At 39.7% G+C, this 484483-nt stretch overlaps 3 protein-coding genes and 1 long non-coding RNA gene across 5 annotated transcripts; 1 reads left to right on the top strand and 3 right to left on the bottom strand.

The window, feature by feature from the left end:
• Positions 1-37753: 37753 nt before the first annotated feature.
• LOC137225828 (uncharacterized) lies at positions 37754-39945 on the bottom strand. The gene is made up of 2 exons (XM_067739873.1): positions 39737-39945; positions 37754-38612 (listed from the first exon to the last, which is right to left on the bottom strand). Exon 2 carries the CDS (start codon positions 38409-38411, stop codon positions 37806-37808), a length of 606 nt encoding a protein of 201 aa, XP_067595974.1. The 5' UTR covers positions 38412-38612; positions 39737-39945; the 3' UTR covers positions 37754-37805.
• Positions 39946-56752: 16807 nt separating this feature from the next.
• Positions 56753-59696, bottom strand: LOC137226474 (intraflagellar transport protein 70A). The gene has a single exon (XM_067741437.1). It carries the CDS (start codon positions 59629-59631, stop codon positions 57397-57399), a length of 2235 nt encoding a protein of 744 aa, XP_067597538.1. The 5' UTR covers positions 59632-59696; the 3' UTR covers positions 56753-57396.
• Positions 59697-63555: 3859 nt separating this feature from the next.
• On the bottom strand, positions 63556-483710 carry PDE11A (phosphodiesterase 11A). Its single transcript, XM_067741438.1, has 20 exons — positions 482676-483710; positions 431404-431562; positions 327652-327741; positions 321567-321707; positions 299705-299769; positions 265108-265240; positions 249827-249902; positions 247392-247459; positions 246362-246454; positions 209153-209203; positions 154489-154635; positions 154120-154227; positions 139440-139549; positions 129099-129189; positions 125395-125495; positions 111847-111924; positions 105991-106054; positions 99822-99896; positions 94434-94517; positions 63556-68894 (listed from the first exon to the last, which is right to left on the bottom strand). The coding sequence occupies exons 1-20, from the start codon at positions 483573-483575 to the stop codon at positions 68736-68738; spliced, it is 2793 nt and encodes a 930-aa protein (XP_067597539.1). The 5' UTR covers positions 483576-483710; the 3' UTR covers positions 63556-68735.
• LOC137226478 (uncharacterized) lies at positions 314825-322695 on the top strand. 2 transcript variants are annotated; one of them, XR_010944370.1, is made up of 3 exons: positions 314825-314972; positions 318711-318936; positions 320822-322695. It is a non-coding gene; the product is annotated as an uncharacterized lncRNA (long non-coding RNA). The 2 variants fall into 2 exon arrangements; XR_010944371.1 differs by lacking the exons at positions 318711-318936; positions 320822-322695 and adding an exon at positions 315217-315672.
• Positions 483711-484483: the final 773 nt, after the last annotated feature.

Below are 484483 nucleotides of genomic sequence, written 5' to 3'. Positions count from 1 at the left end.
GAAACAGGTTCCCCACATTTCACATTAAGCTGTAACTTTATTAAGTACATTTACCTTGTATTTTATTAAGCACATTTGTAATAACCTTTCTTTTAATTGAAAAGTATTTCCTATTGTTTCACATTGCCTCTGTGGATGGCTTAGATCTTTTGTAAAACAAAATTTGGACATTTTAAGAGCGTGATGGTTATTGCCTGATAAAGCCAGGTAGTAAGGGCCTCACTTGATTATATGGTGACTCAGCTGGCCTAGTTTTGTTAGGTAAGAGTCTCCAGGCTACGTTTCATTCTGTTGACCCTATAAGTAGGGAGCTGAGGGACAAGCTATTCACTTGCCTCTCTATTGATTAGTTTCTCTGTAAGTTTAAGGGTCTAAATAACAATTCCCTTTAGAGATAGAATAGCTAGTTTTTTTAGACAATTAGTAAGACAGTGGTGTTAGAACCTCCTTGAAGTTTTTATGGCTAGTGTTGATGTTGAGAAAGAATATTCACATCATGTGTTTCGTAGTCTGAAAAACCATGTAACTGATACAAGTTTGTGAAGGGCTTTGAGCCTGACTCTAAATACAGTGCCTCTGAAAATGTACAATATTATTTAACCCAGACATTCACTGTACCCAAGCCATACTCTTCTGTGACATTTAAAATGTTTTTTACGTAGTCCAGCATTCCCTTACTCTAGGTCTGCCAGCTTTTGCAGATAAAACTACAGGACATGTATAAGGAGAAATATATCTGGGACATAACTTAAAAAGTCATTTGTTTATCTGAAATTCAGATTTAACTGGGCATTCTGTATTTTATCGGGCAACTCTGCCCCACCCCAATATTTTATAGATTTTTCACTTTCCCTGAATTCTTCATTTCTCTTACATATTACTTCTTGCTGCATATCCCTCTTTAGGTCTTATAGCTATACAAATATGGAATACACTCATTTTCCTTACTCTCTTCCAAATACCATTCCCACCAGGTACTGAGTAGGAGTAACAATTAGGAGGGGGGTGTATGTGAGAATAATTGTGTTAAAGAGAAGCTGTGAAACCCTGTCTCGTACCCTAGGTACAATGTATAGCTGTGTGTGAAAAAGAACTTCACTTTATTTGGGTGCCTATATATGTAACATATTTTGATATGTTGAACTAATTTAAATGATCTTTATTAATTAATAATGATCATTATTTTTAAGCCTATAGCTTGTTTCATTGAGTGAATTTAATCGAGCTCCTTTTAATATAAGACTGATGTCCATGGCAGAATAAACAACTTTATATTGAAAACATTAATAATTCCTATTCTAAAAAGTCCATTTGTCATATCCTTCACTGTGAGTTTCTCACTCACTTTCTCTTTTTCTTGAGTCATAGACTCCCCTCTCTTGCTGGGCCATCCCTTCTCATCTCTCCTAGTTTATCCCCTTTCCCAGGCCCCCTCTTCCTCCAGCACTGCTCCTGTAAACTCAAAAATTCTTCTCACTTTATAAACCTTCTTGTCTCCATCCCACCTATGTCCTAAGGACCATTTTGCTTCAACCAAAGTGGCTTATCTTGGTAAACAAAAGACAAGTCTCTACCTGGTGAGTTCTGCTACTAACGTCTAAAACAAGGTTTCCCTCCCCCTTGCTGTTATTAAAGGGGAGAGAGATGGGGATCAAAAATGCCAGTTGGGCCAAGAGGATGATGAATGGAGGGACCCTCCATGGTCCTTTGGATCAATTTAAAGCCACTATGGAAAGAGGGATGAAGGTCAGAAGCTGATGGAGCTTCCCACGAGAAATTTTATTGGGCCTAGATGGAAATTCCCAAGCCAGTTGACAAGACAAGGCTCTGAGGGAACAGGAGGAGGCCGTCCTTCCTGACCTTCCTCAGCTTCCTTCTGGTGCCTGCAGTATGGGAAATCTTGCTGGCACCCAGTGACAGATAATGGTGTTCTTCCGACGAGCAGTGTCCTCTTCAGGCTGGGTTGTACAGCAGGAGGGAGAAGCACTACTGAAGAAAGATGGGGGACTGCTGTTAACAGACTGGTTCTCAGACCCCTATGAGGCTGCCTTTTGGGTCCCTCAGGAATAGCTAGGGGACATTATGACAAGTGACAAAAGAGAGGTCAAGAGAGAAATCACACTTGATTATTGGATCTATGGAGGAGGCATTACTTAACTAGATCTTGAAGGATTTCTCAATAGGCTGTCTGGCTTTGAGAAGTAGCATCTGTTATGTAAAGAGAAGTGCATCCATGTATATGATTTTTTTTTTAGTATTGTTACTAGCTAATGGATGTATGGACAAGGACTTCCTGCTGAGGAAACAACTGCATTGCTTCTAGTAAATCACGATAAATCTCTCTCCCTGTGTTTTTAACAGATAGGTTAGTAATGTTGGCAGCTTATAAATGAGAACACTTGGGGGAGTGTGAGGATTGGTATAGCCCACTGAGATAGTGGCTGTGGGCCATGTTGGTTCATTCTGCCTTCATGGAATCTAGGAATACAAGTGTTTTATGACCTACAGAGAAATGTTTTTAAAAACTCACCTCCCAAAGAAGAAAAGCAAGCAAAGAAAACACCCACCAGTATAGAAGAAAAATGGCAACCAAGATGTGTCTCTGAGGGTCGTAGAAGCAGAGTCTGTCACTTCTCTCCTGGGAGCCACATTCATTACAGCTTATCAGAGTGACTCTACCCACTCTCTTAGAACCTTCTTGAGGTGTGTGGAGGAAAAGCTGCCCACTCCGGGTGGCCACATGAGAAGCAGATCCATTTGGCGGATGGACATTTTTAAAACCTGCCACATATGTTAGCCATTTTTATGGCAAGTAAATTGTCGGGGGATCTGTGAGGTGAATGTGCAATAAAACCTTTCACAATAAACCAGGTGGAAAATCATCTAATCCAACCTCTGGAGGTCAAAAGCCACAGTACCATGTTGCTTTCTTCCATGAAGAAGAATTAAGACTCTTTAGACAGCTTGCTCTTTCTTTTGTTCTTTATAGACTGGTGTTGCCTATTTGGGGTGGAAGGTAAATTGTGTGGAATGGCAGTGGTGGGCTGGAGGCGACGGGGGCGGGGGCTTCTCGCCAGGTGGAACCAGGGAGTGCTTTGCCAGTAATTTTTAAAGTGGTGTTGTTTCTGTGCCACTCTTTTGCCATCCTCAGGCAGTCGACATTCTTCCCAAGGGATACAGAGCAGGGAAAGGGAAATAGGACATGGAAGTAAGACACATAAGTCAGAACAGGATTTCACAGTGAAAGGACTTGAAGTTTGGGAGGTATAAAGAGATACTATGATTATGTTTATTGAGATATATGCATGGGAACACACAGCCTTCAGGACACTCGAGATCCTTTTCATTTTCTCTTGAGGAAATACAATGGTTGAACTGAAAATAGAAACTTATAATAAGAGTTCGAGGACACATTCTTACTGATTTGTACTTTGAGGACTAAAGCCTCAGTCATTTATCTATATGAGAGTCTGAAAAGTTATTACAGTTAAAAGAAAGTCTTGGGGCCAAAAAACATTTGAAGTTTCTCAGTAAATTTTGAAAGATGACTAGTAAGTTTGTCTCCATTTGAAGTTCATTTGAAAACTTCTATCATTGAAGTTTTTTTTAATTTCCTAAAATAGGCTTCTAATGAAGTCAGCATGCTATTGAGTCCTCTTTTATCTTTTCTACCCAGTTGTTTTAAAATTTGAGATTTAGAGCACACCTGAATAACATGAAATGTATGGTTAGAACTGTTTAAAAAGAAAGAACAGGGTTGGTATTAACAATCAGAATACCATCAGTCGTCCTCAAAAAACTAAAAACAGAACTACCATATGACCCAGCAATCCCACTCATGGGCATATACCAGGAGGAAACCATAATTCAAAAAGATACATGCACCCCAGTCTTCACTGCAGCACTGTTTACAATAGCCAGGTCATGGAAGCAGACTAAATGTCCATCAACAGAGGAATGGATAAAGAAGATACGGTACATATATACAATGGAATATTACTCAGCCATATAAAGGAATGAAATAATGCCATTTGCAGAGATGTGGATAGACCTAGAGACTGTCTTACAGAGTGAAGTAAGAAAGAGAAAAACAAATATCCTATAATACCACTTATATGTGGAATCTAGAAAAATGGTACAGATGAACTTATTTGCAAAGCAGAAATAGAGACACAGATGTAGAGAACAAACTTACGGATACCAAGGGGAAGGGGGGGTGGGATGAATTAGGAGATTGGGGTTGACATATATACTATGTATGAAAAAGACAACTAATGCGAACCTGCTGTATAGCATAAGGAACTCTACTCAGTGCTCTGTGGTGACCTAAATGGGAAGGAAATCTAAAAAAACAGGGGATATATGTATATGTATAACTGATTCACCTTGCTGTACAGCAGAAACTAGCACAACATTGTAGAGCAACTATACTCCAATAAAAATTAATTAAAAAAAAAAGAATACCATCAGACGTCAAATTCCTATCTCGAATAACTGAGAAACAGTCTCACTCTCAGTCTCACTTTGTGATGGTCTAAGGTCTGCCTGAGGAATGACACAGGCGTTCAGGCCACGCTCACTGACCTCAGGTGCAAACCCAGACCACATCTGAATGAATAAAGATATGTAAACGGTGTTCCATCTGCCTGATTCTAAACACCTTCACAATGTGGTTCATTTCTTTGAAGGATGATTTCTGATCAACAGAGGATGTGCAGATAAAACAGCTGGTTGATGGATCAAATTTTCACTTCTAAGTTGGTTGTGAAGTGTGATTCCAGGGATCTGAACTGTACCATTTTCAGAACAAGCCTCTAAGATCTTAGTTGTGGCCCCTTTTCTGGGCTGGATCTTAGGGAGCATTTGGTACAAAACTTTCATTTTACAGATGACAAAACAGGTTCAGAGAAGTATGGGGAGGGGTGACTTTTCCATTCAGCAAACTAGGGCAAGAACCAAGGTCACCTGAGTTGAAACCCCAGGTCTTCTACTAAATAGTTGTGTGATCAGGGGTCAGTCAGTTATCTACTTTGGACCTCTTGCTTTTATAAAATCAGAGTGTTTGGAGATTTAACATGGTTTCCCTCTTGCTCCCAACATTCCTGCATTCTTTCCACTGTACTCTATCTTTGATTTCATTCATTCATTCATCCTACAGTAAGGGGCAGTTGTTTGGATCCCATTAGGGATCATATTTCTCAGCCTGCTCCCCCCGCCCTCTCATCCTCTGCACCTAGCTGAGGCCAGTTCATACCAATGGGATATGATTGGAAGAGAAGCATGTCACTTCCAGGCAGAAGTGATTAGGCAGCAGGTGTATCATTTCCATCCTTTCTTTCCCATCTGCTGACTGGAATATACTCTAAAGCTCTAGGGGATGGCAGAGCCACAAGATGGAAGGAATCTGAGTCCCTGAATCACCCTGTTTAAGGCTGCCTGCTGAACAACTGCACTGGACTGTGCACTGAGAAATACACTTCTATGTCTTAAATTTTGTTTTTGTTGAAACAACTAGCATTACCCTGACTAATGCAGTAAGGCCACAGGCATTTAAGTACTTACTATATGCGTTATGTTGGGTAGTAGGGACCCATCTGTGAATAACACAGTTTCTGCTCTCAAAATGTTCAGCCCAGTAGGAGAAGACATATATACCAACAGTTGCCAAACAGTGTGGTAAGTACCATGATAAACATGGGATATTGTGAGAGGACATAGCCTTGGACATTTTAGTAAACACTCCCAGCAGAAGTAGCATTTAAGTCAAGTCCTAAAGCAAAGCCTATTTGATGGTTATGAACCGAATGTTTGTATCCCCCCAAAATTTATAAGTTGAAGTCTTAACCTTAAATGCAATGATATTTGGAGATGGGACCTTTGGGAGGTTGAGTTGGATGAGGTCATGAGGATGGGACCCTCATGATGGGATTAGTGTCCTTATAAGAAGAGGAAGAGAGGTTTCTCTTTTCACCTTGTGAGGACACAGCAAGAAGGCAGCCATCTGCAAGCCAAGAAGAGAGTCCTCAGCAGAATCCAACCACGCTGGCACCCTGATCTTGGACTTCCAGCCTCCAGACAGTGAGAAATGAATTTCTGCTGTTTAAGCCACCCAGTCTATGGTGTTTTGTTATGAGTCTTACTGACTGAGACAGATGGGTTTTTCTTGCCAAGGGCCAGCCTTTATTTCTATCCCAGAAATAAGAGAGAACATGACTTAATTCAAGGAGCTTGGTGTCTCCCTATGAGGATGGAGAGGAAGGCTGAGGATGGAGCTTCAGGAGAGTCGCTCATTGCACTAAAGCCCCTGAATAAGGTTCCTGGGAAGCAGGCTTCTGTCGGGAGTGCCTTGCAGTGGCACCTGAGGATACTGGGATGAGCAGAGAGGGACCTGTGGGCATGGTGTAAAGGTTAGGCAGGTAGGGGATTGGCCTAAAAATGGTACTAGTGGTAGCCATAGCTTCCTTAGCAAAGATATCCAAATACTGTCAGCTTGCAGATCAATTGGATTTGATGCAATTTAGCAGCAAAGAGAAAAGCAGCTCCAAAAAATATAGTTCACTTACTAATAACATTGTTAAGCAGACATGGGCTTCACCTCAAATTCATGAAAACAGAATGCTATGTGGGCCTTAAGATTGGCAGTGAAAGCAAGTGCTTCAGGACCCCAGCAGGACTTTGGGTCTAACACTAATGAATTCCTCACTCTAGAGAGAGAAGTCATTATTTGCATCATGATTTCTGACTTGGCAAGTAACCAAAGGAAGTAAATCAGAAATCTCCCACCCCATTTTCCAATGAGCATCATCTGGTGGACTTTTTAAATTGTCTTTTTTTCTAGGCTTTTCCTCACCTTCAAATTTTTACAGAAGAGGGAAGAAAAACAGCAGAGACTCCCTTCTCTCTCCCTGTCTAATCCTTTCATAATTCAAGATCACAGAGCGGCTGTAAACCCCCCCTCACTGCTGTGCTTATTCCCTGTGTGCTTGGTAGAGCAAGCAATTCCATCTACCAGCACTCCAGTGAGCGTGTGGTGATAAATAAAGCTGCCACCCTCCACTTGCCCACCATGTTTAAAATGACACATTGGACAAGTGGGTCTCTATTGCCTCGACTTTTTTCATAAAAAGGCTAAAAGTGGCCTGCAAAGGCAGTAAATCTTAATTTCTAATATAAACTCCAAACACAGAAAAAAAAATCCTAGGCCAGTTTAGACTGGAGTGATTTTGATGATCAGATGGCGAGGGTTTGAATACTAAAGAGATAAACAATCCAAAAACTAATTCCAGGAGCTGCCTGGATGTGTGAGGCTTTTCCTTCTCTCTCCTTGAAGCAAACTTGCCTTCTCCCCATGCAACGTTATTGGAAACTAAAACCACAAAGCAGGCAGAATAAAGTCAACATGAAAAAAGCTAAGTGTCTAACTTCATAATCTCAGAATTTAAAAATGACCTCTTGTTAATGATTGTTCAGCCTGAGTTAGCTTTTATTAAACACTTAACTGTGTGACAAGTCCATGCCAAGTTCTTTCATGCATCTCTCACTGAACTTTTGGATCTGTGAATTTTCTTTTAAATCTCCCAGTCTAGAATCAAGGGCATTCTTTTTCCATTGCAACCATTAACAGGAGAATTGACTTTGAGTTACCTATTGAGTACTGACGCTTGGATGGATGATCTCTAAGAGGATGAACATGAAACTGTCTTGTTGATCTGTTGTACAATAATAGATCCCTTTGACTGATGATCAAAGCCCTCCTGAGTTCTGTCCAGCCCACTTGGGAATCTGATTTCCAGCCCCTCTGCTTCATTCACTCTGTGCTCTAATCTCATTACACAGTGTTCTCTTTCCCTATGGGCACCTCATGGCTTTTCTGCCTCTGTACCTTTGCTCTCGGTAAGCTGTCTGCTTGGGCTGACTTTTTCCTCATTATCATCTCATAGTCTCTATACCTAAACATCAGGTCCAGCTCACATTTCATGTGTGCCGTGAAGCCTGCCCCAATTCTCCTCCCTAAGCTGAAAGACACCGTTTTTCTTCTGACCAGCCAGTCCTCTTTATTAAGTTCAGAAATGGTCTTTGCAGGGATGTTCACAGCAGCATGGTTATCACAGCCAAAAAAAAAAAAAAAAAAGGGAAGCAATATAAATGACCCTCAATACGGTGTCAGTTAAATAGATTATTATATTCTTGTATATTGTGAAGAACAATACAGCTATTAACCATGGTGATAGTGAAGTGTATGCTGATTTAGAAAGATGCCCACTATAGATTGATAAGTTCAAAACCAGGTATGATCCTATCTTTAAACACAAAAGTAATTTAAATATCACTTGCTTCAATCTTCAGTGGCTCCAGTCCTCCTCCTCCCTTCTCCACCTGCTCAAGCAGGACCCCATGCCCTGACCTTAGAAGTGGCCCAGGGTGGTTTCTGAAAGTCCCCGAAGGGTGAGGAGGGAGGTTAACATGTGCCCACAGGTGCAGTCACTGTGCCGCATTTGCTCCTGTAGGTGCTCTAAGAAGTTTTATTGCTTTACCTCCTGACAGAGCCCATGGTGGGAATGATGCTGATTGGCCAAAACCCATTGGTCTGTGATCTGGCACTGAGTCCCACTGGGTGCCTCAAGTTTTCCTGCCCCTCTTCCTCCTTCATTCACTATTCATGATGAGTCTTCCACACACCAGCCCCTGAGACAAAGGAAAGCAGGACATGATCCCTGTCCTGAAAAGACTCCCAGACTGTCCAGCCTCCCATTGCAAGCCCTGCTTGGGAGTTCCTGCTTGGAAGTAGCTATAGGATCTTAGTACTCTTACAGCTACCCTAAGGCAGGCAGTGTGGACAGAAAGCTGAGCGAGAAGATCTGGGTTCCTATCCCAGCTCTGTCACTTACTAGCTCACCGTCTTGTGGAAGTCAGTTTCCCTGAGGCTTAGTTTCTTCACATAAAATGGAAGTGACACTGTTACTTCCCATACAGCTTTGTTGTGAAGGATAAAGAATATGTGAATATCAATGTTATTCATACATCATAAAAATCTAAAAGGCCATTATTAAACGCATACTTAACCCTAATCCTACTTGTCTAACCCCTGATGAAATATCTTGCCAATTCATATGACTTCTGAGAATTTTTAAGCTCTAGTTATTTTTTAAAATTTTTTTTTTATTTTTTGATATTTTTATTCAAATTATATTAACCTTATACATTAATATGGGGAGAACGATCAACTTTATGATATTTAATTCTTAACCAAGAATGTGGGAGGTCTTTCAATTTGTTCAAGTCTACTTTGTGTTTCTCAGAAGTGTCTTATAGTTTTCTTTTTTATACATTTATTTATTTTTGGTTGTGTTGGGTCTTCACTGCTGCGCACGGGCTTTCTCTAGTTGCATTGAGCGTGGACTACTCTTCATTGCAGTGCGTGGGCTTCTCACTACGGTGGCTTCTCTTGTTGCGGAGCACGGCACTCGGACTTCAGTAGTTGTGGCACATGGGCTCAGTAGTTGTGGCTTACAGGCTCTAGAGTGCAGGCTTAGTAGTTGTGGCACACAAGCTTAGTTGCTCCACGGCATGTGGGATCTTCCCAGACCAGGGCTCGATCCCGTGTCCCCTGCATTGGCAGGCAGATTCTTAACCACTGTACCACCAGGGAAGTCCTCTTATAGTTTTCTTTAGATAGATTTTGTACATCTATTAGGAAACCTAAATCTTAAATATTAGGAGCTACTGACTTGTGAAAATGAATTAGAAATGTAGACTAACTACCTCTGAAATTAAAATACAAATCAAAGGGGAAGAGTGGGATTGATACTGTAAAGCTTGATTTACATGATTTTCCAAAGAAAAATATTTTTAATATAAGGTGAGCATTTATAAAAATAAATGAGGTGATTAACAACTATAATAAAATGGGAGAAGAAATGTAAAACATGCCTTTGTACCCTTGAATGAGCCATTTTCCTTGTAGTTGGTCTATTTTCTACTAAAATTAGCAATTTAGGTACTGTTTTCCTACTTTTTCTACCAATTACTGAGAATGGTGTTGAAGTCTCCAAACATAATTTGGTTTTGTTTCTTTTTCCTTTAAGTTCTATCAGTTTTTGCCTCAAATATTTTCAAGATCTGCTTTTGGTGCACAAACAATGCTGTTAAGTCTTTTTGGTGAACTGTCCCTTTTAACATTACATACTGCTCTTGTGATATCTACTGTCTGATATTAAAATAGTCATTCTGGCTTTATTTTTTTTTATTATTTTTTTAACATCTTTATTGGGGTATAATTGCTTTACAATGGTGTGTTAGTTTCTGCTTTATAACAAAGTGAATCAGTCATACATAAACATATGTTCCCATATGTCTTCCCTCTTGCGTCTCCCTCCCTCCCACCCTCCCTATCCCACCCCTCCAGGCTGTCACAAAGCACCGAGCCAATATCCCTGTGCCATGCGGCTGCTTCCCACTAGCTATCTACCTTACTACGTTTGTTAGTGTGTATATGTCCATGACTCTCTCTCGCCCTGTCACAGCTCACCCTTCCCCCTCCCCATAACCTCAAGTCCGTTCTCTAGGAGGTCTGCGTCTTTATTCCTGCCTTACCCCTAGGTTCTTCATGACCTTTTTTTTTTTCTTAAATTCCATATATATGTGTTAGCATACGGTATTTGTCTTTTTCTTTCTGACTTACTTCACTCTGTATGACAGACTCTAGGTCTATCCACCTCATTACAAATAGCTCAATTTCGTTTCTTTTTATGGCTGAGTAATATTCCATTGTATATATGTGCCACATCTTCTTTATCCATTCAGAAATCTCTGGCATTCCTATACACTAATGATGAAAAATCTGAAAGTGAAATCAAGAAAACACTCCCATTTACCATTGCAACAAAAAAGAATAAAATATCTAGGAATAAACCTACCTAAGGAGACAAAAGACCTGTATGCAGAAAATTATAAGACACTGATGAAAGAAATTAAAGATGATACAAATAGATGGAGAGATATACCATGTTCTTGGATTGGAAGAATCAACATTGTGAAAATGACTCTACTACCCAAAGCAATCTACAGATTCAGTGCAATCCCTATCAAACTACCACTGGCATTTTTCACAGAACTAGAACAAAAAATTTCACAATTTGTATGGAAACACAAAAGACCCCGAATAGCCAAAGCAGTCTTGAGAATGAAAAACGGAGCTGGAGGAATCAGGCTCCCTGACTTCAGACTATACTACAAAGCTACAGTAATCAAGACAGTATGGTACTGGCACAAAAACAGAAAGATAGATCAATGGAACAGGATAGAAAGCCCAGAGATAAACCCACGCACATATGGTCACCTTATCTTTGATAAAGGAGGCAGGAATGTACAGTGGAGAAAGGACAGCCTCTTCAATAAGTGGTTCTGGGAAAACTGGACAGGTACATGTAAAAGTATGAGATTAGATCACTCCCTAACACCATACACAAAAATAAGCTCAAAATGGATTAAAGACCTAAATGTAAGGCCAGAAACTATCAAACTCTTAGAGGTGTTAGGTTTTGATCCCTGGCTATAGTTCAGGATTATTTAATTTCTATCTCCTCCCTCACCTCCCTACTCTCAATCTGTTAAGATTTAAACCCTCAGGCCCATAACTCTGGTTGTCTGATTTGTATCTGTTTTGGGGCTACAGACGTTACCATTCTTGCCTTTTATAGCTTTAGAGTGAGACTTTTCTTTCCATGCATGAAGAGGTTGGGCATTGATGGGGAAACCTGTCACATTCAAATACTTCATGCTCTTTTGATTCTCTTCTCCTGGGTGTGGATAAGAACTGGGCAGATCCTTACTGCTGTGGCCCAAGTAATTGACTGAAAAACAATAAAAACAACACATATGGGTTTATGTTCTCATGTGTACAGTTTTCATTTTAACACGCATACCCTAGTCCTTCTTCAGAATCTTGCTCTGAGTCAGATGTATGAGGGGTTTCCTACTGGTTATTTTTCATCTTGACAAACCCAAACCCTCAATGGACTCTGTTGATGGACAGTCATTCTCTCTCATATTTTCTCTCTCTTGCCCTTGATTAAAAAATAATACATATCTATTGTAAAAAATTTAGAACATAGAGGTGTACAAAGCAGAACACAAAAGTCACACATTAGCCTGTTAGCCTGAGACAACTGCTGTTAACAAGTGGTATGTCTTTCAGCTAAGATCAAACAGAATTGGTACCATCCCATTTAGGCTCTTTTGCAAAGTACTTTTTTTCACTTAATATATCACAGCCATGTTACCATGCCTGGTCAAGCATTCTCACTCTTCAATACAGTTCTTTCTGGCCACAGAGCACTGAGAGCTCCTGTCTGCACTGGCTCCTTTGAATAGACCTTGTCTGGCTCCTGGGTTGGAAGCAATGACCCAATTCCTGGGGCTGGGTACAGGCTCACTGGAATCACTATCCCACTTCTGAACATGGCTATATGCTCTCAGAAGGAATAATTTCAGCATAAAAATGTAAAATATTTCCGTGTCAAAAAGAACCCAAGAAATCCGCTGAGGGCCCTAGATGAGAAACTTACCCATCAGATCCACTCTTCAAGTTTCCACAGCTTGGAACACCTTATTTATTTATTTATTTGTTTATTTTTTGGCTGCGTTGGGTCTTCATTGCTGCACGCGGGCTTTCTCTGTAGTTGCCGTGAGCGGGGGCTACTCTTTGTTGCAGTGCGCAGGCTTCTCATTGCGGTGGCTTCTCTTGTTGCAGAGCACAGGCTCTAGGTGCGCAAGCTTCAGTAGTTGCAGCATGCGGCTCAGTAGTTGTGGCTTGCGGGCTTGGTAGTTGTGACTTGTGGGCTCTAGGGTGCATGGGCTTCAGTAGTTGTGGCACGCAGGCTCAGTAGTTGTGGCTCGCAGGCTCTAGAGCGCAGGCTCAGTAGTTGCGGTGCATGGGCTCAGTTGCTCTGCGGCATGTGGGATCTTCCTGGACCAGGGATCGAACCTGTGCCACCTGCGTCGGCAGGCAGACTCTTAACCACTGCGCCACCAGGGAAGTCCCTTTTCCACGTCTTTTTATGGCTTGATAGCTCATTTCTTTTTAGCGCTGTATAACATTCTGTTGCTTGGATGTACCACAGTTTATTTTTACTTTCAAGTTTTGGCAATTATGCATAAAGCTGCCTTAAATCTGTGCGCAGGTTTTGTGTGTGTGTGTGTGTGGACATCAGTTTTCAACTCCTTTGTGTAAATACCAAGGAGCATGATTGCTGGAACATATGGTAAGAGTATGTTTATTTTTGTGAGAGATGGCCAAACTGTCTTCCAAAGTGGCTGTTCCATTTTGTATTCCTACCAGCAATGTATGAAAGTTCCTGCTGCTCCACATCCTTATCAGCACTTGGTGGTGTCAGTGTTTTGAATTTTAGCCACTCTAGTAGACAGTGATAACCCTTTTTTTCCGTTTTCTTTTTTGGTAAAGATAAAAGCCTTTCCTGGTTGGAATTGCCTGAAGATGAGTGTGTGAATCTGAATCTAAATATGTTATTTCCTCTCTGTTCTTAAGCAGATGAACATTAACTTCGGAGAGTAACATAGTTTGTCCTTTAGCCCCTGTGTTTCAACAGCATGCTTGGCACCCTGGAGGTGTTTAGTAAATATTTGCTAGTTGCATGGCTCTCAATGACCTGTCTGTCTCTGCTTTTGAGAACCATAAGGGGTCTATTTGGAGAGATTCAGACCAGCACATGGGCCTTTTCACACACATGCACGTGTATGTGCACACACAAAGAAACAACAGGTACTCTTCTGCACAGCTGGGAACCATATTGTCCAGGCTTTCGAACCCCAGACTCTAAGTACTTCCAAATGCTGGCCTTGCTCTGTAAGTGATAATAAATGAAAAATATTTTCAGTGATGTTTTATTTTGGTCAATAATCAGGTCTAGTACTATCTCTGGGTCTCAGACAATGAAAAGTCACTCTTCCTATTTCGTCCCACACCTGCACCTATGGACACTCACATCTTGAGGTGATAGGAGCAAAGGCTGATGTAGCTGTGTTCACCATTCTTCTCCTTTGTTTTTGTTTTTCTTCCATCATTGTTCTTCCAAGAGGGTTCTTGGAAGCCATGAGACCTAACATGTATTGAGTCCCCTGGAGGTAAACTTACCCCCCATTTCTTGGTGCTTCCATGGTGCTGATTCTGCACTATGTGCCTGGCATATGATAGGTGGTAATCAATGTTTATTGAATGAATAATGTACCTTTGGTCTGTTATAGAAGTCTAGAGTTTGCTAGTAAAGAACTGCTTAACATTCTAGGGCTCATTGTTTGGAACCACTGTTGCAGTTGCTTTGCAGTAGCAGAAGTCACTACAGGTTTGCCCTCAGTAGCCCAAGTCCATGGGCGAATCTGGAGCCAATACTCCCCAACCCCCCCACCTCCTGATTATTGTCAAAAACACACCACACATTGTAGCAATCATATTGCCAAACTTTACAGCATCTATAAATCGAAAACTACTGCCTTTGACAGTTATGGGCCTGTGTCAACACCAGATCATGTTGACCCTCCTGGAATGTGTTTGCAAATGCACCATGCCAGCCTTGGAAGCTGTTGACGTCAGAGGCTGTAAGTTAATTAGACGTGGCCCCAGAGCATTGTGGGTCTTGCTGTCTGGGAAGATTTTTTTTTTCTTAAATTCTTCTTTGATTTTGTCCCAGGGCAGGAGCTGTCTTGGCTGTCATGTTTGGCAGACAAGAAAGCAGTTTAGAGGAGTCCACGTTGCTGCGCAAGTGATAATATCTGTGAACCGCTTCCCTTTCTTCCCTCTTGGCAGATTGCGGTAGGAATTGCTGGAGACACTAGGAAATGGTAGTGGCTGTGGATTCTGCTGTGAAGGAGAGACTAAGTGCATCCTGTGTGGTTTGAGCAGGTTCTATCCAATCTGCCAGGGCAACCACCTGGACATGGTGCTGCTGAGACCTATGTTGTGATTTTATTCTAGCGGCAGTACCTGCTTGAGTTCCCTGGCCTGTGAGTCTCTGTGCGTGTGTGTGCACACGTGTGTGTAATGGACTCCCTGAGAGCACTGTACATGCCTTTGTGCATGGACATACACATGTGTGTAACTGAGTTCCCGAGAGGATACCCCAGCTCTTGCTGCCTTATTTTTCCTCTCTTCTCTAACATCTTTGTCCCTCACAAAAATAACAAGAGAATCTCCACTAGCTAGAATACATCCCAGAGTATATATAACAGCTTCTATTCTGGAGAAATCAAGAAAGGAAGAAGGAACTGGCCAGTTCTATCACTCTTTAAGGAAAATGTCTGCCTTGGGACACCTTCAAGACTTAGGTCCCTCTCCCATTACCAGTGCCCTGTTGCAGGGCATCACCCTAAACTCACAGATGTCTGCAAGTGCCTCAGCTGACAAGAGCCAGGCAGAGTGACAGAAGTGGGCATCCTGGGAAGTGGGAAATGAAGCCAACGAGGTCAGAGCTATTCGCTGCCAATTCACTTCCCTGCTTCCATCAGTATTTATTGAGTTCCATGTGCAGAGCACTGAGCAAGACCCAGGAGACAGATAGAAACCCATTTCTGCCTTCAGGTATACAGTTTACATTGTAGTGATAGAAAGATGCACACATGTGTATATCCACACAAAGCCATGTACGTATGTGCCCAGAAACAAGGGTAGCATAACATAAATAGTAGCGAGTGGGTGGTGACTGAGTGAGGGCCGCAGGAGTTCAGAGGAAGGCGAAAAAGATGGCTGTCCTCAGAGACAGGAGACACTGAACTGAGATTCAGATAAGTGCGGCTCCGGCAGAGAAGACGTTCTAGGCCAGGGGAGAGTGGGAGCAGAAGCCAGGAAGTGGGGAATAAGGATGTGTTTTCAGGTAGTGGGGAGCAGGTGAGAAAGACGGTGAAGCATGGTGGGGTAGACGAGGCTGCAGGGCTAGAAGGTGAGGTCCCCAAGGGCTGGGAGGTTTTTTTTGTTTTTTGTGGTTGTTTTTGCGGTACATGGACCTCTCACTGTTGTGGCCTCTCCCGTTGCGGAGCACAGGCTCCGGACGCGCAGGCTCAGCGGCCATGGCTCACGGGCCCAGCCGCTCCGCGGCATGTGGGATCTTCCCGGACCGGGGCACGAACCCGTGTCCCCTGCATCGGCAGGCAGACTCTCAACCACTGCGCCACCAGGGAAGCCCAGGCTGGGAGTTTTGTCCATTGAATTCACTGCTGTGAATAACTAGAGCTGGTGTTGCCAGTTCACTTTGTTGACTATTGTTGAGAAGTAAGTTGAGGCTAGAAACTGGAAGACCTGCAATTCCATAGACCAAGTTCTCCAGATATGTGGAGGAGTGGGGTGGGATTTTGTGTGGGGTGAATGCTTCTGGCAGGTGATATGTAGAGTGATTGAAGAGGGAGGTTGCTTTTAGACCAGTGTCCTAATTAAGAAATAAGTGTGACAATGCAAGCATGAGATACTAAGGGGCTCAACTACCTTAGATAGAGCTGGAAAGGTGGGACAGTGTGAGAGGCAGTGAGCATTTAGGGAGCAGGCCCACTAATACATGTTGCAGAAATCTCAGGAGACCCTCTAACTCATCCCCCTACTTCTCTGAGAGCTGAGTGGCTGTGCCTGCTGGGACAGACCTCTCCTTGCCCTGCTGCTGCTCTTCAGCTGTGGAGATTTCACTGTCAGTCTTTGTGGAACATTTTGTGTTTTATCACCATCCCCAAGTATATCCCACTGAAATGACTCCTGTTGTAATTTGAGCTGATTTACTCATTCATTCATTTACTCATTCATTCATTCTTCAGCAATTATGGAGCATGTATTTTGTGCTTGGTCCCCTGCTAGGCCCTCAGAATTTGCAGGTAAATCAGACCTTGTGCCTGCCCTCAAGGAGCTTACAATTCAGTAGGGGTCAGGCATATAAACATACGTGTGAGTAATAAGGGGCTGTATATCTGCCAAGGGCATAGTGAGTGCATGGAGGAGGGTATCAGCTCCACATTGAGGTGTGAGGCCGGGAGCATCTTAAAAGAGGAATTGACAACTGAGTTTTTGCTTTAAAGGGTTCACAAAGTGGACAAAAGACGGTCAGGGAGACGATGTTCCAGCAGAGAACAAAGGGTGCAAAAGCCTTGAGGGGGAGACAGCTGACGTGGCTTTTGAACTGGGTTCTAAACCCTCCTTACTGTGGTGAGGACAGGTGTATTGGGCTGGGAAGACTCGAAGTCAGCAGAAAACTATGGCCTGTTCACTATGTATGTGATTTTAAACAATACATGTATATCCAAGCCAATGAGACTAGTATGAGGCAGAATGCAAGAATATCAAAACTTATTCTACAGCAAAAAACTTCAAAGGAATGTCAAGATTTATGCAGACTATTTCACAGTATGCCCCTGTCTTAGTCAGCCTGGGCTGTTGTAACAAAATACCATCGACTGGGTGGCTTAAATAACAGAAATTTATTTCTCACAATTCTAGAGGCTAGAAGTCCCAGATCAAGGTCATCTGGCAGGGTTGATTTCTGCTTGCAGATGGCTGCCTTCTCATTGTCCTCACATGACACAGAGAGACCTCTGGTCCTTCTTCCTCATCTTTTTTTTTTTTTTTTTTTTGCGGTACGCGGGCCTCTCACTGTTGTGGCCTCTCCCGTTGCGGAGCACAGGCTCCGGACGCGCAGGCTCAGCGGCCATGGCTCACGGGCCCAGCCGCTCCGCGGCATGTGGGATCTTCCCAGACCGGGGCACGAACCCGCGTCCCCTGCATCGGCAGGCAGACTCTCAACCACTGCGCCACCAGGGAAGCCCTTCCTCATCTTATAAGAACACCAATCCCACTGTATTAAGGTCCTACCCTTATGATCTCGCTTAAGCTTTATTACCTCCTTATAGGTCCTTTTTCCAAATACAATCACACAGAGATTAGGGCTTCAACATATGAATTTTGAGGGACACAATTTAGTCCACAGCACCCTGTGTTCAGGCAGTGGGAGAAGACAGTTCTTTTACCCACCTCTTCAATGCAGACGGTTAGCAGGCACTAACTTCATGTGAAATTTCAAGTGGTGAAAATGGTGAAGAAGGGAGAAACTTGCAAGAGATCTGGAGAAGTAAGCCAGAGAGTAAGCATAAGGGTCCTTTTGTGGTGCTAAGACTTTCCTGAGCGCAATGGAAGCCCCTTAGAGGGAGAGACACGATCAGATGTGGGTTTCTAAGCGATCCCTCTGGCTGCAGTGGGAGAGTATTGGAGGGAGAAGCCTGAAGGCAAGGAGACTGGTTAGGAGGCTCTGGCCCTGGGCAGGTGAAAAGCTGGAGACCTGAAGGGTTGTGTAGAGATGAGAAGTGTTCAGGGGACAAAGTGAAAGAAATTGGTACCCGATCTGATTTGGGGGAAAGAGGAAAGAAAATGGAGGCATCTAGGTGTCTCCCAGGTTTCTGATTTGGATGAATGCTATTCCTCTATTCAGGTTTTCAAGGAAGTGGAAACAGCTCCAGGACTCCCCTCTCAAGGTCTATTGTCAGACAGTTGCCAACAGTAACTGGGTTCCCTCCTGTCCTTGATTCCCTTAACTTTTCCACCATTTTCCTCATAGTAAAATCTAGTTATTAGCAAGGTAGAGCAAACACGGGAGTGAAGAGCAAGGGATTCTGTGGTTTCAGGTGGTGAACACCTGTTCCTTTTGGCCACCCAGCTGTTGTCCCACTGTCTCTTGGTAGAACCCTCATTTCCCTTTGGGAACAAGCCCTCCCCTCTGCTCTGTGAAGTCTTGGTTAAGCCAATCTGATTCACCAGGAAGCTTGAACAGCTGGATACTGGGACAAAAAAATGTTTCGAAGGGATTAATGAGTGCTCATGCCTCATAACCTGGATCTCAAGACCTTCCCTTCTTCCTGCCCTTTCTAAGACTTTGTTTTGATTTTGTGATCTACCGTGTATCTTTTCAGCAAACTCTTTTTTCTTAAACTTATCATATTTGGTTTCTGTTGCTTACAACAAAGGAACCCCAGCTAATGCCCAGAGGGTAGCAGGAAAGACCCTATATCCCCAAACCAGCTCAGTTTGGCCTGCCCTGGGTTACAGAAGGAGACCTGAGACCACTCCTACTGCCTCATTGTGGCCACTGCTTGCTCTGCACAGTCCCCTGTGCCCATCTGCGATGGGGAGTTAGGTGTGTATGCTGCATGTCTAAACCATCTCCCCTCTACCCCAGTCTTTGCCGACAACCCATATGGGAATTGCTTCAGCTGTCTTGCCCAGCTGTCAAACTGTAGGGAGGAAAGAGTAATAAACCAGTGGACAGTGGAAGACCATCCACAGGCCTCCCCGCAACGAGGGCATGGAAAGGACAACATAGGCTCTGATCACTAAAGAGAGAGTAAAAATGGTGAGCCACAAAGGGGACGACAGATGGAGGTGGCCCCAGGTGAGCTTTGCCAATGTGACATTAGCTTTCCGCACATTTTTTTAAAGGTACTATTTCCCAGGTTCTGCTGCCAGAACTTTCTGAAATGCCAGGCCTGAGCGCCAGGGCAAGCTGCAAAACCAGCCAGCCTGGGCTGCAGGTGCCAGAAGATCACAAACACAGCCACTAATAGCGCGCCCAATATCCCAGTGCCTTTTCATTTCTGCCAAATTGCTGTGGCCATCAAGGTAATCTTCCCGGCCTCACGGCCCAGGTAGCATGCCTGGAGAGGCAGGCCCAGCCGGGAACCCTGAATCTGGCCTCTGGAAATGGTTTGAGGGCTTTAACGAATGGCCCTCCTTGTCACTTTCAGGCAGGTCTGCGGCCACCTGAGAACTGCAGCTCTCAGTGTCTCTGAAGCCAGGAGTGATCGCAGAACATCTGTCGGTAGTTGGATCAGGACTCACTTCTGTCTCTCTCTCTCTACTCCTTTGCGCTTCCTTTAAACAAAGAGGCCTCCCACTTCCTTCCCCACCCCCATTCCCCCTCCAAAAGTCAGCTGTCAAAGAGCATTTATATGCCACAACTACTGAGCCTGCACTCTAGAGCTCGTGTGCCACAACTACTGAGCCCATGTGCCACAACTACTGAAGCCCGCATGCCTAGAGTCCATGCTCCACAACAAGAGAAGCCACAGCAATGAGAAGCCCACACACTGCGACAAAGCGTAGCTCCCCGCTTGCCACAACTAGAGAAAGCCCACGCGCGGCTACAAAGACCCACCGCAACCAATAAATAAATTAATTAAAATTTTTTTTAAAAGAGCATTTATACACAGATGTTTGTGTCTTATATTTCTACAAAGAAATATCAAAGACAGAAATAACAATAACCTTAGAATTGCCCTGAGCCAGCAGCCACTATCTATCCCATGTGCACATTGGGTCTCAAATATCAGGCAACTGATAGCCTTAAGTGTGAATTTACTTTATCATTTATTGAGCACCTACTATTCCAAACACTGTGCTAGGTGCCATCGGGGAAGCCCTTGAGGAACTTGGTTGTCCTAGTGGGGGACAAAGACAAGGTCATAAATAACTGACCTCAAGGTCTAAAGCTCAGCTCAGGTTCAGCTCAGAACACAGTTGTTCTGAGGACTGATTCTAAATTCCCTATGCTCTATAGCAAGACATTCTGTACTATCAGGGTATTGCCTGTGCCACTCTTTGGCACTTATCACACACCTCCTCGGACGCTCAGCTCTCCTTGTAGATATGTGGGTATCTCTCCATTTACAAGGGAGGGCAGGGAGAGACTCACCTTTGATCTCCTGCCTCAAAAAGCAGGAGAACTTTATTTGAAAAGAAAGCCTGAACTTCATTTGAAAAGAAAAATGTTTTTAGTCTCAGTGAGAATCTATGTACTGAATTATCCTATAACTCAGGCTCATTTCAAATAAATTAGTGAGATTTTAGAGGTGGGTGCTTAGGCTGTCAAAGAAAAACCCAAACTGCTTCTCCTTTTGTTTGGGGTTCCTGGATGAGAAGGTGGGGTAGAGGTCAGTGCTCACAAATGCTCCTACTTGACTGATGAGGGGAGGGCGCCTTTCAAAAACAAGAAGGTGGGGCTGACTGGGAAATAAGAGCAGGGTCCGTGGATAGTTTACAGCGAAATGATCATTTCAGGACCATTTCAAGGCAGATAGTATATCTCATTCCTTTACTCATCACAACTCATTTATGATTTCATTCAAAACTGTTTAATAATAAATGGTTATATTATTTATTGCTTGTTTGTGGATATGCTGAAGTACAAAAGAGCATCTGTAATGTGAACTCCTTATTGTTTTTTTGAAAAAGGATATACATGTTATATATATGTTTATACAGACATGGAAACATTTCTGGAAGGATACATAAGAAACTGTCAACCATGGTTCTCTCTGGGAGGGAGTAAGACGGATGGTGGTTCAAGAAGAAGACACTTACATTTTATACATTTTACATTTTGTACCCTTTTGTACATTTACATTTTATACCTTTCTCTACTCTCTGAGTTTAGTTAAATATCATTAAATCTCTAGCGCCTGGTACCTTGTCTCTTAATAAGGTTGTCATGTGTTTTCATAGTGAAATTCAGTGTAGCAGTTTTTAATGGTGTTCTACAAAGAGCACAGTGAATTCTGTTTTCTCTATTAGAGGAACATGTTTGAGCATCAGTGCATTAGCTGGTCGGATGTGCTCATGATATGTGAAAAAAAACAAAATAACACAACACAGGGACATAGCAAGCATAGAATAGCAGTTTGGTTTGCCTTATCAATGACATGCAACCTTTAAAAACCCATACATTCTGGATTACTAGTGGTGCTAGAAACCTCCTTTCCTACTTGGACAATTGATGCCAGCTGCCTTCCTAGCTAGACAGATGTGGAGTCCCTTTCTCCCCTCTCCATTGCTGTCCTTGTCTTGAAATGATCAAGACCTCATAGGACAAGCTGGTACCTGCCAGGTTTCCTCAAGCTGAGGACAGTGTGCAATTCCTTTAGTTTTGTTTAAAGGTTTGTATCAGACAGTATCCCCGAGGATTGGTCCAGAAGAAGATGGTCATTTTCAGACCTATATACTCAGTCCTCCCTGTGGTCTTCACAGTAGTGCCTTACTCCCAGAAGCCCTTTCACTTCTCCCAAGAGTGAAATGTGTGTCCAACCAAAACAAGCTCCAGATTGCACAGGAGTTTGGCAACTTGGAGACAAATGCAAAATCACAAGGACACAGCCCTCCAGGACTGTTACTAATAGCTGGGCCCTGAGGAAACAGGCAGAGGCAATGTGGACTCTGGAATAGCCCACTTGAATCCAGACTCTACCAGCTATGGGACCTTAAGTAACTTATTAACCTCTCTGAGTCTTAGTTTCTTCATCTTTAAAATGGGAATTAAAATACCTGCCTTGCAAGCCTATTGTGAAGATTTGCAGTAATAAATAAATCCATAGTGATATGATTAATCTTTCATTTGTGGATAGCACATTACTTGTTTATTATGCGTCAAGCAGTGTGCTAGGCACCAAGAGAGATGTCAATATTAATAAAACACAGCCCTTGCCCTGCAGGGATTTGAGTCTAGAAGAGGAGATGAAAATTTAACAAATACATTATATCAAGATGATAAATACAATAATAAAATATATACCAAGTTCACTGGTGTTACAAAAATAGGAGTGAAATTCAGAATTTCAGAAATCACTGTAATAGGTAATGTTTTTTTTTTAAACTGGTAATGTTTTGATAAGATGATTTCTTTATAACAAACTGAGATTACACTTTGTTCATTTATTAAAAAACTTAGGGCTTCCCTGGTGGCGCAGTGGTTGACAGTCCGCCTGCCGATGCAGGGGACACGGGTTCGTGCCCCGGTCCGGGAAGATCCCACATGCCGCGGAGCGGCTGGGCGCGTGAGCCATGGCCGCTGAGCCTGCGCGTCTGGAGTCTGTGCTCCGCAACGGGAGAGACCACAACAGTGAGAGACCTGCGTACTGCAAAAAAAAAACAAAAAAACTTAGATGCCTCATATGGGCCAAAAAATTGAGAGGGTCCCTGTCCCTTTCTTCCATTCCCACTACTTCTGCCTGGGTTCAGGTTAGCATTGCCTGTAGCTGGTGACCAGCAGCAGTGTCCTCACTGACCTTGTTACCTGCGGATTTCCCTACCACCAGTCCTTCTGCTTGTTAACTGTGTGCTCATGCTAGGAAGAATCTCTCACATCTCGGCAGCATTTTACCCATTTACAAACACTTTCCCCGAGTGTTGTCTAAATTGGTCTTTACTATAACCAAATGAGGTGTGGGGAGGACAGATGTAATTATCCTACTTTTAAAGGAAAGTGAGGGCCTTAGGGGCCAAGTGACTTGTTCAAGGTCAAACTCAAACTCAAATTCACCCCTTTTGGGTCCAAGCCCAATACTTTCCCTTCCATGTCTCTCAAGCAAGGGCACTGGACTCAAATAGTATTTTGGCTTCTTGTTCTTTAACATAGTTGACAACTTTGTTACTTGGGAGAGCTCATGAGAAGCATCTGTTGGACTAGAGATTTTTTGACACTCCTGGTCACTCTTGCCAAACCTGAGATTGATTAGGGAGTGCAGATAAAGCCCTCTCTCACGCCAGATGCCTCTTGGGTCAAACTCCTGTTGTTGGCAGGGGGCAGTTTTCAGGGCCAGAGGGAGGTTCTGGGTGAAACATCTGGCAGGCAGGGTTTTTCCTTGCTCACTCTCTGAGAGGGCGGCCTGTGAAGGGCAGGTCTGGGGTTTGGGAACTTAAGAGCGTGCCAGGAACAGCTCTAGTTCAGGAGGGCTGCTGAGCAGTGTCCTGACTCCTTTTTGTCCTGGTGTTAGAGTAATTGTCTTCCAAGTAGCACTTGCTTCTGCTTCATTAATTTCATTTATGAAATATGTTCTTTCATTCATTTATCCATTCATTGAAAGCATATGAAAGCACTATATGGGCATTAGGGATACTAGAAACAATAAAGTGTGGTCCTTGCTTCCTTCTTTCTCTCTTCAGACCTGTACTGGATGTATCAGTTCTGTGCCTGCTTCACTGACTCACCCCACCCCCATGCCCTAAGGAAATACCATGATCACAGCCCTCCTGCCAAGGTAGCCCAATGTGGTACCATGTGACCTTGCCCTGCAGCCCAGGCTGATTGGACCTGGGCTGGGCACCTCACCCAGAGCAGCCATCCAATTGACTGACCCAATGTGGCCTGGTGGTAAAATGTGGGCTGTACCAATCTGATCTATGCTCCTGGAATTTTGAATTGGAAAACATGGAGAGATGCAGGCAGTCCAGAAGCATAAGCTATAAGGCCGACCTAAGGTTGAGCTGGAACCATGGCTGGCTGAAATGATGTGTAAGCTGAAATCATGGGGAAGAAGCGATTAAAGAGCAAGGGATACCGTGGTGAGCAAATAGACAAAATATCTTTCCTCATAATGTGAAAATCTTTTGGATGAGCCATCCTCAAGTGGAGACCTAGTTCACTGATCTAAGAGCCATGTTATTTAAAAATCTCAGAGAAAGATTTTGTTTAGTCTCGGCTGGATTAGAAACAAGTGTATGAAGTACTGTGATTGGGCCAAACTGTGTTACATGCTTCTACTCCTGTGGCCAGTGGAGTGGAACGCCTTCCAGAATACCAGGTGTGTTTTGGAAGAAGGGTACTGAGTGAAAGATATTTAAAAAATAACAATGGTGGACCCCTATAGCTTTCCACCGCATTGGGGTAGCTGGCATAGCTGCATATCTACCACTGACCAGTGAACCTTAGGGACATTTTCACCTTGGAACCATTCTCCTGGTCTGGTATGTGATCCAGTTATTTCAAATCCATCCATATCAGTGAGCTTCATCTTTGCTTAGGGCAGCTCTAGAACTCCTCCTCCAAACCAGTTACCCCAGTTACATAAAGGATCTGGGATACACAGAAGTGGAATTAATGCATGCAGAAGAATAGTCAGGCACTGCATAATGGTGGGTTTCTAACAAGGATGTTTCCAATTAACCATCCTCACATCTCAGATGGGGAGAGGGCAAAGAGCCACTGAGGGCATGTCAGCACAGGCGCGCTACATGGCTTCTAGTTAATGGCAGGTGCCGTTATGTGAGCAGCTGCAACCAGATCCCACCCCCTTGTGAGGGAGCATGCAACTGAGTTAAGTGTTTCTGGGTGTAAGAGTCCAGAGGGTCATAACTGAGAACTACTATGCTCTGTGCCCCTCACTAAGGTTGCCTTCCAGGGGCCAGCGTGTCCATGGGGGAGCCTGCAGTTAGGCCTCAGTAGGGTTGTACCAGAGCACAAAGTCATGTCTAGGCAACGCCAAAACCTTAGGGGAAGAGGCTAACAATTCAGGCTGACTCCTGGATTGCCTACAATAACTATAATCCAGGCAGATGTGGAAGCAGATATGGAAACTCTGCCCTACGATCTGGCAGAGGGGCAGGGGTGGTGGTGGACAGAGGAGATGCAGCCTGCTCAGAGCTGTTAGCTGGCTCTGTGAGGCTCAAGCAAATAGGCAGGAACCTTTCAGTCCTTTCCATTGAATTTTGGAAGGGGATTCCTATGCCAGGCCACCAGCGGAGAAATGAGGTCAACAATGCCTATTATGTAACCAACAGAATGTCAGGATCAAAGACATCCTAGCTCACAGAGCTGCCCACCCCTTGGGACTGGCCCCATTACAACTGTCATGTTTCTTGCTTTTTCAAGGCGGCACTCTCCTTTCTGGGCCACACTGCATTCACCACCAAACCTCTGAGCACCATCCTGTGGCCCTAGACGTCTTTCGTTATAGACATCACCATACTGATGAATTGTGTTTGTCAAGAAATGTCAAGCTTTCCCCCCAGTATTAACAAATGATTGTAACTTTTCTTATTCTGCAACCATATTGCCAGAAGTATTTCAGAGCACCACAGCGCTAAGTTCTAGATGGCTAGTCCTGCCAGATTCTGTCCAGGTCATTTATAAAATATCCCAAGTAAGTCATGAGACCTGGACCCTTGCTCAGTCTTTGTTATGATCAGACATCAAATTTTCTTTAGCTCCTCAAGTTTGACCAATGTCTTGTCTTTTCATTCCCTATAACTTTCCTTTTTCATTGATATCCAGACTTTTAGCTTCATATATTTGTTTAGTTGACCTGTGATAGATTGTAATATTGTTCAAAATATTTACTTATCCTTTCTGGGGCAGAATTATGCTTCTTCACCCTGTTGATGTCAGACTTGGTCATATGACTCTCTTTGGCCAATGAAATGTGACCAGAAGTGACATGTGCCACTTCTGAGCAGAAGCTTTCAGAGGCATCGTGTGGCTTCCCAATGTTCTCTCTCCTTTTTAAGGGGACTGTCAATATCCCATACAAGGGCTGTCCCATCAGTCTGGCTCCTGAAGTGGAGACAAAGTGTAGCATTGCCACAGCTGACATGAAGTGGCATGCAGCCTGAGCAAGAAATAAACCTCAGTTGTCAAAAGCTCTGAAGTTTGGGGAATTTTTTCTTCCTGCAAAAAACTTAGCCTATCCTGATTAATAATGGGCCCATATATACCAGGTAGATTTTGGAAGTATTTCATTTCTTTTTGAGACACAATCCTCAACACTTTTATGTCATGTGTCTTGGGTGAAGGTTCAGTAATTCTAAGACTTGTATATGAAACTATGGTAATTTGTTTCCTTGTTACTGTGGGCCACCATCCTAGTTCAGTTAGAATTTTCTGTGTCTCAGTCAATAATAACAAAAGCTATCATTTACTTGGGGAATAAATGCCACATATTGAGATCTGGGATTTATACAGTCCTCACACGTGAGCCCTGAAAGGTGTGTAAAGTCATCACAATTTTCCAGATGAGATGATTGGAATTCAAAGAGATGAAATAACTTACTCAAGGTCATGGAGGTGATAAGTGACAAACCAGATCCAGACCTAGGTCTGCCTGGATCTTTTCACCATGCCACATTGTAGGAGGAAGAGGAAATGGCTATCCAAATGCCCAAGATTAGGTATCTTGGGATAAACAAGCAATGTAATTCCTTGTTTCAGGGAATCCAAGATTCTCAATTCTCTTTCTGGGCACTGTCAGTTGAAATGGAAACTTTGGAAAGAGAAATTGATAACAGGAGAGAAATGGCTTGAAGGCACCCTGTTGGGCTCTGTGGTTTAATCATAATCATGAAGATCAGTTATGTAAGCACTATCTGTGATGTAGAAAGTCTTGGACCTGTAGTCTTGGTCCTGGGGCAAGGGGAGGAGGTCTCCCTAAAATAATCACAATTCTGAAGCAAAACACCACCGTCAGAATTGGGGATGGAGTATTTATTTTGTGTAAGTAGCTTCTTGGAAGTTATTTTATTCAAAAGTGTTCGGAATTAATTTTAAAAATGTTTAAGTTCAGTGAAAGCAAACATTTACTATATTTCATATACAAAAATTTATTAACTTACTGAAAAATATCAAGTAAAAATATTAATTCATACAAATATAAATGATAAGCATATGCTGCCATTCTGATATAAACACCATCTGCTCCTGGCTTGGCAGTTTCCTTTCAGTCCCCATCCCCACTGCACCCTGCAGTTCCCTTGGAGCTGCCACCTTTGAGGTCACTGGCCCCGCAGGTCTCATCCTTCTGCCATGTTTGGCTTTCTTGAGTGGGGGTCTCAGGAACCCCATCTCTGCACCATGCTTCAGTTGTGGCCAGTAATTTCCAGTTGTGGATGTACGATTTTCCTCCCGCTGACCAGGAAGGATGAACCCACTTAGGATTTACCCCGCCCCTTCCCTTGTGGAGAGATCTGGCTCCTGCCACCAAGTCCAGTCGAGGTGAACAGTAGAGCTTAAAATGCCCTTGTCCGGGAAGATCCCACATGCCGCGGAGCGGCTGGGCCGTGAGCCATGGCCGCTGAGCCGGAGCCTGTGCTCCGCAACGGGAGAGGCCACAACAGTGAGAGGCCCGCGTACCACACACACACACAAAAAAAAAATCCTGCATCGTAAGGAGGGGCTAGGAGGATGTGTGGTGAGGGTATCAGTGATAAGGGTGGGAGATAGGTAGGGGGCAGGTGAGGTTGGAATTGGAGACAGCCCAGTTAACTGATGACCAAAATAACATTATTATACCAATAAAAATGTCAGTATTTCTAAACATAAAATAGCATGTTATACCAAACATCAGAAAACTGAAAACAAGTATTGCAATCGCTGGATAGATCCCTCATGATTATTATTTTAAAACGGCCTATACAGTATTTTATACAGAGGGGTAAGCTCTCAAGCCTAGTCCAGTCATGGTTCCCATTTTCTCCCCTTCCAGTCCCCAAGGCTCCTGATCCAGACTCCAGCTAATTCTGGGAAGGGGAGGGAGAGAGGCGAGGAGGAGGCGCAGAGGGAAGTGTTGGTAAAGATGTGGCTGCAGAGAACCAAGCCAGGAGTGACAGCAGCTGAGCTGGCCATTACAATACGCAGGTTTTCCTAAGTGCTGTGTGTGGCAGCCTTCTTGTGCCAGCACAGAAGTAAAATCTGGTTGAAGGGGGAGCAGGGAACTTTTATGATGCCCAAAGATTTCCTCAAAACAGATGCTTTTGCTTCATGGCAGCCTATTTCTGAAGGAGACAGCAGAGAGATAGACTTGCTGTCATTTAGAATGACACTGTCCCCGTAGTGAAATTGGCCAGCCAGAACTGGTAATGTGTTGAGGTGGTCTCCTAGTTTGGTTAGCTTCCTGGAAATGAAAAGCCTTATTTCTCTGAGCAGGTTTCCCTTTAATTATCGTGCTTTCCAGGGCCCCAGGCTTCAGCTTTACCCAGCCCAAAATAATTTGGGTCCAGGCTCCAAACAGGACTCCAACAGGGAGTGTAAAGACTCCAGTTCCTGAAATGGATATGTTTCTTTTCCCATCACCTCTACTCCCACACATGCCTATGACATGAATTTGAAATGCTCTGTTCACTTGAAGACTGCATGCTGTTTCAAGCCATCGCAACAATGGGTGACACACATTTAAGTCGTCCCTTTTAGTGCAAAAGATGGGGCTACGCTAAGCCATGCTGTAATTAGCTTTGTATGTTTTTTGTCACTACCAGAGTCTGCCATGCGTGGAACCAAGATGAAATGCCATTCCAGCTACTCTGACTGTGAGAATGTGTGTTTAGGCACTTATTTAAAACATAACCACAGGCCAGTGTGCCTTTATTGAAGCACATGGATATCATTACTGCACTTGCATTTGGGTTGGAAGGAAATACAACAGTTAACCACCTGAAATCTCAGTAGACAAAAGGAGAACACCATAAAGTTTTACCACTGCGAGACAAAAGATTGCAAAATGTAAGTTCCATTAAAGAAGTTAGGAAATTATGTTATGTTACATACTTGAATAGTTCTGTCACAGAGTGATTAGTAGAGCTTAGTTATTACCTGTGACTAAAAGATTCCATTTCCACAAAGAAATGGAGTTAAGAATTGGAAAAACGTCAGTTGTTACGTCTTTGATCCCAATCCCATTGTATTCAAACAATGCAAACAGAATTTCTCAAAAGCTTTCAGTATGTAAAAACAATGAACTAGTATTACTATTTTGAATTTGTGTTGCTAGTTTTTTGCCTGCAGCGACAATGACCACCATTAAGGTTTCTGTCGAACAGTTTTCCTCTTGATTAGGTGCTCCACAAGACTCATTTTCATGGAGAAAATCCCATTCAAGCCCTGAAAGATTAAAACATCTTAACCTTTAGTTCTAAATATAGTTTCTCTGGGAAGCGAGTTGAGATCCAGAAGTCTTGAATGAAACCGAATGCTTTGGGAGACAGCTTGGGTTGGCTTAAATTAAAGCTTGTCTCCTGAGGGCTGTAGACACCACAAATAAAGCTTTCTCTACTGTGTTCTGCTACTGTATTCAATGCACTGAGTAACTCTAAATGTTCCTAGGGTTTCCTAAATGGCCTAGAAATAAAGCTAACAGAAGAGAGCAATATATTTCACTTAACTAACTTTAACAGCATACCCAAAGTTATTTCTTTTCAAAAAACTCATGAAAGGCCTTGGTCAGAATTTTGGTGGCAATAGAAATACTTGAACAAGAATCTATCAGCTGCCTTTGAAGTCTCCAGACTTTAAGTACATTAAGAATGAAACACCACTCTGGATGCTATAACCTTTATAGGTCTTTATTTCTTTTCAACAACAACAACAAACCCAAAAAACACAAAGTCTCCAGTCTCACAACAACTGGAGGAAAACTCAGTAGAAAGTCAACATTTTGTCAATGAGAAATACCTGATGTCATATATTTTGTTTAATAAAGACTGAGTTGGCTGTACAGTAAGCCAATTTAAGAATGTGATCTGTAACTCACAGTCTTAATTACATGGAGAAAAAAGTGAATGGGTTCATTAATGCTGTGAAAAGGAACAATGACCTATCTGCCAAGTGGCAAGGTGGAAATAATTAATCTGGTCAATTAAAAAGTAACAGATAATTTAAAATGCAAAGACTTCCAGGTGGTGCACTGGAATTGCAAATTCTTACTGCCAATGCTGGTCTTCTCAATAAATTTTCTTCATCCTTTCCTTTTCTTTTTGTTTTTTCTTTTTGCCATAGCTCAAATCTAATAGAAAAAAAATCTTTCTGAGCTATAAATCACCACTTGTTTCTTTATGTCTTATGTTCTAAAATATTTATTTATTCTAACATGTACTCCAGAAATCCTCCGGGGGTTACCAGGTCCTTACTACCAGCTCCAGAATTCCTTTTCTCTCTTTACTGGGGGTCTGTTATATCTTACTTTCCCTTCAAAATTGTTTGCCTTTTTTTCTGGAGTTTTAATAATATTTTTAAAGTGCTGGAGTCTGAGCCACACTATCTGGGTTATCTAATCCCATTTATGATTCTATAACCTTGAAGCTTGCCACGGCCTAGTTGTCAGCGCCAGGTTCTAAATACATAGGGTAGTGTATTTGCTCCACGGGACCGGAAATTAGTCAAACAGTTACTTTTCTACAAATGTTCATAATTCCTCTTGACATTTACAGGCAAGTAATAGTTCTTAGTCATAGAGTGATCTCAAAACAACCCAGGTTGCGCCACGGATGCAGGATGCTGGGGGCACTCTGCTCCATCCGCGCCCCGCCTCTCCGTGCGCTGCTGAGATGCGGAAAAAGGAACCTGTTGGTAGCTTAATCCTTTCCAGCTGGTCCAGACTTACTCCCAGGACAAATATTACTATCATGTTCATTTTCACCACGGCAAAGCTTTATAAAAGCTGCATACGAGTTTTTAAAAAAAAAAAAAAAAAAAGCACCAGGGAAGGCTGTTTCTATGGTGAGTGGCTGTAAATTTCTGGTTGCTAAGGAGGAAAAAAAAATCTCATCTGAGAAAACCAAATGCTGCCGTGGTGAAGTGCGAGTTGAAAGTCTCTGTTGCCTAGGTGTTAGACTTGGCAAGTTAGAAATAGCTGGGGAGGCGAAAGACGCTTTCACTTATGTGCTCCAACAAAGTAGTACATATTGTCGGCTCCGCGGGAGGCGCGCGGCGGCCATATGTGCGTCGCCCAGCGAAATGGAATAAACAGCTGCTGCCAGGAATCCAGTTCCTGGCAAAGAGGCAAACCCAAGTCCGCCTGTTTCCAAAATAAAAATCACCAGAGGGATTCCCCTTCCTGCAGTTCCAGCGAGTAGCTTTATAAAAGCATAAGGCATCGCTGTATTGTGGTTTATAATAATCCCTTACATTTGTAAAGCATTTTACAGTTTACAAAGCTCTTTACGTACATTATCTCATTTGAACCTCATAACAGCCCTGGAGAGGACAAAGCACAGATACTGTGATTCGCTTTTCAGTTGAAAAAAGGAAGGTTCAGAGAATGATGGTGAGCCTGTGCCTTGCCCAGCGCTGGCTACTCAGAGACCTCCTAGGGCTATGGCAGGGGGTCCCAGTGAAGGGATCAGTTTTTGGGTAGTCGAAGTCCGAGCTGCACTTTTTCCCTTTGTGCAAACATCAGCTCCCTCTGCCAAAGGTCTTCGCCTGCACTTTTGTTAGACCTGCGCGGTCTCCTAGGAGTTTCGACTCGCCCAGGAAACAACAAGAGTCGGAAGTCGATGCAAAACGCAAGAGGTTTATTGAAGGCCGGTGCACCGGGGTTCCTTGGTCCTCACGCAGGAGGTCGAAGAAGGAACCCTTTTGGGCGCGAATATGTCAGTTTTATAGGTTCCCACTTCCCCGTATGTAAATTATAGATTTGGTTGTGTTCTCCTGCTGATTGGTCCCGGCTTAGGCTCGGACCAGAGAGGGAACTTGTCCCCAGCTGCCTGATTGGTCTTTGACAGACACCTTTTTTACATTTTGTTATCTCCCTCCTTCTTGGAAGGGGGCTGGACATCCTGGAAATTCACCCATTGTCTAAGAAGCCCCTATTGTCTGGAGAGTTCTTAATCATTAGCTGGAACAATGTCCCTCGAGTCCCACATTCCCCCCTTTTTCTTGTGACTATTGATTCCAATCATGGAATCTCAACCTTCTGTTCGTAAACTTTGGTACTGTTGTCTTAACATTAGAACTTGTACAGTACTGATACGTTCTCTAATAAATGCTATCAAGCGATTTAGAACACATGGTCCAAAAGTTAAAATCAACAATAAAACAATAAGAGGTCCCAACAGAGTAGAGATTAAGGTGGTAAACCAGGGGGACTTATCAAACCATGATTGAAACCATCCTTTTTCGTTCTCTCTCTCCCTTTGCCTTTTATCTAAGCGTTCCCTTAGTTTATCCATGGTTTTGGTAATGGTTCCTGAATGATCAATATAAAAGCAACATTCTTCTTTTAGAGCGGCGCATAATCCCCCTTCCTTAAGAAACAGCAAATCTAGGCTGCAACACCATTTCTGAAAGTGAGGTGAGTGATTCCTTTAGTTGAGTTATGGAACTTTCTAATGCTCGAAGGTCGATGTCTACAGCCTGTCTTAAACTTGCATAATACTGGGGTTGTTGTATGAGGGCTGTGGTTCCTGTTCCTATCCCGGCAGATATTCCTAGTCCTAGAAGGACAGCCAATGTGAGGGTTACAGGTTCTCTTTTGTTTTTTGCTTTTCCTACATATTCATCTAAAAAGGATGAGTCTGAATGGTAGATAAGTCTAGGGACTAATTGCACTAACACACAAAAGTCAGCTGAAGTATTAAGAACCTCTAAAGAGACACAAGGGGTGAGCCCCGTGTTACATGTCCACCATCCATCTTGAGGAGGTACAAGATATCCTGAGCCTGAAGGGAGGCTAAAATCATGACAAAGGTGTCTATGGGACTGGGGAGGTGTTCCTATACAAGTACCATTTCCAAAAACCGAGGACAGGGTTAATTTACTGTTCCCTTCTTGCTTCCATCGACATTGGTCTGAGGAGGTAGAATTAGTATAGTTGGAGCTATATCCTATAGCGTCATAATAAGGGGGAGGGGCAGCATAGCAAAGCCAACATGATTTTGTAGCCTCTGGGTTTGTAGCATTGAGAACCGTAAAGGCTGCCTGCACCAAAGAAAGCATCCTATCCTGAGGAGTCCCAGGCTTAACTGTGGGTTCTTTGGATCCAGAGGTTTCATTAGTCTCATTCTTTGTTGACGTAGTTGAAGGGGCCGGGGGAAGCAAAGGGGGGCCAAGTATGGGATTTGGGCCTATTGATATAGGAGCAGGAGTCTCAATCTTTAGCTTAAGGGTCATTAATATTCCTAAATCATATCCCCTCATGTAAAATCTAACGCCCCAAGAATGACCATTTATCCATTTTTTATCTCTTTTTCCGGGATTACTAAAGGAAATTTTAAGGGGATGACACCATCCTGAACATTTACTCCGGTGTCCGGTATCCTCATTATGAGAATAATTAGCCGTTACAGTAATAAAATCCCAAGTTGAGGTGGGTTTCCAATTAGTATCCCCGGTAGTTTCACATCCCCAGCTTTTGCAATAAAAGTTTTCAGTTCCACCACATTTATAATTCAGAGATCAAGGGCGGTGGAACCCGGGGCATACGTAGAAAGTGAGGATACCAAGCATCATTCTTTTGCCTGCATTTTTGCAACCCGGCCCAAACCAATCAGTTTCCGAAACTTTGGAAGGGGCAGTGTTCATATCATGAGAATCTTCTGTATCCCAATAAGGTGCTCCTATAGCCAATTTACAAACATCAGGAAAAAGATCTGGCCCCCAGGTCCAGGGGGGTGCAGTATGACTAATGGACCAGGTTACATCTCCAGTCTGAGAAATTACCTGCCAAGTTAAACGTTGGGGGAGGTGAGGGCTAAAATCACTTACAGTCAGTAAAGGCAGTAAAACCAAAATTATAAGTCTTAGGTTCGTAGAAGCTTGAGTTTGAGCGGGTTGTCGGTTCTTTGGGCCTGCCATCCTGATGATGCCGTCGCTGGTGCAGCCTTCACATGTGAAGCATGGATCCAGGCGGCGATGCCGTCCACTTTTATGGCCGTTGGGGTGGTGAGGAGGACGGTGTATGGTCCTTTCCATCGAGGTTCCAACGTCTGGGTTCGATGCCGACGGACGTATACGGAGTCTCCGACTTGGAAAGGATGAGTTTCTCCCGGTGTTCCCGGTTGGTAGGCCTTGGCGAGTTGGGACCATATTTCTTTCTGGACCAACTGGAGTCCCAGTAGCCTAGCATATAAGTCAGTGTTATTTTGACAATCAGGTTTTATTTCTTTTCCTAAAGTGAGGAGGGGAGGCGGGGCACCATATAATATTTCAAAAGGAGTAAGATGGTATCGGGAAGGTGTATTTCTAACCCGGAATAGGGCCAAAGGAAGGAGCACCGTCCAATCGGTACCGCCAGTCTCCAAGGACAATTTAGTTAGGGTCTCTTTTAGAGTCCTATTCATTCTTTCTACCTGACCTAAACTTTGGGGTCTATAGGCACAATGTAATTTCCAATCAGTCCCCAAATATCTGGCCACATCCTGACTTACCTGGGCGACGAAGGCTGGACCATTATCAGACCCTATTACCTTTGATGCTCCAAATCGAGGAAAAATTTCTTCTAAAATCTTCTTGGCTACTACAGCAGCTGTTTCTTTCTTTGTTGGGAAAGCCTCTATCCATCCTGAAAAAGTGTCTACAAAAACTAAAAGGTATTTATTACCGTACCTTCCAGGACGCACTTCGGTAAAGTCCACTTCCCAGTAAGTTCCTGGGCGGTCCCCCCTGAGTCTCTTTCCAGTTTCAAGTTTCCCTTTGTGAGCATTTACCTGTTGACATGGGACGCATTCCTGCACAATTTGTTCAGCTAATTTTGTCATTCCAGGGGTTTCGTACCCGGCTTTTTGTAACAAGGCTACCATCTTTTTAGTCCCCAAATGTGTCCGTCTGTGCATCTGTTGAAACATGGATTCTGCTTGCTGAGGGGACAAAGTTCCTTTTGTTGTGGCCGGGATGATTTCTTCATCGCGGCCTGGGTTTTCAGGAACTTTATCTGACAGTCCTAAAATGACTTCTCCCGATGCTATTTCTCGGGCCACTTGGTCAGCCATATTATTTCCCCTAATTATTGGGGTATTTCCTTTTTGATGTCCAGGGCAGTGGATGATACTGACTTTAGTAGGAAGCATGAGTGCAGTCAACAAAGCCACGATTTCGTCTTTGTTTTTAATTTCTTTGCCACCTGAAGTTAGTAGCCCTCTCTGTTGGTAAATGGCACCGTGGATATGAGCGGTAGCAAACACATATCTACTGTCTGTGTAGATGTTTACTTTTTTATTCTCTGCCATCTCTAACGCCCTCGTCAGGGCAATTAATTCAACTCGTTGGGCTGAGGTCCCTTGTGGTAGCGCCGCTGCCCATGACTTGTTTTCCGTCTACCACGGCTGCCCCAGTTCGACGCTTACCTTCCTCCAGGAAACTGCTCCCATCCGTGAACCAGGTGAAATCAGCATCAGGGAGGGGCAGGTCCATCAGATCTGGCCTACTGCCGTGTGCTGTGGCTAGTACTTCCTGACAATCATGTATGATGGTGGAGCCTTCCAAGTCAGGATCAGGTAGCAAGGTGGCTGGATTGAGTCCTGTGGCTGGAGCAAACTTGATGCGATCTGAGTTTAGCAACAGGGTTTGGTAATGGGTCATCCTGGCATTAGTTAGCCACCTATCCGGTGGTTGACGGACTACATTTTCCAGGGCATGAGGAGCTGTTATCGTTAGATTTTGTCCTAAAGTTAGTTTGTCAGCATCTTTGACTAGAACGGCCACTGCAGCGATTATCTTTAAACAGGTGGGCCATCCTGATGCCACAGGGTCCAATTTTTTTGACAAATAAGCAACTGGGCGATTCCAGGGACCCAATTTCTGAGTCAATACTCCTTTTGCAATGCCCTTATTTTCGGCCACATATAAATGAAAAGGTTTGGTTACATCTGGCAGTCCTAGGGCTGGAGCTGAAAGTAAAGCTCATTTGATTTTGTCAAAAGCCCGTTGTTCCTTATCGCCCCAAACGAAAGGAGTGCTGTTTTTGGTTAGGGGGTACAGTGGGGCTGCCAGCTCAGCAAACCCTGGAATCCATAGTCTACAGAATCCGGCCGTCCCCAAAAATTCTCTAACCTGCCTGGCGTTTTTGGGAGCCGGAATTTGGGCCACCGTATCCTTTCTGCTCTCCGTGAGCCATCTTTGCCCCCCTTTTAATAGATACCCCAGGTAACTGACCTGTTGTTGGCATATTTGTGCTTTCTTGGCTGAGGCTCTATATCCCAGGGTTCCAAGTTCCGTTAACAGTTTTTCAGTACCCTTGATACAATCTTCTTGGGTCTCAGCAGCTAATAAAATATCATCAACGTATTGGAGTAATGTTACCTGGGGATTTGATTCTCTATATAATGCCAAATCCTGATGGAGGGCTTCATCAAAGATGGTCGGGGAGTTCTTAAATCCCTGAGGTAGCCGTGTCCATGTCAGCTGACCAGACATTCCCGATGTTGGATATTTCCATTCGAAGGCAAAGTAGGGTTGGCTCAGGGGAGAGAGTCTTAAACAGAAAAAAGCATCTTTAAGGTCCAAAACAGTATACCACATATGTTGAGGTGGAAGAGTGCTCAGGAGGTTGTAAGGGTTTGGAACTGTGGGGTGGAGGTCTGCCACCCGTTTGTTTACCTCTCGTAGATCCTGCACCGGCCGATAATCATTTGTTCCTGGTTTCTTTACCGGCAGGAGAGGGGTGTTCCATGCTGATTGACATCTTATTAAGATGCCCAAGTCTAGTAGCCTCTGTATATGGGGACGGATACCGTCTTTGGCTTCTCTACTTATGGTGTATTGACGGACCGTTATTGGGGTGGCAGTTGCCTTGAGTTCCACTAGCACCGGGGGCCGATTTTTGGCCATCCCCATTCCGGCAGTTTCTGCCCAGGCTTGCGGGAACCGAGTTACCCAATCAGTAACATTAACTCGTGAGGATGAAGGCTGCTCGTATAATTTATATTCATCTTCTAATTTCATAGTCAATATTTGAAGTAACCTTCCCTTATTATCAGTTATGGTGGGACCTTCTGGCTGAAAGTGGATTTGAACCCCTACTTTGGAGAGTAAATCTCTTCCCAGCAAAGGATAGGGGCATTCCGGAATAATCAAAAATGAATGGGTTACTCGTCCAATCCCAAGATCTACTGTCCTTCGTGTGGTCCATGAATATTGTTTATTCCCAGTGGCTCCTTGTACCCATGACCTTTTAGCTGAGATAGGACCTTTTGAGTGGAGAAGGACGGAGTGCTGGGCTCCGGTATCTACCAAAAATTGAACAGATTCCCCCTCCACTTTAAGAGTTACCCGGGGCTCGGGGAGAGGGTTCGAGCCCTGACTTTCCTAGTCTTCTTCTTTCAATGTTAAGATTTTGTTTTTGGTTGGCCTTCCTCCATTCTTTTTCTTAGGGCATTCTCTCGCCCAATGTCCTTTTTCTTTACAGTAGGCACATTGGTCCTTGTCTAATGGCCGCCTTCTGTCTGCCGTTCGCCCTTCCTGCCTATTTCTATCCCCTATATTTCTTCCTCCAACCACAGTGGCCAGTATCTTACTTAAATTCCTCTCCTGTCTCTTATCCCGTCTTATTTCATGGGCTTCCTGCTCTTTCTGCTTTCTTTCTTCCTTCTCTTCCTCTGTTTCTCTTTTGTTATATACTTTATCTGCCTCTTTTACTAACTCCTGAAGCGAAAATCCCTGCAAGCCATCTAGCCTCTGTAATTTCTTCTTAATATCAGGGGCCGCTTGATCTATGAAAGCCATTGCTATAGTAGCCCTATGTCCCTCCGAAGTTGGATCATAAGGGGTAAAGCGTCTAAAGGCTTCCATTAAACGTTCCAGGAACACAGTTGGCGATTCCTGGGGCCCCTGAGTTACTTCCCTTACCTTAGCCAAATTAGTGGGCCGTCTGGCCGCTCCATGGAGACCCGCCACCAGAGCCTGGCGATACATTTTCAGGCGCTCCCTACCTTCCGGGGCATTGAAATCCCAGTTTGGCCTGACGAGTGGGAAACCAGCATCAATCTCGTCAGGCAGCTGGGTAGGTTGCCCATTGGCGCCTAATACATTTTTTCTGGCTTCTAAAAGAACCCGTTGCCTCTCCTCAGTCGTTAGGAGAGTCTGGAGCAGCTGCTGACAATCATCCCATGTGGGCTGGTGGGAGAAAACAAGAGATTCTATTAAAGCGGTAAGGGCCTGTGGATTTTCGGAAAAAGTTGGGTTATGCATTTTCCAATTATAAAGATCTGCAGAGGAAAAGGGCCAATATTGGAGAGGTCTATTCCCTTGGCCATCGGGGGGGCCATATTCTCTAAGAGGTAGGGCAGTGGAGTCCAGGGAGATAGCCCTCTGGCTCCTAGTGCCCACTGAGGGACCCCTTTCTTCTTCCATCATGGATGGTTCCCTTGGTGCCGAGGGCAGTGGAGCTGGGGGTCCTCTAGGTGGTAGGGGATTCGGGGCCGGAGGATAAGGGGGTGGGGAATCCAAAAGAAGCAAATCGGACTGCGGGTCAGGATAAATCGCCTTCGGTAGATCCGGGGCGTCGGGTAGCTTCTCCGTGTTGGGGTTTTTCTTTAAGGCTAATATCTCCGACGCTGCTGATGTATGCGCGGACGTACCTGTTGAGGAAACAAAGGGCCGGACCCACGGAGGTGGGGAGAGAATTAAATCTTCCCAGACCAAGACATATGGTACTTGGTCTGGATGTCCGTGGGGATCTATATTAAATATCTTAGACTTCAGCAGCTTAATCTTGTCTAATAAAAAGGATCCTTCGGGGGGCCATCCTATCTGAAATGTTGGCCATTCAGAGGCACACAAAGTCTGCCACTTTCCTTTCTTTACCTCTACCGAAAAATTATGGGCTCTGGCCCGAACTTCGGTCCAATAGCTTAGAGTAAGGGAAAGAGAAGTCGTCATAGTTTGTCCCATTGTCGTCCGTCAGAGAAGAAGAATAGACCACAATACAGAAACAGTTAAAACTCCACGAAACACATATACGTATGGGCCACCGCGAGCTCGCTTCAAAACCGAAACTTCTTCAGATGGCAGTTATCACCAAGGGAACTGCCGAAACCGAGTGAAGGGGAGACAGAGTTTGCCTCTCCTTCCAGATGAGCCACCAGGGCGTCCCCTAGGGCTCATGGACGCCGGCTATTAGCACGTCTGCCTAGCCAGAGGTCCGATACAGATTCCATAATAAGCCGATTCTTACGGCTTTCCTCCGATAATGGCCCACAAAGAACAAGGGACAAACAGACAATCAAGCTCGAGCTTACCTGGTACCTCCAACTCCCGATGTTCTTGTGGTCCGGGGCGAGTGGAATCCCGGACGAGCCCCCAAATGTTAGACCTGCGCGGTCTCCTAGGAGTTTCGACTCGCCCAGGAAACAACAAGAGTCGGAAGTCGATGCAAAACGCAAGAGGTTTATTGAAGGCCGGTGCACCGGGGTTCCTTGGTCCTCACGCAGGAGGTCGAAGAAGGAACCCTTTTGGGCGCGAATATGTCAGTTTTATAGGTTCCCACTTCCCCGTATGTAAATTATAGATTTGGTTGTGTTCTCCTGCTGATTGGTCCCGGCTTAGGCTCGGACCAGAGAGGGAACTTGTCCCCAGCTGCCTGATTGGTCTTTGACAGACACCTTTTTTACATTTTGTTATCTCCCTCCTTCTCGGAAGGGGGCCGGACATCCTGGAAATACACCCATTGTCTAAGAAGCCCCTATTGTCTGGAGAGTTCTTAATCATTAGCTGGAACAATGTCCCTCGAGTCCCACACTTTTTGAAGCAGGAAGGGAAGCAAGTAGGTTGGAAGGGAGCAAGGGGCAAGGAGAAAAGGTCCTCTGCACTTCTACTGGATGTGGAATCTGGTTTGCCCTCGATGGCAGTTAGAGCCGCCATTTCATTTTCAGTATATACTGCAGAGATCAGCTAAGGTCACTCTGAGCTTCAAAACTGCAGGGAAGAAAGAACTTGGATATTGTTCAATTCATCTCAGACACCGCTGCCTCTGCACAACCCTTTGCAGAAAAACAGGCCTTTCTCCGGAAACTGCCCTGCTTGTGCTCATTGCAAAAGCAGATTTACAGAAGGGATCTACCAGAGACTTTTATCCAGAAATCCCCTCTGACCTTAGGAGATGGTGAAACACTGGTACAGCAGAGCCCTGCCCCGTGGGATAGAGGACATCATGGGCAGATGCAGTGGTGGCCCATCATAGGCTGCTTTAGTTTTGAAATCGGGACTCACTTTCTGGCAGACACTTGGACACCTCACTAACATGTGCCTGGTTTCCTGGTCATGTCTCGCTGGGCCTGCTACAGTGCCTTGGGATTTCGTGGTCTTTGGTTCTAGCTGCAGAATCTGGCGATAGAATTTAGTGGTTAAAACACAGGTGCTAGGACCAAATGCCAGGGCTCTATGCTTCCCAGCGGTGTGAGCTTGAGCAAGTTTACTTCAGCTTTTTGTGGTGCCAGAGGTGTGCCGTACCCGAACAGATGAGGCTATTAATAAAATCTGCTTCATGGATTATTGTAAGAATTAAGTGATTATTACCTGTAAAGTGCTTAGGGCAGTGCCTGGTGCAAAGTGAGTGCTTCATCAGGCTTTGTCAAATCCAGTAAGGCTGTGCATCAGGCAGCAGCAGCCTAGCTCCAGCCAGCCCTTTCCTGTTCCCTGGTGGTGTCCCAGTTTTGGAGAGTAGTGACATCAACTCCTTCCTGTGTCAGCTTTGACCCAGATGTGCCTTCTCAGGATCCCCCAGGGAGATGCACAAACCAAGAGGCAACTTTGCTTCTCACAATTTGGTCCCTGATCTTTTCACTCTGCAAAGCGATCAGGGTTTACAGGAACACAATACATTTTATTTGACTGTATTTACATGGTTGGAGTCAAAGCAAACATTGCACCAGACAAAGGTAAACATACGAGGAAGACTACTCAAAGATGTTGCAATAGGGGAGCGAGGCCAGAACTCAGTCTGAAATCAACTCTGTTGAAACAAAGCATTGGGGGTGAGAGGGAGATCATGAGCCAAGGGAAAGTCACTTCTCATATCTTTACGAGGAGAGGTAGTCTTGTATCTTGGAGTGAGGTGCCCGCAGACATTAGGCTCTTACTCTCCCACCGACCTGAAAGATGGCGGTGCTATCTGCTTGAATGATTACTTTTAAAGAGATGGCTCTCAGGTCCTTGAGAAATATATTCCTGGGTTGTCAAACTGTCAAGAGACTTTTAAAAAGATCTACATACATATATCTCAAAGGGGCAGAAAGAGAACTTATCATCACAAGTTTTATAAAGAAAATGCACTAGAAAAAGGGAAGTCAGGGCCTAGAGTCAGGAAGGAACCTATCCAAAGTTTAGGCAAGCTGAGGGAAATGTTAAGGCCATCTTGGTCATCTGTGTTTTAGAAATTGGATGGGAATTTGATGCAAAATGTTGCTTCCACAGACGTCCCTTGGAAGGCGAACAGAAACAGTGCAGTTTCCCTCTGAGGCCATGATAAAGGCCCAGTTTCTTTTGGTTACCAGTGTCCAGTCTTAGCCCTTTCCTCTTTCAGAGGATAGCTAACTCTCACTGACTAATAAGGAGAAAGCCTCATTTTACTTTCTGTCTTGAGCCTTCTGAGACCTGGTCCACTCAGTAAGGAAATATCTCTCCCCTGGACCAGAGATGGACATTCTGTCCTTGAGTTCATCAAGGCTCTATGGTTTTGGAAAGAACTACATAGCAGAGGAAAAGTCAAGACTCTAGCCAATTTGGAATTTGCCCTGAATCTCAAAGGGGATGTACTTTAAAGATGTAGGCCTCCTCAGAGGAAGAAGACCCCTTGTGGATTCCCACTCCCAACCTGAGTCCCAACTAGCTCATCAGCCCTCAAGTGCACACCCATTTCCTTTGGGAAAACTCCACTCCCATCCATTCCTAGTCATCTGGTCTACAGAAACCATCTGGGACTGCAGCACAATGGTTAGTGATGCCTCTTGCTGTTTAAACCTCATGAAGCAGCCAGGGATGAGGGCTCCTTGTTACATGGAGATGGGTAGTAGACCTGGAGTCTGCTGGTCAGATTCATTTTTCATGATTTCTACCAGGGTAAGCTACAAGCATGCCCATTCCTTCACCCCTTATGTTCTGTCTGTCAGTCTTTCCCAATGGCCATATTAATTTTCAGGGATGATACAGTCTAAGTTGATATTGAGAAGTATTTCTCAAACTTGCAAGTCCCCTTTCTCTTCTCTTCCACTTTTCCCTCTCCTCCCTCTTCCCCTGAGACAGTGAGCCCCATTTTTGTTCAGAACAGTGTTTAATTTCTTTTCTTCTCTGCCCTGGGGTGAGCTCGGGGTGGGAAGGAGAAGATGACTGGAATATTGAAGGAGCTGCATTACCCAAGGGCCATCCCCACCCTCCTTAGGGCCTTTTGTGAGCGACAATGGGGTGGGAAGGTTGCCAGTTCTTGCTGTGGCCCATGGGCTTTTGGCTGTAGGAATAATCCAGAGTTATAGTTAAATTGCTATATTTTAGCCTCTCAAAGGAACCGCTTTCAGCCTTAAAGCAGACTCTGACCAGCAGAAGACAAGGGTTAAGGGTCAAGAGAGTTTTGAGTGAGACACAGTAGGACACTGGGGCCCCTTTGTTGTTTGCCACATGCAGGTCTGATTCGGGTCAGGATGGAGCCCCCAACAGCAGGAGTGCACACTAACTTTTACCCCAGGCAATGCTTTAAGAAGGACTCACTTGCTTCTCATGTCGGTTCTAAGAGGTTAGAGCATTCTTAGAGCAGCCACAGTATAAAGAGCACGGGACTCTGGACATTTGGGGCAGAGACAAAAAGCATGCTGGATGGTATGTGACCAGACACGGGCTCTGACCTGGAGTTTAGAAGGCGAGAAAGGACTCAGCTTCACAGAAGAGGCCCACAGGCTGCCATCTGAGCTCTAGGAAGACACAGGCTCTTGACTCGCAGTAGGCCACAGCTGACTATGTTCAAAAGGCTAACTAACCAGTGAGTGGCCAGGTAAGAAATGCATGCAGTAATATGAATGGCCTCAAAAATGCCCAGCCCAGGGACTCCCTTGATGGCACAGTGGTTAAGAATCTGCCTGCCAGTGCAGGAGACACGGGTTCGAGCCCTGGTCCGGGAAGATCCCACATGCCGTGGAACAACTAAACCCATGCGCCACAACTACTGAGCCTGCATTCTAGAGCCCATGAGCCACAACTACTGAGCCTGTGAGCCACAACTACTGAAGCCCACGTGCCTAGAGCCCATGCTCTGCAACAAGAGGAGCCACCGCAATGAGAAGACCGCGCACCGCAACGATGAGTAGCCCCTGCTCGCTGCAACTAGAGAAAGCCTGTGTGCAGCAACAAAGACTCAATGCAGCCAAAAAACAAAAACAAAAGTGCCCAGCCCAAAGCAGCTACATCATTTTCGATGCCCAGTGCAACATGAAAATGTGAAGTCCTTTGTTCATAAATTATTAAGAATTTCAAAACAGTGCAGCAGAGGATTAAGCCAAGCACAGGGGCCCTTCTGTGTGTAGAGCCTTCTGTGATTGTACAGCCGTCCATGAACTTGGCCCTGTGTCTCCAGCAGAATTAATCCAGATGTGTAGGATGCACCATCAAAACTCTTTTCTGCATTAATCTTACATAGCAGTCAGAGAAAGCACTTTGTCCTCTCCACAGAGCAGTGATATCGGAGTAGTGGTGGGGTGGGCCTCCCCAGGGTCCAGTCTGAACAAAGGTGTCTTTTCTCTGCAGTGGAGACTGACTCCCTGCCCCTCTTCCTTCCTTTCTTTTGTGTGTGTGTGGGGTCTCTATTTTAATTTATCTGCTGGTATCCGTGCCTGATCTGGAGTTGCCTTTGTTCTGTGAAAAGGCTTTCCTTACATATGATTTCTTTCTCACCTCCCTTCTTCTTAGCAAACACACAGCTCTTTAAAAGACTTTTTTTTGGCAAGTTTTGTGGGCTTTTATTAGATATACACTGTAATTCAAAACGGTGATTACATGATGTCTGGCTTTCCCTGAACTCAAATTTAATATTCTGAAAAATGGGAAGCTTTATTGCAAGGCTGAAGCACACCAGAAGTGGGGGACTTGGGGGTGAGCACTGTGGGCCTGCTGATTGCTTTCATTCCACCTCCTAAAATCTCTACCTGGCCATGGTTTGATACTTATTAACCTCCACTTTGCCTTTTAGATTGACTTTTTCATCCTCTTGAATTATGTTCATTACACAACGGTTATAAACATTTTTTAGAAGATGAATCATTCATAATTCTACAACCTTAATACTCCAACTTTTCACCTTTCCACATTCTCTTACTGTCCTGGATTATATATTTTTTGATTGTCACATTCATAATGGAGTTATAGCTTTTTGTCCTGGTGTAGTTGGATTTTAATCCCTTCTATACTCATAAAGGTAAAACACATGTATAAACTTAAAGGAGATGAATGAACAATAAAGCAAACAAGAAGCCTTAGAATTGCCTGCAAATAGAAGCAAAAGCAGTAATCATTTAGAGGCAGAGAGCCTAATAAAATAGAACTGAAGTGATCTTAGCAATTACTGGCTCTGTGCCTTTATTTTACAGAAAAAGAAACTGAGGCCCAGACGTTAAATAACCTGCCACACAGCTCCTAGGGGGCAGTCAGGACTAAACAGCTGCAAATGACTTTTTAAAAATAAAAGCTGAACAGTACTATTTCCACACTAGTGTCTTTCAGTGGAGCATAAGTTCGAGTGTCTATCCCTCATTTGTGATTCGAGGGAGTTGGAACAGATGCTCTTAAAAATCCTTCTAGCTCTAAAACTTTGAATCCCACTTGAAGTGAACACAACTGGATCCCTGCCTAGTCAGTGCAGAACACACATAATGAAAAGTGTGGTAACAATTAGAACATTCACTATTTTAGCTTTTAGCAAGATGTGTTGAACCCTGGCTCACCAGGTCCTTAGGAAATCTGAAGACTGGATCTCAAACTGGATTGTGACAGCATGTCCACTGCCAGACTGATCCTTAGGCTAGTGGTCTCATTTTAAAATTAGTGACTCAGAGAAAAGTGACAGGGTGTTAAGCAGACAAACGGATGAGCTATCCTCTTTCGACTGGAGTAAACCATCCCTTCAGCCTTTCAGAATACTTTTCAAGCCGAGTGAGGCCCCCTCTACTGGTAGGATCCATCATCCACCAAAAAATCAGAACTTGGTAGGTTTGTGAGAAATGGAAAAAAAGAGAAAAAAAGTCATAGGATCAGAACAGATCAGAATGGCAAGGAAACGTGAATAAATGGCTAGTCTAAAAATATCAGCTTTTCAGACAAGGAAATGTGGATCTAGAAAATTTAAAACTGTTTTCTCATAAATTTGTTAGTAACATTCTTCTGAGGAAATGTTCACAGTAGGTGGCAAAAATCTCTGTATTAAAATGTGAAGTTAGCTTTCTGAAAATAGAAGACCCTTGACAAATACGTACTGAGTCAAAAATGGGTAAAAATCCTACTTCTGCTCAGAGGAGAGTGGGGTTCTCTCACCCTCACACGAAATTCTGTTCTCCATTTGCTAAACCAAAGTTTCCTAAATTGTAGTCATTCAAGTCACATGCTTCTTGCCACAGCCAAGTACTAAGTGTCTTAGTATTTAATACTTTTCAATCAAGTAATTTTTTATTTTAACCTCATCCTATGCAATAGAATGCATGAAATTTCAGGTTTGATGTATCTTGTGTGTGTGTGTGTGTGTGAACATGCATACAGTAAAATGAGTGCATGGCTGTTAAACAGTGTTCTTTTGTGTGCCAACTAAATTCATCTCATTTAATTATCTTGTGCATTTATCGTGCTTTAGAAAATACTGAGGTAAATATATCTCATGTTTAAGTCATGTAAATATAGTAGCCGTAATTTCATCTTTCCATTAAAGGCAAGTTGTTTATTGCCTTTCTTCACCTGGTCTCTCCCTCGTGCCTTACCCTCTGTCTTGAAGTCTTCCTTCATCCCCTTTCCATTCTTTCACAGTCTTTTAGTTCAGTACTCACATTTCCTTTTCCCCAGGGAGGTGAGGAAAACTTTGCCTCTCTACGGCCCTCTGGGGACTGTGCCTCATTTGATATTGAACTCCAGGAAACCATATTGAAACAAACTGGTATTTGACAGAATGAATAAAAAGACCTTTGTATTCTTGTCTTTTTCTAGGAATTGGGGCTTGAGGGATATTGAAAAGTGGTGTTATTTCTATTTCATCCTTATAGTTAGCCTTCTCTGAGGAAATGGCACATAAACACAGAAAGTCCAATTTATAAAAACACATTTAATAAATGATTCCTTGAGGAATATACTGGAGAGTCTGTTTTTGTTCAGGCACTGTGAAAGCTCTAATACCTGTAGGGGAGAATGGAGATGAGATAAAGGTTGATCTTCATGAAATCTTTTCCTTTATTAAACATTCCTGTGGAATTAATTGAAGCTTTGTTTTTTCAGGAATAAAGGGGACCATTATGCATTTATTGCTGGATGAATATACTCCATTCGCAGTTAGTTATACCTTGGTACCAGTGTGAGCTCTCAATTTACAGTGAATTATCTGTATTGAAGCTGATCTGAAAAAGATCAGTTTTGAAATCTCTTGTCATGATAATCTGTTTTCTCTGCTTTAACCTATTGTATCATCTCTGTTGACCCTTAATGAGAAGTGAATAAATAGCCTTTTGACACAAAATATTTATATTTTTAAGCTCAGAAGGAGCTGCTCCAAATTCAAGCTGATTTATAATAAGAAGTGCAGAACAGGAAGTTATGTAGAAAACTCTTCTCCCAAAGGAAAGAATGTCAGTGATCGGATTTTCATTTTGGTAATATTTGCATAGTAGTTTCAGAATCATATGGAAAATTTTTACAGAACAGTCCATGATAAGCCAAACATAAATTAAAACTAAAGTTACAGCAATACTTTCCTATTCTGGGAAAGCTTAAGCATCTTCAATCCTAACAACAGTTGATTTTAAAAACACTAATGCAAGACTCTGGGACCCTTGGGGAGGAGTGGGTGCTCTGCATTTACTGTGGCTCCCCAAAGAGGTTCTTTCTGATGGCAAACAGATGGAAACCCTATAGAGAGGCAGATTTCCACTGCAGCTATCACAGGGATATACCGTGCCTTTGAAATGACATCAGCCAGGCGGAAATCAGTGACTGGAGTTTCAGATTTCATAGGAGGATTTTGCTTTGCTTTTTGTGGGCCAAAGGATGGCAGGCGGAGGCAATAAATTCTGTCTTAGAACCTCTCCTGGTAGATGTTTAAAGAGATTGTATGAATAAATCAACTGTCCCAATCCCCGGATGTGATAGGGACTATCCGGTTTGAATTTGAATTTTTTTCATCTTTCTTGTACAGAACTGGTATAAGCCAACAGCTCAGAATAAGTTGGGCCTGATGGGTGGAATGCAGAGCTGGTGGGGATTATCAAGAACTAAAGTATTTATTTTTCATGAAGTTATTCCTATAACCAGGTTTATGACTGGAAAGGGCCAAAGCTGAAATAGTGCAGTACATAGATTAGCATTTCTCACCGGAGAAAAGATGAGGTTGCCTCACTTTAACACGTAGGTTTACTGTTCATGAATAAATACCGCTGTTGTTTCCATTTTCATCTTTATTCTTCTATTATTATTGCGCTTTTACTGAAACAGTCTTACATGAATGTGGAGGAAATTCTGAAATTGAGGAATATGTTTTCTGGATGAGTCACTATACACATTCGTGTTTATCTTATGATTTTGCCAAAAAGCAGTGAGCAAGCCTTAGACTTAAGGCAGTTCATTTGGGTGGGGCAAAACAATTCTCATATACTTGTACATAAGTGAACGTTCACCCGAGAATACGAAGGCACACCCACTTTCACGAGTAGCCACTGCAATTTCAAAAGGCTGGATGAGCAGTTAATACTAATGAAGTCAAAGTTTCAGGCAATGTCTTTACAAAGGTCAACTAACTTTGTCCTGTTCACTGGTACCTAAGGAGTGGCACTGGATCTCAAGGAAGACTGGGTGACTAACAGGGATTTGCATAAAAATTCATCGCCTCCTGGACAACACTCAAAATGTATGACCTAAATATGATGAGTGTGGTCTGGGTGCTTTTAGACACAAGTAACAGAGAAATTTGGCTCAAATAAGTTTAAACAATAAGATAATTTATTTTTTTCCCATTTTGAAGGAGACCCAGAAGTAGGTCAGGCTCTAGGATAGCTATTACAATGGCTTAAAGATGTCATCAAAGACTCAAGTTCTTTCTTTTTCTTTGATATCTTCAAAGTCACTTTCACCCTTAGACTGGTTTCTGTCATGGTCGTAAGATGGCGGCAGCAGATTCAGATCAACAATACACAGAGAAAGAGTCCTTCTTACATCCTTTTTGTTTTTTTAGGAGATGAAGAAAACTTTCTCAGCAACCCTTCAAGAGACTTCCCATGCCTTGGAAAAGATTGGTTCACATGGTTATTTCTAAATCAATCGCGAAAAGGGGAGTTGCAACAATGGCCTTAGATCAGTGGTTCTCAACCTTGGCTGCATTTTGAAAGTTGAGAAAAATACTGATATCTGGGTCCCATTCTCAGAGATCCTGGGATGCAACCTGGGGCATTGAGAGTTTTAAAAGCTCTCCAGGTGATTTCTAATGTATAGCTAAGCATTTGAGAACCATAAATTTAGACCAAACTTCTGGAGGTGAGGGTAGAATAGGGGTAGGGAATGGATATTGGATTATAAACCACCATAACCATTAAATTTTATTGTATTTGCAATGTAAATTTTAAAATGTTAATATAGAAATCCACACATGGGATTGGAGTCAAGTTTGGAGGAATTCATATTTATAGGGAGACCTGATGAATGTGGTCCATTTTAGGAGAACAAATTAGATGCATCCAAAGCTAATCAAAACCATTTATAAGAATGGTTATGATATTAAATAATCAGCAGCAATGAACGTAGTAAAAGTCGTGGCTCTGGAAAACGAAATGCTTAGCATTTTATAGGGTCAGAATAATTTGGAAAAAAAAAATCTAAGGAGTGAATGAGGTCTAGTGGAAAGAGCACAGGAGCTGAGCCAGAAGCCCTGGATTCTGATTCTGGCTTGGCTACTATTTGCTCTGGGGCAAGTCGTATTAATGTCTGTGAACCTCAGGTTTCTGATTCAAGAGGTGAGCTAGTCCAAGCCCCGGGCTCATTGTTGCAGATGCATTCCAAATGTTTATCATAATAGCCAACTTGTAACTTAAAGAATCTATTTAAGTCATATTTACAAATACTGCAGAAGAATGCATTTATGGTTTTCCATTTTATATTCCACACTATTATTTCCAGAATAATTTTACAGTTTTGCCAGTCATTTCATTATAAATCTCATATACATTGTCAGAAAGTCTCCTTAGTTTCTGAAAGGGGCTAATAACTACTCTCAACATCTTGGTCAGATCATGTGTAGCTCATGACCATTCTTTGGCATTCTGTTGAAACAGTTTATATGTAATGAATCAGTACGAAAACAAAAGACCTGGAAACAAAAATGCTCTACTAACTACTTTTTCTTGTAAACACACAAAATAATGGCATTCATTGGCATATGTAGGTATCAGGTATTTCCTCGTAACAGAATTCTTTTTAGCAATGTGTTTCTTTTTTTTTAAATTGGAGTATAGTTGATTTACAATGTTGCATTAGTGTCAGGTGTACAGCAAAGTGATTCAGTTATACATAAACATATATTCATTCTTTTTTAGATTATTTTCCCGTATAGATTGTCACAGAATATTGAGTAGAGTTCCCTGTGCTATACAACAGGTCCTTGTTGCTTATCTATCTTATATATAGTAGTGTGTGTATGTTCATCCCAAGCTCCTGATTTATAAACCACCCCCCGCCATACACACACCACGTTTCCCCTTTGGTAACCATAAGTTTGTTTTCGATATCTGTAGGTCTGTTTCTGTTTTGTGAATAAGTTCATTGGTATCGTTTTAAAATTAGATTCCACATATGAGTGATATCATATGATACTTGTCTTTCTCTGTCTGACTTACTTCATTTAGTATGATAATCTCTAGGTCCATCCATGTTGCTGCAAGTGGCATTATTTCATTCTTTTTTATGGCTGAGTAATATTCCATTGTATATATGTACCACATCATCTTTATCCAGTCCTCTGTTGATGGACATTTAGGTTGCTTCCATGTCTTGGCTATTGTAAATAATGCTACAGTGAACATTGGGATGTATGTATCTTTTTAGATTATGGTTTTCTCTGGATATATGCCCAGGAGTGGGAGTGCTGGATCATATGGTAGTTCTATTTTTAGTTTTTTAAGGAACCTCCATACTGTTCTCCATAGTGGTTGTACAAATTTACATTCCCACCAACAGTGTAGGAGGGTTCCCTTTTCTCCACACCCTCTCAAGCATTTATTGTTTGTAGACTTTTTGATGATGGCCATTCTGATCGGTGTGAGTTGATACCTCATGGTAGTTTTGATTTGCATTGCTCTGATAATTAGCAAGGTTGAGCATCTTTTCATGTGCTTTTTGGCCAATCTGTATGTCTCTTTTGGAGAAATGTCTGTTTAGATTTTCTGCCCATTTTTGGATTGGGTTTTCTTTTTTGACATAGAACTGCATGAGCTGTTCAGAGATTAATCCGTTGCTGGTCACTTTGTTTGCAAATATTTTCTCCCATTCTGTAGGGTGTCTTTTCATTTTGTTTATGGTTTCCTTTACTGTGCAGAAGCTTTTAAGTTTAATTAGGTCCCATTTGTTTATTTTTGTTTTTATTTTCATTACGGTAAGAGGTGGATCAAAAAAGATATTGCTGCGATTTATGTAAAAGAGCGTTCTGCCTATGTTTCACTCTAAGAGTTTTATAGTGTCCAGCCTTACATTTAGGTCTATGATCCATTCTGAGTTTATTTTTATGTATGGTGTTAGAGAATGTTCTAGTTTCATTTTTTTATATGTAGCTGTCCAGTTTTCCCAGCACCACTTATTGAAGAGACTGTCTTTTCTCCATTTTATAGTCTTGCCTCCTTTGTCATGATTAATTGACCATAGGTGTATGGGTTTATTTCTGGGCTTTTTCCATTTATCTATATTTCTGGTTTTGTGCCAGTACCATACTGTTTGATTACTGTAGCTTTGTATTATAGCCTGAAGTCAGGGAGTCTGATTCCTCCAGCTCTGTTTTTCTTTCTCAGGATTGCTTTGGCTATTCGGGGTCTTTTGTGTTTCCATATAAATTAAAAATTTTTTGTTTTAGTTCTGTGAAAAATAATGTGTTTCTGTTATGATTTGATTCCTGAAGCTTTTGCTTTACATTGTTAGGGTGTGACCATATCTTGAGATATATACACTGTATTTCCTGACTTAAAGAGGAACTAAATGTCTTCTAGTCTCCAAAGTATATATTCTCCTTTCCGTATATGAAGTGCATAAATTATAGGAGATGGCTTTGGAAAATTTGGAATAACTGGGACCAAGAGGTTGAGTCTTCCCAGAATAGCCTCTCACCATATGCAGCAGAGACAGAAGTACTAACCAGCCAGTAATTTCCTGGTGAGTCTTGACAAGCTTTTCTAGAGTTTGTGGACGCTCTGTGGACATACTTTTTAGAGCAGTTGCCGTGAGTGCTGGTGAAACCTTAAGTCATGTGTCTTTTATCTTATGCATTTGCCTCTTGTAATAAAATAACTGGAAACAAAATAATAATAACAATAAATGCTTGCTCACATAGCTTACTTGGGTCCTGTTAGCACAGTGCAATTTTAGCCATTTGCTCTTTTGAACTGAGGTATCCAGTCATTGACAGTGATGTGCTTACTTTCACAAATATGTGCAAATTTCACTTTTGGACAAGGACTTGGACTCAGTGTACATGTTCACCTAATAATATTCACAATCAAGTTATTGTCTGGTCCTACTTTAACAAATGCTTATTTTTCATGATAGAAATATGTATAGAACTCTATTTTCTAATATTTTTTCCCTATGAAGGCAATTCCTTTTCTATTATGTACATATTTTGTTGTAGACAAAATTTCAATATGTGATGGATTAATCTTGGCCCAAATCCAAGGGAGGTGATTTAATTAAACAGCCAAAAGAACCTCAATTAATAGGGGGATTCAGGTATAAAATAATCTCCTCAAACTGCCCACACACAGCCTCCTACCAAGACAATATTAAAACAAGACCACATTATACATGATATAAAAAATATTCAATATAAGTATGATTATGGATGCAGAAAAGCAAGTATACACTAGAGTTCAGAGTATAATTAATTCCCAATGTCATGGAACATTTTAAATAATAAAAATATTGTACATCTTTTTCAGTCACTGTTTTTCTATTGAGGTCAAAGAGAGTTTAAAAGAAAGTATAGGGGGCTTCCCTGGTGGCGCAGTGGTTGAGAGTCTGCCTGCCGATGCAGGGGACACGGGTTCGTGCCCTGGTCCGGGAATATCCCACATGCCGCAGAGCGGCTGGGCGTCCGGAGCCTGTGCTCCGCCACCGGAGAGGCCACGACAGTGAGAGGCCCGTGTACCACACACACAAAAAAAGAAAGTATAGGATTTACTGCAAGGATACAAATAAAGCTCACTGTGTTCTACAAAATATACAGATCCAGTGTTTTTTTTTTTTTTTTTTTTTTTTTTAGCGGTACGCGGGCCTCTCACTGTTGTGGCCTCTCCCGTTGCGGAGCACAGGCTCCGGACGCGCAGGCCCAGCGGCCATGGCTCACGGGCCCAGCCGCTCCGCGGCACGCGGGATCCTCCCGGACCGGAGCACGAACCCGCGCCCGCTGCATCGGCAGGCGGACTCTCAACCACTGCACCACCAGGGAAGCCCCAGATCCAGTGTTTTAGGTGATTCCTTTCAAAATTTTCTTCTGGGTTTACTAATTTGAGAGTCACTTTTTATTGATAAATGTGATTTCAATTTGCAAAGATGCATGGTTAAATGGTTTCTAAAGTCACCTTGATAATCATAGTGCTAGCTTACCTGACACTTATCGCTAAAACGTTGGTATGCATATTTTATACCAGCTTGTGGTTTCAACCGCCAGCTATCAGAAAAGTGTCCCTGTAATTGACAAAAGGGAGAAAATAAAAGATAAAAAGAAAAAGGAAAGGCGGGGTGTGGTAAGGGAGAGAGATTTTTCATTTCTTATCTTGTGATACATTCTGTAGCAGTAAACACTACTACCTCCTAAATAGACCTTTTGAAGGCAAAAAAAGAAACAGCTCCAAAAAAAGCTTTATAAACTGGAAATTGTCCTCCTGCTCATTGTGGCTTTGTCCTTTTGGAAAGTCTGCATGACCTCCTTGTATTAAATAAAACAAGGGTGTGAGGACTGATGACTTGATTGAATGAGTTATTTACAGAAGTAGCTCTGGCATCTGTTATCCATTACTGCTGTTCTGTTAATGGCAGCAGACCTTTGATTAACTACTGAGATTTGGACATGAAGGGGATCCAAGGTGGGTTGTGAAGTAAATCACATAGCTAAAGCTCCATTTCATCTTCACCTCAGTGTTCCTCTCTTTCCAGATTTCTGGCAAACCAGCAGTTGGAGGCCTCCAGGGGTAGGAGAGACTCTAATTATTTCAAGAATAATTGATTTTAAAAATGCATATTATAATAGCCTGTTAATAAACTCCTGGAGTATATATCATTTATGTATCATTTTTGGTATATCATCTTGGGGAAGAATTAAAATCACATCTCCCCATCCCCAACAAATAGACATTAGTAGATAAACTAAAAGAGGGAAGTTAAGAGAATTAATTTCTAAATATTTACAAAATTCTTGATTTATGCACAACCATAGCAGAGAACGAGGACTGCCTTACAGTACATTCATAGCTAGAGCTGTAAGCAAATCTCCAAGTGAACAAAAAGACAAAAATGCAAATTTCTTAGTAGTAGTCAAAATGTTATAGCATCCAACAATAACAACAAACATCTACCTGAGGGGTTAACGTTTACTGTCATAAGTCAAAATACCATAAAACATTCATTTATAATACAAATATATATTGTGTTCCTTAGTGACTTGTTTATATATTCAGGTCGTAAAAGAAGGCAACTTTCTTCTATATGACTTATACAGAATCAGATGTTACAGCCAGAAGTAACTGTGAAGAGCATCTAGTAGTTCGAATGATTGGGATCTCAAGGGGTAAATGAATTTCTTAAGTCCTAAAACTTAATTTTGGAAAGTCTGGAACTCATACCTTAGTCTTTTCATTATCAGTTTGGTGCTCATTTTCACCTATACTGAACACATCACAAAGTGTCCACACTTGATATTTGTTAGTATTCACAAGGAGGCACAACAATTCTGGAAAATAAAAAGTGGAATATGAAGGGAAATTTTGATTATAAAACTTAAGACCAACCAAGCAACCAAATTATAGAAGAAAAATGAAGTCATGGACCAAACTTCATACCTGAAAAAAACCAATTCTCATTCAATACTTCTAAAAGAGCTTAGGCCAGGGTCCGAACTCAACTTTGCTGAGACCCAGAAAGTTGAAGGACTAAAAAATGAAGTGGAGGCAAAAATTAAAGTGAGAATTGGTCTTATTGGACAGCACGGTCTGTCCTGAGATGGCACAATGCACCTATATTTATTTGCTGCTTGAGAAATGGTCCAGCCATGGACCATTACATATTGGTCACCAGATGAATGCAAACATACCCACTTTAGCAGTTCTTTCACTCATGCCACACCCTTTTCTACAGCCTAAAGTAGAATAGAAACTGCTATTTACGGTTACTTGCTTATACAAAGATGTCACTCTAGCAATTGTTGCTTGGGGGCAAGACCTGGTGACTGTTACTGGCAGAGAGAATGCAAAAGTGATTTAGCTCATACTGCATGCTCCCTACTCTTCTTAAAAAAATGGAAAAGTTCATCAAATAATATTTGTTATTATAATTTTAAGTGTACAGAGTTCAAATGTAACAACTGTAAAGTTGTCAAGGATAAATACAGATTTTTTAAATGTGTGAAATGGGAGTAACGAAGCTATTTAGATAAAAGCCATTATCAGACATTACTACATATTCCAACCTATAATCTCATGAATCAAAGCTTTTAACTGTCTGGATTCAACTGTGACTGTATTCTTTCCAATATGCATTGTTTCTTCTCCCAGGGGTTGTTCAGTAACAGCAGGTGTGTTGAGTGTGCATCCCAGTTAACATGCCAACAGGAAAACCAAAACTGTAAAATATTTATTTCTTTACATGCTCCAGAAGTTAATTTGTAATAGAAGGAACCACTAGGTTTGGAAAGGAGTCCTTTACTTGAGTGAGGACACTGTATGTTTTCTATATTTCTTAAGCAAATGGAAAATTTCCTCCAATGTACAGCATATTAATTCATTTAATAATGCCTTCAGAGTTTCCTTCCAAATATGAGACCATCACCATCAACTACATAAATGGTACCAGCTCGGATAACAGGCTAGAGGATGACATAAATTCCAGCCCATGCAATAGAAGTCACTATGAGCCAAATTCTCACACAGATTACAATAGAATTTCAGTACCCAAAGATGTCATGCTACAGAAGAATTATTCTCAGCATGCTTTATCTGGGCACCTATCTAGCTGTTTCCTCTGTGAAAGAAAAAGAAAATTATTATAGCAGGAATTCCTACTGTTCATCAAGAGCTATTAGGTTGATCCATGGGAATTGCTATTTTTATAGGCTGAAAACTTTCAAAATCAGCAATTTCATATGATTCAACCTAATGCTTTTGACTTTTTCTAAACCAGATCAAGTGAGCATGGCAGTTACTTTTATGAAGAGCAAAGGTGTAAGGGGTTGGGGAAACAAACAGTAAATCTCTTGTAGCTTACAGAAAATTAAATGTCTATGCAGAGTGAGTGGGGTTCACAGTGAGAACCCCCAAACACTATTGAGTTTTGACTATGAAACTGACATTATGAGTCTAACAGATAAGTTTTCAGAATCCATTGATACCATTCTATGGTATGAGTAGGAGAGTTTGATAGGGTCATTGGAATAGCATAGAATATTTTTCCTTTTCCAAAAAGCTACAACATAAAAACAAAGTCCAGTATTAATGTGTCTTAAGTAGAAACAAGAACTAAGAACCGAGTTCTAAGGGTACTTGTTATTAATCACTGTTAAAGATCAATTATGCAAAGAGTAAGATTATATATTCAAATTATTCACAAATGGACACAAGAAAACCATAGAAATTTGTCAATTGTTTATTGTCTCCATACCATAGCACCATAGTTTTACTATGGCACAAGATTTCCTACTGAATCTTACAGATTAAAAAAAAAAATTTAGAACATAAGGAATTCTTGTTAGATAAAGCATTACAATTGTATTGGAAAATTCTGCCAAGACATACTAAAATCTATGCAAAATGTATGCATTACTAATTAGTGTTACTTAAGGGTAAATTATTGAAGTATAATGTGAAACCCTATTACTAATGTCCAGATGTTCTATACATTAACTGAGTTCTGGATTTGATAGTGCCTGGTCTCTGGATGATATAATCTTCTCATGCAGGATTTTTTCAGGATATAGCAAAACACAAAAGATACAATGGAGAGAGAACATAGGCATTACAAATACTATTAGACACACTTCCCCATTCATTTTTGAATTTTTCATAAATCCTTCTAGGGTTCAAGTTCTTTTTATTATAATTCTTTTGTGAGGTTTCTCGAAAGATACATCAAAATTATTTTAATTATAATTTTAAAGTGTACAAATTTCAACGTATCACAAATGTGAAGATGCCAAAGGACAAACACAGATAAAAGAGTTGCAAATATGTATAGTTAACAGAGCCATTTTGATAAAAGCCATTATTAGACATTACTACATATTCCAACCTATAATCTCATAAATCAAAGCTTTTAGTTGTCTGGATTCATAAGTGACTGTATTCTTTCCAATATGCATTCTTTCTTCTTCCAGGGGTTGTTCAATAACAGCAGGTATGTTCCTGCCATAAAGTTCACAGTGTTCTAGAAACTGGACACATTCTTGAATAACACTGTCACGAAGCACAATCATGTGTTTTGACATGTTTTCTAGTAATGACAGGAAGCATCTTTTGGCGTAATACCAGGTATCAGTTCCCAGTTTTTTATTATAAGGTTCCAAGCTTTTGATAACCCGAGAAATACCAAAGTCATAATTTCCTTTGGCACAATAGAGCGTCCCTATCACCAAATTCACAATGCAGAGATGGTAGATTTTCTTATCTGGGTCCTCATAGGAGAGCTGCTCTTCCTCCTTTTCAATCTTCCTCATCAACTCCTCGGCTTCTTCGTTTTGACTTGTCATAATATATGAAACACACAGGTTAGCCAGCACAATAGCACTGACATTCAGGATGTTGTCATAATGCTTCTTGACTATGGGCTCATAAAAACCTATGGCTTCTGTGTATTTGTTTTCCTGCATGAACAGAACATGAGCCACATTCAGCTTCCACACATCATGATCATTACAGAATTCCACAGATTTGCGGAAGATCTTTTCCACCATTGGATAATTTTCAAGGTTCCAGTAGATTTTGGCCTGGGCCATCAGCACGGGAATATACTTCTCAAGGGTGTCATCATATTCATTCACTGCCTTTTTGACAGCTTCATCATCTCTGTTGTGTCTTGCTTCCTGTACTTGTTTGGTGAGTCTCCGGAGCTGTTCAGTCAGCATCCCTGCTAGCCCATCAAGCTTAACGAAAGCCTCTTCAGGAGCTGTCTGGCAAGTAATCATGGCATCCAAGAAGTCATAGAGATAGGGTGTGAGGAACTTGTAAGTCAAATGAGCATTCTCTGCCAGGACATCTGCTGCCAGGTCAAAATATTCATATTTACAGTAGAGCAGCAACAGGTTGCCAAAGGTCTCTGGGGGAAAGGGATTCTGTTGGAGCAAAAACTGTAGCTTCTCAAACCCTTCTGTAGGCCTGGCATCCATGTTCATTAGCGCCTGGTTGTGCAGGGTCACAGGGTCTAACTCTTCCTCTGCCCTCGGAGGCATATCTGTGAGGGTTTCCTGGGCCACCTCATAGTTTCTCAGTTGGTATTCTATGGCGGCCTTGAGGTTGAAGGCTTCCACCAGAGCAGTCTGGTGAAGGACTAAGGTGTTGCCAACACTTCGAACATCAATGCCCTCAGTGGTCATGCCCACACCCAGCTCTGGGTGCTGGCGGATGCCGTGCTCAATAATGTCGGCGATATGCTTCAGTGCGGATGCATACTGCCGGCTGCTGTAATAGGCCAAAGCCAGGTTGTAGGAAAGGTCAGGCCGGTAGCCCGAAGCCTGCAAGGCAGCAGAGAACTTGGAACACGCGGCTTCATAATGTCCCTCCTTGTAGAGCAAACAGCCCAGGTTGACCTGGCCATCGAGCTCGTTCTCGCCACCGATGTCTTCTCCTTCCCCACTCAGTAGCTGCTCCACCAGGCTCCTGGCCCCGGGCAGATCGCCCTCGCTATACTTGATCGCAGCTTGGAGACGGAGAACCCGATTGTGGTAGGCGGGGTTGTCCAGGAGGAGGAAGGCGACGCGGGTGGCCTCTGGGTAAAGGCAGGCCTTGTACAGGGCCTGGGCCTGGTACAGGCGGTACTGCTCCAGCTCCGGGTGCAGCTGACCCAGTTGCTCATAGCACTCGGCGGCCAGCGCGAACTCCTGCAGGCGGTAGTAACAGTAGCCCAGCAGCGACAGGCCGGCGCGGCTTCTCGGGCTCCGCTGGAGCTCTCCGCCCAGCAGCTGCACGGCCTCGGCGTAGCGGGCATCCCGGATGAGCCGGTACACGACCGCGGTGAACTCCCCGTCGGGCATGGGCGCACCGCTCAGGCCCGCCATAACCTCCTCGGCTGTGCGTCTGTTACCACGGCAACATGCCAACCGGAAACGGAAGGCTGTTTGTCCGGATATTGCTTTGCAACGGAAAAACTCTGTAAGGAATATAAAGGAATCACTGAGGTGAATCATTAAACTACTGTATTGGCCCTCGAAGACTCTGGGCTGCGAAGGTCGTGAGTCCAGCAAGAGAGATGAAAGGCCTCGTGGCAATTCAAAAACGGAAACTCTACTTCCCGGCATGCACTGGTCCGATGGCGCCGACGTCGGAACGTGGCCGCGCTGCACTCTGGGAGGCGTAGTCTCTGCGGGACGGACCCTCGGTTGCCGGGAGATGAGGTTTCACTTGCCTTTCTTTAGTGTTGAGGTTGATTGAGAGTTGCTGGCTGCGTGCTGTGTCACCTGTCTCCGGCGCGGGGAAGAAAGATTTGCGGTCTGAAATCCCTTGCTTTTTTAGCCTTATACACTTTGCAATACATACTAATGGCGTCGTTTCGCGGTTTGTTTTTGTATTTTAATTGGAAGGAAAAGGTGGAATATCTCTTTGGCATTCTCCTGGAATTAGAGTAGCCTCTCTTTTTAAGCTGCCTTGAGGGCACACTGTCTAAGACATAAATGCAGAGGGTAATAATAGTTCTTATTTTTATCGTTTCCACAAATGGTAAATGGTTTTGTGAATATTATCTGGTATTGGGAGATGTTTAATTTTAGATCCAGGTGTTCCCCCCTCACCCCAAACAGTTATTACTGAACAGATGTTAGCGTTTAATCTTGGCCATATCTATTGGCCTGGCCCTCCAACTTTCACTACAAATAAGAAACCGGTCTTCCTTGATCTCCCTGCATCTCCATTGGTCGTCCATGATCTGCCTTGGACTATCTAGTATCTAAGATAAACGGCGTACGAATAAAATTATGTCTTTGCTATATACTTAAAGGCTTCAATGCAAGTCCTTTTGCTGCGCATAACATCTTTTCTATGTATAAATTCCAGAGCCAACACCAACCATATGTATGGCCCTAAGACAATTTACACATTAAGATTATTTTTAATCTTAATGACCACCGTGTGATCTGTATATTACAGATATGGAATCTGTGCACTAGAAAGTTTTAAATAATTTGCTCAAGACCACACAGCTAGGTAGCAGCAGTGCCATGATATCCAGCAGATAGTTTCAGTAGGAAATAGTGACTGCTTGTAACTTATTCCATTTATTTCCTATAGATGAGTTTGTAAAGGCCCAGTGTTTGCTGCCACATTGTATTCTGGAACATTAGTGTCTTTTTTTCCTCCATTAAAACAACGAACCAACTTGGTGTGGGCAGTAGAAATTTGAACTTCCAGATCTGATTTGCAGCTGTGAGCAGCTGTTAGGAAATAACTAGTGGGGGTGGTATAGTTCCTAGTCACCCAGTATAGCTGGCAGGGGACTTCTGCAGGCATGTGATTGCTTGTATCATAAAGCAACTGACTTTATATACTCATTCAGTCTTCCCTGCTGAGAAATTGACAGAGGTCTGTCCTTCTGGGTGGGACCAGACAAGGAACCTTCCACCTCATGAATACTGAGAAAGGGACAAACTGTACCCATTTCAGACGGGTTGAGTGGCATTCTGGCCCACCTAAGATCCCCAGAGAAAGCAGCTGATGGGGTCCACCATAACTCTATTCCGGGGCTTCTTTCCACCTGATCTCTGGGTGCACTCTTTTAGGGCCTTCAACTCAGGGAGGTATGTGGGTTGAGGGTTGCTTGCTGGTGCCTCTCAGTAATTGGGGAGTGGGTAGGTGGCTGGGGGAGGATCTTTACCTTTATGGCTGCCTGACTACACTTGTCTCTTGGAAACTCAGGCTCAGTATTTATTTTTAAATCCTTATGTATGACCTGATACTTTGGGTGAGGTGCTATTGTAAATCAAGGTAACATGACAGAACATGGAAATGGGAAATTGCCTTTTATATCTTTAGTCTATCAGTCTGATTTTCAGAGTTGTATTCGCACCATGAAAGCATTCACCTTCAAATGACTTCTTGGGAATGTAAGCAAAATAGAAGGAATCTCTGCTGTCCCCCAAATTTCTCCAATCCCTACAGGCATCAGTTGAGGTTCCCTCTTTGTGCTGGTACCTGTCTGTGAGTGTGGCTGCTGAAGCGGGCAGGAGGGAGACGTTCTGTGCCTTCCTCCTTATTTCATGTGCTGCTGCTCCTGAGGCCTGGCTTGGAAAAAGCAGGACATTCGGCTTAGACAGATGGAGGGCAGGGTCATTTGCAAAATAAAATGAGCGCACAAATCACGCTGTGAAATTGGCATGACCATCCCTGCTGCTGTGATAGACTGACTTTTATTTAGTCTATGGCAGGCAGTTGGGGAATAGATTAGGGTTTTTTTTGGGAGGGGGATGGTGAAAGAAGGCCCTTTAATTAATGATAGAAATTCTGGAAAGCAGTAAATGGGGTGGAATATTATAAAATGTCATAAAGGATCATTTTGTTTCCAACAGAATCTTGGAAAGCTGGAGCATGTATCAAAAAAGTTAGTGTATTGTACCATTTCTAGCAATAAGAAAGAATTTTGTGGTTGCAATAAAAAGATTTAGTGCCTTATTGAAAGGAATTAGACTTTAGGAAAGCAGTGTTGGGCTCAGGGTGGATTTTGCTGCATAAAGGGAGGCATGTTTACCATGTAGAAGAATTCCATTCGGGCAAAATGTATAGGAGCTAAAAGTTCTTAACATGCTTATGCTTCTGCCTGTCAAAATGTGAGATGACCAAATTCCATATTCTATTTGTATGTGAAATCTATTTGACATTCTCTTTTAAAACTAGTTGGAAGTTATGTTTTCTTATTTATCCTCTAAATGTAATTGCTTCCTGTTGGTAAACATTGGTAATTTATGAACAGCTCAACAACCACAGCTGTGGTCAATTTCCTTGTTAAAGAAAGACCTTCTGCAAAACCATTTTCCAACTGTTATTTCTCTTCCCTTTCATTCTAGGCCATTTTCTTCAGGATGGCCAGTTTGGTGGTTCAGTCCCCTTGCTTCTTCCTTCCCACCCCCCAATCTTCCACCATAAAGAAGGCAGAAAGAATAAATTAGTGTCAAATTGATAATGTAACTGATTGACTTTTAGGATCATCTGTTTAATCTTTTAAGAGTTTTGGAAAAATTGTATACCAAATCAATATTTGGGAACATTTATGCTCAGATGGTAAGACATTTAACCTCATTATGAATTCTCCTTTCACTGGCAGTTCCAGCTTTATTAATATTTTAATTAGATTTCCTTCTTGGATATACCTTTAAAAAAAAAATCAAGTAGTTTATATTTGGGGGCTTGTGGTGTTATTACCTAAATTAACTTGTTAGGAAGAGCACAATAACATGGTTTATAAATGGAATTACCAGAGAAGGCACAACTGTGGATATTGACATTTAAAGAAATCAATCAACCATCCAAACAAAGAGCTACTCTAAGCCCCTGTGTTTATGCAGGACTTTCTGTACCAGGACCAGATCCTGCTTTGCCTAACTTCCCTCATTAATCCTCATGGCCCTTCTGTGAATTAGGTAATTTTAACTGTTGGCCTCACTTGAAAAGCATGGACTGAAAAGCACAAAGAAGCCTGTGGTCGCCTCAGCACGGGGGGGTTGGTGATTGCTTAAGCTGGCCAGTAGGGGCCACACTGCACCTCTTCCCTCTCCCCCGAGCACCTCCTCTCCAGTCATTTGAATTGGCTTTGGATCATTTGCTGCAGTTCTAATAGAACAGGCACAATGGTGTAAGAATTTTAAAGTTTAAGCACCGAAGCCGTTGTGTAATTGTATGGCATCAGTGGCTGGAGGCCCTGCATCGATGCGATCCCCCTGTGTAATTGCCCACGCAAATTTGAGCAATCTGTAACAGACACAGGAACCCGTCTGCATTGGGCTGCAGACTCTTATCCCTTCAGAAAAACCTCAATAATTCAAAGACCCTTTTGTCATCTTTAAAATGCTCCGTGGACAGGGCTGTCCTACTATCCCTCTCACACAGGCAAACATCACAGATCAGGACAAGGTTAATGGGCTAAATTGACAGTCAAAATTTAAATCGTAGGTATTCGGATGCATGCTTGCCTCGTTCAGTCCTTAAATCGTCCTTCCTAAGAGAAATAAAGATTATTCCAGAGCTTTAGTTAAACTTTAAGCATTTTATTAAAAACAAAGATATTTAGGTCTCTTAAAGCAGTTTCAAAATCATGGATTAGATGCTTGTGAAATGGGCAAACAAACAGTCTATAATGTAGTATTCTTAAAATGACACCTCAGCTTGGGAAATCTACACAAATGGAGTGATGTGAGACAATTCAGTTGAAGACATATTTCCCTTCTTTTGTGTAAAACAATAATACTTAGGAAGCAAATCAGTAGGGGATCCTTTTTAGATGATTGTACATCAAAATAAAATGGCAAAAGCATTTTTCACCAAGGGAGTGAGATTAGCCAAAACCTAAACTCCTGTTCCCATACAATGCTGTTTGTGTTTTTTAAAATTCATCTAAATATGATTTAATCTAAGTCTAAAGAAAAAAATAATCGACATTCTAAACACATACACACACAGCAAATGAACACAAAGGTAAATGGTGGCCTGAAATAACACATTTTTTTATAGCAAATACTTCATTTACTTAATAAAACAAACATATTTCTGTGCCAGTGTATATATTCAGTGACATTGGTAGAGATATGCTACACAGATAAATAACTTATCTTTAGCACTGTTGAGAGATGGACTAAATATGCAAGAACATTCAAAATTAAATTAGAAAAGATGTACAACATCAAATTACTAGTTGAGGAAAAGGTACACAAGCGATGTAAGCAGGACCTCAGGCATTGTTAAATCCAAGTACTCAACATGAACTTCCCCAGACACACCACTTTATTTCTGCCATCTACGTGTTTTATTCTATTATTGCTCACTTAAGAAACTTAAGAAATTTTGGCCTTCTTGTAGTCAGACTCAACCTTTAAATTTCCTGTGACATTTGAGTTTTGGGAGTTCTTTACAGCATGCGGCAGAACAACAGTTTCAGAGACTGTTATTCTGAAGCAGACAATGAAACTTCACTGGCATTGCCAGAGTTTTTAGGGTCCCAAATTAGGTTTTGCTCTTTTGCTTTAATGAATCCTTTATGAGTGTTTACTTCCAGCCAAAACATTTTTCTTTAGATGTAAATCTTCCCTTAATATATTTAGATTTCTGTCCTGCTCGAGAGGAGTTTTTCACACTATTAATGGGGATGAAATTGTATTTTATCTTTGTGCAATTCATTAAGAGTCAGAAGGAAAAATGGATTTTAAAATAATTCTACCACAAAGTAAATTGAGCAGACTCTGTTTAACGACTTCAGGTAAGTGGATCAAATATGATAAATTTTGATACATGAAAAAGCAACTGAATTCTTGTAGCATTAATATTAGATAATGTTATTTCACTAACAAAATTTTAAAGATTATTTCCAACCCAACCCAATGAGTATGCAAATATAAAATACCTGGAAATGTGTAGACAGCTTAGATTTTAGAAACAGAAAGCACACATGCAATTTTAACTTCTTTTGACTCACTTTATAAATTGTAAATTAAACTGACTACCATTTATGGGATATCTATGAAATGAGATAATCTAAAGTTATGAAATAAAAGGGTATATTTTTGTACCTATAACCATGTACTGATGACCATGTCTTTCGTGATCACTAGAGGCAGGCTCAGACATATCTGTGATAAGGTTGTTTTTATATCTACTCCATATATGTAACTTTTTATTTTGTCTTTAGTGAGGAGATGACCTCTTTGCTCCTATCTTTTTTGAGAAGTTTTTAAAGTTAAATACAGCTTGGTCCTTTGGTGCAGAAATGAACTGAATAAAACTCAGTGCTTTTATTTTATAAGTGGAAAACCCGAGACCTGAGAGTCCCAAGATAACAGGTCTGGCTGATGGCCAGGCTTGGGGGAGCCCCATCCACTGTGCACTGGGGTAGTGCCCTTTACAGTTTGCCAAGCCATCCCTCCTGGCTGGGATTGCCAGTTACATTGTAGGTTGTGCATGTATTCTCCACATACTGACTAATAAAATTATAAATAGCCTGCCTGAAAAAAATACACTTCGTGGAGAAAGTAGGATGAAGTCATTTCAACCATTAATGCCAAGAGACCTGAGGAAGCGCACATAATCTGGTCAGTTGTAGGTTTTATAAGAAGGCTCACATTTCAAATGCCTTCCTCCAATAGGAAGTAAACAATAATAAGGATTGGGAAAATTTCTCTATTTTGGAAAAGCAGATTATATGGGTAACCACACATACCCCCAATTCGTGGAAAGTTATACATTAGAAAAGGGATTAAAAATACCTCAAACGCCCAAGAGTTCAACCTCTAACCCTCTGGGTTGTTGGCACCAGGGAGGCTGCTACCCTCTTTTCTACTGTTTCATGGTTGTGGAGGAACAGACTGGAGCATTAGTCAGCAGTTTCTGAATTTTGACCCCAATAGGAAAGATACCTCGAGACAGGAGAAATAATAGATGGAGGCAGTTACAAACAGCTGCTTGATTGATGGTTGACATTGTCAGGGCTCCACTGTATGGCAGATTGCAATGGTGTTGAGCTGCTCTTGCTACCAGTGGGTGTTGCTATTGGCAACCATGCAGTGAAGCCAATAAAACGGCAAGAAAATGAGAGGAAAACTCAACCTTAGTGGAAGCCGTAGAGTTTGTGCTATAAATTACATTCCCCTTAGCAATATGCAGCATCAACGTTCAGGGTAGCCACAGTGCGTGTAGCTACCTGCAGTCTCCATTGGACCCTGGGTCTAGTTTTATCATAAAGCACATGCTTTCAAATTTTACTCTAGATACAATGGCATTCGTCTGTCTGGGCTATTTATTTATTTATCGTTGGGGAGGATGACAGATGTGGGTTCATCTCTGCCTCACATGGACTGATTTTCAATTCCCACTTGTGATATAAACATGATGTGACACAATAGCTAGGAACACCTGCAGTGCTTCTGAGCTGCAGACACACGACCAGAGTCTGTCCCTACCTCCACCCCCCCTTTGTTCCTCACCTGAAGGAGGGAGACAGCCCGGCAGAAGCTGTTTTCCTTTATAGCAGAGTGATTCAGAAAACTGGCTTAATAAAATCCATAAATCTGAACAACCTCCTCTTACCTGCTCCGTGGAGGCAATTTTTCCTGCACTCATTCTCTCCTCTAGTTTCTCCAGTCTTCCCCGCAGAGACAGCTGTAAAAGGTAGCTGGGAACATTAATTTTTAGGGTTCCTACTCCTTCCTTCTCTCTTTTGTCAACCCCCTCCCTGCTCAAGTTTCTCTCTTTTCTAGGCAATTGATGATAGGATTCTGTACCCTCATTTTTTTGGGAAGACATGCCATTTTTCTTTGTTTGGATTGATGTTCACCTTCCCTTTATCAGTTCTCTTACCACCTGCCTCGGTCCCCATCTCTTCCTTGTTAGCTGTTCTCTTTTGCTTCCCCTCCTCCTCTTCTTTTTCCCTCTCCTCCTTCTCTTCCCCCCATTTGCCTGGTTTATAATTTTCTTTTCCTCTAGTTCTGCCCATATAGAATCTTCCTTTTACCCCATGGGTACCTGCTCTTCCCTTACTTCCGTTTTGGTACTTTAATCTACCCATTCTTTAAACATTTCCCAGATGTCTACTATGCGCCAGGAAAAAAATGTCCTTGGTGGAACTTGGCCCCTGTTCCTCTGAGTAGTAAAGTTAATAACTGACACTGACGAGCAACAACAAGAAAAAAACTGGTTTGTAAATTTTAGATTCTTTAGAGCTGGAATGGACTTCAAGGTTCATCTGGTCCAGAGATTTTCAAACTCCTCAGAGCCCAATTATGGGCTACTAGGTATGTAATCAAAGAAATAAGGATTTGTAGGGGCTCTGGCTCTCCCAACCCAGCTTCAAACTGAGGACTTGGGCTTTTAGATGTTTTATGTCTTGGGGATTCTTTGTAAGATTTATTTGAACAAAGAGTTCTAAGGTTAAATCATGTTTGAAAATAATTTCCTAGTGTAATCTCATTTGACAAATGAGGAAAAAGGCTGGGAGAAGTTAAGTGACTTGTCTAAAGCCATCCAGTGAATAGTGCCAAACCTAGGGTACAAGTGTAGCTTCTGGCCCAGCGTTCTTTGGATAAGGCATACCATGTCCTCAGTCTCTCAGCTTTCTAGTCATTGCATCTATTTAATATAGCTTATTCTTATCTACTATAAACCTAGCTTTCTACAGAATATCTGTTCTCTGCCTAGACTGTTGTTTCTTAACCTTTCAAGCATTATATCTTACACTTAAGGAAAAATCCAAAATTGGAGACCTTTCCATTTGGCTTTAGGTTGGCACTGGTAGTAACCTTACATTTTATACTGAAACTCATCACTAGGAGAGCTAAAGGTAGTCAGTGATCATTCTCCGTGGCTCTGCTGCGTCCTATGAAATGTCTCACTGTTGGAAATAGTTCTGAATGTTCATGTGTCATTTGCGTTAAATCCACCTATAGATTTCCTTTCACCCTTACTTTAAGTCTATTAATCCATTCCTTCTGGGAGAAGACTTGGTCTACAATGAAGGTTGAATTAAAAAACTGAAAAGGGGGACCACAATCCCAATACAATGTTATGAATCTTGTCTAAACGCCAATCAGACAAACACATTTGCTGTCTTCCTACTATCGACCTTTTTAGGGGAAAACTGGGAATGGCTGGTTTTTGTAAGGATAATATAGTTTCTCTTTTAGGTAGGCGATTCTAAAGGTTCTGATCCATCATTAAGAAGCTTTAGGATTAAAAATAAGATATCTCTACAGAATACCAATTGGGATGCTTGGGACAGTCTGGCGCAGAAGGGGGAGCTCAGGAGAGGATGCAAAAGCAGGCGTTGTTTGGCTTGTAACAAACAGAACAGCCATACACAACATGAAGCAGCGCTAATGATGCCTTCACTGTTCAACATTCCCTCAGCTCAGAGTGAGCAGGGCCAACCGTCCTCAGGTCCTGGACCCAAGTGGCCCACTGCCCAGAACCTTCATCTCAGCCCATGTGTGTTCATCAGGGAGAGGTGAGCGTCCTGGGGCATGTGCTCCCCGCCCCACCTCCTCCTCTGTCCTTTCTGCTGGCACCACACTGCAAGGTGAAAGCCCAGGCATGCTTCCCAGCACAACCCTGAGACTTTATGTCTGTTTGAGCTTAAAGGAACAAAAGAATACTGTGGTGGGACCGAAGCTGGCTCTTGAGGATGCAGTCATTTCACAGCTGCGGCTGACCTGGAGGGTTAGTCTTTGTCATCTCCTGTCACCATGAGATTGACAGAGGGGGCAGAGGCAGCCGAAGAGATGAGCAGCTTTTTCTGGTGCAGCTCTTCCCACTTACTTCTGTTGGCAGCTACTGAATCCAGCATCGGCTTCAGTTTCACATTGACCTTCACCAATGCCTAAAATATAACAAAAGCAGGTGGGGGAGAGAGGAACCGGAGTTACTGCCATGATTTTCTAGGTTTTTGCTGTGAGGAGAATGACAGCTGGCTGTAAGAAATGCAAGTGATTATTCTGGTAAACGTGAGCTATTTATAAGAAGTAAATATGCACTTAGCACCACTGTGTTGTATTAATAGAGCTTATATAGAAAATGAAAAAAATAAGATAGATGCCTGTGCTCTCCTCCAGGGGGTGCCAGCCAAGTTGATTATGATCCTGTTTTAAATTCACATCAAACAAGAAACGAAATATGCAGCTCACACCATCTACTAGTATGTGTATCTTTGCCTGCTAGGGAGGGCTCCAGATCTCAATAGATAAGGAACTGAAATTTTTACAAAAATAAACCTACCATTTGCTCCACCAGAGATGACTCTGGGTGGACTCACGTGAATGAGAAAGGCCAGGTGAAATCCTGAGATGAGAGGAGCTCATTTTTAAAGCACAGGATCTGGGGACAGATCACCATGAGAATATGCATGGAAATAGACACGAGAGAAAAGAAAAAGGGGTGTGGAAGGGAGGGACAGGTGGAGGGGTGCAGGAGAGAGAAGGGAGAGGAAATGTAGGGTGGGGCTGGAGGCCGACTGACCACAAGGCTAAGGAAGCTCAGGATTCAGGGTCCTCACTTTTAGGAGACCCTTCTAAATATTTCTTTTTTGCACTTAATTTTGTGTTATTTTTAAAAACGGGTCCCCAACTCCCAAATGGTACAAACTTTCAGCCTCACAAAATGTGGATCACTCCTCTGGGGGAACAAAGCAATGAATGAAACAGGGATCACGGGGCTGCGGGGCTTTAGCCCCTGGAAAGGAAATGGTCCCGCTTAATGCCTTGGGTCAGCGTTCTGTGGCCAGAGATTATACTCCCAGTCCCATGGAGACACCCTGCAGGTGTGTCTCATTCATCACAAGGGGAACAAAAGGTGACCGGTGACTAAACCACCGTGGTTGCAGGACACCTCCTGAAAAGCCTTCTCCAAGCCGGACCCATAGTTAGCGGGTACTCCAGAGCGAAGTCCTCCAACAGGAAGAATAATAGTTCTTTCTGTTGAGGATAATCCCCTAAGCATGACTGCAAACCACCTGTTAGGAGGACCTGAAGTATCCCCTCAAATAACCCTCCGCTCTGGGGAGTTTCAGGGATACAAGTGAAGTGTAACTAGATGTAAGGTAAGCGGGGGTTTGAAAGCCCAGAAATATGCAGGGATCCTGTTAAGCGGCGAGCGCTCCACCGTGGCAGTGTCCCCTCACACTCCTGTCCCTTAAACACAGCATGTTCTCGCTTTTATAAGCGATGTTTATCACACCAAGCAACAACGTCTAATTTGAAACCAGATGTATTTGTTATGCCATATGATAATAAATCACAGCAACATAATAACTCAGGCAGTGATCAGAATCCCCTTTACATCCATGAGAAAAATGCAGGTGCCTGTGTTCTGCTTAATGCAGTGGTTTTATTTAGACAATAGTGTAAGAGGTGGGGACGAATGCCATGGTTTTTAGTATAGTTTGGCACTGGCTCCTCTTCGCTCTGATCAAGCCTTTTAATTAAACTGACTACTATAATTCCTATGGAAATTAGTGTTTATGTTATTTTCCTGCCACAAAAGCATTTCTCTAGAACTTATTTTTTTTTAATCCCAGGAGCACAAATTGGAATTTTTTTCTGCATGAAATGTAATTAAAAACTCATTTGATTACTATAGTTCTGGCTCTGTTTTACTTATTAAATTCCTGTAATCAGTTTTCTTTTATGAAGCTGCTGGGAAATGATCTCAAAAGCAACACATTTTTCTCTTCCTTGGCAGGTTCCCGAGCGTTTACTAAATTACGTTCATAGCACCTGCCCATGATTCGAATTACTCCACCAATTTATTCCTTAAACTATTTAAGTTTATTCGGCTTAGCCCCAAACAGATTGCTTTCCTTTATCTAGCTCTTTGTTCTCTGTCTTCCTTTCTTTGTGTTGAATAAAAAAAATTTGGGAGGGTGTACATTATTTCTCAGAATTCCTTCTTCTCTTTATTTCATATTCTCCTTAAACACAGACTTGCCACACTGGAATATCGTTTTCCTCTAGTCAGGTGCTGGTTCTAGGCAAAGGTAGCAAGAATCTCATCTTGAAGAATTATTCTTACACTATAAATTTGTTATATAAATGCAGTTAGCTGGAAGAATATGGAGCTATTAGAATATTAGGAAGGCAAGGGATTATCCACAAACCTAAATTCCAAGGTTTACGGTGATTACGTGCAATGTACCATCAGCAAGAGAATTGCTACCAGTATTTAGAAAGATATGGGTATTCCTACAAACAATCAGCGAGTGACACCCAATGAGTTCTGTGCAAATGCTACTGGTCTCTGTCTCGTTTGACTAACTCTACTCTTAGCAAAAGAGAAAGGGGACACATCACCCATCTGCCCACTCTCCCTGTACACACAGAGGGACTCTAAAGGTTATGTGTGTGGCACCATCCACCACAGGATGCTGAGTCCCTTCCTTGACATCCCCGTGGCGTGACCATTCAGTGTTTAAACACGTCTGGAGGCAGTGAACTCACTACCTCCCTGGCTGGGGGTGTCAGTTTACTCTTTGTTCTGATTTTAGAATGTTGTTCTTTATACTGAGCTGAAAACCATATCCCTGTAATCGACCTGATGGTTCTAATCCTTGGGGCGCTCTCTCTTTTTTTTGGGGGGGTGCTCTCCCTTTAAACTCGAATCTACTGAGCAGTAGGCTGATGACTCATGTGCTGCTCCAAGTGTCGGTTAGGATTGATTTATTGACCTCAAAACCCAACTTGGGCTGTGTATGGATATCACTGAGACTCCCAAGCTCACTGCAGCTCCCCAACCCTGGCCCATCACAGACAGGACCCTGGATACTTGCCTGACTTGGGGACACAGCCCTGGGCACCTAGTCATCCAGGTGGCTGAGGGGCCACTTGCTTCTTCATTCCTTTCACACTCAACTGTTGAGTCCACTTGTGACCAGCATGTACAGTTTATTCCATATTTTATTTATTTTTTAAATAAGTAACACATTCACTAGTCCAATGAATACAAAGGGTACAAAACATAGTGTTAAAATCTCCTTTCATCCCTGCCCCAGAGACTTAGTTTCCTTCCCTAGAGGCAACTGATGTTACCAGTTTCTTGGGTATCCTTCAATAAACATTTTATGCCTATGTAAGCATAAATACATAGAATATATTTTTATATATATATATATATATATAATGTATATATGTATAATTAGGTTGATTCCCTCATCATTTGCAGTGATTCTTTCAGAGAGGGAGTGAAAGCAGAGCCTTGTGGAACAACATTATTATGATAATGCTTGAGTGAGACTAATCACACTGTGTAGAAATTAGTATCTGGAGTATATAGAGAGGAGAGGGATCAAATTCCAATTTTCTATTGCTATGCCACTGAATTTTTCTTCTGCAGAGCTTAATCTGCTGTGAATCCTATCTAGTGTAGTTTTCCTCTTAAAAATTGTAGTTTTCATTTCTAGAAGTTTGATTTGTGTCTTTTTTTTATATCTTCCATGACTCTGTTTTTCATGCCCAATCTTTCCTCTACTCTCTTGAACATATAAAATGTAATAAATGTCTTAGTGTCCTTCTTTATCAATTCTATGATCTGTGTCATTTCTTAGTCTGTACTGTTTGATTTTTCTCATCATTATGGGTCAGATTTCTTGCTGCTTTGCATGCCTGGCAATTCTTGATTGGATATCAGACATTATGAATTTTATGTTGTTGGGTTCCTGATTTTCTTTTCTTTTTTTAAATTTCTTTAAACGTTTCTCAGTTTTATTGGAGACTGCAGTTTTGATGGTTTCTTGGAAATAATAATTCGATCCTTTTGAGGCATGCCTTTAAGCTTTGCTAGGTGGGTCCAGAGCAGCTTTAGTCTAGGGCTAGTCTGGCCCCACTACCAAGACAGTAATCTTCTGAGAACCGTACCCAGAACTTCATCTATTTCAGGGTTTTTCTCTAAAATTCTGGGTGGTGGGACCATGGACTACTCCCCCGCCTGGGTGAGCTCTGAGGATTACTCTGCCTTCTCCTTTTTGCTGGTGCTCTCCAGCATCAGTGGTTTCCTCACATGCCTGGGGTGAACAGCACCGAAGACTCAAGGGGCCTCTGCAGATCTCTGGAGCCCTCTCTTCTCTGCTGCTCTTCCCTGGGGACTCTCACCTCCTTGGCCTCCCCAGGTTCCTGGCTCTGCCTCCTCGTCTCAGTGGGACCATCGAGCTCTGCCTGGGTTCCCCTCCCTGTGCTGTGGCCTGGACACCCTCCCCAGGGAGTAAGCTGGGGCACCTGGAGGGCCCATTTCATTTGTTCCCCTTTCTCAGGAATCACTGTATTGTGTTGCCTGTAGCCCAGTGTCTGAAAACTGTTGTTTTATGTATTTTTCTGTTTGTTTTTGTTTTTTGGTGGTTTTCTTTTCCCCCTGTTACTCTGGTCCAGCAGTGGAAGTCCCTATAATTCGTTGTAAACAACTCTGTCTTGGGTACTAGCCCATGAGCTCCAAGGGAGACTGGAATCAAGGCCTGTATCTTTGGATCTCTAGCTCTGAGCTCAGTCATCTCTGGGAACAGCACCCCTCATCTACTCCACCCACAGAGCAGTGGCAGGAGGATGGGGTAAGGCCAGGACGAGTGGGGTCAGTACGTTCTGACCTGCTACAAGATCCTGCGGTAAAAGCAACCTGAGAATGAGCCCCTTGGGAAATGAATATAGTATTCTGTCTTACTACCATTATTGCTGAGAGCTTGTTTTTATCAGTTCGCTAAGCTGCTAGGAGTGTGACTCTTGCTTTCCCACTGCCATCAGTATCCACATCTGCTGTCATCTGGCCCCATGTGTGCTTATTAGTTGACCACAATCACTTCTTGGAGCTCAACTGCTGGACAGATGGAGGCAGATGTGGGACAGGGGAATAAGCAGAGAAAGCCATGCTCTTAGAAAAAGTCCCTGCACCTACAGTCTTGCAGAGGGGAGAGAGGAACACCACCAAATTACAACCAGATTTTCTTGAACCCTGAAAATGTCCAACTATGTCATTAATACCTTTAAAAAACTTTGAGGAAATTATCTGAGCTGGCTAGTTATTTATTTTTTTAAAAGACAAAGAGGGAAGATGGTTTTTACTTCCTATTGTTGACTCATGTATTTCCAGAGTGTTGGCAATAAGAATTATATTTTCTGCTGTCCTCCATCCCCACCTTACCCAAAAGAAATAATCAGAAACTAAGAGATACAATGCATGGCAGAGAAGAAAGAAATTAAAATATTTTTTAAATATCAATTTTTTGATAAAATATGAAAATAAACTTGGAGCCCCTCTCATATATCTTGTTTGAGGCAATATCCCTGTAATGAAGATGTGATCACTTTTCTAACATGATTATTTAACTTCCTGGGTGAGAATGTCCAGAAGCTGACTTGGGCGTTGGTATTTTGAAAAGGAAAGTAATTGAAGACATGACCAGCTGGTGTCATCTCTGCTCAGACCATCAACAGAAGGGGCAAGAACGCATGCAAGTGGTGGCAGCTCCTGAAAGCCTCTTGAATTCTCGAGACTGGCCAGCCACATGTGTAAAGAGTACCTCTCTCCAAGAAACAAAGGAGGCTTCTACTTAAGCTATGTGACTTCAGAGAGAAGTGGCTAATTGTGCAGCAAACCCAAACTTTTAAATTAGTGAATTGTTGAACTGCTAATCCTTCTTGGTTCCCAAAGGTAAAGATTATTCATCATTGAGTCTGACATATTCCTGAATTTTACATGTCACGTTGCAATGCTGTAGTTGCTAAGAATCCCAATTGGCTTGTCAACCTTCTATTCTTCCATTGTGTCATAAAGGTCAGAGCCAGTGAACTGATTGTCCTGAACTGAACTCATCGCCTTCCTCCGAACCCTCCTCTGCTCTCAGGTTTACTCCCTCAGGGAACTAAGCATTACCTCTCCACCCAACTGCCCAACCCAGCAATCTATGGATCATCCATGACCTCTGCCTCTTCCACCGCATCCAAACTATCGCCAAGTCCTCTCAATCCTACTTCCAGATTGTCTCCGTGTGTCAGTCCAGTGCCATTCCTACCACCCTACTTCAGGCTGCCCTCACTTCTCCACTGCCTTAACCTCCTGCAGCTCCTACCTGGGCTCCCTGCTTCCTCCCCTGGGTCCTGTCCAATCAACTCTCATTGTAGCCATCCTGGTCAATCAAAATCACACAGCCGAGCTGGCTGCTCTCTACCCTGAACCTTTGGGTGGCTCCCATATGATATGAATGTGTTGTAAGACCTACCAGAAAAGGAGAATTGTGGGATTAAAAGGGAATGAAAGCCAGAAATAACACAGAAAAGAAAAGAACCATAAAGCCCAATGGAAAATCTGAGTTATGGTACAAAAGCAGAATTTTGAAATGCTAAAATAATCCCTTTGAGTCTTCTAGAAAACCTGAAATACACATCTTTCTATACATCTTAACATTTTTCTGAGTAAGGAAATAAGCTAAACTCCACATGGTGCGTTTGGCAGGGGAGTAGCTGAAGTGTTAGTTACTACTAGTGAGAGCAGACGGAGCTGGCTGTGGGTCCAGATGGGAGGCAGCAAGCAGATTCCCCCAAACCTCAAACCTCCCCTCCCCAGTTCAGTGGCCTTCGAAACCCAAGGTTGTGCAAAAATTAATTTGCATTAAATTACTTAAGATAATGTATTAACTACCACAGGAGGCTTCCAGCAGTTTTTAAAACTTGCTTTGGAAAACAAATAATCAAACAATAATGGTGAACACAGAAGTGAGCCAAGACTTCTTTGGATAAATGTTTTTAGACATTTACATTAAAAATACCACCTTTAAAATAAAGCTTTAGTATGTAACTTGATCAAGATGGAAAATTAGTAATAACTGTTTATATATGTCACACATGTACCTGTGCCAGGCACCGTGTTCTATTGGGTTCTTCCCTGGCTAGAACAGAATGGAGTTTAAAAGGTTCTAGGCTTATGACTTCTGCCCCATTGGGGATGGAGTCATTTACCCCACAAGGACTGTGGTATCTCTAACAGAGACTGCTAGTTGCCTTCCCACCTCCCTTAAGCTTAGGAATGGCCAGGGAGGTGCAAGCAGAATTCAGAAAGAAGAGCTTCTGAGAAGACTCTTAAATGGGAGTTTATTCAGTTGGGAAGTGCATCCTTTTGCCCTTGCCCCTATCTCCTTCTTGCTGCTGGAATATTAACATGATGGCTGGAGCTACAGTGACCATATTGTGACTATGAGGCAACCTTGAGTATGGCAGCCATGTCCTAAGGAAAGATAAACAGGGACTGGGTCTCTGATGGCTATGGAACTGCCACATCATAGCAACCTAGAACTGACTTCTCTGGATTATTTTTATCAGAGAGATAAGTAAATTTCTATTTTGTTTAAGCTATTGTGATTTCAGATCTCTGTTACTAGTAGCTGTATGCAATTCCTAATTGAGAGAATTGATATCAGGTTGTTGGTCTCTATTTTATGGCTACCTGTGTAGGTGTCAAAGGATTTAGGCATCTTGATACTTGAATAAATTGATCCCCTGCATCGTGTAGTTGTGAGTTAACTTTTTTTGGCAGTGGATTATAAGTGAACTGCAGTAGACAGCAGAGGCTATATAAGGTCCCTTTACCCTTCCTCAGGTAACAATCCACTCCATGTGCTCTGGGTAGGAGCATAATTCAGTCCTGACCAACACCAGTGACTGGTGTAGGGATGTGGATGTGGGTGTGGCTCAAGCTAAGGCAATCAGAGGTCTCGCAAGGTTTTCCCCAGAACTATTGGAAGTGAGGCTTTCTTTTTCTTCTTTCTTTTGGTATGATAATACCTAGAATGAACATGTGACCTTAGAGCTGCCAGGATGTGTGAGGAAAGCTTGGTTGAGAATGAAACCAAAACATAACTAGGAGACAGAGGAAAGGGGGTGTCTGTCTTATGATATCCTTTGAATCCTCTGGATGTGGCCACTTGCTGCCCAGTCAACCGCACCTCTAAGCTCCCCAGTTGCTTGAGCCAACAAATTCCCATTTCTGCTCAAACTCATTTGAGGGAGTTTCTGAGCTCCAAATTATGGGCCTTTTGCTATGGTCCCTTATTGTTCTCTGTCACCCCCAGGAATTACTTGAGATTGAAACCCCCCACCAGACTTTGAACTGGTGGCTGGCATAAGGGAGTCTCAACTTGCCCAGCATAAAAGGTTGCTGCTAATACTCACCGGGCAGCCCTCTCTACCCAAGTTCATGAGAGTCAGGGACCAGCTAGCACTTATCTCTCTTCTCCTTGAACCCCCAGAGTCTGCCAAACAGACTCTTTAAAAGGTTTTAAAGGTTGCTGAGTCTGAACCGCCCATGCTATGGGGACTCAGAAGACCCTAACAGAGGATGCCAACTCCCCCTGGTGGCAAAGTCAGCTGACCTACGGGATTTCAGCTTCCAATAAGGAGGACTCAAAGGACCCGGGTGATGGCATCAATTTAGCCTGCGTTTTTCCTAAGGACCAGGTGAACTCAGACAGAAAGGAAAAACAGCAACTAGCTGTTATTTTCTCCTTAGTGGAAGCTCAGTGTCACTCCACATTTATCACATCAGGTGAGAGTCTCTTTCCAGTTGAGAAAACTATTTTTCTATATGTGATATTAACTCTGCAGATCTGTTACAGCAGTAACAGTTGTAGTATCTATTCAGCAGTAACAGGTTGGCTATGTCTGATTTTTGCAAATGCCAAAAAATATTGTCAGATCTTTCTGTTTTGTTAGTGATATTTGAGAGCTTAAAATCTAAATAGTGTGAGAGAGTTACCCAAATTAGTAGTAAAGATGATAAAGCCACAGAGGTAATACTTAGTATGAGGAGGGCAAGCAAGCTCATTAGAATCCAACGTAAGAATGATTCAGATCTGTAATCGGAATCCTAAGGGCATAGTCTAGCGAAGCTGTAACACTGATGTTTGTAGCATCAGTTCTAATCTCCTGAAAGCTAATTACAGTACTACTAATAACTTAGAAAGAAAGACATCATTTTCTTTCCTAGGTTTGAAGCAGATTAATAGGGACTGTAAAAGTGAAAATGCTTTATTGAAATTTTCTCTCCCTCTTTTCTTTCCCTTTCCATTTCCTTCCTAATCTCTCAAGTTCCTTGTTTCGCTTATTTTATTTACATGCTCAAGGGATTCCTTTGTGGAAAATGATATTTACAAATGAGATTAACATTAGGAATTAATGAGGGAGGAATTTTAATCTCCTTGGATTAACGGCATTGTTATTTCCATAATACAGGGCAAGAGTTTTAAATACAATGTCCACCGGGCCAGGCCAGTAAAGTTGATGAATGAAATAGGCTGCATGATACAGTTGGGAATGGTGGGGCCTTTGGCAAACTGGATATGTTACACGTTATAAACAGTGTTCAACTGAATGAGACATGTCCGGCCGAGTCTACTCTGAAGGCCACCCACTCGCTCTCGGTGAGAGAGAGTAAAACACACCTTGCCAAAATGAACTAATAACTACTGAGTACTGAATGTGTCCAGTGTTCCGCGTGCCATCCTGGGGCCTGTCCAGATGGGAGCTCATTAAACCTCACAACAATGCGGAGAGATTGGTATTGTTGACCCTGTTGTGACAGATACGGAACCTGAGATTGCGGAAATCAACTTAAAAAGGCCAAAGTTTACATGGGTAAGTATACAGCAGAGCTGGAACGTCAGTTCAGGCCTGCCTGAGGACAAAGCCCCTGGTGTCTTCCCATGAGGGATCTCAGTGGGATGTTGGTGATGACACGTGTCTCACACTTGACTACAGTGTCCGGACACTGGAGCAACTTTTCGGTTCTAGTGTCCTCGGCACTGCTTCAGGACAAATTCACAGGAGGGAGGCAGCCTCACGCCAGCTTTTTTCAAGGTAGGTTCTTTTCAAGCCTACCCTGGGAAAATAAAGGTTTTAAGTGGTAAATCACGGCAGGCCTAAAGATGGCTCCTATACACGGGAGCCAGGAGACGGCTTCTTCTGTTATAATGAGCCCCTCTAGGATTCTGTCCTAGGTTATCCTGTTGGTCGGGTTTTCAGAGCACACTGGTAGCTAATCAATCATGTTCACTGTGTAGCCAACATCTGACTTGGAAGGAATAGCTGCTGACCCAGAAGCCACAGCCTTTGATGAATGGGGCTTCATGTAAGAGGTGGTTGGAACATGTAAGTAAAACACAGCCACATGGTAACAATCCACCTCTCCATACACTGTAATGTTTTCTGGTGAAACTATGCCACTTGAGATTTTATATACATATATATACACACATATATATGTATATATATAATCTATTGTTTTTGCAAAGTTCAATGTGTAAAAAGAACCATTTTAAAAATTTATTTTTTGCGGTGCAAGCATGCGTTTACTATATATATTTTTGTATACTTCTCACATGCCTTGAGCCCTAGGGTTCTCCAAGCATAATGGCTAGGATGCCTGTGTGGGAGAGGGTTTTACAAACGTGGAATCCCTTGCCCTTAGTGTGAATGGTGTTCTCAGTAAGCTACCATGGTACCTCCTAGAATGGATTCTAGAATACCCTATTATCATTTGCCCTGCTATTTTTTAGCTGATATTTGTACTAATGAACTGCTTAGGGAGTGCCATGCAAATCTGATGATGCCTGAGCATTTCTTGTGAGAGTTTAAAGGTGGTCCTCATGCCAGCACCAAACAGGGCTCAGATTTGAGACAGAGAGGGAACCATCAAAGTCTGTGCATCCCAGTGCCCCAGATCGACAGCGAACCAGACCCAAAGAATCCATGAGAGATGTTTTGTCTTTAGGTGAACATCCCTGGGGACAAAAATCCTCTATTATTTTACTGGTCTCTCTCCATATGGTAAGATAACCTACTTTTTCTTAATTTTACAACATAATAAAGATTTTGGGGACAAAGAATAGGAAGACAAAGAAAGGGGTATTTTACACATACCACTGGGTGTATCATTTGCTGGCCTTTTGTCCAAAGAAAGGGTCACCTTTAAGAGCTGATGGAAGGTATGTTATTGTGGCTTTATTGCATTGCTAACTCTCCCACAGACTAAGATATGGGAAAAGTTTGTATGTGTGGGGACAACAGGACCAATACTCTGAATGTTTTTTTTAATTAAATTTTTGAAGTATCGTTTAAGGAAGGGAACATTAGAATTTTAGGAACAAAAACTTCCTAATAGGCGACGTTTTTCTTCTTTTCAATGTTGGGAAGTTTTACGTTAATTTAACTTTCAGATACTGATCATTTAAGATTAAATAAGCATCCCAATAAGAAGACAAACTAGATTTGTGTTTGAACTAAATTCTAAAGCTTATATGCAAAAATAAACAAGAATACCTAGAAAATACTGAAAGAGTAATGGGGAAGGTGAAACTAGGCTTATCATTAAAATATAAAGCAATATTAATTAAAAGAGTGTGATTAGGCAGACAGAGTAATACAACAGAATAGAAAGAGTAAAAATAGAATTAAATTTAAGGGAATTTGGTATATGATGAAGGTGACCTTTTAAATCATAAGGAAAAATGATTAGTCAAAAACTTATGGGACAACTGGGTAGCTAACAAAAAACTAAAGTTGGAATCTGACCTCACACTTCACATTCAATCAAATAAAGTAAAACCAGATGAGTCATAGATATAAATATAAAAAAATGAAGCCATAAAATACTAAAAGAAGTTCTGAGAATTTAAAATTTTTTATAATTTTGTAATGGGAAAGTCACGATCTGTATGACATAAAATCCAGAAGCCATAAAAAAAAGATGAATTTGACTGCATAAAATCAATGTATTTCTGTATAGCATAAACAAAGTGAAAAGATATATGACAATCTGGGAAAAATATTTGCCACTTTTGCTACAGATCGAGGTCTATTTCTTTAATATATAGTGAGCTCCTACAAATCAATAAGAAAAGACCACCAGCCCAATAGAAAAATGGGCAAAAATATGGAGAGTTTACAGAAAAAAATACAAATGGCTCCTAAGTAAATAAATCTGTACTAAAAACATGATCAGACTCATTTATTATATGGAAATTACAAACTAAAACTACCATGAGATAGATTCTGCACCATCATATTGGCAAAATTCAAGAAGTCTGATAACACATTGTCTTGGTAAGAGTGTAGAAGGAGAGGCACCTCAGCCATTGCTGGCAGAAATATAAATTGGTTCAGACTCCACAGAGAGAAAGTTGGCAATACCCATCAAAATTTCAAATGCCCATATGCCAAATGCCCACTAATTCCACTTCCAGGTGTTTGTCCTACAAATAAAGTATGAGGATGATGCATTTACAAATATATTTATTCCACTTTGTTTATAATAGCAAATTATTAGAAACATCAGTGTTCATAAATAATTAATTATTGATTAAATAATTTATTCTACATCTTTAAGATCTAATACTCTGCAGCCATCAAAACGACTGTGATAGCTGCTATATGGACACTGAAAAGGAGTGACCTCAAAAATATATTAAGTGTAAGAAAACAAGGTATGGAGCAGGATAGACACTGTTCATATATGTGTATATGTGCATATATACACACACATACATGTATATGTATACATCCATATATGTATTACACACCAACTATATCTCAATAAAAGAAAAAGCCAAAAACACTATTTCTGCTTTTGTATAGACTGTTTTTGGATGAAATTGCTTAATAGTGGTTGCCCTGAGGGAGAGGACCTGGGTGACCTGGGGACAGGAGTGTGAGGGAGGACCACTTTTCTCTAATACTTTTGTGCCTTTTGGACCTTTTGAATTCTGTTCACTGGGCATGTATAAACTATTTAACAATAAAATATTCTACTTAAAAGTGTAACATGAACTGATAAAGGAACTAGCAACTTTTGATCTTGTGTTAGAATTACTCAATAGCAAGTCATTTCATTGTTAATAAAGAAAGCTTACGAATACGAGGATAAAAAAGATAAATATTTCATAAAGATCAAAATAATATAGTGCTTTGCCACCATGATTCAAAAATTATCTCAGTACCTTAATGCACGCTGTTCTAATGTGTGTAAATCCTCTCCCTACATCCACGTTCCAATAAGGGCCGACTACCTCATTGATCCTAAACATTTCCTCTGAAAAGCGATCAATGTCCCCTGCCTGGACATTAAACAGATTTTGAAAAACTCTTCAATCCGTATCAGTCTCATATCCTTATTTAGTTCCTCAAATTTTCCCTCAGCTGGGAATCGTGCAGGCGACTGTGATTCTGTTGTGTTCACCACTCATTTGAAGGGCCCCATTCATCATCATTTCTAGGCCTTTTCTGATGCAATGTAGCTTGTTCTTTGTCTTTCTTAAAAACTGAATGGCTGTTAAATTATCCATTTATCTTCCTTCAGATTTTCTGTTCAGTTTCTCAGGCCCTCTCAGGGCTGTCTTTTCTACCTTGTTTGCTGACTTTTCATTCCATTTCCCCTGTTCTTAGAGGCATCTTGGTTCACCATGCTGTCCTTCAAAGCAAACTCCCTGCTTCCATCTGCTTTCTGTGTGTTTGAAATCTGCATCACTACTCAGATAGATTTCCTTTTTAAACTCTGTCCCCTCGGGATAGCTTTGAACACTTGGAGACAATATGCTTCAATATGTTCGTGGCAGAGTATCTTGGGACAAACCCTACACTGGAGGTCAAAAGTCTTGGTTTCTAAACCTAGCTTTGCCACCGTCAAGCCGGGTCACGGGTGACCTTTCAAGGTTTCACTTCCCTCATCTACAGATGATCTGCAAGCTCACTGTTAGATGAACATTCTAGTATTACAACAGCGTGTTGCTTCTGTTTCAGGGGACCTGATAAGGACCTGAGGTTTGTATAACATTAATGCCTGCTCACACATCATCTCAGGTGGCAGTAAGGTCCTATCGGTTAGAAGCCCAGATTTGAAGGCAGAAAAAAAAAAATCAAAGCTCTGTCACTTAATATCTGTGTATTCTTGGGCAAATTACAGAAACTCTGTAGCTTCAGTTTTCACATCTGAAAAGGGGGATGATAGTAGTATCTAACTTGATATTGCTAAGAGAATTAAATCAGATAATGCTTGGAAAGTCAGTCTGGTGCCTGGCACATAAGAAGTGCTCAGGAAATGTTGTTATAGACGCACTACACCTTAGTGAGACCAGCAGTTTGGCTATTTACTATCCAAACTTCCAACAGAGGCTATTGAAGCTTAGAGATGATATTAATGGTGATAAAAGAATAATGGCTCACATGTATGGAGGGCTTTAGCATGTAATGTTTACTTTTCCCGAAGCATTTCCACATACTCTATCTCCCTTGTTTCAGACTCTTGGAAAGGCTGATATTAACTATCATCAATTCTACTTGCTCCAAGAAGAAAGTCACTTTGTAAGGCCAAAGGTGTTAAAAAAGCAGCAGAGTGGAGTTATTTTCATTCAAGCCTTCAAGCCAGGGGTGATCACCGTGAAAAGAAAGCTGAGCATATGGAGCTAAATCCAAAGGCTGGTCTCCTTATAAAAGAAGGCCATGTGAAGACACAGGGACACAGAGACACAGGGCAGAATGTCATGTGAAGACAGAGTTGGAGATTGGAGGGATTCAGCTACATGCCAAGGAACGCCAAGGGCTGCTGGCAACCACCAGAAACCAGGAGAGAGGCGTGGAATGGATTCTCTCGCAGAACCTCCAGAAAGAACCAGCTCTTCTGACACCCTGATTTCTGACTTCTGGTCTCCAGAACTGTGAGAGAATAGATTTCTGTTGTTTTAAGCCACCCAGTTTCTTGTATTTTGCTAGGCAGCTGTAGGAAATTAATAGACCCCCTCTTGGCTGAACTTGGACCCTTAAAGTCCTGAACCTGTTCCTTCTGAAAGACAGATAAGCTCTCTTCCTGTTGATGTCCCCTTCTGCAGACATCCTGGGACATAACTTCCTTTCCAGCCTCCAATATTTGAGGATATCTTATGCCCTCTCACATTCTGTTGTCCTTGAGAGTTTATATCTTTTTTTAAAGAAATGCAACGTTATTATTTCTAATCACACTTAACAGCATTAAATAATCAATAAAATATTGAACAAAGGTACTCATTTTAGAATTATGTCACTTAGCAAAAACAACAACAAAACAACCAAAAAAAGTAGGCAATGACTGAATAAATTATGACAAGTCACTGTTTGGAATACTAGGCTGCTGTTTCAAAGGACAATATGAAAACTATGTTAAGGATGTGGAAGCATGTTTTGAACTTTATCTTAAGTGGCCAAAGCAGAATACACTGGTGTACCTGGATGAAAATGTGTTTGCATGTAGACAACAGTATGAAGGGGCATCACAGGAAAAAGAGAATGTGAGTCCTTCCTTCTGCCCACAGTCTGCTCTTGACGATTTAGGTGTGCTCTGAGGCCATGTATGTTTTCTCTCCTGTACTCCTCATTTCCTTCCTGGTCCTCAATCGCACGTTGTTAATACCCTTACTTACAAACTGTTCAAGGCATTGTAGGCTTTTTCTATCATGCTCCTTAAAATTCTTCCAGCCTCTTCCCATTTCGTAGGAAAGCTTGTATCTTTAAAAAATTCCTATATTATTTTATGAATGGAATTCTCAGAAGGATGTGGAATAAATTATGGAGGTCAATCCAACATCTTTCATTGGCAACATCAACTCAGTTACAGGTGAAAGTGTTTGGTCAAGGACAATTTGACATAAGGTCTTTCTGAGAAAGTATTTCTCTGGTAACCAGTTGAACAGAACCTACAGTAGCCCATTCGGTGCTCTAGCAATTACTCTCCTTGGAATCTCTACTCAGATCCCTGTATCCTCCCCTCTGAAGAATTCAGAGTTTTACTTTGTAAATGGGAGGTTTAAAGAGGTAGAGCACTGCCGGACTAATGGAATGGCCTTTCACTTCCTCAGGGCAGTGCAGTGGGAAAAAGCAGCAAAGTAAGGCTGAGAAGACTTGGCTTCGAAATTCTGGCTCTGCTGTGTATTAACTGCTTCACTCTGGTTAAGTCCATTAGCTTCTGTAGGTTTCAGTTTCCTCATTTATAAAACTTAAACTATTAGACATTATAGGATTCAGAATGAAGTATTTTCTTCCTTCACAGGGTTAGGGTAAAATTACATTGTGTATGTAAAAGCGCTTTGTAAACTTTAAAATTTAAGCCCTATCCAGTGGCCACTATAGTCAGTATTCACTAAATGTCTGCTTATTGAAAAAGTATGCATAAGGATACCTTTGTATTCTTATGGGCTTTAATACTGAACTTCTTTTCCAAAAACTCAGTCAGATAGAAGTCTTTAACTTCGTTTTAGACTCTGGCTACCAGACTCAACAGCTGGGCTGCCATGTTCATTGTACATGAGGTTGAGAGCCTGGCTCCCTCTGAGCACATCTGCTCGCTAAGATGGGGCAATGTGCCTGGAGTGATTTATTAATATTTTTACGGCTGCGGCTCTGATAACGAAATATAAGAATAGTGAGAGCTGAGGATCCAGATATTGCCTCCTTGAATTCTCTTAGGAGACATTTTGAATAATACAGAGGATTCTGTTGGCAATAGCGTAATAAGAATGCTTTATGTTTATCTCATGCCTCACTTCCCAGCAGCAAAAACAATGCTGACCCTTCAAATGAACTTTAAATTTCAGAGATTTTGGAGAGGCACTTAGAATGCAAAACACAGTCTTTAACAGAGGACTTGATTCATTTCCTAGTGAAAAATGCAAGTTTTCTTCTCTTTCTCCCTCTTTCGCTCCCTCCTTCCCTCCCTTCCTCCCTTTCTCCCTCCCTTCTTCCCTCCCTTCTTCCCTCCCTCCTCTCCTTCCTTCCCTTCCTTCCTTTCTTCCTTCTTTCCTTTTTCTTCTTTAGAGAGTCACAGAAGAGAGGACCATGAAGAAGACGTAAATCCACGTTTAAAATACGCTTTCTTGAGGAACTGGAAAGTAACTTAAGTAAAGACGACATTCCAAGCCTTGTATGGACTTGCAGTTAAGTGATTTTTAGCTTCGTGATTTCAAAGCATAAACACTTTTAAAAAGAGTTATTTATGTTGGTCAGCTGGATAGGGAGAAGTAGATCTTATCTTAAACTCTACCCTCAAAAGCCTTATTAGGGGACTTCCCTGGTGGCGCAGTGGTTAAGAATCTGCCTGCCGATGCAGGGGACACAGGTTCGAGCCCTGGTCCGGGAAGATCCCACATGCCGCAGAGCAACTAAGCCCATGCGCCACAACTACTGAGCCTGTGCACTAGAGCCCGTGAGCCACAACTACTGAAGCCCATGTGCTACAACTACTGAGCCCGCGTGATGCATCTACTGAAGCCTGCGTGCCTAGAGCCTGTGCTCCACAACAAGAGAAGCCACCGCAAAGAGAAGCCAGCACAGCACAACGAAAGAGTAGACCCGGCTCGCCACAACTAGAGAAAGCCTGCGTGCAGCAACGAAGAACCAACGCGCCCCCCACCCCCAAAAAAAAAGCCTTATTAGGGAGTATATTGTAACTTTTTTTTACCTGATTCCAGCGTTTTAATATAGATTCATGATGGCAGTTTTGAGCTCATATAATGCATATGAATAGAAATTAAGTCCTACTGTATAAAGAACAGGTTTTTAAAAGCTGCGTGAAATAAACCAAAGTCCATTTTATTTACAAGAAAATGTATACAGAGCTGGTTGCTTTATCAAGTCAAAGTCATTTTTTGGAGGTGGAAAACTCTCCAAATCAAACAGCCTGGCATGTCAGGTATTCAGGAAGAACTCTGAGATGTAGCCAAGGGTGTGAAATGCCTTCACCAGCCACATACCATGCTTGATGCAGAAAGCGACATGAACTTTAATGTTCTTCTCTTAATGAGCCCTCTGGGCTATTCAGCACTTCACCCTACAGAGCACATTGTTATTTCGTGTTTGTATTGATAACTGTTAGGCACTAAAGGATCTGAAAAGTCTTCTAAGTCGAACAATTATATTTTAATCATGATAATTTAGTGTTTTAGATAATATATAATATTTCTTGAAATCTGTGTATATGTGCTAGCTCTCCCTATCAACTTGAATACTAAAATAATGAGAAGACTATATTTTCTGCCAATGCTGGAAAAAAGAAAATTTCATGTATTTCCTAGCTGAAAAAGTCAAAGCCCTGAAAAATTCATGGCTATAAACTGGTCTTTTTATGCTAGAATTAAGGACCAATTCAACCATGATGAGAACTAAACCACTTTCTAAGAAGACATCATAGGCCATATACTTCAGATTATGGGCAGTAATATAACAGTGCACACTCTGATGAAAGGTTTTATATATTTACAGATGATAATTTAAAATGACATTATAACCCTACTTCGTACATTCCACTGCTTATTAATTCTGCGTCCAGTGTCTCATCGTTCACTCTTCTGTTTCTTCACTCATTTATTCAACAAACAGCAGTTTGAATATACTTAGGCACCATTCTGGGTACCAAGAATATGATGGTCCCAAGAAACTAGTCCAACAGGGAAGAAAGACAGAAAAGACAGACAGAAAGATGACCACAACACAGAGTGTTGCGTGTGGTTATGAAGAGATAGGTAGAGTGGAAATGCTGAGGAGGAGTAAAGGTTTTACAGAGGAGGTGACAGTTTGAGCTGTCCTCTTCCAGGCAGAAAGAAGAAGGAGGGAGGTATAAGCAAAGGCAAAATGGACAAAAGCGTTCGTGAGTCCTGTGCTTTGGGGCAAATGGTGTGTGGGTAACAGGAGATGAGGCCAAGAGGCAGGGAGCCTCAGAATGAGAGGGCTAACCCCAGGAATCTGGAAGGTATCTTATAGATTGTGGTAGTAACCTGAGGTTTTTAAGCAGGAGGATACCATGATCTGATATTTTTTTAAAAAGGAAGATCATTTTGGCAAAAGTTTGGAAGACAGGGTATAAACTACATAAAACTGACACTTCTGACTGTTTATATTTCTCTTCCATTTGTACTTGACTAATAGTACATAGAAAATTTTGAACAGGTTTTCCTATCAGCACTCAGATTTGGATATAGCATATGTAACAAGGACAATAATTTGAAAATATTAAACCAATGTATTTTCGTTCTGCTTGAATCGTGATGCCAGTGGCTTCCCACCCATTAGCTCAGTAGGTTTTCCTCCCCCAGGCAAGCAGTGGTTCCCAGCTAGAAACAGCGAACTATCATCACCTAGCTTTCAGAGAGAATAACTCTCAATGCCAGCTTTGCGTGGTGCGAAAAGGGATTTCTAAATTCCAGAACTCTATCTCTTAGGAACCGAGCCTGGCTAGGTCAAATCATCAAGTCTGAGTACAAAGTTCTGGAGTGGGGAGCACAGAGGAGACTATATAAGGAGAGTTCCCATTAAACTAGGAAAAGGAAATTCAAAAACTTTCCACTCTGGGTGTTAGAGAGGGGAGGAGGAGGGAGAGAGACAGAAAGGGAGTGAGGGGGGGAGAATGGGATCAGAAGTGAGTGTCCTGGCTCTGTGTTCCCTGGGGGTCGAACCCTGGGGGTGAGGGGAAGGCTTGTCTCTTGAATCTCAGAGCCTAATTCAGGAAAATGACAGAACTTTCCTAGAAGGAGTTGGCACTACCCAGGTGGCATATTAGAAAGAACCGAGGAAGCTCTTGTGTGGATGGCAGGGTGAAGAGAAAGTAGCTGGGGGTTCATGCGTGCCACAGGCTGAGCAATGGCAGAGAACCAGCTGAGCAGGAAGCTGGTAGCGGCTTGCCATGGTCTGCATGGACCGGGGTCTGCAGCAGCCAGAGCCAGTGGTCAGGCCCTCCACGAAGTGCTCACTGCGCCCACCCCACAGTCCCAGAGGCCAGCTGGGCATCACGCCCAAAGCCTTGACCCCAGAGGCTGCATGTGCACTCGGTCCCTCTCCCTCCAGTCACAGAACCCTTACAAAGACAGGTGAGCTCTCCTGGCACCTGGATGTCAGCTGGGGAGAAGAAATGGTTCTGACTGGGAACAATTCACATTTTAGTCTTCCCAAGGACTTGTTTTAACCGGAAGGAATTGAGATACTTTAATTGTCAAGTTTAAGTACCAGTCCCTGAACGCCGCGCCCCCTCCCCCCCCCCCCCCCCCCCCGCCCATCACCAGGAAAAGGTGGAGCCAGATAAATATAAATTATAGAGAATACAGGAAGTTATTTTCTTCCCTCCCTCCCTTCCTTCCTCCCTCCCTCCCTTCTTTCCTCCCTTCCTCCCTCCCTTCTTTCCTCCCTTCCTCCCTCCCTCTCTCCTTCCCTCCCTCCCTTTCTTTCTTTCTTCTTGAGTTTTTCAAGTTATATATGATGTCATTCCATATATGTCCCCCCTTTGTAGGGCAAATAAGAAATCAGCCTCAACTATTTCTTTCTCTCATTCACAGGAATACTAGAAGTCGTACAGATAACATTTACAGGAAACTGATTTGGGTGGTGTCCTGCTTTTTTTTTAAGTATGGGATGAAATTGTTTCCCTCTCTAACCACATTCCATTCCTTGTAGGTTTTTAAGAGGAGATGATGTTATATTCTAACTAGTCACTCTGTAGCTCACTACTTTTTCTTTTTTGAAAAAACCTGAACACAAGGCACGAGCCATCTGGGGAACACTGAGTTGTTTTTGAAGTACTTTTATTGGTGTCCAGAAAAATTGTCTTGGAGTAGCACCTTACTTCCTCTTTTCCAGTTTATCAATTCTAACTCCCAGTTTCTACAACTTCAACTATATTTTAAAGATTTTTTTCCTCCCTTCTTTTCAGAGAGCATATTTAAAAAAATTTTTTTTAAGTCTTAATTGAATTTGTTCTTCTGTTTTATGTTTTGGTTTTTTGGCCACAAGGCATGTGGGATCTTAGCTCCCCGACTAGGGATCAAACCCACAACCCCTGCATTGGAAGGCGAAGTCTTAACCACTGGACCGCTGGGGAAGTCCCCAGAGAGCATACTAATAACTGCATCAGATGGAATGCATTTTCCAAAACAACCATTACAGCTGAAGGCAGAAAAAAAGTCAAAAATCACTGTTATCATAACTTCAGAAGCCCTGCCTTTTGCAGAAACCCCATGACATTTTTATAAAGAGACAACACTCTTGCCTAACTCTTCTTTTAATGGAGAGAGAGAATTATTCCAGCTAGATCCTGTCCAAGTCAAGCCGTTTTCATTATCTGTCAAACACTCCAAAATCAAGAGCCAGTTTGAGATAAGCTGAAAATCTGATTATGTTCATAATAAAAATTAAATCCCTCAATCCTTAACAAACAGAAGATTTATAATGATTTACAGTGTATCATTGAAATTCTAGGTACACTGAGGTTTGAGTTGAGAATGAAAATAAAGGGCAAAAACTTTGCCCACTATTGCAAAGAGAGGCTCAGTGTGACGCTGCCACATCAGGTATTCTGTTTATCCCTAAGGCTGGTGCAGCAGTGACTTCAAAGTTTGATAGTGCCTGTTTTTTTTTTTCTTTCTTTCTTTTTGTTTTTTATTCCTCCAAAGATGTTGAGCAGCAAGCTAATGGATCCCCAGCGAGGTGCAAAGACAGCAGAAAGCACAGGAATCAGATGTCAATGTATTCCTCGGAGATACCCTGCTAGGACAGAGCTAACTAACTAGGGTTTTAGTCTTCTCTTGGGGGAACACGCTTTGATGGTTCCCTGCCCACTCTTGGCTTCCTATATGTTTCCTGATTTAAATGCTGTCACAGATAAATCATGACTTCTGCCTGTCAGGACAATTTTCTATTTTTTTTTTTAAGGAAAAGTTTGGAATCATAAGCTTAAAAAGATGAGCAAGTTCTGGAGAATTTTATACTCACATATAAACATATGTATATAAGCATGTCACATCTCCCTACTATAGAATCATCCATGGGTCTGGGACTGTTCTCTGCATGTTCTTTCCCTACCCATTACTTTATTAGATATATCTATGTATTTTCTGCCAGTCACTTTCAGTCAATTGCTAGATTGCTTAGGAAACTTATTGAATAGATTTCGGGGGTTTGGGGGGTTCTCCTTGTTTTTCCTCAGCACAGGCACAGATTGGAAATTGAAGTTGTCCCAGAGGTAAGAGTTTTGATTTTAAGTGTAATGGGCATCCAAAATGTACCGGTGTACTTTTTGTGGGTTTCCACCTATAAACAGCCCTTCAGGTACCAGAGAGTATTGTTAATCTACCCTTTGCTTGGAGCAGAGACAAAACTCAGCAAACTGGAGCGAAAGTGGAAAGAGCTTGATCTACTTTGACCAAGCACAACCCTCTCAAAACCATGAAGTGAAACCGATGTACCCAGTGAAAGTCAAAGAAGTCAAAAAGCTGCACTAAAACCATATCTGCATCTACTGACCGGCTGCCCCTCTGCCCTCGCCTCCACAAGCCCTGTCCTGTCCCAGTCTGCGCCCAGAAGCCTCAGGCACACAGTGCCTTTGTTTGGCCTCTGCCTTTGCTGGACCGCATCTCTCCACACTGCTCCTCCTGCAAGGGGGGGTCCTCATCGTGATGTACGTGTCATTTTGCTTCGGGCTCTACATGAGGCTTCTTGCCACCCAAACCTGCCCCACCTTGGGGTCAGCAGGGCCCTGGCCATTACAATGACATCTCTTGGTCTCATAGCTACTGTTCTGTATCCTTTTGCCCTCTGCCCAGACTGACTCAGCAAAGCCACGTTGGATTCTTCTGTTCCGTAACGCAGACTATGTTGTCTCTCACAGTCTGGGATTCATGCCATCTGCATACCTTCCCATTTGCCTCTATCCTCTCAGACTCCTTATCACTGCACTTTCACATTAAAAACCCCAAACTGACCTCTCAGCAACAACCTGAGTTCCTGCAGACATTGTGACATTTGACCAGTGTCATAGCAGGGACCTTCCTTGCTTCGTGAGTCATTTCCTCAAGATTTTGTGTCTTCGTACTCATGGTGATTCCTGCCCACTGAGGGATTCCATTACCTTTCTGGAGCATCAACAGTTAATGTGAGATTAAATAATCTCACATTAACTCTCACAGTTAAATAATAAAAAACACCCAACTGCTTGAGATGGGACAAAATGAGGACTCTCAAGGGGCATACTTAAAGTCACTCTGCAAGGTTTCAGTCTGAGGGCTTTTTGAAATGTTGGTTTCAAAATTATATATATTATATATATATATATAAATTATAAAGCATTATAAAGAATTTATAAATGAAATCCATGAGATTAAAAAAATAAGTGATGATAAGGAATTTTAAAAAAGAGCATGATTTTCATGCTTTGTTCACTGAGAAGATCCAGCAGCAGGTATGAATATGAACTTTTATAAACAGCTCCTTCCGCATTCCTCTTTAAATGCCATGACTTTCCCCAGTTAAATAAGAAAAGATTGTGGGACGATATCCAGCAGAGGTGAAGTGAGGCAGTAGAAAGGCCATTACATCAAAACCAAGGCCACAGATGAGTAGGACAAAGCGAATTTGGTGGGAGTGTCACTTAAGCTTTCTATATGTCAATTTCCTGTGGATAAAAATAGCAGGTGTATCTAATGTCACAGATAGGGAGTAAAGTAAAACAGATGTGAAAAATCAGGAATGATAATATGATGGGTTAATATTACTCCTTAAATTCTGGAAGCTGCTATTTTCATTTGAAATTCAAGTAACTTCCTTTTTAACCTGAAGATTTCAAAGTATTTAATGGGAAGTATAAAAGTAAGCCCAAATGATTGTGAACCAGTAATGAAACACTTAAATTAACATGGAAAAGCGCACGAGAGTCCTTTCCAGCATTTACTGTAACTAATCACATAGGAAGGGTGTGTGGAGTTGGGTTCATTCCAAAGTAGCTTTTCAGACTAATACCAAAAATTTATCAGCCCCACAAATACATGTCTTCATCCTCCTGAGCTTTACCCACAGTAAAAGGAATTTATTAATTTCAAGAATTCATCTCATTTATGGCCTAAGTGTGCACAGCAAAATGAATAATGTTAAAAAATAATTCAACATGGGTGGTCAAGGTCAATTTAGCAAAGCAAGGTATACCTGACACAACAGCGATGTGCCTTACACATGGGGACCCAGCTTATTCAGAGACACCACAGGAGTGAGGGTGGGAGACGCAGATGGGACAAAAGAGAGTTGAGGATCCTCTTATAATATCGTAGACATCATTCTTGATTTTTCATCCAAACTCTCATTGTTAAATAAAAGAGCATTATGTCCCATGTATAACTAAAAGAATCTATTCTAGATTCTTTTAAAGCTTTACTTGTCTGATTTTATGCTGTCATGTATTTAATGGATAATATAATACAAATAAGAACTTACTTTTGTTGCTTATAGTCATTAAAAATTACATTTCCATCTTCAAGACAGTATTCTAGGTTTTTTTAGTTTTTACTTTTATTTTTTTTAGAGTAATGTGACAGGGCTCAGCAGTCCCTAAAAGTGCTGAAAGTTAAGTGGTAGATAAGCCTCAAACTTAATGGTTGTGAGGTCCTTAAAAAACAATACTGTGTTTTTAATGGAGTTAGACAGAGTGAGAAATGAAGCCGTTTTGCTTTCCCTGCATGTGTTTCTCACTTTGAAGTTAAAACAGCAGCTCAGTCTGATTGAGGTAGGTAGGGGGTAAAGAACTGGCCAGGTTTTACACATGAAAGCAAATACTTAGAAGCAGAATTAAAAGCCAATGCACACTAAACTGTGAGTGTTAACCCATGTCAGCCCTAATTGTACTCAAAAAGTGGAGTGTGAACATTCAAAGCTGATGACACTAGTCTCCTTGCCAGGAGCAGGGTCCCAAACTCACGCAGCAGGGCTGGAAACAGGGAGTTCGCCTTGCTCAGGGTTCAGTGGTTGCCGTTTGTCATGCATCTCAGACAGAGGCGTAAGATGGAAGGGGCTTTTCAAAACCCTGTGGCCCAGACCATGGGGTCAGAGCAGAAAACCATGGAACTCTCATGTCTAACATGATATTAATAAAAGTAAAAGAAAAACGTAAAAAAACTGAATGAGATTTCTATGGTCAAATGTTTGAGAAATTCAGAATTAATCAAGGTTAAACGTGTTTCTTTTCCAAAGGACTTCTCCGAGCCTTCAGTATTTTAATGTGCAGGAGAGGTTCCCTAATTATTGGGCTTGAGAGCTTTTTCTGAAAAGTTATGGGTGGATACTTATGTCCCATGGGGCACAGTTTGGGAAATACTGAGATAAAATATTACTGTCCTTGGTTTATAGATGAGGGAGTTGAGGCCCAGGAAGAACTCGGGTCTCCGGCCTCCGAGTACCAAATCTTCCCGGGGGACCGATCAGAAATCTGAGAAAAGATAAGCTGCAACCTCTTTAGGCAACACACATACCCTGGAAGGGTGTCCTAAAACTAATACTTCTGAAAGTGCGGTATACACACTCTTCTTTCCTGGCTCGGTCAGGACACACAGACCCTCCCAAGTCATGATTACCTGATACAAAGGCATACAGATGCTATCGATCCACTCCAATTGCAACCGAGGCAGCTCATCCTTCCGGTTCCGATCAAAAATAGCCTAGAATGGGGGAGGAGAACCTTGCTTTATTACACTGGAGTCTTTTCAGGCGCTTTGTCAAACACTTTGTCACAATGATCCGATTTTTACCAACTGAACACTTCACAAATGACAATCAATCTTTACACGTATTTTCTTTTCCTTTATCTATAATGAGAAATAAAGTATTTTCACCTCTTTTTATGAGATTTGTAAATGAATTTATTTGAACTTTATAGCATGCAACTCCTTGGGGCCAAAATCTGTCTTCAGTTATAGGTAACTGCCACTAAATCAAGTCATCAGGTCACTGGGAATTGGGTACAAGTCAAAGGAAGGGGAGATGTTTTTTTGCTACAAAAATAGTGCAGCCTTTTATTTTTATAGCGAGAGAGGGTGGGATAGATTGGAAAAGATCCTTAAAAGCAATTTCATTTTAAATAGAAATTATTTGTATTAATTTTTCAGGGTGGGGACAATTTTGTGTTTCTCAGTAAGGTCCTGTCATGAATAAATTCCTAAATTTTTATCTATCACTGGATGGATGATGGGGGCAGGTACCCATTCTCTCCTCATTCCCAGCCTTTAAACGTTATGATATTATAATGTTTAGAAAACTTAGAGAAAAAGAAGTGACATATTCCGTTGGGCAGACATAAAAAGAAAGACAATCAGTTGGAATTGGATGGCTGAGATAGAGTCCTCGGACAAACACTGCCTGTTCTACGCCAGTGAGACTGTCCCTCCCTTTATTCCTAAGGAGTAAGGCCAGGGTCTAAGAAGCAACCCTGCCCTGCCTATGGTCTTACAGTAGGTTTCATCTTTTTTCTAAATAAAATGTGGCATCCACATCATTTTGGCATTCACATAGGTTGTGAGGGCAGATTCACAACATCTCCTTGGTTCAGATATGTTGAGAAATCCTGCATCCTTCAGACTTAGGAACAAGGGTGGGAGTGGGTGGGGCCCAAATCACTAGCTGCTGAGGTCACAGAAGATAGAAGGGCGCCGCTGAGGAAAATACCTCCAAATTAGAGAGGAGGTCACCGTCTCCTACGGGCTCTGTTCATCCTTGATTGTAATGTGAAACGTAAGTATCAGGAAGGAGGACTAGGCATTTGGAGAAGACTCTGAAATATGCTGGAGGAAGGGCTAGTTCTTGTGAACTGCATGAATCTTGGTCCAAAATGTTCCTTTAAAAAACATTACTCTGGGGCTTCCCCGGTGGCGCAGTGGTTGAGAGTCCGCCTGCCGATGCAGGGGACACGGGTTCGTGCTCCGGTCCGGGAAGATCCCACATGCCGCAGAGCGGCTGGGCCCGTGAGCCATGGCCGCTGAGCCTGCACGTCCGGAGCCTGTGCTCCGCAACGGGAGAGGCCAAAATAGTGAGAGGCCCGCGTACCGCAAAAAAAATAAAAAAGTAAATAATAAATAAATAAAAATAAAAAATATTACTCTGTTTTATCCTCTCTAGCTCTAATTGTTATCTGAGATTTTTAAATTTATTTAATGACTGGTGCATAGTATATAGTTATTTTGTTTTTAATTCACTGGTTTTTAGTATATTCACAATTAGCTGTGCAACCATTACCACAATTTTTTTTTAATAAATTTATTTATTTATTTTTATTTTTGGCTGTGTTGAGTCTTTATTGCTGCCCGCGGGCTTTCTCTAGTTGCAGCAAGTGGAGGCTGCTCTTCGTTGCAGTGCACAGGCTTCTCATTGCGGTGGCTTCTCTTGTTGTGGAGCACGGGCTCTAGGCGCGTGGGCTTCAGTAGTTGTGGCACACGGCCTCAGTAGTTGTGGCTCGCAGGCTCTAGAGCGCAGGCTCGGTACTTGTGGCGCATGGGCTTAGCTGCTCTGCGGTATGTGAGATCTTCCAGGACCAGGGCTCAAACCTGTGTCCCCTGCATTGGCAGGTGGATTCTTAACCACTGTGCCACCAGGGAAGTCCAACCACAGTCAATTTTAGAACATTTTTATCGCCCCAAGGAAAAAAAAAATCACATATCAATTAGCAGTCGCTCTTCATTCTTCCTCAAACCCCCCAAGCCATAGGCAGCCACTAATTCACTCTCTACCTCTATGGATTTGCCTGTTCTGCACATTTCATGTAAATAGAATCATATGATACGTGGTATTTTGTGACCAGCTTCTTTCGCCTAGCATAATGTTTTCAAGGTTCACCCTGTAAGCATGCATCAGCACTTCAATCATTTTTATTGCCAAATGATATTCCCTTGTATCATTATTGTATACCATATTTTATTTATCCACTCATCAGTAGATGGACATTTGGGTTGTTTTTACTTTTTGGATATTATATATAATGCTACAACAAACATTCAAGTTTTTGTGTGGATGTATGTTTTCATTTCTCTTGGGGCTATACCTAGAGGTAGAATTGCTGGCCCCATCGTAACTCTAATGTTTAATGTTTTGAGGAACTGCCAAACTGTTTTCCAAAGCAGCTGCATCATTTAAATTCCCACCAGCAATGTACAAAAAGTTCCAATTTCTCCACATCCTTGCCAACTCTTGTTATTGTCTTTTTGATTATAGTCATCTTAGTGGGTGTGAAGTGGTATCTCAGTGTGGTTTTGATTTGTATTTCCCTGATGACTAATAATTTTGAACATTTTTTTTTCATGTGCTTACTGGCCATTTATATATGTTCTTTAGGGGAATGTTTATTCAGATCCTTTATGCATTTAAAAAATTGGGTTGTCTTTCTATTGTTGAGTTGTAATAGTTGTTATATATTCTAGATACTAGGCCCATATCAGATATATGCTTTGTGAATAGTTTTTCCCATTCTGTGAGTTGTCTTTTCACTTTCTTGATAGTGTCCTTCAACACACAAAGTTTTAAGTTTTGATGACATCCAATTTCTCTATTTTATCTTTTGTTTGTTGTGCTTTTGGTATCATATCTAAGACACCATTGCCAAATCCAATCCAGAAGATTTATATCTTGCTTTCTTCTAAGAGTTTTATAGTTTTAGCTCTAACATTTAGGTCATTTAGGCTATGGTGAGAGATAGGGTCCATCTTCATTTGCATGTGATATCCCGTTGTCCCTGTGCCATTTGGTGAAAAGATTATTTTTCCCCCATTGCATTATCTTGGCACCCTTGCCAAAAATCAGTTGACCATAACTGTAAGGGGTCATTTCTGGATGTTTGATGAGTATGTGAGATACCACTTTGTCCTGTGTTTTCCCTTAACAGAATTTTGCATCTTGTAATTGATTATTGGTGATTATTTATTTAATGTCTATATTTCCCAGCAGTTGACAAGCTTCTTGAGGGCAGGGAAGATGGTGCCTTGCTCATGGCTGGATGCACTGTGTCCAGCTTCATGCCTGATACTTGAAGGTGTTCAAGCATGTGCTGTTAACTGACTCACTGCTTCCAGTATTAATCTGGATGTTGCCCACATTAGCCTTTGTCTTCATGAAGTTACTCTGGTGACCTTTAGGACTATGACACCTGAAAGGGCTCTTGGACAATTTTATTCCTAAATATCATGGAATAATGGGCACAGCAGGTGTCCAATCTGGGTGTGTGCATTTCCAGACATTTCTGGAAAAGCACTAATGTGGGATAGCCCTGCCACAGCAGTTAGGCCTGAGGAGATAGTCATCAGCCGTGTTAAGTAGGCTTTTGTGGGGAGAGAGCAGCACTTACAGCTATGTATCCACCTCAAAATTAATTTCATTTATGTCTCCAGAAAAACCCCTACCTGAGCCTACAAAAATTCCTTAGTGCTGCACCACTGCACCCACCAGCTTGCCAATGCTGTCAATTGACTCTTTTTTTTTTTTTTTTTTTGTGGTACATGGGCCTCTCACTGCTGTGGCCTCTCCCATTATGGAGCACAGGCTCCGGACGCGCAGGCCCAGCGGCCATGGCCCACGGGCCCAGCCGCTCCGCGGCATGCGGGATCCTCCCGGACCGGGTCATGAACCCGTGTCCCCTGCATTGGCAGGCGGACTCTCAACCACTGTGCCACCAGGGAAGCCCTGACCCATATTTTTTTCATTTAATTAAATAACCTGTGGTTTTGCTGCATTGTAAACCCTTCAGAGGAGGCCTCTGAAACAGTTTTTTAAAGAGGAGAAAAGCTTTTATTTGAAAATAGATATACATATAGTTGACAGAAATTTGAGTTGTGCTACGTTTTACACGTTAACTATGTATCCCAATCTAGTATCTGTATTTTGTAACCAAATTTGGTGACATCACCAAAGAAGAACAAAGGGATGTGTTGAAAACAGTATAAATAGATATTGCTTTGGAAACTAAAATAATTGATGGGTGTTTTAACTTATGTAGTCTTTCTGACCTTTGTAGGTAAACAACAAATAAAGAATAGTCAAAATTAGTAAGTCTGTGAGTTCTTTAAGCTAGGCGCTAGTTCTGCTGCTTTTCCTTGTCTTTAAATGTCAGCAAAGAAAGGTGTTTTAAAACTTGAAGATCTTATAAATAAAGCCAAATATTCAAAACTGAATTGATTTGAATCCTCATAAACAGACATTCTTGACAATTAACACATTCCTTGAGCTGCAGTGAATCTTCTATGCTGTGGCAGGCTTTAGAATACTCTGGACCATTCTTTGAGTCGTTGGGTGGTTTGAAGCTACCCATTCATTAAGAATAAAGAGGCCGCCCTCTCCTTGAGGGTGGTGACTGAGGCATTTATGTCTTTGTCTCCCGATTAGTAAAAACAGAATCATCCTTAGCCTACAGTAAGCATTCTCAAATAATAATTGAATGGATGAATCCAATCTAAATAGCATTTCAATCAGCAGAACTTAGTTCCCCAGATGCAACTTTTCATTTCGCAAAAAAAAGAAAAGAAACAGAGACTTGATTTGCTTTTGGGATTTTGGAAAGTTCAAAATTGGAAAGTAAAATCCAGAATATCCATTATTTACTGCACCTGCCTGTTCTAGCCCATCAAGGCTGGACAGCTTGCTTGCCTTTAATTTTTTTCTGTATTTCTGTTTCAAAGTAGCCACTGATTACATATGAAATGCCAGCCCTAGGCTTTGTGTTATTCAAATACTACTCTGCGATCCTCCCTTGCGCCTACTTCTCCCACTGTGGGAGTACAGGAAATGCTTGTTAAGTAGATCAGCCCTGTTAATCAGAAACCTGGGAATAAGTGTTTAGCATCTAAGTTCAATTAAAGCTTTAAACTTTAAAGAGTGATTCCTTAAATCCATTCTCTGTCTTTCCCATTTTCAAGGTGCGATTTGAAGTTATTTTTGAAAATGTCATTTGAAAGGGTAAATACGTCATAAGAAAAGGAAGAACTTACTGAAGGAGTGAGTTTGAGTTCTGCTCTCTCCCGATCTCCTTGTTCAAAGAACTCGCTGGTTACAAGTTCAGCCACCTGAAACAGAGAAATATTTAAATTGACAGGTATGTGTAATTCATCACGAGACACAGAAGTTATTTCTGGCTTATGTGTATGGTAGCTATCTTCAAGACAGACAATCATTTAAAAAACTTATGAGTAAGTACATTAATCTTTTGTGTTTGAAGGTATTATAGAATTTAATCAATGAAACTGATTTCCTTTTAATCAGAAGAACTTGTGCAATGCTTTTTTATTTATTTTTGTTGAAATAGAATTGAAGTACAGTTGCAATGTATCCTTAAACACATGCCGATAGACCATCTCTGACAGTAGAGCTTATATATACACATGAGGCACAAGGTTCCCACCTTCAAAGCAGGCAATGTTCTTATCCAGAAAAATGAAGCAAATAATAATCTAATAATAACTGATGTTATTATAATATATTATTATACTATGTTTGTAATAATAATTCAGCCAACTTTCGGTTGTTTCTGTGCAGATTCTTTACTTTGTCACATACCTGTATTTTAGTTTGGTTTCATCTTGCCATCACAAAAACTCCTTAACCACGTCACCCTACCAGTATACATGTGCCCTCTGGAACGGATACACCCAGGGCCCACCCCTTACTTCCTACAGTAGCCATCAGTCAAGGGGCAGAACTAATGCTAGATTCACTGTTCATACCAGACTTTTACAGTATGTTATGATATAGTCTGAAGAATCTGATTTGGTCTTCAGGCTGTCTCAATCCATGTACTAAATAACAGTGTTTATTTATGGTGGGTTCTAGCTGGTACAGCACAATGGAATGGCTGTTCTACCCCAAACCACAGAGATTTTTTCCAAAGTAAGGACACATATTTTTCTACTTTTCATCCATTAGTGTGGATGGTCAGAAGCTACTGATCATGGTCAAGCTTACAGAGATTTTCTTCTTCCCCAAGCCCTGTGCTTCTACTGATAGTTTTATGGGAAGCAAACTGATGTAACAGATAAGTGCTGAACGGGCGTTTTCAACAACACTATGATGTACATCTAGGATATCTCTGAGGTGAACTAGCTGGATTACAAAATATTGGAAGAGCAGAAAAGAAATACCAGACAACTTGATGGCAAGAAGATCTGGATCCCCAGACTAATTTTTCTCTATTCCAGGCTCTTGTAAAGATGAGGTTTTTAGGTCTGGCAAAGGTTAGAGTGGTTTAATTTTGGTCAAGTGCAGAGAATCAAGATAATTTACCTAAAGTATATCTCTCAGGAGATTTGTCAACCATAAATGGTAACCATTGCCAAAACTTAACAACAACCTCTAACACCCACACACACATCTGAGAGTAGCAAGTATGCAGTCATTTATTAAAAAATAGAACGGCCAGTTCAGATTTTAAACATTTTAAAAATTCAACAGCATAAAACCAGTTGGAACTGACTCAGTCTTTCTAGGACCAGGTTCACTTGTCTCTCTCTAGTCTCTGCCACTGCCTTTCACTTTAGCACTCCAGGCCTCTCTCATTGGTCTCTGGCCTTCCTTTTGAGAAGAAATGGTCCCCCAAGGACCTGGCCTCATTATTCAGTTCCCATAACTCTCCCTCAGAATCCTCTGAGGTGGATCTTTTGCACTAAAGAATGCAAGTGTGCATATGAGGTCACCCCGAGGTGGGAGTCCTGCAGAGGTCAGTAGCCCCTGGAAAGCAAAGAAATTAAAACAAAATCCTTTTCCTTGAGCTTTCCAAAGTGATCTTGGGTATTTCCCCTGAGCTGCTTTCACAGCTCAAATTGTACCACTGTTTCATTTGTACTTAAAATCCCAATCAGGACTATTAAGTGGCTCTTGATTGAATTTTTTATTAAAAAAGGAAATTGAGATGCTAATCAGGCCTTGGGGGCTGACTGGGGAAACCCACATGCTTAGAGTCATGTGTGTGAGGAAGGCAAAGTGAAATAGACACCAATGAAAACACATTTTGAAAGGGAATTAAAAAAAAAATCAACATCCAGGAAATTGGAAATATATTTCTATTCTTAAAATAAGTTTCTATTGTTTTTGTCTAACTGTTTCCTAAAATCCTATTAGAAGTGAGTAAGGTTTTGAAAATACCTAACCTATTCAATTCAGATACAAACACAAATGAGATCTACAGTTTAGAGTCGTGACAAGATTTCTGATGGAAACATTTGGAAAAAGATGGTTTTGTGTTTTATTTCCCTGACCTCATGAGTTTCTGCACTGGTCGGCAGAAGTTCAAATCCTAAAAATAAAATAATATTTATATCAGTGACCAAGAAGACCACCTACAAGTGGCCATTGGGCCTCTTCATTCTATAATCTCAATGTGGAAACTTTTTTCCTTTCAAGTACTTTGGTCACTTTCTGGCTCCCACATGGGCTGCTGCTCCTTTCCTTGTGACATGCATTTCACTGGGGTTCTGAAGGCCCTGGCAGATCATCCCTCATCTACCCCCTTTCTAATCTTCTTTATTTTTCCTCCGGTTCCCCTAACTTTCTCCTACTCTCCACTACCTTCCACCCCTATCACAGGGGCCACTCTCAATACTACACTTTTCCCCACTACCTGGAAGAGCCACTTACATATTCTCTTCAGTTTATTCCCAAACTGTACTGTAAGGGAGGCCTTTCCACACTGGGGAAGGGAAGGGTGGGCAGAGATGTAGAAATAAGCAATGTAACCACACAAATCCTTCACCATAACCTGCTTTATGTAACTTCAAGCATGTCATACTAAAACGAAAACCAAGGCACTGGAAGAGAGCTATTCGTTGGAGGAGAGTCTATAGGAAAACTGCACCACCTGCACTGAACTGTGATGTGAGAAACACATAAACTTTCATTTGTGCTAAGCAACTAAAACTTGAGATTATATTTGTTACTGCAGCAAAGCCTAGCTTAGCCTTGACTAACAAAAATTGGTATGGAAGTGAGGTAGTGCTATTAAACAGAAAGGAAGGGAAGGAAGGGAGAGAGAAAGGGAAAGGAAGGAAGAAAAGAAAGAAAGACCCTAAGATATGTGGCATCGGCTTGGGGGCCAGGTATTTGTGAAACAGTGAGGTTGTTAGAAGCTATGAGGATGATGACCCATGTTACACAGTGGCAAAATATTTTGTACAGTTCTCATGGAAATAAAGCAAACAGTGTACCCAATGAATTTATAGCCTTAGGGGAAGAGACTGGAAAGCAAAGTTAATAGCATGTGATGGTTGCTGTTGACTGTTTTGCTAGGTTATTGTAAGAAGTGAGCTCAGAAAAGGGTTGGCAGGTCTATAACTAGGAATGAAAGGGAATAGAGAAAGTTACAAATTCAGGATCTTGTAGGGATAGAATATGAAGCTGCTTCTTAATCCCAAACTATGAAAATAAAAATTGAGATACACTTTGAATGACAAAGGCTGATCAAGACTCAGCCTTGCAACAAGAATCAAATGGAAGATGTGGCCAGTAACACATAGTTAGCAACTATGAATGAATTAGGTGGCACACACAACATCCTTTTAGTTAGACAAAATGGCCCAGAAAAATGATTGAACTACATGGTTTCCTCACTGGTGCCAAATACTAGGCCCCCAATACTAGGAATTAACTGTTGAGAGAGGAAGAAAGATGTATGCATGCTGTATTTCCTTGTTCCTGAATATAAGGAAGCAAAGAAATACAGTAGATCTAAGAAGGTTGTATAGAATCTAACTGTGGATGTGTTATTAGCAAATGGAAGTGACTGGAATCAAAGACCTAAGAAGGTGACTAAATGTGCCAAAAACCCCCACAAGCCTTTGACTATTTAAAACTTAAAACAAGCCTTGGGTCTTCAAACTTCTTTAGGGGGGAAGCAGGCTGAGAAAGCTGCTTGGCCTTTGAATCTAGCCAAGGAGGATAATGGAAAAGGAATAATTTCCTAGGGTGGATCTAAAGGCCATGGAAAATATTGAATTGGGCAGCATCTCCCTGAGAATCAGGGCCTACCACAGAGTAGAAGGCCCTCCCAGAGAATGCCCAGTGGGATTTTGGAATTGCTGTGGACCCCTAACTGCCAAATATTGCCATCTCTTCCCTTTCTAAATGGGATTGTCATAATGAGTATTTTGTGGAGTGGGTGTTATGTGCTACATTTTGGGTGTGTGTGGGCCTTTAGTTCATCTTTAGTTTAATCTTTACAGACCTGCTGTAGAGATTAGCACATATCATCCAGAGATCCTGGACTTCCAGCTTAATATCACGACTGATGGGATATTTGGGTCAACTCCCTTGGAGGGTGGGGGGATGAGTATATTTTGCCTGGAGGAAGGAGAGTGAATCACATTTTTGGTGATTAGAAGGGCAAACAGTGGTATGTTTTCACCAACTATTTCTGGCTTTCTACTTTCTGGGCACATGGAAGGATGGGCACTTCCTGGCTGGTGGGATCATGTGACCAAGTTCTGGCCAATGAATTGTAGGCAGGGGGACAGCATTTAACTTCCAGTGTAAGACCCACCCGGGCCTCTGCTGGAATGATCCAGACAGTAGCTGCTCCCTCAGCCCCAGTCCAGGATGAGGACAGAGGCGCCAGCCATGCCCAGAGGCACATGTCTCCAGGTGATGTGTTAGTTTAAAACACTGAGATTTTGAGCTTAGTGATAACATAGCCCATTCTGCCAACACACTTGCATCATTTAAAAATGCTGATTAGTGCCTCCTGTGTAAGAAAGCATAAAACACTAAGAATGAAGGCTTTGGAATCTCATCTGCTAGGATTTGAATTCCTCCTCCACCACTTACCAGCTATATGCCTGGCTACGTATCCTTTCTAAGCCTCATTTTTCCCATTGGTGAAATAGGAATAATCACTGTATTAGTTTCCTAGTGCTGTCATAAATTACCACAAATTTGGTGGCTTAAAGCAACAGAAATGTATTCTCTCAAAGTTCTGGAGGCCAGGAGTTCAGTATCACTTCACTGGACAGAAATCAAGGTCTTGGTAGGGCCATGTTCCCTCTGGAGGCTCCAGGGGAGAATCTGTACTTTGCCTCTTTCAGTTTCTGGTGGCTGCCAGCATCCTTCTGCCTGTGGCCACATCACTCCAATCTCTGCCTTGTCTTCACACACCTTCTCCTCTTCTGAATGTGCCACCTCCCTGTGCCTCTCTCTTATAAGGACACTTGTGATTGAATTTAAGGCCTACCTGGGTAATCCAGATAATGATGATGATAATGATAAAGGTGGTCCTTAACTTAATCACATCTGCAAAGACCCTTTTTCCTTCTAAGGAAAAACCATTTACAGGTTCCAGGGATTAGGACCTGATATCTTTGGGTTGCCATTATTCAGCCCACTACAGTCACAATACCCACCTCAGGGGATTTTTGAGGATTAAATGATATAATACTTATAAAGCAGTCATTTAACATTGGTTATTTAGTCAATAAATATTAGTTTTTTATTGTTATATGAATGTATCTTATTTTCCCTTAAATGTCAAGTCTCAGGATACCAAGTTATCATTTTAGACCCCGCAGCCCATCCAGTAGGTGCCTCATAAAACCAAAAGAGCTATTAACCAAATACTATCAAGGTAATAAAGGACCTTTAGTTGGGTAGTTAGGGGATTAAAAACTATTCTAGCTCTAGAACTAACACTTTTGGGCAGTGAAACCAGAGAGGTGGTAAAGGCATTAAATTTGGGACACAAATTAAATTAGATACTACACATTTTGGCCAAAGAGCCCTCTGATCTCTAAATAGACTTTAAAGAAAAATAGAAATTCCTTTTTATCCTTGTTTTTTTTTTTTTTTCCTTCAGATGTAAAAAACTGGACCTTGTACTAAAACACGGTTACCTATTCAAGAACACTACGTATGAAACTCCTGCCTTAAGAAATGGTCAAGGTGTTATTTGGATTTAGTGCATTAAAAAAAATCTTACAGAGTCAGAAATATTATTTCTCAGTGGAAGCACGATAAAGAAAGGCTGGGCAATAAACCGTCGCCCTAAACCTCCTGCTATTTTTTACACCACGTTAATACTGATGCAAATTGACTCAGGTTTCAGTGCCTGGTAGACAGGGCTCTGGGAATACTGTCCCCCCCCAGTCCCTCCTCGGCTGAGACCTGTCATTAATCACCACTCGCCTGTCTGGAGATCTCCCACGGTTTGGTCACGGCTCCAAGGTCACAGGCTGTCATTAACATTGATCTGAAAAACAGAACCAAACAAAACAGCCTGAATAATCTTTTGTTGCATTCCTAAACAAACCCGTCCTAGATACATACATAAATAAAATGGGACCCGGCCAGCTTACATCTTCTTTTCCTCAACAAGGGCAGCACTGCTGACAGACCCATGTTTAGCACCTCCATCATGCAGCCGCACTACTTCGGAAGACAAAGCTCGCACACACTCTCGGTGGCCCTTTTGTTTTGCCTGCGGCAGATCAAGGAAAGCCAAGCACTGCTTTCTCTATACCTGAACCAAGCAAGCTCTGCTTAAAATAATTTGTAGTGGACGATGCTTTTTATTTTTAACTCTCAGCAAGGGAATCAGTATATAATACTCTATACATAGCTCATAAACCTGTTTACCAATGTATCACTGATTGATAGGGACAGAAGAAAACCCACACCAAAAAGGCAAACTACATGCCCCATTAGGGGCTCCTGAATTTTCTTTCTTTCTTTTTTTAAAATTTTTATTGGAGTACAGTTGCTTTACAATGTTGTGTTAGCTTCTACTGCACAGCAAAATGAATCAGCCATACATATACGTATATCCCCTCCCACTTAGGACACCACAATGCATTAAGTAGAGTTCCCTGGGCTATACAGTATGGTCCCATCAGTTGTCTATTTTATACGTAGTATCAATAGTGTATATGTGTCTCCTGCATTTAAGATTTGCGGGGGAGAACCACACAGTTTGACTCCAGTTTACTACCTGGCTACAACCATATTTTATAAGCGTTACGAAGAAGAAACATATTCAGCTACAGCTTTCATTAATTTGAGCCCGTAAGAAAGTACAGGAAATATCTGAATCAGATTTTTGAGGGGCAGATTTCTATTGGTTTAGAAATCTAGAATCCAGATTGAAACCTGGATATAAAAAACAGGGGGAACAATTCAAATTGTAGATAACTCTTGTATTTCTAATTGGATGTGGTGAGAAGGGAAAAATCAGGCACACTCTTTGTCCAAAATCTGCTTTCTTTTACTAAAACCAGCAGCGCGTGATGAAAACTAACGAAGGATCTGAGCTGGGAAACCACATCTTGGCTAACTCCTTTTGGAAGAAAGGAGTGTGTTGTCAAAGGTCAGAGGGCTGCCCTGATGTCAGGTGTTAACATTTCATACCCTGCTGGATTCTACTGCCTTGGAAACATGTCTGCTTCCCAGATGGCAGGGCATGCCTGGATGGTGGTAGGGTTTGTGTAACTTCTCCAGGAAACCCTCCAGGGAACAAGGCAGACCGGCAAATAACAATAGGTCATTCAAGGCACAACCAGGCAGCGCCAGCATGAGCAGCCCTCTAGGAATCAGGCACCGTCTAATTCCAAACACTCCTGTGCTAAGCCCTGTGCAAAGAGACACATCAGTCTATTCTTCGTGCTTCATCTTTTGTGACAAGCACTTCTACAGTGCTTACATGTGCCTGCCTCTGTACTAAGTGCTTTACCAACTACCTACTAACTAACTACTAACTAAATGACTCCTCATCACAAGATGCTGTTATTTCTATTTTACAGAGAGGTCAATGGCAGCATGGAGAGATTAAGCAACTTTCCCAAAGTGCGTAAAGGATTCAGGATTCTGTGCTTATCGCAAAGCTGCCAGAGCCCCTCTTGCTAAACTCCAGTGATTCTCATTTTAGGTTCTGCTGGTACCAGAGAGGGACATGACTGTAGGTAATGCATTAGACTTTGTAGTCTCTCTCCCGGACAGGAAATAATCTCTGTGAAGCTGCCTACTTGTACCATAGTTGGATAATTACTTAAGTTCCATCTGCTTGATAATTTGAAACTTACTTCTCAAATTCATATCAACATTAATCAGTCAATCAACAAATTTATTGAGTATCTGCTAGGTGCTCTGATGATGAGAATTCTAATAGCTACCATTTATTGAAGAGGCATTAGAGGGTGATTTACATAGTCTCTATATGAGGTAGGGATACTATTATTATCTCCATTTTACAAAGCAAATAGTGCTTTGCATTCCTGGATCAGAGAGTTCGGGTACCTTGCCTGAGGTTACACTGCTAGGAGCTATCAAAGCTAGGATTAGGATCCATATAGTCTGACAGAAGAGCCTCTACTTTCAATGAATACTCTGCAGTGGAGCAGAAAGTCTGTATAGAGAAGGAAGACTGAAAAAGACTGGGAGGGAGGACGGTGGAGTGTCTGAAACCTTTATCCAATTGGTGTGGGGAGTCAATGAAGGTTGGGGACACAGGAGGAACCTGGCCAGAGCTTCAAGGAGAGAACTTTAGGTAGTAGATGTGGAAATAGTTTAAAGAAGTAGAGAATGGAAGCAGAGAGACAGTAGGAAAGCATAAATTGATAAGGTCATAAAACAAAGGAGGGGAGAGGGGAAAGAAAGTCAAGGATAGGGTTGGGAGCTTGCACAGGAAGGATGAACAGAAGGAGGCGAATGGGCAGTTTTACCTTATTTTTTAGATCAAGCCTCTGTACTTGAAAGGCCTTCTCTAAAATATGAGAGCAGGGAGGGAGTTTATAGCAACTGTTTGAGTCCTGAGGTCTGCACAACTCTAGTGCATTTTAGAGCTAGGTGGTACAATCTGCTTAGTGTGACTGCAGGAATGAACGGTCAGGAATGTCCTCTGTGGGGCGGGAAGGGGACGGTGTGTTCCTAGTGTATCTGAGACTCGCAGCAGCTCCTTGTTATCATGGCTCTCCTCCTCTAGGAGCCAAAATTATTTGGATAACTATCTTGTGATTATTACTATTTTCTTGTTTTTCTCTACTTTTTAAAAGCATTAACAACTCAAAAGGAATACACTGTAATTTAAAAGATATATCCAAATTCAGTAAAAGATTACACGTATGAACTGAATTTTATGCTTACCATACAAAAAGATTACACCTCGCAGTCTGCATTCTGTTTCACTGTTTTAAATTTTGAACACAAATACAGACCCCAAATGGTCAACATAAAATGACAGAATGGAAGTAACTCAAGTTCTGTTTCTTTATCTTTAAAATCACCGAGCTATCATTGTTTATTCTGAATATATGGTTTAAAAGCAGAAAGGTGATGTTCTCAGAGGTTGGAGACACAAACTGCATCTGGAGTGAGTGCAGAAAGTTCCGAACCGTTAGCAACTTACTCTTGAAAATGTGTCCGGAGTCCACCTGTGCCAGGGGCTGACGGAATAACTGGACGTTCTTGGAATTAACTTACATGTATGATAGATGCACAATGAAAGGATAAGTAATACTGTGCTAATTTGAAGCGTTCATAGCAATTATTTTGATACTCAACAGTAATCTCAGCCGTTGTTTAGAATTTATTCCAACAAAAGATTTTTCTCTGGGAGGAGCGTCTCATTGTTGACATTGTTTAGATTGCAGGCACATGGTGATGATAAAAAGCAGACCAACTTTTAGTTGGTTTTATTACTATTTCAAAATTCTCTAAGACAGTGCTCCCCCTGAGCCCCGCCAGCTGCCCGCAACGTGCACATGGTCAGAGTCCAGCTGTAAAATTGCGGGGCGGGGGGGGGGGGAGGGCAGAGCTGGGGGAAGAGGAGAGTTCCTGAAGCATCTCACCTCTGTTTTATGTACTGTGCTTCTAAATAAGATTTTCTTACATATGGGGTTCCCTGCCGAAGAATTTGAAAACGTCTGTGGGAAAACACTCAGGTGGAGACATGGAACGAGTGCTGGCATTTTACGAGTTGTGCTCAGGAGGGAGGCCAGACCCAAGAAACCCGGTGGGACCATTTGTGAGGATGCTGAGGAAAAAGAGAAGAATTCCTTGAGGGACGATTACACTTAGGGGGCAGTGGGGAGGAGGAAGGACTAGGGAAGCACAAATAGGAGAAGAAAAAGTCAGAAGAAAGTGAATATACAGAAGAGCATGGGCTCTGCGGAAGCCAAGGCAGGGAAAAGTTTTAAGAAAGGAAAGGCCAACACAGTTAGGGCTGCGAAGAGATGGAGGAAGCTGAAGAGAACAAAGGCTGTAGGATCTGATCCTTAGGAGGTGACCGGTGACTTTCAAAACGCACAGAAATTACATTTCAGCAACTAAATTCCTCAGTGGAGGAATTCACTCTAAATACTAAATACTCTGTGGTAACTTCATACTTTGGAATACTATGCAACAATCAAAGATGATACTGGTATGGACATGGAAAGAATTCCAAGGCATACAGCTGAGTGAACAAGTGAGTCCAGACTGACATGTAAATATATAATTTATGTTAAAATGAACAAACAAATCTACACTAAATAGTATGTTTCCCATGGGTACACATGTATGGAAATGCTCTGACAACAGTCTGAAAAGAAACAAGGAATTGCTAACAGAGCAAAGCTATGCACAGTATGGGAATTGGGAATGATGCTCAAAGAACTGGGGGGTTATCTGTAATTTTACTTTGTTTCAGAAAAATATATTCCTGTCATTACTTGTGGGATTAAAAATGATTTAAAAAGAAATAAATTGCCTTGTAAGAGGTTAGAAGGAGTGTGAGTGAAGTGTGGAATTGAGAGAGAGAAGAAAATTATGATTGGACTTGAAGAAGGAGGCAGATTTTAGGGATTTTTTTTTTTTTTTTTTTTTTTTTTTTTACTGAGGAGATGGAAGCATATTTTTTAGGCTTAGAGAGGTCATGCTGGGGGGAAAAAGAAGTCAGCTTTTGAAAATGCAAGCCAAAGAAGTATAATTGACACAGCAAGGTCAGGGGTCGGGGTGGGGCAGGGAGGTGGAGGGACTGGAATAGGACACGAGCAGAGATGCTAGTGTTGAAGACAGGAAGGGTCCTTCCCACCCTCACCCATCACCAGCCCCCCGCCCCTGCCACCCCACCGGAAAGGATGCAGAAAAGGTCTGTAAAGATAACAGATCTTGATTTGTAAGACAAGCACAGTTGTCTTTAATTCCTCAAAAAAAAGCTAACACAGAGAAATAGTAATGCAGAGAGGGGAGAAGTAGAGCGCCCTCTGGTGAGAGAGTGAGAAGAGGGAAGCGGCAGGCAGGGCTCTGTGTTCTCAGATGGAGGCGGAGGTCTTGCACGTGCATGCGGGCCAGGGCTGGGGTAGGGATCTCACTGGGGGCGATGCCAGTGGTCGCCTGGCTGTGGAGCAGACACACTGTGCCCAGAAGCCCAGAAAGCTCACAAGCTTTCCCAGAAATGCTTAATAAATCTGGAACAGGACTAATTCACCAGAAAGTCTGGGGATGGGTGAGATGGGGACAGTGGAAGGACAGGGTATGAGAGAAAGAGGAATAGTGCCTAACCAGCTGGAGTGGCTGCAATCAGGTGGTTAAAATGTGCCACATAAAAATGATGGTTTGCTGCTGTCTTTTCTAAACAACTGGGAAGAAGTCCTGTGAAAAGTCTAGAACAGATTCCTTATTTCCAGCACCAAAATCTTTTGATTGGTTTTCTATCTACAATGTCTATTGTCTCTAAAAAAAACCCCAAACTAACTCTCACTTTCCTTTGTTCTGTGTAACTGTTTCCGGAGATTCAAAAATCCCCCCTCTCCTGCAATTTGCATGCCTGCTGAAACGGGACCAATTCAAACATCATTTTCTAATTTTGAAGGCAAATTTATGGAGAGGAGGCAAAATAAAATAAATTAGAAAACGAAAAGACACATTCTCTAATTATTCAACTAACTTCTGAACGTTTTGAATGTAAGCTTTGTTACTTTAAAAACTACTTGTGTGCTTTTAGCACTGTCAGAAAAGCATGGCTAAATCGTCAAATAATGAAGAAACACATAAACAAGAGCTGTTTCTTACCGAAATATATCACGATGGTTTTTGATGTTCCAATCATATTCTCCTTTACTGACAAGTTCGAAGAATTCAGTTCTCCTCCTGCATGAAATCAAATGAAAAAAGAAAAAAAACAAACCCTGGAATGAAATTTCTCAGTCTGTGCGGTGACATAAACACATTTATGGGAAAATATAAGACCACCTCAACCAAGTAACTTAATATTTGAAATCATGAGGCTAAAGTGCTATCAAAATAAATCACTTTAAAAAAAAATGTTGAGGCTTCAAGAAAAAGCCACAATCATTTCTGAATGTATTTACAACGGAGGAGATTATCGAGCCACAAAACAGAAAACAGTGTGGTCCTGCATTTGGGATTACTTGATGTGAAGCCCTGTGACTCTTACTGAAAGTCAGAGAAGGGAGGCAAGGACACATAAAAAGCGGGAAGAGTTCCAGAATGTTCTTTTATCATTCAACTTAGAACTGACCTGTATGATGATCCAAGATACGATAAACTCCCTGGTAGTAAATTCAGGACAAATACTTTTGTAGAGGTTAGAAGATAACTATTTCACCATTTCAGTGCTTAAACACATAGGCTATGGAGTCAGAAATAACTCTGTTTAAATAATGGTTCAGTCACTGCCTTGCTCTGCAACTTTGGAAAGTCACTTAAACCCTCTGAGCCTCAATTTCCTAAGCTCTAACTTGGGGGTCCTATTTGCTGACTCAGTTATTGTGAGGATTAAATGAGACGACATGCAGCGCATTTAGCATGTGTCTACACATTTTAAGTGCTGGATACACACGCATGTGGAGACACATTTGGAGATGTATAGATATGGAAAAGACAAGAAGGGAATCTTCTCAAATTGTGAATATAGGGTGACATTTCTATTTTCAAAATCTTCCTTTAGTCTAGTTATGTGATTTTCATATTTATAGTGAGAAAGGAAAAAAAAAGACATCACCATTTTTATTCTTTAAGAATCAGTTCCCAAGGTTTCACTCTCTTGGCACTTCCTAATGAGAGACCATTTAAAGGATTCTGGCACGCTGTTTCCCGAAGTGCATCCCACAAAATGCCAGTCTTAGGAGGTGCTGCATGAAAAGGAGTGCTCTGGCCGAGTGGGTATGAGAAATGCTGCCTGTGACATACCTCTCTAGAGACTCACCACGACAATAGCCTTTTGAAGGCTCTGCAAAATACTGAGAAAAGCCTACTCACCCTGACTTAACCACAGAATCCCATAGCACTGATGTTTTAAGGAATACACTTTAGAAAATAGTACCATGTCATTTATGGTGGAAATCAGAGTAGGATCTTAAACACTTATGCTGACCCATTGTAATCTGGGGGGACAAAGGACAAGATGCTGAGTGCTATTGGCTTCTCTGTTTCTTGTCTGGAGTCCCCATCACCAGCTGGCCAACAGTATGGACTTCTTGCCACCTGATCAGATGGACAACTCAATTCACCTGAAAGGGGGCAGGTCAGGAAGACAAACAGGTGACTCATTTCCTTATTTGAGACACAAAGGCAGGGCCTGGATTTGCTTCTTCAAGTGGGTACAGGTCAAGGTCACACCACGGATGGAATAATCTCCCCAACAACATCACTGCACCTTTACCACCTTTTTCACTTGCCCACTCCCTTCTTTTTGACCATGGTCATGCCTTTTTCACATCACCACCACTGACTGTGATCTGCAGTAGAAAGAGATGGCGGAATGGAAAGAGCCCACGTCTGGACTCACACAGACCTGGGCTTGATGCTGACTGTCACTCACTAGCTGTATGGTCCTGGGCAAGTGTCCACATTGCTGAGCCTCAGTTTCCAGCTCTGCGGTGAATATTTGCAATGAGGTGCATCAAGTGTTTGGTACTGGTAGATACTCAATACCTGATAGCCATGGTTGATGTGTAAATAATATTAACGGTATTACTGCCAACAGTGATACACACTGGACTAACTGGACTTTATGGAGATTGAAGAGGTCATCTACTTCTTTTTTCTGCCTGAATGGAAATTCTTCTTCTTTTGAATAATTGTGGAGCAGAAAGTTTGGTGCAACAGATATTTATTGAACACCTACTGTGTGCCAACTCTTTACTAGGCTTTATGGACACAAGACAATTTGTAAACATCTCTGAGTTTACCAGGGGTGATCAACAAATACAGGTAATCCCCCTTCAAAGGTGATGCTAATGATAATACTAATGATACTGGGACTAGACTGAGGTTAGAGAGAGACTCGCCTTGGGTACAAAATTCAAGTGGGTGCCCCAAACTCAGTAATCAAGACAAATAATATCTTAATGCAATGTTTTTAAAAATCAGCATAAATACAAAAAACCCCATGATGAACAAAACATCAAAATTTTAAATAAAGACAGGATCTGACGCTGCACTCTTCGTGACCCACCTCAGTTGCCTGCCCCTACTCCTCACCCTGAGGAGGCTAATATTTGTTGGGCCCTTATTATGTTCCAGGCGGACTTCCTGGGTTCTGTCACTTATTAACCACATGACTGACCTTGGGTAGGTTATTGAACTTTGCTGGGCTTCAGTTTTCTTGTCAGAGAAGAGTAACAGCAATAGGATCTATCTTGTTAGGGTTGGTGGGAGGATTCAATGAGATGATTTATGTCACACACTTAGCAGAGTGTCTGGCACACAGTAGGTGCTCAGTAAGGATTAGCTACTGTTATTAAGCTCAGAAGGGTTGAGTGAACTGGCCCCAGGTGGTGAGTGGCAGAGCTGGGATACGAACACAAGCTGTTGGAATAATGGCTGCCCCAAGCAGCTAAGATGTGCTCAGGGTGTCCTGGGAGCACAGAGGAAGGCACTTGGCTTAGATAGGAGAGTCATGGAAGATCATGGAAGGCCTTCTGAAAGAGCTTGTCAGTCATCATCTCTGTCATCATAAGCACCTGGATGTCTTTTCAATCCTATGAGTTATTCTAAGAAATCATTAGAAGGCAAGCTCTATGAGGACAATAGCCTGGCCCATTTTTGTTCACCCCTGAATCCCCAGTGCCTACAACAGTGCCTGACATGTACCAGGAGCTCAATAAATATTTGTTGAGTTGGTGAATGAATGAAGAAGATGATCTCAGAAAACTATTCATTAAAGAAAAAACTCTTTAGACACTGGTTCCACCTAGATTCCAATTGTTCTACACTCTTCACAGCTGTCATTTGGAGAGATTGAGATAAGAAAACAACCTAAAACCTATCCAAGAAAAGCCCTGTCTTGAAGACTAGATTCTAACTTGATCCAGGTGGACAACATAACAAGTTGGGGGAAATGTAAGAACACCGTTCCCAACCAGTGCCTGACCCTTCCTCCATAACTATTGGAATACCTGCTGAGAGTATGTTCAATATATGAGACATAACATTTTTGATGTAAAGTGGAAGCATATTACCTAGGCGTCTAACTCAATATAGAAGTTTGTTTTAATTGCAAATGTATGACATGCCAACCAAATAGCACCAGAAGAATAAATCTCCATGATTATGAAAATTTTAACACCTAGAGCTGCTGGTGTGAAAGTCTTAAATCAACTGAACCCAAAATCAGTCATAGGCATCACATAACATTATAACAAAGCCAGGGTCTACTGCATCAGGACAAAAGGGAATATCCACTATCCCTAGGGGGTGGTAGGTAGAGGAGGGGCAGAAGGAATCTTTTCATAGAGAACAGAAAAATGTGGCATACTAATTTTATTTTTCTCCACTGACAAAAGTGTGGCTATTTCTTTTCTTTTTTTTTTTTTTTTTTTTTGCGGTACGCGGGCCTCTTACTGTTGTGGCCTCTCCCGTTGCGGAGCACAGGCTCCGGATGCGCAGGCTCAGCGGCCATGGCTCACGGGCCCAGCCGCTCCGCGGCATAGGGGATCTTCCCGGACCGGGGCACGAACCCGTGTCCCCTGCATCGGCAGGCGGACTCCCAACCACTGTGCCACCAGGGAAGCCGAATGTGTGGCTATTTCTTGATAGGGTCTATTTATTCTGGCGTCCCAAGGTTTGGATCCCTCTTTGCCTCTCTGTCTGTCTCTATGTGTGTTTGTGTACATAAATCACACACACACACTTATATATATGTAAAATTGCTGGGTCATAGAATGATTTCTATGTTTAATTTGAGTTTTCATTATAAATACAGATTGTTAGGGGTATACGGAACCTTTGAAAAAAAATCTGCTGTAATTCTCTCATTTATAGGTGAGGAAACTCAAGGTTAAGGAAGGTGAAGTGATTTGCCCAGGGTCCCAGGGTAGTTATGGGCAGATCTAAGTAGATTCCGGGTCCCGAGCTTCCCAGTTCTGGCCCTCTGAGATAATCTTTATAAACTGTGTGTTGCATGAACGGGGGCAAAATAGGCTTGCATGCTGTGAAAATCTGGACATAGGTATAATGGCATCACAGGCTGCTGTACTAAGGAAGTACCCAGTACTGAGTACCACGGTGGGCACCAGACAGAGGTCTTTCCGTCAACAATGAGATGCTCCAAAGAGCTGCAGATGGCCCAGACCAGATTGGTAGTCTGCAGCTCTAGGTGGTGTATTTCTGACCTCCTCCTTAGAGATAATCGTGAAATTCACTGTGCTTTTGAGAAATTGGCCCACACAGATGCTCTTTTTAACATCTGTATGTGTATGTGTATATAGATCATAGAGTCAAAATCAGCATATGTGAAACTGTTAGAAATAGGAGTGCTTTTAAAAACATGGGGCTGCTAAAACGAACATTTGAAAATCCACAAAATTATATAACACTCCCGGTATCCAGACTCCTTGTCATGAGGAAATATATCATTAACTTTTCAAGCAGATCATTGGGAACCTTGGTTTTCAAGGACAATGGCAAACACCTCAGCTAGTGGAAAGCAACTTACTGGAAAATCTCATTTATAATCATATATGTTTTTATTAGGCTTTTATTCTGCTCTCCTGACATACGTTTCACTCCGAAAAATAGCAATCTTTAAAAAAGCACCATTTGAACAGCACTGCTAAAATTACTTTCAAAAATAATTTTAAAGATTGGTTACCAGTCACCCATCGCTACATTGAAAATTTTTCTGGTTTGTAATTCATCTACAAGGCACCTTTTATTTGTAAATTGAGAAATCACCAATCCTGTGTATATTTTAATCAGGAATATTTTTTGTAAATTTATATAACTATACATGTATATATGGACACATAATCTTTATCTATTTATCTAACTGTTCTGAATCTACTAAAATTCTATGAATGTTAGGAAGGTTTTACTGCTGAGGTGGAAAATCATCATTGTGACTCTCCTGCAGTTTCAACTCCAGAATTGTCAGACGTGTGGAAGGAGAGTATAGGGGACGGGGTGGAATGGGTATAGGGGAGGGGAATTTTGTTCTTTCAGTGTTCTTGCAGCTCATTCAACAGGCAGACCATACATCTGCGACTGATTGCTAAATGCAGATTCTGGAGACACTTCTGGACTTTGGGCATAAAAGCATCAGAGAGGAATAATAAATTAGTAGGCAGATGTTAATTCCAGTAATTATGACTAAAGGCAAGAAAGTCATATATTTTATTTTGAAAGTGAATTGTCTCCCTGTGTTAGACTAGCACTGATAACACATGACCAGCTAAGAACCTGAATGAAATTACCTGTTAGGTGCTGTGCTGTTGGTGACAGCACGAATAAAACTGGCAAATGCAGGAAATGGAAAGACCAGAACGACTCTCAATATTGAAAATGACAGAAAATTAGACAATACAAGGCCCTGTTAGTTCAGTTGATCCATAATCTCCAGGACAAGAAGTGGTCCAAGGGGTGGCTGGATAGAGCATGCCCTAGTTGCCCCTGCATTTACTTGGCCCATAGCACTCCCCACGATGTGGTATTACTGTTTTTCTCACTTTTACACTGGGTTCTCAGTCCCTGAAGGGAAGAATTATGTCTTCTCTGCCTGTGATCCCCAGCAACTAGCACAGTGCCTGGCATAAAGAGGGCATCAATAAGTGCTAGTGGATAAATTTCTCATGTTTTATTCAGTTGCAATATCACGTGGATGGGGATATGAGGATGAATAGATATAAAATGCTTTGATGTGCATAGAAAAGTACCAAAATATTTCTTCCATTAACCTGTCACTGTGTCTGTTGTTTTACCATTAGAGTAATTTCCGTGGGTTAATTCATCAGCTCTGTTAAAATATAAGAATGTTTGGGAAAGAACAATGGGTTAAGCCCTGTAAGTCATTACACCTTACTATGCATTAATTTATCCTCTTCCTTTCCAATATGGGGCTAGTTGAGTGTAGGCTACTATAGAGGTTGAAAACTCTGAACATAGTGGACTCTTAATAAACATTTGTATGAATATTCCTGTCTGCATAGCAGTAGAAACATTTGTTGAGTTCCTATTGTATTTTATAAAATAAATTATTTTGGATATTAGTTTAATTTTTAGAAGGATAGTCAAACCATAACTCCTAACAATCTAAGACAATTTAGTACATTTTGTTGTCATCATCAGATGCTTTTGAGAAATGCTACTTATTGCATCCCTTTGGAAAGACAAAGACAAAGAAACCATTAGACTGGGCATTTTCCATAATGGCTGATGAATGCTTGCAGAGCACAAAGGGAAGTGAAAAATTTTCAATTTGAAGATTAGTCTGATGAATTTAGAAAGCCAACCAGAAAAGCATTAAGCACCCAAATGGGTTTATAAAATCTGAATTCTTGGATAATTCTCGGTTTAAATAGTGATCTGAGGCAATGTGGCATGGAGACATGTCACAGACAACTTGATGACTTTGGGTAAAGTATGTGCCCTCTCTAAGCCCAGGTATCCTTATCTAGAATATGGGGATAACAATATCTACCTTGCAGGCTGATATGAGAATTCAATATCAAAGAGTTAATATTTTGAGAATTTATTATGTCAGGCAGTGTGTCAGGTTTGGGGGCTCCAAGAGTGAGCTAAAGAGGAAGATGTCTGCGTTCATGGAGCTCCCATTCTAGTGGTGATACAGGGAGATACTGTAATGCCTAGAACAGTGCTGGGCATGGAGCAGGCACCTGGTAAATGACGGATATAGTATTCTGTGGTCACAACCTGTTGGGGATGAATGCTAAACAGTTACTGCTACCTGAGAGCAACAGCTTCCATGACTGTATTAAAGCTAAAGAACTGCCAACTTCTGATGTCCCAGGATAGCTCAACAACAAACAAGGAGCCTCTACTTGCGGTCTCAGCCCCACAGGTGAGGCTCCTGAGCAACTCTCACTTGGAGCCTCCACCCTACCCACAGCCTGCTGGTGGCATCAGCAGTTTGTTCAGTTGCCACCGGCTTGATATCTAGTGGGTCTGGAACTGGCATTACTGCTGCCCAAGTATTTCCAGGAGTGGCCTCAGTTTCCCCTTTGGTTCTCTTAAACTAACTGCAGAGAGAATGACAGAATAGTTACAAGCATTTTGGAGTCTAAATACTTGGTTCCAATCTCAGCTTTACCATTTAACATGGTGAGCAATTTACTGAATCTCTCCAAACCTCAGTTTCCTCATGTGTATGATGGGGTCAATAATAGTACCTGCTCTGACAGAACTGCTTTAAGTATTAAATGGAATAATGTATATATAAAGCTCCCAAGTGAGCACTCAGGAAATTTTAGGTGTTGTTTTTATTACTAATTGTGGAAGATGCAAGGTCATCTTTGTTGACTTCATGCAGACAGTCTAAGGCAACTACGACATCTCTTTGAAGTTTTAACACTTGTAATTTTGGATCTCTCTCTCTGTCTGCCCCAACAAGTGCCATCTTTTATGGTCCAAATTTTATTAATTTTTCTGGCTGAATGATTCTTTTCTTTATAAGGTACTTTAAATGATCGGTGTTATCAAATTTAAATTATTTAATCTAAATTTTAATTATCTTTCATATAGGTAATCTCCTTTGGCCACCACAAGGACTCTAGGAGCTCGGTATGGGTGATGTACCTGTTCCCATGTTGCTGACAAGGAAACCAGGGCAAAGAGAGATTAAGTGAGTGACTCTCTCAAAGTTACATGGCTGTTACCAATAGGGTATATCTAATTCCTGCTTGAGATGCTGAAATTACTATTTAATTATCAAAGCCATATTCACTGCGGGGACTCAGAAATAGGCACAGAAATCAATTTCAGAAAATCACTCAGCAGTAACTGGAAAATGCTTTCAATGAGTTGGAAAATCAGACTAAAGACTTAACCCCCAGACTTAGGTTGTGAAGCCTAGAAATTCACACTGAGGTTTTGTTTGATTTTCTGTTTTTTAAACTTGTGAATTCTGCTTTCACCCATCATTTGTAGTATAGAATCCTGAGCATACCCAAAGCCATTAGAAATTAAATTTACAAGGTTTTGTGGTTGTTTTTAAAGGAATTCCATATTTCCAGGAATTTTACATTTTTCCCTTTTGGCTCATGGCAGGAAATCCTGCCTCCAGGAATGAGTCATAACCTCCCTGCAAAAGGACTGGATCTTCTCCCTGCCTGCTTTGACCCCTTCTAGATTGACTTTCCCCTTCTTAGGGGAGGAAAGCAGTGAGCTTCCTTTTTGGTTGACCTCAACTGTGTCAAGGCTTTTGATTTAAGTAGTCAGGGCAGAAGAACCAAGGATGATCCAAACTTCTAGAAAGGGTACAAGGCTGCCCCATTGTCCACCTTCCTTCAGCCATTGCTGCTCCAACCAGCACCATGGCTCCTGCCTCGGCTGCCCTGTGCCTTGCTTACTTTCTTCCCTGGCACTTCTCTGCGCCCATGCATGGGATGGGGAATGGCTGTAGGAATCCCCAGCCCTTGGGCATGCATGTCCTGGAAGTGCATGGAAGTTTTAACTCCCATGGAACAGCCTCGCTGATAGAGGCTGGAGGCTGGTGGGTAATTCTGAGGTGCAGCTTATACAAGACTTTTCAGACAGTCCCTGTGGTATCAAGCCCGACTGACCACAGTGGTGACCAACAAGGGAATGTGTCTTTACAAGAGCTTCCCTCCTTCCCCATTTCACTGTCCCAGTCCCCGACTCCTACTCCTGATGTTACCTCCAAAACTAGACTATGTGCATGCAAACCCCTGTCTCTGGCTCTGCTTTGGGAGAGAGGATGGGAACTCATCCTGCTTTTCATAATAAACCAATTCATGTACACCTGGGAAGGTCAATGTTTCCATGTAATGCATCCCCAACTTAAATGACAACTACTTCTTAATTCTTCCATTAGAGGAGGAATACAGTATTTGTGGAAAAGCCTCGAAACAGGAGGTGTGGGTTCCAGCTTAGCCACTAATTAGTTATGTGACCGAAACTACACTATTTAACCTTTTCAAGCTTAGTACCTGATCTACAAAATAAAGGAGATGAATTGGATTACATCATTTCTAACATCCCTTCCAATTCCACAACTGTATCTCTGTGAAATAAAAGCAACTGGGAGACAGTCTGTAGTAGCTGCTTTCCCCCTCATTAACCCTAGGAATTGTTTTGCCTAAAAATATGGCAGTACTTTAATGCAACTTTAGACAGGCAAGTGAATCAGCCTCCTGAAGGTCTAGATTAGAGAATGAGCAGCTATTCAGAAACTCAAAGAAACAATAAGGCTGACAAAAAGAGAACAAGCCAGCTTTTCTGGAGTCAGCAAACATTAGCCGGGGCTGCAGCATTAAGATAAGAGCAGAGTAATGAGAAAACAAGTTGCAACCAACTTCCTTGACTGCATCCCAGCGGTCACTCAGTGATTCGTCACATCCCTAACAGGGCTTAATGAATGCACTCCTACTGTTGACATTTTTTTCTCCCTTAGAACTTACTTGGAAACTTGGTTTGGGAAAATGCTTCTACTTTGAGAAAAATAACACAAAACCCTGCAAGTGTCAGACACAGGAAATAAGAATATTAAAGGGATACAGGCTTCCATAAATAACCAATTCAGGAGCATCAATTCAGAAAAAGATGGAACAGCATGACAGTTAAGTCAAAATGAGGGCCACAAAACATGCAAAATAAATAGCCTATAAAGCAAATGAGGTTGTAGATGCCACCATTTATAAGACATACAAGACATTTATAAGATATAAGACATTCATAAGACAGATAACATAGGTACTATTATCTCCATTTTACACATGAAGAAGAGAGGCTCAGAGAGGTAAATAATTTGATGACACACAGCTATGTAGTGGCAGAGCTAGGATTTTTTACTTTTAAAATATATTTTAAAAATTAATTAAATTTATATTTATAAAAGTAATACAACAGTTAACAAGTCAAACAGTACTAAAAAGCATATAATGAAATAAAGCAGTGTTTTTCATATTGCTGCCTTGTTGTCCTTTGACTGTATTTCTCAATGCTTTCATTTGATTTTTATTTTGGCCATCATGTTTTTAATTTGCAAGAGCTCTTTCTTCTTCTACAGTTTGCTCCTATTATTTTTTAAAGCGTTCTGTTCTTATTTCATGGGGGCAATATTTTAGCTCTCTAAGGATATTAACAACAGTTTTTGGTTTTTGTTTTCTTCCTCTCCCTGTTTTCTCTGAATTCCATTTATTTTCTGTTTGCTTTGGTCTCTGCATTTCACATGCGAGACTTTCATAAAATGTTCTGTGATCCTTGCTATCTGCATGTTAAGAGTACGGCATTAAAAGGCTAAGCAGGAGTTGTATGTGTGTGTCCCCCACACACACTGCATACGACACATTTATACTAAAAATTATTCATTGTTTATCTGAAATTCAAATTTAACTGCACTTCCTGTACTTCCATTTGCTGAATCTGAGAAACCTGGATGTGTGGCTTACAGATTCTGGCCTCTGGGTGACTGGGCTATGGGCTTGGGGTTTCAATCCAGAGACCTGTTCCATTTGATTTCATCCCTTCTTCTGAGCTCTGTGTCTCATTCCCACCTTGAACTTTTCTCAGTCCAGAGTGCTTTCTTTCATTTCTCCAGAGAATAAACCTCTGCCCTTCTCCAGGGATAGAGGAAAGGGAGTTATCTGGTTAGGTTGGTGGAGGACTTAGTGGGCTCTGAGTGTTCTGAAAACTGACTTTTTAGTAATTTCCTTGTCTTAAGCTGTGAGCGTCGCATTCACTTTTCACTGGTACTTTTTGTCTCTAAGCCCCAAGCAAGGCTCTGCAAGACAAACTGGCTTGCTTCTCAGAGTTGTCCTCCCACTTTCCACTCCACTCTGCCAGATCAGTTACATTCATCAGCTGGCCTTCCATTTTCCACAAATGGATTATCTCTTATCAGTTGTTTTGGGCCCTCTCTGGTTCTCTGATTTACGCCTTTTTGTTTTTGCTTTTAAATTTATTTGGTGCCATTTTAGTGGCGTTTCAGAAGGGAGAGGACATAGACACTTGGGCTCAATACACCAGGTTTAACTAGAATGCCAGAACGAGACTTAAATCCAGACCAATATAATTCCAAAGCCTTTTACTCCTTGCACTGTACTGTGTCATAACCCATTCACTAGAGACCAGCAATAAACACCTGTGGCACAGATTATCCGTTGTCTACTCAAATATCTCTCTTCCCTTTCTTTCTTAGTAATAGAACTCCTAGACTTTAGCAGGGCACATAATTACCCAAAATGAAGCCTTCCTTTCCTAACCTCCCTTCAACCTAGGGATGGCCAAGTGACTAAATTCTGACCAATGAAATGGAAGTGGAATTGTTATGTGAAGCTTCCAGAAAACTCTCTTAAAAGATAACTTGCATCACCTTTGGTCCCTTTCTTTTTTGTCCCTTCCTTCCTTCTGATAACTGGAATGTGGACATTTTGCCTGGAAAATGAGCAGCTATCTTGGACTCAGGTGGAAACCATGTGTTTGAAGGTGGCAGCACAGAATGATAAAGTAGCCTGGGTCCCTGATGACTTAATGTAGCTACTCTGCCAACTGCAGATTGCTTATCTCCAGATTTCTTTTATGCGACAAAGAAGTAAGCTCCTGTTACTCTGGGTTTCCTGTCCCTTACAATTGAATCTAATTCTAACTGATGCAGTGCCAAGTACAATAAAATTCAAAGGGAGTGACATACGCTTCCTGGAAAAGGTGGTAGAAGATAGTTCAGCCAGATGGGGAAGTGGAGGAAGAGGATTCCATGTAGGAACGGTGAGATGATTGGGGAACTAGGGCCATTGCATAAGGTGTTTTCACAGGGTAACATGCAGTTAACTAACAAAAAGGATTATTTTTTCTGAAAAACAAAAAACAAAGGGTAACATTAGACCTGTCTGGTTGGAGTACAAATCATGCTGGAGAGAAGTGGAAGATAATAATGAAAAATAGTTGGGGGCAGATTATGGAGGGAGAACCTTGAAATGCGAACCAAGTTTAGAGGTTGCTTTGAAAGCAATGAAGCCACTGAAGGCTTTTAAGATGGGCGTTGGAGATGCAGGTCTAGAATGTGAGGTAGTATTAGAGTGAAGAATTTCAGGGTCTTCTCTATGCCTCTATAGACGTAATATAGCACTGAGGCCAGGGGAGTGAATCTGAGTAGAGTAGAGAAAGAAGAACATGGGTTCAGGAACTCATACGTAGAAGCAAGGAGAAAAGAAATCTATAAGGGATCCAGAAAAGGAGAGAGGAAGGCAGATGGATGTTGCGGAAGAAAAGAGAGTAGAAATTGACAATGAGAAATCAGTAAACCTGTAGATGTCTCAAAGAAGCTAGAAAATATCAGAAATGAGTAAATGACATCGAATTTGGGGACAAGGAAGTCTCTGGTGACCTCTGAAAGTACAACGCTGGTAGAATGTGAAGGTGGATGCTGGTCTCCAAAGTGTAAGTGGGTGTTAGGAAAATAAAGGTACTCATGTGCTCCATTTATTTTAAAAGGTGGGCAGTAAAAGAAAGGTGAATTGAAAAGCAATTAAAGACCAAGGGGTCAGGTCAAAGAATTTTTTAAGGAAGGGAAGTTGTTTGGTCTTTAAGATCAGAGCAAACTGTGCATATCAGTGAAGGAAGAGATAACCAGGCTGCCAAAAGAGGTGGTACCCGAGGGAGCAGGTCTCACAGGAAACGAGCGGGATGGAATCGCCAGCTCAGATGGAGGCCTGAGCTTTGGGAAAAGGAGGATGGCTCTTCTGAGAAAGAGAGCTAGAGGAGAGGCAAGGAATGAAGGCTGGGCTTTCTGGTCATCCTTTCAGCAACAAATCTTTTTCATTAGCATCATCATTGCCATTAGAGATCTAACCGGAAATCATAGTCTAAAATAGCAATCTTAGCCAGTCTCTAAAATAAAAATGGCCATCACTTAGTTTCAGCCAAGAGTCCCAAACAAGGCTCATAAAACAGAGGAAAGATATAAATCTCGTGATTGTAGCCCTGATTGTCTTGTTTTATAGACACCACACTAATGAAGTTCTCTTAGATGAGGGGAAAAAAACAACAACAAAAAGTTTAGGTCATTTACACATTGATATCAGTGCTAGAATAACAGGCAATCCCTAATATGGACCTGAAAATTAATTACAGCTTGAAACTTTAGATATCCATTTGTCAAATAGATCAAATGCCAATACCTACTCAAAGTACAGCGTGAGGTCTGTTGCTAGTATTGACTGCTTCAAAAGCTGCATAAGGTCACTGTATTCCTTGGAGGACAAATTAGCAAAGATGTTGTGACCCTGGAACGAGAACGTACAAAGTCACAAAAGACAACGTTAAATCTGAGCTTGGTGACTACGTTTTTCCTTTTTTTTTTTTTTTTTTTAAAAAAAGGTTTAGAAACATGATAAAATCATTTTCTAAAAAGCTTAATGACATTTTGTGCAACTACAAACAGATTCCCTGGCAAACATAGCAAAGCTAGGAGTACAATCATTGTTGAGGAGGACCACCAAGGGACACTTTATTATGCTTAGTCTTGAAGACAAAATTGAAGAGTGTTTGAACTCATCTTCCTCAGGCCACGTTTGTGCCAACAACTCCATTTAACTGCCCACGTCCTGTGGAATTACAGAGCGGAAAAGCTGACAAAACTTTCAGGAATCTTTCTGACCCCGATATATCAATACATACTAGTCTCACTAGTAAAGACTTAAGTTGGCCTTTTGGAAGTATTTGCTCTGGCAACAAATGACTTCAAGGAAGAGAAGAAACATTAGACCAGTGGTACAAATGGGGGTGATCTTGGGAATGGGCACTTCTAGCAATGTCTAGAGACATTTTTCTTGTCACACTGAGGGACGGTGCTACTGGGATCTAGTGGAGAGGCCAGGGATGCTGCTAAACATCCTACAGTACACCCTACAGACCCTACAACAAAGACTTACTTGGCCCAACATGACAATTCTGTTGAAGTTGAGAAACCCTGTGTTAAGCTGTGAAGATACGTCAGGATGGAGTGTGTGAAATTCAGGACAGTGAATAATTACTGAGTAGCTAGAATGTATAAGATACTGCTCTTGGCATAGGAGGGCTCTAAAGATGCCTTTGGCCTTGAACAACCTGCAAGTACACCTGTGTCTCCATACCTTTGAAAAGTACACCTTTTTCCATCCAAATTTGTTTTAGCCACACTAGACAGTTCCACAGTATTTTTAATAAAGTGTGAAAAAATCCTTTTTTTTTTTACATCTTTATTGGAGTATAATTGCTTTACAATGGTGTGTTAGTTTCTGCTTTATAACAAAGTGAATCAGTTATACACATACATATATCCCCATATCTCCTCCCTCTTGCGTCTCCCTCCCTCCCACCCTCCCTATCCCACCCCTCTAGGTGGTCACAAACCACCGAGCTGATCTCCCTGTGCTATGCGGCTGCTTCCCGAAAAAATCCTTCTTTAAATGACTGACAATTCACTTAATTTGCTTTGAAAGTTAAGACTTCATTTGTCAGGTTTTCTTAGCATGAGATATGAACTCATAAACAGGTGGTCTGGGAACTGGATCAGTTTTAAACCTAGCGTTGAGAGCCAAAAGATGGTGCAGAAGGAAGGCAGTGAAATGACTGCCTGAGAATATTTTCCAACGAGAGGTACATTAATTCTTCCAGGGAACCAGAATATCAATTGGTAAATTACTACCTACCAGGTACCAGATGATAGATAATCTGCTTCCTTGAGTTAATTTATCTCATTGGGGGAACCCACCACTCCTTAGAGACTAAAGTATATTGGTTCCACCTGGGACCAGGTCCAGTATTAATAATAATTTTCAAATGAACTGTTCCAGACCCTTAATTCAGCCATTAGGAAGAAGACTAATAACTAAAGGAATGCCACACCACAATTCTGCCCAGCGTTCTTTGCCTCAGCCTTGCCCCATGGATCAATCACAGGCTGGTGTACTGGGGCCTGGGAAAAAGTGGTTGGGACCTCTGGAATAGTGGTCATCTGGTTCCAGCCACACATCTAGCATCTCTCAGGGAAAGAAATATAGCTATTAGGAGCCAGTTACAGTAAAACCTAATGTGGAGTCCAGGAGAAAGTTGGTCTGAATTTGAGGATCTTGATTATTTTGAGAGTGCATTTTACTACTTTTAAAGGACATAAAGTAACTTAACACAATTTATAGTTAAGAGAGTGACAAAGCCAGCCAGGTCAGCTTTAATAATAACAATAATAATAAAAGTTAATTTGCAATCAATGTATTGCTTATATGTAAATTGGCCTTCTACAGTGCCTCAAGGGTTTGGTCTCTAAAATAGATTAGTCTCCCTAAAACACTACTTCTACTCCTTGTTTAGGGAGGAATGGTATTGATGGGGAAAAAAAAATGTAGAGGAAGAAAGGACTGGAGCAACTTTCTTCAGGCTATCTAACCTCTCTGTGCCTCTGCATTATTTGGAAAGTGGGGTGGTGATGACATCTGCATTTTTGCCTTTCTGATGGGCAGGATGGGGCAGGGCGGGGGGAGCGTCAGGGCAGAGCCTGAACACACCACTGCTTGGTTCCATTACTGTTATTCTGCGTTCTTCAAAGAGAACCCCTGGAGTGAAGTGCAGCTGATGTATTTTGTTTATATGAAGAGGAAGTCTGAGTTAGTGGGGTTTGTTTTCCCAGAGAAACAAGCAAATAACCTTCTAAGAAACCCTGACCTCCTGTATATAATCTGTTATTACAAAGGTGAGAATGTCTAGCCTCAGGGGTGTAAACCCATCATACTACCAGTACAGAAAAGATAGTCTGACCCCAGTTTCCTCCTGTTCCTACTTCCCTCTGCCACAGCATGCAGCTAAAACATGGCCTTCATAGGAAAATTCCAGAGCTGCAGATGCTGGGATACTGGTTTCTGTCAGAGTTACTGAAAGCCTAACCCTTGATGTTTCATTCCCAACTGCAAATACATCTCCCCCAGCGGTTTTGCCTTCTGCAGCTGCACTCAGGTTCCGGAGTGCCGACTCTCCTTTATGGGGTCGAAGAAGGCTTTCGTGATATTGCAAAAGACACTCTTTCTCAAGATAAGCTGGAGGAAAAAAACCTCCATATTTAATGATGCTATTCCAGCAAAGCAGGGCCTTAATGATGATAATAATAATAATTAATGGCACAGCTAGAGAACTGACAAATAATGGGGAACAGATGATCCCTTCCTGGCCTCAAAAAAAAGTCTGTATGCCTGCAGAAAATTAAGCAGATCCTTTCTTGGCAATTTCAAACTCAGACGCCTCAGCCAGAGTCAGTTAGCAGTTTTACTTTTCTTCCATGGAGAGCTAAAAGTATAAAAGACCAACTACTTCTAACTCCTGCAATGCACATGAAGCAAAATAAGGCATATGGCTGCAGCCCTGGGTCTCAAGGTTAGTTGCAGTTCTCACTTTCAAATCGGTCCCACCAGCAATTTTAAGTTCTCTGATCTTTTATAGGTTTCTCAATTATGCGAATAAAGTGTAACTTTCTCACCCTGTTTCTGCTTCTACCATCTTTTTAAATGGGTTTCACAAAATGGAGATGTTGGGCCACTCACTACTTGGATCTGTTAGTGGGCTTCTGTATTGTTAAGAAAGGTAAGGCCATGCTCTGGTGACAAGCTGTGGCAGTCTGCTCTGCTAAGTGAATCTGAAAAGCCTCCTAACCAATAATAAAACCCAAATGAATCAGCTCAGGACGAATTTGAACAAGGTCCTTGGTCAGGCATCTGAAAGAATTTTTAAAAAGCCACACAGAAAAGGTCCAATAGTGCCGATTCTCTGTATCTTCCTGTGGCATTGCAAAGAAAGAGAAGTAGGAAACATCATTTCATTGGTTTTCTTTCAAGGGGAGAAGCAGAATGTTAGGTCTGTACCTCGCTTTGAAGGATCATCACTGCGTGGTTGAAATGGTGATGCTCTAAGGTAGCAGAAGTTCCATAGAGTTGGGCCAGGGCAGAGCCACTCCTGAAAGAGGACAGATGTGTGAGTGACCAAGGTCCTTCACCCGTCAACGATCCCCCGACACTGGCTCTTTGGATCAACGTGTTTCTCCTGCTTCCGCAAAGGACCATGAGCAGATACATTCTCAGGTAACCACCTGTGTAGTTCACGAATGTATTAAGTAAACGTTTTGGGAATCTTCTCTGTGTTAGGCTAGATGCTGTGGATGATACGACCGTGAAAAAGACACAGCCCACGCTGCTAAGAAATTTACAGACTAGTAAGGGAGATGAGATGTGGTCCTATGGGAAAATAATGCACAGAGCACATAATATAAATACCATAGAAAATGTTCCAGGTCCAGTCAAAGTGCTTTGGATGATCTGAGGACAAGAGACATAATTCCTGGCTTTGGGGATCAGGATAGGCTTCATGAGCTAAACCTTATAAAGCTTCTGAGTGTCCAGAACGAATGTCATATACCAAATGTATTTGCGGCTCCATGGGAAAAGACCTTGTGAATATTATGTAGAACCCATTTAATCTGCTTTACATGTAAGGTTGACAAGCTTCTACATGTAAGGTTGACAAGCTTTTCCAACCTACAGTCACACTGTGATATCTCAATGTCGAACTCCAGAAAGTTCCCTGGATTTGGAGTCAGAACTCAGCTCTCGGTAATAGTTTCGGGTCATTACTTGGTTGCTTTAAGCATCAGTTTCTTTGTCTCTAAAATTATGATAATACTCTTTACCTCACTTGTTATTTAGGAGCATACAATAAAATACTTGTAAGTGCCTATCATAGTGCCTGCCATGTAGTAGATTGTAGTCTATACTAATTATTAATCAACAATGAAAATACATAGATATTTCCATTTTAAATAAATAAAATGTTAATTGATACTTGAAAGGATAATTTTGAATTATCTGTATATTTTGCTTATGTAGAACAACCCATTCCTCAACAATGTCAGTTTGGCAAGTGCTCATTTAAAATGTTCCAGTGTGTTCATTTCCAATTCTCCTGAAGTAGCATTTAGAGCATCTTAAGAGTTGAGAGACATTCTGAGAATCCTATGGTTTAAAGGACAGTCGTGGGATGGCAGCCGAGGACCCATGAAGGTTCTTGTGTTCCTTCTTGCTAATTGCAGAGAGTGTGGACATTGAAAGGGCAATTTGGCCTTAACCTGGAAATGACAGACATTGCCCGATCACAGTCTGCCCTTTTAGTGAGAGGAGCAAAGACTGCATGTAATGCCACGTGAGGGATTTCACTCATAAGGTGCCCTCTAGCTCCAGCATGAGGAGGCCCAAGATCATGGCCGGTTTGGGGGTGCGGGGGACCTGTGATCTCTGGAAAGACTCAGAGCTGACCACATGTTGGAATAAAACAGCAGGGTTAGGGGTTATTAGGAATAGGGTTAGTAAGCAGGGTACTAGAGTTTAATCAGGTGGTGTTATTTCTTTAAATCTTGCCTTAATCTATATCATTTAATATGTGAAAATTTGTTAGGCTAATCTTAGCATTAAGTGATTAATATTTAACATTAGTCACTATTTTTCTAACAGAGTTCATTTTTATGAAAATACATTTTTCAAAATGCACACTGTATTGTGTCTTAGCTGTATTTGTCTTGGCTTTTGAAATTCTAGGATGTTTTATATGCATGTCCAATCCAAATGCCTGGCATGGAGTAGGTGCATAAAAAATATTAGTTGCTTGGCTAATAAAGTTGTGGTGGTATGTCTAGAGATTATAGTTCAAACTGAAGGTTGACCATAATAAGTGTGTTAACATTTTAAAATAATGTTATTAATGATAATAGCTCTCATGAGAAGTACCTGTCATGAACTAGGCAACATATTAACACTTTAATATATTACTTCATCTAGTCTTGACAACAACCATGAAATAGGTATTATTTTCTCATTTTACAGATAAGGAAACCAAGGCTCAGAGAAGTTATGCTACTTTTCCAAGGTCACAAAGCTAATAAGTACCAGTTCTAGACTGGAAGCCAAATTGTGAAGCTTTTTCTCATTACATAATGAGAAAGATAATTATAACTTATACATTTCTGATATTCAGTTCTCCATTTTTGCCAAGCTGGTTGTCATCAATGAAAGAAGGTTTCAAAATTTAATTCAGAATTCTTCTAGTATAACTGCTAACCACAGGCTCAGATTCCTGTGATTTGTTTCTATTAACTAGCCATGCCAGATGTGCCCCAGTTACTGGTGTGAATCCTGATAAGAGAGTCATTGATGTAAAGTAGGGTCAAGATGCAAAATATCCTCTCTTCCTTTATCAGGTTGGTTTAGCAGACCTCACAAAGTTAAATCAGCTACATGATAACAAGTCACTAAATATTTTCTTTTTTCAGGATGAGTAGGACATTTCCTCCTTTAACCAGGGGACACCTTGTAACAAAAACACTGGTGCCTCCTATGCTGCCCTCTCCTCTCCACCAGATCCACATGGATTTGGAACTGCTGCATTTCATCAGAGGGCTCTCAGTGTGTTTGTGCAAATGCATCTGATGGCCCACGGTTTGAGCATCTTCATCCTCACATTCTCTTTGTTCCTTTTAGTAATTCCATCTTACATTGCCCCCACCCTCACACAATACTGATTTAATCACAAATATGTAGATTTTGCAACAGAACCAGACTAATGCTATGAAGAGACTGTGATTGATTGATTGATTCATTCATTCATTCACCTAATAAGGACTGATGACTACTGCAATGCGGGACTGTGGGCATGTGGGATACAAAGATAAAGAAGACATGGCTTTTACCCTCAGGAAGCTCACAGTCCCCTGTAACTGCGCAGGAGACTTTCTCTGTCCAGACTTGCACTCACGATGTCACCTTTCTGCAAGCAAGATGCCATCTTAGCATTCACAGGATGGAGCATGATACTAACTCTACTTTTTTTGTCTAGAATGAAATCATCTAAGCAAGAATGCTTCCAATTCCATATGGTTCCTTTATTTACATTACTAGGTTTGGTCTCTGTCAGATTTTCTAAGACTGCAAGACATCCTGGTGCTCTCTCTCAGTCCAAGGCTCACCGAGAATGCGCCTACACCTGCCATTACTCATGCACATGCTATGAACCTCCTAAGACCGCAAGAATGAAGTCCATGGTCAGAAAACTTGATAAAAGTGGCAAAAATTAAAATCTATCTGTTAGGATAAACTTTATCAAAATGTATTCTACAGAATACTAGTTCTCTGGAATGTTAAATGGCATTACAGGCAGAAATAAAAATGGTCCCATGGTTAAATATGTTCGGGAAATGCTGGGTTTAAAAAGTTAAACTGTTTCTTTATTATAGGATTTCTCCGTGGCATCAATATGTGAAAATATGCACTGTGATTCTGCAGGAAGGGGACGTAATATGCAGTATTGACCAATCTTACTTGATCATAAAACCATTTTTAAAAAAGAAGACATGTCTTTCATGTAATGTACTTTATGTAAAGGCATACTGTCATTTATCATGTAAAATGTGAAAAAAAAACCCTCAAATCAATCACATGTGGAAAAAAATTGACTTTAGCACCACACCTCACTTTAATTGTCTGTGGTAAGTAAATCCATCATATCAGTAGCTCCGGGGCACAGGCATTGTAATTGTGAAAATATTACAGATACATGTAGGGTATGTGGAGACAGGGCGAGAGAAGGAGAGCAGAAGAGAATCCAGATCCCTTTAAGCACAGGAAGATTTATACCTGTGATCTTTCATGATGCTCATTATTGATTAGGTCATCCCAACATACTGAAGTTTTTAATTTTTGGACAGGCAGCACACCGAGGAGAAACTTATTAAAAAGAAAAGTCAGGGCTTCCCTGGTGGCGCAGTGGTTGAGAGTCCGCCTGCCGATGCAGGGGACACGGGTTCGTGCCCCAGTCTGGGAAGATCCCACATGCCGCGGAGCAGCTGGGCCCGTAAGCCATGGCCGCTGAGCCTGCGCGTCCGGAGCCTGTGCTCCGCAACGGGAGAGGCCACAACAGTGAAAGGCCCGCGTGCCGCAAAAAAAAAAGAAAAGTCAACGTGAAAATTCAGTCCCCATAAGCATCCAGCACTTTGCACAGGCACCAAAAATAAGCGTGTAAAAGGAACTTGTATAGCTATGAACTATGTACCTTCATAACTTCCCTAGATATGCATATTCGTTGAAAAAGAGACAGTGGAAGTGTGCTGCCATGGCTTTCAGAAAAGACAAGAAACTTTCAGAAGGAAAACTATGAAAGGTAATTAGGAAATTGAGAATTGTTGGGAGGTGGTGAGGAATGGGATTACGCTGTCACGGCAGATTAATGCGCCCCCGTATTTCACTTCTGGGACCTGGCTGAAAGCGACAAGATGGGTTTTCATTCCCAAGAAATGAGTACAAGAGATTATGCTAGAAATGAATAGAAGAAGTCTCCTAGGAGAATATACTACAAAGCTGCTCGGTACTGATATTTAATCATCAGGGGCAGCTGTAATAGGGAGGGCGCTGAGTGGGAAACGCTGTCCCCGGAGAAAACAGGAGAGCGGTGTTAACAGTAATTTCAAAGCACTGTGGGATCGCTGCCCTGGCTACCTATCGATCATTCACTGCACGCACTCCAATACTTTAAAATTAAGAATAAAGCATGAAAATGCAAAGGTTCACTTATCAGAAAGGCTAAGAGAATAAATCATACTGTGCTATAACTAAAATCACAACTTTTTATTGTAGAGGCATTTTGCATTTTATATAGTAATTTGTCCCTTGCTAAATGTCTCGTTTCTTTATAGCCTTATATAGGAAAAAAGGTAGCATATGCTTTGCCACATAATAATTGGTGCATTTAAATCCCATTTCCAAATCACTTGAAAGGTTGGAGTTAGACTGAGTACTTTAAGGAAAGGGACTATTATACTCCCCACACAATGCCTAGCACAGTGCTTCGCACTTAGAGAGCACTCAATTAATGGGGAGTAAATAAGGAAATAAGGATATAGATTTCTTTCTAGGGATTTTCCTAAACAATGGCACACTTGCTGAATAAATCTTATTCTAATCAATAAAAAGGTAGTTCCTTCATCATGATGTAAAAAGGTCTCTTTCAGCATTTATTGAAAAAAATTTTAACTGAGGTTGCATGGTGGTGGCCTTTGGTGTTCTAAGTTCAAAAGTGACTCTGTCAGTTAAGAGACAGGGCTGATGGACATCCCATGAGCTGGTAACTTGTGTACAAGATCGATCATTGTGAGGAAACACGTCAGACCATCTTGGAACAGGTAGATTTGATCATGTGGTATGAGGATGCAAAAAAAATTTTGAATTCTGGTATCAGAGACTTAATATCTATCTCATATGTGTGAAAGCTGTTCATTATAATACAAGTCACTTGAAATTTAGGGACCTCAGTTTCCAATTTCTAAAAATTAAGGCACTGAAGAATATGACTACCAAGGTCTAGTTGTGTTCTATGAATTTTTTGGCTCCACATCTTGAGTTTTTGGATGTCAAAATATATCTTAGTTTTCCAGAGTTCACATATATGGCAAGTCAGCCAATAAACTGGAAGCTCAAAGGGCTAAAATACATATCACAAAGTCATGAAAGAGAGTAGAATAAAGTGGTTAAAGAATGGTTTTTGGAGTCAGATAGCCCAGGTCCAAACACCACTCTGCCACAGGCTGGATGTATGAATTTGGGCAAGTTACTTACTTTCCTGAGGCCCAGTTCCCTCTGTAAAATGGAGACAAAAGTATGTACATACAAGGATGTTGATGAGCACTTGAGATAGTAAACAACAAATAAACTGTAGTTCTTCTTATTGTCTCAGGGACCATTCATTGCAAAGAACAGAAATGAATTAGAACCAGCTTCACTAAAAAACAAAAATAAAACAAAACAAAAACCCGTTGACTAAATGATGCCAGGAGCTCTGAGTAAGGCCCATTGTCACAAGTATGGCTGGGTCTCTTGGAAATAGGATTAAAGATATGGAAAACCAGGGATCAGGTCTGCTTTTTCTCTGTCTTTCTCTAGGATAGTATAATCTCTGCTTCTCTCTGAATGTTGGCTTTCTTCTTCTCTCCCTGCAGATTTGCTTTCTTGTTTATCCACTTGGGACGTGGTCAACACAGCTTTCCCCAAATGGCAGCCTCAGCTTCCAAGTCTATGTGCAGCTTAGACCTCAACAGCTAACTGAGTCAATATCATGGTAATCCAAGTCCAAATTCCTGGGAGATAAAATATGATTAGCTGGGTTTGGATTAGATGTGTACTCTTGGTCCAAACAGCTAAGAGGTCAACTAGCAAGGAGGGCTGGCTCTCTCAGTGTGACACAGAGGCTGTCTCCAGGCCAGGGGCTGTTATCTGGGTACATATATTGTGCACTTGACTCTTAAAAGAACCCACAAGGTGCTCACTCTTGTTTTATAGATACAATTCTTTGTGCATAAGTGGCAGAATGGTAGGTGGCTGGAGGGAGGCTGCTCGAGGAAGACACAGTGACAGTGATGCCATTGGCCTCAGAGAGAGGTATCCTAAAATAATAATAGCAATGAAATGCAGGCACAGGGGCTCAAACCTAAAAATTCCTCAGACCCTATAATGAAAGTGTGCACAGTTTACCATTCAGTAGGCCCCAGGGACACTATTGTTTTTAGTACAACATCAAACCGATGTGTGTAAAAACTGTGTTTTAGGGCTTCCCTGGTGGCGCAGTGGTTGAGAGTCCGCCTTCCGATGCAGGGGACACGGGTTCGTGCCCCAGTCCGGGAAGATCCCACATTCCGCAGAGCAGTTGGGCCCGTGAGCCATGGCCGCTGAGCCTGCGCGTCCAGAGCCTGTGCTCCGCAACGGGAGAGGCCACAACAGTGAGAGGCCCGCGTACCACAAAAGCAAACAAACAAACAAAAAAACTGTGTTTTATAATAATCTTATGAAAGGTTGCACTTGTTGAAGAAATCAGGAAACTTTGTTGAAAGGCAATATTAAAATAGTTAAAACGTCATCCATTCATGCATTTGTCATTCATTCATTCACTCAGCAAACATTCCTTGTGGTTTTATCATGCTGCTGGTACTTGTACACATCTCGAGGACTCAAGAAGAGGGGAGGCACACTGGTAAATCAGCAACTAACATGGTGTGAGATGCACACTTTTTTTTTTTTTTTTTTTTTTTGGTGCGCGGGCCTCTCACCGTTGTGGCCTCTCCTGTTGCGGAGCACAGGCTCCGGATGCGCAGGCTCAGCGGCCATGGCTCACGGACCCAGCCACTCCGCAGCATTTGGGACCTTCCCAGACCGGGGCACGAACCCGCGTCTCCTGCATCAGCAGGTGGACTCTCAACCACTGCGCCACCAGGGAAGCCCGATGCACACTTTTGAAAAAGTATAGCCAGGGCATGATGTGGGCACAGAAAATTGACAAGGGGAAGGTACATCAGAGATAGAACCCTGGGCGGGGTGCTTTTAGAGGAGTTTGGGGGAAAGAAGGAGAGGAAGGGCATTCTGTTCAGGGGAACTGCCGACTGGGAGCAGAGAGAAGGGAACTAGCCGGACCCCACAGAGCACTTTAAGTAGCCCCTTGTGTCTGGAACCTGGATGCCTGGGTGGGGGTGGGATGACAAGGAGTGACTGCTGGGCCAGAGGAATGGGCAGGAGCCTGATTGAAAAGGGCCTTAAGGGCTAAACTAAGGAATCTGAACATTATCCTGAAAGTTACAAGAGGCCAGTGAACGTCTTTTAAGCAGGGGAGTGATCTGATCAGCTCTGTGAATTATAAAGAGCATTCTGGAGCGCCAAGGGGAAAAGACTAGAGGAGAAGAGTTAGGCTGTTGGTTGTAGCAATCCAGGAGGGATGCAAAAGAAGCAGTGGTTACTTTAAGAACGCAGAGATGTCGACTTTGGGGGGCGCTAAGGAGGGAATCTGGGTGACTTGTGGATTTCTGGTGGTGCCATTCACTGGGATAGAGAATAAGAGAAAAAGGGAGAGACTGGGATTGGGGTGACTGTGGGACTTCAAATAGGAGGTGCTCCTCAAGCAGCTGGAATAAGTGTGTGGAGATAAGCAGAGAATTATGGTCCAAAGGTATGGGCTTGGGGCTGAGCACCAGGTGGGTGGAGGTCCAGCGAGAAGGATAAAACGTGGAGCAGAAGAACAGGAGAGAACACGTCCAGCGAAGCCTGGGGCAGGAGGAGAGAGGCCTTGAAGCAAACTGAGAAGAAAGCCTAGAAAGGTGGATGGAAGGTGTTCCTCTCCCAGACAAAGGAAGACAGAGAGCTCTAGGAAGGAGGAAGAGCTCTAGTGGCAAAATGTGTCTCATAGCAAGAAGGGTCAAGAAAGAAGGACAGTAAGAGTGTCCAACAGCTTTGGGACAAGGGGTTGTTCATTGGTGGCACTACTGAGGGCCGCTCCCCTGGTGGGCAGAACTGGAAGCCATGTGGGAGGGAAGTGAAGACAAGGAACAGACAACTTTCCAAGAAGATTGGCTGGAAAGGAAAGAAGAGAAATAGAGCAGAAGCTCAAGGGGGAAGCGAGATGGAGGTGGGGTTTTTCAAGATGGGGGACAACTGTTCATATTGTTAGGATGCTGAGAGCCAGTAGACAGGGGAAGGAAGATACGGGGTAGAGAAAGGAAGATTGATGGAGCAAGGTCCCGGAGGAGGGAGGGAGAAGGGATCCAAAGCCGAGGTGGAAGGATTAGCCTCACATATGAGGAAGGACAGCCCTTTCACTGAGATAGGAGGGAAGGAGGAAAGGATGGGGCCAGACAGATAAGTTTGTTCGTGGCAGGGGAGGAAATTGAGGGAGTTCTCGATTGATGGCCTCAATTTTCTCAGTGAAGGAGGAAGCAAGGTGATCTGCTGAGTGGCGCGGGGGAGGGGGGTAGAACGGGAGGTGGTTTAGGAAGAGAGAACATTTGGTACCTATAACCGCTGACAACAGTGGGGGACGGAACTGGCTAGGGACCCAGAAAGATTGGTGGGGAGTACTGAGCACCTAGCCGAGTTGGGAGAATATATATTGGGTATGCCCTAAACTCACAACTGTGACACTTTCTCCCAAAGCCTTTAAAAGTCTAGACAGAAGAGCAAGAAATTAAATTGCTAGATTGAGCCAGGGCTGAGTTTTTGCAGAGTGACTGTCCCAGAAAGGTAAGAGGATCAAGAAATTATAGGACATGGAGAAGAGCAGTTTGAAGTGATGGGCTACTGCATTCAAGGAAGATAGAGGGACACAAAATCAATATTCATCTGCGAGATCAGGAGCAAATAGAAGGGCCCAGGACCCCAAGGCCTCAGTAGGTAGGTGTTTTGGGGAACAAAACAAGTGACGAGCTGAAAGGTACCTGTTGACACACAGTGGGCTGCTGGGGTTTCAGATTATAGAGGCAGACCTGCTCCACAGGCTTGGAAATTGGTCATCTGACACCTGATCTTACCTCTTTCTTGAAGCTTTCCTTAGTCCCTCCATCCCCAAACGTTTTTCTCTAGCCCCTGAAGTCTCATATCAATTTGTTTGCAGACAGGTAGTAAAAAGCACATTAAACTGTAACCTCAATATGAGAGCCAGGAGACCTGGGTTTTGGTCTTTTCTCCAGCACCTATAAGTTCTGTAGCCTTGGCCACATTGTGAGCCACCAAGCAATGGCTATCTGGACCAGTCCTACTTGCTTAAGGACAGATTATTTTGTCCATGAGCATTACGTGCCTCACATCACCTGTATTGGTGGAATTCCTTTGTTTGTTTCCCACCGTTCTGTAGGATGAGGCCTGGCAGGACCAGGGACCCTCTGCCTTCTGTGTCACTCTATTTCACTGCGGTTTCTACATACCCAACATCAAAAGAACCTGGAAGAAATTCTATTGAGGAAGGAAGAGATCTTTTGCTTCATAAAATTTCCACTTTTATTTTAATAGTCTCAAAACCAGCTTGCAAGAGTAGCAAATCCAAGAAACTTATAATGCCATGAAGGCAGACATTCTGGGAGAAAAAAAAAATAGACCTTTTAAAATCTGAGCTTTGTTATCTGACTGAGGTCAGCAGAGACAGACCAAATCAACAAGCATGACATGAAGGGCAAATTTGCAATTAAAAGAAGAATAAGGAATTATAAAGATGGATGAGCCCTGTTGACACACGCACCCAAGCCTGCGTGGCCTTGGCCTCGGATGCCAGAAATTAATGCTTTACTCTTTAGCATTCGTCACCTTTGGCTCAGAACAGAAAGGCAAATGCATTAAAATAACAACAATTAGAACACTTACTTAGCTTGGAAGGCATTGTTGGTTCCCCTGTGGTCGAGGTCATGACACAGGCATCCCACAATCACCGCTAAAATTTCCACCTCGGTCAGAATCTCTTGAAACCCGGCGGTCTGGGAAGATGGGAAAACGGCAAGAGTCACTGCTCGGGGCAGGCAGGATGGATAAGGCTCGTCTGCTGAGCAGCCATCAGCTCTGTTTTCATACCCACGTCATTCAAGGGAATGATTAACTGCCACCCCTTGTGGGTGAGTTGGGTGGTCAGTTGCACAGCCCAGGGTCCCCAAGGTGATGAATTAGCTTCACTGGCTGGCACACCAGGACAGAGTTCAGACTATTTTGTTCCCTCTTTGAAGAAGAGGCTGTGCTGTCCAGATACAGTGACAGTTTGGCAAAGGCCCAGAGCAAAATGTGTTTTGTGATTCGACATTTCAAAATGAGCGTCTAGGGGTAGGGGGGAGAAGGGGCTGTGAATTTAGAACTGAACGCTATATCCACCAGATGCCATTCAAATGAAAGCAGGCAAAAGAAACCCCCCTTTAAAACATATATATATTAAAAGAAGCAACTTAGAAGTACTCAAACTATTACATGATGATATTTTAGCAGTTATCTTGTAAAAATCTTAATGTATATTAGCTTGGAGGACAGATTAAATTTATACGGATAGCAAGGCAGTGAGTGTCTTGAAAACTAGAATTTGGCAGGGGATTAGGCAACCTAGAATGAGGATCAGGTGTGGTATCCATTACATGGAATACTTTTTCTATTACGCTCTGGTAGCTTGCTCATGAAATGCATAGGGGTGGTGTAATATCTTTGGGGAGCAGTGTGATGTAATTATATAATCAGGAGCCAAAATGGTTCTCTGGTTCCTGCTATCCTTTCATTAGTTTAGAAGAGAAAGTGAACGTATGGAAAAGCAGGTCTATGTGTTTTCTTGATCTAAGGCCTTTATGTCTCCCCCTTTTACTTTGTAAGTCTCCCGTTTCATTACTTACTAAAATCTTTACCAGAGGGCAGGAGGAGGGGAAAGGTAGAGTTCAAATTGCTTCCCTTTGCGTGTTTTTTCTCCACATCTAACATCACTAGCTAGTATCCTAAGACACTTCTCTTAGAGCAATGAACACTTTGTTTTTTAGTTAATTATGTTTTTATTGCAGAAATAACTGAATAATAAAGTTTCTGTGTTGACAATTTTATTTTAAAAGATTGAGTTGGGTCCACTGATACACTTAGAAATATATATAATTTCATTTGCATAGCAAATGGGAATGTTAATAAATTATCTGGGGAGGATAAAGTAGCCCATATTAAAGCTGTGTGTGCCCTTCATTTTAAAATTTGGAGCTGGCTGTTGGCTTTAAGTTAATTTTATTCTATTTAAGACATTACCTGTAATAGTTTTTAAAAATTCAAGTTGTAGTAAGAGACTTAGAACCAAAAACAATGGTCCCTCATCCTTCCCCTATCCTGATTCCCAAAGGCAACCACCTTCAGTTTTCTTTTTTATCTAATTTGGTAGGTATTTTCCTCCATATTTCTGTATAATAGACACATATTATAATTATATATATATAATTATAACTTGGTTATTCATCCTTCCTGTGTGCCCAACACTGTCCTAAGAGAATTACAACCGTTTAACTTACTTAATTCTCATAAAAGACCTGTGATGTAGGAATTTTATTATCCACCAGTTCAGATGAGGTAACTGAGGCACAAAGAAACTTATGTGCCCTGGGTCTCAGACAGTGCCTACCTGATTGTCACTCTAAATATTATTCGCTGCGGAGCCAGTTAGGTATCCAATTATTGTTTCCTTTGTTATGTAAATGTTTTCATTTCCTGGAGTTAAGATTTCTTTGAACATCTAAGTCGACTCACATCCTGTACAACTCTCCAGTCACACCTTTTATTAGATCCCTTCCTGTCCCAGGGACTCCCTGCTTTGGCCTGCTGCTGTTCTTTGGTCTGGATTCTCTGTCTGCTGTCAGCTTCTCCCTCCTGGGGTTGGTCTCTTATCTCCTGCATCCCACATCTCTCTCTTTCCTTGTTTTTCTCTCTCAGTTTGCGGGAACACATCTGCCAGTGGCTTCATGAGAAAGGGTGTTAATATTTCTTTTACACCTAGGAAGTTGATTTTTTTGAGGCTTTGCATGACTGAAATGTCTTTAATCTATTCTTCTACTCAATTGTTGGCTTGCCTAACAATTCTGGGTTGCAACATTTTCAGTCAGAATTTCGAAGGACTGCTCTATTGTTTCCTAACTTCCAAAGTTGCTTTTGGGAAGTATAAATCATTCTTATTCCTAATCCTTTGAATGGTACTTGATCTTCTCTCTTTTAGAATCCTCTATGCCTGGGGTTTGCCAGTTTCACAAAAATCTGCTTTGGTTTGGGACTCTTTCCCCATCACTGCTTGATAAACGCTTTCAATCTGAAGGCTCATTGTCTTCAGTATAATGTTCTTGTAATCTTTTTTTTTTTCCTTAATAATTTCTACTTCACTATTTTTTCTGTCCTATTTTGAATGGCGCTCCAATTGGTTGGACATTGGATTTCTTGTACTGATTTCCTTATTTGCTTTTTTTTTTTTAAACATCTTTATTGGAGTATAATTGCTTTACAATGGTGTGTTAGTTTCTGCTTTATAACAAAGTGAATCAGTTATACATATATATATGTTCCCATATCTCTTCCCTCTTGCGTCTCCCTCCCTCCCACCCTCCCTATCCCACCCCTCTAGGTGGTCACAAAGCACCGAGCTGATCTCCCTGTGCTATGTGGCTGCTTCCCACTAGCTATCTGTTTTACATTTGGTAGTGTATATATGTCCATACCACTCTCTCACTTCGTCCCAGCTTACCTTTCCCCCTCCCTGTGTCCTCAAGTCCATTCTGTATATCTGTGTCTTTATTCCTGTCCTGCCCCTAGGTTCTTCAGAACCAATTTTTTTTTTTTTTTTTTAGATTCCATATATATGTGTTAGCATACAGTATTTGTTTTTCTCTTTCAGACTTACTTCACTCTGTATGACAGACTCTAGGTCCATCCACCTCACTACAAATAACTCAATTTCGTTTCTTTTTATGGCTGAGTATTATTCCATTGTATATATGTGCTACATCTTCTTTATCCATTCATCTGTCAGTGGACACTTAGGTTGCTTCCATGTCCTGGCTACTGTAAATACAGCTGCAATGAACATTGTGGTACAATTTCCTTATTTTCTTGTCTCTTCTTTCCCATTGCCCATATTGACTTTTCTCCCCTTACTTTCCAGGAATAATAATATTTTAAATTTATAAGCATTTTCCTGTCTGCTGCTCCTTTTCTAATAGCATGCTATTCTTCTCTCATGGATACACTATGGTCTCTTCTTTTTTTTTGCGGTACGCCTCTCACTGTTGTGGCCTCTCCCGTTGCGGAGCACAGGCTCCGGACACGCAGGCTCAGTGGCCATGGCTCACGGGCCCAGCCGCTCCGCGGCATGTGGGATCTTCCTGGACCAGGGCACGAACCCGTGTCCCCTGCATCGGCAGGTGGACTCTCAACCACTGCGCCACCAGGGAAGCCCTGGTCTCTTCTTTTGAAGATATTAATTATAATTCCTTGAAATTCTCTTCTGTCCCCTGAATTGTCTGTTTCCTCTGAACTCCTTGTCTCTGTATTTGGTGGTTTCCTCAAATGCCTGATATCCTTGGTAGTCTACTTACTCATGGAAGAGTAAAGCACTGCTACGCTCGCCACACACGCATACTTGGGGATGGTGTCTGTAGATGGCTAACCTCATCGCAGGGTGAGCACACGGCCAGCTGGTCCTGCTGCAGGTCCCCATGTGTCAGTATCTAAACTCACTTCCTCTGGACTTTCCAATCTTGTGCTTGGTAATGGCGTGAGCACGGGTGTTAGCATTCTGAGAAAAGAGTATGTAGCTTCTCACCTTTGAGGATATAGACTTTCACTTCATTCTCTTACTTTCAAAGTGCACCTCACGCTAACTTTTCTTTAACTGGTGTCTCCAAGTCTGGGGTTCAGTTTCTTTGGCAAATACACTGGCTTCCTGAATAGATGGGGGAAGAGTAGTTCTCTGACTACATGGAGAGGGGATGGAGACTTGGGGACTCAGTGTTTTCATTACCCCCTCGCTCCTGCTCGCCCCATGTTTATGGTATCTGATGCCTCTGGTTCTTGTGCTTTGACAGCTCCTGGGGGAACATTGTTTCTCAGGTGTACCCCTTCCTCCACTCTCTGCCCCTGAATGCACTTGGGTTGGACCTTCCTTTTCTTTGTTAATCTACGAACCATCCTCCCTCCATGAAAAATGGAATTTGTGTCCATTTCTTGTTCTCCTTTTTGTTTTGGGATAATTTTTGAAAGGATGAGGGGATATAAATGTCTTTCTCTGTCATTTCTGTCACCTTGAAAAGGTAAGTCAGTTTCGTTGGGTTTGGATCTTGCTACTACTAAGTAAATTCTGAAAGTCCCTCAAGTATGAAATAATTATCCGTGATACTCTGGAAATCAGTGTTGTAAACACAATGACAATGCACTGAAATTTAGAGAGATTGTTGCCTGTGAAAATGCTACTGTTTAGAACTAGCTGATGAATTAGAACAGTAAGAATAGAGGTGGGATAATGTCAAAATAAGGTAATTCAGCTAGAAATTTAATTGGAAGATAAAATCGAATGCCATCTAATAGACTCACGTTCAGAATGCCGAATCACTGTTACGCCATTGGTTATCACGCATTGTATGATATGATGGACTATGTTTTGCTGTAAGGTTCTATGTAGCCACTCCTGCCGCCCCCACTACCCCATCCCTTCTTGGAAACCCAGCATCTAGCTCTTAAACTATTTGTATCATCGATACTTTTGAGAGTTTAATAAAAGCCACGGACCTTCTCCTCTGAAATTACTCTATGATTTTATGGTGTTCAAAGAACATGGAGCCCACCCCTGGATCCTTGGAATAAAGGATACCTCAAGTACAGCACACACACCATCATACGAAACATATTTACCTCTCTTGACTGTGGTGCCTGAGTTACTGAAGCAGCACCTATCTCTTGACTGTGACTTAAAGCTGCCTGGTAAGTGGTTTCAGAGAATCGTCAGGCCTGAAAAGTATCCACCTGCCACTAAGTGTCCATTTGCCCCTCCCCACCTTCATCCATCTTCTTTCTAGTCCTATCCATTCTGACCTACACTTTATACACACTGAGGAGAAAAAGTCAACTGCCACTGAAGACAATATACTTTCAACAGAGAACAGAGTGGCAGTAGGAAGTATATTTTAATGTGTTTCTCCTATGCTTAATTCTATTTTATTTTCAAATAAAATGATATATTTGCTGCTCCTGATCCAATAATTATGGGTTTTATTGACCACTACTTTATTCTATCCTCTCACCTGTATTCCCCCACGGTCCATATCAGAAATATATAGGTATGTGGTAAAGCAGTGAATACCATATACCTAAGTAAAGAGATAGCCATGGCATAGAGAGCTAGTTCCCATGTCACCCTCTCCAGAAAAGCCTGTGACTACCCTCTGAGCAGGTCTCCTGTGACAGTCCTTCACTGGGTTAAATGTATACTGGGATAACCTTATTCCCAGCCGTTAGAGCATATAATCACTGGAATGCCAAAGGACCCAAACAATAAGATTGATTTGAAGGGTTTCACTACCCAGTAGTTTCCTATCACTTAGTCAACATAAAATTTAAACCAGTGAGGATGTGCATCAAAATATTACCAGTAGTGGGATCACAGATGACTTAAATTTTTTTCCTTTGTGCCCAAAATTTCCATAAAGAATGTTTATTCATTAGAATACATATACATTATGTGTGTGTAGGTAAATTCTTTTTTGTTTTAGAAGTAAGCCCGTGTTTCATCAAAATGTCCTACCTTGGAATAAAACAGTGACATCCTGAAAAGTGTCCATTCATTCATTTATTCATTGAGCAAATGTTGATTCAGCATTTACTCCACTGCAGGCTGGAACGGAGAGCTAAGGAAGAAAGGTGCATCTGGCCCTTGTTGCGCATATAGTCTGGTCATGCCTTGTGCCAACCAGAACAGTGCCATGGAGCACCCTTTTCTAGTGAGAAACTCTCCCAACATCGGTTGCAATTTGTCGCAGAAAGTGATGGTGAAAGTGGCTAGCTCCTGCTTTGTTTCTGGAGACGGTGCATCATGGTCTGCATGCCCGTTGTCATGTATGCAGCTACGGTGCGGGAATCTGAGAAAGTGATGCCAGAAATTCTGCCTTCACGTTTCTTTTTGAACTTGGCTATCAGAGGTACTGAATGACGAGGAATTTCCTGGATAATCCTGTTGATTCTGAGATCTGGCAGATGGCGGACTAAGAGGGAGAGAATCCGGTGATGTACTGGAAATTCCTAACGGTCCCAGAAATTCCAAACCGAAGAAGATCCTTGGCTCCAAATGCTCCTCCGTGGATGCTGGCAGCCGGCACTGCAGTGGAGTCTTCCACGGATTGGCTGAGGTTAAGAGAGAGCATGATGGGCTTTTGTAGAGCTTTTCTTCTCCCCTTCATCTTTCTCTTTCCTTGGATTAGAAGGGCAAAGAAGACTGCTCAGACCATTCCAAGAGGTTTGGAAGAACATAGTTTCTCAAGGAAGTGCCTTCTCTAGAAGAATCTGCACACCATATCCCTAATCGTGTCATCATGTCTCAACTGATCTAAACATGACTTCATACCTTAGAAGTGATGTGAGCTTGGGGACGAAAGGTAGCATTTAGAGAAGCATCATTTAATTCCTGGTGTTTCTTAATTTCTGGTATGCAGTGTTGCAGGGGCCCTGTCTGGGGCCTTTGTTTGGTACATTATTAAAATCAAATTTACTGTAGCCAAATAATGCTCGTTGAGGGTTTCATTGTAAATGCCACATACAAAGTGTGTTGGTCTTCTAAAGAAAGTCCCAAACTACAATGCTGATGGCTGGTCCAGCTGTGCTAGACCATCCTTCACATGTGGTGTCTATCAGTGAAACTCAGATCTCCTAACAAGGACGGAAGGTTCTGTGAGAAGGGTGCCTCTGTCACCCTCCCAACTCAGCCCATATCCCAGCTGACTGGATCAGAGTGGATCAGAGTAGTAAGAGCATTAAGCCCGCAAGTTTGGGCTTCACGGGCATTTACAGCAAGTCCAGTGTGCTTTATTTTGGGATCTATTTTTTTGCTTCAAGATGGAATGGCCACCTCTTAACATGTAAATCCTGGGGGCAGGCTGATGGATACCAACCTATTCAATTTGCTCCAAAGCAGTGATTTTAGGCAGAGGACTTTCTCAAGCTTTAAGATAGAAGTAGATTTCATTTGCTTACCAAGAGTGCTACGAACAAATTTATGCTTAATGCCATATCCTATCTTCCTTTTAAAAAAGATCCTGTCTTTGCCAACCAGAGATAGTGGGTAATGAAAACACAAGGGGGAGAAGAACAGATATTCACACAAGCGCAACCTTCCATTGCAGGAAAAAACCCTACTGGACAAACCATAGCATCTAGATTTAACGGTCATACTCCCTTGGTGTTTACAGATATGTTTGTCTGCCAATATTTGGGTCTGCTAGGCTGAAAACAAGGCACTTCAGTCCCATTTTCAGGTCCAGACACCAGAACCTTACCAGCTGTTAGGGGACCACCAACCACCAGCACCATGTTTACACGTCTCCTTCACAAAAGCATGCGATAACAACACAAACCAGTTGTAGTCTGTCTGATTTCCACAGGAGTCGGATAGTTTTGATCAAATTTGCTTCTCTTTCTTCTCAAGATATTAGTCAATTATTGATTTGGCATTAATTAAATACTGATTTAAGTCCACAATAATCCTTTCCTCAAGCTCAGAGTTGGAAAGACCTTACAGTCTACACTTACGTACTTTCTTTTACAACCAGAAGCTCCTGAAGGCACTTATTATCAAATTGCAAAACCTAAGTCATGTTTTGGACACAACTTGTCTCTGATTCTCAAATGATATTGCGAATGCTTGTAAGTCTCAGAATGGCAAGGCAGCAAAACTGGTACAAGTATGTATGTTTGAGTAGATGATGCATGAATTATAAAAAATGAATTGATTGTAATCAATTTTATTTAGTTATTTTTAACCACCTCCTTGACTTAATTTTTAACCTACTTGTTACCCTAATTTTATAAAATCATCTATTTTGTAAAGTTAAAAGCATATGAAAAATAGAATTCTGTATTGAGCCCCCATGTACTCATTACCTAACTTCAGGAGGAAGCCATGTTCCTCTGTCTTGTTTCAGCTACCTCTTCACATGCACGGTTTTGTTTGTTTGCTAGAATATTTCAAGGCAAACCTCTAGCATCTGTCAATACTCTTTATTTCATTCTCAAGAGGTCTTGATGTGGTCAAATAAAAATCGGTCAATATATCTCTGCTCTCACATTTAGATAAAATGTGTGAAAACAAATACAACCAGTAAAAGGAAAATTTCAGAGTAACTATCTTAAGACTTTAAAAATTGAGGTTTTTCCTTCAATTTAGATAATACAAAAAACAGAGCTACATGTATGTAGCATGCATACTGTATTTCAAAAAGAGACAAAAGAAAAACCACATTAGATTCTTAAGGACTCAGTTTGTAATACTAAGAATATATGCGCTTTATGATTTTTTGGATAAAGATAGCATGCTTTTTCATGTTTAGAAATATGGTTTATATTTTATGATAAATTGCGAGTGAATTGAATATAACATGTGGTGTGTGAGCACAGAAAATGAAGCACATCACCTGGTGCACATTAATTGTGCAGACAGACTGTCCTCTCCAAGTGCCACAAAAAAGCGAGGTTGATGAATTTCAAGAATATGAGGCCTCTTCAAAACTTACCCAAATTTTTATTACGCATCATTGAGCTAAAATTAAACACGAGACTAGTGAAAAAAAACTTAAAAGTTCCCAGCTTGACACCCTTAGGTGCCAAGTTTCAGCCTCAAGAAGGTGCCGCTACTAAGTCATAAACCATGAAAAATGACTGGGGCTCTACTCCTGGGTCTCCCTGACCTGGAGGATTTGGCTGGCATCATAAAATACAGAGTGACAGATTAAGCAGTTTACCAACACCGTAAAAATCTCAGGAATAAATTCACTGTAATCAAAAATCCTATATTGTAACTAGGCAGCCCCAGCCCTGAAACCACATACATTTCCTGACAAGCCTGTGTCCATGGACAAGAGCTTATATTCTCCCCGAAACAACGGCACAATTATGTTCATACACTTTTACAGTTTATGTGTCCTAAGAAAAATACTCAGCTCTGGCTGATGGTGCGGGAGAATTTATTTTCACTAGAAAGGGAATGACCCATAACTCACGAATGGCAGCGCTTAAAGTGAGTTATGGAGGGTACTCTCCTGTGTGAGGAAATGGATTGCATTATCCTTCTGCCCAATTGTTTGTTTGATTATTAGCACACCAGGTTCTTAAGTATGTGCGGCTTTGCCTTTTTCCTTTTGTAAAATAAGTGTGGAAAAAGGGAATGTCAGCTAGAAGCATGGGGTACCTCACTGGAGCTCTGAGAGGTGGCAAGAGAGAATAAAAATAGAACCCTTCTTAAATGATTAAAAGCCAGAGTCTTAAATGTAATTTAAACACAGTATTCAAATTGATTAGCTCCATAGTGCCCAGTGCTGGTATTCTGCAAAAGCATTAAAAATCACTCCTTTCCTAAATTAAAAATTTGCCTTCTTTGAAGTTACATTGGAATTCAAGATATACCTACATGATGATTAAAGAATTGGTATTTCTTACATACAGATTTTATTGTATTATTCTGATAATGCTGCTATTTATTTTAAAGTAAATATAACTAGTTACTACTTACAAGGAAATGCAATGTAAAGTGATGTTTGATGATAATAAATACGATTATTGTTTGTTACTTTGTTACTGTGAGTTACAGAACAAGACCGCAGATCTCTTTGTACCTTCCAACGTTAGGACCTACAAAGAAACTAGATTTCCGTCAAGATTAGGATCCTGGTTATTGAGCAAAAATATTTTATTTGAAAATTCAACTGGTTCTGTCCTTCTCTGGGTTGGAAGGGGAGGGAGAATTACAACTGTGCTTCTAAGATCTCCTTCCAGAAGGAATTTTCTACCTCAAAAATCAAGGACGTCAATGCAAACGGCAGACAGAGGACAGCACATTATCCTCAAGCTAGTGAACAGGAAGGATTTTTCTTCCTAAACGTCCCTTCTGCTCTGTAGTTTGAACTATCAATAAAACGACTTGGCTTATCTCTGAAAATAACCTTGTTGACAACCCAAATATGGACTTAAACGCGCTACCTCCACATTTAAGATTTAAGAAGCCCCCAGTAAATGTCAGGAGGTGTCAATGTGTTTGCTGCAATACTTGGTTATTATTAGTGTTTAACTGCAATTCCCAACCAGCACCAGGCCGCCAGCACCACCATAAATTTTAATGTGATCATGTGCTCATCTCTTTTCATATCCAGTGAATTCTACAAGATCATAATATTCTATATGAACCCTAGCTGAACCTTAGTGTGATAGGAAGAAAGAACAAGATTTCTAGCAATGATAGCTGTTCATCATTTTATAGTTTTTTGAAAAACTGGACACTGAGCAGCACGGGTCCCTGAATAATATGACCCTAAACTGAATCCACTCATTCAGTGAATCTTTATTGAGCCCTACAGGATACTGGGCATGGCCCAAAGTGCTAATGAGTACATTTATGGGATAGTGAAGAATACTGACTCTTAAGGAAACCTGTTTTTCCCCCTGGAAAATCTGTCAGAGCTCATACATCATTTATAAAACCGAAAAATGCCCCTGCAACCTTGGCATCACCACATGCCTTTTTATTTGACAGAATACAAACAAAAGCGTGGTCGGTTCCTGTATCTGGTCTACATTGTGCATGTAAGAAATGTGCTTATCGTCTTTCACTATGTATGTGCTTGCTGGAATATTTATTCTACAAGCTTCTATAAATAAAGAAAATTTGTATAATTATTCTTGATCTATCTGCAGTTTTTATTCCCTGTTTTAACCACAAATAGTAACTGGCACTGCAGACTGCATTTATCCAAGGAATTAAAAATATTTGGTAAATTTTAACTACCTAAATATCTCTTTAGAAGCAAAGAATAAGACTGAAGCTTTCATTTTAATATTTGGAATTTCAGGCCAGAGGCTTGTAATAATTTAATAAGTCATTAACAGGATTCCCAGTGAACTAAATTTCCACCGTTTATACATCAAATTGCCTATCCTACAATGCAGTTTGTTCTTTTTCTTTTTAATTTCTAAAGGAACAAAACCTCTTTGTTACCTAGACATGAGGTGGAATACTTTTGCAAAACATGATTCTGAATGAATGAATTCACTCATTCATGAATAACTTTATATTCTGTGTCTGAAATTATTTTAGGGTTAAAGGTTGGGAAGCCGGTTCTTATATGTATAATTTGCTCTGTTGTACATCGTGTCATAGTTTGCTCATCAATGACACACAAATGTGCATCTTCCCATTCCCAGAGACAATGGGCTTGGAAAAATACACACCCACAGATGTTAGACACATGGAGAGTGCCATACTATTCACACTAATAGCTCTGCGGGCAAGGAGGCAGCCCTAATACAGGTCCATCTTGATAGGAGGGGCTCTTTTCGGCACACTGGCTTTGTTGGTGTCTCTTTTAAGAAAAGAGTGTGGCGTGTGTGTCTCAGTACTTCTTGTCTTAGAAGAAAAGAAGCATTTTCAGGGAATGTTGGTAAGGTTTCCGCCCCCCCACCCTTCTTTCCAGGCAACTGGCTGGGAAACTTTGCCTTGGAGTGCCATCTAGAGGAAAATTTCGTGCACATGCACCATGCTTTCTTGGCTTTGTGACTCAGGCTGAATGGATGAATCCAGGGGTTAATGTATGATGATTTTTTACTTTCATTTTTTGGTTCTAACTCAACACATGCAAATGGAATATGGGATAACTAGAATGTAAATAAAATCACTGATGAGAACAAAACAGTGAAAGACCCTAACAGTTTTCAGGAGTACCTGAAGCATTAGTGCCCACTCATGGAGAAAAGTAGGTTATCATTTTGCCTACTTTGCCTACTGAGGTCGTATTCCAGAAGTTAGAATTGATGAGGGAATTAAGTTCACTTTTTCTTCCCTGATCAAGTAATATTTGTTATTTCTATAATTATTTTCTTAGTGAAAAAATTCTGATTGACCAGGCTGCCCATGGTCAAGTTGGAGAGGAGACTGCTTGTGTTAGGGACAAACAAAAGTTGACATTTTCAACCTACTGTAACCCTTAGTCAAGTTCAGCAACATTTAATGAGCAGAAAATAATATCTTTTCCAGATGTGGCTATTCTATTCAATGTGAGGGAGAAAAAAATAACATTCACCAATGTATTTTCCCCAAAGTCATGTTTTTATTTTGCAACCTCTGCCCACCCTACTCCCCAGCCCCACCCCCGGCCAGGAGAACTTTAAGAGTGAATTCTTCTCTTTTTGAGCTAGTATTAATACGAAAACAAAACCCAGACTTTCTCAAACAGTGATACTCTTCAAGGTTGCTGAGCGGACTTGCAAAAACAACTATACCCTTGAAATATTTTGGCAGTAAGAGTACCTCCATTGTGGTTCACATAGGTTGAGAGTTCTGCTGTCTTCAATTTCTCAAAAAGGATCAAGATTGTCCATATTGTGGAAACATTTACCGAAGAAAACTGGGTGTGGATTCCATTTTCTCCTAAGTGTCCACCTGACCCCGAAGCTCTTGCCAGCTTCCCCCATCCCAACTATTTTAAGGCTTGTCGTAAAATCTATTTCTGCTTTTGACATCTCCAATCCTTTGTTGAACAAGGTTCCCACTTACTTATTTTGGGAATTCACCAAAAATCCATATGTTTTCCAAAATAACAGGTTAATAATTTCTTTATTAAATGTCCTCTGTGAGCCATGTACATAAACTCTACACACAGAAAGTTATTCCTTGTCTACTGAGATCTGATATGGAAAAGCAAGACGAAAGCGTTTTTGTTTTTGTTTTTTTCATGTAATTTTGGCACTTCAGCAATTAAGGCTCACAGCTCAAAGCATCTTCCTTCCTCATTTGGCTGCTTTCATGGTGTATGTTACAGCGAGATGGGGCCAGTCCAGTTTTTCCAGGTTATTCTCCTTGCTCCTTAAGCAGTTAAGGACCCAAAAAACAAGTCCTTGAGTATAACAATGAAGACATTTTGGTCTCATCTTCTTATGCTACATGTGCATTTGAGTTCAAGTCAATCCAACACAAATTTGTTGAAAACCTACCAAGTACATGATTGAGTATAGGGTGCTGGTGATGCTCTCAACAGATAGATTAATTAAGATTATTGCAAGAACAACAAATTATCTCTTTAGCCTCAAGCTGCTTACTTTATAGGAGAATGAGAGATCTTTAACTTAAAATACACAGCAGAAAGAAAGATGTGTTGTACTAGACACAGTGCAGAGAAGTAAGTAATTACTGATGATTGCTGATGATTACTGAAATTATTGATGATTAATGGAAAGCAAAGACTTCACGGGAAAACTGGCATTAGATCAATGCCTTTTAAAGAATGAGTAAAATTTTAGTAGGTAGAGAAGTGGGCAGAACATTTCATGAGGAAGGAATGGAAGTCTTCCTTCATGTGGACCAAAGGAAAATGTCATTTGGAGTTCCTTCTTTTGGGTTTAAATTTTAATCTGGGTGCAAAGATGTAAGGTATTTGGATTTATGTTATGAGAATCCAAAATAGGTCTCCTCTTTTTTGTGAGTGTGGTAAATATGTTTACACACACACATATGGGCACATATATATGTATATATCACCAGGAGGCCAAAGAAACCAATATATTTAAGCCAGAGACCATTTTACTTGATGATAGCTTAACAGTGTAAGTGCAAATAAAACCAAAACAAGCCTTATTTTTTGCCAGCAAATGGAGGTGAATATAGGATTTTGTTTCAGTCTTTGCCACAAACATTTCCTTTTAGATTGAATTCCAAGGCTTACGTCTGGCCAGCTGCCCCGGCTGTCCCCATTAAAACAGACTGGCCACCTTAACTGAGTTACGGCACCTGGAGCGAAGGTTTGAAGCCTAGTGTACCCTTAAACCCTGAGAGCATTCACTCCTACTCCTTCCTTCCCGGGGCCTCCTTGGACCTTCTCTCAGATAAGCATCTCTCAGGATTCCCGTGTCCCTGGGGGTAATGTTCACACACCCCGTCTTTGGCTTTCTACCAGCCTAGAAAGTCTTATCCAGTGGATCTCTTTGTTTAGTCATTCATCCCCATATCCTCTGCAAAAAGATTGCTTTGAAAATCCAAGCATTTCTTTTGTTAAAAAAAAACAATTTCCCAAGATAAAACATTAAAAAGAGACTAAAGCAATCATTCCAAGACTACACCTGCTTCAAGGTGTCAGAGATCTTACAGCCTTAAAGCTCAGAGATCATTGTGAAATATATACTCCCATCACCAGGGTAGGTAACTTCCAAAATAAAATAAGTCACAGGGCAATTTGTCAGAGAAATGGGAACGTGAAGGGGAAGCCTGTAGGTCCTCACAAATGACAGATGACCTTCCATCGTCACCGAACACACTTACAGTTAACATTGCGAACATCAGCTGGCACACGTTGAAGGCATGTCTCCAGTTGTGGTATAGAACCATCCGATAATTTTTCCTTACTGTCAGAAGCCACCTACACAGTGTCTGAAATGGGAAGGGAAAGATTATGTCAGGAAGTTGTATGTATCTCCGGTGGACCATTACCAAAATGATGTCTTCTGTCTGAGTAATCCTCAACCATTGAAGTCCTGCCACAAGCATCTCACAGGATTCTCACGGTAATCCCACCAGGTGTGCAGGGAAAGTATTAACTTCCCCAATTTTATTCGGGAAACCTGAGGCTCAAAGTGGCTACCATATTGTTCCAGGTGCACTCCTGGGATCGCCCATGACAGAACATCATACCTCATAGTCGATTTTAAATTTCTGTACCATCCCCAGCTCCATGAACATCCGAAGAGCAGCCGTGATCATGGTGTCAACATCGAGAGAAAAGTCATCAAAATGTATGTCGTTGATGGCAAGTTCTGACACCAAAGGGATGTTGGCTGCCTACAAAAGCAGAAGACATAAGTCAAGCCAAGTTCACCAGCTTTCCCAAACCCTTCATCTTGCTCTCCTCTCCTACTTATCAGACGTGCCACATAAATCAGACCTGACCTGCACTTACACTCTGATACAGCTAAAGTCTGAGCTGGAAATGTCTTTTGTTTCTGAACTGCTAATGCCCCAAGCAAATGAAGGGGGTAGGGGAGAGGGAAGCTAATCTGAAGAAAAAATATACACACTGGATCTAGTCTGCAGAATTTAGAATACAAAGCAGTCTAGTTTACTGAAACTGCAGTCATACAGTATATTCTGATGCATATTACAGAGCACTAAACACAAGAAACATCTGGGCAGCCAGCAGCTGTGAATTTTAATTGCCACTATTCAGGAGAAGGACATGGGAATACACCACTTTGCCTTGTTTCTTACATCCTTATATCCTGTAGCTGTGTACTTGCTCTTTGTTACACACATGTTCTGTATATTCAGAAAGATGGAAAGGATCAGACAGCACATTTCTAGTGCAAAATGTGTTTCTTAATAGGATAGAGATGTTTGCAGCATATGTTTCATTGAAGGAATAAATTTGCAATATAGTTTAGTGACATTCTATAAAAACATCACAACACAATTATAATACTGGTCGTACATATTCAGTGTTTTCAAAACACTCACTCATGTTAAGCAGCTGTCAGTCAGTTGCCCTACACAAACTTAAAGGGCATAAAAAGTCTTGGGGAATAATTATTTTTGCTGGTTTCATTGGGCCACTCTTGATAAGGGAATCATTTCTATGTTTTCAGATTATCAGAGACCATTCTGTGTTCATATTCCTAGTCTATTCACTGGGTGTAAACTACCCAAGGAGTAATTTATGCCCTGGGACCGCTTTGGCCGAGCAATGAAATCCAACTCTGCTCGCTCTAAGCATCCCAGAAACCACTGAATCAATCCTTCTTTCTCAGCCCCATGCTCCTCCATAAGAGCAAACACCTCTAGGCTAAAATCCAAACACTGGTTATTCACCACAACATGGAAGAACAATGAACAGATACATACATTATGGGACAATTTGCCTGCTATTCTGCTGATTGTTTATTTTTGTTAAAAATTAATCAGCTTATCTTTCAGTGAATCATTTTACTATATTAACATATTTGTAGAATTCAGCTCCTTGGAATGAAAAAGGTGAGGCTTGTGAAATTCAAACACGGTGGTGGTAGAAATAGTCTTTGTGTGTAGGTGTCCTTATTTGGAGTTCCTGGCCTCATGCTAAGCACTTTAACACCTTGCTTTTTGCTTTAAGAATAATTTAAAACCAGGGACTTCCCTGGTGGTCCAGTGGCTAAGACTCCACTCTCCCAATGCAGGGGGCCCGGGTTCGATCCCTAGTCAGGGAACTAGATCCCGCGTGCCGCAACTAAGACCCGGCGCAACCAAATAAATAAATAAATATTTTTAAATCAAAGTTATACGTGCACATAGTTTTAAGAGTTAGATCTGCAAGGTTAGTTACACACGCGTGCACGTACGTGCACACACACACACACACACACACACACACATACATACACATTAGCAGAACTCTTCCAGTACCAAAATTTTCCCTTACCTAGAGGCAACCACATTCAAATCATCTAGATACACTTTTTTGGGTATTTGGCAAAGTAAGGTGCTTGTGATTTAATTTTTAAATTATTTTCTGATTTAAGCACTATCTACTAACTTCCCCCCATTGAAGATGAAGATGAAGCTGTCTTACACTGTACCTGTCAACCTCTGCTACCTCATACACTATCCCTTCTCACTCCCCAGTATAATAATATAATAACTTTGTTTAGAGAAATATTCAGGGTTTATACTATAATGACTCTGTAAAAGATATTCATAGCTAAGTCATGCAATTTAGTATGATTACTTTTCCTTTCCTCGACAGCATTTTGTATTCTCAGAGTTAATAACTGTCTTCCTTAATGTGCGCTTAGTTTTCTCCATCCTTATCACTAATTCAACCTCGAAACTCTCTACCAATTATCTAAATCTCGTCTGAAAATATTCAGATACTTTGGGTATTCCATCAGTTTTATTAAGAAATATCTGTTGGAACTTTCTGAACTACAATCTGGACTGGCAGTCTTCTCAGCTTGTTATATAGCTTTCATCCTAGATGTTTCCTCACCATAATTTTGGGGGTGTCTTCATCTCTCTTTTATTTCTGTATCCCACATCTTTCTCTTTTCTGGCTCTCTCCTTATTTTGGTGAGACATGTCTTCCAATAGCTTCCCAAGAAAAGGTGTGTGTGCTGGGTAAATTTATGAGAGCTTGCATGTCTGAAATGTCTTCATATTATTGTCACATTTGATTGATAGTTTGTCTAGATATCAATTTCTAGGTTGGAAATCATGCCATTAGAATTTTTAAGGCATTCTCTATTAGCTTTAGATGTTACTTTTGACAAGTCAGAAGCTATTGTGAATCCATTACCTTTGAAAATGACTCCTCCTCCCTCTCTGTTTTTGTAGGATCTTTTTGCTTCCAGAGTTCTGAAATATCATGAAAATGTGCCTAGGTGTGAGTTTATTTTTAATCATAATCCTAGGTACCTGGTGTGCCCTTTAATCTGGAAAATCATGTCCTTTAATTCTAGGAAAAATTGAAAAATGAACTCTTTGATCATTTCTTCCCTTCTTTCCTTTTCTGGAATTCCCATTATTTGACCTTTGGACTGTTTTTTTTTTTCCCTCTGTTTCCTCCTATATTTCATTTCTTTTCTTTTTTCTCTACTTTCTAGGAAATATTCCCTCTCCTTATTCTTGATATTTTAATATCACAGTTTTCATTTCTAAGAGCTCTTCTTTTTTGTCTGGGTTTTTAAAATTTTTTTTAATAGCACCTTAATTTTGTTTCATGGATTCAATGTCTTCTCTTACCATTGTGAGGATGTTAATAATTCTATTTAACGTTTTCTTCTCCCTTCAGAGTTTACTTCACTCCCTTCATTTTGTTTTAGTTCTCTCTTTTTTATTGTGGTTAGAAAACACATAGCATAAATGTATCCTCTTAATGTTTAAGTATTGTTAACTATATTTACATTGTTGTACAACAGATGTCTAGAACATTTTCACCTTGTGTATGAAACCCTGTACCCAATGAACAACAACTTCCCATTTCCCCCTCCCTCCTGGCAACCACCATTCTCATTTCTGTCTCTATGAATTTGACTTCTTCAGATACCTCATATAAGTGGAATCATGCAGTACTTGTCCTTTTGTGATTGGCTTATTTCACTTAGCATAATGTCTTCAGGGTTCATCCATGTTGTACCATATGACAGTATTTCCTTCTGTTTTAAGGCTGAATATTGTTCCTTTATATGTATTCACCACAATGGTAAATACATTCTTAATCCACTCGTTGATGGTTTAGCCTCTTTCTCAATCAGCTTATCCTTCCTTAATCATTTTAATATATTTGACTGCTTCAGAGGTATTAGAAGTTTTCCCTAGCTGTGTGGTGATCTTTGGTTTTCAGCCCCCATTTAAAAATGCGCCTCTGAAAGCTTCTATTAGAGCTTCTGGGGGCTTCTCTGAAGAGGGATCTGACTGACCTGTTTCCTTGGGGAAGCTACCGATATCTGTATCTTCGGGCCTTTGCTCTTTAGCTACTCAGATTCCCCGGAGAAGAACCTTCTGGGTGTTACAGGGATGGAGATTGGAGGAGCTCAGCATTGGTATATAACTTCATTCAATCCCCTTGTTTCCAGCCTGTATTCCTATCCTCAAGCTCTGCACTGCTGTCCCCCTATCCCAAAAAGCTGCTATTATACCCGCTTCAGAGGAGAAGCCTCCAGTCTTTATGGAGTGGACGTGTGGGATGAAGGATCTGGAGATCTAACTGCTTCTTAGATTCTCCATTTTCTTGTTTACGGCCCTACTTTCATCCCTATTTCCAAAGGTACTTAATTAGCCAATTCCTGACCTATTTGGGGGAGAGGGGTCTGTGGCATAAATCTGTTTACCTCTCAGCTTTTCCCACTTAGCTTATTTTGGCTTTCTTGGGTTTGCTGAATTAATATTCATCCGTTTTCTAGCTTTCAAAATTTTGTCATGGTTAAATCCCTTCCCAATTTCTTTATCTTTGAGAATTTCTGCCTTTAAAAAAGTCCCTTTATTGTTGTTTTAGTGGGGCTTAAGGAAGGAGTAAAAGAAAATGAGTGTGTTTACTCTACCATCTTTATCTAGAAATCATTGAAATTAACTTTATTAAATGGTACCTTAAATGATCAGCTTGGAGAACTCAGAGGTAATCCAGCCTTTGATTTAGCCCCTTTGTTTCTGTGTGCATGGCCTGGCTGCAACCATGTAGACCTCTTTCTCTTGTTCTGTGTCCCCATGTGTTTACTTGTGTCATCCTGACCTAGCTTATTAGGCTGTAAAAATCTCAGAGGCAGGGCTTCCCTGGTGGCGCAGTGGTTGAGAATCCGCCTGCCGATGCAGGGGACACGGGTTCGTGCTCCGGTCCGGGAAGATCCCCCATGCCGCGGAGCGGCTGGGCCCGTGAGCCATGGCCGCTGAGCCTGCGCGTCCGGAGCCTGTGCTCCGCAACGGGAGAGGCCACAACAGTGAGAGGCCCGCGTACCGCAAAAAAAAAAAAAAAAAAAAAAATCTCAGAGGCAGATGGCATGCTTCTTTCCCTTAGGGAAGCTCCAGAATGACTCTCTACTTCCATCACATGTTTCAGGGCTTTGCATACAGAGAATGCCAGGTACTTAGAAGGTTCTGTGATTGTTGTAATTTGTTCAAATTCAAAGTCAAATACAACTGGAAAACCACTTCCCAAGAGGGTAGAAGCCTTGTCCCAGAAGACACAAGTCTTTCTGGTTTCAGGAGAGGAGTTTGGTTCTGCTTTGGCAACCCTCTTACAGCTTGTTGCCAAAGAGCAGAAATGGCGATGCAGACTGCATTGCTGCTCTCCAGGTGCCCCTGTCTTGTGGATTATTAACAGCATATTCCCTGATGCCATTATAAATCCTCTACCCTTCAAAGGCACTAAATTCACTTAATTATCTTAAAAATTAAAGAATATAGGCATTTTTTCATTATGAAATGTTAATGGAAAGGAAATAAGAACATTAGGTTGAAAAATGTAAGATGACCTCTGGTTCACCAAGACCCATCCTTATTGACCTTGTCTTTTTTCCCCTACTAGGTTGAGTGATCCACAGTTAAATAATACCAGTCTATAGATCATCCTGAGCCCTGTCGTAAACCCTTGCTGACACTTGTAGATGCAGAGGAAGTTCCAAGCCTTTCAGGAATGACCATTTTCAGCTATTTTGAGAAGTATGGATAGCTTTCATCTACATTCCTGGGTTCAAGAGCAGTTTCTGGAGAAATCTATGAAGAATAAAGAGTAGTGTGTGTCCTCTGGAGGTGCACATGGAGGTCTAGTCTGCAAAAGATTTGAGAAGAGCATCCCCAAATTTCCTTGTTACAGAGCCATATGCACCCCATCTCTTCTGATAGGTAGAGAATGGGGTCACATCTTCCAAAGCTATAACTACTCTAGCCATAGGATATTAACAAAACAAATCAAAGTCAATTTCTCCAAGTGTCAGTCTTCAACTTTTAAATATTTATAAGGTACCATATCCCTAAATCAAAGAGGAGTGCTACAATCCGAAATAACTACTGAATTAATAGCCAGGAAATAACATTTGGTTAAAAAAACCATTTACTTTATTGTAACAACAAATGAAAACACAGAATTATGAGTCCTGGAGCTAATTTGAATAATGTTCAAGAAGTGGGACTCTAGCTGTCTGGGGGTACCTGATACCCTGTGACCATTCCTCTTCTTTGTTTGGGTCTTAATAGTTAAGTGGTTATCAAAGGGAGTCATAAAACTGTCTCCTCTAAAACTGAAAAGGTAGCTTTACAAAGAGGCTATAAAATGTTAAAATACTATCCTGGACCCCTTGACACAAGAGTATTACATTTTGTGATGCTCAGAAAATGGGAAGAAACAACAAAGTGGGTGGTGGTCCAGCCCTAGAAATTCAAAGGAGAACTGTGTTGTCAATCCAACCCACTCACCCACTAAGCCCTCTGGACCAAAGGATTCTGGGATGAATGAAATAATGAAGACAGGACACTGGGCTGAGGTGATGTGGAAGGGACTGCAAAGTTGTCTGTTTTGCCAGCACTGTTATAGCACTTGCTACATACATGCCAGGCACTCTTCTAGCACTTTATGTATATTAACTCATTTGATTTCCTAAGAGGGATCCTAAGAGGTAAGGAATATTCCTAATCCCATGTTATAGATGAGCCAACTGAAACAGATGATAGAAAATTTGTTCTAATTTGCATTGTTGTGATTGGCAGAGGTGGAGTTGAACCTGAGGAGTCTGGTTCTAGACCCTGGCGCCTAACCACTATATTGCCTCTAAAAGCAGACCGCTGCCAAGTCGAAGGGTTTCCCATGCCCGCATTATGCAGCTAACTTGGGTGCACTGTGAGCATTGTTTGTGATTCCCAGATGACTAGCCTGTTGATCCATTTTTTATGATGGGCAGCCTGGATCCGTTTGAAGGGACAATGTTTTGGTCTGTACTTATTTGAATCCATTTGGGGAAGTCTCTAAACTTGCAACTGACTTTGGAATAAGCTCCAGTTGTTAGCTTTGTTTTGATTACTGTGAACACAGAATCAGCTAAATACTCCCAAGACTATCCTGCAAAAAATAACTTGTCCTCTGAGGGAGCAGAGGCAGACTTCAGGCAAACAACCTTAGCTCAGACTCATCAGCAGAGCATTGATGGGACTCTAATATCACCCTTGGCTGGACAGGATAACTTAGTAAAATAACGGAAGCAGCAAGCAGGTGATACAGTGGGGCGAGCAGGGAGATGAGGGATCCTTCTGTCTGGATGGGATTCTGTGAAGGTTTCTCTTGTATATTTGGGACACAGCTGAGATATGCTTAAAACACACACGCACTCAAGCTTTAGAGGGACTAGCAGTACTACAAGTAACTAGTCGTTTAGATAGCACACAGGCCCCTGTCCAGTAGGGAAGGGTGAAATTTTAACTAATTTCTATTCTTCCTCAAGAAGGGAGGACACAGGTCCTGCTGAATCTCAGTACAAGTTTGCTTACCTGCACCAACTTCCGAACGGGGAAAACTAGGATACTTAGGTGGCTCACAGATTTATCCACGACATGTGAAACATGGGAAAGATAGAGAATTCCAAAAAGAGGCAGCAATAAAGCTTCAGTAGTGCACCGTCAGCTGACCAAGAATATGCTGGCCCAGCACATTCCCAGGCTCCACCAGCTCTCTCAATCTACACACAACACAGAAGCTGCAAAAGGCTGGGAAGCCACCTGGTGGCGTGTGTGGCAGTGATGTGAAGATCTGAGTCCTCCTCGTGTTCTTGGGGTCAGGCATACAACAATGCCATAATCAACCTCTGCAGTTCATGGGCTAGATTTATATACAGAAGCAGTAAAACTTGGAAGCTAAGAGTGAATATAAATGTCTAAGAACTGTGAAGAAATATTTTTAAAAAAGAATTATTAGGCCTTATTCTATCTCATATTAAAATAAATAATAAACATGGTATATGTTTTTATGTTAAAACTTAGATTTTATCCCTTTAATTCAGCCGATACCATTTTTACCATGTCACTCCCTCTTTAAATGCCTTTAAGGACTCATTGTGGCTTGCTGAATGAAGTAAAATTCCTTAGCTTGGTATCCAAGGCACTTCATAAACTGGTTCTACATTGCCCATCCTGTGTTACCATCTTCTAGTCTTCCATGGATGCATCAGGATGGGCAATTTATTATCCTTTTTCTCATCTCTCCCTCTATGGTTGCAGATTATTCTACCCCTCCACCCACAGGGTTTGACTTCTTCCTTACTCTGCCAATTGAAATTCAAGTCCCATTTTCTGTACAAGCTCATTCCCATTCATTCATCCATTCCTTCTTATTTTTTTTTAACATCTTTATTGGAGTATAACTACTTTACAATGATGTGTTAGTTTCTGCTGTATAACAAAGTGAACGAACTATACGTATACATATATCCCCATATGCCCTCCCTCTTGCGTCTTCCTCCCACCCTCCCGATCCCACCCCTCTAGGTGGACACAAAGCACCAAGCTGATCTCCCTGTGCTATGTGGCTGCTCCCCACTAGCTATCTATTTTACATTTGGTAGTGTATATATGCCCATGCCAATCTCTCACTTCGTCCCAGCTTACCCTTCCCCAACCGTGTGTTCTCAAGTCCATTCTCTACATCTGTGTCTTTATTCCTGTCCTGCCCCTAGGTTCTTCAGAACCATTTTTTTTTTAGATTCCATATATATGTATTAGTATATGGTATTTGTTTTTCTCTTTCTGACTTACTTCACTCTGTATGACAGTCTCTAGGTCCATCCACCTCACTACAACTAACTCAATTTCATTTCTTTTTATGGCTGAGTAATATTCCACTGTATATATGTGCCACATCTTCTTTATCCATTCATCTGTCGATGGACACTTAGGTTGCTTCCATGTCCCGGCTATTATAAATAGAGATGCAATAACATTGTGGTACATGACTCTTTTTGAATTATGGTTTTCTCAGGGTATATGCCCAGTAGTGGGACTGTTGAGTCATATGGTAGTTCTATTTTTAGTTTTTCAAGGAAATTCAATACTGTTCTCCACAGTGACTGTATCAATTTACATTCCCACCAACACTGCAAGAGGGTTCCCTTTTGTCCACACCCTCTCCAGCATTTATTGTTTGTAGATTTTTTGATGATGGCCATTCTGACTGGTGTGAGGTGATACCTCATTCTCACTGTAGTTTTAATTTGCATTTCTCTAATGATTGGTGATGTTGAGCATCCTTTCAGGTGTTTGTTGGCAAACTGTATATCTTCTTTGGAGAAATGTCTATTTAGATCTTCAGCCCATTTTTGGATTGGGTTGTTTGTTTCTTTGATATTGGGCTGCATGAGTACCTTGTATATTTTGGAGATTAATCCTTTGTCAGTTGCTTCATTTGCAAATATTTTCTCCCACTCTGAGGGTTGTCTTTTCGTTTTGTTTATGGTTTCCTTTGCTGTGCAAAAGCTTTTAAGTTTCATTAGGTCCCATTTGTTTATTTTTCTTTTTATTTCCATTTCTCTAGGAGGTGGGTCAAATAGGATCTTGCTGTGATTTATGGCATAGAGTGTTCTGCCTATGTTTTCCTCTAAGAGTTTGATAGCGTCTGGCCTTACATTTAGGTCATTAATCCATTTTGAGTTTATTTTTGTGTATGGTGTTAGAGAGTGTTCAAATTTCATTCTTTTCCATGTAGCTGTCCAGTTTTCTCAGCACCACTTATTGAAGAGGCTGTCTTTTCTCCACTGTATATTCTTGCCTCCTTTAACAAAGATAAGGTGACCATATGTGTGTGGGTTTACCTCTGGGCTTTCTCTGCTGTTCCATTGATCTCTATTTCTGTTATTGTGTCAGCACCATACTGTCTTGGTTACTGTAGCTTTGTAGTATAGTCTGAAGGCAGGGAGCCTGATTCCGTTTTTCTTTCTCAAGGTTGCTTTGGTTATTCAGGGTCTTTTGTGTTTCCATACAAATTGTGAAATTTTTTGTTCTAGTTCTGTGAAAAAGGCCACTGGTAGTTTGATAGGGATTGCAATGAATCTGTAGATTGCTTGGGGTAGTAGAGTCATTTTCACAATGTTGATTCTTCCCATCCAAGAACATGGTATATCTCTCCATCTGTCTGTATCATCTTTAATTTATTTTATCAGTGTCTTATAGTATTCTACATACAGGTCTTTTGTCTCCTTAGGTAGGTTTATTCCTAGGTATTTTATTCTTTTTGTTGCAGTGGTAAATGGGAGTGTTTCCTTAATTTCTCTTTCAGATTTTTCATCATTACTGTATAGGAATGCAAGAGATTTCTGTGCATTAAATTTGTATCCTGCTACTTTACCAAATTCATTGATTAGCTCTAGTAGTTTTCTGGTAGCATCTTTAGGATTCTCTATGTATAGTATCATGTCATCTGCAAAGAGTGACAGCTTTACTTCTTCTCTTCTGATTTGGATTCCTTTAATTTCTTTTTCTTCTCTAATTGCTGTGGCTGAAACTTCCAAAACTATGTTGAATAATAGTGGTGAGAGTGGGCAACCTTGCCTTGTTCCTGATCTTAGTGGAAATGGTTCCAGTTTTTCACCATTGAGAATGATGTTGGCTGTGGGTTTGTCATATATGGCCTATATTATGTTCAGGTAAGTTCTCTCTATGCCTACTTTCTGGAGGGTTTTTATCATAAATGGGTGCTGAATTTTGTGGGAAGTTTTTTCTGCATCTATTGAGATGATCATATGGTTTTTATTCTTCAATTTGTTAATATGGTGTATCACATTGATTGATTTGCATATATTAAAGAATCTTTGCATTCCTGGGATACTGGTATATGATCCTTTTAATGGGCTGTTGGATTCTGTTTGCTAGTATTTTGTTGAGGATTTTTGCATCTATGTTCATCAATGATATTGGCCTGTAGTTTTCTTTTTTTGTGACATCTTTGTCTGGTTTGGGGATCAGGGTGATGGTGGCCTCATAGAATGAGTTTGGGAGTGTTCCTCCCTCGACTACATTTTGGAGGAGGTTGAGAAGGATAGGTGTTAGCTCTTCTGTAAATGTTTGATAGAATTCACCTGTGAAGCCATCTGGTCCCGGGCTTTTGTTTGTTGGAAGATTTTTTTTTTGCGGTACACAGGCCTCTCACTGTTGTGGCCACTCCCGTTGCGGAGCACAGGCTCTGGACACGCAGGCTCAGCTGCCATGGCTCACGGGCCTAGCCGTTCTGTGGCATGTGGGATCTTCCCGGACCGCGGCACGAACCCGTGTCCCCTGCATCGGCAGGTGGACTCTCAACCACTACGCCACCAGGGAAGCCCATGTTGGAAGATTTTTAATCACAGTTTCAATTTCAGTGCTTGTGATTGGTCTGTTTATATTTCCTATTTCTTCCTGGTTCAGTATCGGAAGTTTGTGTTTTTCTAAGAATTCGTCCATTTCTTCCAGGTTGTCCATTTTATTGGCATATAGCTGCTTGTAGTAATCTCTCATGATCCATTGTATTTCTGCAGTGTCAGTTGTTACTTTTGGGGTGTCTGTGACCTTATTATGATTTTAGGCAGCCTCTCTGTTAATGGGTGGGGTTGTGTTTCTGTCTTGCTAGTTGTTTGGCATGGGGTGTCCAGCACTGTAGCTTGCTGGTCATTGAGTGGAGCTGGTCTTAGCATTGAGATGGAGATCTCTGGGAGAACTCTCGCCGATTGTTATTATCTGGGGCCGGGAGGTCTCTGGTGGTCCAGTGTCCTGAACTCGGTTCTCCCTCCTCAGAGATTCAGGCCTGACACCCGGCCAGAGCACCAAGACCCTGTCAGCCACACAGTGTCAGTCGCCATGGTCCGGCCCCGAGATTGCAGGGCTTATTCATTCTCTCTTATCCTACAGTGACCTTTTCCTTCTCTGCAGTTGTATAGATCACTGTAATATTTATAATCACTTTATAGTGTAGGGTTTTCAAATATACCCCTAGAGTAGGAATTAGGTCCCTGAATCAGCTAGGTGGATTGGCTCGAATGTGTTTATGTGTGATTTGGGGAGAGGGGTCCATAGCTTTTTTCTGACTCCTCTGTAGTTCAACACGGGTTCTTAGCTGGACACAATTCCCAGATGATTCTTATATGCACTCATGTTTGAGAAGAACTTCACTAGAGGCTGTTTGCTCCTAGGGCCTTGGTACCTATTAATACCTAAGCTTCCCATGGAATGGCAAATCCTTCCATTATAGGGCTAACCAAGTCAAAGGGCATTTTATATATTTGTCTTTTTTAAGTGCATAAACGCAAGGAAGATTAGTAGTCAATAATCTCTATATTGAAAAAGAGAGGAATGTGTAAAGAAATGCAAGCTTCTAAGTACAATATTTCCCCTCTCTTACTAAAGTTCAATTATTCTCAATTATTGCTTAATTCACTTTGGTTTTCTAGGCTTGAGTAGACCTATTACTTTGATCCCCTTAATAGGAGAATGAAAATTCTATCATCTCTTCACATGTGATTTTCAGGAATTTCACCAGAAGTTAAAAATCTTATGGCCTTTCCTTTACTTCTGCTTGAGCTATTCTGGTGAAACAATCTTATCTGTAACTGTTTCCTATTAATCTCAGAAACTGCCTTTGTTATCCTTCATGCAGCAACATAACCTTCATGAGAAAACATGATTCTCACATATTTTTCTTGTCATGGTGAGAACCAAAAGAAAAAGAAACATCATAGTGACTACCTCCTTTTGAAATAGAGAAACTTTCTCTTACGTGAACTGTCTTTTCAACCCTGGCTCTTGGATAGTTCTAATATGCTCTCATTATTTATGTTTATCAAAGAAACAGTTCTCATTAGCAGCACTGAAAATTTAAATGCTGCATTTCAACAGAAATAGGTCATTTCAAAAGAGATTTTCCTTTTTCCCGGTATATAACATTTAAAATAAAATTAGAAAACCATTTGGTACAAGTTTTTAAAAGAAAGGTATCCAGTGTTTCTTCTTTAACACATGCAGTTGATGTAATATTTGATTATGTATTTCCATGTTTTCTCTAGTTTCTTTATGAAAGAAGATTATTTAAAAGAAGGATTATAAGATTAATCCACCTTGCATTGTGTACATTACAATGATCTTAAAGGCAGTGTGTAAGGTAAGTAGAACCAGCCCTGAGAGATGATGATGATGTGTTGAATCTTTAATTTAAAATGGCTGTTCATCAAGCCTATGGTTCCTAAGTGAGGTTGGCATTCTGAAGTAATTTTTCTTTGAAAAAATGTTTCTGTTATGAAAGTTTACTGCTTTCTTATTAAAGTTTACTCAACATGGTTTATCAAAGTGTTGTTTTGTTGTTGCTAGCAGTAGTGATATATACATAACCTGTTTTGTCCCAAAAAAGGTTTAATGTGGATTTCAAAGATCCAAGCAATAACAGAGAATAAAAGAAAGTAAAAATAGGCCAGAAAGACAAATCAAAGGGAAACTAAGGAGAGGAATGTAAAACATGATCAGAAGTGAAGTTACTAGACAAAATGCATGCTGCAGCATCAATGCATTTGTAAGGATAGCCAAATTTGTCTGTAAGCTTCCTAGTAACCATTACAAAGAGAATCTGATATATTAGATGATTTACAGTGTTCGTAAGATTAAAGAAAAGCAAGGGCAAAGGAAACCCACAGAGACACAGCTATGCTATCTCTGAGTCTAGAGAGAAATGTCTTTTGTGTTTTTCAGGGAAAAATTTCCCAAATCAGTGATTCCCAAAGTTGTACACCAGACCAACTACATCAACATCATCTGGGAACTTGTTAGAAAGGCAAATTCTGAATCAGAAATTCTATTTGTGTTTAACAAGCTGGTGCCCATTAACAACTGAGAACCATTGTTCTAAACATTATCCCCACCACAAGCACTCAGAGCTGGGGTGGCTTTGGGTGGTGTGCAAATTTGGGGGATGGAAGGCAGAGTATAAGGGGTTCTCCAAGGAAGTTAAAAACCACAGACTGATAAGGGTTTTCTGTGCAATTCTTCTGAATTTTTCTGTTTGAAATTTTTCATAATAAAATATTGGGAAAAAATAATTCACTGCTAACAAGGGATGAAACATCAAACTAACAGTGCTATCCTTCCAGAGAAAGGTTTGACTCTATCAGGGATTTGTGCAGTGATGTTACTAAGACGTATGGTTTAAATTTTTCTAGTAAGTATTTTCTCTTGAAGCTGTTTATTAAATTTACCTTGTACTTGCCTAGAACACTCTTCACAACAGTTATGGTCTCTAATCCTACCTCCGGTTCCTACTTGCTAAGTGGCTGTGGGCAAGAAACTGAAGTAAGCCTTGATTGAGCGTTCTCTGTGTAGACAATAATACTACTACTTTGTATGGTTGTTGTGAGGCATAAATGAAATAACACACATAGAGTCTAGCATGGGGCTTCCCTGGTGGTGCAGTGGTTAAGAATCTGCCTGCCAATGCAGGGGACATGGGTTCAAGCCCTGGTCCGGGAAGATCCCACATGCCGCGGAGCAACTAAGCCTGTGCGTCACAACTACTGAGCCTGTGCTCTAGAGCCCGTGAGCCACAACTACTGAGGCTGCATGCCACAACTATTGAAGCCTGCGCGCCGAGAGCCCATGCTCCGCAACAAGAGAAGCCACTGCAATGAGAAGCCCGCACACCGCAACGAAGAGCAGCCCCCGCTCACTGCAACTAGAGAAAGACCGCGCACAGAAACGAAGACCCAACACAGCCAAAGATAAATAAATAAATATATAAAAATTAAAAAAAAAAAAGAGTCTAGCATGGTGCTCAGAAACAGGAAACACTAAATCATACTGACTGTGACTGTTATAATAATTATGGTTGTTTTTGGCATGTTGTTGTTACACTTATTATTTTTATACTGATATCAGCCTCAGAGAAGGAAAGGGTGGACATAAAAGATTTCCATGACTAGGCCATGAGGAATCAACTCTATCCACTCCCTTTGGAGACCTCTACATTTAATTCAACTTAAGTTAACACACATGTATTGCATGCCTAATTCTACAACAGGCCCTGCCCTGTGTTATAGATACATTTGTGAAATCACTGTGGTCCTTGTGTTCACAGTGGGTCAGGGGACCAAAGAAGTAAACAGTCAATTATAATACAGTGTGGTAAGTGCTGTTAAGCAGGGGAAATATAGGACTCCATTGGAAGCCCTGGGAGAATGTGATGAAATACTTCTAGCTTAGAGTCTCTGCCTTAATTCTAAATCATTGTTAAACTTCAGCTTTATAAAGTATATTTATAATAATTTAAAAGGTTTAAAAATAGTTATCATGATCGAAAGTTTCTCAAGGTCACAGAGCTTGTATTGCAACCTAAAAAAAGATGTGGACTCCAATCCTAAGATGCTCATGGTCTACTCAAGGAGAGACAAGAGTAAACAGAATGGAACTAGTCCAGAAGATGGTGGAGGAGTAAGATGTGGAGATCAGCTTCCTCCCCACAAATACATCAAAAATATATCTACATGTGGAACAACTCCTACAGAACACCTACTGAATGCTGGCAGAAGACCTCAGACCTCCCAAAAGGCAAGAAACTCCCCTACATACCTAGGTAGGGCAAAAGAGAAAAGAAAAAAACAGAGACAAAAGAATAGGGACAGGACTTGCACCTCTGGGAGGGAGCTGTGAAGGAGGAAAAGTTTCCACATACTAGGAAGCCCCTTCACTGGCGGAGACAGGGGGTGGGCAGGGGGGAAGCTTTGGAGCCATGGAGGAGAGCACAGCAACAGGGGTGCAGAGGGCAAAGTGGAGAGATTCCCACACAAAGGATCGGTGCCGACCAGCACTCACCAGCCTGAGAGGCTTGTCTGCTCACGCGCTGTGGCGGGCTGGTGCTGGGAGCTGAGGCTCGGGCTTCGGAGGTCAGATCCCAGGGAGAGGACCGGGGTTGGCTGCGTGAACACAGCCTGAAGGGACTAGTGCACCACAGCTAGCCGGGAGGGAGTCCGAGAAAAGTCTGGACCTGCCTAAGAGGCAAGGGACCAGGGTGCGCGAGGAGAGGGGATTCAGAGCACCGCCTAAACAAGCTTGAGACAGGTGCGAGCCGCGGCTATCAGCATGGACCCCAAAGATGGGCATGAAATGCTAAGGCTGCTGCTGCAGTCACCAAGAATCCTGTGTGCAAGCACAGGTCAATATCCACACCTCCCATTCCGGGAGACTGTGCAGCCCGCCACTGCCAGTGTCCCATGATCCAGGCACAACTTACCCGGGAGAACACACGGCGTGCCTCAGGCTGTTTCAACGTCACGTCGGCCTCTGGAGGGCACAGGCTCACCTTGCATTCCAGTTATAACTACCGTGTTCCTCCCTCCCCTCACATGAGTGAGCCAGAGCCCCCTAATCAGCTGCTGCTTTAACCCCGTCTTGTCTGGGTGGGAACAGAAGCCTGAGGGCGGCCTACATGCAGAGATGGGGCCAAAACCAAAGCTGAACCCCAGGAGCTGTGCAAACAACGAAGAGAAAGGGAAATTTCTCTGTGCAGCCTCAGGAGGAGTGGATTAAATCCCCCAAATCAACTTGAGGTACTCTGCATCTGTGGAATACCTGAAGAGACAATGAATCAACCCAAAATTGAGGTGGTGGACTTTGGGAGCAACTGTAGACTTGGGGTTTGCTGTCTGCAACTGACTTGTTTCTGATTTTTATGTTTATCTTAGTATAGATTTTAGCACTTGTTGTCATTGTTGGATTTCTTTATTGGTTTGGTTGATCTCTACTTTTTCTTAAGCTACTTTTTAATTTTAATAATATTTTTAATTTTTAAATTATAATTATATTATTTTATTATTTTTTTTTAATCTTTTTTTTCTCCCTTTTCCTCTGAGCTGTGCGGCTGACAGGGTCCTGGTGCTCCAGCCTGGTATCAAGCCTGAGCCCCTGAGGTGGGAGAGCCAAGTTCAGGACACTGCACCACCAGAGACCTCCCAGCCGCATGTAATATCAATTGGCGAGAGCTCTCCCAGAGATCTCCGTCTCAACGCTAAGACCAGCTCCACCCAATGGCCAGCAAGCTCCAGTGCTGGATGCCCATGTCAAACAACTAGCAAGACAGGAACACAACCCCACCCATTAGCAGAGAGTCTGCCTAAAATCATAATACGTTCACAGACACCCCAAACCACACCACCGGACACAGTCCTGCCCACCAGAAAGACGAGATCCAGCCTCATCCACCAGAACACAGGCACCAGTCCCCTCCACCAGGAAGCCTACACAACTCACTGAACCAACCTTACCCACTGAGAGCAGACACCAAAAAAAACTGGAACTATGAACCTGCATCCTGTGAAACGGAGACACCAAACACAGTAAGTTGACTAAAATGGGAAGACAGAGAAATATGCAGCAGGTGAAGGAGCAAGGTAAAAACCCACCAGACCAAAAAAATGAAGAGGAAACAGGCAGTCTACCTGAAAAAGAATTCAGAGTAATGATAGTAAAGATGATCCAAAATCTTGGAAATAGAATGGAGAAAATACAAAAAACAATTAACAAGGACCTAGAAGAACTAAAAGGCAAACAAACAGTGATGAACAACACAATAAATGAAACTAAAAATTCTCTAGAAGGAATCAATAGCAGAATAACTGAGGCAGAAGAATGGATAAGTGACCTGGAAGATAAAATAGTAGAAATAACTACCACAGAGCAGAATAAAGAAAAAAGAATGAAAAGAATTGAGAACAGTTATAGAGACTACTGGGACAACATTATATGCACCAACATTCGAATTATAGGGGTCCCAGAAGAAGAAGAGAAAAAGAAAGGGACTGAGAAAATATTTGAAGAGATTATAGTTGAAAACTTCCCTAATATGGGAAAGGAAATAGTCAGTCAAGTCCTGGAAGCACAGAGAGTCCCATATAGGATAAACTGAAGGAGAAACATGCCAACACATATATTAATTAAACTATCAAAAATTAAATACAAACAAAAAATATTAAAAGCAGCATGGGAAAAGCAACAAATAACATACAAGGGAATCCCCATAAGGTTAACAGCTGATCTTTCAGCAGAAACTCTGCAAGCCAGAAGGGTGTGGCAGGACATATTTAAGTGATGAAAGGGAAAAATCTACAACCAAGATTACTCTTCCCAGCAAGGATCTCATTCAGATTTGACAGAGAAATTAAAACCTTTCCAGACAGGCAAAAGCTGAGAGAGTTCAGCACCACCAAACCAGCTTTACAACAAATGCTAAAGGAACTTCTCTAGGCAGGAAACACAAGCAAAGGAAAAGACCTACAAAAAACAAACCCAAAACAATTAAGAAAATGGTAATAGGAACATACATATCGATAATTACCTTCAATGTAAATGGATTAAATACTCCAACCAAAAGACACAGACTGGCTGAATGGATAAAAAAACAAGACCCGTATATATGCTGTCTACAAGAGACCCACTTCAGACCTAGGGACACATACCGACTGAAAGTGGGGGGATGCAAAAAGATATTCCATGCAAATGGAAATCAAAATAAAGCTGAAGTAGCAATTCTCATATCAGACAAAATAGACTTTAAAATGACTATTACAAGAGACAAAGAAGGACACTACATAATGATCAAAGGATCAATCCAAGAAGAAGATATAACAATTGTAAATATGTATGCACCCAACATAGGAGCACCTCGATATGTAAGGCAAATGCTAACAGCCATAAAAGGGGAAACCAACAGTAACACAATCATAGTAGGGGACTTTAACACCCCACTTTCACCAATGGACAGATCATCCAAAATGAAAGTAAATAAGGAAACACAAGCTTTAAATGATACATTAAACAAGATGGACTTAATTGATATTTATAGGACATTCCATCCAAAAACAACAGAATACACGTTCTTCTCAAGTGCTCATGGAACAGTCTCCAGGATAGATCATATCTTGGGTCAAAAATAAAGCCTTGGTAAATTTTAAAAAATTGCAGTCTTATCAAGTATCTTTTCGACCACAACCCTATGAGACTAGATATGAATTACAGGAAAAAGTCTGTAAAAAATACAAGCACATGGAGGCTAAACAATACACTACTAAATAACCAAGAGATCTCTGAAGAAATCCAAAAGGAAATAAAAAAATACCTAGAAACAAATGACAATGAAAACGCGATGACCCAAAACCTATGGGATGCAGCAAAAGCAGTTCTAAGAGGGAAGTTTATAGCAATAGAATCCTACCTCAAGAAACAAGAAATATCTCAAATAAACAACCTAAACTTACACCTAAAGCAATTAGAGAAAGAAGAACCAAAAAAACCAAAGTTAGCAGAAGGAAAGAAATCATAAAGATCAGAGCAGAAGTAAATGAAAAAGAAATGAAGGAAACAATAGCAAAGATCAATAAAACTAAACACTGGTTCTTTAGAAAATAAAAAAAAATTGATAAACCACTAGCCAGACTCAGCAAGAAAAAAAGGGGGAAGACTCAAATCAAAGAATTAGAAATGAAAAAGGAGAAGTAACAACTGACACTCCAGAACATAAAGGATAATGAGGGATTACTACAAGCAGCTATATGCCAATAAAATGGACAACCTGGAAGAAATGGACAAATTCTTAGAAAAGAAAAACCTTCTGAGACCGAACCAGGAAGAAATAGGAAATATAAACAGACCAATCACAAGCACTGAAATTGAAACTGTTATTAAAAATCTTCCAAAAAACAAAAGCCTGGGACCAGATGGCTTCACAGGTGAATTCTATCAAACATTTACAGAAGAGCTAACACCTATCCTTCTCAACCTCCTCCAAAATGTAGCAGACAGAGGAATACTCCCAAACTCATTCTATGAGGCCACCATCACCCTGATCCCCAAACAAGACAAAGATGTCACAAAGAAAGAAAACTACAGGCCAATATCACTGACGAACATAGATGCAAAAATCCTCAACAAAATACTAGCAAACAGAATCCAACAGCACATTAAAAGGACCATACACCGTGATCAAGTGGGGTTTATCCAAGGAATGCAAGGATTCTTCGATATACACAAATCAATCAATGTGATACACCATATTAACAAATTGAAGAATAAAAACCATATGATCATCTCAATCGATGCCTGGAAAGCTTTTGACAAAATTCAACACCGATTTATGATAAAAACCCTGCAGAGTGTTAGGCATAGAGGGAACTTATCTCAACATAATAAAGGCCATATATGACAAACCCACAGCCAACATCATTCTCAAAGGTGAAAAACTGGAACCATTTCCACTAAGATCAGGAACAAGGCAAGGTTGCCCACTCTCACCACTATTATTCAACATAGTTTTGGAAGTTTCAGCCACAGCAATTAGAGAAGAAAAAGAAATTAAAGGAATCCAAATCAGAAGAGAAGAAGTAAAGCTGTCACTCTTTGCAGATGACATGATACTATACATAGAGAATCCTAAAGATGCTACCAGAAAACTACTAGAGCTAATAAATGAATTTGGTAAAGTAGCAGGAAACAAATTTAATGCACAGAAATCTCTTGCATTCCTATACACTAATGATGAAAAATCTGAAAGAGAAATTAAGGAAACACTCCCATTTACGATTGCAACAAAAAGAATAAAATACCTAGGAATAAACCTACCTAAGGAGACAAAAGACCTGTATGCAGAAAACTATAAGACACTGATGAAAGAAATTAAAGATGATACAGACAGATGGAGAGATATACCATGTTCTTGGATGGGAAGAATCAACATTGTGAAAAAGACTCTACTACCCCAAGCAATCTACAGATTCATTCCAATCCCTATCAAACTACTAATGCATTTTTCACAGAACTAGAACAAAAAATCTCACAATTTGTATGGAAACACAAAGGACTCTGAATAACCAAAGCAACCTTGAGAAAGAAAAACGGAGGTGGAGGAATCAGGCTCCCTGACTTTAGACTATACTACAAAGCTACAGTAATCCAGACAGTATGGTGCTGGCACAAAAACAGAAATATAGATCAATGGAACAGGAGAGAAAGCCCAGAGGTAAACCCACACACATATGGTCACCTTATCTTTGATAAAAGAGGCAAGAATATACAGTGGAGAAAAGACAGCCTCTTCAATAAGTGGTGCTGAGAAAACTGGACAGCTACATGGAAAAGAATGAAATTCAAACACTCCCTAACACCATACACAAAAATAAACTCAAAATGGATTAAAGACCTAAATGTAAGGCCAGAGACTATCAAACTCTTAGAGGAAAACATAGGCAAAACACTCTATGCCATAAATCACAGCAAGATCCTATTTGACCCACCTCCTAGAGAAATGGAAATAAAAAGAAAAATAAACAAATGGGAACTAATGAAACTTAAAAGCTTTTGCAGAGCAAAGGAAACCATAAAGAAAATGAAAAGACAACACTGAGAATGGACGAAAATATTTGCAAAGGAAGCAACTGACAAAGGATTAATCTCCTAAACATACAAGCAGCTCATGCAGCTCAATATCACAAAAACAAACAACCCAAACTGAAAATGGGCTGAAAATCTAAATAGACATTTCTTCAAAGAAGATATACAGATTGCCAACAAATACGTGAAAGGATGCTCAACATCAATGAAAACTACAATGAGCTATCATCTCACAGTGGTCAGAATGGCCATCATCAAAAAACCTGCAAATGCTGGAGAGGGTGAGGAGAAAATGGAACCCTCTTGTACTGTTGGTGGGAATGTGAATTGTTACAGCCACTACTGAGAACAGTATGGAGGTTCCATAAAAAACTAAAAATAGAACTACCATAGGACCCATCAATCCCACTACTAGGCATATACCCTGAGAAAACCATAATTCAAAAAGAGTCATGTACCACAATGTTCATTGCCTCACTATTTCCAATATCCAGGACATGGAAGCAACCTAAGTGTCCATCGACATATGAATGGATTAAGAAGATGTGGCACCTATATACAATGGAATATTACTCAGTCATAAAAAGAAACGAAATTGAGTTTTTTGTAGTGAGGTTGATGGACCTAGAGTCTGTCATACAGAATGAAGTAATTCAGAAAGAGAAAAACAAATATCATATGCTAACCTGTTTATATGGAATATTAAAAAAAAGTTGGTGTGATGAACCTAGGGGGCATGACAGGAAAAAAGACACAGACATAGAGAATGGGCTTGAGGACATGGGGAGGGGAAATGGTAAGCAGAGACAAAGTGAGAGAGTAGCACTGACATATATACACTACCAAATGTAAAACAGATAGATAGTGGGAAGCAGCTGCATAGCACAGGGAGGTTAGCTCAGTGGTTTATGTCCACCTAGAGGGGTGGGATAGGGAGGGTGGGAGGGAGATCCAAGAGGGAGGGGATATGGGGATAGATGCCTACATATAGCTGATTTACTTTGTTATACAGCAGAAACTAACACACCATTGTAAAGCAATTATACTCCAATAAAGATGTTAAAAAAAATATTATGAGCAAAAAAAAAAAAAAAAGAGTAAACAGAATGAATAGTGAAAAAATAGAAGCATGAAGGTCAGAGGCCACAAGAGGAGGGAGCATATAGGAGGCCAAGAAACAGAGTGGAGGAGTATCATCTGATGTGGGTGTTGAAGGATGAATAGAAGTTCACCAGGAGAATTAGGAAACATAGACTGTTCCAGTCAGAGAGAACAGCATGGGCAGAGTACAGTTCCAATCTCATCTGAATATAGCACAAAACCATGAGATGCAGACCTATAGGGCCCCAGAATCGATGGAAATGCTGCTTGATTCAGGACTTACCCTAACTAGCCCTGAGAACCCATAAGGTGTCAGCTTTGCCAAGCTCCCTTTGGTGGCCTTGGGCCACAGCACTGGAGTTTGACTTTCCCTCCCAGAACCTCCCCTTCAAAGCTGTGGTCACAGTTTTTGTTGTGGCAGGTGATAGATATACAGACTCTTCCTATGGAAAGGCAATTGTCTTTGTTTCCTTTTCTCTTTCTTTGCTGCATTCAGCAGCAAACTCTTTCCCTCCTCTTCTGGGAGAAATTGAAGATCAAAAAGCCCTCTGTGTCCTCCAGGAAAAAGAACTTGTTTTTGGTTGAGTCAATGGCTCTGAGTCAATGGGCCATCAGGATCTATTTTGAAAGAACCAGAGGAGAAAGGAGTGTGCTCTTGGGGAGGTAAGAAAAGGGGAATGAACACTGTGGCCGTCTCACAGAGGTCAGGGAGTGGGGTAAGAGAGGAAGGAGAGAGCCCCTGGGAGCATGGCAGCTGTACCCAGGAAGGAGATGCACCCAGCAAAGGACCACTGTGGAGGCATTGGTTGAGCTCCCGTGAGCCACATGGTAGTTGAATCAGGACCATGGACGGTCCCACCTTTGCTCAAGTAGATACCTCCCGTTGCTTGCAGTCAGGGACCCACCATCCACTCCTCCCATGGGAGACTGGTGAAGACTTTAGCTCCTCAGGGTCCAGCACCTCACCCACTGAGCAACCAATGGGAGGGGCACTTGTCTGGGCAATGCACTTCTGCCCAGTGCCCAAACACATGCCTAAGAACCTCAAGAAATCTAAGAAGGAAGGGCAGGATCCTGGGTACCTAGAGGAGTGCTGGTGGGGGAGCCCTGCACACATGGACTTGGGTGGGAAGCTGAAATAAACCAGCTCAAGACTCCCTGAGAGCTGGGAGCATGACATTCCTCCTCCATCAGTAATATGTTGTGTAATTATTTGTTAATGGTCTGATAGAGGAGGGTAGGAATTGGGTGTGTCTACTGTTAACTCCTAAGTGCCCAGCACAGTCTTCATGGGCAAACCTGCACATGGAAGAAGCTCGTTAAATATTTATTGGATGAGTGAATGAAAGCCTGATAGTCTCACTGAAAGTTATTTTTCTAGTTCTACCCAAGCCATGCCACAATATCCTCTGGTGGATTTTCTGCCAACCACCCCTGTGAATACTTCACACTTAGACACACACACACACACACACACACACACAGAGGAATCCTAGACACACACACACACACACACACACACACAGAGAGAGAGAGAGGAATCCAAGATTAGGTAATATGAGCCAAGTAGCCTTCTAACTTTGAGTGAACCCAATGCACTATTTGTTCACACACCACTGGGACTATTTGTAATAGGAGACACACAGAGAGGCCCTCACCCCTGCAGCCCTAGTCTTCAGGCTCCAATCTGAGCTTGCCAGCTGTGTGACTCTGAGCAGTGAGACAGCCTGCTTCATCCCTCCAAGAAGATTGGTCCTTGCAGTGCAGATGTGTGAGTGTGACATGGCGGCCCTGTGAGGTTATCATGAACTTCTTGTGGCATTCTTCTTCCTATGTCTTAGTAATGGAAAGATAGTAGATATTTACAGGCAGCTGAAGGTGTGTTGACTGCGTTAGACTTTAAGGTTAGAGATGTGAGATAAGAATACCCTAAAGCAAGTCCTGCCTGTTCAGCATGGTCTTTCTAGCCCAGAGAATCACCACCTGCAGTCTTGGCCCTGACAGAACCACCATCCCCTTTGGCCACTGCTTCTCTGATTCACGTACTTGGTTGGATCTTAATGGCTTCCCGCCCACCTCAACCTCAACTTGCTGTACTGTGGGTTTTGCTTGAGTCCTTGCTGCCCCTCTCAGCTGCAGCCTCACCTGAGAGATGCCTCGTCTATGCTCTATGGTGCCTGGTAGCTTACAGGGCACGTGGCAACTCTATAATTGTGCGATGAGTAAGGGTAAACTCTATGCTCACTGGTAGTTTATCTAAGTCCCTAAGTCCACCTGAAGAGTATTAAAAGAGAGATAGGAAATTAAATAACATTACAAAAGAGATTTTTGAAGATAACCGAGGTCATCATTTAGGAAGTAATACAGATTTTGTAATGAATAATATAGATTTAACCAACATTGCTTCCATTTACAAAAGGACACTTCGAATGTTAGCATCCTACAGCTTGAATACTATCTACTCCAACTAACAGCCCCTCTATATTGGTTTTAGAACAATCTAGGCATCTTAGAAAACAAACAAAAACTTCACCCAGCACCCTTAACTTTTTCTGCTATTAGCCTCGGCATGCTGTAATTTTTCTAATGGTTTGAATTTAGTGAGCAGACTCATGTTAATTTCATAAACAGAAACTTATAAAGATGGTCAGAAATTCCCAACTCTTGGTGGGAATGGTGAAAAGAAAAAATGCAGTTTCATGCACAAATATGATTTCAACATGGGTTGAATGGATAACTGTCTACATGCCAGGTTGGGGGAAAAGATCTACAATTCCAGCTGAGGGCTCTCTTCTGCCTGCCTGAAATATCACCGTTAGAATTTCATCAATATACATCAGAGAATTATTCCCTATTAAAATGAAAATACCTTTGAGGCAATGGGGTGGAAGGAAGGGCTCATAAAGCGGACAGAAAATGAGAATAATTCCCTAAGAAATGCGACAACAATTCAACAACTAGACAGAAAAGGATGAAAGGAGGAAGAACTTCTGCACCAGCAAGAGGTGAGGCTGTTTAGGACATCAGCCCCTGGTGATGGATCTGGGTTTGGAAATAGGGACCAGGTGAGTTGACTAACAAACAGCTGAAGACTAAGGAACATCATGCTGCTTTGTTTCTGTAGTTTAAAATTACAGGTTTATGAAAGGATTTCCACAAATAAGAATTCACAGGAACAAGCAAACTCTTAATACTGAAGCATGATGCCTAAGGCACAGGGGTCAGCAAAGGGATGGAGCCTGGAGGCCTGTGAAGTGGTAGAGAAGGACAACGTTGGGGATCAAAAGGAACTGGAAACTCAACCTCTCCTCTTTATGGTTTTGGTAAAAGTCCACCTGATCCTGCCCTTCATGTGCTGGGACAATGGGTCCCAATGCCCTGTTACAAAGTTCCACACCCCACCAAGGGAGCAGAACCAGCGAGGGGCAAAACCTGAACATTGAGATTAGAACCAGGGCAATGGGGCGCCACCCTGGGTGTGAGGAGGAGAGTGCGGAGCCACTGACCAGGGTAAGGCTTTGCTTGGGTTTTCCATTCATGCCACTGGCCTGATCCCACGCTCTCTCTCCCCTTGTTCCATACCCGGAGCCCCATCTTTTCGGCCTGCTAGTTGGGGTTGGGAGTGCAATCTATCGCTACGGACATATGTGGCTGGCCACCCAGGCATCACTTTCCAATGAATTGGCCAGAAGAAATATTTCAATGTTCATGCATTCAATAGAAACGATGGAAATCCTCTGCATCAAAAGTATAACAGAGCCCCTTTGTCACCTCTGAAACTAAGCATGTATTTGCTTTGCCTCAGCGTGTAGTTGGATGTCTTCTTGGAAAAAAATACTCAACTTTCCACACGTTTTTCATGGTTTCACTGTGCAGCAAGATAAATAAGACTTTATATACTTTTACTTACAGATCCAGTAAATACTTATATTGGTTTGTGCCATAAAAGCACAGGAAGCATTATAAGAAAGTTTCTGCTCTTCGGGCCAAATAAAGCAATCACCTGCAGTGAGGAAACAATCTATCAAGTAAGGCAAGGAGGGTGCAGGGCTGATTCCTCAGCCACGATTCCCTGTCCAGAATCTTATCTGGATTTATGCTCAGATGGGCGGAGGTGTGCCCCAAAACACGCTCACACATACATCCATGCACACAGTGTCACACACACACTATTTTTAATTTGCTCTTTAACTTCTATCAGATATTTTATTAGTCCTTTCTGTCTTGCCTTTCTGTCAGACTCTCCTTCCACACTGATGAACATTTTAACTTTGCCCTGTGTTGTTGGTGGTGTATGTTGGTATTTGATTTAAGCTGAATGTCCCAATAGGCAAACATATTTTGGAAATGAAATTGTATTTAGAAACCCACATATGTGTCACTGAAAATATTCACAAATTTAACAACACTAAACATTTTCATTTAAACGGTTAGGAACTCAACCATGTTTAGATGGGTTGGCTATTTTTGTTAGTACCCAGTAGGATACACATTAGAAGAATTGTTTTTTCCATCATGGTACATTTATTAAGATGTACTATGTACCAAGCATCATGCAAAGTGCTTTACAGTATCTTATTTAATCCTCCAACAACCCAAGGGGTAATGTTCCATCATTAGTCCCAATTTAGCCCCCCTAGCACAGATGAGGAAACTGATGAGGTTAAGGATTTAAGTAAGGATAAAAGCCCAAGGTCACATAACTAGAAAACTGCTGAAATCTGCCCCCTGGCCCCTGTGTTTGTAGCAACTCCCCTATGCTGCTTTCACAATCATTTGAATGCTCTCTTAGCTTAGGTTCACCATGGCGTTGCCATGGCATTATTGATTCCAGGTGGTCTGGTCCAGGCAGCACTTATTTATTTATTTACCTTTGTAAGTCTGTCTCTCATCATTTATAAGTTCCATAAGGAAAGGATTAAGGTTCTCAAATGTCAGCAATTACTATAGCCTCGTACTTCTTTCATGGTCAGTGCTTCATAAATGTGGGTTGGTGGTATGCTAAGCGCACATGTCTGGAGCCAAACAGATGTGCCTTTGAATCTGAGTTTTGCCACTTGCTAGAGCTGTGGCCTTGGGCATCTATTTTCTCTTCTGAAAAAGGAACATAACAATAACTGTCTTTCATGGTCATTAAAAACATTAAGTGAGATCAAATACTTAGCACAGTGCCAGGCCCCTAGTAGGCCTCAGTATATGACAGTGTTATTAGTTTGCTAGAGTTGCCACAACAGAATACCACAGACTGGGAGGCTTAAGCAATGGAAATTTATTTTCTCGAAGTTCTGGAGGCTGGCAGTCCAAGATCAAGGTGTTGGCAAGTTTGGTTACTCCTGTTCTTCTTCCCTTAGCTCACAGATGGCTGCCGACTTACGGTGTCCTCACATGGCCTTTCCTCTGTATGTGTGGACTTCCCTGGTGCATCTTCCTCTTCTTACAAGGACACCAGTCATCTTGGATTAGGGCCCTACCCTTATGATCTCATTTCGCCTTACTTACTTCTTTAAAGGCCCTGTCTTTAAATATAGTCACATTCTAAGGTACTGGGGGTTGGGTTTCAACATATGAATTTGGGTGGGGGGGACACAATTCCATCTATAACAGACAGTTATCATTACAGCAGATGAACTGAATACTAAATTTCCAGGAATTCAAAATAATTCATGTCAGACCCATAGTGGTCCCCTTCAAAAGTATCCTGATTACAATTCTAGTCTTTTCTTTCTCTAGTTCTTTAGAGAAGCCAATCTAGAAAGGCTTCCTCTCCCCAGCAAACTGCACCATATTCACTCCTGGAAAGAAACATATTCTGCGCTGGGATATCTAAGATACACTGGAGGAAAACATGATTCATCAGGTTCAAGTTAAACATCTCAGAAGATAAGGATCAAGGGGGCTGTAAACTTGTCGAATCTGAAATCAGGCTGCCCGTTCTTCCAAGGAAGGTGATCCTCTTGTGGAGAGCTGGTAACCGAGTCCTTCTTCAGTCTAATGCCTTGTTGATCGAGCCCTTACCATCCCTGTGTTCCTATCACTGTACTTCCCTTATTTAGAAAATGACTGCATGGCTATGCTGTTGAGAATAGGCCCAGGAAAGATTTCTTATTCCCAGGGAGTCCTGGTGTGCCAGCCTCATTTGTCTCACCCCGCCAGGCTCAACAGAATGCCTCCGGCTGCAAGGCTCTGCTCTTATCTGTCTCCCCTTATGAGGCCCTCCCCGGCGCCTCTAACAACCAGCAGTCTCTCAAATCAACCCCCCCACAGTACATTTTGTCATTTTTTCCTCTATAGCATTTGCTATAGTCTGTTAAAGTCACTGTGTAGTCATTCCTTCACTCATTCATTCAACAAATACTTAGTGAGGGCTTCCTGTGTGCCAGGTACTTTGAAGCATGCTGTGTGCCCATTTATCCTACTAGACAGGGGCCCCCTGAAGGGCAGGACAGAACAGAAACTGTGTAGGCTTCATTTCTGTACCACCCAGACGGCTTTCCCTAAATGTTAGCTTAATTTGATGGACAGATGTAAAAGGATACTTTCTCTGAGAACAGTTTCCTGGGAAGGAAGAGGTGGTTAGGAAAAAAGGAGGAAGCAGTATCTGGAGGTCTGAAGAAAAGCTCCATTTCCAATGGGCAATACAAGTAACAGAGGCTTCAGTTCTCAACCTCTCTCCCCGAAGAGGGGCCCCGGGTAAGAGCAGATGTGGCACAGGCGTGAGGGGAGTGCCAGGGACCGACCTCCTCATCGATCACATCAGCAATGACCAGGCAGCTCCATATCAGCTGCTCTTTCCTCCTCTGCTGCTTCTGGAATTTGTGGGTAATGTGTTTCTGAATTTGTGTCCTGCTACTACATAAACAGCAAAGTGACTTAATGATGTGAAGAGTCGTTTGACAAAGCCATTCATGCTGGTTTTTCTTCAGTTCTCTTTGGGACAAGGAGAGGGATAGATGAATCAAACTGGATACAGATGCTGATTACAGACACCAGAAGTAGAACTGAAGATTTAAATAACGGCACTTTACTGCCTTCCTTATTTTCTGTTAAACCCTCATAGTCTCTGACCATTAGCATCATGGGTTGTTAGCCCCACACATGAGTCAAATGTGCCAATGCTGCTCTCTTGGTTTCGGCCACGAAGTAGAGGAGGTAAGAACAGGATGTGTGCAGAGGGGGTGGAACTGACAAGGTGAGGGGCAGGGCAGCGAGGGAGGAGGGAGGGAAACTGGGTCATCAAGTGCTCATTGAGCACCTACTGAATGCTTTGAACTGTGCAAACATTGGATAAGAGGGTGCAATGTAGAAATGCCTCCAAAAGCAACCTCACCTGATTTAGGATGGCCAAGAAATAGTAGTTCACTCAGATCCTTTGAAGAGAAATAAAAAGAAAGGGAGCTAGCATTTCCTGAGTGGCTACCACCTGCAGCTAGTTTCTCATTGAATATCACACCCCTATGAGGTTCAGAGAGGTTAACCAACTTGTTGGCAAGAAGCTTGAACAAGTTAAGAAGAAATGAGAAGTCTAAGGGGAAAGGGAGAAGGGTGGTAGAGCAAAGGCTTTGGACAGTTTTGTACTCTGACTGCCGGCACTCAGGAAGAGAGTACTAAACAGACCCAAGCATGAAATTCAAGTTGGAAATGAGAGACCGTGTGAGCAGGGGAGCCTAAAATCCATGTCAGCCTTGGCTGGGTGAGATAGCTCGTGCTTTTTAGGTATCTGGATCATCCACCCGGCATCCAGACCACCTTGGGGCTTTCCTCCCCTCCCCTCCCCCTCTGCCCCTGCCCAGCAGTGATACCAAGCAAGAAGGGAAGAGCTGGGCAGGAGACTTTAAAATTTCTAACACCAAAGGAGGATGCCAGCTTAGAAAACAGAGGGAGGAGAGAATCTTGATGGGGTAGAAATTAAAAAAAAAAAAAAAAAAAGATATTGGGGGAGGGGAAGAAAAGAGTGTGTGGGAGAGCTCCTAGGGGGAGGCAGGAGGAGGAGAAATATGCCGTGGTGACCTAGTAGGATGTCCCTGAGGTCTGCCAGTGATGCTCTGTGCTGGGGGAGAGTGCTGATGAGTTGGGCCACTCTGAATGTTCCATGCTTTTTATGACTATGTAACAACATTAGATAGATCAGCATGAATCCCAAGTATGTTCAAACCTTCTTTGAATTCCTTTTTGAACATTCACACTGTGGAAGGCAGGAGGAGAAAGAACATCTCCCCTCCTCCTGAATCACGGAGTACCTGAGATCCACCAGCCAGGACCTGCAGCTGGCCATTGGTCCAGATCACCTTATTCAGTAACTGTCTATCAGGTGATTTTCCTTATTGGGCCTCCTTATGGGAATAACTTCTAAAGGGGATGCTTTCCTGCTCAGTAAGTATAATGAATGGTATAATTATTCCTGATAATTTGCTCCCCTCCATGTGAGAAGATTCTATGTGCCCTTGTACCACCACACGACCCAGTTCCAGCTGTGGAATGGAGATACTTCCCTGCCCCTTGACTTCAGGCTTGGCATGACTTGCTTTGGTCCAAGGAATGTGAGTGGAGATGACTGTCTACCACCCCACCCCACACATACATGGAGCAAACCTGTAAGGCCCACGGTGTCATTTTGTCTTGTGCTTGAATCCTGGAATGAGGAAGATGGGTGGGGGGAGCCACAGAGCCACAGTCGACCTATAACTGACACAGAATGAGAGCTAGAACAAACCTTTGTTGTGGTTCTTTCCTCAATATAACCTAATGAAAGTAGCTCTAATGACCCTTTCCTTTGTACCCCCTCCTCATTCTATATTGCCCTGGCTTTATAGGTCCAGTGTCCGTAGTAAAGGATAACTGTTTCCATTCAGGAATACTTTTCCTTCTTACCTCAAACAATAGCAGATTTTGTATGTCACAGAAAAATCATGGGCTAAGGAGAGAGAAAAACTGGCTACTGAGAAAGAAAAAGAGACTAAGCGTATCTTAGGTCTTTGGGTGACTTAGCACCCCTGGGTGTAAAAGCACAAGGGCCAGAACTCTCAGCAGGGTATATTCAGCCCCAAGCACCTCTAGAATGGGCTCCTAGCACTCTTAGGTGGAAGCACCAGCTTCCACCTTAAATCAGTGGTTTCGATACTCAGTTCTGTTCTAGATTAACCTGAGTAGATTACAAATCCAGATTCCCAGGCCCTGTCTTGAGATTCTGATTCAATAGGTCTACGATGGGGAACCTGGAATCCTTTATTTTCTAAACATTCCCCAGGTGATGCTGGTGAGATGCTGGGTTGTGAAGTCACCACCAGCCCCCCTCCACTGGCAGGCTTGCAGGGCTTTTAGGGTGCCAGGAAAACCCAGGCTCTGCCAGGATTCTGGTCTGAAGACTAGATTGGATTCTGGCTTCTCTGGGCCAGATGAGAGTCTGGGCCCAGTGCTGAAGAGCCCCCCATATTCAAGGAATACTTAGCCCCCTGTGGTCCTTTGTGGAGGGGAGAGGCAGCAATGGCATGAATATAACTGTACTCCCAGGCCCCTCTTCACCCTCTCCCCAAGCTTATCAGGTGGGCTCAGTCCTCTTCCACTGCTGAGAGGGAGGGATGGTATCAGCCTTTGCAGCCAGTTGATGGGCCCAGGAGCCAAGAGGTCTTCTGCTGAAGTCCCCACAGAGGTTAGCCGCCTGCCTATTAGCCGTCGCTCACCTATGGGGCCTCTGCGCCTTCCCATGCTCTTTGGACTGCTGCTACTGAAGTCTCCCAGGAGTTGGACCTAAGCCCCGGTGAACAAGGCGAAAGAGCAATGCATAGGAAGGAAGTCAGGTCATAGAGAGACAAAGCTGCCAGAGGACAGAAGACAATTTGTACATCACCATCATCACCGACATTTAAGGATTATTGCCATCACATTTAAGGATTACAGCAGAAAAATTGGACTAAAAATGGAACTTTTAAAAACAAAATTCAGTAGATAAATTGGAAAAGATGGTTCCTGTGCCAAGTACTCAGTTGAAAGATCAAGTAGAAGAAATATATTGACACACAAGAAAAATGAAACTATTTGGAAATCTAGAGGAAAAAAACAAAATGCTTGGAGGATAGCTCCAGGAGGAAAATAAGCAAACACCAGGAATTCCATATTACTCAGCCATTAAAAGGAACGAAACTGGGGGCTTCCCTGGTGGCACAGTGGTTGAGAGTCCACCTGCCGATGCAGGGGACATGGGTTCATGCCCCGGTCCAGGAGGATCCCACATGCCGTGGAGCGGCTAGGCCCGTGAGCCATGGCCACTGAGCCTGCGCGTCCGGAGCCTGTGCTCCACATGGGAGAGGCCACAACAGTGAGAGGCCCGCGTACGGCAAAAAAAAAAAAAAAAAAAAAAAAAGTAACGAACTTGGGTCACTTGTAGAGACGTGGATGGACCTAGAGACTGTCATACAGAGTGAAATAAGTCAGAAAGAGAAAAGCAAATATCGTATATTAACGCATATATGTGGAATCTAGAAAAATGGTACAGATGAACTGGTTTGCACGGCAGAAATAGAGACACAGATGTAGAGAACAAACATATGGACACCAAGGGGAGAAGGGGGGGTTGGGATGAATTGGAAGATTGGGATTGACATATATACACTAATATGTATAAAACAGATAACTAATGAGAACTTGCTGTATAGCACAGGGAACTCTACTTCACTTTTCTGTACAGTAGAAACTAACACAACATTGTAAAACAACTATACCCCAATTAAAAAAAAAAACAAACCAGGAACTGCAGAAGGGGAATAAGGAACCTACTGAGGAAAGGAAATAATGAAACAGCCAAAATAGACCATCTTCCTAAATTGAAGAAAGACCAGAGTCTGTAGAAATGATGAAAAATGGCCTACATCCAGGCATGTTCTGATAAAATTCCTGAAAACTAAGGTAGCAGGAAAAACAAATCTACAAGCTGCCAAACAGAAACAATGAGTAACTTAAAAAGGAAGAAGAATCAGACTGGTATTTATTTCTCAATGCAACGTTGAACGCAAAAGGATAGCATCTGAGCACACGTGAGAAGAAAAAAAAAAAAATGCAACCCTAGATTCCTACGCCCAGCAAAGATGAGCTTCACCTGCCAGTGAGAGAGAAATATATTTGTTGCTAGGTAAGGATTCAGAGGCCCTAACCAAAAAGTGGGCCTGAACAGAGATTCCGACAGAGTGAAAGATGAAGAGGAGAGGAAAATTGTGCTGAGCAATGAAACTTGCAATATAGAGAGCTCAATCTACCTGGGAGATAATAAAAGATTGACTGGGATTATCTAATATAAGTGTCTAATAAGGATTACTGAAATAAGATAGATATTGACTGCCTGGGGAAACCTAATAACCACCTTGACGAGAAAGTATTAAAAACTATGACAGCAAAACTTAGGGTTGGAGGGTGGATATGAGGTGGGTGGGCACAGGGGAGGAGACGAGAAGGGAGGAAAACATTTCATGATCTCAGCTGCTTAGAGTGGGGAGCAGAAATGTCCTGAAGGTTCACTGAGGTGGTGGTGGAAGATGCAGTGGGGAAACGGTTGACTTGTGGCCTCCATGTAACACCAAGTACTCTGGAGTACTCTCCACACAGGTGGAAGAGAAGGAATGGCTTGAGAAGCACCAAAGATTTTCTCAGGGACCTGCTTCACTGCTCCTGAAATACTACCTAATGGTCCCTCACCTGGGCCCTGTTTTGACAGGTTAGCTCCCAACTCTGAGTCCACCCCTGCTCTGGGAACTACCCTGATCTGCCCTGTCCTATGCTCCACTTTGCACTCATTTGCTGTGGGCCCTGTGCTCTCAGCAGCTGGTTCCAGCCCTCCTTGCACCTAAGTCACCACACTTCCCAGCTAGATGGGCTGAGGGCAGTACAGGGAGTCTGCTAGGGAGGGTCTGGGCCAAGCCCCAAATGGCTCGGGATCTCTGAACTCAGAAAAGAGTTGTCCAAGGAGAGCATTCAAAACAGCTCTCTTGGACCAGTTTAAATCCTTAGGGATGCTGGAATGATTCCTTCCACACACACACACACACACCCATGGTCCTTCTAATTCTGAACTCCATTTTGAATCTTTGGGTTCTTGGGCGACTTGCAGACTGCCTGTCATTGGATTGCCTGTAGCATTCTGGGATTTCATGAGAGCATTTGAGACCTTTGTCTCATCCTCAGCTCAGCTCATTAGAAACAAAGGAGAATAGGTGTGGGCCTCTGAATATCACTCAGAAAGTTGGAAAATGATAGAAGGCTGGTGTCTTCTAGTTTAATGCCAGAGAAGTTGAATGACTTGCCCAAGGTGAGAGCACCTGTCGGTGTCAGAGTCAGGATCAGGATCTCCTGATTCCTGGTCCAGGGCTTCCAGTTTGAGGCAAAATTTACAAACATTCAGGGCGCTCTGCTCCATCTCTGTCTTGGATCTGACCTACTTAGTAGCATTATGTAGCTTTGCCTTGACTATGAGGCATTTTAGATGATACATTTAACATCATGGTCCTATTTATACTTCTATACCAAGAAAATTCCACCACATGGAAACATATTTAATTCATCAAATAAATTATAAATAATATAGTTTATCCAAGAGAGAATATTCTTAAAAATTGTAATTACCACTAAGAAGAAATAGTTTTCCTTTATAATAATGATTTGATTACATGGAAACTTTAGACTGAGTCCATTTTATGGATCCATATAGAACTGTGCACTAACCCATCTAAGAAAGAGTAGATAGACTGTAAATTTATATTCTAAAAGTGAATCAAGTCATATTTCTCATCATGCCAGTTACTCTTACAAAGACACACCAGGTGAATAAAGCCCTTTTTCTGTCTTATCTATTCGTGTCTTATTAAATACTGAGCTCATTCAGTACCCTCGGCTTCCTAGCAACAGTATATGGGTAATTTTTCTAAGAGTCATGAACCGCAGGGTGAAGGAAAAAAGCTTCTTGCTCTTATCTAATGTGGCTGGATATAAACTACGGGCATGAGACAGCAGTTATTTTTTTATTCTTTTAAAGGTCACAAAGGATAAATGATTACAATAACACTTCACCCACTGACTCTAGATTTTTACTAGTAAATCCTGATACTGATTTTAAAAGCTGAAAATCTTTAATTCAAATATTTCTGATCGGACCATAAATCCTTAAAATTCAAATCTTTTCCTGAATGAAAGATCTATGAAAATAGATGATGGATTTCATGGGCTGTCAAAGAAAAAATGTTACATTTCATAGTTTGTCACTGAATATGACATAAAACACCTGAAGTTAGATTATTTATACTGATAAAATTATTCTTGGGCATCGGAAGCTGTTTTCTGGGGAATAAAAATAAAATATCGAAATAACTAGAAATTTTCTGCTTTCAAATTAGGTGGTGAAAATAATGTGGGAAACTGCCAAAGCTATTTCCTTTGAGTCAAATACGGGGTATGTTATTGCAAGTATAGGCCAGAGTAGACTAGTTTCCCGTGAGACACAATATATTTTAGCAACCATCTACCATTATTTTTGCTGGAGATATAGGAGTTCATCTTTTAACTGCTTTTTGTTGTTGTTATTGTTCTTTTTTACACTTCCTTCCCAGAGGTCACTGAACATTAGATTCATATTTCAGTCAGATTAAGGATGTCAAACATTATTCTCCTCTTTCTGGGTAGTGATTGTGAGATTAAGAAGCAAGTTAGCTTTGTTATTTTCTATGGCTATAGACATGTTCCTCACTCCAGCCAGCTTTCTCATCAATAAATGTGTCATGAAGGGGCTCATTAAAGAAATGTGGCCAGACAAAGCAAATCCAATATCACAGCTCCCCAAAGAACTAGGAGTTAATGTGCCACAGAGATGGGTCTAGAAAGTCATCTTCCCCTAATAAAGACATCAAAGGATGCTTACTAGACGGAATAGAAGCTGGTACATGTATGTGTATCTTTGTCTGTATAAATATATATGTATCCACGAATCTGCTCTTTGCAGCCCCATAAACCATTTTGCAAATAAGGACCACAATTATATGATGCCAAATATTCTTTTAAAAATTAAAAAATGCTAAAAAAAGAAAATTAAAAAATGCTATAAAATTATATTCAGAGATTAAAGTCTCAGTATACTGAAAGAGTTCACATATGAAGTTATAAACATATATCATTATCTCCTTTATATTAATTGTCATTTCCTTTAACTAATGGAACAAGGTATACCATACATTTAAGAGCAGGCCTTACTGCAAAGAGCATTTACAGGCAGTAGTTCCAATCCCAGCTTTGAGGCTGACTTGAGCAAGTCATTTTATCTCTCTAAGATGTAGCTTAGGCCAAGAAGGGCCAAATCACTAATCTCAGAGAATTGTTTTTATGATTAAATTACGATATGACATATAAGGTGCCTGGCACATAGTAGGTGCTCAATAAATGATAGCTATAATAATGATAATAATAATTGTTAATACTATTATTTTCATCACACATAACTTGAGTAATTTCTGAGGTCCTTGGATGCTTGTGACGGAGTATGGTCCCTATTTTACTATGACTTAGAAATTGCTAACTGTTATATACTACTGACACTACGAACAGAAAAATGATGAGGTCATTGGAAAACGGAATAGGTCAGATATTTAGAGAACGTCCTGGGCAGAAGGGAAGATGCAGACTCAGAGAGCTCCCTTCTCAGACCCTGAAAATTGGAGTTGAGGTTTTATTTACAACAGTACATAATCTCAGCGGTACATAAGAAAGCTTGCCACCTCTGCCCAGTAAAATACAAATCACTGACTACCCATTTTTATTTTAGGCAGTTAGATAGTTAGTACGTCGTTAATTCCTGTACATACTCAGGCTCAGTATCATTGTCAATTCCATTTTATTTCCACCTCCTTTCCAAGATCCCCAGTTGGAGGTAAAGCCCTGCTCTCTGAGCATCTCTGGATATTCTAAGGCAAGATGAATCTTTAGGAGCTGCCCTCCTTTGAGGCAATTTATAACTCAAAACAGCAATACATTTTCTTTTCAGGGTAGAAATACTGACAATAAAAATGGAGCAGCTTTGAAACATACATTACTGTAATTAAAGTGACTTGCTCTTTGGAAATTCCTGAGACAAGTCTTTACTGCAACTATTATTTAATGATAAACACAATAATTAAAGGCTTATTCTCAGAACAGTATCAATGCTAGGATCTGGACGTTCCACAACTTTTCAGATTACAGAGCATGGCCACTGCCGGATGCCCCTACTCATTGTTCTCAGGACTCTCTGTGCCTTTCTTTCCTTTGATGATGTGTTGACCCAGGCCAGAGTGTGTTCAGGCTGGTGTTCCCTGACACCCTGATATAGATGCCCTTAGCTGAGAGGCTTTGACAGAGATGTGGTCCAAAAAATGGCTGGGCAAAGTCGATATGTACTCTACCAGATGAGGCACAATGCCCACGAGGGTATAAAGTCTCAAAAATGGTGCAGTAAAGTCACCTATTTAACTTTATTGAATTGAGTATTTACCAGAACACTTATTGTGGATGTGTGACACATATTAATATTCCATGGAATGGTGCTCTGGGAGACACCAGTTTTGGAAATAAGGCAGACCCGTGTTTTTCATTCTTAGCTCCATAATAGAATGAACTGAGAGTTTTAAAACATATAGCAAGCCAGCCCTCTGCCCCACTTCTTTTCAGTCAGTCTGGGGGTGATGCCCAGGTATTGGTATTGTTTTTAAAAGGTCCCATCCCTAGGTGAGTCTAATGTCCAGTCAGGATACTCACTCTGATCCAGGTCTGCCACTTAGGCCACCTCTGCATCCCAGTTATCCCCTTTCGAGTATATAAAACCACAGCGAGTAAGAGAGAAAAAAGCCCTCCGAAGCTCTGATGTGTCAGAGAAGGTTTTCTCTGGGGTGAGATCTGAATGATCAATTGATCTTGAAGTTTTAGCCCATGTGCTGACGTGCTGGTTTCACAGGCCCATGCTTCCTTCTCCTTGGTTGTTGACATTTTCAGTGGGAAGGGACAGGCTTGCCTGCTTCACACAGAATCTTTCCTGAAAACCCATACCTGCTAATATCATGGCTTTACGTGAGGAATTGCTCTTCCACAAAAAATGGTGAGACCCCCTGCTGTAGGTAAACCTTCCAAGATTTTCTCCGTGACTTAGGGTAGCCTGTCTCCCACTTGAGCTAGCAGGTGACAGAGGCCTCTGAAACTCCCATCGTTGGTGCAGTTTACCTGGGAAATGAAAGCCGGGGCAATAGCCTGGTAGCTGGAGCCTTGGAAAGCTTTGTTGAATGTAAATTTCTAGCTCAAATTTGCACCTTGTCTCTGAGTTTTTCTAGAGTTTTGATGGAATAGAGAATGCATTTCTTTTCCTCCTTAAATAGGAGCCAACATTTATCAATTAAATAAGATCAGAGAGAAAAATTGGATAATTCCATGGACTCCTTTCACAATCTGCTAAACAAATAAGATTCTTTATCCTTTTCATTTGAGGGTACAGGAGAAAGAGAGCTGTTCCATATGTATCAAGCTTCTGCAATGTGCCAGGATAAATACAGTTCTCTCCATACTGTCAACTCATTTAATCCTTATACAACCCCTCGGGGAGGTTCCTATTATCCCACTTTTCTGACTGTGGAAAGGGAGGTTCAGAGGGGTTAAGGCATTGCCCACGGTAGAATCAGAAGTGTGAGGCAGAGCTGGGACTTGCAGCAGGTCTAGTGATGGCGGTGGCAAAACTGTATCCAGACAATCCGTTTCCCCGCCTTACAGGGCCCACCACAAGAAACAGGTTGGGACTCCAGTCTGGGCCTGATGACCTGTTTAGAGCTCAGAAAGTTCTAGGTTTTCTATCCATCCTGCATCTTGACTCTCAGTTTATTTTGTATCATCTCCAAAATGGTATCTGAAACATAAGCATTTTCTCCTCAACATTCTACTCTGTGCTTTGAAGCAGAAGGGTTAATGCTGTGGGGAAAGGCAGCATGTCCTGCTCCACGGGTTCACATACCAGTACTTAAAAAATACACAGGTGTGCAGGCAGACTCACACCATGCTAACAGCATGAGCTTTGGCTTAGACCTGCGTTCAGATCTTATGCTTGTGACCTGGGGTGAGTTACTGTATCTCTTAGCCCTCGGTTTCTTTACCCATAAAATGAGGTAATAATAATATTTATCTCATAGACTTGTGACTGAACAAGATTACAACTCAGGTCTCCTGAGTTTAGTTTCCACTAGAAACATACACCCAAACAGTTAAAAGAAGATTGAAACGTTTCATAACTTTCCAAGGTTTGTCATTTGTGAAACTCACGCAGATTCATAAATTTTGTGTCACTGGCTGATACCTCAGTTCAGTCATCAATGTATTGCTTTCGTCACTCAAGAAATATTTATTGAGCACCGACTATAAGCCGGGCACTGGGTTAGGCACTGGAGATACAGCAATTTTCAAGTAGCTTAGAGTCCAGCTAAGGCAAATTTGTATTATATTTATACCCATTAGAGATACACAGAAATGGTATTCACATACTAATTTATTAATGTGCATGTACAGAATTAACATGCATGTAATCGTATTGGATCTACTGTTAATATGCTGCCCGTTGTTAATTATAATTACTATTGACTGTGGTTAATTTCCAACTGGATGAACTCTCAGGAAGAGCAGACAGCACCTTCCCTCCACTTGGCTGTCCTAAGGTGGCCAAGGGCAGTTGCTCAGGGGAGTGGGCAAGGAAGAGTTACACTGAGCGCTGAGTGAGCTCTCACAACCAACTGCCTGCTCTGCATTCCACTAACGTTCCTTAACCAGTGACAGGATATGCACATGTTCCTGGCATTGAAGCCTTTAGAGTTTAGCTGTTTTTAATTATTGAGAGCTTATGTCCTTCCATCATACAACCTGAAGTGAAGAGAGGCCAGGGCCTCAGCAAGGACTGGGTGCTGTCAGTTGAAGAACTTATTTTTCTCCTTGTCTGGTTTACGGCGAGTTCTTTTCAGAGCTTTGTTTTGCTCTTTGGTTCCCTAATGCCTTTGATTTCACATATGCATGCAGTCAATATTAATTTTCTGTCCTATAGTAACAAGAAAAGAGTAAAAACAGAAAGAGAAAACCCTGTTTTCCTGTGTGGCTTGCACGGGACCACCTGAAGGAGAAATTAGAGGAGCCTGGGGGGGCCCAATAGCGTGCTATTCAGAGCCCAGGTCACCTTGACTTGTACCTTGGCCCTCTCTTTGGTTCTTCTCTGGTGGGGCGGGGGGGGGGGGGGGTTGGGGGGTGGAGTCAGCCTGAAGAGGAGGTAGAAATTTTTAAGAGCAAGATAATTCACAAGATCAGATATTGATAAAGTAACTTAAGGGATTTACATCACATTTAGAATATCCACTATAGATGGCATCCCACCTGTGGCAGAGAGGCTAATTGTTTCCACATCAAAAAGCCCTGCCCTTATTTATTTCTCACTGAGGCTCCATATTCAGCAGCCCTTCCTTTGATCGGGCAGATAAGACTGGGGGCCAAGTTTGATCTTTTATGCGTCTTTATGACACTGCAGATGAAAACTGCCTGCCTGGTGACAGTGCTATTCTTTAACATTAGATTTTTACTGGCCAGGGGGGAGGACAAAAACATCATGCTTTAGACTTATAAAATATCACATTTGCCACTGAGAGGCTCGGATGTTCAAACATCCAGCCTCCCCACCTTTCCACTGACTCATCTTGATCTTCACAGATGAAGTCCATCCAATTGTCCTCCTTTCTAGCTGACAGGGAGAGAGCCAATGAAATGCCTTTTCCTGTTGCTGGGTGACTGCGAATATTTTGAAAACACGTCCCATAAATGCAGCAGCTTAAAAGCCTGCCATTGGCTGGTTGGCCATTCTGTGCATGGTGACGTGTGAGGCTGGCACAAGTGACAGGTGGGAACAACTATGCAAATATATCACTGGCCTGATGTTCCACTGGAGAGGAAAACTATTTCAAGGCTGAGTGACAACTATAACATACCCTGTAGAAGAAAAATAAATCTCCCTGAGTCTACATTTAGGCATCTGAAGAACGGTTATGGGAAAAAAGCAAGAAAAAAACCCCTCAAGGTTGTCTTACCCTCAATACCCTGTTTTCATGGTCTGATTAGCAGTTCTACCTGTCCTAGAAATATATGTGTATTTCTCCATATCTTTTGCAGTTCTGTGTTGACACATTTTAAAGTCCAAACTTGTTTATTCAGGGAAATAATTTAAACACTGTCAAGGAGGCCTTTTAAATTTTTCTTTGTCTCCTTGTCTCCAGCGCCCCTTCCTTCACCTTCCTCCCCTGACCTTCAAGTCCAAATATCCCGGGGCCACAGGATGTGGTCAGTGTCAGGACCAGCACTGACTGCATTTTATCTCCCTCTGTCCACTTAAAATATTTGCATCCTGGTGGGAGGATAAGCAAAGTCTTGTCTAAACAGCTTTGGGATTCTCTTTGCAGCCAGAGAGCTGTTTGGATTCAAGTAACTGCTTTTGCTAACACTGGGTTAACTGTTCATACACAAATCTGCCAAAGAGCCTCTAGGAAAGAATGTCCTTCTACTAATTGAATTCTAATGAGGCCAGGAAGTAGATCAGGAATTGAGCTATTTTACTGTGAGTTTCAAACATCAGATATAGGGATGTTTGGCTTTGATCTGCTTAATTCTTTAGTAGGTCCTAATTAGTTCACGAAAAAATGATTATTCCAGAAGGTATCTGTGGTTTATTGGTGGATCCAGTTGAAGGGCGCTTTTCTGGTTATACATCAGAGCCTCCAATGTTCAAGCACAACAGAAAGACACTGTTATGATAGGACCAGATGAAGCAGTTGTTAATGAGGAGTTTCTGGGCCAATCTAATTGGCACATCCCCGGAAGTTATATTTATTTGCTTTATAAGGTTTGGGTGAGTTTGAGAGCCAAATCAGGGTGACCATCAGTGGGATTAGCTTTGGATACAGAAATGCTTTCAGGACATAATAGAACTTTTTTTTCAATAATGTGACCTAGACAAAGTCTCTCGAGAAACCACTTCAGCAGACAGATCACTGGCGGGTATCACCCAGTGTCTACAAATTATGAGTTATGAAGGGGCTATTGTGAGCACCTCACCTGTGCCTCAGGGAATCTGAAAGATACGTGCATATACACCTCACCTGTGAGGGACAGCCGTGATATTATCTGCCTCGTACCTCTCTCCTTTCTGGGGCTCTGGTCCTTCTTCCACTCCAACCATGTTTTGTCCTGGGGGCTGACATATTCTTCAATGACTACGCCCCTGTCACAGTTGATTGGTCCAGGGATGGGCACTGGACCAAAACTGGACCAGCTGGAAAACTTCCCTAAGATTCTCCAAACTGGAACTTGGGAATAGTTCTTTCTAGTTGGGGTTGCTGAAAGATTAGAAACTTAGGCCCTGACAGAGGCCATGGTGACCCCTTTGTAAGGAAAGCCAGGCTGTAGTCAGCATAGCTGGGGGCTCAAGCTGCAGTGACATAGTTCTGTCCATTTGGCTTGAGGGACCACTGGGGTGCTTGCTGCAGCCAGTTCCAGGAGTGGTCAGTTGGCTTCATAAGCACAGTCTGTGGGGCATATCTTCCTTTTGCTATGCAGTGTACTCCCGTTTGTAGCACTTCCTGGGAGAAACTTTGGGCTTACGTATAGAAGATTTATCTGGGACCTTGCACCCTAAGCAATCCTGCCTTCTCATGAGTGAATTACTGTGCAGGGAGAGAAAGAGCTCCAATGGGGAGAGATGCTGAACATAGCTCACTGCACAGAGAGACATCCCTAACAATCCGATACTTGGACCTTTGGTTTTCAAGGGGGTTATCAAAATAACCAGCCTTTGTTCTCACACATAACTTCTCAGAGAACCAGAGGAAAGCTATATTCAAGGAGATCACTGATGGTTTGAAAGATATTTCAGGCAGAAGCATAAATTTCTCCACGGTTTTAAAGGGAGAGAGAGTCCCATGATTTTTCATATTGGAGCAACGAAGTCATAGAAAGCATCTCTCCCTGTTCTCTTTCTTTTCCGAATTCTGGTAGTGGGGGGAAGAGTACAAAGTGTCCTTCCTTAAAATCTAGCTTCAGTGTTTCACGGACTTCTTTGACACATGTAAGCCCAGTGGTGAGGATGGCCACCTGTTCCTGCAGAAACCATCACAAAGCTTGGTTTTCACAGAACTCCTTTCCGCCTCCGGAAAGGCCTGAGATGAATTATAATATATGTTAGGAAAATAAACCTAGTAGAGAGAGGAATGGGGTCATTCAGCATAAGAGTTGTTTGGGATTTACCCTGGGGGGAAAATTGCTTTTAGATCTCATAAACCTACCCCTTGAAGTTAGTTTTCCAGAATGCTAAAGGCGGAGAAAGCACACTTGCTGAAACAGTTGGGCTGGATTACTTTACAAACTATGTAACCTTAAAAACAAAGAGGGGTAGGATAGGGAGGGTCGGAGGGAGGGAGACGCGAGAGGGAAGAGATATGGGGACATATGTATATGTATAGCTGATTCACTTCGTTATAAAGCAGAAACTAACACACCATTGAAAAGCAATTATACTCCAGTAAAGATGTTAAAATAAAAACCAACAACAACAACAAAAACAAAAACCAACCAACCCAAACACCCGCAGCAGAATCTCTTGAAATCTGAACTCGTCTATTAAGGAACTAAGCCATAATTACAGAAGGGCTCATAATCAGACCATAAGGATAGCACCAAGCCAGGACCAGAAAAATCTAAGATAAAAAGGGTTCCACATCATTTTGAAAGGGAATATAACAAATTCAGCATGCCTACCTGTATCTCATTTTTTTCATTTGTACCCTATAAATATTTGGGCATTTCTCTGTACCTCAGTTTCATCACCTATAAAATATGAAAAATAATAGTAGGGGTTTTGTTAGGATTAAATGAGTTAATACAGGTAAAGCACCGGAAACAGACCTGGCACATGATAAAATGTTCATGAAACGTTTGTTGTTTTCCAGGTGACCGTCACACTGAGTGGACTGAACAGGTACTGGGCAGGAGAGTCCAAGGAAAGGACCTCAGCAGCAAAAAGTGAGTCCCCCAAACTGGCAGTGAGCTGTCTCCCTCAGCTGCCTGATTCATAAATAGGATGCAGCCACCAACACCTCTTTAAAAGGCCTCTCTGTTAACATTCAATGAAATAAGAGCTACGAAAGCACTTTGGATCAGCAAGCATGCTACAGCTATAATAGCACTACTCTGAGCAAACAGCAATATTTAGACGTATATAATGATTGGTATCAGGTTATCCTACAGTAAGCCTAGAAAATGTATTTTAAAGTCCATCCACCTGGAGATGCTTAACAGCAGAATAGTATATAAGCCTTTTATCCCAGGATAGGTTGAAAACAGCCTGCCCTTTCGTAAGTTCTCACCAGCTCTTCTCACACTGTCCTTTCATGGGTGTATGGATTTGATTACAGTGAATCTAAGGAAGTACCCATAGGCGCTGCTCTGGGCCACCTTCTAGGGCCAACTAGGAGGCCAGCTGCATGGCCCCCAGCCTGGGGGCATGAGGCAAAATCTATTTTGAGCTTGGATCCCTTCTACAACATGGTCTCACAGAAAGGATTCTAGAGTTTTCTCTGTTATAGTGTGGCTGACAAATTTTCAATTTTTATTAAAATTCTTGCTTGTTCACACACTAATTCGTTTTAATCCCAACCAAATGTTTGAGGCCCTGGATGGAAACATCAGCCTGTATTACATGACAGTCTAAGAATAGTCTCTGTGGTTATTCTTGTTCATAATACTGAGTTTAATTTCTTGGTTTTATGTATATGAGTGTCTAATGCAAAGACAGCAAAATCTTGCACAGATATTGTGTCACTGGCTATGGGGCTTCTGATGCCTGGTTAAGGTGATGTCTGTAAAAACTCCATGAATTGCTCCTAGGGAAACAAAAGCACCAGAAACAGAGTTACTATACCACCAACCAGCAGCATTCCTAGCAAGAAGAGCGTGGAATAGCTCCACCAGCTCTGGTAATGAAAGGGCTGCTTTTGACGGGACAGAGCAGAGCCCCTCAGATGGCTGGGTTCAAGCCCTGTTGCAGGCATGCTGCAGTGCATGTGCAACAATGAGAATAATGGAGCATCTGACCAGCTGACCTCTGGCTACTGACCACACTACCTCACCATCCACATCGCTTCGCCACCAACTCCCAGCCCCTCCAAGGGGCCTCCCCGGCTGCCCACTGGGATACAGCCAGTGGGATGGCTTTGACCAGGGTTTGTCGATAAGGCTGAACCACAGGGAGATTTTCCCAATCCTTCTGCCTCGCGCCTGGGCAAATGAATAAGCTGCCTGTGTCACTAACATATTCCAGGTCATGCACACACACAAACATTATTAGATCTTGGAATTACTTTTAAATTACTGTCTTTTAGGTTTTAACCGTTTTCCTAGAAATGCAGCTCAGCAAATCCTTGCGTGGAGCAAGGATGGCACCCAGTGGCCAAAGTGTTTCATCTCAGATCTTGTTTTCTCACAGATTTTCTGTTGCTTTTCTCTTTGGAAACAATGAATGCCGCAAGATCTTTTTCTAAAGCCAGAGATGAAACTCCAGATCACTTGATCCCTTTGAGCTAAAGTGCACACACACACACACACACACACACACACACACACTCACACACACAAATTGGGGCAGTATACAGAGATTAATTCAGAATAACTTCTAAAAATCCTCAAAGATTTACCTTAAATGTCTTGTGTTAAAGTCATCATATTGCAGATATGCAGATTATTTCTCATGATGTCCCTAATATCATACATCACCCTAGGAAATACTATAGAAACATAAACCCAATCTCACATTCTTCACTTCCTATCTTCCCCCAAATAGTCTCTAGTTCATGAGTTCTCATGCCTTAAGCATAAGACTTTATCTCCTGACAAGTGCTTTATCATTAAACTGATATTTGCAATCTCATATCCTTGTTATCTTTGCTACAAGGTACTTGGCAGGTCTGGAGAGCACAGGATAATAAAGTGAGACTGCTCTTTTTCCTTTGAGCTTTCCAGATGTCGAGAGATTTCTATACAGCTAGATAGCCAATCAGACTGTAAGGAAGACAAGCAAGATGTCAGAATAATGGATCATGTACCCTCTTGCTAAGAATGATGCAATATCTTCATAATGTTTGCTGTTTCCAATTTCCTTAGGTTTCTAAGCAGTCTGAAACCCCAGGGCAAGAAGTCACATGGACGGCACAACCACAACACAAAAAGAAGCTTCTAATAAAATAGCTAATAATAAAATATATTGATTGCCCAAAGAATACCACAAAAAGTCTCTTTTAAAATGTCTATGTTAAGTTCAGCCCAAAATTCTGTTTTTCTCAGACATCATCACCATTCATGCTTATTTGGCCCCCAGGCTGTTGAAATGCCATGAAGGTTCCAAGATAATAGTTAGATCAAAAGAAGCGGCTTCAGGATAAAAATCCATGATATTGCTTACACTTTCCTATTCAGCCACCCGGAAAGAAGCACTGTCTTCAGAGTCAAAATAAAACACTGGAGAGAAAAATCAAAGCCAAGCATGTGCATTGTTCTTGCTGGTGCTTTGGTTCTTGTTGTCTCATATGTAAAATGGAGCTGTGATAACCCTGCCCTCACCAAGAGGTTGTGAGGCTCAAGTGAGATAAAGGTATGAAAAGGTTTTTATATACTGAAAAGTCATTATTTAAGATATTATCAGGGCTTCCCTGGTGGCGCTGTGCTTGAGCGTCCGTCTGCCGATGCGGGGGACACGGGTTCGTGCCCCGGTCCGGGAAGATCCCACATGCCGCGGAGCGGCTGGGCCCGTGAGCCATGGCCGCTGAGCCTGCGCGTCCGCAGCCTGTGCTCCGCAACAGGAGAGGCCACAACAGTGAGAGGCCCGCATACCGAAAAAAAAAAAAAAGATACTATCATTCAAACATTTATAGGTAGCACTAGTGTAAGTTTTTATTCTGAAGAGATTGAGCCTCTTGTCTTACCTAAAATAATCACTTATCTTCCTCACGAGTATTATTGTACTATTTCACCCTTCAAATGTAATAGAGCAACGGTGGGCTTTGGAAATCACTTATAATATATAATTAAATCAAGTTGAGCCAAATCTTCTACCAAACACCCAAGTTTTTAAACAAAGCTTAATTTAAAGCTTAGGGTATTTAGAAATTATAAGGACCCCAAGATGTTTTGTCAACTTTATGTTGCTTTCTGTTTTATTTTCCCCTTCCCTCCTACAGATAAATTTTACAGGCTTGTAAAATTATAGCGTTTTATAGCTGGAGATGGCTTTGTTTTTCAGATGAGGAAACCTGAGGCCTAGAAATTTTAAATGAGTCAGGAGGTTTGGTGGCTGCTTTGTCTGCTTACATGTTTGCTCTTTCTTGCCTTACTGTCTGTGGCCTCACAAAGACTGCCTTAAAAGGGGCAGCTCTGGCTACTGAGACTGTAGAAAACCCTTCAATCAGACACTCTCTCCTAATTTCATATTTCAGATGGTACCTTGGAACCAACAGAATCATGATTTGTACACGCTTTTAAGATTTTGAATAGATCCATTTTCAACTGAGAGAAAACATACAGAATTACCAAAGCAGTACATAATTTCAAAAATAGGTAGAAGGGAAAGAATACAGGGTCATACAAATAAAAAGAATTAGATAGGAATCCTGAGATTCAAGAAAATAATAGTTTTAAAGAATTTAGTCAGCAGAGTACTGGTAGCAGGACACGTGACTGAAGAATCTCACTTAACATTAAAGAAATTGCTGAATCAACTAAGAATTAATTTGCCCTGCTGTAGAGCAAGGAAGGACAGATATTGTCGTTACTGAATACTCCAAAGAGAACATCTTAAACAAAGACAATGAATCCCTTTATTTTCATGTAGTTTATGCTTCATAGGAAATCCAGAAAACTAATCATCAAGAGCTTAAAACAAGGGGTTGAGGCAGGATTTGCAGACACTCTCAATGTCATAGACACTTGCTTCAAAATTCTACTCACATGTTGTAACTTCCTCTGCCATCAAAACTGCAAACAGTTCAATGAATTTGGTCACTTGGTAGAAATTTCTCCAGCACCCAGAAGCAAGGCATGGCTTTAGGTGATTGAAGGGTTACAAAAAGGAACTAGACAAGGGCTCTCACCTAAAAATGCTCCTAGTTTCACCAGATGCTTAGACAGGTGCACGAAGATTTATATCACAGGGTAGACACTGATAAGTACAATGAAAGAATGAGCAGATCACCTTGGCCTGAAGGACAGTTAGAATGACTTCATGTCGGGGGGCAACTGAGCAGGATGAGATGGCCTGTTAGGACTTTAAATATGCAGAGAGAGGAACAGGATGGGAACAAAGATAGGGAAGGGCCAAGTATGGAGAGAAAACATCACATAGAACTCGTGTGAAGGGTGGGTAAATGGGAGCATGAGAAACAGGCTGGAAAAGTGAACTGGAGCTTAAAGCTCAGAGCACTTTTAATGCACACTGAAAGAATTTGTAATGATGGACTCCAAAGGCTTATAGCAGATGCTAAGCGTTGTGAGAAGGAAACTGGCACCAACGGAAGAGTACTGCTGATTTGGCAGCTGTGTACAGGATGAATTTGGGAGTGCAGCAGGGAGCCCAGACAGGAGAGCACTGCATAGCCACCGTCTGCGTGAGAGAGAAGGAGGACCTGAACTGTGATGGCTGTGAGGATGATGAGAGACGTTCCGAGTCCGAATGGAGGGGACACATGAGAGTGGGGGGCGTGAGGACTCAAAGATAACTGCACAATTACATCTACAGTGCACGTCTGGAGAGGAGGGTGAGGGGAGCGTAACAGGAGTTTGTAGCTTCTACCTAAACTGAAGAAAGAGCAGAGAGAAAACCAACCATTGTGATGGCTAAGTCACACCCACATCATTGAAGTGACGGGCTATTGGTTCTTTATTTCCGGTTCCATCTCTATAGTTGCAGATGGCTCTTACTAGAGAGAACCAGAAAGAAGGGAGAGTGATCCAGGCCCAGATGCCCTAGTGTTCTGGAAGGTTCTGAGCCCTTTGGCCTTTACAGTTGCCTTCATCGTTCAGGGGTCAGGGCTCTAACTGGGCCACCCTGTCTCCCTACACTGCTGTCTTCTTCCCTGGACCTTCAGGACTGTCACTGCTCTGAAACCAAAACCGAACTGCCTTTGATTTCATTCCCTCAGGCTCAGACTCCCTGGGCCTTCAAGTGTGACACTAAGGAACGCAGGGAATCCAGCTGTGTTAATGGGTAGAGGCAAGAAAGTGGGAGGATCTCCGCCCAGGAAAAGTAGATGTTCATAGTGCCCTTTGGGAGACAGCTTTCAAATGGAAAGAAGTGACAAACAGTGGCTATTTTGGGTGATCTGAGAGGAGGTCAGTGTCACCACAGGATGTATTTGGCCAGGTGGGTCCTTGAAGAGCCCTCCACTCAGAGACGCTCAGTTCAGCAGGAGGAAAGATCAGCCTGGACTCGCAGCCCTGGCTCCCCTCACATCACCCCCCCCCCCACCCCACCTAGTATTTTCTACACTTGGAATGACAAAGTACAAGCATCTTTTTTCTGATGTGGCATTTGATTAAGACACAATTCATCAAGAGGACTGTGTATGAACACATGGACATTTGAACACAAGGACTCCACATATTTATGGCGTTGTCCTAAGCAGCTCAGGCCATCAGCTCAGTCTGCTGCCTTAGGAGCAGAAGATGCACATTAGGATGCTGACTCAGCTGTTTCCCCTGCAGTCAATTTCTTGCTGAAGGTTCAATAACTTTCCCTGACGATAAAAAAATCTGATATTAAACTTGGCATAAATACTATTTAAAGTCAAAACAACCCCCTCAATTCCAGAGGTGGGGGGGGACAAGAGAGGAGACAGAATAGGTTAGGTGTAAGATGATAGCCAAATTCTGTTCATAATGCTGCGAAGTCATCTTTTAAACAACCTTAGAAATAAGCTCGAGTGAACTGGAAAGTCATTGTTGAGATTCCCAAAGGCAGCCTTTCATGAAGGCTGTGAGGGCTGAGACTAGAGAAACAAGGGAGAGTTCTTCTTCCCTCCCTGGCACCCTGAGGCCTGGGGTTACCCCTGGGCCATGAAGGCACCTCTGTGGGAACACTCAGCCTGCGGGAGAGCAGCTGGAAGATGTTCCCTACTGACAGGGGTGGGGAACACGAGCTACCCAAACCTCTGCCACACAGTGCCCTGTGCCATTTCTCCCCTCTCTATACAGTGCACTTGTCCTCTGCAAGAAGCTGCTGCAAGGATTGGGCTTTTCCACAGCTCCACAAATGGAGCTGGCAGGGCAGTGGTCAGCACACCTGCTGCCTTCCTGCAATGAGAAAAAGATGCACCCTCTGGAGGCTCCATTGCTAAAAAGCATCCCGTGCACTTGGCCGGCCAGGTGGGGATCAGTCCCAACTCCTGCCTCCCTGTGCAAGAACCCTTGTGCAGGGCCCTATGACAGACACATCCACCGGCATAGTGGCAAGGGCGGTTCTGAGGGGAGGAACTTCTTATTATAACATCTGAATATTTCATGGGTCAAACGTGTCTCCTGAAACTTAATTACTTACAAAAATAGTACATCACATCCCATTGCTCAGCCTGTCCCCTGCCATCCATCTCACAGAGGAGGCCATAAGATCCTATTTTTGATGTGGCCATTCGTATTTTGGTACGTAAAGGCCACAGGGAGCACCTATCCTCAGTACTTTATTTGCTTTACCAGGATGTTAATTTGTGGCCTAGGCAATAACACTGAAAACTTGAAATATGCAAGAGGCAGTCCAAACCCAAACACCCAACATGAGTTATTGGCGTTTAATTACTGAGGCAGTTAAATAGTGCTGTAAACGAGTTCATCTCTGATTGCAGCCATAACCCTTGCAGTTTGGAATTGAAAGAAGGGATGATAGAAGATGGCAATATAACATGAGGACGTCCATGAGTTGGTTTTAATTGGTAAACTGGCATATATAGTGATAACAGTTTGGTCTGTCCAATGCATTGGAATCCTAGGAAAGTGCATAAAATTACGGAAGCATATAATTGGTGTACTAAACTCATTTTCTTATGTTATCACAGCTGACATCTTCAGGTTATTAAAAGCCTTTAAACCAGTCATCTTCAAAGAGATCTAACTGACAATATGGTCTTTATATATTATTCCTGTTCGCACCAAGCAGAAGAGATGTAAACAGGCACTAAAATCTGCACAAATTTTCTGGGCACATCTTTCTTATTTCAAGTTCAAGGAAGATCAGTAAATGTTAATGAGGATAAAAACCATTCTTTAGATCTTGGTTTCCTCATTCAATGCACAGGGCATCAATCCATAAAGGATAAACTAATATTATAACCTGAATCAGACTTTCAAAAAGTTAACTCATTAGTTTGAGGAAGTTCTGTGATCTTTTCATGTATAGGGGACCCTACATAAAGGACTGTTTCCCAAGGTATAATGATATATTAGAATGACAAAGATGGGCTTAGGTTCTGACATTCCTGGATGAGCAATTATATGTTGTTTCACCTACTTATTCTGCTTAGACAATCTAGGCGCACTTCTGGGATGGTTTTCACTCTCTAACCACCGTTCACCCACTCACCACCACACACCTCTCAAGGAGATTTTTCCCAACAGGAGAAATAGGGTTAACCGAACAAAACAAAATGAACAGAAACACCCTCCCCCTGTCTTATGGCATTCTAGAATAGGAAAAGAAATCCCCAAATGTGGAAGAGTGTGAAAGAGGAAGAAAAGGTAAGTGGAAAGGTAATGTGGTATCATCCTAGCATGAATGATTATTGAAGATTCACTACAGGTTTATCATATAGGAAATCTGTGTTCCTTTAGGCCATACCACCTAGGAGTACAAATAGTAGTGAATTAAAGTGATTAACGGTATGTATCACACTCTCCAGTATTTTGGGATCTCCATCTCTCCTACTTGTTCCTGGGATTACTCAAGGTTCTTGTCCTTAAGATGTGACCACTCAGCTCGCAGTGAGTCCTTCCACCTCTGTTGGTCATATTGGTAGGCAGATGTCTTGCATCTGGCCATAGTGATGCTTCCTTCCATTGGGCTGCTGCTTCCTGTTGTGTGCTACTGACACTCTGGAATCCCTGTGCTCTTGGGGTAATTTAATGCACTGAAACCATACTAAAGTCCATGCCTTTTGTGTTCATTCATGTTCTTAGCTGAGAACATGAATCCATGGGAAGCTGGAGTAAGAGACAAATCCAAGAGACAAACTCCATGCTGAACCTGGAATCATCCAGACACTGAGGCCCATGGCCTCAACTCCCAAAAGGGAGTTTTTGACTCAGAAGCCCTCTTAGTCTCTCATGTAAACAGACCACATCTCACTGGTCTTCTAGACATGTCTGAATCCCAGATATGGTGAAGCTTAGGCTGCAACTGGAATCTGACCTGTGTACATATGTATTTGACCTCCAGATCCTGTTAGCACTCGATGATGAAATAATTTTCTTCCCAAAATTCTGGCTTAATCTCTGAATCACTGATCACTAGCTTGGTCCTGGCTGGGCATAATCCAACACACTGAAACTCAGCCATTCTTTAACTCATAAAATCTCATGGATAACTCTGATTCTACATTTCAAATCTCTCTTTTCTCTCCCTCTCTCTCTCTCTAAATATATATATTATACATACATACATATAGATATATAGTACTAGCTCTGTTAAAAAAGTATTGCAGTAGCCAAGGTTACAATATTTTTGAATATATGCATAGTTTATTTGTATATATTGGTCAAAACAAAGCACTTATTTACTGTGATTTAGCTACGATGTTAGGAAACTGCCATTGCACACACTCTACTGTGAAACTTCAGTAAATACTTTTCTATGTGCAGGATTATTTTAAGCCCACTGCAATTATAAGGCATCAGCTACCAATTATGATAATGTTTCATTTACTTTATATATCAAGAAAAAAAGCCATTAGGTTAAAATTATCTACTATATCTCAATTATATTGTAACAAGATATTCACTAATATCTTACAGGATAAAATCTGGAATACATCACTTTAGTTAATAATCTTGATCATTTTAAGACGAAATAACCCATTTTTCTCAGATTTAAATACTTCATGTTTTTAGTATGTTTGTGAACTAAAAATAAAAAAAGCATGACAAATTCCAAGACAATGGTGTTTGCCTTACTCTAAGGAAAGAATTAAGCCTGAACATAGGGCAATACTTTTAGAGAGTAGACAGCTATTGATTTTGGCTGCTCTAGCTCTAGACATGTCCCATCACATAGCTTCTGCAGTCATATTTAGTCCATTATGAGCTTTGCTGTATTTCTCCCTGCCTGCCCCTTTCATCTTTTAGCAATTAAGATGATTATAAAATGGTAAAAATATAAAACACAAAACAGTAAAAACAGTAAAATGTTTATGGAAACTTATTTCCATAAGTAGAATTGCTAGGTAACTGAACTTGATTAAAGTAAAAAAGCTTTAAATATTTTTGATGGAAATATTTATCAAATGTATATAATATAAAATATAAAAATTTATATATAACCATGTTTTGAACATTTTCTTAATGACTAATTGTTTTGAGTTACAGAACACTAATGCTTTTTGGATTGATCCAATCATTCATTCATTCAACCATTCAACAAGTATTTATTGAGTGCTACTATGTTCCAAGAACTGTGAAAGGCAGTAGAGATAGAGCAGTGAACAAAACATACAAAAAGCACTGCCCTGCTGGTGCTCATATTCTAGGTGGTATGTAGGATGTTTATCTCTACAGCAAATGGACCCTGACTGCTGTGGTTTTAGCTGTTCTGTCTCCTTCCTCTGTTGTCAGCTGTCACCTCACTGGCACCATGCTTTGTATTGTACCTGATCCATAGTAAGCACTTGGTAAATGGTAGCTACTATTATCCTAATCTCTTCACTTATTTTTACAGATGAAGATATAAGCCCTAAGATTTTTTAGTGAACAGAAAGTTAGAGGTAAGACCGAGGCCAAAAGCAGGCATCCTGATTCTCACCATGTTACACAGATCTTTTTCTGATACCCTGCATACTTAAAAAAAGAAAGAAAGAAATACTGAATCATTTAAATGATCATGAAGGGGCCGTTCAGCTCTATATAAGTCCCTCTTACCCTCTAAAACTGAAATATGCAAACATGCCTTCCCCTAATTCTATTCCCCCAACATTCAGTGGGCAGACCTCGTTCTAGAGACAAGTAACAAAGGGTCCGAAAGCCCTGGGAAGTTTAACTTTATGCACCATTAGGGCACCATTTGCTCCCTTACCTTAAACTTGTCAACTTCAGCTTTTGAACATGTTGCATGATAAGATAGCACCTGGTTCAGAAAAAAAGGAAAAGAAACTTTAATAACGAGACATGATTCAATTTTCTGAAATTCTCCTGGCTTAAAAATAAATTTTGTTCATGTATATCGCCTTGACATAACAGTGAATGCTAATGCACGACGAGATATTTCCAGTAACAGTCTGTGACACAGATTGTCATCTGTGCAACTACAGTGGAATCTATTACAATGTGGAATGGAACAACAGCCCATGTTAAAGGCTAAGTATTTTATATCAGGATGTTTTTATAAGTAGTTATTTTATAAAAGGGACATAATGTGGCTCAAGACCACAGTTCCCAAAGATGTGAATACTTGTCCTGTGAAATGCTTTGGAACACAAATAAATTAAAAGGTGGGGTGTGTGTGTGCGTGCACGTACGTATGTGCGCAAGTGTATGTGTGTTTGTGTGTGCATATGTGTGTGTACTGTGGCAAACACTGTAGCTTGCTGACTCCATTTCCATGTCTAGTCTATGTTCACTTGCCTGCTTTTGTTGTACAGGAAAGATTACATTGTTATGCCCAATCACCTGCAATGCTTTTTGTAAGAGGATTTTATTTCCCCGTCCTACTGACAGCCTGTTATAGGTCTAGAGTGGAAAGGGAAAGAGAAATGAGGCTGGCCAGGGACTGCCCTGCCCCAGACTTCTTGTTTTGTAGAACAAATAAACTCACATTTGCTTGAGTCAGTATTGGATGTTATAAGGTATATGTACACACTTACGCACGCACAAACGTAATGTATATATTATATATACGCTATCAGTCCCAGCCTTAATCTATACATATCTCAAACAAATAAATCTGAGAAAAGCTAATTCCCTCTTCAACTACCAACCTTAGAGAATCTCAGTGCATGTTTGGCCCTGAAAAGCGAAATAACACATTTTATTTTGTTAAACTCAGCATTTCCCAAATCTAGCCACAGAACTTCCTTTTAGGTGATATATTAATCTAGGAACATTCCAACCTGATAACCTACTGACCAAGGACTTTGAGAAACGCTGACCCAAGTTATGTACCATCCGTATGATAGAAGCAGAGCCACAGTGGAGTGCTCTAACCTCTCACAGAGGTTAGAGCACAGCCTCTAGAGCCCGACTGGCAGGGCTCCACCGCTTCCCAGCTGTGGGAGTGTGGACCAGCATCTTCATAACTGAACAGATTTTGCTCTTTTGGTTCATAGTTTACTGTGGTAAACTTTAGTTTGGCTGCCATTAAAACTTCTTACTATTTACAAGTCTCTTTCTGTAGATTCAATCTTCAAAATTTATCTTTATTTACTTTACAGAAAAATTCCCCTGAAACTCAAAATCTCTGCCACTGGGTGTTGCGCGGCCAGGCTTTTAGTATTTAAGGCATATTACCCACTCCCTTTATTTAAATCAACTTTACTTACTTCCTTTATTATTATTTTTTAAATAATAAAAGCTATTAACTTCACTACATTGAAACTATTTGAATGAGTGAAGCAGACAATTATTACAGATTAAGAATTCTGTCCACTTAACATGTTCTTTTGTTTTGTTTGTCATTATTGAAGTGTAGTTCTTTGTATATTTTAGATACAAATCCTCTGTCAGATGTATGTTTTGAAAATGTTACCTCCCAGTCTGTAGCTTGTCTATTATTTTCTTTCTTTCTCTTTTTTTCGTTTAATTGTGAAAGGATTCCCACCATCTAGTTAATTTATACATCTATCACCTCACATACTTATTTTTTTGTGTGTGAGAGCATTTAAGTTCTACTCTCTTAGCAAATTTCAGTTATACAGTAGTGTCATCAACTAGTCACCATGTTGTGTATCAGATCTTCAAACCTTATATGTCTTTTCTTTTAATGAAGAAAAGTTTTCAATTTAGATCAAGTGTGAATTGTCAGTTTTTGTGTATTGTATTGTTTTTATGTGTCCTTTCTAAGAAATTTTGCCTATCCTAAAGTTGTATATCCATACTTTTTGCTATCTTTTACAAATTGTATAGTTTTATAGTTTTGTTTAGGTCTATGATACATCTGAAATTAAATTTGTGTATGATGTGAGATTAAGACTTTAATGAAATAAATGCCTTGGTTACTTTGTTATGATTCTTAAATTTTCCGGAGCCAAAACTTGGAGCCAACATCATTTTGGAGTTCATTCTGAGATCTTAAGCCTCTCTACCTGCCAATCTATTAAGTCTAATGACAAACTGATATCATAATGGAATAATCATAGTTCAGGCATACAAAATAGAGTTGGGCAGCCATTGAGGATCTGGTCTCAGATATTTCTCTGCACCATTGAGAACTTGAACTTTCTGTGAACTATACCAAACCTAAGGACAGCAGCCATTTTAAAAACAACATCTGCTAGCTGGTCTCAAGGTTGTTCCCCTTTGTAACTATGCAACCATTTTGGACCCCAACCAATTCTTGCTTAACAAGCACCCTTACTTCTTGCCAGTTCCAATTATAATTCTTGGTAAACAACTCATGTAACTAACTGTGGCTCCGCAGTTCTTGACTTTATAAGCTTTGTCCATTTTGTAGTCCAGTGGAACACAATTCAAGTGCTTCTTGAATCTGTGTCTCCCGGGCTGCAGTCCTAACAAACCCCCAGTAAATGCCTCTTTATTTCAATCAGGTCTCCGTTTCTGGAAGTTTGGTTAACAGTTCATAGGAATTTACTTATTCTATCTAATTTGACCAAGTTAACAACAAGTTCTACCCTTTGAGTCTTTCTGCGCTGAGAGTTCTCATTTACTTTTGTAAAACTCTGAGAACCAGTAAAGGGAGCGGGAGAATGACCTCACACAAGAATCTCACAGCCACTTTCTTCCGAAAAAGTACAGTCTCTTGTGGATGAGCAGGGAGGAATCATCAGCTAATAAGAGTACCTTGTTCCTGCAGGAGCAGGCCCTTTGGTAAACCGCAGTCTGGGAGGATGCAGCATTGTCCCCTCTAAGATTCCCTAGAAAGGCAACAAGCCAGCAAAGCTTGAGATTCCTCAAGACAAGGGGATTCTTGAGTCCTGCCACAGAATACTCTGATTTTTCTCCTTCCAAGCAGTTTCTGCTGTTTGGTCCTAAAGGGTTTCCTGGGATGCAGCAGGAAGATGGAGATGTTTCATTGCTCCAGTTACCCTCTGGATTTGCTCAACACACAGAGCACAGCAATGGGAACCCAGCAATATCTGTACCCCTTTCATATAAACCATCAATGTAGCTATCACACAATCCTGACTAGATAGAAGTACACAAAAGTGATCTTGCTTAGCTCCTAGCTTCTTACGGTAGTAAAGTCTCTGATCAAATGTGATCACCTCACTGTTTTTAACAAGCATCTACAAAGGTTGTGAGGACACACAGGACTTTTCCTCATCACCTGTGGTCAGTGATCACATCCCATTCACTCCTCAAACTGCATCAGTTTTGGTTGTGCCCCCATAATTTCACTGAAACAGCTTGTATAAAGGTTTTCAGTTTCTTGCTACCAAATCCAAATCTTGCTGGACAAATCTGCAAATGTCTTTTGCAGCAATATTGAGCACAGGTGATCACTCTTGCCTTTTTTGAAGAATCTCCTCTCGGGGCTTTCTTGACACCACACTATTTTGGTTTTCATCCTACTTTTCTGTCTGTTCTTTCTGTGTTCTTTGTTGGCCTGTCTCCTCTACTTTAACTCTAAATGTAGAAGTTTGTTGGGCTCAGTCTCTCCTTCAGTGATGTCATACACACTCACGGCTTTATACATCACCTATAGGTTGACAACTTCCATATTTAGCGCTAATTTCTCCTTGAGCTTCAAACTCACATATTGTGCTGCTTACATCACTAACTTCCTACTTGGTTGACTCACTGGCATCTCAAATTTAACACATCTAAACATGCCTGTTGATTTTCCCATCTGTAGTAGGCAGAATGATGCTCCTTGCCCCTTCATGATATCCACATCCCAATCCCTAGAACATGTGCATATATTTATGTTACATGGCAAGGGGGAATTAAGGTTTCCAATGGAATTAAGGTTGCTAATCAGCTAACCCTTAGATGGGAACATTATCTTGGATTATCTAGAGGAGCGTAATGTAATCACAAGCGTCCTTATAAGTCAAAGAGGAAAGCAGGAGAGTCAGACTCATAGTGATGTGATGTGAGAAATATTGAAACTCCACTGCTAACTCTAAAGATGGAAGGGAGCCACGAGCCCACAAACGCAGGTAGCCTCTAGAAACTGGAAGCACTATGAAGGCAAGGATCAGATATGGTTTTGGTCACCAGTGGGTATCCTGTCCCTAGGAGAATGCCTGATACTTAGTTGGCACTCAGTAAATATTTAATGAATCATGCAATAGAAAATAATCTTAAAAGAAAAGAATCTTTCTATTTCTTGTATGCTTCTCTGCTTCTATTATTAGTGGCCTTAATTTATGCTTTTTCCTCAACAAAAATCATAATATGTCTTAGAGCATAGACTGAACAGTGTAGGAAGGGTTGTAAGATTTAGCAAATAAAAATACAGGACCCCCAGTTAAATCTGAATTTCAGGCAAACCATTAATATTTGCACTATTTGGGACATACTTCTACTAAAAATATTATTCGTTGTTGATCCAAAGTTCAAATTTCACTGGGTGTCTTGTGTTTTTACCTGGCAGCCCTACTTCTCCAAATTAAGAAGGCTAGAAACAAGTATGGAACACTCTGCACCATGTTCCCAAATATTCATGTTCCTCACCCAACCCCAACCCCACAGCAATTCCCAGTGACTTTTTCTTCACAGCATTTTATCTGGCAATCTTACTGAATATCTTCAGTCTAGAATATTTTCAGCAATGCCAAATAACCTCATTAATCTAAAATCTGTGACAAATCTATGGATGCCATTGAAGGAAATATAACAAAAACAAATCCTGATTACTTATAGCATAACCAATATTCCAAAGAGAATCATTACTCTGTGTGTGTGTGTGTGTGTGTGTGTGTGTGTGAGAGAGAATGACCATATGGCACAGCGAATGACTAAAGATCAGGCAAATTTCTATGGTTGAGAATAAAATGACAAATTAAAGAATTTATTTTTTTAAACTACTATTGTTGTTAAGCCCTTTTGGATAAGTTAAAGCTTCCTCCATGATTCCAGACTACATTAATTTTATAAGAATTTCCTCATAGGTTGTTGGGTTATGAGAGTTTAGCCATAACACACACATTCACAAATTTTGTCTGACAGCTAAATAAAATCTGTATAACATTTACATTCAAAAGTAAACAGCTGACCCACAGAGCACTTGACAAACATTAAACTTTCACAAGAAAATGTCTATCCCAGATAGATTTATCTTTTGTGTCTGTATTAATTTAGAAAATATTTTAAAGTAAAATCTAGTGACTCAGTTTCACTAGATTTTACTTTAAAAGATTCTATTAAGAAATCTTTATAATTCCAGTATTTGCAAAACCCTACCAACTGCAATTACCTTTTGGATTGAACTTGCTCCTAGCAAAACAAAGAAACAGAGGCAAGAAAATGTAAAATAAAGCAATAATCAGACTCATGCACAACAGAGTGAAGAAGTCATGTTTTTGTGTCGAGTCTCCACAGCAGGAAAAGACCATTAACTACATTTCAAAAGAAAAACCATGAGCAGAGCTATGAAATAGGACCACTGTAGTAAGTAAGCCTTGCCCTCCACCACGTGCGGTTCAAGACCAGAGCCAAATGCTTGCCTTGCAATCCCAGGAACTGCCCCTAAGTAGCTGAGGGCAAATCTCTCACATCAGTAGTATTGAATGTTAATTTATTGTGAATCTAGGAAGCCATTTGCTCCTGTAATGAGAAATGGACCATTACAAATGCTGGCTGCCAGGAGCATAAACATAAAGAACCACTTAACAAGGAATAGGAACACAGACCTCGCTGAGGACCCAGACTGGCTGTCTCGGGTGGCATGAATATTTACTGATAAGTTTATGGCTCAGGTGGCAAAGTGACACTTGGTGGCACTTGGAAAGTAAACTGATAACAGAGTTAAGTTAAGGTGGTCTGAAGTAAAATTCAAATAATTTATATTGATGAGCTCCAAAGAAGTAAAGAAACTTAGCGATCAGCAGCAGGCCTCCGGCCAAGGATGGTGACGAACCACAGCAATGAAAAGTCAATTTACCTGGGATGACATGATGGAAGTGCTAACTGAGTGAAGAAGCATTCTCCAGGATTTCTTAACAAGAGGATGGTAGGCTTCAAAGACACTGCAACTGAATGAATGCAGAGAAACTGAGAAATCATCAGTTTCTACTGTCAAATATTTAAGAAACTGCCTGCTGCTTAATGGAATGAAATGTTTCAAAAAGATAACTTCAAATAAGTGCATCTGCTGTGTGATCTGTTATCACACCCTTTGGATTATATCTGTCATAAAACATATTTTTAAAATTCTAAAAGTGACAAAACCTTTCTGAATTTAAGGTAGAATAAAAGATAACAGAGGAATCTGGGGTAATAAACAAAACAGTCAATTGTCAGGATGACTTTAAGGTCAGCTGCTTTTTAAATACTACGTGCAGGAAACAAGGGACACACTTGTAGTTCATATCAACATATATTTCTGGTGTACCTACTATGTGTAAACCATTGTGATAGATATTTTGGTCTTCTTTTTCCCATATTGGCAAATACATTTTATTGGAGGCCTCAGTTTTATTTGATTGTTGGTAGTTGTATGAAGCACTGTGCTGAAAATGATTGTTGAGGCTTAAGGGGGAGCTCAGCAGGAAAGTACGCTGTGATTGATTAGTGATGTCTTCCATAGGCTTTGGGGAGGGAAGAGTGGTGGCACGTGTGCTATGTATTTGCAATCACTGAAAACATCAGAATATAAGAAATGACTCTCTGGATCAAACTCATTCAGACTCTATTGATGAAAAGTGATACAAAATATATTTTGAGAAAATCATGGATGTCTAAATTTAAATGATTAGGGATACACCTAAAACATAGATGTACTTTTGACTGTCAATTTCATTTTGTATTAGGTAAAATTTCTACTGGCAATAAACCTATTAGCTCTGTAGCCAGCCACTGGCCCTCTGTGATATAAGAAAGAGTGACCGACCTTCTCAGGTAAGAGGCTAAAAGTTCTCCATTTGACCAGTAGGACAAGCTGGTAGAAGGTATAAGAAAGTACAATTACAAGAAAGTACCAAGTTCTTACTGGGTCCATCTTCTTAGGTATTTAAAATAATTGTCTTGGTTTTGAAAAAACAGGTTTCCTGTTATATGGAAACAGGAAGAAAATAAAAGCATCTATTAAATTGTGTTTAGGGGGATATGAGTAAAAGGAGTTTTCCAAAGAGCTTCTTGTACTGAAATCTAGCTTGACAACAGTGTCCCCATATTAAAAAGACTTCTAGGGTAATATGAGACCTGCCCATCTTGCTTGGATTCTCTTTTAATTAATCTTCTTGACAGAACAGACATGCCATTTTTACATTTCATTCAAAGATACGGAGTCAACTTCTCCAGTGGTTTGAGAGAGGCCTCAACTTAGGACGAGAGACACATTCATTATTTTTTCACCCAAAGCAAAGATTTAATTTAATCATTCTATGTCACTACCAGATTAAAATGTTAATATTTATAATCACACTCCAAATTTCAATCTAATTTTGAAAAGTAAGCCCTAAAAATACTGTCATTATTATAAACGTTACCCATTAGCTAGAATATAATGACAACACTAGAATATAATTCTTTTGGTAGCTACCCAAACTATCTTTCACTCTTTGCTCATAAGTTGTTAAACATTGGTACTTGTGCACTTTCCAGAGGATAATGTTATCTTGTATTACATAAATCCTGAAAATTAACAGGTACTCTGAAACTACATCCAAATTATTATCCATGGCAGATCAAGAAGGCCACACATTCTTTGACACTCTTCCCATAAGAAGTGGAGTCTACGTCCTTTCCCCTTGACTCTAGGTGGGGTTCATGACTGGTTCACTAGTAACATAATATGTAATAGTGATACTGTGCCAGCTGCACTGGGCCCAGGCCTTAAGAGACTGGAGGCTTCTATATCCCAGCCCTTGAAACATTCTCCCTCGTAGCTCTGAGCTGCTGTATATAAGGCCTATTTACCCTGTGAGAAGTTCCAGCCACATGGAGATGCCTGAAGGATGAAATACCAAACACAAGGAGAGAGAGGCCAAGGAACACCACGAAGCCACACGTGTGAGTGACTGGAGAAGCCATCTCAAAATGCACTGTCCAGTTCCAACCACCCCAGCTGACCCATGTGGATCAGAGATGAACCACCTATCCCGGCCATTTTGGAATTCCTGACCCATAAGATCAGGAGCCTTTTGTGTATCTTAAGACACTAAATTGCAGGATAGTTGGTTAAGAAGCAATAAATAAAACAACATCAAACTTCAACAGGGCTTGCCACCCTAGGCCATCCACAGATTTCTGCAATTCAGGTGTCAACTGAAGCTCATCTTTCAAAATCTAGGTAAATTGGTTTGAACCCTTAAAACTATAAAAGGCTGTGGAAATTCAAAGCCTTTTTCAAAATATCTGCAAATTACTGGCAGGTTTATATTCTTACCTTGACCTTCAAATTCTTATGTATTCTTGTACTGTATCTGCAATATAATCACCATACAAAAATGTGAAATTCAACTCCGCTTCCATTTCCACAAAAAGATCCACTCACATCAAGTGTTCATGAGTTCAGCAGATCTTGAAGAAGATTTTTTTTTGTTCTTTCCTCCCTTCCTTCCTTCCTCCTTCCTTCTCTCCCTCCCTCCCTTTCTATCTTTCTCTCTTTCCTCTCTTTCTTTCTTCTCTTTTTTTCTCTCTTTCTCTTTCTTTCTTACTGGAAACAAATGACGATGTTTCATGATTTCCGATAAAATGTCAGCCTTGCCATTCTCAAAACATCTCTTGGTTCTTCCACCAATGGGGCATTTCACTGACCATTGACCTTATAACTTTTAGCCTCTCTTCATTTTTCTGGCTTCTCTCCAATATAACCTTCCTTTTTACTTTTTCTCCCCTATTCCTCCATTTCAAATGTAGAATAACACAATTATCTCCCTTTCTCATATAGAATGGTTTTCCACACCCTCTGGTTTCTGGAGGTGGTCAAAATCTATTCCTTCATATCTTTACTATCCCACGAGGGCTTGTCAAGGTTCTTCCCATAGAATTCCAGTGCCTAAGTTAGATAGTATGTCGCCCACCTTCTTACACTTTGGGAGTTCTCACATGTCTCTTAAGCTGTTCATTAGCTCAGTGGTTCTCAAACTTTAGCATGCATCAGAACACAGATGGCTGGGCCCTGCCTCCAGACTTCCTGGCTTAGTGTATCTGAGGTGGGACCTGAGAATTTACATTTCTAACAAGTTCCCGGGTGAGGCTGATGCTGCTGGTCTGGGGACCACACTGTGAGAAGCACTGTTCTAATTCCCATCCATGGATTCCAGGTTAAAGATGTCTGGGTTAGAGGGGAGGTTATCAGCTGGATGTTGGTATGAGCAGAGAGGAAAGAAACAAAGTTGTTTGGGTCTTCTCCCAAATACCAGTATGATTTGAATAGCTCTTTTTAAGAGGTTTAGAACTGTTTCCTTAGTTTTATTTTGCTAGTTACAGTTTTCATAACTATCTTTTCATTTCTGAATCACGTTGAAAATAGAGATGAAAAATGCTGTGAAATTAGTTTCAGTGCATATGTTTAGAACACTTTGGTTTATGAAAGCAATTTGGTAAAGATCCTGCTTAAAATCATGTCATCATGTAAGTCAACTCTCTGACACTTCTGAGCACAGATATCCGAATTCATCCCCTGAACTGCACTGGTTTGCAGAATGACCTCATTCTCTCCTTGTCTATAGGGGTCAGTCAGTAGGAGTCCTTGATTTTGCTTACATAGATTAACTGCTTTATGGATTATCTATAGCATTCTTAAGGCAGGCCATTTCCTTCCATTTAGTACTTTTGTTTTGTTAATTTTTCACCACTTGGTACACCAACATTAGGAAGCTGTATAGCTTGTTGGTTGAGTACAGGGGCTTTGGAGTTAGACCGCTTGAGGTCATAATCCTGGTCCACTAGCCCTGTAACTTTGGCTTAATTATCTAACCTGATAATTAAGTCTCAGATTCCCCATCAATAAAAGGCAGGAAATATCTGCATTTTCCACTCACATTTCACTGGCTGGAGCAAGTCCCATGGCTCCATTTAACTTCAAGGGAGTGGAAGGTATAACCCTACCATGGACTCAGCAGGGGCAGAATCAGAAATATTTTGTGATGAACTCTAAAGATTACCACAATGGTTTAGGCAGTCAAACAGCAAGTTGTGTTAGAACTGTTTTTGAAATCAGAGCAAATTAGTCCAATATATGAACTCTAGTATATGGATTTTACGGTGTTTGTTCAACTTTTGCTTCTTTCCTGATTCTCTTCTGTATTTCAAAGAGTTGTAATTTGGTAGGCAGGCTCTCCAAATAAGTGGGATTATAGTATATCCTTATTAAATTCTCTATATTTAACAGATACAGTACATGTAGTGTATGGCCATTAAATACTGTTGATTTGACTAAACACACTTTGATACCTATTGAAGAAAATTATTATAAGTGAAGGATCATTATTGGGTTATTTCTGTTCCATAACTTTTAGAGCTGCTTAGTTACTAATTTCAATCACTTCAATGTCCTTAGGGTGAAGGAAACAGCCTATTTCTTTTCAAAAAGTTGCATGTGGCAATAATTCTTCTAATTTTTAAAAAGTTTTTAGTTGTCTCTCATAAAAGGTCTCAGCCATTAACACTTAAATTTAAAAGGTTTTTTTGATTAATTCTTAGTGTTATTCATTATAACTCTATACCTATGCATATTGGACTATAATTTATAACTGTTTCAAAATAAATGTTCCTTTTTCACAGTTGCATTACTCTCTACACTATATGTTAAAGTGAGGCTGTTTTTCTTAATCATGTAGGTTATTAAGTATATTAATGTTTCACAAATGCTTTTCTAATGAACTCCTTGCTTACTTGTTTTTTTTATTTGTTAATAGCAACAGAGGAAAATATAGCATTCTTTTGAACTAACTGAGCAACTTCGATTAGTTATTTCTGTTTCTAAAACAACTATAATATATGCCAATGATTTTTTCAAATCTATAATTTAAATATCTGGAACCATTAGTGATCTGATTTCACTTACTGCCATACTTCCAAGTAGCCCATTATTGAATATTTATATATATTTATTTTTTGTACCTCTCCCCTCGTGGTTTTTGTATAATCAACAAGGCTACCACGGTTGATGACTTGGGAGAGAGATACCTTGCTTATTTGCATTGATTATGCAGGAACACCATGGAGAACTTTATGTTTGAAGCAGCGTGGTTTTGCTGGGAGCTCCCCCTGGAGTAAAAGGAATAAGAAGGGACCGGACCTTGTTTGGGCCACTGTCAAACTGACTGGGGCCACAAGGGCAACTGGTTGCCATGGAGGAAAGGGAAGTCCAAAAGTGAGACTGAAAAAGGGCAACTTTTAACCTGCCTGGGCAAGGTTGGTAGCTACAGAGATCAGATTAGATTTGAGGGAGTAAGTCAGGGCATAGCATCCATGCGGTTGAGGTGTCCAGATTATGAATCATCCATTCAATCAAGAAATATGAATTGAGGACTTGCAAAACATTATCTGACATAAATGGTACCAATGTTTTCTTAGGTAGTCTCCCAAGGCAATATAAATGAAAACAAAAATAAACAAATAGGACCTAATCAAACTTATAAGCTTTTGTACAGCAAAGGAAACCATAAACAAAATGAAAAGACAATCTACAGACTGGGAGAAAATATTTGCAAATGATGCGACTGACAAGGGCTTAATTTTCAAAATATACAAACAGCTCATATAACTCAATAACAGAAAAACAAATAACCCAATCAAAAAATGGGCAGAAGACCTAAACAGACATTTCTCCAAAGAAGACATACAGATGGCCAATAGGCACATGAAAAGATGCTCATCATTGCCAATTATTAGAGAAATGTAAATCAAAACTACAATTAGGTACCACCTCACACCAGTCAGAATGGCCATCATTAAAAAGTCTACAAATAACAAATGCTGGAGAGGGTGTGGAGGAAAGGGAACCCTCCTACACTGTTGGTGGGAATGTAAATTGGTGCAGCCTCTGCGGAAAACAGTGTGGAGGTTCCTCAAAAAAACTAAAAATAGAGTTGCTATATGATACATCAATCTCACTCCTGGGCATATATCTAGAAAAAACTAAAATTCGAAGAGATATTGATTCATGCATCCCTATGTTCATAACAGCACTATTCACAATAGCCAAGACATGGAAACAACCTAAATGTCCATCGACAGATGAGTGGATAAAGAAGATGTGGTGTATACATATACACAATGGAATATTACTCAACCATAAAAAATAATGAAATAGTGCCATTTGTAGCAACATGGATGGACCTAGAGATTTTCATACTAAGTGAAGTAAGTCAGAAAGAGAAAGACAATTATCATATGATATCACTTATATGTGGAATGTAAAATATGACAAAAATGAAACTATCTATGAAAACAGAAAAAGACTCACAGACATAGATATACAGACTTGTGGTTGCCAAGGGGGATGAGGAGGTGGGGGAGGGATGGATTGGGAGTTTGGGATTAGCAGATGCAAACTACTTTATATAGAATGGATAAACAAAAAGGTCCTACTGTACAGTACAGGGAACTATATTCAATATCCTGCAATAAAGCATAATGGAAAAGAATATGAAAAAGAATATATATATATATATAACTGAATCACTTTGCTGTACAGCAGAAATTAACACAACATTGTAAATCAACTATACCTCAATAAAATCAATTTTAAAAAATATCTATTGAGGACTTAATTGTGCCAACCACCGTGCACATGGTCCCTGTCTTAATGGAACTTCTGTTTTAGCAGTAGAGACATACACTAAACAGGCAAACATATGCATTGAAATAATGGCTACAAAGTCAACTAGCAAAATGCTGAAAGAGACAGTGGGGGTGGGCGGAATGTGGGGAGATGGCAGGAAAGTGGGTTAGAGACTCCCTCTCTGAGATGGTATTTAAGCCAAACCCAGAAAATATAAAGGAGCTAGCCAGGACAAGGGCCAGAGGGAAGGTATTTTGGGTGGAAGGCAAAGTTGCTTGGAGGGCAAAGTGAGTGAGGCGGGGAGACCTGAGGAGGCAGGGCTGGGCAGAGGCCAGGCCATCCAGGGCCTTCTAGCCCAATAAAGGATTTTACTGTTGTCAACGGGATGACACTGAGGGATTTGGAGCAAGAGGCTGGCTGTGACCTGGGCAGCCCCTTATGCACTCCTCCTCAGTCACACCCCACTCCAGGCGTGACCACCACTCCCACTTTCGAGGTATTCTTTTCCTTGGTATATTACGTAGTTTTGCCTGTTCCTGAACTGAGAAAAGCAGATCCCCATTACATGTAGAACATGACCCTGTGGAGGATGGACTGGAGGTGGACAAGAGTGAACGGGGAGAGAGAACGGTGGCTGGGCCAGGAGAGTGGAAGTGGAGACTGAGATATGTGGAGACAATGCACCAGGATCTGGAAAAAAGAGCCCCATCCAGGGAGAAAGGACCAGAACCATGGAAGTGCTTAGCCTTTGTCTTTGTCTTTGTGATGCTTAGACAACTGTATTGCTCGAGACCCTGGCCACCCAAGTCCCAGCCTGGGCCCCACGCAGTGAAGGGTTCAGCTCTGGCCATCTTGGGCTGTGGTCCACCTCCTTGGGGAGGGAAGTCCCTGGTTCCCAGGGGGACATGTCCACCCAGACTATGTTCCAGGTACCCCAGAATTTCCCCAGGCACCCCACAGGCCCCAGTCCACTGCCAGGACCTGCATGGGCTTCTACCCGATTTGGCCTCCTCTGGGTACACGTTTATGGGGCTGTGGACAGAGTCTGGAATGTGCAGACTGGGGGGTTCACATGTATGTACAAACCCAGCACAGTGCAGGGAGGGGATGGGTTGTAGAGAGAGGCAGGCAGCAGGTAGTTCCTGGGTGTGATTTACCATCTTTTGAAAGCAGCATCCCCTTTCTGCTCCCTGTGTTATAGCACTATCAAGCTACTCAGCATCCAGATACTGAGTGAGATACTGAGTGAAGGCCAGTTTCTTACTTAGTCGAGTATAAACCTGGTTTCAAAGGCCAGTGTTTCACTACAGAAGCAGGCAGGCTCAGGCAGGGCTGCTCCTCGGAGGAACACTGTTCTCTCTCACTCTGTGGAGTAATCAACCTGCGCCTACTGACCCAGGCTCAGCATTTGCTTCTGTCAGGATGGAATTAAGGACTGTGATGCTGGAGCTCAACACAGACCCAGGCTATCACTCCTAGAATCTGTGCTGTAGAACCAAAGGCATTACAGCAGAAAGGAACAGTCTCCTAACTGATAAATAAGGTAGTAACTTTCAGTGAAGCAAAAGAGAAGGAGGACAATACATTTCCAAGGTGCTTTATTCAACTTGAGCTTTTAAATCAACTGCCTTTTCTTCATTATTTGTCCCTTAACTGCTGTCATCACTGTCTCATGAACCAGAAGAGACCCTTTACTTTGGCTCTCTTCTCACTCGCATCACAGCTGGTCAAAGGCTCCAGTGGTAAATGCAGTCCTGCAATTGATAGGACATTCCCTAAAAGACACCTGGCTGCACAATCTGCAAACGTGGCTCCTTCAAACATACAGACCGAGCTTGAACCCTTTGGCTCTGCTTCTAGCTGTGCAATGCAAGCCACAAAACCTTTCTCAGCAAGTTTCTAAGACTTCCTGAGCCCTAGTTTGCTCATTTGAAAAATGGTAATGATACTGTCTACTCCATACTGTTTTGGTGAAGGTTAAATGAAATATACATATAACGTAATACAGTGCCTGACACTTGATAAATATTTAATATTTGTAGCATTTTAAAAAGTACCAAAGAATAACATGACAAAAGGAGAAGAAAAAATAAGAATGTAAATTAATGAAAGAAAAATGTTTAAACAAATAAGACAGAACAAGTTACCATGGGGACTACTGTAACTTACTCCAAACATCCTGTGTCCGGGAACTCTTGTCCAGGATCCCAAAGCACATTCCTGAGACCACGGTAGTGGTGGCAAATCATTTGAACGTGGATTTGATTTTGGAAAACCACCAAATATCACTTAACAGGAAATAAAATGAAAACATGGCCAACTTTTTGTTAAAAAACAAAGTAGGACTATGAAGTACTGAGATGAATTTTCTCTCTATAGCTGCCAGAATGATCCCTCTAAAATGTCAAACTGATCATGTTCTTCTCCTGCTGAAACTCCTCCAATGATTCTCCACGGCCTTCACAATCAAGTCCAATTCCTTCCAGTAACGCAAGCATCTTGGTGATCTGGTCGTTGCTACCTCTCCAGCCTCAGGCCCTGCCTCTGCCCCTGGTGTGCCCTTCGCTCTGGCTGTACTGAGGCAGCCTAAACAGCAACTACCTCAGCCCTCCATGCTTCTGCTACAACCCTCCTGCCTGGAGTGTGCCCACTAGTTGTCTTTCAAAATTGTAGAGCTCCCTGACACCTGTCACTCAGAAGTTACCTTCTCTACAAAGCAGCAATGACTGAACTTTCTGATTTAGATGCCCCTCCTCCATGCTTCTCAACCTGGTACCCACCTCTCTCCTGGAACTCATCACCCTGTACGGCAACCATACTGTCACTTGTCTCTATCCTCCACTACACTGAAATTACTTGAAGTATTGTACCATGGCTTATGACATTTACATATTATCTGTCATGTTGTTTTGGTGAGACATTAAAAAGTACGAGGTATGAATGTATATACCTCAGGGTTAAGTGAGTTCTTGGCACATAATAGGTAATACATTCATTACAATAACAATTATTTCTTGCAAACCTCACAGTTTCCACTAAAGCGTTTCAGAGTTAATGATGATAGGAGTTAGTTAAATGATGACAGGATTATTAGAAGAAGTGCACAGACTCCTCAGATGACTATTTTTGCAGGGAAGCACCACTTGCTCATATCCATGTGTTCTTTGTTAAAGCTTACTGGATTCTGGTATAAAATGATATAAGATAAATGGGGGGGACCTTCAAGATGGCAGAGGAGTAAGACGTGAAGATCACCTTCCTCCCAACAAACACATCAAAAATACATCTACATGTGGAACAACTCCTACAGAACACCTACTGAATGCTGGCAGAAGACCTCAGACTTCCCAAAAGAACAGAGGTCAGAGGGTGACCTACATGCAGTAGCAGGGCAAAATCCAAAGCTGAACCCCAGGAGCAGTGAGAACAAAGAAGAGAAAGGGAAATTTCTCCCAGCAGCCTCAGGAGCAGTGGATTAAAGGTCCACAATCAACTTGATGTACCCTGCATCTGTGGAATACCTGAAGAGACAACGAATCATCCTCAAATTGAGGCGGTGGACTTTGGGAGCAACTGTAGATATAGGGTTTGCTTTCTGCATCTAATTTGTTTCTGGTTTTATGTCTATCGTAGTTTAGTATTTACAGCTTGTTATCATTGGTAGATTTGTTTATTGATTTGGTTGCTTTCTTCCCTTTATATATATATATATATATATATATATATATATATATATATATATTTATTTATTTATTTATTTATTTATTCTTTCTTTTTCTCTTTTTGTGAGTGTGTATGTGTATGCTTCTTTGTGTGATTTTGTCTGTATAGCTTTGCTGTTACCATTTGTCCTAGGGTTCTGTCTGTCCATTTTTTTTTTTTTCAGTATAGTTTTTAGTGCTTGTTACCATTACTGGATTTGTTTACTGGTTTGGTTGCCCTCTTCTGTTTTTCTTTTTTTTAATTACTTTTTTTATAAATTTTTTTTAAGTTTTTATTTTAATAATTTTATTTATTTATTTTTCTTTCTTTCTTTCTTTACTTTTCTCCCTTTTCTTCTGAGCCATGTGGCTGACAGCGTCTTGGTTCTCCGGCTGGGTGTCAGGCCTGAGACTCTGAGGTGGGAGAGCCAATTTCAGGACATTGGTCCACCAAATACCTCCCAGCTCCATGTAATATTAAATGGCAAGAGCTCTCCCAGAGATCTCCATCTCAACGCTAAGACCCAGCTCCACTCAACAACCAGCAAGCAACAGTGCTGGACATCCTATGCCAAACAACTGGCAACACAGGAACACAACCCCACCTATTAGCAGAGAGGCTGCCTAAAATCATAATAAGTTCACAGACATCCCAAAACACACCACTGGACACAGTCCTGCCCACTAGAAAGAGAGACCCAGCCTCATCCACAAAAACACAGGCACCAGTCCCCTCTACTAGGAAGCCTACACAACTCACTGAACCAACCTTACCCACTGGGAGCAGACACCAAAAACAACAGGAAGTATGAACCGGCAGCTTGCAAAAAGGAGACCCCGAACACAGTAAGTTAAGCAAAATGAGAAGACAGAGAAATATGCAGCACATGAAGGAGCAAGGTAAAAACCCACCAGACCAAAAAAATGAAGGGGAAATAGGCAGTCTACCTGAAAAAGAATTCAGAGTAATAATAGAAAAGATGATCCAAATTCTTGGAAATAGAATGGAGAAAATACAAGAAACATTTCAGAAGGACCTAGAAGAACTAAAGAGCAAACAAACAGTGATGAACAACAAAATAAATGAAATAAAAAATTCTCTAGAAGGAATCAATAGCAGAATAACTGAGGCAGAAGAACAGATAAGTGATCTGGAAGATAAAATAGCGGAAATAACTACCACAGAGCAGAATAAAGAAAAAAGAATGAAAAGAATTGAGGACAGTCTCAGAGACCTCTGTGATAACATTAAATACACGAACATTCAAATTACAGAGGTCCCAGAAGAAGAAGAGAAAAAAAAGGGGACTGAGAAAATATTTGAAGAGATTATAGAAGAAAATTTCCTGATTATGGAAAAGGAAATAGTCAGTCAACCCCAGGAAGCACAGGGAGTCCCATACAGGATAAATCCTAGGAGAAGACACATACTAATCAAACTATCAAAAATTAAATACGAAGAAAAAATAGTAAAAGCAGCAAGGGAAAAACAACAAATAACATACAAGGGAATCCCCATAAGGTTAACAGCTGATCTTTCAGCAGAAACTCTGCAAGCCAGAAGGGTGTGGCCGGACATATTTAAGTGATGAAAGGGAAAAACCTACAACCAAGATTATTCTACCCAGCAAGGATATCATTCAGATTCGACGGAGATATTAAAACCTTTCCAGACAAGCAAAAGCTAAGAGAATTCAGCACCACCAAACCAGCTTTACAACAAATGCTAAAGGAATTTCTCTAGGCAGGAAACACAAGAGAAGGAAAAGACTTACAATAACAAACCCAAAACAATTAAGAAAATGATAGGGCTTCCCTGGTGGCGAAGTGGTTGAGAGTCCGCCTGCCGATGCAGGGGACACAGGTTCGTGCCCTGTTCCGGGAAGATCCCACGTGCCGCGGAGCGGCTGGGCCCATGAGCCATGGCCGCTGAGCCTGTGTGTCTGGAGCCTGTGCTCCACAACGGGAGAAGCCACAGCAGTGAGAGGCCCGTGTACCGCAAAAAAAAAAAAAAAGATAATAGGAACATACATATCAATAATTACCTCAAATGTAAATAGATTAAATGCTACAACCAAAAGACATAGACTGGCTGAATGGATACAAAAACAAGACCTGTATATATGCTGTCCACAAGAGACCCACTTCAGACCTAGGGACACATACAGACTGAAAGTGAGGGGATGGAAAAAGATATTCCATGTAAATGGATATCAAAGGAAAGCTGGAGTAGCAAGTCTCATATCAGACAATATAGACTTTAAAATTAAGTACTATAACAAGAGACAAAGAAAGACACTACATAATGATCAAAGGATCAATCCAAGAGGAAGATATAACAATTATCAATATATATGCACCCAACATAGGAACACCTCAATACATAAGGCAAATGCTAACAGCCATAAAATGGGAAATCGACAGTAACACAACCATAGTAGTGGACTTTAACACCCCACTTTCACCAATGGACAGATCATCCAAAATGAAAATAAATAAGGAAACACAAGCTTTAAATGATATATTAAATAAGATGGACTTAATTGATATTTATAGGACATTCGATCCAAAAACAACAGAATACACTTTCTTCTCAAGTGCTCATGGAACATTCTCAGGATACATCATATCTTGGGTGACAGATACATTATATCTTGGGTGACAAATTAAGCCTTGGTAAATTTAAGAAAACTGAAATCATATCAACTGTCATTTCCAACCTCAACCCTATGAGCCGAGATATCAATTACAGGGAAAAATCTGTAAAAAATACAAATACATGAAGGCTAAACAACTACTAAAGAACCAAGAGATCACTTAAGAAATCCAAGAGGAAATCAAAAAATACCTAGAAACAAATGACAATGAAAACACAATGACCCAAAACCTATGGGATGCAGCAAAAGCAGTTCTAAGAGGGAAGTTTATAGCAATACAATCCTACTTCAAGAAACAAGAAACATCTCAAATAAACAACCTAACCTTACACCTAAAGCAGTTAGAAAAAGAACAAAAAACCCCAAAGCTAGCAGAAGGAAAGAAATCATAAAGACCAGATGAGAAATAAATGAAAAAAAAATGAAGGAAATGATAGCAAAATCAATAAAACTGGGCTTCCCTGGTGGCACAGTGGTTGAGAGTCTGCCTGCTGATGCAGGGGACACGGGTTTGTGCCCCGGTCTGGGAAGATCCCACATGCCGCAGAGCGGCTGGCCCCGTCAGCCATTGCCGCTGAGCCTCTGTGTCCGGAGCCTGTGCTCCGCAACGGGAGAGGCCACAACAGTGAGAGGTCCACATACCGCAAAAAAATAAATAAATAAAAATAAAAAATAAATAAAAATAAAACCTGGTTCTTTGAGAAGATAAACAAAATTGATAAATAAAATTGACCATTAGCTAGACTCATCAAGAAAAAAAGGGAGACGATTAAATCAATAGAATTAGATATGAAAAAGGAGAAGTAACAACTGACACTGCAGAAATCCAAAGGATCATGAGAGATTACTACAAGCAACTCTATGCCAATAAAATGGACAACCTGGAAGAAATGGACAAATTCTCAGAAACGCACAACCTTCCGAGACTGAATCAGGAAGAAATAGAAAATATGAACAGACCAATCACAAGCACTGAAATTGAAACTGTGATTAAAAATCTTCCAGCAAACAGAAGCCCAGGACCAGATGGCTCCACAGGTGAAATCTATCAAACATTTAGAGAAGAGCTAACACCTATCCTTCTCAAACTCTTCCAAACTGTAGCAGAGGGAGGAACACTCCCAACTTATTTTACGAGGCCACCACCACACTGATACCAAAACCAGACAAAGATGTCACAAAGAAAGAAAACTACAGGCCAATATCACTGATGAACATAGATGCAAAAATCCTCAACAAAATACTAGCAAACAGAATCCAACAGCACATTAAAAAGATGATACACCATGATCAAGTGGGGTTTACCCCAGGAATGCAAGGATTCTTCAATATATGCAAATCAATCAATGTGATACATCATATTAACAAACTGAAGGATAAAAACCATATGATAATCTCAATAGATGCAGAAAAAGCTTTCGACAAAATTCAACCCCCATTTATGATAAAAACCCTCCAGAAAGCAGGCATAGAGGGAACTTACCTTAACATAATAACAGCCATATATGACAAACCCACAGCCAGCATCATTATCAATGGTGAAAAACTGAAACCATTTCCACTAAGATCAGGAACATGACAAGGTTGCCTACTCTCACCACTATTATTCAACATAGTTTTGGAAGTTTTAGCCACAGCAATCAGAGAAGAAAAAGAAATTAAAGGAATCCAAATTGGAAAAGAAGAAGTAATAGAACTGTCACTGTTTGCAGATGACATGTTACTATACATAGAGAATCCTAAAGATGCTACCAGAAAACTACTAGAGCCAATCAATGAATTTAGTAAAGTAGCAGGATACAAAATTAATGCACAGAAATCTGTTGCATTCCTACACACTAATGATGAAAAATCTGAAAGAAAAATTAAGGAAACACTCCCATTTACCACTGCAACAAAAAGAATAAAATACCTAGGAATAAACCTACCTAAGGAGACAAAAGACCTATATGCAGAAAACTATAAGACACTGGTAAAAGAAATTAAAGATGATACAAACAGATGGAGAGATATACGATGTTCTTGGATTTGAGGGATCAACATTGTGAAAATGACTATACTACCCAAAGCAATCTACAGATTCAATGCAATCCCTATCAAACCACCAATGGCATTTTTCACAGGACTAGAACAAAAAATTTCACAATATGTATGGAAACACAAAAGACCCTGAATAGCCAAAGCAATCTTGAGAAAGAAAAATGGAGCTGGAGGAATCAGGCTCCCTGACTTCAGACTTTACTACAAAGCTACAGTAACCAAGACAGTATGGTGCTGGCACAAAAACAGAAGTATAGATCAATAGAACAGGAAAGAAAGCCTAGAGATAAACCCACGCACATATGGTCACCTTATCTTTGATAAAGGGGGTAAGACTATACAATGGAGAAAGACAGCCTCTTCAATAAGTGGTGCTTGGGAAACTGGACAGCTACATGTAAAAGAATGAAATTAGAACACTCCCTACACAAAAATGAACTCAAAATGGATTAAAGATCTAAATGTAAAGCCAGACACTAAAAACTCGTAGAGGAAAACACAGGCAGAATACTCTATGACATAAATCACAGCAAGATCCTTTTGACCCACCTCCTAGAGAAATGGAAATAAAAACAAAAATAAACAAATGGGACCTAATGAAGCTTAAAAGCTTTTGCACAGGAAAGGAAACCATAAACAAGACAAAAAGACAACCCTCAGAATAGGAGAACGTATTTGCAAATGAAGCAACTGACAAAGGATTAATCCCCCAAATATAGAAGCAGCTCATGCAGCTCAATATCAAAAATCAAACAACCCAATCCAAAAATGGGCAGAAGATCTAAATAGCCATTTCTCCAAAGAAGATATACAGACTGCCAACAAACACATGAAAGGATGCTCAACATCACCAATCATTAGAGAAATGCAAATCAAAACTACAATGAGGTATCACCTCACACCAGGCAGAATGGCCATCATCAAAAAATCTACAAACAATAAATGCTGGAGAGGGTGTGGACAAAAGGGAACCCTCTTACACTGTTGGTGGGAATGTAAATTGATACAGCCACTATGGAGAACAGTATGGAGGTTCCTTAAAAAACTAAAAACAGAACTACCATACGACCCAGCAATCCCACTACTGGGCATATGCCCTGAGAAAACCATAATTCAAAAAGAGTCATGTACCAAAATATTCATTGCAGCTCTATTTACTATAGCCAGGACATGGAAGCAACCTAAGTGTCCATCAACAGATGAATGGATAAAGAAGATGTGGCACATATATACAATGGAATATTACTCAGCCATAAAAAGAAACGAAATTGAGTTATTTGTAGTGAGGTGGATGGACCTAGAGACTGTCATACAGAGTGAAGTAATTCAGAAAGGGAAAAATACCGTACGCTAACACATATATATGGAATCTAAAAAAAAAAAAAAAGTTTCTGAAGAACCTGGGGCAGGACAGGAATAAAGACAGATGTAGAGAATGGACTTGAGGACATGGGCAGGAGGAAGGGTAAGCTGGGACGAAGTGAGAGAGCAGCATGGACATATATACACTACCAAATGTAAAACAGATAGCTAGTAGGAAGCCGCCGCATAGCACAGAGAGATGAGTTTGGTGCTTTGTGTCCACCTAGAGGGGTGGGATATGGAGGGTGGGAGGGAAATGCAAGAGGGAGGAAATATGGGGTTATATGTATAGCTGATTCACTTTGTTATACAGCAGAAACTAACACACCATTTTGAAGCAATTATACTCCAATAAAGATGTTAAAAAAATGATATATGATAAAGTAGTAGTTTATTTATTATCCAAAGTATAAAATATATATCCTTGAGTCCATACTAAGATAAATAACTAATTGAATAAATATTCAACCAACCAGTAAGTTGGTAGAAGAGAAATACCCTGTATAAAGAATTCTAGATAATGTATGTGGCTATTTCTTTCCTCAAGGAGGTCAAGCATAACTCCCTACTCCTTAGGTGTGCTTAGGGACTTCCTTCCAAGATTTCAGTATGGAAAGGTGGGGAAGAGGAGAGTAACTCCACAGTAGGGAGACCTGAGAAACACTACCCCAGTCAGGTGATCAAGGTCAACATCAACAGTGATACGTCATGTTGAAAGTATGTGCCCTTGACATGATGTAATGAAAATGTCACCTTACCTCTGTGGTTTTCCTCCTCCAGACCCATAACCTCAGTTTAGTCATGAGAAAAACATCAGAGAAATACCAATAGAAATTCTCACAAAATACCTGATCAGTATTCCTCAAAATTATCAAGGTCATCAAAAAAAAGAAAGCCTGAAACGCTGTTAGCCAAGAGGAGCCTGAGGAGACATGGTGACTAAATGTAACTGGGTTTTCTGGATGGGATCCTAGAACAGAAAAAGGATATTAGGTACCTAAGGAAATGTGAGGAAAATAGAGACTTCAGTTAATAATAATGTAGCAATATCAGTTCGCTAATTATAAAATGTACCATACTAATGTAAGATGTTAATAATTGGGGAAACTTGGTATAACATATATGGAAACTCTCTGTATTATCTTTCCAGTTTTTTCTGTAAATCTAAAACTGTTCTAAAAACAGAGTTTATTTTTTAAAATGTTATCTGGCTGATTCTCCATGTAGGGTCTCCCACTTTGCACAAAATACCTAAATGGAAACCCAGAAATCATCACTAAAACTGATAACCCACTGCTAGATTCTGGGAAGAATTTTCCCCATTTATAAGGCAGGTGCAGCTAAACTGAGGAAAATGACAGGCAGCGTAACCATGTTTCACCCCTGAAATAAAGCATTCCCCCGGCCTGAAAGAAGATGGGATGGGAGAGCATTGCTCCTTTCTCTCCTGTCAGGGCTCTTACTCAGAGACCCAGGATCTGCACTAAGCAGAAAATTAATCAGTTGACCTATTGAATGACAGCTGTTTTTGAAGGATTAGCCTTCATCTTGGGGGACAGAGTGACTGCAAATAAAACACTGTATGATGGGGGGATATTATAAGCAACAATTATTATTGACATTTTATGAGCACTGTGCTAAAGGTTTAACTTGCATTATTTCCTTTAATCCTCTTAACAATCCCACAAGGTTGGAAAGTGAGAAAAACGAAGCACAGAGAAGTTAAGTGACTTGCCAAGAAATATACAGAAAGTGGCAGAGCTAGAATTAAAATCCTAACAGTCTAATTTTAAAGCCCACACTTTTCTTTTCTTTTTTTAAAATTAATTAATTAATTAATTTTTGCTGTGTCGGGTCTTCGTTTCTGTGCGAGGGCTTTCTCTAGTTGTGGCAAGCGGGGGCCACTCCTCATCACAGTGCGCGGGTCTCTCACTATCGTGGCCTCTCTTGTTGCGGAGCACAGGCTCCAGACGCGCAGGCTCAGTAGTTGTGGCTCACGGGCCCAATTGCTCTGCGGCATGTGGGATACTCCCAGACCAGGGCTCGAACCCGTGTCCCCTGTATTAGCAGGCAGATTCTCAACCACTGCACCACCAGGGAAGCCCAAAAGCCCACACTTTTAACCCTTCTACTGTACTTCATAAAAAACCCTACCAGTAGTGTATACTGAGGGTTGAGATTCTTATTGTACTTTAATTGTGATCTTTATTTGTACTTTACTGTACTGGATTCATTCAACAAATATTTTTTGCATGTCTACTATGTGCCAGGTCCTGTGCCGGCACTGGACACACAAAGGTGAACCAGACATACAGACACATCCCTATACACAAGAGATCCAGAGTTCACTGGATTAAAGGGAGAATACACCATTTCAGCCTGGCAGAACCACACTAGATCTGTGCCTACATACTGGGTACTGACTCAACATGGAACTAAGTACATCAGCTTGCCCCCTTTTTGTGTATCTAATAAACGGGATTCTATAGTATGGAAGTGGACAGTGAGAGAGGCTCAAGGCCAATCACAAAGCCTTGCCAGTTGGTAAACACTGAAATCAAGAGAAAGCGCATCATCATGAAAACTCAGATAATCACTTCATGCAAGTGTTGTTACCTTTCAGCAATGTTATGCTTAGTGTCTTCAACAAGATACAAGAAGAAAGAGCCTCATTGAAACTACAGCAGAAAAACATATAGGTAAAATATGTTGGGACAAAATTTAAAATACAAACAAAAGAATGAGACAACAAAGCTCAGCTGTTACTTTCTCAGGGAGGGCTCTCTGGGACATACAACAGTAGCCCCCTATTTCTAGTCACTATGAAAACATCCTGCTTTGTTTTCTGTATGACACAACATCATGGATTTATCTTGCTAATCTATTTGTTTACTTATCTACTGCCTGTCTTTTCACACTAGAATAGAAGGTCAATAAGAATATGAAAATTATTTGTTTACTACTGAATCGTCAGTACCTAGAACAGCATCTACCACAAAGCAGAAGCTGAACAAATATTTATTCAGTGATTGAATACACAGGCAACAACGTGCAAATGGAGATGGGTGTAACAAATGGAAAAATTTCAAGGGAACCCAAATTATGACAGCAGAATTTAAACCCACATTGGAGTTAATAAAGATTTTTTTAAAGTGTAAGAGCTCAGGATCAACAAATCAATGGAAAAGAATGGACAGGCTAGAAGTGAACTGACACTTATAGTCATTTGTTTTTCAACAAAGGTGCCAAAGTGATTCAGGGGAGGAAGAAGAACTTTTCAATAAATGGTACAGATTTTTTAAAATGAACCTCAACTGCTACTGTATACAAAAATTATGGAGATAAATCATATATCTAAATGTAAAAGCTAAAACCATAAAGCTTTTAGAGGAAAACAAGGAAAACATCAAAGAATATATTCTTGATTTGAGGGCAGGCAAAGATTCTCAGATCACAGAAAGTAATAACCTTAAAAGAAATTTTTAAATGATATATTAGACTTCATCAAAACTAAAGATATGTGCTCATCAAAAGACACCTTTCAGAAAATGAATAGGCAAGGTGCAGATTTGGAGAAAATATTCACAATACATATATCTGACCAAACACTGGTATCCAGAATATATAAAGAATTCCTACTACCTAAAAATAAAAAGACAAGCAGTCCAATTAAAAGTGGCAAAAAATTTGGACAGTTCACAAGAGAAGATATACAAATGGTAAATAAGTACATGAAAAAGTATATAACTTTATTAGTCATCAGTGAAATGAAAATTAAAACCACAATAAAATGCCATTATAGACTTACCAGAAAGGCTAAAATTAAAAACAATTATGGCACCAAACATTTGTGACATTGTGAAGCAACTAAAACTGTAATAGTTACTTCGTAGGAAACTAAAATGGTACAATCACACAGGAAAAGAAAATCTTATTTCTTGTAAAGCTAAATATACACTGACCTTTTAACCAGTAATTCTAATACTATTAGCTCAAGAGAAGTAAAAGTATATGTTCACAAAAATACTTAAACAAAAATGTTCATAGCATTAATTCATAAAGCCCCAAACTGGAAACACAAGCATGTTGATCAATAGGAGAACGGATAATCCTGTGGTATAATCCCACAATGGAATACTACTCATCAATTGAAAGGAAAAACTTATATACCCAACATGAATGAATCTCAAATGCATTATGCTGGTTGAAAGAAGCCTTACACAGAAGAGTATATATTGTATAATTTAATTTATATGAAATTCTAAACAGGTAAAACTAATTCCTGGTGGAAAAATTAGAACAGTAGTTGTCTCTAGGGTTGGTGGTAGGTGTCTCTGGGAAGAGGCATGGGGGAACTTTTTGGGGTGATGATATATTAAGATATACTTCCAATTGAGAAATAACCAAATTGTCATTTTAAGCTAGTAAGTTTTGGGGTGATTTGATAGGCAAGATTAGATTACCAAACAGAATCTATGTCCAAATAAGTATTAGAAATACAGTTATAGTAATATGGAAAAATGTAAGTAGTGCTGCTTGGAAAAGTAACTGCATTTTGTAAATGTAATAATTTATTACTTATAATGTAATTAAAACCCTTTAATACATGAACAAAAACAAGCAAACTGAGGTAAGCACATACTCAATTCATTTTCTTACATAGTGGAGAGTTAAAAGATACAGTTTCAATTTTGTCTTTATTAATTAGAGATATACTGATTAAAGAATGCTTTTGTAAAAGGAGCATGATAAATAACTTTCACTTCACTGAAGTAAAACAAATCAAGCAAAATATAGTACATATAGTAGAATTCAGAAAAAGCAAAACATAATAAAGTAAAAATTCAGAAAGAATAAGATAATAGACTTAAAACCAAACACCTTATTTTAAAAAAAAAAGATTCTCAGACTGGATTAAAAAATTAAATTCAGATGTATGGATTTATAGGAAATATGCCTAAAACAAAATTAACCAGAAATAATAAAAATAAAAGAATGAGTAAGGAATTATCAGTTTAAACGTATATCCTTTAGAAAAGACTTACCTAAACCCCAGTTTACATCCCCTGCTAGATGCTTTTATGACATCCTGTATTTTTTCTGCACAGAATTTATCACAACTGATTAGATTCTGATTTGTGAGACTTTTTTGTTTGTTTGTTTACTTCACATTCTAAGCTCTGTAAGGAAAGGCACCAGCTCTGTTTGGCTCACTGCTTTATCTCCAGTGCCCAGCACAGTGCTTAGAACATAAGAAATACTCATTGAATAGATGTATTCTTAAAATACAATAAATAAAAAAAATAGAAGCACAGATGACAACATTAAGTTCAAACTAAGTAGATTTCAAAGTAAAAAGCAATCAAGTAAAACAAAAGAGTAATTTTGAATCTGTCAAAGAAACAATTCTCAGTTGTGAATCTGTTTTTGCAAAAAATATGGAATCAAAAATATATAAAGCAAGAAATATTAGCAATTCAAAGAGAAGATTGATGATGACAGACTATAAAAATATTCAACTCCCTTCCTGACAAAATATGACATTACAAAGAAAAGTTAATATCTAATAGATCCATATCAGCAGTGGAAAGTAAAAGGAATTGGCCAGAGGTTTCCACTTCCTGATAGGATAAAGAAGATCTTAGAAGATTGCTACCCCCTTCAAAACAATAAGAAAAAAGACAAAATAAAGCTGTCATTTTAAAGCTGTCAAAGAGTGAGTGGTGGACAGAGAGAAACCCAAATGAACTACATTCCAGTCAAGAGACAGCCTTTATAGATGAATGGAAAGCAGGGGTTACTTTCATACCTGGGACCAGCTGCTTACAGTAGGACGATGAGCCTATCATCAGTAGAGTGACTGCTGAAAGGGGGAAAACGAGCCAAATTTTTAATAACAGGGTGGGCTGGCACAGCATATAGGTATCTGCAGCCACAGATGCAAAAGTAAATTTCTCAGCTTGAAATTACTCCTCCATGGGAAGTTTCCCATGAAAGTGGTGGTGCGTGCAGAGCTGGAAAATCGAAATCTTATATTCGTGTACATTAGTTAGGTTTTAGGCCCTGATGGAGTTGAATCTAGAAGTCAACTGAAATGAACTTTAAGCTACAACTCAAATGGCTTCAACTCAAATCCTGAACAGAGCCTGAGTATTTGGGGTTGGGTTGAAGGGCAAAAGGAGATCTCCATAATCTCTTCTGAGACCAGAAATAAAGGGAAACTAACAAAAGCTCTGCCTGTTTTCAGCTAAGCACCACAGATGGTTGAATTTGAATGATCAACCCTTCATGTTAGCAGCCTGACATAAAAAAAATCACATATCCTATCTGGAAAAATAGAACACAACAAAAAATATTATTTAGCTCAAACGGTACCCACTAAAACCTTTATCTACTCTTGTTTTTCTATACAAGATGTTTTACATGCAATAAATATTTATGAAGACAGGCAAAGAAACAGAAAAATGTGATCCCTCACCAAGAAAAGAAATACTCAATAGAGGCAGAGTCATCAATGCCCCTGATGTTAGAAATAAAGATGAGTGATATAAAATAACTTGTGAAGAATTGTACGTTAAAAATTTAGAGGAAAAGTTAGACATAATAACAGTTGGGACATTTCAGCAGAGAAACCAAAGCTTATAAAAGAACTAAGTCAAAATGTCTAGAACTGAAACATATAATATTAATACAACAGAGTACAATAAAATATCAGAAATGGATGGACTTTATAGAAGACTAGAAAAAAGAAAGAATCAGCAAACTCTAAGAAAGTTCAGTAGAAACCCCCCCCCAAACTGAAGCATAAAGGAAAAAAGAATGAAAACATTACAAGTGTCAGAGATCTGGGGGCCAATATCACACGATTCAACATACATGTAACTGGGCCCAGAAAGACAGAAATAAAGAAAGATAAATATTTGAAGAGATATTAGCCAACTATTTTCCAAAATTAATGAAAGCTATCAACCCTTGGATCCAAGAAAATCAGTGAAACCCAAGAAAAAGAAATACAAAGAAAAACACACCTAGACACATCATAGTCAAATGATTGTAAAACCAAGATTAAAAAGAAAATGTTAAAAGCAGTGAGAAATAAAGACACATTACATTTACAAGAATAATGGCAGATTTTTCATTAGTAACAGTGGAATCCAGAAGACAGCCTTTAAAAAGGCTGAAAGAAAAAAAGAAAGAAAAAATTGTCAACCCAAATGATAAGGTGGTAAGCTCTAAGCAGTAGGTTACCACTGATTTTGATTTCTGATTTTACATCTTCTATAACCATAATACATTGTTTAAACTTAAAAACACTTAAAAATATAAGAAAAAAATTATATCATATAGGGGTCATATTTAGTATAAAAGAATCATAAGAAAACAATCTGATTAATCTTTATCCTTATTACCAAAGACTTAAATGGTAAGCACTATGTTTTTACTAGTGTAAAATATTTGTAAAATATTTCTATCTGAAGATCAACCAACACAACAGAGATTTTATATGACAATAGCCCTTTTGTAAAGAGATTAAAGGAAAGGAACAATCACATCTCTTGGGGACACATCAGGAAACATTAAAGGAAGAGGTGAAATCTGAGGTTTGTTAAAAGGTTTTACAAGCAAATGGAGAAAAGACCCAGAGTGGGAATCTCTGGATATTTCTGAGAAACACATAATAATAGAGATTTTTTTCCTAGATGGAGGCAGTGAAAACTAAGGTAAAAAGAACATTGATGTCAATAGTGGAGGATCTTGAAAGGTCTAATTTGTAGGCAATGGGAAGGCACTGATTTTTTTTAGAGCACATTAGAGATACGGCCAATATTATACTTTAGGAAAACAAATCCGTACATTGTGAGTACCATGGGTGGGGAAAGAAGAAACTAGAGCCAGGATTATCAGCTTGAATAAGCAGCATTAATACAGGAAAGAGAAAATAAAGACCTGAACTACAGAGATGGCAGTGAAAAAGGAGATACTGCAGGAACCAGATTGACTGAACCTGGCAAATGGCTGGATGTGGAAAGCCAAGGAGAAGAGAAGTTAATGATAAACCACTGTGAATGAAAACATCATACCAATATTCTATTAATAACATATATACATATTTTTTAATGGGGATTGTAACTGTTACATATGTTAAGTCTGAACTTTTGGACGTACATAAAAGAACTAAGAGTTAGTTGGAAATGAAAGTCTGAAGCTTCAAAGAGAGAGAAAGAGTGAACTAGGAATACATATTGGAGGTCATCTCAGTTAAAGCCAAATGAGTAGCTGCAGTTGCTCAGGGAAAGTGTGTATAGAGAGAAAATAGGAGCAAATGGGTCAGATGATTCAACCTTGAAGAATATTCAGAAGAGGGCTGAAGAGAGGAGATTTAAGAATGAAAGACCAGAGAAGAACAACCTAGGTATAGGGTCATAGAAGCCAAGGGAGGATGTAGCAGAAAACATGGAAAACAGGAAAATCTCTAGAGTTATGACAGATCTGCCTGCAAACAAAAAGATTTTTAAAAATACTTTGTGACCCTAATTATCTACAGCAGATATTATTGAGACAAAAGAAACAAAAACATATCTACTGGGACTTCCCTGGCAGTCCAGTGATTAAGATTCTGCCCTCCCAATGCAAGAGGTGCATGTTCGATCCCTGGTAGGGGAACTAAGATCCCGCATGGCCAAAATAAAAAAAAAAAAACATATATACTTCCTTATTGCTACCTCAAGGAATGCCCCACAGAGCCAGTTTTGTAGAATTTGTGGAATTCATTTACAAAATTATAAACTGGAAATCACAGTTTTCATAGATATTTCAAGACTATGTCCTAAATTTGCAAAAACAGATGCTTACAGAAGCTGTTAGCAAGTCACAAAATGCTTCAGATACCATTAGGTATCAAGTTAGGTATGAAATTAGGTTCATTTATTCATAAATAAACTAATAAATTAAAAAATAATATAACTAAGCAAATATTTATTGAGTACCTACTATGTGTTGAGAACTATTCTAGGCACTGGAATAGAAACTGTTTCTCCTTTTACTAAAGAAAATGGAATATATTATAGATAGCTATAAAATTCTAGTAAATTACATGATGAGTCTTGTAATACTAAAATTGCTGCCCTGTTCCTTGCTTTTAAGGTTCATCTATCTTTGCTCTGGATCCTGGTCTCTCTTATGGCCATGAAATAAACCAGTCATTTACAGGTTAATTACCACGGTGGACTGGTTATTTTCTTTTCTGTGATCGGAGAAAATAGTCAACAGCATGAACAGATAAGAGAAGTTAAGAACTGAGAATGGGGACTGGGCATAGGTGTTCACTGATAACATTCCAGATGACTCCTCAAAGGAGAGGTGACAATGGAAGCCATCAGAAGGAGTCAAAGAGTAAACGGGTATTTAAAGCAAGGAGGAGATAGCACCCTTTAGCCTCACCTCATTTCATCTACTGTCTTCAACCTAATTCAACAAATATTTATAAAGAAAGTACTGATATCCAATACTGTGGTTGCTTTTTGTGAAAGAAAGACTTGGAGAAATTAACCCACAAATAGATCACTCTGTGCCAATGGTTCTCACCTTGCACTGTGCATCAGAATCACATGGACAACTTTTTGTAAATACATATGCTCAGTCTCTATTTCCAGAGATTTTGATTCAATCAGTTTAGAAAAGGGTGCAGGCATCAATATTTTTTAAAAGCACCCTGTTGATTCTAATGTGTGGGCTATGCTAGAATACCCCAAAAGCCCAATCAGCATGTCAACTGTGAGACTTTTCTTTGGGCAACAGAAAGCAGCAAGTGAAAAGTTGAAGCTCACACTATCGTTTAGTTGGTCTTTACTGGCTATTCAAAGAAGTTCAAGAAATTTGGCATGATTATTTTCTTAGTGCCTTTTTAAAAGCCATAATTTGATCATAAATTTATAAACCAGCTCAATAAGAGCCTGGAATTTGCACAGAGAACAGCTTCCAGAGTTTTCTTTCTTTCTTTCTTTCTTTCTTTTTTTAAGTAACTTACGATGTAGTAGTGGCTACAATGGGGAACTAATTACTACATAATCATTTCAAGACAGCAATTAATTTGTGTTTCCTTTTTTCCTTTTCTCCAAAAGAAGTGTTTACATAATCCAACATATTGTCAGTAAAGAAGAATTTACAAGTGGGAACAATTCCATTTCTGCTGATGTGTTACATTTGGCTTTGTAATTGAGAACCTGGATCCATTGTACCTGCAAATAAACATGGGTCTTCCCAGGCCTGACACTTACCATTCAGACAATCATTGGATCATGGTCTGACAGTAACTTGGTCTGAAAAAAATCATTTTGATAGACAAAATAGGATGTTTAAATGAGACTCTGTCTGAGTTTATAGTTGAGACCAACAGGTATCACATTCTAAAGGGAGTGCTAAGGCCATCTAGGCCTTCTATGTAGGACTTGGAAAGAAGATGCCCTTGCCTCCAAGTTAAGGTGCTGGTTTCCCAACTCTGCACTGTGTAAAAAGGGTAACAGTTCATGAGAGCCCCATATTGAGGATTTCCTAGGGTTTCTTGAGAGTTCCTTCCAGAGAACCACTTGTAGGACCTACAGTGTATTTCCCCAGAGTATAGTGTGGGAACAGAGACTGGTACCTGATTCATGCCTAAAAATTCCAAAAGTTAGTGGGCAGGAGAAGAGAGCTGCTTTGCAGAAGACTTGCATTTCAATCTAATGGTTGAAGACATGTGAGTTTTCCCATGGACCAAATGGACCTATGAAAGATACCCAGGCTTAAAAGGACTTTGGCATGGAAGCAACCCAAGTGTCTATCAGTAGATGAATGAATGAACACAAGGTGGTATATACTTACGATAGAATATTAACCAGACTTAAAAAGAAAATTCTGACACGTGCTACAACATGGATGAGTCTTAAAGACACTATGCTAAGTGAAATAAGCCAGTCACAAAAGGACAAGTACTGTTTGATTCTGCTCATATGACGTATCTTGAGTAGTGAAATTCATAGACATAAAGTAGAATGGTGGTTGCCATGGGCTGCATGGAAGGAAGAATGAGGAGTTGGGGGTCAATGGGCACAGAGTTTCAGTTTGGGAAGATGAAAAAGTTCCGGCGATGTATGGTGGTGATGGTTGCACAACAATGTGAATGTACTTAATGCCACTGAACTGTATGCTTAAAAATAGTAAATTTTATGTTGTGTCTGTTTTACCACAATTAAAAAAAGAAACAAAAACAGACCCTGACCAAGAGAATTTCCTGGAAGAGTGAGATGATCCCCACAGAGGAAGGGTCTGGATGGGCCCCTGGAAGCCAGGGGCTGAGAGGAGATTATAACCCGTCAGTCAGGAGAGGCAAACCCACATCAGGGATGGCTATCAGGAGATTGCTAGCCCCGAGAGTCCTCTAAGAATTTATAAAAGCAACTCATGATAAAAAGAGAATGCTGATGTCTGATATAGAGGGCCCTGAAACCAACTTAGGACAGCATCAGTCTTGTAAGGCTTTGCCCTCTCATCCAACCTCCTTGTACCTGTCTTAGGGGAGGAAGTGAAGTGAGGAAGAGTCACAAAGCCCACTATGACCCTCTCCTGACCATAGGCTTCTAATCCTGGGCAAGGGGAAAAGCTCAGAGACTATTTAACACCTGAGTATGTCAGAAGAGCTGTGGAATCTACCAGACTTCACTCGAGTAGAGAAGATTGATTCAACAGAGTAGGTTTAAAGGAAGAGGGGTGACAAAGAATCAAATGGCATTCTGCTGGCATCCTAGAAGTCTAACTTCTTTAATCACTTCTTTAATCAATCTAAGCTCCCACTCCTTGGAGCTTAGAGGATTGCTCACGGAGAATCATCCGTTTCACTTCTCTCCTTCTTCCCCACCTTCAGGAAGCCAGACTGGTCTCTTAATCATCATCTAAGAAATACCCCAGGGAACACAATATCTGGGAAGAGGTCCCACACCCAAATAAATAAATAAAAATTTTCTACTCATGGCTTATAAAGGGGGAAGGGGATACAGAGGTGCTGCTATGTGGCCAGCAAGACTGTCACTAAAATGACTGCCAGTTCCTCCATCACAGCCCTAGCTTTCCCCTTCTGCAATGTTGATGTGGCAGACCAAAATAATTATTTGTGGCTGCATGCATTCATTTATTCAATACACTTTTATTGAGTACCATTATATATAAAACACCAAAAGGAATAAAAGATAGCTAAGACATGAACATATGCTTTGATGGACATATGTTCTAGTGGAGGAAAACATACAGACTCACCATTAACTGTAATATAGGTCAAAGAGAGGAACAAATAACCATGAGATTAGAAGGTTTATAGAGAGAAGGTTACATTTAAATTAAGCTTTGAATGATGGGACAATTTTGAGGGAAGATGGCATAATTGGAACAGAATAACTAAAGTGGAGAGGATGTTAGAGCGAAGATCAGAGGGCAGAGAAGCAGGTGGCTGATTTGTAGACTATGAAGTAGTTGAGTTTGTAATTTGCATAGAATACTCTGAAAAGAGAAATGAGGGCCGGGGGCAGGAAGATAGTTTGGTATGAGATTTCCAAGGGCCTCAAAGGCCAGAAGTTTGTACTTTAATAGGTAATGGGGGAGTAATTTAAGGTCTATGAGTGGGTGAATGATGCAATCTAAAATGTGTTTAGAAAGAACAAATAGAAGGCTATTACGATTGCTCAGTCAAGAGGTAATGAAGCCCTTGAGTAGGATGGTTGCCGTGGCAACTGGAAAGGAGGAAAGGGGTGGGAGAGGTTTTGGGGAGGTAGAATAAATGGGGCTTGGCTCCTGATTGCATATGCCCTTTCCACACCCTCTGTTTGACCTTCATTCCTTCCCTCTTTTGATCATAAAGGTGTATAATGTGTCCCTTAATACCCTGACTTATATTTCCTGGAAAATTTCTCATCAGTGTTAGGTAAGGCTTCATTTGCAGTATCTATGAAAGACTCCCCAAAGGACAATTCTTGATGTTCAAAATGAAGAAGTAATATTCTACATCTACATTCCTGCTTTAATTTCTCTGTATTCTAGACTTACAGGTAAAGTTTTACCCCTTTTATCCTAGGATCCTTACTGTCAGGAAATGTAAGCACACATTAGTACATTTCTCATGAAGCTCCTGCTGCTCATGCAAAATGGAAATCAGGATCATAAAAGTAAAGTTATTAAAAATGATAGTAAATTCCTTTCTTTGTTCCGTTAGTCAGCTTTAGGAGCATCTCTGTTCTCTAAGAGCCTCAGAGTATTAATTTTATATATTTAGGAACAAAAGAACTTAACGATATTCGTATTCACGTACAATATTTATAAATACATAATTCTAACGTACAGATCTATTCAGAAGTTAATGTATACTATAGTATAGGTAGATCTCATTCCAGAGTTTGAATTCAGTAGCTCTCAACATATCGTTTTTTGTCTTCATAAAATTCTGAGATAAGAAATCCTTCCAGAGGAAATTCCCTGGTGGTCCAGTGTTTAGGACTCTGCGATTTCACTGCCGAGGGCCTGGGTTTGATCCTTGGCTGATCCCTGGTTGGGGAACTAGAATCCCACAAGCCGCGTGGTGTGGCCAAAAAAAGAAATCCTTCCAGATATTCTTGCATATGGATTCCTGGGCTAGGGACTGAGGTGATACCACCTGATTATTAGAGTCGAGAGTTTGGTATCTGGTGGGGCAGGGGTTGAGTGGAGGTGGGAGGGACAAAACCAAGATGGCAACACTTGAATTCTGACTGGGAACGCTACTTTTGACACTGGCACAAATAAAGCACACAGAACATACAAGGCCACACAAATAAGTCAGCTTCTGAAAAGTGAGATTGTCACAAGGCTCACAATTGGGCTGGAAATTTGGGAGTGTCAGTAATAATTTTTGTGTCTAAGGACAGAAGGTATCTGAGTTATACAAACAAGGGGGTGTACACTATGAACCCAAATGAACAATTCATGGGTGAGGAGACTGTGACTACATTAGCACAGGGAGGGGTGCATAATGACAGAATCAGTTTCCCCCATCTGAGTCACAGATCTTCATAGAGAGGTTTTTTTCTTATGGTAATAAAAGTTGTGAATTTCCAGAATATCTATACATATTCAAAATACATTCATAATACATTTTACATCCTGACAAATTCATTTTGGATCATCTCTTTTAATAATCCTAATATTTAAAATTTAACTGTACACCATACATGGCTGGGCTTCAAGGAATCTGTGAACTCCCTGAAATTATATGTAAAACTATGTGTGTATGTATATTTTTCTAGAGAGGGTCTCTAGCTTTCATCAAACTCAAACCTATAACTCTAAAATGATTAAGACCCAATGAATAGATAATTAAAAATTGAGGACCTTTTTCCCCTCATAAAATCAGGGCTTTTTAGCATAAATTCCGACATAAATATTGTACTTACATCAAGAGCCACAGATTGCTTGGCCCACGACTTCTTCACTTGATCATACATAATTGTATTGTTGATGCCAAGGCCACAAAAGATGACAAAAGCCTAGGAAAGAGAAAGCTCACTAACTGAAAATTGCAATAACTCATTGGCATAATCTAATATAAAAGCAGGCAGTCATCAGGAATGGGCCTTAAATATAATTTTATTGTATACAGAGGTAGGCCTTAGGGAAATATGTACATTAAAATTCTTAATTACTATTGTCATGTAACAACTTTATCGCTCACATTGCACATGAGAAAAATTATTAATTTAATGTCATTGTGAAGAAATGACTTTAAATACATTTAAAAACGTACAGTCCGTTTAAATGCATTCTTTATTTAGGTTGTGAACTGATTTTAGTAATTTCATCCCATTTAACCAACAGCCACCTCTTTCAGCAGCTAGGCTATAAAATATTTTGGTAAGGAAACCAAGTGAGTGTAAATGAGGTAAATGTTAAGGGGACAGAGGATTCAGATTTAGAACCAATTAGTAAAGAAGCCCTGATGTAGCCTCAACTCTAGAAAAAAAATCATGGGGTTTTCATGTTGGCTACTGGTACGAAGTCTACTAGGAAGCCTGTTCAAGGCTAACCTCTCTAGCTAGAGGGCAGACTGGAGTAAACGGAAGCTTGTAAACATAAGAAAGGTGATGGCAGTATGCCTGGCAGAGCTGGCTAGAAGTCTCATGACTGAACACACACAAACAAGACAAAGGTAAGACAACACTTTGGAGAGAAGAGCAAGGCAATTCAACTCTGTAAAAACAATCAATTAGGGTAAAAACATCTAATTCATGAAAAAAGAGAATCAAATCTTACCTAAACATTGATATATTCTTTAAATCTTCCTTTAAATTTCATCACACTGTCAAAGTATAATGATTAATAAATGTCAAATAATAATTATTTATCCTTCCTAATGGGGGCAAGCTGTAACCAGGAGACTACTGATGACTCAGCTGTAACCCCTGGTTCACAAATTTATTTTCTTACCTCAAAAAGTCGTTGATCTGCGTCATCAAAAGGTTTCCCATCAAGTCTATTTAACACTTGAGCCACTCCTGTGAGAAGAGGTTGGGATATGTGGTCATTTTCGGTGCTGGACACCGTGTTCCTACAATACAGTAAGATGACTCTATCCTCCTTTAAGTGCACACACTCAGCTTAATCCCTGGTTACTCTCACACCTGCTGCCTCCGTGAGAGCAGATCTGAGGTGTACAGGGATGCAGTCTATTTTCCAGCTGTGATATCCAGACCAGGTCTCAGGGAAGCCTGGAGTTCTACCAGGCATCAATCAGATTCCCTAAAAATGGTTTTCAAGATGACTGTGCACAATAATTGATGTATCTGGCATACACATATATACACAATTACATACTTATACACATATACATACTTGAATATCTATAACTGTATGTATATATAAACACATATATACATGCAATATATTAAAAAATTAATTATAAATTAAAAATATATAAAAATATAATGTACATAATTATATAAATATAAAAATTTTTAAATATACATAACTAAATTTTTTTTTCAATTCTCTGAAGCACAGCGCTTGAGTTCAGGCAGCACGGCATAGTGATTAAGAACATAGGCTCTGGAGTTAGACAGTCTTGGTTTGAATTTTCAACTCCACCATTAGTGGTGTTACCATGAGCATGTTACCTAACATTTTTAACACTGAATTTCCTCATCAGTAAAATGAGGATTAAAATGTTAACTGTCTCAGTGGGTTATGAAGATTAAATGAGATAACATTTGATTAATGTTTGGAAAGCATATTGTTCCACATGGAGAGAACATTCAAGAAATGTTAGGAATTATGATACAGTTAACTTTCAAAACAAGGTTAGTTTTGTTGCCTGCTCGCAATGGGGTTAAACTAGTTTTAACAAATTTAACTTGTGTGTGTCTTCTTTCCAAAGTTCATTTCCAGCATTATACCAGATGTTTGGGGCACGACTATCAAAGCACACAAGTCTAACTGGAAAAATTCAACAATCTTGAAAACCATTCCCTTGTATCCCTATTTAGTATAAACAAAAATGACTGTAATTCTAAAGCATGCTTGTTTTAAAACACCTAACTTCGCATCAGGGAGGTAAGTCGTCATATGCTAGAAGACATGTATAATAAAATACAAAGCTTTTAGTGTGTAACAGGCAAACTACAGTCTTAGTTTTGAAAGAATAACAGATGTTTACTGTTAGAAATGAAATGTAGGACTGCATGTGAGATTGCCATTGGACATCTACAGATAACGTATGGTGTTTTTTATGAAATTTCTCTTCTCTTTAAACTTAAATATTATATATTTTGGGAATTCCCTGGCGGTCCAGTAGTTAGGACTCCACGCTTCCAGTGCAGGGGGCAGGGGTTCTCTGGTCGGGGAACTAAGATCCCGCATGCTGCACAGCGTGGCCAAAAAAAAAAAAACCACCTTAAATATATTTAAAATTCTACCCATGATGTAATTCAATGCTTTATACTAGGGGCTCAAATTCTCAAATCTTAGAATATACTTTATGTTCAATAATGTACTAGTATTTTCTGCAAATTAAGCAAACTGATGAAAAAATTCTCTTAGAATTCAAGTCTTAACAATATTTACAGAATACTGAATCCTTTGGTAAGTCCAATATCTTAGAGTTTAAGAGTCAACCTTAGGGTGAAGCAAAGAGAGGCAAATAGTTACATTAGTTACCAAATGTATTAGTTACCTTATGTCTCTTAGAAAAATAACACATTTTCATTGTGTTTAAATAACTAATGTCTCCATCCTTCTTGACTTTAACAACTGGACCCTTCTCGCCTAGACTTCTTTCTTAGGTTTGAGATTTTCTAACTGAATTTTCAAGGAAAGGAAAGGAGCAGGGAGGGAGAGAAAAATTGGAAACTGCTTTGGTCCACAATTCCCTTATTCAGGAATTGGACCTATTTTGGAATCATCCAGGCAGAAAGACACATGTACAGTATATGCCTAACAATGCACGTCCTTTCTTCCTTTGCATTTACTCCACGTGTAAAAGCATAGATGTACTAGGAGTTAAGAAGCCCGAGTTTTACTTGGGACTCTGCTACTAACTCACTTTGTGACCTTATACAAGTCTTTTCTCTCTCTTTGGGCCTCAGTTTCCACAGAGTAAGATAAAAGAGTTCAGTTAGCTGCTTTCTGAAATCCCCTCCAACTTCAAAACGATTGGTTCTTATTTAAAGGAATAAATATTTGTTCATTGTCCTGATTAACACTGATTCATCAGGAGTCTTCACTTACGAGATTACACAGGAGTATGAGACATAAGTTGATGAGTCCTGGACATAAAAAGGGGAACATTTAAAAAAGAGATGGATGTATTTTAAAGTAAATTGTACTTCTTTATAAAAGAAGTTTGAACTATTTAGGTAATGTCTTACCAATTATTTGGTGGTTGCTATTCCAAATAGGTACACAGAGAACCGATCTTATGTGAAAACCAGATATCTGTTCAGCCTAGGATAAAAGAAATTAACTAAAATTAAATATTATCCACCCATTTCTGACATATAGCTTACCACTCTTCATAACAGATATTTAAAAATAACTTTTAAAAAGACATATTATAATCTAATTGTAATGCATATACTCACCTGTCTCTTTTCATTTAAAACATCACAATGCACATCCCAAGGAAATCATGCCCTAACCAAATATGAATCAACCAATGAACCCTACACCCACACTACCTCTCCCAATCCCTGCACCCACATAAAGCTGAATGTAAAACTATCTTGATCACGATCACACCACCAGACAAGAATTCTGGCAACTGTTTCTGCTCTGAGTATTTAAAGCATTTTAATTAAACCAGTGGTCAATATTTCTCTTTGAGCACATCTTTTAGTAAAAAAATTGAGTCTATAATGCTGTTATATGTGTATTTACTTTTTAAAAATTTATTGAAGTATAGTTGATTTACAATGTTGTGTTAATTTCTGCTGTACAGCAAAGTGATTCAGTTATACATATGTATACCTTCTTTTTTTTAAGATTCTTTTCCATTCTGGTTTATCACAGGATACTGAATATAGTTCCCTGTGCTATACAGTAGGACCTTGTTGTTTATCCATGTATTTACTTTTAATATTCTATATTTCTAACATTACTGATTTATTACATATGTTGCAAAATCATATAAAAATAAAAGTCACGAAAGATAAGATAAGATAAGGGTTCAGCAATCTTTCTGTACCCTAACAGATTGTCAGGAGATGATATATATGAAATACAAAAGTATAATTATCAGCATCAGACAAATGTCATTCAGTAACAAGCTCCACTTAATATTAAAACCAATGATCCATATTTGAATTGCTAGATAAGAGCTACTAAAGACTGAAAGGGTGTTAGTGAATTGATATGACCTTGGTTTCTAGTGAGAAAGGTCAACCTGTCATCCCAATCCAATCAGAGAAAAAATAAAACATTGAGATTCTAGATTATGGTTATTGGGATAAAAGATTTTTTTATTATTTTAAAACATTTACTGTAGGAGTTAAGAGCTACATATTTGTTGAAGTTGGAAGTTAATTTATACACCTAAATTTTATATTTGGATTTTTATATTTGGATTTTTTTTTTGGTTTTCCTCTGAGGAATTAATTTTTCAGATATCTTCTACTCTTGATACCAGTATATTAGTTTGTTTTTTAAAGTAATTTTTTGATCTTTTCCTTGAAATCTTTCCCTATTCCTAGCTCATGAAGATATTCTCCTATTATTTCCCTAGAATCTTTATTGTTTTAACTGTTACTTTTAGATTTACAATCCAACTGAAAATAATTTTTGAGTATAGTGTGAGCTGAAAGTCAGGATTCTTTTTTTTTTTTTTTTCTTGGTGGATATCCAACTGGACCAGAACTAATTCTGTGGGGCAGGGGAAATGCCTCTCCCCACCACTATCTGGTACCACTTTTTTCATTAATCATGTGTCCATATATGTAAGGATCTGTTTCTGGACTCTGTTCTACTTCATTGATTTATGTGTCTACCCTTATACCAATACCATACTGCCATGAATAATAAAGTCTTATAATACATCTTGGTATCTGGTGGTGTAATTTCTCCAACTTTTTCCTTCTTTAAGATTGTCTTGACCATTGTTGGCCCTTAGCATTTCCATATTAATTTTAGAATCAACTTGAAGTACACACACACACACACACACACACACACACACACACACACACTTACACTGCTGAGATTTTTATTAGGATTCTATTGAATTTATCAGTCAATTTGGGAGAAATTTGGCATATTTACATCATTGAGTCTCTCAATCTATAATATCCCTCTATTTAGAGTTCTTAAAAATTTCTCTAAGCCAACTTTTATAGTTTTCTATGCAGAAGTCTTACATATAATTTGTTATATTTGTACCTGGTGTTTTAAAAGTTCGTGTTATTATAAATGGTATTATTATTTTCTAATGCTTTTAATTGACATATAGAGACATAATTGATTTTTGTATATTGAACTTGGATCCATCAATCTTGCTAAATTCAATTATTAACTTTAATATCTGTAGTGCTTTAGATTTTCTAGGCATATTATCATGTCATCTTACTCTTCAATTCTATGCCTCTTAATATGTGATTTTAGATCATGTGATTTTTTTCTTTTTCCATTTGCTAAGAGCATAAATTACATCAATTGATTTTTGAGAATTCCAGAAAAAAAACAAAAAAAGCCAAAAGCCTGGGCATAAATCATTCATCAATGCCCTCTTTCATTATATATTTATTTACCACCTCCTATGCACCAGACACATTGCTGGGTATTAAGGATATAAAAATGAATTCAAACAGTTATTACCCTTGAGGAGCTCACAGTCTAGTCAAGACAGAAGTAGTTAAGATAAAATAAGTGTCCAAGTAAAGAACGTTCAGAATACCACAGAAAAGCCAGCAACTGACTGTGTTTAGAGAAATCTGTAGCAGTTTTAGCTCCTTAAAAAGTGGGTCTTCAAAGATGAGGGTGACAATGATGATGACAAGATAACATTTACTAGATGCTCACTTGATATCAGGCACCTTGTTCTGCACTTTCACATGCATTATTGCATATACTTACTCAAACAACCCTATGAAGTAGGTACTGTTAACATCTTCCCTTATCAGATAAGACCTAGAGAGACTGACTGCTTTGAAAGTGGAAAGACTGGTTCAAAGGAAGCCAATCACAAACACATCCATCAAAGTTATCTTCCAAAAGAACAAAGTGGTTTTCTTCCTCTCCCTAAGGAGAGAGTCTGAATAACAGCAATATCAGTGAGCACAAAGAGAAGGAAGTCAATATTAGAGAGGCCTGGGAGGTGTAATCTATAGACTTGGGCTGGCCTGAGTAGCACTAGGATGCTTGGGTGTGTTTTGTTTTGCTGAGGGTCATACACAATTGTCGGGCGGTCCCGCCCCAGCACTGAGCAGTAGGCACAATTGGCTCTGCCAGCTCTTGGGACAACTGTAGCCCCTGTCTAACCTCTCCTGGGAAATCTGAAGCAGCTGAGGGTAGAGGTCACAGTGCAAGAAGAAAGGGAACATGCACTGAGTGACAGAAACAAGGAGAGAGACAGCCTGAGAGGCTTAGTGGTGACAAAAATAAACCTCAGGCTCTTTGTCAGTGAAGTAAAAGATAATTTTGCTTACCAAAAAATTAGTGTAGTTTCCCAAAAGAATTTTTGTTGTAGGGAGGTAGGAGTATGTGTTCTCCCATCCCTACAAAAGATAATATTGAGGTTCCTGGTTTGAGGAAGGGCGGTGGAGCTCCTTGAGGTGGGAAACACAGGAAGTTTGAGGGAAATGATTCCAAATTCAAGCTGACACACATTACAATTGAGAGGGCAAGGGGAAGGGAGAGTGACGAAGGAGCCCCTCGTATTAACTGCGTGGGTAAAATCACCAAGAAAGAGCTCGTCCAATAAAAAGACAAAAAGGATGAAAAAATTGAATCTGAGGGGACACAATATTTAGGACTGGAAAAAGAAGGCAGGATGGAAAAGAACTCCAAAGCTCATATTCTTCAGCTCAGGCTTTATAGCATTCCTAATGTGTGAACACATTGCTAACAGCCTTTCTGGAAATAGATTTGTTGACGTGTATCCAGAGTCTAAGAAGTACAAACACCCTTTGCCTTATCAATTTTATGTCTAGGAATTTATCCTATGGTAATTATCATAGCTATGCACAAAAGTTTACGTATAAAGGTATGAATCATAGCATTATTTATGATAATGATATATCAGAAATAACCTGAACATTCCACTGGAGGGAGTTGGTTAAGTAAATCATAGCACGGTAGAATATTATCCATCTAATTAAAATCATGCTATAGAAGAATATTTGTAAACAGGGAAAATTGTAATACATTAAGTGATAGTAGTGTGGGCATCTGTGGGTGTACAAACATATATTACATACATTGGAAAATCCTGGAAAAATTATAACCATAATAGTTGCCTTTGAATTGTTTGTCCATGGGGGTTTTTGTTTGTTTCTTTGCTTTTAAAATAAACTTTATTTTTTAAAAACAGTTTTAGGTTCATAACAAATGAGGCAAGTACAGAGAGTTCCCATATACCCTCTGCCCCAACACATGCACATCAACACCCCTCACTATCAACATCCCCCACTAGAGTGGTACATTTGTTGCAACTAATGAACCCACACTGATTCATCATTATCATTCAAAGTCCATGGTTTATATTAGGGTTCACTCTTGATGCTGTATGTTCTATGGTTTTAACAACTTTATAATGACATGTATCCACCATTACAGCATCACACAGAGTAGTTTCACTGCCCTCAAAATCTTCTGTACACCACCTATTCATCCATCCATCCCTCTGGCAACCACTGATCCTTTTTTCATCCAGCTCTATTGAGGTATAATTGACAAAACTGTAACATATTTAAAGTGTACAACATTATGATTTGATACATGTATACACTGTGAAAGAACTCTGCCTATGGGAGTTTTTTAAACTACTATTTCTATTTTCTAAATTTTAGATAATGAATTACTTGTACACAAGAGAAAAAGTTATTTTCTAAATAGAATTAGAGGGGAACAACAGTGTCAAATGTTGCACAATAGTCAAACAGGATAAGCGCTGAAAATGGGCTATTGGATTTAGTAACACAGAAGGATAACTGAAGGCAAAGATAGTCAAGGGAAGAAGGAATGGGATCAGGAACAGAAGTAAAGTGGTTAGTTCTGGAGAAGAGGAAGGCCACACTGAGAGAGCAGAGCTAGAGTCTCGCACGGGCTGAGCCCAGGAGGAGGGGAGCGGCGACTGAGGATGTTGAGGGTATTTCTAAGCCATTCCCACTGTGGCTGAGGAAGGGAAGTGGGGCCAGCACTAACTGGCTATGAGCACAGGGAAGAGGGGGTGGTGACGATTAGCAAGCTTGATGAGCCCAACAAGGTGGGAGAGGGGAAGAAGGAAGGATGGCAGAGTATGATGAGAGTGAATTTTCCAATTTTAAGATAATTGAGGCAATCCTCTAGTTGTCTATTTGTGGCAATGGCTGTTGTTTCTGGAAAGATAAAGATTAAAATTCACATTATTAGAGTCCCAAATATTAGACCATATGAGACTAAGCAGCCTTTCCAGGAGGCTACCATTAAAATAAATACATTATCTAGGGGTGCCTAGTTCTTTCCAATTAAAGATGTATATACTAAAAATTTTCCAAGTCTCTGTCCTCACTGGGTCTTTCCAGTTAATGGATATAATTTAAGATGGTTTACCTCATGGAGCCATCAAAACATACTTGTCATATTTTCCAGAGTCTCTAAGGCAGTCAAAGGGAATGTTAAAAGAATTGGTGATAACGTAATACTACTCATTAATGTGCAATGTGTTTTCTTCCCCTAGAACAATATGTGCAACTTTAATAGTAATCTAAAGTAGTACTTTATCCCCCAAACACCAATCTACCAGTGAGAAATTCTGGTACTAGGACAAGTGAGGGAGGAGATGTTCTGAGTCAGTCCCCTGATTTCCCTGAAACAACAAAGAGGCATTTCTTTATGCCAACCTCATCTGCACATAGGTTTCTAGAACATTGCCTACAAATGATTCCTTAAATTCCTGACGAAAGCACTCCTAAATAATAACTGACCTTTGGACTTAGAGCCGATGCGTTGTCTTCCACTATCAATGCAGCAAAGTCTGTTTGACTCTTAGAACCATGGCCCCCTATTTGTCTTCACTACCCACAGCTTCCCCATTGTACAACTTATTCAAGTCTTAGTAATCCTCCTAACTTTCCTCACCCTCCTGGTCATCTGGAAATTTTATATCCATTGTCCAATCTTCCCTACCAAATCCCATTCTCGGGAAAGGCTCTCAGCCTGGTTTACACTAAGTATCAGCAACTGAGAGATTACCGGGAGCGAGTGCATTTCAGCCCTCCCTCTTAATGGTTCCATTTTCCCACATTTCCCTTTGTAACAGAAGCATAACTGATAGACCAGAAGGCGTTACAAAGAATGGAAAAGGAGCTGTCCTGTCAGGCTAGCACTCAGCATCCCAGATTGCAGAAGTGCTTTGCTGTGAAGATCTGACAGGCGAAAGGGGCTTTAATGCTCTAGGTCAAAGGATCTCAGAGCCTGAAGTCCCATTATCCTTAAGTGCTACAGGACAAGGGTAAGAATTTTTGAGTTGTCTGTAACAGGCTTTAATAAAAAAAAATTTTTTTTTTAAATCAGAGAAAGAACGTCACAGGGAAGAATTGCATGGGATTGAAGAGTGACAGAATTAATATCATGATATCTTAGATTTAACTGTGTAACTCTGGGCATCAGCCCCCCATGGCAGAGGAGACCTGGGTGCTGATGGGTTTTCCGCCACTCCTGAATCTGTAACACACAGACCACCAAACCATCCATGAATAAGGCCTGCCCTACTTTTTAGTTATTTTCTGCCATTCCCCTTGCTGAACCTTTCCTATTTAAATGTTGGGTCCAATTGTTCATTTCTGTTGCAGGCAGAAAAGAAACCCTGCATGTAATGGCTCTGAAAATTCTTTCCATAACTATATAAAGGGAAGGAAATACTAAATTAAGCAACGGAATAGTATACCTTATATTGAGTAAATAATAGCTTGTTGTGCATTCGTATACTTGTTTTAAGGTGTTCTTTGATCTAGTATGAAAAAAAGGGCAGAAAGCTTCACAGATGATGTGCTAGAGTGTAACTAATTATTGGGAGTTGAGTTCATAAGCACAATGCTGACTAAAAGCAAGGCCAGAATAATTGTTTCATGGTGAAGGTATTTGTAAATAGAGTATGCACTCCAAGAAGCCACCTGACCCAATGTCAGGTCATTTGCAAATGCAGTTTATGTACATGCTGTTGGGACAGTCTCAGACAAGGATATTAGTTAGAATAAAATCCAACAAACACTCCTTGCTGACGAGGGCAATAGAAAGTAATCCATCTGAATTCCCCAAAGATACAGCAAGACAAGTTAGTTTACTTAGATCTTGCATTATTTCAATTCTGGTTTTGAGTAACAGTTTATAGTTTTTAGAGGGCTCATAATAGCCTGGTAAAATATAATTTCACATAAGATATAAAAGGTCTAACATTTTAAAACTTCTTTATAATTTTGCCTAATTACAAAAACAATATATGCACTCGTGAAATTTTCAAGTTAAACCAAAATCAAAAGCTGTAATCTTGCCATCTCTAGAGATAGCAACTATTAACAGTTTGGGATAAGTTCTTCCTGATCTTTTCCTACAAATATGTAATATGTTCATACATCAATTTATAATATTCAACAATATATAATTATTCATAAATAACACAGATAATATATTCAGTAATATTGAACAATATTCAATAATAATGCTTATTAGATATTGGGGATACATCAGTGAGCAAAACCAATAAAATTCTCACCTTCTTTGAGCTTACATTCCAGTGAGAAAAGGCAGATGGTAAACAATACAAAAAAATACATAAATAAACTATATGTTAGAAGGTATTAAAAATTATGGGGAAAAAATAGAGCAGGATAAAAGGGATTAGAAATACCACCTTACTAACAGGTAACATTCGAACGATGACTATAAAGAGATGAGGATATGACCCACGCAGACATTGGAGAAAGAGTATTTCAGCAGAGGAGTAGCCAGCGCAAAGGCCCTGAGGTAGGTGTATGAGTGGCATGTTCTAGGAGTAACAAGGAGACTGGTGTGGCTGGAGAAGTATGAATGAGGGCTGAGGATAGAAAATGAGGTGACATCATGTAGGGCACTGTAAACCTCTGAAAGAATGGTGAGTTTGGATTTTACTCTAGTGAAGTAAGGAGACTATGAGAACTTTGTGAGCTGACTTGTGATACAATATAACTTAAAAATTTAAAACCCCTGGTATTGTATTGAGAAAAGAGTGTGGAGGGGAAGAGTGGAAGCAGAGAAGTAGATTAAGAAGCTACGGCCATGAAATGGTCCAGAGATGATGGTGGCTTGGACCTGGGTGGTAGCAGTTGAGTGGTGAGAAATGGTCAGATTTTGGATAAATTTTGCAGGTAGAGCCAATTATACTTCCTGATGAGTTAGATGTGCAACACGAGAGAATCATGCCTATAACATTTTTGGCACAAGCATTAGGAAGAACTGAGTTGCCTTAACAGAGATAGGGAAACAGAGGAGCAAGCTTGGCAGAAAAGAGATTGTAAGTTCTGTTTTGGACATGTTAAGTTTGTTGTCTATTAGAAAAATATGTGCATATATATGTATATATACCCACATATATTATTCTATACATACTTTTAAACATTATTCTAAACATACTTCTCTATGACTTGCTTTTGTTCTTGTGGACATTTTTTCCATATCAGGACATACAGATCATCTCATGGGATATTTTGTATGGACTCAATTTTGGTCTTTATTATAGTGTTATAGGCAGAATTCTAAAGATATGGCCTCTAAGACTCACACCTGCCCACCCTTTACTTTGTACAAATCTGGTATAATCCCCTCCCCTCGGGTGTGGGCAGGACTTGTGAATGTGATAGGACTGTCACTTCTTTGATTAGGTTATGTTATAAGGCTGTGATGGGACAGCCTCTCGTGTGTCACTCCTGACATTATGTAAGCCTCTGTGAGAGCCAACTGGAGTTTCTCCCTTTGGCTTTGAAGAAGTAAGCTGCCAAGTTGTGAGAGGGTCATATGGCTAGTAGTACCTGAGGGCAGTCTCTAGGAGCTAAGAGAGACTTTTGGCCAGCAGTCAGTAAGAAAATGGGAAGCTCAGTCTGTAACTGCAAGGAACTCAGTTCTGCCGACAACCTGAATGGGTTTTGAAAAGAATGCCAGGACCAAATGAGAACGCCACAGGGCCACCTCCTTGGTTTAGGCCTTGTGAGACCCTAGGCATCATGCCAGACTTCTGACCTACAGAAGATAATAAACAGGTGTTTGCCTTAAGCTGCTGAATTTGTAGTGATTTGTTACACAGCAACAGAAAATTAATATACATGATATTCCTGTCCGTGTCTTTAGGAGCCAAGCATGAATACCCCTACCACGGAGCAAATGACTGATTAGACTACAAAACTCACTAGCATGATAACCCATGAATGTGAGTGTTTCTTGAGCCACTATGAATAAATATAATGAGTTACATTTAGTCAGTCTTTTCTGTCTTGGCTCCTTTTTGAGGACTGCAGAATCTTGTAAGAGAATTAGCATACAGTGATCTTCATAAGGCTGCAGAATGTAAACCTCAGAAATTTGGTTCTGGCTTTGTGACTATCTTATATAACCACTCTGTCATAATTTTCCACCCATAAACCAAGGAGTTTGGCCTTAAAACTATGCATGCTATCAAGCCCAGCAGGTACCTCTCTAGGAGTCAAACAGGCAGACAGAAGGCAAGTAATCACTGTGCCTCACTGCTAAGTCGTTCTGTTCACCACAAGGAGGGAACACCATTAAATATTTAAAACAATCACAAAGAGAACACACAGCAGGTAAACAACTATGATTACTTGCCCCGTAGCCCTCACAGCAAGTGCCTGGGATGAGGTTTACATCACATTAAAGACACCCCTTTGTAGCTTCTATCAAAAGGAAGACCAAGGGTTTCACAACTGAGATTTCAAAATAAGGATCGTTCTCTTGCTGCATATCTTTGGGCAGAGTTTCTGAGGACTTACCAGAAGTTACCACAAGGTAGGAAAGACACAGAAATGAGAAATGCAGTTTCCACTTTGTATAGCCAAAGCAAATGTTGATGGAATAAATTCTCTCTTATTAGGCACTGGCTTTTAGCCTTATGATTTAAGGACTGGTGGGCTGCTTGGGCCTGGGCAGTATAGCCAGCCCCTAAAATCTGATCATACCTAAATGTGCTTGGGTAACCTGGCCCCTGGATGACTGGCCAGCCACTCTCGTGAAGAGCCAGGGCAGCATATTGCTGGTCTCCGCAGGGGAGGATATGGTGAACATCTCCCCAGAGCCGCCCAAGGCCATAGGACATGCATCCAGCCTTATTCACCTTTGTAGGTAACACCTGCTATTGTTTCTCCTCTGACCAGACAGGAAAAGACCTGGCTTTCTTGAAGACCTACAAGTTATCAGATTATTGCCACCATCCCTTTTTTGCTGTCAACAGTCACCCTTTATTCCTCTCTTTGGCTAGAGACTTTCCTCTTCTTTCCTCATGTGTCTCTGGAGGAAAAGAACATTGACATTGGCTTGTCCATGATCAAGGTCTGCTGGTCTGCAGTTCTGTGTAAAGACCTCCTCATTTAGAGAAAAGGACCTGCTTCTAGCAATCCTTCAAGAACCGAAAAACTAGTCCTCAACCAGACTAAAATCTTCACCTGACATTTATATATTTATAGGACTGCACGATTTACAAAATAGTTATATAGAATTTTACTCGTTACATTATGTATGCAAGTAGTATGCCCAAGACTACCCAGCTGGTGAGTAGGGCAGCTGGGACAAAAAGATAGGTCTGCCGTACATAAATTCCTACACCAGTGTAGACAGAGGAATGACAGAGTGGTGACTGTTTTCCAGGCAGCCCCTGAGCAGCTGGTCCCCGTGAGAGGCCACTCAGGGAGAGAGAACTGAATTAGGAATCAGAAAGCCCATAGTCTGTTCTGTGCCCTGTCTTGAGGAAGCTGTGTGGCCTTAGGCAAGTCACTTCAGCTCTCTGAGCCTCTGTTTCCTCACCTGTAAATGAAAGAAATCTCTAATATTTCTATTAACTGAAAGTGATATATCTACAGTATGAAACCCCAGAATAAGGCCAATCCACTTTGGGGGGCTCTATCCCAGGTCCCTGCTGTCTAATGAATTGGTGTCCTTCTTCATTGAAGAGGTGTCCTTCTTCATTCTCTTCAGTGAAGAGAATTCAAACTGCCAGAATTAGTCACTGAGCCATTGAGAAATTTAGGATAGATGCCAGTGCTCAGGATATAGAGTTATGTTGAGAAAATCTATATGAAAAAATAGGAAATGCTTTGAAAAGAATTCCCCATGAAACCTCCCTGCAAATTGTCATTTTTGTTAACCAGCCTCAAATTATTCAGGGAACTTAGTGAATGTAGAGAACAAAAAAGCATATAGTTTTCCCAGTGGAGATACCTATTGGAGATAATCCATTAATCCTAGATTTAAAAAAAATGATTTCCTTATATTCTATCACTGATAAACAACTACTTAGTTATGATTACTGGGAGAAATTATGGACCCATATACCAGACTCAAGAAGAGAGGATGTAAACCTTTCCAAGAAGACAGCACAATTCTAAAAGGTACCCTCTGTCTCTAGGATAACTCTAGAATTACCTTTAGTGAAAGGGTGAAGCAATTCCATTTTGTCATTGTATTTTTTTATCTTGAGGGAAATACTTAGTATGTTAATGAAAGATACTATCTGAATTGATTATCTTTATCATATCATCTACACCATCTTATATCAGGCTTGTAAGGAGAAGGTTCAAGCCTCTTAACTTCTTGAGGGAGAGCTCTGTGGCTCAGTCTGGAGTCTGTTTCATTCATTAATTAACATAAGCAGTTGACACCTGTCACTGAGGCAAAATATTCTTGAAAAGGGAGGAAGCCTAAGCAGATAAATAATTTTGTTTTTCCTGGTGTGATACATAACACACACACACTCACACATACACACACACAACATACACACATTTGCAGGACAAATCTATTAACTACCTATATTTAGGCAGAATTCTCTCTCTCTCTCTCACCTCCATCTGTATTGATTAATTCTTTTCCAATTTTTTCCCTCTCAGCATGAGAAGGGGAACATAAAGTAATTTTATATTTCAGTACCACACAAAGAGAACATGTAAAAATCATGGTATATTGCATCTTCAGATTTGCATTTAAAATCTGGTATTAGTTGTGTGGAAGATTGGAAGCATTTTAGGTGGAAGGTCAAGAAATAATGATGGTCTAGGTACTAGGGAAGAAAGTGACTTCACAAAATGGTCACTGCTTAAACTACCACAGTTTACTGTCTTCAGACATCATTGCCTCTAACTACTGGATCAGGGCATGAAATTTTTATGCTCAGTCCCATAGAATTAACTGTTGCATTTTTGCTCAAGAGCCCACAACATTCTTTTTATAGATGAGCGGGCAGGCTGTCTTACTGGAATGGAGCAGTGTGTGGAGGAAGACATAAAATGGCTATATCGCTAATCAGGAAGAGATGTGGTAGGAGTCTGCCTGTAGACATAAGGATATAGGCTATTCAGGCTCACTATATTGTATCAGCAAGAAGTATTCTTGAGACATATACTGTTTTTCATAAGAAAAAAAGTAATGATTGGTCAAGAACTTTTTATTCCCTGTTAAAGGTGAAGATACCTGTAGCCTATGACCCAGCATGTCACTCTCCTAGGTACAGACACTACAAAAACTCTTCCACATGTGCACTTGGAGACATGGACAAGAATGTCTTTGGCAGTTATGCATGTAACAGCAAAACACTGAATCCAAATGTCCATCAACTCTGCAGTGGATAAAGTGACACATTCATACAATGTAATACTTAGAAGCCCTAAAAATAAATGAATGAATTACAAGTGCACATGACTCAGGAATTTATGTTGAATGAACAAGCAAGCCACAGAAGAAGATATACAGTATAATTCAATTTATATAAAGTTCAGAGACATGCAAAATGTAAAATATGTAATAATATGTAAAAAATGTAATAATATATTTGGCAGGGATTCAAACATATGTGATGAAACTATATATAAAAGCAAAGGAATGTTAAATTTAAATTAGGATAGTGTGTGGGAAATAAAGGAGACTGGATTAAGGAAGATCAGTACAAGGATTCAAAGGTAATGATTGTATTCTTTTTCTTAAACTGGGTGGTGGGTGTTTATCATGTTTTGTTACACTTTTGCATATGTCTTATGAACCAACTTTTAAAATGGTGTAAATTTGTTGACTCTTTTTGCTACCCCAGAATTTGACTTTATGGCCCAAAGCTCAGAGCAGAATAATAGCAAGCCATACCAAATTTAGCACTATAATTTGGGGTAGGAATCGACCATCATCTCTTAACCTCTAATCTAATACGTTGACTTTGTAACAATGAATTGGCAATTAATGATTTTTTTCTGCATAGCTAGCCTTTCAGTTTGTTCAGCTGTTACTGATGTTAGTAATAGAATACTGAGAACATTTCTTCATAAAAGTGTGTGTTTAGAGGTCTTTTCTTCAGTATCCTCTCTCTAAAGTCAAGAAGGAAAGAAACATAGCAGAAGGCAAAACTTCATAACATCAATCCTAACCCAATTATAATGTTAATGCATATAAATATTGACACCTATAAATCATTTCTGCTCTGTTAGTCACAGAACCAGGGATGATGGTATTCTTCCTTACAGGAGGAGAACTAAAGAAGTTCTGGACTGTGTACTTTCCCAGGGAGGGTATCTCAAAGCTCAGAAATACTGCATCAGAACTGACAAGAGCTAGAGGCTGGTGAGCATTGGGGCAGCTAAGAGAGCACACTGGAGAGACACCCAACTCAGAAAGGGAGTTCATGAAAGGATGTCCAAGATACAAGCATCTCCACTTGATGTTGAAGAATGAAGAGAAAATACGTAGAGGATGTAGCCTGGGGAAAGAGAATTCCAGGCAGCCACAGAGATGTGGTAAATTTCACGAATTTAAGCTTTCCATGCAGACATCTGCAAAGATCTGAATGAAGTTATACATTTGACTTGGATTCCAGCCTCCCAACCATTGCTGTGTCCCACCCCAGACATTGGAGACAGCACAGGGCAGGATTCAGAGGCAGAGCTGTGGAGTCTGAGAGACTAGGACTGAATCCTTGTCTGTCTCCAGAGTTGTAGACCAGCTCTCATTTCTGATTAAATGTTCAGTTATTATTACTGATCTAACCTTTGTTCTGAAGCCAGTGTGATCTTTCTAAAGTATAACTCCTGCTTCTCCCCCATATGCAACTCAACTAGTGTTTCCCCATTGCCCAAGATAAATACTCAAACTTCTTAACAGGGCTTTCAAAGCCTTTGGGCGATCTGCCCCCTACTTCCCTCCCCCACCTCATCAACCTGGCCCTCCAGCTACATTAACTCATCTCCATTCCCAGACTCCTCATGCTCTCTCAGCCTTGCCTGGAACACACCACTTTCCTCACTGCAACACTCCTGTTACTCTTCAGACCTTAGCTTTGTAATGTAGTAATTTAATCTTGCAATTTATTGAATACACACCACACACACATATGGGTGCACACACACCCCTAGAGACATTTTATAAATTAATGTAAATTTATCTGGATGCTACTCTATACCACCTTAAAAGTTAGGCTTCTGCCAAGTCAGAATCTATATTAATATATTCTGTACATCAGCACAATGCGCCTACATAATTAACATTAAACAGTAACAGAAGCCAACGTACTCTTTCTTGGGAGCAATCTTATAAAATATGGTAGTTGTACTAACATCTATCGGGAAATAACTATGTTATATACACATTTTTATTATTAACCATTTCATAGTTTAATATAAACTATGTTTAATATAAAATGTGCATGAGTATACTTAATGCATGGGTTTACTTATATGTTTAATACAAAATGCCCCCAATCATAAAAGAGCATCAGACTAGAGGACTAAAGAATGTCTTTAGCAGTTATGTGTGTAACAGTGAAACACTGAATCCAAATTTCCATCGATACTACAGTGGATAAAAAAAGTGACACTTATTCATACAATGGAATACTTTGCAGCAGTGAAAATAAATGAATGAATTACAAATTCATGTGACTTAGGAACATATATTGAATGGAAAAGCAAGTCACAGAAGAATACATACAGTATAATTCAGTTTATATAAAGTTCAGAGACATGTACAATATAATTGGCAGGGATTCAAACATATGCAATTAAACTATATAGCCATTTTGCCACAAATCAGTGTAGAGAGAGGAAGCTTTCCTGTCAGTCAGCAGTAGGCGATGCTAAAACTCAGATCACAGGGGAAAGATTTAGAAGAATTGCCAGTAAATTCAGGGGTTGCTCTTGAGTTGTATGATGTCCCTTTTTTGCTTCAGCCAGCAAACCATCAACAGGGTAACAACCGAACCTTAAGACTGCAACCAGAGGCCTCCTCTTACCTCAGCATCAAAGCGGGGATCCTGGTAGGCGTCACTGATGTTTACTGGAAGGCCTGTAGAAGCTACCAGCTCAGCAACGCTGTTATTTATCAGCCAGTCGGAGTATGATGATTTCTCCATGCTTTCTTTGAAACTATCAGAACACCAAGGCAGGCAGTAAGAAAAGAGAAAAACATCAGTTTACCTGCAAGCAAACCCTGCAAAAGTACACTCATAGCAGGATTACCTACCCTCATTAAGAAGGGGTAAGTGACCTTAATCACAGAACAATAGTGAGGTAATTATAAGCAGCTACTTTATCATGTAAAATAATCAACTCCATGGGTAGAAATGATAGACCCTCTATGATCCAGAGGATAACTCTAGGTTGTATTTAGGCCCCAAAGCAGGCAGACATAAAGCAGATAACCAGGTAATGACCAAAATTGATGATAGGCTGCCAACGCCATGGCATAATCAATTCCACTGACCTTCCCAGCTTGCACCCCCTAACTAAGCAGACCAGATGCTTGATACCAGGGAGAATTAAACCTAAGGATGGAGAAAAATCCGGAAATAAATTGAGAATTTACAAAAGTTTAAGTGTAGCAAAAGAGCACATCTAGACTCAGTGTTAGTGTTTTGTAACTATTGTTGTAGTTTCAGAGTACATTTCTTAACAAAAACACACTTCCTACTTACAAAATCTTACTGGAAAATCTGTTTTAACTCTACCCTTAACAATAATAATTTAAAATAATCCATATTTGATTTTAACAAGGAATTTTATGTTAAATGATTTTGTGAATTTTCCTTTGTGTCACTTTCACTACTTCACTACAAATGTCAAATTTACAGAAATGCCATAAGAATTAGTAAGATTCCTCACTTCATCCCTCCCTTCCATCATTTCTCCCCCCCATGCCTATTGAGCACTGCCACGAGCTGTGGAAATGCAAACTTGAGCACTGTTCAAATTAACAATATCAAGGAAAATTTTCCGGGAGGATGTTAGATTTGTGGCTTGACCAGTAATAACTGAAATTATGTAAAAGAATGCAAGTATACAGGGCAATGTTTTCCAAACTACGTTCCGTGGAACCCTGGGTTCCTGAAGATGTTAATGAGTGTACTACAGTCAGAATAATACCTCTGTTGACTTTTTAATCTAAGCTGCATTATATGTAATAAAAACACTAAATGCTGTACACAGTCGTTGTTATTATGCAATAATGTGCCTGTGTGGAATTTGTGCCATACTGAGAATGCCAGAAACTGACATGGAGAGGCCACCAGATGTGTGAATGAGAGGGAAGCACAGACATCATTTACCATCATGAATATATCTCATCTGTAATGACTGCAGGTCTGCGTCTGATAAATTCAACATATATTTGTGAGGTTATTCAGCCCTTATTGCATATTAAACATTACTGGTACATAAACGTATTCCCTATGGATCTCTGGCTGAAGATGGAAGTGTTAATAAAAAGCAGAGTCTTGAATTTCTCAGATGATGGCTAAGTCAAAGAAGGAAAAAGACTGAGGACTTCAAAGAGAAGATGAAGCCTTTATTTTCTCAAACAAACAAAGAAACAACAAAAAAGTCCACGTTTTATTTTCTCTTTGCTGTATTCTACCTGTGAGAAGTGAAATTTTACATTGTGCTGTAATGAAAGCAAAATACAGGAAGAAACATAACAGTGCTCCTGATATGAGGTTCCAACTTAATGAAGTCACTTGTCAGCTTATAAAATCATTCAATGCTGATGATTTCTTGCAGTGATTAATCAAGCTATTGATTCATTCTGCGCTGCCTGTGTACCACAGGTTTTGTCTACATCTCTTCTGTGATGAAACAATGTGGAAAATGCTGACCTGGTGTGTGGTGGGAAGAAGAGCTGTGCAGGACCCTGGGGACGAGCCAGGGAGGGAACCTGCGAAAGAAACGCTGGGGTGGGGGAGGCTGAGGAGGGGTAACCAAGAACTAAGGAAGGAAGCAGCTTTATCAACAAGTGTCAAAAACCTTTAAGTGGGTCTCAGGATGGGCAAGAGTTCAGCAAGGAGAGATTGGAAGGGTGAGGAAGAAGGCACCCATGGAGGAGGAAAGAGCAGGAACAAAGGACATGAAGCTGCAGAGTACAAGGGTGTGTTCTTGGAACATGGATTAATCGCCTTGGAGCACGGGACGCATACTGTGGGGAATAAGACTGAACAGGAGGTCAGAGCCCAAAGGTGGAGGCTTTGACCAAGGAGCTGAGACCTATGTTATAGGCAATGGGGAGTGATGTAAGAGTATTGAGCAGGGAAGTGACAGGACTTGAGCTGTGACCTTAGGAAATTTAATCCAGGGAGAACGAGCAAGAAGAACTGGCTAAGAGAGGCTGAAGGTGGGGAGAGGTCCTGGCAGACCAGTTAAGTTGTGCAGTGGGAGGTGACGATGCTGGCCACTCAGGAGGTACTGCAGACGATTCCACAGGGCTTGGTGGACAGGCAGCAATGGCTTACATTTTGCTGCTGTATGCCTGTGGCACTATTGGCAGAAGGGAGTTGTTTAGAGGATTGGGGAGATGGAAGAAGATAACAGACATTCTGTGAGCCTGGAACACGTTATTCATTGTTGAAAATCCAGGACCAGAGCCCATATCAAGTCTTCAGGACTGAAAATACTGATACAGAGTTGGGGCTATCTTCAGGGAAGATAGGGAATGAAGATAGGGAAGATAGGGAATGGATGAGATCACTCAGGGAGAGAATATATAGGTAAATCTGTAGGGGAAGGAAGAAGAAAGGCAGTAATAAAGAGGAGAAAGAAAAAAGGGAAAACAAATTAATCATCACCCACGGTGAGCGAAGGGAAGCTGGATGCTTACCTAACTACTTTGTTTTGTCCTCACCTAAATCCTATGAGTACAATTCTCTACGTTTTACAGATCAGAAAACTGAGGCTCAGAGATGCTAAATGACTTTCCCAAGTGGAAATAGGATTTTCAGCTAAAGTGTGACTCCAAAGTATGACTCCACTTCTGTTTACCCTGTTGCCTCTCTGGGAAGGAGTCGATGGGTAGGAATAGAGCAAGAAGAGTAGGTTTTCACTAAAAAGAAGGGAGGCCAGTCAACATTACAGAGGGTTTCAGGGAGAGGCTGCAGGTAACAAACACTTCAGCCTCAGGCTGCAGTCAAGGAAGAAGGAGGACAAAACACTGGATTTGACAGTCCAGAGCTTTAGGTCCCTACTTACAGAATCCTCAAAGATGATGATGGAAACACTTACTGAGCAGGGGCTCCTGAAAGACTCCTTCTAGATCTAGAGCTGCTCAGAATCTGGCTTAGTGCAGGCTGCACATGTACTGAAGTCACTCCAAACTGTAGACAATGCAAAAGCATCAGCCCTGGGCTACAGGCACTGCTGAGGTGGTTTCTAGAAAGTACAAGCTATGGTCTCTGCCCTCGGGAGCTTGCCACCTAGTCCGGGAGGTGAGAAATAAACACGCTGACATTAAACAACGCACGACTCAAATACCCAGTTCAAATTTCAAATAAAAAATTTGTCACATGGCTGTGTTGGCTAGTTGCCAAGCCAATTGTGCCAATCATGAATGAGGAAGAAGTATAGGGAGGGAGAAACAACTGCAGGTGGGGCTAAGGCTTCAGGTGAGGCTAAGGCTTCAGAGAGGAGATGAGATTTGAACTGACCTAAAGCTGCAACAGTGCAAACAGATTTTCTGAAAACCACCCCTCCATTTCCCTCAGTTTAATCTTGCCTAGGTACATAAATTAAGGCCCAGGGGGACAGGATGGTTAGAGAGACAGCAAGGTTGATTTGTCAGTCTAAGTATTTATATCACATTCTGGCCTTTGTACCATTCAACCTTCCATGATTCTGGAATGCAGAATCATGACACTGAGTTAGAGCTTTCAAAACCTTGATCCTTTTCTTTAAAAAAAAAAAAAAAGGTAATTTTGTTTTATGATTAAGACTATGGGTTTCAGAGTCAGACATACTGACTTACATGACTCTCTTGCCACTTCCAAGCAAAGTACTCTCAGACAAGTTACTTACATTTCATCTGTAAAATGGGTATAATACTACTACTTAGTTATTGTGCAGATTAAGGTAATAATTTATGAAAGTACTTATCATATTATCTAGCCCATAGCAAACATTTTTTTTAAGTATCAACTTTTTAACAACTTCTAAAGTAAATTCTGCATGTGACAGTACCCCTTTGGACATTTCAGCAATGTGGTGTTGTGGGTTTAATCACAAAGGAAAAGGCCCAAATTATTTCTACTTCTTGAGGGACACATCTAGCTTAAAGGATCAGTTCTTTCATAAAGGTCCTATAGGTCAACTCCTCCTGATTTACGAGGGCCCTTTTATTCTGTGTGGTTTACTCCCTTTGACTGACTGCTGTTGGAATAGAACATGGTAAGATCATGGACAGAGCTATGTATATTATGCAGGTTTTGCCCTGTACAGGGGTGCCCTGTCAAAGGAATGAATGGGGCTGAAATCTAGCCTAGTTGCGCACATTGGTTTAGAGCTGCATCCATCTAGAGGGAGTACCTTTTTCCTATCTCACAGAGACGCTGTAAGGGCTGAAAATGGCTCTGCTTCAATCTCTTCTTCAACACACATGACAAATGGACATCAATATCAAACTGAATGCCTTTAGTGACAGGGAACTCATTACCTACAAAAATATTCCATGCCATTTTGTGGCAGCTCAATCTACTTTCCAATAATCACCATCTTTTGCTCCCAGTCCCATGGTTTGCAGCCACAGAGCATGGCTCTAATTAACTGACAGCCCTTGAAATATTCGACAATAATTAACATGTTCCCTATAATCCTCCACCTGAGATCATTCTTTTTAACTTATCTCCAATTCCTTCAGCTACTCCCTTTGTGGCATAGCTTCCTTATTCTCATCCTCCCAGTCCTAGATGCGTCCGAGATGGTTAATAGCCCTCTTGCGTATGAAAGCCAGTCAGGAACAGTCTTGGCCATGGGGTCTGAGCAGCATAGAGGTGGGATGACCACCTCCTTCATTCTGGATCCTGTTCCCACCAATGAGGCTCAGGATTAATAGTTCCTAATAGCTCTTTTTTAAAAATAGGGTTTTTTGTTTGTTTGTTTTTTGCGGTACGCGGGCCTCTCACTGCTGTGGCCTCTCCCATTGCGGAGCACAGGCTCCGGACGCGCAGGCTCAGTGGCCATGGCTCATGGGCCCAGCCGCTCCGCAGCACATGGGATCCTCCTGGACTAGGGCACGAACCCGCGTCCCCTGCATCGGCAGGCGGACCCCCAACCACTGCGTCACCAGGGAAGCCCTTAAATAGGTTTTTGAAAGCTTAAATTAATATCCCAAATTGAATTAACCAATTTTCTAGAGCCCCCAAAATATGACCAGAGATATCAAAGGTCAATAAATTCAACACTAAGGTTTTCAATTTGAGCCATAATCAACCTAGGGAGAGTCACTGCAGTTTGGAAACACATCAATAATTTGATTACTCCACAGCCTGTGAGTGCAGATGAGATCATGTCAGCTCAGTGGATCTTAGCTGCCATGTGCATGACTGCAAAATGACCAGTTAGGTTATTTTAACTGTTTAAAAAGTAGACCTCCTTAAGATCAAGATTAGTTTAAAATAACAAGCATATTGTAAAGTAATCCTTCAGCTTGTATTTTACTAGAACCAGGTGCATATGAAGATGTGGGTTTTTAAGTGAGTTTCCTGTAAAGAGCTACAGTTTGATTCCTTTTCCTCAGTGGTATCTTGCTTCCAAGTGTGAGACTCATACTGACTTCAAAGAGAATTTCATGAGCTTAAATATATTGACTGTGGAGGGATAAAAGAGAATTGCCCTATTACAGAAAACACATAGTTCCTGAAATGTGGCTGTCCCTGAAATAAGGGCCAGTGAGATAGATATAAACCTCGGGTCGACAAGGTGCAGAGCAGCATAGGAGGGAAATCGATACAAGTAAAACAAAACTAGACAAAATAACTAGACCCCGGGGAGCAGGAACTTTGCCATCTTCAATTGTCTGAAAAACCTACCTTAGCTAAAGGTTCAAACACAGAAAATTGTATGAAAATAAACTTAAGACTATTTTTTAGAATTCTCAAAACAAGTCTCTAAATTAGAAGACAAAATATCTGAAGAAAATAATATTAATCATTAGACTGTGTCTGTATTGACGGTTTTGTTCTCAACACTAGAGTTCACTCTAGTTTTCACTAGGGACTCCCAAGACTTCACTTTTTCAAGAATAACCATTGGTTGGGCCCCTACAAAATCCTGGAAAGTAGTGGGTGAATCTTGCATGAAGCAATTAAAAAGGGTCTTTTCCTTTTTGCTGAAAGGAGTTGGTCAGCTCAGCCCTGACCATCCTTATATATATGTATATACGTACGGAAAGAGGTATAGACAGGAGCAAAAGGGGCCCCACCCTCAGGGAGCTCACAAACAATGACAATGGATTGTGACGTCCTAAGGAAGGATGTACAAGACATTACGGCAATGGAGAGAAGGGCCAGTTCTGTTTGGGCTGGGAATGGTATTTGGGAACTACTTCGCAAAGGAAGTTGGTATAAGCTGATCTTTGTAGGATAAGAATGAACTCATCTGGCAGAGGAAGAAGGTAAAAACAATTCAGACAAAACCACAGCAAGAGTAAAGCTTTAGAAGTGTGAGGTTTTCTGTGTTGATATGATGAATAGTAGAGCTAAAACTTAGGCTAAATGGTAGAAGTGATGAATAAGGCTACAACGGAAGAGGCCAACCTGTATATTGTGTGGCTCCATACACAAACACAACCACATTTATACTACTGATGATTCCTGCACGGGTATCAGGAGCCCACTGAGTCCTGAGTTCCCTACATATGCATCCAAGCACTTTCTGGACACTTCCTCCTGGTTACCCACAGGCACCTCAAACTTAACATTTTCAAGACTGAACTAATACACTCTCCTTGATGTGCTAACAATCATTAATAAAAACTGTGACCATTAACTAAAAATAGATCATTGGGTAAGGAACAGAAGTTTCAACATAGACACAATCTATTTTCTCATTTTCAGGGAATGATTGATTGTCAACTGACCTCGATAGTGTGAATATTATCCAGTGGGGGTAGGATTCAGAGAGGCGAAGAGTCAGGAACTCCAAGAATTCTTTAGGACAGATATTTCTTTTTCATGCTTTGTAAACAAAAAATGATTTTTTTATCTACATGCTATGCCTGGTACTATTTTCCATCTTGCTTCATTGACTAGAGGTCAGTCTGAACTTTGGTTCACAAAGATATATTCCCCTCCTTACTTCTTCTTCTCAAGTAAGCCTGCCTATCCCTGGGTCCTTCCTGAAGCTTCGAGCTGTGCAACATTATTTGAAGTTGTCTTTCAATTAGGAGATTAAGGAACTAAGTCAATATCACTGGGACTTAAAGCTAGGATCCCAGCAGGAGAATCTCAAACATCTAAGTCTAGGACATTAATAATTTCCTACTGGCTTCAGTATATCTTTGAAGGTTACCAAATAAGTCTTTCAGACATAAAAGGTAATGGGAGAGAATGTAGTTAGCAAGTAGAACCAGCCTGTCAGTTCTTATACTGTGGTGGGAGAGGAAGATGCTCTAAGTTGCACACCTTCCTGAATTTTATCATGACCTGGACCTGTTAATGGACTTGCCTTTAAGGTCTTGCCTGAGGACACTTCATCACACGCATATTTCTCTCATTTCAAGCATTGTGTTATCAGAAATGAAGACGTGGAAACCAAATAATACATTTTCTGTACTTCATTTCCTCAAGCTGTACAATTAGAGTGATGAAATTTATCACCCCTAGGAGTTGGTGTCACTTTGGGAAGTGTCTTGTGCCTCTCAGATGGGTGTCAGATGGCATTACTGTGAATGGTTGGTGTCTACAATTTAGCACCATGTGGTGACAACTGCTTGGTTTCATAGCTGAGCAAAGCTGGGTTTTTGGGGTTTTGTTTTTGTTTTTGTTTTCTTTGTATCTTGGCCCAACATTTCCTTGCTGTGAAACTACAGATAAAATTTTAACTCTGCCTGTTAGTTTCCATAATAGAAAATAGGGGAAAGATAGCCCATTTTACAGGGCTGTTTTGAGGATACAATAATATAATGTTGAAGAATGCATGACACATAGAAAGTTCTCAGTAAGTATCAGTTCCTTGTAGGCCACAGATTTTTCTTTTATTAAAAACACTAGGTGAGACGTGCTCTGTTTAACTGCTTATCTACTGGGGCAGGAGAGATGTTACTGTTTTTGGCTGTGGCATTGTTGTCAGATTTGAAGAAAAAATGTGCTATGATAATAAAGGACAGAGGTAAAATTCTATCCTTCTAGATGGGTCAAGTAGCCCTACCCCATCTCTCTTTGGGGCTGCTGTGGGCACCTCCACTCATCTGCTCTGGATTGAGGGCATACCTTCCCACAGGTCCTGGGCATATGTCTACACAGTAAGAAAGAAGTAGACTCAATGTGTTAAAATATTAACTAAGGCATGTTAAATGAGAGACCTACAAAAATGAGAGAGCCAAGCATAAAAACCAATCGTTAAGAATTCTGAGTTGCCATGATTCCGTTTACTGTGTGCCATCAATCTAAGGGACAGCTGACCTACATAGCTACTTCCTTATGTTTGATCTCAGTACTTATTCATGTGCCTTGTTGTTCATGGGATATTTGTATAGCTTTAATTCTCCTCTGTGACAGTTTTACTAGAGTGACAAGCCCACTGGCCTGAAATAAATAGGGGTAATGAGAGGGTTTGTCTTTCATTTGAGTCTTCATGTTCAAAGGTAGAAAAAAGAAATTAAATGTATTTAAGAGGTGAAAGTTAGATGCTTGGGAAATATGTCTACTTGAGTTTCCTAAGATTTTGGAAGATACAAAACTTTGTTACAAATATTTCCTCTCCTTAATTGATGTTTAGTTCTTATAATTAGCATCATGCAAACTGGGTGTAGACACACACATTACTAGTGCCATGGAGGGTATTTATAAAATAGGGTTATTTGGGGGATTGGGGGCCATATAAGCCTAAAAATATCAAAGTGATACTATCCCTGCTCAGGTCAGTGTGTAAACACTCCATTCTAATGACACTCTGTATATTTTTAGGGAAACGGGCTAGGAAATATCTAGGTGACTATGTAACAATGGAGCTTCCTGATAAAGAAGAGGCCTTGGTACCAGAGCTTAGTTTCTGGTACCAATCTGTCTTCCATTAAACTAATTCAGACCTGCTGAAATACCTCCTTGCGAAACAACTGAAAGGGAGTTGGGCCATCTGGATCTTTCATTCTTCAATTAGCAACATTAAATACTGGCATAATAAGCTTCAGCAGCCCTGAATTTGCCACAACAGACAGTCAAGAAGAATGTCCTAAGGTTCCTGTTTAAAGGAAGTTACACAACAAAAGAAATCTTATGTTCCAAGATGACTGGTCATGGTGGTGACAGTGCTGTTTTCATGTTTAATGTTTTAAAGGTTTTCTTCATTTCCTTGAAATCAGAATAAGTATCACGTTTCTATTTCTACAAAAACTCCTGTCATATGCTTCCTAGCAGAGGTACAGTCAAAGAAAGAAGATCCATGAAGAAGAAAGTAAAAGAAAGAAAATGTATTCATGACATACTGTGGGAGTATTCTGTCTTACATCAGTGTGTAAGTTTGTCTAACATTCCCTATTACTCTAGGTAATAGAGAAATTTAAAAGAAGGTAAGAAGACGACAGACCTTCCAAACTGGCACAGTAAAGCCCACTAAAAATTTGTTCCTCCATAAAAGCATGAGAATACTAGCAAAAATTGTCAAAATCAACTTTCTGAAAACCCTGGAAATTAAAGAGAGGCTTACAAAAATCCAAGGAGTGTTTATTCAAGAAAGACAGTTCAATTTCTGTAAGGGCAGTATGTTGTGTGGCATTTTAACTTACCTTATTCTCATCTCCCTCTCCCTAGCTCTGGGGTAGTGGTGAAAACCAACAGATTCATAACCATGCTAGCTGTGAAAACCAGCAGGCAAGCAGCCACTGGCAGAAGAAGAATGGGTTTGGAGCCCTCCAAAATCCTATCGCCACAGAACTGTCATTATTTGACATGTTTGGCAGTTCCACGGAAACCTTCACTCATAGAGCTTTCCTTTATTTAACCTGACTTGGAGCTTGCTCACTAAGAACAGCCTTTATCCCCAGGTATCTGTGGGAAAAAAACACAAAACAGCAGCAACTGTTTAACATCACAACTGCCTTAGGCAGAAAAACAGTTACAGCTAACAAGAAACTGACCAGAAAACTTAAAAAGGAGAAGTGCAGGAATAAGATATTCCTGGGGAGGTTTGAAAAGTTCTGACATATTCCTGGAAATCTAGAGTTGTATTTATGCCCAGGAAAGACCTGAGAAGGCCCTAATCTCCCACCTCTGGTTGACCTTAAAGTTCTATGAAAGCAGAAAGTAAAAGCTAAGTAAACTTCCTGTCAGAGAATTGAAAGTATCCCCCACATGAACACAGATCCCCTCAGCAAGGCTGGAAGACTTATTGGTTCAAGTTTTTTTTTTCTTTGTTTGTTTTTAAGAAAATCTCGGTCCAGTCATTAGCTGGCAAACTACCTAACTATGCAGAGAATTCAGTTGCCACACACAACAAAGATAGTTCATGAAAGTCATGAAACAAACAAACAGCAGAAACAACAACAGAAACAAATAGAAACAACCACAAACTCTGGATGGAGTGGGTGAGGAGCAGATTTTATTTCCAGAGTTTCCACATTATATTATTTAAATTATTCAGGTTTCAACTAAAACAGAGAGAGAGAGACAGAGGGAGAGAGAGAGACAAAGAAATAGGAAACTATACAGGAAAAAGCAGATGACTGTCTCCAAGTAAGCCCAGATGTTGGACTTACTAGACAAAGACTTTAAATGAGCCAATATAAATATGTTCAAAATACTAAAGGGAACCATACCCCATTCCCTCCAAAAAACTAAAGGAGAGTATGATAACAATGTCTCACCAAATATAGAATATCAATAAAGTGATGGAAATTATAAAAAAAGAACCAAATAGAAATTCTGGAATTAAAAAGAATAATAACTAAATGAAAAAATCACTAAGAGGGCTCAACAGCAGTTTTCAGAAGCCAGAAGCCAGAATCACTGACCTTGCAAATAGGTTAATTGAAGATAGAGACTATCTGGTCTTAGGAACAAAAAAATGAAGGAAAATAGAGTCTCAGAGATATGTGAGACATTATTAAGCATATAAACATATCCATAATGGGAGTCTCAGAAAGAGAGGAGACAAAGAAAAGGAGCAGAAAGAATATTTGAAGAAATATGGTAGAAAACTTCACATATTTGATTAAAATAAACATTAATCTATACATTCAAAAAGCTCAACAAAATCCAAGTACCATAAACTCAAAGTGATCCACACCTAGACACATCATTAACAAACTGTTGAAAGCCAGTGACAAGGAGAGAAGCTTGAAAACAGCAAGAGACATGACTCATCACATACAAATGTTCCTCAGTAAGATGAATAGCTCCATGATCAGGAACCATGGAAGCCAGAAGGCAGTTGAATGACATATTCAAAGTGATCAAAGAAAAAGACTGTCAACCAAGAACTATAGATGCAGCAAAATTACACTTAAAAAATAAAGGAGAGGTTAAGACATTCTCAGATAAACAAAAACTGAGAAAATTCATTGCCAGTAGACTTACCCTATGAGAAATACTAAAGATAGTCCTTCAGGCTGAAATAAAAGGACACTAGAGAGTAATCTGAATCCACATGAAGAAATGCAGAGCACTGATAAAGCTTACCCTATAATAAATACAGAAGACAGTATAAATGTATTTTTCGTTTCTAATCCTTTTTTCTCTCCTATCTCACTTAATGGCATAATGAAACAACTTTAAAACTTCATTAAAGGGTTATAATGTAAAAAAAATATAATTTTTAAGACAATAATAACACAAATAGAGGGAGAACTATATAGAAGCAAAGTTTTGTGTACTATAGAAATTAAATTAGTATTAATCCAAATTAGATTGTTATAAGTTAAGACGTTAATTGTAATCCCCAGGGCAATGACTAAGAAAAGCATTGAAAAAAAGATAGTAAAAGAAATGGCAAGATAATTTAAATGGCACATTGAAAAGTATCTGTTTACCAAAAAAGAAGGCAGAAATGGAGAAATAGAGGGACAAAAAGACATGACATAGAGAAAACAAATAACAAAAAAGGTAGATGTAAATCTTACTTTATGAGTAATTACTTTAAATATAAATGAATTAAACTCTGCAAACAAAAGGCAGAGATTAGGGGCTTCCCTGGTGCCGCAGTGGTTGAGAGTCTGCCTGCCAAAGCAGGGCACACGGGTTCAAGCCCTGGTCTGGGAAGATCCCGCATGCCCCGGAGCGGCTGGCCCCGTGAGCCACAATTACTGAGCCTGCGTGTTTGGAGTCTGTGCTTCGCAGCGGGAGAGGCCACGATAGTGAGAGGCCCACACACCGTGATGAGGGATGGCCCCCACTTGCCACAACTATGGAAAGCCCTCCCACAGAAATGAAGAGCCAACACAGCCATTAAAAAAAAAAAAAAAAAGGCAGAGATTAGTAGAACAGATAAAACTAACATGATCCAACTATATGCTGCCTACAAGAGACACACTTTAGGTTCAAAGACACAAACAGGTTAAAAGCATAAAGATAGAGGGCAGACAGCAGAAGCAAGAAGAACTACAATCCTGCAGCCTGTGGAACAAAAACCACATTCACAAAAAGACAGACAAGATGAAAAGGCAGAGGGCTATGTACCAGATGAAGGAACAAGATAAAACCCCAGAAAAACAACTAAAAGAAGTGGAAATAGGCAACCTTCAGGAAAAAGAATTCAGAATGATGATAGTGAAGATGAATCAGGACCTCTGAAAAAGAATGGAGGCAAAGAAGGAGAAGATGCAAGAAATGTTTAACAAAGACCTAGAAGAATTAAAGAACAAACAAGTAGAGATGAACAATACAATAACTGAAATGAAAACTACACTAGAAGGAATCAATAGCGGAATAACTGAAGCAGAAGAACAGATATGTGACCTGGAAGACAGAATGGTGGAATTCACTGCAGTGGAACAGAATAAAGAAAAAAGAATGACAAGAAATGAAGACACCTAAGAGACCTCTGGGACAACATTACACGCAACAACATTCGCATTATAGGGGTCCCAGAAGGAGAAGAGAGAGAGAAAGGATCAGAGAAAATATCTAAAGAGACTGTAGTCGAAAACTTCCCTAACATGGGAAAGGATATAGCCACCCATTTCCAGGAAGCACAGAGAGTCCCATACAGGATAAACCCAAGGAGAAACACACCAAGACACATAGTAATCAAATTGGCAAAATTTAAAGACAAAGAAAAATTATTAAAAGAGCAAGAGAAAAATGATAAATAACATACAAGGGAACTCCCAGAAGGTTAACAGCTGACTTCTCAGCAGAAACTCTACAAGCCAGAAGGCAGTGGCATGATATACTTAAAGTGATGACAGGGAAGAACCTACAACCAGATTACTCTACCCAGCAAGGATCTCATTCAGATTCAATGGAGAAATCAAAAGCTTTACAGACAAACAAAAGCTAAGAGAATTCAGCACCACCAAACCAGCTCTATAACAAATGCTAAAGGAAGTTCTCTAAGTCGGAAACACAAGAGAAGAAAACGACCTACAAAAACCAACCCCAAAAAATTAAGAAAATAGCCATAGGAACATACATATCGATAATTACCTTAAACATGAATGGATTAAATGCTCCAACCAAAAGACACAGGCTTGCTGAATGGATACAAACACAAGACCCATATATATGCTGTCTACAAGAGACCCACTTCAGACCTAGGGACACATTCAGACTGAAAGTGAGGGGATGGAAAAAGATATTCCATGCAAATGGAAATCAAAAGAAAGCTGGAGTAGGAATACTCATATCAGATAAAATAGACTTTAAAATAAAGAATGTTACAAGACACAAGGAAGGAAACTACATAATGATCAAATGATCAATCCAAGAAGAAGATATAACAATTAGAAATATATATGCACCAAACATAGGAGCACCTCAATACATAAGGCAACTGTTAAAAGCTTTAAAAGAGGAATTTGACAGTAACACAATAATAGTGGGGGACTTTAACACCACACTTACAAAAAAGGGCAGATCATCCAAAATGAAAATAAATAAGGAAACAAAAGCTTTAAATGACACAATAGACCATATAGATTAATTCATATTTATAGGACACTCCATCCAATAACAGCAGATTACACCTTCTTCTCAAGTGCACACGGAACATCCTCCAGGATAGATCACATCTTGGGTCACAAATCAAGCCTCAGTAAATTTAATAAAATTGAAATCATATCAAGTATCTTTTCTGACCACAATGCTATGAGATTAGAAATGAATTACAGGGAAAAAAACATAAAAAACACAAACACATGCAGGCTAAAAACACGTCACTAAATAACCAAGAGATCACTAAAGAAATCCAAGAGGAACTCAAATAATACCTAGAGACAAATAACAATAAAAACACGATGATACTAAACCTATGGGATGCAGCAAAAGCAGTTCTAAGAGGGAAGTTTATAGCTATACAAGCCTACCTAAAGAAACAAGAAAAATCTCAAATAAACAATCTAAACTTACACCTAAAGGAACTAGAGAAAGAAGAACAAACAAAACCCAAAGTTAGCAGAAGGAAAGAAAACATAAAGATCAGAGCAGAAATAAATGAAATAGAAACAAAGAAAACAATAGCAAAGATCAATAAAACTAAAAGCTGGTTCTTTGAGAAGATAAACAAAACTGATAAACCATTAGGCAGACTCATCAAGAAAAAGAGGGAGAGGACTCAAATCAATACAATTAGAAATGAAAAAGGAGAAGTTACAACAGACACCACAGAATTACAAAGCATCCTAAGAGACTACTACAAGCAACTCTATGTCAATAAAATGGACAGCCTGGAAGAAATGGACAAATTCTTAGAAAGGTATAACCTTCCAAGATAGAACCAGGAAGAAATAGAAAATATGAACACACCAATCACAAGTAATGAAATTGAAACTGTGATTTAAAATCTTCCAACAAACAAAAGTCCAGGACCAGATGGCTTCACAGGTGAATTCTATTAAACATTTACAGAAGAGCTAACACCCATTCTTCTCAAACTCCTCCATAAAACTGCAGAGGAAGGAACACTCGCAAACTCATTCTATGAGGCCACCATCACCCTGATACCAAAAGCAGACAAAGATACTACAAAAAAAGAAAATTACAGACCAGTGTCACTGATGAATATAGATGCAAAAATCCTCAACAAAATACTAGCAAACAGAATCCAACAGCACATTAAAAGGATCATACACCATTATCAAGTGGGGTTTATCCCAGGAATGCAAGGATTCTTCCATATATGCAAATCAATCAATGTGATACACCATATTAACAAACTGAAGAATAAAAACCATATGATCATCTCAATAGATGCAGAGAAAGCTTTGGACAAAATTCAACACCCATTTATGATAAAACCTTTCCAGAAAGTGGGCATAGAGGGAACCTACCTCAACATAATAAAGCCCATATATGACAAACCCACAGCAAACATCATTCTCAATGGTGAAAAACTGAAAGCATTTCCTCTAAGATCAGGAACAAGACAACGATGTCTGCTCTCACCACTATTACTCAACATAGTTTTGGAAGTCCTAGCCACGGCAATCAGAGAAGAAAAAGAAAAAAAGGAATATAAATCGGAAAAGAAGAAGTAAAACTGTCACTCTTTGCAGATGACATGATACTATACATATAGAATCCTAAAGATGGCACCAGAAAACTACTAGAGCTAATCAATGAATTTGGTAAAGCAGCAGGATACAAAATTAATGCACAGAAATCTCTTGCATTCCTATAGACTAATGATGAAAAATCTGAAAGAGAAATTAAGGAAACATTCCCATTTACCACTGCAACAAAAAGAATAAAATACCTAGGAATAAACCTACCTAGGGAGACAAAAGACCTGTATGCAGAAAACTATAAGACACTGATGAAAGAAATTAAAGAGGATACAAACAGATGGAGAGATATACCATGTTTTTGGATTGGAAGAAACAATATTGTGAAAATGACTATACTACCCAAAGCAATCTATAGATTCAATGCAATCCCTATCAAATTACCAATGGCATTTTTTACCGAACTAGAACAAAAAATCTTAAAATTTGTATGGAGACACAAAAGACCCTGAATAGCCAAAGCAATCTTGAGGGAATAAAACGGAGCTGGAGGAATCAGACTCCCTGACTTCAGAATATACTATAAAGCTACAGTAATCAACACAATATAGTACTGGCACAAAAAGAGAAACATAGATCAATGGAACAAGATAGAAAGCCCAGAGATAAACCCACGCACCTATGGTCAACTAATCTATGACAAAGGAGGCAAGGATATACAATGGAGAAAAGACAGTCTCTTCAATAAGTGGTGCTGGGAAAACTGGACAGCCACATGTAAAAGAATGAAATTAGAACACTCCCTAACACCATACACAAAAATAAACTCAAAATGGATTAAAAACCTAAATGTAAGACTGGACACTATAAAACTCTTAGAGGAAAACATAGGAAGAACACTCTTTGACATAAATCACAGCAAGATAATTTTGATCCACCTCCAAGAGTAATGAAAATAAAAGCAAAAATAAACAAATGGGACCTAATGAAACTTCAAAGCTTTTGCACAGCAAAGGAAACCATAAACAAGACTAAAAGACAACCCTCAGAATGGGAGAAAATAATTGCAAACGAATCAGTGGACAAAGGATTAATCTCCAAAATATATAAACAGCTCATGCAACTCAATATTAAAGAAACAAACAACCCAATCCAAAAATGGGCAGAAGACCTAATTAGACATTTCGCCAAAGAAGACATACAGATGGCTAAGAAGCACATGAAAAGCTGCTCAACATAACTAATTATTAGAGAAATGCAAACCAAAACTACAATGAGGTATCACCTCACACCAGTTACAATGGGCATCATCAGAAAATCTACAAACAACAAATGCTGGAGAGGGTGTGGAGAAAAGGGAACCCTCTTGCACTGTTGGTGCGAATGTAAATTGACACAGCCACTGTGGAGAACAGTATGGAGGTTCCTTAAAAAACTAAAAAGAGAATTACCATATGATCCAGCAATCCCACTACTGGGCATATACCCAGAGAGAACCATAATTCAAAAAGACACATGCACCCCAATGTTCACTGCACCACTATTTACAATAGCCAGGTCACTGAAGCAACCTAAGTGTCCATTGACAGATGAATGGATAAAGAAGATGTGGCACATATATACAATGGAATATTACTCAGACATATAAAGGAACGAAATTGGGTCATTTGTTGAGACATGGATGGATCTAGAGACTGTCATACAGAGTGAAGTAAGTCAGAAAGAGAAAAACAAATATCGTATATTAACTCATATATGTGGAACCTAGAAAAATGGTACAGATGAACCGGTTTGCAGGGCAGAATTTTAGACACAGATGTAGAGAACAAACGTATGGACACCAAGCGGGGAAAGCCGCGGTGGGGTGGGGGAGTGTGTGATGAACTGGGCGATTGGGATTCCCATATATACACCGACGTGTATAAAATTGATAATAAGAACTTGCTGTATAAAAATAAATAAATAAGCAAAAAGATGGAAAAATACATACCGTGCAAACAGAACCAAAAGAGAGTTTCAGTGGCTATATTAATATTAGACAAAATAGAGTTTAAGAAAAAAAAAGTTGATAAAGACAAAGAAGGATATTTTAAATGGTAAAAGGAATGAACCATCAAAAAAAAAATAACAGTTACAAACATATGGCACTTAACCACAGAGCCCCAAAATGTGTGAAGCAAAAACTTAGAACTGAAGGGAGAATAGATAATTCAACAATAGTGGTTGGAATCTTCAACACTGTACTTTCAATAACAGATAGAACAACTAGGCAGAAGAATAACAAGGAAGTAAGAGACTTGAACAACACTATGAACCAACTAGACCTAAGAGACATCTATTGAGCACACTAAGCAACAGTAGCAGAATAGACATTCTTCTCAAGCACAGATGAAGCATTCTTAGGATAGACCTTAAAAGAAGCCTCAATAAATTTTAAAAGATTGATATCATAAAAAGTATTTTCCAATCACAATGAAGTGAAATTAGAAATGAATAACAAAAGAAATTTGGGAAATTCATAAATATTTAGAAATAGAACAACATACTACTAAAGGATCAATGATAAAATATCCTTATATGAAAAAAAAAAGAATCAATGAGTCAAAGAAGAAATCACAGGGAAATAAGAAAATATTTTGAGATGAATGAAAACAAAACGCAGCATACCAAAACACACTGGATGCTGCTAAAGCAGTGCACAGGAGATAATTTACAGCTATAAATGTCTACATTAAAAAAAGAAAAAATATTTCAAATCACTAACTTCACCTTCTATCTGAGACACTAGAAAAAGAAGAACACACTAAACCTACATACACAAGCAGATAGAAGGACATAATAAAGATTAGAGGAGGAATAAACAGACTGAGAACAGAAAAACAATAGAGAAAATCAACAAAAACAAAAGTAGGTTCTTTGAAAAGATAAATAAAATTGATAAACCTTTGGCTAAGCTTACCAAGAAAAAAAAAGAGAGAAGACTGAAGTTACTAAGATCAGGAATGAAAGAGTGTTACTACCAACTTTACAGAAATAAGATGGTAAGGGAATACTATGAATAATTGTACAACAAATTCAATAACCTAGATGAAATGGACAAATTTCTAGAAAGACACAAAGTACTGAAATGTACTCAAGAAGAATTAGAAGATCTAATAAAACTATAACAAGTAAAGAGGTTGAATTAATAAAAAATTAAAATATATAATTTCTACAAAGAAAAGCTCAGGACTAGATGGCTTCACTAGTGAATTCCACCAGTGCTTCAAGAAGAATTTTTCTGTAAGCACCAATCCTTCATTTCAACAGCATAGCAGAGAACACTTCCCAACTCATTCTATGAGGACAGTATTACCCTGATACCAAAACCAGATATCACAAGAAAACAAAATTACAGACCAACCTCCCTTATGAATATATACATAGAAATTCTCAACAAAATACTAATGAACCTAATCCAGCAACATATAAAAACGATTATACACCATGACCAAGTGGGGTTTATCCCAAGAATGCAAGATTGGTTTAACATTCAAAAAATCAACCAATGCAATACACCATATTAATAGAACAAAGCACAAAAAATCATGTAGTCATCTCAATAGACACAGAAAAAGCATTTGACAAAATCCAACACTCTTTCATGACAAAAAAATCTCAACAAACTAGGAATAGAAGGAAACCTACTCCAAAATAATTAAAGCAATATTAAAAAAGAACAAAGCTGGAATAAAAGTAAGTTGTAGCTTATTTCAAAGCTACAATAATAAAGACAGTATGATACTGGCATAAGGATAGACATATGGATCAATGAAATAGAATTGAGAGTCCAGAAATAGACTCATACATCTATAGTCAGTTGATTTCCCACATGGGTGCCAAGACAATTCAATGGGGAAAGAATAGTCTTTTCAATAAATGATGCTGAGGCAACTGGATATACACATGCAAAAGAATGAAACTGAACACCTCTCTCACATCATATACAAAAAGTAAGCTGAACATGGATCAAAGACCTACATGTAAGAGCTAAAACCATCCCACTCTTAGAAGAAAGGCAAAAATCTTTATGACTTTGGATTAAGCACTGGTTTCTTAGATATGACATCAAAAGCACAAGTGACAAGAGAAAAAATATATAAATTTGACTTCATCAAAATTAAAATCTTGTATTTGAAAGGATACTATCAAGAAAGTGAGAAGACAACTTATAGAGTGAGAAAAATATATGTAAATCATAAATGTTATAAGGGACTTATATCCAGAAAGTACAAAGGATTTTTACAACTCAACAATAAAAAGACTACTAACATAACTAAAGGATGGCAAAGGATTTAAATTCATATTTCTCAAACAAGATATACAAACGGCCAATATGGACATGAAAACATATTCAAAATTGTTAGCTATTAGGGAAGTCACAACCACAATGAGATGCCACTTCATATTCAATAGAATGGCTTTAATTTTGTAAATAAATAAAGTTGATGAGGATCTGGAGAAATTGGAACCCTCATACTTTGCTGATGGGCATATAAAATTGTGTAGCCATTGTAGTAAACAGTCTGGCAGTTGCTCTAAAAATTAAACATACAGTTAACATATGATCCAGCAATTCCACTCCTAGGTCTATACCCAAAAGAATTGAAAATGTATGTCCACTCAAAAACTTGTACATGATTGTTCATAGTAGCAGTATTCTTGCTAGCCCAAAAGTGGAAACAGCATCATCAACTGATGATGAATGGATAAACAAAATGTGGTCTATTCATACAAAGGACTATTATTCAGCCATAACAAGGAATGAAGGAATAAAGTCCATGCTACAACATGGATAAATCATGAAAATGTGCTAGGTGAAAGAAGCTAAATGCAAAAGGCCACATACTATAAGATTCTATTTATATGAAACGCCCAAAATAGGCAAACTGATAGAAATAGAAATTAGATTAGAAATTGCCAAAACCTGGAAGGAGGAGGGAGTAGGGAGTGACTACTAATGGGTACAGAGTTTCTTTTTGGGGTGATAAAAATATTCCAGAAACATACAGTGTATGGTTGTGCAATCTTGTGAATATATGAAATATACTAAAACCCACTTAATTGTACATTTTAAAAGGATGATTTTGTTGTACGTAAATTATATCTCAATCAAAAATTTAAAAAATAAGAATAATTAGGACAAAGATGATAATTAACCTGCCAAGTGAGAATTTGAAAAAGATTTTTGGATAGTTAATTAAAGCAAGTAATATGAGTGGCCCACTAGTGCAGTTGCTGTGGGAGATGCCCCATTCATATTCCCCTTTAAAAGAATCTGCAACAGAGGGCACAGTGGATTGAAAGTCTCCATCTCCCGACCTTTGGATCCAGGCTTCCTCTGGGGCTGTTGTCTGCCAATGACTGAGCATGGCAAGGGTAGGAACTGAGCCATTCCTGGCGATGAGATTCTTCCCATGGGCATCTTCTGCTTAGAACTCCCCACTGGCCTGGGAGAGATGTTCTCCAAACTATGCTGCAATCTATCACTCCTCCTGTTCACTCCTTTTTTCCACTCTCCTTTCTCAGAGCAGGGTAGTAAAAGGTTCTCCCTGCCTACTCCTTGTCCCACCCTTTATCCTTCACAGCTGTTTCCCCTGAAAAATCTTTTGCTCATTTAATCTTAGCATATGCTTCTTGGAGGGCAGGAACTGACTCACTAAGGTATATATAAGAATGACTCTAGCACAAGACTTGAAGAATGTGGCTGAAAAGTGCTGGTAGGACTGAATGTGTCTGCTCTCTAGCAAAAAAGAGTGTGGGGACATCATTACTTCTTGCATCCCCAGGATTCCAAAATCAGATCATGTAACACATTTCATTCACTTGTACTAAACAGATGTATAAAGAACTTACACAAACAAATTCTCCCCAAGGTGTCTTATTTGAAGAACAATATGTATTTGAGTGAAGGAGTTCTGAAATGTTTGGGAAAAATCAGTTTCACACAACTACTATATTTTAAAATAACAAATATAGGCATTGATTGAGGCCACACACACTGCAAGTGTAAATCAGATGTGGCTTAAAAGTCTAAAGTTTTGTTGTGGATCACAACAAAATAGTGAATCATGAAATCAATTTTGTGGGTCAAGACAGCAAGTGGGGTTTTTTTTAAGAACAGAATAAATCAGAAGATACATACATAGTAAAGGTAAGTATAGTTTCATGAAACTTGTTTTAGATATATGTGTGTGTGTGTATTTGTGTAAATATTTATATACATTAACTAGGTTTGGATATAAAATGTATTTTTGTTGTAGGTTGCAATCAAAAAATGTTGAAAGTTACAATCTAAGGGATACACAGTGAAGCTGGCAAGGTTAGGATTCATGGTAAAGATATTTAGCAGGCTTCCCTGGTGGTGCAGTGGTTGAGAGTCCGCCTGCCGATGCAGGGGACATGGGTTCGTGCCCCGGTCTGGGAAGATTCCACATGCCGCGGAGCGGCTAGGCCCGTGAGCCATGGCTGCTGAGCCTGCTCGTCCAGAGCCTGTGCTCCGCAATGGGACAGGCCACAAGAGTGAGAGGCCCGCGTACAAAAAGATATATAGCAACATTCTCCAAGGTAGGAACAGAATTTCTAATTCCCCAGAGCCTCATCAAGGGGGTATGCTTTTGAGTGGTAATAAGGTAGGAACAGAATTTCTAATTCCCCAGAGCCTCATCAAGGGGGTATGCTTTTGAGTGGTAATGTCCAAGCAAGGGTGAGTCACATCACACTTTCTGGAAGCATGAGCCCAAAATCATACTCATAACCTGGATAAGAGCTGGAGATTACCTCGCCTGGGCCAGGTACATCTCGGAGTTATAAAATGTACAATATGACTGCAAGGTACAATCACAGTAAACATGATAAACAAAATCTCACTCATCATACTTAGTCTCTCCAGGCTAACACAGTCTATCCCAAATCTATTCCTGAAAATATCATTGCTGCTGGACCAAGACAAAGAACATCTCTAGAAGGCTTGTTTACAGACTCTTGACCCAACGCTAGAGCTCATCCTGTAGTTTTGTCTCATTACAGTCACATCTCATGGAAGTCAGTCCCTGCCTCCACACACACCTAAAAAGGCCTGATGTGGGTCATGGAAGCTGGAAGCCTAAAGGAAAGAGTTACAGAGAAGTGAGGAATGTTGGAAAGAGTAATTTCTTTGCAAAACTAGATTCCACACAGAATTGAAAAGGAAAAGAAAAAAATCAGTAAGGCATTGAAACATGAGTTTCAGCATTCTGACCCCAAAAATGCAACAAAGAAACCTAATGTTGAGAAGAATCATGGGGCTGTTCCATCTTAAAAATGAAAGAAACCCTAAAGGTCTCCAAGATGCTTCTCAAAGTTGAGATATATGTACCCTCAGGGATAGATGTAGATGAGCTAAGGAATAGAAAATCCACAAGAAAAACGACGTGTGGAAGGGTCATATTATTTCATTGAATCTACAGTACCACAGATTGTAAGATGCACTGTTATTTTTGAACCACTGAAAGAAGAGAAAAAATGCTGCAATGAGTCAATGTGTTCTTTCCACTTAAAATATTTTAATCTTATTTTAGAGATCTTTTGGATTAGATATAAATTTTATCATATACCATTCTTGAAGGAAAATTTTAACTATACAAGTTGATTATATATAAAAGGAAAAATTATGGGCAAAATAAATTGACTAAGACATTCTAAAATTTCTTCAAATTCAGTGTCACTCTTCTGAATCACTTTTCAATATACAGTCTTTGATGTTCACAGATATGAGCCTTTGAGTCATCAGGATGCAGCCTTTTTTAGAAGAGTGCTCTGCTATCATCTCCAGGACTCTCTTCCAAGCTGCCAACCCCTCCTGCAAGTCTTGATGCTGTCATTCTACTGAACTTAGTAAGAGGTGTCATTGGCGGGTTTTTAGACAACAACCAGACTCACATTCTTTCCTCAAGTATTCCTTAGTTCGTTTGTTGACAGAAATTTTAAGGGGCTACTGTTGTCCAGTCACACCACCAGCAATTCTTTTACTGTGCAGATACATGTCTGAAAACTGTATCAAGACCTAACATAACTTGGAAGGTTACGTAGGGTTCCTGGTCATCTGTTCCACATGGCTGTACATCGCTCATTCATCAGCTCAGCTGTCATCCATCTGTGGGAGTGTGTGTGTGTGTGTGTGTGTGTGTGTGTGTGTGTGCGCGTGCGCACACACACAGTAACATCACTGAGTTCAATCTCATTCTCAGATGAGACTGGGTTTAAACTCATACACTAATACTGCATTCATTTCCTATTTCTGCATAACAAACTACTACAAAATTATCATCTTAAAACCACACCCTTTTATTATCACACAGTTCCAGAGACCAGAAGTTTACTATGGCATTTGTCAGCTGGATTTACTGCTTAGGACCTCAAAAGACCAAAATCATGGTATTGATAGAACTGCATCCCCTTCTAGAGGTTCTGGGGAAGAATCAAGCTCATTCAGGTTGTTGGAAGAATTCAATTCATTATAGTTGTAGCACGGAAGTCCTGGTTTCCTTGACACATGGCCCTCTGAATATTTAAGCCAGCAATATGTGTTGAATCCTGTTCATGCTTCCAATCTATTTGACTTCCCCCTTCTGTTGTATCTCTCTAACTTCCTATTTGGTCCTCAACTGGGAGAAAGCTCTGTATTCAAGGACTTGTGATTACATTGGGTCCACCAAGTTAATCCCAGAATAATCTCCCTATTTTAACATCAACTGATTAACAACCTTAATTACATCTGCAAAGTCTCTTTGGCCATGTAACGAAATGCATTCACGAGTATGACAACAGAGGGTGAAGGTAATGGGGCCCCAAATTCTGTCTATCACCTTTAGTTTGACTTTGTCATTTAAAATCGAATATGGTGGCAAGTTTTAACCATCTGATGTTATGCAAGGCCTCATGTTGAAACGCTATACTTTGTCATCTGTGCTCTTGAGGATGATCAATTTAGCACACTTGGCATTGACAGGCATGTCAGAAGACACTGGAATTTTCTCAGCATTTCTTATTTGACTAAATTCAGTTTCCTTTTTTACTCAATTGAATCCCTTGTCACTGGAATCTAAGCAGCTTCCAAAACATTGGAAGTTTTTGACAAATTAACATTCTATACTTTAATAACAGTTCTGCATCATGCATGAATTTAGTTACACTGGCCTCTTATTGTTTTGAAATTTCTTTCACTTATTGTGAGTACTTGGTCAATTTTTCCTGCCTTCGGTGGCATCACTTGGCATGTAGTAAATGATCCTTTAGTATGTATTTTAGTAACAAAATATAGCACAGTTTTGTCTCCTTGTGAGTTTCTTCCTTGGTTGTAGCTTTGCAAGAACATATAGACATGTGGCCAGTTTTCTAACAATAAACATTTTCATCACTAGTAACAAATTTATATTTCACTTCTTGCTTCCATATTTTTCTGCAAAATGATACTTTTCATTTCAATGCTAAATCATAGTATAATCTTGTTGAAGACATTAAGTAGCATCTAACTCAACTAAGGCCATGGTCTTAATAGAATGAGCATTAGATGGCTAAGAGAATTGCTTCCAGACATAAGCCTGCAGGAGCATAGGTAGTACTGCCAGAAGTGCTGCAAATGTGTGCAAGTTACTTACCTCTCTGAGCCTCAGGATCCTCATTTGTAAACTAAGGACAATTACATGTAACTCATTGGGCATTTGTGAGACTAAGACAGCATAAGTGTGATGGATACTAGACTTTCAGTGACAGTTATTCTCTTTCCCTAATTAAAGTAGATATCACTATAATGCACAATAGTGGATGCACAGAATCACAGCTTCCTGGAACTTTGTTGCTAGAAGAGACATTTAGTAGACATTATCTATTTCATGTTCCTCATATTTTTTTTTTGAATTTTATTTTATTTATTTATTTTTTATACTGCAGGTTCTTATTAGTTATCTATTTTATACATGTTAGTGTATATATGTCAATCCCAATCTCCCAGTTCATCCCACCCTCCCCCACCCCCCGCTTTCCCCACTTGGGGTCCAAACACTTGTTCTCTATATCTCTGTCTCTATTTCTGCCTTGCAAACAGGTTCATCTGTACCATTTTTCTAGATTCCACATATATCTTCCTCATTTAATAACTGAGTATATTAGTCTCCTAGGGCTGCCATAACAAAGTGCTACAAACTTGGTGGCTCACAACAAAAATGTATTCTCTCATAATTCTAGAAGCCAGAAGACTGAAATCAAGGTATTGGCAGGGCCATGCTCCCTCTGAAGGCTCTGGGGAGAATCTTTCATTGGCTTTTCCAGGTTCTGATGGCTCCTGGTGTTCTTGGGCTTGTACTTATCACTCCAATATCTGCCTCTGTCTTCACATGGTCTTCTCCTTTGTGTCACTGTATGTTCTCTCCTCTTCTTATGAGGACATCAGTCATTGGATTTACTGCCCGTGGGGAAAATCCAACATGTATGTCCAGCATGATTTCATCTCAAGATCCTTAACTAACTGCATCTGCAAAGACCTTATTTCCAAATAAGGTCGCAGTCTAAGGTTTCAGATAGTCACGAATTTTGAGGGGACACTATTCAACCCACTACACTGGGGAAACAAGTTTCACCGAAATAACATTTAAAATCAAACAAATTTGTAACTTTGAATATTCCTATTTGAGAGTTAAAGATCTTATATTTTCTATCTCTATATTCTCAGCAGTAGCCTGTAAAAACATGTGTTTTTGGTTTTACAAGATGTGAGTGGCAACTGAAGACAGTAAGCTGAATGAATAGCAAGCAAAGGACAAGCAGATGTAATATTTTACAATAGTGCACAACATACAGTTAACACAAATCCTTTAACTGCCCCACCCCTGGGAATTTCTCACTGGCCATGTTTTCCCACAAGTTTCAGCCTCTACCCATATTGTTCAGTTCCACGGGTTCTTTGTTTGCCTCTCCTTATTCCTTCATTTTTTCCTGAATTCTCTTCTTCTTGGACTCCTTTTAAATTCAAACCCCTGTATTAGTTTTCTGTCATTGTTGTAACACATTACTACAAACTTAAGTGACTTTAAACAGCACAAACGTATTATCTTACAATTCTCTAGGGGAGAACTCCTTTCCTTGCCTTTTCCAACTTTTAGAGGTTGCCCACATTCCTTGGCTCATGTCTCCATTCCTCCACCTTCAAAGCCAGCAATGACAGGTTGAGTCTTTCTCAAACTGCATCACACTGACTTCTACTGCTTTTCTTTTTCTCTTTTATTATTTTTATACAGCAGGTTCTTATTAGTTATTTATTGTATACATATCAGTCCATATATGTCAATCCCAATCTCCCAATTCATCCCACCCCCACCACCCCACCCCCACTTTCCCCCCTTGGTGTCCATACATTTGTTCTCTACATCCATGTCTCCACCCCTGCCCTGCAAACGGTTCATCTGTACCATTTTTCTAGATTCCACGTATATGCATTAATATATGATATTTGTTTTTCTGTTTCTGACTTACTTCACTCTGAATGCCAGTCTCTAGGTACATCCATGTCTCAGCAAATGACCCAGTTTCGTTCTTTTTTATGGCTGAGTAATATTCCATTGTATATATGTACCACATCTTCTTTATCCATTTGTCTGTTGATGGGCATTTAGGTTGCTTCCATGACCTGGAGATTGTAAACAGTGCTGCAGTAAACATTGGGGTGCATGTGTCTTTTTGAATTATGGTTCTCTCTGGGTATATGCCCAGTAGTGGGATTGCTGGGTCATATGGTAGTTCTATTTTTAGTTTTTTATGGTACCTCCATACTGTTCTCCATAGTAGTTGTATCAATTTACGTTCCCACCAACAGTGAAAGAGGGTTCCCTTTTCTCCACACCCTCTCCAGCACTTGTTGCTTGTAGATTTTCTGATGATGCCCATTGTAACTGGTGTGAGGTGATATCTCATTGTACTTCTGACTTGTATTTCTCTAATAATTAGTGATGTTGAGCAGTTTTTCATGTGCCTCTTGGCCATCTGTATGTCTTCTTTGGAGAAATGTCTATTTAGGTCTTCTGCCCATTTTTGGATTGGGTTGTTTGTTTTTTTAATATTGAGTTGCATGAGCTGTTTATATATTTTGGAGATTAATCCCTTGTCCGTTGATTTGTTTGCAAATATTTTCTCCCATTCTGAGGGTTGCCTTTTCATCTTGTTTATGGTTTCCTTTGCTGTGCAAAAGCTTTTAAGTTTCACTAGGTCCCATTTGTTTATTTTTGCTTTTATTTCCATTACTCTAGGAGGTGGGTCAAAAAAGATCTTGCTGTGGTTTATGTCAAAGAGTGTTCTTCCTATGTTTTCCTCTAAGAGTTTTATAGTGCCTGGTCTTACATTTAGGTCGTGAATCCATTTTCAATTTATTTTTGTGTATGGTGTTGGGGAGCATTTTAATTTCATTCTTTTACATGTGGCTGTCCAGTTTTCCCAGCACCACTTATTGAAGATTGTCTTTCCTCCACTGTATATCCTTGTCCCCTTTGTCATAGATTAGTTGACCATAGGTGCATGGGTTTATCTCTGGGCTTTCTATCCTGTACTATTGATCTATATTTCTGTTTTTGTGCCAGTACCATATTGTCTTGATTACTGTAGCTTTGTAGTATAGTCTGAAGTAAGGGAGTCTGATTCCTCCAGCTCCGTTTTTTTCCCTCAAGATTGCTTTGGCTATTCGGGGTGTTTTGTGTCTCCACACAAATTTTAAGATTTTTTTGTTCTAGTTCTGTAAAAAAAATGCCATTGGTAATTTGATAGGGATTGCATTGAATATGTAGAATGCTTTGGGTAGTATAGTCATTTTCACAATATGGCTTCTTCCAATCCAAGAACATGGTATATCTCTCCATCTGTCTGTGTCATCTTTGATTTCTTTCATCAGTGTCTTAACAGGTCTTTTGTCTCCTTAGGTAGGTTTATTGCTTGGTATTTTATGCTTTTTGTTGCAGTGGTGAATGGGATTGTTTCCTTGGATTTCTCTTTCTGATATTTCATTGTTAGTATATAGGAATGCAAGAGATTTCTGTGCACTAATTTTGTATCCTGCAACTTTACCAAATTCACTGATTAGCTCTAGTAGTTTTCTCATGGCATCTTTAGGATTATCTATGTATAGTATCATGTCATCTGCAAACAGTGACAGTTTTACTTCTTCATTTCCAATTTGTATTCCTTTTATTTCTTTTTCTTCCCTGATTGCCATGGCTAGTGACCTCTGCTTCTGTCACCACATCTCCATTTATAAGGACCCTTCTGATTACATTGGACCCATCCAGATAATCCAGGATGATCTCCCCATCTCAAGATTCTTAATCAGATCTGCAAAGTCCCTTTTGTCATGGTTCCACAGATTAGGACCTGTATATCTTTGAGGGGGCATTACTCTGCTTACCATATACCCTCATCTTATGAAACAGAACATTTTAGCTCTCCACCCTCCAGGCTGACCTGCATGCTGAAAGACTCATTAAACAGAGATTCTTACCCTTTATTTACCTCCTCTGGGATTTCTAGCTTTATTTTTCTCCTCCCCTTCTAGTCATACCAAATGAAAAATATAGTAAGAAGATGGCTTTTTAAAAAAGATTGTTTCCCTCTGAAATAAGTTTTCTCCCCTCAACTCCCTTACTCCCAAAATGCTGAAATGATTACAGTGCTTGTGTTTTAAACAATATATATTTCCATTATATTCCATTAAATGATTATGTGAAAATTCCCTTTTAGTCAGTTGTTACCTTCTAGAAATTACAGACATTTGGCTTTTTAAAAAATTTCTTCTTCTTCTTTTTTTTTTTTAGCCTTAAGTAGCAGTGCTGAGAAAGTGCAATTTCCAAAGCACCCACATTTATACCTAGGAGATACATCAATAGAATGTGGCCAAATATATTTTAAACTAAATAAAAATTTCTAACTCTTAAGATGTCCATAAATGTTCTTTTTCATTTCTAAGTACATATGATCATTCAGACACCCTATTCCCATTGAGAACAGAAAGAGGTTTATTAAAGCTTGAATAAGAGATTCAAGAAAGTTTATTCTGGCCGCTTCACTATATATTATTAAATTAGGCTTCACATGAAAGGTCCTAGAGTGAGATCTGAGGGATAGTCGAATGGATCAGACAAGATCTTAATTTTTTTTTAAAGTCAGTATGGACAACCCAAGAGGACTGTAAATAATAAATGCATCAACAGTATTATATTCTGCAAAAGAGAGACACATGTCTATTTCTAAACTGTTCTGATTCTGGAAAAAACTGGAATATCATGTTCCATTCTAAGCTGGGGCACGTCCAGGGGAGAATAAAAAGGGTGGTGAAGAGTCTGGGGACCATGAAATATGAAAATAGTCTAAAAATAGCAGTTGCTGACTTGGAAAAGTTAAGGATAGTGGATCCGTGCAGTCTACCATAACTGAACCACTGCCATGTGGGTAAGGCAGTAAATTTAATCCTTGGTGGCTTTAGCTTGTCATCCTCTGGTCCTTCTCCCACACCACTGCCCAGAGGATTTTTCAAGACAAATCTTAATATTTCACTATCTGTTGCTACTCCCCCGTGAGCAAGCAGGCATGTAGCCAGTCTCCAGGCCAATTAAGAGGGTCTGAGCATCTGAGGACCAGATAGGACCCAAACCCCTATGAGATGGCATTCAGGGGAGCTGGAGGCCCTCAGAAGGAGTTAAGGGCCATCACCATCAATTATGATGACCCTTGTGACAACAGATCACAGCCCTAATTAAAGATTCTGAAACATGCCATGTTTTCTCTCCCACCTCTATGCTTCTGTTTACGATGTTTCCTCACCCTGGAAGGTAGTCGTGTCATTGACTTCCCATCATTCTACAGTAGTACCTAAATGAATTTTTACCATGTCTGAAAGCTTTCTCTGAGGATCATCTTCCAGTTTTCCCCAGATGAGTTGGGTGCCCCTTCCTCTATATTAAAATACCACCTTGCACAAACCTTTTACAGAAAGTATTGAATTGCTTTGCCGTCACTGATGTACTTGACAGCAGGACATATGAGCCTAATCTGGGACACATCTGTATATGAGGGGGCCTTTATGTGTTATATAAGCTGATGTGCATGGAGGGGAAGGGACTGGGAGGAGGAGGTCTTGAGCATCTGAGTCTGGTGGCTAAGATGGAAAAAAGGTGGGGAAATCAAAAGAACAACTTAGTGGCTAGCTCTCAATCTGGGGACTGGTTCCTAAGCCTGGCCCCATGGACTAAGTCCAAGTCCTATGGAGAAAGAAAAGCTTTAGGAACTAAAAGACTTGTAAAAAAAAAATGAGGTACATGCAGGACTGATTAGGGGTCAGGCAACAAACTATAGCACACTGTAGGGAAAGTGAAACTTCTTACTTTCTGCACTGACTACCAAGCCCTGCTTGGATTTGGAAAGGCCACCAGTGCATCTGAGACAGTGCCCAGGGAGCTGTGGCACAGCGGTGGTGAGGAGTCCAGTTATGCTCATGGGAATTCTGCAGTGGACCAGGAAGCCCATGTCCAGCAGATGCTGTTCTGCCATGTTTAGAGGAAGAGGACTTAGGAATACTTGGAAGAAATGATGGGTGAGCAATAAAAAAAATTTTTTTAATCTTGGGGATTCCCAGAGCTACTTCAAGAGTGACTTTTGCAAAGGGCTTGGGTTCTTACACTACGAGGGAGAAATGACCAAGCAGCCAAGTATAGATGATCACTGTTACCGTGACTCTACTTATAGCCATGGTCTGGAGGCCTGGTGAAATCCAGGTATGGTTATATTATATTCTTAACCCACTCCTACCCCTGTTCATTGGCCTTGAGATCCTTGAGGGCAGAGACTGCTGATTAAAAAAAAAAATCTCTGTAGCCCCATTACCTATCAGAGAGTAGGTACTCATCATATGGCTGTTGAATGAAGTAATAAAATTAATGAAAGGATAACTATCTCCAAAGGACAAATTTAGGACAAAGAGGTGGAAGTTACAGAAATGTGATTCAACCTAAAATGCCTTTCTAACAATTAGAACTCCCTATCAGTAGAAAAAGCCCACCGTGACATTGTGAGAATCTTATCACTAGAAGAGTCATCAAGGCTGTCCCAGAGGAGGTAAACACCGCATGAAGAAAGACAGATCAAATCATTTCCAACTCTCAAATTGCTTGGTATTAATTACATGGAGACCAAGAGGAGACTGGCCATGACAAAAGAGTTAGCCGCATAAGACAGGAGGCAGAAATGATGAGTCAGCAACAAAACTGGTTTTTAAAAAAGTCTTCAAGGACTGTCTATAAAAAGCAGCAAGCTTTAAATCAAAGTTCATCAGAATTAAACTAATGCCCTGAAACATTGTTGCATGAAACCCTAGACATTACCTTCAAGAGCTATCCTATTAAAACTCTGAATGATGTCCAGAGGACTAAGGTATCCAATGGACATTAGCTATAGAGAAGATGTTAAGTGATGAAGGTTAAAGGAAAGATTTACAACGTGTTGAGAGCAGGCTGTCATTTGTAGACTCATAGCCTGTTTCAATGTCTCTTCCATAGCCACTGGCAAAATAAATGCTAGAGCCACTTGTCTTTATTCCTTTAACCTGCAATAAATGACCAAAGGATCCCACATCTACACGAGGAAAATTACTAGACAATGCAGGAAAGATCTTCTGAAATAAATGGACATTCTACATAAAGGCCACAAATAGAATGATGGAGAGTACTATCTCATAATGTCAAAGTTCAAAGGCACTTTTCAAATGTCTCTTTAAAGAAAATCTGACCTTTCTTTCTTTCTTTCTTTCTTTCTTTTTTATTATCAGAAGTTTGCCAAGAGCAGTATGGGCCCTGGGTCATTTCGTTTTGACATGGAAGTTCTCTCAGCATTAAAAATAATGAAATATTTAACTCTGCAGTGACCATGAGGACACATTCAGTAGTTAAAAAAAAAAAAAGAACAATATTAAAACATTAGGATTTCAAAGGAAGGCTTTTCCCCCTCATATATGAGAGAGAGAACCTATATGAGGCCATAACTAGCTAAAGGACTAAGTACAGACAGATATTTTTAAATGTATTTCATGTTATTTTACATGAAAATTTTAGGAAAATGGCTGAATACACCACTAGTAACTCTATGTCTAAATCTTTTTTGGGTATAGATTAGCTGACATTAAACATAGATGTGAACATACATTTTCACGAAAACAAAAACCTCTTACAAAAGACCTCTTGCTTCCCATTTTAAGGTATAATTTACAAACAGTAAAATTTATGTTTTTTAAGCGCATAGTTCTGCAAGTTTTGACAAATGCAGTTGTATAACTGCCACCACAAGCAAGACGGAGAACGGTTCCTTCACCACTCAAAATTCCCCTGTACCCCCTCACAGTAAACTCTTCTCTCTATCTCCACACCTGGCAACTACTGATCTGCTTTCTGTTGCTATAATTTTGCCTTTTCAAGAATGCTCTATAACTGGAATTAGAAATGGACTCTTTTAAATATCATACACTTGATAAAAGGTGAAGCAACTAAAGTGCCCATTTTAATGTGCTGATTTCTATTTTCTGAACTTAAAGGCAATAATAAGTACATAAAATCAAATTACCCTCAACTACTACATCTTGAAACAGGTATTACCCAAGGAGCCTTTTGAATATACAGATCTTTAGGACTTCACTTTCAACATATTGAATCAAAAGCACTCATGTGGGTCCTGAGAATTTAGTTTTTATTCAGTTCTCCTAGCTTGATTTTGATTGATCCAGCCAGATTGGGAAACAATCCAGCAGACATTCACTATATGAGATTAATTACCAGACTGTAAATTATGTGTGCAATGGGATCAAAATTCAGAGATTGGGAGGGTTTTATGCAGGTGATCTTGTCCTGAGATGTGGCTACCATTTACTGGCTGCAGGGCCTTGAACAAGTCACTTAAACTCACTGAACCTTGGCTTTCTCCTCTGTCACGCATGGGTAATGATGCCTACTTCATCAGGTTATCTGGGGGGATTCAATGCATATAAAGCATTTAGAATAGTACCTGGCACACTCAGCAGGTACTCAGATAAATGGAAGCTGCTTATCTAGCTGGTATTACCATCATTGATATTGTCATCATTATCATCATCATGCTTTACTTGTCCTTCTCCATATTTCTGCATTTTGGTCAATTTCACTATTTTTTTAGCCCTTCTTCTAGAGGTGACCAAAGTAAAGAGAATCTATTTTTGTAGTAGCCAAACTATTATTCAGGGTAGTGCAAACTAAAAGAAATTCACTGATTGTCCCCAACCCTAATTTTCACCCTGCTACAGCTTCAAAGATATCAATAGGGACAAAAAGTGAATTACCAGAAACTCTTAGTCTTTTCCCCAAGGGGTATTGGTCAAACACAAGCAAACAAAAGGGAAGAAGACAAACGAGGGACCAGAATAAAGCAAAAAAAAAAAAAAAAAAAGGTTATCTATGCAGTTATGGAATATCTAAAAATCGACTTTATTCATTAGCAGTTTTAGATGTATATACATGTATTTTTATGTATAGTTTTAATTTAAGCCCTGAAATATAGAAGAGTGATGATATTTGGCTGCACTTGCTGATCTAAAGAAAGAAAAACTCTTATCCTCAGAAATTATGCAATGCTGCCAACACCACGGATCGAAGATGAGGATCAGAGACAAAACTGAAAGTCATAAGCCCTACCTGTTCTCAGCATCGGCACTGCACTTTGGGGACAGCAATTCAAAGGATTTGGTAAACTTCACCACCTGCCACACAGAAAGACAACAAATCCAAGTCAGTTAAAGCTTTCTCACAGTTTAAAATATTCCAGTAAACATTTTTCATCTTTATAATGACTATTACAATAATTGGAGATTAAAGAGAGATTTTAAGTGGAGAAATCCCGAGGGATACGAGAAAATTTTATCCTACATTTTGTACTTTATTTCTTACACGGCACATATTGCCCAAGTTTTAATACATTTCTAAATATGTATATATTTTTACAATAAGGTGTAAGAATCCTGTGGTGGTCAGGCAAAGGGACATCTCATTTGAAAACTTTTTTACTGCCCTTTTAACAACCCAGTCACCATCCATGGAGAACCTGGTAGAGACAAAACATCTTTCAAAAGGTTGCCCTCCATCAACCCCAGGTTCCTGAAATTACCTTCCCTGGCTTATCACTGTCCTCAGGTGAATGTTTTTCTGTCACCTGCAAAGGGTAACGAAGAGGAAGACACTTAAGATCATCCCTAGTGTGGACACTTCCTACCTTACCTGTCCAGTGAAACTGGCACAATCAGTTCAAAATCCTGATCAAGACCTATTATGCTGAAAGGTAATTTATAGGCACAGAAAATGCAAAGACAGTTTTTCTTATCATTAGCTACTGTTGAGTTCTTACTATAAACCAGGCCCTACATCAGAAGCTTCTTTGACTATTTAATTTCCCTATTACAACTCTTTGAAGTGGGAATTTTTATCTTCAGTGTATAGATGAGGAAACCAACCCATAACTTTTAAGAAACTTACACTGTTTCGCACAACTAAATGGGGCCTCTGGGATTAAAGCAAGTCTGCATGACTCTAGAGTGTCAGTTTTCTCAACAACGCTAAAAATATTGAGTGGGAAAGGCACCGTTTCTGGTCCTCTTTTGACAAGATATAACACATGATAGAAAAAGGAGGCCCTATACTGAAAGGAGTCATCTGAATGTCACTGGATGCTTCCAAGGTTGACATTTAGATTTCCCTTAGCCAGATGCAGTCATGCTTCAAAGGCCGTTTAAATTAACCACTTATAAGGAATTGATGGGCACTTGAGAAAATGACTTGGGAACTGGGAATAGATTAAATATTAAAACAGCTCTATCAGTGAGGTAATGAACCCATACTAAAAAAAATGCAACATTAAGAAAAAGATAAAAGCCCATCACAAAGAAAACTGTGTGTGACTAGCAGGGCAGTGACAATAGCTCAACTAAAAGGAAATACCCTTGACAACTATAGGACATATTTCATTTCATATTCTAATGTGAAATAAGCCTCTACAAAATCACTCATTGTGGCAAACTTTATTTTCCAGAGATGGCCACAGCAATATCTCCTATCCCACATTCCTCTCTACAATATGACCCTGCCACCTTCCTACCAAGTTGTAGGGTCTATGTTTCCTCCCCTTGAATCTAGGTGGGCTCTAGAGCACTACAACAAATAGAATATATAGAAGAGAGGCTATGTGCCTTCTGAAGTTGTCATAAAAGGCAATGCAGCTTCTGCCTCATCTGACTGGAATACTTGTGCCTGGAGCCCTGAGCCACCATGTCATAAGTCCAACTACCCTGAGGACACTATGCTGAAAGGTAGCCAACCATACAGAGGAGTCACGTGTAGATGCTCTGGTCAGCAGCTCCAGTCTTTAAGCCCTCCCAGCCCAGGTGCCAGACATAAAAGCAAACAGACCTTCAGATGATTCTAGTTCCCAGCCATTAAGTCAACCCTGATCTCCAACAGTGGTTCCAGATATCCTGGAAAGAGGTAAACCATCCTGGCTATTCCCTCTTCAAATTCCTGATCCACAAGATCAGTTTAAACCAACATGGTTGGTTTAAGCCTCTCAATGTTGGGCTTATTTGTTACACAGCAAAATTAACTAGAACACTTATCTTAACTGAGGGCTTAAACAGAAACCAATCACTTAGAACACGGAAATCTTGATCTAGCTGCAATATTCTTGGGGTCTCACAAGGCCAACAAGCCACAAACAGACTATTTGCTATCATCAAATAATAAATTCCTCAAACCATACCCTAAATAACTCTTAAAGTTAAAACAATAACAGGATAATAAAAAGAAGCATTTCATTTATGCTTGCAGAATAGGAAACTGTTACAGATTTTAAAAGAGAAAGTCATATCTCTACTTTGATCTCTCATCATCTGTGATTTCTTTCCATTATTTTGTTAGATGACAGTAAATTCTTCTACTTTTTAATCATGTTTTAGGCTGTTGCTATGAACTGAATGTTTGTGTCCCCCCCAAAATTCATATGTTGAAACCCTAATCCTCAACGTGATGGTATTTGGAGATGGGGCCTTTGAGAGGTTATTAGGTTGTGAGGGTGCAGCCTCATAAGGGGATTAGTACTTTTAAAAGAGACAGAGAGAGCTTGCTTCTTCTTCTCTTCTCTGCTACGTGAGGATACAACGAGAACATGGCCATCTACAAACCAGGAAGGGTGGCCACACCAAACACTGGATCTGCCAGTGTCTTGATCTTGGATTTCCCTTTCCCAGCCTCCAGAACTGGGAGAAATACGTGTTTGTTATTTAAGCCACCCAGTCTATGATAATTTGCAATAGCAGCTCAAACTGACTAAGACAACCATATCCTACCATTTTACTGCAAATCTGTATGAGGCATTTTGCATACATTATGACCAATCCTTTATGTACGTATCGATGCTTACAACGTCCTAGCAAGGTAGGTATTATTATCCCCATTTTCCTGAAAGAAAATGAAAGCTTAGAGGGGTTAAGTGGTTTCCTGGAAACCATATAACCAATATGTTAACAGAATTGGGATTTGAACCATGTCGGTCTGATTCCACAGTTTCTAATTTCCCCACTACTCACTGCTTTCATAAACATGAGCAAGTAGCATTGACAGAGAAAATTATTTGGACATGACTCCTTCAGAGCCAGAATACTTAGATAAATTCTGCCTTTATTTATTAATTCTATGAATATTTATTGAGTACCTGCTATATACCTGAATCTGAATAAACATAGACTAAAAGTAACTTGAAGTAAAACACTTGGCTTGATATATAGTAAATCAAGTTACCAATCAACTAATAATTGTTTTTGCATTTGGAAATCAAGAAGGATATATCTTTTAATTTCCAGACTTGATAGATGAAATTAAACTCTCCAATATTACTAAGAATACTTTATTTGGCTTAATTTTCACTGCTGATTAGAATACTTTACAACTCTGAAAGGACATATGTTAATTTCTGAAAAACTGATATCCATTGGGTGGTAAAAGGGGGAGTAAGCCCCCTTGGCGGGGCTTTTGAGTATCACTCTAACACGGCCGCAGAGATTACACTCAGAAACGCATGAGAGATTACACTCAGAAACGCATGTGAAATTAAAGGGTTTATTATATTCACAGGCCCTGGGGGGGGGGACAGTATGCCCAAAGGACCACAGAAAGTCATCCAAAGCTCAAAGTTTGGTTACTGCAGGCAGGCAGACAGCAGAGCAAGGACCCACGGGTAAGTGCCTTTATAGAGGGTCATAGGTAGGGTAACTTGTGGCACTCAGGAAGCATTCCCCTTGGGTAATTTGAATGTGACTGGGTCTACATGGAAAGGAGACAAGGGGTAAAATGAGGAAGTCATCATGAGGCTTGTGGCTTGCGTACATTATGTTGACGATGGGTACCCAGAAGTGGGCAATAACTAAGTAGAAGTTCAAAACAAGCAGGGCAAGTGCTGTCACTCAGGAAGCCACTGGGGCAACAAAGAACAGTTTGACATTACAAAAATGATTTTTGTCCTATAGCAATGCAAATGAATTTTATCCAAGCAGAAATGCGAATGGCTTCTGTGCAGTAGAAAAGATAAGCCCATAATTACAATTTTATTGTCCTGGATGATGGTAAGCATTTTTTTTTTTTTTTTTTTTTTTTTTGCGGTACACAGGCCTCTCACTGTTGTGGCCTCTCCCGTTGCGGAGCACAGGCTCCGGACGCGCAGGCTCAGCGGCCATGGCTCACGGGCCCAGCCGCTCCGCAGCATGTGGGATCTTCCCGGACCGGGGCACGAACCCGTGTCCCCTGCATCGGCAGGCGGACTTTCAACCACTGCGCCACCAGGGAAGCCCGGTAAGCATTTTTAAACTCTAACCTAGCAATCTTGTGCCTGCATTCTCTGGTGTCTGTTTCAGAACGGACTACTACCTTGCTGGCTTCTCTCATTAATGTGTTAACTACATCTCTGATACTTGCTTGTTTTAGATTTGTGCAAGGGTTAGGTTTTTAACTTTTTGAAAACTGTTGTTTGACACAACAAATATGTACTGAGTGTCTGTATGTGTCAAGTAGTGCAATAGGCACTGGGGCTACACAGTAAAAGAAAAAAAAAAAAACCCTGCATGCATGGAGCTTACTTTATGGTAGGGAGCTTAATTTGTCCTGGCTCATCAAAATTAGTGCTCCCTGGAATAAAAAGTGAACTTCTGCTCTCCATACCTTAAGAAATAAACCTGAAAAATGTCTAGAGATTAAAAAAGAATAAAGATCTTCTAAGAATTAAAAAAAAAAACCCTCTGAGTGATAGAAGAAATGGAACAGAAAATCCTGAAATCTTAAAGCTATATAACTTACAGCTCTAGAATCACAAAGAGAATGGATAAGATCAACAAGTACCTCAGTGAAATGTCAGAATGTTTGAACCCTTGAAATGTAAGAGAGGACTTGTTAAAACTAACAAAAGGAAGAAATTCTTTTTTCTAAAATGTTTTAACTTTTTATTCTAACATAAATCACATGCTGAAAAGAAAAACAGGGTCAAATATTTTGTTTTATTTTATTTTTTGGTTTTAGTTTCTAAATTCCTTTTTAATGAGTAAAGGGAAAGTCAAGGATTATGCATCTTTCAACTTTAGCACTCCATATGGAAAGTACTAGTTGTGTTCCCCAGTAAACCAGCCCATGGTGTCCTGATCAAAGTCAGATACTAGATTCATGAACCACAATGTTGACCGTGTGTGTAGGAAGAAGTAAGCTCACCCAAAGAAAGGTCTGGCCTTTGCCTTTGTCTCCTGGGAGGTAACCTCTAAGCCCTTGGAATGTCCAGCCTGGGTAAAAATGTCTTTGTTTACCTGGGTGCCTTGGGCCAGCCAGATAGTAACAATGTAACTTAAAGTGGTGGCTTTGAGCCACACCAACAATGTGATTTAGGGTGGAGCCTTTGGGTCACATGGTATCAGTTGACCTCTGGAGGGCAGGGAGACTGAGGGCAGCTATGAGGGTGGCCAAATAGGTTTTAGTGATCAAGCCCCAACAAAGACCCTGGATGCCAAGGCTCAGGTGACCTTCCCTGGCTGGCAATACTTCATGCATATTGAATACTTCATGCACACACAGTGATGTGTGCATCACTGCTGGGAGAAGTTAATGCTTTCCATGACTCCATGGAGAGAGGACAATTGGAAGCACCACTTTCGGAACCTTCCTGGACTGATCTCTCCCTTGGCTTACTTTAATTTGTATCTCTTCCCATAATAAACCATGACCGTGTATATAACCGCTTTCAGTGAATTCTGTGAACCCTTCTAGCAAAATATTGAGTTTGAGAGTGGTCTTGGGAACTCTTGAACTTGTACTTGGTATCAGAAGTGAGGACAGTATTATAGACTATGTTTCCTAATTTCATACCTTGTATAATTCTTAGGTTCCCGTGTCTTTAGAAGAAAAATGAGGACAATACTAATGTTGCCTTGTCTTTGGATACATACTGATCATCCAATGTGTATTAAGTACTGGATAGCATAGAGAGATAGAAAAGAAATAGTAAATACAGTCTCCAACTTTTAAAGAATTAATATTTTAGAGAAGAAAAATTTTTTAACTTAATGGTCAGAAAAACTTTCTTAATCTGTTGATGTGTTCCTTTTACTAAACCAAAGGAATTATAAAAGCCTATTCATTTTTTTCTTTTACCTTGGCTGTTGAGAAGCTCAGAGAAAAGCCTTAGGTTCAAAGTTGTATCATTTTTTGCACCACAATTTGGTTTTGAGTTTGTTGTTTGATTTTGTTTCACTTACAACATCTACTTTCTCTTTCTTCCTTTTAATTTGAAAGTTTGCCTTTCATTCTGCTATGTGTCTGGAATACAATAAGCACTCAGAAAATATTTGTTCACTATGAATTTTTGTATTTTTGCTGAAGGGTGCCTTAAATGCTTTCGGCGATTGAGTAAAAGTGTAAACAAAAAGGGGATGAAGTACTTACATACTTGAAAAATGTATGAAGTATATAAAAATACTTTTACACATGAAATCACATAAATTTGCTTATGTACAACTAACTACAGTTGAACAAAGCTATTATGGGCCATTAATTTGTGTAAAAGAGTATTTTTCAGAGGCATGGGAAAGGAATCTGGAATGGTGGGTAAGAGAAATACAACATTTAAGGATCTACAGCTGATAGCAAACAATGTAAGAATAAAAGAGAAGCAAGCTTGAGTCCCATCAAGAGAGTGACAAAATATAAGCAGAGCAATGAAACTGTGAAGACAAACACACTGCTGACTGTAAGCCAGATAAGATCAACGAAGTGGCAAAACACTAGCCTTGGCTCCATAAGGTGCATAAAGTTAGCCTGGTTCCAAGCCATCAGACTATGAAGGGCTTCAGAAACATTCTAGAATAAATCTAAGATTGTCACAGAAATTCTAGCCTAAATCATATATTCAAGAATGCAAGGTTGCTGGTGGAATCCCCCTAAATTCTCTGAACTTAGGGCAATCTGAGATTAGGCTCACAAGCAAATTAACCCTCAAAGTCACCAGAATATTGAGCCCTTAAGGCGACATACACATGGGCCTTGGTCCTTGAGGACAGCAAGGAACAGCAAAGAAGTATTACAGTTCTGGAGATGTAAACTATCTGCTTGCCTCCCATTCCTCCAGAGTGGGGTTGGGCAAAAAAACTCTGTAAGCTCAATTTGTCCCCCCATCTGTTTTTATAAATAAAGTTTTATTTTAACAGAGCCCACTCATTCATTTAAATATTACCTATGGCTGCTATTCGCTATGACAGTAGAGTTGAGTAGTTGTAATAGAGACCCTATGGACCACAAGACCTAAAATATTTACTAGATGGCTCTTTGCAGAAAAAAATTGCTAACTTCTGGTCCAGAGAGATCTCTGAACCAAGTCAACTAGCTATTTTCTGCTAAATCGTTAATGGCTAATGATAGATTAAAGTATTCGTGATCCCATGTAATTTATCTATAGTTCAGAAAGGAGATTCCTGGAGTCAAAATCTTCTCATCTAAAACAACACTGTAATGACAGAAATTTTAGGCACCAGGGCGAGTGATGAGGGGTATATCTGAGGACATGCATATGTCCCACTTGTCACGGGACCATCCCAGTCTAATAAAGCCTGTTGTCATGCAATAATTATTAAAAGTACCTCCTTGCACTCTCAAAAATATCTTTGTTTGAAAAGCAAAACTCTAGGCAGCCATGCCTCAAACAATTTATATTTTTAAAAGGAATTTATTAAAAATATAATGCACCCAGTGGAAAATTATTTATAGTCAGACACCTGGGTTAAAAAATGAAACAGCTAAAATTTTTTGATGCAATTTAATGGGATATATATAGTGTCACTGTGGAGATTATGACCAATAAAAAATAGATGAAAGCATAAGTAAATGAGAATAAAGTTCATGTTTTATTCTTGACTTGGACAAATTGAATGGTTCTTAGTTTCATTAATTTTTTAAAATTTATTCTCTAATTCTGATTTTTATTATAGATGCACTAAATGAACATAGATTAAATAAATAAATACACACACATACACTAAGTAAAAAGAGAATCTTATACGAGAAATATCAGAAGTGGTTTATAGGTCAATGAAACTGAACAAATGATTCCAAGCTCCTCTGGCTGTTGATCAGCCCTGGGCATTACACCCTGGGGAAGGCGGTACACACGCCACAGGGAAGTAAACAAAATATCCCAAGCATCTCTGACTGTTCTTTGGAAAAGCTCCATGGGCAGAAGTCTTTTTGATTTGAATATTTATCAAGCACTAGCTGGTCTGATTGCTCTCTGTTTTTTTAATTTAAATACAACTAAAAAAACAAAAACTATGCTCAAATAGATATTCCTGCTACCAAGAAGAAAATAGGAATGATCTAACAAGTAATCACCATTTTTTGGGTTTGAGTTTAATTAATTCCTATTTTTCCATAAGAGGACTAATATATAGGGCAAAAGAATGAATTAAATGGCCATTCACTGCCATCCTTCTTGATTAATTCCTCTCTTACACCGATGAGTAATTTACTCTAGTCATTTATTCACTCAATCAACATTTTCCAAATACTTAGGGTACAAGGCACCGTGACAGGGTCTGGAAATAACAAGAGGCATAAATCACGTCCTCTCCTTGTACTCACAACACAGTATGGAGGGAGAAACTGTTCACAAAGGTATAATCTCACCACAACATATGGTCAAAATTCTACCAGCACACAGAGGAGAGTGCTGAAGAAGTTTTCATGTGAACTCTGTCCTAAAGGGGGAGCAGGCATGCTCTAGGCTGAAAAGTGGGGAAAGGTTTCCAGGTTGAGGGACTAAATCAGTTAAGGTTTTGCCAGAAAACAGAGAGAACACTCCAAAATGGTTTAACTGAAAGTAATTCAACAAAGGGACTAGGTACAGAAGCATGGGCAAGATTAAAAGAAACCAGTAAGGAATGGTGAGGTACCTAGGGAGTAGACATTTGGAAAGTCATTAACATCCCTAGGTCTGAGGGGACACAGGAGAGAGTGAGGGAGAGAAGGAGAGATGGAGGAAGGGAGGGGATAATGTTATTGGAGCCCCGGGGCCATGGAGAGGGGCCTTGGAAGAATTCAGCCACCTCTACAACTGACAAAGAACGAGGGGAATAACTACTCCCAGTAGCTCTCTCCTTCAGCTCTTAAATCTTCTGCTGCTTCCTCCCATTTGTCAAACGCAACTGAAAGCCAGAGGACAAGAAAGCCCAAGTGGCGCAGTACATAGAAATCAGCCTTCAAAGGCACTTAGCTGAAGAAAGAAAAACCAGCATGAGATGGGGGAATTGGGATTTGTAAAGAATAGTCAGTACAGAGGTGACAATGTTGAACTTTACCTGAGCCCTGCTCCCCAAAAAATGGGATAATGATGAAGAAATACCCCTACTGCTTTGTCTTCCAGATTTGGCTAACCTCAAAGAAACACCCTGCCCTAGAACATTCCAAAATAAGACCTTTGTTCTCATGACTCCTCTGGGATGCACAAATGATGCAGTCAACTCCTTTGTCTACATGCTTCTGTAGGACCCCAGGCACCCTTTCCTTTCTTTGAAATGTTCCTCATAAATGAACGTTCTTCCTATTGCAATAGCCCAGATGAAATCATCTCCTTAATTGCCTGGTGCCTTTTGTCTTTCACAGGAATTATATATGCAAAGATACAGAGGCAACAGATGCATAGGCTGACCATGGGGAGGAGAGGTGGAAGAGGAAGAATGGGATAGAGCGAGCCTGAGGACCAGAGAGGAAAGCTAAAAGTTAAGTTGGGAGCAGAGGTGATGGACCTTGAATGTTGGGCAGTTTGAATTTTACTGTGTAGGCAACAGATAATAAATATTTTGAAGCATGAGACGGGCAGATGCATGTTTTAGAAAGATAACTAGAAGTAGTATTAAGAACTGATGAAAAGGAAGAGTGCCCTGTCTGCAAGTAAAGAAATGAGTGAAGAGGAAAATTTCCAAGCTAGAGACTAGTAAAGTCAGAGTAAAGAAAGTGGTAGAATGGGTGGGAGGGAGGGGCTAGAAATGATGTTTCAGCGTAGAGGCAACAGACCTTACAAACAATTGAATGTAAATGGTAAGAAACACTCAGAGATTACTCTGTGGTTTTTAGCTTGAGTTACCCATTAACTGAAATAGGAAACCTCAGAAGTGACAGGATGCGGTGGAGATGGACAGTGGGGACTAAAGTTCACAAGTTGGAGACATATACACATATACATACACACACACACACACACACACACACATATATTCACATACCTATATACGTATATTTAACATATATAAATGATTAATGATGTGAGTTAATATATTGACATATAATTACTAATAAAGTGAGTCAATATATGCAAATACATAATATGATATATTAATGATGTGAGTACATACATATGTATATACATACATATACATAACAATGTTTGGGTAATTCTTGGAATTCTTTTAGATACCTTCTATTCTGCACTCTGGAAAAAGCACTTGGAATAAAAATCAAATAGAATTTAAGTTGGTTTCCTAACAGGGATAAGGAAAATTAAAGAAAGTAGGATGGGGAAAAGGAAGAGAAAGTGAAGTAGAAAGGAAAGCCTGAAGCAATTTTTACCATCCACTTAGGATAGTGGCTGTTTCAGAACAATCAGATGACAATTACTATCTCCATCTCTTCCTTTCAAGTGCTGGGTTCAGGAAGATCATCTAGTTCAATGGCTAAATTGTATGTGTATTCACATAAGAACCAAGAAGTTAAGGAACACATTAGAAAACAAGTGGAGCTTGTGCTTCATGGTTTAGAAAATAAACTCCAGAAACCAGTCTCATATTGATAAGCTCAGCTATAAAGTACTTCATGGAGCTCTGAACAACAAAATAGCTGCCAGCCATCAGGATAATCCATGAAAGAAGAACACATGTAAACACCAGTGCTGAGACAGCGCCTCAGGACAGAAGATTAAAATGTCTTCATTCTCGCTTTCCTCGACTAAGTGCAAAAAGAAACAGAGATAATAGTAAGTATACGAGCTAGAAAAGAGCTAAGAGAATTGATAGGAATTGCTTAGACAGGTTCATGGAATGGAATAACATTAAGCAGGGAATATTCAGTTCAAAGGACTAAGTAGTTCCTAATGTTGACAGCAGTTAGCTATGGAACAATCTTTTTATTTTTTCAGTCTAGTGGAAAATACCATTGACAAAGTCACTTAAAATTGATTGACTGACAGAATGAGAAAAACAAATACCGTAGGCTAACACACATATATGGAATCTAAAAAAAAAAAAAAAAAAAAGGTTCTGATGAACCTAGGGGCAGGACAGGAATAAAGACGCAGACATAGAGAATGGACTTGAGGACATGGGGAAGGGGAAGGGGAAGCTGAGACAAAGTGAGAGAGTAGCATTGACATATATACACTACCAAATGTAAAATAGATAGCTAGTGGGAAGCAGCTGCATAGCACAGGGAGATCAGCTCGGTGCTTTGTGACCACCTAGAGGGGTGGGATAGGGAGGGTGGGAGGGGGATGCAAGAGGGAGGGGATATGGGGATATATGTATACATATAGTTGATTCACTTTGTTATACAGCAGAAACTAACACAACATTGTAAAGCAATTATACTCCAATAAAGGTGTTAAAAAAACTGATTGACTGAAACACTAAAGAAAAGCAAAAGAGGGTAAAACATTAATTTTGGCAGGAGAGAGGGCTAGGAAGGCATTTCTCATTTCTATTTTTGGCATCCACGGAGTAAACTGATCAGTTTACACCTGATTGCCCAGTTTAAAGACCATGAATGCAGTCTTAACACTGAGTTAAAATCTTGGTGAATCAAAGCTTCTACAACTAGATTTAAATGCTTTTTTCTCCCTCTTTCCCTCAAATGTAGAGAGGCCATGAAATACCATACATCTGCAATAACCAGCTTTTAAAAATATACAAATCACACACACACAAAAACCAGAAGTTTTTGTTTCCAGGAATGATTCTAATAAAATAGAGAAAAGCAAAAGCTATTTTCAGAGGAAACTGAGCAGATTTTTTTCCTGAAATGATACTTTTTTCCTGAGTGTAAAAAGTAGTGTATGGAATGCCAATAAAGATGGTGCTATAAGTTCATGCTTTGATTCTTCTGCTCTCTTCCAAAAACAGAACAAAGATCGATAAACTACAGAAAGAAAAAACCAGAAAGACATATAGAGGTTTAAAGGCAGAGAAAAGATAAGGGGAGGGGAGCAGAGGGGAGAGAAAAAATAAGATCTCTAAAGGCATGAGCCTGAAGACTTAGACCTACTGTGCTCCAAGTCCAGAAACAGGCAAGGAGCAATGGTTGGGATTTCAGCTTCTACTTTCAGTTTGGGGACTAAAAGCATTCCCTTGAGACAGGTGGCCTAGCTTCACCCCCAGAAACTGAACCAAGCTGCTTCTGGTATAGTGTAATATTACCACACAGCAGGAGACCCAAGCCATCAATATAAGACCTGGTTCCTGACTAGGGACAAAGGAGTTGTGCAAACTATTAGACAGGGAGGGAAGAGTACAAGAGAGAATGAAAAAAACAATGGCACAAACAAATAAAACACCCTCCCACTAAAATGAGCTCCAATCCCAAATTCAAAAACACATAAACAATTAGGATTAATACAGACAACTAAGTCAACAACCTACAGAATTGGACAAGAAAATAGTGATAAATCAGTTACATTGAAGATCTGAACACACGTCTATCAGAGAATGATAGATAAAGAACAAAAAAATATTGAGAATATAAATGATTTGAACATCTTGTTCTTGACCATGGGTCTGGAAGGAAAGTCAGCTAGGAAAAAACCCTTTTGAAAAAGGCTTTCCTCCCTGAGAAAAAGAAGGATATGTAAAAAGACATTTCCCTTCTTCTTCGGGGACACAGTTACAGGATGACAAGCTGCCTGGAGTTGTGCCAGCCTGTTGGACCATGAGGGTGAAAGCCAGCTGGTGAAGGCCAACCACTGAGACACGCACAGGAAAAGGACAAAGCCTGGATCATTGATTACATTATCTGCTGCTGCAACATCCCCAGAACTACCTTCTGCAGCCTTCCTGTCATGTTAAGATACAAACGTTCTTATTGTTTAAGCCATTTTCCCCTGTAGATTCTGTTACTTGCAGAAATCCCGCAAATCAATCTATCAGTTAAAGCAATTTCAATCAAAATCTACACAGAGTTTTTCATGGAATTTGATAAGCTGCTCTTAAAATTTATACGGAAGGGCAACAGGTCAAGAATAGGCAAGCCAATTTTAAAGAAGAACAACATTGAGGACTTCTCCTATCAAATATCAAAGAGGATTATAAACTTACAGAAATTGAGAAAGTGTAATACTGGTTTAGAAATAGACAGAGCAATGGGACAAAATAGTGAGCTCAGAAACAGTCCCAGGTATATATGGAGACTTGATATAATTCAGAAAGGGGGAGGGGGGGATAGTTCTGAGACAATTGGTTATACATATACAGCTTTACACTATACACAAAATAAAGTCTAGATGGATATAAAAGCCCATAAAAACCAGATGGATTAAAGAAAAGATAAAAGAATGTCATTATAACACGGAGGTAGATAAAGAATTTTTAAAAACAAAAACTGTAAGTCACAAATCAAAAAGGAAGATTGATAAGTTTGACACATTAAAATTAAAATATTCCATGCAATCAAGATACCTGTTGAAAGAGGCATAGTGCTAAGTGGAAAGTCTTGGCTGTGTATGCCAAGACCGCAAGGCCCTGCTCTCTGTCTGGTTCATTTCTCAGGATTGTGTTCGCAGGGAACATTTGAGCAATGAGGTATCATCTCTCCCCAGACAAACAGCAGGCTAGACACCACTCAATGTAAAAGGGATCTAGTCTCTAGGCACAGTGTTCCTCTATAAGCATATGCCTACTGTTTTTTTGCCTTAGCTCTATATTCAATACTCAATACTACTCTTATTCATCATGTTTTCTCCATTGCTTGCTTGGCTTGATCTCAACCTCTCATATTTTTCAGGAAGGGCTTCTTGGAACTATGTTTCCTGCACTCTCCTTTGCATATTTAAAATGCATAAATGTCCCATATGACATAGATATTTTTGTGTGATGAAATTCTATGTCTATCTGTGGCTTACATAATTGAATATGAATTTTGCTGGATTTTAAATTGTAGAGTCATATTTTCTTTCCCTGAGGACTTGGTAGCTATCACTATGTTGTCTCCTTGAACTGGAGAGTGCTACCAGGAAGACTAACACCAGAATGAATTTTCCTCCAATAGGTGACTCGATTTTGTCTAGACGCCCAAAGAATTTTTAAATTATCTTTGAAGTTCATTAGCACTGAATGTGTTTCAGTACTAAGCAGTGAGCATCAACTTTTCCTGAAATGATATGTTCTTTCAGTCTGTAAATTCAAGTTTGCCTTCATTTCAATAAAATGTCCTATTGTTATAATTTGACTTTGTTTCCTGTTTCATTTGTCATGTTCTCTTCAGAGATACCAATTATCCTTATTTTGGACTTCCTTTATTTTGACTCCATTTTAATCATTCTATCTTGTCTTTTTATTCTGTATTATTTTCCATTTCATTTCCAATTTTATCCTCCATGCCCCTGAAAGTATTTTAGAAGTCCTTCTCTTCTTTTTTGATGTTTTTAATGTAATATTCAGTTCTATATGGTTATATATTTTTCTTCTATTTCTTTCTAAGCTCTGCAACTCAGTTTTCTTATCTATTAATATTTACTGCTTATCATTTATTCCTTGAGTCTTGTATCTCTTCTTTGAACACTTTTTTCCCCCCTGAGAGATCACACTATCTTTAATTTCATTTCATGGAAAACTGTTAGCAATTTTTCTGGGGTGTGTTCTTCATCTGGTTTTTGTTTTCACATTCCTTTCCTTCTTTTTTCTTGTGGTATCTTTGCATTAGCCCCATGCTGGGGACTTTTTGTTCTATGCTTATCTTTAAGTGAATAATGGAGGAGGGGTGACTTCAGGGGAGTGGATTAGGGTGACTGCATTTGAATTTTGGTCTATCGTCTTTGAGTACTTTCTCACCAACACTCTCCTCTGGCAGCAATTTCAGCCCCTGCCTAGCAGAAGCCTCCCTTGCTTACTCTGAAGTCTCATATGACATAGATATTTTTGTGTGATGAAATTTTCTTCAGCTGACCAATATTAGCAGCTGCAGGGTGACTTTTCACTCACACTGTCAATTATCTTGACACACTGACAGCCCTGTTTCCAAGATGGCTTGTCTAAAAGTTTTCTTGCTCCACCCCACCTCTCCTGCCACGCTATGGCAGCAAGGAGGACTCAAGAAACATCTCTGAGCCTGGCCAGGCACTCGCCCTTACTGCTCCAAGCAGGTATGTGCGACTTGTTCTGATGAACACTGTACTCTGCTCAAGATAGCTGGATGCAGACAACCACACTCAGCTTTCTACTTCACCCCGCCCAATTTTCACTGCATTGGGCAGCTCTCCCTGCATTATGTGCGGCATGGGTGGGGTGATGATTGGAAGCATAGGGTTGTGAATGCTTCTTCTTTTGTGGATTATGGAGTTTTACTTCCTGTCCTTTTTGTTTGTTTATTTGTTTGTTTGTTTTCAGGTTGGCCCTTAACTGGTAAAAGGCAATATAAATCCATTTAGCAGATCCTCTCTCCTGACACCCGACTTTCAAGTTCACTCTCTTACCAGAAGATCTTCTTACCAGAAGATCCAGTACCTGCCCTTTTTTCCCATGAGGTGATAAATTCCTGACTCTGCCTAACAGAGAAGATACAAGGAAACATAACTCAAAGGGAGAAAATTTAAATTCCATCAATTTAATAGTTGTGAAAATATGATCTCATTTATGTACCCATATATTGATAAAAATCACTTCCTTTTATATTTGTTTTCTCTCCTTTATTATTTGATTAAAAATATATCAAGGATATTGTTCCTATAGATATACATCATTATTTTAAAGGACATATAAAATTTCATTATATAAAACTTCTGTTGATATTTGAATTATAGTTTCACTACTGTAAATACTGCAATAAACATTCTTATATACTGATTTTACTTTCTTCTCCATCTCTTTCGTTATGCTAAATTTTAAGAGGAAGAATTGCTGCGTGCAAAGGCTAGGCCCTTTTAAAATTGAAATATATTTCACCAACCTTATATCCATAAAGGTTACCCCAATTTGAATTCTCATCATCAGTAATGATAATGTCCATTTTCTCATAACCACACTCAAACTCACTGTTATAATACTTTTAAATCTTTACCAGTCTGATGGCTGCAAAATCATAGAAGTGTTTTAATGTGCTTATATTCTCTAAGGAATTGCATGAATGTTTTAGAAAGCCTTTACCCACAGAATGACTATAAAACAATATTCACCAGTATTTTTACATTCTTTTTTTTAAACATTAAGTCTTTGATCCATCTGAAATTTATACTGACTTACAGAAATAAAGCAAAAAGGGGGGCAGCTCATCTTTCAATGTCATAAGAGAGTAAAGGCCACACAAGAATTATCTAGGGCAGAGAACTGAAAACTACTGCCTGCTGCCAAATATAGCTCACCACCTACTTTTTTTTTTTTTAATATTTATTTATTTGGCTGCACCAGGTCTTAGTTGTCACACGTGGGATCTCTGTTGCCAAGTGCGATCTTTGTTGCAGCATGCGGGATCTTTTAGTTGCAGCATGCAGGTGAGATCTAGTTCCCTGACCAGGGATCAAACCCAGGCCCCCTGCATTGGGAGTACGGAGCCTTAACCACTGGACCACCAGGGAAGTCCCCCCCACACCTATTTTTATAACTAATGTTTTATTGGAACATAGCCATACTAAGACTGCTTTCATGCTACCATGAGTAGCTACGACAGAGATCATGTGACTTGCAAAGCCTAAAAAATATACTATCTGAAAACTTACAAAAAAAAATTTGCCACCCCCAATCTAAGAAATGTACTAAGTCCCATCCTTGGTTACTACTTATTAAAGACTCCAGACTTAATAAAGTTACATGTTAATTTGTAGCTTTTTCTCTGATTAAAAATTTCTATCCTATGGAAAAGATAACCTTAAAGATTACAGTTTATGGACTTGCTTTGTTTCTAAAAAGTTTTGTCTCTGAGAAATTTTATCCTAACATTGCCTATAAATACCTAACTTCTCAAATGCTCTTTGGACTTGTTTTAACATCTTATTTGTTCCCTCATAAATTAATGAATTAAAAATAATCTTTGATATGTATTTATTAAATATTTACATGAAAGTTACGATTTTGCCTTATAGAAAATTATATTTTGATGAGTATGAGGTAAGAATCCAGCTTTTTGAATTTTTTCTTCCTAAGTTACCAGCTATTTGTTTCCAAAACATTTGTAGGACAATCCATCAATCTTCCCACCAATCTAATTTCAAAGGCTTGCTTTGTCATATTTGTGTACTGAATATAAGATGATTGACTAGAGAATACAATTTGTATACTGATTATAAATTTCAAAGGCCACAGACATAGGTGTACAAAAAGTCACTTATGTTATTTTCCTGTGGCAACTGAATCTCTTCTTGAGCCCTAGTTCTGCTTGCTGACAGAAGGCAAAAGAGACAATCCAGTTAATTCAGCCACTTCAGATTTTCTCAATCGTTTCAGAATTCAATTCATTTAATACTGAAATTTTCACCAGGATGACATGCAACTTTTTGGCTTCTTTGGAGCAAAGCATCTGATCTATAGTCACCCTCTCAGCCAGGCTGGCCTCTAAGAGGCAAGAGAGCCTCACTGATCTTCAGCCTAGTCATTCCTAACAGTGGATGTGCTTAAATATCTACACCTATAGCTCCCCAGGCCCAGGTCAGATCCTCTGTGCCTCCCTCGTCCTGACAGTTAGGCTTCTTTCTTCAGGTCTCAGCCCTCCCTCTGTTACCTTTTATCAGGAAATGGGAAAACTGTATTTGTCCCTCATGCTTTCGTGGGGCTCTGGCTGTCCCATGGCTCCTCCCATATTGCCGCCTCCAGTCTTCTTCCCTGTCGCAGGGTCTGGGGGGACTTTCAATCCCCACCACCCCCCTAGCTCCACTATGAGTGGCCTTGAGGCTGGGCAGGGCTAGGAGAGCTGGAAAACCGTATTTCCTCTTCTCTCCAACTCTCCCACTTTAGTCCGGGCAACTCATGAATGGGAGAGTCTAGGGCTTCATCTATTCTCTTTCCAATCTACTGTTTTGGGTACAACGTTAAGCTCTGGTTCCTTCAAGTCTCTAAGAAAGCCTTGTTCTTGCCAATGAAAAAGTCTTGGTTTTTGAGAATAACAACTCTGTCATAACTTTTTAAAGCCCATTTTGGCACTCACAAACCCCGAATGGAGTTCTTTGTCTCTGTATTCAGTGCAATCCCTTGCCTGAAACAACGTACCAGGCTAACTGGAGGGTTGGAGAGAGGGATGGAGAGTGATAGGTTTGCTGATGATAATAAAGAAGGAAAGGTCATAAGTAACAAGGGCAAGGCATGACTGAATTCTGGATTTGCTCAGTGACGTTGAGAACTTATACGTATTCCTTTATAATTACAAAAGCATCTTTATTGTTGAAATGCTTGCAGTAAAAAAACAAACCCAAAACACTGTCATTTCAAGTCTGAAACTTTCTAGTCCTCCAACACACTTTTGTTTCTCAGAAATAATTTTCTAAACTCTACAGGAAAGAGAACAGTCTTTACTAGCTTTTCACATGTATAGGGGTCTTTGGACTCTATTCTGTTCAGTTGTTTCTTATAAGGAACAAATCTCTAGTTTTATAATATATTTTAACAGCTTCACAGGCAAAACCTCATCCATTTTACATCTTTGTTGCCTTTAAAACATTTTTTCTGGCTACTTTTATATGTTATTTTTCCATATGAACTTTTCAAAATTAAAAATCATGTTGTCAAGTTCCATCTTTGTTTTGTAATATTGGGATAGGAATCTAAGTGTGCTCTTAATCAGTAAAATAAGATCATGTAGCATTTACAGGTGTTGCTTGGGTCCCTCTATAATAATCATTCAACCCCCTGATTAAATCTAGATGACAAAGGTTTTTAATATCATTCCATCCATTCAGCATTCTGAGGTGAGGAGGACGAAGTCCCAGCCAGAGAACTCTGACTCGGCATGATTTTCTGTTTGCTGTGCCAGCACCAGATTTTGGCATCTGGTGTCCTGAGTTGGCTTCTCCTCTTACACATGGAGTGACTGTATCTGATCGCCTTCGTATCATTTTTACCTGACAATCAGGGTAGTGCACAGAACAGCTATCCCTTTGAGTCTGAAGTTTCAACAAACCTTTGGTGAGAAGCGTGTTAAAGGAAAGCAGGGCATTGACAGGTTTTCTGCATGGTGATGCCACATTTATACCCCATTCCCACCCCACCTCCCCAGGCAGTAACCTCGGCAAAAAATCTTCACAGCTTCTCAAATGGAACCAAACAGATTAGTCTCCTTTTTTTGCACATAGTTCACTTTTACCTGCAGACCTTGCCCCTCTGGAGTAAAGGAGTTCCTCCTTACTGTGAGGGGGAGGGGTTGGGCAAAGAAGAAATGATAGGCTAGGCCCAGATAGTCTGCCCTGACCCCAATATTACAGTCTTAGAATGTTCAGCTGTGATAGTGAAAACGTCTTCTTAACCTTCAGTACTACACCAACACCTTTATGCATGTACCATCTAGTCATCTAGTCTAGGGAGTGATTTTTGACCCCCTCCCTACTTTATACCCTGAAGCTATTACTGTCGCTGTTATTCTCTCCAGCTTTGCCCGCACTTTCCATATCATTGTCTGTCTTCTGTATTTTTTCATCGGACTTGCCAGAAAGCAAGACTGCAGGGTAAAAACTAGTCCATGTTAGAAGATTTACAAAAGTGACCACCCTAAGCTGGTTTAAATTAGTTCCATGTCTGTTTTAACTGAACTAGCAAACAGTGAGCTTGTCCTTGCTTAGATTCCACATGGTCCCCCAGCCACTTGCCCTCACAGGGACCTGGGAGTGGCTCAGGAACCTTGGAAGCTGAAAAGCCCCAACCACTGCCCCTTCCTGCCTTTGCTCAGGGAGAGCCCACAGCCTGCCAAGAACCACCGAGCACCCCACCTCTTCCCACTCCTTGTGGGGGTTTCAGAGTCAGGTGGTGGGGAAGACTAATAAGTCACTCGACTCTTGGAGCCTTAAGTCCTCACCTGTAAGTGAGGATGATAATAATACCTATCCCGTAAGGATGCAGTGAGTACTGAATAAACCCAGATGCTTCACAAAGCATCTGGAAGCGCTTCACAAATATGGGCTATTGGGGGGTGTGTGTGTGTGTGTGTTCTCCCAAGGTTCTACTGAGTTTTACACAATCGCAGGATAATTGCAAGGCTATTGTTTGCTTAAACCACACCTGCTGAGTAGAAATAACGCTAAACTCTGCTAAGATATAGGGAAACACTCCTAAACATTTTAAACATATATAGATTTTTTTTTAAATTTAATGTTGAATAGATAACCAAAAAGGACCTACTGTATAGCACAGGGAACTATACTCAATATCTTATAATAACCTATAATGGAAAAAAATCTAAAAAGGAATATATATATGTTTTCAGTTACATATATATATATATGTATATATATGAATCACTTTGCTGTACACCTGAAACTAACACAACATTGTAAATCAACTTTATTTCAATAGAAAAAATTTTTTAAACTTAATGTTGTAAGTTTTACAATACTTATGATTAAATCTCCAAAATTTATCCTAAGGTTCTCATTCTTTGAGGAAAGCAAACCTAAAGACAATAACATTTTTTAAGTAAAGTATGGTAAAATATCATTCTCTGAGGTATTAAAACAGCACTTAATTGCTAGACAATTCCTGGTCTTTGGCGAGAGTTCATGGCAAAGATATTAAACTGCTGTTGAGGGTTAGACAGAAGCAGCCGCATAGCACAGGGAGATCAGCTTGGTGCTTTGTGACCGCCTGGAGGGGTGGGATAGGGAGGGTGGGAGGGAGGGAGACACAAGAGCGAAGAGATATGGGAACATATGTATATGTATAAGTGATTCACTTTGTTATAAAGCAGAAACTAACACACCATTGTAAAGCAATTATACTCCAATAAAGATGTAAAAAAAAAAAAAGAAGTTAGACTGAAGATGATCATTATTTTCAATATTGTTATGTATTTAACCAGCAGATTTCCCACAAAGAGCCAGAACGTCTAACAGAACCTGAGAGCCAAGGTGTGGCAGGCCTGAGGCTGAGACCTAGCTGCTCGCCCTTGGAGTAAGAGCAGCCCCTGCATAAGGAGGAAAGGAGCCTCCGCCTCCTGACTGGAGTACACTGTGTAAGCGTCCACAGGTCTGAAGCAGCAGTGGAAGAACCTGGAAACTGCATCTGAGAAGCAGCAGGACAGACCTTTGCTGGAGAGCACAGCCCAGCTCAGGGTTGCTCCACTCAGCTCAAGCACAAAGGGCACTGCTTCCCCAGGGTTCGTTTGCTTCTCCTCACCCCACCCCCAGAAGAGGGCTGTGGAGCACTGTGTGGATGGCAATCCATGCCCACCAGTGCCCACTGAGGGCCTTCCCTTGCTGGGTGGGTACGATGGGAAGCTGGCACCCAAGCTTCTCTTCTATTCAGCTGTGTGAGTTTGGGCAAACCCTTCCAACCCTTAGCTGCCTCATCTGTATACACAGGGCTAGGCTAGACGTCGAAGGTCCCCCATCAGTGGAAGAGTCTATGTTTCTCAGGTGACAGCAGATCAAGACCGAAAATTCATGTAAAGGAAATAAAAAATTTTACTTTTATAAAAAGTCACCTCACCTCATGGTTAGAAGAGTCACAAAAGAGTGGTTCAAGTCACGATTTCACAAACTTAATTACAACTAAACAAAACTAAACTTTACTTCATTAACGCAGATGACAGATAAAAGACGACTTACTGGTGATTCGATGTCCTCTAGGAGTAAAACAGAACAGCGTTCACATTTCAACAGTGTTTGGGCCCGATGCATTATTTTCTTGACAATTTTCTCCAGGTCAGTCTGTTCTTCAAAGAGGTCATTAACCACCTCTAGCAAAGCCTAGGAAAGATAAAGTGGATGTATTTAGGTGGCTAAGGGACTGAATTAAAATTTTTCTCTCAAAATTCCATTTAGTCTTTGCTATAAAAATATAAACATTTTTGTGTGGCTAATTTTTATAGTGTTTATGGTTGTTCTGACAAACTTCCATCATTTCATTTTATAACATAGTCTTTTTTTATATGTAAATTTATTTATTTATTTTTGGCTATGTTGGGTCTTCGTTGCTGCATGCAGGCTTTCTCTAGTTGCAGCGAGCAGGGGCTACTCTTCGTTGCGGAGCACGGGCTCTAGGCACACAGGCTTCAGCAGTTGTGGCACGCAGGCTCAGTAGTTGTGGCTCGAGGGCTCTAGAGCGCAGGCTCAGTAGCTGTGGCACACGGGCTTAGCTGCTCCACGGCTTGTGGGATCTTCCCAGACCAGGGCTCGAACCCGTGTCCCCTGCATTGGCAGGCAAATTCTTAACCACTGCGCCACAAGGGAAGTCCCTATAACACAGTCTTGAATTGTAAAATGTAACTTGAGAATACTGCCAGTCCATAAAATCCCACATAAGTTCCTCATATATCTGTATGACTATATTCCATATAGTTAATGACTACATGATCTCATATAATCATTATTGATAGGCTTTTCCCCTCCTACAGTAGTTTTTCTGCAATGTGACTAGGTATAAAACCAACATTTTATGAATAACAGATACCTGATTCTCTCTAATGCACATTTATTTCAGAAAATTACAAAGCATCTCTTCCTCACCAACCGGAAGAAATAGCTTCATGGTCAAACTCAAGACTTATTTTCACTAATACCCATCTCACACAGAACTCTTTAAGAATCACAGTGGCGGATGCTACTTAAGTTTCAGAGCCTTCAAAAAAAATATATAAAAACTCCATTAATCCCTCTACACAAGAAGTATTGCTTCATCCCAATCTGTCCAGGAGAACATTTAAATACCATTATACTTCTCAAAAAGAAATCACCATTAAAACTTCTATTAAAACAATAGAATGAAAAGCACAAAAATTAAAGAAAAAACTTAAATTCTAACTTGAAAACTGTATACTCATTTAAAAATGAAATTGTAATAACTTGTCATTCTATCCAGCTAAGTTAGCTTACAATTTATGCATTGAGATAATATTTATTTAGAATTTTTAATTACATGGATATTTCTGGAGGTGGAGGAATAGTGGGCCATTTACAGGTGGCAGATATTATGCCTCTATAAGAGTGCAATCAGAAAATTACACAGCCAGTGAATTGACCAGAGCCTGCTTTATTCAATAGAATTTAATAAGATGTGCACTCTCCAGTCTGACCTGTCACAAAAGGATTTCATGAGTTTTCAAATTCACATCTATTCTGGTAGATGGTGTTGACTAATTTTCAACTTTGGTAATGAATTTGATTTGTCCTGAAACCATTTGAAACATGTGAATATTCCTTCTCTGAGTCTATTCAGGTGGAAAAGCATTTGAATGAGTTAAGAGATCCATGAAATGAGTCTAGTTCACTGAGCATCTAAAATAGGACCCAATATCTTGGGTAGCGCTTTCTCTAAAGAGAGCTTGTGACTATGGCTAAGGGCCATGCATTGCTCTATGAACCCAAAGCAAAGAGAAACACCAGGAGGTGAAAAAAGTTTTAAATGTATCCTGTCCATTTGGCATTTGGACAGCAAATCACTGTAAGAGGTCAATGTGCGATAATTTCATGTGCAAATATAACATTAAAAATGAGGCGGGCTTCCCTGGTGGCGCAGTGGTTGAGAGTCCGCCTGCCGACGCAGAGGGCGTGGGTTTGTGCCCCGGTCCCGGAGGATCCCACGTGCCACGGAGCGGCTGGGCCCCGTGGGCCACGGCCGCTGAGCCTGCACGTCCAGAGCCTGTGCTCCGCAACGGGAGAGGCCACAACAGTGAGAGGCCCGCGTACCGTAAAACAAAAACAAAACAAAACAAAAATGAGGCAACTGTCTGCATAATTACCAACAAAATCCCCTGTTATTAAGGGAGAGGACATTATTTCCTTAATCATCCAGACTATTTCTTCAGATGGATCATATTAACTGAACAATTATTTAACTTTTCAATTTGTTGGGACTGCATGGATGGGGTCTCTGGGACCCATATACAAGAACTTTTATCTCAGAGGAAAAACTAATTGTGCCTTGAGTTTTGCACTGACAAATTACATTATAGTAATTTTATTGTTTCTAATTAAAAATTTCTGCTTTACTAACAAGTGATAAAAATTTCACAAATAACAATGCAGACTAGCTCCAAAATAAGAGAAAAAAAGAAGAAAATCTAGGATGACATGCAATTCAACAGACATTGGAAGCCTTGCACACAGCTGAATACTCCTTGCTTCTTGATGTCACTTGCATATCCCCACCTCCTTCTTCTTATCACCTTTTTTGCTCCTGGGCTCATCCTTAGACCTCTTCCCTTTCTTACCCATATATTTTCCCCACCTGTAGCCTAGTTTTAAATACCATCTATATGCTGATGGTTCCCAAATATTAATCTCAAGTCTTCACATCTCCCCAAAACTCTAGATTCCTGTATCCAACTGTTTACTTGCCACCTGTACAAGCCTAAAGTCGTTTTCACTCATTTCCAATATCAGTAAGCCTTATATATTTTACTGCTAATTTTTTTGTATAATCTCTCACTTCTCACTGACCAACCACATTATTTCTCCTCCCCCCCAGTTTTATTGAGATATAATTGACATAAAACTTTGTGTGAGTTTATGGTGTACAATGTGATGATTTGATCCACCTATATATTGCAAAATGATTACTACACTAAGGTTAGCTAACACACCCATCACCTTACATAATTACATTTTTTGTGTGGTACGAACATTAAGAGTTATTCTCTCAGCAATGTTCAAGTACATAATACAGTATCATTAACTATAGTCACTATGCTGAACACTAGATCTCCAGAATTTATTCATCTTACAACTGGAAGTTTGTATACTTTGACCAACATTTCTTTTTCCTCACACCCCAATGCCTGGCAACTACCATACTACACTCTGCTTCTTTGAGTTCTGCTTTCCATAGATCCAACATATACATGAGATAATATAGTATTTGTCTTTCTCTGTCTGACTTATTTCACTTAGCACAGTGCCCTCAAGTTTCATCCATGGTGTCACAAGTGGTAGGATTTTCTTCTGTATATGGCTAAATAACATTCCATTGTGTGTGTGTATGTGTGTATAACAATTTTCTTTATCCACTCATCTATTAGTGGACACTTAGGTTGTTTCCATGTCTTGGCTATTGTAAATAATGTTGCAATGAACATGGGAGTGCAGATATTTTTGAGCTAGTGATTTCATTTCCTTTGGATATATACTCAGGAGTGGAGTTGCTGGATCATATGGTAATTTTATTTTTAATTTTTTGAGGAACCTCCATATTGTTTTCTGTAATGGTTATACCAATTTATATTCCCGTCAATAGTGCACAGAGGGTTCCCTTTTCTCCACATCCTCACCAACACTTGTTATCTCTTATCTTTTTGATAATAGCCATTCTAACAAGTATGAGGTGATATCTCATTGTAGTTTTAATTTGCATTTCCCTAATGATGTTGAGCATCTTTTCATGTGTCTATTGGCCATTTGTATGTCTTCTTTGGAAAAATGCCTATTCAAATCCTCTGCTTATTTTTTAATTGGATTACTTTTTTTTTTTTTTTTTTTTGCTATTGAGTTGTATGAGTTCCTGATAAATTTTGGATATTAACCCCTTACTGATATGTATGATTTGCAAATACCTTCTCCCATTCCGTAGGTTGCTTCTTCATTGTGTTGTTTCTTTTGCTGTGAAGAAACTTTTTAGTTTGATGTAGTCCCACTTTATTTTTGCTTTTGCTGTTTGAGCTTTCATATCAGATCCAAAAAAATCATTGGAGCTTTTCCCCTACATTTTCTTCTAGGAGTTTTACAGTTTCAGGTCTCACATTTAAGTGTTTAATATTTTTCAAGGAAATTTTTGTGAGTGATGTAAGATACAGGTCTAATTTCATTCTTTTGCATGTGAATATCCAGGTTTCTCAACACCATTTATTGAAAAAAAACTACCTTTTCCCCATTGAGTATTCTTGGCTCCCTTGTCAAAGAGATGTTAACTATATATGCATGAGTTTATTTCTGGGCTCTTGATTCTATTCCATTGGTCTATGTGTCTGTTTTTAGTGCCAGTACCATACTATTTTGATTACTATAGCATTGAAGTATAGTTTTAAATCAAGAAGTGTGATGTCTCCAGCTTTGTTCTTCTTTCTCAGGATTGTTTTGGCTATTTGAGGTCTCTCCTCTCTGCTCTCTAGACACATGGACCAAGGTTTCTCCTACCCCAAGGCCTTTGCACTTGATATTTCCACTGCCTGGAATGTTCTTCCCAGATCTTTGTGTGGCTTTACTCCTTCATTTAATTCAGGTCTCTGCTCAAATATCATCTCTCTATAGACACTTCTTGATCACCTTCTGAAATAAACATCCTCTGAAACTATCCTTCAGCAACCAGTCTGTATTCCATTACCTCACTTCATTCTTCTTTATAGCACTTACCACTACCTGATACTATATTAATTTTTATTTGCTCGTTTGTCTCTTATCTACAGTTCCCACTAAAATAGTAAGTTCTATGAAGGCAGGGGCTTTGGACAGACAGTGTCTGAAGAGTACCACAAAATAAATACTTGTTGAGCGTGTAAATGAATACATGAGGATGCAAAGATTCATAATTCATGAAGTGTTCCTTAAGGAATTTAAAATGTAGTTGGAGAGGAAGGCCATCAATACATATTATACAGTGTGGTAAGTGCCCACAATAAAACAGTGGTGGTATATATAAGGCAAAACAACAAGCAAAGGAAAGATTAAATGGAAGACTGAGCTGGGTCCTGAAGGAAATGCAAGGCAAAAGCAGTGGGAGGAAGAAGGTGGACATAAGGCATTGAAGGCAGAGGAAGAAATATTACTAAGGGAATGAGAAAGTGAAACAGACTGTTTTCTGGAAATTGGGGACTGTATTGCTGGGATGTCCAATGAAAGGAGGAGAATGGTAAGACATGGGGCTAAAGATGACAACAGGATCCAAGTCAGAGAAAACAGGTGGTATGCTGTGCTAAAGAAGATAGCTGTAGCTGTCAATTGTCCCCTGTGAAATATTCATAAATCATAATGCTTAGCAAATGAAACTTTTAATCAATTTGATTACCAGTTAACTGAGGGTTTCTAACCTTTCTGAACATCTTCTTGTTAAACATATTTCTAAATTGTGACAGTAACTTCCCTATATTTAAAAGTATAGTGAGCCTAATATAATTTAATCTGTATTTGATCATTTTGCAATTATTTGAGCACCAGTCTTTGTTTTTGTTTTGTTTTGTTTTTTACTATTTAACCCTATAATTGGTGAAGGTATATGAGATCAATCCCTCTATGTGAGTTTCTTTATAATCTATAAGATGGTGTTTGTAGCATTATTGTCCAGTTACCTTGTGATGCTCTTCCAGGTAAACTTTCAATTCAAAATTTGTGAGGTGGGGTGAAATCATTTGTAACATACCTTGCTTCTTAAGGGAACTAAATTGCAAAAAAATCACTAAATTGTGTTATTGTTTCAAAGCTATAAGTAAGCAAGAATATATCTGCTGCCTTGAAGTATAGATGTGAAATTAATTTCCTTTTTAAAAGAAGCTATTTCCTGCAAACAACAACAGAGAATTTATATCCACTTCCATTTGGGTTTATTGCTTAAAGGGGATCTTCAACCATAGACTTGAAGGATTATACAAATAAAAAGGATTCCTGGACTATTCAAAGATCATCCGCTGTTTTTAAAAGACATAATGACTCACAGACACTTGAAAGAGAGCTTTGAGGGTTGTCAGCAATGTTTCTTTCTACTCACCCTGCTTCTTTCATATTCTTTCCTTGAGGCAGCAAATAGCTGAGCATTAGATATGGCAATTCCACAAAATGGAAGATACATCTGCATAACCTGGGGGCAAAGAGAGTGTTATGAACATTAAAACATAAAAATATGGAACTAAATTTCACATTTCCTTCATATGCCTGATTTCAATACTATCTTTTCAACCACAGAGACTGAGTATGGTGTTGTTGATACTAGTATCTTAACTTCAGAAGGAATATTTTTCAGAGTTAACTAGGGACAGTCAAGCTTTAACTAGGGACAGTCACATCTATGAAGATATAAAGTGAAGCAACAGACTGTGATGGCTGTGATACAGGAACTGTGTCTAAATCATCTTTGTATTCCTTCCTTGATCAATGAAAAATGAGTAAATGAAGTCTGATATATTTAGAATTTAAGGCAGTGCCCATACTCACACTTGGAGGTAGGCAGGATATAAGCCAATTTCTTTGCACATATGTATCCACAGCAGGGATCTCAGCTTGACGCTAGAACTCTGTCAGCTACAGACTTAAGCATGCCTGTTAGGATGGGCCCAGTAGGAACATAGGCGCCAGAGGGCCTAAGAGCCTCATGCAGAAGGGTTCAAATTGAACCCACTGCTCTGTTGCTATAACTACCCAGGAAAGGCTGGGTACCCTTTAAGAGAGCACTCCTCCTATGGGAAGAAACAGCCACGTGCGATGGGCATGATCCTAACAAAGATTTTCTTATCAAAGTGGGTCTAGGTCTAGGGATTCTCAGTAATTCCTGGCACTCTCACTCAAATTCATCTCCAGAATCTCTGATTCCAGAGAGAGAGAGAGAGAATGTCTCAAGTAAAAACCGAAAGAATTCTTTCTATAAACTCTTCACAATGTAGGACATTGTGAAAAGAGACAAAGCTTTGGGATTTTCTAAAGTAGAGGGAAACGGGCATGTGGGCATGTTTTATATAACAGTCAGTTTCTCTCTTTCTCTGTCTCTCTCTCTCTCACACGCACCATGATGCCATGTCAAGAGGCAGCAGCAAAACCGAGCAGTTCCTGCCATGCCCAGAAGAGGGCAGTGCAGTGCTCACCGTGGGTGAGGGATGCAAACAGCAGAGGCAGATCCACCCAGGAGCAAGCGTGAGACACCCCTGGGATACCCAGAACAGAATTACCTGGAGTGGGAGGTGCTTTTGTAGAGGGGCTGGAGGTGAACAAAAGATGATTGGCACTTCACAATCCCTATCATTTCTTTCCTATTAAAATCTTGCTTTGGCTACCTGGGCATACTCAACTCTGACAGTGTCCCTAAAAGTAATTCAGAATTTTGTAGAAGTGAATGCTGAGATCCCACTTTTTACTGAGATATAGTTGATGCAGAATATTATATGTATATGTTGTACAACATAGTGATTCACAATTTTTACACAATTTTTAAAGGTTATGTTCCACTCATAGTTATTATAAAATTTTGGCCATATTCCCTGTGTAGTACAATATATCCTTGTAGCTTATTTTATACATAATAGTTTGTTCCTCTTAATCCCCTGCCCCTATCTTGTCTCTCTCCCCACTGGTAACCACTAACTTGTTCTCCATATCTGTGAGTCTGCTTCTTTTTTGGTATATTCACTAGTTTGTTTTATTTTTTAGATTCCACATGTAAGTGATAACACACAGTATTTGTCTGTCTCTGTCTGACTTATTTCACTTAGCATAATGCCCTCCAAGTCCATCCATGTTGCTGCAAATGGCAAAATTTCATTTCTTTTTTTTATGACTGGGTAGTATTCCATTGTGTGTATGTGTGTGTGTGTGTATACACACACACACACACACACACACACACACACCCCACATCTTCTTTATCCATTCCTCTGTTGATGGACACTTAGGTTGTTTCCATATCTTGGCTATTGTAAATAATGCTGCTATGAACATTGGGATGCATGTATCTTTTCGAATTAGTGTTTTTGCTTTTTTCAGATATCAATCCAGGAGTGGGATTGCTGGGTCATATGGTAGTTCTATTTTTAGCTTTTTGAGAAACCTCTATACTGTTTTCCACAGTGGCTGCACCAATTTATGTTCCCACCAACAGTGTACAAAGGTTCCCTTTTCTCTACATCTTTGTCAACATTTGTTATTTGTGGTCTTTTTGATGACAGCCATTCTGATAGGTGTGAGGTGATAGCTGAGACCCCACTTTTAAAGAAGGGAGAATTAAGGTATTGAATAGAGGTTAAAAAAAATCAATGAATTGATTTTTACAGATATTTTCAGGATAAATTCCTTCACTGACTCTGATTCAAAATAAACTAATATTTAATGAGGACCTGCTATGTGTCAGACACTCTCACTTCATTTCTTCATTTGAATCTCACATCACCTCCTCATGGAGGAACATTATGTACATTTTAGAGATCAGGAAACCCAGGAAACTTGCTCAAACCTACAAAGGAACTCAGGTCATCACATTCTACAACTGGTGATCATTCCTTACAACATGTTGCCTTCTAGAACTAGATATTATTTCTGTCACCCGCTCTTCCTGCCAGTCCCCCTCATGCCTTAGGAAGTATGTTGGTAAGTCGTATAAAGCTGTTGACCTAAAGCTGCCAGATATACTGCCAGAATTTCCCTGCCTTTAGCCAGAATGGGACCACTTTCAACATCACTTACACACACACTGAGCACCTTCCTTGCAGTTTTCTGGGGGTTTTTTTCTACCGTGGAGACAGTGACTATGATGGAGGTGGAAGAGAGAAGATGGTTAACTTTCCACTTCTTCCTTCCTTCCTCCCTCTCTCCCTCCCTCCCTCCCTCTTTTCTTTCCTTCCTCCCTCCCTTCCTTCCTCCCTTCCTTCCTTCCTTCCTTCCTTCCTTCCTTCCTTCCTTCCTTCCTTCCTTTAGTTGCCTTCTGGGGCCAAGTATTATATAATGTGGTTTATAGGTCAAGCAAGTAGGAAGAAGAGAATGACTAAAGGAACATGTGAAATATATATATATATATATATATATATATATATACACACACACACACATAAAACTGAAGATTACTATTGATGGAGACGATACATACCTTCATGACACACTGCAAACTGAGAAGGGGTCTTTACTTACCAAGGGAATGATCTATACTGTGTCATTCACTGGCACAACAATTCAACACTCTGGGGCCACACTCAGCTCCATTATGGATAACTATATGACAATCTATATAATTTCTAAATGAATGTGCAGGAGAAGTGGTCAAATACATTTTGAAAGAAGGGAATAAGAAGAAGCTGAAGCATTATGGAAATAGGAGATAATGAAAAATAAAAATATTTTTATATCTTTTGTCCATTCCAGTGCAAAAGATGTCTTTTTTAGAAAAAGATATACTGTTCTATTCTGCTCTTTCTGAAATTCCCCTCCTCCAAGAAAAAATACTAATTTGGCCTTCACCATCTAGTTTCTGAATGCCAAAAGATCTAAAAAGCCTTAAATGACTAAGAAGCTAATGAGTCTGTACACCCTTGTGCAGCACTTTTCAGCTTGAAAGCACTTTATGAACATTGGCTAATTAATCTTTACAACATCCCACTCAAAAAAGTAGTTAAACTGAAAATCATTAAACAGTGTGAAAAAGTCACTTTAGCCCTGGAAACTCATGAAAAGTATCACTAATAAGCATAAAATCTGAGCACTGGGACTGTCCATCAATATCCTAAAGAAAGACAGTAGGTACTGAGCACTTTCAAACTTGCAGACCACAGAGTAAGGCTATTCAAGCCCCATGGTCTGGTCTGGTCCAATTATATATCATTAAAGAACACTGGAGGTCTACACTGGAGGTTCACAGTGAGGGGCCTGGGGCCATCCCCTTTATGGACCCCACTCCTGAAAGCAACACAGCTGGAGGGGCCACATCACTGTCAGCCAAATTAATGGGTGAGGGGATTTCCCACCAACACCTCCTTTCTCTGTGCAGACCCTGAGATTTGTGCTCTCAAGTCACTTCTGCCCTCAGGCATTAACTATAAGGCAAAGCTTCACTGATTCAAGCCACACTGATTTTGGAACTGGGGATTATTTCATAATTGTAATTCAAAAGCTAAATAAACTCCTCAAGTAGAGTAATTTGGAAAATAAGTTATCAAAATAGGAAACAGTCACAGTATTTTCACATAATGAAACATCTTCTACATCTTTCAGAAATAGAATATTTGAAATAGTAAAAAATTAGTTTGAAGTTTTCTAGGAACTCCAGAGGAAATTCCTGCTACCAGAGGTATAGTTTAGTTCACTGTAATTTTGTTTCTATGCAAATTCAGTAAAGACAATATGTCGGGTTTTTATTTTGAGAATCAGAATAACAAATGCATCTTGTCAGATCACACCAAAGTATATACTCTTGGCTAAAGCATGCCTTTTTCTCTCAGAGCTGTGCCCTCTTTGAAGAAAAGTCTCCAAAAAATACACAGAGGCATAAAGTACCAACTTTGTTTCAAAAAACATTGGCATGGAGTAGATGATCCAATTACATATTTTTTTGCAACTGTCCACTTTAGGAATTAACACTCATAAAGAGAATGGGGTGGGAGGAGAATTGTATTCACAAAAGATGCAGGAGAGCAAGATGGCAAATGAGGAAGGAAAGGTTCACTGGTCCTCCACTTTCTCTTCGTAGGAGAGGGGGATGTAAGTGCTTCTGCTCCTGCCCCTAGGTATTAAAGCTGGGCCCCCAGAAGAATTGGAGTGAGCACCCTATCCTCACCTCTCTCCTTGAAGCTAGTATTGGCTAAAATATCCACAAGAGGACAAGCTTCTGCACGGTAGACTGGTCGAGTCCAATTCCTGGCAAGTAGCTGTACAACATCAAATACTCTCTTGGACTTTTTAGAGGCTGTGGTCCGCTGAGCACCTGAATCATGCAGGTACTAATCACATCAACCAATAATCTTATCTCTATGTGACCCCATTCCCCACCCCCGAGACTTTAGAAAAATAACCCTCTTATGTCCACAGGCAGTTCTAAATTCCCACCCACTTATTCACAGATATCGAAGGGAAAACCCATTTCAGAAGCTGTGTTCTTTCTAAGATAATTTGGATTGTCATAAGATTTCAACAGAAAATAAAAGTACTCGTATTTCCACCACTCAGAGGTAACCATCATTAACATTCTGGAGACCATCATTCAAGTTTTCCTCTCTCTCTTTCTCTCTTCACATAAACTCGAATAGGTGTATTATATAATAATAATAATCCTGTATGTAATATTTTGCTATCTGCTTTTTTCACTTTTTATAACCAACTATCACTTATAATGGCCAATTTTTATGGATGCAAAAATATCCCATTGTGTAGTCTGGAAAAAGAAAATGCATGGAGAAACAAAGTAGATTAGTGGTTGCCTTGCAATTAAATCTTTGCACATCCCATTATTATTTTCTTAAAATAAAGCCCTAATATTTGAACTTATTTATTTAACACACGTTTACATGGCACTTCCTCTGAATCAGGCAGTATTCTGCATGATTTACTAATGTTAATTCACTGATGTGTGTACACTTTTAAATAACTCCTAACAATAAACACATTTTTAGTTTTCGTTTTAAAAAATCCAACAGTATAGAAGTACATACATTAAAATAACTACAGATCCCCCTTCGTTTCCTGTCCTGCTACCCACTCCTCTCCCAAGGAACAACCGCTATTAGCATTTACAGTGTATTCTTCTGGGTACTTTTTTATGAACTGCATACATATAATATCTAGTCTTAGGGTGGTGGTAAACACAATAGGGATCACACTGTAAGTTATGTTCTATGCCTTCTTTTTCACCTGGCAATATATCTTGGAAATCATTGTCAGTTACTTAATTCTTTTAATCTCTGCCTAATATTCTAGGGGGTGGATGTACCTATTAGTAGAGGTTCACATTGTTTCCAATTTTTCCTTATTACAAATAACACTGCCATAAACTTTCTTACAAATATATCTTTGTTCACCTGGACAATAGTTCTGTTGGACAGAGTCCTAGAAGTGAAATTTTAAGGTTGCAGAATATGTGCATTAAAAAAAAACTTAAGAGCTACTGCCAAACCAATCTCCAAAAACACTCTACCAATTTATATCTCCACTAAAAGTAATGCCCTTCTCATGTAACATTGGGTATCATTATCCTTTTAAAATTATGTCTATATGATCAATTAAATCAATACTCATTTTTGTATCAACTTACATTTATTAGATTACTAGTGATACTGAACATTTTACATAATTTCTTGGTTATCTCTTTTTTTCTTAATGTGCCCTATTTATTTTTTCTTACTGGACATTCATCTATCTTTATTGCTTAGTAAGGACTCTTTATATTCTAAGGATATTAACCATCTTTCAGTTTTGAAAATCATGACTCTTTCTTGATAATTAGCAATTGCCATCTATGTGATATGGTCCAATGGGTCTACAAGCTATGATTGCTTTGTCTAAGATGAATAGATATTATGGCTCAGTAAACTTGGCCTACTCCTTCTCACTGTGTGAAGAAATTTTACAGCAATATCTACCTATGTAACTCTGTCAAGGTTATTTTTGTAAGTAGGTTGACCTACATATCTCAGCCTGCCCAGTTGCTCCATTCGTTTTTGTAACTCAAAGTTCCTATAAGAAATCAGTTTAAGCTACATTTTGATCCAGGCATTCTTGAGTCTTAACTATTAATATTGTTAAGATCTCTCCACTTACCAAGCATAGGTATAAATGCAGGAAGACACACTATATAGTAATTTAGTCATGGTATCAACACCCTGATGCTAGAAAAATTCTATTATATCACAATCAATGTATGAACAGAAAAAATCCTCTTAGACTATTTTCTGATGATAAATACATATATTTTCCTTTACATTTGAAACATAGTCACATGATTTCTTCCTGTTAGCAGCACAATACTTCCTTTAGCCATCTCATTTATCTAGCGCCTTGTTTTTTATAACTCATGGTTCTTAAAGTAGTGGACATTTTATATAAATGGAATCACATAACATTTGGACTTTTGTGTCTGGCTGACTGCTTTCACGTAGTATACTGTTTACAAGGTTCATCCATGTTATAACATGTATCAGTAGTTCATTCCTTTAAAATTTTCTTTTAATTAATAGACTTTATTTTTTAGAGCAGTTTTAGTTTTACCCAAAAGTTGAGTAGAAAGCACAGAGATTTCCCATATACCTTCTTCCCTCCCGCAACATACAGTTTCCCCAATTATTAACATCTTACGTTAGTGTGGCACATTTGTTAAAATTAGTGAGCCAGTATTGATACATTACTATGAACTAAAGTTCACAGTCTACATTAGGGTTCAATCTTTGAGATGCATATTCTATGTGTTTTGAGACATGTATAATGACATGTACCCACCATTACAATGTCATACAGAATAGTTTCATTGACCTAAAAATTCCTTCTGCTCTGTCAATTCTTTCCTCCCTCCCTCTCCCCAAGCCCCTGGCAACCAGTGATCTTTTTACTGACCCCACAGTTCTGCTGTTTCCAGAATGTCATATGGTTGGAATCATATAGTATGTGGCCTTTTCATATTGGCTTCTTTCACTTAGCAATATTCATTTAAGGTGTCTTCATGTTTTTTCATAGCTCACTTTTTTAAATCACTGAATAATAGTCCATTATATGGATGTACTACAGTTTGTTTATCCTATTAAAGGCATCTTAGTTGCTTCCAAGTTTTGGCAATTTTGAATAAAGCCTGCTGTAAACCATTCAGGTGTGTTGTGGTATCTCCTTGTTGTTTTAATTTGCAGTTCCCTCATGACATGTGATGTTAAGCATCCTTTCATATGTTTATTTGCTATCTGTATATCTTTCTTGGTGAGGTATCTGTTCAGATCTTTTGCCCATTTTTAAATTGAGTTGTTCGCTATTGTTGTGTTTTAATTCTTTATATATTTTGGATACTAGTCCTTTATAGCTATGTGTTTTGCAAAGATTTTCTCCCAGTCTGTAGCTTATCTGTTTATCATATGTTATTTCTGTATAAAGCTTAACCAGACTTTTTGTTTGTTTCTATTCTGATTCCAGAGAACTTTAGGCTTAATACAAAGTTGTAACGTATTTCCTCATCTACTCTCGACCTTATCTCAGTATCAGTCCACACAGGACGATATCTTTTTTCCTAGGCCCAAGGAAAAAGGCATGTTTTGTCTGTGGAGGCAAGTCATTTGCTGGAGTTTTTCATTCTGTCCTTTCTGAGAGACCTTAGGCCCTTCCTCTCTATCATCATAATTTCTGTCTCTTGTGTCCAACTCCTCTCCTCTCCCTTCAAAGGGGAATGTGTTCCCCTTCACCTGGTATTGCTGTTTCCATCTTCACTGTGTGACCTACATCTGCTTGTCTTCAGGTCCTCACATCCTACCTTCTAGCTTACAACCTTCAGTCTACAGGAAGATTGTCTATAACTTTCCAATCACAAGATCATAAGATCCATCAACTATTCTAAGTTCTCTCTGAAGCCTTTAACACTTGATCACCAGCTAGATATTAAAACCTTGGTTGCCATGTACTATACACTCCTATTTCTCTTTCTGTGTTTCTGATTCCCCCATTTAAGTTATAATTCCAGATTCAGTCTTTGGCCTTCTAATCCTCTTTTTTTACAATTTCCCTCTAAGGATTGATTTATTCATACAATATAAGAATCCTACAAAATAAGGTGGGTTGGCCATGCAAGGATTAACCTTTGACCAAGAGTTAGCTAGAAAAGACAACAAACTTGGTACAGCCAGATATTTAAGGTAGCTGAGAAACTTCCTCCTGCTTACTTGCTTCTCCTACCTCACTCTTGCACTTTTGTCCATGGCTAATTCCTTTTGCCTCTGACTTCATTCTCCTATTTTCCGACCCCATTTCCTCTCAGCCCCGCTCTGCTATTTCTCAGGTTTAGGTTTTGCAGTTTCTGACCCTGATCCACCAACCTGAGTTCTGAAAACATTTGCTTCCTCTATCTTATAGTCTAATTTTAGCATTGCTGGTCCTAAATTGAACTCAACTCTGAATTCAACCTTATTAACTAAATAGGTGCCAAAGTCTCTTTCTCTTACCTGTGTCTCAATGGTAACCTGTGGGATGATTCTCAAAGTTGGCGCTTTGGTGCTGACCTTTTCTCTGTGCTGTAGCTCCACATCACCAGTTGCCTACAGGACATTTCAACTTGGAAGTCTGTTTACTGCCTTAAACTCAGCATTCCAAAACCAAGTTTGTCATTTCAAACCCCCTCTCTTTCTGAAGAAAGAGCTTCCTTCTCCAAAATGCCCCATGTGCCAAAAGAACCATTAATGATTTAATCACCCAGTTCCAAACCCTTGAAGTCCTCTTGGATTGTTGTCCATAAATAGGCATAATCACATCATAGCAATTCAGCAGTTTTTGAAGCCTCCATCTCCATACCATTGAGCTTCTCTGGCTCAGCACTACCATCCCTCACCATCTCTGAATTATTTTAACTGTAGTCAAGACGCTCTCATCCTTACAATGTGTCAAGAACTCATTAACCTCAGGTTTCCCATCCAGAAAGTCATGAGTTTAAACACACTGACTGTTCATCCCAATGTTTCCTGTTGTCATAAGTAAAGAAGGTAAGAAACTATATAAAGGCCTTACACATATTAAAAACCAGGTATTTTTAAAACTACTTTTGTATGAGCATTTTTATACCACACACAGTATTTTTAAAAAATCTCATTAGAAGCTCTTCAGAAAGTATCTCCAATATTTAAGACTATGGCTAAGTATTTTATAGATGCTTATGGAAGATATGTAATAATCTCAGGAAAAATAGTGAGGAAATATAAAATTGCTATTCACAGAAATGCATGAGACCCAGAGGGGATTCTTCTGGTTATCTATCTTTTTTCATTTTCCAAAAATAATTTGTCATCAAAATGCAACACCAATGACATGGATAATAAACCACACTATTTTTTAATTTCCGGCAATATTCTCCAGTGGAGAAGAAACAGAGAAGGTTATGAAAAATATGCTTAGAGCATTAATATTTAATTAATGTAATAGGACTCTAAAATGAATATTTTAACTGTAAAAGCCTTGTAAGTTTTGTCTATGCAACTAAAATACAGAACTGGTACCTAGTAAATTCAGGACATTCTTAATGGACAACCTTGAACACAGAGAGGGCTTAAAGCTTGGCCTAACAACAAAGAGAAATTTGGAAGGGCTAATCGTTTATTACCAGAGTGGCATATCAATCCAAAGAGGTGAGGGAGAAGCATTCCATGTGGTTCATCAGTAGTTCAGCCAAGGTCTCTCATTCTGTATCTTAGAACAGTCTAGCTGACAAGCTAGGAAGCAATCTTCAAAACCATAATGCGTTACTGCCCCCATAAGCACTTCCCACTTTCAACCAGGTTCAGCCAGTCGGCAATAGTGTCTCATCGCTTCCTTTAGGTGCTGTTTCTCTTCAAAATTCAACTATTTATTTTCAGGGGTAGATTCCATATGAGTAAGCCAAAGAACAAAAATTCAAACCGAAAGAAATGGATGGAAGGAAGGAATTAATAAAAATAAAATCTGAAAATAATAAATGGGAAAACAACCAGCAAAACTGATAAATTATTCCAGAAAAGGTCCTTGTAGAGAAAATCAATAAAACATACATAAATCACTAGCTAGTTTAATCAGGGGAAAAAGGGACTTCCCTGCTGAGCCAGTGGTTAAGACTCTGCACTCCCAATGCAGGGGCACGGGTTCGATCCCTGGTGGGGGAACTAAGAACCCTCATGCTGCACGACGTGGGCAAAAAAAAAAAAAAAAGAATTGGGGGAAAACCCCACAAATATATTAAAACAGAAATGATAAAGAAAATATAATTACAGCCAAAGAAAAAAATAAAAGAACTATAATAGACTCTCCACACAACCCTAAGCTTATATATTCGAAAAGTTATATATTGGCAAGTTGTGAATTTTAAGGAAAATATAAATTAACAAAATTGAATCAAAAAGAATGAGAAAATTTGAGTAAAGCAGTCACCACAGAAATAAATAATAGAGAGAGTTGTAATATCATTCTCAGAAAAGGTGTCAGGTGTAGATGTCTTCATAGGAAAATTCTTTCAAACCTTCAAGAACAAGGTACTTCATAAGCTATTCAACTATTCCAGAATCCAGAGAAATACAGAAAACCCTCAAATATTTTCTGAAGACACAATAATTCTGACAGCATATACTAATAAAAATAGAACAGATCATTTTAGAGGATTGGTTCAAGATGGCAGAGTAAAAGGACATGCTCTCAACTAACTGCTGAACAATCACTGACAGGAAGACACTGGAACTCACCAAAAAAGATGCCCCACATGCAAAGACAAATGAGAAACCGCAATGAGATGGTAGGAGGGGCGCTATCACAATAAAATCAAATCCTATAACTGCTGAGTGGGTGACATACAAACTGGAGAACACTTATACCACAGAAGTCAACCCCCTGGAGTGAAGGTTCTGAGCCACATGGCAGTCTTCCCAACCTGGGGGTTTGGCAACGGGAGGAGGAATTCCTAGAGAATCAGACTATGAAGGCTAGCGGGATTTGATTGCAGGACTTCGGCAGGACTGGGGGAAACAGAGACTCCACTCTTGGAGGGCACAAACAAGTAGTGTGTGCATCGGGACCCAGGGGAAGGAGCAGTGACCCCATAGGAGACTGAAGCAGACCTACCTGCTAGTGCTGGAGGGCCTTCTGCAGAGGTGGGAGGCAGCTGTGGCTCACCAAGGGACAAGGACACTGGCAGCAGAAGTACTGGGAGGTACTCCTTGGCCCTCCCAGAGTCTGCCATTAGCCCCACCAAAGAGCTGGGTAGGCTTCAGTGTTGGGTTGCCTCAGGCCAAACAACCAACAGGGAGGGAACCCAGCCCTACCCACCAGCCGACAAGTGGTTTAAAGTTTTACTGAGCTCTGCCCACCAGAGCAACAGCCAGCTCTACCCACCACCAGTCCCTCCCATCAGGAAACTTCCACAAGCCTCTTAGATAGCCTCATCCACCAGAGGGCAGACAGCAGAAGCAAGTCAATCCTGCAGCCTGTGGAACAAAACCCACATTCACAGAAAGATAGACAAGATGAAAAGGCACAGGGCTATGTACCAGATGAAGGAACAAGATAAAAGCCCCCAAAAGCAACTAAATAAAGTGGAGATAGGCAACCTTCCAGAAAAAGAATTCAGAATAATGATAGTGAAGATGATCCAGAACCTTGGAAAAAGAATGGAGGCAAAGATCGAGAAGATGCAAGAAATGTTTAACAAAGATCTAGAAGAATTAAAGAACAAACAAACAGAGATGAACAATACAATAACTGAAATGAAAACTAGACTACAAGGAATCAGTAGCAGAATAACTGAGGCAGAAGAATGGATAAGTGACCTGGAAGACAGAATGGTGGAATTCACTGCTGTGGAATAGAATAAAGAAAAAAGAATGAAAAGAAATGAAGACACCTAAGAAACCTCTGGGACAACATTAAACGCAACAACATTCGCATTATAGGGGTCCCAGAAGGAGAAGAGAGAGAGAAAGGACCAGAGAAAATATTTCAAGAGATTATCGTCGAAAACCCTAACATGGGAAAGGAAATAGCCACCGAAGTCCAGGAAGTGCAGGGAGTCCCACACAGGATAAACCCAAGGAGAAACATGCCGAGACACATAGTAATCAAATTGGCAAAACTTAAAGACAAAGAAAAATTACTGAAGGCAGCAAGGGAAAAATGACTAATAACATACAACGGAACTCTCATAACGTTAACAGCTGATTTCTCAGCACAAACTCTACAAGTCAGAAGGGAGTGGCATGATATACCTAAAGGGATGAAAGGGAAGAACCTACAACCAAGATTACTCTACCCGGCAAGGATCTCATTCAGATTCGATGGAGAAATCAAAAGTTTTACAGACAAACAAAAGCTAAGAGAATTCAGCACCACCAAACCAGCTCCACAGCAAATGCTAAAGGAACTTCTCTAAGTGGGAAACACAAGAGAAGAAAAGGACCTACAAAAACGAACCCAAGACACTTATGAAAATGGTAACAGGCACATACATATCGATAATTACCTTAAACATGAATGGATTAAATGCTCCAACCAAAAGACACAGGCTTGCTGAATAGATACAAAAACAAGACCCATATAGATGCTGTCTACAAGAGACCCACTTCAGACTTAGCGACACATACAGACTGAAAGTGAGGGGATGGAAAAAGATATTCCCATACACATGGAAATCAAATGAAAGCTGAGTGGCAATACTCATATCAGATAAAATAGACTTTAGAATAAAGAATGTTACAAGACACAAGGAAGGACATTACGTAATGATCAAGGGATCAATCCAAGAAGAAGATATAACAATTATAAATGTATATGCACCCAACATAGGAGCATCTCAATACATAAGGCAACTGCTACAGGCTCTAAAAGAGGAAATCAACAGTAACACAACAAGAGTGGGGGCCGTTAACACCTCATTTACACCAAAGGAAAGATCATCCAGACAGAAAATTAAAAAGGAAACACACACTTTAAATGACACAATAGACCAGATAGATTTAATTGATATTTATAGGACATTCCATCCAAAACAGCAGATTACAATTTCTTCTCAAGTGCGCATGGAACATTCTCCAGGATAGATCACATCTTGTGTCACAAATCAAGCCTCAGTAAATTTAAGAAAACTGAAATCATATCAGGCATCTTTTCTGACCAAAATGCTTTCAGATTAGAAATCAATTACAGGGAAAAAAACGTAAAAAACAAAAACACGTGGAGCCTAAACAATACGTTTCTAAATAACCAAGAGATCACTGAATAAATCAAAGAGGAAATCAAAAAATACCTAGAGACAAATGACAACGAAACACAACAATCCAAAACCTAGGGGATGCAGCAAAAGCAGTTCTAAAAGGGAAGTATATAGCTATACAAGCCTATCTCAAGAAAAAACAAAAATCTCAATCTAACATTACACCTAAAGGAACTAGAGAAAGAAGAACAAACAAAACCCAAAGATAGCAGAAGGAAAGAAATCATAAAGATCAGAGCAGAAATAAATGAAATAGAAACAAAGAAAACAATAGCAAAGATCAATAAAACTAAAAGCTGGTTCTTTGAGAAGATAAACAAAATTGATAAACCATTAGCCAGACTCATCAAGAAAAAGAGGGAGAGGACTCAAATCAAAACAATTAGAAATGAAAAAGGAGAAGTTACAACACACACCGCAGAAATACAAAGCATCCTAAGAGACTACTACAAGCAACTATATGCCAATAAAATGGACAACTGGAAGACATGGACAAATTCTTAGAAAGGTATAACCTTCCAAGAATGAACCAGGAAGAAACAGAAAATATGAGCAGACCAATCACAAGTAATGAAATTGAAACTGTGATGAAAAACCTTCCAAGAACAAAAGTCCAGGACCAGATGGCTTCACAGGGGAATTCTATCAAACATTTAGAGAAGAGCTAACACCCATTCTTCTCAAACTCTTACAAAAAATTGCAGAGGGAGGAACACTCCCAAACTTGTTCTATGAGGCCACCATCACCCTGATACCAAAAGCAGACAAAGATACTACAAAAAAAGAAAATTACAGACCAATATCACTAATGAATATAGATGCAAAAATCCTCAACAAAATACTAGCAAACAGAATCCAACAACACATTAAAAGGATCATACACCATGATCAAGTGGGATTTATTCCAGGAATGCAAGGATTCTTCAATATAAGCAAATCAATCAATGAGATACACCATATTAACAAATTGAAGGATAAAAACCATATGATCATCTCAATAGATGCAGAAAAAGCTTTTGACAAAATTCAACAGCAATTAATGATAAAACTTCTCCAGAAAGTGGCATAGAGGGAACCTACCTCAACATAATAAAGGCCATATATGACAAACCCACAACAAACATCATTCTCAATGGTGAAAAGCTGAAAGCATTTCCTCTAAGATCAGCAACAAGACAAGGATGTCCACTCTCACCACTATTATTCAACATAGTTTTGGAAGTCCTAGCCACGGCAATCAGAGAAGAAAAAGAAATAAAAGGAATACAAATTGGAAAAGAAAAAGTAAAACTGTCAGTATTTGCAGATGACATGATGGTATACATAGAGAATCCTAAAGATGCCACCAGAAAACTAGTAGAGCTAATCAATGAATTTGGTAAAGTTGTAGGATACAAAATTAATGTACAGAAATCTCTTGCATTTCTATAAACTAATGATGAACAATCTGAAAGAGAAATTAAGGAAACACTCCCATTTACCACTGCAACAAAAAGAATAAAATACATAGGAATAAACCTACCTAGGGAGACAAAAGGCCTGTATGCAGAAAACTATAAGACACTGATGAAAGAAATTAAAGATGATACAAACAGATGGAGAGATATACCATGTTCTTGGATTGGAAGAATCAACATTGTGAAAATGACTATACTACCCCAAGCAATATACAGATTCAGTGCAATCCCCATCAAATTACCAATGGCATTTTTTATAGAACTAGAACAAAAGATCTTAAAATTTGTATGGAGACACAAAGACCTGAATAGCCAAAACAGTCTTGAGGGAAAAAACGGAGCTGGAGGAATCAGACTCCCTGACTTCAGACTATACTACAAGGCTACAGTACTCAAGACAATATGGTACTGGCACAGAAACAGAAATATAGATTAATGGAACAAGATAGAAAGCCCAGAGATAAACCCACGCACCTATGGTCAACTAATCTATGACAAAGGGGACAAGGATATACAGTGGAGGAAAGACAGTTTCTTCAATAAGTGGTGCTGGGAAAACTGGACAGCCACATGTAAAAGAATGAAATTAGAACACTCCCCAACACCATACACAAAAATAAACTGAAAATGGATTCACGACCTAAATGTAAGACTAGGCACTATAAAACTCTTAGAGGAATACATAGGAAGAACACTCTTTAACATAAATCACAGCAAGATCTTTTTTGATCCACCTCCTAGAGTAATGGAAATAAAAACAAAAATAAACAAATGGGACCTAATGAAACTTCAAAGCTTTTGCACAGCAAAGGAAACCATAAACAAGACTAAAAGACAACCCTCAGAATGGGAGAAAATATTTGCAAATGAATCACTGGACAAAGGATTAATCTCCAAAATATATAAACAGCTCATACAGCTCAATATTAAAAAAACAAACAACCCAATCCAAAAATGGGCAGAAGACCTAAATAGAATTTCTCCAAAAAAGACATACAGATGGCCAAGAAGCACATGAAAAGTTGCTCAACATCACTAATTATTAGAGAAATGCAAATCAAAACTACAATGAGGTATCACCTCACACCAGTCAGAATGGGCAACACCAGAAAATCTACAAACAACAAATGCTAGAGAGGGTATGGAGAAAAGGGAACTGTTTTGCACTGTTGGTGGGAATGTAAATTGATACAGCCACTATGGAGAACAGTATGGAGGTCCCTTAAAGCACTAAAAATAGAATTACCATATGACCCAGCGATCCCACTAGTGGGCATCTACCCAGAGAAAACCATAATTCAAAAAGACACATGCACCCCAATGTTCATTGCAGCACTATTTACAATAGCCAGGTCATGAAAGCAACCTAAGTGCCCATCGACAGACAAATGGATAAAGAAGTTGTGGTACATATGTACAATGGAATATTACTCAGCAAGAAAAAGGAACGAAATTGGGTCATTTGTAGAGTCGTGGATGCATCTAGAGACTGTCATACAGAGTGAAGTAAGTCAGAAAGAGAAAAACAAATATCGTATATTAACGCATATATGTGGAACCTAGAAAATGGTACAGATGAACCAGTTTGCAGGGCAGAAATAGACACAGATGTAGAGAACAAACGTATGGATACCAAGCAGGGAAAGTGGCTGTGGGTGCGGGTGGTGGTGCGATGAATTGGACGATTGGGATTGACATGTATACACTAATGTGTATAAAATGGATGACTAATAAGAAAGAAAAAATTTTTTAAAAATAGTACAAAAATTAAACTTATCTAAGTCCCTTATGAAAACAAATAGGAAATATCCTAACATATTAGAAGATTAAATATATATATTCATATATTAAATACGTATATTTACTGTACTACACCATTTTACATAAGGGACTCTAGCATCCATGGATTTTGGTATTCATAGGGGCTCCTGGAACCAATCTACATGCCTTGTCTACATGCCTTTGACCTCTAAATTTGTATTTCTAACCCAGAGTTTTCCTTTGAGACCCGGATCTATCTGCTTCCTCAATATTTTCATTTACATGTCTTATATACCTTAAAAGGACCTCAAATACCTTATCCATGATAGAACTCACAATTAACCACCCTCAACAACTTATTTCTCTTCCAAGAGGAATGTGGTGTCTTGTGAAGATACCACCTTTCAAACAAGGGTTGAATCCAAAAGCCTAGAAGCCATGCCCTATACCCAACACATCACCAAGTCCTTTTGATTTTACCTGTTACTTATCTCTCAACATTGTCTGCTTCTCTTCAATCATTTCTTCCCACTCCCTCACTTCCACTGCAATCCAAGCTACCTTCAGGGTTCTTCCATGGCTTCCTACTGCCTAGAGGACCTGCATTCAAAGCCCTTCACAGTCGAGCCCCAGCATATTTTTTTAGACTTGTCTTCCAGCACTCTTCTCCCTCCATATTCCATCTATGCTAGCTACAGTAGGTTATTCACTCTTATGCATAATAAAGTTTTATGTCTCTGTCTTTCTTCATTATTATTCCCTCATTCCAGAATATTCTTGCTCACTTTGTCCATCTGTTCAACTCTACTTATTTTACAAGGCCCAGCTCAAATATCATCTCGATGAATTTTTCCTGAACCTTTCCTTTTGCCCTACCATTTTCTCTCTGCCACTCTTTCACTCTACCAAACAAGTAACTGGTACTCCATCATACTTTTATAGCTCTTTGTACATACCACTAATACATCACTTTTATATTATGGTACAGTTTTATCAATATCTATAACCCTGGATAGATTGTGAATTGCTTGAGGGCAGAGACAATGGCTTACTCATCTTTGTGTCCTTCAGCCACTTGACACAGGGCCTAGGCACAAGGTAGGACCTCAACAAATGTTTCCACAGCATAGCTTTTAGACTCTTTCTGTTACAAGTGAAAAAGATCCCAACGGGATCTGGTACAAGCAGAAAAAAGAAATTTATCTGTCCACATAATAAAAAGTACAGGAGTAGATACTGGATCAGAGCTCAAATGAGTTCGTAAAATGCTGTCCCTACTTACTTCTTAGCTCCCCTACATGTGGGTTTTATTTTCAAACACCACAGTAGCTCTAGATATCATTCAAGGTAAAATTTCAGCAATGTTGGTAGAGCTTCCTTTCCCTATTTGCACAAGAATGCTGGGCCTGGCCTTCACTGGCCCAAATTGGGTTACATGATCATTGCTGAACCAATCCATGAAGCCAAAGAAAAGCAATCTTCTGTTAGGCCAGAACGGAGCCATATGTCCATCATTGAGCTTGGGGTAGAAACAAGGACTTAGAATGGAGGATGGGTTAGCTCTCTAGAGGAAAATCAAGGCCCAACTACCAAGATGCTGAGTGCCCAAAATAATAAGTGTACACAGGTATTTTACAATTAATGGGGAAAATTATCAGTAACTTTCCTGTCAGACAGTATTCTCAGTGTTACCTCTCTGATTTGATATTTCATAAATGTGAAATCTATCCCTGAGAATATTCTTGGGTTCTTAAGAGCATTAGGTTCATGTTTCTGAACCTCCAGCATAATACCTAGCACACAGTGGCTGCTCAAGGAATATATTTCTAATTAAATAAGAGAATGATTTAATAAATAACACAGTCTGTAAAATAATATCTAAGATAATGTATAGAAAATTTCAAACATAAATACATAAATTAACCACAACAAGAAACACAGAGATCTACTCTACCCTAAAGTGCAATTCATTATTTAACAAGTGACCAAGTAGAACAAAACTTGTGTTGGCTTAAAGGATACAAATACTTGTATCAGTATTGCAAAGCCTGGTGGGATGAACCTGGAACTTCCTCTGTACAAGGACAAGACTCTTGTTTCAGCTCATAATTCCTGTGAGGCAGCTTCTGTGGTTTTCTTTCTCCTTCTTTTCACATTTGTATGCTTGCTATTGTCTTGGGTTTCTTTTACACTTAATCTCAGTTAAACTTCTTCAGGAGGTTGTGTGTGGGTGAATGTGGAGGTGTGGGGAGGGAGAGTGAATTTTATAGTTGAATAAATTCTGTTTAGAATTTTTTAAAGCTCCCCCTCTCCCCAAGCTCACATCAAACTCTCAGTACAGAAATCACAATGCACAGTGTTGTTTTTCTTCCAGACTGCTTCTAAGTGGGGATCTAAAGACGGCAGTAAGATCTGTAAATAAGTAACTGCTGTTTGAACAATTATCCCATTTTTGTAAAAGTTATTTACTTAATAAACCAAAGTTTCAGGATAAATATGATTACAATACACAAAATAAAGTCCCTGAGAAGAAACAGCACTGAAACACCATTTACAACTTTGATAGAATGAGTGGGCTGTTCACTTTGTCAGCATACATGTGTGATTTGACAGTTAATACTTCAGATTTCTCTTTGCTCAATTTGAAGCTTATTCTTTGAGGTTTAAACTGATCAATTAATTATGTACAATTCAACAGCTATCTCACAATATCATTTTATATTTGTGTAGCTTGTCATAAAATGACTAGTGTTTCCGAAGCTGATTTTTCAATTATTAAAGCTGTATTAGAGGCAAATTTACTCTTTAAACAAGTTCCTCAGTGCATGCAGTAGACAACCCATACATGCTTCTAGAGTAAAAGGCATGCATCCAAGCAGGCAGGCAAGCATGCATTAGCAGCTGCACAATGCCTACCTTGCAGGTAATCAAGAGCCATATCCAATATCTGGGTTAGTAGTCAACAAACTAAAACAAGATCAGGAAAGATAAAAAAAAATATTGTCTTGGCATGAGTCCCAGTATTTATCCTGGGGAAGACCAGGTCAAAGGCAGAAGCAGCAATCAGTGCTGAAAGTAGAATACTGAATAACTACCAAGCTCTAGGGCCTGATCCTTACTCTACATGGAAATGTGATGCAGAGCAGAGTAAAAAGGGGAGGAAATCTCATCCCACAAGTATTCATAAGGAAGCTACTACCTAAGCATCGACTAATACAAGGCACAGAATCACTTTGGGAACCCTGAACAAAACCCAAATGCTGGTTCCTCTGATTACAGTGACGTGAATCCTATAGAGGATCCATGAGCCAACTAGCACCTGTAAGGATCCACAGAGGACTGGATCCTTAACTGGTCTCTGAAACTTAACTGGAAAAGCTCTAGAACTTGCACATCAAGAAGAGTCCTGTACTGTGGCTTCTTAGCCAGGCCCACCTCCCCTTGGGACTTATAGTCACAGGCTAATCCACTGATTCCCATGCTTTTCACCATCAAGAACACCTTTTGTTATTTTTCCCCTTATAGGTACTATCTTGTAAAATCTTCATCTTTCTCTAAATTTGCTATTATTAATAATTTGTTTCTCATTGTTTTATTCAGCATAGACATATATAAGTGCCAATCAGGACTTCCAATAAGAATATTGATAAAATTCCCACCAAAAGACATTTAAAACTCTTGTTTTATTTGTGTAGACTTTTCGTAGTTGAGCATATTATCTCTGTTAGTCTTTTTGAACTGTTTAAATTATTCATGGATCCCACCTCTTACCAAGCACTAACAAGCACCCCAACTCTTACAAACACGACTGCCTTCCTGGACTGCTAGGGGTGAGGAGTCCTTATGCTGGGAATCACTGAGCTAAAATAGCTACAAATTTGCTTAGTCCAGAACACCAGAGTAGTTCAGCTGTAGTGAATGTCACAGTGAGACATGATTTTACTGTGTTCATCTAGGTATGAAATTTTCAAGGCAGTGCTTTTGTTTTGACGTGAATATTGATCACCTCAAATTGGCATCTTAGCCCATGCCAGGTGCAAGGTTGCATTTGTCCAGAGGCATGACACACAGCATATTGCAGGCAATACCCAAAAGACGTCACAAACCAAACCAATTCCTTCCATGCTCAAGGCAGGGTGGTGGCGTGGGAGGGGAGGGCACTGCCTTATCCCCACCAGCCTGAGGCAGTGTCCCAGGATCCTTGGGGAAAGATCAGCCAGAGGCAGATCTGTCGGAGAGCTGCTACTCAATGACACGCCGATGGAATAAGCTTGAGCTCTGGAGCCAGAAGATCTGGGTTTGAGTCCTGGCCCTGACCATAACACCTACCAGAAGTGTGAAACTGAGTAAGACAACTAACATCGGCCAAAGGGAGTAATAAGAAGCTCAGCCTGACTTCCCCATCTCAAGCACATGTCAGAAAGACCAGAATAACTAATCAGCTCTCAACCTGCTCCGTTTGGTGTCTTATAAAATAACTTGTCAACATACTTTGTCTCACCTGTGTATAATTTTGCTTTATTTTCTCCTGGCACTCTTTTGGGCAATTCAGTAGATATCCACGTATTTATCTTAACATACTCTCATAGGGAACCATAGAAAAAGTTGGGTAGGATGTCATTTGAGGAGTGTGAGGTATCAACAGAGAGAAAAAAGCCAAGCGCATGTTTTACTAGGCAGACTGAAGTCTGAAAAATATTAGTGAGTCTTGAGCCATAATAAAGAATGCTCTTTTACTATTTTTTCCCTTGCTCTCCCAGAACACAATGTTAATGTTTTCTATGCCTGGTCTACTTTGAGTTTGGTTGTATTTCAGCATTTGTGTGACAATGTCAGAGTCACAGTCACAGCCTGTCATTTCACATTCTGCTAGTGACACTTAGATCTATTTTTCATTCGGTTTCTAGAAAAAACTGTCACTCTACTTCTGTGGTTTGAGGCCATGGACAGAAAGCCATCCCTGTGCCCTTGGTGCAATTTAAACAAAACACCTTGTAAATCACTCCTTAATCACTTCTCCACTGCTCACAGATCTCCCCTAATGTGAAAACATGCTGAGAAGGACAGGGTCCTGAAGTTGCCCCACCAGAGATGCCCTGTGGACAAATGAATGTTTGAAAAGTGCCTTGGGTAAGAAATTTATCTAGTTATTCCCAGGATTGTAAAAATCAAGGAATACTTTTACTCAAAGTTTTGTAATGTATTTTGAAGATCCCTATGATATTCCTGGGAGCTGCAAATTCTGAGAGTTTGGACTTCCAGGGAAATCATTAGGACTAATTACTATGTCCCTAAAACATTTGCGAGGCACCCCTTTACATATTTCTACAAAGGAAAGTTGTGAATGCCTTTACACACTCTAATTGGAGTGACTACACATCACATTTTGCTGGGAGATCTGGCTTATGCCTGTTGACCCTTTGCCTTTCACTTGCAGAAGTGTCCTGACTTGGATGATAAAGTATATAGTGACTTTATCTGGGCATGAAATTTTCAAGGTGCTTTTGTTTTGATGTGAATATTGATCACCTCAAATTGGCATCTTAGCCCTTTATATAGAGGTATAGTATATACCTCTAATACACTTAGTTATACAAGTCAACCCTGAGGGAGACATGAACAACAAACAATTGATTAACCACAGAAATTTAGTAACAGAGTGAAAACTTTATTGGCAAGAAGGTGTGGCTTTTTTCTTGTGAAATCTACCTAGGAAGATGATCTAAAGTTGCTTTCTACCTTTTCTTTGCAAAAAGCTGCAATGGGATAAGCAGGAAGAACACTTTAACTTTGCCTTGAGCTCCAAGGTGAAGAGGAGATCCTATTTACCCAAAGAGGAAGCAGAGTCACCTCTCACCCAGTACAAAGGATGCTTCCAAGAATAGAGAGCAGGATATAGATTTTGTTTTCTTAAGAGCACCTCAACCACCCAAAGACATCAGCATAACCACTAGAGAAGGACAAAGTATATATATGAAGACAGGCAAAATTACTAATTGTCAGTATTCACAATCTTTTTCTTCAGCCTGGAGGAAATAGGAGAGAAGGAGTTTCTAGGAGAGGTTGGAAAATTAGAGGGGAAAGGGAAAAAAAATCACTATCAGGATAAAAAGGAATGGCTCCTGGAAGGGAAGAGGAGGTCTGAAGAAGAGGGGAGGAGTGAAGCATAGCGCAGCTGGGTTTGGAGTTGTTGAATGTGTGGGAAAGTTTATGGATATGCTGCTTAGGATGCCTCTGAAAGCAGCAACAGAAATCCAAGCTAAAAGTGCCTTTAAATAAAAGGGAAGATAGCATCACACATAAAAATCCCAAAGCAGGGAGGCAGGGTTGGTTAATTCAGATTCCACAGTCTCTTCCAGGACTTCGCCCCTGTGCTCTGCCATCCATGTCAATTTGAATGTTTTGTCAACAGTCGGCTCAGCCTGCTCCCTTCGTGTTTCAGCAGAAGAAGCTCCATTTCTACCCATGTGTCATCTTTTTACTCAGTGAGGAAAATCCTTCTAAGATTCCCAGCAGATTCTCACATCTCATAGGCCATATTATACCCATGCTTAAACCATTCCTGGGAAAGGAAAATAGGATCACCATATGGCTTAGATCAATCATAATTCACCCTCCTGGGGCTCAGAATGAGGCTCCCCTCCTCTGGAACCCATGGTAATGAGGCACAGGGTAGATTCTTATTAGAAAGGAGGAGGAGGAATAAGGAGTGTTTGGTTTGTGTTAGGGGATGAATTGTGTCCTCCCAAAATTTATATGTTGAAGTCCCAATACCCAGTACCTCAAAATATAACCATAGTTAATCTTTAAAGAAGTAATTAACATAAAATGAGGTCACATGGGTGGGCTCTGATCCAAAATGACTGGTGTCCTTAGAAGAAAAGATGAGGACACAGACCCATACAGAAAGAAGACCATCTAAAGATGCAGGAAGAAGATGGTCACTTACACACCAAGAAGAGCAACCAAGAAGCAACCCTGTCAACAACTTGATCTCACAATTCTAGCTTCCAGAACTGAAAAAATAAATTTCTGTTGTTTAAGCCATTTGGTCTATGGTATTTCATTATGGCAGCCTGGGCTGACTAGTACATACACAACTGGGAACATTTGCAACAAGGGAAGAACTAAGAGCTGGAAAAGCATTTTTAAGATGTTTTGATATTCTACACATTGTTTATCAACAACTGCTGACATCACAAAAAGAGAGAACCAGACATTATATACCTCCTAATGGAAGTGTACAACATTATAAGTAATAAGGCAATCTTGCCCCCAAAAAAGAAAGAAAAATTGAACCTGAATTTAACCAAGACATTAGACTACCAATTTACAGATATAGAGAGACGAATGTGTTTGCCACAGGGATGTAATCAGTCAAATCCATATTGTGGGGAACTGTAGGACAAATGGCCCTGGATTGGAGGATTTTTCCAAGATATGGGACTTTCACTGCTAATACAGGGAAAGTTATGGGCAAACCAGGACAAGTTGGTCACCCTAGCCATGTCTTCAGCAAACAAACTGCAACCGAAAAGAAGAGATGGAGAGGGACTCTATACATTAAAAATACTTAAAGACATATCATCCAATCATAATATGTGGAACTTATTCTGAACTAGTAAAAAATGTTATGAGGCGAATCAGTATTGTTAATTTTTCAGTGTGATAACAGTATTGTTATGTTTTGTAAAAGAGTGAATCCATCTCTTTTAGAGATATATAATATTTATAGATAAAATTGAATAATGTTTGAAATTTGTTTTAGAATAAGATGGGAGGAGGAGGAAGAGTGGGGGTGGGGATGAAGCAGAATGGGTCAAGAGTACATGGCTGTGAAACTGGGCGATGGGCTTATACTATTCTGTTTAATCTGTATAAGTTTGAATTTTTCCATAGTAACAAGTTTTTGAAAGATTTTTTTCCATATATTAAGAATATACTCTCCTATTTAGTGTCTTCTTCAGAGGCAGAATAATATCTGAAGTAACTGAAATCACCTATTTGTTTCTGGGCTGTTTCTTCAAAGGCATCTGGGCCAAAAGGCAGCCCTGATTATATTGGAACTGTATTTGAAAAAGTACATGAGATGATAATTAGGACAGAATGGGGTCCTGGGAATTTATGCTATTTTATTTATAATTAGGACAGATAATGGGGTCCTGGGAATTTATGTTATTTTATTTATCCCAGGAAAGCTTAATAAAGGATGTGAGATTTCAGCAGCTGCTTGAATGAAGTATGCAAGTCCTATTTATAATCATTTGCCTTCCTATTAGCCTGTTGTGCTCCTAGATAATACCATTATCAATTTCATTTCGAAAACAAACATTCCAATACATTAAAATTATTATTTAAATATGAGCAATTCTCTTTGCAAACAATAATCATTGAGAAATTACTCAAAAATTTGTTCTGCATGATATTAATTAGGGTTCTGTCAAATAAGTCCATGAATCACTGAATTAAACAGAATGCTGGGCAGTACTTTTCATACCTTGCACAGGTGAGTATGTACTGTGAATCTCTAGGAAGAACACACAGCGTAGCCTCTATTCTGCAGATTCTAAAGGGAATGGTGTTTCATGATGCACATGGACTTATTTCCAAGTTAATGCACTTCTTAATTAATCAAAGTCAAAGCTAGCTTAAAGTGACGATATTTTGGACCAGATCAATCTGAAAGATGTATTGGAAGGGTAATGTGTAGTATAAATTAGCACCAGCCAAGAAGTTTAGGGCTCTTAATCTTCTCCACAACTCCCAGGCTCACCTCCAGGTAATGAGAGCTCCTTTCTCACCTTTCCTGCTAGCACTTGTCCAATGCCTGCTCCATGCTAGATCCTGTGGTAAGCATTTTGGATAGATTATCTCATTTAATCCTCACATCGACCCTCTGATTTGAGTATCATTAGCTCATTTTAACAGACTAGGAAACTGTGCCTTGAAGACATCAAGCAGCTTGCCCTAACCTTTCCACCTAGTAAGTGGCAAAGCTGAGATTCTACCAGATCCATCCCACACTTTCTTCTAATTCTCTTATCTGAAAATTCTCCCACCAGTTAAATTCCCAAATCCCTAAAATCCCACATTTTCTTTATGCAAGTGTTTTATAGCAGCAGGGCACTTTTTCCTGGAATATTCCAGGAGTAGAAATTCAGATTTTTTTCCAAAACACTGAGTGCTCTGAATAATATTATGATTGTATATCATGATTACCATTGACCATGGTAATTTAAAAAGCACCCTAAAGCACACACATAACGTAAAATTTACCATCTTAACTGTTTTTAGGTGTACGGTTCAGTACTGTTAAGTATATTCACTTTGTTGTGAAACAGATGTCTAGAATTTTTACATCTTGCAAAACTGAAGTTCTTTTGTTTTTTAAACTGAAGTTCTTTACCCATCAAACAACTCCTCTTTTCCTCCTCCCCTAGCCACTGCAACCCCCATTCTACCTTCTGTTTCTATGAATCTGACTATTCTAGGTACCTCACGTAAGCGGAATCATATGGTGTTTGTGATTGGCTTATTTCACTTAGCATAATGTCTTCAAGGTTCATCCATATTGTAGCTTGTGATAGGATTTTCCTCCTTTTTCAGGCTAAATAATATTCCATTGTATGTATATACCACACTTTATTTTCTGTTCATCTGTTGGTGGACATTTGAACTGTTTCTACTTCTTGGCAATTGTGAATAATGCTACTATAAACACGGGTGTGCAAATATCTCTTCAAAACTCTGCTTTCAATTCTTTTGGATATATACCTAGAAGTGGAAATGCCAGATCATACAGTTAGATCATATTTTTAATTTTTTGAAGAACTGCCATAAGGTTTTCCATAACTGCTGTACCATTTACAATTCTACCAACATTACACAAGAGCTCCAGTTTCTGCATATCCTCCCTAATACTGGTTACTGTCTGTTTTTTTTTTTAAATAATAGCCAAAACTGTAGCCTCCACCAAGAAAAACAAAATTCTAATGCTAAAGCATATCAGAAACAAAAGCAATTTTATCACAAAGCCTCCTGTTGAGGTTCCTAGTGTTAAGCAATCTTATGTAAAGATTAAAAGCATAAATATAATCTACATGCATTCTCCATTCCAAGTGAAAAATCACTTTGCTTATATATATTTACCAGGAGACAACTGAGAAATCCCTTAGCTAGAAGGAGGTTAATAAAAATTAATATCATACAAGTTATGTTATATCCTTCTGAATGTTTATAGAGAACACTGAAGCATTAATACTAGGAAAATAATCAGCTCCAATTTTTTTCATTAATGTTGAGTACAAGCTGCTACTTCAAAAATATCTTCATCAGATTTGAATTATTCTATAATTCCATCCCCCATTTCCAATACCCCCAAATGATGTTGAAGCTAATTTATCATTCTCAGGCATTCATTCTCATGATCTTGAAGGAAATAGTGATTAAATGAACCCTTGGTGAATCCATCCCAGCGGTAAAAATGAGGTGAACATAAATCCCACTAATTCTCATGAAAATTCCCAAAAGAGTAAGAAGGCAAGTACTCAGATTGCCAGAAATCTCCTTTAGAAAAGGATAATACACAAATAAACTCTTAGGTTATTTTTCAGAGGACTGGCTGCAAAATCTAATAATGCTAGAAATGCTTGAGGTACAAAATGGAAAAATGTAAGTATGTAAAATTCCACATCAATTTGTGAATGTGTCTTGGGGGCAACCTTTATAAATGGGAACTTTATCATAGAATTTCACTTCCTTTATTTGATGAAAGGCATTACTAGTGATGGTAAATTACTACCAGTCTATATGCTCTTTCCTGCTGTCTTTGAAATCCTGAATCCTACAGATTCTTATGTGTTCTTAGGCTTATAAAATGTCCGAGACTGTTCATTTTATAACTGCAGTATTAGCCAAGTACTCGTACATGGAGAAAAAAAAACCAGTTACTTACAATTATTTAGTTATAGCACAATTACTCATTTCCAACATTTCTTACAACATAGCAAGTATTCTCCACAAAGGAGCCCAAGAGAGAGGACCCTTTCAGACTTATTGTATTTGAAAAGTCACTCATAACATAAAAATCAGGGTGCTTTTCTGAGATGGACTGGTAATTAGAGCAGCAGATAAAAAATTAGAAAATACAATAGTTCTTAGAATCAGTTCCAGATTTGAACAACTTCTTTGTATATCAGCCTCCATGGACATGCATGCAGGAAGATAGCACAGCAGGGCATGTATTTAACGATATTCCAACAGAAAAAGGAACTTCATTGTCCAGAGGAAACAGAATCAGTATTCCTTAGATATGAAAGACACACAATTCCCCAAGAAAGCCATTTTGGAATTTATTGAACACATTGCTCTGTGCAAATAGTTCTCAACCTGGCTATACTTTAAAATCACCCAAGGAGAATTAAAACAAAACAAAACAAAACCCAGTAAGCCTGGTCTTCACCCCAGAGGTTCTAAGATTTTGATTCAAGTGATCTGGCATGGGATGAATCTGATATTCAGCCAAGGTTAAAGAGCACTGTCTTAGGAAATCAAAATAGTCAAAAAGATAAAGTTAAAGGCACAAAACTCATATTATGGAGAAGTTAATCTTTTTAAATTATCCTAAAGTATGCAGGACCTAAGAGAACTGAATGAGCAATTTTCTCCTAATCTAAACACATCAGGACCAGTGGGGCAAACTTCAGTTTTGGGGAACTAGGGAGCTGCTTCCAAAAATTCCTCATCTCTGTGATCAGCTCTCTGGTCAGCTTGATATTTTTAAATTAAAACAGTAGAAAAGGCTCATTGATATTTTTTCCTAAATTTTTCCCAGACAAGGGAAATAATTCTGTAATTACAAGAGTTATTCTAATCCATCTTTCAAGGCAGAACATGCTTTTGCAGCCTGGAATAGGTAACCTTTTTCTTTTTTTGGCTTCACGAGAATCTAATGAAGGCTGAGTAGGCCCATGGAACATAATTTTATGTAGAATTTCAGTGGTTTCACACATCACCACCTACAACTCCCTAAGAGTCCACAGACCCCAGCTTAGAACTCCTACTTTATGGACTCTGCCATTAGGGGCTGGAGAGAAGGAAAAGGAGAAGGCAGTAAAGGAAGCAATTAGGAACTGGAAATTCCCAAAGTATAGCAGGACAATGCTTCTCAATTCATGTGCATAAGAATTGCCTAAGGATCCAATATAAGTAAAATCAAAAATAAACAAACGGGACCGAATCAAACTTAGAAGCTTTCATAAGGCAAAGGAAACTATAAACAAAACAAAAAGACAACCTATAGATGGAGAAAATATTTGCAAATGATGTGACTGACAAGGGCTTAATTTCCAAAATATACAAACAGCTCATACAACTCAATAACAAAAAACCAAATAACCCAATCAAAAAATGGTCAGAAGACCTAGACAGACATTTTTTCAAAGAAGACATACAGATGGCCAACAGGCACATGAAAAGATGCTCAACATCGTTAATTATTAGAGAAATGTAAATCAAAACTACAGTCAGAATGGGCATTATTAAAAAGTCTACAAATAACAAATGCTGGAAAGGCTGTGGAGAAAAGGGAACCCCCTACACTTTTGGTGGGAATGTAAATTGGTGCAGCCACTACTAAAAACAGTATGGCAGTTCCTCAAAAACTAAAATTAGAGTTGCCATATGATCCAGCAATCCCACTCCTGGGCACACATCAAAAAAAAATTAATTCAAAAAAATACATGCACCCCTATGTTCACAGAAGCACTATTTACAATAGCTAAGACATGGAAACAACCAAAAGGTCCATTGACAGATGAATGGATAAAGAAGATGTGGTACATATATACAATGTAATATTACTCAGCCATAAAAAGAATGAAATAATGCCATTTGCAGCAACATGAATGGACCTAGAGATTATCATACTAAATGAAGTCAGAAAGATAAAGACAAATACCATATTATATCACTTATATGTGGAATCTAAAATATGACACAAATGAACTTATCTACAAAACAGAAATAGACTCACAAACATAGAAAACAAACTTGCGGTTGCCAAGTAAGAGGTGGGGGTGGAGGAGGGATGGATTGGGAGTGTGGGGTTAGCAGATGCAAACTATTATATACTGAGTGGATAAACAACAAGGTCCTACTGTATAGCACAGAGAACTATATTCAATAACCTGTGATAAACCATAATGGAAAAGAATATGAAAAAGAATATATATACACGTGTATATATATATGTGTGTGTGTGTGTGTGTGTGTGTGTGTGTGTATATCTGAATCACTTTTCTGTACAGCAGAAATTAACGCAACATTGTAAATCAACTATACGTCAATAAAATAAATTTTTAAAAATCAAAAAGAATTGCCTAAAGATCTGTTAAACTGCAGATTCTGATTCAGTAGGTGTGCGGTGGGCCTAAGAGTCTACATTTCTAATCAGCTGCTGCTCCATACATCAGATTTGGAGCAGCAAGGTATTGGAAATATGTCATCAACATTACGGGCTTTCCCTAGTACCTAAGAACATAAATGTACAAATATTTCCACCTTTCTTGAAAACCCAATATTGTATGTAACATATGCTATTTCTCTCAACAAAAAGGGATAAAGAAGATGGCAAACTTAATTCTTTATTTTCAATGGTCTCAGAACTCCAATTGTTAGAACTGTTAAATTCAATAGTGTTTCTTTTCATGGAACCAAATGTTATCAATTCAATGGAAGTAATTTTTTTTTAATCCTAAAAACAACAACAAAACAAAACAAAAAACCTCCCCTGGGTGACGCTGTTCAGGAAGAAACGAAATTCCATTATGTAGTACAATGTGATTTTTAAATCAGCTTTTGTCTGGAAAAGAATTATACATCAAACCAGTTGTAAACCTAAAACCAGCTTTTCTGAACCAGAAAATAACACAAGAGCCCACTGAGCTACGTGATCTTCGAGGTTATTAGACCAGCCTTGGGAGTTCAGTGATGGTCACACAGAAAGGTACCAGAGCCCTGGCAGCTCACAGCCTATCTGGGGGTTTAGTTCCAATAATTCTCTCTTTTAAAGAGTATTCTTTTTTCTGATTTTAAGAATAATAAAAATAATGAACAAAATAATACATGTTATTTCTTAAACTTACAAAGTATTAGAAGATATTTTTAAAAATCCATCATTCTAAAACTATATACTGAGGATCTATATACTGTTGTTTTCCCTTCCTCTGTTTTTTTCAATGCATTTTCAATATAATTAGAACCCGGAAGTACATAAAGTATCGCGGCATGCTTCTTCCCCCTCAATACTTGAAAGGGCATAGCAGGGTGTGATTAAATGGCCTGCAGAGAGGAGTGGAGGTGGGCAGCAAGCACATCCCAAGATCAAGACCAAGCCATTTGCTAAACCACTATCATTCTATCTCTACTTTAAATTTTTGTATGCAACTTACCTACTTGTTGAATAATTATATTTTATTTTGGATGTGGAGAGAGAATACCCAGACTAACAAATCTCTATCTACAAAAGAAAATAAGATACGGTTGAGAGGGGTAAATTATTCCCTTGCAATTTTAAAGAGTTAATCATGGAACATCACTCTTGCACACATTGGGAATTATTAATTTCCCTCTTTTGGTTTCTGCCTCATGAAGGAAATGGAAAGAATGGCTATCAAAGGAGAAATACTAAAACCACTGGTGAATTTCAAAAGAATCAAGCCATAAGGAAAAGACAAAATTCCCTAAACTGAGCAATTCTCAGAGTGGGGTTCAGAAGAAGTAGGTGCTATATTTTTCCTGTCTCTCCATATAATTTCATTCAAGAGTTAAATGGAGATTGATATAATAGTAAGGGCAGACAGAATCTGAGAGAAAGAACTAAAGGTTTCTCTCCTTAAGTTCATTAAATAAAAGAAGGGAAAAAATACTGAATCCATAAACTGGATAATGGAGCAAAATTTATTGAGCCTATCTATATTCTGTTCCAGGGACTGTGCTAATTAGTGGGAATAAGTGGTTCTCTTGAAGATAAGGTTCCTATTCTCATATGGCTTACATTCTAGAGTAGGGGAAGTAGAGACAGACAGTAAACAAACAAACAGGAAATGAATGAGACAATTTTCTTGCTTTGTAAAGAGTGACTTGAGGATGGAGGGACTAATTTAGGAAAGGTCTCCCCATGGAGACCCTGAATGGGCATTTGAGTGACAAGAAGAAGCTGATCTGGAGACCAAGAGTTGAGGGGTGAAGAGGTTAACAGCCCTAAGACTGGAATGAGCTTGGCATGTACCAGGAACAGAAAAATCTCTGTGGCTGGAGAGTACTGAACATGGAGGGAAGCAGTAGGAGAAGAGTCTCAAAGGAAGACTAGGCCCAGATTGTGTAGGACCTTGTAACCAGGGCTGAGAATTTGGACAGAGTGAGAAGGCAGGGATAGGTTTTAACCAGAAAAGTGCCATGATCTGATATACATTTTTAAAAGATCTTTCTGGCCACCCTATGGAGAATAGATTGTTATGGAGTGTTAGTAGAATCAGGAGGACCAAGTAGAAGACTATCTCAATATTCTAGGCAAGAAATGGTGGTGGCTTGGATCATGACCAGGATGGTAGCTGTAAAGATGGAAAGGAGAGATTGGGATATATTTTTAGCCAACAGGACTTGCCTATTGGTTGCTTCCATTTGAACACTGAGAAAAAGTTTTGGGCATTGAGTAACTGAGTGGATGGTGGGCTCATTTATTGAAATAGGGAAGACTGGGGGAAAATAGGTTACAAGGAGGATCCATAATTTTGGTTTGGACCATTATTAGATTTGATATATCAATTAGATATCCAAAAGTCAAATCAACTAGATAGTTGGATTGGTAGGTAGGAGTAGATACACAAATTTATCAAGTAGTATTAATGAGGAGGTTAGATATATGGTTTTTTTCCTCTAAATTTCACTCTTGTTGTGATGCCTTTAAATTTTTAGATACTAGGAATAGAGGTTGATGTTTATAATTAGAATAAATCATTATAGCATACTTTTAACAGAGTAACTGAGTAAAAACACTCTCTTCTTTTTCTAAGTAGCCAAGCCTTGATCCCAGCCAAATAGTGATGGTCTTGCTTATCTATATATCTCAAAAGGTTTAGTAATATCCAAGCACCTCCTGGCAGGGGTGATGAGCAATCAGTGTCATTACCGTTTTGATCTCTGGATCACTTGGGGGAGTACCCCATGGATTAGAGTTTTATCTTTTTTCATCTGTATTTTCGAGTTTCATAGTGTCTTTAGACGACAGATATAAAAAATAAATTAAAGCAGATTTGCTGTAGTTGAAGTAGAGATCAAGACCCAAAGTTTTCCTTCTCACTCACTATAGAGGACAGACAGCAATTTGAAAATAGTTCCACTTTGATATCCTTGGGTTTTCAAGAAGGATACCATTTTGGAATTCATTTGGAAAGAAGAAATTTCAACTAAATAGCAAAATTAGTAATGTTTTTCATTATTTACAAATATAAAACATTAGGGTCATCTAATGTTTATTTTTTTCAAGGCAAATTTTTATTTAACCATAAAATAAAAATAAACTTAGGGGAACACCCAGGTTGCTGAAAATGGACTCCCAGGTTGCCCCAAAGTAAAATCCCAAGAGAACTAAGGCAAATTATATTTGTAAGGGAACTTGAGACCTGCCATAGTCATGTATAATTGTCTAAAACAGAAAAGCTGCTGAGTCTAGAAGAAAAAAGGAAACACGTTATGACAAATCCAATAACACATGATTGCAATTCTTTTATGTGTACCACATTGCTCTATAGAGAAGACAGGTCAGCCTCAAGCAAAACTATTGAGAGAAAGTAATCTTGGGCTGCCCAGCATCCCATATTTTGATGCCATTCTAGCCCTGCCCTATACATCCCCTGTTTAAAGGACCCACATTCTAATGCTGCCTTCTGACTAGTTGGCCTTTCAAGCTACTAACTGCTATAGAACCACAGTCGGTGGTAAAGGAGATATTAATACCAGATAACAAATCCTTCAGTATTGACAATGGTCAGAATCTCATGTTGGGAAATGTATGTGATCCAAAAGGCTTTTCAGATTTTCCCAATCATCAATCATCCCTCCTGGAGGCTGGAAGTAGAATAAAACACTTCCTCTTATAAATAGCCCGAACAACCCAGGTTTCTCAGCATAACATTCAATGCCCTGAACAATCTTCCTCCTTCAGCCTACATTTTCAGTCTCCCTTCCCATACTCTCCTACACAGACCCCCCACTGTAAACTCTTCCTCTTCCCCTTAATATAATGTGAATTCTGGCCTCCAGGTTCTTCTACCACTGTGAGAACCACGCCCTTGACATCCTCCCTCCTCTCCATCCAGTCTTAAGTCCTTTCTTCTCCATGGAGCATGCCCGAACCTCCAGCCTGCCAGGACCTTTCCTTCCTCCAGCACATAGCATTGATGGTAATGTGCCTTGTTACCAAATCATTTCTTTCATCAGTGTCCCAAATCTCAGTATTCACATATCCCTCACTATTTTTTTCCATATCCACATATTACCTATTATGTTTTCCTCTTTAACATTTTCTTAAAACCAACTCCCATATTTTAAATTAAGTACATTTAATTTTATAGGAAATTTTAGATTATAACCATAATGGAAAACCAATAACATTTGACACAAATTGAAGGTAATTGTAAATATATATACAGCATTATATAATTATAAATATAACCATTAATGTAAAAAATGTTTCTTCATGCCTACTACCTAAAATTATCTCACATACCACAATTTGAGAGATGCTACTTTATGTTGTTGTCTCATATTGCAATTTTTCTTTTATCATGTAACTTTTTATGTGTTTATATCTGTTTCCCCTAATAAATTGAAAGTCTCTAAAGGAGATCACATATTATACTTTACGTCTCCCAGTGCTTTTAGCCCAGTGCCTGGTATATGGTGGGCATTAAATAAATGTTTGGTTCAGTGAATAAATGACCACAAATATATCAATATTCCTAGTCATAATTTGTAGGTATATAATCAGTAAAATGAAGATACTGAATCCTTCAGTTAAACTTAACAAGGCCATTTAATTATATACTGAATTTATATATATATATAGTATACTATCTTGGATATAAAATACATTGTAAATAAACAAAAACTCTACATTGCTGTTAGTAGTAATGGTGCTAATCACAGGAGATTCTGGATTTTAAATTTCAAAGTGATAGTTTTAGATTTTAGGAGAGTAATAAACAGGAATAGTTCCAATGGTTAATCGATGTGCCTTGATTTAGACAAACCTAATAGATTAAAATCCAAGGATACATCAAAGATAAATTAAGGTCAAATAACTTACACTGCAAATAAATTTACAATAGAAACCATTTAAACAGCAAATCCTCACTACATTTTAAATATGATCTGATTCTTATTTTGGGAACATATTTATTACATAAATTAAGGTGTGTTTTATCATAAAAATGAACACTGATGCAGGGGAGAGAAAAAGCTAAAAAAAAATCAGAAATTTTCAGATTTGAACTGGAGATTTAGTTAATATTATATCTAAATATTTTTTAAGTGTTGAATTGTTACTTCCCAAAGGTCAAAGTTTTCATTTTCAGCAGAAAAACGTTGCCTACAAGAAATATTAAAACAAATTAAATAGGGAAACTCTTTGAAGTGGTGGGACTTATTCCAGCTCCCTATGCTTTGTGTTGGAAAAATAAATAAAATTTAACAGTCAATGAGCTTTCTGTATCTATGTCCTGTAATTATCTCACAGAAAAAATAAGAAAGTAAACTCTTGCTTCAAAATTATCAAGTATCTGCTGCTCTATTTTCAAGCGTCGCTGCTCAATTCTATCAGTCATTCCCTGGCCACACCAGTATTCCTGTATCTCAGGATGAGCTCTACATGGATGCTTAGGGGAATCATTAAACAAGAATCATACATGAGCATGTGCTGGTGTAACCTTGTGTTCCACATACCACAAAGATGTATTCCTCTGCAGTGATCCACCCTCCTACATGGGGAATCAGGAAATGTCGGTACAGGAACAGATCTCGACAACCCTCTAGTACAACTCCTTCAAATATAAAAAATGACCCAAAGAAAGGAAGTTTTTTTCCCCGATTCTGACAGATGAGATCCAGTGAAGTGAAGTGAACAGTCCCACTCAGGCCACAGTCTAGCTACCCAAGTGTCCTTCTCTCCTTGTCCACCTAAAAGGTAAGAGAGCAGGTCCACGGACATATCCAACTCATTCTTGCTCTGTTCCCTGCTCCTCTCTCAAAATCTGTTTTCAGAGATATGGTATCTAAAATAGCTCTTACCTTAAAGCAAAAGCTTACTCCCAGTATCTGCTTCATATGATTGTTGTAAGTTTAAAGCACCTAGTACAGAGTCGGACAAATAGTAAATACTCAATAAACCTTAGCCTCTACAGCCCCAACTTACCCTGACCCCAATCTGCCCTCTCCCCAGGCCACACCCCACCCCCAGCACCTCTTTTGTATACCTGTCAAACTAGACTACTCACTGTCCTAAGCTAACTGAATGTACTAGGTGCTGGGCTTTGTGCTAAGCAGTTTACCTGCATTGTATTAGCTAATTCCCAAACAACCATTGTTGGTAGGTACTATTAATACTGCCTTACTAGAAGTAAATCCATGAGAGCCAAGATTTTTGCCTGTTGTCACATGAAAAGATAGTTAACATTGCTAATCATCAGAGAAATGCAAATCAAAACCACAATGAGATAGCAACTCACACCTGTCAGAATGGCAATCATCAAAAAGAACACAAATAACAAACGTTGACGAGGGTGTGGAGAAAAGGGAATCCTCACGCACTGTTGATGGGAATGTAAATTGGTGCTGCCACTGTGGAAAACAGTATAGCAATTTCTCAAAAAACTAAAAATAGAACTACCATATGACCCAGCAATTCTACTCCTGGGTATATATCTGAAAAAAGCAAAAACACTAATTCAAAAAGATACATGCACCCCAGTGTTCATAACAGCATTATTTACAATAGCCAAGACACAGAAGCATCCTAAGTGTCCATTAACAGATGAATGGATAAAAAAAGATGATGTATATACAATGGAATACTACTCAGCCATAAAAAAGAATGAAATTTTGCCATTGGCAGCAATATGGATGAACTTGGAGGGTACTATGCTAAGTTAAATAAGTCAGACAGAGAAAGACAAATACCATATGTCAGCACTTATATGCAGAATCTAAAAAATACAACAAACTAGTGAATATAACAAAAAAGAAGCAGATCCACAGATATAGAGAACAAACTACTGGTTACCAGTGGGAAGAAGGAAGGGGGGGAGGGGCAATAGGGGTAGGAGAGTAAGGGGTACAAGCTTCTATGTATAAATAAATAAGCTACAAGGATATATTGTACAGCACAAGGAATATAGCCAATATTTTATAATACCTATAACTGGAGTATGACCTTTAAAAATCGTGAACCACTATATTGTACACCTGTAACTTATATAATATTGTACATCAACTATACTTCAATTTAAAAAATAAAAATATTTTTGCTTGTTGTGTTCACTGTTACTCCCCAGATTCCCGTAATAGAACTTGGCACACGGTAGTTGCTCAATAAATATTTGCTGAATAACCGAACAAATGAACGAACAAGTGAATAAATGAATACCTATTTTATGGATCAGGAAATTGAAGCTGAGAGAGACCAAGCCATTTGCCCAATGTCACACTGTTACTAAGTGGTGAAGCCAGAATTCCAGACACAGTCTGACTGATGCCAATGCCCACAGTCTTAAGCACTCTCCCACACCCTCTCAAATGGGAGAGCGGTGATTTAGTCAGACAAAGTGCTCATTTTGACTCATCCCACATAGACTTGATACCAGACTGAAAAGACAGAGGGACCATATTTATTCTAACCCTTAATTTTTTAATATCTTTATTGGAGTATAATTGCTTTACAGTGGTGTGTTAGTTTCTGCTTTATAACAAAGTGAATCAGCTATACATATACGTATATCCCCATTATCTCCTCCCTCTTGCGTCTCCCTCTCACCCTCCTTATCCCACTCCTCTAGGTGGACACAAAGCTCCGAGCTGATCTCCCTGTGCTATGTGGCTGCTTCCCACTAGCTATCTGTTTTACCTTTGGTAGTGTACATATGTCCATGCCACTCTCTCACTTCGCCCCAGCTTACCCTTCCCCCTCCCCGTGTCCTCAAGTCCATTCTCTATGTCTGCGTCATTATTCCTGTCCTGCCCGTAGGTTCTTCAGAACGATTTTTTTTTTTAAGATTCCATATATATGTGTCTGACCCTTAATTGAAGATTATTTTCCTAAAAAACCAAGGCTTATCAATGTACACATTTACTTTTTTTTAAAATAAATTTATTTACTTATTTATTTTTGGCTGCATTGGGTCTTTGTTGTTGGGTCTTCGTTGCTGCGCGCAGGCTTTCTCTAGTTGCAGTGAGCAGGGACTACTCTTCGTTGTGGTGCATGGGCTTCTCATTGCGATGGCTTCTCTTGCTGCAGAGCACGGGCTCTAAGTGCACAGGCTTCAGTAGTTGTGGCTCGCGGGCTCTAGAGCGCAGGCTCAGTAGTTGTGGTGCATAGGCTTAGTTGCTCCTTGGCAAGTGGGACCTTCCCAGACCAGAGCTTGAACCCATGTCCCCTGCATTGGCAGGCGGATTCTCAACCACTGCGCCACCAGTGAAGTCCCCACATTTACTTTTATGACGACAGCAATGAATTCTCCTTGTGGTTCTCAAAATAATAAAATAATTCACTCAGGCAAACCTAGTTAAGAAGACAAATATTTCTCTGATTTGGAAGATTTTCTTTAATTTCTGATTTAATCTGTATCATAGAATTATCCTAAGGGAGAAACTGTTTTTACTATAGCAAACTAAAAATGATTTAGAATACTGGTGCTCTCCCAATCAATACGGACTGGTTCAGAAGGTAAAAAGAATTACTATATACAAGCTAAATAAACTGAAGTTTAGGAATATAGCTGTTTCAAAAAACAAACTTCCAGATGAAAATACTTTATTCATACACAGTCAAGTAAATTCCTATAGGATGAACCAACTTTTCAGCTATTAAAACTCTCCAGTGTTTGCAACAAGGCCATAATTTCATTGTTAATCATGATACATATTTAAACACCCAGTGTTTCACATTGGGAAGCTTTGCTACCAGAAAGCAGGGAACAGATATTTCACCTGTAATACTCTATGATACCAAAATCTGAGGGTCCTATATGTGCAAGATTTCATGTAGAGAAAAGCTGTAAACAAAATCTTTATTACAAATATTCATTATTATCCACTGTATCCATCTGATTATCCAATCAGATCTTAGGGACTAAAAGAGTGGTTTGCAACTATTTATGTCAGTACCAATCTTGTAAATAGCTATTCTCCCCAGTGAATAACAATTCATGCTGCTCGGTAGTAAAGAATGTTTATTTCTTTAACTGGTTATTTTACTATTTTATCCCTCTTAGGGAAAAGATGGATATTAAAAATACATATAACCATGCAGATCAGTAATTCTTTAGCTTTTGTCTCCAAGTAAATATTTCTTGAGTACCTATTGTAATCTCTGTTAATTGCTAGAAATACAAAGATGAAACGATTTGATCTCTGCTTTCATATTATGTACAGGAGAGAGACTAATCATTATATTTCAATCCAACAAAAATTTACTGAGTAGTATTATGGGGAATTTTTAATAGAATTTAGTGATATTAACTGAATTCTGGGCAGAAGGAATTGAATAAGCAAAAATTCAGGAGTTGGGAGATGCATTTTGTGTCCTGTAAATGGCAAGAATCCCAGTGAGACTTAAGTGTGAACAATGTATGGGCAATGTGTCGAGAAATGAGAGTGAAAAAGTATTTGAGACTCAATCCTGAAATGATTCAAATGCCATTCTGAAGAGTTTGGGTTTTATGCTGGAAGCCACAGAGATCCGTGAGACTTACAGTGAGTGGCATGGTCACATCAGGACTACAAAAATAGAACTCTAGCAACAGAACTCCAGAGAAAGGCGAAGAATCAAGAATGGGGGGACACAAACCATCACTTCTAAAGGTTATAGACCAAGAGTATTTTGTAAGTAAAACGGATAGAATTTGACAACCAATTAGATATTGGACATGGACATGAGATTAAAGGAAGGAGTAGAATCAAGGATGATGGCTAGGTCTCTAGCCAGGTGGTTAAAAGAAGGGTGATACTATGGAGTAACACAGAAAACTCCAGAGGAAGACTACAGTCGGGGCACCAGTGCAGGAAGGCAGTGAGTTTGGTCTGGAATTTGTAGCATTTGAGAGGGAGCAGAAGATACAAGTAGGAATGACCTGTGGAATCCTGGAGCTTCAGAAGTGAAATAAGCTTACTGACCTACATTCAGCACCAGAGTGAGAGCTGAACTCACATGCACTTAGGCTACTCCCAAGGGACAGAGTGGAGAACAGAAGAGAAAGCAGAAGATAGCTACCACCACTTCAAGACCAGGTAAAGGAAAGGAGGCAGAGGAGGTACAACAGGGGAGGCTGAGGCAGGCGGTGAACCAGAGCAGTGCAGCAGGGAGTCAAACGGCCAGGGGAGGAATTTCAGGGAGGAGGGATCGTAGACACTGTCAGCTGCTTCAGGGAGATTAAAAGCATGACTAGTAATATTCCATAGTTAGGGGATCAGTATTTATTGAAGCAAATGTTTTTGTTGTTGTTCAGTAAAATGGTCATCTAGGGAATACCTGGTCAGGCATGAGTAATAAAGCTGCCAGAGGAATAAAAGTCACTGGATTCGATAAGATTGTGAAGCTGAACAGCAAGAAAACGCACCTGCAGCCGTGCATGCAGAATATTGGGCCGGCTATCTTATAACAATACAAAAATAGTCAGCAACCCTCTACAGTATATTTCCTTTTACTTTTTCTTTTCAAATTGTTTTGTCTTTCTTTTCTCTAACACATTGTTTATAAAGTAGAAAGGAGAAGTTAGCAGTTTTACATATTTGGAGATTAAAACTCATGAAGGTTAAATGACTTGCTCAGAGCCCCACAGCTAGTTAATGGCTATTCTGGGGAGGCTGGGAAGGCTCAAAAGTCACCTGCAATCATCCTGCCCCCTACCGATCCTTTCCATTTTAGCAGGCTTTTCACAAAGCCCTGGACTTCAATCCTGCCACGTTGCCTGGCTAAACTAAACTAAATTAAAACTGCACTAAACTAAACTAAATGACTAAAACACAGATCTGTCCTGAGTTGAAGAATGTCAGGTAGGGACACCCTCTGTTAACCAGTTATCAGCAACCCAGCACATGTACATATGTATATATTTACATATATAAGTGAAATAGTAACAGTACTTACCCTCACTATGGGCAATGCTCTCTGATGTTTTATTTCATTTACAAAATACACCGCTCAAGACAAGATTTCATAACGCAACTCGTGGGTCGTGACGCATAGTTTGGGAAACGCTGCCTGAGAGCCATCCTTGCCTGATCTGAATCACAGCACACACATCTGATGGGCTGGCAGAACCTGCCTGCTCTGCCTCACAGTTGTTCTCTTAATCTGTCCTCTCCTCTCTAGCCCTGTCCTGTCTCTAGCTTAGTGGCAGACTTTCCCATCTATCTTCCAAACTGTTAATAGGTGCACTTTCTCTCTTTACTCATTGGTGGATCCAAAGCTCTTCTTCTCTCCTTAAGGCCACCACCAAGCTCACCTTAGTCACACTCAGTTGGTAACTGGCTCCTCAGCCACACATAAAGTATTTGGCAGAAGCTCCAACCTCTAAAATCCTAACCTAGCCTCTAACCCAGAGGCGTCCTCCTTCTGTCTAGGGCCAACCCCTTCTCATCTACACCGGACCCTTTGTCCACCCACTCTTTCCAAAGCTTGTTTACTCAGCTCTCCCTTCTCCTTGGACTCAGTCCCCTTGGCTCACTTCTCCCTCTTTATAAAATATCCTTTCAATTCAACTTCCCTTGAGGGATAAACATCTCAAAAGGTGGTTTTACCCTGATGTGACCAGGTCACTCATTTCCATTTATTCTTTGCCCCAGTTTTGTTGGGCTTTCTCCCCACCATTCACCGAAAGCTTGCACTGAGATTATGACCTCCCTACCAAATCCCAAGGCGTATTTTGAATTATCAGTCCTTCTTGATTTCAAAGCCATAATGGGTACAACTTTGAATCTTTCTGGCTTCCTTCTCTCACTATTGTCTTCCGGTCTGGTCTCTCAGACCATCCCTTCTCTGGCTCTCCTTTTTTTCTGCATATTCTTCATTATCAGGATTCTTTACCTAATTCTCTTCTAGTCTTGGTCTACAAGCATTTTTTTTTTAATGAACTTTTCCATTTCCATGACATCGCCTACCACTTTTACCTTAAAATTCCTAAATCTCTCTTCATAGCTCTGTCCAGCTATTATAGAAATCTAGTTTTGATGGATTTAGCTTTTACATCCTACGGATAATATTGTTTTTATCTAAGTTAGAAAGACATGCAAAAAGTGACAAATGTTACTTGCTTTCCTATGAGAATCTCGTTGACATCTAGATGTCTCGCTGACATCTCGCTGGACTAGTTCCAGCAGTCCACAGCGGAAAGCCACCACTCCATAGTCACCTCTTATATACATGGTTTTTTCCCCCTTTCTTAAGAGGTTCCTATCTTTTAGAATTTTCTTTTTGAATTGTCTGAGCGTTACCCACCAGCTCTGAAATAAGCTGCATGACCGGTACTGTCATCCTTTTTCTTCATTTTATTCATAGGTAGGAACAGAAATACCCTGGTGGCCTTAAGTAATGAGACATTGTAAAGTATCAGTGTCTCTCTAGCCCTCTTCCTCTCTTTTCCCTCTTCATGACCAATCAATAAAGCATGTCCCTACCTGACATTCTTCAACTCAGGACAGATCTGTGTTTTAGTCATTTAGTTTAGTTTAGTTTAGTGCAGTTTTAATTTAGTTTAGCCAGGCAACGTGGCAGGATTGAAGTCCAGGGCTTTGTGAAAAGCCTGCTAAAATGGAAAGGATCGGTAGGGGGCAGGATGATTGCAGGTGACTTTTGAGCCTTCCCAGCCTCCCCAGAATAGCCATTAACTAGCTGTGGGGCTCTGAGCAAGTCATTTAACCTTCATGAGTTTTAATCTCCAAATATGTAAAACTGCTAACTTCTCCTTTCTACTTTATAAACAATGTGTTAGAGAAAAGAAAGACAAAACAATTTGAAAAGAAAAAGTAAAAGGAAATATACTGTAGAGGGTTGCTGACTATTTTTGTATTGTTATAAGATAGCCGGCCCAACAGCATGGCTGCTGTTTTGTGAGTTGCCTGAAGCCTTGCTAATGGATGGTTTGTCTCTACAGCGGTGTTTGTTGGAGCATGGTACACCTGCCAAGCAGGTGGGTTTTCTTGCTATTCAGCTTCACAGTCTTAACAAATTCAGTGACTTTTATTCCTCTGGCAGCTTTATTACTCATGCCTGATTCCCTAGATGACTATCTGACTGAACAACAGCAAAAACATCTGCGTCAATAAATACTGATCCCCTAAGTATGAAGTATTGTTAGTCATCCTTTTAATCTCCCTGAAGCAGCTGACAGTGCCCACCATCCCTCCTTCCTGAAACTCCTCCCCTGGCTGCCTTGACTATGGGTTGTAGACAAAAAAGTTTGAAACCTACCACTTCAATGTGGAACACTGAGCAGAAGGTGACATCTTAAATCAAGATCAAGAATACAGACAAGGAGAAGTTTCAGAGCTTAACAATCAAGTATACCCTGAGATTCCTAATTCTCTCTTTGTTTCTCTAATGAGCTAACAGAAATCTAATTTGATGGCTTGAGGTTTTACATTCTATGACTAATGTATAATCAACTGTTTTGTCTAACTACTGGTCTAACTAGAATTCCTTTTTTAATTGTTTCAACCCATGGCACTTCATAAACTAATTTCTTGGGTTTTCTGGATCAGGCAGTGGAGTTAAACTGAAACACAGAGATAATTATTAATAAAAATAAGGCATTCATTCTGTGATTTAGAAAAATAATTCTGCCCTCATAATGATATTAGTTTCACTGATAGAATTTTGAGTTTTACGTGTTAGCCCGGTTTTCAGTATCTCTGATATCTACACAGTTCAATCCCAGTTTATTTGGTCTTTTGACAAAGAGATTTTTTAAACAAATTCTTTTGAAGCAGAAAATTGACTCTGTAGTTTTTTCACTCTGTTAACATATTAAACTTTGATTTGGGTGATGGAAAGAGGTGGAAAGAAATGGAGAGGTGTGAGGGAAAAGGCCAATAAGGTTATAAATTTCAAATTACAAAGAGACAAGGGAATATTACCAATCCTTTATTGTCAGAGAAATGAAGAATCTTATTCATGCCCTTGAAAACGAAGAATGGAGTTGCCAGTGTATGCCAAGAGTGATTCTCCTCCGAAATGGAGACGAGTGGTTCTAGATGAGCCATGAGGGTGGTGTGACAGTGGCTGCAACACACACACGCACACACAAACACACACACACACAGCAGAGTCTAGAGTTAAACCAGCCTGGGTTCCAATCCCAGCTCACTCACTTACTAACTATGATCTTGGGCAAATCATTTAACCTCAGTAATTTAATATCCTCATCTGATAGTATCTTGGGATGATAAAAATAGACTTCTCAAGGTTGTTATTAGGTGGGAATAGGACAATTCCTGTAAAGTGCTCACAGGGAAATGCACTAAGTACTAGTTCAATATTATGATTGCATTTTTTTCCCTAGGGATGCCATAACAAAGTACCATGAATCCGGTGGTTTAGAACAACAGAAATGTATTATCTCACAGTTCTGGAGTCAGCAGCCTTCATCAAGGTTTTTGAAGGGCCATAATCCCTCTGAAACCTGTTGGTGAAGGATCCTTCCTCTTCCAGCTTCTGGCAGCCCTGTCATCCCTTGGCTTGTGGCACCATAACTCTTATTTTCAAATGGTGCTCTCCCTGTGTCTCTCCACATAGTCTTTCCTCTGAGCATGTCGGTCTCTCTATCCAAATTTCCCCTTTTAATAAGGACATCAGTCATATGGGATTAGGGCCCACCCCAAAGACCTCATTTTTAATCAATTACCTCTGTAAAGACTCTATATCCAAATAAGGTCACATCCTGAGGTCCTGGAGGTTAAGACTGCAACCGATCTTTTTGAGAGGAACACAATTCAACTCGAACAGTGATTCACTAAATTATCTTGCTAGAGATATTTTGCAAGAGATAAGTTAGTAAAGGACTTTAAAATTGTAGAATATCCTTCTCTAGTGATTCATTTTCTGTTTCTTTTTCTTTTTAAAAGAAGGAATACTTGATCTTTTTCATGTCACGACTTGTGTAGAAATTGAGTTTCCGGCTCTTAGTTGACTCTGGAATGGCTGGGTGTGATTTCTCTGTCATCCTATAGTTTCCTGGTCTTCAGGAAAAGAAAACAGCCACAGGCCTATGCAGCCAGGCCTGCATAAGAACACGCCACAGAAAAAGAGCATATACCTCCACTCTGAACGGTTTGTTAATCACATAACAACTTCAATTGCACTCGTCACAACTGGAAGAGAATGGCTCTTCAATGGAATTTAAATGAGTATAAATTACATACTTATTAATCAAAATGAATTCTTCTCAGCCAAGTACTTTTTTGTCTTGTTAAATGTTTTTAATGAGTAATATGGACTTCTTGTTGTCCAGTTTTCTCTGCCATGACCCTGATTCTAAACCCACTTTCATCATGCAAAATGATACCCAAACATTAAACATTCATTTCTACTTCATATGCTTTACAAAATGACATATATTTTTGCCCCAAACTGGACCATACTATGAAGGTTTGATCTCCTAACACTGCAGTCATGGGTATACCTATCAAAGGCTTTAAATTAATTAACATAAGAAATAAAAACAGGAATATCTGAGGACTGAATGCAGGTCAGTAGTGAATTCAGCACCTTTATTTTTTATTCAGTGCTGTATTGATCCACATTTACTCAAATGCATTAATGACCTCCTCTGACAGAACTCTCATTTTAATTATAGTTTGTCATTACCTCAGTTTTCTCAAGTATTAATAACCTGAAAACGCATAATTACACTCACTCCGGATACATTTCTTAAAAACTGCTATTTTCATATTTGGCCCCTGGAAAGGGACTGCAGTCATTGCTAATTGGCAGTAGTAATGATCAAAGCCACAAGGTGGCACTATAAGCAATAGGCTACTGGTGCTTATTTTATTTATTTATTTATTTTACATCTTTATTGGAGTATAATTGCTTTACAATGTTGTGTTAGCTTCTGCTTATAACAAAGTGAATCAGCTATATGTGTATATATATCCCCATATCCTCCCACACTCCCTATCCCACCCCTCAAGGTGGTCACAAAGCACCGAGCTAATCTCCCTCTGCTACGTGGCTGCTTCACACTAGCTAGCTATTTTACATTTGGTAGTGTATATATGTCAATGCTATTCTCTCACTTCATCCCAGCTTACCTTTCCCCGTCCCCATGTCCTCAAGTCCATTCTCTGTGTCTGCGTCTTTATTCCTGTCCTGCCACTATGTTCATCAGAATCATTTATTTTTTTAGATTCCATATATATGTGATAGCATACAGTATTTTTTTTCCCGTTCTGACTTACTTCACTCTGTATGACAGACTCTAGGTCAATCCACCTCACTACAAATAACTCAATTTCGTTTCTCTTTGTGGCTGAGTAATACTGCATTGCATATATGTGCCACATCTTCTTTATCCATTCATCTGTCGATGGACACTTAGGTTGCTTCCATGTCCTGGCTATTGTAAATAGTGCCGCAATGAACACTGTGGTACATGATGCTTTTTGAATTATGGTTTTCTCAGGGTATATGCCCAGTAGTGGTATTGCTGGGTCATATGGTAGTTCTATTTTTAGTTTTTTAAGGAACCTCCATACTGTTCTCCATAGTGCCTGTATCACTTTGCGTTCCCACCAACAGCGCAAGAGGGTTCCCTTTTCTCCACACCCTCTCCAGCATTTATTGTTTGTAGATTTTTTGATGATGGCCATTCTGAGCAGTGTGAGGTGATACCTCATTGTAGTTTTGACTTGCATTTCTCTAATGATTAGTGATGTTGAGCATCTTTTAATGTGTCTGTTGGCAATCTGTATATCTTCTTTACAGAAATATCTATTTCTCTAAATATCTTCTGACCATTTTTGGATTGGGTTTTTTTTTTTTCTGATACTGAGCTTCATGATCGACTTGCATATTTTGGAGATTAATCCTTTGTTAGTTGCTTCATTTGCAACTAATTTCTCCCATTCTGAGGGTGGTCTTTTCATATTGTTTATGGTTTCCTTTGCTCTGCAAAAGCTTTTAAGTTTCATTAGGTCCCATTTGTTTATTTTTCTTTTTATTTCCCTTTCTCTAGGAGGTGGGTAAAAAAGGTCTTGCTATAATTTCTGACATAGAGTGTTCTGCCTATGTTTTCCTCTAAGAGTTTTATAGTGTCTCGCCTTACATTTAGATCTTTAATCCATTTTGAGTTTATTCTTGCATGTGGTGTTAGGGAGTGATCTAATTTCATTCTTTTCCATGTAGCTGTCCAGTTTTCCCAACACCACTTACTGAAGAGGCTGTCTTTTTGCCATTATATATCCTTGCCTCCTTTATCAAAGATTAGGTGACCATACGTGCGTGGGTTGATCTCTAGGCTGTCTATTCTGTTCCATTGACCTATATTTCTGTTTTTGTGCCAGTACCATACTGTCTTGATTATTGTAGCTTTGTAGTATAGTCTGAAGTCAGGGAGTCTGATTCCTCCAGCTCTGTTTTTCTTTCTCAGGATTGCTTTGGCTATTCGGGGTCTTTTGTGCCTCCATACAAGTTGTAAATTTTTTTGTTCTACTTCTGTGAAAATTGCCATTGGTAGTTTGATAGTGATTGCACTGAATCTGTAGATTGCTTTGGGTAGTAGAGTCATTTTCACAATGTTGATTCTTCCAATCCAAGAACATAGTATATCTCTCCACCTGTTTGGATCATCTTGAATTGCTTTCATCAGTGTCTTATACTTTTCTGCATATAGGTCTTCTGTCTCTTTAGGTAGGTTTATTTCTAGGTATTTTATTCTTTTTGTTGCAATGGTAAATGGAAGTATTTCCTTAATTTCTCTTTCAGATTTTTCATCACTAGTGTATAGGAATGCAAGAGATTTCTGCGCATTGATTTTGTAACCTGCTACTTTACTAAATTCATTGATTAGCTCTAGTAGTTTTCTGGTAGCATCTTTAGGATTCTCTATGTATAGTATCATGTCATTTGCAAACAGTGACAGTTTTACTTCTTCTCTTCTGATTTGGATTCCTTTAATTTCAAACAGTGACAATTTTACTTCTTTTTCAATTTGGATTCCTTTTATTTCTTTTTCTTCTCTGCTTGCTGTGGCTAAAACTTCCAAAACTATGTTGAATAAGAGTGGTGAGAGTGGGCAACCTTGTCTTGTTCCTGATCTTAGTGGAAATGCTTTCAGTGTTTCACCATTGATAATGATGTTGGCTGTGGGTTTGTCATATATGGCCTTTAATATGTTGAGGTAGGTTCTCACTATGCCTATTTTCTGGAGAGTTTTTATCATAAATGGGTGTTGAATTTTCTTGAAAGCTTTTTCTGCATCTGTTGAGATTATCATATGGTTTTTATCCTTCAATTTGGTGTATCACATTGAATGATTTGTGTATATTGAAGAATCCTTGCATTCCTGGGATAAACCCCAATTGATCATGGTGCATGATCCTTTTAATGTGCTGTTGGATTCTGTTTGCTAGTATTTTGTTGAGCATTTTTGCATGTATGTTCATCAGTGATATTGGCCTGTAGTTTTATTTCTTTGTGACATCTTTGTCTGGTTTTCGGATCAGGGTGATGGTGGCCTCGTTGAATGATTTTGGGCATGTTCCTGCCTCTGCTATATTTTGGATGAGTTTGAGAAGGAAAGGTGTTAGCTCTTCTCTAAATGTTTGATAGAATTCGCCTGAGAAGCCATTTGGACTTGGGCTTTTGGTTGTTGGAAGACTTTTCATCACAGTTTCAATTTCAGTGCTTGTGATTGGTCTGTTTATACTTTCTATTTCTTCGTGGTTCAGTCTCGGAAGGTTGTACTTTTCTAAGAATTTGTCCATGTCTTCCAGGTTGTCCATTTTATTGGCATAGAGTTACTTGTAGTATTCCCTCATGATTCTTTATATTTCTGCAGTGTCAGTTGTTACTTCTCCTTTTTCATTTCTAATTCTGTTGATTTGACTCTTCTCCCTTTTTTTTTCTTGATGAGTCTGGCTAGTGCCTTACCAATTTTGTTTATCTTCTTAAATAACCAGCTTTTAGGGCTTCCCTGGTGGCACAGTGGTTGAGAGTCCGCCTGCTGATGCAGGGGACACGGGTTCATGCACTGGTCCAGGAAGATCCCACATGCCATGGAGCGGCTGGGCCCGTGAGCCATGGCCACTAAGCCTGTGCGTCCAGAGCCTGTGCTCCGCAACGGGAGAGGCCACAACAGTGAGAGGCCCGTGTAAGGAAAAAAAAAAAAGAAAGAAACTGCTTTTAGTTTTATTGATCTTTGCTATCATTTCCCTCATTTCTTTTTCATTTATTTCTAATCTAATCTTTATGATTTCTTTCCTTCTGCTAACTGTGGGGTTTTTTTTTTTCTTCTTTCTCTAACTGCTTTAGGAGTAAGGTTAGGTTGTTTTTCTTCCTTTTTGAAGTAGGATTGTATTGCTATAAACTTCACTCTTAGAACTGCTTTTGCTGCACTCCACAGGTTTTGGGTCGTCGTGGTATCACTGTCATTTGTTTCTAGGTATTTTTTGATTCCTCTTGGATTTCTTCAGTGATCTTTTGGTTATTTGGTAGTGTATTGTTTAGCCTCCATGTGTTTGTATTTTTTACAGACTTTTTCCTCTAATTGATATATAGTCTCATAGGGTTGTGGTCACAAAAGATACCTGATAAGATTTCACTATTCTTAAATTTACCAAGGCTTGATCTGTGACCCAAAATATGATCTATCCTGCAGAATGTTCCATGAGCACCTGAGAAGAAAGTGTATTCTGTGGTTTTTGGATGGAATGTCCTATAAATATTAATTAAGTCCATCTTGTTTAATGTATCATTTAATGCTTGTGTTTCCTTATTTATTTTCATTTTGGATGATTTGTCCATTGGTGAAAGTGGGGTGTTAACGTCTCCTACTATGATTGTGTTACTGTCGATTTCCCCTTTTATGGCTGTTAGCATTTGCCTTATGTATTGAGGTGCTCCTATGTTGGGTGCATAAATATTTATAATTGTTTTATCTTCTTCTTGGATTGATCCTTTGATCATTATGTAGTATCCTTGTCTCTTGTAATAGCCTTTATTTTAAAGTCGATTTTGTCTGATATGAGAATTGCTACTTCAGCTTTCTTTTGATTTCCACGTTCACGGAGTATCTTTTTGAATCCCCCCACTTTGTTTGTATGTGTCCCTAGGTCTGAAGTGGGTCTCTTGTAGACAGCATATATATGGGTTTTGTTTTTGTAACCATTCAGCCAGCCTGTGTCTTTTGGTGGAGCACTTAATCCATTTACATTTAAGGCAGTTATCGATATGTATGTTCTTATTGCCATTTTCGTAATAGTTTTGGGTTTGTTATTGTAGGTCTTTTCCTTCCCTTGTGTTTCCTGCCTAAAGAAGTTCCTTTAGCATTTGATGTAAAGCTGGTTTGGTGGTGCTGAATTCTCTTAGCTTTTGCTTCTCTGTAAAGGTTTTAATTTTTCTGTTGAATCTGAATGAGATCCTTGCTGGGTAGAGCAACCTTGGTTGTAAGTTTTTCTCTTTCATCACTTTAAATAAGTCCTGTCACTCCCTTCTTGCTTGCAGAGTTTCTGCTGAAAGATCAGCTGTCAACCTTATGGGGATTCCCTTGTATGTTATTTGTTGTTTTTCCCTTGCTGCTTTTAATATTTTTTCTTTGTATTTAATTTTTGATAGTTTGATTAATATGTGTCTGACATGTTTCTCCTTGGATTTATCCTTTATGGGACTCTCTGCACTTCCTGGACTTGACTATTTGCTTTCCCATATTAGGGAAGTTTTCAAGTATAATCTCTTCAAATATTTTCTCCGAACTTTTCTTTTTCTCTTCTTCTTCTGGAACCCCTATAATTCAAATGTTGGTGTGTTTAATGTTATCCCAGAGGTCTCTGAGACTGTCCTCAATTGTTTTCATTCCTTTTTCTTCATTCTGCTCTGTGGTAGTTATTTCCACTATTTTACCTTCCAGGTCACTTATCTGTTTTTCTGCCTCAGTTATTCTGCTATTGATTCCTTCTAGAGAATTTTTAATTTCATTTATTATGTTGTTCATCATTGTTTGTTTGCTCGTTAGTTCTTCTAGGTCCTTGTGAAACGTTTCTTGTATTTTCTCCATTCTATTTCCAAGATTTTGGATCATCTTTACTCTCATTATTCTGAATTCTTTTACAGGTAGACTGCCTATTTCCTCTTCATTTGTTTGCTCTGGTGGGTTTTTACCTTGCTTCTTCATCTGCTGCATATTCCTCTGTCTTCTCATTTTGTTTAACCTACTGTTTAGGGTCTCCTTTTTTCAGGCTGCAGGTTTGTAATTTTCGTTGTTTTTGGTGTCTGCCCCCAGTGGGTGAGGTTGGTTCAGTGGCTAGTGCAGGTTTCCTGGTGGAGGGGACTGGTGCCTGTGTCCTGGTGGATGAGGCTAGATCCTGTCTTTTTGGTGGGCAGGGCCATGTCCGGTGGTGTGTCTTGGGGTGTCTGTGAACCTAGTATGATTTTAGGCAGCCTCTCTGCTAATGGGTGTGGTTGTGTTCCTGTCTTGCTAGTTGTTTTTCATGGGGCATCCAGCACTGGAGCTTGCTGGCCATTTGGTGGAGCTGGGTCTTAGCTTTGAGACAGAGATCTCTGGGAGAGCTCATGCCAATTGACATTATGTGGGGACAGGAGGTCTCTGGTGGCCCAATGTCCTGAACTCGAATCTCCCACCTCATAGGCTCAGGCCTGACACCAGGCCAGAGCACCAAGATCCTGTCAGCCACACAGCTCGGAAGAAAAGAGAGGAGAAAAAGAAAGAAAAAAATTTTTTTTAATAGTAATAAAGAAAGAGGGCTTCCCTGGTGGCACAGTGGTTGAGAGTCCACCTGCCAATGCAGGAGACACGGGTTCGTGCCCCGGTCCGGGAAGATCCCACATGCCGCGGAGCGGCTGGGCCCGTGAGCCATGGCCGCTGAGCCTGTGCGTCCGGAGCCTGTGCTCCGCAACGGGAGAGGCCACAACAGTGAGAGGCCCGCGTACCGCAAGAAACAAAAACAAAAATAATAATAAGGAAAAAAAATTATTAAAATAAAAAAATAATAATAAAAAAAGAGAGCAACCAAACCAATAAACAAATCCACTAATGATAACAAGCGCTAAACACTAAACTAAGATAAACATAAAAATCAGAAACAAATCAGCCACAGACAGCAAACCCCAAGTCTACAGTTGCTCCCAAAGTCCACCACCACAATTTTGGGATAATTTTTTGTCTATTCAGGTATTCCACAGATGCAGAGTACTTCAAGTTGATTATGGGGATTTAATCTGCTGCTCCTGAGCCTGCTGGGAGAGATTTCCCTTTCTCTTCTTTGGTTGCACAGCTCCTGGGGTTCAGCTTTGGTTTTGGCCCCACCTCTGTGTGTAGGTCACCCTCAGGCATCTGTTCCTGCCCAGACAGGATGGGGATAAAGCAGTGGTTGATTAGGGGGCTCTTGCTCATTCAGGACGGGGGGAGGGAGGGGTAAGGTAGTTACAATTAGAATGCGGGGTGAACCTGCATTGGCAGAGTCCAGCATGACATTGCAACAGCCTGGGGTGCACCATGTATTCTCCTGGGGAAGTTGTCCCTGGATCACAGGACCCTGGCAGTGGCAGGCTACAAAGGCTTCTGGGGGGAGAGGGGGTGTGGACAGTGACCTGTGCTTGCACTCAGGATTCTCGGTGGCTGCAGCAGCATTAGCATTTCATGCCCATCTCTGGGGTCTGAGCTGATAGCCACGGTTTGTGCCCGTCTCTGAAGCTCATTTAGGCGATGCTCTGAATCCCCTCTCCTCATGCACCCTGAAAAATGGTCTTTTGCCTCTTAGGCAGGTCCAGACTTTTTCCCGGACTCCCTCCTGGCTAGCTGTGGTGCACTAGCCCCCTTCAGGCTGTGTTCACGCAGCCAATCCCAGTCCTCTCCCTGGGATCTGACCTCCGAAGCCCAAGCCTCAGTTCCCATCCCCCACCCACCCCGGCGGGTGAGCAGAGAAGCCTCTCAGGCTGGTGAGGGGTGATCGGCACCGATCCTCTGCGCGGGAATTGCTCCACTTTGTCCTCTGTACCCCTGTTGCTGCGCTCTCCTCCGTGGCTCCGAAGCTTCCCATCCCCCAGTTCCTGCCAGTGAAGGAGCTTCCTAGTGTGTGGAAACTTCCTCCTTCACAGCTCCCTCCCAGAGGTGCAGGTTCCATCCTATTCTTTTGTCTCTGTTTTTCTTTTATTTCTTTTGCCCAACCCAGGTAGGTGGGGATTTTCTTTCCTTTTGGGAAGTCTGAGGTCTTCTGCCAGCATTCAGCAGGTGTTCTGTAGGAGTTGTCCACATGTCGATGTATTTTTGATGTATTTGTGGGGAGGTAGGTGATCCCCACATCTTACTCCTCCACCATCTTGAAGGTTCCCCCTCTGGTGCTTATTTTAATTGGCACCTACTCTAAAAGCTGATCTAGTCCACATGGTTCTAAAGAAAACTGGAAAACTCTGAGACTCAAATGAAAAATGGAGAAAAGAAAAGATTACATAAATAGAAAAAAAATGCAGCTATAATTATTGTATCAAAAACACAATCCAGGTCTTCTACTACACATAAGAAGCTACTTTAAAGACTGCTCTTATTTACTGTAATGAATTAGTTACTTGAAAAATGAAACACAAATTCATGAGGGTTTTGTTACTTGATGGACTAAAGGAAACTTTTTCATATGTTATGCGTTTCTTAATTTTTTTTTATTTTGAAAGACATGGCACCAGTGAGTTTATAGTTGAACCAGAAGACAGACAGAAAACTAAGAATTAATAGTACACTAGTTATAGCCATAAGATAAATAAGTTTGGTCATCAAGTCTGTGTAATATGATTGTTTCGGTCAAGTAAGTAAGGCAACGGGCACTGACAGCTTAGAAAGAGTGACCTTCCAGATCAAGAATTCTGAAGCTAATGACGGCCCATTATTAGGAGTACATGACAAAGTCACCCCCCAAAGTAGAACCAATTAATAAAATAAATTAGCAACATAACTTCTTTTTAATGTACTTATATTTCCTTCTGTGAAATTCTGACTTCTACTTAGCCTATCAGTTACACCAAAATGACTATCTCTTGCTGTGCAATTGTTGCAGGGCTTAGGAAAAGAAATGATTTACATAAAAATTTGAAATTTGCCTATTGCTGAAAAAGATCTACTATAATTTGAGAGTATCTTAATACTCTGCTGATTTTAAATTGGTGCTGAATGTAAGAGCTAAAAATGATGCATAGCAAAAATGCATGAAATTGCTTGCTCATCTAAGCAGTTTGTAACGACAGAGCACATGAAAAGTTAAACAGTCCATATAAAAAATCTAGAACTAAAGTTTCTCTCATGAAATCAATAGCATATTGCTGAAGGTATGTATGACTGGCATAAGTACACTTTTTAGAAATTTAGATATAGTTGACATATAACATTATATTAGCTTCACGTGTACTACAGAATGATTCAATATTTATATATATTGCATGTACACTCTTTAAAAATTTGAGATATATATCATGTACAATATTATATGAGTTACAGGTGAACAACATAGTGATTCACAATTTTTAAAGGTTCTATTCCATTTATAGTTATTATAAAAATTGGCTATATTCCATGTTGTACCATATATCCTTGTAGCTTATTTATTTTATACATGATAGTTTGTACTTCTTAATCCCTTACCCCTATCTTGCCCCTCCCCGCCTTTCCTCTCCTGGCTAGTAACCACTAGTTTGTTCTTTATATCTGTGAGTCTGTTTCCTTTTTATTATATTCACTAGTTTGTTTTATTTTTTTAGATTTCACATATAAGTGATACCATACAGTATTTGTCTTTCTCTGTCTGACTTATTTCACTAAGCATAATACCCTCCAGGTCCATCTGTGTTACTGCAAATGGCAAAATTTGCAAGGACACTTTTAATTGAGCCAAAGTAAACCCAGAAAGAAGACAAACATAGTTTATACCAGTGCTTCCTTTGAGCATTTTCAAATTATGAGGTTTAATTTCTTATGCTTTTATTCTTGATTCTGCATTAATTTGCACCTATTTATATGTTTCAGTCCCCAATTAAATCAAAAGCTTCTTGGACTCAGTAATATACCTCCTAATTTTTAAGTCCCCCACAGTCATAATAACAATAATATAATAAAGTCTACCATTTGTTAAGTTCTTATTAGATGTTAGGTATTGTGATAAGTAGGTATCATTGCACATTGACCTCACCAAAAAATCTCATGAGATTAGTCCTAACACCCTGTCTGTTAATAAAGAGGAAACAAAGGTACAAGTTAATTTGCCAAGTTTACACAACTACTGAGTAGCAGAACCCAGTTCAGAATCCAAGAAACTTTATGCCAAATCCCCTGGCTTGCCTCGTAGAGTGGAGGTAGAGGCACGGTGGTTAATGGCACATTGCCTGAGGTCTCTCTGGCTCTCAAGCTGACTGGTTTTATGGTCTTGGTATATTACTCAGGCACTCTGTGTCTCAATTTAGTTATTATACCACCCGGCAGTTCATAAAGTAGAAGTTCAAAAACTCTTACTAAGAACCTTCCAATTCCTCTCAGGTACCTCCAAACAAATAAAAGCTTTTGTGAAACATTCTCCAGCTGCTTTAATAGGCGAGTAAATCAACTGGCATTTGATAGAACTGAAATAAGGTGGATATCTGATTTCCAGTAGTGGTCCTCAATGGCTTCTGACAGGTTACACTGTGCTGTGACTACTAGCATTTCAGGCTATTGTAGTTAAAATAGCGCTTGCTTTCTCCAACAAATCTACTACATATCTACATGTCAAGCAGGGTTGGTAATTGAAATGAAGAGTGTAGATGAATAGTAAACCTTTTTGGGAAAATGATAATTTGGAGTACTACTGAATTTGAACATTACTAAACCTGACTGAAGGATTGCCATGGTTTACCTTCAGTTTTATTTAATTTAATCTGTGTGTGGCTTTCATTTACCAAATATCAATACCCTTCTGGGAGTACTGGGAAAACTGTGATTTGAGCTAAAATTACATAAATCAGGGAACACAGAAGCATAAGAGAGCTTCCTATAATTTTCTAGTGACTCATTTAAGCCAAAACAATAAGGAATAATGTTCTCTTCTTACTTTCAAAGGCTTTGGGGCATTCAGCCAACATATACAGAGAAATTCATTAATCCCTTAATCAGTGGCATAGGAGGCAACACATTGTAGTAGAAAGAAATCTGAACTCAATGTTAAGAAATGTTGAGTTTAAACCAAGCTCTGCTACTAATCAGTTGTGTCTCACTAGGTAAATCACTTCTCCTATCTGACTCAGTTTCCTGCTCTGTAAAGTAAGAGGATTTCTGTTCTTGAACTTTAAAGTTTTAAGAATTGGTACAGTGTAAAAACAAAAATATTTATCTAGGTTGGAACCCAGGAGTTTTATAAAATGCTACATGAAGAGCCAGAGTAAGGCCCATGTGCTTACATTTGCTTCTTTAAAGTTGACACATCGAGACACTGCTTTGGGAAAGATCCCCGGTGTTCTCCTTACTTGCTGCAAGTAATAAATCCTTCCTTCTTCCACAAAAAAATAAAGTTGAGACATTATGTTGGAAAAAGGAGTAGTTACCCTAAAAAACATAAGCCAAAGTGATCTTAGACAAAAACCTTTTGCTCTAGTGCAAGTTTTCTCAAACAAGAGGCTGCCAAACTATTTCAACTATCAAGGAAAATATAAAAAGAGAAAAAGACACTCTGACTTTCAGTGTTCTTTTTTTTTTTTGGTCCAAAACTAGAGTAAGATTAACCCCACCCTGTTGCATGCAACTACAGACATGGAAATGAATAAAAGATAATAGCACTGAACTACCATGTCCCTGGGAGTAAGAACACACCTGTTATCATCTTACATGTTGAGACATTCAGGGACGTGGGGTCCCAGCCCCTACCATCAGGCTAATACACTCTTGACTCCCTTCCCCTCTTCTCAGCTATGTCTTTCCCTCTTGCTGCAGTGTCAGCCTGGGGGAGCCATGTACCTGGACAGAGCAGAGGACAAGCAGGAGCATCTCTGGCAGTGGGATCAGAGCCTTTTCACAGCCCTGTGGGCTTGCTCTGCCCACTACAGACCCTGTTTCATGAGTGGGATGGACGCTCTGTGTTCTCTCTTAGAACCGTATGGAGAGTGTAGGGGGCTGGTTCCAATCCCAACTTACTGCTTACCAGTTGTGTGTCTAACTCTCTGGGCTTGGTTTCCTCTTTTTAAAAACAGGGATTATAATACCTCACTAAATTACTCTACCATGCGTGCTACAGCTGCAGCAACTAATGAAGAAAAAAATGGAGACCTGATATAATATGGACACTTGAGAAATGTCTGATCTGTGGGCCCATGTCTACACAATGTCTGGCAGCCTGGATTTGCCAAGAGTCCATTTACATTAGACACAGAGGAGTCTCCCTGGAAATAATTCCTCCTAAGGGAAGAGAAAGGCAGACCTACACGCTTAGCCCTGTAACAATGCCTCGATTGTCAGAGGGAAGGGAGTGACTAGTAGGATATCCTGTTTGTTGACATTCATAACTGTGGCTGACCTGGCCTCCAGATGCTTATGTTTGATTTTTAAAAACAAAGAAAGATACGAGTAGACCCTGTAAAGAGCTGGTTACATTAAGGGGATGAAGGTAATGGTGGTTTCCAGCCATGATGGAGTGTCCAGTAGCAGACAGCCCAGCTGTCATCATCTAAGGCATGCCGCCTTCATGAGGCTTAGACCAACAGATGCCCAGAAAATAAGGAAAATTATTTTATTTTAAGGAAAATAAAAAGAGTTGTTTATGAGTACATGGGTGTCACCCTGGGACTTCCCAGGGTTTACGAGTACAAACATCACCCTGGGACTTCCCAGAAGTAGGTAGTACGGTCTGAGGAACTGAAGACACCACAGTATCAAAGGCGGTTAAAAGGTAGAAAAATATAATGTTACTACAACAGAAGCTCTCTTAATGACCTCCACTTAAGCAATCTGCAGTATAAATTGATGACCTCTGTAAAACATAGTGACATATATCTAAAGCATGCTGAAAGGTTTAGCTAGGAGACCAATACTCCTGCATACACCTGGCCCCACTAGCTGAGTGTTTTTGCTTACCAAGTGTCAACTGTATTTGCTTCCAAGCCTGTTTATGTCAGTTGTAGTTGTTCTTGTAAGTTCAGATATGGGTTTTTTTTATAAACCAAACAACATGCAAAAAAGAAAATCTTTTTTTCCCTAGGAAAGTTAAGTGGAAATCCAGAGAGTTTGATAAAATTGTGTCATCAAAAAGAAAAAACTCTCAAGTTAGATGTAGATAAGACAATCATAAAAAGCTGAAGAAAAATCAAAAAGCCTAGAATGATTCTAGATTTCTTTACAAGTACCTTTTAACTCTAGCTCCATTTTAAGTCAAACTAAATTATCAACCACAGATAATGCATTAGGGGTGTGGTTTATGTAAGGAAAACAAAGTGATTCTCTAGTTAATGGATCCTCAATCAAAGAAAACACTTGCCTGACAAAAAAAAATTGTCTGATGGATGTACATTAATATTTTAATTAAAATAACATGTTTAAGATGTATATGTATTGCTTTGCAATAATTTGCTATTGTAATGAATTTGCAGCCTACCTAACCAATTACCAGTCCTGATCATATCAGATAAGAAGCCTTCTTCTATATTATTGTGATCTTATTTCAACCTTAGTATAGTCATATCTATCAGGTTTTACAGAGTACACAATAACCCTAAAATTACATCTATTTTACTCAAAGAACTGTATTTAGATAACTGACTCAAATCTTGGAAATTGAAATGTTAACTCTAAAGACTGCATACAGTACTTAGTGTCCAGTTTTTCTCAGCAAACATTCCTGACTACATCCTTCTGGGTATTTTTACAAACAGAGGCAGATTCACCCACTGATGTCTGCTTACATAGTAAAACTTCATAGTAAAATTTCAGGGATTCCATGAAGATCCTCTGTCCCTCAATATATCCCCACTAGCTTGCAGATGTCTACAGGGCTACAGTTGATACTGTTTTCCTTATTGCTTTCTGAGAGCAGCTTTTCCTACAGTCAGAATTGAGGGCCAGAGGACCCTCTAACACTTATAGAGGGGAAGAGGGCAAAGGGCAAAGAGCAAAGGACCCCAGAATGTCAATTATATAGTCCAAGTTTCCTAATCTTCTCTAATGCTTGATAAAATCAAGTATTTTCCCAAGCATTTGACTATCATGGAAAACTACTAATTGACACCTTACAGAATCACTATTCTGAGGGACATCATTAGTGAAATGTTTGTTTTCTGAACCACATCTTCCTCATCTCTAAGTGTAAGCAATGGTACATACCAAACTGCATAGTCATGTAAAATAAGGATGCTACAGACCAAGTTGTCTACTACAGTAAGCCACTCCACAAATGTTAGTTTCATGTCCCTACATGAGTTATCTTTTTCTCTTCAGAAATAAATAGATGCTTTATTAAACTTCTAGATGAGTAGAAAACAGGTCATTGTCTCTAAGAATGATTTTGTTTAGAGACAAATATTCCATGTGTGACTATTACATTAAAAATATGGTGGCTATAGGAAATAGATGAAGATGTGGTACATATATACAATGGAATATTACTCAGCCATAAAAAAGAACAAAATAATACCATTTGCAGCAACATGGATGGACCTAGAGATTGCCATACTGAGTGAAGTAAGTCAGACACAGAAAGACAAATTTCATATGATATCCCTTATATGCAGAATCTAAAAAAAAGGGTACAAATGAGCTTATTTACAAAACAGAAGTAGAGTCACAGATGTAGAAAACAAACTTATGGTTACCAGGGAATAAGGAGAGGGAAAGATAAATGGGGAGATTGGGACTCACACATACACACTACTATATATAAAATAGATAACTAATAAGAACCTGCTGTATAGCACAGGGAGCTCTACTTAATACTCTGTAGTGGCCTATAAGGGAAAAGAATCTAAAAACAAAAAAGTGGATATATGTATATGTATAACTGATTCTCTTTGCTGTACACCTGAAACTAACACAACATTGTAAATCAACTACACTCCAATAAAATTTTTTTTAAAATTAAAAAAAAAATGGTGTCTACTCTCTTCTTAAGTAATTTTAAAAACAGAAGAAATTTCTCTGTTGTGTTTTTTGTCATTTACTGTTTTAATTTTTTGTATGGCTTAATATTTTGTGTTATAGCAAAAAGAACCAAGCAATATTCTCCTACTAGCTTTCCAATGGCTCTGAAACATTCCTCAGAATTAATGCTTTCTCCTCCATTGTCACAGTCCATCCAGTAAAAGGTGACCAGCTGTGTAAAATGAAAGTCAGTGAGAAGAGTGACTGCAAACATAACTTCCAGGGAGTTAAGTGTGAGAAGTCACTGGGTGCCACCACCACTGCCGCACACCAAATCTTCTGAAGCAATGTTTTCTTGTCTCTTCTAAGTTCTGTGAGAATCTTGACTCTAAAGCTGTAACTAATGAAAGCAACCCATATCTGGGTCCATAAACAAACATTCACCATGAGCCTTCAGGAATTTGAGAATGTCACCTATACCCAGACTGAGCCTTCGGGGGTCACCTCTCAATGCTTCTATGGCTCTACCTGACCCTGTGACTGGCACAAATAAGAAACTCTCAGATCCGCCCTGTGCAGCTTCTCGAAGAAAGTGTTTGCTTCTACTGCAGAGAAGGAGTGCATGCTATCATCATCCACCTTGGAACTTCAGTGGTTTCCTTAAATTTAATATTGTGAGATGCCATAAACAAAATTCATCCATTCTTCTATTCATTTCTAAACTGCGCAGATTTAAGCAACTCCCTCTCTACCTTTGTATTTCCAGACTAAAGAGCTGGACCAGCTTCCTGGGTGGGCGACCTGTACAGTCACACAGTACCCTGTGCTTCAAAGTGTCCTGAGCTTGCCTTAGTGCTCTCCTGTGACAGGTTTAAAATTCTTAATAATTTTTGAACAAGGAGCCCAGCATTTTCATTTTGCACTGGGCCCTACAAATTATGCAGCAGCCCTGCCACAGAGTCTGAATTGTCTAGCTCTATTCTCATGTGAAAGCCCATTTTCTCTTCACTGTCTGTGCCTCTGCGATTAAGTCAAGAATTAATGTCCTTTTAAGTCAAAAGGACAATGGAACCAAGGTCCACAGACAGCAGCTGTGGAAAGCCTGTTCCCACAACTAGTGTATGGGCAGCAAGAGATATACATCGAAATTACAGCCTCTGAAACTTTCCTGGCATCTTCTATAGCCCCCTTATTTTTTCCTTGCTCAAAACTAACCAGAATCTTCCAGGTGCACCAAGGTTACTTGTGTTATACATAAAAATGTATCGCTTCTTCTTGCAAAATTTCAGTACGATATCTCAACTAGATCGGCAAAAGAGGTCTGTCGACTAACTGCGCTCAAAGCGCCCTGCATACATGCTGAACTTTTTGGTGACTTCAGAGTCTGACTCGGTTATTTTGCACAGAGTTCTTTTAAGTGGTCCTCAAAACCCATCATACAGTCTAAAACAATTGATAGCTTTAGTGCCTCTCTTATGTCAGAAAATACATAAGAAGAACAATGTGAGCAATACACTCTGCTTTAAAAAAGATAAGCAATTCACTAGAGATGTGAAATGCTGTTTTCCTAAAGCAGTATCAATTTTTGATGTGGTTATGAGGAAAAACTATTAGTCACAGCACAGAATGAATGAAGTTCAGAGGAATACTCTACCAGGCCTAAATCTTCCTTTCACACCAGAGGCGAGTTACAAATAAGAAAGGAAATGAAGGCCCATTTCCTCTGTAAAACAGAGGCTATTTTTCTGTGAAGTTCTTTACGCACAAACTGCGGATTTATGCCATTTACACAGGGGCAAAATGGATCCACTAACTTGTCCACTGGGGCCAAAATCCTGATAGTTATACTTATGCCTTGGCAAGGTTCTTCTTTATAGTTGATGAATTTCTCCACTTTGAGAGAGCAGTTTTCCTGGTTGGCAGGTCACAAACTGTTTATCTCCTTGAATAGTGTTATTTGTTTTGTGCATTCTCAGTGAGCCACCCCCCCCCATTCCTAAATTCCTTCCACCTGAGACTTGGGAGCATCTATCTACATACTAGGAGTCCAATGGAATCCTCCAGACTCACCCTATGCAAGAGAGATGGGATGGATCAATGACATATTCTGGTCAAGACTGAACGTAGTCAGATCACCATCACATCCTAGCAGCTAGAGATCCTTACATTTCCCAAAATCTACATTAAAAAAACAAAACAAAGAATCCTCTCAACATCTCTGCAAGAACCAAGATGGCTGAGTAGAAGGACGTGCTCTCACTCCCTCTTGTGAGAACACCAAAATCACAACTAGCTGCTGGACAATCATCGACAGGAAGACACTGCAATTCACCAAAAAAGATATGGGCATCCAAAGACAAAGGAGAAGCCACAATGAGACGGTAGGAGGGGCGCAATCACAGTAAAATCAAATCCCATAACTGCTGGGTGGGTGACTCACAGACTGGAGAACACTTATACCACAGAAGTCCACCCACTGGACTGAAGGTTCTGAGCCCCACGTCAGGCTTCCCAACCTGGGGGTTCGGCAATGGGAGGAGGAAATGCTAGAGATTCAGACTTTGAAGGCTAGTGGGATTTGATTACAGGACTTCAACAGGACTGGGAGAAACAGAGACTCCACTCTTGGAGGGCACATACAAAGCAGTGTGCACATCGGGACTCAGGGGAAGGAGCAGTGACCACAGGGGAGACTGAACCAGACCTACCTGCTGGTGTTGGAGGGTCTCCTGCAGAGGTGGGGGGTGGCTGTGGCTCACCATGGGGAAAAGGACGCTGGCAGCAAAAGTTCTGGGAAGTACTCCTTGGCATGAGCCCTCCCAGAGTCGGCCATTAGCCCTACCAAAGAGCCCAGGTAGGCTCCAGTGTTGGGTTGCCTAAGGCCAAACAACCAACAGGGAATGAACCTAGCCCCACCCATCAACAGTCAAGTGGATTAAAGTTTTACTGAGCTCTGCCCACCAGAGCAACAGTCAGCTCTACCCACCACCAGTCCCTCCCATCAGGAAACTTCCACAAGCCTCTTAGATAGCCTCATCCACCAGAGGGCAGACAGCAGAAGCAAGAAGAACTACAATCCTGCAGCCTGTGGAACAAAACCCACATTCACAGAAAGATAGACTAGATGAAAAGGCAGAGGGCTATGTACCAGATGAAGGAACAAGATAAAACCTCAGAAAAACAACTAAATGAAATGGAGATAGGCAACCTTCCAGAAAAAGAATTCAGAATAATGACAGTGAAGATGATCCAGGAACTCGGAAAAAGAATGGAGGCAAAGATCAAGAAGATGCAAGAAATGTTTAACAAACACCTAGAAGAATTAAAGAACAAACAAATAGAGATGAACAATACAATAACTAAAATGAAAACTACAATAGAAGGAAATAATAGCAGAATAACTGAGGCAGAAGAACGGATAAGTGACCTGGAAGACAGAATGATGGAATTCACTGCTGTGGAACAGAATAAAGAAAAAAGAATGAAAAGAAATGAAGACAGCCTAAGAGACCTCTGGGAGAACATTAAATTCAACAACATTCGCATTATAGGGTTCCCAGAAGGAGAAGAGAGAGAGAAAGGACCAGAGAAAATATTTCAAGAGATTATAGTCGAAAACTTCCCTAACATGGGAAAGGAAATAACCACCGAAGTCCAGGAAGCGCAGAGAGTCCCATACAGGATAAATCCAAAGAGAAACATGCCGAGACACATAGTAATCAAATTGGCAAAACTTAAAGACAAAGAAAAATTATTGGAAGCAGCAAGGGAAAAATGACAAATAATATACAAGGGAACTCCCATAAGGTTAACAGCTGATTTCTCAGCACAAACTCTACAAGCCAGAAGGGAGTAGCACGATAAAGTGATAAAAGAGAAGAACCTACAACCAACATTACTCTACCCAGCAAGGATCTCATTCAGATTCAATGGAGAAATCAAAAGCTTTACAGACAAGCAAAAGCTATGAGAATTCAGCACAACCAAACCAGCTCTACAACAAATGCTAAACGAACTTCTCTAAGTCGGAAACACAAGAGAAGAAAAGGAACTACAAAAGCAAACCCAAAACAATTAAGAAAATGGTCATAGGAACATACATATCGATAATTAGCTTAAACATGAGTGGATTAAATGCTTCAACCAAAAGACACAGGCTTGCTGAATGGATACAAAAATAAGACCCATATATATGCTGTTTACAAGAGACCCACTTCAGACCTAGGGACACATACAGACTTAAAGTGAGGAGATGGAAAAAGATATTCCATGCAAATGGAAATCAAAAGAAAGCTGGAGAAGCAATACTCATATCAGACAAAATAGACTTTAAAATAAAGAATGTTACAAGAGACAAGGAAGGACACTACATAATGATCAAAGACTCAATACGAGAAGAAGATATAACAATTATAAATATATATGCACCCATCATAGGAGCACCTCAATACATAAGGCAACTGCTAACAGCTATAAAAGAGGAAATGGACAGTAACACAATAATAGTGGGGGACTTTAACAACACACTTACACCAATGGACAGATGATCCAAAATGAAAATAAATATGGAAACAGAAGCTTTAAATGCCACAATAGACCAGATAGATTTAATTGATATTTATAGAACATTCCATCCAAAACCAGCAGATTGCACTTTCTTCTCAAATGTACATGGAATAATCTCCAGGATAGATCACATCTTGGGTCACAAATCAAGCTTCAGTAAATTTAAGAAAACTGAAATCATATCAAGCATCTTTTCTCACCACAATGTTATGAGATTTGAAATGAATTAGAGGGAAAAAATGTAAAAAACACAAACAAATGGAGGCTAAACAATACGTTACTAAATAACCAAGGGATCACTGAAGAAATCAAAGAGGAAATCAAAAAATACCTAGAGACAAATGACAATGAAACACGATGATCCTAAAACTATGGGATGCAGAAAAGCAATTCTAAGAGGGAAGTTTATAACTATACAAGCCTACCTCAAGAAACAAGAAAAATCTCAAATAAACAATCTAACCTTACACCTAAAGGAACTAGAGAAAGAAGAACAAACAAAACCCAAAGTTAGCAGAAGAAAACATAAAGATCAGAGCAGAAATAAATGAAATAGAAACAAAGAAAACAATAGCAAAGATCAATAAAACTAAAAGCTGGTTCTTTGAGAAGATAAACAAAACTGATAAACCATTAGCCAGGCTCATCAAGAAAAAGAGGGAGAGGACTCAAATCAATACAATTAGAAATGAAAAAGGAGAAGTTACAACAGACACTGCAGAAATACAAAGCATCCTAAGAGACTACTACAAGCAACTATATGCCAATAAAATGGACAACTGGAAGACATGGACAAATTCTTAGAAAGGTATAACCTTCCAAGAATGAACCAGGAAGAAACAGAAAATATGAGCAGACCAATCACAAGTAATGAAATTGAAACTGTGATGAAAACTCTTCCAACAAACAAAAGTCCAGGACCAGATGGCTTCACAGGTGAATTCTATCAAACATTTAGAGAAGAGCTAACACCCATTCTTCTCAAACTCTTCCAAAAAACTGCAGAGGAAAGAACACTCCCAAACTCATTCTATGAGGCCACCATCAGCCTGATACCAAAAGCAGACAAAGATACTACAAAAAAAGAAAATTACAGACCAATATCACTGATGAATATAGATGCAACAATCATCAACAAAACACTAGCAAACAGAATCCAACAACACATTAAAAGGATCATACACCATGATCAAGTGGGGTTTATTCCAGGAATGCAAGGATTCTTCCATATAAGCAAATCAATCAATGAGATATACCATATTAACAAACTGAAGGATAAAAACCATGTGATCATCTCAATAGATGCAGAAAAAGCTTTTGACAAAATTCAACAGCAATTTGTGATAAAAACTCTCCAGAAAGTAGGCAAAGAGGGAACCTACCTCAACATAATAAAGGCCATATATGACAAACCCACAGCAAACATCATTCTCAATGGTGAAAAACTGAAAGCATTTCCTCTAAGATCAGCAACAAGACAAGGATGTCCACGCTCACCACTATTATTCAACATAGTTTTGAAAGTCCTAGCCATGGCAATCAGAGAAGAAAAAGAAATTAAAGGAATACAAATTGGAATAGAAGAAGTAAAACTGTCACTCTTTGCAGATGACATGATACTATACATAGAGAATCCTAAAAATGCCACCAGAATACTATTAGAGCTAATCAATGAATCTGGTAAAGTTGTAGGATACAAAATTAATGCACAGAAATCTCTTGCATTCCTATAGACTAATGATGAAAATCTGAAAGAGAAATTAAGGAAACACTCCCATGTACCACTGCACCAAAAAAAAATAAAATACCTAGGAATAAACCTACCTAGGCAGACAAAAGACCTGTATGCAGAAAACTATAAGACACTGATGAAAGAAATTAAAGATGATACAAACAGATGGAGAGATATACCATGTTCTTGGATTGGAAGAATCAATATTGTGAAAATGACTATACTACCCAAAGCAATCTACAGATTCAATGAAATCTCTATCAAATTACCAATGGCATCTTTTACAGAACTAGATCAAAAAATCTTAAAATTGTATGGAGACAAAGAAGACCCCAAATAGCCAACGCAGTCTTCAGGGAAAAAAACGGAGCTGGAGGAATCAGACTCCCTGACTTCAGACTACACTACAAAGCTACAGTAATCAAGTCAATATGGTACTGGCACAACAACAGAAACATAGATCAATGGAATGAGATAGAAGACCAGAGATAAACCCAGGCACCTATGGTCAACTAATCTATGACAAAGGAGGCAAAGATATACAATGGAGAAAAGACAGACTCTTTAATTAGTGGTGCTGGGAAAACTGGACAGCTACATATAAAAGAATGAAATTAGAACACTCCCTAACACCATACACAAAAATAAGCTCAAAATGGATTAGAGACCTAAATATAAGACTGCACACTATAAAACTCTTAGAGGAAAACATAGGAAAAACATCCTTTGACATAAATCACAGCAAGATCTTTTTTGATCCATCTCCTAGAGTAATGGAAATAAAAACAAAAATAAACAAATGGGACCTAATGAAACTTCAAAGCTTTTGCACAGCAAAGGAAACCATAAACAAGATGAAAAGACAACCCTCAGAAGGGGAGAAAATATTTGCAAATGAATCAAAGGACAAAGGATTAATGTCCAAAATATATAAACAGCTCATGCAGCTCAATATTAAAGAAACAAACAACCCAATCCAAAAATGGGCAGAAGACCTAAATAGACATTTCTCCAAAGAAGACATACAGATGGCCAAGAAGCACATGAAAAGTTGCTCAACATCACTAATTATTAGAGAAATGCAAATCAAAACTACAATGAGGTATCACCTCACACCAGTTAGAATGGGTGTCATCAGAAAATCTACAAACAACAAATGCTGGAGAGGGTGTGGAGAAAAGGGAACCCTCTTGTACTGTTGGTGGGAATGTAAACTGATACAGCCACTATGGAGAATAGTACGGAAGTTCCTTATAAAAGTAAAAAGAGAATTACCATATGATCCAGCAATTCCACTACTGGGCATATACCCAGAGAAAATCATAATTCAAAAAGACACATGCACCCCAGTGTTCACTGCAGCACTATTTACAATAGCTAGGTCATGGAAGCAACTTAAATGCCCATCAACAGACGAATGGATAAAGAAGTTGTGGTCCACATATACAATGGAATATTACTCAGTCATAAAAAGGAATGAAATTGAGTCATTTGTTGACACATGGATGGATCTAGAGACTCAGACAGAGTGAAGTAAGTCAGAAAAACAAATATCGTATATGAACACATGTATGTGAAACCTAGAAAAATGGTACAGATGAACCGGTTTGCAGGGCAGAGGTTGAGACACAGGTGTAGAGAACAAACGTATGGACACCAAGTGGGGGAAAGCCATGGGGTGTGGAGATGGTGATGTGCTGAACTGGGCGATTGGGATTGACATGTATACACTGATGTGTATAAAACTGATGACTAATAACCTGCAGTACAAGCAAACAAACAAAAAACAACAGCTAATACTAAACTTTCTTTGGGTTATTTTTATGGAAATATGTTAATATAAATGTTTCAGACATTACATGAAATTTCTAAAAATCTTATATGTTCTGGTATAATGTTATAAGTCATAATTCTAGTTATTACTTTAAAATGTATATCTCAGAAATAACTAAATTTCCTTGTCAATTGCATTATTATGAACTTTCATCAAACCTTTAACCGTGGTCATTTTTAAGTCTTTTTTCATTTACAGACAGTTCTGGGTGTACTCTGATGCTTTTGCAAAAATGTTCCTATAAAAGGGTTTCATCTTCAAGGAATTCATGGAAAAGACTCTGACAAGTACAGGTTTCTGGTAACTGACTATACTGCTGAACTGAATGAATAAGCATTTTCAGAACTCGAATGGAAAACTGATGAATTCATAAAAGTGCTAACAAAAGATCAAGATAAAAAAAATTAATTACATGGGACTGAGTGAACTGATGAGGATGATTATAATTTTTGTGACTTTCTGTTTGAATAAAAAAAAAAATCCCACAAGGACTCAGAGGCAAAAAATATACAAATCAGTTTTCACTGCAAAGTAAAGGAGCTGTTACAGTGGAGGATTACTGGACTGAATGTCAATATTATGACCTAGTATGAGTGTGTTTCATGTTTGGTAATTGCAATCATTGTTGCTTTTGTTGTGGTCTTCCATTTACAATGCTTGGTGTCAGTTTATTTATCTCTTGTAAAAATAAAATACAGTGTGTGTGTGTGAAAAAAAAAAGGAATTGCCAATGGCCAAAGATGGAACAATTTGAACAATGAAGTAGTATTATTTTATAACCCATGGTGTATAATAAAATATTGAGAGACAACACTAAAAAAAATAAAAAAATTTAAAAAACCAAAAAACAAAACAATATAACACCTTAGAGAATTCCCAGCTCATCACATCATCTGACCAAGAGCCTTTTTTTTTTACTTTTTATTTTATATTGGAGTATAGTTGATTAACAATGTTGTGTTAGTTTCAGGTGTACAGCAAAATGATTCAATTATACACATATATGTATCTATTCTTTTTTAAATTACTTTCCCATTTAGGTTTTTTTTTTTTTTTTTTTGCGGTACACAGGCCTCTCACTGTTGTGGACTCTCCCGTTGCGGAGCACAGGCTCCGGACGCGCAGGCTCAGCGGCCATGGCTCACGGGCCCAGCATCTCCGCGGCATTTGGGACCTTCCCGGACCGGGGCATGAACCCGTGTCCCCTGCATCGGCAGGCGGACTCTCAACCACTGCGCCACCAGAGAAGCCCCCATTTAGGTTATTACACAATATTGAGCAGAGTTCCCTGTGCTATACAGGAGGTTCTTGTTGGTTATCCTGGCCATGAGACTTTTATTCATATCCCAATGTTTCCCAACATTTATCTCAAATCCTCTAAGGAACCAAATGGAGAAAGAGGGAGGGGGGGATGGAGAGAGAGAATTAACTGTGTGATATTTTGATCCAAACTAAAACATACACTACTACAGTTTCAAGTTAAAAACATCTATATCTATATCTATATCTATATCTATATATCTCAAATAGTAAGCAAAACTGACCTTCTTTCTCTGGTGAACCTCATCCCAGCACCAATAGAAGTAGGTGGGGATGGTGTTGGAGTTAATCTAGCACAAAGTACATATGGTTAGAAATCATGCACTCATCTCAGAAGGAAACATGAATTATTCCAATCAAATACTGCTTCGTCAATGAGAATCCATTTGTATCTTGAATTTTCTGCATCTCAGATATTGCAATTCCACCTTTAATGTCACAATTGTGACACTCACTTACTCTTGTCTTTTAAATAATGTAGTTGATCAATAAAAGAACTAACTCTTTTTACTTAAAAAATTTACAGCAGTAATTTTCAGTTACAAATTCCTGAGGGGATAGTTTGAAAAAATATTTAAAATATAATACTGGTTTATATTTGTAAATAGAAATATATGTACTGTTACCATAAAACAAACTGCAGAATATTTGGTCAGACAACATCTTCTGGGCCAGTCAAGCTAGGACTCTTGGGCTTCCCTGGTGGCGCAGTGGTTGAGAGTCCACCTGCCGATGCAGGGGACACGGGTTCGTGCCCCGGTCCGGGAAGATTCCACATGCCGCGGAGCGGCTGGGCCCATGAGCCATGGCCGCTGAGCCTGCACGTCCGGAGCCTGTGCTCCGCAACGGGAGAGGCCACAACAGTGAGAGGCCCGCGTACCGCAAAAAAAAAAAAAAAAAAAATAGGACTCTTGTAAATGCTTATGAAGGCACAAGTTTTTAAATGCTGCAAAACAATCTATCTAAAGGAAAAGCATTATCTTCTTCCTGTAAGTTTCCTGAGTTTCTTTTTTTTAACTTGGTATATATTAGGGGCCACTGGGTAGGGAGGACACCTGGACCATAATAAAAATCTCTCATTCTCAGCTTCAGATCACACAGAAGACCTTAATTAAATTTCTAACTCTTCTCTAAATAACACATTTACACTTATAATAAAACTCATTTATAGTAATGCCTTTGGGGTGTATCTAATAACCCCTTGGAGGCTTTCCAATTATAATAGACTAAACAATATTTTACTGCTTTTTTCCTAATTCTAAAATAACATGCCTAACATAATCTTAATAAAAATAGCAGAGTTAGAAATAGTAAGAAAAAAGTTAGAGATCAGTCTCATTTATAAAGTGCTAACTGAACCCAGCAATATAACAAAACAATAATACATTACCAAACAGCAGTCATCCCAGAAATAAAAGCAAGACAAACCCAAAGTTCAAAAGTTTCCAAACAATAAATAAATTAATAAATTGGAAAGTAAAACTTTCCCAGAATTGGGAAGGGGATTAAGGTAGAACTAGGTGTCTGCTGGCTTTAATTCTGTCAAAATGCCTGCATCAAAAACACTTGAATCAAAATGTTCTGTGTAGATAGGTGATAAAGAGAAATTACTAAAATATTCCTACCATTCATACTATTTGCCTCTTCAATAAACATCCGTCTCTTACTTACTCTTAACCCATTTCTACAAAAATTTTTGTCTCCTATGGTTCTTAAGAGTACATTCCATATAGAGTTTTATTCCAATGGTTCATTTTATTCTTAAATACATTGTGTTAACTATAAAAAATCAATAATCACCAGTAGGTAAACAGTTGTAGCTCTCTTTCAAGGTCCTTAAGCCAAGCAGACTACTGATTCATGTAACAGTTTTTGAAGATTCCTCGGTCTGACATGACACAAATGACAGATACCTTGACCTATCCAAATATCAGCTTAGGAGCATCAAAACTATGCCAGCCTAGAATCACAGCCTAGAATCACACCTGATTCCAGCATGACCGAGGCTATAATAGAACATGACAATAGGTACTTTACTTCAATATTGACTGCAGAACAGAGATTCTTTTTCAATCACTTCTTTTCATTCTCAATCCTTGTGGCTGAAATATAGAGATGATTTTCCACAAACCCTTTTTATGGTGGAAGCAGAAACATTGTAGGCTCCAACATTTGTGAGAAGACAGGCAAGGAAGCACGTGGGAGTGATATTACACCACTGACTTGCTACTTGCTGCTGGGGACACTCCTTAACCAGGATTTCCTACCCATAAAATGGGGCTACTCTATGTGGTATGGCCCACAAAGGAACCACAGAGATGAATGGGACCACCACTGTTGTCTGACCCTCTGCCCATAGGCAGCCAAACATCTGCATGGTATAGAGTAAGGTCCAGAAACACTGGAGTTTAAAGACAGATTCAACTCTCAGCTCTGTCGTTTTCAATTGTGTAACATGGAGCAAATCACTTAAAATCTCTGAACCTCTTTTTTTTAAGCTGTAAAATAAGACTGAACAAAAACAACTTCAGAGGTATCTTTACTTTCTATGATTTTCATACATTCAGAGCAGATGTTTCTTAACAATTTTCCACTGAGGTATCAGGGAAGATTCTGATGTCACCTTTATCTATTTAACAAGCTCATTGTACATTGTATGTGAAAAACTGATTTCATTGTTACGATCTTCCCTTTCCTACTGATCAGTAAACTGTACATTCTGGCATATGAAATGGCATCACTGCTACAATTAATTCAATTGTGCTCTCTGCTTGCAGCGCTCCTCTTTCTAAGTAGTGGGAATAGTCAATGCACTGTTTACAAAAAATAACAAGCCAAGCAGAAGGAGAGGAAACAACACTGATCTCCCAATTCCACTATTAACTTCTTGCTAGACAAGATGGACTACAGTTACCTCATTAAAAATATTTCACAGTTATCTTACCTAAGAATACTGACAGAATCATATGAGTTAATATGAGTGAAGATTAAAGTTTTTATAAGTGTAAATTTTGATGTTATTATGAAGATTGATTCTTCTAATAGCTTCTAAGATAGTAAATGTAACAAGCTGTACACCTGGCATGTATTCTACCATCTTCCAGTTGACTGTCTTTCTAAATATAGCGCTAGACCCACAGGTCTATCTGTTGGATAAGCTCTCTGACCTTAGTGCCCATAACAAGTGCAGTACAAACACTTTACATCATTGAACTATAAAGGGCAGAGAGCATTATTCTGAAGTATTTTTCTGGGAATAATTGTGAAGGATCATCTTCCAGTTGAATGGCTGTGACCTTGTACTTCCAGCACCAATAGAACTGTGTTTTATATACTGGTCCTAGTGAAGATGTCATTTCAAGAAGGAGAATGACTTATTACTTTGTGCATGGCAGGGGGAACAATAACACTTGCTTAGCCCAATGATCTGTGCATAATCTTCCCCCTGGCAACAAATTGAAGACAAGAAAAGAAGAAGCAGTTTGGTTTCCAGTTTTCTTTTACTTAAGAAATTCATGCTACAGACCAGAAGTTTGCCATGATTTGTACAGTTTTGTTGTTCATAACTGGATGGGTCTTTAATGTGTAAAACAATGGAAACATCCATGGCAACAAGTCATAAGCATCCGGATCAAATCTTCAAACAATTGGCATTCCGGATCTAGAGCAAAATGAGTTTGTTTTCAGTCTCATAAAGATAATTTCTGTCACCCTGCCTTAGAGGTTAAGAGAATACGAATTGCAAAACTCCCATCATGTCCCATCAAGATCCTAACTATGAGGGTATCATGTCAAACTACTAAGTTGAGATTTTTTTTTTTTTTTTTTTGCAGTACGCAGGCCTCTCACTGTTGTGGCCTCTCCCGTTGCGGAGCACAGGCTCCAGACGCGCAGGCCTAGCGGCCATGGCTCACGGGCCCAGCCGCTCCGCGGCATGTGGGATCCTCCTGGACCCAGGCACGAACCCGCGTCCCCTGCATCGGCAGGCGGACTCTCAACCCCTGCGCCACCAGGGAAGCCCTAAGTTGAGATTTTTAAATAAATTTAGAGTTAACAATTGAAAAGGAGCAATGGACACTTAAAGGTTCATCAAGGACTATGATTCTCTGTCTTCGTGACAAGGGAGAATAATTCAAGGCTTATTTTGAAGCCTCATCCTGTGTTTGGACAAAATACCTAGAACAAATTTCAGTTATATTAAACCAAAAATACCACTGAGAAATTATGACAAACAAAATTGATGTCAGTATTAAAGGATTCATAAAATTACTCAAAAACACTTTTTTTTTTAAGAGATGGAAAGAAAACAGATATGGATAGGTTTTTGGAAATGAGGTTTACCAGATCACCAAGCACTGAAGATGGAGTTAAGACTTCTCAGATGCTATGGGGGATATAATTACTTAGTGCTATTAAACACTGGGTGCACCTTTAAAGAAAAGGTATTGATTTCCCAGTCTTTTATTATATGCTATAGAAAGTCTTCCAAAACACTAAACACACTTTTCAGACAGACAAAGCATGTTTTGGCCCTCCGATGGTATCAATTAATTCTAGTGAGTAATCATTTTAAATCCTCTCCAGTGAGAAAATTTCATTATTGCATTTTAGTTCATTTAAACCCCTTTTCAAGAACTGTGTCTAATAGACCTTCGGAGCATCTCTGGCAGCTCTAACTTACATAACCTCATTTTTCAAAACTGTTCATTACTTTCTCCCCCTCTTAACATGCTCTCACTCTGGCTCAGGGCCTCCCCGGGCGAAAGCTGCCTGCTTTGGTAATATAGTAGTGCCTACCTTTGAGACTTTTTCTCATTTCTAAATGGAGTGTGCACACTATAAAGGGGGTGGGGGAAATGCTCCTTAACTTTGTTGATTGGTAATGGAATCAGAATCTCCCAGTGAAAATAGCCTGTAATCCTATCTAGCCAGGATATTATCCAGGGCACAAGTGGGAGAAATAAAAGGAAATAATGGAAAATGACAAAAAGAAATGGCTTCATTTCCACCTTCAATACAGAAAAGAAGAGAAGGAAAAAAATATCCAAGTATATTTTAAAAATCAAAATACACTGTTAAAAATTACGAAGTCATCTTATATTCCATTTGAAATTCTCCAACAAAGAATATAACATAGCTTCTTTTAAACAGCATACTCCATAATTTTGCTAAACATAGGGGGAAAAAAAAACCCGCTAAGCAGGCTGCAGGGTAATTTACACTGGAACACCTCACTTCTCTGCTCACTGAAACTGAACACTACTGTATTTACAAATTCTGGCTTGAAGCACAACTTTTTAAAGCATGAGAAACTGATCCTCAGCTCCTTTTCATTCTCAGGAGAGAAAAATATACATTAAAAAACCATAAATTTAAAATGTTTTGCTATTTGTCAGTGAAAACACAAAAATTGAATAAAAGGAAAATATTAAATTATCTACCTCAGAGTTGAATGTGTTCAAAGCCATCATTTTTTAAAAATAATTCCTAATTCTTAGCCTGTTGGTTTTCTATGTTTCTTACAGACATAAAGCTCAAACTTGGTTACAGATATTCATGAGAAGCTGAAATGCCACAGACATTTCACGTAATTTAGAAATAATGTTTTACTCTATAATATATTCTCCCCCAAATTTATTAAATATGCAGAATCTCAAATTTTATTTAACCACCTATACACATGCATCAGGCACAACATGATCTATGTGTCCATGAGTCCCTGAAGTGAAGATGACACAATAGGAAAATAATAAACATCCACCAAGAATCCCCACATGCCATGTGGATGTGGACACAAGCCAAGTGATCCTGGACACATTATTCAAATCTCTCATAATCAGTCTTCCCATCCATAAAATGACAGTAATAATAATTACTCACAGGGTTGTTGTGGATTAAATGAGATAATGAATGCAAAGCACATATCACAGAGTAGGCACTTAATAAATGGTTTCTGTCATTTTCTCATTTTCTTATTTAAGAAAAAAACCAAACACTGAGAGATACTGCACACTTTTTTGAGGTCTGTAATTTGCTTTAAGCTCTTTAGCAAAGATAATGTGAAATTATGTGTGCATGTGGCGGGGGCTAGGTTTAATATGCTATGGAGGAGAAGACAGTTCCCCTTTCAAGAATATACAATCCGATAATCAGAAAACATCTCAAATGTGATTATTACAAGTGCTCCAGAGATCTTTATCTGCCATCAATAGCATAGGGCTTTTGCCAATGTTAGAAATGGACTTTCACGGTGAAATTAGTAGCTTGTTAATCAGCACAATGGATATTAGATATGGACTCTACTGAAATAGTGGTATTCAAGATACGTATACTGGTAATAATACTCTAGAGACACCCCAACCCTTGTATTAATAAGGTGTAAAAATCTAGCAAGTTCCAAATGTGTATCCTTAGGGATAGACTCTGAGGCTATCCAATCCTGCCATTGGCTCAAAGGATCTGGTTGCCTGATACCCACCACAAGAGCAACCAGATTCTGCTTTTGAAATATTGCCAGGGGTATTCAGATCACCTAAAACAAAGATAGTTGGACTTCATGAAACTTACTGAATACAGTGTCTGAACTATTTGACCTGACTTATCAATAAATTTTGGTTTAGATAAATGTATTTTATGTAGCAGATAATGAGACCTGTCTGAGACCTGCTTTCATTAAAAACAAGTAGCCAAGTTGTAGGAAAGCAGTCAGCTCCTATTGACTTCAAACTTTCAGGCAGCTATTATGATGTACTTAAGAGCTGTTATGAATAAACTAGTAGTTGTATGTGACCGTACTGGCTTAGGTCAGTTTGCGTCATGATAGTCTATTTTCTAGGCAAAAAATTATGTTAACTTAGACCTATGGTTAATTAATTCCTTGTGAAATGCATACACATACAGAATAAATCAAAGAAGTGGAAATAAAGTGAAATCAGAAATCAAAGGAATGCAATTTTTAAAAATTATAATATTGAAGCTAGTAAATGCTCAGTGAGTTGATACACAGTTATTGGCATTATAAAGTAATACAATTTTATGGAAAGAAAATGGGTGAAATTTATCAAGAGCCTTAAAAAAAATTTCCACCAGTAAGCGCAAGAAAAGATGCTCAACATCATTAGCTATCAGGATAAGGCACATCAAAACCACAATGAAATACTATTTCATTCCCACTAAAATGACTATAATCAAAAAGACAGATAATAAGTATTGGCAAGGATGTGGAGAAATTGGAATATTCACACAAAGCCAATGGAAAGGGAAAACAGTGTGTCCATTTTGAAAAAGAGTATGGTAATTCCTCAAAAGGTTAAACATTAGAGTTACCGTATGGCCCAGCAATTCTACTCCTAGGTTTGTCTCCAAGAAAAATGAAAATATATGTTCACACAAAAACTTGTATGTGAATGTACGCAGCAGCATTATTCATAAGAGTCAAGAAGCAGAAACAACGCAAATGTTCGTCAACTGATGAATAGATAAATAAAATGTGGTATGTTCATACAATGGACTATTATTTGGCCACAAAAAGAAATGAAGTAGTACAGATACCTGCTACAACACGGATGAATCTCGAAATCATTATGCTAAGTGAACGAAGCCAGTCATAACGGACCACATATTGTGTGATTCAATTTATATGAATTGTCCAAAATAGGCAAATCCATAGACACAGAAAGTAGATGTCAGTTGTCGAAGACAGAGAGCCGGGAGCAAATGGAGAGTGACTGCTAATGGGCATGGGATTTCTTTTGGGGTGATGAAAATGCTCTAAAATTGAGTGTGGTAAAAAAAAAAAAAGAAAGAAAGAAAAAAGTAATTGAGTGTGGTGATGGTTACAGATCTCTGCAAATATACTAAAACCACTGGATTGTGCACTTTAAATGGGTGAATTGAATGGTATGTGAATTATATCTCAATAAGGTGGTTATTAAAAATCAACGTTCAAAGGAAACAAAGGCAGAAAACAAATGGGACCTAATTAAAACTTAAAAGCTATTGCACAGCAAAGACAACCATCAACAAAATGAAAAGACAACCTACTGAATGGGAGGAAATATTTGCAACTGATATGACTGATAAGGGGTTAATATCCAAAATATATAAACAGCTCACACAACTCAATATCAGAAAAACAAACAACCTGATTTAAAAATGGAGGGGGGGCTTCCCTGGTGGCGCAGTGGTTGGGAGTCCGCCTGCCGATGCAGGGGACGCGGGTTTGTGCCCCGGTCCGGGAGGATCCCACATGCCGCGGAGCAGCTGGGCCCGTGAGCCGTGGCCGCTGGGCCTGCGTGTCCAGAGCCTGTGCTCTGCGGTGGGAGGGGCCTCCGCGGTGAGAGGCCCGTGTAGCGCAAAAAAAAAAAAAAATGGGTAGAAGACCTGAATAGACATTTTTCGAAAGAAGACATACAGATGGCCAACAGGCACATGAAAAATTGCTCAACATCAATCATCAGAGAAATGCAAACCAAAACCACAACGAGGTATTACCTCACACCTGTCAGAATGGCTATCATCAAAAAGACCACAAATAACAAATGGTGGTGAGCATGTGGAGAAAAGGGAAGCCTAGTACACTCACTTTTGGTGAAACTATAAATTGGTACAGCCACTGTGGAAAACAGCATGGAGGTTTATATAGAACTACCATATGATCCAGCAATTCCACTGCTGGGTATACATCCAAAGAAAATGAAAACACTAAATCAAAGAGATACATGCAGCCCAATGTTCATAGCAGCATTATTTACAATAGACAAGCTATGGAAGCAACCTAAGTGTCCATCAACAGTTAAATGGATAAAGAAGATGTGGTGTATTAGCTGTAAAAAAAGAATGAAATTCTGCCATTTGCAACTCTGTGGAGGGAATTATTCTTAGTGAAATAAGTCACAGAGAGAAATACAAATACTCTATGTTATCACTTACATGTGAAATCTAAAAAATAAAACGAATGTATATAACAAAACAGAAACAGACTCACAGATATTGAGAATAAACTAGTGGTTACCAGTGGGAAGAGGAAAGGAGAAGAGGCATGATAGTGATGTGGGATTAAGAGATACAAACTACCATTACAAAATAAAAGAGGAACCATTATAAAATAAACAATAAGGATATATTATATAGCACAGGGAAATATAGCCATTATTTTTGTAATAGCTTAAATAGAGTATAATCTATAAAAATATTGACTTACTATGATGTACACCTGAAACTAACATATTATAGATCAAATATGCTTCAAGTTTGAAAAAGACATAGTAAACTCAAAACAAGACAAGAAAATTTCTTGAACCAATAATCTTAAGCATCAGTTTGAACCATAGGGAATTGTAAATATTTTTGACGTACAAAAGAGAAACCATGTAGCTATTCTAAAACGAAGTCCTAGATTTACTTATAAAGAAGTTAATAATTATAATTTTATGATAAAATGATTTGGGAAAAAACCTAAATGCTGAGGGATAGAATGATTAAACAAACTATTGTATAATTACATGAGAGAATATAATGCACACGTATGAATTATGCCCTTGAAGAATTATTTTTTTGTTTTTCTATTTTTCAACATCTTTATTGGAGTATAATTACTTTACAACATTGTGTTAGGTTCTGCTGTATAACAAAGTGAATCAGCTTTACATATATATATATCCCCATATCCTCTCGCACTTGCATCTCCCTCCCACCCTCCCTATCCCACCATTCTAGGTGGGCACAAAGCACCGAGCTGATCTCCCTGTGCTAAGCGGGTGCTTCCCACCAGTCATCCATTCTACGTATGGTAGTGTATATATGTCCATGCCACTCTCACCTGGTCCCAGCCCAAGCGTCCCTCTCCCCATATCCTCAAGTCCATACTCTATGTCTGTGTCTTTATTCCTGTCCTGCGCCTAGGTTATTCAGAAACATTTTTTTTTTTTAGATTCCATATACATGTGTTAGCATACAGTATTTGCTTTTCTCTTTCTCACTTACTTCACTCTGTATGACAGACTCTAGGTCCATCCACCTCACTACAAAAAATCCAATTTCGTTTCTTTTTATGGCTGAGTAATATTCCATTGTATATATGTGCCACACCTTTATGCATTCATCTGTCGATGGACACTCAGGTTGCTTCCATGTCCTGGTTATTGTAACCTGTGATGCAATGAACATTGTGGTACATGACTCTTTTTGAATTATGGTTTTCTCAGGATATGTGCCCAGTAGTGGGATTGCTGGGTCATATGGTAGTTCTATTTTCAGTTTTTTAAGGAAATTCCATACTGTTCTTCACAGTGGCTCTATCAATTTATGTTCCCACCAACAGTGCAAGAGTACCGTTTTCTCCATACCCTCTCCAGCATTTATTGTTTGTAGATTTTTTGATGATGGCCATTCTGACTGCTGTGAGGTGAAACCTCATTGTAGTTTTGATTTGCATTTCTCTAATGATTACTGATGTTGAGCATTCTTTAATGTGTTTGTTGGCAATCTGTATATCTTCTTTGGAGAAATATCTATTTAGCTCTTCTTTCCATTTTTGGATGGGGTTGTTTGTTTTTTTGATATTGTACTCCATGAGCTAGCTACTAGTATGTTTTGGAGATTAACCCTTGGTCAGCTTCTTCGTTTGCAAATATTTTCTCTCATTCTGAGGGTTGTCTTTTCGTCTTGTTTATGGTTTCCTTTGCTGTGCAAAAGCTTTTAAGTTTCATTAGGTCTCATTAGCTCTCATTAGGTCTCATGAGACCTAAGTTTCATTAGGTCTCAAATAAAATGGTTTTTATTTCCATTTCTCTACGAGGTGGGTCAAAAAGGATCTTGCTGTGATTTAAGTCATAGTGTGTTCTGCCTATGATTTCTAAGAGCTTTATAGTGTCTGGCCTTACATTTAGGTCTTTAATCCATTTTGAGTTTATTCTTGTATATGGTGTTAGGGAGTGATCTAATTTCATTCTTTTTCATGTAGCTGTCCAGTTTTCCCAGCACCACTTACTGAAGAGGCTGTCTTTTCGCCATTATATATTCTTGCCTCCTTTATCAAAGATAAGGTGACCATATGTGTCTGGGTTTATCTCTGGGCTTTCTCTCCTGTTCCATGGATATATATTTATGTTTTTTTTTGACAGTACCATACTGTCTTGATTACTGTAGCTTTGTAGCATAGTCTGGATTCAGGGAGTCAGATTCCTCCAGCTCCATGTTTCTTTCTCAAGATTGCTTTGGTGATTCACGGTCTTTTCAGTTTCATACAAATTATGAAATTTTTTTTCTCCTTCTGTGAAAACTGCCATTGGTAGCTTGATAGGGGCTGCACTGAACCTGGACATTGCTTTGGGTAGTAGAGTCATTTTCACAATGCTGATTCTTCCAATCCAAGAACATGGTATATCTCTCTATCTGTTTGGATCATCTTTAATTTCTTTCATCAGTGTCTTATAGTTTTCTACATACAGGTCTTTCTTCTCCTTAGGTAGGTTTATTTCTAGGTATTTTATTCTTTTTGTTGCAATGGTAAATGGGAGTGTTTCCTTAATATCTCTTTCAGATTTTACATCATTAGTGTATAGGAATGCAAAAGATTTCTGTGCATTGATTTTGTATCCTGCTACTTTACCAAATTCATTGATTAGCTCTAGTAGTTTTTTGGTAGCATCTTTAGGATTCTCTATGTATAGTATCATGTCATCTGCAAACAGTGACAGTTTTTCTTCTCCTTTTCTGATTTGGATTCCTTTTATTTCTTTTTCTTCTCTGATTGCTGTGGCTAAAACTTCCAAAACTATGTTGAATAATAGTGGGGAGAGTGGGCAACCTCAACTTGTTCCTGATCTTAGAGGAAATGGTTCCAGTTTTACACCATTGAGAACGATGTTGGCTGTGGGTCTGTCATATATGGCCTTTATTATGTTGAGGTAAGTCCCTCTATGCCTACTATCTGGAGGGTTTTTATCATAAATGGGTGTTGAATTTTGTCAAAAGCTTTTTCTGCATCTATTGAGATGATCATACAGTTTTCTCCTTCAATTTGTTAATATGGTGTATCCCATTGATTGATTTGCATATATTGAAGAATCTTTGCATTCCTGGGATGACCCCACTTGATCATGGTGTATGAGCCTTTTAATGTGCTGCTGGATTCTGTTTGCTAGTATTCTGTTGAGCATTTTTGCATCTATGTTCATCAGTGATACTGGCCTGTGGTTTTCTTTCTTTGTGACATCTTTCTCTAGTTTTGGTATCAAGGTGATAGTCACCTCGTAGAATGAGTTTGGGGTATTCTTCCCTCTGCTATTTTTTGGAAGGGTTTGAGAAGGATAGGTGTTAGCTCTTCTCTAAATGTTTGATAGAATTCGCCTGTGAAGCCATGTGGTCCTAGACTTTTGTTTTTTGGAAGATTTTTAATTCGAGTCTCAATTTCAGTGCTTGTGATTGGTCTGTTTATATTTTCTATTTCTTCCTGGTTCAGTCTCGGAAGGTTGTGTCTTTCTAAGAATTTGTCCATTTCTTCCAAGTTCTCCATTTAACTGGCATATAGTTGCTTGTAGAAATCTCTCATGATCCTTTGTATTTCTGCCATGTCAGTTGTTACTTCTCCTTTTTCATTTCTAATTCTGTTGATCTGACTTTCTTCCCTTTTTTCTTGTTGAGTCTGGCTAATGGCTTATCAATTTTGTTTATCTTCTCAAAGAATCAGCTGTTAGTTTTAATGATCTTTGCTATCATTTCCTGCATTTCTTTTTCATTTATTTCTGATCTCATCTTTATGATATCTTTCCTTCTGCTAACTTTGCGGGGTTTTTGTTCTTCGTTCTCTAATTGCTTTAGGTGTACTGTTTGGTTGTTTATTTGAGATTTTTCTTGCTTAAGGTAGGATTATATTGCTATAAACTTCCCTCTTAGAACTGCTTTTGCTACATCCCATAAGTTCTGGATCATCATGTTTTCATTGTCATTTGTTTCTAGGTATTTTTTGATTTCCTCTTGGATTTCTTCAGTGAACTCTTGGTTATTTAGTAGTTATTTAGACTCCATGTGTTTGTATTTTTTACAGATTTTTTCCTGTAATTGATATCTAGTCTCATAGTGTTGTGGTCGGAAAAGATACTTGATATGATTACAAATTTTTTAAATTTACCAAGGCTTGATTTGTGACCCAAGATATGATCTATCCTGGACAATGTTCCATGAGCAGTTGAGAAGAAAGTGTATTCAGTTGTTTTTGGATGGAATGTCCTATAAATATCAATTAAGTCCATCTTGTTTAATGTATCATTTAAAGCTTGTGTTTCCGGCTTCCTGGGTGGCGCAGTGGTTGAGAATCTGCCTGCTAATGCAGGGGACACGGGTTTGAGCCCTGGTCTGGGAGGATCCCACATGCCGCGGAGCAACTAGGCCCGTGAGCCACAACTACTGAGCCTGCGTGTCTGGAGCGTGTGCTCCGCAACAAGAGAGGCCGCAATAGTGAGAGGCCCGCGCACCGCGATGAAGAGTGGCCCCCGCTTGCCACAACTAGAGAAAGCCCTCGCACAGAAACGAAGACCCAACGCAGCAAAAATAAATAAATAAATTTTAAAAGAAAAAGAAAAAAAAAAGATTAAATCTTGTGTTTATTTATTTTCATTTTGGATGATCTGTCCATTGGTGAAAGTGGGGTGTTAACGTCCCCTACTATGATTGTGTTACTGTTGATTTCCCCTTTTATGGCTGTTAGCATTTGCCTATGTATTGAGGTGCTCCTATGTTGGTTGCATAAATATTTTCAATTGTTATATCTTCTTCTTGGATTGAGCCTTTGATCATTATGTAGTATCCTTCTTTGTCTCTTGTTAAAGTCTTTATTTTAAAGTCTATTTTGTCTGATAATGAGAATTGCTACTCCAGCTTTCTTTTCATTTCCATTTGTATGGAATAGTTTTTCCATCCCCTCACTTTCATTCTGAATGTGTCCCTAGGTCTGAAGTGGGTCTCTTGTAGACAGCATATATACAGGTCTTGATTATGTATCCATTAAGCTAGTCTGTGTCTTTTGGTTGGAGCATTTAATCCACCTACATTTAAGGTAATTATCAGTATGTATGTTCCTATTACCATTTTCTTAATTGTTTGGGGTTTGTTATTGTACACCTTATCCTTCTCTTGTGTCTCCTGTCTAGAGAAGTTGCTTTAGCATTTGTTGTAAACCTGGCTTGGTGGTGCTGAATTCTCTTAGCTTTTGCTTGTCTGTAAAGGTTTTAATTTCTCCATCGAATCTGAATGAGATCCTTGCTGGGTAGAGCAATCTTGGTGTAGGTTTTTCCCTTTCATCACTTTCAGTATGTCCTGCCACTCCCTCTGGCTTCCAGCATTTCTGCTGAAAGATCTGCTGTTAACCTTATGGGGATTCCCTTGTATGTTATTTGTTGCTTTTTCCTTGCTGCTTTTAATATTCTGTCTTTGTATTTAATTTTTTATACTTTGATTAATGTGTGTCTTGGTGTGTTTCTCCTTAGATTTATCCTGTATGTGACCCTCGGCGCTTCCTGGACTTGACTATTTCCTTTCCCATATTACAGAATTTTTCAACTATAATCTCTTTAAATATTTTCTCAGTCCCTTTCTTTTTCTCTTCTTCTTTGGGGACCCCTATAATTCGAATGTTGGTGTGTTTAATATTGCCCCAGAGGTCAGTCCTGAAATCTTTTCATTCATTTTTCTTTATTCTGCTCTGTAGTAGTTATTTCCACTATTTTATCTTCCAGGTCACTTATCCGTTCTTCTGCCTCAGTTATTCTGCTACTGATTCCTTCTAGAGAATTTTTAATTTCATTTATTGTGTTGTTCATCATTGTTTACTTCCTCTTTAGTTCTTCTAGGTCCCTGTTAAACGTTTCTTGTATTTTCTCTATTCTATTTCCAAGATTTTGGATCATCTTTACTATCCTTACTCTGAATTCTTTTCCAGGTAGACTGCCTATTTCCTCTTCATTTGTTTGCGCTGGTGGGTTTTTACCTTGCTCCTTCATCTACTGCATATTTCTGTCTTCTCATTTTGCTTAACTTACTGTTTTTGGGGTCTCCTTTTCGCAGGCTGCAGGTTCGTAGTTCCCATTGTTTTTGGTGTCTGCCCCCAGTGGGTAAGGTTGTTTCAGTGGGTTGTGTAGGATTCCTGGTGGAGGGGACTGGTGCCTGTGTTCTGGTGGGTGGGGCTGGATCTTGTCTTTCTGGTGGGCAGGACTGCATCCAGTGGTGTATTTCGTGGTGTCTGTGAGCTGATCAGTATTTTAGGCAGCCTCCCTCTCTGCTAATGATGCAGTTGTGTTCCTGTTTTGTTAGTTGTTTGGCATGGGGTGTCCAGCCCTGGATCTTGCTGATCGTTGAGTGGAGCTTGGTCCTAGCATTGAGACGGACATCTCTGGGAGCGCTCACGCCAATTGACATTATGTGGGGCCAGGAGGTCTCTGGTGGTCCAATGTCCTGAACTCGGCTTCCCACCTCAAAGGCTCAGGCCTGACATCCGGCAGGAGCACCAAGACCCTCCTGTGGGTTGTCAGTGAGCTGGGAGACAATGGTCATCTGAGTGCATCCAAACCAGAAACGAGACTTTTTTCGTCCTTTGTGCTTAGTCTAGTTTCACTTGCTCGTAGGGTACCACATTTGGAGGTGGTACCTCCACAGGTACCTGCACCAGGCACTTCAGATGAGAGTTCCTAGTGTGAAATGGCTGTGCCAGCACCTCAGCTTAGGCCGCTGCTTATGAGTCTTGGATTGTTTTTACTTTGTAAAGTGTAAGGAGCTGGTTGGATCTTCTTCCCACTGATCCTCACTCACTTCCTTGGGGTTTGACGTGTGTGTGGCTACAGGAAGGTCTGACATGCTCGGGCTCTTTGACTTTTCTGGGTTCCTCTTGGCAGCCACACTTGGATTCCACAGGTCCAGACTACTGGTTTATTATCAAGGGTACAACCCAGGAACCCAGTCAGCCAAACAGCAGAGATGCACAGGGCAAGGTATGTGAAGCTTCCATGCTCTTTCCAGGATGCAAACCTCCCAGTACCGCCAGATGTTCAACCCAGCTGCTCACCAAGACCCCCATTTATAGCACTTTCAAGGGTGGTCTCCTTACATAGGCCCATAAACAGTTAAGCACGCTTGATTGAAAAATTGGCCACAGCTCTGCAGAATTGTTTAAAGCATGATAAAATATTACATATACTACATGATGCAAATCTGGAAATGTACCTTTGTTTATAAGTAAAAGTAAATATAAGGAAATACATCAAGAATATTAAAAATATTCTCTTTGTAAATTAGGATTATAGGTATTTTATGTTTTCCTTTTTCTACTTTAAAAATACACTTTAATAAGCTTGTATTACTTTTACAATTAGGAAATAACCTTATCACCTAAGGAAAGGAAAATAAAGAAAGACAGATATGCCGAGTTCAAAGACAGCCACTTGGAATTCTATTAAATTCCACTTTTAATCAAAGAAGAATCTGACTTAAGTTTTCAAAATTCCAATTCAAGTATTTCAGCATTCTAAGGTGAAAAGAAGCAACCTTGCTCTTTTATTCAGATGACAACACTAAACTAGTTACTCAGAGAAGACAATTATCTATCTTAATTTGAAATTTCCAGTAAACAAGAATCCACAACACCCTGTTCTAGTTCTTCAATAATCATTCTTCCTGCCAACAAGTGCTTATTTATTTCTAATCTGCGATTGCAGATCACTCTACCTTGTCCAAGCCCTGTATAAATCAGAGGTAGAGTTTATGAGACAGTTTTTTGTCATTCTGCACTTTTAGAAGTGACTTGACTACAAGACTATTTCATGTCCTGCCAACTATTAAAAGCCATGGATGTACTGGTCTCTGAAAATCAGAATGCATGGGACTCCTCTCGGCCCCACCACCTTTTCCTCCCAGATGCCCCAGCGTCCTGTCTGTCTAGCACTATATATAGGTCTGCAGCCTGGCTGTGTCAAGTTAAGATCATCAAGTCTTCTTAACTTCTCCAATTCAGGTGATGGTAAATTGAGATTTTGCTTACAGCTTGATACTCATGAGACGATGCAGCACAAAGATACTTGAGGTGAACATAATAAAAAGACAGCACTTTCTTGTAGTTCAAGTTTAGTGCTTATGGCAGCCTAGAGGGTCACACACCTTATGTGAACACCTGAAGTTTAGAGGGAAAAAGAGATTCAGTTGAAGAGTCCGTCATAGTTTATCATGGTTATTTGAGAAACAGATTTGGATCAAATCTTGCTCCCTACTGAAAGATCCTATTTTACTGTGAGCCTTTTTTTTTTTTTTTTTTTTTTTTTTGCGGTACGCGGGCCTCTCACTGTTGTGGCCTCTCCCGTTGCGGAGCACATGTTCCTGACGTGCAAGCTCAGCGGCCATGGCTCACGGGCCCAGCCGCTCCGCAGCACATGGGATCTTCCCGGACCAGGGCACGAACCCGCATCCCCTGCATCAGCAGGTGGACGCTCAACCACTGCGCCACTAGGGAAGCCTTACTGTGAGCCTTTTAATATTACCTAACTTAATTAAGCACACTCATATGAATAAAAGCTGCAAAAAAAAATGGTTGAATTATCTAAATTATAAGAATTATATTTCTAATCACTACTTGAAGTTATGTTATATACTTACATATTTACTTTCTTTATTACCTCTCTTTACCACAAGAATGTAAACTCTAAGAAGGCAGGAACTTTTATCTCTTATTGAGCAGTTTAACCCTGGTACTTGGAACAGTGCCTCAAAAATAGTAGTGTCTACTAAGTAGAACTCAATAAGTAGTGAATGAATGGATGGTTCTTCCACAGTGAAACATTATTTGGCCATTAAAAATGATATTCAGATCAATGATCACTCAAAACTCCTCCTGATTCTGCATTGTAACAGTTTCAGCCCTATAACTTTAGTTCATTTATTTGTGTCCTGCTGTTTCATGTCCCTGATAAATGCAAACTACCTTACAAGGTTCTGCAAAGGATATGGAAAGAGACAGAAAGAAGGACAAGCACTTATCATTTCCTTGGTAACTCTTAGAAACATAAAAAGAGAAGCTCAAAAAGCAGGAAATGACAAAACCCAGCATATCAGCCATCTGAAGACACTGGAATTTTTTGCAAGGAGCCTGTAAATCTGCATGCATACCAAGCATTATTTGCATCTGAAATACAAAATATACTATGTACGTATTGCCTTTCATTTTGCCAACTGTTGTATTATTGATATTTTTAGTTCCTGAATATTTGGTCATTATATATTTTCTCAATGACTGGTTAGTCAAAATCCAACTGCAATCCCTGGGGACACCTGAAAAAAAAGTTAAACTATAAAACATTAGCAACCACTATTAAGGACAAGTAATAATCACTTTTGGAATAGTACCTACTTAAGATGACAAGATTTGACTTAAACCTTGAAAGAGGGTGAAGAAGAGGAGAATTTTGTGCAATCAGATAAGAATATGAGTAAAGGTACAGGAGTAAGGACATGACCAAATCAGGGGCAGAATGACCAGTTTTTGTTTGTTTTTTAAAAAAAATTAATTCATTCATTCATTTATTCATTTTTGGCTGCTTTGAGTCTTCATTGCTGCATGAGCGCTTTCTCTCTATTTGTGGTGAGCGGGGGCTACTCTTTGTTGCAGTGTGCGGGCTTCTCATTGCAGTGGCTTCTCTTGTTGCAGAGCATGGGCTCTAAGCGAACGGGCTTCAGTAGTTGTGGCACGTGGGCTCAGTAGTTGTGACTTGCAGGCTCTAGAGCACAGGTTCAGTACTTGTGGCACACAGGCTCAGTTGCTCCGTGACATATGGGATCTTCCTGGACCAGGGCTCGAACCCATGTCCCCTCCACTGGCATGCAGATTGCCAACCACTGTGCCACCAGAGAAGTCCCCAGAATGACCAGTTTTTGTTGAGCGTTAACACTTAAGCTGACCCTGGCAGGCAGACTCACACTCTTACTCCAAAATTAGACCCTGCTTAAGGAAGGGGCAGAGAATAGAGCTAAAAGTCAGAGACAGTACTTCTCCAATAGAAAATAATTCCCTGAAGTTGAACCTGAGTTCTGACAGGTACTGTGTTGATAATAGTTTTCTTGTAAATCTTGCTTCTTTCTGAAATTCTCAGTCAGATGTAGTCCAGTGAACACACAGAACATGAAATAGGTCTTGAAGTTCTTGTAGCTTCAGTGATTACACACGACCTGGGTAATAGATGTTAAAAGGCAAATAGTGCAGTGACTAGACAGTTTAAATGTAGATAAGATATTGCAATTAACAAGTTATGAAATTCAATCCAAATTTTTTCAGGACTGAAATCTTATTAATTGAATATAACTTGAAATCATAAGCCATCTGCCAGGACTTTTAAAACCTTTTGCCAAACACTGATTTTTATTCTAATTTTATTGCAACAGTTTCGAAAATCTAACTTAATTGGAATATAGACAGGAAAGGGGGAAAAAGGCCAATTTCTATAATTAGTTAACTCACTGCTCGTTTAACATTTCGGTATCCAAAAGACAATGCAGTATTAATAGGAAACACATAACAGAGTTATAGGACCACTAGCCACACGTATAATAAGATTTTTGAAAAATAACAATTTAAAAAGCACTTTTGAAAAGTACCTTCATATAGCATCTAACTCTTCATAAGATGACAGAAAAAACCTGTCCATCTCTGCTTAAGTTGATTTTATTAAATTGACTAGTAACTTGGGGATTGGCTATTACGGCAGAACTGGAGCTTGTAGGCATGTCTAAAGGCTTTCCAAAAACAAAAAAAGAAATTCAATCCTATGCCAGTCCAATACCATGCAAGTCATACATCTGTGAGCTGCATTCAATCTTCTGGGACCACCAATTTGTTACCCCTATCAGCGCGAAGTATTCAACATCCTCCTGCCCCACTAATGTGAAATTTAATAGCTTTTGCACCCGTGACATCTCACCAGGATCCTAAACACTGGCCTTCACAAAATCAGGAACAGTTTAAAAATGTAAGACCAAGAGCTTATGAAATCCTTCCCTTATCTGGCTGTGAGTCTCAGGCCTGTTGCAAATAACAAAACTCCAGCTTTTGCAAGACTCATTAGCATCATTCGTGCACCATCCTCAACACCAATTGGCAGGGCAGCATCAACCATAACAGTTCTTGGAGTGTGGCCAGTCCTGTGGCAGCCAAGCTCAGCTGGCTGCATCCCAGCTCTGCAGGGTGTCTGAACATGCTAGCACGAAGGAGAATAGCAGGGTAGCTGAACACTCCAAATTATGAGCTGGAGAGAGGTGATTACAGGCTAAAGAGACCCTATACAGATTAGCCAAAGAAGAACTTCAAGCCACAACTTCTTACATGTCGGCTGTTGGAAAGTAACCACAATAGACATAGTCTTCATGCAACAATGCAATAAGAAATAGCTCCTTTGAGTCCCAATCTAGGAAGGTCGGATAAGAGCCCATGCTTACTTCCATATCCCAGGTTTCCTCTGGTGTGCACATACAACTTGACAAAACTCAAATGTTTGCTCCTATCGAGGTCTCATTACTTTATTCTGCAAAATAACACTTCTTTTTACTCACTCAGGAAAATGAAGCAATAAATTAATTGAATGCAAGGAATCTAGCCATATGACCAAAATCAGCTACCTTATACATATCACGGAAAAATAGGAACATTTGCTGAAAACGCATGAGGTAAACCAGGAAATTCTGACCATCTCTTCTGTATGGTCTGCTTTTGGGTGCACTTGCAATGTGAACTACCAAACTAGTAACTTGTCAGTACATAGCTTAAATTATTAATACGTGCATATGGTAGACTATATTTCACACAAAACTCTAACCACTACCGATAAAATTATTGCTAATTCTGAAAAAACTTTAAAGAGCATGATGAATTTTTTAAACGTCTTTATTGGAGTATACCTGTTTCACATTGCTGTATTAGTTTCTGCTTTATAACGAAATGAATCAGCTATACATATACATATAGCCCCATATCACCTCCCTCTAGCGGCTCCCTCCCACATTCCCTATCCCACCACTCTACGTGGTCACAAAGCACCGAGCTCATCTCCGTGCTATGCAGCTGCTTCACACTAGCTATCTGTTTTATATTTGGTAGGGTATATAGGTGATGCCACTCTCTCACTTTGTCTCACATTACCCTTCGCCCTCTCCGTGTCCTCAGGTCCATTCTCTACATCTGCGTCTTTATTCCTGTCCTGTCCCTACGTTCTACACAACCATTATTTTTTTTTGATTCCATATATATGTATTAGCATACGGTATTTGTTTTTCTCTTTCCGACTTACTTCACTCTGTATGACAGACCCTAGATCCATCCACCTCACTATAAATAACTCAACTTAGTTTCTTTTGAGGGCTGAGTAACATTCCATTGTATATATGTGCCACATCTTCTTTATCCATTCATCTGTCGATGGACATTTAGGTTCCTTCCATTTCCTGGCTATTGTAAATAGTGCTGCAATGAACATTGTGGTACATGACTCTTGTTGAATTATGGTTTTCTCAGGGTATATGCCCAGTAGTGGGATTGCTGGGTCATATGGTAGTTCTATTTGTAGTTTTTTAAGGACTTCCATACTGTTCTCCATAGTGGCTGTATCAATTTACACTCACACCAACAGTGCAAGAGGGTTCCCTTTTCTCTACACCCTCTCCAACATTTATTGTTTGTAGATTTTTTGATGATGGCCATTCTGACTGGTGTGAGGTGATACCTCATTGTAGTTTTGACTTCCATTTCTCCAATGATTAGTGATGTTGAGCATTCTTTCATGTATTTGTTGGCAACCTGTATATCTTCTCTGAAGAAATGTCTATTTAGGTCTTCTGCCCATTTTTGGATTGGGTTGTTTGTTTTTTTGATATTCAGTTGCATGAGCTACTTGTAAATTTTGGAAGTTAATCCTTTGTCAGTTGCTTCATTTGCAAATATTTTCTCCCATTCTGAGGGTTGTCTTTCATCTTGTTTATGGCTTCCTTTGCTGTGCAAAAGCTTTTAAGTTTCATTAGGTCCATTTGTCTATTTTTGTTTTTAGTTCCATTTATCTAGGAGGTGGGTGAAAAAGGATCTTGCTGTGATTTAACTCATAGAGTGTTCTGGCTATTTTTTCCTCTAAGAATTTTATAGTGTCTGGCCTTACATTTAGGACTTTAATCCATTTTGAGTTTATTTGTGTGTATGGTGTTAGGGAGTGTTCTAATTTCATTCTTTTACATGTACCTGTCCACTTTTTCCAGCACCACTTATTGAAGAGGCTGCCTTTTCTCCATTGTATATTCTTGCCTCCTTTATCAAAGATAAGGTGACCATAAGTGTGTGGGTTTATCTCTGGGCTTTCTCTCCTGTTCCACTGATCTATATTTCTGTTTTTGTGCCAGTACCATACTGTCTTGATTACCACAGCTTTGTAGTAGAGTTAGAAGGGAGACTGATTGTTCCAGCTCCGTTTTTGTTTCTCAAGATTCCTTTGGCTATTCGGGGTGTTTTGTGTTTCCATACAAATTGTGAAATTTTTTGTTCTAGTTCTGTGAAAAATGCCATTGGTAGTTTAATACAGATTGCATTGAATCTGTAGATTGGGTAGTAGAGTCATTTTCACAATGTTGATTCTTCCAATCTAAGAACATGGTATATCTCTCCATCTGTTTGGATCATCTTTAATTTCTTTCATCAATGTCTTACAGTTTTCTGCATACAGGTCTTTTGTCTCCTTAGGTAGGCTTACCCCTAGGTGTTTTATTCTTTTTGTTGCAATGGTAAATGGCAGTGTTTCCTTAATTTCTCTTTCAGATTTTTCATAATTAGTGTATAGGAATGCAAGAGATTTCTGTTCATTAACTTTGTATTGTGCTACTTTACCCAATTCGTTGATTAGCTCTAGTAGTTTTCTGGCAGCATCTTTAGGATTCTCTATGTATAGTATCATGTCATCTGCAAACAGTGACAGCTTTACTTCTTCTTTTCCAATTTAGATTCTTCTTTTCTGATTTGGATTACTTTTATTCTTCACTTTCGATTTGGATTCCTTTTATTTCTTTTTCTTCTCTGATTGCTGTGGGTAAAACTTCCAAAACTATGTTGAATAATAGTGGGGATAGTGGGCCACCTTGTCTTGTTCCTGATCATAGTGGAAATATTTTCAGTTTTTTCACCATTGAGAATGATGTTGGCTGTGGGTTTGTCATATATGGCCTTTATTATGTTGAGGTAAGTTCCTTCTATGCCTACTCTGGAGGGTTTTGATCATAAATGGGTATTGAATTTTGTCAAAAGTTTTTCTGCATCTATTGAGATGATCATACGGTTTTTATCCTTCAATTTGTTAAAATGGTGTATCCTACTGGTTGATTTGCATATATTGAAGAATACTTGCATTCCTGGGATGAACCCCACTTGATCATGGTGCATGAGCCTTTTAATGTGCTGCTGGATTCTGTTTGCTGGTATTTTGTTGAGCATTTTTGCATCTATGTTCATCAGTGATACTGGCCTGTAGTTTTCTTTCTTTGTGACATCTTTCTCTGGTGTTGGGATCAGGGTGATGGTGGCCTCATAGAATGAGTTTGGGAGTGTTCCTCCCTCTGCTATATTTTGGAAGAGTTTGAGAAGGATAGGTGTTAGCTCTTCTCCAAATGTTTGATAGAATTTACCTGTGAAGCCATCTGGTCCTGGACTTCTGTTTGTTGGAAGATTTTTAATTCCAGTCTCAATTTCAGTGCTTGTGTTTGGTCTGTTTTGTTTATATTTAATATTTCTTCCTGGTTCAGTCTTGGAAGGTTATGCTTTTCAAGGAATGTGTCCATTTCTTCCAGGTTGTCCATTTTTTTGCCATATAGTTGCTTGTAGTAATCTCTCACGATCCTTTGTATTTCTGCAGTGTCACTTGTTACCTCTCCTTTTCCATTTCTAATTCTATTGATTTGAGTCTTCTCCCTTTTTTCTTGATGAGTCTGGCTAAAGGTTTATCAATTTTGTTTATCTTCTCAAAGAACCAGCTTTTAGTTTTATTGACCTCTGCTATCACTTCCTTCATTTCTTTTTCATTTATTTCTAATCTCATCTTAATGATTTCTTTCCTTTTGCTAACTTTGGGGGTTTTTGTTCTTCTTTCTCTAATTGCTTTAGGTGAAAGGTTATGTTGTTTATTTGAGATGTTTCTTCTTTCCTGAGGTAGGATTGTATTGCTATAAACTTCCCTCTTAGAACTGCTTTTGCTACATCCTATAGGTTCTGGGTCATCGTGTTTCCACCATTATATATTTCTAGGTATTTTTTGATTTCCTCTTGGATTTCTTCAGTGATCTTTTGGTTATTTGGTAGTGTATTATTTAGCCTCCATGTATTTGTATTTGTTACAGTTTTTTTCCTGTAATTGACATCTAGTCTCATAGCATTGTGGTCAGAAAAGATACTCGATACGATTTCAGTTTTCTTAAATTTACCAAGGGTTGATTTGTGGCCCAAGATATGGTCTATCCTGTAGAATGGTCCATGAGCCCTTGAGAAGAAAGTGTATTCTGTTGTTTTTGGATGGAATGTCCTGTAAATATTAATTAAGTCCATCTTGTTTAATGTATCATTTAAAGCTTGTGTTTCCTTATTTATTTTCATTTTGGATGATCTGTCCATTGGTGAAAGTGGGGTGTTAACATCCCCTACTATGATTGTGTTACTGTCGATTTCCCCTTTTATGGCTGGTAGCATTTGCCTTATGTATTGAGGTGCTCCTATGTTGGGTGCTTAAATATTTGCAATTGTTATATCTTCTTCTTGGATCGATCCCTTGATCATTATGTAGTGTCCTTCTTTGTCTCTTGTAATAGTCTTTATTTTAAAGTCTATTTTGTCTGATATGAGGATTGCTACTCCAGCTTTCTTTTGATTTCCATTTGCATGGAATATCTTTATCCATCCCCTCACTTTCAGTCTGTATGTGGCCCTAGGTCTGAAGTGGGTCTCTTGTAGACATCATATATACAGGTCTTGTTTATGTATCCATTCAGCCAGTCTCTGTCTTTTGGTTGGAGCATTTAATCCATTTACATTTAAGGTAATTATCAATATGTATGTTCCTATTACCATTTTCTTAATTGTTTGGGGTTTGTTATTGTAGGTTTTCCTTCTCTTGTGTTTCCTACCTAGAGAAGTTCCTTTAGCATTAGTTGTAAACCTGGTTTGGTGGTGCTGAATTCTCTTAGCTTTTGCTTCTCTGTAAAGGTTTTCATTTCTCTGTCGAATCTGAATGAGATCCTTGCTGGGTAGAGCAATATTGGTTGTAGGTTTTTCCCTTTCATCACTTTCAATATGTTCTGCCACTCCCTTCTGGCTTGCAGAGTTTCTGCTGAAAGATCAGCTGTTAATCTTATGGGGATTCCCTTGTATGTTATTTGTTGTTTTTCCCTTGCTGCTTTTAATATTTTGTCTTTGTATTTAACTTTTGATAGCTTGAGTTATATGCATCTTGGCATGTTTCTCCTTGGATTTATCCTGTATGGGACTCTTTGCGCTTCCTGGACTTGACTATTTCCTTTCCCGTATTAGGGAAGTTTTCAACTGTAATCTTTTCAAATATTTTCTCAGTGCCTTTCTTTTTCTCTTCTTCTTCTGGGACCCCTATAATTCGAATGTTGGTCCATTTAATGTTGTCCCAGAGTTCTCTGAGACTGTCCCAGTTCTTTTCATTCATTTTTCTTTATTCTGCTTTGTGATAGTTATTTCCACTCTTTCATCTTCCAGGTCACTTATCCGTTCTTCTGACTCAGTTATTCTGCTACTTATTCCTTCTAGAGAATTTTTAATTTCATTTATTCTGTTGTTCATCATTGTTTGTTTGCTCTTTAGTTCTTCTACGTCCTTGTGAAACGTTTTATTTTTTCCATTGCATTTCCAAGATTTTGGATCATCTCTACTATCATTATTCTGAATTCTTTTTCAGGTAGACTTCCTATTTCCTCTTCATTTGTTTGGTCTGGTGGGTTTTTACCTTTTTCCTTCAACTGCTGTGTATTTCTCTGTCTTCTCATTTTGCTTAACTTACTGTCTTTGTGGTCTCCTTTTCTCAAGCTGCACGTTCGTAGTTCTTTTTGTTTTTGGTGTCTGCCCCCAGTGGGTAAGGTTGTTTCAGTGGGTTGTGTAGGCTTCCTGGTGCGGGGGACTGGTGCCTGTGTTCTGGTGGATGAGGCTGGATCTTGTCTTTTTGGTGGGCAGGACCATGTTCGGTGGTGTGTTCTGGGGTATCTGTGAACTTATTATGGTTTTAGGCAGCCTCTCTGCTAATGGGTGGGGTTGTGTTCCTGTCTTGCTAGTTGTTTGGCATAGGGTGTCCAGCACTGTAGCTTGCTGGTCGTTGAGTGGAGCTGGGTCTTAGCGTTAGGATGGAGATCTCTGCGCAAAGTTTGGCCCTTTGATATTACATGGGGCAGGAGGCCTCTGGTGGACCAATGTCCTGAACTCAGCTCTCCCACCTCAGAGGCTCAGGCCTGACACCTGGCCAGAGCACCAAGACCTTGTCAGCCACACAGCTTAGAATAAAAGGGAGAAAAAGAAAGAAAGTAAAAAATAAAGAAAAATAAAATAAAGTTATTAAAATAAAAATATATATATTATTAAAAAATTTTTAAAGTAAAATAAAAAGATAGAAGAGAGAAACCAAACCACCAAAGAAATTCACCAACCATAACAAGCGCTAATAAAAAAAAGAAAACAGACAGAACGCTAGGACAAATGGTAAAAGAAACCTATACAGACAAAATCACACCAAGAAGCATATAGATACACACTCACAAAAAGACAAAAAGGAAAAAAATATATATATATATTTATAAAAACAAAAAAGGAGGAGAGCAACCGAATCAATAAACAAATCTATCAATGATAATAAGCTCTCAATAGTAAGTTAAGATAAACATAAAACTAGAAACAAATTAGATGCAGAAAACAAACCCCAAGTCTATAGCTGCTCCCAAAGTCCACCACCTCAAGTTTTGGGATGATTCGTTGTCTATTCAGGTATTCCACAGATGCTAGGTACATCAAGTTGATTGTGGAGATTTAATCGACTGCTCCTGAGGCTGCTGGGAGAAATTTCCCTTTGTCTTCTTTGTTCACAGAGCTCCTGGGGTTCAGCTTTGGATTTGGACCCGTCTCTTTGTGTAGGTCGCCCTCTGGAGTCTATTCTTCACCCAGACAGGGCAGGTTTAAAGGAGCGGCTGATTAGGGGGCTGTGGCTCACTCAGGCCTGGCGGGGGAGGGGTACGGAATGCGGGGACAGCCTGTGGCGGCAGAGGCTGGCATGACGTTGCAACAGCCTGAGTTGCACTGTGTGTTCTCTCGGGGATGCTGTCCCTGGATCGTGAGACCCTGGCAGTGGCGGGCTGCACAGGCTCCTGGGAGGGGAAGTGTGGACAGTGACCTGTGCTTGCACAGAGGCTTCTTGGTGCCTGCAGCAGCAGCCTTAGCATTTCACGCCCGTCTCTGGTGTCCGTGCTGGTAGCTGCGGCTTGCGCCCATCTCTGGAGCTTGTTTAGGAGGTGCTCTGAACCCCCTCTCCTCACACACCCTGAAACAATGGTCTCTTGCCTCTTAGGCAGGTCCAGACTTTTTCCCGGACTCCCTCCTGGCTAGCTGTGGTGCACTAGCCCCCTTCAGGCTGTGTTCATGCAGCCAACCCCAGTCCTCTCCCTGGGATCCGACCTCCGAAGCCCGAGCCTCAGCTCCCAGACCCCACCCACCACAGCGTGTGAGCCGATAAGCCTCTCAGGCTGGTGAGTGCGGGTCAGCACCAATCCTCTGTGCAGGAATCTCTGCCCTTTGCCTTCTGCACCCATTGCTGTGCTCTCCTCCATGGCTCCGAAGCTTCCCCCACGGCCACCCCTCGTCTCCACCAGTAAAGGGACTTCCTAGTGTGTGGAAACTTTTCCTCCTTCACACCTCCGTCCCAGAGGTGCAGGTCCCGTCCCTATTCTTTTGTCCTTGTTTTTTCTTTTTTCTTTTGCCCTACCCAGGTATGTGGGGAGTTTCTTGCCTTTTGGGAAGTCTGAGGTCTTCTGCCAGCATTCAGTATGTGTTCTGTAGGAGTTGTTCCACATGTAGATGTATTTCTGATGTATTTGTGGGAAGGAAGGTGATTTCCATGTCTTATTCCTCCACCATCTTGAAGCCCAGCCCCGAGCATGATGATTTTAAAGTCATTGAAAGAGAAGTTTCTAGGCAGAGCCTGGATGACCATCTGTCAGGTGGATTCATGCATTGGATGAGGGCAGGGTTGGTGGGAAATGGACCTGATGACCTTTCTAGGTGCTGCCATCAACTATTACACGATACAGCACAGTCACTGAAACTTAGGTATGTATCGAATTTTCAAGAAACACAATATGATCCTATGGACAATTATGTTAGGGATGTAAATAGGCTAGAAATGAATGTACCACATTTAATTTTTAATTTATCTCAGGCAAATAATTTACTGATTCTAATATTGCAAAATGTTTTGGAATTACACCAAACATAACAGAGCTGATAGTCTCCAAAAGTTGACATTTTAAGATATCAGGACATACAAATCACATTAGGCTAAATGTGCAATAAATTTACCACTACCCATATGGACGATGACATAGGAGTTGTATGTATAAAGTAAAATAACAAATATAGTTCAAATTATTTTCTTTTGGGTTTGAAGTAGATGGTGAGATTTCATGAAGCTCATTTATTGATAATAAGTGCTACCCTAAGCACTTTACATCTGTGCTCTATTTTACTCCTCACAACGCTAGGAGGTCCTGAGGCTAACAGGGATGGGGCAACTTGCTCAAGGTCACTGAGCTAACATGTAGCAGGCAAAGACTTGAGCCTGCCCCAAAGGCTCTCTGATATGGTGCCCCTCACCTAACACTAAACACTGTGCTTCCATTTCTCTCCCATGTTTCCTTATTTGCAGGCAACACTGAAACTTCTGTTGCTGGAGTTTATACTGGTAAATGCGGGAGGAGGTTCTCTGAAGCCTGCCTAGAAGACTAAGGCAAACTAATTTGAGTTTTTAAATGTGAATTGAACAAACCTGGCAGGGCTCTGTGAAGAGAGGTATATGTATGCTGCTACCGTTGTAAATGGGTTCAGTATTTCTGAAAGCTATCTGATAACTTGGAATGAGAGCTATAAAACTTTTCCTGCCCTTTGACTCAGTAATTTCCTTCTCTAGAATATACCCCAAGGAAATAACACAAAAGAAAAAGGTGACTTGTTCAAGATGTTCATTCAGGGGCTATTTGTGTTAGTGAAAAACTGGAAACAACCCGAATTTCCAGTAATAGGACAATGACTGTGCAAGCTCAACTACATAGAAAAAGAAGAAAACTTTATAATCTCTAAAAATGGCAAATGTAGACTACATTCACATGTGGACACATATGTAAGAAATTACTCTGAAAAGTAGAATACAAATTGGTATAAGCATAATCTTGTACAATCAAGTAAAACAGTATGTGCATAAACAATCACACAAGAGAATTGCGAATTTATAAAGAAGTATATCCCTCACTTCGTTTTTAAAACTCCAACAGTGAAACTGGCATATAGATTGTATTTAATAAAGACTTAGAGGGGCTTCCCTGGTGGCGCAGTGGTTGAGAGTCCGCCTGCCGATGCAGGGGACACGGGTTCGTGCCCCGGTCCGGGAAGATTCCATATGCCGCGGAGCGGCTGGGCCCGTGAGCCATGGCCGCTGAGCCTGCGTGTCCGGAGCCTGTGCTCCATAATGGGAGAGGCCACAGCAGTGAGAGGCCCACGTACCACAATAAAAAATTAAAAATAATTAAAAAAAAACCAAACCAAACAAAAAAAACTTAGAGACTTAAATTATACAAAGGTAATTTCTTAACTGAGACCTGACTATATCTTACATGTATTAACATTGTATCAGTAAAAGCTAATCTTTCATGAGGACTTACTAAGTGCTAGGTGCTTTTCCAAGTTCTTTCCTTGTATTTTCTCATTTAACCCCCTATAGCCTTAGGAGATCGTATTATTATTATAATCTCTCTCCTAAAAGGAGGAAATGGGAGCACAGAGAAGCTAAGTAACTTGCCCAAGGTTACACAGGCTATGGCCGAGATGGAACTTCAACCCAGGTAGACTCACTATCTGGACTGTATGTACCCATTATGCCACAATGTTTTCTCTTATTTGAAGAAAAGTTTCTAGATCTTGTTCTTTCCCATTAATCATTTCTAGATTTTGTTTTCTGCTTTTCTTCTTCATCACTCCTGTTTGGTTTACAATATATAGAATTCTTGCAGGAAAGAGCCAGATACAAAATTTGAGATAAAAATATTCTCCATCCAGTGTCACCTGCAAGAACACAACCTACCTGCCCTAAGTGGTAAGGTTTTTTTTTCCAAGAAGTGAGACTAAAGCAGGGTTTTTTAATCAGGTGAGGAAATCGTAGAGCTTGGAAAATAAAATGTTACTGTGGGCACATGGGATAATTGCAGAGGAGAAAAAATATAACATTTGAGCAAGGAAATACTCAAATGAAGTTAAACCTAAGAAATAAATTGGCTTGGGATAACTGACAAATATAGAATAACATTTTGAAACTCTTTGGGAAAATGATAGTTTAAAAAAAATTTTATGTTTACATTTGCCTAGTTTCTTATACTTTGCAAAGTATTTGTTAATGATTACTGAATTCTCATACTGTAGAATGGTAGACAGTCTAGTCGACAGAAGAGGAAACAAAGTCAGAGGTTAAGTGGCTCACCCAGAGCAGGCTGCTTGTCTCTAGCCAAGCTGGAGCTCAGTCCCAGCTCTCGTACTCAGTAGACTAAGCGTTGATGCTGTTCAAGACAGGGACAAAGCTCTGTGCATACCTTCCCTTTAAACCATCCAGAGCTCATGAAGCCCTACATCATAAGTATAAATCCAATGAGAAAAGTCCAGAAAACAAATATAACATAAATGGAATCACAGATGAAAATTAAATATACAATGGGATCCTCTTAAATGAAGGAGACAGAGTGAAAGCAGGACTAATCTCTGTGTATAAACTCAACGGTTTGGGAGATGTGGTGGGCACGTGGCTGTTATGTTTGGAAAGACAAAGCTCAAATCCTTCTATCTAAGTCCTTATAAGAGGCACATAATTATAGGACTCTGTCATCTTCGGTACAAAATGCACAAAATAAAATTTTTGTTCTATCTGTACATCCCATGGAAACATTTGCATAGTGAATGAGGTAGACTACATTTTATACGTTCCTAAACAGCCTCACCTTCTCACCTGGCTCTGTCTTAGGGAAGCCTACACTTTCTTCAGAGGTCAGATCAAAGCCTCTTCAGATTCTTCAAGTAAGACTCATCCTCCCTTTCCTAGGCCCTCACAACATGTCCTAGAACATCTTACTGCTGACCTTGCCTTCTTCCTTGTGCAGTTCCCTCATGGCATAGCACATCTGGGATTTATCTTTGTCTTTTACGGCCCCAACACAAGTGCCTTGAACACTGTAGTTGATTATTGAATTGGTAAGACCTTGCCTGAGGTCCTATCATGCTCTAAGAGTTTATAAACATTTTCTTGGATCTGGGTTGTTCAAATTTGACCACAGAAATGACCTCAATAAAGGACTCTCTTCACACTTAAAAAATTTTGTCTCCTTATAATCATATTTTATGTTGACCTTTTATACCAGAACATTTGCATTAATTTAATGCATTAGTAATCAGCACTGGCAAATAGCAACCTCATAGCCAGAAGGTTAAATTATAAAGTGTCTTTTAAAATCAAGTAAGAATATGGCAGTCATCAAACTTAAACAAACTAACTTGAGATTTGCTTTTACCATAAATCTTATAAATAGTCCAACAGATTCTATTCAATATGAAGGTAAGAGATTCAAAGCCAGAACTTCAGCTCTTTGAAGGTCTCTCTTTAAAATGAGCTGGTGAATAAAATGCTGGTGAGAGAACTCAACATTTCAGGGCAAAAAGTACATCACTCTACCAAGGCCAACTGCTCTTCATGGACACAAATAATGTTCTTTTTATTAGCAATTTGGAATAACAATTTAAAACATTCATTTTATCGAGATTTTTATATAAAAACTGAGAAAACAATTCTTCACAGTAATTATGAAAATATGAGAAAGTGCTGAGCTTCTGAAACACAGTAATCTTCCTAGCTCCCCTATCTTTCCCTGGGCCATGTGTGGTAGTGCTGTGATCCTCAATTAAAAAGCTTATTTAGCCTGGAGGGGTGGGATAGGGAGGGTGGGAGGGAGGGAGACGCAAGAGGGAAGAGATATGGGAACATATGTATATGTATAACTGATTCACTTTGCTATAAAGCAGAAACGAACACACCATTGTAAAGCAATTATACTCCAATAAAGATGTAAAAAAAAAAAAAAGACAAGCCACAAACTAAGAAAAAAATTGGTATTCAGAATATATAAGGAACGCCTACAAATCTATTAGAAAAAGATTTTTTTTTTAAACCAAAAGCAAGTAGGTAAAAGACACAAGTAGATATTTCACAAAGGAGAAAAAACACACGGCCAATAAACATATGGAAAAAAAAAAAAAGAACAACCTCATTAGTAATCAGGAAAACAAATTAAGATTCCAATGATATATCCTTTTATATCCACCTGATTCCACCCCCACCCCCCAAAATAGTTGATAATACCAAGTGTTAGTAAGCTAGAACTCTTTAAGCCCTACTGGAGGGAGCATACATTGATTTAACCACTTTGGAATACTAGCACTATTTGTAAAGTTGAATATTCACATAGCCTATGACCCAGCTGTTCCACTTGTAGGTATGCCAAGATATACAAAAGAATATTTATAGTTTATATTCTCTCACCCCCCAAAAAGATTGGAAACAACCCAAATATCTGTTGAAGAAAAATGAAATGAATTTTCATTTTGAATACATAAATAGTCACATGATGGAACATTACACAGCAGTGCAAACAAGAGCACTACAGATACATATAACAACATGGATGAATTTTAGCAACGTCATACTAAGTAAAAAAAGCAACTTGTAGAAGATTACATTATAATACCATTTGTAAAAAAACTCCAAAACAAGCAAAATTAATCACTATGTTGTTTAGGGATTGTAAATATAAATTATTTTTTCATAAAGCAAAGGAATATCAATGAAAATTTAGTTTAGTGGTTATCCTTGGGTGTGGTAGAAGGCAGGGAAATGGGTTAGAAAAAGAGCACACACATTGATGTGATGGTACTGGCAGTATTCTTGGTGTTTTTTTAAAATATCGCAAATTATTTATGTTTTAAAAAAAGGCTTATTTATAAGGAAGATAAAGACTAGGGAATAATAAGAATACTACTAGGGCTTGCAATGAAAAGCAAGCTAAGAAGATGAAGTAATTATTTTCAATTATACCACATTCTACAAAACAGCAAAAAACTCCCATTACATTTTGTGTAATATGAGAAAAAGCTCTTTGATCCATGAATGGCCTAATCCAACAGCTATTCACATAATTCCTGTCCTTTTCAGGGAGAATAGCAATCAATGATCAAGAAGGAAAGTACAAGTCACAAAAAGCATGAAATCTTACTTTTTCATCATCTTCAGTAAATGGAGCACCTTCAGGAATCTTATTTATTGCTTGGGCCACACCGATAATCTCACCATCACTGCTTCGGATAGGCATGCACAGTAATGATTTTGTCTTGTATCCAGTTAGCTTGTCAATTTCATCATTGAATCTGCGATCCTAAAAATAAGACAAAGAGGGCATCATTAACTGCATTTGCATTGTTGTCAGGGAGAAGGAGAGAGAATGTTTCTGTGTGTGATACCTTATCACTGGGAACTTCACCCCACAGATTTTTAATAACAAGAACAGATCTGATTTCATGTTGAATTCACCAAAGGAACATAAATGAAAATAAATCACCACCATAGTTTTTAACCATGGTAAACGAAGAGAGAAACTTTAAATCCCACTACAACAATATAGTAAAACTGGGGAAGGGGCAAGTGTTTTTAATAGAACTTCACACTGTGCTATTTATTAAAATATGTTATTTCGCATAGACAACTGGCTATGAAGTATCATATAAGAAATATATATTAAGCATTATGAAAAAGTATGCAGAAAAAGCAATTATGTTTCCTCAGTCAAAATGATCCTGTGAAAAAAACAGAACTTATAGGTCCATACTGATACTTTTTAAACATTCTAAAAAATGTTTTTAATGTGATGGGTAGGGAGGAGGTAAAGGCTTCTTTACACAATGTCAGCTAAAAAATGTAGAAGGACTGATAAAATTATATAATATCTATTTTGCAACTACAGATACAATAATGTATACAAGCAAGGATCATCAATAGATGGCAATACCATTGGATGAAAAATTGTTAGTAAACAGGGTATTCACTTAGTCTCAAAGTGCCTCATTAAATTCAAAGAGAAAAAGATGTCTTTATCATTATCTAGTGGACATCATATTAAACAAGTAATCAAACTTAGCATCACCATTAATGAGACAAAACAGCACCGTGTGCGCCTCCTGACGTGATGCAATAAGAAGGACACAGCGTCATCAAGAATGTGGAATGGGGCTTCCCTGGTGGCGCAGTGGTTGAGAGTCCACCTGCCGATGCAGGGGACACGGGTTCGTGCCCTGGTCCGGGAAGATTCCACATGCCACGGAGCGGCTGGGCCCGTGAGCCATGGCCGCTGAGCCTGCGCGTCCGGAGTCTGTGATCCGCAACGGGAGAGGTCACAACAGTGAGATGCCCGCGTACCGCAAAAAAAAAAAAAAAAAAAAAAAAAAGAATGTGGAATGTTCTTGTCAAAGAGCTGAATCTGATCATTCAGGAAAAGAAAATTAAGAAAAATGCAGATTATTGCTCATTCCTTCAGAAGCCTGACCTGTACTTTTCAAAAATGTCAATATCATGAGAGATGAAATAAATTAAAAATAAAAATAAAGCCATGGGAGCTGTGCTGGTTTAAAGAAGACTGAAGAGACCTGAAACTTAAATGAAATGTGAGATCCTTCATTGAAAATTGTTATGCAATTTGGGAGGGAGACAATTAGAGAAAGTTGAACAAGGACTTTACATTAGATAATATCATTGTATCAATATAAATTTTCTTGGGTGTGATAGTGGTATTGTAATTATGTAGGAGAATGTTATTTTTAGGATATACATGCTAGAGTATGTTGAGGTGAAATGTCATACTACCTTCAACTTACTTTCAAATGGAAAGAAAAGGAAGGAAGGAAGGAAGGAAGGAAGGAAGGGAGGGAGGAAGGGAGGAAGGAAGGGAGGCAGAAAGAAAGGAAGAAAGAGAGGGACTTCCCTGGTGGTCCAGTAGTTAAGGCTCCATGCTTCCATTGAAGGGGGCACGGTTTTGATCCCTGGTTGGGGAACTAAGATCCCACATGCTGAGTGGGCCAAAAAAAAAAAAAAGAAAGAAGAAAGGAAAGGAAGGGAAGGGAACGGGAGAAAAAAGAAGGAAGAATGGAGAGTGAGAGAGGGAGAAAAGACTGGCTCCTAAAAGGGTAATAGGGATTAAAAACATTCCAAGGAAGAAGATAAACTGGATCCAGGCTCACTGCTTCAAGCCAGGGGCTGAAGTGAGGCTTTCCCAATGCTCTTGATATTTCCTTGTTAAAAGAGGCTTAAAAATCAAAAACAGAGGCTTCCCTGGTGGCGCAGTGGTTGAGAGTCCGCCTGCCAATGCAGGGGACATGGGTTTGTGCCCCTGTCCGGGAGGAGCCCACATGCCGCGGAGCGGCTGGGCCCGTGAGCCAAGGCCACTGGGCCTGCACGTCCGGAGCCTGTGCTCCGCAATGGGAGAGGCCACAACAGTAAGAGGCCCGTGTACCGCAAAAAAAAAAAAAAAATCAAAAACAAAGCACTGTTGTCAACCACCATAGAGAGCTATAAATTTTATCTGACTGCGGGCCTAGGAAGGCTGGCTGCAGACAAGGTGATAACTTCAAGACCAAATTGTGCTGGGCTTCTATGACCTCTGTGATATCCCCAATATCAAAAGACCTCTGTGATATCCCCAATATCAAAAGAACAGGAACCCTCTTTGTAATAAGGCCTGATTCTGGTCTGGGGCCTATGGAGGCCATTCTAAACCCTTAGTTAGGGAGAAGGGAGCCCTCAAGAGAGAGGGGAATCAAAACCCAGACAAAACCAAATCTCCTGCTCAAAATGAGCCTGCAACTAAACTTTCAGAAAAACACTAATTTGTATTACGTTTTTTTTCATTCACTGAGGAAACATTATGTGTCAGGCCGTGAGCTAGGAGATACAGCAGGAAACAGAAGAAGCATCATCCCTGCCTTCAATGAACTTGAAATTTAGTAGATGAGGCAGATGACATATAAATGTATAATCATATATTGTGCTAAGTGATACTGAGGAAAAGACAAGGTATCAGGAGAGAGGCTCAAAAGAAGGAACCTATTTTTATGGGGATCAAGGAAGTTCTCTCTGAAGACAGGACAAGTAAGCTGTGACTTGAATCACGAGTAATAATTTGCCAGTCAAATAATGGTGGGAAAAACTTTCCAGGAACCTGGAACAATGCACATGTGAAGGTCCTGAAGCAAGAAAAAGCTTAGTAATTTCCAAAAACTCAAAGGTCAAAGGCAAGGGCACAGGAAGCCACAGGGAAAATGGAAGAGGAAGGCAGGGGCCAGATGGTACCAAGTCTTACAGGACCAGACAGGAGTTATATTATTCCTAAATGCAATGGAAAATCACTGAAGATCTTGAAGCAGAAGGATGGTATGATTCATGATGCAGCACTTGGCATTCTCTGAAATCATCATCTTAGTTTATTTGTTCTCCCACCACTGGTATATAAGATCTGAGAGTGCAAAGCTTTTATTTCTCATTTACTACTTCATACTGGCTTACTAGAGGTGTTCCACAACACTTTTCCTGAGTAATGGGTGGGTTTTTTTTAAAGACTGTGTTGTAATTATGCAAAATATTAGAAAGTTGAAAAGGCCCTAAGGCCCCACATTTCACTGTGATACTATTGTACATGTACAGAAGAGAGATGCACAAATGTTTACTGCAACATCAACTATGAAAAGAAAAAAACTGGAAATCATTTGAATATTGGTCAATAGAAAGATAAACAAATTATGATGTCTTGTTTTGATATACTATATAACAATTTAAAGGAATCAGCTAAACCTACTTGTATTAACATGAACAAACATCAAAAACATGTTAAATGAAACAAGCTGCAAACTGATACCATCTATATAATACCACCAAAATTTAAAAACAATACTAAATATTATGTATGGATTCATACATGTAGCAACAGTATAATGCATGCATGGGAATAATAAAGTCTGAATTGATATAAGTGGTTACCGCCAGGGAGGAAGGGAGGAAATAGCATGAGGGAGAGGTAGAGGGAGGCTTCAATTCTAACAACACAATTTTCCTTCTTTAAAAAAAAAACTGTGAAGCAAATGTAGTACAGTGCTAAAATTCTATAAACTTTGATGGTCTTTTCTCATCTAAAGGTTTGAAATATTTTATAACAAAAAGTTTAAGACCAACTTTTAAAAGTTAAGAACTTTGTGGAAGATGATATAGGGTTGGAATAGGAGAAACCAGTAAGGAAATTTCAGTGGTCCAGGTTAGGCAAGAAGATGGTCTGGGTTAAAAGAAAAGCAATGGAGCTAAGGAAAAATAGATGGATATGTTGAGTCTACAGTACTTCCTAATGAATTGGTTGGTGATGGGGGTCTAGAGAAAGAAGAATGAATCTCAGGTTTTAATTTGAGAAACTATATAGATGGAAGTGCCATCTACTGGAGTGGGGAAGTTTGAGATGAAGGTGAAAGTCTACATATAAAGAAAGTATAAAGAAAGTCAAGAAGGTTGATAAATCAGTGAGGTATATCCTGCAACCTAAAATCAGTGGTTCTCCACCCTGGCTGCATGTGAGAATTACCTGAGAAGGTTTTCAAAATACCAGTGCCTGGGCTTCACCCCATCCCAAATTGAACCAATCAATACAAAGCATTGGTTTTTAATTGGTTTTAAATGCTCATAGCTGATTCTCACATGAGAACAATTGTCCAAAATGATAAAGGGCTTAGTCACTAGTAAGATCAATAAAGTTCATTGATAAGAAAAGCCTTAAAATGGGAAGGAACAAAGAGAGTGGCATGTATTCCGGTGGTTACATATCATTGGTGTGGACCATGTGAGACGACTTGAAAATCTACTCTGGAATAGGCAAGCCTTTCTACTCTTACCTTTGTGATAGTCTGTATCTCTGGAGAAGGGCGTCATCCACCAAAAGGCAACTCTGAGTAAATCAACCACCAAGACTGTGGGGTATTCATTGCCAAAATATCCAAAGCCACATGACAACAACAGATACAGGGGTGCTTCATCATGACCAGGGGGAACAAAAATATAGTAAACCCTCCTCACCATCTCTCCAACTCTCTACACTCACCTGATAAACTTGTAACTTGAGGAGAAAAAGATAATTATGTTGATATAAGTGGTAAGTGTTAATCTTCTAATTTAAAAGCTGGGAAGATAAATTTATTTCATTAAGTCATAATGGTTTTTTAAAAATAATGCATCATAAAACATACTTTGTCCATGTCTTCATTACACTATTTATGGGATTATTCTCACAAATTAACTCAAAACTTGATATAATCCATCTAATGAGAGGTCAGAAGAGCTGATACAATTGCATACTTTACAATTATATTAATCTCTAGATTAATTTTCCAATTTAAGAAAATGAAGAAAGCTGAGCCCCAAATCGAGGTATAAATTAATCATAGGAGATGAAGAACACTAAGGAAATAATTAGATAAAGGAACATATTACTCTGATGTTACAGAGAGAGGGAAAGTTTAAAAATGGAAGATAGCAAAAAGTAGATTTTGCTAGCCAAGCAATGACCACAAATGAGTATAGTAGTAAAGGAAACATAGGGCATTGTGGAACACACAGTCTGAGGGAGGGGGGGCGGCGTGGGGGAATCTCCCAAGGAAAGTGAAATTTTTAAGCTGACAGCCAAAGGATTGGTTTCCCAGGAAGAGGGAATAGTATTCAAAATTCAGAGGCAATAGGAAGCTGGTGAATTTGAGGAACTGAAAAAAGTTGAAGATGGTTCTCAAGGGAAGAGTCAGAGATGGAACAAAAAAGACCAGGTGGAAGCTGAAGAAGGGGTGCTTAGCGACCAGGTTTTGAACTGTAAATTTACCATAGAGGAAGATGGAGTCACTAGAGGGTTTTAAGAAGGTAGGTGGCAGTAATATGGATGATTCTTCATTTTCGAAAGAGTTAGTATGGCTTACAGGTAAAGAATGAATGGGAAGCAAGAAGTCTAGGTGAGAGATAAACCATCTCTGGACTGGGATGGTGGCTACTGGTGGTAGGGGTGATGGGAAAGGACTGAGTTGAAAGATACTTAGGAGGCAGAATCAATAGGACTTGCTGATTAATTTGATGTAAGGTTGCTAATGCTAGAGAAGTAAAAAATAGCTGCATATAGCCAGTGCAGGTACCTGGGTGAGTGGTAGATTCCCTGAGTAAGGAACACAGGGAGGGGACAGCTTCTGAGGGGGTAATAGGAGTTCCCTTGTGGATGTTTTGAGGTTTAGTTAACTACGGGCCATCCACATGGTGGTATTGCCCCCAAAGTAGTTTGAGATATAGGTAGGTAGGTAGGTAGATAGATATATAGATAGGTGTTTTAATTTCAGGAAAAGGAAGGCAAGGAAGAGACTAATTAGATAAGAATGAGAGATTCTGCTCAATAACTTCACTTGAGGTCTTCACCACACTCACCAGCAAAGCTTCACAGAAGGCCAGGCACAGAGGTGACAGGAGCAATGAGAAGGTAGAAACATTGGGCCTACTTACTGTTGGAGATGGAAACTTGAGTAGGAAACTAACAAACGCCTCTAGGTCTATAATGAAATATCACATTGAGAATGGTGTCCAATTTTTATTCATCTCCCTTAGGACAAAAAAATAAGAAATGATCTACAACAGGAGAGATTTCTAATAAATTAAAGGGCTTCTTTAATAAGGTTGTTAAAATCTGGAATGAGTTTCTTATGAATGTGGCAGACTCTTTTTTGCTTCGAGTATTTTTATGTCATAATATTTTTCATATCACAGATACTTTAAGTATAACTGCTCTTGAGAAGTGCAGGGATCTTCTCAGTGCTTTTGTGTAGACCTACTTTTTGCATGTGACACTCAGCTATGATTTTTAATATTTAAAAAGATAAAGTCATAAGGCCAAAAGCAATTTTGAATTTTTAGCAATGGAACTGACCTGTGCCCGCTACAGAGAGAACAGTAAGTGCATGTACTTCTGACCCAGGACCTTGCAATTGCAGCCTCCTCTGCACATTCCTGAGTTGAATATGATGCCACAGAACACACCCAGAAAGTGGATCCCACCTGCAAAGTCCACTAAGGCTGTAGAAAGAACCAACTTCTGAAGTCTGAGCTTGCAGGTCCTTGAAAAAAGAGCTATGTTCACTGCACTCGAGAATCCCAGCCAGCCTCAGGGAGACATATTTTTGAGGCACATAAGAAGCCTCAAAGCAAAAGGGAAACTATCCACTCTTCTTTTCACTTTCTCAGAGAAGCCACTCAAGGCTCCCTAAGGCAGGAGCCAGAGCTAAGAATCTTATTCAGACTCATAGCAAGGATGGGTCACATAAGATCTCTTTTACCCTCTCTGTGTTTAAGGTTTCTCTCCCCAACACTTTACAGTAAAATTATCCAGTGCTCATGATTAAGCCAAGAACTAGTCTTGACCACCATTTAACCTATAAGGGTGATTGTTTTAACCACAATTGCAACTTTACCTTGGGTCCTTCAGAGCCAAGATGATCAAACTCTTCAAGTCTGAGAACATCCACATGATGAGAATTATGTTTTTAGAACATATGGATGAGAAAACATGTAAATGCAAAAAGCTCCTCTTAACTCCATGAAATGTTTAATGAATTTGTATCTGAGTTACTGTGTCCATAAATTATAGAGGAAAAGTAATACAACATGTGTGTATATATGGTAATTCTTCAGTCTACAAACACTGTTAGGTATTCATAAGAATAGAGCAGTGGTTGGCAACTGTTCCTAACATTGGAATCACTTGAGGAGCTTTAGGTAACTACTGATGCCCTAGCCCCATTCTGACCGATTAAATCATAATCGGTGGGAGGAGGGGTTGTGCAGGGGATCTGACTTCTAACTGTTGGTCCGGGTTAAGAACCACTGAATCAAAGGTCCCTTAATAAATCCAAGGCCTCCAGAGTTCTGAGGGGTCTTGTAAACCACTGCTTTAGAGCTTTCAGAATAAGATTGTTCGTTAGCTTTTGTTTTGTTTCAGTTTGTTATGTTTTCCATCCACTCTCCTCATAGGCTTAATACACTGGGCCTGCATACCTTACACAGAACCCTCCTATCCTCCCCACAACAAAGAAAGGTTTGGAGACCAAGTTCAGTCCCGCATTTCATCTACATCTTCTTTCAAATGCCTTATGGAGCTGCAATGTAGAGAAGCTAATGGAAATATAAAATATAAAATGAATATGCCATTGAAACTCAAACCAAAGGATTGCCCACTATCTGAAGCTTAAAAGAAAATTGCTTTTATTGGTACATCAATTAGTAACACTCATTTAATTCCAATTCATAAAAGCATCTCCTTACATTTATGACTGATCATAAACACTTATTTTCCAAAAACTGCTTGGAAAGCTAAGCTCTCAAAATTTTTGATTAGTCTTTAATCATTTGAAATGTACTATTCTGCTTTTCTCCATACAAGGAAGCATAACTAATTGTTCTGAACTGATGGAAGGCTTGAGAATATACTGCACAAAAACAAAGACACAGCATATGGTAAGTAGATAGCTAACGCTTTGGGCATCCTAATTTGATACTTGTTGAGAAAAAGTGCAGTTATCATGGTTGTTCCTAATATGTATTCATAGAATGTCATTGCTCAACAGCAAACAAAAATCTTGTCTCTGAATTCTTCCACAAAGAAACGTGTATAGCTTTAAATAGTATAAAATATTACCAAAAAGTATGTATGTTTTTGAAACGTCACTCTTTTATGGACCTGAAGTGGTGTGGTAGGTGGTGGAGCAGTTTATAAATATGTACAGGTCACCTCTATTTGGTTAATGCTTAATGGGCACACTTTCAATTAAGTCTTCCAAGCTGAATTAGTGGTTAACAGACACCATAAAAGAATTTAATATGAGGTTTAGAAAGAGCCATTGTTATTACCAAGTCACTGTACTTTAGGTGCGTTTCTAAAGTAAACTTGGTTTGCTGATCTTATTTCTTTGTTCTGCCTTTCTTAGTTGGCACTTTTCTTTGGTCCTGTCTTATTGTTGTCATCATGACTATTATTATTTATCTTTCTTATGAGAAATACAAATATATCTCAAGGCATAAGACACAAGAAAATAGAAGAACTACAGCACAGGTGAAACCAAAGTTGGTGAGGTGGTATGAAAGAAAATGGTGAAATCTTAAACTTCTTTAATACATAGCACAGATATCTACTAAGGATATACTGTAAGTGTGCAAATAAATTGTATGTAGAGTTAAAATTCAACTCCATTTCTATAAGATTTATTGTGTATAATTAAAATGTCTGAGCCAAAGACCACTATCTGAAGAGATAGACATAGGAAGAGTCAGCTGGCCAGAAGCACCTTTCTTCCTGTCACAGTGGAGCCATCTAAGAACTCTGGTGAATCAGGGAGGTGAGGCTACAGGTGGAACCAAGAAGGCCATGAAGTCTATAAATATGGACAAGGGATTGTCAACATGGAGCTGTGATTCAAAGCCAAACAGTCAGGAACCAGGGAATATAGGGAAAGCCAAGGTCAAAAGAGTGATGCATGAAAAGCCAGATCTGAATCAGGGGTACAGATTAGATTAACAGAGACACACCAGAGATTTGGTCTCATTTATTTGTTAAAACCTAACAAGGATCATAGAAAAAGAGATCAGATTTGTGGTTACCAGAGGCAGGGCATGGGGGCAGGGGGAATTGGATGAAGGTAGTCAAAAGGCACAAACTTCCAGTTATCAGACAAATAAGCACTAGGGATATCATGTACAACATCATATAATGAAAACTGTGTGTGTCATATTTCAAAGTTGAGAGGAAATCTTAAGACTTCTCATCACAAGGGAAAATTTGTTTTCTACTTCTTTAGTTTTGTATCTATACAAGATGATGGATGTTCACTAAACTTACTGTGGTAATCATTTTATGATGTATTTCAGTCAAATCACTATGCTGTACACCTTAAACTTATACAGTGCTGTATGTCAATTAAATCTGGATAAAACTGAAAGGAAAATTAAATAAAAGCTCTGGATTTAAAAAAAAACCCAACAAGGACCACCTCCAACAGAAAGCCTATTTTACTCTTCCCACTGTGACCAATTGAGACAACCAGAAAAGTTGGCCCCCAAATGTAACTAACTGGTAAACAGCTGTATCAATAAGATTGTGACTTTCCCACATTTATGGCAAATACACTAATTTCTAGTATCAAAGTGTATAAGTTATATTTTAATACATATTTTATTAAGGTTTTACGATTAATATGTGGAAGTTACTGTTTTTGTTTGACAAAAGTTTAATGTTAAAAAGTAATCTTAGATTTCTCCTCGGACAATTGGTGAAAAAAGTGGCCTACACCATTCAGTCACATTGTTGTTGCTGAAATAGAAGCCCAGAGAGAGCCGTGTGGCTGAGAGGGTCTTGGTGCTCTGGCGGGGTGTCAGATCTGTGCCTCTGAGGTACGAGAGCCAAGTTCAGGACATTGGTCCACCAAAGATCTCCAGGCTCCGTGTAATGTCAAATGGCGAAAGCTCTCCCAGAGATAACCATCTCAATGCTAAGACCCAGCTCCACTCAATGACCAGCAAAATACAATGCTGGACACCCTATGCCAAACAATTAGCAAGACAGGAACACATCCCCACCCATTAGCAGAGAGGCTGCTTAAAATCATAATAAGGTAACAGACGCCCCAAAACACACTACCAGAAACAATCCTGCCCACCAGAAACACAAGATCAAGCCTCATCCACCAGAACACAGGCACCAGTCCCCTCCACCAGGAAGCCTACACAACCCACTAAAAACACCGTAGCCACTGCAGGCAGACACCAAAAACGACAGGAACTATGAACCTGCAGTCTGCGAAAAGGAGACTCCAAACACAGTAAGTTAAGCAAAATGAGAAGACAGAGAAACACACAGCAGATGAAGGAGCAAGGTAAAAACCCACCAGACCAAACAAATGAGGAGGAAATGGGAAGTCTACCTGAAAAAGAATTCAGAGTAATGACAGTATCCAAAACCTTGAAACTAGAATGGAGAAAATACAAGGAACGTTTAACCCAGACGTAGAAGAACTAAAGAGCAAACAGTGATGAACAACACAATAAATGAAATTAAAATTCTCTAGAAGGAATCAAGAGCAGAAAAACTGAGGCGGAAGAACAGATAAGTGACCTGGAAGATGAAAGAGTGGAAATAACTACCACAGAGCAGAATAAAGAAAAAAGAATGAAAAGAACTGAGGACAGTCTCAGAGACCTCTGGGACAACATTAAATGCACCAACATTCGAATTATAGGGATCCCAGAAATGAAGAGAAAATGAAAGGGACTGAGAAAACATCTGAAGAGATTATAGTTGAAAACTTCCCTAATATGCGAAAGGAAAGAGTCAACCAAGACCTGGAAGCACAAAGAGTTCCATACAGGATAAATCCAAGGAGAAACATGCCAAGACACATATTAATCAAACTATCAAAAATTAAATACAAAGACAAAATATTAAAAGCAACAAGGGAGGGCTTCCCTGGTGGCGCAGTGGTTGAGAGTCCGCCTGCCGATGCAGGGGAAACGGGTTCGTGCCCCGGTCCAGGAAGATCCCACATGCCATGGAGAGGCTAGGCCTCTGAACCATGGCCGCCGAGCCTGCGCGTCCAGAGCCTGTGCTCTGCAATGGGAGAGACTACAACAGTGTGAGGCCTGCGTACGGCAAAAAAAAAAAAAAAAAAAAAAAAGGCAACAAGGGAAATCCAACAAATCACATACAAGGGAATCCCCATAAAGTTAACAGCTGCTTTTTCAGCAGAAACTCTGCAAGCCAGAAGGGAGTGGCAGAACATATTGAAAGTGATGAAAGGGAAAAACTTACAACCAATATTGCTCTACCCAGCAAGGATCTCATTCAGATTCGACAGAGAAATGAAAACCTTTACAGAGAAGCAAAAGCTAAGAGAATTCAGCACCACCAAACCAGGTTTACAACAAATGCTAAAGGAACTTCTCTAGGCAGGAAACTCAAGAGAAGGAAAAGACCTACAATAACAAACCCAAAACAATTAAGAAAATAGTAATAGGAACATACATATTGATAATAACATTAAATGTAAATGGATTAAATGCTCCAACCAAAAGACACAGACTGGCTGAATCGATACAAAAACAAGACCCGTATATATGCTGTTTACAAGAGACCCACTTCAGACCTAGGGACACATACAGACTGAAAGTAAGGGGATGGAAAAAGATATTACATGCAAATGGAAATCAAAAGAAAGCTGGAGTAGCAATTCTCATATCAGACAATAGAGACTTTAAAATAAAGATCATTAAAAGAGACAAAGAAAGACACTACATAATGATAAACGGATCAATCCAAAAAGAGGGTATAACAATTGTAAATATTCATGCACCCAACATAGGAGCACCTCAATACATAAGGCAAATACTAACAGCCATAAAAGGGGAAACTGACAGTAACACAATCAGAGTAGGGGACTTCAACAGCCCACTTTCACAAATGAACAGTCATGCAAAATGAAAATAAATAAGGAAACACAAGCTTTAAATGACACACTAAAAAAGATGGCCTTAATTGATATGTATAGGACATTCCATCCAAAAACAACAGAATACATTTTCTTCTCAGGTGCTCATGGAACATTCTCCAGGATAGATCATATGTTGGGTCACAAATCAAGCCTTGGTAAATTTAAGAAAATTGAAATCATATCAAGTACTTTTTCTGGCCACAACGCTATGAGACTAGATATCAATTACAGGAAAAACACTAAAAAATACAAACACATGGAGCCTAAACAATATGTTACTAAATAACCAAGAGATCACTGAAGAAATCTAAGAGTAAATTAAAAAATACCTAGAAACAAATGACAATGAAAACAAGATGACCCAAAACTTATGGGATGCAGCAAAAGCAGTTCTAAGAGGGAAGTTTATAGCAATATAATCCTACCTTAAGAAACAAGAAAAATCTCAAACAAACAAACCTTACACCTAAAGCAATTAGAGAAAGGAGAACAAAAATACCCAAAGTTAGCAGAAGGAAAAAAATCATAAACATCAGATCAGAGATAAATGAAAAAGAAATGAAGGAAACAATAGCAAAGATCAATAAAAGTAAAAGCTGGTTCTTTGCGAAGAGAAACAAAATTGAAAAACCATTAACCAGACTCATCAAGGAAAAAAGGGAGAAGACTCAAATCAATAGAATTAGAAATGAAAAAGGAGAAGTAACAACTGACACTGCAGAAACACAAAAGATCATGAGAGATTACTACAAGCAACTATATGCCAATAAAACAGACAACCTGGAAGAAATGGACAAATTCTTAGAAAAGCACAACCTTCTGAGACTGAACCAGGAAGAAACAGAAAATATAAACAGACCAATCAGAAAATACAAATAGACCAAACAAGACCAGATGGCTTCACGGGCGAATTCTATCAAACATTTAGAGAAGAGCTAACACCTATCCTGCTCAAACTCTTCCAAAATATAGCAGAGGGAGTAACACCCCAAACTCATTCTACGAGGTGACCATCACCCTGATACCAAAACCAGACAAAGATGTCACAAAGAAAGAAAACTACAGGCCAATATCACTGATGAACATAGATGCAAAAATGCTCAACAAAATACTAGCAAACAGAATCCAACAGCACATTAAAAGGATCATACACCATGACCAAGTGGGGTTTATCTCAGGAATGCAAAAATTCTTCAATATATGCAAATCTACCACTGTGATACACCATATTAACAAATTGAAGGAGAAAAACCATATGATCATCTCAATAAATGCAGAAAAAGCTTTTGACAAAATCCAACACCCATTTATGATAAAAACCCTCCAGAAAGTAGGCATAGAGGGAACTTACCCCAACATAATAAAGGCCATATATGACAAACCCACAGCCAACATCGTTCTCAATGGTGAAAAACTGAAACCAATTCCTCTAAGACAAGGAACAAGACAGGTTGTCCACTCTCACCACTATTATGCAACATAGTTTTGGAAGTTTTAGCTACAGCAATCAAAGAAGAAAAAGAAATAAAAGGAATCCAAATTGGAAAAGAAGAAGTAATAAAATATTCATTGTTTACAGATGACATGATACTATACATAGAGAATCCTAAAGATGCTACCAGAAAACTACTAGAGCTAGTCAATGAATTTGGTAAAGTAGCAGGATACAAAGTTAATGCACGGAAGTCTCTTGCATTCCTATACCCTAATGATGAAAAATCTGAAAGAGAAATTAAGGAAACACTCCCATTTACCACTGCAACAAAAAGAATAAAATACCTAGGAATAAACCTACCTAGGGAGACAAAAGACCTGCATGCAGAAAACTATAAGACACTGATGAAAGAAATTAAAGATGATCCAAACAGATGGAGAGATATACTATGTTCTTGGATTGTAAGACTCAACATTGTGAAAATGACTCTACTACCCAAAGTAATCTACAGATTCAATGCAATACCTATCAAACTACCAATGGCATTTTTCACAGAAGTAGAACAAAAAATTTCACAGTTTGTATCGAAACCCAAAAGACCCCTAAGAGCCAAAGCAATCTTGAGAAGAAGTAACAGAGGTGGAGAAACCAGGCTCCCTGACTTCAAACTATACTATAAAGCTCCAGTAACCAAAACAGTATGGTACTGGCACAAAAACAGAAATATAGATCAATGGAACCAGAGAGAAAGCCCAGAGCTAAACCCATGCACATATGGTCACCTTATATTTGATAAAGGAGGCAAGAGTATACATTGGAGAAAAGACAGCTTCTTCAATAAGTGGTGCTGGCAAAACTGGACAGCTCCATGTAAAAGAATGATCCGTAACTCCATACACAAAAATAAACTCAAAATGGATTAAAGACCTAAATGTAAGGCCAGACACTGTAAAATTCTTAGAGGAAAAAATAGGCAGAACACTCGATGAGTAAAATCACAGCAAGATCCTTTCTGACCCACCTCGTACAGAAATGGAAATAAAAACAAACAAATGGGACCTAATGAAACTTAAAAGCTTTTGCACAGCAAAGGAAACCATAAACAAGACCAAAAGACAACCCTCAGAATGGGAGAAAATATTTGCAAATGAAGCAACTGACAAAGGATTAATCTCCAAAATTTACAAGCAGCTCATGCAGCTCAAGATCAAAAAAACAAACAACCCAATCCAAAAATGGGCAGAAGACATAAACAGACATTTCTCCAAAGAAGATATACAGATTGCCAACAAACACATGAATGGATGCTCAACATCACTAATCACTAGAGAAATGCAAATCAAAACTACAATGAGGTATCACCTCACAGCAGTCTGAATGGCCATCATCAAAAAATCTACAAACAATAAATGCTGGAGAGGGTGTGGAGAGAAGGGAACCCTCTTGCACTGCTGGTGGGAACGTAAATTGATACAGCCACTATACAGAACAGTATGGAGGGTCCTTAAAATACTAAAAATAGAACTACCACAGGACCCAGCAATCCCACTACTGGGCATACACCCTGAGAAAACTGTAATTCAAAAACAGTCCTGTACCACAATGTTCATTGCAGCTGTATTTACAATAGCCAGGACATGGAAGTAACCTAAGTGTCCATCGACAGATGAATGGATAAAGATGTGGCACATATATACAATGGAATATTACTCAGCCATAAAAAGAAACGAAATTGAGTTATTTGTAGTGAGGTGGATGGACCTAGAGTCTGTCATACAGAGTGAAGTAAGTCAGAAAGAGAAAAACAAATACCGTATGCTAACACATATATATGGAATCTAAAAAAAAAAAAAAATTGTTCTGAAGAATGTAGGGGCAGGACAGGAATAAAGATGCAGACGTAGAGAATGGACTTGAGGACATGGGGATGGGGAAGGGTAAGCTGGGACAAAGTGAGAGAGTGGCATGGACTTTATATATAGTACCAAATGTAAAACAGATAGCTAGTGGGAAGCAGCCACATAGCACAGGGAGATCAGCTCGGTGCTTTGTGTCCACGTAGAGGGGTGGGATAGGGAGGGTGAGAGGGAGACACAAGAGGGAGGAGATATGGGGATGTGTGTATATGTATAGCTGATTCACTTGGTTATAAAGCAGAAACTGACACACCATTGTTAAGCAATTATACTCCAATAAAGAAGTTTTAAAAAAAAGTAGGGCTTCCCTGGTGGCGCAGTGGTTGAGAGTCCGCCTGCCGATGCAGGGGACATGGGTTTGTGCCCCGGTGCGGGAAGATCCCACATGCCACAGAGCAGCTAGGCACGTGAGCCATGGCCACTGATCCTGCGCGTCCGGAGCCTGTGCTCCGCAACGGGAAAGGCCACAACCGTGAGAGGCCCACATACCACAAAAAAAAAAAAAAAAGTAATTTTAAAGTTTGCTTTAAAAGTTCTAAAAATTCTAAAACCTTTTAAAACCTATTTTCAAAGGTTTTTAAAAACATTTTGAATCATTCTTTCTTGCGAGAATATGAAGATAAAAGTACATGATTACCTAATATTAAAATATATCTTAGGGACATCCGTGGTGGCGCAGTGGTTAGGAGTCCACCTGCCAATGCAGGGGACACGGGTTCGAGACCTGGTCCAGGAGGATCCCACATGCTGCGGGGCAACTGGGCCCATTCACCACAACTACTGAGCCTGCGCTCTGTTGCCCGTGGGCCACAACTACTGAGCCCACATGCCACAACTACTGAAGCCCACGCACCTAGAGCCCATGCTCCAGAACAAGAGAAGCCACCGCAATGAGAAGCCCGTGCAACGCAACGAAGAGTAGCCCCCACTTGCCACAACTAGAGAAAGCTCGTGTGCAGCAATGGAGACCCAACACAGCCAAAAACAAATAAATTTATTTAAAAAAAATATATATATATATCTTAAAGCTACAATAACTAAAACAATGTGATACTTGTTCAAAAAATAGAAAAATTGATGAAAGTATAATGCCAAATATATACGTGCATATATACATATGTATATATGTGTGTGAATAAATGTATTTAATCATAAGAGTATCATTTCAAATCAGTCAGAAAATAATAAATTATTCAATTAGTTACATATCTGGGAAAAGTAAGATTCTTTCCTCACATTATACATCAAAATTAATTTCAAGCAGAATTTGAAGATAAATATACTCATCTCTTGATGAATTACAAAAGTGGAACAGATCACTCAAACCCTGCCAAGACACATTTCTTATTTTAACATGAAATACTACGAGAAAAATGTCTGAATATTAATTATAATAGTCAATAATATGAGAATGCATATATCCCAAATATTATCAAGTAAATCCTAAATTTGCACTCAGAAAAGTCAATGGCCTTATGTTCAAATGTTGGCCTTCTTTTCCACCAAATCTTTAACCAAAGCAGCCAATAAAAGTAAGATTAATTCCATTTCTTTCATTTGTTCATTTCAGCTAAGAGTCTTATCAGAAGTACAAATGGTTGAAAGTTTTCAGTAGAAGAATGAATAATGACATGATAAACTATAAACTAAATCATCATTTACTTTACTTGGAAATTATATTAAAACATTTTTATAATTTAAAAAGTTAAATGTCAAAAATAAAATAATAAAAGAATGGAAGGAATATAACTGGAAATTTGTCTGATCTCACTAGAGGGAAGTCTTTCAACACATAATACCAAAAGGAGGAAACATAAACACTAATATATTTGACTAATAAAAATTTTAAATTTCAGTACCTAAAAAATAATACAAAGAATTAAAAGTAAAATAAAATTGGAAAAATATTTTTAAACACATCTGGCTGACAAAGTGTTAAATCCTAAACATACAGAATTCTTACTAATTAATGAGGGAAAATGAGCACTGGGTAAGAATCAGAAATTAACAAAATAAAAAATTGATGGGAAAGAATTGTCTCATATTTCACATAAATATTTGAAAACTGTCAAATTACCACAACAGTTATAGTTTTTCTATAAAATTGGCAAAGATTTAAAATTTGAGGTGTCAAGATACCTAGATTTATTGAAAGTTTTTGTGAAAAGTTTTTGTATAAAAGTCTACTTTTATACATTGCTGGAGAGAATACAAGTTAGTGCAATATATATATGGAAGACAATGTGGCAGTAAATAACAAAAACCTTTAAAATATTCATACTTTTCAATACAACAATTTTATTTCTAGGAATTCATAAGAAAAAATTGAAAAATACCTAAATATTCAACAGGAAATTGATTATGTTATGGTATATTCACAATATCACTAAAAAAGTTTATAGGTTACTATTATACATGTTATAAATAATTTTATTCTGACATGAGAAAGTGACACAAGGAAAAGAAATTTAAAAAACAGTATTAATTAGCATAGTTACATCAAAGTGATGAGATTACCATTCAGGACAGCACTACAGCTTCAGAAGTGCCCTCCAAAAAGACAGAAGTCTTTATACTATTGAACTGCCAGTAAAATAGATAGGCAAGATATACCAAATGACAACTGTCAAGAGGGCAGTGAGTCAATCTTCATAAGTAATATAAATATGTGAAAAACAGACAGCATAGCACTCTATACTTTTAGCAGGATATAGCAGCCATCTAAATGTCCCTAGTTTTTAAAGCCATTATCATCCTGACTACAAAACTCTTTACCATAAAAATTAAGTCCAACTGAATTGCTACATGGAATGCTAAAGGAATTTGATATTTTCTGAAAATCACAGAGAGCTAAGAACAAAAAGACTGTCAAGATGCTATAGTTGGGCAATGTTCTGATATGTGAAATGGATGGATCTTTCAACTCTCTCAGCCTCTGATCCTTTCCACATTTAACTGGTAAATATCACAGCAACTTAATTTGGCATAGCGTATACAGTATCATGGTGGAAAACATCTGATTTTCCAAAAAGATGAATACTGGAAACCAAAAACTAGTAGCCTCATATTGGTTTATAAAACAAAATTCTCAACAAACTATTAAACCAATAGATGTAAGTTTGGAAGAAAATGATAAAAACAAATCTTCCAATCACAAGATTGCATTCAGCCACTGAAAACCCATGTTAGAAAAAGCCACATCATCCACTGCAAAGAGGACTTGGAAGCAGCACGTCACTACTTCCCACTGATCTTCCAGGTGGATCCCTGGGGCTAGCTGGTTCCACGCACATTCCTTTCCCCACTGACAGCCACTGTGTCCCTGAAGCCTTTCTTTCCTGTTCCTAGGCCAGGCTCTATTCCCCTGGTGCTCACCCTAGCTTGGCTGCAAATAAGCAGCTGTGCTGAGAGTACTCAGACTCCCTCCAGAAGGTATACGGCCATGTGCTCTACAAAATAATGGGGGCATGTATCTCCAGCCCTCAGATTTGAGAGTAAGAGTGATGAATCAAACTGAAGGTATCAACACATGGTTTGTTTCCACCAGAGGATTGTTTTCATCAACAGGAATTATTCATAAATAGTCCAGAGAGACACAGGAGTGGACTCAGCACCCAGGGTGCCTTTTCCTGGATGAAGCACCAAGATACTTTCTAAGAAATGCTTGTAAGTAGGAGCCTTCTAAACATACACACTGGAGAACTGAGTCAGCCTGATTTTTGGCAGCTTTGTCTAAGTTATTCCATCTTGGATAGAGTTGGTTAGTGCCTCCTAGAACTGGTCTCCTGCCTGCTGCCTTGTTCCAGGTATTTCCTAGGCCAGCTGGCAGAACTCTGCACTGGCTGTTTTATGAACTAGATCAAGCCCTTAGCAGAGCCAGTCAATTATACCGTTCATCATATTTTGCAGGTCTGGGTTCTGCTGGGTTAGAAAGATTGGACATATCAGCTAGCATTTACTCTCATAGAAGCAACAGGGTCAGGAACCATTTTATAAATCTTAATTTACTTCTGAGATGCTTCAATTGAATGAGCAATCAATTTAACCAACTACAATTCTTCCCTGGTTTAGGGTCTGCATAGGATGGAACAACAAAAGCAGAAACCACAGCAAATCCTGGGCTGCTCAAATCTAAAAGCCCTCCACATGTTCTCTTAGACAGAGTAATAATACATTTCCAATATCTATGGAAACTCCAACTTTAAAACTTACTAGTGAGTCCCTCTATCTTTTAAGTAAGTCCCTCTGCCTTACATAAAAAGAAAGATTATCAATGGGCATCATTGCGTATTATCTCCCCCACAATAACCCACCCACCAACATGCTCATATACAAGTACATCTGATACATCTGGCTACACACTACACCCAACAAGAAGACACTTCATACAACTGGTCAAGTTGACATTGAATATTTATGAAAATTGACTAAAAGCTAGGTCATAAAGCTAGCCAATTTGAAATCATTATATGAAATAACTGGTATCACACAGAACATATCATTTCACCCTAATGTACTTTAGTTATTAAAAAATATGTAACTAAAGGAAAAAATACTTGAAAATTTAAAATACATTTCTAAACAAACTATCAACCAAAAAAAATAAATGGAAATTATAAACTATTTAGAAAATATTTAGAAAAATACCAGGATTATATAAATATTATGTACCAAAATGGTAGGACACGGTTAAAGAGGTTCTTAAAGTTTAGTCTTAAATGCTTACATTAAAAAGAAAAGCTCAACTTAATGAAGTGATCATACAACCATAAGGAATTAGAAAAAAGAACAGCAAAATAAACTCAAGATGAGAGAAAATAATAAAAATAATAGTAGAAGTTAATGAAAAAGAAAATAATCATATAATGAAGAGGATCAACAGAGGTCAGAAAAGTAATAAGATATACAAATCTCTGGAGAAAATAATCAAGGGGAAAAAAGAGGCATTTTAAAAAATTTTAATCAGGAATGAAAAGGGGCAAAGCTATAATTGCTACAGAGATTAAACAGATAAGATGTTATGAATGAGTTTGTGTCTATAAACATGAAAACTTAGATGAAATAAACAGATATATACAGCTTAACAGAGTCCTATAAGCTTTAAAGAAATTGAATCAGTAGTTCAAAATAGTCCCATTACACACACACACACATACACACACACACACACACTGGATCCAGACAGATTTCTAGGAAATTCTACTAAATGTTTGAGCATTGGGAAATTCTAATCTTATACAAACTATTTCACACAATGGGAAAAAAAATCATTTGTGATATAACTTTGCCTTCAAAACCTGATGAGGATATTATAAGCAAAGAAAAATATAGGCCAGTCTCACTAATGAATGAATACAGATTCAAAAGCTCTAAAAAATAAACATTTTTATAAAACAAATCAGACAGTGGATAAAAAGATAATTTGTTATGACCAAGTTGGTGTTTCCTAAGAAACCTAGATTGGTTTATCATGAGAAGATCAATTAAAGTAACTCACCATGTTAACATGTTAAGGTGAAAAAATATTGTATCTTAACAGAAGTAGGAAAAACTGGATAAAATTTTACATCCATCTGTGATGTAAAAAACTAAAAGCAACAACCTCCTTAGCAAACTGGGAATAGAAGGCACTTAGCCCAATAAAGGGCATTCCAAAAAACCCACAGAAACATCATATCTAACAATGAAACTCTGAGAGCATCTTCTGTAAGATCAGGTTCAATATAAGGATGCCTGTCTTCATCAATCTTATTCTACATTGTTCTGGAGGACCTTGCATAGTAAATCAAGAAAAAGAAATAAAAGCTGAAGGACTAGAAAAAAAAGAAACAAAAACCTTCATTATTTTACAGATATGATCACTTACATAGAAAGTCTCAAAAAACAAAGCTTAACACATAAGGGTTATTTAATAAATGTTTGTTGAGAAAAATAAGCAATAAAATAGTTGTGAGGATTAAGTGAGATCACCTATGTTGACTATTTGGCACATAGTAGGAACTTAGTTACTACTAATTTCCTTTCCCTTAAAGTTTACTTTTAGGTATCTATGTCACGAGGGAAAAGGATTTTTAAAAAGTAAAAATTTCAACCCGATGTTCATAGCGGCATTATTTACAATTGCCAAGATATGGAAGCAATCTAAGTATCCATCAACAGATGAATGGATAAAGAAGTGTGTGTGTGTGTGCACGCGCGCATGCAATGGAATACTACTCAGCCATAAAATAGAAGAAAATTTTGCCATTTGCAACAACATGGATGAATTTGGAGGGTATTATGCTAAGTGAAATAAGTCAGGCAGAGAAAGACAAATAATGTATGATATCACTTATATGCAGAATCTAAAAAATACAACAAACTAGTGAATATAACAAAAAAGAAGCAGACACAGATATAGAGAATAAACTAGTGGTTACCAGTGGGGAGGGAGAAGCGTAGGAGATTAAGAGGTACAAACTATTATGTATAAAATAAACTATAAGGATATATTATACAGCACAGGGAATATAGCCAAAATTCTATAATAACTATAAATGGAGTATAACCTTTAAAAATTACAAATCACTATACTGTCCAACTATAACTTATAATATTGTACATCAACTATACTTCAATAAAAAAATGTTTAAATCTTCAATAAAGTATTAGCAAGCGAAAAATAAAAAGTAAAAATTTAAATTAGTAAGAAGGATGTTAATTAACTATACTTCAATTTTTAAAATGGTTAAAATGTTTAAAGAAGGATGTTAGATTCAAAATCAATATACAAAAGTAAATTGCATTTCTAGAGACCCACAACAATTGGCTAAAATTGTAAAGTTTTTTAAAGATACAATTTAAAATAGCAATAAACATTTAAAAATACCTAGTTTAAAATAAGGAAGGTGTAAGTCTTCTAAAGAGAAAACTAAAAAACTTTATTAGAAGATATTAAAGAACAAATAAATAACTAGGAAGACCTATCATATTATTGGGTGGAAAGACTGAACATCATAAAGCATATCATAATTCTCTCCATGATTGATCTACAATGTCAGTGCAATTCAAGTAAAATTTCTATCAGACTGTGTATTATGTGCATGTGAAACTCAACAAGATGATTCTAAAATTTACATGAAATAAAGGGCCAACAAAAGCCAAGACACTCCTGAAGAGCAAAATGTGGGGTGGGGTTGGGAGCTCCCCCCTCTTAGATACAAAGATTTACTGTAAGTTATGGAAATTAAATCAGTGTGATACTGGTACAGGCATAGACTAATAGATCAAAAGAAGAATAGAGAGTCTAGTAACAAACCCATGCTAATATGGAAAACTACTTATATATGGAAATGACACTATGTCAATTGTTTACCCAAAAAGAAAATAAAAAGTTGTATCCCTATTCTAACACAAAAATGAACTGCATTAGATTAAATACTTCATATGGAATACCAAATTATAAAATTTTCTAAAGATGATATAGAATGCTTTCTTTTTTTTTTGCTGATTTATTTGGTTGCACCAGGTCTTAGTTGCAGCAGGCAGGCTCCTTAGTTGTAGCTCTCGGGCTCCTTAGTTGCAGAAGGGTCTTAGTTGTGGCAGGCGGTCTCCTTAGTTGCAGAATGCATGTGGGATCTAGTTCCCTGACCAGGGATCAAACCCACATCCCCTGCATTGGAAGGCAGATTCTTAACCACCACGCCACCAGGGGAGTCCCTAGAATGCTTTTCTTTATAACCTTTTATTTCTTAAAATTAAAAAAAAGAAGCAAATAATGCAAAATTTAATGAGAAGATTGATAAATTAAATTGCATTAAAATTAAGAACTTGAGCTCATGATTAAAAATGAAATGCAAGCAATAGAGAAGAAGATGTTTGAAATATATATAACCAGTAAGGGGTGTTAGAAAGATACATGCATATATTTTAAGAACTCCTACAAATCAGTAAGAAAAAGGTATACTAAGAATGTGGAGCAACAGAAACCAACACATCACTAGAAGGAGTGTAACTGGTCAGCCCTACTTTGGGAAAGAGTTTGTCATTAACAGTAATTTTGACATGTGCATAAAATATGACTCCCCAAATTCTATTTCTATATATATGCTCCAAAGAAACCCTCACTCAAGTATATTAGTTGCCTATTGCTGCCTTAGCAAATTAACACAAATTTAGTGGCTTAAAACAGCACAAATTTATTCTCTTACAGTTCAGGAGGTCAGAGGTCCTAAAAATCAAGGTCGGTAGGGCTGCATCTCTTCTGGAGGCTCTAGGGGAGAATTCAGTCCCTTGCCTTTTCTAGCTTCTGTAGGCTGACTGCATTCCTTGGTTCATGGACCAATTCTCCATCTTCAACTGAATTTCAAAGCAGTGCAGCATCTTCCAAACTCTGGCCCTCCTGCCTCCCTATTGTAAGGACCCTTGTTACTACACTGAACCCACCCAGATAATTCAGAATAATCTCTCCATATCAATATCCTTAGCTGAATCACTTCTTCAAAGTCCCTCTTGTCTTATGAGGTAAGATATTCACAGATTCTGAAGTTTACAATGTGGACATCTTTGAGAAGCCATTACTCAACATACCACAAAAGTAAACCAGGAGACATGTACAAAATGCTTATAGCAGCATTATTTGTAACAGCAAAAACAACAGCAACAACAAACCCTAGAAATAACTCAAAAGTCTATCAATGATAAAATGGATAAATTGTGATTTTTTTTTTTGGCGGTATGTGCGCCTCTCACTGTTGTGGCCTCTCCCATCACGGAGCACAGGCTCCGGACGCGCAGGCTCAGCGGCCATGGCTCATGGGCCCAGCCGCTCCGCGGCATGTGGGATCTTCCCGGACCAGGGCACAAACCCGTGTCCCCTGCATCGGCAGGCGGACTCCCAACCACTGCGCCACCAGGGAAGCCCTAAATTGTGATATATTTATTCAAAGAGATATTATACAGCAGTGGATAGTATTACTATGCATTTCAACATGAATTAATCTCAAAAACATAATGGTGGGCAGAAAAAGCAAGAAACAGAAGATTGTACATAGAATGATTCCATTTATACAAAGTTCAAAGACAGAGAAAATAAAATTGCATATCGTATAGGAAAACATACATAGGAAGGCAAAGCCATAAAAACAAAAAAAGCAAGGGAATAATTACAGGATGGTGATAACAGGGGTAGGGCTCAGGACAGAGGACAGTAAAGTTGTGAAGGGGCAGCAGACAACTTCTAGGGTAATGGCAATGTTTTATGTTTTAACCTGGAGTAATCAGAAGGATGTCCAGTTTGTAATTATTCTTTACTCTGTACGTGTATATTTTCTGCCCTTTGGATATGTAATACATTTCATAATTTTCAATAAAGGCAATGGACAATACAATGAAAACTGAAGATCCAAAGCTCTTGCCATTGCCAATATGTTCAGCACTCGTTTTGCTTTTACTTTAATTTGCAGGGGTACAAGGGGTATGCTTTAGCAACGTACATGAGCAGTTAACAACCCAGCTCTCACTGTGTTAATGGGAACTAAAACTTTACTCCATTGAGTTACTGGTACTAAAATGGAATGTTTATTCGGAGAATTACACACCTCAATTTGTTTACTTTTCTCGTTCTTTTAGTGTGTTGACATTACCATATATTACAGGTAATCTACTAAACAGAACTGCTTTCCTTCTCTACAGTTCTTTCCACATTGTTCTGTCCCAATTAACTTTTATGACTTTGATACTACTGATATGTAATTTTAAGTTAATAATCTAATCAACAAATACAGATTGATAGTAATAAGCAATCAGAATTTTTTCAACCTATGTCATTTCTCCAAAGAAATATTAACCTCTAACTGGATAAAACTTACAATGAGCTATCTTCACACGCAAAAAAAATTTTTTCAAAAGTGGCACAAGCCAATATTTAAGTCCATGTGGCAATAGTTCTCCAGTTTTTCCATAATCCTTTGTATGACAGATGTCACTGTCAAGGTACCAAAGCACTTAATTCTGCTTTTGAACTACTATCTGTCCAGTTTACCTGCTCTATATCCTCTTCTCTAAGAAAAGACAAAATTTCAAGCATTATCCCCCTACATGTCACAATACAAATAGCTGTACCTGCCTGTGAATTCAAGGACTCCCTTGAACATAAGTTTCTTATAAGACCCATATTTATCATCTGACAAAAGCTTTACATGACCACACAAAAATAATTTTCCCACATAAGAAGTTTTTGCTTTCTTTTGAAAAAATTTTAAAGAAATGGTATAAATATTACTATTATTTTTTTATGTTTCTATAGGGATCAGGGTGATGAGCATGCTTTCTTTTGTGAGCAAAGGGGACAATGGGTAGAGAGGGTAGTTTTCTTCTAGAGGCTCAGCTGGCTTCACATATCACATAAATATGCAATAATTCTGAAGATACATAGAATTAAATAAAATCCACACTAGTTATATGTTTTATCTATTTTATATTATAAAAGATGTAACAGAAATTTCTACAAATGCAATTTTAAAGAGTAAGTGGCTAATCAAAATTAACAACTTGTATGCATATTAGAAGATATTAAAGTACAGGTAATCAGTTTTAGATGATATATCTTCCACTCTCCACAGTGGGCCTCAGTATGTGATTTTGTTAAGTAATATTCAGAATAGAAAAATGATTTTAAAATCCTAAAATTATATAAGATATTCTGCTATGAAGTCTCTAAAGTTATTATTATGTCACATAGAAGTTTTTAAAAAACAACAGTTAGAGCAAGAAGACTGTAACCAAGCAAGACATAGCTTCTTCCTGCAAAACTGCTCTATATCAACCTCATACTAAATCACTGGAGCAGGCAACTAGGGGTAAAAATATCCAAACAATTCACCAACATTGGACTCCAGAACTTCCAAGCAGTCATAACACCAATCTCTATTTTAATGTTCAGGGTACCAAGAAAATATACCCAAAACACCAATGAGAGAAGACTCTAATGCCTTTAATGGCTTTGCTCTTGTCAACTGGGAAGAATACCATCGGAGTTGCATGGTAGAGATTTTACATATACAGAAACTGAGGCAAAAAGCAGTTAAGCAATGCACCCAAGGCCACGGGCAATAAGTGACTGAGCCTGGATACTAACAAACGACTGCTTAATTTTCCAAATCCACACTGTGTACTCAGATTTTATATGGCACGTGGTCTGAATCTTAATTAGAAAAACTTGAACCAACTTTGGTCCAGATCCACAGCAGCTAGTAAAGACAGGTGGAATAAAATTTTCTCTGTTGTTTTTTGTCTTATGCTCCTAAATTTAGCCTCAATAGAGGTCTTAAGGCCCTTAATAATTCATCCTGATTGATTCCATTGTAGGACACAGATGACATACTGAGGAACAGAAACCTCCTTAATCTCCTTGACCTGTCATCTCCAACAATCCACCCAAGGTCGCCCTTAGCATTTGATACCATCTTTTCAGATTGGCCTCTTGCATGAAATAGGATCATGACAGCTTGTAAATTCCCTAGCCACAAATTCCTTAAATTCAACTGAGATAAAAGCAGATGAGAAATAATTCTTATAACCCATATTTTTGCAAGTAACTGGCTTAGAGGTGTACTTGCTGCAGTAATAATCTGAGACAATACCATCTCCTTAAAGCCATCATGAGAAGGAATTACCACAATTAAAATAATCTTCCATGGGTTGATCATGCAAAAATCAATACATCTTGGCCAAGGTTTCTTAATAAATTCCCAAGGAAAGGTAAGTGCTTCTGATGGGTCATGACAGGAAGCCTGAGCTCTATTCCTGTCTCCTCTAACAGTCAACCGAGGGCTCAGGACACTGGCTCCGGATCAGTATGTGGTACAGCAGAAGCCTTGGTTAGGTGCAGGGATGGGTATCATGTGCTTTTGAGAGGTCAAAAGGTGGAAAAGGGTGGCGAACAGAGGTAGCATTTGAAAAAAAGGCCAAATCAGAAAAGTGAGAGGTGCTTGTAAAAAGCAGTCAATCAGGAATTCCCTGGCAGTCCAGTGATTGGGACTCTGCGCTTTCACTGCCGAGGTCACGGGTTCGATCCCTGGTCAGGGAACTAGGATCCCACAAGCCCTGTGGAACGGCCAAATAAATAAACGACAAACATTAAAAAAAAAAAAAGCAATCAGAGGGGCAATTAAGAGAGGAACAATCTAGGTACACTGTATCAAGAGGAAGACTGGGACACTCACAGCATTTGGTGGGAGGCACAAAATGGTGGAAAGCAACTCCTGAAACAAATTCCTGTGATGAGAAACTGGGATACTGCTCCCCTTGGGCGTGGGTGGTGAGTAGCATCTTAAAGATGCTGGAAAAAAAGATTTTATAGCTTTTTTTTCTTTTACAGTATAAGGATGAATTATAAGCCTTTAGACATAGATTCTAATGTATTGTCATAGAGACAATTTCTGGTTGTGGTTCATGCAATGTGGCCTTACACTATTACAATCATACCTGGCTGATATTAGGTACTCAGTGCGCATTTGTGAAGTGGAATTTAAGGAATGGCATGCTTTTTGATAAGAACCAATACTATTTTCCTCACAGACAGTATCTGTCATGGGCAGATGATTCACATTGATGCCTTATAAATAGCATGAATTCCTTAGGAAATTTCTCCACAACCCCTCCCTTCACACTAAATTCAAGATATTAGCCAAATCCTGCAGTGCTAAGTATATATATAAATCAAGTCAGGATTTTACCGACACTAAACTTGAAGAGAGAACAGTAACACAATCTGGCTTTGCAGCAGCAGGCAATCCATGACTTTGACTTTCAACCTTGGCCTTCTAAGTCATCAGACAAGCATACAGTAGACAGTGTCATACCAATTACTCCAGCACTGCATGTGCTAGGTTAGCCTTTAACAGAGGTACTAAATGAGCCTTGCGATCTGTTTAAATTGTAAAGGAATTGAGGTAATAATGGAGCTAAGCGATTCTTCAGATAATAAGAATGATGGCTATCATTTACCAAGAGCCTACCATGGACCCAGTATCTGGGCCAGGTGTTTTACATTCATATAATATTCACAACAGCCATGCAAAGTGAATATGACTGGCCCCATTATACACACAAGGAACCTGAGGCTAAAAGGTAACTAACTTACATCGTGTAAGTAATTTACCAATAACTGTGCTAAAGTGTGAATAACTCAGAGATGCTTGAGTCTAAAGCTTGGGCATTTTTTTACCATACTATGTTACTTTGAAGAGTTAGCCATTTGTGCTCCGGGCCACTGCCCATGTTGTTAAATGCAGCTCCAAAACCATAAAGAGATCTGTCAGTGGTAATAAACAATAGTTTACGTTCAATTTAATGTACTAGAACAGAGTCAGAAGTTAATACTGTTTGTCATTCTTCTTGCTGGCCAGCTCAACACCACGGTCACATTTTTTTCTAGTCTATAATTAAATATATTAGCAAAGGTTGACTTCCGTAGAAGGAAAACACAGAAGAATCAAGTAAGCCTCCCAAAAGCTTGAAGCTCTTGTTTCATGAAGAGTAGGCACACCACGAATTGCAAATATCTTTCCCCAGGTGCAGCCCATTTCACAGAAAAGATGAAATGACCAAAGAAAGTGAAGCTAGAATCCCAATTTGATTTTATTTTCCAAAAACAGAAGGATGATATGCAAGTACAATGTGTGATTTCCTCATATATTCCATAAACCTCTCATGATCACGGTCATATAGGAAGTTCTCGGGAAATGTGAAAAATGCTGGATGTGATGACAGAAGTCCTAAATTCCCTATCCCAGCTCTGCTACTGTTTAGCTCCAAAATTCTGGTCCATTTAATTTTTCTAAGCCTCAGTTTCTTCACTTTTTTAAATGAGGATAATGATTCCTACCTTTCACAGCAGTAAGGATGAATTGAGATAGTGTAGGTTGAAGCATTTTATAAATCAAGTTCCGCACAAATATACCACCACATTCAGAATACAGAACAGGAATCAGACTAGAAGCATTAGGAACTCTCCAATTCCCAAGTTCTGTCCCCACAAGGCTTGACTTACTTCCTGTCTTGAGTTCAGTGATATTTCCCTATATGTTATTCCTGGGATGTTATCCCTCACCCCACTTATTATTTCTGATTGCTTCAGTGGGTGTCTGTCCCCAGCAATCAAACAAACCCATGACTAAAGCAACAAATGCCCCCAAAGGACTTCCCCTCTAGCCAAACAGGAAAAAGCTGATGAACCAATAAATCACTGTTATGGCTATTAACTCCAATGCCTTACTTACAGTTCACCTATAGTTTCCAAAAAGTTTCACAGCAATTTATTCTAGGATAATTGGCTTGCTTATATACTCCAGAGCTCCAGATCTTTTCTTGGAAACAAGTGTACATCTCTTACTCTACAATGGATATATGCAATTATAAGATCTTCAGAGAATAATTCTATCTCTGCCTTAAAAATTATCAATATCTCTCAAATATCACAGGAAATCTCTTAACAATTTCCTCCAGTTAAATCCTAATGATGTAAACAGATTTTCTTGGTAGGTTTAGGTACTAAGCAGTTGTGATGTTTTTCAAACCTTTCATCTTTAAAGGAACTATCCATGTTGTACACTCACAACCCAGCTTCCAGAAATATCAACTGTGTAGTCCATGTCAAAGTTGTCTCACAACTTTGGTAAAGGGCATTATGAAAAGATGTTGAATAGCTCATTACTCATTGTTTACACACCACAACAGAGGCTGCAGGTAGTGGTTCTCAAGAACACAAATTGTGGCCCCAAACATTCTGGGATCAAACCCTGGCTCTCCAACTTATTAGCAGTGTGATCGTGGGGAGGTTGCTTAACCTCTCTGTACCTCAGTTACTTCAACTGTGCAATAGATTGATAATAGACCTACCTTACAAAATTGTTGCGTGAACTATGTAAAGTGCTTAAGACAATACCTGGCAAACAGTAAGTGTCTTATAAATGTTAGCTCTTACTACTTTTATTACTCTGCCTTCACAGGCATTAATGGGTTATACTGCATGCAGTGAAGTTTCCTGAGTCATCGTGTCCCAAACTCTCCAAACATGATACAATTCCTGCGATCTTTGCTTGTAAATAATCAACAACTCCTCATGTCAATGGAGGTAAATTGCTAACACACCTTCTGAAAGGCATTCTAATAGATTTTTGAACTTCCTATTCTGTCAAGGAGCCGTCTTCTTTCATGGGCAGGACTATTACAACCTTGAATACCTGAACAAGACATGAGTATAATCCTTAATATCTCCCATAGTAGTAAAAGTGTGCAGTCTTGACAAAGTTAGACAACCTGGGCTTGGATCCTGGCTCTGCCATTTACTAGCTTTGTAAACCTTGGCAACTTACTAAACCTCCCAAAATCCAGTTTCTTCACATGTAAAATGTGGAAAGTAATGATACCTATCTCACAGAGCTTTGTGAGGATTAAATGAGATAACTAAATCTTAGCATAGTGCCTAGAACATAGCATATTAATTTTTCTTTGGTTTGCTTAGTCCAGTTGAAAATGAGTTCTTTGCCTGTGTGTTAATTGAAAAATTCTATTAGCAGTTGGTACTTTAAGGACTATAAAATGTAAGGATGAAGTTTTACTAGCAGAAGTCTATTCTTGTGCCATTATCTTGTGTCAGGTTTACTCCACATGAAGAGGCATTTTTGGAAGATTTTATTATAAACCTTACAGTATAATCCTGGAGCATTTGTCTAACAAATATATAGAAATATGTTGAAAAGGTGATTGACCTCTGAAAAGAATCATCAATGCTTTCTTTCTACTTAAATTTCTTGTTTGTTTTCATAATGTAAGAAATGGGGTCAGAACTTCAGAATGATAAAGTCATAGAGTTAGAAGGTTAGAGGATGTCTAGAGGAAGGCTCTTAACTGCCCCCATTGAAGTCAGGCAGACATGACTTAAACATGGTTTGTCTATGGCAAAGCTGAACTAGTCTGGGCGTCGTCGGTTCCTTAGTAGCTTTTCTTTACTCTTCTCAGTCCTTGAACCTATCCTGGTCCCATTATTGTTCTTACCAAGTGGTCAATTCATTTCTGTTCATGTTAACTGCTAATTAACTTGTTCACAGCTGATGGGCTCTCAGAGATGTTTGGAGATTCTTACAGTTGGAAAAACCAGAAATACTGAGGGAAATTAAGCTATGATAGTAGAATTATAGGTTGTGAAGCTGTTAGTTTGGGGGAAAGATCATTGCCTGATATTTTTTACCCACTGTTCCTCTGTCTAGGGCATATCTTGTTCCTGTGGACTCATTAATGTCCTTAGATTGGAATAATTATGCAGAAAAACTTTCTTTGATTTCTGATTTGGAGATGAAGAGACTCAGATCCTATTACATAATAGTTGGCTATCTCCTCTATTGCAGTTAATGGGAAGACCCAGAATGCAATCCTGAACCCAAATCATTTCTTTCCTAAAGATATCACCCAGTGACAATACCAAGGAATGGCTTATCTCCAGCCTTCCCAAAGATATGTAAAGATAATGTGTAGCTATACAAATAGAGCTTTATTACAAGTCCCCTAGACTATATTGCCAGCCAGGTGGCAGCCCTGAGCCCCTCCTGTAACATTCTGGAGCAGCCACTGGTAACACTACGAGTGGCTCAGACATGAGTCTTATTCAAAACTAAGCATGCCTTGTTACAAAACTGTTAATTTTACAGCTCATACCCAGTATTGTTTTGTTAGGTTTCTGCTCTTCGATTCCGTAATTAAGATTAAATTTTAGAGCTTGAAGACTCTCAGAAATCATTTTCCCAGCTCTCTCATGTTACATATGAAGGTTCTGAGGTGCACAGAGAGCAGGGCATCTGCCCAAGTTCCCAAGGGTGATGAGTGCAGGGCAGCCCAGATCTGTGTCCCTCTCCTGCTCATAGGTCTTCTATGGTTCTTTGCCTTCAAAGTGAAGGTAACTAGGATAACACGTCTCTCGAAAAATCTGGTCCCACTTTCCTATCCATTGCTTGGGCTCCTTGTTGCCTCATAAACATTCTCTGTGGGAAATGGCTAAGAGTGGAATTAGACCCATTATGAGGCAGATTCAATCATCTAGGCGAAAGAAAATGGGGACTTGGAGTGGAGTTGTGGCAGTAGAGATGGAGAAAAATGGATGGACTTGAGATCTGTTTTAAAGACTGAATCAAAAGGACTTTCTGATAGATTGAGTATGGTAGGTGAATAAAGGAAGGAATCAAAGATGACAGCTAGGTTTCTGGCTTGGGTAACTGAGGATAAGGAAGATAAGATAGGGACAGGAGAATGTTGCAGGTCAAGGTGGTGAAGGACAGAGTGCTCTCAGTGTTTCAGATATGACAATCTATTTGAGAGATGGCATGGCATATGTGAGAGGAGGAACAACTCTTTCCTCCTTCTTTGGATTTCATGAGGAGAGATCTCCCTTAAGCTCGCCAGCCTTTGTACCGTCTCCTTGCTCCTCCCCAAGGAGGTAGGGTGAGTTACCTTATTAGGGTACTAGGGAGACTAATTGGGCATGCATTGCCAACCCCTTCTTCCTCTTAATCTTCTGCCCACAGGAAGCATGCCTCTGCTCTGTTCCTCAATGCTGTACGTTTCAAAGGGATGGGCCTCTCTTGTGGGGAGGACTGTAGGCATCCAGCTTTTTCTATATCTGGGAGTGTAGGGCTATTTAATTTTGGAGGTATTATAAGCTCATACTCCAGCATCTGCTTAGTAAATTGTAAATGTGATATTTTGATGTCCCATTTCCTCTTTTGTCTTATTTCTCATCTACGTCAGATCAGGGTAGGAAAGAGGGATGTTGTTTACTGGGTCTTCTCAAAGCCAAGAGTAGAAGAAACAGTGATAGAGGAATAGAGAATCCTAAGTCTAACACTTATGGCCATGTGGTCTCGGGAAAAGGCCTCAGTGCTTGTTTCCTAATCTAAAAAAGGGAGAAGATGACATGCACTCCCCCCCTTCTCATCAGATTATTATGAAGATCACATGAGATAATCCTGAAAAAATACCAGGCTCAAATTAATATTCAAATATAGGAAACATTACTTTTAGTTCCAAATGCACTGACTAAGGAACTTAAAGATGGAATTTCTGCAAAGAGAACACCAAACAATGGACAAATTAATATTTCTCTTGTAATAATAATTATTATAGATATCTTATTATATATGTCTCCTTAGGCAAACAGTGGTTTATCAAAGGTGACAGGCATGGAGGAAAAGAAAGGAAAAAAAAGTAGTCTAATGCTCATTTAGTCAAATTTTCCTATTTCAAATATTGAAAAACTGCCTTATTCTTTAGCTTTGTACATTTATACAGAATTTGAGAATTGGAAACACATTCTAATGAATGGCTTCCTTTATCAAGGATGGGAAAAAAATTATCTTTCATAAAGCTGGAATGACAATTTAAAAAAGAACACTTCCACACACAAGCCAGGTATTACGTTCTGCTAGAAAGGAGGAACCAAGATACAGATGTTAAGGTTCAATGTGGTTTTCAGTCAAGAGAAAACATCAACTCTAGGAAACAGAGTCACACAGCTTATAAAGTTTGGTGGACCTTCCCTGTGATGGATTGCCACAGAAGGGCAGCAGCAAGTCCTGTGGCTAAATTTTACAAATGATTAAGCAAGTTTCAGAGTGTTAGTACATTGGGGGAGAAGCAATATAATAAGAGGTGATTAAATCCCACATGCTTCCTAGTGGATTCAGGAGGATGGAAAATATTTCTTTTCTGCCTACAAAAGGAAAAGGAACAAAAGAAAAAAAAATACCCTGAAGAGGACATTCACCAGCAGGAACTTTAGGTTAACAGAGGCAAAACCTCAAATAATCAATCAGCCTGAGAACTGCTGGCATGGTAACTTCTGTGTCACTGTTGCTAAGAATTCCTGGTGGATACTAGGCTAAGAGAAATACCAAAGAAATAATATTTATCATTGTTCTCAGTTTAATAAAAGCCTGGATATTGTATACCAAGTGTTTAAATACCAATTTCCCTGTCACTTGTTCTACTTAGAATGTACAATACTTCAGGGGCAAGGTCTTTTTCACATTGCAAGGCATTCACCTATAGGAACTAAATTACAACCATGGGCCACATGGGTTAACAGTTTGAAATGTAATTAAAATTTGTGTGTTTTAAAAGAAAGACAAATATTCCATGTACCCAATTTTAAAATTTAAAAGAGAGATACTAATCATGGGCCACATGGACGTAAAAAAGAAACTCAATTGTTTTCTGAGGTAGGTCTACGAGATTTTAAACTTTGATTTGGAAATTATAACTAAAACTTATTTTCATGTTATATCTGCTTTATGTTCAAGTCAGTAATATCACAGAAGGCAAGAAGAAGACATGGAAAAGAGAAGAAAGAATAAGGAAAAAGAGAGATAGCCAATTCGAAGGATGGCTGGGGGAGAATAGGATAGGGAGGGGGAAAAGAGAGGGAAATTTGGGAGGCACAAAGGGAAGCAGTTACAAAAAAGGAAGACAGGTGCGGAATGTCAGAAAAGAGGAAATGGAAAGCATAAGACAAAGAAATGAGAGAGGAAAGGAAAAAAGAGGAAGACAGAGGAAAAGGAAAGAGCTTGGGGCAAGCCAGTGGTTCAGAAGATTCTGAACTATGTTAGGTAAATGCACTTGTTGACAGTATCCTTCCATTGAACTTTGAAGTGGTAACAATTGGGATAACTGTCTGTGGGAATGTCATTTAACAGTTTAACACAATTGGTCACAGATGACTTTTGAAGAATTACATACTTCTCAAAGGACTGAATCTTTTCTAAGGTAATGATAGATAATGCAAATTAAAATATCTAGAGTCCAAAAAAGAATCTGACAATCTTGGAGGATGCTTCCTGGAAACAAGTACAGACTAGAGAAACATAAATATTAATACTTCTGGTTCTTGGGGGAGAAATGGAAATGGTGGTAGTGGTAGTGCATTGCTTTCATCAAAGGCTTGGTGCTGGGCTCTCTACATGCATGAATTTGGTTTAAATTACCACTCCAGAAATCAGAGAGCTCCCAGTCTGACCTTTTATACTCTCCCTAGCGAATCACCTGCCTTGACTAAAAGACATCACTACTGCCATTTAAATAAACATATGAAAAGTAGACAATATCCTCTTTGTTCCAACGCTGCCATTATTAACTACATAATCACTATTTTCTCAAAGCCCTGGGACTGCTGTCATAGTTGGTATCCTTTTTCTCTTTCACTTATCCTCCCAACTCTGCTAATTCCTCTTTTTTACTGATAATAGATGAAATGCTTGGCTCCTTGTGCCTTCATCTCTCTTAACTTTCAGAGCCTGGACCACTAGAGCCCTGTACCTGACACTTGACCTGGGAACCCAACCCTTCCCTCTGCTTAGGACAATGAAAGGACCCTTGGCCTATAAGTAGCCTAGTTCAGCATTATTAGCTAAACCCCTGGTCTTAATCTGACCTGTAACCTGGTACTAGTACCTAGGCCACTTGCCCTTGTGACCAAATTCTCAATTACATTCCTTTTTCTCATTTATTTACGCAACAAGTATCTGTTGAGTACCCAACTACTACGAGCTAGGCATTGGGCCACACACGGGGTGCTACAAAGCTAAGAAAGTCATAGCATCTACCCTCAAGGAGCTCACAGCTTAATGGAGAGAAAGACAGGTGAGCCAAAATTGAAATTACCAAAAATTGAATAAATAGCAAGCGTCATATGGGCAAAGTGCTACAGAAGTAGGTGGGAAAAAAACTTTCATGGGGAGTTTGCCATCCTCATTGTTTATTCTTAAAGTCAAAGTATAGGTGCCACCCCAAAATGGCTTTATGGATGAGCATCCAGTGTAGTCACAGTGCCCCATGTTGAGAAGCCCCCCTTCCTGTCCCGCCACTTGAAGTTTAAGTTGAATTTGTTTTGTAGGTTAAGTCAGATGGAACATGCTCCAGGGGCTCACACACCATCCAGCTACCTGATGGTTTCTCAGCCTCCCACTCCCTGCCCCAGCCCCATGACCTCTACTTCCTCTATCCAGGGCTGCAACAGGGTCTGGTTGAAGGGTGATGTGATGGGGGCGGGTGCCCACATTCTGATGTTGCTCTCCATTCCCAGTGAGGTCACGGGCATGGATACTGGGAAGGTCAAGAGCCCTGAAATGTCTCAGGGTGAAACAACGTGCTGGCTGTCCCCACCAGGCTGATAGCATCTCGGTACGCTCAGTAAGCAACTCTGCCGTGGCCTCTCACCCAACCATGATCCAGGGACAGAGAGCATGTTCTGGCACAGAGACTGCAATCTGGTGGCTGGCCTGGGGAGACTGACTTCCCTGATCTCTGCCAAGACCCCAATTTTGATTTTTCTCTGGGTCCCACAAATTACGTAGGTAGGTTTGGCCCCACTCCTTGACCTTTTAACCCTCAGACCTTCGAGCTTAGAGGCAACAACCTCCTTAGCAAAATTCCTGCCTGCAGAGTCCTATTCGTGAATCCATTCTCAACAACGTCAAATAAAACAGCAAGAATCTTCTCCCCCTTTTCCAAAGCCCAGCTGATTTTCCCTCTCAAATCTTGTTGTAGGCAATTAATCATGTACATGAATCCCAGCCTGTGAAAACCAGGAGGATCCACTAGAGGAGACGGCTCCCCACTGGAAGGTCCTGCACTTTGAGCTGCATGAATTAGTTAGATGGGATCTGAGGCTGGGAGCCACTTTGGGACAAGGCTACACATTTTCCAGCCTTCCTGCAGTTAGGTATGGCTACCTGCCTGAGTTCTAGAGTCTAGAAAATCAATGAAATGGGAGCAGAAAATGATATGTGCCATTTCCAGACCTGACCCACAAAGTCCTCCTGCTTCATTTGTCCATTTCTTTCTCCCCTCATCTGCTGAAAAGATGTTGATGCTGAGGGCAACCTTGGAAGCCCCATCTTGAAGGAGTGAAGACCTAGGAAGGAAAGAATCCCTTCTTGGAGGAGAGCTACCCATCAATCAGGAAGACTCTGCTGAGCTTAGGAAGAGTGAGAAATAAGCTTCTGTTGTGTTACCACTGTGCGCCACCGAGCTTAGGAGGTGTATCTATTAAAGCAACTACAGTTACTCTATTAATTAATACATATGTGGAAATTTCAGAAAAATAAATAGAAAACACAAAAGAGAAGAGAAAAGTAAGCCCACCACTCTGAGATCACCTCTATTAATGTTTTGGCTTATCACCTTACAGCCTTTCCGCAGGCGCTATTGCAATTACTTTTCACTGAGTCTTCAAAAGGTAACAAACAGAATGTTAAACTTTTCATATATAATTTTATTTAACTCTGAGAACAACCTTTTAAGATAGGAATCAATATTCCCACTTTAGGATTGCAGAAACTAACAACTGGAGAAGTGAAATATGATATAACTTTTAGGTGGTAGAACTGGGAATTGAATCCAGTCTGTCTGATTGTAAACTCAACCCCTTATCTCATGCTTTTGTTGTTACTGTTAAGAAAACTGGGGTGCTATTGTTTTCTAAATATGCTTTGCTCACCTAATAGTTTGTGAGCAATTTCCTCTGATTAAATATTCCATTTTATATGTATCATAGTCTATTTATCCAGCCCTCTAGTTGGATGTTTGGGTTGATATGTTTACACTATTATAAATAAGACTGTGGTAAGTATTCATATAGACAAATCTTTGCACATACCCATAAAAATTTCCTTAGGGCGATCTGGAATTGCTACACCAAAAGTTGTAAATATTCCTAAGGCAGTACATGATTATTGCCAAATTGTTCTACATCAGCGGTTTCTAAAAAGGGGAGGAACTGCCTGCAGAGGACAACTGACAGTGTCTGGAGACATTATTAATTGTCAGGACTGGCAGGCATCTAGTGAGTAGAGGCCAAGGATGCTGTTAAACATCCTTCTATGCACAGATCAGCCCCCCTTTCCCCCAACGAAGAATTATCCAGTCTAAAATGTCAATAGTGCCACTGTTGAGACACTCAAACTGACATAATGGTCCCATCAGTGTATGTTACTCTTGAGATGAAATAAAGGCTGCAATAAGGGCTCTTCTCTTCATTCAAATATAATTTAAAAAGAACCTACTATATGCCCTATATGCCAGATACTGTGGTAGATGCACAGGTAGCAACCAAGGAGGAAGCTCATATCAACAGCCACAAGTAAAGAGAGGAGGTGACTTGGAAGTAAATTTTGGCTTCACTTGCTAGAGAGAAAGCACATCTATTTCATTTTATATGTTCATATCTTTCATATCATTGTCCATTAAATTATTTCCAGATAATTCTGCATTAAATTATACAACCTCGCAAGGTTGCTACAAGAAGCAATTAATATTGTTATATTCCTATTGATACATACATGAATGCTTGATCCTGATTATTTTGAGGCAATCTCTAAAGAACAAACTTGGTTGTTTCCATTTAGAGAAGAGCTAACACCTATCCTTCTCAAACTCTTCCAAAATATAGCAGAGGGAGGAACACTGCCAAACTCATTCCACGAGACCACCATCACTCTGACACCAAAACCAGACAAAGATGTCACAAAAAAAGAAAACTACAGGCCAATATCACTGAGGAACATAGATGCAAAAATCCTCAACAAAATGCTAGCAAACAAAATCCAACACATTAAAAGATCATACACCATGATCAAGTGGGGCTTTTCCCAGGAATGCAAGGATTCTTCAATATATGCAAATCAATCAATGGGATACACCATATTAACAAACTGAAGGAGAAAAACCATAAGATCATCTCAGCAGATGCAGAAAAATCTTTTGACAAAATTCAACACCTATTTATGATAAAAACTCTCCAGAGTGTAGGCATAGAGGGAACCTACCTCAACACAATAAAGGCCCTATATGACAAACCCACAGCCAACATGGTTCTCAATGGTCAAAAACTGAAACCATTTCCTCTAAGACCAGGAACAAGACATGGTTGCCCACTCTCACTGCTATTATTCAACATAGTTTTGGAAGTTTTAGCTACAGCAATCAGAGAAGAAAAAGAAATAAAAGGGATCCAAATTGAAAAAAAAGAAGTAATAAAACTGTCATTGTTTGCAGATGACATGATACTATACATAGAGAATCCTAAAGATGCTACCAGAAAACTACTAGAGCTAATCAATGAATTTGGCAAAGTAGAAGGATATAAAATTAATGCATAGAAATCTCTTGCATTCCTATACTCTAATTATGAAAAATCTGAAAGAGAAATTAAGGAAACACTCCCATTTACCACTGCAACAAAAAAAATAAAATACCTAGGAATAAACCTACCTAAGGAGACAAAAGACCTGTATGCAGGAAACTGTAAGACACTAATGAAAGAAATTAAAGATGATCCAAACAGATGGAGAGATATACCATATTCTTGGATTGGAAAAATCAACATTGTGAAAATGACTCTAATACCCAAAGCAATCTACAGATTCAATGCAATACCTATCAAACTACCAATGGCATTTTTCACAGAAGTAGAACAAAAAATTTCACAATTTGTATGGAAACAAAAAAGACCCTGAATCACCAAAGCAATCTTGAGAAAGAAACATGGAGCTGGAGCGATCAGGCTCCCTGACTTCCAACTATACTACAAAGCTACAGTAATCAAGACAGTATGGTACTGGCACAAAAACAGAAATATAGATCAATGCAACAGGAAAGAAAGCCCAGAGATAAACCCAGGCACGTATGGTCACCTTATCTTTGATAAAGGAGACAAGAATATACAATGGAGAAAAGACAGCCTCTTCAATAAGTGGTGCTGAGAAAACTGGAGAGCTACATGTAAAAGAATGAAATTAGAACACTCCCTAACATCATATACAAGAATAAACTCAAAATGGATTAAAAACCTAAATGTAAGGTCAGACACTATAAAGCTCTTAGAGGAAAACACAGGCAGAACACTTGATGACTTAAATCACAGCAACATCCTTTTTGACCCACCTCCTAGAGAAATGGAAATAAAAACAAAAATAAACAAATGGGACCTAATGAAACTTAAAAGCTTTTGCACAGCAAAGGAAACCATAAACAAGACGAAAAGACAACCCTCAGAATGGGAGAAAATATTTGCAAATGAAGCAACTGACAAAGGATTAATCTCCAAAATTTACAAGCAGCTCATGCAGCTCAAGATCAAAAAAAAACAAACAACCCAATCTAAAAATGGGCCAAAGACCTAAGCAGACATTTCTCCAAAGATGATATACAGATTGCACACAAACACATGAAAGGGTGCTCAACATCCCTAATCATTAGAGAAATTCAAATCTAAACTACAATGAGGTATCACCTCACAGCAGTCTGAATGGCCATCATCAAAAAATCTACAAAATATAAATGCTCGATAGGGTGTGGAGAAAAGGAGCCCTCTTGCACTGTTGGTGGGAATGTAAATTGATACAGCCACTTTGGAGAAGAGTATTAGTTCTAGAAATAGAACTATGATATGACCCAGCAATCCCACTACTGGGCATATACCCTGAGAAAAGCATAATTCAAAAAGAGTCATGTATCACAGTGTTCATTGCAGCACTATTATAGTAGCCAGGACATGGAAGCAACCTAAGTGTCCATTGACAGATGAATGGATAAAGAAGATGTGGCACATATGTACAATGGAATATTACTCAGCCATAAAAAGAAATGAAATTGAGTTATTTGTAGTGAGGTAGATGGACATAGAGTCTGTCATACAGAATGAAGTAAGTCAGAAAGAGAAAAACAAATACCGTATGCTAACACATATAAATGGAATCTAAAAAAAAAAAAAAAAGGTCCTGATAAACCTAGGGGCAGGACAGGAATAAAGATGCAGATGTAGAGAATGGACCTGAGGACACGGGGAGGGGGACGGGTAAGCTGGGACGAAATGAGAGAGCGGTCTTACATTTCTTACTTTACCCTTTTAAATATGCTTTCCAATTATCTCATTAGAATCAAATGATTAGATCCTTACAAAATATCATATGGGCTAGATGTGTCTGAACATATCATCCTTATGTTATAGCTGAAAAAACTAAGGCAGAATTGAGAATAGAGTCCAAGATTCCTGTTTCCAAGTCTAGAACATGTTCTCTTACACTCTGATGTCCTTTACAGTTTAACAAAGTGATTAGTGATCTAAGATTTTAATTCTCAAACAAATGGGCTTAATCAGGCATTGCAGGGAAGAGGTTCCATAAACTAGACCAATGTCATTTCTTCCCTGTAGGTGCCTTTGGCCCTCCTATAGGGTTTCTTCTGAGCAATAGGATGCCAGGAATAAACAAAACTATTTGGAGAGAATAAGACAGTCAAATACCACTACAGCATTTCTGAACTTGTTTTCAATAGATTTCAATCACTATGCTCTATAGACTGATGAAATTTAGTGTTCAGTGAAGGATATTACTACCCGACTTGGGCTTCCTATACTTACATCCTTGGTGAGTAAACTAATATCCCTGGTGACTCTGGATAGTCCCCATTTGTCTCTCCAGATGCACTTTCCACCTTTCACTGCCCTGTTCTGTGCCAGAAGGCTGACTCCTATGACCTACTGCACCAGGGCTCCCTTTGCCCTCTTGGCCTCAAGCAAGGCTGGGTTCAACCAATGAGTGGCGCTGGCAGGAGATAGAGGGTGTGAGGAGAGTAATGTTTCCCCGGCTCTCTCGTCCAGGTCATGGTTTGCCAGTGTCTGAGTTCCTCTCTCCCAGGGCCACAGCTCTGGCTCTCCCACTGCTGTAACTCTCTCAGAACCTCTGAGAGAGAGGCTCTGGTAGTTGCACTCTCCTCTTCAGATCTAGGAGTGGCAGTTAATTTCTACATAGCAAGACTAGCTACACTGTTTACCCTTAAATACCTTATTATTTCTTCTGGGAGGTGGGCTGAGGGGGAGGTGTAGCCAACAGGCAAATTTGATTACTATACGGATCAGAAAGGATAGAGATGCTCTCACTTGGACATGCTCAATGCATATCTAATAATTACATCTTGGAAAGAGTAGGATGTAAAGGCAACCATCTCAGAAGTTACAATTTTTATGAGACTTTTTGGGCGTATATGAAACATAAGATATGTAATCAATAAACCTGAAAATTCAATGTTCCTGAAAGGTTGGTCAATATAATAATAGGACTTCATAAGCCCATTATAAATAAGTATACGGTTGGTCAATATAATCTCCCATATCTGAAAATATTTTCAAAGAAAAAATCCTAACATCTTCAAGGCCTAATGCTGGAAGGGGTTTTACCTTCAGTAAGTTATACTGTATGAATGAAGTAGTCATGAGAAAACTAGAAATTTCAGTTAGCTGGAACAGTCATGCTTCATCCAATACTTTTGCCTAGAAGAAGCTGGCAGTGGGCTGTTGCTAGTTACCATTTGGTCAGCAACAGCCTACTTCCTCTATAATATGGTCTCCACATGAAATGGAGTAAAAGAAAAAAAAAAACAGGAAAACAATGGAAGGGATGAGGAGATGAGGGTCCAGCAATTAACATAAAGATCAATTAATGCAGGGCTTCCCTGGTGGCACGGTGGTTGAGAATCCACCTGCCAATGCAGGGTACGCGGGTTTGAGCCCTGGTCCGGGAAGATCCCACATGCCGTGGAGCAACTAAGCCCGTGCGCTACAACTACTGAAGCCTGCACGTCTAGAGTCCATGCTCCACAACAAGAGAAGCCACCGCAATGAGAAGCCTGCGCACCGCAACAAAGAGTAGTCCCCGCTCACCACAACAAGAGAAAGCCAGCGTGCAACAACAAAGACTCAACGCAGCCAAAAATAAATAAATAAAATCAATAAATTTTTAAAAGAAAGATCAATTAATGCAGAAAAGCAGTTCAGATAATTCACCAGTTATCCGGGCTTTATAAGTTCTATTTTTAAAAATTTATAAAATAACGTCCAAATAATTAAAAGATGTGTTCGTGAAATGAATTTCCTGGTTTAACTGTCTATATTAGCTGAATAATATTAGCTATATTGGCTGAATAGGCTGAAATTTCTGCTTAGAGGTGGTTGAACTGACCACATAAGGAGGTATCCGTGGTAATTTTACTCAATTGAATAGAAAACCTTGCATTAAGCCCTATGGTGCAGTGAAAAATGAGAAGTCATGACCTTGAGTTCATAGTCAAGTAGTCATTTATATACCCAAATACTTATAATATTAAGAAAATAGAAAGGAGTATATTTAAAGCATTACAGAAGTTCACAAGAGGGAGAGATTATATCCAGTTTACGTGGGATGTGGCGAGGATCACCAAGAGTTTCATGAAGATGGGCTTTAAGGGATGAGAGGATTTGTACACCCAATAGTTAATGGTCAGCAGAGGTCACAACAAGAGTGGCCGGGCATGAAGGTTCTGCAATCCGAAGACCTCAACTTGAATCCCAGCTCCCTCACTTACCAGCTGAGTGACTTTGAGCAAATTACTTAACCTCCCAAGCCTTAGTTTCTCCTTCTGTAAAATGGGGGTGGGAATAAGCTACCTATGGGGACTGTTGAGAGGATTAAAAGAGGCAATGCTTGCTGAAGAGCTAATTCCAGGCTCGTAGTTAGTGCTCCATAAATAGAGTTATTGTTAATCAACAGTGGAGCTTCCATTTCCCTTCTATCATGTTTACATTTTTTAAAACTTGATACCCTAAAGAGGTATCTCAAAGGTTCCTCATTTTTTTCACTCAGGTGAAAAAGATCTTTTGAACTAAATTTGCAACAGCCTAAAGCTATGTTTTAGGAAAGAAAACAGAATTTATCATTAGTATGTGAAACCACTGTTCAGCCGCTGAAACAACCAATTAACAAGAAACTCTTGGAATTATAGAAAATACACATTTTTTATGCCAGGAAAACATCTTTACTATTTTAATCCTAAAAATAAATAAATAAACAAATAAATTTAGCCTGAATGCCTGTGAATGATCGGAAACCCAAGTTTCTCCTAAAATATTAGAAATCCAACCCACTCTTTTATGACTAAACTGTTTCTGTGATTCAAATTCCACTTTCCAAAACAATGTGGTTAAATGCAAACTACCCTTAAAATAAGTGACTAAAGTACCAAGTAGTGGACCTCAAGGATCTTGTTGACTTTCCATAAAACAACTCAAAACTATTTCAGAGGAAAGCTTCATATGACCCTTCAACACTATACGAAACATGAAACACTAACTTCTAAATTAAGCCAGACTTGTAAATAAATGGGTGACCCAAACCTCAGGAACCAAAATAAATTGGTCAGATTAGTAAACATTTAGATTATGGGCTGGGAAAAAATTGAGTTAACCTTAAATTACCTCCCCATGATTCTGTAGGAACTGTACTTTTCTATAATCTATCCTCATGTTCAAAGCAGCAAATGCAATTTGTCACTGTGTTTCTTATGATCATGTGTCTGTCAGGAAGAGGGGCTGAAACAGCAAATGTTTCCTGCTTCAAACACAAAATCGATTCAGGTTCTGGACTAGTGAACATGGTTGTGGGCTTGAGGGAATTTTTAAAACACTATGTGCAAAGTTGAAATGAGATTTCATGAAACTCCTTTGTAATTCTAGTGTTGGAGTGGAAGCAACATCTGCCTTTTAAGCAAATCTCAGCAATTCAATCACAGGACTATAGACCCATGTCGGTCATCGCTGGCTTATCAGGGAATAAGCATATTCACCACTGAATCTTCTACATACATGAAATTAATCCCTTCTGAGACCAAACACTTTTAAATATATTTATTTCAATGGAAATCATTCTAAAATAAAATTAAAAATGAAGTTCAGTGAAAATAAGTTATTAAATATCATTACATTAATATTTTATATATAATAGCAGTATAGTACAATGCATTCTTTTTTATATATAAATTTATTTATTTTGGCTGCATTGGGTCTTCGTTGCAGTGTGTGGGCACGGGCTCCAGGCACATGGGCTCAGTAGTTGTGGCTCACGGCCTCCAGAGCACAGGTCCAGCAGTTGTGGCTCACGGGTCTTGTTGCTCTGTGGCATGTGGGATCCTCCCGGACCAGGGATCAAACCCGTGTCCCCTGCATTGGCAGGTGGATTCTTAACCACTGCACCACCAGGGAAGTCCCAGTGCAATGCATTCTTAAATATAACTCCCAGTATAATTTTTTGTTTGGTTTTTCATCTCTTCTTTTCAAAGAGAAGCAATCAGCTCTCCTTTCTTATATCATGAGAAGGCAGAGCAAGATCTGAATGAACAAAGATGGAGAAAGAGGAGTCCTGGCAGAAAGGATGAAAAACACAGAAATAGAAAAGCACTATCCAGCCACTGAAAATGGCACGGAATTTAATTAGAATGGAGCTGAGGCCATGCGAAAGCAGTAGATACTACGCTGGCATAAAATTGAACTTTTCCACCTAAGACTCACTATGACTCAGAATCAGGGCCGGCTTCTTGGGCATGTGACCAGGGCAGTCGCACAGGCGCTCCCTGCTTGAGGTTTAATGCTGTGCTGTGTGAAATTCTCAATAATTTTATCTTTGAACTTGTGCTTTGTAAATGAAGTCCAACAGAACAATAGTGTATGAGTCCAGAGCTTGGAGCCTTGGCTCACACTCAGTCTCCCCTCCCACTGCCTGCCCAGGACTGGTTCTTGGCCATGGATTCCTGCTCCCTGGTACCCTGGGCCCCACCCAGCCCACCCCCTTGTCAGCCCTTTCCTAAGACCAGGAGCCACAAGCAGGTCAAAACTGTTGAGAGTGAGGCCCAACTGATCTGCCATTGCCCTCTGCTCCTGGCTGGGGCCTGGGTGGGAGTGGGGGGAGGGTCAGGCGCATGCCCCATGCCGTCATGAAGAGGAGCAAGGCTGTGGTCATCCCCACCCAGAGCTCGCAGCACTATGGCACATTCAGCAGGCAACTCAGCAAGGGCCTCTCACTCACACCCAATCCAGGTACTGAGAATTTCTCAGCATGGAGGTTAAAATCACTTGGGGGTCACACATCTGCTGTGGGTTGGAGGAGCAGAACCTTGGGAAGGGAAAATTGACTTCTCCACCTCCAGCCAGGCTCCTGCTTAATCATTTTTCACTGAGCTCCACAAATTATGTAGCTGGCTCTACTTAGAATCTCTACTCATCCAAAATAGGAAGAACTATTTTTAACGATGTCTTTACCCTTCTCCATATTTCTCAGGTGTAGAATCTCTGAGTCATCACTGACTTCCCTCCCTCCTTGCCCAAATTCACACCTGCAGGACAACCCCATCTGTCCTCTGCTATCTATTCCTACTGTTCGTGCTTTAGTTCAGTAGTTCATCTGGCTCCACCAGTCCATCATAATAGAGTCCTAATTATTTTCACAGCTTTGAGTCTCCCCTTGTTCAATCCATTTAGCCACTGCCACCAGGTTACCCAAAACCCCACTCTGACCATGCTAAAAGGTTCTCAAGGGCTCCCTGTGGCTTACTGTTAGTGAAGCTCGAATTCTTTAGTCAGGTACTCAAGGTTCTTTCTTCTTTTGCCCCCATCCTATTTTTGCATACCCATTCTATAGCATATGCAATACTTTGGCCAAATTAAACCACTCACTATCCCCTATACATATTTTGGGTTGCTCATTATTGTGTTTCTGCTAAAGCCATTTTGCTGTACCTGGATGCCTTCCCCTACTCCACAGCTATCTCCAACAGTGAAACCTAACGCTCTTCCCAGCTTGACTGACACCTCCTCCATGAAGTCTTCTATAATGATCCAAGTAACAATGTGACTCCATTTTCCTCTGTGACTAATGCCACTTAGTTTGTGTCATTTATTTATCAATTTATCAATAGTACAGCTTGACATTAGTTGTTTGTGAACAGTACAAAACCTTGTACTTGGAAGAACTTGGAAGTACCTAGAAGGCAAGAAGCATGTCCTCTTAGTTTTGTACACCCATAGGGCCCCTACCCGGGGCTTAGGTATAATGGGCACTCAATGTATAGTGTATGTTTGTTGGAAATGATGAATAAATGAATCTGTTGTGCAAATAGATCAGGCTTTCTGAAAGCCTGGCACACCTACATAACCCTTCTGCGTCATCCCCTTTCCTCCTCTCAGCTCACCTAACAAAACATCCTGGCTGCTTTTCAAACCAAAAGCCCATCAAACACCTGTATCATCATTATCAACGCTAACAAAAATATCATCTCACACTTTTTATTAATGTTTAAAGTTCTGTATTCTGAATGCTTAGAATAACCTCAAAGAGAAAACCTGTTACTTGAGTGCTCTTATTTTCAACCTCTTGAGGGCTATTTTTTCATTACTATATTAAAGTGGGTTGTTTAATAACTTATAACAGGGAAAAAAGGTAGATTGCAGTCACTATGATACTGGATACATAGAATAAATTTTTTTTCACTTGCAATTCTTTATTTGTCTCCTAATTTCAAGTCTGATTTTTAGGACTAATTGAGGAAAGTGATGAAAAATAATGAAATAAACTGTGAAGGCTTTTTTGCTGTCAAAACTTTTATTCGACTTTAGTAGTTCATTAGTCTACTCTTGACTTCGGGATGCCATGTTTATTATAATTTTGTAAGTGTTTTCAATGCCTTTCTCTCACCCATATTCTGAACCTCTAAGAGGATCATCAATCTTATTTATCAAATAATTAAATTTTTAAACTCCATGTGATAAGTTCTTCAAAGTTCATCTCCTGAAGAAAAAAAAGCACACTAGTTGATCCTGAGCAAGAAACACCTTAAAAATATAGTAGTTAATAAAGAATCAGGGAGGATGGTTACATTTTTACATGGAAACTTCAAGATGTTTATGTATACTCTCAGAATTACAACAATATTGTGATAAAAGAACATGCATTTGGAAGGTCGTCAATTTTCATTAAGAGAAATCTATAACAGCAGGAAATGGAGAGGAGAAGGGAAAACACTAGAACTTGGGAAGGATGCAACATTAATACAACTCTATAAAAAGTTTTATATTGCATGAGTTCTAAAAGGAACAAAATGTAGAACTTTTGATAGGATAGTATATGGTCAAGTATTATCAATCACATTTAGAGGAATCTTAAGCAGAAGGTGGAAGAGTAGCTATTTCTATATTCCTTGAATGTAAAGTTGGTTCTAAAATATTTAACTTAAGGGTGGAGTATTGCTTAGGGAAAGATAAGGCTGGTCAGGATGTGCTGAGTTCATATCTCAGCCCCAGATAAGGAGAAAAAAAATGGAAAATTAGACAAAGAGAAAGAAAGAGAATACTAGCAAACTAGATATCACCATGGTCATCATAAACTGTTACCATTTCTTGAATAATTAAAGTGTGCCAGGTACTGTTTTGGGGGCTTTAATGCAATATATCTCATTTTATTCTCAAAACAATAATCTTGACCACAGAGGTGTTATTATTCCAATTTTGCATATGAGTAAATTGAGACTCAGAGATCAAGAAATTTTCCCAGGGTCACAGTAATGGTGACTGGTGTACCATAATAAAGAAAAAAAAGTAATTTTATTGAAGAAAAGTAGTGAAGTAAAAATGAAGAAAAACACACCAGGTTAAAAATACAGACATATATGGTAGAAGATAATGGAGAAAGAAAAGAGAAACTTTCTAAGCAGATCAAAATGAAGACAAAGACTGAACCAAGATCTTCAACTCTATAACACACTTCCCCTCCCTGCCTTTTGCCAGTCCTCCCAACAACCTAGTCTTTACAGCCATCATTACTACCCTGGGGGGATAAAAGAAGAACTCTCCATTCCCAAAGTCAGCTCCCAAATATTAAAAGGCAACTTTCCTTTACCCTCTGTCTTCAGAGTAGAGTAGGGCCCTGAAGAAACATCAGCAGCTGAAAACCTGATTTTCTATGCCTGTGGTAACACCTCTAGCCGCAATTCTAGGAAGCAGGAAGACAAGTTAACTGCTGAGGAAGCTGAGAATTATGCTCTTGAAGAAAAGACAGTATATGAACAGTATTAAATAAAAGTTAGGAGCTGACAGAGGGGAATAAGAAACAAAAGCTATAGAAATGGAGAAAATCAGTTGGGGAAGAATAAGAAAAGTAAGGGCAATAAAGAGAAAAGAGTGCAATTCTGGGCTATAACAAGCCATTCTACTAGGAAGGGATTTTTTTTAGCCCAAGTACACAATAAGGATGTGGAAATAATGAGAAAGAGAAGAATTTGTGATTGTTCAACTTTTTAAAGAATCTTCAACATATCAATTATTAAATGCTTTTATTTCTTCCCATGGCTTTCTAGGGTTATACAGAAATAGACACTTATTAAAGATCACTCACTGCTTGCTTGTCCTAAACATATCAAAGTCTTTAGGAAGGATATAGTGAATAATGCATCTAATAAATAAAAAAGTAAATAAAATGGTATTTTGATAGGCATTCCTTAATATTAAAGCGTTATATTGATAGACATCTCACAAAAACATGAAACTTGGTTTCAGTACAAGCTCGTCAATTTTCTACATAATATTGCCAACTTTCAGATGAAATAGAGAAAATTTTACCTTTAGTGTCCTTCCCACCACTTTTGCTATTCTGAGCAACAGCAACAAACTCTAGAGAAACATGCAGCTTTATTAGACAACTGGAAGAAGAGCTCATCAAATGACTACAAAACTTGCATGACCAAGGATAAGAACTTTCCACTATTATGAACACGAAAGAAGTCCCATAGAAAGTGGCATCCAGTTTCATTATGCTCAGTGAATAGATACTGAAGAAATTAGAACAGACTGGCTTTCAGATTCGGGATCTAATAGCAAGTTCAAATCACTGTGAAAATTAAAGGCAGACGACAGCATGTTGGGTTTCCTTTTCCCCCTGAAACTAGCATGTTCACCCTGCTCATTGCCTTTGGAATAGCTAGAAAATTATCCATTTTTTGTTTGTTTCACAAACTAAAAACCTACTTGCTCAGTCCTGTCAAAAGCTGACTGCAGATAATGCTGGATCCAAGCCTAAATAACCCCTCAATTTGTCCAGCCTCTCTCAGCTCAACAACAGAAACAGTTAAAAAATAGATGCTAAAAAGGCATAAATGGGTCAGAGGCCCATTCTTCCCCTGACTTTCCTCCTCTTTTCCTCGTCTTCCGTCTTCCTTACCTTGGAACTCATGATCTCTCCCCAATCTTGAATGAGAATGAAATGCATTACGGTCCCAAAATGACATCAGAGACACCAACATGCCCATTTTCTTCAGACTAACACTGGAATTTTGGAGTAGACATCTTTTTCTAGCACCTAACAAATGTATTCTAAAACCATTCTGTGATATTCTTAAAGACAAGGTATCTTGACAGAGAAACACGAGGTATTATTGGGTACAAAACGTAGCCCCTGTGATATATGAATATTCCACAAGCCACTGTGTGTTAGGAAAAGACCATTAGATCAAAGGTAGTATAGTAACATTCTAACTAGTCTAAACTCAGAAGGAATTTAAATAGCAAAATTCATATTGTAAAGAGTCTACATTAATGTGTTCCTGGATGCCAAAGGGTAACAGAAGGTTTGGTTCCCAGACCAATGGGGCTCTGGAAGGGGACAATGCAAAGTCCTACCTGGTAGGCATCAGGAATGTTGACCGTCTCTCCATGCTCCCCGACATAGCCAATGATGCCTTTGCCCCAGGGGACCTGCACCTCATTTGAGTTTTCTGTGCAGCTGCAGGGCAGCAGTGGGGTTCCTGCGTGCACGTCAAAGAATTTGGAGACCAAGCTCTTCTTGCCAGCAGCTGCCCCTTCCACCAGGAAGAGAGAGCAGCGGTCAGCGTCCACCATGAGACAGACAAAGATGAGGATCTTGTAGCTCAGACTGGTAAGGTCAAGGTCATTGGAGATATCCTTGACCAGTTCCAGGAAGAACTGACGCTCATTATGCTTTTTGAGGTGGCACTTGTAGTCCATGGCGGTAGGGGGGTACTGAGGCACATTCACCCGCGATTCCAGCAGTGCACTGAGAATGTGAGCAGTGGTGGGGGGCAGGGAGCTGGCCTTCCGGAGAAGTGCCCTCCGCCGCACACTGCTCAGGGGCTCCTGGGCCCGGGAGGTCACTTGTTCATCGTAGGTCCTATTCACGTGGATGGCCTTGGAGCGGGCAAAACTCTTCCTTAGCTCTTTCTGAGAAGCTCTCCGCTGCAGGCTCCCATCGTTGCGGCTGCCACTGGCCCAGCTGGGATTCAGGGGAACCCCACCTGAGTCCCCACCACCCGGAGTGTGCTGGCTGCTAGCAGAGACATTTGGTCCGGTGCCATCACCAACGCTGCTGCTACTACCTCTGCCACCGCCGTGAGCCACGCCGCTTGTGCCAGCCACTAAAGCCCCCTGACTTTGACTGTGTCTCTGCAGCCACTTCTCCACCATCTCCTGCTTTCCCTTCCGCATCAAGTAATCTTCAAACAACTCTGGGTGCCTGTCCAGAAAAGTTTCCACCTCCCCAAAGTCCAGGCGGGAGGCTGTCATGGTCCCAGACACAGCTTTCTCTGCCTCTCTACACTTGGACCAAATGTTTCCCTGCCCCAGCCGTCTAGCCGGCCCTGCACATGACACCCCACCGGTATTCCCAGCTCCGGGCCGAGATTCTGCGGAGCAGTGGAATCCTAAGTGGAATCCTGGGAAGCGCCCCTCCGTTCGGGCTCAGCGGCTGGCACGAACCCCACCCCCGGTCCTTCTACTTCTGCGCCGCACAGGTGCCCCCACAGAGCTGCTGCCGCTCGTTCTGAAAACCCCGAGCTACCGCTGCTCTTGCTCTGGCTGCCGCCGCCGCCGCCACCGCTGTCGCTGTAACAGGATGAGTGGACCACTGTGAAAGGGAGGTAGGGCAGGACACGCCCCTGAGTGAGGCATGGATCCCGGAGAGAGGAGGAGAGAGGTGGGAGGAGGGAGACGCGAGCGCCAGACCAGCCGAAGTCCGCGGCCAGGATGCCAGGCGGTTCCTGGAAGAGTCTCTGGACTGCCGGCCGGAATCGGCGCCTGGGAACACGGCCGACTCCTGATCGGAACACGATTAGAGGGGGAGACGCACTTTACTGCTTCCCCCTCCTTCCTTCCTTACCTCCCCAGCCCTCCCTATTCCCCGCCCCTTAATCCTCCAGCGTTTCACAGAGGCCCCGCGGGAGCCCAGGTACTAGGAAGTGTTTGTGTTGTGCATGGATCAGACCCAGAAGCTGACTCGGAGGAAATAATGATGCTGAGAGACAGGGGTATTATTTTTCTGGGATGTGACTGTGGATTCTTGGCTCCTAGGATTCCTGGGACTGCCTACTAATACTGCCCAGCTCCTTGTGGGCGTTCAGTAAATAGTTAACAGAACTAGATTTATGAAAATTACTAAATGAAGTTCCCCATCTGAGCAATTCATGACTTCAACC

This window comes from Pseudorca crassidens, chromosome 6, assembly GCF_039906515.1.
Source record: "Pseudorca crassidens isolate mPseCra1 chromosome 6, mPseCra1.hap1, whole genome shotgun sequence".
Lineage (NCBI taxonomy): Eukaryota > Metazoa > Chordata > Mammalia > Artiodactyla > Delphinidae > Pseudorca > Pseudorca crassidens.
Note: the sequence above shows the minus strand (reverse complement) of the source record. Positions and strands in the feature narration are given on the sequence as shown.

Excerpts from the sequence above, each read along its gene's own strand:
- LOC137225828 (XM_067739873.1), bottom strand. The coding sequence starts at position 38,411 with ATGTATCGCCAGGCTCTGGTGGCGGGTCTCCATGGAGCGGCCAGACGG.
- LOC137226474 (XM_067741437.1), bottom strand. The coding sequence starts at position 59,631 with ATGCCGGGAAGTAGAGTTTCCGTTTTTGAATTGCCACGAGGCCTTTCA.
- PDE11A (XM_067741438.1), bottom strand. The coding sequence starts at position 483,575 with ATGACAGCCTCCCGCCTGGACTTTGGGGAGGTGGAAACTTTTCTGGAC. Across the intron at positions 431,563-482,675 it reads ACATTCCTGATGCCTACCAG|GATCGCAGATTCAATGATGA; the intron begins GTAGGACTTTGC and ends TCTTATTTTTAG. Across the intron at positions 125,496-129,098 it reads TGATGATCCTTCAAAGCGAG|GGTCACAACATCTTTGCTAA; the intron begins GTACAGACCTAA and ends TTCTCGTTCCAG.